Source organism: Marmota flaviventris, chromosome 1 (assembly GCF_047511675.1).
Source record: "Marmota flaviventris isolate mMarFla1 chromosome 1, mMarFla1.hap1, whole genome shotgun sequence".
Classification (NCBI taxonomy): Eukaryota; Metazoa; Chordata; class Mammalia; order Rodentia; family Sciuridae; genus Marmota; species Marmota flaviventris.
The window spans coordinates 92,203,455-92,780,170 of record NC_092498.1 but is presented as its reverse complement, the minus strand read 5'-3'; the positions used below and the strand labels follow the sequence as shown (position 1 = coordinate 92,780,170).

The following is a 576,716-nucleotide window of genomic DNA, read 5'->3' as shown; positions in this document are numbered from 1 at the left end:
GGGTTGGTTCCACAGTCTTGCTATTGTGAATTGAGCTGCTATGAACATCGATGTAGCAGTGTCCCTGTAGCATGCTCTTTTTAGGTCTTTAGGGAATAGACCAAGAAGGGGAATAGCTGGGTCAAATGGTGGCTCCATTCCCAGCTTTCCAAGAAATCTCCATACTGCTTTCCAAATTGGCTGCACCAATTTGCAGTCCCACCAGCAATGAACAAGTGTACCCTTTTCCCCACATCCTCGCCAGCACTTGTTGTTGTTTGACTTCATAATGGCTGCCAATCTTACTGGAGTGAGATGGTATCTTAGGGTGGTTTTGATTTGCATTTCTCTGACTGCTAGAGATGGTGAGCATTTTTTCATGTACTTGTTGATTGATTGTATGTCCTCCTCTGAGAAGTGTCTATTCAGGTCTTTGGCCCATTTGTTGATTGGGTTGTTAGTTATCTTATTGTCTAATTTTTGGAGTTCTTTGTATACTCTGGATATTAGGGCTCTGTCTGAAGTGTGAGGAGTAAAGATTTGTTCCCAGGATGTAGGCTCTCTATTTACCTCTCTTATTGTTTCTTTAGCTGAGAAAAAACTTTTTAGTTTGAGTAAGTCCCATTTGTTGATTCTAGTTATTAACTTTTGTGCTATGGGTGTCCTATTGAGGAATTTGGAGCCCGACCCCACAGTATGTAGATCGTAGCCAACTTTTTCTTCTATCAGACGGCGTGTCTCTGATTTGATATCAAGCTCCTTGATCCATTTTGAATTAACTTTTGTGCATGGTGAGAGAAAGGGATTCAGTTTCATTTTGTTGCATATGGATTTCCAGTTTTCCCAGCACCATTTGTTGAAGATGCTATCCTTCCTCCATTGCATGCTTTTAGCCCCTTTATCGAATATAAGATAGTTGTAGTTTTGTGGATTGGTTTCTGTGTCCTCTATTCTGTACCATTGGTCCACCCGCCTCTTTTGGTACCAGTACCATGCTGTTTTTGTTACTATTGCTCTGTAGTATAGTTTGAAGTCTGGTATCGCTATACCGCCTGATTCACACTTCCTGCTTAGCATTGTTTTTGCTATTCTAGGTCTTTTATTTTTCCATATGAATTTCATGATTGCTTTCTCTATTTCTACAAGAAATGCCTTTGGGATTTTGATTGGCATTGCATTAAACCTATAGAGAACTTTTGGTAATATCGCCATTTTGATGATGTTAGTTCTGCCTATCCATGAACAGGGTATATTTTTCCATCTTCTAAGATCTTCTTCTATTTCTCTCTTTAGGGTTCTGTAGTTTTCATTGTATAAGTCTTTCACCTCTTTTGTTAGGTTGATTCCCAAGTATTTTATTTTTTTTGAAGATATTGTGAATGGAGTGGTTGTCCTCATTTCCATTTCAGAGGATTTGTCGCTGATATACAGGAATGCCTTTGATTTATGCGTGTTGATTTTATATCCTGCCACTTTGCTGAATTCATTTATTAGCTCTAATAGTTTCTTTGTAGAGCCTTTTGGGTCTCCTAGGTATAGAATCATATCATCTGCAAATAGTGATAATTTAAGTTCTTCTTTTCCTATTTTTATGCCTTTAATTTCTTTCGTCTGTCTAATTGCTCTGGCCAGTGTTTCGAGAACTATGTTGAACAGAAGTGGTGAGAGAGGGCATCCCTGTCTTGTTCCAGATTTTAGAGGGAATGCCTTCAATTTTTCTCCATTCAGAATGATGCTAGCCTGAGGCTTAGCATAGATTGCTTTTACAATATTGAGGTATGTTCCTGTTATCCCTAGTTTTTCTAGAGTTTTAAACATAAAGGGATGCTGTACTTTGTCGAATGCTTTTTCCGCATCTATCGAGATGATCATATGGTTCTTATTTTTAAGTCTATTGATGTGGTGAATAACATTTATTGATTTCCGTATATTGAACCAGCCTTGCATCCCAGGGATGAATCCTACTTGATCATGGTGCACAATTTTTTTGATATGTTTTTGTATCCGATTCGCCAGAATTTTATTGAGGATTTTTGCATCTAGGTTCATTAGAGATATTGGTCTGAAGTTTTCTTTCTTTGAAGTGTCTTTGTCTGGTTTAGGTATCAGGGTGATGTTGGCCTCGTAGAATGAATTTGGAAGTTCTCCCTCTTTTTCTATTTCCTGAAGTAGCTTGAAAAGTATTGGTATTAGTTCCTCTTTAAAGGTTTTGTAAAATTCTGCTGTATACCCATCCGGTCCCGGGCTTTTCTTAGTTGGTAGTCTTTTGATGGTTTCTTCTATTTCCTCAATTGATATTGGTCTGTTTAGGTTGTCTATATCCTCCTGACTCAAACTGGGCAGATCATATGACTTCAGAAATTTATCGATGCCTTCACTATCTTCTAATTTATTGGAGTATAAGGATTCAAAATAATTTTTGATTATCTTCTGTATTTCTGAAGTGTCTGTTGTGATATTGCCTTTTTCATCCCGTATGCTAGTAATTTGAGTTCTCTCTCTTCTTCTCTTCGCTAGCATGGCTAAGGGTCTGTCGATTTTGTTTATTTTTTCAAAGAACCAACTTTTAGTTTTGTCAATTTTTTCAATTGTTTCTTTTGTTTCGATTTCATTAATTTCAGCTCTGATTTTAATTATTTCTTGCCTTCTACTTCTTTTGCTGTTGTTTTGCTCTTCTTTTTCTAGGATTTTGAGATGAAGCATGAGATCATTTATTTGTTGTTTTTTTCTTTTTTTAAGGAATGAACTCCAAGCAATGAATTTTCCTCTTAGAACTGCTTTCAATGTGTCCCACAGATTCCGATATGTTGTGTCTGTGTTTTCATTAATCTCTAAGAATTTTTTAATTTCCTCCTTGATGTCTTCTATAACCCATTGATCATTCAGTAACCTATTGTTCATTCTCCAAGTGATGTATGCTTTTTCCTTCCTTCTTTTATCGTTGATTTTCAGTTTCATTCCATTATGATCAGATAGGATGCATGGTATTATCTCTACTCCTTTATATTGTCTAAGAGTTGCCCTGTGACATAATATATGATCTATTTTTGAGAAGGATCCATGTGCTGCTGAGAAAAAAGTGTAACTGCTTGATGTTGGGTGGTATATTCTATATATGTCAATTAAGTCTAGGTTGTTAATTGTGTTATTGAGTTCTATAGTTTCCTTATTCAACTTTTGTTTGGAAGATCTGTCCAGTGGCGAGAGAGGTGTGTTGAAGTCTCCCATGATTATTGTATGGTGGTCTATTAGACTCTTGAACTTGAGAAGAGTTTGTTTGATGAACATAGCTGCACCATTGTTTGGGGCATATATATTTATGGTTGTTATGTCTTGTTGGTGTATGGTTCCCTTAAGCAGTATGTAGTGTCCCTCTTTATCCCTTTTGATTAACTTTGGCTTGAAATCTATTTTATTTGATATGAGTATGGACACTCCTGCTTGTTTCCGAAGTCCATATGAGTGATATGATTTTTCCCAACCTTTCACCTTCAGCCTATGTATGTCTTTTCCTATCAAATGCGTCTCCTGTAGGCAGCATATTGTTGGGTCTTGTTTTGAGATCCATTCTACTAGCCTGTGTCTCTTAATTGGTGAGTTTAAGCCATTAACATTTAGGGTTATTATTGAGATATGGGTTGTTGTTCCAGCCATATTTGTTTATTTATGTTACTAAACATGGTTTGTTTTCCTCTTTGATTATCCCCCCCCCCTTTACTGTCCTACCTCCCACTGTTGGTTTTCATTGTTATTTTCCATTTCCTCTTCCTGTAATGTTTTGCCAAGGATGTTTTGAAGAGATGGTTTTCTAGCTGCATATTCTTTTAACTTTTGTTTGTCGTGGAAGGTTTTAATTTCATCTTCCATCCTGAAGCTTAATTTCGCTGGATACACAATTCTTGGTTGGAACCCATTTTCTTTCAGTGTTTGAAATATGTTATTCCAGGATCTTCTAGCTTTCAGAGTCTGTGTTGAAAGATCAGCTGTTATCCTGATTGGCTTGCCCCTAAATGTAATCTGCTTCCTTTCTCTTGTAGCTTTTAAAATTCTCTCCTTATTCTGTATGTTGGGCATCTTCATTATAATGTGTCTAGGTGTGGATCTCTTATAATTTTGCACATTCGGCGTCCTGTAGGCTTCTAGAATTTGGGATTCTGTCTCATTCTTCAAGTCTGGGAAGTTTTCTCGTATTATTTCCTTGAATAAATTGCTCATTCCTTTGGTATGGAGTTCTATACCTTCCTGTATCCCAATGACTCTTAAGTTTGGTCTCTTAATGTTATCCCATATTTCTTGGATGTTCTGCTCATGGTTTCTTAACAATCTTGCTGAGCTGTCTATGTTCTTTTCAAGTTCAAATACTTTGTCTTCATTGTCTGATGTTCTATCTTCTAAGTGTTCTACTCTGCTGGTAGTACTCTCAATTGAGTTTTTAAGTTGGTTTATTGCTTCCTGCATTTCTAGGATTTCTGTTTGTTTGTTTTTTATAACCTCTATCTCCCTGTATAGTTGATCCTTTGCTTCCTGGATTTGTTTGTGTAATTCCTTGTCGAAGTGATCTTTCATTGTCTGATTTTGCTGTCTAATTTCTTCCTTGATACTCCAGATCATCTGAAGCATATATATCCTGAATTCTTTATCTGACATTCCATCTGCTGCAGCTGTTACCTCTTCTAAAGTTGAGCTGACCTGCATTGCTTGTAGTCCTTTCTTTCCTTGTCTTTTCATACTGCTTGCGTTTCTTTCTTCTTGGTGAAACTGTTGTGTTTTTGAAAGTTTTTCCCCCCCTATATATTTATATTGCTCTTGTATAGTTGAAAAGTCTCCCTTGCAGGTGCGGGCAGGGGCTCAGCTCTGCCCCTCCTCCAATTGGTGTGAGGTGTCTACCACGCCCGCGGACCCCTTGGCCTGATCCCCGTTCTGTCGCAGGTCTGCCTACCTTGCAGGTGGGGGCGGAGGCTCTGCCCTGCCCCTCCTACCACGCCTGGGGACCGCTAGGCCTGATCTGCAGGTTGGTCGCAGGTCTGCCCACCTTGCGGGCTGGGTGTCAGTTCCGCTCTGCCCCCACTCCAATTGGGGTCACTTGACCACCACACAGGCGGGCTGCTGGGCCTGATCTGGGCGCGGGCGAAGGCTCTGCTCTGCCCCTACTCCAGTTGGGATGAAGTGTGTACCACGCTGGCAGGCCGCTGGGCCTGATCCACCGGTCTGTCGCAGGTCTGCTTACCTTGCCGGCGCGGGCGGTGGCTCTGCCCTGCCCCTCCTACCACGCCTGCAGACCGCTGGGCCTGATCTGCAGGTTGGTTGGTCGCAGGTCTGCCTACTTTGCGGGTGCGGGCGGCAGCCCCTCTCCTCCCCTCTGGCTCGACGACAAAGCGAGAGAGACTCGGGTATCTGTGACTCACCCTCCCTACCAGTGGACCAACTGTTTCCGTCGCCGCTGGCACCGATGAAGTTTTCACCTCGGCCGCTCTCCGATGACATCAGATCTCTGCCATGCTGGCATCCCCTGTTCTATGGCTGAATCCCATTTTCTTCTCTTCCAATAGGCGGAGCTGTGCCCTCTGAGCCGAGCTTCTGCCCTCTATGTGCTGACAGAAATCCCTGTACGGTGGCTCCTGGGAGCCTCTCAATCCTGTTAGTCCATAGCCCTTTCACTTATCCGGCCCCTCCCCCTGTTCCTCCTCCCAGCCAGCCAGCCAGGTCCTGTTCACCAGAGGCGGTTCCCCAAGGATCTGATTACACTTGCAGCCCCACCGCGTGTCCTATATCCCGAACGATGAACACCCTCTCTGTCATTCAATAAGCCCCAGTGCTGTGGTGGGGTGATCTGGGAACCAACAGTTTAATTTTTCCGGACCCCTTTGGTGGGCACACCCCCAGAAACTGGCGGCTAAGATCTTGGGTGTCGCTTCTGGTGTTAAGGGGAGGTGGGGATCTGGAATCCCCTCTGCTTCCCTACAGACACGCCCCCGGTGGTTTCCTGGCTGCTTGTATCTGGAGGGGGTGGGAGTCACACACCTGCTAATGTGGATTCCGCTGGGAAGGAATTCTGTCGGCGGAACTCTGGTGATGTCACCACTCTGCTATGGCGGGCCCCAGGCTCCTTGCCGGAGTGTCCGAAGGGAGGGGTGGGAATGGTCTGTCTGGTTGGTTTCAGCTCCCGGTTTGCTATTTCATGAAGGCTTGGCGAGAGACCTCTTCCTAGAGTCCCTGCACTGCTCCTGCTGCGCTGCGCCTCGGAGGCTATCCGCCCTGACGCGGGGGCCGCGTGCAGGCAGCCGACAGTCGCCGAGTCGCGCGGGCAGCGGCTGGCGGGTCTGGACCTCTGCGCTGCGTGGCGGAGATTCACTCGTCTAGCGCAGACTGTCACCTCCAAAAATCCTTCCAATTCCCGGCCGGTCTCTCTTTAGTGGAATTTTGCTAGGAGTTTCTCAGCAGGTCGAATCTAAGCGTATCCATGCGTCTCTCTGACCCCGTTGTTGAGGAGGTACTGAAAGCACTGCCTCCCTCTCGCCGCCATGTTCTCCCTCATTTATTTTTTTTTTAATTGGTGCATTGTAGTAATACATAAAAGTGAACTGTATTTTATTTTTTCTTTTTAGATATGCATGACAGTAGAATGTATTTTGACTTATTATATGCAGCTCAGTTCACAATAGCTAAGCCATGGAACCAATCTAGGTGCCCTTCAACAGATGAATAAAAGTGAAATTTATTGTGATGTACTCTTCCATGACCACAGCATAATTTGGTAATTTTATTCTGCAGTTTCTTCTCTTTCCCTTCCTCCCCATGTCCCTTCAATCCCTTTTCTCCACTCAACTCTTCTCTTTTAATTTCATGAGACGTCCCTATCTTTTACTCCCTTATCTGAGAGAGAAAAAAAATGACCCTTAACTTTCTGTGTTCAACTTATTTCACTTAATATGATGTTCTCCAGTTCCATCCATTTACCAACAAGTAACATATTTTCATTTTCCTTAATAGATGAGTAAGACTCCATTGCATATATGTACAGTATCTTCTTTATTCCTTCATTTTTTGATGGACATTTAGGCTAGTTTTATAACATTGTGCTGCTATAAATATTGCTGTGCTCATGTCACTATAGTATGCTGATTTTAGTTCTGTTGATACATACCAAAGAGTGGAATAGCTGGGTCATATGATGGGTCCCTTCATACTCCTTTGAGGACTCTTCATACTGCTTTCCAAAGTAGTTGTACTAATTTGCAGTTATTTCAACAATGTATAAATATACCTTTTCTCTGCATCCTCACCAGTGAATATCATTATTTGTATTCTTTTTTTTAAGAGAGAGAGAGAGAATTTTTTTAATATTTATTTTTTAGTTTTCGGCGGACACAACATCTTTGTTTGTATGTGGTGCTGAGGATCGAACCCGGGCTGCATGCATGCCAAGCGAGTGTGCTACCGCTTGAGCCACATCCCCAACCCTCATTATTTGTATTCTTGATGATAGCCATTCAACTGGAAGAAATGAATCTTAGCTGTTTTTTTTAAATTCATATTTCTCAGATGATGATTTTTTTCCATATATTTGTTGGTCATTTGTATTTCTTCTATTGAGAAATGTCTTTTAGATAATTTTTCCACGTGTTGATTGGGTTATTTGCTATTTTTTGGTTTTGGTGTTAAATTTTTTGGGGGTTCTTTATATATTTGGAAATGCCCTGTTGGAAGAGTAACTGGAAGATTTTCCCCCATTCTGTGGTTTCTCTCTTCACACTCTTGTTTCCTTTGCTGTTCTGAAGCTTTGAAATTTGATGGCATCCCACTTATTGATTCTTGGTTTTATTTTTTGAGTTTTAGCAGTCATTAAGGAAGTCAGTGCCTGTCCCAATATGTTGAAGTATTGATCCTGTTTTCTTCTAGCAGTTTCAGTGTTTCTTTCCAATTCTTAGATCTTTGATCCACTTTGTGCTGAATTTTGTGCAGGGTAGAAGATAGGGATCTTCTACATATAGCTATACAGTTTTCTCAGCATCATTTGTTAAAAAAGCATCTTTTCTCCAATCTATGTTTTTGGCACCTTTGTCAAAGATCAGGGAGGCTACAAATATAAAACTTGAATAATCAAGGAGAATGGTAAAATGAGATGGAAGCACATGATGCTAAAATTTTGTCCAGTGCAGTGCAGATGACCCTACTTCTAGGGTTTGGATGTCTCTTGTCCCCTAGAGCTTCATGTATTGGGAGCTTGGTCCTTGGGAAGTAGTGCTGTAAATATTAAGATTTGTCTCTGTGTCTTCTGTTATATGCCATTGGTCTTTGTGTCTGTTTTTATGCCAATACAGTGCTGTTTTTGTTATTATAGCTTTTTAGTATAATTTGAGATCAGGTATTATGATGCCTCCAGTATTGTTCTTCTACAACATTTAAAAAATAATACTGACAATTTGATATGTTATCTGCAGCAACATTTCCTGATATTGAGTACTTTTTAACATTTTTTCCTATAATGTCATCTGGAATTTCATTGAAAATAGTAATTACAAAACACTTATCCTACTTTACCTCCGTTCATGTTCTTTTGAACTTCAGAATCTTTTCGTCAGTGATTTTTTTTATTTGTTCTTTCTTACATAATCAATATCAAGGAAATGTGAAAAGCCATGCCAAATAACTGTGAAACCTAAGGTTAGAGATGCAAACCCTCACTCCCTCAGCTCTGTCCTTTATGATGGGAAACCATCAAAGACAAATGTAACATTAGAATGAGATTTATAGCCTTTAACCCTGGCTCAATTCCTGAATCAAGGTCAATTTTTGTGTCTCATAAAGCCCACTCTTGCTTCTAATCCACTTTTCCTTTAGCTGAAGATTCTGTTAGGACTTGCATCAAATCATATCCCAAGAATATTTTCCCTTTGTATATGATAAAAATGTAAGCATTTGCCATTCTCTTACCCCAATTGCCTACTTTTCAGATTTCCCAAAATCTGAATAATATTCTTTCCAGGATCATAGGACCTCTATTATATTTTCCTGACCACTTCAATAGATTTGAGTTATAGAAAAAAGAATGATAAACACAATCAAATTATCTTTCTCAGTGAAATTGCCAAGATTCCTATACTATACTATTCCTACAATAGATTAGATCTTAAAATTGTAAGCTTTCTAAAACCAAACAACATCATCATGCAAGTACCACCTTTCCAGGATTCTGTGTAGGTTCATTGGTCAGATTTTTCACTATAACAAAATGCCAGAGAAAGGCTACTTATGAAAAAAAATGAGGTAAATTTTGCTCTGTGTTGGAAGTTCAAGGGCATGGTGTTGACATTGGGTCAGTTCCAGTGAGGGCCCTCTTGTCTACATGGCAATGGTAGTAGCATATACAGGGACATGTCATCACATCTCATACAGGAAGCCTGGGAGAGACTGGGTAGTCTCATATTTGGGATTTTTTTTAGTAATCCTCTCATGAGAACTAACCAGGATCTCACAATAAATACCTTAATCCCCTTTGAAGGAATGTCCACTATTGACCTATGGACCTGCTACTAGGCCCTACTTCTTAATGGCTGACAAACCATAGCAGTAGAGTGATCTGAACAAGCCCTGAACAAACCTCTGACACCATGTGCCTCCCTCTCATTTTACCATTCTCCTTGCATCATTTTGAGTTTTATTTTTACAATCCTCCATGTGTTCAGCCATTAGTTTCCTACTACCAATTTGATGACAACTAAAATAAAAATTATATTTTCTTGCTGATTTCCAAGGTGCTCAGAAAAGGTGCCAATCAGTCTTCTACAAGGACCTTGGTTATGTACCACCATGGATGTCACTGCTCAGCATTTCTTCCCTATGGGCTCTTTCCCTTCCCTAGTGGACCATCCTCAGCAGGATGTAAGTCCCATCTGACATTTTTCTCTGGTGTTGAATCATCCTTTTAAAAGTATTTGGAAAACTTCATCTTTAAACCGGAACTATTGCCTTCTTCCAACCTTAACTCAACAAAATCTTTTTAAGCAAAATCATTTCACTTGCTATTTTCTTCTCTCCCTTAGGGAAGTTATGAGTCAGACAGACTTGGTCTTAGATGAAAAGGTTGGCTGAGGCAGGTGTCTTTCATCTCCAGAAGAGAATGAGCTGTGGAGAAGCGGGGAGAGGAAGAACAGGAAGCGGGAGAGGGAACAGTGAAGCTGACAGGTTTCTAATGCCTTGAGCTCAGGTTTTTCATAGCTTGGCATCGTCATTTAATTAGACATGCTGGGGATTTTCAGATGGTCAATCTTCTCATAATCAAACACAAATAAGAGAACCTTCCAAAGCCAAATTAAAATCCTGTCTTGGACAACAGTATGTTTGGTTTATCTGTGTTGTAGAGCCCTAGTGAAAACCCTGCCAGATTCATTGAGTTTGTACACAGAGAGTTGGAAAGGAAGAAAGGAAACTGATATTAATTCAGTGTCTTCTACATGCCAGATATTTAATGCCCTCTTAATCATTTTCAACATGACATGGTAGAGTTTTCTTTACACAATTCATCTAGGAGGCCTAGAGGGCTCAGGTAATTTGTGCAAGGTCACAAAACTAGTGAGTTCCAGAGCCAGGATCTGAATCTTAATTTTCCTATTTTGTGAGCGTGTGTCATTTTCTCTCAATCCTACTTCATCACATTAATGCTGAGGCTAGAAAACTGTGGCCCACGGGCCAAATCTGCCCTGCTACCTGTTGCAAACACATTTAAATTCATTCGTTCACATTATCATCTATGGTTGTTTTAGAACTACAAAGTCAGAATGAGCAGCTGTGACAGAGACTGCAGGGCCTAAAGTCTAAACATTTTCCAGTCTCTGTATTGCTACACGGTGGCATGGTCCCATGATTCTTGAACTTTAATTTGCACTTAAAACACTCAGAGATCTTATTGTAATTCAGGTTCTGATTCAGGAGGTCTGAGATGGAGTCTGGGGTTCTATGTCCATGTTGCTGCTCCCTGGACCATATTTTGAATAGAAAGGATGTATCATCAGGGAAAGAACAATCTGAACATAACATTTCACTTTTCTCTGAGAGTCCCAGGACTGGGAGGAGGAAAAAAAAAAATATTTCTTCTATTCTACTCCCAGTGAACTGGGCATCAGCTAATTGAGTTTGCCTTAGGGAATTATGGTCAGTGGGAAAGAAGGCATAACTGATATAGTTAGCCCCACTTCTCAGCTATATGATCTTGAGAAAACCAGTGCAGCATTGGGTTTCTTCATTGCCTAAATGTGGATTTTAATCTCCCAGGCATACACTTGTGGTTCTCCACTCTCCCTGCACATCAGATGCTCTGGTGAGCCTTAAAAACACTCTAGTAACCATCCTGAGGAAGCCCCAGGTAATCGGTCTAAGGTAGCAATTCTCAACCTTGGCTTTACATGGAGAGCTTGTAAACACCCTAATGCTGAGGTAACACTCAAAACAGATTTGTCATATTCTCTGAATGTAGGAGCCAAGAACAGGATTATAGAACACTTCCCAGGAGGATTATAATGTGTAAAAAGGATTGGGTACCACTGGTCCATGGTCTCACACTGTATTGTCAGGGGCAGAAGAAATTATGCAGCAATCAAATTTAATATCTCAATACAAGAGAAACCAACATTCTGTGCTTCCCATTGTGCTGCACCATTTCTAGTACCCACCAAAGGGGCTAATCTGAATGTAATCATGAGAAACATGAGGTTAACTCAAATTGAGAAGCATTTAAGAATGTACAATATTCTGTACTTCCTGAAAATGTCAATCTCTTTGATGGAAAACAAAACCAAAGAAATGGTTCTGGATTAAAGGAGTTTAAAATGTATGAATGATGAAGGCAGTATATAATACTGAAAACTGAGAGGAAAATATAAGAGATTAACATTAGAAAAAATAGCAAAAATTTGAATATGTCTGTGAATTGGATAATTTGCACAAATGTTAAATTTCTTGATATTGTTAACTATAATCATGTAAGAAAATGTTCTATTTCAGGTAATACACACTGTAAAGGTTAGGAAAAAAAGAGCATGATGCTTCCCACTTGTTCCAAATAATTCAGAGGAAAACTACATATATATGTACACACAACACATATATATTTTCTTATATATGTGCATGTATGTACATTTACACACATATATTTTCTCATATATGTACATATATTTTCTTATATGTATATTTCTTATATTACATATTTACATATATAAGAAAAAATATATGTATGTACATATATAAGAATAAACATATGTGTGTGTATGTGTATATATATGTATATATACATGTGTGTGTGTGTGTGTGTGTGTGTGTATATATATATATATATATATATATATATATATATATATATATATGAGATTCCATAAGAGATAAAGAGTAATATAGAAAATGTCACAAAATGTTACCAAGAGGTGATCCTGGGTGAAAGGTATATAGTAGTTCTTTAAGTTCTTGCTTCTTGCAACTATATCTGGGTGAGGTGTAAATGAGAGTAAATTGTATTATTTTGTAACTTTTCTATAAGCTTGGAATTACTTCAGGAACAAAAGTTTAAAAAAAATACAAGGTAATACATGTTTTATTGGCAATATCCTCCACAAATACTAATTATGCAGTGTAAGGCCCAGGCATAAGGGATGAGAGTGTTCCATAGCTATGCATAGATCCTCCTCAGAACTCCTTTCTGGCTTACACATTGGATTTACTACTAATTGGGTATATGTGGTGGATTCTGGGTGTTTTTGCCATGTTACACAGGCATGGGAGTATAACTGTAGAGGGTGATGTGTGAAAAGCATGACAGGAGATGAAGTAGCATACTCTATCCTCAGCCAGACAAAGGAAGCTGGGATGGAAATTAGAGTGCCATTTCCTATAGGAGGAAGAATTGCTTTTGCTCATTTTAATTCTGCTACTTGAAAAGAGCATCACTTATAAAGCTTTCTTTCTTTTGGCTTCAGTTCAGATGAGGGGGCATCTGCACACATGCCACATATAGTCCTGAGAGAATAATAGCTAGGACTCTTGATGTGGAAGCAAAGGGAAAAACATGCAGAAGAGTTGGGGGACTTTAGATGGTTTCCCCACCTTCGTAGACCCCTGGAATTCAAATTTAAACAGCAGTGTTAGTAAAGTAACTTGTACTCTCTTTAGCATTTATGACTTTGGATGTGATTGTTTTAGACATCATAATTTTTCAGAGAGTCTCTGAAGATTTATCGGATCCTTTGGTTTGGTGATTTTGTCAGAATATTGATAGTCACAGCATTAGGCTTGCCAGTACTTTTGCAGCTAGTTGAATAGTGGGCCCTCATGTCAACCCATCCTGAACTGTGGATTATTTCTCCTAATATCATTTGGGGTTCTTGTCTTGAAACTTCATCCTTCTCTGGATCTCATTGCCAACTGTATTAGTCTGCTATCATTGCTATGACCAAAGTACCCAACAAGAACAGTTTATAGGAGAAAAAGTTTATGTAGGGTTCATAGTTCTAGAAGTCTCAGTCCATGGTCAGCTGATTCCATTGCTGGGGGACAGAGGTAAGTTATAATTTCATGGTGGAAAGGTATGATGAAAGAAAGTTGTTCATCTTATGGCAGCCAGGAAACAGAAAGCATTAGGGACAGAATATAAATCCCAAAGGCATGCTTTAGTTACCTACCTCCTCCAGCCACATCCTACTTGACTATAGTTATTCCATTATCATGGTTTGGATGTAAGGTGCCCCCCCAAAAGCTCAGGAGTGAGACAATACAAGAAGGTTTAAAGGATAAATTATTGAATTATGATCGGACCATTATCTTAATCCAATCAGTGAATTGATCACATGATGGGATTAACTTTGTGGCAACTGAAGGCAGGTGGGGTGTTGCCTGGAGGAGGTGGGGCAATGGGGGAGTGGCTTTGGGTATATATTTGTAGAACCTGAAATACAAATTTAAAAATAAGTATTAGTAAAATAACTTAGCAAGTAGAGATCTCTCTCTTTACCTTCTGATCACCATATGAGCTGCTTCCTTCTTCCGCACTCTTCCACCATGAAGTTCAGCCTCACCTCAAGCCCTGAGGAATGGAGCTGGCTGACTGTTGACTGAGATCTCAGAAACTGTGAGCCCCCAAATAAACTTTTTTTCTTCTAAAATTGTACAGGTCAGGTCTTTTAGTCACAGCAGCATGAATCTGACTTAAACCAAAATTAGTACTGGGAGTGAGGTCATTACTGTTACTAATCTGACCATATCATTCATAGGTTTTTGGAGTGCTTTGGAATTTGTTGGAGGAATTTTGAGATGTTTAAAGTACAAGATTTAAATGCTTTAGATTGTTGTAAGCAGTTGGCTGATTCTGGTGGGAGCCCAGAAGACCAGAATGCCAATAGGACCAGGAAAGTAAAGACAGGATCAAGAGGGTTTAGAGGAAAAGGAGGACACTATTGGTAATGGGACTAAAGGCCATTCATGTTATGTTCTGGCTAAGAAGTTATCTGCATTTTTCCAGACTTTTTGTGAGGCCGATTTTAAAAGTGATGAACTTCTTAAACTGGGGGAAATGTCTAGCCAGCATAGCATTCAGGAAATGACATGGATATTGCTGGTGGCCTTTAGCTAAGTTTATTGTGATATTCAGGAGCAGAAAGTAGAGCATAAAGATTTATAAAGCTTGGACTTGAAAGGTAGGAGTAAAACTTGGGCTAAGGAGATTGCAGTTGTTAAAGACATTAATACCACTAAAGAAATATTAAAGACTTTGCTCAGAAACAATGAGAAAGATGGCTTGAGGACATCTCAGGAGCTGGCAAGATCATATCCATCTTAGACTCAAAGAAGTGGAAGTAAACTTACCTTGAGAATAGACCAGTGGAGTACCCTTCTTGCACAAGGGGACCTAGGAAGTTTTTTGAACATGCTCAGATACTCAAGCACTCAAAGCCTTCTGCACCCAGAGTCTCTGGAAGCTTGGCTGTTGCTTGAGATGGCGACAGACCTTGGTGTCAACCATGTGATGATGGTTCTGCAGAAATACAGAATACTGGAGTTAGGGGTCCATGGAAGCTTCCACCAAGATTTCAAAGTAAGGCCTAGGAGTCTAGGTCAAGTGCAGCAGAATTGGAGTCCTGGTGGGCACCTTCTGAGAGGGCCATCCATGGAGATGTGAGGAGGAAGCTGAAGCTGCAGTAGAGACCCCCAAGATTAAGAAATGCCTGTAATGTGGAACATCATTCTAGGAAAGCTGAGGAATTGAGCAGAGACAAGCCAACAGAAAGGCGGCTTGGGCAGCAACCAACAAGGCCACAGGGGCAGAGCTACACACATCCTTTGGAGAGAGCATCATGATGCCATGTGCCCCAGATGCCAGACCTGGAGCTGTAGGACTTGTTTGCCCAGCAGTATTTCAGTCTTGCTTTGGTCCTATCCCTTTCTTCTATGCCCCTAGTTTTGTGAATGAAAATGTTTATTCTGAACCATTATATATTGTAAATTATTTTTGATTTTTATGGGAACTCATGATGATAGTTTGCCTTGAGTCTCAGAAGAGACTTTGGAATTCAACTATGGGCAATACTTGAACTGTTGAGACTATGGAGACTATGATAGCCTTAACCCAGTCAGTGAATTAATCATTTGATGGAATTAATTGAGCAGTAACTGAAGGCAAGTTTGGTGTGGCTGGAGGAGGTGGGGCATTCAGGCAGTGACTTTGAGGTATAAATTTGTATCTGGCAAGTGGCGATCTCTCTCTCTCTCTCTCTCTCTCTCTCTCCTTTCTGATCATCATGTGAGCTGCTTTCCTAAACCACACTCATCTGCCAAGGTGTTCAGCCACACACAAGCCCTAAGGAATGGAGCCAGCTGTCTGTCTGTGGACTGAGACCTCAGAAAACATGAGCCCCAAATAAACTTTTCCTCTTCTAAAATTGTTCTGGTTGGGTCTTCTTGTCACAGCAGTGAGAAAGCTGCCTAAAACATCCATTCAAATTATTTATCCACCAAATGGATTAATACACTGATTAGGCTAGGGTTCTCATAATCTTCACATTTCACCTCTAAACATACCTGCATTAACACAGGAATTGTTGGGGGCCATCTCATATCTAAATGGCAATACCCAGTCTCTTCCCAGGTTTCTAATTTTTGACTCTTTGCTTTGTTTTTTCTGTAGTTCCACATTTACTCCTTGGACACCATCAATGGCTAGAATTTCCATAACTGATTTCCGAGGAAGAGAATGAAATAAATTGATTAAGTAATTTATCAAGGTCATAATATTAGTAAATCCATCAGGAATGGACCTACCCTGGCTCACTCCAGGTCTGTGACCTTTCCACTATATTATCCTTCAAGCAGAGATTCCCTCTTCCACTTTTATTCAGAGGGAAAATATCCAAGAAATGAAAACAAACTTCTCTTCCAATTTACAAATTAGGGAGCCAGAGCTGGATTACTATTGGATGGAGTTACTGAGCCTAGATGGAAAGCTATCAGGACATAAGTTTGGGTGTGTCTTCTTCCCTTTGTCAGGGCTTTTTCTTTAGAGTGAGCATAAATAAAGGAGTCATGATCTTGATGAAAATATAATTTTCCTGTCACTGTAATATGTGAAAATTTGGGAAAGAAAAGCACATAAAAGATAGTATTAAAGTCTTTAAGCAAGGTTTAAACTCTTCCAGTTCATTCTGATCTTGTCATATCTGGACACTGAGTTTAGTAGAAATTAAGTCACCTGCAGAGACACTACTGAGAAAGCTGAATACAGCCTATTGATTTCAAACTAACACTTGCTTGGGCTACCAGAAAGCTCTTTTCTAGTTTATTTTATTTCAGTGTCTGACTTCCATTTCCAGTTGTAAATTCTGAATAGACACCTTGTAAAACCTGTGCCACCAGGGCTTAATCTTGCTTCCAAAAGGCAGATGCTGCTTTTCCACAGTCACCTCCCTACCTCCCTGCAGTAAGCCCCCCCCAGGCATGAAGAGTCTGAAACTCCCTCCCCACTCCATTTTCTCTTCTATTTCTCCTTCTCTTCCTCCTCCTCCTCCGTGTTTATTTTTGGTACCAGGGAAACTTTACCACTGAGCAACATCCCTAGCCCTTTTTCTTTTTTATTTTGAGTCAGGGTCTCACTAAATTGTTTAGTGTTTTGCTAAGTTGTTAAGGCTGGGTTTGAATTTGTGATCCTCCTGCCTCAGTCATCTGAGTTGCTGGGATTATGGGCTCTCCTGTTCTTTTATCTGAGAGTGCCCGCTCACTACAGAAGTGGTCACTCCAAATGAGCCAGTCTCTTATACATAAGGATATTAATGCCCAAGGGCAGGACAGACCAAATTAAGGGTAGCCAACTGGTAGAGGACAGAGCTAGAACTAAAGCTCAGATCTTGCTTTCCTGACCAAATTTCTTTCCACCATATTGTACCTTCAGAGGTACAATGGTTTCACAGGAATGGCAGCCTGGTAATGTCTACTCTTGGGCCAAGCAGATGTGGATTATTAGAGCCTCAGTTCTACAACTTGCTAGTGCCCGGACATGGAATGAAAGGATTAAACTTTTTAAACTTTTTTCTTTTCTTAGCTCTACTGTGGGAATTAAAACTCCTAAAATACAAGTTTGTAAGGATTAAAGGAGACAATATGTAAACTGCTCATAAATAAACAGTTGCTCAACAAATGTTGCTTGATCCTTCTTTAGAAATACCTTGTGGTGGTGATCCTTTGTCTCTTTGGGTATGGTTGAACTTCTGCAAAGATGAGTAGTCAGATCTCACATTTACATACAGTGCATGAGCCTGGACGCCTGATTCATTTCCTAAAAACTTTAAGGAATGAATAAATCAATTGCAAGTATGCAAACATTTTAAAAGTCCATAAAAGTGTTTAAAAAGTCAGTGTTTAACTCACTTACCCAGAGTGAGCATTAGACTCCAATATCCTTTTGAATATAGTAAAGTAAATAGTTGGAAATATTTCTCAATGCACATTGCTAACTGGCATCAGAACCAAGACTAGAACCCCTGAGTGCTGCCTTTTGTGTGTGTGTGTATGTGTTTGTGTGTGTGTGTGCGCGTGTGTATGAGTCTGTGCACATGTGCGCACTTTAAGATTAAACCCAGAGCCTGCTGCCTGTTAGACTAGTGCTCTATCACTGAGCTCTCTTCCCAGCCTGAACTCCTGGCTTTTGATCTCCAAGTCACAGCATTTGAGTACTACATGTGCTGGGATGTATGATTAGATAAAAGCATGTGTATTTTAAGGGAATTATTTTACTTAAAAGATAACCAAATGGAGGGCATAATGAAATCCTGGCTAATAAAACCATATTATTATTTTTATTTAAAATTTAACAGAGTAAAGTTGTACATTTTTACAATTTTTTTTTCATTATCCTTTTATTCATTAATTTCCTGTGAGGCTTCATTAATTTCTTCTTTTCCTTATTCAACTTAGCATTTTTTTTTCCCTAAAGACTTGCAAGCAACAAGCATATTTCACAGTTGGTAGAAGCTAAAACTCCCACCAATCCTGCCAGCTTTAGTTGCCATGGTGATAAATGGTTTAAGAAAGTCTCATTTATTTGAAAATATATTTAGAAATAATTGAGCCCCTTGAGAGCAAATTGTCCTAAATTCCCTCCATGGTAGTGCTTGATATGTTTCCTTCAGGGGACCAATAGCCTTTGAAGGAAAATTCCCTTAATAGTGGTAGCTCAGTTGTTCATATATGAATCGCCACAGTCACATGATTAAATCTTTGACTAACAGGACTGGTCCCAGGCTTGGCGAATAACCTCCTTGATTACACACCACCAGGGATTAAGAGAAACCTTGCCTGGTGGATGTTCTTCCTGTAGTGATTATGAATTGCAATTGGACGTTAATTAGAATGTGATCAGGACAGAAAGGAATGCTAGAAACTTGGCAAAGCAGACTTTGGAAAGAAATGTGTGACAAGTACTTTCTGTAAGGCCAAGGAGAAGGGCAGTTTGCATAACCCAGTCATTGCCCTCTCATTCCACAGATAATCCTTCCTCTTTTGAATTTCCTGAATGGGTGCCTACTCAGGTTCCATTAACTTTCACGTGAAAATGAATATCAGGCCCATTTGACACTATGGATAATAGTTCATTGAGACATTCTATGTTTCAAGACTTCACCTACAGGCATTATCGCTTTCAATAGTATTGTTAACCTACGGAAAATACTATCATTGTTCTCATTGTATAGTTTCAAAATGGTGGAGTGACTGGCCCAGCATCACAGGCACTGGTACTTGGGCTGGGTTCAGTGTGTGCCATATGGGTGCCAGTGTCCTGCACTGCCTTCATGTGGGCTTGGGACTTGGGACTGAGTTCTCCTATTCATATCCTTCTGGGATGAGCAGACTTTTGAACTTACTACCCTAGGAAATAGTATTCCCATCCCTGTAGTTAGTAGACAGAAGGGGTAGGCATCCTGAAGCCTGGGGCTCTTAAGGCCATTTCACACAGGTTGACTCGGCACTTCCTCTGGTGTTGGCTCTTCATTTGACCTAACAGCAGTACACATCCCACTTTCTCTACCTTCCTACTCTAAAGTGTCATTATCTCATATTCTGGGAACAGGAAAGGGTGACTGTCATCATCACGCATCAGCGGTGGCCGGACAGCACAGCGATTGAAAGCATGTGCTCTGGAGGCACACTGCTGAGATTTATAGCCTTATTATTGGCTATTTAAGACCCTTTTGTGCCTGTTTCCCCAAGGATAAATTGGAGATGATAATTCTGCTTCCCTCAGAGAAATGCTCCTCAGGATTAAAAGGTATGTGTAAAGCTAGTAAAATGTAAAAATCTATAAAGCTAGAACCTTTGTATATTTTCTCTTCAGCATCCAGCACACCATTATCATTCAATAAATATATATTGAATAAAGAAGTAGATGAGAACTTTTAGAAATATATAATTTCTATGTTCCACATTTAGGCTCTTCCTAGGGCATTATTCTTACCTATCCACTGACTACTCCTAGATATTCTACTTGAGTTTATCATAACCATCACATACTTCATATGTCTAAAATTAGAGTTTGATTTTTCCTAAAATGGATTTCTACCACTTTTGTCCCATATAAATAAATGACTCCATTATTTTTCTGGTTACTCAAGTCAGACATTTGGGAGTCATCTCTGATACCTCTTTTCTCCTTTATCTAGCATATGGGCACATCCAGTGATTTAATCTCCAGAATGGAACTAGAATCTCACTCTCACCCACAGTAAATCACCATTACCTTTTACCTGACCACTGCTATAATGTCATATTTTCTCTGGTTCTTCTTTTGACCTCTTTCACCCAGTCCATTCTTCAAACAACAGTGAGAGCAATATTTTAAAAGCATAAATTGGTTTAAAGCCATTCACCTTCTCAGTGCATTTAAAATAAAATATGCATGCCCTATGTTAGCCTATGAGGCCTCAACATATTCTGGCCCCTGTCCACCTTTCCTGTTAGTTCACACAATTCTACCCCATGAGCACAAAGGGGCATTCACACTGACATTGTCTTATCAATCAATGCCAGCTTTGATTATTATAAGATTATCAGAACCTCTTAGAATGCTTGAATCTGAGTGGTCATTTCCACAGTATGGCCTCCATGTTCCTGCCTCTCTTACTTCAGCAGGGCTCTGTTCACAGTCATAAACTCTGTGTTGAGCAGAAGTAGGGCCTCACTCTTGGTGGTCTCTGTGTACCTGCACCATTGTTTAGAACAAACAACTTCTGCTCTGTATCATGAACAATGCCAGGCTCTCCCTTCTCCCCTAGGTGGCCTACCTATTCTTTTTCTTCCCCTAGAGTACTAGCAGTTTTCTTTTGAGACACTGAACTTCTTGTTCTATGATCTTCACCAATCCCCAGTCTTCCTTCACTGTCAGGTGTGCAGAGGATTCCTGCACACTTGAATGTAAGTGTGGCTCTGTGACCAGGTCTTCCAACTACATATGGTTGGGAATAACATGCATCACTTCTGGGAAGAATAATTTAGGAGCTAGTACACAAGATGTACTGTGATTTGCTCAGGGTGTGTATTTTAAGACAGAGGCTCCATCAGCTGGAGTTTTCAATCTGAGCCACACAGCTAACCTGCTTTGGCTGTGGAATGTCAAGAAGTTGAACTTTTGTTCTTTTAAGCCACTGAGATTTGAGGGTTGTTTGTTACTGTAGCACAGACTAAGCCTGTTCAGACAAATAGGATCTGGGAATGCTGCCCACTTCAGCCCCAGGCCATTTCAAGGGGTGTAAGTAGCCTGCTGGGCACAGGAGTAAGTATGAACATCCTTTCCCTTTCCCCTCATGGAGACTGGTTCTGAATCCATTCCAGAGAGTTCATTATCTCCTCACATCTAACCTGACTCTTCTTCAAAAGTTGCATGGAAGTCATATATTTCCAGGACAATTTTTCACCGGATTATCTTGGGTGTTATCTGGATTTACATATTGTTAAGGATTACAACTTTCTTTTTCTTTTTCTGGCCATAATTTACATCACAGAAGCAAGGACAAAACCTGAAATGATCACTGGGAATTATAATCCCAATGTTCTTCAAACATTTCCAAATTAGTATTGAAATGTGTCCAACCTATTATTATTTGGCTTGAAAGTAGTTATAACTCTACATGATAACTAAAACAAATTGAGGAACTTAATTGTAAGCATTAAAAGCTACCCATGTTTTCAAGAAGATGTCAATTATTTTTCCTGGCCACAACTCTGTAGGAGAATTTTTCAAACATGGAACTTTCTGAAATAACATCTGGCCCTCTATTTAACTGAACATAGGACTTTTGGTAAACATTTCCCTATGGATCTTGATTGCCTGCCTCTTTCAATCATCTCTCCAAAACTTTTCCTATGCAAACTTTATTCTTGAGTATCTAATACAATAACATAACAAAGCAGTTGGAAATCCATTTGTTTATTACTTTGTTTTCTTGTCCAAGTTAAGTAAAGGCATTTCTTTGAAGTCCTCCTTGAGTTGATTTCAGAATTATCTCTAAGATAAAAATTCAAAATGCTGCTTTTAAGCACTAATGCAATTCTGTGGTGTTTTCCAGATGTTGGTGGATGGGTTTGCAACCACAAGCTCATCCTCAGCCACATTCAGGCCAGCGGGGGCAGTCAAGGTTATGGCTATGAGAATGAAAGACCTGCTAAGAGAACCACACTCATAATTGTGGCCTCTTGAACTTCTGGCTCTGATGCACTAAATGGGCTCACACTATCATTGTGGTGCCTAGGGGCAAGGCCAGGAACCACGAAGCAGGGGTAGGACAGGACAGGTTCCCATCTCAGCTCCTCTTTAGATGTACCAAAATTCTTGTGAAAGTCACAAAGTTCAGGATGCCACATCAGACCTACAGAATTTTAATCTCCAGGGGTGACACTGAGAATCTGTAATTTTAAAAGATTCCGGGTCATTCTTATGAACAGGCTTGTTTTAGTCCACAAACAGTGAGTTATTAGAAATAACACCAGACTTGGAGGCAAATTGTCTTCAAATTCTGGTTCCATCTCTTTGGGGGCTACATATCTTTGTGGAAATTACTCAAATTCTCTAAATAAATTTTCCTGGGACAATGCTATTTAGCTCTATAAGTTGTGAAAATAAAGATTTTAAGTAAAGCATAAGAGGTGACAAAGAGCACAGTGTGGGGTTCACTGTGGTTATACAATATTCCAAATATCACTCACTCATTTAATAATTTTGCTAAATGCTACCAATAATAATATCACCATAATAATTAGAAGTGGTACTAGTATTAACATTTTTTTAATTTATTAAAAATTTAATTTATTTTTTAAATTTATTAACATTAATTACTCTGTACCAAATATTGCTTTACTTAATCTTCATATTAACCTCATAAGGTTCTATGTGATCATTCTCACTATGTAGATATGGAAACAAAGGTAGAGAAGTGTTTAAAAAAACACTCAATTTCAACAGAATTCAGTGCTGCAGCTAAGATTTGACTCTAAAATGTGAGACCCTACTGATTGCCATTGTGTTTGGAGTGGAATGTACTGTACAGCAATGTATACCAGCTAAAAGACAGATAATGGGCAATAAACAAGAAAGTGATTACTAAGAGGAAAAGAGCATGAAATAAACAAGGAATTAGAACGGCAAGAAATGAGGTAGCCGTGACACTACTAAAGAGACAGGAGAAGTCATCCCCAGTAGGTTGACACAGACATTGAGAGGAAGATGGACATGCTACAAGTACTGGGAGGAGCATGTCATGCAAAGAGCATAACAGGGTACACCACGGTCTTAGTGTTGGACAAGACTTGGTGTGTTTGGGAATTAGTGAGTGTGGCTTAGTGCCCACAGGGAAGAATAGCACAGACTAAGACAGGAAAAGTATACAAAGATAAGAACGTGTTGGGGCCTAAGAGGTTAATATAGAATAAACATTTTATTTTAAATGCAATGAGAAGTTGTGCTAAATGCTTTATGAATATTAATCATTTCAATATTCATAACATTCATCTTGATTCCATGAGGTAGAAACCATTGCTGTACAGTTTTACAAGTGGTAAAACTAGGTGCAAAATGGTTAGAGAATTTTCTTACAGTCATACCATTTGGTAAAATCCACATGATCAGAACTCAGAATCTGTTCTTATTTAAGGATCAAGTTATTCCAATGAATTATTCTACTAGTATATCATGTACACAATAAAACACATGCCAAAAGAAGAGTTAAAATAATAAATTGAAGTTCTAATATTTTTTTCTCACAGTCCAATAAATTTTGCAGCACCTAAGCTACATGCAATTTGCAGAACCATATTTAAAGTGTAGGTGAAGACTATGGGGAATGTTATTTAAACCAATGAGCCAGAAGGCTATAAGGCTGTGGCTGGAAAGTAAGGTTAGATGCTTATAGTTTGGTGGGATGCTTAGTTTATATTGATGAGAGATCGGGGATAAGCTCAAATTGTGTGGTTAAAGTGAAATGAAGAAAAGTTCTTCATGATAAAGAAATAAAGGAATGAAGAACAGGGGCTGACTGGTCATTCTCACAGGCACTGAAGTCTCTGAGACTGAAAGCAAGAGTTGAAATGGAAGAAAAGATTGTGTCCCATTTGTCAATATCTTCCCAAAGCAGCAGGGGTAACAAGAAAATCACTGATGAGGACAGAAGATGGTGAAGAATGACCATGGCAGAGGTAGACTTAATTGTTGGAAAACAAATAGTAGTTTATCCTGCTGAGGATTTTAGGATGTTAGATGGTGGAGAGTTGCAGTATTGACAACAGAGAAAGGTGACCTTAGAGAGACTTCCAACTCCAGGTTGGAATCACAAGATGCACAGGCAGGAGGGGATCCTACATTTCCCTGCAATATCAAGGAAGGATTTTACTAAGAACATAATATCAACTTGGCTTTGGAAAAAAGAGAAATATTATACAGATATATTTGGAAATGGAAGACATTAAAGCAGAAGACTCAGTCTGGGTAGATGTTGGATAAGAAATAATATGGTGTCACTTTAGCACTTTTGGGGTGTAGATTAGTAGAGAATGAAGTTCAAAGGATGTGGAAATCAAAAAGAAAGAAGAGGCCAGACCATGAAGAGAATTGCACATCATTTTAAGGGAGCTGAGATTTATCCTATATCCCATGGTGACCCCTAGAAACATTTTGAATTGTTGTGGATTATGCTCAGATCTGAACCTGGATACAGTGCTGAGGTCTGATTGGAAGGAATTAGCGTATAAGAAAGAAGGTCACATAGGAAGCTCTGAAATAGTCCTAGCCAGACATGCTGGGGACATAAAGTAGTGAAAAAAAAGATGAAGTGGGAAAGTAGATTCATATTTAGGAAAAAGAAATGACAAGACACTTTTCAGTTAATGGGTCTGAAAGAGGGAGCCGCCTATGATGGCTAGAAGGGATCAGGTACCTGAAAGTCAAGGTCCTCTGTATGAATGCAGGATAGGCACGAGGTGTGGAGTTGAGGGGATTCAGAGAGTAGTGACCTGCTTGATATATGTTGAATTTGAAGTGCCTGGAGGAGTTTAAAGAAATTATCTATGAGGGTTGGGATTCCAAAGGAAGAGAGTCCAACTTTTCCACTGAGTCTCCCAGAAAGCAATGTCATTTCTATCACTTATATAAGACTATAGCCAAGTTCTTCCTGTGACTTAACTTAAATTTCACTATCTACCCCTCCAAGATCAAATTTGATGGCTGGATATGGGATAAAATATTTCATAAGACATTTTGACCATTCTTGGAGCTGAGAATGGATATGTCTTGCCCAGACCAAGTTCCTAAAGGAAACTCCATCAACTGTCCACTCTATGGATTCTCCACCATTGTTAGGCACAGATAAAAGTGACAAATAAATCTCTGACCCAGCTCCCAGGGATCACACAGACCCTGGAAGCATAAAGAAGGGAATTCTACCTCCATGTAGGTTCACTGAGAAAATTTTGATGGAGCCAGTGAGGTTTGATTAGGTTCTTCTTACATAGGAAGGTTGGACTTAGCTTGTTTGGAGAATTCCCATTCCCTGTGGATTCAAACACAACTTATTTTAGCAACAGAGTGTCTTCTTTCTATGCAGATAATTTTATAACCTTGTCTTCATCAGTTCCATCCAATTTTTGTTATAACATTTTTTTACTCCAACTACTTCTAACAGTGAGGAGAGGGAAGAGGTGTGTTTGTGTGTTGCATGAGGTTATTGAAAATAACTACTGTCCTCATGGGTTTTGCCCAGCATGATTCAATTTTGTACACAGGGGGTTATGTGACAGCTGTTTGATACTAGCTTTGGGAACTCAAGAAACTTACTTAACCTTTGTACACCTCCATTTTACCATCTAGGAAATGAGAGCTAATAATACCTTTGCGTCCAGCTCATTGTGATTTAAATACTGTAGCACATGCAAAGAACCCTTTGCATGTAGATTGTAGTCTTTATCCGAACCAGAACAGTTAATATTCTTATGATTATAATTATTATTATTATTGAGGATCAAGGAAAATAAACCAAGACAAGCAGTTGTAAGATCTTTTTTGGAACCAAAGTTGCAGTGACCAGATGGTAAGCTGATGAAGCAGCAGGCACCAGCTTTCCTAGCAAGCTGAAAAGATATTGCCTCTCAGTCTTTTGGTTATTCAGGAGATAATCCATCAAGTGATTCCATCAAGGACAAAAGTGCCATAGCCACAAAAGACAGAAGGCAGAAAATTGACTTTATCAATAGAACAAACTGCATTTGGATTGTGAAACTAATGATAATTAAGTTCTTATAAACCCCTGGGCATTTCCACCTGGTCTCATTAAACGAATGTGTGAGGAATTGTCCCATTTACAGATAATCAAACTGAGGACCAAAATGCCCAAGTCATAACTCTAGCAAGTGGCAAAACAGTATCAAAGCTCTGGCTCCAAACCCAGACTCCTTCTGTTACATGGTGGTGCATCTTCTTCAGTGGTTCTCTTAAAGCAGTCTCAAGACAAGGAGCATAAGGATCATGTGGGAATTTGCTAGAGATGCAAATCTTAAAGCCTCAGAATCAGAAACTTGGAGATGGGTCCAACAATCTGTGTTTTAACAAGAGGAATGAGATTTGGGACAGATGAAATCAGAGTGCAAATGGGGGCATAGAAGAGCATAAAGAAAGCATAGTTAGGAAAAAGGAGCTTTTGAATTGGGTGGACAGGGCATGGGTAGGTGGAAGGAGGTGAGACTGAAGGGTCTTCCCAAAAGGGACAAATATAAGTGGAAGCAGAGGTAGGAAGAAGGGTCATGTTTGGAAACTCGTGAAACACAAGAAAATGTGAGACATAGTCTAAGAGAAGGAGAGGAAGTTTGGTTGAGCAGAAAGGGCCAGTTTGGTATGTAAGGAGTTTCTTTTTAATCTCCAGCCTCTGGGAATGGTCAAGAATTTTTTTAACTGTGCTGATATATGCAAAACACTGGTAGAACCCAGGCTGCCCATCAACCAGCCCTTTGACTATTTATACAGTGCACCAAGAAAATAGTGGAAATTAAATCCTAGGTGTTGAGGACCTACAATATGGTGCATTCCCTCTGTTAGCTGGCTTCTTACTCATCATCGTCTCTGAAAGCAACATTGGTCTTCCATGGGCAGAAGAAAGTGAGGTTCAGAGATGCACATGCAGCCCATGTCTTGCTACAAAATCATCATGTCAGGTTGTATATATTCTCCATCTGTCTATCCTGTCATCCTATTATCTCTCCTCTGTCCATCTCAGGCCTTGCATTGTAAAGAATTTGAGGAGCATTGTCAGGCATCTTTGCTGTTTCTAGAGGCTTACTTTTATGCCTTTCTCTCTGCTTGTGACACTGTCAATCAGCCCTATTTAGCAGTCTGTAAAGTAAGTCATGAACAGGACTTAATCTTTGAATCAGCCATTGCAGATGCCACTCTATTTGTCCCTTCCTGGCTCTATCTGTTCCTCATTCCTCTGCTACCAACCATTTTCACTTTGATCTTTGTCTGTGTTGCCTGACCCTTGATCCTGCACTCTTGACTTCATGACCCTCTCCTGGATCTTTTCTTTGGTTCTGTTGAATTGCTTCTACAGGATACTCTTCTTGGTATCCAAGAACCACTTCAGTGTATTCTTAAAGCATCACTCTAGCTTTCATAGGAACACTGTTTCTGGCATTTCTTGCTGCTTGAGGATAACTGAGTTCTTGTCTTAAGAACTGCATCCAAATCTGCCCTAAGACACTGGGCCAGCTGCTGGTAGGGTTGGTGAATTTTGATAGTAATAACCCCACTGGTTTGAATATCAGATTTGCTTATGGCAAGCTACCATCTGTTCTGATTTCTGTTCTTAGTCTCATTTAAATTCCTCTTTGCCTGCTGTGTCTGGAGTGTTAGGCCCTGACCCTTCTTTTTCTTTTCAAGGTATAATTTGTCTTACTTCCTAGGTTCTCCCTGGGGAACAATCTGATCTTGTCCCTTCTATGCTTTTGGCTTTAACACATCCATTTCAGTGCTTCAGATCCTAGCAAGCTTGCCCTCATTCACAAATCAAATCAGGACAAGGCACTGGGGGGAAAAAATGAGGGGGGGGGATAAACCTGAAATACAGAAACTTGTTTCTTCACCCTCCATGGCTTTTAAATCTCTGAAGAGATAGAGATCCAGGTCCCAGAAAGAATCCTGTGGTGTGGATTGCAATTAGAAATATCCTGGCAAATTTATTTTCCATCAAATGATGCTCAAAGAGAGTAGATGCTCAATATATTTAAGATCCTCCTTCCTTTTCTTTGTAAGGTGACCTTGATTCTAAATGGAAAGCGATTTATGAGGGAGGAGCTATCTTAGGGAGCTTTAAATTAGTTAAAAAACTGGAGACAGTCTATTGTAATTCCCTTTATCCCAGGAACACATGTAAAATAAATTATGATCTTCTAATATTAGAAAAAAATTAAAGAAGGAAGAAAGGCTATTTAATGGGTATAATTAAGATGCAAGGGTACAGTGACAGCAATGTCAATTGTTGTCATGATCATCATAATAGCTAACACTAACTGAGTACTTATTATGTTTCATTATTATTTGCAATTATTCAATGAATCCTCACGCTCATCTTTTGAAAGGCATTTGAAGTTTTTATGGAGAACAGGTAGCACAGCCTAACTGTGGAGCTTCAGCTATGGAAATTTGGCTGGACCCACAGAAAGAGAGCCCTTTCACAGTGAATTACCTTTGTACACTAACTAATGTTGAGAACCTGGCCTTCCATCACATTCATTCACAGTAACACTCTCACGCATGTATCAAAGTTAATTGGATTTGGAAATGCTGATTCAGGCTAAAGAACAACTAACACTTTACAAAAGACTGATGAGTAAATCAGAATCACAATTTATCCATTTGCAGTAAGAAATAGCTGTCAAACAAAATAGATACTTGTGTCAGCCTGACCAAGTACATTCTCTCCCTGTAGGCAACTCTGTAGGAAAGCCAAATGATAATTAGGAAGCCTCTTGGTGAGCAAGGGAGTTAGTTATGGTTTGACTGTTGATTAGCATCTGGTGCGTTAGCCCATCACATCAATTTCCAGATGGGGCCAGTCCTTCCAGATGGGCTGAGGTCAGCCAGACATTGATAGGATTGACTCTGCCAAAATTTGCTTCTGTGATTTTCTATTTGTTTTGTTTAACTTCAGATTGTTCTGATTACTTAAATAAGTTAATTTTATCTGTGCAAAGTATAATGTCTCATAACAGCTGTAATCCAAGGGTTAAAGGAAGGCTCAGAGGCCAACTTTATCCTGCCCTCTGATTTTGTTCTGTGTATAATGAGAATATATTTTATGATTAAAATGATTGGGAAAAAAACCCAAAGAATAATATTTTATGACATGGGAAATCTGCAAGAAATTTGAACTTCAGTGTCCATGAGCTGAATCCTACTGGAATACAGCCATGTCCATTTATTTATGAATTGTCTACAGCTACTTTCTAGCTACAAGGGTGGGGCTGGGGAGGTAGGCCCATACTTGCATGATCACGTGACCTGCAAAGTCTAAAGTTTTTACTATCTGAGGCTGTGTAAATGTTTACTGGCCCTTGCTCAAAGTCATTATTTGATTAATTAACCTCCCTAGGAGAAAGATTATTTATTATACTTTCACAAGGGGGCTTGAGAGTGGAGCTTACTTCTACCCAACATACTTCAGAGTACCTCAGTTTGTGGCCATGAAATCTTGATTAAAATCTGAAACTGAAATATAAAATATTTTGACCATTTTCCTTTGATAACAGGTGTCATTTATTGAGCAGTTACTGTGTGCTATAAGTTTTATACAATATTTTTACTTCTCAGAATTACCCTGTGTGATGCTTCATTATACCCTTTTCTAGAGATCAGGAAAGTATAATCAGATAGATTGTGACTTTCCCCGAATTTACCTTGCTTACTGGCAGAATTTGAACCCAGGCTGCCTAACACCAACACCTATTTTTCTCCTCCCCCTCACACTGCCAGCTCACATGAAGTAAACCAAAAGGAACGTACCACCCATATCCTGACAAAAGTATATTTTAAAAAAAATTAAATCGGGTTACATTTCATAATAGGATGCTGCTTGTTAGCATCTTTAATATAACAAGTTCATAGCTAAGTGTTTTCTAAATTAAGAGCAGCAGAATCAAACCTTGCTATAGACACAGAGAAAGCAACGAGTGAAATGGAATGCTTGGAAGAAAAATTATGTGATCTGCTTCATTTAGTTTGCCATTGTTTAACGTCCCATTTTTATATAGCAAAAGATACAGTGAGTATTGTTTTTAAAAGTAAGTAATAATGCAAGCACTAGGCATGTGTGGACAGGAGTCTTCCCAGGCTATCTGACGGGGACACTTACTCTGATCCATCAACGGTTGCCACCTGGGGATTCAGGCCCAGCTTTCCCAGGCCTCCTACTTTTCAAGGGAAGATATGTAGTCATATTTCTTTCCCTCTAAATTATGTAAATTTTACACCCAGTGTAAGCTTAAAAATAACTATCTTCAGAACAAATACTGTCCCTAAGAGGCTAGGCTGTGGCATCTGGGCTATACCTGGCAGCCAACACCTCCTCTTCCTCTGCATACCACTTTATTCCCCTACAGGTGCCCTTAAAGGGCTCCTGCTTATTCTCCATCCACACAGTCAGGGTCCTTTGTTCTCTCAAGAGGCATCTAAGAGTAGAAGCAATAAAAATCGCATATGAGGCTTTAATTAGCCAAATGGCCCTTTTAGCACTAAATTTCCTCATAACTGGTTCTATCTAACAGGCTTTTGATCTCCCCCAGGGTACTGTCTCCTGATTAAAAGTCTTTTCTGCCTTTTAAAATTCCTCAGCCAGTTTTGATGTTCTATGCCAACTAATTTGGCTGGCTTTCTCCTCTGCCTTCTAAAGCCCATTGGGAATACACCAAGCCTGAGAGACAACGGGCTTGCTCTGATTTGTGTTCTCCCTTTTCTAGATGTCTGCTTTCCCATCAGACAGACACTTCATACAACCTATTCTGTGGACACAAATCCATTCCTGCCTCAACTGAAAGCCACAGAAAAAACCCAAGCCTTCATCCCCTCTCTGAGATCAATTAAAATATTTAATAAACATAGTCAACCAGTTTGAGCTGAATTAAACTTTTTATAGCTATTGAATCAGAATTCAAAATATCTTTACAATTTTAACCCAAACAGAGCCAAAATTTCATTCTGTTTGGGACTGAATGATTTTTTTTAAATATTTATTTTTTTTAGTTGTAGTTGGACACGATACCTTTATTCCAAACATTTAGTTTTATGTGGTGCTGGGGACCTGTGCATGCTAGGCGAGCCCTCTACCGCTGAGCCACAACCCCAGCCCCACTAATGTGAATGATTTTTAAAAGGGGACCTTTAAAAATCTCTAGCAGTCGGAGAAATGCAAATCAAAACCACCCTAAGATACCATCTCACTCCAGTAAGATTGGCAGCCATTATGAAGTCAAACAACAACAAGTGCTGGCGAGGATGTGGGGAAAAGGGTACACTTGTACATTGCTGGTGGGACTGCAAATTGGTGCAGCCAATTTGGAAAGCAGTATGGAGATTTCTTGGAAAGCTGGGAATGGAACCACCATTTGACCCAGCTATTCCCCTTCTCGGTCTATTCCCTAAAGACCTAAAAAGAGCATGCTACACTGCTACATCGATGTTCATAGCAGCACAATTCACAATAGCAAGACTGTGGAACCAACCTAGATGCCCTTCAATAGACGAATGGATAAAAAAATGTGGCATTTATACACAATGGAGTATTACTCTGCATTAAAAAATGACAAAATCATAGAATTTGCAGGGAAATTGATGGCGTTAAAGCAGATTATGCTAAGTGAAGCTAGCCAATCCCTAAAAAACAAATGCCAAATGTCTTTTTTGATATAAGGAGAGTAACTAAGAACAGAGTAGGGACGAAGAGCATGAGAAGAAGATTAACATTAAACAGGGATGAGAGATGGGAGGGAAAGGGAGAGAGAAGGGAAATTGCATGGAAATGGAAGGAGACCCTCAGGGTTATATAAAATTACATACAAGAGGAAATGAGGGGAAAGGGGAAAACAATACAAGGGGGAGAAATGAATTACAGTAGAGGGGGTAGAGAGAGAGAAGAGGGGAGGGGAGGGGAGGGGAGGGGAGGGAGGATAGTAGAGTATAGGAAAGGCAGCAGAATACAACAGACACTAGTATGGCAATATGTAAATCAATGGATGTGTAACTGATGTGATTCTGCAATCTGTATACGGGGTAAAAATGGGAGTTCATAACCCACTTGAATCAAAGTGTGAAATATGATATATCAAGAACTATGTAATGTTTTGAACAACCAACAATAAAAATTAAAAAAAAAATCCAGCATGTCGATGTGGAAGTCCTCTCTAGTTCTCTCCTCTGATTCTCTCCTCTGGTTTCCAAACACAAGCTCAATTCCCTCTGACTTACCACCGATGCTGGAACCATCTTGACAGTTTGTGATAAATCATATGCTGTTGACTTTTGAAACACCAGTTACTTAGGTCTGATTCCTGGATACCTTATATAGGGAAGGCATTCTGCAAATGTTCATGGAATACATCATGGATGAATTCCAAGAAGACTTTCCCTTCCACATTTTTTGGTATTTATTGCACTTAAGCCTGTCATCTGTATCTTGAGGGCGAATCAAAAAGATCTCAATTTTCCTGATCTTATTTGTATAAATAACTAGGCTTTTCCAGAACATGAGACAAATCACCTGCACCAACTAGTCATATCTTCTTATGACCTGGATTTCTAAAACAAGAAAACATTTATTTTCTAAACACATGGTAACCAATCAGATGGGAAAATTAAGCTTAATTTAAATCCCAAACTGCTTCTGTTTATGTTTTTATTAGCACATTATAGTTAAAGTGGGTTCATGTTGAAAAATTCATAAATGCAATAACAATATGTTCCTTGTCATCCCCAGTACTTCCTCTTTCCTTCTCCCTTCCCCTGTTTCCCTTCATCTGCTTTACTGGTCTTTCTTTCATTTATTAAATTTTTTAAAATGGGTCTGTTTTAGTTACACGTTTAGTAGAATTCAGTTGTGATAAAATTATAAATGCGCATATCATAGTTAAGTAAAATTAAACAAATTTATTCTTAAAATAAATACCTGTGACACATAGAATAGTATAAAATAATTTTATAAAAATAAATCATTTCCCTTAGATTTTTTAGAACTGTGGCAATAGACCACCAAAGGCCAGGAACTGTAGCCAGGGCATGGTGGATAGTGCTTCTTTGGAATTCAAGGGAATGTGACACAGGGCCTTTGTACATGTTAGGAACATTCTCTCCCCACTCCAAGCTCTTGTACTTAATTACTTCTTACTCTCCATGATTGAGATCAAGTGTAACTTCCTCAAGCAGGACATCCTTGACCCCAAGTCCCATCCTACTGTCTGGGCCCCAGCTATGTAACTCACAGTACTCTTTGCTTTACCACATCCTTTTCTTTATCCTTTTTTCTTCATTCATAAGATGGGAATAATAATAAATCTCATTTGTTTTTATTTCTTTATTTATGTATTTATTTTTACATACACGACAATAGTGGAATGCATTACACTCATTATTACCCATTTACAGCACAATTTTTCGTAACTCTGTATATAAAGTATGTTCATGCCAAATTATGCCAATGTACATGTACTGTAAATCTCATTTGTTATGAGAAAATTAAGAAAATATGTGTGAGGCACATGGAAAGCTGAATGAATGACTGTTATTAAACATGATTGTATTTAGTCATAGCTTGAGTGGTGTGTAGGTTTGATTAGGAGCTAATAACATGAACTAGACCAGATTGCCTGGGTTGGATTATGGATTTGAATAGCCATATGAATGGCTTACCTTCTCAGTGCCTCTGTCTCCTGATATATAAAATGAGCATTATAAGTAGAACTCATGGAACTTTGAGGATTAAATGATTGAATTCATGGAAAGTGCCTAGAGTTGCACCCAATATACATAGAGGTTTACATTGCTCCTTGGTGAGAACTGCTTCTCAAGGTAAGGCAAGGTCCTCAGACACTGGAAGCTGGCTTGAGAAAACTTAAAGGACTCAATTTTTGCAGAATTCTTAGAGATGAAATATCAAGTAGTTACCAAAATGTGATCTATCAATAATCGTGCATTTAACTGCATCACTATTAACCTCCTGGTTCTCAGAGGGAATCGAACAAAGATTTATCACCAACATTTTATTGAATCATGTGTCAGGGCACTTTTGCTTCTTCATTAAACTAAATTATTCCCACAACACTATACCATGTGCCTTGTTAAAAAGCCAAATCAAATCCCCTTCAATAGAAGAAGGCTGGCCTAGAATATTGCCTCAAGATGATTTTCCAGGACTCCTACTTAGGGTTTGCTAATGGGATCCCCAGTGGTTGCTCACATGAAGGCAGCCAAAGGAGTTCCTAACTCCAGGGTCTAGATAATTTTAGCTGTAAACCAGGTGTTAGCTCACACAGAGATGGTCACTTCCTCTCATGAATTTATTTTGACTAGATTCACATGAGATCAAAGTATAAATTGGATTTTTGCCCTATTATAATAGTGAATTTCATTGTTTTTAGGGACCCCTCTTGTTAACTTATAATCAAAACAATAAAAATGGCTGTGCTGATTGAGTATTTATTATGTATGAGGTGTTACCTATGTAGAATAATCTAATTTAGGGCTCAACACCCCATGAGGGTTATACTTTAGCCCACAGATGGTGAAAATAATGCCATTGTAGCTTAAATAATTGTCGTGGGGTCATAATGCCAGTCAGTATTCCTTCAGTTGCTAGGGCAGGACAATAATGTAATATATGCTTTGGAAAAGAGAGATTAAAATAATCTCTTTTTTTAAGAGATGGGGTAGAATAGGCTCATCCAAGTATGGAAGACCTAGAATTATTCACAAAGAAATGCTAAAGAAATCAGACTCAGGGACAGGATCTAGAGACCCTTTGTACACCAGGGAGCTGCTAGCTTATGCCCTCTGCTCCCTGCTCATCCGGGCTGATCCCTCTGGCTTTCCTCTGCAGGGAGATATTCAGGAGATGGATGCAAGTACTCATACCTCTGAATGAAAGAGTTCTGATGGGCCTCACATGAGCCATATGCCTTATTTGTTGAACCTGTACCAGAAGTATATTATATAATGGGGAGTGGTTAAGAGGCTGACCAAAGGAAAGGGGCAGCATATTGCCTGGAAGATGAAAGATGAGCAAATGCTTGTAGCAGACAGAAACGCTTGCTTTACCTTGCAATAAATTTGCATAGTAATGTGAAAATATCAAACTACAAATCCACCTGTTGTTTTTCAAAAGCCTGCCACTGCTCTACCTCTCCTTTGATTTCCCTACGGGGAGTGACACAGAATAGGATCTCAAAGAACAGAACCATTGTCAGTCAAGTGGCCTTGGTTTTGATGTAAACCCTTAGGACCATCCTGGACACAAATGAATTGAGAGGTACTGGTGTTTACCAGGACTTGAAAAGTCACGCTGTGAAAAATAGTTAGTTAAAATTTCTGCTCCTATTTTGTGTTTAACAGTTTTCTATTTGTGAATTTTTTCCTTGTGCCAAGAGAAGGGTTGAAACTCTGAGGTGTTGACCTTGAAATTCACAGTGCTTTGAATCATGGTGCTCTCTCTTCAGCTCCCAGAACAGGCTCTCCTGTGGCAACTATCCACTATTTCCATCCTAAGAACTTCAAGTACCATCTCAGAAATGAATATTTGAGTCGTCCTTCATGCTCAGCTTTCAGTTTTTTTCTGCAAATGTGTTTATCCCAAGGGAGTAAAAATATCCATGAAAAGAGGGACTTTGAATTCTGTGTTGACTCATTCCCTGGCCCAGGAGTTCCTTTGATTAAATATTATTCATTGTCAAACTCAATGTGAATGGAACTTAAAAAAAACTCGCCTAAAACCACTTCCAATTAGGTGACCTTGGCTTTGAATATGTGGGACTGAAATCCTCAGAAATCACCTAATAACATCCCTGGGCCAGACTCTTTGCTAATTTTCTTGGTGCACTTCATCTTTTGAGGTGGGTTGGATTTTTTTTTTTTTATTGTTGTTGTTGTTTTTGGAAAGGCAGTCTCATTTGACAGACAAAGGGAGACAGTCAGTACATACTGGGCCAGTGTGAAAGAACTTATTGAAGAAGTTCTGAATACTGCGTTTATGTAAATAGGGACAGACAGTGCTGCCCCAGACAATTCTGTCTTGTGAATATGTTCAAATCAAAACCAACTGATGAGGTTTCTTGTAAGGATTAATCCAGCTAAAGTTAACTTACGCACCAAGTTCCTGTATTTAACACCCAAGGCTTAGCATTTATTTCAGCATGCAGCTTGCTGCCCGTGATTTTTGGAATGAACATAACATTTGGGAAAAAAGAATTGGCTTGAAAAGTAAGTGCAAGCCTAAGAGTCTTTATCATCTTGAGGACAACCTTAGATTTTGACTCTGATGAGTCATTGTTTGTGCCTGTGAAAGAGCACTGCAGAGGTGAACTAACATTACTCATTGTCCTCTTGATACCCAGGAAATGATAAGTGCTTTCTTTCAGCTGTAGCTTTAGAAATACCATTTTCCTCCTTAATTCTTATCCTGAAGAGTCATTTCAAATCTATATGCCCTTTTACGGTGATATGAGGGCAAGTATAACGCCCCTTGCTAGCCATTTAAACTTGAGAAATAACTTACATCCTCCAAGATGCAGTTTCCCCATTTATAAAAAACAGGATAAAAGACAGTGAATTCAGAGTTGTTGCTGATGATTAAAGGATATTCAGATTGCACAGGCACATGGCAATTAGTACATATATAATGAATATTAGATATTGTCACTGTGATAAATCCAAATACAGAAACTATGACCAGAAGGCAAAGAGTACATACCTAATAGTATTAAATATTAAATAAATATGCATATGAATTTATAAAGATTCTAAAATAAAGGCTTTTGTATGAATCAAAAAAGATAAATTAGTGAATTAGTATCCCCAAGGGACTTAATGTATGCCTGGTACATTATTATTATTATTACTATAAAAATTTTAGCCCCTCATATTTTCATGTATTACCATACTTAATGCCATTTGAGCACTCACATTGTGTATATGTTCTCACATGCACACACACACACACACACACACACACTCACTCACCCATCTGGAAGCCAGTCTACCTCACTGGGCTTAGACAAGCAGAGGTTAACAAGGTATGCTCCATACAAAACACCCATATTTTCCCACTTATCACTCATCTAATTTATCTACTGATATCTGTCAGAATAGTAAGTAATCTTGGGAGGTGAAGACCTAACTTATCGATATGTGTTTCCATAATCCCAGAGTCTGTCTGACCAAACTGGAGGAAAATTTACTATTTTATTGACTCTTCAGCCATCTTTTCCTTCAGTTAATAAGATACACATGAAAATTATGTTTCCAGGAATCCTTTTGATAAACCACTTGCTCTGTTCTTCACTTTGTTTTGTGATTGTCCAATAAGCATGACTAGTTCAGTAGAAACCCCAGGAGGGCAGAAATGATGAACTATTTTGTACATTAACGCATCCCCCATATCTAAATTATACTGTATTTCTTCATATATTGGGTGGCCATTTGCATTTCCTTTTTTTGATTCTTTTAAAAATTAGAGCATTATAGTTATGCATAGTAATTGAGTTGATTTTGGTAAAAGAATATATGCATGGAATTTAACACCCCCGCATTTCACTCCCCTCCTATCCCTCATTCTCTTTCTTTTATTCTACTATTCATCCTTCTGCTCATTATTTATTTTTGTTGATACTCTCTACATATACATAAAGATGAAATTACCTGTGGCATATTTATACATGCATATGACATGATTTTGTAAAATTCACTCCATATTTCCTCCCATTTCTCGTCCCTTCTCCCTCCTCATTAATCCCCTTCATCTATTCCATAGATCTCCTTCTATTTTCATGGATCCCCAATACCTGCATTTTCCCCCTTATTTTGCTCTTTCTTTCACGTGTGAGAAGAAACATTTGACCATTGATTTTCTGATTCTGGCTTACTTCACTTATTGCCATCCATATACCAGCAAATGCCATACTTTTATTCTTCTTTATGACTGAGTAAAACTCCGTTGTGTATGCATACCACATCTTTATCCTTTCATCTGTTTGTTGATGCATTGTGAGTTGGCCAGTGCCTCACCAGGTTATTTTTTCCTACTCAGGAGGGGATAAGTCACCTAAGAAAATAAAATCTGAAATAATTAGTGAAGAAATAAGAGGCAGAGTCAAAAAATAAGTTTTAAAAGCAGAGCACTCAATAGGATCTTTCGGTCCCGATAGGAGATGGAACAATTAGAAAATGGCTCTGGTGGTTTTATTTAAGGGGGTGGATAAGGTTGATTATTCAAAGGTAGGGAGAAGGTTTCAGGGGTGGAGTCTTGTTTCATGATGTCTTGCAATCAGTAGGTTGATTGGCATCTTGGCAGGCTACACCCATCTCTGAAAGGCTGTGTGGCTACAGCAGGTCACCCCATCTCTGGTGCTGTGTGGGACCTGACAGAACTGAATAGAACTCACGTGTATCTGGGTAATTTTACCAGCAGGATTGCTGCTGGAAGTTCCCAAATACCAGATTTTCCTATTCCATAAGCTTCCATGCTGATTTGGTCCACACACAGTCCGTGGATGGCTCTCAACATTGATGGGCATCTGGACTAATTCTATAATTTGGCAATTGTGACTTGTGCTGCTATAAACACTGATGTAACTGTATCACTATAGTATGCTGATTTTAGTTCTTTTGGATAGATACCAAGGAGTGGGATTGCTGGATCATATGGTGGTTCCATTATTGTTTTTTTTTTTTCTTTTTTTTTTTTGAGGAATCTCCATACTCTGCTGTCCAGAGTATTTGTAATAATTTGTAGTCTCATCAACAATGTATGAGTGTATCTTTTTATACACATCCTCATCAGCAATTAGTTGCATTTTTTAAAAGAGAGAGAGAGAGAGAGAGAGAGAGAAAAATTTTTAATATTTATTTTTTTTTTTAGTTTTCAGTGGACACAACGTCTTTATTTTTATTTTTATGTGGTGCTGAGGATCTAACCCAGTGCCCCATGCATGCCAGGTGAGCGCGCTAATGCTTGAGCCACATCCCCAGCCCAATTAGTTGCATTTTTGTTGGTTGCCATTCTAACTGGAATGAGATAAAAATCTCAATATAGTTTTGAATTGCTTTTCCCTGATTGCTAGAGAGGCTGAACATTTTTTTCATATATTTGTTGGCCATTTGTCTTTCTTGTTTTAAGAAATGTCTGTTTCTTTTGTCTATTTATTGATTGAGGGTTTTTTTTTTTTTTTGGTATTTTTTGAGTTCTTACATATTCTGGATATTAATCTCCCGTCAGAGGAGTCGCTGACAAAGATCCTCTCCTATTCTGTAGGTTCTCTCTTCATGCTGTAATCATTTCCTTTGCTGTGCAGAAGCTTTTAAATTCAATGGCATCACAGTTATTGATTCTTAGTTTTATTTCTTGCACTTTGAGGTTTTTTGTTAAGCAAGTCAGAAATAGTGTCTATATGATGAAGTGTTGAACCTATGTTTACTTCTAGCATTTGCAAGGTTTCTGGTCAAATTCCTAATTTTGATCCCCATTTTGATTTGACTTTTGTAAAGGGTGAGTGATAGGAATCTAGTTTCATTCTTCTATATGTAGATATTCATTTTCCCAGCATCATTTTTTTAAAAAAGCTATCTTTTCTTAAACATATATTTTTGGCACCTATGTCAAGTATCAGGTAGCTCTAAGTATATGAGTTTGTCTCTGTGTTTTGTATCTATTCCATAAAACTTCACATCTATTTTGATGACAATATCATAATGTTTTTATTACTATAGTTCTGTGATATAATTTGAGATGCCTCTGGTATCACTTTTCTTACTCAGTATTGCTCTGACTAATCTTACTCCCTAATTCTTCCAAATGAATTTAAGGACTGTTTCTTTCTAGTTCTCTCAAGAATGTCATTGGTATTTTGATGTGGATTGCATTGAATCTGTATATTGAATTTGGTAGAATGGCCATTTTGAAAATGTTAATTCTGCCTTTCAAGGAACATGGGATGTCTCTCCAACTTCGAATATCTTCTTCAATGTTCTATAATTTTCATTGCCAAGATCTTTCACCTCCTTGGTTAGATTAATTCCCAAGTTTTTTTTTTTTTGAAAGTTATTTTGAAATTGATGGCTTTCCTTATTTCTTTCTCAGAATTATATTGGAGGATAGGAAAGCTATTGATTTACAAATGTTTATCTTGTATCCCTGCTACTTTGCTGTTCACTTAGCAGCTTTAAAAGTCTTCTGGTGGAGTTTTTGGGTATTCTGGTTATAGGATCATTTCATCAGCAAACAGAGATCATTTGACTTCTTCTTTTCCCATTTGTATTTCTTGAATTTCCTCCTCTTGCCTGATTGTTCTAGCTAGAGTTTCAAGAACTATATTGAGTGGAAGTGGTGAGAGTGGACATCCTTATCTTGTTCCTGATTTTAGACAAAATGCTTTCAGTTTTTCTCAGTTTAGTACGATGTTGGGTTTGAGTTGTGATACATAGCCTTTAAAAGTTTAAGTAAGTTTCTTCTATCCGTATTTTCTCATTAAAGGGTGAAGTATTTTGTTGAAGGACTTTTCTGCATCTATTGAGATGATCATTTGTGGTTTATATATCTTCTATCATTGAACTTTGTGTTGGATTTTTTCCCGTTAGCAGGGTGTAGTAGTAGCCTTCTTTGTCTCTTCTGGTTAATTTTTGTTTGAAATCTGCCTTGTCAGATATGAGAATAGCTACTTCTAATTGTTTTTAGACTTCATTTGTGTGAAATATTCTTTTCATCCTTTTACCTTCAGCCAGTGGGTGTCTTAACCTATGAGATGTGTTATGCTTTAGATAAAAGGTATACCCAAAAAGCTTATGTGTAAGATAAAGCAGTAAAGTTTAGAAGTGAAAGCATTGGGTTATGAGAGTCTTACCTTAACTAATGCATAAATCCCCTGATAGAGATTAACTAAATGGTAATTGTAGGCAGGTAGGATATAGAAGGTGGGTCATTGGGGGCATGTCTTTGGGGTATATATTTTGTTCCTGGTCTACAGTCTCTCTCTCTGACTCTCTGTCTCTGTCTCTCTCTCTCTGCCTTTCTCTACCACACTCTTCCACCATGATGTTCTGCCTCACCTTGAGCCCAAAGCAAAGGAGCTGGCCATCTATAGACTGAGACCTCTGAAACAATGAATCTTAAATAAACTTTTCTTCCCATAAAATTGTTCTTGTCATTTGGCAGGGGTGGGGGGGGGAGGAGTCACAATAATGGAAAAGCTGATTAAAGCAAGACATATCTTTTGCAAACAGAATATAGTTGGATCTTGTCTTTTTCATCCATTCTGCAAATCCATATCTTTAAATTGGGGAATCGAGATGATTTACATTCAGTGTTCTCATGGATATGTGTTTATAGTTTCTGGCCATTTTGGTTTGTTTGCTATATTTAATTCTGTCCTGATTCTCATTTTGTTAGTTGCCCTTCATCTATATGGGAGAGTTGGAATATTTTTTGGGGGAGGGAAAGAGTTTGTCTGTGTGCATTTTATCTTTGACTATTCTTTGTAGTGCTGGCTTAGTGGTTATAAATTCTTTTAGTTTATCCTTGTCTTAGAATATCTTTACTTCCTCACCAATCTTGAAAGAGAGCTGTGCCGGATATAGCAATCTTGGCTGGCAATTGTTTTCATTTGGAGCTTGGACTCTGTCATTCCAGGCCCTCCTTGATTTTATGTTCTGCGTTGAGAAGTCAGAAGTGAGATTTATTTGCCTATAAACATGACTTTTTCCTCATGCCCTTTTTAATTTTTCCCTTATTTTCTATGTTATGCATTTTAATTATGATGTATTTTGGAGAGCTTCTCTTTCAATCTTGTCTATTTGGGTTCCTGTATGCATCCTATATGTGAATTTCTATCTCATTTCTGACATGGGAAAAGTTTTCTGTTATTTTCTCATTGAAGATGTTTGACTTTAGCTTGTACCTCCATGTTCTCTTCTAACCCCATGACTCTCAAATTTGTTCTCTTGATTCAATCCCAGAGGTTTTATATATTCCGATCATGTTTTTTTTTTCCCTTTATTGCATACTGAGTAATCAAGTTCATGTAGCCTGTCTTCAAGGTCTGAATTTCTGTCTTCGAGGCTGAAGTTCTATTTTCTACACAATCTAATCTGTCAGTGATGCTTTCAAGTGAATTTTTTATTTGATCTATTGTGTCTTTCATTTTCAGGAATTCTGATAGGTCTCCTTTCACTATTTTTATTTCTTTATTAAAATGCTATTTCATCTCCTGTATTTGCTCTCTTAACTCATTCCTTAGATCTTCTTTTAGTGCACTGAACAGTTGAGCAATCAGTTTTTTATAATCTTTATCTGGAGTTTCATCCACTTCCATATTTGTGGGATGCTTTGTCTGGGGATTATCAATTTAGGGCAGAGACTTGTTTTGTTTACTCATGTTTTCAGAGATCTTGGACTTGTGTATCAATGGAGATGGATTCCCCTTTCTCTTTTATACATGTGTTCTTTCGTTGTTCTTTTTTAGGAACACATGAGAGTAGAGCATATTTTGACATATTATACACACACATGGAGTATAACCTACTTATTTATTTTTTTTTGTGTGTGTGTATGGTGTTGGGGATTGAACCCAGGGCCTTGTGCATACAAGGCAGAAATTCTGTCAACTGAGCTATATCCCCAGCCTTGACTTATTCTAATTAGAATCCCATTCTAATGGTTGTACACAATATGGAGTTTCACGGGTCACGTATTCATATGTGAACAAAGGAAATTTATGTTTGATTCATTCTACTGTCTTTCCTACCTCCTCCCCCTTTGCTTCTCTTCATTCCCCTTTGTCTATCCACTGAATTTCTATGCTTCCCTCCCACCTTATTGCTACCATTGGAAACCCTGCAATCTATGGGGTACTAGTAACATAAAAGACACTCTACACTCATAAGGTAGAAACTCTACAGCTTCAAATTGATATACGTGTCCTTTTGTATGCAGTTACCTTTTTTTGTTCTGGGACTTCTTTCTGTTTCTGATATATGAGTAGATGCCCAGGGCTGTGACCTGAGCACCCACCTCTGATTATCCCTCCTTGGGGCCTGGTTTTTGGTTTGAGGTTTTTCTTTCCCTAATTCCATGCACACAAGTAATGTTGAGACTCAAGTGGGACTAGATCATGTGTGAGATGAGATTTGCTATTACTTGGCTGTGCTCTGAATACTAATTGGCAGCAGGATTTCTACTCTGTGAACTTGAAATGTCCCAATAACTTTTCAAGCCCACCTAGAGAAAGAGGGAAGCAACAGATACACAGCCTTAAGATAAATGGCAAATGTCTCCTTTGACTTCTATAAAATTAATTTTCACCTATATAGGAATGGTGGGGTCAAATCAACACTTAACATTGATACCAACAATAAAAAACTAGATCTGTCATTTGGTGTGTACTATGTCATTCATTGTATTAAAAATGATAACAACATGAATGAATTTGGAATTACATAAACTATATAATTCTATTATTTAGTGGGATTACATTTTTTATGTGAACAGAAAATAGGGTAGTAAGCAAGAGAAAATTTGAAATGTGAACAGAGGAGAGGCAGGAAATAGGTAACAGATGTCAGCTGAAAAGAAGGAGGAATAAAAACTTAACTAAAAGCAATTTAAAAATTAAAAAGAGAGGAAAAGGGACCAGGAGAATTTGCCTGTTAGTGGGAAAAGAGAGGGAAGAAATGTCAATAAGAGAAACAAAAACCAAGATATAAACAAACAAGTAAATGTAATATCAAAATAACTCAATCCCACATATAATTATATTCCACCTAAGTCAAATCAAGTCTAAATAATAAACAGGTGCAGAAGAAAGCAACTAAAGTGAAAGCAAAATTATATAAATATATATGTACATATAAATAGATTGATCCATAGATATATAGATATTTTGAATCTATCCATGCAATGAGAACACACCCATCCACAAGCACATACAAAATATTGCAGAATAGAAAAACATAAAAATAGGGGTTGGGGTCGTGGCTCAGTGGTAGAGTGCTCATCTAGCATGCATGAGGAACTGGATTTGATCTTCAGCACCACATAAAAATAAAAAAAATAAATATATTGTATCTATCTAAAACTAAAAAAATAAATATTTTTTAAAAAGAAAAATATAAAATACAAAGAGATTATATTTGAAAAAGTTTTTAAAAAGTTAATATTTAAGAAAATGAAGAGTAAAAAGTGAATATGTTTAAAATGGGGGAAATCCCCACACCAGGGATCCTGGTTCTTACCATACTATCTGCCCCTGGGTAGAGCAAATTTTGTCTGGTTTTCATGGAAGCAAGCACTTCCCTCACTGACACTGTGTCCATTAAGATCAGCCTTCCTTTCTAATCCATAGGTTTCCCCAAAGCATTGTCTTGAAATTTCTTCTTTATTTGCTAATGGCACTGTATTAAGTTTCAGTGAGTGCCCCACCTCACTGAGGAGCAAACTTCCCACTTTGTAAGTCTGGTGCTAAGAAGCTGCTGGGAGGTGTGTCCTTCCCCTAATGTACCATCTTCTTTCTCTATATTTTATCTTCTATGAAATTTATGTTTAGTTCATTTGCCATTATTAATTGGATTGTTTTTATTATGAATTGAATTTTGGTGAAAATTTTTGAATTCTTTACGTATTCTGATTATTAATCCTCTGTCAGAAAAGTAACTGGCACAGATTTTCTCCCATTCCGCAGGTTCTCTTTACATGTCCTTACTTCCTCGCATTGCAGGAGGCTTTAAATTGGATGCCATCCTACTTGTCTTCATTTTATTTCTTGAACTTTAGGAGTCTTATTAAGGAAGACACTGCCTGCTCATATATGTTGGGAGTTTTGACCTGATATTTTCTGCTATAGGCTGCAGAGTTTCTGACTTTATTCCAATGTCTTTCATCTACCATGAGTTGACATTTGTGTAGGGTAATAGATAGAAACTATTTTAATCCTTCTACAAATGGCTTTCCAGTTTTTTTTCCAGCACCATTTGTTAAAAAGGCTATCTTAAAATATTATGTAAATAAATAGAAAATATCCAGAAGAGTGGAGGATGGAGGACAGGAGGAAGGGAGGTGGGGCAGACCCCTTGGAAAGCACTCCAAGTCTCAACTTTGTCTGAATTGGAGAGTCTTTATTAACCCTCGAGTGATTGCTTCCTGTAGGACCCCAAACTGTCTCTGCAAGGAATGGACCCGAGCCTGAGCATTTCAAGATATTTAAAGGCAAAAACCCACAAAAACCACTTCCGGTTTGGAGCAGCTATAAGCAAGCAGGGGTACAGAAACTGCATGGAGCCATTAGTAAGACAATGCATATGAAGCAATGCATACTCTGGGGCACATTCGGTACTTTCCATGATCATTTGTAGCTGACAAAGCTCTGGGTTCAGCACAGGGTGATAAGGAACTAAAACGCCTTAGCTAAGGTGGAGACACTCGTATTAACCTAGTCTACAACAGTGAGAAGGGAAAGAGGAAGTAATGGGGGAATCAATTGGAGTAAATTATGTTATGTGCATGTTTTAGTCAACTTTGCCTTGTTGTGACTAAAATACCTGCAAGCACAATTCAGAGAAATAAACGTTTATTTTCACGGGGCCTGGATCATGGGTCCATTGCTCTGGGCCTAAGATGAGGCAAAACATCATAGTGCATGCGTGTTTTGAAGAAAGGCTGTGGACTCATGGCATCTGGGAAGCAGACAGTGAGAACAAAGAGCCCCTAACAAGCTATATATTCCCTGAGGGCAGTCCCCAACCCCAGTCATCTGCTTCCTCCTGTACAACCTGCCTAGAGCTACCATTCAGTAATCCATTAAAATTATCATTCCATCAAATGGATTAATCTAGGGATGAGGTTATAGTTCTTATAATCTGATCATTTCACTTGGTGAAATATTAAGATGGCGTCACTCATGAATATTTCTGCCTTGTCTAACATGAGCACTTTGGGGGAATAACTCACATCTAAACCATAACAGTGTATATATGAATATGTCACAATGAACTTTACTATTGTGTATAATTATAACGGACTAATAAAAACATTTTAAAATAAATTGTACTGCAGATGGTGAATGTGTGTGTGGTAAATGAATGAATGAATACTTTTCCAAGTTTCCTGCATAACCCAGGTCATAGTCTCCAGAAATCTCAAGCTCCTCACTTCCCCAGGCCACTTTGCCCATGAAGATGTAAATAAAACTATCTCAGATTACTCCAACAGCAAATTAGGGGACAAAGCCCCCTTCAGCTCTCTTAGTACAGGAAAGGTGGGGAAGAAATATTTCCTCCTATTCCTCATGACTTTGGTTCTTGCTTCTATTGAATTTTTTTAAATTTTCCCTTCTTTTCCTACATAACATTTGTCTATGCCTCTTCCCACCTCAAATGGTTACCTACTATTATTTAGCTCCTCAACGCATTTATTTTTTTACTTGGTTATGTTTAGCAAATTTACTCAAGTGTTATAGCAATAGAAAAGGGCCCTCAAATTATGCAGAAAATTGTATATTAGACATCCCTGGCTTAAAAGAGCATTAGCTATCTTTGTCATCGGTGGTGAGACTTCCTGCCAATATCCCTGGCCCTTCCCTACTTAAGTCATCTTCCTTTCTCTAGCTCATTCTCCTTCACCCCATATCTTGGTAAACATCTTGGGCAAAGTGTTTTAGATACCTATGTTCATCTTCTCAGCAGGGTTCTCATTGTCACTTGTGCTGGTCTCCCTACACAGAGGCCAGGCTCTACCAGAGAAGGATTCTGTGGTTGGTTCCTCAAGGACCATCCTCTCCTTAATTCAAACACTTGTAATGTTTCCTGTTAGATTTGCAGTCATTATTAGCCCGTGTTTTCTTCTGTATTTCTTGCTATCTGCTTTACTATTTGTTCAGCGTGGCTGAAGTCATAATTACTGAGCTGATCTTCATCTGTTTCAACAGAGAGGCAGTTCCTTACCTTCACTCCATTCCTCTTTCTATGCAGAGTCTAAAGATTTTCACCCCTACCTAGCCAATGAGGATATCTTATCATCTCAGAATTTTCCTTGAAGTTCAAAAAAAAACTGAAAATGCTCTCCCAAGGTGACTGCTCTTGGAACCACTTATGTGGTTCTGGGTTCCCTTCTTGGATATTTAGCTAAAGTCAAGTCCAATAGTGTTTTTCCAGATTTTATTCGACAGACTATATTCTTCCTCCTACAAAGTCCCAGTTTGCTCCAACTTTAAATTTTTTTCCCCTGATATCACTACCATTTTTTCCTATCTACTATCCATAATGATTTGCTATTATCTATCCATCTACAATATGGTTATTTCTTAGCTTATCTCATTCATAATAGGTGTCAAACTTCACTTTCACACTTTATATTCATCTGATGGCCATTGCAAGTAGACCAAAGAATGTTGTTACCCATTGTATGTTTTATAGCATGTATTATATGTTACACAGTTATATCACACAAGAAACAAGGACAAGATTGTGTGATAAATTTATTTATTTAACATTTATTATGTTAAACACAGTATGCAACACATTATGGTAAGCACTGTGTGATATTCATATCACAATTAGACATAAATCTTGACTGTAGTAATTTTATAGTTCAGTAGGAGGTCAAAAATGCATGGAGAGAAGACCATAACATAAATTGGATACTGGTAAGAATGTTAGGTAGGTACAGATAAAGTATAGAAACAAAGATTGTGAATCTTCTAAATGACCTTCACTCACTGTGATGTTAATCAGAACTTAATGTTCAGATGAGTCATTTCTTGATAAGGGGCCTGTATCTAGCCATGTAATTAAGAAAAGGAATACTTTTTGTGGTGTTTCTAAATCTCTCCATTCTTCTGTCAAAAAAAAAATAATAATAACTACTCTAGCGATTTCATCAGCATGAAAAATGGAAAGAACATTCAACTTGCCTTAAAAAATACCCCTAGATGCAAATTCTGTGTTTGCTATTGGATGAAATCATGAGTGACAGCTACATACATAAGTAACAGCTACATACATAAGTAAGAAAATTATTCTTACTTAACTCTTCTGAAAGCCACCTTCATGATGAGGTTAATAGCAGAAGTATGATCCAACAAATTAAGTGAGAATGTTTCAAAGGGTCTAAATATTTGGAATTGCGTATATTATTAATATAACTAAGTGAAAAACATGTAAGTGATAAAATAAAATTCTAGCCTTAAACAGCAAAGAACCATAAAAAATATAGAGGGAGGGTCATCATTCTGCCAATTTAGAACACTTTCCATTAGATTTGCTAGCATATATCATGAGGGACAGTTTTGTGTTGTGTACACAATTTTCCTTTCCTTTTATTTTTGTTAGAGCTGCATGCAGCATTTACCCTTCTAAGAATATTCAGGGTACATAGTGTTTTGCTCATTTCTAGGCTTTGTCTGAAGACACATTTATCTCAGAAGTACATTTGCCTTTATGAAATGCACAAAATACAGCAGCTAACCCCAATGCAAAGAAGTCAGCAGATAATAATATAAACAGTGATGATAATATGCTTTGCTTCTACACAATTGAATTTTGCTCTTAAATTCCATATTATGGTGATATAAAACACCTTTTTGTTCCTAAAATAATTAAAACATTCTAACACATGATGTGTTTTTATACCATTCATTGAGAAAAGGTAGAAAATAATTGTAATAACCATCATAGTAGTACCTTGTACACTTAGAAACAGTTATAAATAAGAATTGTTGTACACCTCTCCAAAAATCTGAGCACAATTTACATCCTATTTATTATCTTTTACATCTACAAATATTATCAAGTGTTTGTCAGGTTCATCTCAATTTAATTTCAACTTTCTAAGCCAGAAAATTATTTCTTTTTCCTGCTCTTAAGGTACTAAAGAACATCTCTCCCTCTTGCTTACTTAAATAACTAATTTTTAAAAAATTATTGTTCATTTTACTTTTAAACATTTTCTTTTATATTAAAATCATACCTACAGACAGAAAGCAATGGGCCATCACTCTTTTTAAAATAATCTGTAATACATCCACAGATAACTTAATTATTCATTGTATTTATTGTTTGTATCCTTCATTCTTCTCCAAAGCTCAGGATGAAACTCACACTTACTTTGAATTACTTTACTCTTTCCTTTGAATAGGTGTACAAGAAGACAGTGACATCCACTGAAACCCCCCAGTTTCAAAACCTCTATAGCCTCTGCCATACTTGCCATCAAAGCCTATGAAGCCTGGCTGAGGCAAATACAACATGGCACTTGGCATCATTGTAGTGTGTGTGTATACAACTCTTCCCAACCTCACAATTATGGACGAATGGTGCTACTTCTAGTAGTGGAAGCATGGTGGACAGAGAAGGAGAGGGAGATATGTTTTCCTAGACTACACATTTAAGCTAGAAAAATTAAAAACAAAACTTTAAAGGTCACAGAAATTGACCAAAAGTATGCAACAACTTAAAGAGGTTCACTTGAGAGTAACTGATGCTTCATCCTTTACACTATGAGCCTCCACTATCCCTTGTAGATAGCTAAAACCCACAGCTTTACCAAGCCAGCTTAGTTTAGATTGGGGCATAGAGTGGCAAGACATTTAACAGAAAGATTTTGGAATTGAGAGTCAAAGGATCTATCAAAGAACATATCATACACACTCTGTATATACCTGGTTGACTGAGAAACTACATACTCTATGTGAGATCCTATATGGACATGCTTTTTTCCTTTGAATGTATTCTGCACATTAAGGTTAACTAAAATTAAAAAGACTGACAATATCAAGTGTTGACAAGTTGTGGAGCAACCAGAACCCACATGTACTGTTTCTGGGAATTTAAAATAGGTAGTCATTTTGGAAAACATGTTGACAACTTCTAAAAGTAAAAAATAAACTTACCTTATGACTCAACAATTTTATTACTCAAGAGATATGAAAATATGCATATTTATGCCAATGTTTATAGAAGAATTATTCATTCATAACTCAAAACTGAAAAGCACACACAAGTCTATGAATTGTTAAATTAATAAACAAAAATAGTTCATTCCACACAATGAACTATTGCTTGGCAATAAACAACAAACAAACTGAAGTATTTATAATTCAGATAAATCTAAGAAAAATCATGCTATTTGGGAAAAGCTAAGCACAAGACCCTACATTCTATACAATATTCTAAAAAGGGTAAAGCTATAGTATCTGGAAGCAGACCAGTGGTTCCCATGTGAGCATTGATGGACTTGATTATTTGCCAGTAGCTGACAGGGAACTTTTCAGAGGTGATTGGATATGTTTTAAACTTGGTGATGTTGATAGTTGCATGACTATATGTATTTACCAAAGGTATTCAAATTGTGTAATTAAAATAGATGAATTTTATTGTATAAAAATTATACCTCCATAAAGCTCTAAAAATAGATTGAAACTACTTTTTGTATTACCTAGCAATTTCCATAAGGAGGTATCTAGAGATTTCTAACTTTTGGTTTGAAGTCCCATTTCTTAGATTCTAAATTATATTTATTATTAATCATTAAATTAATTTGTTTCTGCTGGTGCATCTCAAACTGTGTTTCAATCTCTGGAAGAACTGTAAAAATGTTCATACAGTACTGGATTAAAACTTGGATAGCCAATATTTTATTAATATCACATATTGTATGTTTAATTTATTGAATAAAATTGTTGACATTGTTGATTATGATCTCTTATAATCTTTATATATTTTTAATCTGCATTTTACAAGCATTCTCTGCCTTGTAAGAAATACTTGTAAAGAAACAGCCTATATTTCTACTTTTTTTGGCCATTATATTATGGCATTTGGCTAGCTGTTTTTATTTTAGTTACACTCAGTCCCCAATAGTATACCTGTGGGAACTCAGGGAATGATGACAGTTTGTAACTCAATCTAAAACTAAGGTTGACAATCAGCATATTGCCAGACCATAGGGAGCATTTTCACTAATTAAAAACATATGAAACTGAATTGAGAATTAGAATATAAATGAGATATTGGGATTTGGTTTTCACTTAAGGGAAAGAAAATATTCTTGCCTGAAGCATAAAGAACATAAAAATTCTCACTCTACATCTTTGCCCATGAATCAGAAACCCAGGCCTCTTTTAGCCCCAAAATTGGATATTATTTTGAAGTAGTATGATATTACCTCCCTTCTCTTCTCCCTCTCTTTCTTCCACTCCCCATCATTCTCTTTTTTATTTTTTGAACACTCTCTTACTTTCTAGTCAACAACATGTTCAAGGCTCATCTTATATATTTCCAGTCTCTGCCATATAATCAGTCATTTTTCTACAGAGTTCTTTTTGTTGGACAATGGTTTTAGAAACCGAGATCTAGGGGCTGGGTGCAATCATTGCTACTGAAGGGTTCTTATTCCTAGGGTCTTAGCTGACAGAGTAAGAAAATATATGTGCATATATAAACTCTGTATATGTGCATATCTATAAATATATTTATAGGTAACCATCCACATCAAATTAAGCTAAACACGAATTCCTACTGTTGTCTCCAATCATTACCACATGGATCATTCTAACCTATTGTGTGTCTGTGACCTTCCACTCTAATTACTCTAATCACGAGAAAGCTTGTTCTTCTGTCAATTGGCCCTCTAAATGAGGTGTTAAAAATGAGATTGTAAAAGTGTTAAAATTGATATATGTGGTATATTCTGATATGTATGGTAGTTCAGGATTCTTAAGCTGTACACTTGTGGAATCAACTTTATCAATTAACATATATGCTTATGTAAAGGTTAATTTGCCTTTAATCTGATAGACTATACTTATTTCCAAGTTACTTAATTATAAACCTTTTCTCTCCACTGGCTTAGTGAACTTGTTTCTCATATGTGTAATACAGATTATTTTATCACATTCTGCATTCTATCTTGGGAAATGTCCTGTTATCCCAAGTGATTTTTTATTTCATACTTTGAAGTTCAATATTTGTGCTGCAAAGTTTGATGGGTTTCAGTAAATGCATTGTGCAACATATACAATAGCTTTGCCACCTAAATTGTCTTCTATGCTTATATACTTCTACCTCTTTCCATAATTCTGGCAATCACTAATCTTTTGCTATCTATAGTTTTGCCTTTTCCAAAATGTTATATAATTTGAATCATATAAAATATATATACTTAAAAGTTTGGCTTCTTTCATTTAACTATACATTTAAGAATTATTCAGCTCTTTGTGTGGCTTGATATTCATTTCTCTTTCATTGCTGAATAATATTCCACTGAATTGATGCACTACAGTTTGTTTATACATTTGCCTATTAAAGGACATCTTTGTTTCTTCTAGTCTTTAGCATCTATGAATAAAGCTGCTATAAGATTCCTATGCAGATTTTTGTGCATAAGAATTCAAATCAGTTGAGCAGATACTTAGAAATGCAATTACTAGGTTGTATGCTAAGACTATGTTTAACTGTGTAAGAAAAGACCAAACTTTTTAAAGTAACTGTACCATCTTGCATGTCTACCATCAATGAATGCACATTCTTCTTGCTCAGAATTCAAATCAACTTTGTTATTTTCAGGTTTTTTCTTTTTCTTTTGCATTATTATAGGTATGTAATGAGATCCTGTTTTTTCCCTTCATTTACTTTAAAAGATGTGTTTAGGATATTTATTTCTTCACAATTCAATTCTTGTGTATGCATAGAATTCAGGTTTTTTTCTTTTCTATATAATATCTGTGTATGCACTTATATTTTTAACACAAGCCAAGAATGCCTCAGTTATATATTTGTTTTATCTCTTTTATTTTAATTTTAATTCAATTGCTGTGATTTATTTCACAAGAAATTATTAGATTGGATCCAATTTTAGATTGGATTTCTATTCATTATTAGTCCATTACTATAATTTTTAACTTTTTATTTCTTTTTGTTATTTTCCCCTGCATCATTAGACAGCTTCTCAAAGCTGACTTTTATATCTCTAGCTCAAGATTCTAAATTAAAAATTTTGTCTTCTAATGGACTTTTAAAATTCAGGTGTTAAATTTGCTTGTCTAGGTTCCTTACAACATGCATTTATTTCCCTCTGTATTTTATCTTTTTTCTTGTAATGGCTTCATGTTTCCAATTTTTAAAGCTTGGTTTATGCATAAAATTATTTTCTATGGTATAATTTCCTTCAAGTCTTTAAGATAATGAGATGGCTCTAGGGTTTGGCAATAGTCAGGTTTTGTGGCTTCACTTTCTCTTTACCTAATTAATGATAATTTTTCTCAAACATTTCCTTCTTCTTCCTTGGAAAATAAAAACTACTGACAGAATACATTTACAAACTGTGAGGCAGGATGCATTGTGACATTTCTTTCTGGAAGGCAATGTAACAAAGCATCAAAGCATTATAAAGCTCCATTTATTTTTTCCAACTCATTGTTTATTAGGAGTTTCAATCTCTGAAGCTATTTGATCAGGAAGAATTTTGGAGTGGGTAGGGGATGTTCTGATTTAGATATTACATGTCCCTCAAAAGCTCATGTGTGGGGCAATCAAAGAAGGTTTAGATTTGAAATGATTGAGTTATGAAAACCTTAATCCAAACAATGAATTAATCCCTTGACAGGGATTAACTGAGTGGTGACTGTAGGGTAACTATAGGGTGTGGCTGGACAAGGTGAGGTGGGCATTGGAGGTATGTATATACATGCCTTTGGGGTATGTATTTTCTCTGTACTTTCTGATCATTGGGTGAGCCACTTCCCCCCATGGCTCTCTTTCACCATGATGTTCTACCTCACCTTAAGCCCCAAGGAATGGAGTCGGCCATCTTTGGACTTAGACCTCTGAAATTATGAGCCCCAAATAAACTTTTCCTCATTGAATTTGTTCTTGTCAAGTCTTTTAATTACAGCAATGAACAAGCTTTCTCATGATTAGAGTGGAAAGTCACAGACACACAATAGGTTAGAATGATCCATGTGGAAATGATTGAAGACAATAGTAGGAATTTGTGTTTAGCTTAATTTGATGTGGATGATTACCTAGAAATATATTTATAGATATGCACATATACAGGGTTTATATATGCACATATATTTTCTTACTCTATCAGCTAAGACCTTAGGAACAAGAACCCTTCAGTAGCAATGATTGCACCCTGCCCCGAGATCTCGGTTTCTAAAACCATTCTCCAATAAAAAGAACTCTGTAGAAAAATGACTGATTATATGGCAGAGACTGGAAATATATAAGATGAGCCTTGAGCATGTTGTTGACTAGAAAGTAAGAGAGTGTTCAAAAAATTTTTAAAAAAGAGAAGGACAGGGGAATGGAAGGAAAGAAGGGAGAAGAGAAGGGAGAGAGGAGAGAAGGGATTGCAATCTCTAAAGACTCTTGACTAAGAAGAATTTTGGAGAGAGTAGGGGCATATCTCACTACTTCAAGTACAAAAGAAAACGTTGTGTAGTTGCACTTACAGAAAGGTTATGATCAGAGAAAACTAAATTGTGTGATAGCAATTATCTCTCCTGGTTGAAAGGGTAAGGAGCATAAGGTCGCTTTCTAACAACCTTTCTTATTGTAACAGAGAAATGGATGTCCTGGCTCTATTTTTGACTTTAAAAGGCCCAGGTTTCTGATTCATGAGCAAAGATGTTGGATCAGAATTTTGTGCTCTGTATTCTTCAGGCAAGAATATTTACTTGCTAATTCCTTTACCTTCCATAATTGGATTAGCACGAGTGCTATTCCCTTCATGATATTTTTGATTACAAATACAAAATATTGAATTTTCACTAAGGTTAAAACTAATATATATAAAAAAAAATAAATTTCAAAATACAAGTGGAAGGAAGACAGATATTCCACTAGGAGGACACAATGGAATAAATAAAAATTAAAACAAGAATATAGATCAACAAAATCATAGCCAAATACATTATGTGGCAGTAATTGTAGATGGGCAAAAAATAATTTCCTAATAGGAAACAACACCCTTTTTTAAAAAAAATCTAAATATGTATATGTAACAAAAAATGGAACAAGAGTGTAAATAAAAATGTGTTCACCTATAAGATAATTATATAATTATATAATTTAAATAAATATCAAAAAAATTCTCTCTCTCTCTTTAAAAAATAAATAAATAAATAAATAAACCTTCGAGTTTCTGAATTTGGCTTATTTCACTTAGTTTAAGAGGGAGACAAAGATAGGATAACCTAAAGATAAAGGGAAGATGAATAATGTAGAGGAACATCAAAAGGCAGAGTAGAGGGATGGATAAGGTGAGGCAATGCAGAATGAAATCTTAGAAAACTGTGTTATGTGTATATATAAATACATGACAGGGAAATTCAACTTTATATGTCGGTAGAAAGAACCTAACAAATATAAATTAATAGACAAGCAAAAGGAAGTTTAATAGATTAGAAGAAGAAGAACGGGAGAGGAGAGGGGGGAGGAGGAAAGAGAAAAGGAGGAGAAAAAAGAAGGGGTCATGACCTGAAATCAAATTCCATGTATGTATGAGTTTGTTGGGATGAACCCAACTTCTATGTGTAACTACGGAGCTCTTACTAAATAAATAAGTCAAGGGCTGGGGATGTGGCTCAAGCGGTAGCACACTCGCTTGGCATGAGTGCGGCCCGGGTTCGATCCTCAGCACCACATACAAACAAAGTTGTGTCTGCCGAAAACTAAAAAATAAATATTAAAAAAAAAAATCTCTCATTCTCGCTCTCTCTCTCTTTAAAAAATAAATAAATAAATAAGTCAAGCAACCACAGATCAAGCCAGGGTCTATACATAACATGTTACTTTCATCTTCCCAGCTAGAGATGTTTGAATATGTATGATTAGTTGCCTTTTACAAATGATGATACTGAGACTCAGGGATGTTGAGTGGATACCAGTGAGTTTCCATAGCAAGAATGTGGCAGGGTCTGGGTCTAATGGTGGTTTGTTGGACTTCAAACCCTTCACACTTCACGCCACTGTTTTGTTCAAACAACATAAGCAATAGTATAAGCATGTATGTTACTAAGCATCTCCATTCCCATAATGGAGAATTGTAAACTATGGAATTTAATAACTTTAACAATAAATAACTACATAAAACATATTTATGTAACACAAAATAAATTCTTAGATGTTATTTAAAAATTAAGTAAAGTTAACCCATCTAAGAAGAAATATTTTTAGAAAAAATCCTATAATTTGAAGGCCAATGTAAAATCAAAATGAAAATTCCTGAAAACAATTCATATCAAGAAATTACATCATGAAGCCAATTTGAAGTAAAAAAATTAAGTTTTAGTTTAAAATAGTTCTGTTACTATTTTAAAAGACATAAGGCCATCCATCAGAAATTTTACTGAAAAATACAAAAATAGTGGTAAAAATCTAATGAAAGTAAAAGAAGCAAAATAAAGCCTAAGAACTAATCTGTTGAAATATATAAAATCAGTATTTATAAATCTAAGAGTGATTCACTCAAAAAGGACAACAACCAAATTGACATAATTCTTGCAATTTCACATGTGATTCTGCAATTTGTATACGGGGTAAAAATGGGAGTTCATAACCCACTTGAATCAAAGTGTGAAATATGATATATCAAGAACTATGTAATGTTTTGAACAACCAACAATAAAAAAATTAAAAAAAATGAAAAAAAATGAAGAAATACACAAAATCACAGCAGAGTAATTTAATATAATAATGAGTAATTTGACATAAATACATTAATGAGTAATTTAATAAGTTATTAGAGAGCAATTGGAAGCATTTATGAATTTGTAATGATCAATGTTTTCGGTAATATATTCGCACAATTTCAATGAAATGGATACTTTCCTAGGAATACACAATTTCCAAAAATTGAGTGAACTAGAAAACATGAAGAGATTAGAAATAGAGCACAGAACTAAGAACACTGTCAAGAATAGAATAGTAGTCACTGGAAGTTAGGAAGGAAAGTATGGAAGTAGGTTAAAGAGAGGTTGGACAGAGGGTACTACTCTATAGTTATACAAGGGAATAAATGCTAATGTTCTATAGCACTTTAGGGTGATATAGTTCACAATTTACTATATATTTCATAAAGATTTAGAAGAGATGATTTTAAATTTTCCCAGCACAAAGAAATGATAAATGTTTAAAGGGATGAAAATGCTAAGTATCCTGATTTGATCATTACACATTATATGCATGTATCAAATTATCACACTGCATCCCATATGTATGTACAGTTACATGTACATGTGTCAGTTGAAAAATATTCGATGCAGTAATCAAGTCACATTTTAAAATATTATAGCTGGAATTAAAATTGGAAAAATATGCTCTGAAGAAAAAAGTGCCAAAATTTCCAAGCTTTTAAAATGACTTTATGCTTCTTCAAATTAGAAAATTTGTTATGAAGTATGCCAGTATCCCATATAGAAATAGGTAAAATGTTTCAAATTCACTTAAAGATAGACATAAAATTAATTCCTAACCCTGTCCTGAAAAGAGACAACTATAGAATTCTTTAATCTGTTGAAGAATGTCAACAGATTTTATAATTATTACAGTTTGCTCTCTGCAATATTTTAAGTGGTTAATTTTGAATGATTCAGCTGGCTTTCTTCCAGATAAATACAGAAAGCATGGATACCAGAAAAATGTACAAATTATTCATCATTGGGACAAAGAGACAACTATTTGATTGGTTACATAAGTATAAAAAAGCATCCATAATGGCTAATTAAGAACACCTTAAACTAATAACCAGCAATCATATTTTAATGCAATAGAGGTATTGCCTTAGAATCCAGAAACAGATTGAGTTCTCTCAGCTCAGTAATTTACTGTTGTTCTTGCATTTCCAGTTCAAACTACCTGAAAATAACCATATAATAAGAGGCATATCTGGTGACTAATAGACAAAATTATCATCAACTACAAGTTACATGATATTTGTTCTTCTAATCCCTCCCCCACAAAAACTCTGAGAATCACATGTTAAATATAATTAGTTTAAAATATGAAAAATTAATCTCTCCCATTTCATATAAATGGAATAAGAATTATATCAAGAAAATTTGATCACAGTTGCAGTAAAGTATTTCAATGCTAAAAATAAATTCTAAAAGGAATATGCAGACATATGTAAGTTGCAAAATTTACTGAAGGAACAAAAAGAAATTTGAATAGAGAGGCATTATCATACTCTCGAGTATGCAAAAATATTGATTATTTTTATAAGTTAATAGGTTTAATGTCAGTTCATTCAGAATCTCACTAAGACTTTTAAAATTGATCAAGTAATTCTAAATTTAAAAAAGGGTAATTAACTCAGCATATGATTTCAGCATTTATGTTTCATTTCTCTATATCATGCCCTAAAATGTATTATTTTAAATTAAACTTTCAAGCTTTCACTTCCTTCTTACATTAATCTCCTAGCTTGAAACTTTCCATGCTAGACTAAGCATAAATTGAAGAGAAAATACAGGAACAATGAACTGCTCATGGGAAAAGATGAATCATGCACAGTGTAATGGGCACACAGGAACACAATAAGTGTCTAATCTACAGCTCCTTCTTCTGTGGCTTGGCAAGTTATTTAATCTCTCTTAACCTCAGTTTATTCCCCTATAAATTAGGTGGATATTTATACCCAATTGATTCATGCATTAGTTATATTAGATGGCATCTATAAACTATACCACTCCTGTGTATTTATCCTGAAGAATTAGTCATCATACTACTGTGATACACATACCCATGTTTATAGCAGCACAATTCACAATAGCCAAACTAGGGAACCAGCCTGGGTGTCCATCAATGGATGAATGGATGAAGAAAATGTGGTATGTACACACAATAGAGTGTTATTCAGCCACAAAGAGAAATGGAATTATAGCATTTGCAGGCAAATGAATGGAATTAGACACTTATGGTAAGTGAAATAAGCCAAACTCAGAAGGTAAAGAGTCACATGTTTTATGTTACATGTGGAAGCTAGAGAGGAAAAAGAAAAGGAAAGGTGGGGATGGGGTCTCATGAAAATCAAAGGGAGATCAGTAGAGAAAAGGGACCAAGAATGTAAGTGCTGGGGAGTGATTATATTATAATATTTTGTGCACATACAAATTTGTTACAACAAATCCCATCATTATATATAATTGTAATGCACCAATAAAAATGTGGGAAAAATTCACATTATAGAATATACTCAATGAATTTTCTACTCTCCTCTTTTCCTTTCAATTTCTCTCTCCCCCCAGCCCAACCAACAGTCTTTGGCCCTCACTTCCTTTATTATAGAGAAGCTATAAGTACAGTGACCTAGAAGCAATAATGAGGCAATCCAACTGAGACCCACCATTAAACACTGCACCAAAAGCCAGGGACCTCCAATTCTAACCTCCACCTACCACTGAACCAAGTGTCAGTCTATGAAGTATCTTGTCTCTAAATTAAGGGTAATATAAAGCCAAGAGGTTCTATATCATATATTTTAAGGTTCCTTCTAACTTATGTAAGAGACAAAATTTTTGAGAGCAAGAACTTAGACCGTCCCAGAACTGATCTGTCTCTATCTGTGTGGAAGGGTATAATTCTTAAATTACCCACTTAGAGCCCATGAAGTATGCCTGCCCATCATTTGCTCAAGAAATAGCATAAAGGTGTTTCTTTTTTTCCTTTGCCACCCTAGATGATCTTTCTGGGTAAACATGATGGGGATGATTTTAAAACTGCATCATTACACTGATCTTCTGCTCCAGTATGTTATGTCCAGACTTAAACCAGTTTGTATCAACCTCCTGCTTGAAACTTCACAAGTTTCCCATCATCCTTAAAATAGAACACCTCTTCTTTACTGTAGTCTTCAAATTCTCATTCAACTGGGCTCCTAGGAATCTCTCTGACACCATTTCAAATCACTTTCTCCTTGCTTCTGTTACAGGGCTAGGGCTCACTGCAGACCTGAGGCCAGAAAGATTTCAGACATGTCACTCAGAGCACCAGGCATGAGTTTATTAGAAGGGACAGGAAAAGTGAAAAGGGAACACTCAAAAGGGAGAAAGACCGAAAGGATGTCACACACACCCCACCCTCCAGTTTTATTGGGGGTCCTAGGGAAGTTTCTAGAGAGTCCTGCCTAGACCCACCTCTTGACTTTTACTGACAGTAGGATTCCATCAAACGTTCAAATTCCCACTGTGCATGGTAAAGTTCCAAGGCAGCTCTGAATCACCTTGGCCCATGCTGACCATGGGATTTTGTTCTTACAGATTTCATAGTTGGGGGAGTTATCCTTATCTGCCTGAGTTCTGGGATCTGGTCTGTATAAGGGTCACAAAAGTCTCTTCCCAGCTCCACCAACCACCAAAGAAAACAAGGGCTACTTGTTTTCTTCTTTATTGGCATTTCAGGTCTACCTTTCTCTTGCAGATAATAGCTGGTTAGCTGAGGAATACACCATATGCCATTGACTTAACGCCAGGAAAGGCTTCAAGTAAATAGCTTTTTAAAAGCAAGTGGGAATCAGCACAGTGGGCCCAGTTTGTAGAATCAGCACCTTAGCTTCATCTTCCCAATGCTTGTGTCTGTTACCTATTGCCTCCAGCTTCCATAACCACTTGCCTACCGTTTGCTCCTCTCACACACAAGCTCACCCCCTGCAAGAGTGTGCTCCAGAAACCATGTTGCCAACCCCCTAGAGGGTATGGGATTTGCCTGCCATACAATCTAAAGCAGTCACAAGTCACTCTCTCGTTGGTGCTTAATTATCCTTCTATCATGTGTCAGAGTTGGACCCTTTTCTTTCATGTACCTATCCATGTCTTTCTCCTGCATCAGAACGTACACTCTGTGAGAGCGGAAAATTTTGTCTGATTCACTGCTCTACCCCTTGTTGCCTGGCACATGGGCACTCAGGAAATGCTTCTTGAGTGAAAGGGAAGAATGAGAGGAGGAAATGAAACAAAGGCAGAATTATAAAAAGAGTATGTCTCTTTGAATTTAGAAAAGTATGGATTTATATTGTATTCCAGCCACCCATTAGCATTATTACCTTATGAATCTCTCTAACACCATTTAGGGGCTTATTATCACACATAGCAAAAGCGTCAGAGAGATTTTCTTTCTTTCCTTTTTCCTTTTCTCCCTGCCCTCCTACCTTCCTTCCCCAGTTTCTTCTCTGACTTACACAAGGCCAAGTAAACTAAGAAATGTATATATATATATATATATATATATATATATATATATATATATATATTTTTTTTTTTTAATTTTTTATTGTTGGTTGTTCAAAACATTACATAGTTCTTGATATATCATATTTCACACTTTGATTCAAGCGAGTTATGAACTCCTATTTTTACCCCATATACAGATTGCAGAATCACATCAGTTACACATCCATTGATTTACATATTGCCATACTAGTGTCTGTTGTGTTCTGCTGCCTTTCCTATCCTCTACTATCCCCCCTCCCCTCCCCTCCCCTCCCCTCTTCTCTCTCTGCCCCCTCTACTGTCATTCATTTCTCCCCCTTGTATTATTTTTCCCTTTCCCCTCACTTCCTCTTGTATGTACTTTTGTATAACCCTGAGGGTCTCCTTCCATTTCCATGCAATTTCCCTTCTCTTTCCCTTTCCCTCCCACCTCTCATCCCTGTTTAATGTTAATCTTCTTCTCATGCTCTTCGACCCTACTCTGTTCTTAGTTACTCTCCTTATATCAAAGAAGACATTTGGCATTTGTTTTTTAGGGATTGGCTGGCTTCACTTAGCATAATCTGCTCTAATGCCATCCAAGAAATGTATATTTTTATGGCTCTTTTTAAATGTGGATTTTCTCTTTTTAAAGGGTATCAGGCTAACTCTTTGGGTGCAATGAATTCCTTGTGCTCCATTGAGTCCTGCCATTCTCTTTGACTCTATGACTGGATAATATTCCTTGTATCATACGACAATGTTTATGTTTTCTGTAATTTATAACTATGCTGGGACAGCTTTGATATGATTATCATTTCTTCCTGGATAACCCATGAATATATTAAAATGTTCATTCTCACTGCTATCTTAAAAAAGAAGTAGAGCAAAAAACAAAACAACCCCCCCCAAAAAAAAAAATCAGAGGAAAAATGCTTTCTTCTGAATGCTTTGAATCATGTCTCCTTTCAACTAAAGCATTTGCAAAATAGGTCAATTAATTGCAAACACCCGAAAATATATCTTTGTTTATACCTTCTTTGATTTTAAGAGTCACTACTGCCATGGACAGTAATAGCACATCTGATAGTTTTATACTAACAGGCTGCAAGACCTAGTACCATTAATGGAGAAAATGTTGCTTGGACCCTGCTATGGTGGTCTGAAAAGCAAAGATGTGAAATGGAAATTATTAGAAGACCAGGGTGCATTTCAGAGCTAATACTGTTATTTTCTCCAATACCACCAACAGTATTCATTTGTATGCTTTGAAAACAGAGCAGAACTATTTTGGTAGCAACCTCTTGTCCTATTTTCATTCATGTTTTGAATTGTGAGTCTATTATTTGTTTAATTGTCTTCTTTCATTTTATTAATGGAAGTGTTTAGAATAGTGAATTTTTATTTGACAGTTTTAAATAACTACCAATGATTCTGGTGTATAGTATTTTATTGTAATTATTAATTTTTAATTCTGTAATTTCAGTTTGCCTTTCCCTTTTCATCCCAAAGTTTTTAATAGCCAGTTTGTTAAATTTCTAGTTGCAAGAAACTTTTTATTTGTTGTTAGTTATTTTTTTTTTTTTTTGGTAAACTCTAGTTTTCTTGTATTGTGACCAGAGGATTTGACACATAATATTTCTATTTTATACAAGTTACTGATATTTTATTTATTTATTTTTAAATATTTATTTTTTAGTTGTAGTTGGACACAATACCTTTATTTCACCTATTTATATGTGGTGCTGAGGATTGAACCAGGGCCTTGCATATGCTAGATGAGTACTTTACCACTGAGCCACAATCCCAGCCCCTTGATGTTTTATTCCTTAATATTTGATTGATTTTTGTGGGTGTGTCATAAGAACTTGAGGAAACTGTATGTTCTCTATTATTGTAGTGTAGATTTGATATATATCCAGAAGATCTACTCAATTGATTATGCTGTTTGGATCTTGTCATTGGTTATTATTATTTATATTATTGAGATAGAAAAAGGATAGACAATCAAGAGTAGGAAAGGGACAATAAAGGTCAGCAAGAGGGCAACCACAAGAACAGTTACTTTTAAGTGCTCAGACATGTTGTAAAATAGTTACTGATTTTCAAGAAAGGCTGTGAGTTCCATTTCTCAGGGAGCAACTGTGTGATCCAGCCAAGCCTGCATCAGGGACAACTGAAATGTCAGACACTCCTCGGCCAGCACACCTCTGGAAAATGGTGAGAAACTAATAAAAAAGAAACAGACATTTCCCTTTCAGAGTCCTTAAAGGACGACCCCAACTAAGCTCAGCGGCACTCTCTCCCTTCCCAAGTGTGAGATTGGGAGTCCAAAGTCTTCCGTCTTTCAACTTTACTTATCTTTTTCTTTTTTTTTAATTTGTTTTAATTAGTTACACATGACAGTACAATGACCTTGACATATATACATTTCAATCAAATGGAATATAATTTCTAATTTTTCTGAGTATACAGGTTGCAGAATCACATTGGCCATGCGTTCGCATATATACACCCAGTAATAATAATGTCTGTTTCATTCTACTATCCTTCCTATCTCTCCAACCCCTCCCCTCCCCTCCCATCACTTCTCTCTACTTAATCTAGGGTAACGCTATTCTTTTTTTTTCTCACATCTTCATACATGTATTTTGTATAACAATGAGGGTCTCCTTCCACCATCCATGCAATTCCCTTTCTCCCTCCCTTGCCCTCCCACCTTCTCTATGTAGAGGTAATCTTCTTCCCATGCTCTTCCTCTCTTCCCCATTTTGAGTCACCCCCCCCCCTTATATCAGAGAAGACATTCAGGATTTGTTTTTTTGGGATTGGCTAACTTCACTTAGCATAATCTGCTCTAATGCCATCCATTTCCCTGAAAATGCCATGATCTTATTATTTTTTAGTGTTAAGTAATATTCCATTGTGTATATATGCCACATTTTTTTTATCCATTAATCCATTGAAGGGTATCTAGGTTGGCTCCACAGTCTAGCTATTGTGAATTGTGCTGCTATAAACATTGATGTGGCTGAGTCTCTGTAGTATGCTGTTTTTAGGTCCTTTGGGTATAGTCCGAGAAGAGGAATAGCTGGGTCAAATGGTGGTTCCATTCCCAGATTTCCAAGGAATCTCCATACTGCTTTCCAAATTGGCTGCACCAATTTGTAGTCTCACCAACAGTGTATGAGTGTACTTTTTCCCTGCATCCTCACCAGCACTTGTTGTTGTTTGTCTTCATCATGGCTGCCATTCTTACTGGAGTGAGATGGTATCTTAGAGTAATTTTTATTTGCATTTCTCTGATTGCTAGAGATGATGCAAAAGAGGTGAAAGATCTATACAATGAGAACTATAGAGCCCTAAAGAGAGAAATAGAAGAAGATCTTAGAAGATGGAAAGATCTACCTTGCTCATGGATAGGCAGAATTAATATTATTAAAATGACCATATTACTAAGAGCACTATACAGATTCAATGCAATTCAATGCAATTGATTATGTTGTTTGAATCTTGTCATTTGTTATTATTATTTATATTATTGAGATAGAAAAAGGATAGACAATCAAGAGTAGGAAAGGGATAATAAAGGTCAACAAGAAATTCCTCACAGAAACAGAAAAAGCAATTATGAAATTCATCTGGAAAAATAAGAGATCCAGAATAGCTAAAGTAATTCTAAACAGGAGGAGTGAAACAGGTGGTATCGCTATACGAGACCTTAAACTAGACTACAGAGCAATAGTAACAAAAACAGCATGGTACTGGCACCAAAACAGGCTGGTGGACCAATGATATAGGATAGAGGACACAGAGACTAACTCACAAAACTACAACTACCTTATATTAGACAAAGTTGCTAAAAGCATGAACTGGAGAAAGGATAGCATCTTCAACAAATGGTGCTGGGAAAACTGGAAATCCATATGCAACAAAATGAAATTGAATCCCTATCTCTCACCATGCACAAAAGTTAACTCAAAATGGATCAAGGATCTAGGAATCAAACCAGAGACTCTGAGTCTTACAGAATAAAAAGTTGGCCCTAATCTCCATCATGTGGCCCCAATTTCCTTAATAAGACTCCTATAGCACAAGAATTAAAACCAAGAATCAACAAATAGGATGAATTCAAACTAAAAACTTTTTTCTCAGCAAGAGAAATAATATGTGAGGTGAATAGGGAGCCTACATCCTGGGAACAAACTTTTACCCCTCACACATCAGATAGAGCTCTAATCTCTAGAGTATACAAAGAACTCAAAAAGCTATACACCAAAAAAAAAAAAAAACCCACAAATAACCCAACAACAAATGGGCCAAGGACCTGAACAGACTCTTCTCAGAAGAGAATATACAATCAGTTAACAAATATACGAAAAAATGCTCAACTTCTTTACTTTTCTAATAAAATTCCTACTCGCTTGCTAATCTTGGCCATCCTGGTGTTCATTCATGGACTCGGTGGAACAGGGACCGGATCCGACTTCGGCCAGCAACATTATTATTATTTTCTGCTACTAGATCTATCTTATATAAGAGATATATTAAGGTCTCCTGCTACTGGTGTGTCTAACCATGTCCTGCAGGTGTGCTTCATGAGTCATTGTTGTTCTGTCTAAGCATAAATATTCATGGTGTTATCTCTTCACTGTGGACTTCAGCCTTTATCACACAAACATCCGTCTCTGCCATGTCTAAAGCGTGGGGCTTGAGTTCTTCATCTGCCATTAGGATTACTCAACTGCTCTCTTTGGGTGGCCATTTGCTTGATATAAGTCTATCCATCACTTTATTTTTAACTTTTCTGAGTCACTTGGTTTTATGTGTGTCTCCTGAGCCCAGCACAAAGTTGGGTAATATACTGTGAATTAATTGAACAGTTTGTTCTTTTAATAGTAAAGTTGTTCTATTATGATCAATATATTTCATCTCAATTCTATCATTACATTTTATGATTATGTGCATTTTCTTTCTAATGCTTCATTCTCAATGAGATGGGTATTCCTTACATATATGTAGATTTAGATAATAGAGATACAAAGATACGGTTATGTAATTTTTTAAAAAATGATACATATATATGTACATTATAGATATCTATTTCCTTTTTTGACAGTTAGGAATATTCGTTTTTGTTTGGATAATCGCTTTTGCATTTGTACCTTTTTAAATGTCATAAGTTCCCCTTTATAAATTTTATCTTTGATTATTTGTTGTGTCCCAGTGATTTGATTTTTTTATATCTGTTAATACCACCTATTAGCATATAACCATGAGTTTTATCTATTTTCCTCTTTCTTTCTCTTTTCCCCCCAATATTTTTACTGTCATAATATGTAACATTCATATATTATTCTTTAGCCTTTATCCCCAACTTTGTGTTGTAAGATATACATTCATACATTTTAGAATGCTCATTTTAGTACTTTTGCTGAATTTTCCCTAGCTTTCAGTCTGTAGAATGAAACTCATCTGCTGGTAGTTCCTTAGAAATGGCTGATGAGCTCAGTATTGCCTAAGTTTCTGAATATTAAAAACTATATGCTTGGCTGGGTGCAGTGGAACACGCCTGTAATCCCAGTGGCTCCAGAGGCTGAGGCAGGAGGATGGCAAGTTCAAAGTCAGCCTCAGCAACTTAGCAAGGCTGTAAACAACTTACATTAAATCCTGTCTCAAAATTTAAAAAAAAAAGGGCTAGGGATGTGGCTCAGGGGTTAAGTGCCCCTGGGTTCAATCGCTGGTACCAAAATACAAACAAAACAACTACAGTAACATAAACTGTGTCTGCTGATGTTTGGAGGACAGCTCGGCTGCACATAAAATTCTGGTTCAGTTTTCTTTCAAAATTTTCAAAAAGTTCTGCTGTATTGTTTCATTGCTTTATAAGCCAGTTTTGAAGGGAATTAGCCTAATTTCATTGTTTGCTAATTCTGTTTGCAAATTCTTTTTGCCTGGACATTTTAAGAAATTTGTTTTTATCTCTGAAATTTAATAATTTTACTGGATAAGTTCATGAATGCGTCATTCTGCTTTAGTCTTCTAGGACACTCAGAGTCATCTTTATGTATTGTTTTTTTAAAATTTTATTACTTATGAAGTTTTTTTTGTGAATTGTATTCTCAACTCTTAGCTTTCTTCTGTTATTTTCTTCTTTATATATTCTAATGATAAGATTATTGCTTATCTGACAGTCTTACATTTCTATTATTTCTTCTTTTACTTTTCTGTGTTATTTTTATTTTCTTGGTTGTCTTTGCACCTTCCTTCAGTGCTCTCATTAAATTTTCATTTGGGTCTGTCTCCTTTTGGGTATTTGCAAATATCAATTATCAACCATTATAGTAGTCATTTAAAGTATTAATCCATGGAGTGTATTAATCTATTGATTAGGTGCCAGCTCTCATAATCTAGTCATTTTACCTCTGAACATTCCTGCACTGTTTTACACATGAGTCTTTAGTGGGCAACATTACATTAATAGTACATAAAAGTATATAAAAGTTATATACTATTAATGTATGTTACTATTATTGTTGAGGGATGGGATGGAAGGAGAAAGCAAACCCCAAAATGCTCATACTGCAATGGGTTTCCCATTCATTTATTTTAAAACTTTCTATTTGGAAATAATGCTTAAGCTGCAGTGAGAATGCAACAATAAAAATATAAAAATAGTACAAAAGCAATCATAACCATTTACTTCTAAGCACTCCAGGGCCCATATATTAAGAATAGAGACATACTCTTACATAATAAGTAGAATATAGTTATTGCCTTCCATAAATTTTACTCTTACATAATGCTTTTATTTAATGAACCATTTGTGTTCCAATTTTGTTGATTAACCTAATATTGTCTTTTGTGGCACTTTCTCCACCTCAGGTTTGTCTGATATAGTTCATTTATTCTTGCTAGGATACTCCTTAATTGTTATTTCCACCCTGGGGGGTTCAGACTCAGCAGCACACAATGTTTGTTTATCCCTCGTTGATAATTTTAAGTCTGATCACCTCGTTGAGGTGTCTGGTTTCTCTTCTTCTTTATAGTTATCACCCCCCTTACCTTGTAAATAACTACCAGTCTGTGGGTGACACTTTTGTAAACCATGAAAACATTCTGCTTCTTATAAAAAAAAATTCTCCCTAGATTTACCTTCCATTAATAGTTCTTTATTGATCAAATCTTTATCTTTATTGATCAAATCTTTGAAAATTGATGACTTTCAACCCTGCACTCTCTCCACAGCTGTCATTTGAAACTCAGTATTCTATTATAAGAAATAAATCTTCTTTCTCTCCACAGATGGATGAAATGGTAGAGATGTTGTTTTTCAAAATTCTGGAGACTTGAGAACTCCAAGATCAAGGTGTTAGCAAGGTGGGTTTCCTTCTGACCTATGATTTGGCTTACAATCAATAACCATACAGCCATCTTGAAGCTATGTGTTCCTATGATCTCTTTTGAGCTGGGAGTAGGGAAAGAAAGCTCCCTTGTTTCTTTGCCTATAAGGACACAACCCTACTGTATCAAGGCTCCACTTCTATGCCATTATTTAGATTTGATTATCTTATAGGACCTATCTCTAAATACAGTCACATTGGTGGATATGACTTAAAAATACACTGTTGGATAGTGCAAAGGGCACAGTTCATTCCATCGCACAGTGAATTTTAGGAAAAGATGCATAGTGCTTTGAAGGGTCATATTTTATCATTTTGCAAACTGTCTGTTCATGTCTTCTTCCTGTTTTTCTATACAGCTTTGGAGGTTCAACCTTGAATTTTTAGAATTTCTTATAAATCAGAGGGGCACTATATCTTTATCTATGATACAGGTTGCAAAATTTTATCCTAGTGTTAAAAAAATCAAACAAAAAAAAATAAAAATAAAAACCACAATTGTGAGACCATAAAGTGGAAATGGCACCTTAGATTCCTACTATATAAGCAAGGTAAAGCCCAACTTAATGTAAATAGGAAAATGAAACTTGACCTTAAACAACCAGAACCAAGTGAACTAACCTCTAATTAGAGACTTTCCTCTTGAACCAATCAAATAGATTTTCTTTGTTTTGCTTTCATGAACACTTTTGGTGGAACCCTGATGCTTGCAGTCTGGTACTACCTAATAAGAATCAATGACTACTCAAATAAACTCTTTAAAAGTAAAGTGTACTTGAGTTTATCTTTCTACATTAGATTTTTGTCTTTGGGTGTACTCATATTTTTTTTTCTTTTTTAGTTTTAATGTAGTAAAACTTAATAATCTTTTATCACATTTAAATTTTTTGTCATTATTGGAAAGCTGTATTAGTCAGCTTTTCATTACCATGACAAAATGCATTTAAAGGAGAAAAAATGTATTATGGTTTCAGAAATTTAGTTCATGGTCACTTGTTCCCATTGTTGTGCACCTGTGGTGAGGCAGAACTTCATGTGAGAAGCACATGGCAGAACAGAGTTGCTCACCTTGTGAGAATCATGAAGCAAACAGAGAGGAAAGGACTGGGGACAATATCTACCTTTCAGTGCAGTTATGTACCTTTATGTACCTGCAGTTATGTACAGTTTTAACTCAGTTATGTACCTTTTCCCACTAGACTCTACTTCCTAAACTTTCCACCACTTCCCAGTAGTGCTACCAGCTGAGACCAAACCTCCAATATTTGAGCCTTTGGTTGACATCCTAGATCAAACTATAACAAAAGCCTTGTCCTATACCCAGATTACAGAGAAATTTACCTGTATTTTATTATGTTACTTGTACAATATTTTGTTTCTTTAATTTAGATCTGGGGTCCACTTGGAATTAACATGCATCTGTTCAAAGAATGAACCTCTAATTTTATCTTTCTCCAAATGATTACTCATTTGTTTAATACCATTTGTTAAAAAGACTGTTAGTGTTGAAGTGATTTTAGATAATGCTTTTATCGTTTAGATTTTTCTGTTTAGTTGGATCTATTTCTTAGTTTACTTTTTCTCTAATGTTTCTTATTTTGGGTTTTGTAAGATTTCTGCCACTGTTACTCAACTCTGCTGTTGTAACATGAAAATAGCCATACATAACCTATGGATTAATGGGCATACCTGTGTACACACATAACACACAAACACACACACACACACACACACACACACACAAATAGATAATAGACCAGTTTGGATCTGTGGCTTCAATTTGCTGACTCCTGGTCATTAGTTTGTCTGTCTGCTCATGAGCCAGTATCACACCATATTTTTCCTCAGCTTTTTTTACTGCCATAACCAAAAGATCTGATGAGAACAATTTTAGAGGGAGGAAAAGTTTATTTGAGGCCTCACTGTTTCAGAGGTCTCATAGATGACCACTCCATTCCTCAGGGCCCAAGACAAGGAAGGACATCATGGTGGAAAGGTGTCATGGAGGAAAGTAGCTCAGGACATAGCAACATGGAAGGAGAGAAAGAGAAAGATAGGGAGAGAGACACACACAGAGAGCTCTCTATGACAAAATATAAACTCCAAAAGCACAACCCCAGGGACCTACCTCCAGGAGCCACACCCTAACTGCCTACAGTTACCACTCAATTAATCCCTAGTAGGGGATTAATTCACTGGTTGAGTTAAGGTTCTCATAACCCAATCCTTTCTCCTTTCTACCTTCTTATACTGTCTTACACATGAGTTTTAGGGGACACATCATACCTAAACTGTAAGACACCTTGTTAATTATAAAGGCTTTGTACTGTGTCTTAATATCTAATAGGGTTAGTCTTCACACAGAGACCTATTCTTCAGTTAATTTCTCCATATAAAATCAAAGCATCAATTTATTAGGCTGCAACAAATAAAAATCTCACTACAAATTTTAACTAAGATTGCACTAACTGTGTAAACCCGTTCAACCTTAAGTTTGTGTCTGCTAGGTCCCCTTGACTTTATCTCACTTGCTTTCAATACTTAGGAAAATGCATATTTTCATGCTAAGGTATTCTGTTGAAGAATACTTTTTAATACTGTCCTTCGTTTCATTTTTTTCTTACTTACCTTTTATACTATCTCATATTTAGTTTTAAACAGTGGCCCTCAATTCCCATTCATAATCAATATATCAATCCAACAATTATGTTATTTTTAATTTCTTTCTTTTCTGTTCCTTCTCCTCATATTTTTAGTGTTATTGCTACTTAGTCAGAATTGATCATATTTACGTGGTTCTTTAACTCATATTCTCACCTCACTTAACTCTTACAGAACAATTAAAAATATATTACATCCTCACGATCATCTCGTTTTCTGGATTTTACCTATCTTCTTTTGTTTGAATGAAGATTGTACATTAGTAGATTGCTCAGGAAGGGCACGTGTTTACAGCATTGCCCGGATGCTGGCGTAGTCAGACTGTTCTTCTGTCCTTGATAATAGTGGCTACATTGACTGACTGTATGAGACTTAGTTCATACCTACTTTCCTCACATTTCTTAAAAATGCTTTCATCTCATCTTGACCCGTATGCTGATATCTATTAACAATTTACATCTCTTGTCCATTATTTCATCCTTTGGCCTGGAGGATTTGAGAAATTTTTCTGTATACTCCAATCTCTATGTTAATATGTGTCTTGAAGTTGATGAGTCTGTGTCAGTTTTCCCCAGTACCCAACTGTTCCTTTTCAACCCATAGTTTTACTTCTCCTTTTAATTCTGGAATTTTTCCTTAGATGATCATTTTAAATATTTGACCTTTGCCTGGAGGTTCTTCTTCAGGGCCACCCGTTATCCTCATATCCAATCTCTTTTGCCTGTTTTCCATTTCAAACACTTTCTTTGTGAAAGTTTGTACTTTTTCCTTAACACATTTTCATCATTTTTTTTTCCTGTTATTTTTTTGTCATATTTTAATTTACTTTTTATTTAAAGCTATTCTCCCCTGGGCACTTTGTAATTTATTCTTTCTCCCTCATAGGAATTTACATTTTTAAAATTCTTTTCCTGAGGTCCTTTAACACCACTTTCAATTTTATCTTCTTTTTCCATATCTATTCTTAATTCTTATTTTTCTGATTCAAGGTACTTTTTCACATGCACAAGTATTCTTTTTAGGATATTCAATCTAGTTTTTAGTGTATGATTTTTTCCCCTTCATTTTCATGAGGCTTTTTTGAAAAGCCTTTTCATTGACAGTAACTTCTTGTTCTGAATTTTTTTTTGAAACAGTTTTGCATGGATGAGGTCTAATCTTGTTGAGTGTTTAGGATCACCCTGGTTTTTCATTCATGCTCTTCTCTTTGTAGTTTCTTACATGGGTGGGGGAACAGTCAGCAGAATAGTTAGTGTGTCTTGTCGCTTTTTCATTTTATCAGGTTCTATAATATTTATCTCTTATTTTGTTTTTTTTCCCTTTTACCATATTGTCTCCAAGGGTACCATCCTTTCTCTACATATATGGCTTTTCCTCAGAAGCAATGCTTCTCCAAGGCTTTGAGAGTATAATGTAAGGAAAGACTCAGCTATGGCCTATTGTTAGAGTCAGTATGTAAAAAGTCTCTCGTGGATCAGGCAGTGCACATGATGTTGGCAGAAGACATATTACACTGGAAACTTCTCATTGATGATTACAGAAGTTGACAAAAAGAGAGTAACCGAAAATTAATATCAAAACCTAGAACTACATAAAAGAATCACTACCTGACATTAATAGGCTGCATTGTGTTTGCTTGGGATTTAAGATAGTTTTTATTTCATTTTTTCTGAACAGCTCATATTCTAGAAAGGTTTGTTTGACATCTTTATTTTTCTATGTAATATGGATTCAAGGTCCCCTAAGGAATAGAACCCCTAATGGTCCCAGAATCTACAGAAATGCAGATTGAATAATTCAGGGAGCAGTAAAGTCTCCTGAAATGTACTCCTATTTCTGTATTACTGTTTGGAATAATTCACCATTTCTTCACTTAAAAAGGATCTACATTATATAAATTGAAAATGTAAAATGTTGAGCTGAAAAAGCCATTCAGAAATGAATATGCTTTAGCTTTTGAGTATCATGCACCATGTTGAGAATTGCATGCACAGAAGTGAATCAGTCAACATATACATAGCCGTATGGGAAACACAGAGGTACTTGGAGTAGTTAAATGTTTTAATTAAAGCTGTGCATTAATTTTCTAATTTACAATAAAGGATGAAAATATAGAACTCTGGGTCTTCTTTATCCCTGTTCTTCATGGTTGTCAAGAAATCTCCTTAATTTATTTTAGGACCCATTGTCAATATTCCTCTTACACAAGATTAGAATATCCACGGGATGAATCAAAGCCCTTATATGCATTCTATTAAATCAAACTCTTATTTGCAGGTTAGAATTTTGTTCATTATACTGAGAAGATATAAAATCCCACTTATATTGTTATCCCAATATGAGCTGCTGAATTTTATCTCTGCTTTGGGAGGTTTTTCTTTGTGATATTATTTATTCTTTCCTGGTTATACTGCCTTCTTGGAAATAAGGTTTTGGCAATTCTGATACCCTTTCCAGGGCCTGTATGCATGGTACTGTGTCTTGACTCTTTCCTTGGTTGTGTGGTCTGAGTCCTGAAAAATATCTGAACCTGAAAAATATCTCTTGCTGTTTATCTGGTGCTTGCCACTGAAAACCTTTCAATGTTATACAAAGAAGCATAGAGTATTATTTGATTTGTAGATATCATCTGGCTATAGATTCATCACTTTGTCCTTCATTGTCACTCCCAGGATTCTCAGCAGAGAAGCAGCAAGGAGAAAAAGTATGTGTTTCTGGGTATGTGGTACTGGTTTCTTGTCAGGGCTTCTGCGTACCATGTTTATACAACTTGGGAAATTGAATTACCCTCTTTCAAGCAAATATTTCTTTTATGTCAGATATAATAAAATACTATTTATTGCAAGGGTTAATTGAGACCATGTTTATTATGTACTTAGATGGCACCTGACATGTAGAAGAGGTAATACATTTTAGTTATTATTATTTTAGCAAGTATTACCATGATTACAACTATTATCATCTGGCCACTCTTCTCCTGGTTACCTCTTTCCAACCCAAACATATTACAGAATGATTATTATGAAATGCAATTATTTTTCTATTTTCCCTACCTAAAAACGACCAATGATTCTCATGGTCTATTGGACAAAGCCGAAACTCTGTGTCATGGCCTGTAGTTTCTGTTAGCATGCTTGACTCTCCATCTTCATTTTCTATCGCTCTGTTGTCCTTATCAATTGCTGCAATCCCTAAATATGTTCTTCCATACCTCTGCACTTCAGTTACATGTTGTTTCTCTGTCTGAAATGCATTCAAATCTTCATCTGTTCAGCAAACTCCAAGTCCTTTGCTAGAATTTAGAAAAATAGGGGTAGAAAATACATCCAATTGTAAAATAACCATGACCAAAGTATTTCAGAAAAATCATGTCATATTATGCTCACAACAAGGTGACCTTGGTGGATATTATGTTATTTTTGTGAAGGAGGAACCTGAGACTCGGAAATGAAGGGAACACTGTCAAGTCCTATAGAAAGTATGTGGCAAGAATTAATCTTAAATCCAGATTCATCTAGTTCCAAAGTCCAGGTTCTTTCCCTTGCAATATGCCAGTTTTTCACTTTCTTCCCCAAGCTCAGTCACCATTACTATGAACCCTCTCCAGGGAGCTCAGGGGCAGGTTCCCATGTTGTATTTGTGGGTCAGTTGTATCCACTGTTGTCATTCCTGGCTCCAAGGAAAAGAGAGTTTGATTTCTCTAACCAAAAGTGTGTGTGTGAGAGAGAAGAGATTACTTTTGTACAAGTGACTAGGAAAATCTTTCTTCCCAGATTCCCTCCAGAGAATGGAAGAAAAGTTTACTAATCAGTGTTCTCCAGAGATGCAGAAACAACAGGACATATATATTTCCAGACTGAGTCTCAACTTAAGCCTTTTGTTCTTACTCAGGTCTTTGTCCTCATTCATACTTGGCCTTTTGTTCCACTCGGGACTTCAACTGATTGGACAAGGGCCACTCACATTAGGAAGGGCAATCTGCTTTACTCAGTCTACTGATTCAAAGCACATCTCATCCAGAAAACACCATCACAGACCCACTTAGAATAATACTTGACCAAATTTCTGGACACCCAATGACTCAGTTAAGTTGACACAAAATTGCCTAAAAAGATCCATAGGCAGTTTCAGTTCAAAAACAATAGGGACAGAAGTTTGCACTGTCACAGCCCGCCTGCTGCCCACACAGTTGTCACCATGACAATTGTCATGGCTATCTGACCTCCAACTCCCCATGTCCATGAATCTCACACTCAGAGTACTCAAAGTCAAGGGAGTGGCCATCTGATTGTCTAAGCTCAGGAATTTGATATGGAACCTCCTAGCAGCCACAGTAGGAAGTGACACTCAGACCTGAGATCTTCCCATGATGTGCTCACATCGACCGCACTTCTGGAGGCAGAGGCACAAATCCCTACAAGGAGATTGATACAGTTGGGAGGTGAATGCCTGGGAATCAAAAGTAAAGATACAGTAAGCTCTTGTCAAATTGTTTTATATAGAGATCAAGCATGCTCTCCAGACTTTGAGCCCTTTGAGAGCAAGAAATATATCTTATTCACCATGATATCCCTCACATCAGAATGCCTTAGTGAAAGGAAATGCTTTAAGATTATAAAGTGTTTATTGAATACTCTGGTAGTTTCTCAATGTGGAAGGCATCCTAAGAGAGTGTCTCTTCTAGCTCAGCTAATTGACATTTCTGGAATCATTCTTTTATGACTATTTCTTCCCTGAATTTGTTCTTTTCTGTACTGCTTTCACTTTGTCCACTGTGTGTAAAGTAAAAATACAAGAGAGAGCTGTCATCTCTCACTGTCCCTGGCTGAGCTCCTCCTTCCTACAACAGGGAGTAAGTGTGTGCTTTTTAAATAATATCTAGTGTGTCTAATGGATAATTCTTCATGCTGTTTTTTTCTGGAATGTATAAGGGGAAAGTTGCTTTCTAGTGCATTTGATTTGTCTCTACCATCTCTTCTCTTCCCAATCATAAGACCCAGTCATTCCTCACAGGAAAACAAGCAAAATTCCTGCATTATGCAGTTTTCTAGATGTGCATATCTTCAGAGTCTGCTCAATACACTTGTAAGAAATCCAAGGTGAAGGAGAGGGTTGTGCTAGGCAAAGCATTATCTTGGTGCATTCTTTTCAATGGTTCATTATTCAGCTTAGAGAGAACCACAGCATCCAAAGTTAGCCATCTGTAATGCCAAGATTCTAGATCCTGGAAGGATAATGGTGCTTACAAATGTCCCTTTAGTGTACAAGGAACAAACTGGAATTTTACTTTGGAGGTCATTTTCTTTTATTTTCAGGCTGATATTGCCAAAGAAATAACTGATTTCTCTAATAGCCATCTCCTTTCATAGCTATTTACAGCAGGCACATCAGAAGCCTTGAGAACTCAGGTGCATTTGGATATACCTTATAAATAATAAATAGTAGCTCCAGCATCTCTGTCCATTTCTATTAATAAAATATATGACTGGTTCTTAGCAAGTAACAGATTTTATGATGACTTCCACACAGTGTCTTCTCAAAAAATTCTTTTTCCAGAGTTCAACAGCCATTTTTCCTCCTGTAATTTTCATGAACAGGAAATTATAGCCACACTTCCTGTCTTAGTCTGTTTGTGTTTTTATAACAAATTACCACAGACTTGGTAATTTATAAACAATGGAAATTTATTTCTGATGGTTCTGCAACCTGGGAAGTCTAAGATCAAGGCATCTGCAGGAATTGTGTCTGGCTACTGCTGCTCTCTGCTTCCAAAATGACCTGTAGTTAATGCATCCTTCACAGGGGACAAACCCAGTGTCAGAATGGACCAAAGGTCAAGACAGGGATCTTTTCAATCTTGAAACCTTATAGGAGGGTGTTAATCACCTCTTGAAGGCCATGCCTCTTTATAGTGTTGCACTAGAGATTAAATTTCAACATGGATTGGGGAGGGGACACCATCATTTAAACTATGACAATTCTGATCTGTTATTGTTATTTTTAGAAGCATTATGCCTTTTTGAGCATAAGCAATATGTTTGAAGATTCCCAAAAGCTGTTAGGTTCTAATGAAGGATTGACATATACTAGGATTCTATCCACTAAAGAATAAAAAAGCAGACCATAGAAATGCATTCATGAAGACTCATTAATTCCTAAATATAGAGTTCATTGGTGATATTCAAATAGAGAACACCCAGGAACATAAAAGACATTCCCTACATTATCCTCCTAAAATTCGACCAAATATAGAACTTGGCACAAACTTGAAGGAAATTTGTGTATAAGCAGACTCAGAGCTCATTTACCCAGTTGGTTATGCTGATGAAGACAGTCTGTCCTGAAATTTCAGGCAGGAATAGAATGCAGAGGGTCAGAGAAAAGATGGTCCTATGTTGTCATGAATTAGACTTCTGGTAAGCATGACTAAATGGACATCAGCATAGCTAAATGAAGGTCAGCATCTCATCAGTATCACTCATCAGGTAACTCATTCCTTTACCCTAGAGAAAAGAAAACCAAGGGTAGCTCAGGATTTTAGAACCACCAACTTTAAAATTGTCCATGTTGAAATAATAGAGAACAATATAACTTATAAATAAACATGAAAAAGGGATAAGCCTTTTCTACCAATGTGTTTCTAGTAGTTGTGTCTAGTGAGAACAAAAGATGAAGATTGAGTCCTCAGAATCATAGGTGTAAGTTGGAGTTTCTTAAAATAAATCAATTGTAAAGTATTTCAGCAAATGCCAAATGCCAATAACCAGAAAACAAAAGGAAAAGAAAAATAAAAATCAAATATCTAGCCCTTGAAAATCCATGCTTGCTACAGTTGCATTACATCTTCCTATAAAAGGAGGAAACCAACACACATTTTATGTTTCTCTAAACCACATTAGGACCCAATTCTTTCTCAGAGCTTCATTTGGATCATCTATTGGATCATCTATATTTTAATTTGTTTATGTTTCTCTTTATAAGCAATTAGGACAAGTCATACTCCCATCCATTACTCTGAATCCTAGGGGAACAGATATCCACCAGAAGGATTACATCTCTTCCTCACTTAAAACCAGAGGTAGTGTAAATATCTTAAGAGACTATTTTACTTTACAGACCTTGGATACCTGTAAATAAATGCATCTTAAAGATTTATTTACATCTTAAAGAATGGTCAAGACTCATTTAGACTTCTAAGTATATCACTTTGTTAATTCAGAGAGTTTATCTCTAATTATTGCAAGGGAAATGGAGTAAAACACTGTTTCTTTAGCTGATCTAAAACTTTTTATAATTTTTTTTCTAAATTATGACTCTTGAAAAGATAGAGTCATATCATCTCCCACCAATATTAGGAGGACTTTAAAAGTGGCCTTACCAAGATCCACCTTAAATAAATGAAAAGGAATACTCTACATATTTGCATGAAGAATGACGGTTTTGTCTCAAATTGGGAGCAATGGGTTGGTTACTGGCATTCTGACTTTCCAGTGAAAACTTTAAAGGGCTCGGTTGGAGGGTTGGAGAACAGCTGCTCTGAATTACTTGTGCTTGGTCATATGGCTGCCTTCTGTATGTGCCAATATTGGTTGAAGCCCTCATCTGAGACATGGATGGACTATAGTGCGCCCTGTACTGAATACTTATTCCACCCTAGAAAAAGTTTAATAAGTTGTCATGGTCATTAGATTTGGAAGAATCTGAAGTTGAGGCCAGAAGATTATATAACATGTCAAACAAGGAACAAAAATCTGTCTATGAGGACAAGGGTAATTCCAAAAGTAATTACCTTGGGGCTCAAATGAAATCTGAGTTAGGACTGAGTGAATTGCTGTTTATCCCTGTCCCAAAAATTTCTGTGAAAATTGTCTTGATTCCTGTTTGTAAATCACTTGACTCCCTTAGCAAGCAAGATGCTCTCACTGAAATTCAGAACCAAAATGATCATGGCTGGATTCCTCAAGACCTTTTAAACTTCTTAGCCCAGGACATTTCAAGTACTTGTACAGAAATAAAAAGGCAAATAATTTGATTCAAAAGTCTGAAATTTTCCTTCACATGTATAACAAAGAGTTCAGATTGGGAAGTCATAGGCAGTGACTGTATCATCTGATTAAAATTTTTTTTAATTAAAAATAAGAAAAAACTTACAAATTTAAGCCATCAATAATGGTAGTTTTGCTTGTTGATAGGATATCACTGATATGTCTCTCCACTATGAATATCAGGATTTATATGCACTTTCATTTTTGTATTTCCATTGATTTTCTCTTAAGATGCTAAATTCATTGAGACCCAATAAATGGGACCACTGATCAAATATTAGCAGAAAAGACTGACTCCATGTAGGCAATCAGTGCTATAGTTTGATCCAGAGAGACCCCCCAAAGGCCCATGTGTTAGAGACTTGGTTGCCTTTAATCAAGGTTTGGTTAACTTCCTTCCATTGGAAGGAATTTAAGGGGTGTACCCTTAAATGTGACATTGGGACTTCAGTCTTCTCCTCTGTCTCTGTGCTTCCTGTCTGCCACAAGGTAAGAAGCTCCGATACCATATGTTCCCAACCCTGATGCAGTGTCTCACCACAGGCCAAAGCCATCATACCAAGTAATCATAGACTGAAATCTGTGAAACCATGAACCAAAATAAACCTCTGCTCCATTAGGTTATTTTCCCTGGGTATTTTGTCACAGTGTTGGAAAATTGACTGATACAGCTGGTGAGAGAGAAGTTCACTAGTTTAATTCAGGGCTACCATATAGATGTACATTACTTATCACCTACATTTTTTCCAAAGGATCTGTTGTACTTATGACTCAAAGATTCTGCAAAAATAGTACACTAACAGAACTCTTTGTTTTTGCAACATTTACCTTAGATTTAGAAAATAAGAAAAGAACAAGTGCAGCTCAAGGCTAAAGACAATGTTCCTTTTATGCTCAATCAACATACTGAAAGAATCTGTTCCTTATATCTTTTTCCCTTGCAAAATGAATGCCCTGTGACATTTCAAGATTTCAATTACAATTAAAGTTCTTCTAAGCAAATAAAAAAATTCTTGACAACTTCAATAAGAAGAAGACTTTTTTTTCTATTTTAAATTGCTTATCACTGTCTTGACATCAAAGTCTTTGTCCATGTAAGTTGCTGAGACTGCTGTTTGACATGGATTTTGGTTCTAAAACTATGTGATCCCAATAAAAGGAAGAAAATTAATCACTATATAGGGAAGTTTATAAGAAAACTGAGCTGCTTACTTAAAATGGATACTATTGTCCATTTTTGTGCATGATCAAACTATGGGGAAACCAGTGGGATTATTTACAATTTTACCCAAGTTATCTGCAGAGCTTGTTTTGGCAAGCATTAGGAAATTGCAAAACTTTAATATGAACATATGAAAGAGAAAAATTTGCCAACTCTCAGGCATGTTACATGAAACTCTGAGTCATGATGCTGTGCCCTACAGGCACCCCTGGGATCTTCTGTGACTTTGTGGTGTGAACAGGAACAGTGCAAGGCATCCCAAAGAAGACCTAGAATTTTCTCCTTGACTTGGAGAAAGATCCCTCCAGAATGTTGCCTTATTAGGGTGAAACTTCCTTTATTTACCCTGAATCTACCCTTTCACTCTTAACCAGAAAGACTCACAGACTTTACTCTCAAGTGACACACTCCTCCCATTTCCACAAAATTGTGGGCTGAATTGTATCCCTCGAATCCCCCCCCACCACACACACACAAATACAAACAAACACAAATTCATATGTAGAAGTCCTGACTCCCCATAGTTCTGAATGTGGCTCTATTTGGGGAAAAGATTATAAAAGAGGTAATTAAATGAGAATGACATACAAAGGCAAGACCTTATGAAGATACAGGGAAAAGATGGCCATATACAAGCCAAGGAGAGAGGCCTTAGAAGTAAATAGTTCTACTGGCATATTGATCTCAGTTTTCTAGCCTCAGATTTGTGAGAAAATAAAATTCTGTTGCTTAAGCTATGATATTTTGTCATGTTAGTCCTCACTTCCTAACCCACCATGCAAGCAACAAACTCAATAGTTTGCTGTTTTATACTTTGTTTAGCTTTGCATTCTTCCTATGTTGTTCAACAAATGCTATGTTATAGACACTAACATTTGTGAAATATTTAATAAAAATTTGAAAAAAATTAAAATAATAATATATACATCCCAATTATGGTTTGGTTCTGGAATGTTTGGCAAACACTCATGTGTTCAGAAGTGGAATTTTTGGGAAGTGATTGTATCATGAGAGCTCTGACCTCATTAGTGGATTAATCCATTGATGCCTGAATGGACCACTGGGAGGTAAGACCTGGTTGGAGGAAGCAGGTCACTGGGGGAAGGCCCTAGAAGGGTTCATCTTCTCCCCAGAACCTTTCCCTACCCGTCTCTCTGCTTCCCTGCTATCATGAGCTGAGCAACTTTCCTCTACCATACCCTTCTGCCATGATGGTCTGCCTTCCTCAGGCCCAAAGCAAAGACGCCAACTGACCATGGACTGAATCCTCTGAAAACATGTGCCAAAATAGATCTTTCCTCTTGTAAGTTGTCCTTGTCAGGTAGGTTCTTTTCATAGTATAAAACTTATTCAGTCTCAAAATTTGATTCATGGAAAGGTATTAATATTAAAATGAAAAACAATAAAGAAAGAATTGTGCCATTTAGAAAGTAATAGACTATCATATTAAATGTAGGGAGAGGAATGAAATAAATAAGAGTAAAAATCATAATCCTAAAGGTAAAAGAAGTAACTTTTTAGTAGGTGTGAGGGTAAACTTTAAAATTAGATTTTTCTGTTTTCTATTATCTTTATTTTTAAATTAAAGCCTAACAAAACAGCATTTTTCAACATATGTATTGCTGTACTGATTGTGCTTAGAAACACTTCTCTGTATATGGTGAATGTAAAGTTTTAGTAGAGGGAAGAGAAAATCTGTAAAATCCATAATTATATCATCCCAGGAATAAAATATGTAATGCCATGAAAACACACAAAGAAGTTTTTAACCTGAGAAATCTGAGGGTGACTTCATGGTTCTGTGAAAAATGTATGAATATGTACATGTACATGAGTCTAAGGAAAGGATAGACATCTTTTCTCAGCCTCCCCCCAAAAAGAGCCCCTTTATAAGAAGACAAAGAGCAATGCACCTAAAGAATAACTGCATTTGTTTAAAAAAGTTTCCATATATTGTCAAGCTTCAGGGTACCTTAGAATTAGAAAAATATGGTATTTACCAAATTCTATTTGTATAAATTTCGTTCAATAGCATGTTTATAGACTGGGCTTTGGAAGAACTCTTTTGCACATGTGAGTTTGTAGAACAAGTTGTCATCTGTCTGAAGTGTGGCTTTACCCAATGTCTCTGGGCATTTGTCAGAGAATAGAATCACATGCCTTCAAAGTCATAGTGCCCTAGGATATCATCACATCCTATTATTATATTTCACAAAGGAGAAAAAAGGATTTCAGAACTCTTGTTCAAGGTGCCATAACTTAAGGACCTAAATCTCTACTTTCTCAATGTCTAGTCTATCATTTTGGCCCATGGTGCTACAAGAGCTGTGCTGACTCTTCTGCCTTCACAGAGTGAAATGTCTTCATTTGGGCTCCATTTCTGAGGTCCCAGGCAAGGTTCTTCCCTAGCCTGAAGTACCTGTCCCTTTTTGTGTAAAGCGAGAACGATTACAGTGTCTATCTCAGAGTTGTTCTGAGAATTTTACCAGTTAGTAAACAAAGTCTTCAGAAGATGCCCTGCCCAGGGGAGAAGGGTTAACTTGTTTTCTTTCCCTCATTTCTGCTTAGGGAAAGTTCTTTTTGAAGTTCATCTTGACAAGGGAAAGAGACATTCACAAAGATTTTGTACGGGACTGCACTCACCCCCTCCCACTATTCTGTCCCCTGACCTACAGAATTCCAAATCTACCATAGGAACAAAGAGTCCAGGGAAAGAGTGTTACTAGGAGAGACAGAAAACATTGGTTTGCACGTTTGTTATTTTTTCTGTAAGGTTTTTGATCTTACTTTTCCTGGAAGCCTTGCAATTTGACAAACAAAGTAGGCCAAGGAAAGTCTTTTTCATGTCTTCTTACATATTAGCAATTCTAAATTTTTTCCATTTATATACCAGAAAGAAAGAAACATATTTTGTTTTCCACCTTTATCTTCTATGGTCCTAAGCAAATATATCTCAAGCCCTGGACATAGAAAGGACAAACACTGTTAATTGACAATTCAAAAACCATTTCAACCTCTCTAGCTTCCCTCTATGATAAAAGGAGGAAAGTGAAAATACACTCCTCGCTTCCTAGCAGCTATGGTGACCATGTGTCCTACTTTTGAGCAAGGGGATTAGATATCTAAACATGCATTAGGTATCTGGGGAGGTTTTATTGTTGTTGTTGTTTTTTAAAGAATCATGTCCAGAGGATATATTCCTTAAGCTCTTTGCTACCTCCTATCCCCTCCCCTCTCCTTTTATGTCTGAAACATAGACATGATGCCTAGAGTTAAGCCATTATCCTGTGACATCAGGTTACAAGGCCACATGTTAAGGACAGCACAGTAGGAAAGTCAATAAAGCTTGAATCCTAGCTGGCATTATTTGGCTGTCATATCATCCCTGGACACCTTATGCTTAGATTTCTGTTCTTATGCAAGACAAGTAAATCCATTATTTACTTAAGCTATTCACATTTCATGCAGCTTATAACCAAATATAATCCAAACTGATATAATAGGCATCCCAATTCAATTAGCTGGGAATAAAGGAGACTAAAGAAAGCAATTATGCAAGATGTGTGCCCCCTCCAAATCACACTACTTTATGAAGCTTGGGAGATATGAGAAAGACAGCAGATGGAAGTAATATTTTTACAAATTTATTAATCTCTCTTATGATTAACATAAAGTATTTGAATGGTTATCAAGAGTATACCTCAACACAAAAGAGTGAAAGATTCTACATGTGTATGAAGAAACTTTGAATCCCAATGCTTCTTACATTACTCTGGAAGCTACTTTTTTTTTTAAACCACCCCAAAGTAAGATAAAGTAACATATACCCAAGACCACCCACAAAATGCTTCCTTACTGCTCCACATTGATGTCATAGGAAGAAAAGTTTTCACCATAAATTTTTCTATTAAGTTAAAGCAATGAAAATTTATTTAGGGCATTTATTATTATTTAGGGCATAATAAACATTTATTAAGGACAGCACAGTAGGAAAGTCAAAAAGCTTGTTTTTATTGTATATAATTCACAAAATTAAGAGTTGAACACACAAAAGACAAAGGGGTCATTGTGTAGTACCATTGCAATTATTGATGACATATAGAAAAATATCTGTTTCTTATGTATATTTTAATTATCCAAATTATATTATCAACTGTTATATGTTTTTGTTTTGTTCTGTTTGGTTTTTTAGGTCATCCTGGTAAACTATTAAATTATTGACAAAAACAAGCCCCAAAGCTAAATTTGGTTTCTCTAATTTTAGCACTTTTTCTTTCATTTCTTTTTTCTTATTACACAGACCATGCTGGTGAACACCATCAAATGACTAGAATGATAGTGACATCCTTGTTTCATTCTTTTATTTAATAGGAAACCAGTTGCATTATGATAAAAAAACGTATCTTTTTTGGAGTCCGTTCTGATTATTGACTGTAGCATTTTCTTGAAAGTAGATATGAGGCCACACATGGCCTCTGTGGGAAAATACAATGTGATGGATTAGCATTTTACAACTTGGACTTGGAATTAATGATGGAAGTATACTTTCCAATATTTAGCTTGGAAAATATACTCTTTAAAATAACTAAGACAAGCAAAACTAGCTAATAAGAGAGGAGACCCAAATCAATAAATTAGAGATGTAAAAGAAAATACAATCACAGACATGTCTGGAAATCAGAGGATTGTTAGAAAATTTTGAAAATTTATACCACAATAAACTGGAAAATATGAAAGATGATGAAAAATTTTTGGATAAATATGGCCTATCCAAATTGAACCATGAAATATAGAAAACCTAAACAGGCTGATATCAAGCAATGAGATTGAAGCCTTCTAAAAAGGAAAAGCAGAGGACCAAATAGATTTTCAGCCAAGCTCTACCAGACTTTCAAAGAAGAATTAATGCCAATCATCCTCAAATTATTCTATGTAATATAAAGGGAGGGAACACTGCCAAATTCATTCTATGAAGCCAGTATCACCCTGATACCAAAACCAGACAAAGACACATCCAAGAAAGAAAATTTCAGGCCAATATCCCTGATGAATAAAGATGCAAAAATGCTTAATAAAATATCAGTAAACTGCATTTAACACATTAAGAAGCTAGTATACCTGATCAAGTAGACTTTATTCTAGAAGTTCAAGGTTGGTTCAACATAAACAAATTAATAAATGTAATTCACCACATAGATAGAGTTTAGGACAAGAATTACATGATCACCTCAATAAAAGTTTAACAAAATCCAATGCGCATTCATGTTTAAAAAAAAAAAAAATCCTGGAGCAACTAAAGACAGAAGAACTTACCTTAACAGTATAAAGGCTGTATATGATAAAAACTCAAGACCAACATAATACTGAAGGGAGAAAAACTGAAAGCATTTCCTCTAAATTCAGGAACAAGACAAGGAGGTCCACTCTCATCACTCCTATTTAATATAGTTCTTGAAACTCTAGCCAGAGTAATCAGACAAGAGAAGGAAGTTAAAGAAATATAAATAGGAAAGGAAGAGGTCAAATTATTTCTGTTGGCTGATGACATTATTTTATATCTAGAAGACTCAAAAAATTCCACCATAAGATTTCTAAAACTGATAATCAAATTTGGCAAAGTAGAAGGATATAAGAATCAATGCAATTCCCATCAAAATACCAATGGCATTTTTCACAGAACTTTAAAAAAAAATCTTAAAATTTATATGGAAGAATAAAAGACCCACTAAAGGAATCCTAAGCAAGAAAAATGTTGCTGGAAGTACCATAATACCTGATCTTGAAATTATAGTACAGATCTATGGTAACAAAAAAGCATAGCATTGGCATCTGTTTTATTTTGCTTTTTGTCTCACTGTTAACAAAATACCTGAGAAGAACAACTTAGAGGAACAAAAGTTTATTTGGGGTTCATGATTTCACAGGTCCCAGGCAATAGATGGCTGACTCCATTGCCCTGGGCCCAAGATGAAGCAGCTCATAATGGGGGAAGGGCCCAGTGGAGGAAAGTGGCTAGCTCATGGAGTTTTATTCAGCCATAAAAATGAAATTATGCCATTTGCTGACGTATGTATGGAATTGGAGAATATCATCCTAAGTGACATAAGTCAGATACAGAAAGTCAAAGGTCAAATGTTTCCTCTTATTTTTGTGGAAAGCTAGAGTAAAATAGGGGGCAAAAAAGCAAAGAAGGGGTCCCATGAACATTGCAGAGAAATTAAAGGAGTGGTTGAGGGGGTAGGAAGAGAAATTGGAAGGAATGGTGGAATGCAATTGACCAATATTGATTTGTGTGTGTGTGTGTGTGTATGTACGCACACACACACATACCACAGTGAATTCTACCTTATGATGTATCTACAAAGTACCAATTTTAAAAAGTAAGCAAATTGAAGGAAGATCAATAGTTCAGAGAACGTTAACAGGGTTGGAGAGGGCAAGAGGAAGTACTGGGGACTGAAATGAAGCAAATTATATTTCAAAAAGAATCTCACTGTTATGTATAGCTATAATGCAGTAAGCTTATTTGCTGATGTAATTTTTCTTTTGTATCTTGTGTTAATTCTTTGTTTTCTTTCAGAAATTCACTTATTCATCCAGATTTCCAAAAGTTTAGCATAGAATCAGTACCTGAAATTTCAATCCCTTTCATATCTTGGGTTTATATAATGTCTCATTATTTTAATGACTTTTATTTTCATTAAATAAAATAACATAATGTTATGTCAGAATTTTCTTAAAAAACAGAAGATTGACAAATTCAATTCTGAAGAGGTCACTCATTTAGGGTAAAAATGCTGAGAGTGAGCATAATTTGGAAGCCATTAGGTTATTTGTATTTATATTTCAATAATTTACACCCACACACATTTTTTCTCTTGTATAAGAACCCATATTTATAATTTTGAAGATTCTAGGAATAGATTTTCATAGAAAAACAAACAGAATAAAAAGGAAGAATTAAAACTTGTGCTATGGGCAAATTTTATATTAAGAAATATATGAAATATTAAAAAAGCTTTTAATGAATATTTATCATGTGCTAGAAATTTTCTAGGCATTTTCGTATGTAAGTATTTAATTATTATGCTTTAGCCACCATAGTTCCTTGCACATGTGTGTAAGCCTTAGCATGCTTTTAAAAATAAAGTCATAACATTTTTTTAAAGGAAAGAACAACAACAAAAACTGCATTGAATTTTAAATACTTAATGATTTGCTCTCACAAAGCAAACACTAATTCAGCTGCCAGATAAAATATATCTCTTTTTTTTTCAGGTTATATATTGATTATTCTAAACTTCACAGTTCAAGAATTTCTGTTGATGAAAAATTTTGTTGAGGAATCATTGCAAAAGTTTAACTATCATTTAAAAGTAAAATTTATTATAAAATCATATCTGGTAAAAGATAGATCACATGACATTAATAGTTCTTGACATATCTATTCAAAAGTCTCTTCAGCCAGCAGAGGAAACACATGGTTTTGAAGTTCCCTGGTAGTGCCCTCCACAGGTAATGAGGAGACCATTTTGTGATGCCAGGCACCTCCTCCCACACCAGTGTTTTTACTTTACTTCAACATAGCTGCGAGGTGCTTTGCAGCACAGAGAGCCTGCACTCCAACTCCACTGGTAGCTACTTGTAACTATGGATAAATCTTCTTATTCCCTCCCTCTACCCTTGTTTCATTATTGTGAATTATAGAGACTACTCTATTATGCCTATAATTTTCTTTCTAGTTCTAACACAAAATGTGTTCTTGAACTAAATTGCATGTAGCATTTCCATGGATTAAAAACAGTGAGAGAACTCTCAGGAAAATTCTCCATGAAGCATTCCCCAGCACTCCCAGTCAAAAATAATCTTTTAATCTTCTGCCTTCCTTTTATAATTATAAATCAGCAGCATTGAAGAGGTAGTGGGCTGTTTCCAGCTTAATTTCAAGAAGTAAACACTTAAAAGATTTATATTGATTAAATTAGTCTCTAATTAAAAACATGTAACCTAATCTCTTCCTTATCAATGTGTCTCCTGTTATAAAAGCTCACACCTCACAGGAAGCAGCAAAACAGAACAGAATAGAACAAAACAAAACCTCATTCAGCAATTTAATCTGCTTCTCCTTGATCCTTAGGATCTTGTGACATCTAGCACTCATATTAGAGTTCTCAAATAATTTCTGGATGAATGCATATCATAAAAAAATTAGCAAGTTTGCATGCACATTCCCACCCAAAAATGAAATCCACAGGGGTTTGAAATATCCACAAGTTCAAATGTCCTTGAAACCAAAGGTAGTATCTGGTACATCCCAAGCCAATTCTGTTTAGGGGACCTCAATCACCTCTGAGTTGGGTCTTAGATGGACACTATGTGGTTTTCTTTCCATTCCTAACAAAACACAAAATGTAAGTACTAACATACTATGTGATTTTGCACATATCATTAAATTCATCTCACAGATGTTTCATGAGCACCCATGATTTATCCTTACATGTGACATTTTTTATCCTAATATCACTTAGAAGCTAGTATATATTCAAGTACATATATGACTAGAAGAAACTTCTGACCTTTATTTTTTAATAATAATTTATCTTCCTATTTACAAGTTTACTCTCAGGCAAGCTGGTAATGTATTACCTAAAGGTATTTTAGGTAATAAGTTGCTATGAAAGATGGGAGTTATTATGGAAAGTCAGTTTTTTAAGCTTTTGATCATTTTATTTTGGGGCTATAACCATAATATACCTTGTAATTGTTGTGTATTGAAAACTACCAAGCTCTGGGATGTAGGCACATGGTAGATCACTTGCCTAGTGAATGTGAGGCCCTGGGTTCTATACCTAGCACTGCAAGGGTCAGAAAACAACCAAATTCTCATTCTCCCTGGGCAATCAGTTTTAATTTAATTCACTAAGTATCTTCTCCATATACATAGAAGTACATAAGTACCATGAACCCTGGTCTGAGCCCTCAGCTAAATTCCTTATTTCTCTCTTTTTTAAAATTCAATTTTCTTTGCTATTTTTTTCATTTATTTAAGTTCTACTCAGTTATCCATGACAATAGAATGCATTTTGATACAGAAAGTTCACTCTTAATAGAAGATATTGTTTGTAGAACTAAGATCACATACTACAGTGATACAAGTATATCAATGTTTATAGGAACACAATTCACAACAGCCAAAGTTATGGAACCAGCCGAGGTGCCTGTCAATTGATGAATGAATTAAGAAAATGTGGTATATATACACAATGGAGCTTTACTCAGCCATAAAGAAGCATGAGGTTATGACATTTGGTGGTAAATGGATAGAGCTGGAGAACATCAAGCTATGTGAAATAAACCAGATTCAGAAAGTGAAGGGTCAAAATTTTTTTCATATGCAGAAGCTAGAGCAAAGTAAGGCAATAGAGGCGAGATGCTGGATTTCATAAAGATAGAGGAAAGATGGGCGGAGTAGAAGAAGAAGATTGGAGGGGAGAAAAGAAGGATGGGGAAAGGGGAAAAAATGGAATGAATTCAACAAAATTATGCTATGTGCCTGTATAAATATAGCATGGTGAATTATGCATATCTGTAAAGCACCAATTAAAAAAATAAATAAATGAGTGGAAGGAAGACCAGTAGAGCAGAGGAAGGGAAATAGCAGGGACAGGTAGGAAAGAGTGAAATACAGAGGCCTGTGAGTGCAATAGATTCTAGTAAAGTCAATAGTTGGAAATCTATTACTTTACTACTATAATTGAAAGAAAAATCTGCCTCTTAAAATGTCAAATAATGCCATTTAAAATCCCATGTGCAATTTTTAACCTATCTATGTATGGAAGTATCCTGAGATAGTAATTAGGTGGTATTAAAGTCATAATCATTATTTCCTGAAGGCCATGGATAATGTATAATACATGTCACCTTTCCAAGAGGTTAGAGCATTTTATTTTTACTTAGATCATTGATGTGTGCAATCAAAAAACATTCAAAATATTTCATTGACTATTTTTTGAGTGAAGTCAAATTACTGAAGCATTTGGAAAGAAAAAAGAGGAGGATATAACATGATGGATACTGTACATATTCCTAAAATAACAAAAGAGCAACCTGGACCTAGCAAGTACATAGAAATGTTTAAATACTACATTCCATACCTGTGAAACAAAACCAAGGATTTGCTGAAAAAATTATTAACTGACTTTTAAAATTGAAACATAAAAGGCATTGATCTTATTTGCTTTAGACCACAAATTTAAAACTAAAACTATCTTTAATTTTACTTGTAAAATTAAAAAGATATGAACCTAGTTCATTCATGTATTCATTCAAACAACATGAGCCTTTTCCCATATATGAAACCCTGTGCTAAGTGCTGGGGATACAAAGTAAATGAGAGGGGGGGCATGGTGGCTGCTCTCATGGAACACACAAGCAAGCAAAATCCTGTCAGCCCTGGTAAAGGCTGCAGAGAAATATAATGCTCTACTCAGGTACCATGGTATGGGGGGATTCTGAGCAGTTAACATTTGTCCTAAAAGAAGAAAAGAGTAGTTGTGAGTACATGGATTCACTCCTGGGCATCTCACACAATGATCTGAGGACCTCAGTGGTCGCTGATATCACAGATAGTAGCTTCTACATGACAAGCGTGGGTCTATGAAGAACCTGCCTTGATCGACAGTAACCTCAAGTACAAAAGAATTCTAGAAAGTTGCTCTCAGAAAAATATAATGCAGATATCAACTGGAGGTATTAGTTGTAGATTAAGCAATCCAAGATGTTAGGAAATGGTATTTGCCAGCATAGATTTGCAGAAGTAAAGGTGCCAGGGTAAAGTGTCATCTCTCTTGACTATTCAGCAAGGCCAGACAGTGTGGCTCCCTCCAATCACAACTGAGATACAGTGAATTTTTGCTGTTTTAATTTATTGTTTGTTTTTTGTCTTATGCTGCTTCTCCTTTTTTATTTTGTTAACTGCACTTTATTTTCCTTTTAGGAATCTTCTTTTCCACGTGGTGTAAAGTGCTTGTGAGGCTGTAAATCACCTTGCTGACTGACCTTCCCAAGACAGACCAGGGCTCTCACTTGAATCTTGAGCAGGACAATCAAGGATGGAAAAGTGTTGTTGGAGCCCAGACATTCTAGCAGCAGCACTATGACATGACTGGTAGTAATTCCTGCTGCACAGTCAGACAGCATCCCTGGTTTTCACCTTCTACTTGATCTTCCGTTCAGCCTCTCTATCAGTTCTTTAACCATGCAAAAACCCTGCTAATAAATTACTTTCTTGCTTAATTATTAAGCATTGGGTTTCTGTTGCCTCTCAGAAACCTCTAACTCAGACTTCCCAACAGAGAAAACTGCAATGCATTCTACAACTGCAAGGAACACTGACAGCTGTCAGGATTACAAAAGGATAGAAATGCTGAGGAACTGTCTCAGTTGACAGAAGGCTAAGGAGAACTGAACACTAAATGAGATCTCCATTGGACCCTGCATGAACAGGAAAGGCAACAGGGGAGGCAAGTCCTTCTCTAGTTGATCCTCACATAAGAACCAATCCCTGACCAACACCTTAATGACCAACTTGTGAGACCTTAAGAAGAGCCAACTAGGTCACCCCAGACTTCTGAGCTGCAGGTACACTGAAATCATATTCTTATAGCTGCTTAGCTAGTGGTCATTTGTTACACAGAGAGAAGAAGAAGATATCAGTGTTGTGATGCTACAATGACCAATTACAGAATGAAGAATCTTCTATGCTACAAGAAATTTGTTTCTCAAAAATATCCATGCCTCAAAAATCAAAACAACAACAACAAAAAAGGATGAAAGGATATCATTAAAGAAAAAAAGAGGAAAAAAGAAAATTGGGAACACAATCAAATGCATTATGTAGGCTTTTCAAGGATGCTGATTCAAATGAACCAATTGCAAAAGAAAAACTTTGAGAAAATTTGGGAGTTTGGAAATAGCCTGAATAGTAAGTTACAATAATGCATTATTATTCTTTGTTTAGTAGGATAATGACATAGTGTTTGTGGTTAAATTATTTATTACAAATATATCTTGAAGTAATTCTGGATACAATAATATGCTGGAAATTTTCTTTAAAATAATCCAGGAAAATATAGTAGTAATTGCTGGAATTGGGTGAAGAGTACATGAGAGTTCATTATGCTTTTAATTGTTGTGTCAATAATTTTTACTTTTTGTATGTTTGGAAGTTTTCATTTCAAAAAAAAAAAAAGTAATTAAATACAGGAACATTTCTGGAACCAAATTTGTAGAAGAGTAAATCAATAAAAGCAAGAAGTCAAGAATGAGGAAATTGTAGTTGGGTTTGTAGTTCACACCTCTAATCCAGGTACTTGGAAGGCTGAGGCAAGAAGATCACAAGTTTGAGGCCAGTCTGGGCAACTTAGCTAGACCCTGTTTCAAAATAAAATAAAAAAGGCAGGGATGTAGCTCAGTGGTAGAGTGTCTGCCTACCATATGTAAAGCCCTGAGTTCAACCCCCAGTACTACAAAAGGAAAAGGAAGAGGAGGAAAAAGAGGAGGAGACAAAGAAGAAAGAAGGAAAACAAGGCGAGAGCAGGAACTGATGTTTATATATTTTTATTTTTTTCTACATTTAGGTGCTGGGAATTGAACTCAGGGATGGTCTACTACTGAGCTATAGCCTCATTTTTTTTTTTTTTTTTTTGAGATGGGATCTTGCTACTTTGCTGGGGCTGGCCTCAAACTTGTGATTCTCTTGTCTCAGCCTCCCAAATGGCTGGGATTATAGGTGTACCACTGTGTTTGACTTGAAAATAGAACCGACACCCTCCATAAAAGGAAAAAACTGATTGGTATTTTATTATTAATTGTGAAAGCTTAATTTAAACTCTCTCTCTCTCTCTCTCTCTCTCTCTCTCTCCCCCCTTGTGTGTGTGTGTGTGTGTGTGTGTGTGTGTGTGTGTGTGTGGTTTGAACTCACAAGCAACAGTTTTAAAAGGGACTTTTTCATAATAAATGACCAATACCCTTTTAAACTGTCAGGATTACAAAAGGATAGAAATGCCGAGAAACTGTCTCAGCTGACAGAAGCCTACGGAGAAATGAGCTCTAAATGAGATCTCCATTGGACCCTGCATGAACAGGAAAGGTAATTGGCAAAACTTAAATACAGTTGGTAAGTTTTTAATAGTAGTATATTGGTATTAATTCCCTGGCTTAATAATTATACAGTATTTGTGACAGACTTGTTTCCACTTAAGGAAACTGAGTGAAGTTTTTACAGGAATTACTTATACAATTTGGCAATGGTTTTCTAACTTAAAAAAAATTATATATATATTTAACAAATAGAGAAGTTGAAAATCTGAATATATTTTTAAAAATAGAAACAAGACAATAATATTAACAAGAATTTACCAATGGACAAATTCCAAAAAGCCAAGTTCAGAACACTGAAATTAAAACTACAATACCATTTACAGTAGAATTCGTTCAGAAAAGTAAAATACTTAGATGTAAATATTAAGTTATTAATTTAACAAAACATGTAAAGAGCTTGTATGCTAAAAACTAAAAATTGTTGAAAAATATATATGTTTGTACATTTACAAGAATATATATGTAAAACTACATTGACTTCTAATCTATAGGTATTTGTATTCATTCATTGACATATGTACATTATACCTCTACATAATATAAAATATATTAATAGATATAATATGTGCATTTAGACTTCTAATCCGTGGGCATTTCAATACACATAAATATATGTATTATTTATATATATGCATACATTATGTATTTTATATACACGTATGTATGTGTGTGTGCCTGTATACATGTATGAATGGATGAATGGATGTGCCATTGATTAGAAGTTTGAATGTAGTAAAGGTGTGAATAGTTTCCCAAATCATATTATAGGATATGCGCAATTCTTATTCAAATCCCAACAAAATTTTTTGTATATGTAGACAAAATTATTCTAAAATTAATATGCAAAGGAAAGGAACAAATATAGTTAAAATAATATTTGAAAAAGAAGAATAAAGCAGAAGGAATCAATCTACTAACACTTAAGACATTGTATATCTAGAGTAATCAAGACTATGTGGTACAGACAAAGAAATATAAACATAGATCAATACAACAGAACACAGAGCCTATAAATAGATCCATGAAAATATTTCTGATTTTTTAACTTAAAAAAAATGTTTGGTACTCTGGATTGAAACCAGGGGCACTTTACCACTGAGCTACATCCAAAGCCTTGTTTTGTTTTTGTTTTTAATTTAGAGACAGGTCTAACTAATCTGCTTAGGGCCTCACTAAATGGCTGAGACTGGTGTCAAATTTGCAATTCTCCTGTTTCAGCCACCTGAGTCTCTGGGATTACAGGTGTGTGCCCCCAAGCCCAGCTTCCAGTTGTTTTCTAACAAAGGTTTAGAAACAATTTAATAATGAAGGAAAACTTTTAAACCAGAAAATACTAGACCAATTGAGCATCCATAAGTGAAAAAAAATTAATATTGATCTATGCATCACCCCTTAAACAAAAATTTATTGAAAATGGATCATGTGGTTAAGCATATTATAAAACCATAAAAACTTTATAAAAAATAATAAAATTTTCAGGATCTATTGCCACCAAAGTATTACCCCTGAGAAGAAAAATTCATTGATTGGACTTCATCAATGTTACAAACTTGTGCTCTCTGAAAGACCCTATTAGGAAGCCATGAAGGCTAGCTACAGTGTGGGAGAAAAGATTTGCATACCATTTAAATGATTAAAGCTTCTATCTAGCATTTTAAAAATTTCCACAGTTAAAAACCAGAAAAAGATCAAAAGCCATGAAGGTTCATTTCACTGAACAGAATATAAAGATGGCAAATAAGCACAAGAAAAGATTTTCAGCTTCATTAATCATTAGGAAAACTCAAATTTAAACCAGAAGGAGATATCACTAAAGAGCTATTAGAATGGCAGAAATTTTTTTTAAAAATGAAGAAGAAAGAAAGAAATTATACTACCAAGGGCTGGCAGTGTGTGCAGAATTGGGATCGTTTGCACATTGCTGATGAGAACTGAAAACAGTGTAGTTTGACAGTTTCTGAGTAATCATATACAACCACCCCACAACTCAACAATTACACTCCTGGGCATTTATCCCATAGAAATGGAAACTCATGTTCCCATAAAAATCTGCACATGAATATTGATAACAGCTTTATTCTTAACAGCAAAAAGCTGGAATCAGTCCAGATGTCATTCAGCAGGAAATGGTCAACAAAAATTTTGATACCTCCATACTAAGAAACACTACTTAGCAGTGAAAGGGAATGGAATTATCAACAAGTGCAATAACGTGGATGAATCTCTAGAGAATCACACTGAGAAAAACAAGTGATCCTCTAGAAGTTATGCACCCATTTATGTAACATTCTTGGCATGACAGATTATAGAAATGGAAAACTGGTGGTTGCCAAGGGTAAAAGAAGGAGAAGTGGGAGGGAAGTGGCTACAAAATGGCAACAGGTTTGGGTGGGGGTGGGGATCCTTGTGGTGACAGGAATGCTCTATAACTTGGCCTCCTCAAGGCCTCTTCATGGCTGTGATCTTGCACCAAAGTTCTGTAATATCTTACCCTTGGGAGAAACTGGGTAAAGGGCACTTTGTAATTTTGTATTATTTCTTACAATTCCATGTGAATCTACCATTACTTCAAAATAAAAAAAAAATTTAAAAAGCGAGTTGCTTAGCACCTTGCCATTGCTGAGGCTGACTTTGAACTCAAGATCCTTCTGCCTCTAAATTTAAAAAATACAAAATAAGGCTGGGAATGTGGCTCAGTGGCTGAGTGCCCCTAAGTTCAATCCCCAGTACCCCACCCACAAAAAAGTGCAATTGTAAAAAAATCTGCTGAGCTCACCTACCCTCAAGATATTAACTGGGTTCCCAGATATATACTCAAGAGAAACAAATGTGTGCAAGAATGTTCTTAATGCCTTGATTCATGAGAGCACAGAAGTGGAAACCACCCAAATGTCTGTCAATGAAAGAAGAGATAAATAAAGTATGATATATTCAAAAGAAGAAATGTTATAGATCAATAAAAAATGACAAACTACTGCTATATACACCGATGTGAATAAATCTAGCTGACATAGTGAGTTAAAGGAGCCAAACACAGAGGAGTACATAGAAGTCTAGTTTTACCAAGTGCAAGGGCAGGCAAACTGATGGTGCAAGAGAGAACATAGTGGCCACTAGGGAGAGAGTATTGACTGAGAAGGGGCACAGAGCCTACATCTAAGCCTGGGTAGTATTAGGACGTATATATAAATGTAAAATTTCCAAAATAAAACTGGGCCTTTCATTTCTGTGCCCTTGGTGTACATGATATCAAGATAAAAGTAATAAAAATATGGAATGTTTAAAAATAAAGCCGACAAAAATTCTGTGCTAGCCATGTAACAAACCTCTGTAGCCTACCTCTTTATAACCATGGTCTAGAATAACTTTTCATTTCAGCTTAGAAATACCATAAAACCCAAAAGCAGTTGGATATCAGGAACGAGATTAGAAACTGGGCCATCCAGCTTTCTCCCCAGCTGTAGATCTAAGAGTAACCAGAAACCAGCAGTTGTTGAGGTCAAGAAGAGTTATCCACTCTGCCGTGAGCTCACAGTGGGGTAAATAATGGATGCTGGTTGTGGAGGACAAAAGAAAAAAAAAGTAAAAGAAAAAGCAGAATTATTTCTAAAGATCTAAGAGAAAATCCCTGAATGTGATTTTTTTACTAGAACACAGTAGAAACATAAAATATAAAATTAGTCTCCTGAATGGCACTGATAAACTTTGACTTCTATGAAAGACCAGAAAGTCATATAAAAGACAAAGGTAAAAAGCAGCAAACTATATAAAAAAAAGTGAGCTGGATCCTGTAAGAAATGAATACCAGAAATGTAACTATGCAACAGGAAGCTGTAATCAACAGAGCCAATAATGATAATAAGGTCAAGTAATCACTGATACAGAAGACTATATGCACCATTCTCGGGATACATAGAAAAAGGACAAAACAAATGAGAATAAGACACTGATGGAGGCCAAAAGAAACAAAAGCTACCGTGCCCAACAAAAAAATACAAATTCGATGCATAATTATAGATGATTTTAAGAAAGAAACCAAAAATTTTAATGAAGCAATAAACACATAACTAAATAAAATGCATCAAAAATAAATGAATTCAAAAACAATCCATTTTTTTGCAGAAAGTATTAAACATGTATTAGAGAAAATTGAAGAATACAGATGCACACACCTACATATATACTCCCAGAATATGTGAATAAGATGAATTTGTTTTTAAAAGCTCTTAAGAGCAAGCAGGCAGAAGTTATGGGCTATCTAAAAAGGGAGCTGTCCCCACTGGAAGACATGGCTGCCATAGCTGCAGGATTCTGAAGGGGAGAGGCTGCATCTCAAGAATTTTATACACAGCCAAGTCTCCTTTCATATTCCAAGGCCACAATGGGTTTTATTAGATATGCAAGGGATTACCTTGAAGCCATTCTTTGAGACATATCTTTATGTACAAAAATAAATAAATTACAAAATGAAAAGGAACTGGATGGAATGGCAAAGGAAACAAATCATCCTAAGGGCACAGCCTCTTCAATGCACTGTTGTTTTTTTCTACTCAAGAGATAATGCATGGAAATAGACAATTCCATTGCAAATTATTGTTTCTCATTCTCATAATAACTTTATTGTTAAACAAATGTAAATGAAGCCTGTCTGTCAGATCCAGAAGTTAACAAACTGTGATTATAATAAATATCACCAAAGCAAATCTAATCCTATATATAGGATTGAAATTGAGAAAATGTTAATCTTGTTCTATTTAAGTAACAGAAATAAATACAGTATCATTTTCAAAATATTGTATACTTATCATAAAAATATTAAGAAATACACATAAAAATAATATTCTAATTAGAATGCCAACTCTCAAAGATCCTGACAGTTTTAGCTTGGAAATATTTCAGATTTCTGCTTCTATGGATATGTTAGTCAGCTTTCTGTTGCTGTGACAAATACCTGAGACCATCAACTTAAGAGGAGGAAAGGTTTATTTTGGCTCACAGTTTCAGAGGTTCTAGTCTCTGGTCACAGTTTATTTGGACCTGTGGCAGCACAGTGCATCTGAGCACAAGGTGGAGGAGGTCTCTTCACCTCATGGTAGCCAGAGCAAAAGTGAGACAGGAAGGGTTGGAGGGATCCTAGTACTATCTTCAAGAGGATGTCCCCAGTGACCTATCTCCCTTCCAGTAGGCCTCACTTCTAAACATTCCAGCACCTCACACTGAGGCCATATGCTGACCTGGTTACTAACATATGAGCTTTTAAGGGAAACTCCAGATCTAAATCATAGCAGTGTGTAAATATTCAGGATTAACTGTTTAAAAATATACAATTATACACATATTTATACCATATAAAACCAGTATTTGCCCTTTAACAATATCATCTAGACAGCTATATATAAAAATACATATACTTCTCTAATATCATCTTTCCAACAGAGCATTACATTGTGTAATTATAATATAATTGCTTACTTAAAACCTGAGTTCATCATTCAGTTCAGACTATTTTAAATAATGTTATAATAAATTACTTTGCAGTTCCTTTGCCCATTTATTGATTGGTTTATTTGTTTTTGTTTGTTTATTTGTTTGTTTCTGGTGTTAACTATTTTGAGTTCTTTATATATCCTGGAGATTAATGCTTTATCTGAGTTTCAGACGACAAAGGTTTTCTTCCATTCCATAGGCTCTATCTATATATTCTTGATTGTTTTCTTTGCTGTGAAGAAGTTTTGTAGTATGATACTGTCCCGTTTACTGATTCTTGATTTTACTTATTGCGCTTTAGGAGTCTTATTGAGGAAGTTGGTTCCTAAGTTGACATGATGGAAGGTTGGGCCTATTCTTTCATCTAGGAGGTGCAGGGTCTCTGGTCTAATACCTAATTCCTTGATCCACTTTGAGTTGAGTTTTCTGTAGGGTGAGAGATAGGGGTTAAATTTCACTCTGCTATATATGGATATCCCATTTTCCTATCATCATTTGTTGAAGAAATACAAAAGGTCATCAAATATATGAAGAAATGTTCAACATCACTAGCAATTAGAGAAGTGCAAATTAAAACTACACTCATCCATCTCATTCCAGTCAGAATGGCAATTATCAAGGATACAAGCGATAATAAATGTTGGTGAGGATGTGGGGTAAAAGTTACCCACCTCATACATTGCTTGTGGGACTGCAAATTTGGTGCAACCAACCACTATGAAAGCAGTATGGAGATTCCTCAGAAAATTGGAATGGAACCACTCATTGATCCACTTTTTCCACTCCTGAGTATATACCCAAAGGACTTAAAATCAGTCTGTTGGGTATATACTCAGGAGTGGCATAAGTGGATCATATGAAGATGCTAACATACAACAAGGGGCCAAGGGAAAAATAGAAGTTCAGTGAAATAAACAAAAGGGAATAAAGGGAAGGGAGTTGGAATAGGAATGAGAAAGACAGTAGAATGAATCATATTTAACTTTCCTATGTTCATATGTGAATATACAACCAGTGAAGTTCCACATCATGTACAATTGCAAAAATGGGATCCTAGTTAGAATAAGTTGTACTCTATGCATGTATTATATGTCAAAATACATTCTAGTGTCATGTATATCTAAAAAATAACTTTATAATAATGTGCACATCTCTAAAATAAACCCTAATGTGTGTTGATAAGAACTTAATGTAGAGAAGGAAAGACCTCAAATCATTGATGAAGCAATGTTTATTTTATAAACATGTAGAAAGAATAGCTACATGGAGGTTAAAACTCAGAAGATTCTCCCTCTACTCTATATGCCAAACATATTTCAGGTATTTTTGAGGATTAGAAATTATGAACCAAAAGATGATAGATAGGAATAAAAACAGCAGAAAATATAGAAAATGATTTATATAATCTCTGAATAGGAATTTTAAAAAAATGAAAAAATATCACAAAAAGTATTCATCAATTGGTCATAAAATTTTAGTTTTAAAAGTCTGATATCTTAAATAATTAACACAACTTTAAAAGGAAACCATAAGAGAGTACTACCTGTGACATCTGGACAATCCTCTTCATGTATAAAGGATATTTTTAAAAATCAGTAAAAGAATAAAGGTTTCCAGGCTCCCACCAGATAATGGCTGTTTAAATTTTAAGCATTTCTCATATGCTCAAAAGTAATCAAGTCACACAGAGGAGACTTCTACACATTTCTGTTAATGTACAATTGGGAGATAAACATCTGTGAGAAGCACAGGCTTCTCCAGAGCCCAATCAGAGTGGAGAGGAGCAGGGATTATACCAAAGAGAAGAATAAACACAGAATGCACCAAGGAACCTCAGAAGAAGGCAGCAGACTGGGTGGGAGAACGCTGCAAGGGTCTTTGACATCTGGAGGCTCTGAGCTCAGGCCAAGGTAGAGCTATGATGAGGAACATGAGAAATTCATCAGAATAGATACAGCAAATAAAAAGTGTAAATAGTGAGTGTTTGAAAGATCACTGCGTTGTTTTTGTCTGTTTGAATTTTTTATAATAAATATTTGGAGGGAAGAATCACTACAAAATGAATACTTTTTTAAAAAGTCTGTTTAGTAATAAACAGAAAAAGAAAAGAAATACAACTTAATCATTTGAAATGAATTTTCAAAGCTCTATCTAGATAAATACTTCAAAAAGCAACTTGAAACATGGTATAAATTTTTTGGTATTATTATTGAATTACAAATGCAGTAATGTTCAGGTCTTGGTGAGGTTAGCATTGTTAGAACTGAGGCTTAGAGTGCAAATTGGTCACACCTTGCTGAAAAGCAATTGAAAAAGTGGAAAACTCTTAGTGAAAAGAAATTTAAAAAAATATCTTAAGAGAATGTTTAGATAATCATACCCTTTATTATATAATTTCAGCCCTAGATATAAGTTATAATCATAGATCTGAAAGAAGGTGATTGTACAAAAATGTTCATTTCAATAATATTTATAAAAAATTTATAAACATTGCAGATGTCTAAGAGTAAGAGAATTATTTTTAAAATTGTGAAATTTTCACATGGTAGTTTTCATATGGTTTCTGGCAACCAAAGGCATATATAGGAAAATAATACTGTTAAACTGTTGAATGAAAAAATAGAAAAATAGAAGATAGTATACAATGTGAATTTATGATTTATGTATATATAGTCTTCACAATGGCTATTTAGGCATGATGAAATGGTGGGTAAGTTTTATATGCTTTCTGTATGAATGAGATAATATTCTTTGGGAACAACCAGGCAGTGTCAGAAAATTAACAGTGTAGTTAATAAATCTCACTTAAGTTACATAATTCTCTTTAATTTATTATAGAAAATTTCAGGTGGGCCTCATTCTGGAATCATTTTTAATGAATCCTTTTGTTCTATTATATGTTTCTCAGTTAAGGTAATACTTCAAGTATTGTTAAAGAGATATTTGTACAAGAAGACCAACTGACAGTTGCCCATTAGATCCTTGTGCCTCCTTGGCAACCTGGATCACCAGATTCCTCTGGTAAGAAGTCCACCAGGAGCTTCTTCTGTTCCAAGTGAGTACAAAACTGCATATGGTGAACTTCAAGTTATTGTACCACGCATTAATGGCCACATTTGAATAGTTGCCAAAGTCTTCACTCTTCCAGTACCAACCCTAGGGGAAAAAAAGAGTAAAAAAAGGGAGCAGAAAATGGGAAATTCCTAAACATGCCCTGAGATTCCAGATCCTGTAACATGCAAATGGTGAGGAATAAGTGAGAACTATAAATAAATAAATAGATAGATAGATAGATAGATAGATAACAGATTGCTTCTAGTATCTATTTGCTTCAAAAGAATCTTATTTTCTTTTGATTTTTGTTACCTCCGACTTATAAACTAGTCCTTTAAAATAAAAAAGTCCTTGACTCTTATATAAGCAAAAAAAAAAAAAAAAAAAAAAAGAAAAAAAAGATGTGTCACCTCTTGGTTGCAACTTGTGGCAGGGACACTGCATGTAAGAACCCTCGTCAGAGGTCCTGCATAGTGGGGCAGCCACTGGAGTAAGGCAAGGCTGGAGATTCACATGGTACCAGGAGCATAGACACTAATATCCCCAGTGCCTCATTAAAAAGCAAAGAGGAACTGCAAATCTATGTAAGCATTGCCTCCTGTCTTCTTCTTCCTCTCCTTTCTCTCCTCTTCTCCTTCCTCTTTAAAAATACATTTTACATGGTATGTTAGTTAGAATTCCATTGTTGTGACCAAAAGTCCTGACAAAAGCAACTTAGAGGAGGAAAAGTTCATTTTAGCTCCTGATTTCAGAGGTTCAGTCTATGATCTGCCAATACCATAGCTCTGGGTCTGAGAAAAGGCTGACTTAGGGAGCCTCCTGGTGTGAAGGTGTGGGGGAGGAATGCTGCTCAGCTCTTGATAGCCAGGAAGCAGAAAGAGAGCTTGAGTACAAGGAGCAATGGATTATATAATCCCCAAGGGGACACCTCCAGTGACATACTTCATCTACCCTACCTGCCTACAGTTACTACCCATTATTCCATTCAAATTGTTAATCCATTGCATGGGTTAATCCACTGATTAAGTTAAAACTCTCTTGATCTAATCATTTTATCTCTGACCATTCCTGCATGGTCCCACACATGAGCTTTTGGGGGATACTTCATATCTAAACCACAACCCATGGGTCATTTGTTTCCCAGAAACATCCTGATGCTGGCAAAGGTTACCAGGAAACTTGGGATTCCTGGGTCACTGTTACTGAGCTGCTAGTGGCAGATGAAAGTATTTTTATCTGAAAATCCTATTTTTGTCACCCTTTGTCAATTACTATTCATGATAGGGATAGTTCTGAGGCAATTCCTGAACATTTCTCACTGAGAGTTAACATTAAACACAAAACATTTTACCTTTTTTTTTTTTTTTTTTTTTTTTTTTTGGTACTGGAGATAGAACCCACAGTTATTAACCACTGAACCACATCCAAGCCTTTTTTATATTTTATTTAGAGACAGAGCCTTACTGAGTTGCTTAGGGCCTTGCTAAGTTGCTGAGGCTAGCTTTGAACTTGTGATCCTCCTGCCTCAGCCTCCTGAGCCACTGGGATTATAGGCATGCATCACTGCACCCAGAAAAACATTTTAACTTTTAAGCATTCAGGATGAAAATTTTTCCACAGTGGATGACAAAATAGCCTACATTATTCTCCCTTATCCTCTTAAGCCAAGCATCCTGAACAGGACTCACCACTTTACTGATGTCCTGAACTACAGGGTTTACTTAAGTATATAAAGTTCTCTATCCCATGACTATAAGCTGCCCTGAATTTTGAGTTCTTGATTTTTGAAGAATTTCTCTCCTCCTTGGTGCTCAGTTATTCAGTGAATATGCTTCTCCCTTCAATATGCCTGCTTGTAAAGGCAGTTTTCTTTATCTATTGCCTTTCAGATATCAAAGAGCAACTTCAAGGGAACCTTGGGGATGCTTCAGTTCTGTGCTCCACTTTCCTTCAGTGCTAGCAGGTGGGAAGGTTTATTTTGACACCAAGTAAATTTTATAAGCAACTAATTTCTACAAGAGTGAGACACATTAAATTGATCAGAAAGTTGGTGTATGAACTTTTTTTGCCTTTGAATTTTTGTGGTTAGGTACTGTTGATCAGTGCTTAATTAACTGCCAGACCTAGACTATTTCTTTCTTTCCAGGAGTCTATTAGATTTCTCCCTCACCTCCCTAAGTCAGCAGCAACCTGGACCGACAACTTAACTCTGACCTTTTCATTACATGAAACCATGGAATCATAGAATTTCTCAGTGCAGTAAAGAATTAAAAAGAAATATTAATATCACTATTGAGAATTATAATATTGACTAGGCTTACCAGTCCAATACAGGGGTCATAATGCATGTTTTAAGCTTAGTGGGCCAGGTGCAACTACTTGACTCTGTGGTTGGCAGAAAGTCACCATAGGCAATGTGTCAGGAGAGGGTATGGCTAAATTTGGCCAGAGAATTAGTTTGCAGTCCCCATGTCTTGCCCCAAACCCATCCAATTAGAGTGGTTTCTAGTTAAAATATCTGTACACCCCAGTAGTGTGTTCTTACCTTCCTCTTTGATCAGAAGAATGACAAAAGTAAACTGTCAATCACACTTCCACTTTTTCCTTCCACAGGAAGGAAAAGACAAAGAACCCACTCCCACAAAGAAAGAGGTCCTTGTGTTCATGTATTTGCTCAGTGCTTCTGAGTTCCAAGGTTCTCCTACCACTGCTTTAGATTCTGGAGATGCAGTGACTAGAAAAATGGGTTTACCTCTCAGAGGCTAGAATAATATGGGCCAACATCAAACCACAAATAACTGAATATGATTATCATTCCCATGTGTGACTTGAAAGAGAGGAATCAGGAGCCACAACACAGTGTTGCAAGATAATATAATCTGTGCTAGTGGCCAGGGAAGGCTTCATGGATAGTGGCATTCACACTAAGGAACAGGTCGTACTGAGAATTTCAAATGAAATTCATGATTTCTATAAACAATAAAGCTTTAAATGTGATTTTATTCTATTCTACTTTTCACTTATTTGAAATTAGATGAGACTGCCAGGGGGATTCTGATGCGGTGAAGACATTTACCCAAATGTAATTACAATCCCAGTGATGTGCAATAGACTAGTTCTTGATATTAATTAGACGAATCTCAGACTCCATCAAGCTTTCAGAAATCAACTGCTTTCGAATAGGTTGTAATAATGTTTGAAATATTTTCCAAATAATTATAGTCATATTAATGTTTAACATTTAATAAAAGAATTTTTGAAGTCATGGAATCGGCTCAATGACTCCAAACATTCTGCTCTCCTTTAGTCTTTTACCCATGGTAAAGTCTTTTCTAAAGTGTAAAGACAAACACACACAATAAAGGTTTGGTATTTGATTACATTAAAACAAATTTCTCTTATAGTAACAAAAAACTTGTACTGTCAAACAAGACACACAGACCAATACTACAGAATAGAAGACACAGAGAAAAACCAACACAGATACAGTCATGTGGTCCTTGATGAAGCTGCCAAAAACATACACTGGAAAAAAAAAGCCTTTGTAACAAATGCTGCTGGTAAAAATGGTTATCCATATTTATAGATGAATGAAAGTAGACCTTTATCTCTCACCCTGCACAAAAATTAACTCAAAATGAATCAAAGACATAGGAATTAGAGCATAAACTGTGCAACTCCAAGAAGAAAGCATAAAATCAATAGAGTCACAGGCAATGATTTTCTCAATAGGACCCCTAAAGCTCAGGAAATAATGTCAAGAATTAATAAATGCAACCAGAAAAAAATGAAAAGTTGTGTTGCAATTGTGTACAATGAATCAAAATGCATTTTGCTGTCATATATACCTAATTAAAATAAATAAATAAATTTTAAAAATAGTTAATAAATGGAACAGCATTTAATTAAAAAGCTTCTGCATAGCAAAGGAAACAAATAAGAATGTGAAGAGAGAGCCTACAGAATGGGAGAAAATCTTTGCCAGTTACTACTCTGATGGAGGATTAATATCTACAATATACAAAGAGGTCCAAAAGATTAACAAATAACCCAATATTTGGTTATTGAAAACCAAATAACCCAACTGATAAATGGGCAAATGACTTAAACAGACACTTCTCAAAAGAAGAAATACAAATGGCTGACAAATATATGAAAAATAAATTATCAACATCATTAGCAATTAGGGAAATGAAAATCAAAACTACACTGAGATTCCATCTACCATCAGTCAGGAAGGCAGCCACCAGGAATACAAACAATGATAAATGCTGGAGAGGATGTGGAAAAAAAGGAACACTTTTATACTATTGGCAGAATTAAAATTTAGTACAATCACTGTGGAAATTAGCTTGGAGATTCCTCAAAAGACTAGACATTGAACCACCATATGACTCAGTATACCACTCCTCGGTATTTTTCCTAAAGAATTAAAGTCATCATACTACATGCATACCCATGTTTATAGCAGCACAATTCACAATAGTCAAACTATGTAATAAACCTAGGTGTTTATGAATGGATGAATGGATAAAGAAAATGTGGTAGATATACACAATGAAGTTTTATTTATCCATAAAGAAAAAAAAATGAAATTATGTCATTTGCAAGACAATGGAAATTGAGAATATATTGAGCCAAATAAGTCAGACTCAGAAAGTCAAGTGTTGTATGATTTTTACCATACATGGTAGCTAAAGAGAATAAAGGAAAAGAAAGTTTGGGAGAATCTCATGAAAATCTAAGGGAGATCAGTAGAATAGCGGAAAGGGATGAGGGGGAGGAAGAGAGGAAGGAAAGGGGAAATATTGGGGAATTATATTGGCCAAATAATATTATTATATTATATGCATGTACAAATATGTAACAACAAATCCCACCATCATGTATACCTATAATGCACCAAAAAGAATGTGGAAAAAATTTTTAAAATAGGCTTTTTGTGTTCAGGGGAAAAAAATCATTAAAGACAAGTATAAATTGAAAGAAAGCAATGCAACATATAAGACAGACAAAGATGATAATATCCTCATAATAAAATGAAATGACACACATCAATAGGGCAAATAGAAATGTAACAACAGATTGTTGGAAAAAAGAGAACGCGTAACTGATCTGCAACAAGTTTTTTATTTAACAAATATTTTTGAGTTAATAGATGAAATGCAATTGACAGAAGAAGAAATAAAAGTGATCGGAAAATATGGAAAAAAATTGGGGCTAGGGTTGTGGCTCAGCGGTAGAACGCTCACCTAGCACATTCAAGGCCCTGGGTTCGATCCTCAGCACCACATAAAAATAAATAAATAGGTTTTGGAAGATGGCGGTGAATAGAGTGCTTCACCCCTGTGTACTGCATCACTGCGCAGGTGAAACGAGTTAGAATGGCCAAAAGCTATCTTGTTCGGAATTTCCAGCAAAATTGGGGGGCACCGAAACCTAGAGGAAGGATTTCCAGCACCCAAGAATCAATTACTGGGGCTCAATCGCAAGTGAACCGTGCACCTGGAGATTCAGGCTGATTGATTGGCGGCCCGCCCCTCAGCCAGAAACTGCAGCGAGCCGAAAACGGCGAGCCGAGAAACGGCGTGCCAGCAACACAGAGAAATGGTGCTGCAGATTCTGTGGGGTCCTGTCAACTGTGCCCTCACTGTGCTCCAGGCTGAATTCTGGGTTTGAGACGGGGGAGAGAAACAGTCCAGGTCTGGGCTCCACACCGGACAACCCACTGAGGAAGCCAGCGGCCACCATCTTGGAGAGCTGACATCACCATCGCCAGTTTCCGACAGATCCCAACAAGTTCAGTGATAGAACAGGTGTGTGGCATTTAGCCCTCCTCACATACAGTGGGGAAATTGCATAAAATCTCTCACCAGCTTTCCAGGGGCGTGAATATCAGAGTGAGCGTGAATAGAGGCTTGGGGAAAGGTAAAGGCACCTGACCTCCAACTCACCCCTCCCACCAGGGGCGAAAAAGAAACCTGTCTTGCCAGCTCTCAGAGGAGGGGCTAGCGGAGGGAATCAAAACAATAAGGGGCCGGTTCCCAATAGCCTCGCTCCACATCCAGGAAACTGCAGGCCCAGAGTGTAGCTTGAACTGCAGAGAGGTATCACACTGGGGAAGGCCTGTCTGGCAGGAAAAGCAAGGAGACTAGAGACCAGGAATAAACCTAAGCTAACAGGTTTTGAGAGACACAGGGGGGAGGGGGGAGGAGGGAGCCGCCTCATTAGGATGGTTTCCTACAGCTGGAGGGCAAAATCTTGGCCCGGAAGGCACAGCACCACCTATTGGAAGTGAAGAAAATAGAAGCCTAACAGTGCCTTTTTTTTATTTTTTAATTTTATTTTATTTTATTTTTTTTCTTTTTTTAATTATTTTTTTAATTATAATTTTAATTTTACTGCATTTTATTATTTTTATCATTTCTTTTTCTTTTCTATTCTTTTCTCTTTCTTTCTTCTCTCCATCCCTCTTTCTTGGTTTGCTTCCTTACCTTTTCCCCATCTTTACTCTTAAGCATGACCACCCAGATTACATATAATTTACTAAATGCAAATAGATGAATACTACGAGTCGGTCTATAATCCGCCTAAGCCCTTAACTACCCCCAAGTACTCCTGTCTATTCTCTTGTTAATATCTGCCTGCATTTGAGCAATCCCCCAAAGAAGCTAACATATACTAACCTCCATACCATCAAATTGCCTGACCCTAACATAAAATCCGAAGTTCAAAACTCAATTCTCTATATGCCATCAAAATCTGTAGGCCTTTAATGAAACTAATGAATTTACCTTAAATCACAATTAAATCCAACATCTCTAAACATTATCTCCCAACACAAAGGAGAGATATTGAAACTATAAAAACCAAAACAAATTTAAAGGAGAAAACAGAAATACAGCAGTCAAACAGAGTTGGAAAGTAATGTGAGCACCATGAAAAAAAAAGGGAAAAAAGGATTACAAACAATGCAGGACAACTTAAATTCACAGGAGAAACTAGAGGCTTCAGAAAAATGGACAGAGAAAGAACTCAAGGCATACCTAACTCAGATGGAACGGAATCTTAGAGAAGACTTTAGACAGCAAGTCCAAACAATGAAAGTATACTTTGAAAATGAATTACATAAGCAAATTCAAATGGCAAAGAATTAGCTCTACCAGGAGATAGAGATTTTTTTTAAAAAATCAAACAGTAATCCTAGAAATGCAGGAAACCATAAACCAAATTAAAAACTCAAAGGAGAATATTACAAATAGACTAGATCAAATAGAAGGCAGAACATCAGATAATGAAGACAAAGTTTATCAATTTGAAAAGAATATAGTCAATCCAGGAAGGATGCTAAAAAATCACGAGCAATCCATCCAAGAGATATGGGATGTCATAAAAAAAACAAACTTGAGAGTCACTGGGATAGAAGAAGGTGTAGAGGATCAAACAAAAGGAATGAACAATCTATTGAATGAAATAATCTTAGAAAACTTCCCAGATATGAAAGATGGAATGGATTATCAAATCCTGGAAGCCTACAGGACCCCAAACATACAAAACCACAATAGACCAACTCCAAGACACATAATTATGAAGATATCCAACATACATAACAAGGAGAGAATATTAAAAGCTACTAGAGAAAGGAGGCAGATTACATTCAGGGGTAAACCAATTAGGTTAACAGCTGTTTTTTCATCACAGACGTTGAAAGCGAGAAGATCCTGGAGCAACGTACTTAAAACACTGAAAAATAATGGATTTCAACCAAGAATACTGTATCCAGCAAAATTAAGCTTCAGATTTGACAATAAAATTAAAATATTTCACGATAAACAAAAGTTAAAAGAACTTGCATCCAGAAAACCAGCACTGCAAGGCATTTTGAGCAAAACACTACAAGAAGAGGAATTGAAAAACAGCACCCAAAACTAACAGTGGGAGGTAACTCAGTAAAGGGGAAAAAAAATAACCAAGGAGGAAAAACTAGCCATATTAAAATAAATAAATAAATAAATAAATAAATAAATAAATAAATAAATAAATAAATAAGCAAGCATGACTGGAAGTACAAACCATATATCAATAGTAACCCTAAATGTTAATGGCTTAAATTCACCAATCAAGAGACATAGGTTAGTAACCTGGATTAAAAAAACAAATCCAACAATATGCTGCCTTCAGGAGACTCATATGATAGGAAAAGACATACACAGGCTGAAGGTGAAAGGTTGGGAAAAATCATAGCGCTCACATGGCCCTCGGAAGCAAACAGGAGTGGCCATACTCATATCGAATAAAATCAACTTCAAACCTAAGTTAATCAAAAGGGATAAAGAAGGACACTATATACTGTTAAAAGGAACCATCCACCAACAAGACATAACAATTATCAATATGTATGCACCAAACAATGGTGCTGCAACGTTCATAAAACAAACTCTCCTCAAGTTCAACAGTCAAATAGGCCACAACACAATAATTATGGGTGACTTCAACACACTGCTCTCTCCACTGGACAGATCCTCCAGACAAAAGCTGAATAAAGAAACTATAGAACTCAATAACACAATCAATAACCTAGACGTAACCGACATATATAGAATATATCAACCATCGTCAGGTGGATACACGTTCTTCTCAGCAGCACATGGATCCTTCTCAAAGATAGACCATACATTATGCCATAGGGCAACTCTTAGTAAATATAAAGGTGTGGAGATAATACCATGCATCTTGTCTGATAATAATGGAATGAAACTGGAACTCAATGATAAAAGAAGGAAGGAAAAATCCTGCATCACCTGGAAAATGAACAATATGTTACTGAATAATCAATGGATTACAGAAGACATAAAGGAGGAAATCAAAAAATTCTTAGAGATAAATGAAAATACAGACACAACATATCAGAATCTATGGGACACAATGAAAGCAGTTTTAAGAGGGAAATTCATTGCCTGGAATTCATTCCTCAAAAAAAAACAAAACAAAAAAAAAAACAAATAAGTGAACTCACACTTCATCTCAAAACTCTGGAAAAGGAAGAGCAAAACAACAGCAAATGTAGTAGAAGGCAAGAAATAATTAAAATCAGAGCAGAAACCAATGAAATTGAAACAAAAACAACCATTGAAAAAATTGATAAAACTAAAAGTTGGTTCTTTGAAAAAATAAATAAGATCGACAGACCCTTAGCCATGCTAACGAAGACAAGAAGAGAGAGAACTCAAATTACTAACATACAGGATGAAAAAGGCAATAACACAACGGACACTACAGAAATACAGAAGATAATTAGAAATTATTTTGAAACCATATATTCCAATAAAATTGAAGATAGTGAAGATATCGATAAATTTCTTAAGTCATATGATTTGCCCAGATTGAGTCAGGAAGATACACACAGTTTAAACAGACCAATAACAAAGGAGGAAATAGAAGAAGCCATCAAAAGACTCCCAACCAAGAAAAGCCCTGGACTAGATGGGTATACAGCGGAGTTTTACAAAACCTTCAAAGAAGAATTAATACCAATACTTTTCAAATTATTTCAAGAAATAGAAAAAGAAGGAGCTCTTCCAAATTCATTCTATGAGGTCAACATCACCCTGATCCCAAAACCAGACAAAGACACTTCAAAGATAGAAAACTACAGACCAATATCTCTAATGAACTTAGATGCAAAAATCCTCAATAAAATCCTGGTGAATCGAATACAAAAGCCTATCAAAAAATTGTGCACCATGATCAAGTAGGATTCATCCCTGGGATGCAAGTCTGGTTCAATATACGGAAATCAATAAATGTTATTCACCACATCAATAGACTTAACGATAAGAACCACATGATCATCTCCATAGATGCAGAAAAAGCATTCGACAAAGCACAGCATCCCTTTATGTTCAAAACACTAGAAAAACTAGGGATAACAGGAAACTTACCTCAACATTGTAAAAGCTATATATGCTAAGCCTCAGGCTACCATCATTCTGAATGAAGAAAAACTGAAGGCATTCCCTCTAAAATCTGGAACAAGACAGGGATGCCCTCTGTCACCACTTCTATTCAATTTAGTTCTCGAAATACTAGCCAGAGCAATTAGACAGACAAAAGAAATTAAAGGCATAAAAATAGGAAAAGAAGAATTTAAATTATCACTATTTGCGGATGATATGATACTATATTTCTTTGTAGACCCAATAGGGTCTACAAAGAAATTACTAGAGCTAATAAATGAATTCAGCAAGGTGGCAAGATGTAAAATCAACACGCATAAATCCAAGGCATTCCTGTATATCAGCGACAAATCTTCTGAAATGGAAATGAGGACAACTACCCCATTCACAATATCCTCAAAAAAATAAAATAAAATATTTGGGAATCAACCTAACAAAAGAGGTGAAAGATTTATACAATGAAAACTACAGAACCCCAAAGAGAGAAATAGAAGAAGACCTTAGAAGATGGAAAAATATACCCTGTTCATCAAAATGGCAATATTACCCAAAGTTCTCTATAGGTTCAATGCAATGCCAATCAAAATCCCAACGGCATTTCTTGTAGAAATAGATAAAGCAATCGTGAAATTCATATGAAAAAACAAAAGACCCAGAATAGCAAAAGCAATTCTAAGCAGGAAGTCTGAATCAGGCTGTAGAGCGATACCAGATTTCAAATTATACTACAGAGCAATAGTAACAAAAACAGCATGGTATTGGTACCAAAACAGGTGGGTGGAACAATGGTACAGAATAGAGGACACAGAGACTAATCCACAAAGTTACAACTATCTTATATTTGATAAAGGGGCTAAAAGCATGCAATGGAGGAAGGATAGCATCTTTAACAAATGGTGCTGGGAAAACTGGAAATCCATATGCAACAAAATGAAACTGAATCCCTTTCGCTTGCCATGCACAAAAGTTAATTCAAAATGGATCAAGGAGCTTGATATCAAATCAGAGACTCTGCATCTGATAGAAGAAAAAGTTGGCTCCGATCTACATATTGTGGGGTCGGGCTCCAAATTCCTTAATAGGACGCCCATAGCACAAGAGTTAATAACTAGAATCAACAAATGGGACTTACTCAAACTAAAAAGTTTTTTCTCAGCAAGAGAAACAATAAGAGAGGTAAATAGGGAGCCTACATTCTAGGAACAAATTTTTACTCCTCACACTTCAGATAGAGCCCTAATATCCAGAGTATACAAAGAACTCAAAAAATTAAACAATAAGATAACAAATAACCCAATCAACAAATGGGCCAAAGACCTGAACAGACATTTCTCAGAGGAGGACATACAATCAATCAACAAGTACATGAAAAAATGCTCACCATCTCTAGCAGTCAGAGAAATGCAAATCAAAACCACCCTAAGATACCATCTCACTCCAATAAGATTGGCAGCCATTATGAAGTCAAACAACAAGTGCTGGCGAGGATGTGGGGAAAAGGGTACACTTGTACATTGCTGGTGGGACTGCAAATTGGTGCAGCCAATTTGGAAAGCTGTATGGAGATTCCTTGGAAAGCTGGGAATGGAACCACCATTTGACCCAGCTATTGCCCTTCTCAGACTCTTCCCTGAAGACCTTAAAATAGCTTACTACAGGTATACTGCCACATCGATGTTCATAGCAGCACAATTCACAATAGCTAGACTGTGGAACCAACCCAGATGCCCTTCAATAGATGAATGGATAAAAAAAATGTGGCGTTTATACACAATGGAGTATTACTCAGCACTAAAAAATGACAAAATCATGGCATTTGCAGGGAAATGGATGGCATGAGAGCAGATTATGCTAAGTGAAGCTAGCCAAGCCCTAAAAAACAAATGACAAATGTCTTCTTTGATATAATGAGAGCAACTAAGAACAGAGCAGGGAGGAAGAGCATGAGGAAAAGATTAACATTAAACAGAAACATGAGGTGGGAGGGAAAGGGAGAGAGAAGGGAAATTGCACGGAAATGGAAGGAGACCCTCATTGCTATACAAAATTACATATAAGAGGTTGTTAGGGGAAAGGGAAAAAAAACAAGGGAGAGAATTAAATTACAGCAGATGGGGTAGAGAGAGAAGATGGGAGGGGAGCGGAGGGGGAATAGTAGAGGATAGGAAAGGTAGCAGAATACAACAGTTACTAATATGGCATTATGTAAAAATGTGGATGTGATTCTACAATCTGTATTTGGGGTAAAAATTGGAGTTCATAACTCACTTGAATCTAATGTATGAAATATGATATGTCAAGAGCTTTGTAATGTTTTGAACAACTAATAAAAAAAGAAAAAAAAATGAAAAGGTTTAATTTGAACAAATAAAGTCATCAGTTACTAAATAAATAAATAAATGTCTTGTGTCCAACTACAACTAAAAAATAAATATTTAAAAAATATGGAAAAAAATTCAACTTAACCAGAAAATTAAGTACTACAAAACAAAAAAATACCACCTTTAGTTTGGTTGGCAAAAATTAGAAATGAATAATGTGCATCACATCTGTGCCCGTGAAAACATGAATCCTGTTAAGAGAGAACTTGCACTATAAATCATAAGTTCTAAAAATGTCCAACAATTGTACCTGTAGGAATTTCACATAGAATTTAGGAGGGGAAAAATAGGCATATATTTTAAAATATGTGTGTAAGCATTTTCCACTAGCATTATTTATAAGAATGAAAAATTTTTAAATGTAATTTTTCATCAATAAATAAATGATAAAATAATCTATGGTTAATTCATGCAATTGAATACTATGCTGCCATTTTACATGATAATCTAAAATATTATAAAAGTTTTCAATACAGTTGGTCAAATGAAAATGTTGATTACAAAATAATATATAGTAAGGTACATATATTTTCACTTTTGTCTGTTTTTTAATTGATACATAATTCTCCATTTTATAGGGCACAATGTAATGATTCAATACATGTATTCATTATGTAATGAGCAAATTCAGGGTAACTAGCATCTCTATCACCTCATAAATTTATTATTTCTTCATTGTGAGGATGTGTAAAACCCTCTTTTGATTGTTTTGGAATCTTCAATACTGCCATGCAATTAGGACATTAGCACTTGGTATCTTATCTACTTGTAAATTGGTACCCATTGACCATCCTCTCTGCCCATTCTCGCCTCTCTTTCCCTCTTCCTAATCCCTAGTAACCTCTACTCAATCCTCTACTTTTATGCAGTCAAATTTTTTGGATTCCACGTGTGAGTGTGAACATCAGCATTTCTCTGTGCTTTGGTATGACTGAAGAGTATTCCACTGTGTATATATGCCACATTTATTATTCATTCATCCATTGTTGAACATTCAGGTTAATTCTAAATCTTGGACATTTTGAATAGTGCTGCAGTAAACTTCAATAAACTGAGCTAACATCTCTTAGCTATTTGTCCAGTAGTGGATTTCTGGATCATTTTTATTTATGTAAATAGAAAAAATATGGATAACATCACAAAAATGTTAATAGAATTTGTCTCTTGATTTTGTTTTCATTTTCTGTTGGCTTATCTGGAAAGTCCACAGGTTCAACCATGAGTTATTTATTACATTGGTAATAGGGGAAATTAAATAAAGAGTTATGAATATATGTGCCATTTAAACTCAGATTGATGAAGCAAGACATTTATAAGTTACACTGTAGAGAATAATGGTCCCAACTGATTTATTTCTCCAATTACTATTTAAATTTTCCCCATCAAATCTACACTTATAAGGTTGAGAATTATTCCCAGCTTGTGTTCTCATTATTTTCTTCATATTATAACAGACATTGGAATGGGGAATAAACATGAAAACAATGAAAAAATGTATCCATTTATGGTAGAGAGTTGCCATGAATTTAAGATAGTCATAAATTTTTGGCATACTTCCCACCAAAAGACAGAGCTGTTTGACTTCTTCTCCAATCTGTAGTACAGAGGATTTCCTTAGCTAACCAGAGAAGATGACTATATTTGATCAGTGTGAACAACTGAATCCAAAAAACCCCAAACTTCCATATTATTTTCTGAGCCTAGTGTGCCACTTTTTATTCTGTTGAAATAGTAAATGTCTACACAGATCACTATGTGTTAAGCTATAAAATGGAAATAATAATATCTATGTTCCAAGTTCCTCAGGATTATAGTGAGGTTCAAATGAGATGATGTGGGTGGAAACTCCTTCTAAACTTTAAAATGTTCTGTACTTGCACGATGCTGTCATTATCATTATTATTAAGGAATTAGTAAATTATAGATACTGTTGGAACATGTGAGTTTAGCATTGTCTGATCTTAGGTTATTCATTTAACATCTCAGCAATTTTCTCACCCCTAAAATAAGAGTGTTTACTAAATAATATCTAAAGTTCTTTCCAGTTCTTAAATAATATGACTGCAGTTTTTGAGAAGCGGTATTGCATGTTCTTACCACCCTGTGGTGCAGGGTGTTCAAAGATAAATGTGACTCCACTTGTGCTGGGTAGGAATTTACAATGTAATTTTTAAGATAACTTGTACTTTTCCACATTTTTATTGGTGCATTATAGTCATATATATTGATGGAATTTGTTACACATTTGTATATGCATACAATGTAACAATATAATTTGGCCAATGTTATTCCTCAGTATTTCCCTTTTCCCTTCCCACCTCCCTCCCCTTTCTTCCTTCCCATCCGAAATTTCTTTTCCTTTTTCCTCTCTCGTTTCCACATATGAGAGAACATACAACCATTGATCTTCTGAGTCTGACTTTTTTTTTTTGCTGAACATAATGTTCTCAAGTTCCATCCATTTTCCTACAAATGGCATATTTCCATTTCTTCTTTGTGGCTGGATAAAACTCCATTGTATATATGCACCATTTTTTCTTTATCCATTAGTACATTGATAGACACCTAGACTGGTTCCATAGTTTGCGTATCGTGAATTGTGCTGCTATAGACATGTGTATGCATGTATGTGGTATGATAACTTTAATTCTTTAGAATAATCTATTTTTAAAGACAAATAATTCAATATTTTAAATGTAGATTCCCTGGGACCCATGGATTCCTTAGAGGAAATTTTCTAGATACTAAAGCTGAGCATCTTCTGTTTGTTCCTTCAGATCCCTCTGCACTGCTCCCTGCCCTGGCAGCCTGGCCTGTATGAACGGTATCAATGATCTCTTTGCCTCATGGTATCTGACTGGCTTCTTCCAGTTGAGAGACCTAACAAGAGACAGAGGAAGACAGAAGAAACAAAGTATTACTCACCCAGTTGCCTCTCCATAGGTTCACCTTGGGACGTCAAATATACAGTGTCGTTCAAGTTTGTACATGACTCTCTCCTTCTAGTTCTGGAAAAAGCTCTCTCCCTTTTCCCCTAGGGATGAAAATGGCTCAGCTGTAACTAATCCTAGAACACTTTACAGTTCCGTTGGTGGTAGGCAGTGATGAATAGAATGTTTGCGTTTTCTCCACCCACACCGCCAGCATACACCCCAAATTAATGTACCTGAATCCTAACACCAACATGATGAGATCAGGAACCTTTCCCCCAATCTCTAAAACTGTAAGAAATAAATGTCGTCCAAGTCACCCAGTCTATGGTATTGTTAAAACATCTGCCTTGGCTACTCTCCCTTGGATCACCTGAACTGGAGGACACAAGCTGCCATGATCTAGAACATGCTGTAAAAAAGCCCTCATGGCATGGGATCAAGGTCTACCCCAAAACATGGGAGTAATCCTGGAAGCAATTCTTCCATCCCCAGGTCAGATCTTCCCAGGAGACCACAGCTTTGCTGGTACCTTGACTACAGTCTCATGAAAGTCCTTCAATCAGAGCTACCTAGCTCAGCTCTGCCTGAATTTCTGAACCCTCTTCCATATATATATGAGGTAGTAAATGTTTTAAGCTATAAGGCTTTAGGTGAATTTGTTATGCAGCCATATATAACTAATATACCTTGTGATTTTCCTCACATAATGGCTGTGTGTTTGTAAATAACCCTGCTGTTTTCTTCTTCAAATTATAATAATTTGATTATGCCAACTTTTCCCTGCTAAGATCATAAATAAAATATTTTCAGACATGTAGGAGAAATGAAATACTCTCCTCAGGTTTGTTTCCCCAAAACATAAAAATAGATCACAGCTGAATATAGACATTTCCCTCAATCTTTGAGGACTCAAATTCCCTTGAAAGATTTCAGATTTATTTATTAGGGTGGTAACTGGGGAGATTTGTGTTTTTAAGGATTTAAATGAAAGAACAGTAGAATGAATTCGACCTACTTTTCCTATGTACATATATAAATATACCACAGTGAATTTCACCATCATGTATATCCACAAGACACTAATTAAAAAAAAAAAAAACTAAGTAAATAGCAGAAAGATCAGTAGAAAAGAGATCGGGGGAGGCAGGAGGGGAGGGAAAGTGGAAGTATGGGGGACTGAATTAGAACAAATTATATTCCATGCTTTTATAATTTTGTCAACATGAATCCTAACATAATGTGTAACTAAAAAGAACCAATAAAAATTAGTGAATTCTTAACTTTAAAATGAGAAATGGAGGTTACAGTTTCTTCTCCAAGAATATCTGGAAGCACTTCAGCACAACACATCCAGGGTGACAGACTTTAGATTAAAATGGCCATGGGGTGGGTGGGTGTGATACTGTGACACATGTGTTTGTTCTTCATGTTTCCTGGCATGAAACTCCTAAAATCCTTGGAATTCTCAAATCAATAAATGTCTTTTTATGTGCTAATGAGTCGACTGGTGGCTGAGGACCTCTAGGTAGCTTTCCTCTGGGACTGGTCACCAGAGAGACCAAAGCAGGATTAGAGGAGTGGCCTTTGAACCACCCATCCCAACCTCTAGGGAGCAAAAGGGGCTAAAGTGAAGTTGTCCACCAACAACCAATGGTCTAACCAATCATGTCTAAAAACCCAAAGCACAGTGTTCAGAGAGCTTCTGGACAGCTGACCACATGGAGCTTGCTGGAGGGTGATGTGCTCTGAAAGGACAGGAAAGACCCTCCCACATACCTCACCTTACCCACCTCTTCTTCTGGATCCTCTGTAACAACCTTTTATGAGAAATCAGTGAACATCGTTGTTTTCCTGAGTTCTTTCCAGAAAATTAATGGAATCTAAAGCAGGTATTGTAGAAACCCCAACTGTTCACCAGTCAGGCAGAGTACAAGTGAAACAACCGGGGGCTATCTATCACTGGCATTGGAAGTCTTGGGGACTGAGCCATCAAGTGGTGGGATCTGAAGCTCTCTCCAGGCACACAGTGTCAGAACCAAATTCCATTGGAGGACACCCAGCTGGTGTAGCATTGGTTGTTTGGTGTGTGTGTGTGTGTGTGTGTGTGTGAGAGAGAGAGAGAGAGAGAGAGAGAGAGAGAGAGAGAAACCCCACGTATCTGCTATCAGAAGTATGTTGTGAGAGTTTGGTGGGACAAACTGAGTTCAAGGGCTTTTGGGGTTTTTGTTTGTTTTATAGTGGGTTCAGGGATCCTTCAAGGTCCTAGGTAAGGGAAAGAGAATCTATTTTGTGGAAACTTCCATTCTTTATGTGACCTCACAAGACTTGGTAGCCAACAAGTCACTAGAGCTGGAGCTATGGGACATCAGAGATAGACCAGGGCATTATATGATAGAAAGAGCAACAACAAATGGGGACCCTTACTTCTTGGTTGTATAAATCAGACTACTTACCCTTCCTTTGGTCCCCAATCCCCGCACAGATGCCTTAGACTGCAAATGGGTTTTTTTTTTTTTTTTTTGACAATCCAGGGAAAGGAGTGGGAAAATCCAGTCAATACTTAAAAGTGACATTTTAAACGTATGATTCATGTATAAAGTTCAATAGCATAAAGAACCTCCCAGGTATCTTTCCCTCACTAGGATAGGGCCCTAAATGTATGAGGAACCCAGCATCCTTACTCCTGGATGACCTCACAGGGTGACAACATCTACTATGACAGCAGATCACAGCAGTCCAAGACTAGGTGGGCAGAAATGGAGTCATCTAGTGAATACCTTGCAAGTCCTTGCCAAACAAATGAATAAATGGAGGAGTCAACTGTCATAAAATCACCACGTGAAATGTATGTGAGTATGTGAGAGTGTGTGTCATAGGCTCAGTAGCTCTTACAGCTACTAAAATATGTTCTCTCCTGCAGGTATTGATATATGCCAATATTAATCATAATTCAGTGGCTTGGGAGAGAATGTGACTGAAGTAAGGCTCTGCAGACAAACTGTTCAGTGGTCTCAGCCCAACACTTCTGTGTATGTGTGTTTGACAAAGACTCCCTGGGCAGTGGGATTGGAATATAGCACAGTCTCCCTCTTGCTGGACAGCGTCCACAGATCATGTGTACTCCTTGCTTCTCGCTTTTCTATACTCCATGGTCTACTCATCATCTTACTAAGTAAAAATATATTTTAGAGATATTCAGGTCCTCCACTTGTTATCCACACTTTTGAAATCCTCCAAAACTCTGAAAATAAAACCTTTGGTAAATTGAGGTCATATCCCACCTGAAACAATGTAAACTATTCTTAATCTAGTTGTAATCTTAGTGTGGGAATCATGCTTTCATTTCGCTAATGAGGATATTTGCACAGCACATTATGCTGCTGGTATTCTACAGTATCCTCCATAGGGTATTGCAACTGTATTGTGAAAAAGCCCTCAATTCTAAAGTGAATCTGGCCCTTGGGGTTTCATATTTGTTACAACTCAATTTTTCGAGCTGGAAAAATCATTTTCTGTGGGACAACTTTGGACTTCTCTACCTTGATCCTTTATGTCTTATTATTTACTCTTAACTGTCTAGGAGATCATTATTCTTCCCTTGCTTGTAAGGTTAGGGGCTGTCTCACCGTAATCCCTATAAAGTAACAGAGATGGTGAATAGATCTGAGTAAAGGGGAAGTGGGATCCTAGGAGGGAGGAGTAGGAAGTAGAGGAGCAAACTCTCCATGGAGTATCTGAGCTTCAGGATAAAGAAAGTTCCTTCTTTCTGGCTCCCGGTGACAACAGACAAAGATAATTGCATGAAGCAGGCATAGTGCTTGGGCAACTGAAGCAGCTGGTGAGGAGGGATGGGCACTGTAAGAAAGCTGATCCCAGAAGAGTAAAGAGAAGCGATTTAGCAGAAAGATTTAATATTTTAGAATGCCAAGAAGTCTACTGGGCCAAGAGAGATAGTTGGAAGTGGTGAGCTAGAGGTGGGGGCCCTGGAAAGGCTTTTACATAGGTTCAGGAGAAAGTCTCTAAATGAAAGACTGGAGGGTGAAGAATGGAAGGAAAAAGTCAAAAAGTTCAGAACAGAATCAAAAGGAGGCTGGCTCTGAAGGGATGGGGAGGGGGATAATGTAAGTAGCTGGATGCTTAGTTCCCTAAGCAGATCAGGTTTGAACAGTTTTATTTTTAAAGCTGAAAAGTCAATTTGTCCCAATGTTTAGAAAGCCACTAGACTTTGGTGGTTGGTCTTATGAATCAGTGCATGATCGGCTGCCTTCATTTCCTTGCTATATACTCAATAAAAACAGGTTTCCTTTTAAAACCTTGGTTGCTTTCTCTGAAGAACAGGGGCAATATCACAAACATGGCAGAAATTGTGGTGTTCAGTAAGTGAATGAGATTGTGTTTGGGAAAATTTCTGCCATGTGACAAAAGGTGAAAATGAATGTAAATCACATCTGAATTAAGGTTATTGGGCTCAGAGAGGTTAAGTGTCTCCCCAAGGTTACAAAGCAGTGAAAGAAATGGAATTCTGATGTAGGAGTTCCCCCCTCTCCAATATATCCCTGGAAAGAGGAGAGCATGCAGATTTCCCTGGTACTAGAAAGCAAGGGACAGAATAATTGGGAATGCCTGTCCACACCATTCTGTTGTCCCTTCTATTAATAGAAGGTCAATGCTTGGTCTCATATTCAACACCACAATTAAAAGTCTAATTGAAAAGACAAACAGATAAGCTTCTCTGGAGGGTGTTTGTCTGATTTGCATAGGTAAACATTAGGAGGCAATTGTTTGATTCAGAAGCGATTGCCCCTCCAACTTGTGGAAGACTGTGCATAAGATTTGTTTATTCTTAATTTGGCCAGAAAATCCTACTTTATGTTTCTAATTGGTACCAGCTGTTGCATCTGCCTTCTCAGATTCATGATTCCGAAACAGCAAGAACACTTCCTGTTGCTGCCAGAGTGAAAAAAAAAAAAAAAAAAAGGCTGATACTGAGTCACGGCAAGTGACCTCACATTGAAACTTACAAGTGTGCTCTGATAGGTCAACTGTGTATTTGACAAGCTGGTGTTCACTTTTTATAACCATAGGAAAAAGCATCCAATGTTCTAAATGTTGGATAGACCATATGTGGGCAGGAGGGTGGTTATAATTCTTTGGCTACTTAGTATTTTTTTTTTTTTTTTGGTACTAGGGATTGAAGTCATGGGCCCTGGAACAATGAGCCACATCTCCAGCCCCTATTTTATATTTTATTTAGAGACAGGGTCTCACTGAGTTGCTTAGTGCCTCACCATTTCTGAGGCTGGCTTTGAACTCACGATCCTCCTGCCTCAACCTCCTGAGCTGCTGGGATTACAGGTGTGTGCCACAGCACCCAGTGCTACATAGTATCTTTACGACATTCTGAAGATTGCTAAACTTTTATGAATATAGGGGGTTTTAACCTTTAAAATGGAAAATATGTTCCTGTAAAGAGGTTTGCAAAGTGCCTGGAACATGGCAGATACTCAATGTGACATTTCTTCCCTCACACAGAGATACTTTCAGTTGCAAGAGCTGCAAAACTTTTTCACTCAGTTACAGTTGTCTTTCCATTGCCTCTCTGGATCTTCTTCCTATCTGACTTCATCATCAAGGTTCCTTCTCTCTAGAGTAGGGCTTGACCAGGCTTGCTCCCACATAATATTCTTTGTATCTCCCTCCCTCCCCACCCTTCTCTCTCTCTCTCTCTCTCTCTCTCTCTCTCTCTCTCTCTCTCTCTCTCTCCCTCCCTCCCTCCCTCCCTTCTGCCCGTTGCTAACAGTGACCTGAGAATAAGCTATGTATTCCCCCCAAATCATGAAATATCAAGGTGTTTACAGAAGGCTATCTCACACACACTAGTAGTAAGACAGGCTAGAGAGAGTTATTATTTCTAAACATTGTCCTTGCTGATCTTTATGATTTATATGGTAGATGGACAAAAACATCCAGGAGTCTTGAATGGAGGTTAGCACACTATCCCACTTTGTTAACAACATATGTAACAAAGTACACTGCATTTATTATTTGTATTTTGAGACAGGGTCTCACTGAGTTGCTTCAACTACTTTGAAATTAGTTCCTATAGGGCTGAGAAAGTAGTTCCTATAGGGCTGAGAGTGTGACCCAGTGGTAGAGTACTTGATTAGCATGCATAAGACCCTGGATCCCTGTATTTGATTCCCAGCACACACGCACGCGCGCGCACACACACACACACACATACAAATACTCTGAAAAGTCACTAGTGCCAATGAGCCTGTGCCAAGGCTGTCATTATCATTAGAGTGCTACTCTGAAAATGCTGTAGTAGTCAATCTCTGAAATTCCCTCTCCTAAGTCCCCCTCCTTGTGTACACATGTGACTTCTTATATCAAAGGAAGGAGCTTATGTTTTCTCCCCTCAAGTCTAGGCTGATTCTGTGGCCACTTTGACCAATACAACATAACAGATCGGACTTCGTGGGTCTTTTGAACCCAGGACCTAAGAGAGCTGGTAGTTTTAGCTCTCTTCTTCTTACCATGCTCATTCCTATATCACTTACATTGACATCCATCTGCCTCCCTAAGAGGAGCCAAGGCCATGTGGAGGTGTAGTGTCATCAGTCCCAGCGATCTCACAGCTGATCTATAGGAGCAATCATCAGTCCTGTGAATGAGCATCTTGTATGGTTCTAGCTCATTTCATCAGTAGATGGCCAGAACCAATATGCCATGCAGCCCAAGGGCCAGTTAGTTGAACCCAGTGAATTCAAGCCCTCTGAAAAATGATAAAATAGGTGTTTATGGTGAATGATTAAGCTTTGGAGTGATCTAATACAGGAATTGAAATAATGATTACCCTTATTCTGGGCAGTCTCACCCTGGAGTTTCATTGGAACTACAATTTTGACTGAATTCTGTAGGATATAATTCTAAAATCTCATAAAGTCTGCCTTTAAATCACAGCCTTTATATCAAGTAATCAGTTTAACTCAAGTTTCACTGATACCACTTAGACAAAACATGTATTGATCTATTTATCTTGTTTTATTTAAAACTAAAATGGGCTCTCCCATTTGGTTCATGTTCACACATTTGGTATACAGACTAAGGAGCAGAGTTACTAGGCTTTGATTTCCTTGATTTATGTGCAATCCTTCCCAGCTTTGTACATCCAGTCCTACCAAAGCACTCAGCATGTGGTTGGTATGCAGAAAAAAAATTGTCTTATCTGAGGGTTTTCCTTTGCTCTGCCCAGAACAAGCTGTCCCCATAGCTGCAAGTGTGTCCCCCATTCCACTTATCAGCAGTCATTTAAGTCAAGTTCTTCCTTCTCACATTTGTTCAATTTTTGTTTTAATGAATCTGAACCATTCCATAGCACTCCAGCCTGACTCAGCAATTTTCAAATTAAATGCTAAATGGCATCTAAAATGCTGTACATGTTTATCTCTGATTAAAACTTAGGATAAGAAAAGTGCTTTAAAACAAACAATAACAAAGCCTTGTAACTCAGTATTTTCTCAGTTTAAAAAATACCGTGGAAAGCCTGGTGCTATGGCACACGACTATACTCCCAGAAGCTATGGAGGCTGAGGCAGGAGAATTTCAAGTTCAAAGTCAGCCTCAGCAACTTAGTGTTGCCATAAGCAACTGAGACCTGTCTCAAAATTAAAACAAAACAAACAAAGTGGAATGGGGATATAGCTAAGTGGTTAAGCACCCCTGGGTTCAATCCCTGGTACTGACCTCCCCCCAAATACAAATGGAAATGTTTTACTATTAGGAAACAACCCAGGAAAAATTAGTCCAACTCTTTCCATTCTGTCTTCTCCAACTACTTCTAATACAGTTTTGACATGCATGCATAAAAATTATAATAACACCTAACATCTAGTAGCTTTTAATAATTAAGCAATTAGAGCTCCTACTATGTGCCAGGTGCCAATCTAAGTGAGTTTTGTTTTTGTTGTTGTTCAACCCACAATAACCTTATGAGAGCTCCATTTTGCTGTGAAGGAGGAAGTTGGAGCACAGAAAGGTTAAACAACGTGCACAGGATCATAAAATTATGATGCTGTGTAGATAGAATTTAAATAGAAGTATTCAAGTTCTAAGTCTAAATAGCTTTAAGAGTCAATACTGAATATCTTAGCCAAAGAAAACAAGAAACTAACAGACACTGGAAAGGCACTCTTTGTCACTTTGTACCTCTAATAAGAAGTACAGTCATCCAAATGAGAATAGCCATGCCTTTTATGCAGGCGAAAAAAGTCCTGAAAATTGCTCTTATTGTTATCACATACTATGTGAGTATTTAGCATGTGTATAAACATTTATTTAAATTATATGCTTACAAATTATATGCATACATGTATACATGTGTATGTGTGTACATCTACCTGTACTTACAGGAGTATCTATAAATATATAGGTAGATATGGATGTGCAGGATGTACCTCAGACATCTATGTGTTCATTATATACTATTCTACGAGGGGAAGAAGACTAAACTAAATTTAACTGAGTCATTAAATAACTTTGATTCAAACACTTCTTGTTCACTTCATCATTTACCCTAGGCCTTACCTCTTGTTGCAGCTATCTCTATAGAAACAAGTTCTGCACAAGTTTCCTGCAGGTGTAACCCAACATCTTCTAACATTGGGCATCTCTGGGACAACAAGCACTTACAAATTAAACTTGAGAAGTGGACATACTATATTGTGACCCTGAACATGAAGGATGGCAGCTAACAGAGAGGTGTTTCCTCCCTTCTTACCCAGCCTGATGATTCAGAGATCCATTTTGAGAAGCTTCTCAAAGGCTCATGGCTTTCAAAGGATCAGTTACCCATTGGGTGAGGAACTTATGGTGCAGGCTGCTGTGAGATTCCCCCCACTCCCATTGAACCCCCTGACTTTACCTCTTCTCTCTGCAATCACGTGCTCCAACAAATCACTCACAAACTTTCACCTCAGATTATGCTTTGGAAGACCCTAGGCTAAGAACAGCTGTATTTAACTTATATTTTCTTTGTTCAATTATCTATTTTATTGGTATAGTAAAAATCAGAACTTCAACATGGAATAGAATAGATTTTTGCTTATCAAGGGTCATTGTTTCAAAAAAAATTCCATGGTAAGAAAGTTTTCAGGCTGGGAGGCATTTGCAGGCCAGCAACGGTCTGGTGATCAAAGTCAGTGAAACAGTGATTTATGTCAATGTGTCTGGAAAACAAATTGAAATCATTCTCCAAGCCATATCCTAGTTTCAAGAAAAATTATGTGGTATCACATATAAGTCCTAGAAGGGACATTATGACTTTTAAAGGGCATGTATTTTATTAAATATATAGCATAGCTATTGAAATATTAATGGAGATGCTATTGACTCATACCATGAGGAAAAAATAAGGAAGATAATGGCTGACTGTGGAGTGACATACTGTGATTCCACTGTCAAGTGGAGCTTCTTTTGCTGAATCAAATTAAAAGTCAAGATTCTTCTCTACCTACCAAGCAAATGTTATCATTTTTTTTCAGTGGCTATTAATAACTTAGGGAGTAGAGAAGGAAAAGAGAGGTCAAATGTCATCGTGAGGCATCTTGGTCATTAATTGCCTGGCATCCTCTAGTGTAGTGATGATATTGGGCACTATTGATATTATCAACTGGGTGATTATTTCTTGTCAGTAGCCATCTAGTGTACTATGGGATGTTTAGCAGCATTCCTGACCTTGACCCATGGGATGCCTCTAGTTTTATCCCCATTCAAGTTAAGACAATCAAAGGCATTGGAAAAAAATTCCAAAAATGTCCCCTGGGTAGCAAAACCCCCGCTCCCAACTGAGAATCTCTGCCTTAGGGCAGTGCAGATGCTGACTGACTGGTGGGGTGGGATGACAGGCAAGGAACAGAGAGGGTCAGAGACTCAGGGCTCTGACTCTGGGCAAGTCACTTAAACCCTATAGGATTCTGTTTCAAGTAGAATGAGGTAAATATGCAGAGAAACAAGTAAAAAGGGAAGAAGATGCCAGGATGGAAATATATAAAGAAGACACAAGAACAGCAAAGGGACTCAAGAGGCTCTGTGTTGACCGTGGTGCAATGTGGACTTTCTTTCAAGATGTGAAATTCATATCTCATTCATCTCTAATAGGTCTTTTGCAAGAGCACTTTCTAAATCAAACAGTTCCACCCAAGTTCCCTGCTGAATGCACAGCCCACTGAACCTGGTATTCTCTCTACATCTGCTCACTGGACTGACAGCAGTGAACCTGAGAAGAGCAGCACACAGGCCAATCAGGTTACCTTCTTTAGGAGGGTGAACTTCAAAGATATGAACCCAGGGAGAACCAGCAGCACTGGGAGCTAAATCTAAATATTCATGGGAAAACTGAGAATCTAGATGACATGTAAGAAAAAGATATAAGAAAGCAGAAACTGTGAGTAAAATATGAATATAGTATGAATGTGAGTAAATCAGAAGTTTATTTATATACAGATTCACATTTAGCAATAGAGACATGAGGTCAACCACAGATTTCTCGTATCTTTACATGGGACACTCTTTCCTACTTCATATACCATCTTTCAAATATCACCCCAGAGAGGGTGTGCCTGACAGCACAACCCCCACTGACCACACTCTATCACGTTCTTTGTTTTAGTTTCTTCAGGAGACTTATCATCACATGAACACTCTTTGGCATTTATGTGTGGGCTCCTTCTTTCACATCCCTCCTCTCACCCACTAAAAGCAAACTCATTGAAAGCAGCATCTTAACCACAAGTTTCACCACCACCGAATATGCAGACCCAGAATAATCTCTCATGCAATAGCATTCAAATTATGTTATTTGACGGGAATTAACAATACACAATTCTATGAAATGGAGATGATACCATGAACCACAAACCCTACTTGGAAACAGTGTTTAATTTTTATGGATTGTTAGTATATGTGTTGTCTATTGATAATAAATACCTTACATTATAAATTTGTTATTTCTCTTGCAACTTTTTCACTCATTCTTCAGAACTATAAGAAACAAAGTATTCTCAATATTGCAAGATAAAAACTAAGAAATACAAGTTGAAATAATACTACCTTTAAGTGGAGTAAAGCAAGCACCCTCCTATTCTTACTTCCTCATTCCCTTCCACATGACAGTATGAGGACTGAGTCCAAGAAATGACAAGAAAAGAGATCTAAGCTACATCATGTACCCGTGTCTTAGTTCATTTTCTGTTGCTATAATAAAATATCTGAGACTTCATAACTTATGAAGAATGAAGGTTTGTTTAGCTCACAGCATGGTGAGGGCCTTCTTGCTGAGACATAACTTGGTAGAGGGCATCACATGGCAAGAAAAAACAAGTATACTAATTTGAGTCTCTCTTCCTCTTATACCACTTTTATGATCCCATCTAATCCTAACTGCCTCCAAAGGTCTCACATCCAAATACCATTAACATATGAACTTGAGTATTAAATTCCCAACACATGAACTTTTAGGGGAACATATAAAGCACAGCACCACATATAGGCCAATGAATTGGCTTATAGGTGTGCAGATATCTATTTTTATACTAATCATTCTTATTAAAACGTCCCTGACATGTCGGCATATGGTAGACAAAAAATTCTACCTGTTCCAAACGATCCTCAATTCCTCATGGATCTATTCATTGAAACATGGGATGGATATATTTGATTAGTGTTATGTGTCAATTTGGCTAGGCTACAGTATCTGATTATTTAATCAAATGCTAATCTATATGTTTCTGTAAATATTTTGTACATGTGATTAATATCTAAAATCAGTTGATTTTAAGTAAAGATAATCCTCAATCACATGGGTGGGTCTCATCCAATTAGTAGAAGGCCTTAATTACAAAATCTAAGATTTATAATAGTAGAAATCCTGCCTTAAGACTGCAGCATTACCTCTCACCTGAGTTTCCAGCCTACGGGGCCCGCCCTACACATCTCAGACTTGCCAGTCCCCACAACTGCATGAGCCAATTCCTTGAAATAAATCTCATTCTATATGCTGATACATATGTGCATCCTACTGGTTCTATTTTTCTGGAAAACTCTGATTACAATATGCGACCACCATGAATGAATTAGAATCTTTTCCCAGAATCTTTTAGAGCTTTTTTCATCTCTGATTGTGAATTTACAAAGTTATGCTAGAGCTCTGAGCATAAGCTCCCCAAAGGGTGAGCTAGTTTGAGAACAAAGAAGCTGACGTGCGGTGGCACAGAGGCCAGAGATGGAAGCAGGAAGTCACAGAAAACAGAGAGCACCCCAATTTTGACACAGCAGTTTCTGAGGTCAATCATAACCAGGGTCATCCTGGAAAGGCTTTTTGTGACAGCATATCCTCTTTTGGCTAATGCTTGTTTGAACTGCATAAGCAAGTTATGGGACTGGTAGGAGGTCAGCACTGTGGTTCTAGTTCTTTTTTATTTTTTTTCCTGGATGAATTTCTGGAGACCACTCAGGCAAAGAATCTTGAATCTTTGAAGGTCATCCAGAGTGAAGACTGACAGCACCCATCCTTAATTTCATGCAGAAAAGCTACAGGGGTGCAAGTGAACAGTTGTTACAAGCCTAAATAAATGCCAATGATAAAATCATACTTCAGCTGTACCCTCTTGCAAATGCCCTTTGTCACTTTCTGCCTGAAAGTGACTGAAATAGGTCATGAAAGGTTCATGTTCATACCACAGGATCCCCACTACAGTCACAGCTGACTAAAGCAACACTGAACATTTTACCCAAAGAGTAGCATGGACAGGCAGAGCCCTTGTGAGATGTGTCTCAGAAAGACAGGCTTTGAGACTCAGGTTCAGTTCTTGTAAATTTGGATATTGGCAACCGTGACCCCGAGTTAGAAGTAGAAGATGGCAAATCCAACTCATGATGTGGAGTTGAAGACCTAGCAATTCAAAAAGCATGTGTATCACACAAGGTAAAGAAAAACAGGGGAAGAAGATGCCAAATGGTAAAGATGGAAGAGCTCAGCAGGTATGTGAGAAGCAGGTGCCATGAGGGTGGGGCTATGCAGTGGAGTGAGTTCCACTCCCTGTTTCCATCAGGTTCCATGGTTCTGAGTTCTCTACCAAGTAAAATAAAGCTTCCTTTACCTGAGCTATTCTAAGGTAAGTCTTGGACCCTTACAAATCAACAAGATTTCTTGGAACATGTTTAGTAAGTTTGCAAAGTGCTTCAGGTGGATAGATCCCAGAATACAACATTCTAACTGGTCAGAGAACAGTATTTCTTTTTATTTATTTATTTATTTATTTAGTTGAAATGGGGGTCTCACTTTGTTGCCCTACTTGGCCTACAACTCCTGGGCTCAAGTGATTCTCCTGCCTCAGTCTCCTGAGTATCAGGTAGCTGAGACTACATGTGTGCCACCATGCTGGCTAGTAATTCATTCATTTTAAATGGCAAAGTTACTTAGCAAAATATGTCCACTTGCAGAATGTTAATTTCAAAGCATCTGCTAATGTTTACACAGAGAAAAAAAACTCTCAGAGACCTTTATTTCTTAATTAAATTATTTTCCACTGTGAATATAGAACTGAGATTTTAAATAAATATAATATCTATGTAAGTTATTAGATGGTCCATAAATCTCAGTTTTGCTCTCTTAAGCATTTTTTTAAAAAATGAATAACTTCAAAAAACACAATCAGATTTTTGAAGGGAGAAAAACCATCATAATGAAGAAAAGGTAAGAGAGACAAACTCTTTCCAGTCTTAGAGGAAAGTGAGAAAGATTTTGAAAGAAACTGAGAGGGTTTAAAAATTATGCAAATTCAATAATGGGTTATGTTGTCATTACTCCCCTAAATGGGGAACACCAAATTATAATGTCAGTCCAGAAACATAATGTGGAAATCATCAGAGATCAGCACTAACCTGCACAGCTTGGGAATGGCTTTCTCCACAGGCACTTAGTGTCTGACTGTCCATTTTTGCAAGATGGATGAGCGTAGGTGCCATAATAAGGCCAAGACACTCAGTTATGATAATGGCCCATGAAGACCAAAATGATCCATAAATTATAATTGAACTACAATTCAGTGCAGTCAGCCTGTGACAGATTTCATTCTAGCCACCTCACCCTAAGTTCAAGACTACAGTTGTGAAGGTAAGTCCCAAAAGGCCAGGTTGAGATTTTTGTAAGGAATCCTATACTTATCTTCAACTTCCTTTGTAATTTCTAATCAGAGATATCTGGGGCCAGATCTTTATAAAATTGCATTAGTTAAAGATCCTCCCAGGGAGTAGGTCATCCTAGATTTTAACAGTAAGGGTCAAGTGGTGGCATCTCTGAGAATTATCCACTCATTCATTCTTTTACTCATTCATTCTACAAACATTTGCTTGTTCTTGACCGTGTTGGAAATACAGCCTCCACAAAGGAGGTAGCTATACATAATATTCTAGGACAGGAGATGGGGTTCTACAGAAATTCCAGTGGGAGAGAGATCTGAAACAATCTGGAAAAGTCAGGAAAAACTTCCTAAATTTGAGGGTGATGAGTCAAGTATTAAAGGATGAGCAGGGGTTGGCCAGGAAAAGGGAGGTGGATGATGTATACCAAGGTCAGGGGACTGAATAAGCCAAGTGATTGTGAGGAAAGGCAGTGTGTGGCATAGGAAAAATCCACATAGCCTCTCTAAAGGCACAGCAGCACTAGTTTAACTTAACCTGGCCAGTGTTGACATCTTTTTTTTTTTTTTGGCAATTCAATGCCTATTTATATAATAAAATTATATCTTCCCCTGCCACAGAACACAAATCACATTTCTATGACAATACTCCAACAAGTTTAAGCACACAGTGGGAAACTGCCTAGGAAAGATAAAGAAATTTATTCAATAAAGATTTAATTATAAAAGCATTTAACTGCCCAGGTAGCTATCATTACATGGTAGTTCACACTACATTAAACGGAGAGCCTGTTAGGAGGGATGGATTTCCTCTGAACTGAAAGCCACTTATGGAGCACTGAACTGTTAGAAATTTCCATGTCTCAAATGAGTATTTCTTTTTTTTTTCTTTTTTACCCCCAGGGTCACATGACTTTAACGTAGTTCATTAGTAGAAAAGGCCAGCTTCCACTCCCAGACGTGCGCTTGTCCTCAGACTTCACTGCCATGATTTAGAAGATGCAAACAATATTGCCTAATATTATTCTATACATCCATCAGTGTTCAGGAAAACCACTTTAAATTGCTACTTAATTTACACCGTAATGACTGGGTTACAGCTTTAGCAAATTGGCAATTCTGGAAGCAATAATTTTGAAAGCTATAGATGTCTCTGATAGACGCTTGGACTGAACTCAGTGCAGAGACAGTCCCAAACACCTCCATCTCCCATTGCACCAGGTTCTCTGAGTGCCATGGACGCAGAAGAGCAGGAAGGGCTCCCTCCACTTGTAGTTGCAGCTATTGGCACCTAGCACTTTGCGGATTTCCTGCAACATGTCATTGGGGTCCATGGAACTAGTGGTTTTCATGTTCCAGGTGAAGGGCAGAGATCCTTTTGATCAGCAGCATTGTGACTTGAGCCCTTATAGATCCTGTTCGTCTCATACTTGGTTGGAAGCCTTCTTGTGAGTTTTGAAGTTAATTTACTAAAAAAGATTAGTGGAGCCTCTACTTGGAGTCTGGGACAATGGCATAGCTTCCTGGGCCAGGCTGGGCAAGGAAGGAGGGCCTTGTATCTTGCAGTTCGCCAGTTCCCGGGGCTGGCGGTGGAGTGCTAAGACTGGCAGTGCCTATGGGGGAAGCGGATTTGGTCCTGGGTGGTGGCACTGCAAAGTTCCCCTTGCTGACCATTTTCAACAGTCCATACTGTGGGTTGAAGCAATTGTGATTCTCTGATAAGGAATGGTGCTGTTCTCCATGCCATTCTGGATCACTGAATGTCTGCCCACTATGATTCTCTCACGAAAAATTCTGCTGTGTCATCCCTAAAGATGCTGTGCTACTGCTGGGGACAGCAGGGCTTTTCTTGCATTTAGGAATGTCCACTTTGTTGGGGTTACTTGCCTTCCCAAGCATTGAACTGGCTTGAGCAATTGCCTCTCCTCCCACCGCACTGCCACCTCATTTCTAGGAGGGAATTCCATCTTCTTTGAGGTCACTAACAGCAATGCTTATCTTACTCCTCTTTGGATATGCCCCAAGTGAAGGAATAGCTGGTCCAGCATGGTCACTGTAGGCTCTCTGCTTCTGGATTGAAGAAAAGCTTCTCTGCACTTTGTGGGGAGGAGACTGCCTGGTGCTGTTGCTGAGGTCACTGCTTGGCCTTACCTTAGCAAGTGAAAAATTGCTGTTAGAATTGGAGTCACTAGTGTTCAGCTCTGCAGATTTTCTCCCCAGCAATAATTATGTAGCTGTGATTTCATCATATTTCATTTTACTGAGAGATTCTTGAATTTTTTCCTGTGAATATCCCACTCCTACCATAATATCTATTCTTTTCTAGTCCAGCTCTGGTTCAACAAAGGGTTCAAGTTCATCTTCCTCATGCCCTGCGTTGAGCCACCCATCCTTCATGATTTGCTCTGGAATACCTAGCTTAATTGGGTTTAGCACCAGAAAGCATTTGAGCAGCTTTTCATAGCCTGTGGATATGTAGAAAGGGATTCTGTATTTCCCTCAAAACTCTCTAAGTTCCTTCCAAGATTCTGCCCCCATAAAGGGAAGCAACCCTTTGACTAGAGTGTACAGAATAATGCCAAGACTCCACTCATCCATGTCCAGCTCATGGTACTTCTAGCTCTGGGAGAATTCTTGGGCTGCATATGGAGGACTCCCACAAAATGTATCTAGTTTAGTGACCAAAGTAAACTCATTGCTAAAACAAAAATCTGCTATTTTAATGTTCATATCTGCATCTAACAACAGATTTTCTGCCTTGAGGTCTCTGTGAACAATCGCTTTTGATGGCAATACTGTACTGCAGACACGATTTGTCTAAATTTAGCTCTTGCTTCTTTTTTTCTTCATTCTTCTGTGCGCAATCACATAGTCAAAAAAATTCACCTCCACTTGCATACTTCATGTTGATTAAGTAGAGTGTTTTTTTTTTTTTAGTGACTTCAAACAACTTCACTATGTTTGGGTGATTTAAAATCTTCATTATTCTTACTTCTCTGAAGAGCTTTTGTAGACTTGTTGGATTCAACTGAGTTTTGTCAATTATTTTTATTGTAGCCTCTCTGCCTGTAAGGATGTGTTATGCCAATTTTACTTTTGCAAAGTTTCCCTTGCTGATCATTTTCAACAGTCCATACTTTCCAAGGTGAGGCTGCTCATCCACACAGGAAGCTATAGGGTTTCTACACCTTGCTCCACAGAGCCCAGTGCAGGAGTTGACTTCTCCTTGTGAGGTGTACATGGTTCTTTGTCATTGAATATCTTCAATGTCTTGTGATGAATTTAACAGAAAAAAATAAACTCCCAAATCTACTCAACTACCAGAGTTAATAAATGCATCTAGGTACCACTGGCAGGCTTAGTAAGGGCTAGGCAAGAAAAGAGGAAACCAGGAAAGAGTTGGAGAAAGAATGTGAAAAGAATGTTATCAAAAATAGCTTCGAATGCCTTCCACAACAAAAGATGCTTGCCCAGTTTAAAATTATCCTTCTGGGTAAGTCTAAGAGCAAAATGTAAATGAGGAGTGATTTGGGTCTACTCATTTCTAAGATTCTCACTCTGCTATGCAGGCAATGCAGTCATAAAGGTACTGATCACATAAAGAATGGTTATATACACTCTAAGTGGATCCAGGACCTGGGCATTTGACCAGAGGCCCTGTGCCTAATAGAAGAAAAAGTAGGCCCAAGTCTCCATCATGTTGACTTAAGAATCAAATTCCTCAATAAGACTCCTAAAGTGCAAGAAGTAAAATCAATAATTAATAAATGGGATTGTATCCAACTAAAAAGATTTTTCACAGCAAAGGAAACAATCAACAAAATGAAGAGAGAGCCTACAGAATGGGAGAAAATCTTTGCCATCTGCACCTCAGATAGAGCATTAATCTCCAGGATATATAAAGAACTCAAAACACTAATAATAATAATAATAATAATAATAATAATAGCCCAATCAATAAATGTGCAAAGGAATTAAACAGATATTTCACAGAAGAAATACAGTCAACAAATACATGAAAAAGATGTTCAACATCTCTAGCAATTAGAGAAATTCAAATTAAAACTACACTGAGATTTAATCTCACTTCAGTCATAATGGCAATTATCAAGAATACAAGTAACAAAAAATGTTGTAAGGGTGTGGGGGAAAAGGTACAGTCATACACTGCAAATTGATGCAACCACTCTGGAAAGCAGTATGGAGATTCCTTAGAACAGTTGGTATGGAATCACCTTTTGATCCATCTTAACCACTCCTCAGCATATCCCCAATGGACTTAAAATCGGCATACTATAGTGACATGGCCACATTAATGTTCATAGCAGCTCAATTTACAATTGCTAAGCTATGGGTATATAACCTGGCTTTCAAAGTATATTTTGAGGGTATAGATGCCCTCAATAGGTGAATGATAAAGAAAACAGGGTATACATGCACAATGGAATGTTACTCAGCCTTAAAGAAGAATGAAATTATGGCATTTGCTTGTAAATGGATGGAACTAGAGGCTAGGAAACAACCCAGGAAAAATTAGACCAACTCTTTCCATTCTGTCTTCTCCCACTACTTCTAATAGTGAAATAAGCCAATCCCCAAGTCCCAAAGGCCAAATGTTCTCTCTGATATGCAGATGCTAACTCACAATGGGGGGTGGGTATCACCAAATTGGACATTGAGGAATGGGAGGAAGGGAGGAGGAATGAGAAAGAGAATGGGAAAGGCAGTATAATGAATTGGACATAACTTTCCTATGTTCATAAATGAACATACCACCAGTGTAACTCCACATCATATACAACCATAAGAATGGGAAGTTATACTCCATGTATATATACATTCTACTGTCATGTATAAACTGATTGACATAAAGATGCAAATAATCCTCAAACTAAAATCCATAAAGTCTTCCTTGATCCAATATAAAATATGAATTCTTCTAAGATTTTTTAACTTTCTTTTTAAAGACCCAAAAAAGCTTATTCAATAAATAGTGTGCATTTTCAATCTCTCCTTCATTCTTGGTTGGCAAGGTTTTCCTAGTGGACATCTTACAGTGCTTGGACTCTGCACCCTGCATGGGTAAAAACAAAACTGCCCATCCCTGGGCTGTCCGAAAGCAGCTGCCAGGAGTCTCCTGCCCAATGTCCTGGGTCTAGATCCTGGTATGGCCCAGGCTCCCCACCAGTTAGGCTCCTCCCACTCTCCCACCCATCACCCCCACACACACCAAGTTCAGCTCCAAGGCCTCCATACAGAGCTACCCTAACTTCCATTTTGAAATAACCTCTAGTAGGTTCTTGGGTACTTGCTAACTTCTGTAGTTACAAAATGGAATAAAGCATGAAGCCCTTCCTCCTTGATAAATTAACACCCTTAAAATTATAATCCTGTACTAAAATGAATTCAAATAAAGTCTAAAACGCATGATTATTGAAATACAAATGTCTCTGAAAGCTCCAAGGAAAAAAATAAAAACTCAGTAGTGACAGTTTCATAAAAATGTCTTTTGAGCTGGGTCATGGTGAAAACAAAGACTATCTAGGTTGAAAGATGCATGGATTCTGGATAGTATGAAACTAGAATGTTCATTGGCTTGAAGGAGTTAAAAAGGATTAGAACAGTAGATTCTCCAGGAAAGGTTTGCAGGGCTTGGTGGGAAAAGCACAACATGGCTTTCAAAATATACTAGGAAACTGGTCTTGAAGTTATGTTTCCATGATAGTGTTTTAATGTGGCTTTTACTTTTAGTTTGGATATCTTAATAGTACACATGGAAATTGTGATCCATTCTAGTAGGACAGAGACCCCCCCCCACACACCCAGCAGACCCTTACCATAATTAAGCAGAAATCTCCACATATTTGTAACATAGAAGCTCCTCATCTTGTCAGACAAGGATATCAGCTATCAGCAAAAACCTCTGCAGAAGAGCATTGTGGTGGGTAGTTTCCTCTTTTTGTAAATGTCAGGTTTGGAGGGAAAAAAAAGTGTGAAACCTCTGTCTGGTCTAGAGGATGGAATGAAAAGCACTTGTCATATGAACCTCCAAGCTCCCCAACCCCAACACTACGCATAAAATTCAAAGAATTTCTAGACATTTAGTTCAGTTCAGAGGAGGAAATTTTAGGCTCAAGTCCCACTATGGATCCTATAGTCATTAAACCTGCTTCTTGAAAATTCCTCTGGTGTCCAGCTTCTTCTGTCCTACTTCAACTTGACCCACTGTAGAATTCAAGTGCTTTTGAATTCTATAACTAACCTCCTGGAAGCAGAGGACATCTGCCCCTAAGGAACCTGGTTCCATAGTGGGGATCTGAGGGTTTCTGACAACTGTTCTTGCTCATCTTTCAACCAAATATATCTTGATAAATCCCTCCTTAGATGGTGAAGTAAGGCAGTAATAACCAAACCTTAAATCCAGCCTTAATTCCCTATGAACTCTAGAAGGCATGATATTGTACCCTGTGGAGTGCCAGTACAGGGCAAGCTGGTGCACCAGAACAGAGGTATGCAGCAAGGGAAGGAAATACCTGGATTTGTAGGTGGGCAAGCAAGGAAACCAGGTAGAATGGAGGTGGGCTTACCCCAAATTTTGATGAGCTCAGACATAACCCAGGCAATTCCTGTTTATGGGAATATATGCCTTGTGATGGGTAGTGTAGTGTGGGGCATAGGAAGAAGTCAACAATGGCCAGACTATGATTCAGATGTTGCTCCTCCTACTTATAAAACAACAGTCTATTAAAGAACTGGTGGGCCACAGCATCTCATCCTCAAGGAGAGGAAGGGCTTATTGAGAGCAAAGTAGCACCATGGAATCTCACACACAGAATTCAAAAATATAAGAGAGGACACAAGCCTTGTAGATATCAGGAGTGCTTTTCAGGGAAGCTAAGCCATGAGCTCTGGGAAGCAGACTGGCCTGGGGAAAGGAAAAAAGAGGGAATAGCTTCAAGTATGTTCAGAGCTTGCCCCTGCATATCTCTTATGCCACGCTTCATTGGCCTATGAGTTGGGAACTCTAATAGGGTTTCAAGGCCAAGGAAAGACTGAAGTCCCAGTTCAAGCAGGAAGTCAAGGAAAGCAAAGACTTCCTGTGCTCTTTGGTTTACCAGAGTCTCAACACATCCACACTGGGGATAACAAATCACCTGAGTCCATGGATTCAACCGCTAATCTCTTCCAGAAACATCCTCACAGATACACTCCCAAATAATATTTATTCTGGGTACCTGATGGTGCAGTCAAATTGAAGCATAAAGTCAACTATTACAGTCAGTGGCACTAGCATGTGGAATCAGTCAATGGAAGAGAAGGGCACAGAACTAATGATGAGGTCAAAAAAAAAAAAAAAAAAAAGACCTAAGTGCTTTCCTCCGTTGGCTCTGTATTATTGTACAACAGGTCATTCTAAAGCTGTTGTTTAAAACAACAATAATAATAATTTAAGATTTTTGTGTTTTTTGTATGTCAAGGATTCAGGAGCACTGTGGCTCATGAATTCTGGCTCAAAGTGTCTTACAAGATTGCAATCAGAGGTTAGCAGGGACTTCAATTATGGAAGCTTTGACTGAGGCTAAGAATCTACTTGCTCCATGGTGGCTCCCACCCATGGCTGGCAAATTGGTGTTGGCTGATGGTGGAAGGCTTTAGTTCCTCCACATGGACCTCTCCACGGGTTCCTCACACTATGGCTACTGACTTTTCTGACAGCGAGCAATCCAAAAGACCAAGGTAGGAGAGACAATGTCTTTTATGATGAGGCTTGTCCACCACATACTATCACTTCTATAGTATTCTACTGATTGCATAGGATAAATTTGCTTCAGCATTGGAAGATATAAACCGAGGGCATGAATATCAAAGAGGAAGATCATTGGGCAGAGGGGGGGCATTTTAGAAGCTGTTTCCTTCAGTTTCTAAATATCCATTTTCCTATTACTTGTCTACTATACCTCCATGACTTTTCATGTTTCCTTTGCCTGGAATATTCTGCTACATTTTCTTCTCTTTCAAGGGCCAGTCTGAAATTTTGCTTGTCTGAAAAATCACTGCCAACTCTTTCTTGCAAATAAGTACTTCACACACATATCTGTTTTACAGCTTACGTGTTTGTGTGTTTGTGTTTGTGTGCTTATTAGTCAGCTAATGTCACGTCAAGCACACTTTGGGACTGGCACAGAATTGGCACTCTGTAATGCTAGGCAAATGACAGTGCAAGAATAAGTGCTTATCATCACATCAAAGGGGATCTGAGGCTTATAATTCTCAGTCACCTTCTGACACTTCAATTATTATTCAAAAATTAAAACTGTCTCCTATAAATGGTTGAGAGGGGTAGGAAGTACATAGTATATCTTATTTCCATGCAAATTTTGCTAAACATGATCTTCCTTACTAGTATATTAATTCTAAAATTCAAGAGGTCATATGGTCATAAAATTTAAAAGTTAACTAAATATTATTTGTGGAATTTTATTCTTAGATATATCTTCATTTCATCTACCTTTGTCAGGTAAGCCAAATAAATGACAGAGAAACAAAAGCAGTAAAATAAAGTGGGTAAACGTTGGATTGGTTGAATTTTAAACATAAAAGATTTTTGAATTGATGATTTTCCCAACTACATGCTTTGATTAACTCATGAGAGGATCATGATATATCTTCAACCATTAAGGACTAGTTTGGGTTGGAACCTATTAACTAAAAATGGATGGTAAATTAGGTAGAAGCTTTACTGCCATTACCCTTTTAACTCTCTCATTGAAAAAGCCTGCTCAGCAAATGGTTTACATAAATACAGTTTCAAGAAAATAAAAAAATTCTTGGAGCAAAAGTGAATTTTAAGAAGAATTGACTCTAGTTTGGCCCAGGACTATGGAATAGAGCAGTATTCAGTGATCTGAGTCAGAGCATCCAGATTCTCTACAGGGGCAACATCTTGGTTTCAGTTTCCTGCTATTCGGAATTTTGGCTGGCCTGACCCAACATAGCACAGTCAATCACCTAATATGAGGAAAGCCACTCTAAACATCTTGGATGAGGCTTTTAACTTCCATGTGCCTCAGTTTTCTTTGTTAAAATATAGAGAATAGTATCCATTCCATAGGGCTGGGCATAGAAAGCATTATGCATTTGTTAAAAATAATATACTCATTCTAACTCCATCCTACCCTTCTGTCCCCACATCTAACATTTTCTGTCTCTCAATACTCCTTTCCTATCTCCAACTCATTACATCTGGCTAACATTTATTTAGTAAATATTTCCTCTAGGAAGTCTTTTCTGATTCCAAATTCCCATGAACAAATTTGCTGTCCTTTCTATGAGTCTTAGCTTTAGATGCTTTATATGAAAATTCATGATTTATAGGAATTGCCTATTCACTCACCTATATTTTCCCATTCAAATAGAGACTCTAAAAAAGACCATTTTGCTCATCATCATGTTGCTGGTACCAACGTAGAACATGATGTATTGCAAGCATGGAATGAGTATGAGAGGTATTAGGAAAAGCAGAAGGAGAGGGAGAGAATAAGTAGAGATGGAAGAGAGAAAGAAGGGAGTGAAGGAGGGAAGAAGGCTTTAGACATACAGTTTGTTTCCTGAACCCTGGAGTCTAGAGATAGCAATCCCCATATGCTGAGCCTACCTTACGATGCATTCCTGCAACCCCTTGTTGGTGGCAGGAACCAGAGATATAAACCAAAGGAGAGAGAAACTAAAAAAATCAGATGAGATGATGCCAGGTGGGGATTTATTGTGTCCTCAGAATTTGTGGTTCTAATTGACTACAAATATTGTGTGCAGGGGAAGAAGCAGTGCTTTGCCCACCAAAGAGGCAATCACATCACCCTCATGGTCCGTGCACAGTGCTGGCAACTCCTATGGGAGCTTCCTCTTTGGGTGTGAGATGGCAGCACCATAGTTTCCTAGAACAGACTCAAAACAGATAATAAAGACCAACATCTGTTCTGAGAAATGTTAGTCATCTACATGTAAGAGGTAGGAATGCCAGCTCACAAACTCAGGTAAACATTTGAAAAAAAATCACATCTCCTTATTTTATAGATGTCAGCCCAATTTTAATTATAGGACCTTCTTCTTCTCAGGCCTATTGCAAAATGTGACCTCAGTCATCCTCAGGGCAAGCCATGACTCCTGAAATCGGTTGGATTGTTAAGATGGTAGGTAGGTGCCTTTTGTATTTGGTCCTAGGCACTGGAGATGTCAATTGCCTCTGTTTGCCTGGAACATTGGGTAACATCAACTGTGTGCCACCTGCCAATATACCCTAGATAGCACTCCTTTCAGGGTTTTGGTTCATCACCGGGATGCTTCTGGAAGCCAGACTGACTCTCACTGCTGCCAGATGCCTGTTCTCTATTGCTCTTTTCCTGCTGCAGCCCAAGACTTTGTGGACTGAAGAGGAGAGCAAAGCTGAGCCTCTCTACCTTCTGATTCTTCAGGTCACTTTGCCTCTACTACTGAATACCTTTCACCCCCTCTTCCAAAACTCTTAGGATCTCCACGAAGCCTTACAAAGTAAATACCAGACATCCTTGCCAGTGACTTTTGTTTTCATGCCTGCCAGTTATCTGTACCTATGAAGCACAGAGCGAATAGTCTGCATGAATGGGCAACCCGAAAACAAAATCAGACTCTGCAAGCCCAAACACATAAATTAATATCTCAAAAAATATTCAGTCGTATAAAAATCCCCAAAGCAAGAGATTCACAAATTTTTCCACTTCAAAGAAAAAGAGTAGGAAGGATCATGATCATCTATGATCCTTTATATAATCTTCTTTAGTCTCAAAATTGGGTTACAATGCCCAAACCCTCTGTATGTGGAAGCTGTGTATGGTCTCTGCCTTTTAGCCCACAATTCTATTCCAAGGCTGGACCCAACCTGGGGGTAGGGGGAGGGTATTCAAGGCTAAATTAACTCAGTGCCTCACATGCTTTTTTTCTGGCAGGCAGCTGCCATTAAGGGGCCCCTTGCTGAGAAAATCCACCCCTTAGTGCCAGCTGCATCCCTGTATTTATGAGTGAGTGAACCTTTTACCAGCATCACTTGGAAGATGCACACGGTATTTCCAATTTTAGAAATATAGTTATTTGGCATCTACCCTTTACCCAGAGCTGATTGAGGGATGTGTTTTCTTTTTACATCAGTGTGCTCTATTGCTCTTGGTGTGAAAAGATGACAGATGCTGATGCTATTACTGTCTGAGTGTGTGAGCAGGCCTGTGAAGGCTGTGAAGGTTTGCTGGAAAGGGGCATGCATGCACAAGCACACACACATGCATATACAAGTGCACACACTCTGGCACTTGCAAATCCATGGGTGGCATAGGTGTAGGCCAGGGTAGACCTTACTAAGTCTGTTTTTTGAGTATCTAAAAGAATCTTTTGCAGGCTTCTCTCTGTGCAACAGTTCCTACTTTTCTGAACTATTTTCTCTTTTTCCTTATGTTGTTGCCTCTTAGAAGAAAGCAACCCAAATAAAAAATGATCTGTTGCATTTTCATCCTAATTGGTTATACCCATCTGTTTAATTGTCTGTTTTCTCAACAAATGCATGTGCCTTTCATTCCATGTCAACCCCAAAGCTTGGCCATAATACATGCCTAAAACCAGAAGCTAATCTTACCAACACTGTTATTTGCATTAGACCTTCCAGTCTTATAGAATTCTAGAATTTTTATACTATTACTTTTAATCTTATACATTAAATACATGTTTGTTCCATGTCTGCTATGTGCTTGAGATTTAGATAGATAGATAGAGAGAGATGTAGATATATAGATATAGATAAATGTAAATTATAGATATATTTATGTAAAATGAAGATTATATATGTCTTCCTCAACAAGAAGTTGCAAAATTGAAGTTGCTTTCCCTTAGGAAGGGTAAATGACTTTTCTAGATCAGTTGGTGAGAAGTTGGTGAGAAGCAGTTGGTGAGAAGCAGAGTTGGAGTTCAAGTGCGGATCTCCTTGATACTGTAGGCAGCAAAGCAGCACAATCTCACTAAAAACCTGAATTGGTGGGTTTATGAACTTGAGCTAGAAGGAGACTAGAGAATAGCCAGCCTCTTCAACTTTTACATAAGGAAGCTGAAGGCCCAAAACATTAAATAATCCACTAAATTATGTCCCACAATCAGTTAAGGGGCAAGCCTGAGTCTCACTCCTATACTTCTGACAAATAGTTGTGATCCCCCATAGAGAACAAAGAGCTAATGCAGTGGCACCTGTGACATGTACACATTGGATCTTTCATAAAAAGAAGTGAAATAATTAGATTATGAAAACTTTGACCTCATGAGTGGATTAATCCATTGGGTAGATTAATTAATTTGAATGGACTACTGGTGGTAACTATATGTAGGTAGATGTGATTGAAGAAAGTAGGCCACTAGGGACATGGCCTTGGAGTATATCTTGTTCCTGGCTCCTCTCCTCCTCCTCCTTCTTTCTCTCCCCCACCCCTGCCTGCCTCCATTTCTATTTTCTGCCTTCTCTGAGCTAAGCAGCTTTCCTCTACCATACCCTCCCATCATGATGCTAGAATATTCTGCCTCATCTCATTGTCCAAAGCAATACTGTCAGCTGACTTTGAACTGAATCTCTGAAACTCCAAGCCAAAGTAAACTTTCTCCTATAAATTATACTTGTCAGGTATTCTGATCACAATGATGCAAAGTTGACTAACAATAAGGTAGAGCTCAGCTCTTAGCACGGAGATACAGCTATGAGCAAAGAAGTGCTGTCCGTAGTCAGACCGTTCTAAGAGCAGGAGGAAGGAGGAGAAAGTTATGGAAAGGTTTTTTGTTAGATGTTCACTTTCAGCTAAGTCTAACCAGCAGGAAGCAGCAGATCCTGAGGCCTTTTTCTCTGCCACAGCTCCGGAGTCATGACTACCTCCTGTCAGGGCTCAGGTTCATCCTGCCTCTCCTTTGCCATCAAGTCCCTGTTGGAACAGCTTTGTAGTCCCTGGGTTACAGTAGGACAAGAGATTCCTAAAAGCTGTCCTAAAAGTGGGTTACACACCAGCTCTGTGTGCTGATGAAGGGAGCAGGGAGTTAGGAGGACTTCAAGCCAGGACGATGTTTTTGAAGTTGTCTTTTGAAAGGAGGTGGCTACATTTGATCAAATCTAATTCTGGAAGTACCTCCAGTAAGAGGATTATGCACTAGGAATTCTCCTTTGGATTACATTGAATTGTTATAAATAGCAGCATATCTGATATCTTGATTTAAGCCACAAATAAATTTCTGACACATGGTGATTGCATGATTGTCTGGATAATTACCATGTGCTGCCTATTTACATGAGCATATTCCATATTGGATGTGTCTGGTTACCATCCTGCTTAAGCCTTCTGAGGCTTCCCATTGCCCCCAAAACAATTCAGAGCCTTTGGAAAGACTTGCACGTCTGTGGATGAAACGCCAAACCCCTCCCCAGGATGTCTCCTGACTTTCTGTTTTTCTAGGTTTTATAAATATTTCTCACATAAATACTGAACAACTAGCTAGGAAGGGAGCTTTGGTGATAGCTTAAAAATATGGATTTGCTATAAATACTTCATATGGTGCTTGATGAACTTTTTAGAAAGATTTCTACAACTTTAGAACAACTCTTAGTGTTGCTGAAGAAAACACAAATCTGAATGGTTATTAAATATTCATTTTGATAAACCACTGAAAAATCCTGAGTTATTGTGTTCAATATTAGATAGTAGCAAGTGTTTGCTACCCAGTGATCCTGACCTCTACTGAATACTGTTGTGAGCATCCCTGAGTCTGACTTCTCTTCTCTCTTACAATTAAGTTAGTCCGTGTGACTGGCTCTTATCAGTGGGAAGTAGGAGGAAGCTGGGTACTCAGTGTACAAGCCAGGCCATCATCATTGTCATTCTCTTTTCTGCCTCTTTCCCTTTCACTGCAACTGTGGAAGACTGAATCCCTAAGTTCCCACAAGTTGAGTTCCTAACACTCAAAGAAGACAAAAGAAAGCTTTATCATGCTATGTGATTTAGAGGGTTTTGTTGCCACACTGTAGCCTAGTGTTCCCTACATAATACACCATCCTTTCTTGCCACAGCAGACCTGCCATAGCAGTGCTAGACTGTGGAGGTAATGGTGCACTACCCACAGCCCCTCCTGCAGTATGGAGGCCCTCATTCCCCCACCTCCAGGAACATTGCTTGCCAAGAGCTCAGGAATCCCACTCAGCCAGAGGGAACTTCCTCTGCCAAGATTATGCTCCTTCTCCAAAAGCAGCCACATCCTATGGTTGACCTTTTAATACCTGCAAAGACCAGCCTCCCTTGCCTCAATTTTGAGATTCCCTCTGCAGGGGCTGTCCAGCTGTGGGGCTCCCTAAGGTTCTGTTGAGATTAGCCTGGCTCTGTTGAGATTAGCTTTTTCTTCCTGTTCACTCCTACTTCGGAAAAATTATTCCTTTGTTGAATACTCCCCAACAAATTTCCTACATGAAAATCTGCCTTGGAGTCTGCCACATGGAAACCAGTGACTCTTTCTTGTTCACTAACATACTAGGCTCTCTTATTTGACAGCTACTTAGACTGTCCCTTCTGCTTTGAGCAACGCTGCCTCCCAATGCTTGCTGAGTCAATCTGTATTGGCCACTGACATTGTACTTAATGCAAATATTACATCCTCCTTCTCTGCTGCTCCTCAACAGACAGCTCCCGATGGTTCTCCATTCTTTCCATACCTTCCTCCATTATGGTATTTTCCCCAGCTCTTGCAGTTATGGACATGGCTGCTGTTTCTGAGACTGTAAACTCATAGAGAGCAGGTCTGAGTTCTCTCTGTAGCTGCAGAGCTTAGCATGATGCCTCCTAAACCAATGTTTCTCAGAGAGAGTCATATTCACCAGGGTTCACTGTCATTGGAGGGTTTGGAGAAATCCAGTATGGTATGATAATTTTTATTGGTATTATTCTGGGTTTGCTCTTTCTGAATTGAGAGACTGGGAAAAACAAGAGTTAATTTGAGTTGTTTTCTTTAGTATTTTTATCATCACTAGTTTCTGCTCCATTTAGCAGGACTCTCTACCTGTAAGCTTCTGAAAGGCAGCCTCCCCACATTAAAAAAAAAAAAAATTCTAAACTCACTAAGCTTATGCTATGAAGGAGGGGAGAGAGATTAATACCTTTCATAGATTCTGGTACATGGAAGGGAATGGAAGCTAGTAATTTCACAAGTACTGGGTCTGTGTTTCCTTCCCTGGCAACTAGATGGAGAGGTGGTTGGTAATGGGGTCTGAGAAGGACAAACGCTCAAAATGAGGACTGTGGGGGCATGATGCACAGAAAGCATAGCAATATGATTAATAGTGAATGTTCTATTAACACAGCAACTTAAAAGTTCAAAGTAATATTTTATTTTGAAGACAAGTGTATGACATTTCTTATACAATAGCGTTTGTTGTTGAATATTTACCCCTAATACATTGATATTTAAAAGGAACTGGGTTTCATTGCTCTGAGGGAGAGAATATTTTTTTAACTGTCTGACTCTCTCTTCACATCCTAGCTAGAGGCCTCAGAGATGAGTAACACTTCCTCAAAGACTTACCAACCCTTCTCCATTCCTTTGTTCTGTTAGAAAACATTTCTGTAACATAAAACAACCATCCCTTTATCTGGCATATTCTACTAACCTCACAAGCATGCATCTGAATATATTTCTCTTGGAGGAGCTTTATTTACAACCTGTCTTGTAATTAAAGATAGGTGGATTTTTACTTCCTAGGAGCTTGAAATATGGGATTTGGGGGTTTTCGATATGTAAATGTTATTTTTGAATGAAAAATACAAATAATTTGCAATGTCTTAGCAAGGCTGTTTTGGAAGCATCCACAGCATCTGGTATTTACCACCTGATTATTAATATTGTACATACATGTGTCAAATATGCTTGAGAAAATAATGAGAGCCCTGACTTTATGGAATATGATTGTTTAGGAGAACAGAGATTAAATTAGCTACAAATTGAAGATAATTTTATATTATTGAAAACCTATTTAATTTAATTGTAGGGTAGTTCATCCCTGTAAACTCTATTGAGTTATTCATAAATTCACTCCAGAATGCCAAGATAATTAATAGTTTCATAGGGTAAATTAAATGGTACCTCCCAAGATTCCAAGAGCAAATAAGTTTTGATCTTTCCTGGGCTGGCTAGATTTGCTCTGTTCTGTGCTCCAAGAGGCTAATCTGTATGGATTATAGTATGGGCTTCCTTGTCCTGTAGGAGAAGACATTTGCCCAGTTGGTGACACTAACAGGAAACTGGGAGGAGAGAGGGATTAGGGCATTGTATTTCCTCCATGTGCCCCTGGCTTACAAGTTGGCAATGACTTTGTTCCTCTACAGAAAACCACAACTTCCATCCTCCTTCCCTCAACTATAGCCACAGCTCTTTCTAATCAATCCACCCCCTTGACAGACAGCTCTAACGTTAGTCACCAAATGTTAATAACCCCATGGGCTTCACCATCCCTTGTCAGTTTTCCCTAACCTTTCCCACAAGCTCATAAATAGTCTCTTCAAAAAACCCTCTTCAATTACCCCTATTTTAGTGTGCAGGTACCCTAATGAAATGCCATATTACCCTTAGTCCCCATTGGGCTATGCCTACAAAAGGTAGAAGGCACTGAAAAGGTAAACTTAGAAGACTTCATTGAAAATCTTGGCTTCATATCATATTATGTCAATTATAGCATGTTAAGTTTTAATATTATATCTATATTACTTACATTAACTAACTTCCACATTATAATGGTATTTGTCTCCATTTATTTTCTGAAGGTTTGTAAGTGCTCTTAAACTTGTTTTTAGACTGTTGAAATACAGCTTTTTTTTTTTTTTAACACATGAGTTCTGGGTTTTGACAATGCACTATCCATTTATCTTTGCTCCAGTGCAGCCAACTTTGTTACTATTCATTGTGCTTCTGTGTGGTTCCCTCTCATCAAATCTCTTCTCTATCCTATCTCTGTATCCTCATGCCATACTTTTTTGTGCAGAGTTGGCACCTTTTTTCATTCAACTATCTAGGAAATTCTGAGAGTCTGCTAAATTTTTCAAGTGCCTGCTAAATGCTAGACCCCTCAAAATCTTAATAATTACTCTAATATTACCCTCAATAAAGGCAAATGTGAGAGCCTTTCCTAAAACTTCACTCTCCTCTATGCTTCTGAATCCCTGTGCTTTTTCTGAAGCAATCACATTCCACTTTGCACTGTGAAAGTTGGGACCATACCTGTCTTTGCCATCATATGAGACCTTCCCTAGGACACAAGTACATCCTGATCTTTACCATCTCTTTGGTAAGAACCACATATCAAACACACAAAATACACTTAGTCAATGACTGATGAATCAAAATGAATCACCAACACCACCTTCTCCCAGCCAGAAAATGCCCTGAGAAACTGATCTGATGTAGAAGAATGCTCTGACAGGCTGAGATTTTTGTCAGGTATTTCAGAGTTGAGAACACATGGGTCTGGGCCAATCTGAGCAATTAAGTCTTGATACAAAAAAAAAACAAACAAACCCAAAAAGGGCCTGTCAGAGGAGGTTGGAACACAAATATTGCCTAATCAGAGCTGTCCCAGTCACCAAGTAAGTGCAGTGTTCCCACCTCCTTATCTCTGCTCTTACCACAGCCTTAAATTACTAGTGAGGACAGCTGCAGTCACTCTGAAATTTTTACATAAATTCTGATAAAGTCTAGCCCAAATGCTCTGCTCACACTGTGCTGACTCATATGCCCAAAATATGTCTGACCAGTGAGGCAGAAATAAATGATACTTATGGGCTTTCAACTATCATCCTCCCCAGTTCTGTTAGTTTTAGGGGCAGATTCTAATTTTGTACATAGGGGGAAAGTGTGTCTACTGAATCCCATCCTGGAGAGACTGAGAGAAGAAAATGTATGGGATTATTTTAAAGGTGAGCACATTTATTTTAAAGTATCATTCCTGTCCTCCAACTCCTGCTCACACCCACCATCACCCCTTCACCATAGAATTGTTTTAACCTAATTGCATCTCAGAATTCTGAAATTTCCTTGTAACACCAGAAATGAGATTAAACATCACTACAAAAATGAAATGAAGAAAAATATCTTCACAGAGACTTGCAGAGAAAATTTTCTTTCTGCTTTTCTATAGGGAATAGGTGTGAAATGACAGAGTAACAGATTTGATTTAGCTTATGCTAGAAATAATGAAAATGGTGTGATTGATCCAGTTTCCCTATCTATACTGGGTTTGAGAAAGGTTACAGCCAATGTTTGCAATTTATTTGCAATAGCAGAGGTCTTTAGAAAGAGTTTTGTCTCATTCTCAATTCTGGTACTATTTCATGTTCATATCCCTCTGGTCTTTTCTTTGTCTTCTGCTTTCATCTTGTCTTGATAGAGTTTCTGTATCTTTGCAGGCTGCTTCAATACTTTATGGAAGAGGGAAAGGCATAGCAAAAAGTTTTAATAATTACTCTATTTGAACACTTATCTATCCACCTCATGGCAAAAAAAAATAAAATAAAATAAAATCAGTTACAGTTATCCTTGAAGCAGAGACAGAATTCAGGGACATGTAGGATTTAGCCCATGGTCAGCTGACTCCAAGACAGAAACATATAGTGGGCACAGCAGAGGAAAGCTTCTCAGCTCCTGGCCACCAGGCAGCAGAAAGAGAAGGGACAAGAGAAAGATACACCTTTCCAGGGCATGCCCCCAGTGACCTACCTCCTCCAACTAGGTCCTACCTTCTAGCAGTCCATCCATGATAGATCAATCCACTGATGAAGTCAAGCCCTCAAGATCTAATCCTTGACTAAAGCCCTGCCTCTAAAACTTGCTGCTTTGGGGACCATGCTTTTAACTCATGAGCTTTTGGGACATTCCAGATCCAAAACATAAGAAAAAGTCTCTTAGATACTGACACTGATTAATGCTTTTGAATTAATTCATATATGAAAAATAGAATCCATGACTCTGTTTTAGTACCTCACAATTGACAGCTAAGCTGTGCTAGGCTTTGCTCCTTGTAACTTAAGAGAATAATTTGGAAAACCTAGTATCATAGAATGCTGTGTTAGTAAGTTTTCTGTTGCTGTGACAAAATACCTGCAAAAATCAGCAGAGAGGAGGAAAGATTTATTTGGGCTCATGGCTTCATAGGTTTCTATCCACTGGCAGCTGGATCTATTGTTTCTGGAACTATGGTGAGACAGTATATCATAATAGAAGGGCACAGTGTAGGAAAGTTACTCACTTATCGTAACCAAGAAGCAGAGAGACCGCAAGAAAGAGGCTAGAACAAGATACCCTTCCAGGGCACAACCCCAGTGATCTATTTTTTCCAATAAGCCACACCTTCTATAGTTTCTACCGTCTCCCATTAGTCCATTGAACTGTGAACCCAACAGTGAATTTATCCACAGTGATTAACCCATTAGTGAAGTAATGCTAAGGTCAGAACCCTCATGAGCCAACCACTTTCCAAAAGCCCCACCTCTGACTATTTCTGCATTGGGGACTAAGCCTTCAACACATGAACCTTTGGGAATATTCCAGATCCCGTGAGAACAGTGAGAACAGTGCTGCTACTAGAAATCATCTTTGTCGTTATCTGTTCCAAGTATAAAAATGTATGTGCATGTATTTTTTTAAACTTGATTGCAAAATAAGCTTATATTTGGTATAACAAATTGCCCTCAAGTATAAAAATCAGAATGTAAGTCTTATCTGCCTTAATCATACTTCCCAGAATAAGTACCACTAACAGGAGTTTTTATTCATTTATTTATTCATTCATTCAAAAGTATTTATCAAGCACCAATATGTGCTAGACTCTGTGGAAAAGGCAAAAATGACTAAATAGACATAGAAAATAATATCAGTTAATGAAAGTAACAATGAGGTCATTGAAGGTCATATTTGGCTGCAGGGGGCAAAGGGAGCAGCAACACCAAGTCCTGCAGGTAGGAGTACACTGGGTGTGTTCAAGGAACAGTGAAAAAGGAGAGAGTACACGAGACAACAGAATTGTCAATGGTAGGCACATCTTAGGTCCTGAGGCATTTGTAAGAAGACTCACATCTTCCTTAAGTGTAAGGAGAGACAGTTGGATGGTTTTTGAATGAGAATATGGCACAAAAAGCTTTTGTGCAGGAAGTCAGGATCTAGGAGGATGACTGCAGGTTAATTTTTTTTAATATACCTGTTTTTTTTAGTTGTAGATGATGAGCACCATACCTTTAATTTATTTATTTATTTTTATGTGGTGCTGAGAATTGAGTCCAGTGCCTCACATGTGCTAGGCAAGCACTGTACCACTGAGCTATAACCCCTTCCTGGCAGGTTAATTTTTAAGGAGGTACCATCCAGAGAGCAGAATTACTGTATGTAAACGTATATGACTGTTTTTGTAGTATTTATGCTTATGACTGTTTCCTTTGCACTAAGCAGCATTAACCACAACAACAACTAATAAAAGACAGATTAGCAGACTCAGTAAGATTAGCTCACATGTTCTGCATTGAGTTCATAGGCAGAGCATGCAAATGAGGCAAAGGGACCCGGGGAAGCTCACACAGATTCCAAAAGACTTCCTCGCCTGCTCCACTAGAACAGGCCACACCTGTTCCTCAGTCAATAAATAATATCTGCAGATATTTTTATAACATCTTTATGTTGAAATAATTTGATGCATAAGGTTTCAAAAATAGCTCAGAGTTCCCATGTACCCTTCAGCTTCCTCTAATGGCAATAATCACACAACCAGAGAAGGTGTCAAAGCCAGGACCTTAGCATACAGGTACCATAAGATTGAGCTAGGTACAGATTTTATTTGTACTTCCTCAGCTGTTAGCTCCTCTCTCTCTCTCTCTCTCTCTCTCTCTCTCTCTCTCTCTCTCTCTCTCTCCCTCCCTCCCTCCCTCCCTCCCTCCCTCTCTAATTTTTAAAATTATATTTCTAAAATTTACACATAACACTCCATTACCACTCTTTCTTTATTTCTTCTCCCCTCATCACCCAATCTGGGCTCTATCACTCTTCCATTCTCCATTTCTTTGAGATCAATTTTATCTTCCACATGTAAATGAGAGCATGTGATATTTGACTCTTTGTGTTTGGCTTTTCATTTACCTTTCATTCTTTCTTTTAAAATTGTTTTTATTATTATTATTATTTCTTACATCACAATAGAGGAGTACATTACATTCATATTTTTTAGCATTACAATTCTTAATACAACTTTATACCACAATGTATCAAATCTCTGTTTGTATGCAAGGTATGTTTATTTATGTATATTTGGGGGAAGTATAGCACTATGAAATTTTATCCCATGTATCAGCTTCCCACTGTCCCTTTTCCCCATTTGAATGCTCTCCCTGTAAACATGACATATGAGGACAATCTTGCTGACTCTGATAATTCAACTTCATTAATTTTTGTTACTATTGATATTCTTGCAGGATTTAAGTTTTGGGTTATTAAAGAGTGTCTTTGTAGTGATACACAACTATACCATCTCTACAAAGATACTCCCTGTGCTATTCTTTATATGTTTGATAATAAAAAGTAAGCTTTCATTTTATAAAACCTGAACACAAAGAATATATTTCTATTTGTGCTTCTCTATTTAATATTCAGTTTATTAAAATCTATAAATCTACTTACACAATATTCTAAACATTTAAACATCACAAATGCTTAAATATTTATGCATTTTACACATTGTTTTAAATATTTAAACTTTGTTTTAAAATGCAATTAACCATGTTCCCTAAAGCATACCAATAAAATCGAGTCTAATGTATGAACCTATTTTAGTTGATTCAATCACCCTAAAAACAGAGATCCTTCACAGGTATCAGCATGATTTCAAAACTTATTTTTATATTTTTTACTTACATTAAAATTAAAATAATGATACTATTTTGAATAATGTATTTTTCTGTGCTTAGTTCATAATTTCCCTAGAGTTACAATAAATTTTGGCAGACACAAAAGAAAATATACCATGTCACTCAAATCTACCAAGATTATGTGTTCTAGAATATTAATTAACTGATATTTGGTCATGGCATGCCATATGGTTGTGTCTTCCAGGACCTTTCAAAGTTAGATAAGTACTCATAGAGCTCTCTCTCTCTCTCTCTCTCTCTCTCTCTCTCTCTCTCTCTCTTTTAAATCATCAACCCTCATTTGTAAATAGAATTTTTCAACATCATACTTCAAAAATAACATGGCCAAGAAGAAAAGTTTTGCTTTTTGGCTCCATGAACTGTATTTTAATATCCATTATCTGCAGGAAATGGCACCAATGTTTGGGCTATTTTGCAAAGAATCAAGCATGTAAACTACCCTATGACCAGCCGTTCCACAATTAGGTATTTTCCCAAGGAAAAAAATGAATATATAATTGTGCACAAAGACTTGTCAACAAATGTTTGTAGCAGCTTTATCTGGAATATTAAAAAACTGGAAATAACCCCAGTGTCCATCACCAGGGGAGTGGATTAACAAATTGCAGCTTATCCACACCATCAATTACTGCTCTGCAAATAAAAAGAAACAACTGTTATTAACAAAAAAAAATCCATTATCATTTCAACTTTATGCATAATTTTCAATAATTTGTAACAGTCTTGGGAATATTATTATTATTATTATTATTATTATCTGACTTAGGATTTTGTAAGTCAAGAGATGAGAATCTAGTCTTGGAGTCTTGTTTCTATGGAGTCTTGTTTCTGCTTGGATCCTCCCACTCTTCTATCACCTTGGTCTACTCCCTGGAATACTCTTTCTGACTTTTTTCAGTCCTTCCTAGTCTTAATGAATTTATTTCTTTGTTTTCCCAGAAGCATTCTATTTACTTACAAACCCCCTGATTCCCTTCATTCCCATATACTGTATTAGTGATCCTCCTGAATGGATTCTTCCGGTTAGTATGATAATTTCAAGGTTCATCTCTGCTATAGCTTGTATCATTACTTCATTTCTTTTTATGGCCAAATAATATTCCACTGTATGAATATATAGCATCTTGTCCAATTCACTAGTTGTATAAGTATTTGAGTTGTTTCTTCCTTTTGGATAATATGAACAAAACAGCTATAAACAAAAAAGAAAAATCAAATATGTACCTCATAAGAACAACACTCATTCACTATATAAATCATCCCAGAGATATTTGACTAAAAAAGTAGGCATATACTATTTATCCACCATTTAAATATTTAATTTTAAATCCATCCTTTACTTCATTTTGTTAAAAGCCATTTGCTTTCAGGCTTTGTGATGACAGAATTGCCATAACTGGGTGCATGTGTGTCCCTAAAAGCAAAACTCAGGGTTTTTCTGACAGAATCTTTGTGTTAAAGCAAGGGGTTCTACTGTCAAGGTGACTTTTTCAAGCTACAAACATAGAGTCAGTGACTCTCCAAGAATCTCTATTTCCTTTTTTTGAAAAAAATTATTGGTTCATAATAATTGTACATATCAGTGTTATTCATAGTGAGTTATTTGTACATGCACATAACATAACTTGATCAGTTTGATTTCCCAGTACCTCCTCTTTCCTCCCCTCTTCTCTCCTCCTTATCCCCTTCCTATATGGTACCAGTCTCCCTTCCATTTTCATGTGATCCCCTTCCCCCTCCTTTCTCTCTAGCTTGCATGTATGAGAGAATGCCTACAGTCTTTGACTTGCTGAGTTGGATTACTTCACTTAACATGATGTGCTCCAGATTCTTGTATTTTCCTGGAAATGACATAATTTAATTTTTATTTATGCTTGAAGAAAACCCCAATATGTATATATACTACATTTTTTTATCCTTTCATCTGTTGATGACACCTAAACTGGTTCCATAACTTGGCTATTGTGAGTTGTGCTGCTATAAACATAGGTATGCATGCCTATCTATAGTATATTTTATCCAATTCTATTTCCTTCTAATAACAAATAACACTGAACACTAAAGCTGAACAGCAGACTATTCCTTATGTGAACTGGGGATGAGATGGCACCTGCTCCTGGGCTAGTTTAGCAACAAAAATAAAAGTAGGCATTTCTTTCTACTCATGTGAGTTTGTCATGGACAAAGTTGCATGCTCCTTGTTTTCTATGTAAACAACACTCTTGGATTTGGGCACTATACACACAACTATTGTTGTGTGCAACAGTTCTGTAAACTGATACTTCTATTAAAACAAAAAAAATCACTATTTTTGTGTTTTCTTAGTAAAAATCATTTTTAATTTGTTTTTCATCAACATGCATACCTAGATTTTTAACCTTGTAGAGCTAAAATTGCAACACATTTTCTTACTATTTGTTTCCATGGATTATTTAGAACTTCTAATTTTCTGTTAGCTAGCATTCCATTGCCAGAATTTTAATACAGATGTGCAAATTTGGGTGCATGCAGATAATATATTGGTTTTTTTTTTTGTTAAATAGAATCTTATTTTACTCATTGTACTTTAAAATTATATTTTTTTACTTAGCAATATATTATTATTTTGTTCAATATCAGACATATAGATTTAAATATATACGCTTAAATCCCTGTCTTCAAATTTTGCCTACTTTTAATGATTTATGATCATTATAAAGAGATTTCATAGAAAAACATGAAATTCACCCAAAATTTAATTACTTAGGAAAAAAACTATCAGTAAATGTATATTTCTCATTTTGAATGTGTGCAAATGAAGGCATAAATTAATCTTTGATGGAATATCAAAGCAAGAAAAATTAATTGATTCTAATTAGTTGGTGCCCATCAGGGAAACTTAAGAACCAGGTAACTCCCTAAACCAATGCAGCATTACAGTTTTATAGGGCAAGGAAAAGAGAAGGTTACATGTCCTTTGTTTCTGGCCTGGATTGCACTTTTTTTTTCATTTTCATTTTAATCTCTAACTGGTAGAAAACATGTGATTGCAGAAGATAGATAAAATTCTGTTTTTTTTATGCCTCTTGATCAGGATCATTGGTATAATTTCATTACAGAAAATTCTTTTGAGACCTGCTTTTGGAAGCATTGTGAATTGCCAAGAATTGGGGAAAGAGAGGAATTAGGGGGAACAGCAGAGGAGAAAAGAGGAAAAGAGACAAGAATAAAAACAAGGAAAACAAGCATCTGTTGCAATCCATCTACAGGGTCACCTACATTTACTCAATTATGTACACTCAATTATTAAATTAATTTTTTATTTAAATTTAATACAAGAAGAAGGAATAAACAAAACTGAAACAACTGACAAACTTTATATCAATGTTTCCTCACAACAGAAATAGATTCTAATATACTCCTCCTAAGGCTCAAAGAATTCACAATAAGAAAATAATGAAGGACATAAAAACCAAAAATTTCCACTTGTATTTATTTTAGGGAACATTGATTGTCTTCCTGCTAAGGATGAGAAAATTAACATTCTCATATTTCCTCCCACACCCTTCCCACTCTCCTATTGCTGTTAGGAACATCATTACTTTTCACAATAAATTAGCCTAGATCCAAGTGGGATCTCTTTATAATGATCATAAATCATTAAAAGTAGGCATAATTTGAAAACTAAGACAGGGATTTAAAACCTATATACTTAAATCTCCATGTTTGATATTGAACAAAATAGGGTTTTGTAAGTCAAGAGATGAGAATCTCGTCTATGGAGTCTTCTTTCTGCTTGGATTCTCCCACTGTTCTATCACCTTGATCTACTCCTTGGAATACCCGTTCTGACTTTTCCTTCAGTCCTTCCTAGTCTTAATGAATTTAAGTGCAAATTATTTTCATCAGTGCTTTTATCATGAGTCCTCCCTGTTGGAATTATTTATCTGTTTTAAACAAGCACAAAATAAAATTTAGATTGTTTTTGGTAAAGGTTCATGAGATTGTTTTTGTCATCTAAAATGTCATTATTAATCATCTTAATTGAGCATAATAATATTATAGGGCCACAAAAGGCAAACATATTTGAACATTACTAGAACATATTTGACTGGTAGAACGTTGTAAAAGTCCTCTATCTGTGGTTCCTGAGTCCTTAATGACATAGTTATTATGTAAAAGAACTTTTGATTTTATTTATTTTATTTCATTTCAATTAATTTAATTTCAAATAATTGGTTGAAATTGCATGTGGTTACTTCCTACTGCATTGGAAAGCTCAACTCTAAGAAGAAACAAATAAGATGATCTTCATGACCTAGAGCAGGAATAGATTTCACAAATAGGATACAAAAAGCATGGCACAAAAGAAAGATACCAATAACCTGTGTTATATTAAAAGTAAGAAAATATTTGCGTAAAGATATCATTAAAATAATAGAAGAAAAAACACAGAATGAGAGAATATGGGCAGGATATACAAAGAACCCATGGAATTAAAACAAAAGGACTGGGTGCAGTGGTGCATGCCTATAATCCCAGCAGCTCAGGAGGCTGAATAGGAGGATCTCAAGTTCAAAGCTAGCCTCAGAAATTTATTGAAGTCCTAAGCAAATTAGCAAGAAACCTAGTTCTGGAAAAAAAGGGGGTGGTCCTGGAAATGTGGCTCAGTGATTAAGTGCTCCTGGGTTCAATCCCCAGTTTAAAAAAAAATACACACAGATATCATCCCAAACAAGCAAGGCACCTGATCAAGCAAACACTTGCCTACAAAATTATCCAGTTGGTTAATAAACATATGAAAATGTACTGGATTTTATTAGTTATAAGGAAAATGGAAACTAAAGCTCAACATATACCAGAAGGGTTAAAATTAGAAAGACTGATATTATCGAGTGTTGGCAATGTTGCAGAGTAACTTGAACATTTCTGATAGATTATCTACTAACAACATTTCTTATGAATGTGCATTTCTATTCATAGGTATAAATGGGAAGAAATACTTTTATATATACACAAAAACACATTTAAGAATGTCCACAGTATCATTATACATAGTAGCCCAAAACTAGCTTAGCTTGAATATCAAGACTAGAATTGTAAATTAGGAAATCTTATGCATTCATTCAGTAAAATTTCACCCAACAATGTACATTTATAATTTGTATTTATATGTAATTACAAAAACAAATTTCACCAACACTTGTTGAATGAAAAAAAGATAGCCCTAAAAGAATTACTCCACTTACATAAAGTTCAAAATTGTGTAAAATTAATTTGTAGTATTAGAGATCCGAATGGTAGTCACCTAGATAAGAGAGAGAGGAGGTAGCATAGAAGTAAAAACCGCCACAACATCAACTTTGTAAATACTGGTAACTTTGCATTTCCTGAACTTGTGAGGGTTATACAGATGTTGGCTTCATGATACACTACAAAGAGGGTCATTTAGGTTTTGAATATTTTGCATCGTATGCAGTATTCTTCAATAAAAGTATTTTCGAAAGATACTAAAATTTTATCTCCAGAAAACAATTTAGGAATGACCATTTCCTAAAGCAAATGCACTCGTTTTACCAGTTTAACATTTTTATGCATGAAGAAATAAAGACAATTAAGTTTCAATTTCTTTTTAAGTTCTTAACAATGTACTGTATTTAGCATCTGTGAATTTTTATTCATAGCCTTTTCTCATTTTTCTATGGGGTATTCATCATTTGCATAGATTTATAAGAACATTATTTAGAAAAGACATACACTTATCTGACAAAGAAGTTACAAGTATTTCCCCATTTATCATTTCATTGTATTTATAGTATCATTTTCCATGTCAAAAGTTTTCATTTTTATTTTGTCAATTTCTTCACATAATTTAGTTTATGGTTTCTGAGTTTTTAAATTGCTTATGATAATTTTGTTCCAGAATCACCACCTCTGGGACAGGAGTTCCCTGATTTCTCCTTAGCTAGCAAAGCAATAACACTTCTTTATCCTTTTTCTCAAAACTGTCCTTGTTATGGGATTAGCATCAGGGACAAGGACGGAGATTTCGGGAACAAATTTGGTACCCCAGGTGGGACTCGACAGCAGCCCCTGCTCCAGCATTCTCAGGCTGACCTGGCTTGCAAGGAACCTCACTTCCATGCTGAGGATGCAAGGTCGGGGAGAACTTGTCTAGAGACAACTGCTGGAGAGTTAGGAGACCAGTGAGCTTGCCTTGGGTAGAACCAGGAAGTTTTTCCTGTGAACAAAGGGAGAGACTGACTGAGGGGCTATCCCAGCAGCTGCCTAAGCTCCTTTTGCTTTGGGAAACTCCTGCCTACCCTCCCTCAATAAAGTTGTTCCATCATGGTCCACTTTGAGTAAATGGAAACTCAACTTAGGAAGTAGCAACAACTTTAGCCAACTGGTAAGTCCCCTGGTGTTCACGCAGTGACCCTTGATTCCACACACCTGGTTCCTCTTTGTGGGAATCTCTGGTCCCTCTTTGCGGGGACATCTGTGATGTCACTAGTGTAGGAGTCATGGTTAATTGGCACTATAGAATCTAGGGATATTTACTTCCTTCTGGTCTGTTCCAGGCTCTCATCTGTTTGTTGACCTTGGGTTTGGGAATTCTCTCTGGTTGTCTGTCTGTATTTTTGTTTTGTTTGTATCTGTTACTGCCCCTTTTAAGACATGGCCAATATCGCACTGATTCTGTAGGTAGTCTCTGGGGAAAGATCATGGCTGGTCAATTTAAAGTTTCCTCTCTGCCATGGTTTTGTGGCTCCTCTCTGGTCATCACTCTCTGTTTCTTTTTTGTACCCTCTTGCAGTTGGAATTCCTCTGTCAGAGGTAAAGTGAGTTGAAGAAAGGGCCCCACCTATAGGTATATGCTTGTCTAAGATAATGTTTTACTGTAATGATCTGGCTTTTGAATAGCTTTTCTGGACTATTATACAATCTTGCTATTGGAGTTGATCCATCAAAGGTAAAGAAAATGGAAGAAATTTGTACATGCAGGTCTGTCTGGTTTAAAGGTTCCCATCTGTCAGTCCTGGTTTTAGTGATCCTCTCTTGTCTGTGTTTTTGTATGTTATTGGCCTTTTAAGATATGAGCCATGCTGCATTGATATTACCAGTAGTCTCTTGAGCAGAGAGATCTTGGCTGAATGGGCCACCTATAGGTATAAGCCCTTCTAAGACACAAATGGTTTACCTGAACACAACCTAGCCTTTGAATCGTTATACTGGATTATTTATTTTTTTATGTATTTTCAGGCTATCCTAGGTTTATGAATTCCTTTTATTCTTTCATATACCTAGCTAATTTTTTAAATTCATTCTAGTTAGTTATATAAGACAGTAGAATGCATTTTGACACATCATATATAAATGGGGTATAACTTGGCATTCTTCTGGTTGTATTTGATGTAGAGTTACAGCAGTCATGCAATCATATAGGAACACAGGGTAATAATCTCCAATTCATTCTACTATCCTTCCTCCCCCCATAACCCTTCCCCTCCATTTACTTCCCTCTGTCTAATCCAAAATACCTCTATTCTTTCCCAGCTCCCTCTCCATTCTTATTGTAAATTAGCATCCACATATCAGAGAAAACATTCAGTCTTTGGTTCTTTGGAATTGGCTTATTTTGCTTAGCATAATATATAATATTTTCCAGCTCCGTTCATTTACTGGCAAATGCTTTAGTTTTGTTCTTCTTTAAGGCTGAGTAATATTCCATTGTGTGTGTGTGTGTGTGTGTGTGTGTATATATATATATATATAGATAGATAGATAGATGAAGAAGTTATGAGACATATATATATATATGTCTCATAACTTCTTATATATATATATATATATATATATATATATATATATATATATATATATATGTCTCATAACTTCTTCATCCATTTATCTGTTGAATGGCACCTGGGTTGGTTCCATAATTTAGCTATTGTGAATTGAGCTGCTATAAACATTGATGTGGCTGCATCACTGTCATATGCTGATCTTAAGTCTAAGTCCTTTGGGTATAAACCAAGGAGTGGGATAGCTGGGTCAAATGGTGGTTCCACTCCAAGGTTTGAGAGGAATCTCCATACTTCTTTCCATAATGGGTGTACCAATTTACAGTGTACCTTTTTTCACACATCCTAGCCATCATTTATTGTTGCTTGTATTCTTGATAATTGCCATTCTGACTGAAGTGAGATGAAATCTCAGTGTAGTTTTAATTTGCATTTCTCTAATTGCTAGAGATGTTGCACATTTTTTCATACATTTATTAACCAATTGTATTTCTTCTTCCATGAAGTGTCTGTTCAGTTTCTTTGATCATTTATTATTGAGTTATTTGGGTTTTTTGCTGCTAAGTTTTTCGAGTTCTTCATATATCCTGGAGATTAATGCTCTATCTAAGTTGCATGTGGTAAAGATTTTCTCCCATTCTATAGGTTCTCTCTTCATGTTATTGATTGTTTCCTTTGCTGTGAAAAAGCTTTTTAGTTTAATTCCATCCCATTTATTGATTCTTGATTTTACTTCTTGCATTTTAGGAGTCTTGTTAAGAAATCCAATTCCTAAGCCGACATGGTGGAGATTTGGACCTACTTTTTCTTCTATCAGTGCAGGTTCTCTACTCTAGTGCCTAAGTCCTTCGTCCACAATGAGTTGAGTTTTGTGTAGGGTGAGAAATAGGGGTTTAATTTCATTTTGCTGCATATGGATATCCACCATTTGTTGAAGAGGTTACCTTTTCCCAGCCTGTTTTTGGTGCCTTTGTCTAGTATAAAACAGCTGTGTTTATGCGGATTTCTCTCTATGTCTTCTATTCTGCACCTTTGGTCTACATATCTGTTTTGGTGCCAATACCATGCCATTTTTGTTACTATAGCTCTGTATTATAACTTAAGATCTGGTATTGTGATGCCTCCTGTCTCACTTTTCTTACTAAGTATTTATTTGGCTATTCTGGGTCTCTTAAGTTTTCCAAAAGAATTTCATGATGGTTTTGTCTAGTTCTATGAAGAATGTCATTGAGATTTTAATGGGAATTGCATTAAATCTATATAACACTTTTGGTATTATGGCCACTTTGAAATATTAATTCTGCTTATCCAAAAGCATGAGAGATCTTTCCATCTTCTAAGATTTTCTTAAGGTTCTTTCTTCAGTGTGCTGTAGTTTTCATTATAGAGGTCTTCCACCTCTGTTGTTAGATTGGTTCACAAATATTTTATTTTATTTTTTTGGAAGTTATTATGAATGGGGTAGTTTTCCTAATTTCTCTTTCATCGATTCATCACTGATGTATAGGAATTTGATTCATGGGTATAATTTTATATCCTGCTACTTTGATGAATTCTATTAGTGCTAAAGTTTTTTGGTAAAAATTTTTTGATTTTATAAATATAGAATCATGTCATTGGCAAATAATGATAGTTTGAGGTTTTTTTTTCCTATTCATATCCCTTTAATTTGTTTCTTTTAATTGTTCTGGCTAACATTCCAAGGATGTTAATAAAAGTTAATAAAAGTGGTGAAAGGCGATATTCTTGTCTTATTCCAGTTATAGAAGGAATACTTTCAACTTTTCTCCATTTAGAATTATGTTGACCTTAGGTTTAGCATTTGCAATGTTGAGGTATGTTCCTACTCTCCCTAGTTTTTCTAGTATTTTGAACATGAAGAGGTACTGCATTTTGTCAAATGTTTTTTTCTGCATCTATTGGGATGATTATATGATTCTTTTGCTTAAGTCTGTTGATGTGATGAATTATGTTTATTGGTTTCCATATGTTGAACCAACTTTATTTACATCTTTGGGATGAATTCCACTCAATCGTGGTGCACTATCTTTTAATATGTTTTTAATGAAATTTGCCAGAATTTTATTGAGAATTTTTGAATCTATATTCATTAAGGATATTGGTCTGAAGTTTTCTTTCCTTGATATATCTTTGGTTGTGGTATCAGGGTCATATTAGCCTCATAGTCTAAGTTTAGAAGGGGTCCCTCATTTTCTATTTTATGGAATAATTTGAGAAGTGTTTGTGTTAATTCTTCTTTGGAGGTCTTGTAGAACTTGGCTGAGAATCTGTCTGGTCCTGTGCTTTTCTTTATTGGTAGGCTTTTGATGACACCTTCTATTGTGTTGCTTGAAATTGATCTGTTTAAATTATGTATGTCTTCCTGATACAGTTTTGGTAGTTCATATTTTTCTACAAATTTGTCCAATGTCTTCAATATTTTCTATTTTATTGATGTATAAATTTTCACAATTGTTTCTAATTATCTTCTGAATTTTAGTAGTGTCCATCACTAATTTTAATAATTTGAGTTTTCTCTCTCTCTTTGTTAGCATGGCTAAAGGTTTATCAGTTATATTTATTTTTACAAAGAACCAACATTTTGTTTTGTCATTTTTTTAAATTGTTTCTTTGTTTCAAATTCATTGATTTCAGCTCTGATTCTAATTATTTCATGTTTTCTATTGCTTTGGTATTGATTTGATCTTCTATTTCTAGGGCTTTGAGATGTAATTTTAGGTCACTTATTCATTGACTTTCTGTTCTTTTAATGAATGAACTCAATTCAATGAACTTTCCTCTTAGCACTGCCTTCATAGTATCCCAGATGTTTTAATATGTTGTATCACAATTCTCATTTACCTCTAAGTAACTTTTTATCATATTCCTGATTTCTTCTGCTATCCATTAGTAGTTCAGTAGTATATTATTTAGTCTTCAGGTATTACAGTAGCTTCTATTTTTTTTATTTTATCATTGATTTCTTCTTTCATTCCATTATTATATGATAGAATTCAGGGAAGTATCTCTATTTTTTATATTTAGTAAGAATTGCTCTGTGGCATAATATATGGTCTATTTTAGAGAAGGATCCTTTTGCTGCTGAGAACAATGTGTATTCACTTGTTGATGGGTGAAATATTCTATATATTTCTGTTAAGTCTAAATTATTGATTGTATTTTTGAGTTCTATAGTTTTGTTGTTGGTGGTGGTGATGGTGGTGGTGGTGGTTTTTTTTAGTTTTTGTTTGCAAGATCTATCCAGTGGTGAGAGAGGTATGTTAAAGTCACCCAGTATTATTGTGTTGTGGTCTATTTATTCTTGAATTTGAGAAGGGTTTGTTTTTAGAAACTCCATTGTTTGGGGCATAAACATTTACAATTGTTATATCTTGTTGCATAATTCCTTTAAGCAGTGTGAAATGTCCTTCTTTGGCTGGAAGTCCACTTTATCTGATATGATAATGGGAACCCCTGCTTTTATATGAGTGATATGTTTTTTCCCATCCTTTCACCTTCAGTCTGTGGATATCTTTGCCTATAAGGTAGGTCTTTTGGAGACAGCATATGGTTGGGAATTGTTTTTTTTTAATCCAATCTGCAAGTCTGTGTCTTTAGATTGATGAGTTTAGGCCATTAATGTTCAAGGTTATTATTAAGATGTGATTTATATTTCCAGTCATTTTGGTTTATTTCTGATTTTTAATTTGAATTTGTTTCACCATTAATTGACTATTCTTTCAGTGTAGTTCTTTCCTTTGCTGGTTTTCACATTATTTTCATTTCATCTTCATGGAATATTTTTTTTTGAGAATGTTCTGTAGTGTAGGCTTTCTAGTTGTGAATTCTTTTAACTTTTATTTATCTTTGAAGTTTTTTTAATTTCATCTTCAAATCTGACTCTTACTTCTTTATTGGCATCCATTTTCTTTCAGAGCTTGGTATATGTTATTCCAAGACCTCTTAGCTTTGAAGGTCTGATTGAGAAATCAGCTGAGATTCAAATTGGTTTCCCCCTATATATAATCTGGAATTTTTCTATGGTAGTCTTTAAAATTCTATCCTTTTTTGTATGTTAGGCATTTGCATTATAATATGCCTAGGAGTGGGTCAGTTGCTTTTTGTATATTTGGGGCCCTGTAAGTCTTTTATATTTAATTTTCTATTTCATTCTTTAGGTTTGAGAAATTTTCTGATACTCTTTCATGGAAAATATTGCACATTCCTTTGGTTTGTATCTCCATACCTTTGTCTATTCTAATACATCTTAAACTTGGTCTTTCCATGTTATCCCATAATTCTTGGAATTTCTGTTTATAATTTCTTAATATCTTCTCTCCATGGTCAACTCCATTTTCATGATTATATATTTTATCTTCATTGACTGAGGTTCTGTCTTCCAAAACTTTGGTCGATTCGTGATGCTTTCCATCGAATTTTTAATTTGACTTATTGATTCCTTCATTTGGGGGATTTTTGCTTTTTTTTTGTCAGAATCACTGCTTCTTTATTGAAGTGATCTTTCACTTCCTGTATTTTTTCTCTGATTTTATTTCTTATACTGCCCTTTACTTTGCATATCAGTTTAACTATGTAAGCTTCAAATTACTTTTCTGACATTTCTTGTACTGTGGTGTCAATGGATTCTGTTATTGGAGTATCTTGGTTTGTTTGGGGTGATGTGTTCCCTTGCTTTTTTATGTTGTTTGTGTGTCTACCCATCTAATAGCATGAATGAGGCAGTAGAGTTTCTATCCTGTGGACTTATAGTGTCTCTGAATGTTTCCAGTACCTCACCCTAGACCCAGTCACATTGGTGAAGACTATTTGTTGCTTCTGCTGACTGGTGGAGTTTGCAGAAGCTGCAGGCCTCTGCATCCCATCAGCTTACTGTCAATTTCTTCTTTCTTCAGGATTCTTGTCTCATGAATAGAAAGGTTACATTTGTGCATCCATAATGCTTCAGACAGAAGATTTTCTTCTTATTCTGGATTATTATACAATCTTGAAGTTGAAGTTGGTCTGTCAAGGGTAAAGTATATGAGAGATTCTGTATGTACAGGCATTTATGCAGTTACATAATAAGTGGTCTGAAGAGTCAGGAACTAATTTGAAGGTGCCAAAAGGTACTGCTTCTGGTGTGTAGGACTCCAGAAACAGGGATTAAAAATTATTTCAATCTTTTAAACCAAGTGCAGTTACTCTCATCATAATTTCCCAGCCTGGCCCCAGACAGCTACAAATCATCTCAGTGTGGGTCAAGGACACTAGCCCTAAACTGAGAGAAAAATCCCAGAAAAGCTGCCTGAGCTACTGAAAAGTAGCCTAGTAGAACCAGGCCTCTGCTCTGCCTCCCAGTCCCTTTTGCCCCTGAAGGATGAAGGCTGCTGGTCACAAAGGATGTGGCAGCAGTTTCCAGTACTACCAGTTTATGACCTGGGTACAGGAATAGTCTCCCCTTTAAGACCTAACAGGTGACCCCATTCAGCCATGGGATATTCATCACTGGGGCAAAAAAATTCTTGCTATAACAGTATCCCATCAAACTAAATGCCTGGGAGACTGACAGAATAAATAACTGCACCCAGAAAAGAACAAGAAACTAAGGCCAACCTGTGTTTTGTAGGCAGCCTCTGTAAAGGGATTTTCAAGGAACCCTAAAGAAAAGAATGGAAAGGCCAGGTCTTGAGTCTAGAATTTTTATCCACTTTGCAAAGTTGATGAAGATAGCCAAAATTTATTAAATGCTTACTTATATTAAGAAAGGAAGAAAAGAATGGAAAGGGACTCCTCCATTGAATATCAATTTGCCTACTGTAAGGAAAAGGCCCCAAAGGATCATCTGAGTACAATTAACAGTAGGGAACTCAGTTAAAATTGATAGCATTTTGATAATAATAAGGTAGACAGGTCAGGCTCAAAAATATTCTGTGCTCCAACCCCCTGAATACAACCTGGGAAAAAAATATTAAGACACAATTTCTGTGTATGGCAGATTGTCCAACCCTCTCCTGGGATGAACTTTCATGTTTAAATAACATGCACAGATAACATTCATAAGGATTGTTACAGAATATGAATTTAAGAAAGAGTCTGAAACTAGAAAAGATAAAAGAAATTTATAGAGGTATGGAAATATATTTTAGCATGGAAAATTAGAAGGTAAAAGAAATGTTTCTGAATGAGAAAGTATTTTGTCTGGTGAAGTAATATTCTTGTGCTAAAGTCCAAGATGAATGTGAGAACAAAACTAAGGATGTAAACAAATCATGAATGTCTAATTAAGTTGCAGAAGGTTTGTGGAAGAAAAATCTCAAACATTTTGTGTTTGTGATTCAATTGGCTATAATTAGCACAAAGTTATTTGAACTTCAATATACCGATATGAAGCAAAGTCTGAAGTATTGATTGGCTGTTATTAAGATAATTTTCTTGTGTTGTTTAGGTTTATTACTCAGGGAAACTAAGTCTTAAAGGAATTAGGATTTGTATCTGTTTTAAAGTCTATTAAATAATTAATTTGTAATTGGTTAAATAAACAACTATTATTTTAGGTTATAATAATATAGTAAGTATATGTGACTAGATATAAGTATATATCTGAGAACTATATCTGTCTGAGTCTTGTCCAAGTGTTATGTAAAAGTTTATAACATGAAATTTACTGGCAAGGCAACCAATAAGTGCTCTCTTTTATATATTTATCTGACATAGAAGGGCCACACCGTCACTTGAAGATCTGTCTTATATATGTTTGTTTTGACCAAGTCTATTTCTGATCATTAACACTTTTTCCTCAATGTACAAGAGATTTAAGTCTATCCTTTGACTTTTGCTACTACTACTAACCCATACAGACCTGTAATTATTGTTAGCATACACTATGGTTCTAAACTGTACTTTAAAAGTTAAACATAGTTACATATAAAGTTTAGGGTAGAGCACTTTAATAAGTTGTTGTTCTTCAAACTAAAATAATCTGTAGCAATATCTCAATAACTCTTGCCTTCAGTTTTCTTATAGATTTCTATAGCAAGAAAAAATTTGTTTGGTATTTATTCATGTCATTTGATGTTTTTTAGCTGGTTAAAGTAATTTATTGTCAATAAGTTATATATACAATGTTGTTTTACTCTTCACATTGGAATTGGAATTTAAATTCATTTTTGGAAAATAATAAGGAGACTCTGATCTGTTTAAAGATGAAATTGTCAAACATGGAAGCATTTTGCCACTTTACACAAAATGAAAGTTAAAAGTTCTTTTAGCCTTTGTTTGATTCATTTTCAGTTGTAATGTTGTATTGTGTTATTTGTCAAGAGCCCCACCTTACCTGAGTTGGGGCTATGCCTCTCAGCTTACTGCATGCTATAATGGCCCCCAAAGAGGCTAGACTTCAGCTCATTTAAAATTGTGTTCAAAAGATTGATTTTTATTGTAAAGATTACTGTGATCTCAAAATAAACAGAGGGTATAATATATAACTAAGTAAAGGTTTCCAACTATAAAAATTATTTTTCTTCATTCATAGCTATTTCACAGATTGAATTTCTTTTTGCTCTGTTAATTTCATTTTGTTTTTTCCTTGTAAACTTTATAATTCTTGCCTTCAGTGTTCTGCAGAGGTTTTGCTTCTAATAGAACGACTTGAGTCAATTTGAGATAACTGTAAGACAGATAGTATATAATGCTGACTTCTAGTACTAATACTAACCCCAATTAAATGAAAGGGGTTAAAATTATGGATATTGTAAAATTATGGATATTGAAGTTATAACCTGTTACTGTCACTTTAAGACTGGTGAAACTGGCCTGCTGAGTGTTTAAAATGAAAAAACTTGGAGACCAAAGTCAAGGAAGTAAAAGGGCCAAGGAAAAAAGCAGCCAACATTTTGGTTCTTGCCCTCTAAGGTCAGCCAGGACCCAGAGAATGACTGAACCCCTGCAACTCTGGTGAGTCTCCTAATGTGCCAATCAGGGAGATTGAGAGGATCCTAGAGAACTGCCAGCCAGCCCATGCACATTCTGCAGAAAGGAGGGTCATTGAGAGGAAAGTGTCCATGATTCTTTCAAGAGACACCACATATGGTAAGCAAAACTCTGATCCATCCTGGCAGATGGCATCACTTATAGAAGAAAGTTAAAGGAATCAGGAGGCTTTGCATAGTCCCCAAGAGTGATCTCTGAAGAAGCTCAACTGACTCTTCAGAGTAAATAGGAACAAGGTCAGTTTCGACCAACTTGGTCTTAAACACCTGGCAGGAGAGCATAGCCTAAGCACAATTCTATGTGGACATTTAAAAGGAAAAACAGTGGTTTTATAAATGCAACTTAAGATGTACACTTGTGTCAACAGTAAGTAAAGCTGGAGGCCATAAAGGAAGGGTTCTTGTATGAGACAGCCCAATAGTAATGATCACAAAGGACTCTAGACTCACCAGTTTGTCCTGAGTTAATTTGAGCCAGATGTCATAGACCTACAAATCTTCCTAACCTTTCACATTGATAAACTTGATCTGTTTTTTCACTGATGTGATTATGAGTTATTGTCTTCATGGTTGAAATATTAATTGCTTTTGTGCTAATTGTTTACAAAAAAAGTAATGCTTTGCTATGTTGTTTACTGTCATCTTAGCATGATCTCTGCAGTATGTATGCTTTATCCAGTCACCTGCCATCTGCCACTGTGAACTTCTGAACTTCTCTGATGCTAAATACCCTTAACTGTCCACACCCCACTTGACAGAGAATAAGAATTTTGGGTTATTTCCCCAAACTTCCCCCTCTTTCAGCAGGATGACCTGTCTTCCCCATTTTAGACACCCACAATAAGAACAAAGTAATGCAGACATTGAGGATGATTCCAGAAGATATCATAAATGACTATCTCCCAAATTAACAAGTGAATTAAACTCTTACAGAGAACTCATGGACTGTAGCCTTTGAAACGCCTCTTTAAAAGGTGATGGACAGAATTACAGCCTCTGGAGCAGGAGTACCTGTGTTTCTCCTTCACTAGTAAAGCAATAAAACTTCTTTTTCCTTTTTCTCAAAAAAAAATTTCCACATCAAAATTATAAAAAATATTTGCATGTATTTTCCCCTAGCATTTTCACAGGCCATTTTTAATTGAAATTTTCTATTCAACTAGAATTTGCTTTTGTTTCTAATGGGATATAAACTAAATCTTTTTATGTTTCTTTGTGTCTGCCTCAATGCCAATTGTCCAAGCAGCATTCATTGCATATATTGCTCATACTGCCTGAACCAATTCAATTACTATTTGTGTGTGTGTGTATGTGTAGATGTATGTATCATAGATTCCCTTAGATATTCGAGTTTGAGTCTCTACATTCTCTGTTACATTTATTTATATACCTAGTGTTGTTCTTATGTTGTAATTATTTAATTACTGTGGTTAATTAGCCTCCAGTGCAGTTACTAAAATATAAAAAATTCATGATTACTGGTTTTGCTCAATGTTTGTCTCCTTCACTCATGTATCTGCCCACTAGGTGGTCATCTGTGTACCTCTCTGTCCACATGGTATCTCATCCTCCAGATCCTCTGCCAGTGCATCCTCTCTCCCGAAGGGTAATCAAATATTTTATTAACTCTATGGTTTCCATGCACATGAAAGTATGTGATGTCAGGTCCTTCTAAGGCATAACCCTCAAACTGGCACCACACTATTTCTGGGGTCCTATTTGTTAATCAAGCCATGAGCTAGTCACACAGCTTAATGTTTCAATGTGGAAATTCAATCAACAAGTGAGTACACAGGGCATGGCTATGAGGAAGCATCTGTTGGGTTCTATTTTTGCAAATTATTTACTAGGGTGGGCATCCTTGTCTTAGTATTGTCTCTAATAGGGATGAATACCTTGGGTCCTTAACTAATGCTTGCCATTTGTTTCTAGCTTTTATCAAGAAAAGGAGTGGAACATGGTGGTACACCCAGTAATCTCAGCAACTCAGGAGCCTGAGGCAGGAGGATTGCAAATTCAAGGCCAGCCTCAGCAACTTTGTCAGACCCTTAGCAACTCAGTGGCAACCTGTCTCAAAATAAAATATAAAAAGAAAGGACTGGGGATTTAGCTCAGTGATAAAATGGCCCTGTGTTCAATTCCCAATACCAAAAAGGGGAGGGGTGTGTGTTGGGAGAGAGAGAGATGGGGGGGGATGCTCTACAATGCACAAGGGTTTCTTTTGTTTATCAGAATGGTTGCTGAATAATATCACTACAATTTAGAATTTATGAATATGATCTTATTGTTTTCTTTTAAAAATATTTGAAAACAAATTCTATTAATCAACTGCCTAACCTTGAACCCTTCTTCTATGTCTGAAATGATCTTCACAGAGTCAAGGTGTGTTATTCTTTAACATACTGCTGGTTTCTATTTGTTACACTTTAATTGAAGAATTTCCCTTTCCTAGTCATACATGATAACAACAACTGTTCATTTTTTGGCACATTTCCTACCTCTTCCATTATGCAGATAAGGCAAGGCGTGTGAGTTCAGAGAGGTAAACCAGTGCCTGGAGGAAAGGGTGGCACCTGAACTAGGAATAATGCCCTGTGAGCCCACTCATGAGAAGGTCAGTTTTCTCAAAATAGTCTAGGGCTATGTATTTGGCATTAGAACAATTCTAACATTTTTTGGAATTGCAGAAGTTGAGAAAAGTGTACAGTATAGCTCAGTTGCTATAAGTTATTCAATCAGTTTTCACGTGTAGCTTATCTTTTGCCATATCCTATTAGCCTTTGTGTATAAAAAATATTAATGGTAATATCTCCTTTCTCCCTGGTTATTTTCCCCCAAGGATTCACAAGACTTTAAGCTTCTCCAGGCCTCATTTTGTTAGATTAGAAAGGATTGATCTTATCTAAGTTCTCTCAGGCAGCACATGTCAAGTTCTTTCCTTTGTCTGTCACCTTAAGGGGAGTACCTTATGAACACCTCACTGGCTTCTGTGTGCCTGTGCCTAGGATTACCCCAGCGCAGGAATGCTATAGTGCCAATACCATCCTGCCACTCATGCATAGTATATACATATACATATGTGTTTTGAAATCTGTTTTGCCTACTCTCTAAAATTGAGAAAACCTACAGACTATCTGTGCATCCCCTCAGCGTCAATTCCTGCCTCCTTCTCATTCTTCTCTAGCCTATGGTCCTCATGCAAGTCACCTCCTAGGACCCACCCACTAGTTTATCAGGTACTTTGGGGCCAAACCTGAACTCTAAATTGAGCTCAGAATGGGGTCTCTTCTATGTATGTATTTTTGCATATTTTGAGACATTTAGGAGCAAAGAGAAAAATGCCTGGGAATAAATCAATATCAACCTAAGAGGGGTCTCATCATTTTCAGGTGCTCATGTGTGACCCCATATGTGAAGTAGAGGATGAGGCAAATGTCTGGTTAGTGGTTTTAATTACACAGTTTGGAAGATTCAAACTAAACCTCATGCTTTTTAAAGAAAAAGATATTTTGAAATCATTGAGATTTTACTCAGGTTATGTGTATTGTTTCAAAAAACTAAACTGAAACAAAACAAAACACCAGCAATAACAGAAATAAGATATTTTCAAACAATCTATGAGATTTGGCTTCAAGCCTTTTGTGTAAGATTTTTATCTAAAGCCAAAAGTAGGAGAGAATGCAATTGAATCAATGATTAATTCAGCTAAAAAAGGGAACCATCTTGACTTGAAGTATTTTAAAATATCAAAAAAATATTTTTGACATTTAAAACTATCCATAGAACTGAATTGCTTTGAGACAATATTAGATTGAGAACAATTTAGAAAAGAATTGCTTGGCCAAGAAGCTATGAAGACAGGTTGACTTATTATGTACTTGAAAAGACTTTAAAAAGCAGCAATACTTTACCAAGTGTAGTTTCAGCCACGCAAAACATTATGAATTCTTGAAATTGCAAGGAAAAATTACATGTAGATGAAATAAGGCAATTTTTAATATCTGATAAGGATAGCTTTTCAGTACAACATCTGCTTAAAGAGAATAGGGTATTTAGTGAGTAATTTTAGAGCAACTCAGTAACAGTTTTGGAAAAAAAAAAGAAACATGTGCACTTTTTACAATAGACAGAAATAAGCCCCAGGTCTTTGTACATGCTGTTCCAACCACCAGTGTTGCCCTCTTCCTGCTTGTCTGCCCTCCATGTGTACTCCATAAATATCTCAACCTTTCCTTGTGGTGTCTTCCTAATTTACTTTAACAAACATAGATGCATTTTATTCTCTGACCCCACCGCATATGTGAAACTGTTCTCTGGCAAGTACCGTACAGCACTGTAATCATTTGACCCCCGTTAGTAAGTGTCCGGTTTTTTTTTTTGTTTTTTTTTTTCACAATTCTAGTACCTAAACCAGGATTGGCCACAGAATAGGCACCAGAAAAGTCTCTGTTGACATGTCAGCACACAGGATAATATACACACACATTGAAATTCCAAGCATGATTTAGTAAAATGTTTGTGAGGACTAAGTTGATAAAAATAGATTGCAAAAGCATATGCACAATTTGATTATGGCTGTAAAAGAAATAAGGTTTTATAGATTCAAAATAAAACCATTAAAGTATATGTTTATGTTAGAGCAATTAAAATATTTTCCATTGTATTATTGCCTTTTCAAATATGTTGTTCCAATCACAAATGTCTGCCTTGGGCTTAACATAACTGTAACAAGAGGGTAGAATGAGACTCTGTAACTACTTTCAACCAAAGCACCAGAAGGTGGATATCAGCTTACCAAAATGAGGGAGATGAACCTGTCCACCATTCCTAAATGTAAAATTTATGGAGTTAATGGAAATCCTTCAATTTGTAGATATTTCAATGAGATTACAGGTATTAAAAATCAGAGGTCAGCTTTGGGGAGGAGGTTTAGTGATGATACAAACAGTCCCCAACCTAAGATTTTTCAACTTTACAATGCTGCTAAAGTGACAAACATTCAGTAAAAACATACTTTGAATTTGGAATTTTGATCTTTTCCCAGGCTAGTGTTTTGCATTACAATCTTCTCTCTCAATACTGGGCAGTGCCACAGAGCCGCAGCTCCACATTAGCCAAGGGCTCGTGTAGAGAAACTACCAATCCTCTACAGCAGGTTCTGTTGCCAGCATTGTTTTTATTTATAATATTCAGTGTTCAGTAAATCATGTAAGATATTCAACATTTTATTATAAAGTAAGCTTTGCATAAGATGATTTTGTCCAACTGCTGGCTAATGTATGTGTTCTGGGCACATTTAAGACAGTGAGACTAAGCTATGTCATTTGGGTAGGCTGGGTGTGTTACAAGCATTTTTGACTTACGATATTTTCAATATTTGGATATATTAGTACATAACCCCATCAAAATTTGAGGTACACGTGTGTGTGTGTGTGTGTGTGTGTGTGTGTGTGAGAGAGAGAGAGAGAGAGAGAGAGAGTGAAAGAGAGAGAGAGAGAAATCAGTGTGGAGAGACCTATTGTCTTGCTGTGCCTCTTCCTCTTTGGAAGAAGGTTTTGAGCTATCAAAAGGCAAACATGGGCCGCCTGCCTAGAGACCTGCAAGACAGTGGGTCTACTCAGCAAGTGTTGAAATTGTGTCTCCTGACGTTGAGACACAGAAGATTCGTAATTCTCTCACAACTAAGAAAAGTAAAGACAGCTGTAGGCTGTTGTGTGAGCCTGATCTAGAAATATTTAGGAAAAGAAAAGGTCTACATACCTGCTGAGATTAGGCTGGTCTTCCAGGGTTTGTGAGGACAACAGCTACATGAGTTTTCCCCTAGTGAGAAGGCCGTGGGTGTTAGCTGGGTGGGATGGACCTCAGTCCTGTCTACTAGGTCCTGATGGGGGGATAAGGAAACCTCTCCAGGGAGACAGGTGGGGAGTGCATGACATCAGTAGACCCAGGGCTAAGAAAGGTGTCTTTCTTGGCCACTGAGACAAAATATGTTTTCCCTGGATCAAGGCAATTACAAGAGAAAGGGTTCTAGTAGGAAGAGTCAGGGAGTCTCCGGAATCACTTTATGGGAGAAGCAGCCCACTTGTAATAGCTACAGGGCCCACAAAGCACAAAGCCACCCAAACTGGAGATAATCTTGCCCATCTTTCTCCCACAGGCCTTCCCCACTGGGATCTTGTTTGGGATAATGCAACTTCTACTCAGAGAAGTGAGTCTAAATTGGCAGAGGGAAGAAGGTATTATTCTAAGTTAATTTTTCATTTTTATGGACTTCATAAATTCAAGATTGAAAGAGTGTACCTCTTAAAGCAAATGTTGCCCCATTTCCTAAAACTGAGCAGGAAGTCATGAGCCTGCAGGGAAAAGATTACCACAGGCAAAGATTATCACCACTGAATAAAGTTAAAGATAAAAATAAAGTTGTATTTTGATTCCAATCCTCATGCTGAGGTTGTTCAATATGTCAGTTGCATAAGGAAAATCTGTCATTCCCCTTTCTTGGCACCCCAGTAAGTCATAAAAGGAAGTTATTCAGGTAGAAAAGTTTGATCACTTTTATTTTTGTTTGAAGTGTGATTTAAACCTTTGTGAACCCTAGAATATCACCGAGCGTAAAAATGGAAGGATATTCATAGGTCATTGCTTCACCCTCTCATTTTACTAAGAAGGAAATTCCCCCGCATAGAGAGTTCTCAAAAGTTGCCCTCAAGGGCACTGCTGATTAATAGCAAAACAACTTGTGACACTCTGCACTTCCTTTTCTGATCAGCTCCAACATTTCCACAGCCTGCTGGAGCTACACCCCCAGTCTGTAAAGAATCTGAAAATAGCAAAGAAGTGGGCAGTTTTTCTAACAATGCTAATCAGAAGTTAGTCTTCTCTAAATGAGTGTCAGAGAGGTTCTTACAAAGCAAGCTTCTAGGGAGTGTAGGAAGTTAATTACCTTCCTCTATAATTCATTAGTCATCATCCTTGTAACCTGAGGCAGTTTGAAATACAACTTGTATTTAGTAACATGGATTCAGAAGACTTTAGATGTAAATATGTCCAAGAGAGCCTCTTCCTGTACTTTATTATCTTCTTCTTTGACAGGCTTAAACAACTTTTAGAACCTATCCTTGTATTTAGTTAAAAACAACAAAACAGCTAAGATTATGAATAGAGAGTGTTTTGATTCAAATTAATAATTACCTAATATGTCTCCTTCAAATTAACATGAAAATAGAGCTTATCTAAGTGGGTTCCTGGGATAATATAAAGTAGGCTTTCAAAAACAGGTTGAGGAAAGAATGATCTGCTGCAAAATGACCCCCTCAGGAGCCTGCAGCAATACTAGTAGATGTGATGCTTTGGGGTATAGCATGTGTTACTAATGGATTCTGGGAAAATGCAAATTTACTATCTGGAAATACAACATCACCATTTCCCAGCGTCTTTTAAGGAGATGACATGGGACCCAGGACAGAGAACTTGCACTGGAGATAGGTTGGATAGAGGAGAAAATTATTCTGAGTAGAGCAAGCTGCCTCAGAAAGGCAGAGAAATAAAGCCCCAGAGAAAGAGAGGGGAAGAAGGAAGGCAGAAAGCTGAAAGAGAAAGAGAGTGCACTTAATGTGATTCAAGACTTTTTAAACAGGGAGCTTCATCCTTAACCCGTTTGACCTTACACTTAAGCTGAAAGTTAAGTCTTCTCATCAGAAAGAGGAAGTGCACCCATGCCCATAGGTGGGCTGAAGGCAGTGGCCACAGTCCATGAGCATGAAAAATCCCAAAGCATTTCCAAGCAATAAATAACTGGCAGCAGGCACTCAGCCAACAGATGTGAATTGGTGCCTCTTACTATCAGGCAGTAGGTGATAAACCATACCCAGAGGGCCCCTCCCTCCGGGGACTTCCATTCAATGAGGAAGCATAATCTAACTTAGTCTGCTAAAGCTGCCATAACAAAAGACTACAGACTGGGCAGTTTGAGCAACAGACATTTATTATTCATGGTTCTGGAAGATGAAAATCTGAGGACAGGGTAAGTGACAATGTTCTGGTGAGGGCTCTTCTCCTTTCCTGTATATGGCCACTCTCTTGCTATGTGTTCTTGTGGTCTTTCTTCAGTGCATGTACTTAGAGCAAGAAAGCACTCTGGCAACTCTTCCTTTTATTATAGGGCACTAATCCCATCACGAGAGCTCCCCTACTTATGACCTCCTCTATCTCCCAATGCTTCCTTCTCCAAATATCACCACATTGGGGGTTAAGGCTTCAACATATAAATTTTAGGGGGACACATACATTTAGTCTGTGATGTTCTTAACTTATGAACTTTCAGTTACTACAAATGCAGAGACTGAGCATTTTCTGTTTTAAAATTCACAGATTCAGGCAAATGATGAGTGAAAGTAAAATAAGAGCATAGGATACATAGAAAGGAATCTGAACCTGATTTATAGAAAAAAGACACACTTTGCCATGAAAAAAAAAAACAATTAGCATAGCTTCTCCTGGCTAAGAATTTCACCAATTCCTAGTAAACAACGCATGGAAAACAATCATGAGCTAAATTGCACATTGCTTTTAGTTGATATCTACATATTCAGAATCCTCTGGGCTGCCCAGATAGTCTCAGTGTTCTCATCACTATTTCTGGCAGGAAGTCTCTAGCTAATAATCCGCCATCATGGTGCAGAATTTACATTGTGATCATGCAGTTAATAACGAGACACTTTTGCCTCCCAATGCTTCTATAGTTCTACCTCTGTGAACCATACCTTTTTGCCATTCATCTTAGAGAAATCTAGTGCAAATCAATATGTAGTTGATATAAATGTCTACGGGGATGGATAATATCAGCAAGGATTACGTGTAGAAAGAGAAAAGCAAAGGCACCAAAATAAACTATGGATTATTCTAAGATTTAGCAATATGAAAGAGATCATCTTTCCAGAGAAGTAAGAAAAGCATTTGACAAAAACATACCACTCTTTCATAATAAAAAACACCAAACAAATCTGGAATAAAGGAGAACTTCCTCAGCCCGAGGAAATCTGTTAAAAATGCACAGATAACATCATAATGCATAGCGGATGCCCAAAAGCTTCTTTCTTCCTAAATTTCGATGACAAATAAGAGTAACATGTCTGCTATTACTGCTCCTATTCAAGATTATCCTGCTGGTCCTAATTGAAAAGGAGAAAATAAAACTACTTCTATTCACAGATGACATGATTTTGTATATATTGTCCATTTTTCATTACTATAAGTAAACACCTGAAATTGGGTACTATACAAAGAAAATATGTTTATTTGGCTTGCAGTTCTAAAGGTTTGAAGGCATACTGCAAACTTCATATTGCTCTGGTGTAGGACTCATTGGCAGCATGATACAGTGGATAGCATTGTGGTGGGAGCACATGCAGGAGGAAGAGACCACACAGTGAGAGAGAAAGCTAGAGAGAGAAGAGTCTGGGAGAAGCTAAGCTTGTGTGTTTACAAAAATCCTTTTATGAGAACTAACTAGGGTTAGCTGATGCAGAGGATGACATTGATTCCTTCCTAGGCCAGGACACTTAATGACCTTATTACTTCCCACGAGAGTTTGCCTCTTAAAGATTTCCTACTACCTCCAAACACTGGTACAGTGAGGACCATCCTACCAATACGTGAACCTCTGGGGATCACACTCCAACCACATTCAAACCACAGCATAGAAAATCCCAAGGAAACCACACACACAAAAAAAGAGATAATACACATGTTCAACAAGGTTAAAAGATACGAGATCAATACACAAATTTAACTGTATTTGTACTTACAAGCACTGAACAATCTGAAAATCACATCAAGAAATCAATTCTATTTACAATAGTATCAAAAAGAATTAAGTACTTAGGAATACATATAAAAGAAGTAACTCTGAAAGTTCTGAAATTGTTGAAGAAAAATAAAGTTGTGAAAATGGAAAAACAATGTACATTAGTTGGGCATGGTTGTGCATGCCTATAATCCCAGTGACTCAGGAGGATGAGACAGGAGAATCACAAGTTCAAGGTCAGCCTCAGCAACTTAGGGAGGCTCTAAGCAACTTAGCAAGACTCTGTCTCAAAATAAAACACAAACAGGGCTGGGGATGTGGCTCAGTGATAGCACACCCCTGGGATTAATCCCTAGTACAAAAAAAAAAAAAAAAAGACAATGTATGTTCATGGTTCAAAAAACTTAATATTAAGATGACGATTTTCTCCAAATTTATCTACAGATTTATCATATACCTTATTAAATATTCATCCATGTAAATTACAGCCTATAAGAGTCTAGTACCAGAATATATACAGAACTCTTACGGCTCAAAAGTAAAGAGAGAAATAATACAATTTAAAAACGGGAAAGGGAGCCGGGCACGGTGGTACACACCTGTGATTCCAGCGGCTCTGGAGGCTGAGGCAGGAGGACCACAAATTCAAAGCCAGCCTCAGCAAAATCGAGGCACTAAGCAACTCAGTGAGACCCTGATAGTAGAATGAAACAGATATTATTATTACTGTGTGTATATATGTGAATGCATGACCAATGTGATTCTGCAACCTGTATACTCAGAAAAATTGAGATATTATATCCCATCTGATTCAAATGTATGATATGTCAAGGTCATTGTACTGTCATGTGTAACTAATTAAAACAAATTAAAAAATAAAAATAAATAAAATAAAATAAAATACAAAATAGAGCTGTGGATATGGCTCAGTGCTTGAGTGCCCTTGAGTTCAATCTCCCTATGCCCCCCCCCCAAAATGGGGAAACGTTTTGAATATACAGATAGAATAAGAAAATAGAATATACAACAAGAACATGAAAATGTGCTCGACATTATTTGTCCTTGAGGAAATGCAAATCAAAACCATGAGATAGCACTTCACACTTACTGAAATGGTTATTTTAAAAAGATTTCAAAAATAACAGGTATTAGAAAATATATTGATGGGATGAAGGGTCGTTCACTGCTGGTGGGTGTGTGAAATTATACAGTTGCATCAGAAAACATTCTGGAAATTCCTCAAAAAACTAAACATATATGTAGGGCTAGCAGTTTCACTCCATGTCATATATCCAAGAGAATTAAAGGCATATATCTACACAAAATCTTACATGTTAGCATTCATAGTAGTATGATTTATAATAGTCAAATGTGGCTACATCCCAAATTTCAATCAACTTTGGATGAATAAGCTAACGTGCTATATCTTATACAATGGAATTCATTCATAAAAAGAAATGAAACACTGACACATGCTACAATGCGAATGAAACTTGAAAATATCGTCCTAAATTGAGAAGCCAGACATACAGTTCACCCGTTGTATGATTTATCTTATACGAATTGCCCAGAAAAAAATTAATTCATGGTCTGGGGATGCAGCTCAGTGATAGAAAATTTGTTTAACATGTGTTAGGCCCAGGGTGCAATCCATAGCACTGCAAAATCATCATCATCTTCATCATCATCATCATCATAATCATCCATAAACACAGAGGCTAGATCAGTAGATTCCAAGAGGTAGGGGAAAGAAGTTTGGGATAAAGAGTAAAAAAAAAACTTTTGTAGATGATGAAATATTTTTAAATTAAATAGCAACAATATTTGTACAATTTTGTAAATATGCTGAGAACAATCAAATCATACTTTTAGTAATGCAATTCATGGTATATAATTATATCTCTTGATAAAAATGATACAGTGAAATGATGCAGGGCGGAGAGGGGATGCCTGCAGAGGCAACTTTTTTGTGTAGTTGAAAAATAATGGATGCAAAAGTGGGGGATTTCCTTAGAGTTTAATTACTTAAACAGGAATGAGGCAAAGTCAGGGAATATGGGAATCCTTTTCTGAAATACTCTATTTTCTCAATAGAATATAATGAAAGTCATCATCTAAGAGTGAGACAGGGACTGGGAGTGTAGCTCAGTGGCTACCATGACACGTGCCTACCATGCACGTGTCCCTAGATTCCATCTCTAGTATCTGAAAACAAGAGTGAGGCAGAAAAAGAAACTTGGACAGATTTGAAAAGTGACAGTGTGAATATCAAAGAATAAACTTGGGAAAATGAGAGCATTATTTGACAGGAGTCTGCCTGAGGTAGTGGTCATAAATTTAAGGCATCTTGACTTTGTTTTTCTCCAGTCACATTCAGCCAATTGAAGCAAGTGCAGAGTAGGTGGAGATTTAACCAGGGTTGGCATTTTCCAAATGAGCATAATATACTATGGAGAGTGTTTATAAGAGCAATTATTATGATGAATCACCGAATTTTAGTGAGATAACTATAAGAGTGAGAATTGAGGAGGTTAATAGAGAAAGAGTGTTAAGGTTAATGGATTGTTACTGGGGGGTTGAAAAATTATTTGAGTGGGAATACCAGAAAGAGTGGGCTGAAAACTTAGGAAGTAGAGATGATCAGAAAGTTAGATGATAGACATGGAATTTTACAATTATTATTAAAGACAGTACTTAAAGGTCATGTCTTGATATGAGTGACTAAAATAGGTTGGAGGATAAAATCATTATACCAGAGAACCAACAACAGAAATATATCTAAGCCAGGTGTGGTGTCACATGCCTGTAATCCCAGCAGTTCAGGAGGCTGAAGCAAGAGGATCATGAGTTCAAAGCCAGCCTCAACAATTTAGCAAGGCCCTAAGCAATACAGGGAAATCCTGTCTCTAAATAAAATATAAAAAATGGCTGGGGCTGTGGCTCAGTAGTTAGGCACCTCTAGGTTCAACCACTGGTACAAATATATATATCTTCTGAACCATTAAATGCTTTAACTTAGACAATGTATGCTTGAAGTGGAAAAAAGCTGTACACATTTTAGTCTTTTTCTAATACTAGGAAAAGATGTCTACTGAAGGATACAGAAATGAGGATCAGCACAACAGGTGACTGGAGATTGGAGGGCAAGGGATTTTTAGGATGATGGTAAGACAATTTGGTGATCATGCCTACGGAATCTAGATCATATCAACTTCCCATGTGGGAAGTCATGCCAATAGACTGAGCCAAATGGTGGCCAAACATTCAGATAAATCATGGAGTCACTAATTTTCTAGACTCTGACTATGATGTCCTCTCTCTACCCAATATCACATGTCAGCAAGTGTTAGAAGATGAATTAAGGTCTATTTGTGCTTTACTGGAAAATGTGTCCGTAATTTCCTTAGCATTCATTTGTTTTAATAAAGTCTTATTGTTGGGGATGTGGCTCAAGCTGTAGCGCGCTTGCCTGGCATGCGTGCGGCCCAGGTTCGATCCTCAGCACCACAAATAAAGTCTTATCATAGTTGGAGTTAACACATTGGTTCCACTGGAGTATTTTGAGCTTTAAAGAATTTAATTGATGAAATTAGAGAACAAAGTTGTCAAATTGAAGCTGAATATTATAGTATGGATCTGAGATGTTCCCCAGCCTTGATGCCCAACACAGCAATGTCCAGAGGTTGGACTTTGGGAAATAATTGGATCTTTATTGGATTAATCTATTGATAGATAAAAGAACTACTAGAAAGTGGTGGAAACTGTAGGCAAGTGAGGCATAGTTGGAGGAAATAGGTCACTGGAGGCATTCCTTTAGGGATTATGTCTTGTCCTTGTCCCTTGTGTCTGTCTGTCTGTCTCTCTCTCTCTCTCTCCTGTTCCTCTACCACCACACCCTTCTACCATGATATTTCTGCCTCAGCTCAGGCCCAAAGCAATGGAGCCAGCTGACCATGGTCTAAACCATGAGCACAAATAGATCTTTCCTCCGTCAAGTTTCAAGTTGTTCATGTCAGGTATTTTGACATGAATGACAATGACAAAAAGCTCACTCACACACTGAAGTTAGACCTGGTGGGCCTTCCTGTTTTGCAGCTAGTTCAGCTGTGAGTGTTCTGACTACCACTTCAGGAGTAATAAGGAAAGCCAAGAGATTAATTCCTTTTATCAGCAAATATAATGGCTTATTTTACAGCATTTAAAAATCGTTTGAATTAAAACTAAGGACAAAGGGAAAAGGGATAAAAAATTTAAAAGTCTTTTGAAGCATTCCTAAAATTCCCAGTCATCATAAAGCATTCAGTCACAACTGAGTTTTGTCAGGCTCTTTCTTGCTTGGTTGTGTGACCTTGGGCCATTTTCCTTACCAATATGAGCCTCAATTTTCTTACCTCAGTAGCATGGTTAGTGGGTTCATGAGACAGTATATTGTTGAGAATATGCTTAAAAGTTTAATTAGACACAATCACATATTTTAAAAGCAGTCAGAAAAAGAAGTGTACCATTATTTTGAATTATAAATGAAGTGTATTATTGCTTATTTTCAAATTAACTAATCTGCATCCAAAATATAACTAGGCTTTCCAAATCTAAATGCTGGCTCTTTAGACTTTTAATCTCACTAGCCATCTGTTATCTCCTACATTGGCTTGGGGATCTCTCGCCCTGCACTCAAAAAAGTGAGTAGTCTTAGAAAGCAAGAGGGCTTTCGTGCTTCTACAGAATTTTTTATCTGGAAATTTAGGATAAACACTGGGAAGGGCAGGATGGGTCAGGCTGAATGGAAACAGGGAATAAAACTAGCCAGTATTTTAAGTTTCCTGTCTTTCATCTTTGAATAATTAGGAATAATTTTTAGTATTATACATTAATTCTAGAAGATGCCTTTTCAATGGTAACTGGCATTTCCTTAGAGCCTTTGATGCTTATTACTTCTACACATTCCACAATTATACCCAGTCTGCCATTGCTCTGAATGTTTTAAATGAGATCTTTATGTTGCCCTTGCATGTTCAAGAATGCAATGGGGGAATGGAATTTTGTGCTCAGTCAAATGCACCACTGTCTAGTCAAGTAGGACTGACTCTAAAAATTAGCCCAAGCAATTCTCATTTTCTGGTCTGCTGAATATGGCAAGCAGACCCTCTACAAGAAACTCTCCCCAGCCATTCTTGGAAGGGATTGGCGTCTAAATATCCCTTTATGTGATTAGTTAATAGGTATTGATTCCCCAACTGATGTCTTGCTCCCCAGCACTTTTCCCAAGAAGACAGAAGATAACATCTGCATTAGCAAATGGGTCTATGCCAATATCTCCTGTTCAATACTTGGTCTCTAGACAGTGTCTTTCCTTAAAAATATGAAATTATCACATAAATATATACTTACTTTTAAACCCAATGGCTTCCAAGTTTTTCAATTAGCCAATCCACTTATGAGGCAACTGATTCAATGAGAGCACGGAGGATCCCAAGCAATAGAATAAAAATTGGCATCATAGGTTATAATTTATTAAAATAATTTTAGTTCTCTTCTAATTTCCCACCTCCTACTTCTTTTTATTGGGATGTCTGAGTGCTTTGGGGCTTCTTCAGGAATTTTAGTAGAGCTAAAAGCAAAACAAGACTGTGAAGTAATGCCTTTTTTTAAATGTGTAAAAACTGAAGTCCTTTGAGAAGACAATGTTGTGTTTCAGAATGCTAGATAGTTGTTTAAGTTTTTTGAGGGCAAAGAAAGGGAAGTACATTCAAGACCAAGGAAGAGAAAATGCCTAGGATCCCTCTGCAAGGATGGCTGGTTAGTTCATCTGGGAAAGCTAAACCTCACCCAAGCAAGCCAGGAGTGATGCTAAACCTGAAGATTCTCATAGTCATCAAGGGGACCTGATGTCATATCAAAGCAATGTTCTAAGTGTGATGGAAAACCCAGACTTCCTGCATTACTATTGGAATGGGAAGAGATGACAGCTAAACAATGTCTGAAGTTGAATTTTCAACCCTTTCAGACGTGGGTGGATATTTCAACTCAAATGTAAGATGATGTAATGGAAAATCATAAAACGCAATTTTTCCTACACATCTAGACTTATTTTCATTTCCACTATACCCACATTGCACAAAGCTTGGCAAATTTCAAGATTATTTTTTTACCTTAATTAATTTTTTTCCTAAGACTACATATACAAATAAACATTATCAGCCTTGCTTCCTAGATCAGGGATCTAAGATTCAGAGAAGTTGATCAGCTTCCTAAGAAAACATAGCTAACTGGTGGCATCTGCCCTTAAATTGCACATTCTTTTCAGTATGCCGCTCTGCCTTTCTAACAGGGAAACTAATTCCATTCATTAAGAACTATTGAAGAGATTGCTGGAGTCATTTAAAATACTTCATTTGCTAATGATTAACAATCAAAAAATCAGAAGTCAATTACAGGTTTTCAGGGTCCCAGTAAGAAAAATTTATCTGGGTTTTTCTACCCAGAAGCTCCCACACCCAGGTTCCTTCTCAGGCCCTGAGCATTCTTCCCTCTTCAAATAAGATGCCCTTCCTGTTCTATCCATTAGGATTGCAACCACTGCTATGCAGAGCAACAATCTCCCCTCCCTCTTCTTCCTTGTGCCCAAATACAAACACAGGGTTCAGTTTCTTCCTCAAGGAGTTGGCTAATATACAAGGAAAGAGGTAACCAATGACAGTTTATAATAGACAGTTGTTATAACATTCTTATAGCAGAAGTCCTAGCACAGGAAGAAGTCCTTTTAGCCTGAAATCTTCAGCTTTAATTTTTCTTGCCAACAGGAAGACATTATCAAGGTAGACTATTAAGGGCCATCACATTGCCACTGTCCACCAGAGCCCCTCTTGTTTTTATTTCCCAGATGGTCCAACCTAGAATCCATGGCACATCATTTTAACAATGTCATCATTTCCTTCACTTTCCTTTCTTCGTACTTATTAAAAAAAAAAAAAAAGCCCTGTGTGAATCTACTGTCCTCCTTTCTTGTGTCCAAACCAGAGCAGCTGAACATGCCCACACAAAATTTCACAGCCCAGACAGAGGCTTTTGCTAAAAATTCATGATCTCTCATCTCACACAAGTTCCCAGTAGTACCCATCAATCCTGCTACATTTCTTCAACTTCTCAATTCCCTAAAAATATACTTCTTTTTTCTCCTGCAAACTTCCAGGCCCTGCCTCTCTCAGACAATGGTCATGCCCAGTGCCACATCAAAAGCACCTGCATCTATCTTCTCCTTCTCTCTGGTCCCATTGGGGAGTAACCTTCTCCTAGTGTGAGGTTCATGTTCCACGTGCATCCTCTTTGTCCTCCAGAGCAAAATCCTTTCAATTTTCTGGACCATAATTTCTTCCTATTAGGAATCATTCTTTTTACATATCATTATATCTGAGCCTCTCCCTCATGACAACACTCCCAACTCCCTCTACCCCCAGAACCCCCTAAATTCCTTGCACCATCATGGCAAAACTTCCAAAGGAAATTTCCATACACACAATCTCTCCCCTTCCCTACCTCCCGTTCCCTCTGAAATGCCAGCCACTGACTATCATCAGATCTTGTCAAGGTCAACAATAATCTTCATGTGGCCAAAAGCAGTGCAAATTGCTTGAGTTTCTTTCCTTCAGCAGTATCAACCCCACAGATGACTCATTCTTGAAACACTACTCCCTGGACTCCCATTCTGCCACTTCCTCCTGGCTTGCCTCTTATCTCATTAACCCATGAAGGTCTTCTCTTTTTTCTTTACTGAATAAAGTATCACCTTTACTCAAACTTCTGTCTGGGCTCATTGTTTACTCTCTCTCTCTCTCTCTCTCTCTCTCTCTCAACTTTTGTCTGAGGTAATATCATCAATACACAAATCTTTAATTATTTGTGATTATATATTTGAATCCCCAAATAGTAGTTCAACTTTGTTGAGCTCCAGACATTAATATTAAACTGCTTTTGCCCATTGAATTACATGTCCATAGCCTCCACTACATCATTTAAGCAAAAAAAAAAAAAAAAATCCTGCAAATTATTCTGTTTCTTCCCTCTCCTTTTCTGCTAACATGCAATCCATAGTAGAGATTATATATTCTACTCTCAAAATCTTGATTCTATCTTTCTCTCTTTTTATCTCTATTATCATTTTCATCTCTCACCTGAACTTTTTCAACTGCTTACAACAGCCCTCATCCCCATCCCAATTCTGTCCTACTATAATACGCTATCCTAAAAGCAACAACAATAATCCTCTTAAGGCATATATCAGATAATCTGGCCCCTGTGTTCTGAACCCACACAAGTCTTCCCCTTTCATTAAAGGAAACCCCAAATCCTTTTCTGGCCCACAAGCTGAAACTGGTGATCTGACACCCTGTCTGACCCTGTCCCATGTCCTTCTCACACTTTTTCGGTCTGTTCCAGTTCTGCTAAAATTTGAAATCCTCATACAAGGTATATTTTCCCATCAGGGACTCCATAGATGCTGTTCCTTCTGCCATTATCTTTTTCTCTCCAAACTTTGTATTTGACTCTCATATCTGAAAATCAGAGAGGTCTTCCCTGTTGCCCATCTTTTGTGGTTTGAACCTTAAATATCCTCCCCAAAATCCATATGCCAAGAGGCTTGTTTGGGAGGTGAGCCTACTGGAAGGAAGTCAGATCATTGGGGTTTCACCCTTGGAGGGGATATTGGAACTCTATCCCACTTCTGCTTCTCATTTTGCTTCCTGGCTGCCACAAGCAAACAACCTCCTCAGCCATATGCTCCTACCATGATATGCTGTGGTGTCACAGGCCCAAAGTCAAGGGGCCAAGTGATCACAGATTGAAAACTCTGAAACGATGAGCCAAAATAAAATTTTCCTCCTTTTAAGTTGGCTTCCTCAGGTACTTTGTCACAGCAATGGAAATGTCATACCATATAAAATGTTCTCAGTTTCATCTCCTTATTTACTTCTTTCTTTGGATTTATCAGTGTCTGATTATTGTCAGGGTTTTTGTTGTTGTTGTTGTTGTTGTTCAATGATATTACATTGCTCATTTCCACAGAGGTATTCTTCTTCTATGAATACAGAGACCATGATGGTCTTCTTTTGTTCTTGTATCTGCAGTGCTGAGCACTGTGTGGGACATGGAGAAATTGCTTGATGAATACATGTTGACCATGAGAGTAGAACCTCCAATCCAACACTCAGCAGACCAGACCATGGGAAAAAAAAGAGGAGGGGTCAGCTTTGATACTCAACTTGTAAGACAATCAGATCTTCCTTCAGATTCTAACATCTATCTAAAAAATACATGTCTCACTACTATATTATAATCATAGTATTCTGATTGTCTATTAAATACAGAGGTGCTTAGAATAGACTTGATAGTAGATTTCCCTTGAGTTCTTGAGCATACAGCTTAGGGAGTTCTGCTATGTCAGATCACATGGATGAAAGTCACTCTTTCAGCAGATTGATTGACATTGATGCTATAACATGTAGGTCAGTCATATCTGAACCATCACATGACCCAATTCCTTGGAATAAATCTCTTTATGTAGGTATCTTCTCCTTTAAAGAACACTCCCTTATACAATGTGTTTATTAAAATTCATAAAAATATACTGCTAAAAATGATTAATCTTCTTATATAAAAATTATACCACAATAAACCTGATTTTTAAAAATAATGAGGATTTTGTTTGAGGATGTAATGAGAAAATAAAATGTGTTTCATGTGTCTCTGTGCAAAGAAACATGAGAGTCAGTCTGCATATACTGATATGCAGTGTGTACCTTTGTAGTATGTGTACTTCTGCATAGGATATGAAGAAGGTATTTGAGTTTGGGGGAAAAAATTCTTAAACCTAAAAGTGAAATGATAAAGAGAAGGTATCTGTTCATAGTCTGCACTAGTTAGGGTATTATTCTCCCACTAACAGGGAAGGTCAGGTCCCAATGTAACAAGATGCCAGCTGATTTTTGTCAGTATGTCAATGAGTGCACTGGGGTAGAAAAATTAAATTAAAAATTAAAAATTAGCATTTGGTGAATATTCTTAATATACAAGATGCTGTGCCAGGTGGTTCAAGATAAATAAAAGTGAATGAAGTATAGCAATGTCCTCAAAGTGCTTACAGTCTAGTAGGGAACATATTAACAACTCCATAAAATCCATAACTCTGAGCACAGAATGCTAAAAGATATCAGGCAAGGAAAAGAATTTTTTTTTTAATGTAAAGAAGGTATCATATCTGGGTAGGAAGACCAAAGAGGACTTCACCCACAAAGTTGCATTTAAGTTGAACCATGATGGAGGAGTAAAATTTTGAGAAGCAGAAAAGAGAGATGGTACAAAGAGGGAGATGGTACAGGAGGAAAGAATAATACAAAGGGCGGGGAGGAGTTCAGAACCAGAAAAAAATGGGCTACAAGAAATGGGATCTCCAGTAGGGTCAAAGAAACATGAAGTCCAATTTATTTATTAATTCAATAAACATTTCTTGGGGGCTTTCTATGTGCCAATTTGGCAAGAAGAAAAAGTACATATTAAAAGACAAGAAGAAAAAAAAGTCCAAGGCAAAGAGAGTATGTACACATACTTTTAAATTAGAAATAGCTTTAAAATGTTTCACTTCCATTTGGGAAATGAATGAACCCAGATGTGAAATAGGTCACCCTGCCCTATAAGATCTAATTAAGAATTGCTCAAGTCATCATTTCACACACTATTAAATGTCCAGTGTCTTCCTCCAGAGCTTTGCTCATTCCTGAGTTGCTTAGTCATGTCACCTCTGGCTCTGACTGTCTACCACCCCTGGGTTCTTGTTTTCACGCTGTGTCCTGCAGCTGTTTCTTCATCTCTCTCTTCCTTTCCAGCCATCCCTTCTTATCCTCTCAAAAACTGGGCTTCGGCAACTTTACATTCACTCCTGCATCATCAATTTCTCCCTTCCTGGCATATTATTCCCTCCATACTATTGTTCTTGCAAACTTGAAATCCCTTGACCTTATATCTGGCCCAGCTACTGCTCTAATTGTATGTTCCCACTCATGGAAAAATACTCAAATTGTACATTTGCAATCTCTCTACTTTTTTTTTCCAACCCATTCTCACAATTTATTTAAAACACACACACACACACACAATTTATTAGCAGTTATCAAAATAACATATTCATATAGCTTAATGAGATTAAATCGTTGTCCTTTTCACTGGGGTACCCCCTAGCTATCAGTATCCAAGGTTTATTTGGATTCTCAGGTTTTTAGAGGAGATGACCCTAACTAACTCTATGTGTGAAGCAGGGCAGTGGGTCATGTTTGTCAGCAGGCAATCTGTAACAGGCTAGGAAGGCAGTCTGAGGACCCCATTCCATGTGTAGACTAGCACCAAACACTCTACTTGGTTTAATGTCCCTTATTCTAGAGTCTCAGGTCTTATTTCTTCAGGGGGAAAAAAAAAGATACACTTTGCCTCCCCTGTGGCTTGTGTTTGAGGAGGCTAGAGTTTTCATCATGCAGTATGGAAAGGAGAAGGGAATCTGAATCAGAAGTTCAACTGCTCTGTGTGCAGAACTTCAAACAAGCCCAAGTCTCTTCAGGAAGGCATCCTGAGACTAAGAACTCCATGCAGAGGACGGAGGAGCGAAGATGAAAGTGCTCCACTGCTGTTTTTGACAGAGGCCTGAGCAGGAACCCAGGACTGCTGTCTGCAAAGGTGTTGGCACCAAAGTCCCCACACACCACACACAGGAGAAAACAGGGTTTCTCCTTCCTCCTCCCTTCCAGGTTCCTCTTGTCTCCCATAAGCAGACTTTATCCTTTTGCTCTTTTCAATAATTTTAAAATAAATTATTAAAGCCCCATATTAAAGTCCCCTTTAAAAAAATTCCTGGAGAGATTTTGGGTATATATTCAAACTAACTGAAAGCAAGGCCTCAAAGAGATATTTGTGCATTCATGTTCACAGGAACATTATTCAAAATAGCCAAAATGTGGAAGTGATCTCCAAGCATCCATTAATAGATAAATGGCTAAGGTAAATACATGTAGCCAAATAATATTCAATCTAAAAAAGGAAGGAGATCTAACATATGCTGCAACATGGATGAACTTTGAGGACATAATTCTAAGTGAAATTAGCTGTCTCACAAAAGGGCAAATACTGGATGATTCCATAGTAAATAGAATCCTAGGGACAGAAAGTAGAATGGTGGTTGCCAGGGGTTGGGTGAAGAGGAGTTATGGTTTAATGGGTATGGAGTTTCAGTTTTACAAGATGGAAAGAGTAATGGAGATGGATAGTGGTGACATTCATACAGCACTATAAATGTACTTAATATCATTAAACTGTATACTTTAAAACTATTAAGATGGCAAATTTTATGTAATGTATATTTAACCGTTATTTAAAAATTGGAAGAAATCCCAGAGTGGTTTTCATGTCTTGATTGGAGTCTGATGTAAGTGCCCCCTCCCCCAATTCAGTTACTCTGTAACATTTACTGTTTTATTAGACTTCATGGAACTTGGTGCTTTCTGAAATGATCTTGCTTATTTTTCTTTCTTCATTTATTGTCTGCCTTCCTCTCCCCAAAGCCAAGGTGCAGGTTTTTGTCTACCTTATTGATCTCTGTATCAGTAGTACTTAGAATAAATCTTGCTTCATAGCAGATTTCAATAAACGTTTGCTGAGAATGAACACACATAAAAGTGAAAATGAGATTTAGACTTAGACACCTTTCCTGATTTCCACATATAAATATTTTAAAAATCAACAGAATTTCTTTGGGCCATATTGACTTTACTGATGACTTGGGGGAGATGGAGATGGTTACTGTCCATTCTCTCATCTTCCAATCCCCCTAACCCCACCTTCATTTGGGACCGATCTGTCTTAGTTCATTCCTTGGAAAAAACAGTTTGCTTCTCTCTAAACTGGGCTCCCAAACCCACCTGGGACTTACCTTTGTAGATCCAAACACTGATCACTATCCTCCCTTACCCAGACTCCCACCTTCTAGGTGTATCCCCCTGCCCTTCCTGCACTGATAAGGTAGCAGCAGATATGTTTAATTTCTTCACTGATGTGACCTGTGCTTCTTTTAGAAGGCAAAATATCTACAAGTTAGGTTTAAAACAAACAAAATAAATAAATATTGCTTTTAGGTAGATATGAAATTTAGGAATGTGTCCTCAGATATAGAGGACAGTGACAAGTAAGGGTACTCCTCCCTCAACTCCATCAAACACCACACTTTAAGGGGAATAAAATATATAGAAATATAAAGCTAGCTAAACTCCCTAGCTATATTCTCTAAGTGCATATGAACACTACAAATTCAAATTTAAGGAGGAGTAAAAATAGTGGGCCTATTATATGACCTACATGCCTGCTGTCTCTTGCTTCAGAAAAAAAAAAAACACTTTAAATTATTTCTAAACACAGAAAAATAACTCAAGGATAATGTTTGTACATATGGGTTTATTACAGATCTCGATGGAAAAGATACAATCCTGGACTTAATTTAAATGCATATTGCTCAGAAAATTCAGCCTTGGGGAGTCACCTTCAGACAAGGTCAGAGTCAGAAGCTCCTTGTGGCTGGTTAGTCATTGCCAAGGCCACTCAGAGGCCTGAGGCAGGCGGAGGCGGACAGAAAAGAAGGGGACCAGGACAGACAGAATCCGGGCACAGCAGAGGAGAGAAAAGTACAAAAGAAAGTTAAGGATATTTGACTGTCACCAGCCATCTCTTCGGGTACAATTTACTGTCTTAGCCATGGGTCAGCCTGGCCGCAAATAGTCTAAAGCTATGGCGGGCAGCAGAGCACATCGGTGGGTCCCCTGCGCTTCAGACCCACAGAGCAGCCATGCTTGCGCAGCTGCGCTTTGTCGCTCAGAGGCTGGGGCTTGCGGGAATGATCCGGGCTGGGCTAGTGTTTCTCATCCTAGAGTGCGCTGGAAAGCTTGGAGGAAAGTCACTGCTTTATTTGCATAATTGTCATTATTCCGTCCTCATCGCCTCTTTTAATGAGAGTTGAAATTTTAAATAGAGAATTTTGTTAATCAAACCAACTCCTTGCTTAGGGAAGGAAACAAGGTCAATGAGCTGTGGCTGTAATCAAGTCCCAGTTCTTAGCTAAAGCAAGGGGATACTGTGGGCAAGTCTCCCCCTAGTGGACAAATGGCATCACCTTTCACTCCCAAGGACTCGTGGGTGAGTCAGAATTCACTGAGAATAGCCAAGAGAATCAGGAACCTGCTGGGGAGAGGAGACACAGTGGTTATCATGATACGTGTTTATGTCTTAGTTTCTCGGGTTTTCTTTTTAGTGGGAGAGCAAACTGAGTGAAGCTTTTACAAATCATTTGAGAGTGTTTACCCTTGAAGAGTTTGTTCTTCATTACTTGAGTATAACCACATGTCTATCTTATACAGTCTTTGATAAAATACCATGCTCTAAGACTGGTTTTGAAAGGCCTAAGTCACTTTTGAGAGGCACTGCTTGGTGACAAACCAAGAAGGACTGTGGCAAAGACCAGAGAAAGACTAGCTGATCCTGTTTTCATGAGCAAAATAAGTCCCCATGCCTTGTCACATGCAGAGTGGCATGTCAGCAATCTCTTCAGACTGGCAGATTTCTTGTGTTGTCCTTAGCCTCCTCTGTCAACTGTATCCCTGTTCAAGCCAACAGAGGTGCCTTCAGTCCTTCAGTGAAATAGACTGGGCAAGTTGTCTGTGTCCTAGACTGACCAGACTCTATAGTGTTGACCAGTTTTCTTCAGGCTTCTCAAGCTGTTCTTGGCTTTTACTGAGAAAGCTTAGATAAAAAAAAATCTACGAAACAGACTTCAAAAAAATTCTGGGATCCTGACATGTATAGAAAATGTATCTGTATGTTGTATGTGTAGTTATAAATTTTTTTCCTCTTTTCTTAAAGTTGACTTTAAAAAAAAAATGACAGCAGAATGCATTACAATTCTTATTACACATATACAGCTCAATTTTTTTATATCTCTGGTTGCACTGTAAATTTATACTTGTACCCCTGTGTATTTTTGTCTTTCTGAATAAAATCTTGCAGACCTGGAATTCATCCAATTATCAAAGTATCTGTGACCCAAGAACATTATAAGTCACTGATAAAAAGACTCATTCTAGTGGTAAAAGAAGCTACAGCAATGACTGGGTAGCAGAACTGTGGTATCAGAATGCTTTAGTTAAAACACAACTGTGAATCCTTAGGAAAGTAAAGTAATCTCCCCAAGGCTTAGTTTTCTCATCTATACAATGTGAATCATAATATATAGTTAAAATAATAGCACTTAAATCACTGAATTAATGTAGCAATTAAATAATGTATAAAATAAACTTTGTACCTTACTTGATAAATATTAATTTCTTAATAGTAGAGTTTAGCCTTCATTATTATAATGAAAATAAATTGTGAAATGTTAGGGTCTTTAAAATTCCAGTGTGGGTATCTTTTATGTTCTAATTTTTTTAAAAAAAAATTTAGATAACAGGTTATTTTTGCCTATGATAGGAAAATAAGTAATCTCAGAAAAACTTAAGTTTGGCTCCAGGTAGAGTAATGAATGAACTAGATCACAGAGTCATATGATCTTTTTAAAAAGTAGAAACCTGAATTATTACCAGTCATATCTCCTTTAATTCCCTTTTATAGATAAAATGGTCCCACTGAATCATTAAAGATTCAGGTCATACTGATGCTATAGCCATAATGCAGGACCTTGACTTTTAATTCTAAGCTGGTGTTATCACAGCTCTCAGGCCTTGTCAGCTGACAAGGACCTTGTCTTTCCTTGTTTTCTCCTTCCCTGTTCATCAGATTCTCAAAAGTCCATAAAAGGTAAGACTGAAAGTGACAGACCTGTGGAAAATGTAACATCTGTAAGGACGATGCAAAAGTCCCCGGTTTCCTGGACCCTTTCCAAAAACTGGTCTTCTTCCTCTGAGACTTGGTGCATCACAATCTCACAGTGTTATAGTGCACATCACATTCTGCTTCTCTGTTTGTCCCACTAGATTTCAAACTTCTTGAAGACAGGAAAAATGGCCTTGCAGCTAATAGAATCTGACCAAATGATATTTCACAAAGGAAAGGGCAGAGAATACAAATAAATCAGCTTTCGAAATGTTCTTTATTTCATGATGAACTTGAGCCTAAAAAACTCCAGAGCACCCAAGAAACAACATTACTCATTGTTGCCACTTTCTTCTCTCCTGAATCAGCTGGTCAGACTGTGATGACCAAGGTCAGCAGGACAGGAAGGCTAGAGAACAAAATCCAGGACCCATTCATACTTTGGAGATAGGACTCAAAAACTTCAAGGGCAAAAGATAAACATTCAAGTCTGAAAATGGAATATATGGCAGGAGCCAGTTCATAGGATTGTGATGAAAGCTTAGTTAATGGACTTGGTACCCAGACCTAGACCTAGACCTCAAGTGAAAAAGCAGACCAGGACCTGGGGCCTTGCTTGATCCTCACCCCTGAGACTGCACAGGTGCTGAAGGAGGGAGTGGAAGCTATAGCTCTGAAACCTGGAGGCCCTGAGGGCAGAAGTCAAATGGAAGTCTCACCTCCCCAGTATACTGGCTTATGCTGCTGTTTCTCAGCTTGTCCTCTTCACTGCACCTCTGGTTAGGCCACAAAAGGAGAGAGATGGTCACACCTTTGCCATAGCAACTTGTCCAGGTGGAGCAAGGGTTCTTAGCCTAGGTTTGAGCAATTCTTTGACTCCTCCGGAAGAAAACACAAAAAAGGAAGGGATCCTGGCATTTATGCATAGGTTTCTTGGGATTTTCTAAGGAATCAGGACCCATATGAAGCAAATGATGTCTGCTTTAGGACTTGTCAATTCTTCACTTTTCCCTACCCCCCCCCCCCCCACAGAAGAATCATATTCCATTCAGAGCCATTCCTCAGAAGGAAGTATTTTTCCACTGAGCTTGTGGGGCAATAGAGAAACCAGACTTCCCTTGTGTCATACAGTAGAGGCATAGACATCGGTCCCTGGGGAGGACACTCTGAAATTGCAGCAAATTTAAAGCTATCAGCAGAGGATGCCAGATATTTGGAGACATAGACTGCTTGAGAATCCTAAAGGAGCTTACATAATTCACAAACCTGAGAGAAAAAAAAAAAAGCACAGTGCCAACTCTGACCCCATGTTGATCCCTTGACATAACAGACACAGTAGCTTAAGGAAAGTTTGACTGATATGTTGACTGGTGATCATTAGGAAAGAAAGGTGATTAATTCCCTTTCAAATCAGGTTTTGGTCTTGACAGTAGATAGCAACAACTTGCCTTATTTTATCTTTGAATTATCTGGAGACCTGATTTTCAGTAGCTACAGAGAGCAGGCGATGAATCTGTCTGTTTGACCAAAGGAACACATATCTCAGAACAAAGGAGCATCATCAAGATTCTGCTGTTCAACGATGGAAAATTTACAGAGTGTTGTTTGAGGTTCAGGGGTTAATTAAACACCAAGAGTTATCTGAGAGAAGCGAGCAAGTTATCTTCCATGGAACCTACATCTATTCTAGCCTGTGGTAAATTATACCCGTTGCTGGGCCACACAGGAGCCCAGGAGTAACAAAGGCATAGATGCTCTAAATGCCAGTGAGGTTTTACATACGCAAATAAGCAGATTTTGAAACAGGACACAATTATGTACCTCTTGTGTTTGATACCCAAGTCAGCACTATCACCACTCCATCCTCCCGGTTTCCTGCATAAAATCCATTATAATCCAGGACCCCCATGTCTTAATAGAGAAAGAAAGTAAATGTCAGTGGAAATAGAGACCATTAACCGTGAACTTGAGAAGACGCTGTCTCAAAGGATGTCAAGTGCAGACAGGGTATAATGGCTGTAAGAGACACTGCTGATTATGTGCCTACTAGCCATTATCTCTTCTTTTTTGCTACCAGACAACCTTTTTTTTCTGAAATGTTAAAGAATAGTTACATTTTCTAACTTTTTTCAAGCTAGAAATGATAACACAGCACAAAAATTTCCCAAAGGTGCTAATTCGGTTAATATGTGCACTTTGACCTTTGCTTTTTTGCTTCCTTCTTCCTGGAATAGGAACAAGATGCCAAAGGTGGAGTAGCCAGCTAGCATCCACCAGGAGAAGTACTTGGGTCCTTAATGGAATCATGGAGTCATCACATCAGACCTGGTCTCTCTGACTGATCTTTTTTGTCATGTGAGAAAAAAATACATCCATGATTATTAATAGTCTCTGACTGATTGAAAAAAATTTTTTTACTTGCAGCCAAATGCACCCTCAATAGATATAATGTCTCTATTCTTCGTATGCTTTGAGAGGCCCCCCCCCTGAAACCTAGGTGCAAATCTAAGGATAGGAGAAATCCAGTGAGACTAATATTTTCTACTCTTGATTATCAAGTTGAAGAAGACTGTTTCTGGTACTAGATGAGACAGAGCTCAAGAAGGAAAATTAATTTTCATTTTAGAAGAAAAGGAAGAGTTATTTTGTACATTTATTCTATAGCTTCTGCAATTCATATGTGCTAGAAAAGCATAGGCATGATATAATACTATGATTTCATTTAAGTTTTCCTCTTTCACTATTAGAGACATCTACTTTTTTTTTTCCCTAGGCCCCTCCCATCCTTCCTCACTGTCTGGAAGCCCACCTTATTCTCTCTACCAAGAGCTTCCTCTAGCTTCCTTTTCTCCTTACCCTGGGGTCAGACATCACTGTCATATAACTGATGAGCTGAAATATTCAATATTTTTATTCATTTATTAGGTAGAATAATTCAGCCTCCATGTTTCTTATTCTTCCATCTCTTCTATTTTATAGTGAAACATTATTACTATGCTTTCCTGAATCAAATGAGAGGTCTCTTGGTTTGGCACTTTAGCTTTCCTTTAGAAACTTCCTGAATCTCTGATCAAGTACTTAGAATACTTTCCTCTTCCCATCTATGACCTTAAGTGTAAGGTGGTGAAGGAAAGGGGTGCACTGGAATTTGTATTCTTTTATATTCGAAAATAAACTCCATGGAGGTTAGGGGGTTTCACACTCTGATTAGAGAGATTTACATAGACCCTGTCAGCAAAACAGGCTCAAGAATTAAGGATTGAGAAGTACTATTTAAATGTTAAGAAAAACACAGAAAGAGTTATTGGAGTTCCACTTCTCACCAACTTTATGCCAAAAGCCAGAGCTTTCCTCCATGTGTCTCCAGTAGCTTCCTAAGGACCATGGCTCTTTTTCTGCCTCAATTTTTCATACTAAGGATGGCTCCAGTCTCAGGCATAGGATGACATTTCTTCTATGTTAGTGGCATTCCAATTTATCCTGCATTCATGATCAGAGTTCCTTTTCCTGTTGGAGTGCCTTGTGTTGGTCAGCTTTCTGTAACTGTACAAAATACCTGAGATAAATCAACTTAAAAGAGGACAGACTTATTTTGATTCAGAGTTTCAGTGATTATCACTGGGCTCCTTTGTTTCTGGGTCTATAGTGAGGCAGAAAATCATGGCAGGAAGCATGTGGTAGAGCTTATGGAAATCAGGAAGCAAGAGGAGAAAAAAAGAAAGGAAGGGATCAGTAACCAAATATGCCCTTCAAATATGCACCCTCATGACCTACTTCCTCCAACTAGGCCTCACCTCCTTAAGTGTCCACCATCTCCAACTAGACCCTGAAGCTTTGAATCTATCTAAGGATCATGAGGTCACTTCCCCCAAGGTCCCACCTCTGAATACTACTGCAGTGGAGACCAAGCTTTGGAAGTATATTTCAAATTCAGACCATAACAATGACCAGTTGCCTGACACTTATCACCAGTGGACCCAGTTGTGCCCCAGTCTTTCTTCTCAATGACTACAGTCGCTGTGTCCTGGACCCTGTCGAGAAGCAGGTGAGTTCCTTGATAAAGTTCAGAGCAGAGCACTTACAGAAAGGGTCCTCTCTACTCTGTCCTCCCCCACCCAACACACACCCCCACCATACACACACACACACACACACACACACACACTGCAGCAAGAATATCCTGCTCCAAGCTGGACTACTGCCTCTCTTGGATTGAATTATCACATTTCTCTTCCCTCTTCCAGGAAGTATCAGCAAACCTTAGCCATGGCTGTTGCTATTAAGTGTCGGTGTAGAAGAATGGTGAAAACAGGGACTTACAAGCACACGAAGTAGAGTTTAAATCCCAACTGGCTGCTTAAGCTGAGGAACAAGTACTAGATTGGAACTAGGGTTGACATGTCATAAGTGCTTATTCAATTGGCATTTCAAATGATGCATCTCTCTCCTTTCTGATTTTTCAGATCTGAGAAGCCAAAAGTTCTTTCTTCATGTATTTCCTGCTCATCACTCCCACTCCCTCTGCTGATTCCATTGTTTTATCTACTATGATTAAAAAAAAAAAATCACGTCTTACCTCTGGTCCCATCTTCAGGCAGGTTCTCATCTCTCCCTAGAAGGCTGGATCTTGAAACTCTTTCTGTCTCTTCCTTGGTAATTTTTTTTTTCTGATCTCATTCATCCCAGTATCTAACACAAGAAATAATGTTACACATAAAAAAAAAAATCCATTCCTGGAATACAGTGGCTGTGTTCTCCCCTCAGTTAGTCTGATGATGCTAAAGCAACAGAGGTGCTCTTACCGTGGTTGTGGAAAAGAAGGTAAAGCACAAACTGAGAAATCACAGACACCTCCAATTATGACAGGCTTTGTAAAAGAGATGCAAAAAGAAGCCATGGAATTCAGACAGAAAAGGCGACCATGTAAAGGTGTCACTTGAGATAGACTTTGAAAAACAGGTAGAATTTTAACACATGAAAAATGGATGGGGAAGGCAGTCCAGGAAGAAGGTAAATCAAGAGTGAAATGTCAGAAATTGAAAATTATGAAGCATATTCAGTTTGGCTGAATCAGGAACTAAATTTCTATATTATCCAAGTAAAGGTTAGCCTCAGATATTAATGTCTACTTGGGTCTTTGTCCTTTATGTGTCTCATTCAATATAATTGGAAGCCAGAGAAAGGCTCTATGGGAAAATGGAAAAACATTGAATTGAGGCTGAAAAACCAACTGTGAGAACTAGAAACATGGGCGCTGGCTAAATTTTCTCTGCAGAGACTATTGTATCCTAGCAAATGGAACATTACTATAATGTCCATATAATCTTACTTTGATATATGCATCCATATAGGACATACATACATTTAAAATATACAATTCAGGTTTTTTTGGAGGGGCTACTAGTGGTTGAACTCAGGGGCACTCAAGCACTGAGTCATATCCCTAGCCCTATTTTGTATTTTATTTAGAGACAGGGTCTCACTGAGTTGCTTAGTGCCTCACTGTTGCTGAGGCTGGCTTTGAACTCACAATCTTCCTACCTTAGCCTCCAGAGGCACTGGGATTATAGGTATGCACCATGCTGCCTGGCCAATTTATATATATATATATATATATATATATACACACACACACACACATGATCTCATATATATAAGTATTTGACTATATATATATATATATATATATATATATATAGTTATTCATTTTTGTACATGCAGGCATATATATATACATATATATATAGACACACACATACATGTATGTATATATACTGTACATATGTGTCTATACATATGTATGTACATATATATATATATATATATATATATATATAAACACACAGTACACACAAATACAAAGATGTAACTAGAATTATATATGCTTATGTGTTTATGTTTCATTAATGAGATGAGGAAAATTTAAATTCTTTTTTATTTTCTAAAGGTTCTGTTTCAAACACGCTATTTTTATAATCAGAAAAATAAATAAAATTTTCAAAAACAAGATGAAATTTAAAATGACAACCCTTAAATTTTATCCTTGTCAACTTGCCTTAATTTGCAAATATTCAGTGAAGTTTTCTGGTTTGAACTGGAAATCCAGGTATGGAATAAATGCACCATTGAAAAACAAAACAAAAGTACCTTGTTCTGTTTAATGCTTGGCTTGGTAATGTCAGGGAGCTTGTGGAAATAAAAATAACATTAGCTAAATAAGATTTTACTGATAGCGGAAAGACTGTAATGAGCCCCCTCTAGGTGGCATTTTCAGAGCAGACAAATGAAATCTTTAAAATCCGAATTTAACAATACCCCTGAGATTCCTGCCAATTCCAGAGCTGGAAATTGAGAAGAGAGATGACAAGCTTTGGGGCCTCTATTCTCCCTTTACCCCTTCCCCAACACACTTGAGGTCATCTCTGACTCCATGACAGATCTGAGCCTGGTGAGTTCACATCCTGGTTGCCTATCCTTCCTGCTCCTCTCTGACTTAACACACCTGAGGAATGCTATACGTGCAGCTTGAGTCTTCATAGTACTGAAGCAATCCTGAAGTTTGCCATTTATTGCTCAAGTAGAATCAGAAAGAATTAGTGAGTTAAAGAGGAGAAGCAAACAAGATGGAAGGTAATCTTATCACATACCCTTGATGGTCTTGATGAAGACTTTAGCTCTATTCCAAAAGTCGAAGGAAGCCAGTTGACAACTTCAGCAAGGTGGGGAGCCAGGTGATAGAGTTGAAGGTCATGCTCACTGCTCTATGGAGAATTAACTGGAATGACAGAATGGAAGCAGGCTGACCAACTTGGTGACAGTGGTTTAGGAAGGAGAGAGTATGCCACATACATGTGTAAATAAATATCTATGTATATATGTAGGTATATGCACATACTTATACATACCACATTCATGTAGAAATCTCTATAAAATGCATGTCTGTTTACCTGAAATGAAATGGCCTTCATAATGTGCCCTTACATAGGTTCTTTGTAAAAATTATTTTCTCATCTATTCTAAAAATCACTTTTGACAGTCCTATTTCATTGAATTGGATGTGCTCTAGTTTTTTAAACTAGTTTCTTCCAGTTATTTGTTTCTAGTTTCTATTGTTAAAGACAATAATTTTAAAGACATCTTTGCCAAGAGAGTGTTGAGCATTTCTGATTGTTTCTTTAGCATTTTCATTAGAAGTAGAACTGGGTCGAAGGTAAACATCTTTTTAAAGGCTGTAATACAGAATGTGACACTGCCCTTCACAATGTTTATCTGACTTATACTTCTATGAGAAGTGGATGGAGTTACCCATTTCCACATAATCCCCTCACATAATTTTAATTTGCCAATTTGATGGACAAAAATATTGTAGATATTTTAGTTACTACATTTTTATTATTGGTGAGGCTAAATACAGTTGGCTTTCTGTATCTGTTGTACCCATGGATTCGAAAATTCCTTTTCTTATTGCAATAACTAAAATTGCATGTATCAAACATGTATGATCTTCTTTTTATGTCATTATTCCCTAAACAATACAGGATAATAACTATTTACATAGAATTTACATTGAATTTGGCAATATAATTAATCTAGAAATGAATTCAAGTATATGGGAAAAGATACATAGGTTATATGCAAATATCATGTAATTTCATATAAGATACTTAAAGCATCTGAGTATTTTGGTATCTGCAGAGGTCCTGGAACAAATCTCCCACAGATATGGAGAGATATTGCATATTATATATCTCTATAATATATTTTTCTGTGATTTGTCTTTAAAGTAAAACACAGAGTTAAGGGTCATAAAAGTTTTCTTATATTATGGATTTCAGAATGTACATTATATACAAACACTTCCCAGTGAGTACATTTTCTGTTATTTGAGTCATTTCTTAGATCTATATGAAATCTCAATTGTTGCACAATATCTAACACATGGAGGAGCTCCTCAGAGGGTGTAAATAAAGGCAAGTGTTCTGAAGGTTCACATTGCTATCTGCTGTGAGAAACATGGTGTCTAATGAATGGTTCTGGAACACTGGCCAATCCCATGTAGATCTCAATGAAAAATTAATTGAACAATCAGAGTTTGTGGTTCTCTAGTGAAGGAAGGATACCCACATGAGTGGACAGGCCATGTGGGTGAGCAAGTGGTATCCCCAGGAGACTTGTTACAGAAAATACATCTTTCACAGTGATATCAAGAAATGGATTAAATCAGCCATGGAGCCACACATGTGAAGAAAGGAATCATGCCCACGTTTTATTGACAAAACATCAAAAATATAAGAATTTAAAAAGAGCTCGTGATTTAGTAAATGTAAAAGCTGAGAGCCTGGGAAGTAAAATAAATGAACAATTTGTGTTTTTCACTTCCAAATTTTAGTCTTAAGCTTTTATTGACTCCACATCAAATAGGTAAATTATTCTTGAAGTTCCAACTTGGAGTCTGAATAGCTTTATACTTTAATCCTATACAGCTTAAATTGAGGCAGGGACGAGGCTAGTGGGCTGTGTGCTTTTTTTAATGAATATGAAAAAGGTGAAATTCCTTTTCTCATCTATTTTTCCTTTTTGAATTTTGTGATTTAATTGGAAATGAAACAGTTGATATTGTATGGTTCTTATTCCTTTAAATACTAGCAAAACACAGGTCCCTACTAGAGCCCTGGGTTAGGAGACAAAGTCAGACCTCTGCTGTTGACATCTCCCAGTGGACCACTGGGCCCCCCAAGGACATTGTTTAAACAATATTGCACATCAGTTCACGTGATAGAAAAATGTATTGTGCTAGGACTCTGTGATGTGTTTAGCCCCAGGGGGAATATAATACAACCCCAAAAGAATGGAGTCTTTTGGCAAAAAAAAAAAAAAAAAAAAATCATATGCATTAATCACTTTCTGTGTATAAGATTTTCTATTTGTGTTTCGTATGTTTTATTGCTGCTAATTCTGTAAGATGCATACACAAATCTCCATTTCTCCTAATAAAGAAACTGAGGCTTAGAGAAATTAAATAGCAGGCTAGAAGTCTTACACTTTAAGTCTGTGTCATTTGCAACTCTATACATTTTGTATTGGCTATCCATGTTCTAGATTTCGGAATCTGGGGGGAAATCTTCAATTCATCCAATCCCAGCTACGACATCAAAGAGGGAAAGAGTTCTACAGACTGTTTAGCTCACCTCTTCTCAGGTAACATATGGAGGTCCAGAATCTTAGGCTGAGTTCCCTGGAAGCAGAGCCTAAGATGAAAATTTGTTTAAGGAAATAAGAGAGATCAGGAAGAGGAGTTTGGCATTATGTGGGGGCTTGGACTCCCTGGCTGACAGCCAGCACTAGCTTTCAGACCTGTGAGTGGGGTCATTTCAGATGATCATACCCCTGCTGAGCCTCCCTTGTCCAGACCATGTAGAGCAGAAGTGAGCCATCCCCACTAAACTCTGCCCAAATTCCTAACCCCAAGAACCAAGGGCAATGTCATGACATTTGTCTTTGACACTAAATTTTAGGCATTGCTTTTTTGTAGTAATAGAAAGTGAAACATCTCCAAAGCCTATATTTGGGAGAACAATTCCTTAAAGCAAAAATTGGCTAATTTTTCTAGCAAAGATGTATGCATCCTGGGTAGGACAAAATATGTCAGAATTACTAGGATGCAAGACCTTGAACCTGGTGCAGAAGCTCTACAGCCTTTTCTGGGAGAATAGTGCATTATCTTGATATTCTCTCAGTTCCTTTTCCTGAAATTTAGCTTCAAGAGAGAGCACTGAGAGGGCCTGCCTGGTTAGAGTCCCATCTATTTCCCCCAGGATAGAGTGCCCTTCGATCAAATGCTTGGTCCACGGAAGGTACACCTCAAATCATGCACCCATGAGCTGCTGAAGGCATCCTGGTGGAAGTATTCTGAGGAAATGGGCTATTACATCATGTTCCTCCAAACCCTAAACCTTCCTAAGTCTTTTCCTTTCTGAAGTCTGCTTAGGTAATTTCTTTTTATATTCCAATCCTGTCTTTCAATAAATGCCTTTAGTGCTTAAAATCTAAAAACCTTAACTAATATATAAATCCTGAAAGCAGCCTTATAATATAGTTCTGATTTAACACATGAGGAAACTGCAACCTCAGGAAGTTTAATTTAGTTTCTCAAGATATAGAACCAGAACCAAAGCTCCCAGGCATTGTGGTTTTTAGTCCAAGGCCTTTCCTTTACTCCCAAGGGGAGGCTGTATTTCGGATGGAATTTTCTTTTTTCAGATGGGGACAGTGAAATCAAAGACCACAGAAAGGGTGTGTTAACATCTTGAGGTATCACCCACCCAAATCCAGACCTGAAATACTGATGCTACTCAATATTCAGCCTCATTTTAGAGACCCTTAATCTGTGGCTAAAAACCTTAACTATTTTACTAAGTTAAATTTTGGGCTTTGAATCAATAACTAAGAAATATATCTGCTTTTCCCACCAATTCACTCTTGATGATTAATAAGAATCCAGTTTATAAAAAAGTACTTACTTGGGAAAGCTATGAGACAAAGACCTAGGGGTAGGTCGACTAGATGTTCTTAAAGCCCACAGAATAAAATGATCTACATTTTCAACAATAAGCCACTATACATGCATTTACTTCTATGATTAAATCAATTTCTGCTTTCTTTCACTCTGAAGTCTCTAGTTACAGGTGTCATTCCTCTATTTTCTCTGCTCAAAGCAGTTCTTTTCTTTATTTCTCATTGCTTGATTTACTAAGAAGATGCATTTTCCAAACCTAAGATATATTCCCTTTTCCACATCATGTTTTGGTATTTACTGCATCCATACTCCTTGTGTTTTATGGGCAGTGGTTATATTACTTTTTAATTTGGAATCATTTTGGCAATTAAATATGGCTTCTAGTATTGTTATTTTCCACCTATTCTTTCAGTTTCACAATCACATTTTTACTGGTAGCCATAAATATTTTCCTCCTTTACTTGCTTTACAGTTCATAAGGTAGTAATAAAACACAAGAAATTTTTTTTTATTTATTCATTTCTTCAACAGATATTAATGAAGAAAATTCTACGTAGTAGGAAGTTCCTGGGCTTAGAACCACAATGAATGAGTCAACATCCCTCTCAGCCTTTCTTTATAAAATATTCTGTAATGGAAGAGAGGAATCAAACCATCTAGGGCATCGTGAAGGATGAGATACATCCAAGTGATACCTTCCAAAAAGAAAACTCACTATACTAAGACAATGAAAACACTCAGTGACCTTAAATGTCATGGAGGGCAGAAGAGCTATACTGGAATCAGAAGACCTAAGCTTTGGATCCAGTTCTACTAAAGCCACTGTTTTTGAGAACAGGTAATCCACTTAGCCACTCTGAGCTTTAGTGTCTGAAAATTAAGAAGATGGATTAGACAGTTTCTAAATTTCCCTCCAGTTTTAAAATAATATGAACAAAAAGCAAGGTAAAACTCCTCCAATTCCTAACCTGAAAGAACAGAATAGAATTAGGAAAATGAAAATTAAGGATAGTTTTGAGATGTGGTTCCCCTTAGTAAAAACTTAATGGAATATGAAACTGTTCTCAAAGCAGAGAGATTAAAGTGTTCCTGGTGTAAGATATTTAAAAATAAATCTTGCCCAAGTTTCATGGCATATACTATCAGAATCCTAACAAAGCCTTTGAAAACAAGTAAGCAGGTAAAGGAATGAAACAGAGATAAATGGACTTTTTTCTTTCTGGAATATATATCATTACACAAAAGAATTGCAGCAGTAGTTCTCAGAAATACACCAGTCTTTGCTTCTTTAAAACACACACACACACACACACAGAAAAAGTGATGGTAGAATAGATTTGTAAAGTGTTCACTTAGAGTGACAAATTTGCAAATAAATTATTTTTCCCCCACACGGAAGACTGCAGCTTCAGGACATCAAATGTGTCTGCTGCCTTGTACAGCACATCCAACTGTTAAGTTAGGGAGACACAGGAGTGAGTAATATGTCAATATAATAATAAGCCTGAGTGACAAAGTAATCGAATATGAAGAAAACATTTTTTGGAGCACAGTGGTAACAGCTGCAATAAGGCATGAGATAAATTGTGCAGGATCCATTTAGCTCAGGAGACCCAAGTGAGAATCCACAGCAGGAGTCGAACATGGGCTTATGTTTTGTCAAAGTTCAAGGACTGAGGAAAACTCCCCAAGCAGCAGAGGAAAAGAACAGAGGGACGAAATGAACTAAGGAAAGCAAAGCCTGTTTGAAGGCATGTGAGTGACCGGGATCACGGAGGTAGCACAGGGAGAGAATGGATGAGTCAGACCAGAGGTGGAACATAAGATTTCCATAATGTTATTTTACCCTCTTTTTAGAATTCAATGTTCCTCTTCAGAAATATGCACTGTGACCCCCCAAATGAGCCCACGTCGAGCTTTGCAGGAGAAACATGAATTGGTTCCAAAGAGGCAGAGGGAGGAAAATTGAAAGTAGATGTCCAAAAACGTGGCCTCAAGTGTAGACAGCTGTGAAATAAAGCAGAGGACTGAAAGTCTCCAACTGTAAGAAAATATATTCTCCAAAGTGCAAAACTCTGTTAACATATAAGTGAGACAACAGCAATGTTATGCCTTAATGGAACTGAATTCAAGTTTAAACAAACATCAAGGCGGTTAGACTTTTTCAGTCAGGTCAGAAAATTCAAATGGATGACTCCCCTGGTAGCAATATCTCAGACACCCTATCCATGAGATGTATTTCATATCTGCTATGTTAACTTTTAGGCTTTTCTATTTGTAAAATGGCCAGCACCGAATTGAGGTGAGACTTCACTAAACCTTAACAGAGATGTATGAGGCACACTGGAATCCGGGGATGAAATGAAACAAATGTACAAAAAACAATCTTACAGAAAGATAGGACTTTCCCCCCGTGCTCTGCACAAATGGGGATGTTTTAAAGTAGCATGCATTGAAATCAAATAGAAAGATGATGTGAGACCACGGATGCAGGACCCAGCCCAAGCATATACCTTATATATAAGCCCAGTGGGTCTGGCCAAAAATTCATGTGCACAAGACACCTGGAAGCATAGAAAAATAGGGCAATCAGAAGAAAAAAAATTGATATTTTGGAAGCATACGGAAATGGTAGGTTTTTTTGCTTGACACAGTTTTCTGTGGAAGCTGTTACTGACATTTTCCATATAAGTAAACTGAGGCTTAGAGAGCTTTCGAGTTTAACCAGCGCTGCACTAGCTGGAAGGTAAATCTGCACCCAGGTCTTATAACACCAAGTCCCTTTCTTCTTTTCTCCTTTTTTCTTTCTTTCTCTATGGAGTCTGTGGGTGCAGGAGGATTAGGACATTATTCAAGGGGTTTTATAATGAAATACCCTAAGATATTTGATATAAAATTTATGTAATCATAATTAAGGAAGTCTCGATTCATACTTTCAGACATGTACCTCCAGAGGCAGGCAGGACACCAGAAAAACTCATGTGTTCTACCCAGAGGACATAGTGTGGGTAGGAAAGAGAAAGGAAGGAGACTCACCTTTATTAAGCACCAACTATGTGCAGACATGGAGCGTGGTACTTCACATATTTCTTGTAATCCCACCCTGAGGAGTAGGTTTTATGGTTTCTATTTTATAGGTTTCATTTTATAGTAGAGGAAACCGAGGATCAGAATTGAGAAATATTTCCAACGTTACCTAGCTAGAAGGCCATGGAGCCAAGTTTAAAACAAGTGGGATCGACGTCAAAACCACAGACTTCCTCTCTACCGTGTTGCCTCACAGCACATCTATGCAAGCTGTACAGACTTCAAAATGCTTTCATGTATCTAATTTCACTTAAGCAGAAGCACAAGGCTCCTAGTTGGGAGCTGAGCCTTGGTAGAGACTTTGGGAACGGTCACCCTGTAACCAGAGAGAAGAAGAAAATCTGGATGGGAAAAGGAGAAGGATCCAGTTCCTTCTCCGGAAACCAGATTCTGCATGGAAAGGAGAAGCACACCATGTCCCTTCAGCAGTGTACCCCTTCTTTTTCCTGGCCTGTCCCCTGTGTAAGAAGTCAGCACCAAATGCAGATTCCAGAGCTCATTTCAAGTAGCAACCTCATTTCAAATTTCAAATAGATCCTGCAGTGACGAGAGAGCACCCCTCATTTGTGGGGTGCAGCATTCTCTCTCCAGAGGACAGGGACTGCACTGAGCCCAATATAAAACAGTATCCCTGTTTACCAACCTGCAGTCCAATTGGAGACTGTATTTTTTTTTTCCATGGGGAGGATCAGAAAATAACTACCTTGCACTTTATGGCCTAGAATAGAAATGTTGATTTACTAAATAACCCTGAATAGACACAGAGAGATACTTTTGCCTCCTCACTCCAAACTCATCCCCCCATCCTCTCATCTTTTGCCAACACACTATATTGTGCTGATTAACAAAACAAAATGGAGAAATGAATCAGTGCTCTGCATAGATCAGACAAACAAGTATACGCTTTGCAAAAGCCTTGGGCTGATTAAAGTTAGCTGCTGTTATCACCTCAAAACATTTGTGGACTAACATAAGAAATGTTATTATTTCTCATTCATATTGCAGTCAGAAGAGGGTCAGGTAAAGCATTTGAATGCTTGATGTTTTTCTCCACACACTAACCCCGGCATCCAAGTTCCTACATTTTGTGGTCCCCTCTTGTGGCTTCCAGGTCACCCTGGATTTTATCAATTTAGCTATGAAGGGGAATGAGGATGGGATGTGGGGAAAACAGTGGTGCTTAAACAACCCAGCCCAGCAGCCTAAACATGTCACTTCTCACATTTTATTGGCCAGAGATAGTCATGTGACCAATCTGACTGTAAAAGAGGCCGAGATATGAAGAAAGGCATGAACACCATATATCTGTTTTACTCTTGCTGCATAAAATATACTGACCCCTCTCCAGGAAACATAACACAGAGACCTAACAGAACCTGCATTGTGCTCAGTATTTTTCTATTAATACCCAGTTCTTTTTTGCAGGCCCACATGTAGCTCTTCTTGGTCTGGCAACCTATGAACTGGAAAAACAAATTCTTTCCCCTCTCCTGCCTAGTATTCAATACTGGAGCAAGGAAAAAGGAAATGTAATCATAGTTTTCACTCAAAAAGTAGAAGACAATGATGCCACAGCTGTTGGTCCATCACACTTAAAGACTGACTCTGGGCAGATACCGGAGGGCTCCTATTGGTGGGTGGGTGTTGTCCTTTCTGATTCTGCTGTCTACCTAAAGTCCACTGTCCATCAAAACTAGGGCTCCTTGTGGGAGGAGCCTCTCTGAACATTTTTCTCCTTCTCCTCTACAGTGAGGAAGGATTGGGGTGCATCTCCTCCTTTGGGGCTACACAGCCATTGAAGCCTGCCTACTTCATGAAAGTTTGGAAGTCCAAGATGGATTTAAGGACACCATAATCAGAACCCCCCTATAGTCAGAACCCTCTATATCTGTCAGTTCTTCATCCATTGATTCAAGCATGTACATATGATGTGCTGTGTAGTAAGGCATTCAATTATGGCATCTGTGCCATGTACAGACTTATTTTCCATGTCATTATTTCTTAAAAGTACACTTCAACAACTACTTACATAGCATTTATTTTGTATTAGGTATTATAAATAGCCAAAGGTGAGTTAAATATACAAGAGGATATATGTATGTTATGTGCAAATACCTCACTATTTTATACAAGGAAACTGAGCACCTGCCTATTTTGATATTTGGAACCAACCCTGCACAGATTCAGAGGAAAAACTCAGATTCTCTAGCAAGATGGTTTCCTCAAAAACTTAGTAGACTTTTAATTGATTTGTCTCTAGTAACATTCTTCCCTTATACTTTTCTTCCCTGTGCCAATAGCCACACCTAAAGAGTAACCACCTTTCCCAATTTAACCAGGAATGAATAGTTCCCTAGAATTCAGGGGTCTGGGTGATGAAACCCAGAGATGCTGGGTGGAGTTGGTGAGCCTAGTTTTTCAAGTCCACAAATTTCTTTCCTCCCACTCATAGATCTCTCCTTCGCAACTTAATAGCAGTTACCCAGAGGCCATCTGGGGCAATCAGTGGGAAGACCACACACTGAGAATTATTAATAGGTCTTTATCACTCAAGCATTTCTAAATTTCATCTCTTGATGTTCAGCTATGCTATTTCTATTTCCTTTCATATCTTGCTTGTACACCAGCAAATTCTTTCCAGAGCTCATCTTTTTATAGCATACCTTGATAACTGCAACCAATAATAGCCAATGCAAATTATCCCCATAAACAGCTATAATGCTTCCTAACCACTTTTTCTACAGTCAGCAGACACGTGACTTACCGCCTCCATTATCACAGCCAACAATTTTGTTAAATGTTCTGCTGCCAAGTGTAGCAAGAATCCTGATCATCCTGGCCTCTGATTTAGTTTCCTTTCCTAGTGGTCATTTAACCGTTCAGCCAATGTCTCCTATTTTGGAGATTTTTATGGCAACATTTCATTTCAACACATCAATTTCCTTATTTGTTGTAGTTGATAGAGTAAGCAGCTGTATCAATTACTCTCCACATTGCTATGATTTAATGACAGGTTTTTTTCTCATTCACATCACAGACTAAGGCTGGTCACATGGCACTTTCCTAAATGCTGGCCCAGAGATTCAGCTTTTTTTCCAAGTCTCTCCACCACATTGTGGCCTCACAGTTGCAGTGGCTTCTTAGAGCTAGTGTTCAGGGGGAGGCAGTATGCAAGAGGCAGAGCAGGTACTTAACACTCATCCTTCCAGCTCATATTCTATTGGAAAGAAAACTCAATAGCAAGAGGGGCTTGAAAAAGGAGGAGATGGAGATGGGGGTCTCCCCTTCTCATAGTACACTGTGAAGAGCTTTGGTTTATACTAAGGACACCTCAGGTCCTGTCTATTCTTGAGGTTCAGGCCCCTTTATCTTTTCACTTTCTGAAGGGGACAATCCCTTTTTTTCATTCATAATTGCTACCACTACCTCCAACCCTCAAGACTTCACAGTTTCACATGTCAAGAAGGACATTTTCTCCTTACTTCTCATTTCCTCATACACCTCAAAGATGCGCTTATAGACCTTTCTAAGAATGGCTTCTAATCAACAACCAGAGGGAACAAAAGAAAGTCATGGAAGCAGCCATGTGGGAGTCTTAAAAGTATCCACAAGTTTGATGTTGTGTATGGTTGGATGTTGTTAGAACTGTAGAATCCAGTAGTTGCAGGACACTAAATAAACGTACAGAAAAAAAATCCAGTATCATTTCTATATACCAGTAGCAAACTATCTAAATAAGAAACAAAAAGAAACAATGTCGTTTATAACAGCTACACACAAAAACAAATACCTAGGGAAAAAATGTAACCAAGGAGATTAAAGATCTCTATAATAAAAACTATAGAACACTGATACAGGAAATTGAAGAAGACACAAATAAATTGGAAAATATAACATGTTCATGGATAAGAAGAATTAATATTTTTAAAAGGTTCATACTATTCAAAACAATCCACAGATTCAAAGTAATCCATATCAAAATACCAATGTTATTTTCTCAACAACAATGAAGCCAATTATTGAAAAAAAACATCTGGACAGTTATACACACGAAGGAGGATGCTATCAGATTTCTTCCTTCTCCACAGGAAAATTAAATAAAGGTAGAACTTTCAATGGCTACTAGAAAACTCCCTAGAACAGTTTCTACACTAGTATGTAACAAAAATGCTGCTTTATTTAGCAAATGGTCCCCAGCTGTTGCCCATGGTGATAACAGCTTATTGTACCAAGCTGAGCTTTTTCTATCCACCAGGCCTCATTGTGTTTTACACATATAAACCTATGTAATTGTCACACAACTCTATGTTATGAACATTCCATTTCACAGACTTTTTAAAATATGGCAGAGAAATGATAAGCGGCTTGCCCAAGTTCATAGAGTAGTAAGTTGATGGAACTAGAAATAGTATCTAGAGTAACTACAGAGTTCAGACTCATTAGCATGTAATATTAATACAAGACCTTTAAAATGGGATGATTCACTTCATACTTCTCATCTTGGCTAGGTTTGAAGAAGAGGTGATTACCCATCATGCATGGATTTGATGCTTTCTCCAAAAAATAATTTAAATAGCCTCATCTCTGAGCTCACCACCTGTTCAAAAAGCACCTGTACTTCTTTGAGCTCTTATTAAAATTCAAATTAGACAAATTTTATATAATTATTGATTTTATATCTGCCTCCACCACATACCAATACTTCCCAGCACTCAGCAAGGTGTGATCCTCAGGTCATGTGCAAAAGATTCATTTCAATTGATTTTTTTAAAAAGTTAATTTGTGGAACCCACACTTAACTGTTTGGTTCAGAATATTTGGGATGAAAGCTCAGGAACTTGTGTTTTATACAAGGACATAGGTTATTGGTAGGCACTCTAAAAATCTGATTATAAATGCTTTACACAAGCAGTTCTAAAAAGGGTGTAGTGTCCACAAACGAGCAGCAAGAGTATCACCTGGAAACTTGTTAGAAATGCAAATTGCTTGTCCCTTCCCAGAAAGTCAAAGGACATTTTATTTTATGGACACTTCATGTGATTCTGACATACTAAAGCATGAGAAAAATTGTAGATCACAATCAGCTCCAGGAAGAGAATGTTGTGGTTTCACACAAATTCTAGAATTTTTTTTCTATTCTTGTGAAGAATATCATTGGTATTTTGAACAATAGTAGATGCTCTGTCTTACAAGCTAGAAGTTTCAGAATAAGAAAGAGAGACCAGTGATGCAGCCCCAGTCTGAGTCTGATGACCTGACACCCACTGGAGAGCCATTGGCACAAGTCCCTGCTCAAAGGCTGAAAGTCCGGAGTAAAATGTTCACATACAATAGCAGCAGCAAAAAAACACAACTTACAGGGTCAAGTACTCACACAGTGCTTCCACCTAGGCCCCAGCCTATTAAATGGTGCTGTCTACATTCCGCACAATTTGCTGACCTATGCCAGTCTTCTCGGGAAACACCTCATACCCCACACCCAGAAATGTGCTTTGCCAATTTTCTAGGTATCTTTTAATCCAAGCAAATTGACAAACAAGATTAAACATCACACCCTCCCCCTGCGCCGGCATAGTAGAGGGAACTGTGACCAAACACAGAGCAGGCCCAGCGGCCGGCTGAGGGGCAGAGCCGCCCCCCATCCCCCTCGCCTGCCAGGTAGGGGAAGGGTGACCACCGACAGAAAAGGCCCAGTGGCCCGCGGCGGGACAGAGCTTCCAATCACTCCTGCAAGGTAGGCGGGCCTGCGACCCACCGGCAGAAGAGGAGCAGCCGCCTGCTGAGAGGCTGAGCCACCCCCTCCCCCTGCGCCGGCACAGTAGAGGGAACTGTGACCAAACACAGAGCAGGCCCAGCGGCCTGCTGAGAGGCAGAGCCGCCCCCCAACCCCCGCGCCTGCCAGGTAGGGGAACTGTGACCACCGACAGAAAAGGCCCAGTGGCCCGCGGCGGGACAGAGCTTCCAATCACTCCTGCAAGGTAGGCGGGCCTGCGACCCTCCGGCAGAAGAGGAGCAGCGGCCTGCTGAGAGGCAGAGCCGCCCCCTCCCCCCCGCGCCTGCAAGGTAGTCGGAACTGTGACCACTATCAGAACAGGTCAGACCTGCAACCGAGAGACAGAACAGGCCCAGTGGCCTGAGGAAGGGTAGAGCCGCCCCCCCCCATGCCTGCAAAGTAGGCGGACCTGCGACCCACTGGCAGTACAGCCCCAGAGGCCTGCAGAGGGGCAGTGCCGCTGCCTGCACCTGCAAAGTAGGCAGAACTGTGACCACCGACAGAACAAGCCTAGCGGCCCGCAGAGGGACAGAGCCGCCGCCCGCGCCTGCAAGGTCGGCGGACCTGCTACCGACTGGCAGAGCAGGCCCAGCGGCCTGCCGGCGTGGTAGGCACATTGCCCCAATTGGAGGAGGGGCAGAGCCGCCGCCCGCGCCTGCAAGGGAGACTGTGCAACTATACAAGACCAATATAAATATATAGGGGGAAAATTCAATAGCACAACAGTTTCACCAAGTAGAAAGGAACGCGAACAGTATGAAGGGACAAGGAAAGAAAGGACCACAAGCATTGCAGGTCAACTCAACATTAGAAGAGGTAATAGCTGCAGCTGATGGAATGTCAGATAAAGAATTCAGGATATACATGCTTCAGATGATCTGGAGTCTCAAGGAAGACATCAGACAGCAAAATCAGACAATGAAAGATCACTTCAACAATGAATTACATAAACAAATCCAAGAAGCAAAAGATCAACTATACAGGGAAATAGAGGTTATAAAAAACAAACAAACAGAAATCCTAGAAATGCAGGAAGCAATAAGCCAACTTAAAAACTCAATTGAGAATACTACCAGCAGAGTAGAACACTTAGAAGACAGAACATCAGACAATGAAGATAAAGTATTTCAACTTGAAAAGAACATAGACAACTCAGCAAGACTGTTAAGAAACCATGAGCAGAACATCCAAGAAATATGGGATAACATCAAGAGACCAAATTTAAGAGTCATTGGGATACAGGAAGGAACAGAGTTTCAAACCAAAGGAATGAGCAATCTATTCAATGAAATAATACGAGAAAACTTCCCAGACTTGAAGAATGAGACAGAACCCCAAATCCTAGAAGCCTACAGGACGCCGAATGTGCAAAATCATAAGAGACCCACACCTAGACACATTATAATGAAGATGCCCAACATACAGAATAAGGAGAGAATTTTAAAAGCTACAAGAGAAAGGAAGCAGATCACATTTAGGGGTAAGCCAATCAGGATAACAGCTGATCTTTCAACACAGACTCTGAAAGCTAGAAGATCCTGGAATAACATATTTCAAACACTGAAAGAAAATGGGTTCCAACCAAGAATTGTGTTTCCAGCGAAATTAAGCTTCAGGATGGAAGATGAAATTAAAACCTTCCACGATAAACAAAAGTTAAAAGAATTTGCAGCTAGAAAACCATCTCTTCAAAACATCCTTGGCAAAACATTACAGGAAGAGGAAATGGAAAATAACAATGAAAACCAACAGTGGGAGGTAGGACACTAAAGGGGGGAAAATAATCAAAGTGGAAAACAAACCATGTTTAGTAACATAAATAAACAAATATGGCTGGAAGAACAACCCATATCTCAATAATAACCCTAAATGTTAATGGCTTAAACTCACCAATCAAGAGACACAGGCTAGTAGAATGGATCACAAAACAAGACCCAACAATATGCTGCCTACAGGAGACGCATTTGATAGGAAAAGACATACATAGGCTGAAGGTGAAAGGTTGGGAAAAATCATATCACTCATATGGACTTCGGAAACAAGCAGGAGTATCCATACTCATATCAAATAAAATAGATTTTTAAGCCAAAGTTAATCAAAAGGGATAAAGAGGGACACTACATACTGCTCAAGGGAACCATACACCAACAAGACATAACAATCATAAATATATATGCCCCAAACAATGGTGCAGCTATGTTCATCAAACAAACTCTTCTCAAGTTCAAGAGTCTAATAGACCAACATACAATAATCATGGGAGACTTCAACACACCTCTATCACCACTGGACAGATCTTCCAAACAAAAGTTGAATAAGGAAACTATAGAACTCAATAACACAATTAATAACCTAGACTTAATTGACATATATAGAATATACCACCCAACATCAAGCAGTTACACTTTTTTCTCAGCAGCACATGGATCCTTCTCAAAAATAGATCATATATTATGTCACAGGGAAACTCTTAGACAATACAAAGGAGTAGAGATAATACCATGCATCCTATCTGATCATAATGGAATGGAACTGAAAATCAACGACAAAAGAAGGAAGGAAAAAGAATACATCACTTGGAGAATGAACAATAGGTTACTGAATGATCAATGGGTTATAGAAGACATCAAGGAGGAAATTAAAAAATTCTTAGAGATTAATGAAAACACAGACACAACATATCGGAATCTATGGGACACATTGAAAGCAGTTCTAAGAGGAAAATTCATTGCTTGGAGTTCATTCCTTAAAAAAAGAAAAAACCAACAAATAAATGATCTCATACTTCATCTCAAAATCCTAGAAAAAGAAGAACAAAACAACAGCAAAAGAAGTAGAAGGCAATAAATAATTAAAATCAGAGCTGAAATTAATGAAATCCAAACAAAAGAAACAATTGAAAAAATTGACAAAACTAAAAGTTGGTTCTTTGAAAAAAATAAATAAAATCGACAGACCCTTAGCCATGCTAACAAAGAGAAGAAGAGAGAGAACTCAAATTACTAGCATACGGGATGAAAAAGGCAATATCACAACAGACACTTCAGAAATACAGAAGATAATCAGAAATTATTTTGAATCCTTATACTCCAATAAATTAGAAGATAGTGAAGGCATAGATAAATTTCTTAAGTCATATGATCTGCCCAGATTGAGTCAGGAGGATATAGACAACCTAAACAGACCAACATCAATTGAGGAAATAGAAGAAACCATCAAAAGACTACCAACTAAGAAAAGCCCAGGACCGGATGGGTATACAGCAGAGTTTTACAAAACCTTTAAAGAGGAACTAATACCAATACTTTTCAAGCTACTTCGGGAAATAGAAAAAGAGGGAGAACTTCCAAAATCATTCTACGAGGCCAACATCACCCTGATACCTAAACCAGACAAAGACACTTCAAAGAAAGAAAACTACAGACCAATATCTCTAATGAACCTAGATGCAAAAATCCTCAATAAAATTCTGGCCACTCGGATACAAAAACATATCAAAAAAATTGTGCACCATGACCAAGTAGGATTCATCCCTGGGATGCAAGGCTGGTTCAATATACGGAAATCAATAAATGTTATTCACCACATCAATAGACTTAAAAATAAGAACCATATGATCATCTCGATAGATGCGGAAAAAGCATTCGACAAAGTACAGCATCCCTTTATGTTCAAAACTCTAGAAAAACTAGGGTTAACAGGAACATACCTCAATATTGTAAAAGCAATCTATGCTAAGCCTCAGGCTAGCATCATTCTGAATGGAGAAAAATTGAAGGCATTCCCTCTAAAATCTGGAACAAGACAGGGATGCCCTCTCTCACCACTTCTGTTCAACATAGTTCTCGAAACACTGGCCAGAGCAATTAGACAGACGAAAGAAATTAAAGGCATCAAAATAGGAAAAGAAGAACTTAAATTATCACTATTTGCAGATGACATGATTCTATACCTAGCAGACCCAAAAGGGTCTACATAGAAACTATTAGAGCTAATAAATGAATTCAGCAAAGTGGCAGGATATAAAATCAACACGCATAAATCAAAGGCATTCCTGTATATCAGCGACAAATCCTCTGAAGTGGAAATGAGGACAACCACTCCATTCAAAATATCTTCAAAAAAAATAAAATACTTGGGAATCAACCTAACAAAAGAGGTGAAAGACTTATACAATGAAAACTACAGAACCCTAAAGAGAGAAATAGAAGAAGATCTTAGAAGATGGAAAAATATACCCTGTTCATGGATAGGCAGAACTAACATCATCAAAATGGCGATATTACCAAAAGTTCTCTATAGGTTTAATGCAATGCCAATCAAAATCCCAACGGCATTTCTTGTAGAAATAGAGAAAGCAATCATGAAATTCATATGGAAAAATAAAAGACCCAGAATAGCAAAAACAATGCTAAGCAGGAAGTGTGAATCAGGCGGTATAGCGATACCAGACTTCAAACTATATTACAGAGCAATAGTAACAAAAACAGCATGGTACTGGTACCAAAACAGGCGGGTGGACCAATGGTACAGAATTGAGGACACAGAAACCAATCCACAAAACTACAACTATCTTATATTTGATAAAGGGTCTAAAAGCATGCAATGGAGGAAGGATAGCATCTTCAACAAATGGTGCTGGGAAAACTGGAAATCCATATGCAACAAAATGAAACTGAATCCCTTTCTCTCGCCATGCACAAAAGTTAATTCAAAATGGATCAAGGAGCTTGATATCAAATCAGAGACACGCCGTCTGATAGAAGAAAAAGTTGGCTACGATCTACATACTGTGGGGTCGGGCTCCAAATTCCTCAATAGGACACCCATAGCACAAAAGTTAATAACTAGAATCAACAAATGGGACTTACTCAAACTAAAAAGTTTTTTCTCAGCAAAAGATACAATAAGAGAGGTAAATAGAGAGCCTACATCCTGGGAACAAATCTTTACTCCGCACACTTCAGATAGAGCCCTAATTTCCAGAGTATACAAAGAACTCAAAAAATTAGACAATAAGAGAACAAACAACCCAATCAACAAATGGGCCAAGGACCTGAACAGACACTTCTCAGAGGAGGACATACAATCAATCAACAAGTACATGAAAAAATGCTCACCATCTCTAGCAGTCAGAGAAATGCAAATCAAAACCACCCTAAGATACCATCTCACTCCCGTTAGATTGGCAGCCATTATGAAGTCAAACAACAACAAGTGCCGGCGAGGATGTGGGGAAAAGGGTACACTTGTACATTGCTGGTGGGACTGTAAATTGGTGCAGCCAATTTGGAAAGCAGTATGGAGATTTCTTGGAAAGCTGGGAATGGAGCCACCATTTGACCCAGCTATTCCCCTTCTCGGTCTATTCCCTAAAGACCTAAAAAGAGCATGCTACAGGGACACTGCTACATCGATGTTCATAGCAGCACAATTCACAATAGCTAGACTGTGGAACCAACCTAGATGCCCTTCAATGGATGAATGGATAAAAAAAATGTGGCATTTATACACAATGGAGTATTACTCTGCATTAAAAAATGACAAAATCATAGAATTTACAGGGAAATGGATGGCATTAGAGCAGATTATGCTAAGTGAAGCTAGCCAATCCCTAAAAAACAAATGCCAAATGTCTTCTTTGATATAAGGAGAGTAACTAAGAACAGAGTAGGGTCGAAGAGCATGAGAAGAAGATTAACATTAAACAGGGATGAGAGGTGGGAGGGAAAGGGAGAGAGAAGGGAAAATGCATGGAAACGGAAGGAGACCCTCAGAGTTATACAAAAGTACATACAAGAGGAAGTGAGGGGAAGGGGAAAAATAATACAAGGGGTACAAACGAATGTCAGTAGAGGGGGCAGAGAGAGAAGAGGGGAGGGGAGGGGAGGGGAGGGGGGATAGTAGAGGATAGGAAAGGCAGCAGAATACAACAGACACTAGTATGGCAATATGTAAATCAATGGATGTGTAACTGATGTGATTCTGCAATCTGTATATGGGGTAAAAATGGGAGCTCATAACCCACTTGAATCAAATTGTGAAATATGATATATCAAGAACTATGTAATGTTTTGAACAGCCAACAATAAAAAATTAAAAAAAAAAAAAGATTAAACATCAGAGAGGAATTTGAATGTTTTCATCATGAATAAAGCACAAATGGATAAATTATAGATATGCTGAATATCCTGATTTGATCATTACACATTGGACTGTATGCTATAGATATGTATCAATTAAAAATAAAACTTAAATGAATAAAAATAAAAAGAATGAATGAATATTTAAAATGGAGTGCTGAGGAAAGAATCCAAAATTCTAGCATTGAGTTAAAGTTATGATTTTGCTATGAAATCATCAAACATTAGCTATCTACCCTGATCATACATTGGAAATATAATTCATTCTCTCTCTCTCTTCTCTCTCTCTCTCTCTCTCTCTCTCTCTCTCTCTCTCCTTTTATTGACAGGAGGTTAATAAAATTATTCTAACCATTGGTTTTATGACTTAAGCTAGTATCTTAGTAATTTAAAAATAAAATCTGGGTGACTTTTTTGTTTGATTTTTTTTTCTTGTGGAGTGTAAAACAAATAGAAGATTGGTAGGAAATAAATCTTAGAAGTCATTGATAATTTGGAGAGTCTGGGGTCACTACATGTGCACAAATTCTTGCTATCATAATGTGATATCAAATTTAGAAACAGCTTACCTCATTATATAGGCTTAGATGGTGGGGGAGGAGAGTAGCATAGGTTTAAAATTCTGCTGTCATATATACCTAATTAAAACTAATTAATTAATTAATTAAAAATTAAAATAAAATACTAGCTCAAGCCAGAGTGAAATACTAACAATATTTTGGCCGGCTAACATACACATTTATATTTATATAAGTACTATATGTAGGTATGTTTATGTATCTGTGGCTGTAGATATATATACAGATGCACAAAATATTTTATAAAAATCCCTTTAGGTGATGGTATTTCCTTATTATCATTTTTTAAAAAGCACCTGATTATTTGAAAGTGTGAACATCTCTTGATTTCAATGGACAATTATTTTGTTTTTAGTGAGGAGAATATTTTTAATGCCTCATTGACTATGTGTATTTCTGCAGTTAATTATGAATAGTTTTACATATTTTTCAACTGATATACTTTACATATTTGAATTGACATTTAAATATATTTTCTAGGGATTATAATATCTTTATATATTTCTGATGCTAATTCTGCATTTGGGCATGGTTGACTAGAACAACTTTGTTAATCCCTAGGAGAGAGACTGTGGCTTGCTCACCTCAACCATCTCTGCTTCTGTGAAGTGTCCTTTTCTTTCTTCCACCCCAGGTAGAAGGTGTGTCTTCCAGCCTTACCTCACTGTGCCAATTTCCCACCTCCATCCCCTTTCTTCTTCACTTATACAGGCACAGGTCTCTACCTCGGTGGTCTGGATCACATGAAAACTCCACACACAGACACACAGGAAAAATCAATCCAACTTATTCAAATACAGACTGTCAACAAGTTTCAAATTCTGGGTTCCAAGACTCCTGTTCTTCGTGTATATCAGTACAATCAAATAGATAAGTAACTCTCGAAATGTATTCCATGGATCCTTTGTGAGCTGAGTAAGTTAAGGATGAATCATCTACAATTCCACAGATTTTTACCTTAACTAAAAATGTCTCATGAGTAATATGTTCAGTTATTAAAAATTTGCTAAAATTGACAAGTTCAAATTCTAATAAGATGCTCATTGAAATCCTATTTGCACAAACACAGATCATTGGAACTACTTCAATACTTAGAAATGGTGCTTTATTTTCATCAAATCATTAGTGTTGTCTTGAGTAATCCCTGAGTTTCAATTCCTTTGATTTTTGCATCATAAATTCGTATTATCCTGCCAGACTATTGGATAACTGTTCAATCCTACAGCATATTCTGAAGCATATTTAAATCAACAATACCTTTTACTTATTCCAGAAGGACCCATGAATACAAAAATCATCTCCAGTTTTGTTCATTTTATCTTCAGTCCCTAATACAATTTCGTATGTAAGAGCTGCTCAGTAAATATTGAAGTAATGAACCAAAGTATTTTTTACCTCATGCCTCATAACTGAAGTGGAGTCTGGTGGACATCTGTTGTTTGGGCTTCCTGCCATCATTCCTTTGGTGTATTACTCAATTGTGTAGGTCTTGTGAGGAGTCAGAATTCTGCCTCCAATACCTTAGCTTTCAATGTAGGCCTATGAATTAGGATCTACATTTGCCTAGGATGTTGATTCTTGAAGGAATAGCATAAAGGTAGAGAAATGATGGATGTTATGGCTTTAATATGGTTTAAGTATGTACCCTAGAAGTTCATGTGCTGGCAATTTGGACCTCAGTGGGGTGATGTTTGGAGGCACTGTTAAGCAGTGAGGCCAGGTGAAAGGTAGTTAGGTCATTGGGAGTGCTGCCCTCAGAAAGGATTAATGTAGTTCTCATGGGATCCTCATTTACTCCCTTGAGAGCAAATTCTTATATAAACGGTAAGCCTAGTCTTTAAATCCCTCTTGATTCCTGTCTTGACATGTGACATCCTTTCTCACTCACATACACTCTCACCCTGATTTCATCTGCCATGTTGTAATGCAGCTGGAAAACCCCCACCAGAGCCAAGCAGATGGGACTGCTCAACTTTGCATTCTCAACTTCCCAAACTGTAAACTAAATAAATCTCTTTTCTTTATAAAGTACCCAGTCTCTGTTATTTTGTTATAGCAATAGAAAATAGAATAGTGCAGTAAAAGAATCTTTATGGTGATAACAGGAGCATCAGCAATCTGATTGTCTTGTCAGTGGATAAGTGCTAGTAAGTCTATTCCTGTAAAATGGCCTTAACTGGTAATTTGAGGTCCTTCCTTCCTTCTTTTCTTCCTTTCTTCCTTCCCTTTCCTTTTCCTTCCCTTCTCTTTCCTTTCTTCCTTCTTTCTGTCCCTTTTGTTCTCTTTAGAGTCACTTGAACATTGGATTTTTGCCTATTTTATAAGCCTGATTCTCCAGTCTTTTTTTGGGAAGGAGAGGGGGCCAAATATTCTCCTCATTTATTTTTTCTACTTAAGTTCCTCCGAAAAGTTGGTGTTGTTTCACAATTAAGAATCCTTATATGAGAAAAAAAATGATACTATTAATGAATAAAATCCTTTCAGGGGGGAAGAAAGAGATTGATTATTAAGCTAAGGTAAATTCTTAGTATTCACAGATTCTAATCTTGGAGCCCAAGGCATTCTGCAATAACATGTGTATTGAATTTCAAAAATCAAATAATATAGCTATTAAAGACAACACATGGTGAGAAATTACTGTTACTGCAATAGAAGGTCACTTTGAGCATGAAATATACATGGATTCTCCATGGGGGCCACCAAGACTTCCTGAGGAGGTCATAGAAACAGATACCCCTCCACTTCCATATAGACTGTTTCTTAAATTGATTTTCCTGGGAAGGTACAGAAGGTCAAGAGATCACTCCAGTTCTCGTGCCTCATATCTTTTTTATTTTTGCAATTGGCTTTCTTCTATCTTATAAGAGAAAGGCCTGCATCTCACATCCTATTCCCAAACGACATACTGTGGTGCATTGCACCAGAGAGCAATGGGAATAGTAATAATAAAATAATGCATTCACCATATAAAAAGGCAGGTAGAATAATTGGTAGGAATCTATTCTTCCTTTACCCAAAACACTATAAGCCTGCAGAAACATTATTTGAACAGTATTTGCCTACTTTGTAGATCAAAGTGTGTTAGAAACTAGATACTGAAGCTCATTTTTGAATATTAATTGACTTGCTTCATTCTGCAGTGAAAGTCAAAGAACGAACTGCTTCTGTGGAAGTCTTGTAACTGAAAAACAAAAGAAACACTTTAGCCAGACAAAAACTTTTGGCAAGATTGTTAACCTTGTTCTTCTGTCTTGAAAAAGAATTCAGAGATGAAATGGTTTTTCACAAGGACAAACTTTAGTACATAAGTTGAAAATTAAAAATAAAATCATAGATTTTTGCTGCAAAATCAAACTGATTAGGCTTTATTATGCAATAATATGCAATTCTGAAGGTTTAAATATGTTAAAAAGATGCATGATAAAATACTGTGCTGACAACACTGTACTAAAATTATTTATTTTTATGTCCCCAACCATTCCATCCAAATCACATTGGATTAAACAAAGTGATTCTAGTGAAAAAGTGATGGAAATATTTAGTAGAATTTTTAAACCTTCATAAAATCTTAAGAAAGTGAATGATTTCAATGACTAGATAGCAAATTCTTTTGTTACAGTCCAATATTTCGACTCTAAAACATTGAGAAAGGTCTAATAAAATTGTCAATTGATAGATTATTAAAAATAATTTTACAATAATACTGACTATGACATAGAACTTTGAAGATATTCAAATAAATGTACGTGTGTATATGACAACGACAACAAACTAGGAAAAAACTTGATACTGAAACATTTATCATTCTGTCACATTTATCATTCTGTCACCAATGAGCTGATATTAGTGTGTATCAGTAGAGTCAAGCTGATGATCAGCTTACTTCCACACTGGTTACTACATAGCTAGTGCCCCACTATGAGTTCCTCCAGGATGACACAATTATGTATAATCAGTGTTCGTCCTGAACCAGTTCTGAAATATTTTAATATACTTGGGATAATATGTCTCCAAGATTTGGCAAAGAATCCCAGCCCATTATTTCATTAATATACATATTTCAGAATAAAAATAAGAACAATCCCATTCATAAACTGTAAAGCAATTATTGCTTTAGACAACTTTTAACAATTGCTGTTAAACAAACTATGATCGGTGAGTGGGAAACTGGATATTCAAATAGTGCTGCAGTAATGATACCACTAAGTATTTTAGATAAATGGAAAATAGATGACAATAGAGGATCAAGCTATCATCATTTTGTTTCAGCGATCAATTTTAGTATCTCTAACTTGGTAAACCAGATGTCAGGTCTCTTCCTGTTTGTGATACACCAGGATTTATATGCTATCCCTCAAGTGGACTATATGTAAAAATTTTCATGTATAACTCTTAGGCTTGATTTCTATAAAGCCAAATGATATCATGAAGTGTAAATCTGAAAAATCCAGAGCCTAATATACCCTCATGAATAATTAACCCAATACCTTCACAAAAACCTGTTATTAAAAAAGTTTGTGCTGGATTAAAGAAACAAAGTAAATAACTATAAAACAAGTTGTTCTGGATTTAGTGGTGGCTTGGACAAACCACTCTGAAGATTATTTAAAGATTGTCTTTGGAGACTATCTTAGTTAATTTTATGCAGGTATGATAGAATACTGCAGAATGGGTAACTTATGACAAACAGAAATTCATTTGGCTTATTGTTCCTGAGGCAGAGAATTTTAAGAGCATGAGGGTGGCATCTAGTGAGGGCCTTCTTGCTAAAAGGTGGGAGGCAGATGAGGGTGAACGCAAGAGCATAAGAGGACCAAACCTGCTTTTACAACAAACTCACTCTTTGAGTAAGAAAATCACCCCATAATAACTGCTTTAATCTCTTCCCAAGGGCATGGGCCTCATGACCTAGGCCGTAGGGCCTAGTTAGAAGAGTTGGGTCACTGGGGGCAGGACTTTGGGTGGTATATTTTTGTCCCTGGCCCTTCCTCCCTCCTTGACCTTCTCCTTCCTGGTCATCATGAGGTGAGTAGTTTTGCTCTGCCACTCTCTCCTCATGGTGTTTTATCTTACCACAGCCCCAGAAACGACTGAGACAAGTGACCATGGACTGAAAGTCTGAAACCATGAGCCAAAATAAGTTTTTCCTCCTCTAAGTTTATTTTTCTCAGATATTTTGTCACAACAACAGAAAGCTGACTAACACAAAGAGTGACTGAAACAAAAAGTTTAGCACAACATCTTCACTTTCAAAAAGAAGAGTGTTTTGGATTGTTATAATTATCTTTGAATGTATGACCTTACAAATGCAATAAAAGTGTTTTAAGTTCTTAGTCCCAAATCCAGTTTGTCTTACATGCTTGCAAATTATAACAGTTCTGCCCATTACTCTTGACATAGATTCTATAGCCATGATTTAGTATTATTTTCAACATTTGTCCTGCTTATAAAATAGCATATGTTCATTAAGGAAACTTGAGAATGTGGGGAAAAAAAACAGAAAATGGTATACATAACCCAAAGTCCAGAAATATTTATTTACCAGGATCTCAATATATTTGTGTTGTTTTCATTATTAATAATTTATTAAACATAATGATAACACTATCTGCAGGAATGTTTTTAATGCTTACTGACCCTTCATAGGAAAGCTTAAAATTTAATTTAATTGATTTTCTACTATTATTACAGAGAAGTATGACAGAAAAGCAATCAATTAAATGATTTTAAAGCACATAAAACTGTTATATTATGACAAATCATGGGCATAAAGCATAATAGTTATATGAGTTTGAGGAGGAAAAAACTATGTGAAATTTATGATTGCTAATACCTTTTTGTATATTTTTAAAATGGATTATGAAAGGTATCAAGTTGCCGTGATATTTTTATTTCACTGAGTATATGAAAATACTAACAATAATTTTAGTTTAAAATATCAATATTTACAATATATAAAATGTCAATATTTATTTTCCAATATTTATAACACTGGAAATTATTAAATTTTTACATAATTATTAAAAGTTTATGTTGAAAAATGTAAGCTGTTTGTTTACACTATGTGAAATTAAATATATTATTTTCAAATATCTTGGCAACACCATAAAAATGTTGAAGCACATTACAATATAATTCTATACAGGAAATGGGGGATTCAAGATCTGCCAGTGTAGTGACCACGTCTAACAGTTCTGAATGGCTTGAAGCACACATTCTGAAATTCTGGGTTCAAGGAATGGACTTAATTCAGGACTACCTTAGTCTTGCTAAAATAATGTCAACTGTTTTAGCTTTAGGGATAGACAGCTGAAAACCATCTTTGTTTGTATGATCTTGCACATGGCTGAATTCAACATCAGTTAAATCTACAGCCTCTACCAAACTCTCTGTGCAAGTCAGATCATTGATCATAAAAAAATAGGAATGCATTTGAGAACATGAGGAATTTAGAAAACTCTTCACTTACGATTATGAATCTCTTTTGCCTGCTGAAGCAACCTCTCTGCTTTAACTGATAGCAGAATTCCCACACTGCATCCCAAATTCATGAATGAAGCTATTATGGTACAAGGGCAAGGCAAAAGTTCTGAAGCCCTCCTTCATGCCAAAGAAATTAAAACAAGACTGCATCACTGTGTGAATTAGCTTAGTGCCATTTTCAGTCTTAAAATTTGCAGGAGAAGCAATTCTCTTTACATTCCCAATTATCTAAAGTTAAATATGTAGAAGTTTTATTGGTCTATTATAAGGCTGATCACATGGAATGACTTCAATTACAGCTAAAAATTAAAGAAAGGAATATAGACCTGATACCTGGCATACAATTATTATATTGGCAAATGTTTTTTCTGCTTCCCATTAGAGAGAAATAACCAGAATCTCTATGCTTTTACCTGATAGGGATAGCAGTAGATTTTGCCTCAGGGTTACATCTCCTCTGAAGATATGTGCTACAATTTATGGAGAACCTTACTATTCTACCAATTTGCAAGCCAATAATTACATTTGTCTATTATACAGATAAAATCATTTAAAGGGTAATGCTTTTATTAGGAGATACAGCAATAACTGTGAATAGGGAGGGAGGAGATAGGCCATTTAGAATAGGCCCATGGGAAGATGGCCATTTAGAATTCCTCATTTCACTAAGTAAACAGACATGAAAGGGGTTACAGACACTGCAGTTATGAATCATAATTATCAATAAACAAATAAATCTAGAAATGCTATGCATACAATTTCTGAGAAGAATATAGATGCAACTCAATTGATATTGTCACATAACTAAATCTAGCAGTAAATTAATAAAAAATTACTACTGTGCTATATATGAAGAAGAGAGTTCGAGGGACTCAAATCTGTTAGTGATGAACGTTTGGATTATTCCCCTGGCTAAAGAGCACTAATCATCCAATGAAAGCAAAGAGGAAATAAACTAGGTTTAAAGAGCAAGAAAGTACAGGTACCAGGCAGCCACAGCCTCAGGATCACCTGCCTGAAAGTGTAGCCTACCAGAAATCTCTTCCTTATTATAAAATGCTTATACCCATTTATATGATATATCTAAATTCAAGTTGGTTTCATTTCTTTCTCCCAGTCTTCATTCTTCATGGTGAATCTCACAATTGAATTCACACTTGGGAAATATCAAGACTTACTGTGAAAGAAACAGGACAAAAGCAATCATAACCTGGAGATTCTAGACTTGGAGTTATATCCAACACTAGATAGAACTCAGCTGTCTCCTTTGGGGGAAGTGGTAAGTCTCTTCTTTTGGGAGGAGAGTTTATATGACAGCAGAATGTTGCTTTACCTCTTGACATACAGGAAATCAATAAGACCAGTTGCTCCCCTTTCCTACTTCCTGGCACCTAGAGAGGAGAAGAATTCAATTGCTGCTTCCATTTGAAAGATGGTGATATGGATGGGAATTATTCACAGCAAGAGTGATGTTCAAAGTTCAGCTGTCAATCAATATCAAGTGTTCAGGGTGACATCACAGATGATAGCATCCTGAGATTCCTTTCACCCTGTGAACTTGACCTCTTCTGAGGGTGATTCTGTAAGACTTGCCAAGAGATTTTGAGCTATTTGACATCATTTCAGTATGTTCATTAATTTCTAAGATTATCCAGCATCAGTGTCCATTGTTTAAAACCAAAATTCATGATCAGGAAGAGATGTATCTAATGCAGATCATTTGAAAGAATTACTGGACAATGAAATTACAATGTTCTTACATTTATCTCTCAAATGTGGAAATACATCAGGAATCAGGGATGTGCACTCTTCTATCTCATGATAGGTCTTCTTCCTCCAAAGGAAGAATGTCTCATAACTATTTTCCAGACTTTTCCTAGTCCAAGAAATGAAAAATCAAACTTGCCATTTTGATTTAAAAATATATACTTATGAATTATATAATTATATTTTATTTATTATAATTATATAATTTTGTTAAGAGTATTTTATCTATTTATAATCCCAATATATTTCTTTTTCTATACAGTGCTTATCTACATTCGATACAAGTTGAACATCCATAATCCAAAATCCAAAATCTGAAATGTTCCAAAATTCAAAGCTTTTTGAGTGTCAACATGATACCTCAAGTAGAAAATTCTACAGCTGACCTTGTGTGATGAGTCACAGTCAAATTGCAGGCACACTAAAAATATTGTATAAAATTACCTTCAGGCTATGCGTATACAGTGTATATAGAAACAAACAAATTTCATGTTGAGACTGAGTTCTATCCCCAAGATATCTCATTATATATATATGCAAATGTTCCAAAATCTGAAAAAAGAATTCTGAAATCTAAAACATTTCTGGTGCCAAGTGTTTCAGATAAGGGATACTTGACCTGTAGGCATTTTTTATACTGGATTATTTGTCTTTTTATTACCATCATCTCTTGAAGCTTATGAAATGTGAGCAGAAGTGATATGGGTTACCTCCAAGCCGGATGCCTTTGCCTGTCTGCCAGGTTCTTATAAGTAGCAGAGTGAATTCTGAAACAGCAAGAATGGGACCGAGTTGCTGATTGCAGTTTGCCAATTACAAAAGCTCATTTTGAACTCTACGTGCATAAGAAATAGACTTCTGCTATTGTTTTGCATTGAGCCATTTTGCATTTGCCATTTGTTTATTACCACAGTTGGACTCACCCTAGCTAGAAAATCTCTTCAGCATTAAATATACAAGATTGAAGCTAAAACATCATAAACATATGGATAACAGCTCCACCAAAGAAATTTATTTCCTTCACCAATATCTCTGCATAAGCAGGATGCTGAATTTAGGCAGATTTTATTCTCAATTTCCACACTGTCTACATTGGGGATATATATATATATATATATATATATATATATATATATATATATATATATATATGGTTTGCAGAGCTATTCTCATATTCTCAGTAACTGGCAGGACATTTGCTTTAAACAGCATCTTTATGTCCATTCTGGGGTGGGTTTTTGTTGTTGTTGTTGTTTATTTAGTTTTATTTTTGTTTTTTCCAGGATTTTGACTGCAGCAAACCAGTCACAGGCAAAACAATTCAAGACAGCAGAATAAACATTCATTGCCACATTGCCCTCTTGGAATTGCCTCTGGGTTCAAATTACAGTGTTGATCTATCAGAAAATCCAAATATCTTCCTAGTGAAAATTTAAAGAGGCAAAAATTTTTCCACAAAGCAGATACATATTGACTTGGAAAAAAGACCCCCTAGTGGTTCTCCTTCCTTAGGGAATGCACATTCCTAGAGCTGTGGATGTTCTGGTGAGGGGAGTTGCTCTATCCCTAGCTAGTTCATACTTAGAAGTGGAGCAGAACCATTGTTCAAAGTCACATTGTGTTCTGAACACTTCCTGGGCCCTTGTAAGAATGCAGGGCCTACAAGTGATATGAGGGTCTTGTTTGTTTCCTGGAGACTGCTTGATCATGGAACCATGTTACGTTCCCTGCCATAAAAAGATCCAGAAATAAAGCCACCCAGTGAAAGAGATCTGAATCTTGTGCAAGAACACACACCCCATCCTGCCCCTGTGTCCACCTTGATGGGATCTTAATCAAATGCAGTCCTGCTATTTGTTTGCTGCCACAACAGTCTCTTTGTCCTCTGACTTCCTCCTTTGCACCACTTTAAGGCAGAATGCATCACATGGTGTTCTGACTCTTATTTTCTTTACATTCCCTACAAGACTGTAGTTTCTTTGGGGGCAGGCAGCCATACCCATCTTGGCATGCTTGGTACTTACCTCAGTGCCTAGAGGAACTAAAGACTCATTCCTAGGCCTTCAAAAAATCTATAGCAAATGAGCAAATGCACAGTTAATCACATCAGATGTTTCCATATAGGTGGTGGATATACCCAGGAGAGTCAAAGACACAGAGTTGGTGGAACTTGTACATGAAGGATCTTTCAACATTCTTCCCTGATCTCAGAGCCATTTGACTTGCATGTAGAGCATAGTCATTTGGAAGAATGGCCTTCAAGTCCCTGAGAGTTACTTTCTTTCCATATAATCTCCCCTAAGATCTACACTGAGTATCCTGGGGCCTGCTGAGCTCTCAGTGTGGGAGACAACTCAGACCTTCACTCCAGTCACCATTCAGTAAGTATCAGAAAAGACTCTTATCAATTCCACAAAGAAAATGAGACACATGAGCTACTTGCCCATTGACCGTATGTTCTCACTGTCCCATTGGGCTTTTCTGCTCAATGCCTGGGCAGGCAGTCCTCCATTGCAGTTCTGGTTTTGTAGGAAGACTCACTCAGGAGAGAGTCCCTTATGGAATCACAGCTCTGGAGGGTTAACAGTGGTCAGGCACACAGCAAGGTCCGGAACACATAAGAATTAGCCCTTTGCCTCATGTTCCTGCCATGGTTTGCATCCACAGAGGACCAAGAATTTGTGAGTGAGGTCATCTACTCTTGCAAATTTAATCCCTTACAGTTTTCATGGGGACAGGTGCTTTGGTCCTGAGTCATGCAGCTGCTCCATGGCCCCTTGTGGTCACTTGTCGCATAGTCAGTGAAATAGACTCTGGATCAGACTTGCCTCCTCTCAAAACCTTGAACCCATTCTTCCCCTTGCTCAGGGCCTGCCTGTCAGTTCATCTGGTCCCTTTTCTTTATATATAGTGAGCTAGCAAAAAGGGAAGCACCTCAAACCTTTCCACTGTCACAAGCACCCTCTTCATAGTAGCTCCTATGAAGCTTTTCTTTTTCTTTCTCTGCCTGTACATTTCATGCCTTAGAGATCAGTATGACTGAAGAGTGGAGGTGAGGAAAGAATATAAGGAAAGTAGCCTTCCCTCCACCCCCAGGAACACATAGTCAGGCTCCGCTATAAGTTTAAAACAGTGAGAGTGGCAAGCAGGAAGCCAAAAGGCCTTGAATGCCTCCGTGACCTACCTGCAAATGGAAGTTGGAAGACAGTCCCCACCAGACACTGAAGAGTGGTCATGCATCTGAGGTACTTACTCTCATCCAAGCCATTTCTGTCAAGCCTCCTTCTCCTTGGGTTTGAATGTCCAAGATTGCATCCTGGTGATTCTGGAAACTCAAGAGTGCATAAATTCAGTCCAGAGGCTTAAAAAGAATGAAAGATAAATTCATAATTTGGTAGTCACTAATATTAATTCAATTAACATAGGAAGGAAAAAAGAAAAGGCCTTTTGAGAAAGAAGCAGCATCAAATATCTCCAGAGAAATTAAGCAGGATAAAGATGAAAGGCAACCATGAGGAGCCGATTATTGTCGACACCCCATTGTGGCCTGAGCTAGTCCGTCATTCAGAAGGCATGGGGAAAATATCAATGAATGTATACTTGTGCTTTTAATACAAATCTAGATTTGTAATATGTTCTTTTGAGGAGAGGAAATGGCAATCGTTGTCAATCTGTGAGCCAATGGTCACAAAAGTAAAATAAGTCAGACACTGAGCAGGAAAAGTAAATGTGTAAACTGGTCAGACACACCAGTGTCAGAGACCATGGAGAATATGAGCTGTATCTCAAGGCTGTACATTTAATTTGAGCTATTTTTTTCAAATGAACAAAAGTGGCTTCTGCCACTCTGCTGGTCAAATGTAGTATATGAGTGAGTCATTTTTAGTCTATGACTTCTAAAGACCCCCAGTCTGGACGGTGGCAGATTCCCAGATTTTCTATTGGAAATTGACCCATTCTTATTTCAGGTGCCAGATTCTTTAAATGCTGGAAAACAGCATTTAACTTAAAATATTAGATTTTCTATAAATAAAAAGGGGAAATATTTTGAGACTTCTCAATAGAATGGCATATCTCTTCTCTTCAGGGCCTCAGCTGTTCTCTGGGTGAGACCATCTGCATCTCTCAGCAGTCCACAGACTTGGGCACCACCCCGTCCTCACATCTCTCCAAATCCTGGTGCCAGAATGATTTACCAAAGCACCCACCTGATTCAAAAGCATTTTCTGTTTCTTGATTGGCTACAGATTCAAGTACAAACTCTATGCATAATATATTTCCAAGGCCTGTTGCAGCTACCAAACTTCAAAGATTTTTCTAAGAAGCACATTTTCTTTTTTTCACACTTAACATCTCTGAAATCACTTTGTGTCTTAAATTCCCCAGTGGCCATGTGGCAGTTGTGATGTGATTGCCACTGCCCGAGGACGCATATCAGAACTTGCAGAATGGGTGTCAGCAGCTTAGAGGGAACTCTGAGACAACAGTGGAGCACTCCTTTAGAAATGCCACAGCACAGTGCTCTTGGTGGCACAGAGGACAAAACTGTGTGGAAATGCAAATCTTCTTATGACTCTTGATTCAAGATGTTGAAAGCAATGGAGTCTGAGGCATTTTTGATCCAGTTTATTTTGCTTTTATTTTCTTTCCTATTTATGCATGAGAGTGATATATCATGCCTAATTCTGAAAGAGTTCCTCTAATACAATAAGGTAAATATTTTAAGCATCATGTTTTAGTCAATTGGTTTCTTTCTGAGTGTTATATGAAATAATGGTCCACTTTGCAGTGGATGGGATTTTTTTAATTCAATTCCTCTTCTCTCCCTCTGCACCACTTTATACCAACTCAACTCTCACCACTCTAGTTGTTCCTACATGAGAGATAGGTACTTTTATTTGTTCGTTCCATTTATTCTACTGGAATCTTGTTAGCACTAATCTAATCTCCACCAGTTGAAATTCTAGACATTCTTTAAGAGCCAATGTAAATATAATTTACTTCAAGAAATTTTTCCCATATCACTCACTCACTACAATCTCCTCCAAGCCCTATAATTCCACAATGCTTGTACACTTATTGCACTTAAGATATGATCACCTCTTTGGAACTCCTCCCATGGCTTTGGCACAAATGGTAGGCACTTTAGCAAAGGTTGTCACAGTGAATCATTGCAATAATCTTTTGAGTAGAAATGAGTCCTCATTCTTCAGATTTGATGAACTAAAATTTAGAGAGAATAGGGCTGGGATTGTGGCTCAGTGGTAGTGTGCTTGCCTAGCACCTGTGAAGCACTGGGTCTGATTCTCAGCACTACATAAAATAAATAAGTAAAATAAAGTCATTGTGTCCATCTACAACTAAAAATATTTTCTAAAAATTTAGAGAGAGTAGTTAACTTATATACTTCCATATTCTTCGAAGGTGGTACACCTGAGACTTTTGGTCTAAATTCCATTCTATCATTGAATGCCAGCTTCCTTTTCTCAGAACCCTCCCATTCTCATCTGCATATGAAGTATACTGCATTGAATTTAAATAAATATGAAATGCCAATATCATTCAAATCTAAATTTCCTTGAAAATATAATCCAAATTTTATGAGAAAAACAAGTTAAAGTATTTTAAATTATACCTTTTTGTTATCAGGCTGATATTCTTTATTAAACACCATTTGTTTAGGAAAAATTAGAATTATGTTTTATTGTAAGAAATGAAATAGAGATGCTTAGCCTCAGAAACACTATGATTATTTTTCTTGTTCCTCTTGTTATTTTCTTAAGAAATAATGCAGAACTGCTGAAAACTTAACTATAACAACATTTCATATTCATAGTATTAAAATGTAAGAAGAAAATTTCTCACTGATGCTAATGGGGAGAGTTGATGATGGCAAAACATAAACAACATTTCCTTCCTTATGAAGAATGAAAGAATTGTTTTTTCCCAAATAAGAGGAGCAAGAGCAACCAGTCAAATCTTGAAACCTAACAATCCAAATCACAGTTTAGATGTGCCCTAATTTTACGACCTTGGATAAGTTATTTAATTTTGTTGAACATCAGTAACCTCATTCATATGATGATTATTAATATAAATATATATCATGGTGCTCCTTTAGTACCCACTGCTAATTGGTACGTAAGTTCAAGGTATTATTATCTTTATAGAAAACAGGACAACATTTGGCTATACCCAGAAAAAGGGTTGTGATATAAGTGGATTGTTGTTTTTTTAAACAAGAAAAGTTCCTGTTGCTATGTAAATAACAGATAGGAAGGGGACAAGAGTTGGATAATGACAAAAAAAAAAGACTGTGGCTTTCTAAGTAAGAGATTATGGTGGCCTCACACCTGGATTACAGCAGTAAAAGCATTCTGAGGATTGGCAATTGAGAAGATTTTAGAGGACAGAACCCATGATCCCTATAGTGTGATGTTTGATTGGTTGTGAGCAGAACCAAGAATAACCTCTAGTTCTGTGGATTGACCAGCTGGTGATGTTAGTATTATTAATGAGTTGGGGAAGACTGAAGGGAAATGGATAGGAGGTCAGGCTGGGCAGTGCAAGTGGAAGAAAAATTTCAATTATAGAACAGGAGTGTGCTTTTAAAAATTAATAGCACAGTTTTCAGAACCAAAGTTCTCACATTTATTTATTTGGAGATTTCCTAATCACTGTGTACATCTGACATGTTGGTCCAGGTAAAGAATATTTTCTCTTCCCTTTCCCTTGCCACATAGGTGACAAGTAATGCCTCAGAGACTGTCATATCAACTGATTCTCTTCCAGGAAACTTTTGATTTTTCCTTCTCCTCTTGCAGGTATTTATTAACTCTAGAGCTGAGTCCGACATATTGACTAAGCCTGGAAATCTCCCCACAATATTCCCTGCAGGAATGATAATTCTGATCCAGAAACTTAGGTCCTTATAGTGTGTTGGCCCCTTTGTCCTAGGAAGCAATGACTCCTTTTAGGACCTAGAAAGTTTGATTATGTCACTTGTCATGCAAAAACACTTCCCAAACTCATACCTTTCTCCATAGCCTCTCAGAATCATTCTCTCAACAAAACCTCTATTGTTAGTTTAAAAAAAAAAAAACTCTTTCCTGATTGATTTATGAACATAAATTCAATTGTTACCTTATGGTCACAGTTGCAATTTCTGTTTTACCTTGCATTTACAATAGTCACCATAACAACTGCATCTGAGGGTCTCAAGCTTCCCCTCCCAGGAATTTTCCAAGCAGTTAGTCCGAATGACCATGATTGATGAGAGGTGGAACAGGATGACCTCTAAGTAGACTTCTCCTCTCAGACTCTGTGGATTACACATTTAATACTTTGCAGAAAACCAAAAGTGCTTGCTACTCACATTGACTATTCTAATTTACTGAAGTTTTATAGTTCCACCCACATTTTATTTGATCTTATTCAGCTGAAGGGCTGAATAAGCAGAAATGGCCTTGGATTTACTATGAAACAAGCTATTGCTGCCAGCTTTCATTTAAAAAGAGTGCCCCGTGCAAAGGTATCTGACACATACAGGGAGTGGCTTGCTCCAAATGAACATCTCTTGAGGAGGTGGTGTGCTCTGATAGGACAGGCTATAGCCTTAGGTTACTGCCTTAATTCTGGCACTAGCTAACTGACTCAATCTAAAGAGGACACCTCATATCTGTAATTCTCAAATTCCTCATATGGAAAATAAGAGTTCAACTAGATCAACACCTGTTCTCAACCTCTGTTCTATTGCCATCTGGGGTCAGATAATTCTCTGTTGTGAAGACCTACCCTGCACATTATAGGGTGTTTGGCAGTATCCTTAGGACTGGAGGGCATTAGCACCCTCCCTCCCCAGATTGTGACAATCAACAATGTTTCCAGACATTAGCAAGTATCCCTTGGGGGCAATTGCCCTGGTTTATAAATAGATGACTATAGGAGAAAATGTTTAAAATCTAAGTGTGATAAGCCAGGAAGCCCTCCATTTTCATTGGTGTCTATTATAAAAGATTTTTTTACATGCTTTGTGGGTCAAACCCTGGACCTCATGCAGGCTAGACGGGTATTCTACCACTAAGCTTCACCCCAGCCTCAAAGTTTTAATTTCCTTTCACTTAAAGTGTTCCACCATTGGAACACTGGAATTCTTTAAATGGAGGTAGACCTTCTACATCAATGCACATAGTAAAAAGTGAATATACCCCATTACTTATTGAAAATAAACACCAAACATCAACAACAAAAATAGGCTATGCAGTATTCATACAGGCTTTAAAAAAAAAAAAAAAGAACTCAGAGCATAAGATTGATCAAACTCCAATTATGACAAGAAGCTATGTGAGCTGAATATATCTGTTAGAAGACAAAGGTACTCATTTGTTTTAACAAGTAAAATTTAATTAAATAACAGGAGTATAACCAAGTGACTTAATAAAGTTTACAAAACAAGATGGATAATGTTTTATCTGACAAAAATAAATAATAAAAACAGCAAAATTAGCCAACCTACAAACCAAAGCAAAAATTACTAAAGCTAAATAACATCATTTCATATTAATAAAAAGGCAGAATTTAGCATAAAAATAAAAAATTACAATTAAAGGTATGAATCTTTATTCATCCAGCAACAAAATATCCAAATATATAAAGCAAACAAAATGAAAATAGATTTGTAAAAACACAGTAATGGTGAGAATATTTTACACATTTGAGTGATCAATGAGATGCAAATCAAGAAATTTTGGTGAAATAATTGGAAATTTTGAAAGAAATAATTGAATTGTGTTAGGTGAATTGACACTGAATTTTACAAGGATCATAAAATCATTTCATGGAACTATGAAGTAATTTTTATCTTAAAATTGATTATCTATGAAGCCAAAAGAATGGGTCTCAAATCATTCCAAAAAGTTGTAAATATATGGACCACACTATTTTATGGCAAAATATTTTTCTGAAACATATGAAAAGCAAAAATGTGGGGGAAAAACCCTAATGAACCATTTGTCAAATAAGAAATGAAAAGTAGAATTATACTTCTTGGAAGCTCATGCAAATGAGAATATCACACTTAAACATGCACAAACTTTCAATTTTGACCATGACAGAGATGCTAATATTGCAGTAACAACTATGAAGAAGCAAAGTAAACTCTGTGCCATGACTGTCCTCTTAGACAGCAGCCAGCACCAGAGGTACAGGAGGTTGGCACCACACTCATACTGGGCTGTCTGGGTCTGGACACCTGCAGGAAAGGAACATCTGAGAAGTACCCCCAGGCAGAGAAAGAGGCCCCTGTCCTAGACAGACAACTAAACTGTTGAGCACAACTCTGAGGCTTAGCAGATAATAGCTACTGGAGAGGGAGAGCCAATAGATTTCTGAGGTTGATCTAGGATAAGGATAGGGAGACCTTGCAGTTCTGACCAGCCCTAGTAATGAGGCCTTGTCAACACTCTCTGCTTCCAGTTGACACTAAGCAAGTTCAGCATATGTAAAGACAGGCCAAATGATTCAAACTCTGTGCAGAAAAGAAAAGAGAACTTCAGATGTCAGTGGAACAATAGTAGATTACCTCACTTATGTAAATGGAGCCAAAATAAATAAATAAATATATATATATATATATATATATATATATATATATATATATATATATATATATGAAGGGATGCTGAAAGAAGAGATTCTAAAATATGTGAGATGTAGCTGAGCTATACTCACAGATAAAAAACACATTTTAGCTATCTCCAACCCAAATTTTGCAGCATAAGAGACTGATTGATTTGTCCAAGTCTCCCCCATATTTAACACCCCACCTCATGATCATATTAGGGTCTTGAAAGCACTTCTGTCCGATGAACTGGGAGTGGATTAAATTCTCTCCTGGACTGAGACAGTAAAGACATTATGTCTCCTTCATCTCTCTTCCTACTCTGACAGCCACTGTCACCAGAGTTTAAGATGACACAACCGTAAGAGAGAAAGTCGCCAGGCTTTTCATTTGTGACAAATATGACTTTGTCAAGCTCAGCCACTGGAGTCTGTCTGTGATAGCTGCCTTAATTACTCAACTATTAGAAAGTTGTAATAATATAGTCAGAAAAGAATTAGAGGAGTAAGAGGAAGAAAATAAAATAAGCATAAGTCAATGAATTAAAAAGGAGTAAGGCTGAACATTTTTCATTTAACTCTTTAATCAAATAAGCAAATCTAATCAAGAATTAATGTAAGACATAAATCATCATTAGTATTAGTTTCCTGGGGCTGCCATAACAAATTACCACAAACTGGGTGACTGAAGACAGAAATTCATTTTCTCACTATCCTGAAGTCTAGACGTTTCAAATAAAGGTGTTGGCAGGGCCTTGCTGTCTCTGAAGGCTCTGGAAGTATTTTGTAGATTGAACATTAATGTCTCCCAAAAATTCTTATGTTGAAGTCCCAACACCCAATTTGATGGTTAAGAGGTAAAGTTATTGGGAGGCAATTTATGACAAAGACAAAGCCTTCATTAATGGGACTAGTCCTATAAAGAAAGACAGAGGGGCTGATTACTAGAGTACTTGCCTAGCAAGCTCTAGGTTTGGTCCCTAGCGCTGCGAGAGAGAGAGAGAGAGAGAGAGAAGAAGAAGAAGAAAAAGAAGAAGAAGGAGGAGGAGGAGGAGGAGGAGGAGGGGGGGGAATGGGAGAGGCAAGAAGATGGTGAGGGAAGAAACTCAAGTTTGTGTCCTCCCTCTCTCCTTTCTACCATGCGAGGACATGGAAAGATGATAGCCACCCGTAACCCAGGAAAAGGGCTCTCACCAAGAACCCAACCACACTGGCAGCCTGATCTCAGACATTCAGGCTCCACAAATGGGAGAAATAAATGTTTATTGTTTAATCCACCCACTCTATGGTATTTTAATTCATCAGCCTGAGCTGACTAAGAGGATGCTCCCCTGTCACTCCTCTCATTTCTGGTGGTTGCTAGTAATGTTTCTCTTCTCTTGGTTTGTGACTGTCAAGCAGCTGCCAGGCACAAACCTAATCTCTGCCTCTATTTTTAGGTTAGTGTCTCTGCTTTCATTCTTCTTGTGTTTGTATCTTTGTGTCTTCTCTGGGACACCAGTCATATTGTACCTGTGCCCCTCTTGAATCTAGCATTTACCTTAGTTATTACATCTACAAAACATTATTTCCCAGTAAAGTCACATTCCTGGGTTTCTGGGCTTAGGGCTTCAATATATCTTTTTGGAAGATACCCACAGCAGAAGGATTATAGTGACATGGAACAGATTTGAAAAATCATGAGACTATGCCAATGCACCTAAAAATACAATAAGATATATAATTTTCTAGAATGCTGTTACCACACCTAACCTAGGAAGTAGCAAAACCACCTGGATCAGTGTGGTCAGAACTTCAGGGACACAAGGAATGCCTCGTCCAACTCCTTGAGAATTTTGAACATAGGATTATTGGTTTCTAAAAGCTGCAAATTAAAATCGGAGCAGGTATTTCTGCAAATTTTCCTTGAATGGCTTTAAAGTTTAGACAAATTGACTAGAATATGACACAACATGGTAATATGACAGGTAGAAAACAATTATTTTAAAAGATGACTATGATTTAGTCTTTTAACTTAAGAATTAACTTGCTCTACCAAAAAATAATAACAGGAGTCTTAGAGTTGTCCACTGATGAATTAAGAAAGGAACTCTGGGATAAGGATCACAGGAATAAATGAAATTATCTAGGATGAACATAACCCTGTTCTATGGTTTAGATGTGTTTTTTTCCTCCAAATATTCATATATTGGAGGCATGAAATCCAGTGTGACAATGTGAAAGGTTGTGAAATCTTATAAAGAGGTGAACCTTACTGGAAGTACTATTAAGGGAACTGTCCTTGGAAGAGATTATGGGACCCTGAGTTAGTTCTCATGAGAGTTAAAAGAATGAACCTGACTCGAGTTGTATTCTGGTTCCCTGTCTTGTGGTGCTTATGATGTGATCTTTTACTCCAATACATAGTACAGCCATGACACCATTGCTCTTAGGCCTTCACCAGAGGCCCAACCAATCAATGGAGCTGCCTGATATTAGACTTTCTTCCTTTAAAACTGTGAGCTAAATCAACCTATTTCCTTAATAAAGTAAATCTGCCTCTGGTATTTTGCCATAGTAATCAAAAACTGATGAATACACGCCTGCAACATGACTATAGGTAGGATCTGGAGAGGACATATCCAATGAGAAATGTTTTGTTAAGAAATTGTCAGTGAGAAACAAAAAACTTTTAAAATGGCATTTTATCACTTCTTATAGTGGCCTATGGTCACATTAACTTTCCCATAGTCGCATATCATAGCATGTTAATCACCCTACTAAATCACTTAGAATTAGATTTGTGAGGTTTTTTCCCATTTTGTAAATGAAAAATAATAATCATGGAGTGCCAGTGACTTTGGGTGGCTCCATAAACTAGTCATACACACTCCTTCCCATTGTGGGAAGGATATTTCCCACATAATTCCCCACTCCACTGATGCTGGACATGGCCATATGACCTACCTTCAGTGATGGGATGTAGATGTGTGTGCCAATGCAAAGAAATAAGGCAGGTGGTGTTACAGAAAGCAATTCTTTATGAAAGAATGTCAAAGAATATAAAATATGGAGAGAGTGAAAAAAATAGAAATATTGCCATTTTCAAATAATAATAATCAACACAGGCTTGGCCATTTCATGAGCTAACCAACCTGGACCTTCAAAAAATGTGCATTCCCTTAACAAAGACCAAACCAACAAAGTGAAAGGAACTATTCTAGATCAAGGGAGAATAAGCAGGAATGACAACAAAATGCAATAAATGATCTTTTATCAGATTCTGAACTCAAAACACACAGAGAAAACAATAAACAAAACAATGCTATAATGAACATTGTTGGGAAAAAATAGAGAAATTTTATTATTCGACTTTTGTTTCTATGTTCAATGGCTCGACTGAGGTATAGTTCTGTATTATATAAATGAATGTTTTTTATTCTTAAGAGAAACACCATGAAGGTTTAAGAAGTAAAATGTCACAATGTCTATAATATATTTTTAAATCGGATCAAGAGAAAGGAAAAAAACAACTGGGTGTGGTGGCTGTAATCCTAGTGAGTCAAGAGGTAGAGACAGGAGGATCACAAGTTTGAGACCAACCTCAGCAATGTATTGAGACCCTAATCAGCTGAGTGAGACCCTATCTCAAAATTTAAAAACTAAAAGAAAAGAAACAAAAGCTGGGGATATAGCTCAGTGGTAACTTGGTGAAGTGCCCAGGAAAGAAAGAAAGAAAGAAAGAAAGAAAGAAAGAAAATGAAAAGAAAGAAAAAAATTGCATACATGTATCAAGAGAGGTATAAAGCAAATTAGCAAAATATGCAAATTACTGAATCTAGCTGAAGAGTATTTATGGTCCTATTCTTTCAATTTTTCTGAGGGTTTCAAAATTTTCATAATAAAAAATTAAGGACAGAAAAGGAAAAAAAGAGAAATTGTTAATAGACTAATTAGAACAATAATGCTGATTTTGAATATGAAGGATGAAGGTAACACTCCACCACAACACCCCCTCATACACACACACACACACACACACACACACACACTCTGATTTCTTTTGTTCTTAAGTTAGCACTGTGTCTATTCTCTCTTTTATAGCTAGAAACTAAATTCCAAGAATCCCTTCCATACTAGTTATTTAAGTCACCACATCCTGGGTAGCTTAAACAGCAGAAGTTTATTTTCTCATGATTCTGAAGGCTGAAAGTCCAAGGTAAAGGTGCTGGCAGGCTCTGTCTTTCCTCTGCCTCTCTCCTGGCTTGCAGGTAAACTGCTGTGTCCCCACTTGAGTTTTCCTCTGTGCACACACACACCCTTGGTGTCTCTTTCCTTTTTTATAACACCACTCTCAGTGGATAGGGCCACACATATGTCCTATTTGACCTTAATTGCCCCTTCAAAGACCTTACCTCCAATTATAATTCCATTGTGAAGTATGAGGGGTTAGGGCTTCACCATGTAACCTTGGAGGGACCCTGTTCCACTCCTTCCTAGATTAGACTCTGACACAGGAAAGAATGGGTGATATTTGGGGGGAGAAAATTAAACAGAATCAACATCCTTGGAAGTACCTTTTGTTATCCAGCAGTGGTGGCCTCACAGATCTCTTCATGACCTTCCTCTTTGTGATCATGCCAGGCCACTCAAAATCACAGTGGCTTCTTGGACTTTTCCACCCACCCCTATGCTTGAGACTGAAGTCATTAGTCAATTTTTTGGCTGATTTTCTAACCATAGTCTTTCAGACTTCCAGCAGCCCCTCAACTCTACCCACATAGATGTAAACTCCAATTCCTATACTAAATCTCTGTTCTCCTAATAATTCTATATTAAATCCCTATTCTCCTAATAATTCTATATTAAATCTCTATTCTCCTAATAATCCTATATTAAATCTCTATTCACCTAATATATATGGTAATGGCTGTGTGTTTATAGTAATATATATTCATATATATACTCCCTTGAAATATATTCTAAACCCCTTGGAATTTCTTCAGTGGCTAGAGATAATAGCAGCACTTTTTGTCATTCATTACAATCCCTTCTCATACTTTAATTTATGCTAATGAAATGAGTCCTGTGGCCCTAGAGAGCTTCAGGATAATGGCTATTTGTCAGGGGAATCAACTATGTGATTAACGGGTTGGAACTTTCTCCATCCACAACCACCCCAGACCTCCAGAAAAGGTCTGCTGTTCTGCTGCACAGTGGGGGTGACAATAGGTAAAAACAATGTACAGCTTAATTCTTCTTTCTTTTTCCTTTGGCACTGGGGATTGAAACCAGGGCTGTCTTTTTGTGAGCAAGGTCTCACTATGTTGCTGAGACTAGCCTCAAACTAGTGATCCTCCTACCTCAGTCTCCCAAGTAGTGGGGATTACATGCATGCACCACTGTAGCTGGCTGTACAGCACATTTCAAAATAGGTAGAAGAGAGGATCCTGAATGTTCTCACCACAAAAAAAGTGATGTTTGAGGTGCTAAATATGTAGACTAGCAGATTTGATCAGAATGCATACATATATCAAAATACCACATCATGCCCCTTAAATACATACACTTATTATGTGTCAAATAGAAGTAAAATTTTAAAAAGAACTACTCAACTAATCATCACTTAAGTATCTTATTTGGAATCCAATTAAAACAAACTAAATATTGTTAATAAAATATTTTCTATGATAACTGGGTAATACTTTGGAAAATAATAAGAATTTGGGTATTTGATTATATTAAAATTATTGTTGGTATTTTCAATGTGATAACTGCATTATGATTCTTCTTAAATTTTTATTATATAGAAGATTATGGTAAAATGTTTACATTATGTTTAGGATTGGGTTGTCTACATCCTCAGGAGGCAGAAGGATAGTACGTGAGGAAAGATGTGAAGTGAGGATGATTTTGTACTGCTAATTGTTGAAGCTGGTGATGTGCACATGTAAGTTCATTAAACCAGTCTCTATAATTTTGCATATGTTTGGAAATTTTTCTCAAACTTTCTACTGAAATGATGTTTGTAAAAAGGCAGATGGTGTCAGATAAGCTACCAAAATTTCTAAGACCGTTACATAAAGGCACAAAAGTGTATTCATTGATGATTGCTCACCTGCCTCTGCTAGCAAGCATGATGCATTTACACAGGTACAGACCCTCCTCTTAAAGAATAAAAGATTCTTGACAGTGATAGTGGCATGTTGAGAATGCAGAATTCAACCAAGAGTATGCTGATAAAAGAGAGTCAAATGTACAATTTTATTCATTCTAATGTTAAGGTGCTATTTATAATACTTTATTTGTATAAGACTAGAAATAACAGCAAAGTACTAAGCTAGAGATACATTTAAATCTTCAGCATATAGAGGTAACTGTGTTAGTTTGCTATTGTGTCAGATTCCTTCAAGCATAGTGACTTAAAATAACACATACTTATTAGTTGAGAGTTCTGTAGGTCTATTGGCAGAGCATGGCTGGGATCTCTATTTGGAATCTCACAAGTCTGAATTCAAGTTGTCACCTTGAGTTTCTCTCTCATCCGGAGGTGCTGGGGGAAATTTTTTTTTCTTTACAAACTCATTCTTCTAGTTGACAAAATTCAATTCCTTGTGATTGTAGGACTGAGATCCCTATTTCCGTGCACTATAAGCTGGAGGTTGCTATCATCTCTTAGAGACCCCCCATAGTCCTTGCTATATGGTCTTCTCTGTCTTTAAGATAAAAACTGTGCATCAGATCTTGAAATATCTGACTTCCCTTTTGGAGACCATGCAGAGAAAATGGTCTACTTTTGATGGATTCCTGTAAGTAGCCCATTAAAGTTCCATTGGGACCTCAATTACATTGGCAAACTTTTGTTAGAATGAATAGATGAAGAAGATATGTGCACATTAAAGGCCAAGAGTATTGAAGAGCATCTTAGAATTAAACTTACTACAGTATCAGAGCTAAGGGGTAGAGATATGTTAGTCTCCTAGGGCAGCCCCAACAAATTACCACCCACTGAGTAACATGAAAAACACAAAAGTATTTCTTCATAGTTGTGAATATTAGATATCTAAAAGTAAGATACTGCAGGGATTGCTTCCTCTGAGACTCAGAGTCAAATCCCTCATTTCTAGTGGTGGTCGTTAATCCTTAGTGTCCCTTGGATGGCAGCTGTATCACTCCAACCAGCCTCTTTCATCACATATCCCTGTGGGCTCAGCCCAAATGTCCTTCTTCTTTTGAGGACATCAGTCATATTGATAAAAACTTGCTCTAATGACTCACTGACTCGGTTGTAATGACCTCATTTCCGTATTAATCACATGTGTAGCCATTGTGGGTTATGACTTCAATATAACATTTGTGGGGCCAAATTTTAACCCATAACAGGAGGAAAGGTAAAGGGTGAAGGAAAACAGATGTAGTTGAGTCCTTGGACATTCCAATATTTATAGGATGGGAAGTGAAGAATGATCTGGCAGAGGATAGGAAGGAAACATGAACAATGTAGAATCTTGGAAAACGACTGAACATGCTTCAATAAGAGAGTATGATGAACTTTGTCAAAGCAGCTAATAATTTGAATAAGGACTGAGAATTGAATTAGGAAGATGGGAGCTGTTGGTGACTTTTAAAAAGCAATTACAGTGAATATGGTTGTACCAAAATATAATTAGAGTAAGCTATAAAAAAGAATGGGAAATCAGAACAAGTAAACAGATAATATAAACCTTCATCTAATTTTTATCAATGAATAAGCTGACTTTCTGATACTATGTATCAATCATGCTTACATTTGAAAATATGATAACACTCTAAAAAATGGATCCAATTCTGCCAGTCTGACCTAGAATTTCCAGCCAATATGTTAAAATAGAAAGCATATATCAGAGCTGTTTACTAGAGAAAATAAAAAATATAGTTTCTACAGTAATAAGATTAGATACCTAGAAATGATAACAGAATTCACTAAAAAATCTGCAACTTCTATGATAAAAATAGAGTGGCCCAAATGCAAAATCACTACCCACAGGTGAATAGCTGTTATATATATGCAATTATAGATTAGAAAATAAAAAGGGAAATTCTGTTTGGAATAGCAGTGGTATGTATAAGTGTACCTATTAGGTCCTTAGGCCAAAAAAACTTCATTTTGAAAATCAGCATCTGCCCACCCAGGAATGACCTTCCCATTAGGACCACTCCCAAAGACTCCCTAACTACCAAAACCACAGCAAAGGTGCCAAATAATAGTCATAGAACCCGATGGGTAATTTTTTTAACTATTCCCTAGTACATGACTATATAGTTAAGAAGTTTTTTTTTTTTTCCAGCAGGCTGCTGTGCCTTGCAGAAGGGCGCCTGGCAGATATTCTCTGTCAACAAACCTTTGCTTGAATTCAGAGATGTGTCTCTTGTGGATATTTGCACCAGCTACCCTAACAACACCAATGTGTATAAATATACCTATTTGTGCATATATAATACATACTTGGAAATGTTCATGATACATAAGATGAAATTATTAAGGTATATGTATTTTCTGAAGAAAGGTGAAAGTTTAGTCAATTTTAATAAATAAAAATTATGCTTGAGTTGGTGGGAAGAAGGATATCAATGGCCTGGAGGGAATTTATTGGAGTACAACTATACAAAAAGAAAAAGAAATGCTAATCTTTGGATCAGGTTATTTTTTATTATGAAACATGTAGAGTTTTGTATGCCATTAAATCATCCAACTTTATATTTTTTTAAATGTTGAATACTGAAATAATCTTATATGGCTTATTCATATCCATGGTTTCCTCACCTGACTGTATAAAAAGATAATTTGGGAGAGCTTTAAATAAGTATCAATGACTATATCCATAAATTCGCATTTAATTGGGGTTGGGTGGCCTGGGCATTGATATTTTTAAGCCATCTTTTTTTTTTTTTTTTTTGGTACAGAGGATTGATCCCAGGGGCACCCCACCACTGAGTCACATCACCAGATCTTTTTATTTATTTTTTAAAATTTGAGGCAGGTTCTTACTAAGTTACTTAGGACCACATTAAGTTGCTGAGGCTGGCTTTGAATTTATAATCCTCCTACCTCAGTCTACCCAGTCACTGGGATTATAGGCATGCACCACCATGCCCGGCTAAGGAATCTTTTTGAGATGCCCTTTGCTTCCATCTATGAAAGAGTAGTTCTGTAGACAAACTGAGAACTATTTAAACTGTGTACAAGACAAATATAGCCCTCAGTATTTGACGCCATTGTTGAACAATTAAAGCAACTAAGACTTAAGAAAAGTTCTAAAAAGATGAGGAGTACATTGAGGCAAGAAGTTGGGGCTTTTGTTGCTTTGTTTGGGGTATGTATTTTATTTTGGTATATTTTTGGGTTTTGTTTTATTACTCTGTTGGCATTTACCAATTCATGTTAGGACATAGCATCCAAATGAAAGTTAGTCACCTAGTCCTACAGCCATTCCTCTGGGTTGCAAAGCAAAAACAAAAACAAAATAGAAATGAAAATCACATAGAAGAGAACCCAAAATGAGTGTCATTCCCTCTTAAGGCATTTACCAATTCTTAAATGGTGCTTGAGATTAAGGCAGGGTATGGAGAGAGATGGAGTTGGAAGTAGTGCTAGAAATCAGCTGAGAAGCTAAAAATCTAAAGAGAAACTTGGACAGCCTCATGGTATGGGGGACACTGAAATTGGAGTGGGACCTACTAAAGAAGTCAGGTCATTTTAAGTGTCTTATAGGCTTTTAGTTGAGACCTCCAAAAAAGCAAAGTCCGAGGGCTAAGGACAATCAGAAAGTATATGAGCCCTCACAGAACCTAAATCATGGTAATTGCAGGTTAGATTAAGATAATCTGTCTGTATTCTATTTAACTGCCAGAATAATATTAGATTCACACTGGAGGAAGATAAAATCTCCCAAAGCCACATACTATTTTTCATGGATAATGTCTGGCATATGAATTAATAGACATGCCAGGAAACTAGACCAAATGACTAAAAGGCAACAGAAGAAAAAAAAAATAGAAACAGACCCTAGGTGAGCATGACATTGAAGTCTTCAGACATAGGTTTTAAAACAGTAACAATTAATGTCTCAAGAAGAAGGTTATTAGTTCCTGTGAACTAAAATATTTGGGAAAGAATCAAATGGAAATTCTAGAACCACGGATATAATACTAAAATGAAGAATTTGATAGATGAGTGTATCAGAAGATTAGACAACCAGAGGAAAGAAGTTGGAAAGTAGTCAGTAGAAAACATGGAAATTGAAACATATACAAATAAAAAATAAACAGTGGAAAATAAAGGATAATAAAACTAAAATGGAATATGGTAAAAATGTCTAACATGTAGTTGCTACCAAAGTGAAGAGAGAATGAAGCAGAAGACATGCCTGAAGAAAAGTTGGCCAAGGATTGTCCGGAATTAAAGAAATATAAAGTCGCGGATTCAAGAATCTCTTTAAACCTAAATAGGATAAAGAGAGAAAAGCATATCCAGGCACTACATGATAACATTGAGAAATTCAAAAGACAAAGAGAAAATCTTAAAAGCTGTCAGATAAAAAGGACACATGAACTTCTAACATCAGCAAAAAGACTGATGCTTGAATTTTTTTTTTTTTAATAGAAACAACAGATGCCACCAGATAAGAGAGTGACATGTGTACAGGCAGGGAAGAAAGAAAATAGACTCTTTAATCAACAAAAACTGAGGGAATTCATTGCAGTAGGACTGTACCAAAATAAATAGAAATACCGAAGAGATCTTATCAGGTAGAAAAGAATTCCAGATGGAAGTAAGTAAATGCAAGGAGGAGTGGATAGCATACAGCAGAGGGGTGTACATGCATGAAATGAGTATTCCTTTTCAAATGATAATAATGTCTTTTGGGAGTACAAAAAAAAATGTTAAACTGCAAATCAGTGCAACCATTTTGGAAAACAGTGTGGAGATTCCTCAAAAAACTGGGAATGGAACCACCACATGGCCCAGCTATCTCACTCCTTTGTATTTATCCAAAAAATCTAAAATAAGCCTACTATAGTAATACAGCCACATCAGTGTTTATAGTAGCACATTTCACAACAGCCAAATTATGGAACTAGCCTAAATGCTCATCAATAAATGGAAGGATCAAGAAAATGTGGTAAATACGCACAACGGAGTTTTACTCAGCCATAAAGAAGAATAAAATTATGGCATTTGCTGGTAAGTGGATGACATGGGAAACATCATGCTACATGAAATAAGCCAAACTCAGAAAATCAAAGGTTGAATATTTTCTGTCATATGTGGAAGCTAGAGCAATAAGAAAGGAAAGAAGGCATTTGGGATGGGTAGAGATAGGATGTCACAAAGATAAAAGGAAGATCAGTGGAGCAGAGAAGATTGAGATGGAGGAATGGAGGAGGAACAGAAAAGAAAAAGAAAATGTGGGATGAATTTGACAAAATCACATTATAAGATTATATGAATATACCACAGAGAATTTCACCTTTTTGTATAAGTAGAAAGTACTAAGAGTAGAAGGAAGAAAATAGGGAAGGAAGAGGGGAGGAAGGGGTGGGGGAATGGGTATTAAAATCAAATTCTGTGCATATAGGATTTAGTCAAAGTGAGCCCAACTATTATGTATAACTATAAGGCTGAAAAAAAAAAAGTTGTGACTTACACCAGGAGCACAAAAGTTGGGAAAGAGTTAAGATGAAAATGTTGTAAGGTGCTTGTATTATCTGGTCATTGATAAAGGCACAAATTAAAGGTAGATTCTATGAAATCAGTGATGTATGACAGGGTAGCCACTAAGAGAAGAACAAAAGCCATATAACTAACAAGCTAATAGAATTGGAAATGTGAATCTAAAATATATTTGATTAAAAAGCCAGCAGCAAAGAGAAAAAAAAAAAAACTCCTAATAGGGAAAAGAGAAAATAATAGTAAAATGGCATATTGAAATTCAAATGTCAGCAATTATATTTGATGTATATAGACTAAATTTTCTCAACAAAAGAACTGAATTATACATAATATAATCATTAATATATTATTGTGTTATTAATATATATTTATATTATTTGTAATTATATAAATTATATTATGTGATTATTATCTAATTATATTAATATATTTATAGTTTATATATAATAATGTTCGTATATAATTAATATTAATATATTTATATTATAATTCAGTTCTTTTAGTGGGCTCTATAATCATAAATATAACATTGACTTTAAAAAAGAGGACAAAGTAATACATATTTATTTATAACCATTTGAATGAAGTTCAAAAACAAGCAAGAAAACTTTAAGGTGAGGCAAGGATGGCGGTGATTCCCCCCTGAGTGGGAGGGTAATGGCTGGGAAGGGGCTCCAGGGAGGCTCAGGGTGCTGGTAATGTTTTGCACCTTGATCCAGGCGTTGTGTAGAAGAGGGCTATTGTATAAGTACTCACGGAGATGTACACATAAGATTTCTCAATATTGCTGGGTACATATTTTTATTTTAAAATTTAAAAAGAAAAGAATATCTTCAGGAAATTCCAATGTGGCTCAGAATTGAGGCTTGCAGAGCTCTGTGGTCCTAGATGGTTCACGGGTGTTTGCTCAAACTGACTGCTGGATATGGTCCCCACTACTCACTGAACTAACTGTAACCAGGGTGATTCAGGGTATATTTTGGATACTCCAAATACCACTGGGCATAGCAATTCTGAGGGATCCCTTGTCTGAATGCAGATATGGAATCTCACCTCTTCTCTTTACCTTTCATTTCATTCTGAATGCAGATATATATATATATATATATATATATATATATATATATATATATATATATGAAATCTCACCTCTTTTTCTCTTTACCTTTCACAATTATTCTACTAGAAAACATTAGACTAAATCAAAAGTCTGGCCATTATATCAGTTCCTCTTAGATTAACTCAGGTGTTTTTACCCAGAAACAGGAAAGTCATAGGGTTCTAAGACTTATAGTACTAAACCTCTACAACTTTAATCTTGCCCAAAGTTTTCCAACTGAAAACATTGCTTCCTCCTCTCCCATTCATTTGGCTCCTTTTTATGTTCCTGATCAAAGACTTCAAGGAGATACAGCCTAATTCTGATACAAAGTGGTGGGAGGAGTCCCTATTTCTGACCACAGATACAGTATTTATACAGGAAGCAAATGCTTTGGGTTAATATGTATAAAGATTTAGGAAAAAGTCTCCTCAAGAACAATTAATAGCCCACATATTTATTTTGCAAATGTGTTTGACACTGCAAACTTGAAATGCTTTGGACCGGTGCAGCAACTGAACAGATCTAGCCAGTCTTCAAAACTGAGCAAAGGATTCCAACAGAACTGGCCCAGTTCCCTGCCATGACATGATTAATGCACTTGTTGATACCTATATTTGCTGAAGTTGCCACTGGGTTTCCTCTCCTTGTGCTTGAGAATAGGGAAGACTCCTGGCAGAAAAAAAAAAAAATGTGCTTTGTGTTTCTGCTTAGGTTTATTTATTTACATTATGATAAATCGCACTGCGCTTTGGGAAATTGAAATGGTATGTGTTCAAATAAAAGAATAACAGAGTGGAAGAACACAATGTGGGAAACAGCAGGAGCATCCTAAGATAAAAAGAGAGAAACAAAAATGGCAAAGGTTTTTTAGAAGAATTAATTCCCTTTCCATCATCTAAACAAAAATGTATCATCTAGGATCCACAGGGAAAGATGAAGTTTGTATAATGCTCATGTTCAAAGCAGTTTGGTGTGATGAATAGACCCCTAGGATCCACCACTAGGCAACATTGTGGTCCTGAGTAAATTATTTTGTCTTTCAGTGCCTTGGCTCCCAAATTTGCTACAACACAGCGATCTAGGTAGAAAGAACCCACACGGAGGGCTTACACGTGCCAGTCAGCGTTCTAAGTGCTTTGCATGCTACCCCCACTCAATCATCACAGTGAGACAACTGATACTCGTACCTTACATCTCTACCTTTCAGATGGGGACACTGAGGCCCATCAGGGGTAGCTGACATACCCAGGGCCATATGGCTACTGTCAGAGAGTGCATTCAAATGTGGACTGTTGAGCTCAGCGTCAGTGCTCTCCTAAGCATCAAACTCGTCTGTCACTTCACTTAAGTTGCTCCTCTGGTCCCCTAGCTGCCACCAGGATGAAGTTCAGCTTCTGGCCCTGGGAACCTCAGCATCCCACCTGCCACCCTCAGAGATTCTCCTCATGCACTCCCTGAGCATCCCCGGAGCCATTTCATGTTGGTACTTTGTGATTACTCCCATTCTGCCAGGGGTGCTTTTCCGCTTTACTACCCACCCTCTCTGATCTGCTTTATAGACTCCTACATTTCCTTCTAGTCCTTGGAAAACTGTTATTTCACTTCAGGAGTGTCCTTGACTTCCCTGGGCAGGTCACTCCTTCCAAAGTTCCCACATAACTTCTCCTGGAGCGTTTGTCACTCGCCATTTCGTAATTTAATGTATGAATCTGTCTCCTCTGTCAGACCATAGATCAGAGATAATGGCTTTCTTCTCTACCAATCTAAGGAAATAATGGTACCACCCAGAGCCCTGTGTTGATAAGGATTCTGAGGCCACATTTGAACTCAAAATGTTAAATGCAGACGTTAGAAGGTCAAGGGCCTTATCTGACTTTTACACCCTGATATTACCAGAGCCTTGCTCAGTGTGAGCACACAGTAGACAATGTTTGCATAAATAAGTGATAGATTAGCATCTGCTGAAGTAAAGGAGGCAAAACTGGTGAATATTTTACTGCCTTATGTTAGTCTGTGAGATCTTCAGGGTAGAAACCACATCTTATTTATCTTAGTATCCTCAATGCCTCATTTAGTGCATTGAACAAACTATCATTGCTAAGTAAATGCATGGTCAAGGGAAATGGCATAAAGCCCAGAGATTCTGTGCTGAAGATAGGGAGTAAATAAAGCTGGCCATGTGACTCACTCTCTCCTCTTACCTTTAATGAACCAAATGGAAAACAAAGAAAGTGATGTTTTCTGTGGTTGAAGATGTGTGGCTCACTTGTCCCTGTACTGTGAAATGGCAACAGGTCCACTTGAGGGTCACAGTGAAGAGCAAGTTGGCAGCTTCCAGAGGTGACTGGGAGGTTGGGAGCCAGACTTTGCTCTTGTTGTTTTCTCTTTAAGTAGAAGAATTATTGTCACTTGCTTACAGTTGTGCCTCCTCTCCCAGCTCTGTTTACCTCAAATTTGGTGTGGGGTGAATATCCAGGTTTTGTCCCTGAAAAATTTTTAAAATTGCAGGTTCTATAAGAACCTCTGTAGGTCCTTTGGATTTGAGGAGTTATTGATTTAATTATGTTTTGAGTTTCCCGTCTCCAAATTGTCATATAACAAGGAAAGATAGTTTAGTCCAAAAAGGGATAAATGGCGGAAATATATTTTCATCTTCTATGAGGAACCAAGACCAGGAGGGAAACTTCCCTTCAAGATACCAACTTATTGTGTCTCCTGGAATGTTTACCCATCAGCTGACTTTGGATCCTACTCTTTGGAAGGAACCAGAAAGTCTCAGTAGAAAAAGTAGAAGACCCGAAAGAAAAGATCATAAAGGGGTTCTGGCCAATGAAACAACCCCTGGGTAACACCAAGGGCCAGGAGCACGGTGCTGGGTCTATGTCATGCCAAGAATATAACTGGTGGAAGAAATCAACGTGAGCTCTGAGAACAGGTTCTACTTTCAGACCTGCTCAAAAAAGCTCTTTCTGAGGAGACGTGAACAATAAATTTTACTAGTCACAGAAAAAAAGTGGAAAGTGACTTTTTTTGGTTGTTTCAATTTACTGAAATTGGAATGAATTGATCTAAAAAATAACTTGGTGGAATTCTTTGAGAGTCTCTGGAAAAGTTTGTCATAAAACCAAAGATATCTTGGGGAGGGCAAGTGCTTCCTGTTTTCCAATCTCTCTCTAGGACTTATAAGGAAGTCCCTGTGGAATCTAGAGCAGAGCTCCCTCAATGGAACTTTCTGCAATGAAGGAAATGTTCTGTGTTTGCATTGCTGACTGTAGCAGCCTGGGTCACATATGGAACATTTCAACAATAGCTAGAATGGCTTTATCTTATTCTTCTCTTCGAAATGAGCTTTATAATCTAGCCAAGCAAATTTTCTTCTTTCCCCACAAAATACACATTTATTTACAACTTCATGCCATGTTTTCAAATCAACTCTGGTTATAAATTCTGGACCCTGTGGAGTTGTGTGTCAAAAGCAGTACTGAACAGAGAGAAGCCATTTTTTCCATCTACTTTTCATTGTCTTTCTGGACCAACCTGAGTCCATAGCACCTGCTATCTCCCTCTTCAAGCCAACTGTTACCCAAAGAGCTTCCTTGACCCTTAAGAGCCCTACTGATTAGGCTTGCTCAGCCTCTTATATTGTTGTAATTACTCTCCCTTTTCTATGCTTCAACTTATGCCTCCCCTACTTCCCTACCTTGGGGTCTCTGTATATAATAATCTCACCTATGTTCCTCCTTTTACAAAAAGAGATGCAGAGAGAAGAATTGACACGAGTCAGCCCTCATAGTGGGTGAGCAGCAGTCCTCCTGGAGAGTTAACTCTCCTATTGAAATCCTACCCCTATACTCAAGGTCCATCTCTAGGGCCCCTTACTTGTTAGGCCAACTCTGGTGGCTTTTTTACCCATGAATAACCCTTTCTGTGAGTTCTTCTAGCAAAATACCAACTGTACCCATTTTGTCACAGTATGCACTGTAACATTCCTCTGTTCTTTTGAATGTAGAAGATTAGAAAGTAGAGATCACCCCTTTAACTGTCTTTCCACATAGTGCCATGAATCAGAGTGATGGTCAATAATATTGTTGAAAGATTAAAAACAAAAAAGACAACTCTTGCAGGAATGTGGGTCATTAATAGACCACTTTCCTAGCACATGCAAGATCAGAAAGAAAGTAAGAAATTAAGATAGAAAGAGACATAGAAGGAAGAAAGGAAGGAAGGGAGGGAGGGAGGGGAATAAATTTCTGTCTCCCAACCTCCAAAATTGGAAATATCTTCCATTTCTCCATTAAAACCCTCCAAATTTGTATTACTTCATTTTTTCATAACTAGAAGGATATACCCAAGGTGAGATAACTTGAAAAAGAAAAGGGTTTATTTAGCTCACAGTTCTGAAGGTTGAAGGGCAGGGCACTAGCATTGGCTCATCTCTGTTCCCTCATGGCAGATGGCACCACAACAGTGGATCACCTGTGGGAGAAGATCACATCTCAATATGAAAACTCAGAGATGGACTGGGGTCCCACAGTCTCTTCCAACCCCTACCCATGATCCAGGGATATTCCACTAGGCCCCATGTTTTAAATGGACACTCTGGGAATCAGAGGAAGAAAGGAGGGAGGGAGACAGAGGCAGGGAGGGAGGGACCGAGAAAGGGACGGAGGAAGGGAGGGAAGAAGGAAGGAGAATAAATTTCTGTCTCCCAACCTCCAAAATTGGAAATATCTTCCATTTCTCCATGAAAACCCTCCAAATTTGTATTACCTAATTTTTCAAAACTAGAAGGATATACCCAAGGTGAGAGAACTTGAAAAAGAAAAGGGATGAAGGAAGGAAGGAAAGAAAGAAAGAGAGAGAGAAGCACTTGTCTTGGCTTTTAACATATTGTCATGAACCCCAAAGAGATAGTAGGTAATCACATAAATGCTTCTCCTTTCAGATTAACTGTAGAAGAGAAATATTTGTATAAATTTCCTTTGTGTTTAAATCTGCTTTTGATAGACCATGACCAGGCACCTATGTAAAAATTAAAGTTTTTTAGTCTATGTTTCCAATACATGAGTCAAAAAATTCAATTCAGTGAGCATTTATTAAATTCAAGGACCTTATACTACAGTTTAAAGGACAATACTTTCACACATGAAAGAGATTGAGATTAATATGGCAGAATATAATTTAATTTGAGTGTTTATTGAATGCCCACTATAAACCATAAAAATGTGTAACTCTGAACTATTCAAGGTTGGTCACAGCTAAAGTTACTAAGGATCAACATGGTGCGAATTAAAAGAGCTTATATAGAAATTAGCAAGGCTGATAGGAGGAAGGGGGGGGGAGTCAGCTAAGGAATGATGTTTATGTGAAAATCCATTGAATCTGAATAGATTTAGGGCAGAATTGAGGTTATTTACAAAGAAGTTGTGGGAATTTTTTATTATTCCCATGTTAGGACCAATCATCCCTGACCAGGAGGTTGAGACTGGACTGGATACCCATGCAATGGGGAACTACACTAAATTTCCAAATAGCAGAGAGACATGCGGAGGTGTCAAACAAGGGCTGGGGGAGGACTCATATTGTTCCAGGAATGAATTAATGTATGTTCCAACTCTAGTGGGTCAATGGCAATAAAGAGCAAGAGATTATTCAATTTTAAGAAAATGTATTGGAATAATTCAGACACATGGCTTTATGGATACTGATATGGTTTAAACATATGTTGTCCCCTAAGGGTTCCTGTGTTGGAGGTTTGGTTCCCAGAGTGTCCATTTAAGAAATGGGGCCTAGTGGAATATCCCTGGATCATGGGTAGGGGTTGGAAGGGATTGTGGGACCCCAGTCCATCTCTGAGTTTTTATATTGAGATGTGATCTTCTCCCACTGTTGTGGTGCCATCTACCATGAGGGAACAGAGATGAGCCAATGCTAATGCTCTGCCCTTCAACCTTCAGAACTGTGAGCTAAATAAACCCTTTTCTTTTTCAAGTTATCTCACATTGGGTATATCCTAGTTATGTAAAATGAAGTAATACAAATTTGGAGGGTTTTAATGAAGAAATGGAAGATATTTCCAATTTTGGAGGTTGGGAGACAGAAATTTATCCCACAGATAAAATAAGAATCAAGAGAGGTGGGGAGTTAATATGTTAAGAATGGGAGATATTGAGTGTAAAAGAAAAATGGACCTTCAAATAGAGGTGCTATATGAATTTCAGAATAGGGAACTAGAATGAGACTTAGGTGTCAGAATGAAATTAGTGGTTTTCATAACCAAAAGACTACTACTACTTTAAGAATTGCCCATCCATAAGGGTTCAGTTTGAACTGAGAACTAATCCTAAGCAGAGAGTAAGATGAAATGTCTCATGCACATCAAAGGGAAGACCAGGTGTTGGGGAATGAGACTGGGGAGAAGAGACATCTACTCTATTCACTCTGTGACTCTCATGTGAATTCCCATAAAGTAGTTTGGGTTTCCAAATTCTTACATACATGAGTCCTGAGCACTTGTAACAGGGAACACAACAGTGTCACCAGAACAATTCCTGGGGCTTCACACCTCATTCCCCTGCTCCTCCACCATACACTCACCTCCCTGTCTTCTGATGGAGTGTTAAGGTGACTTGCTTCTTTATCCATGGTGGTCACTGATGTCCTCTTCTACCAGAGAGGGAGAATCTCTATGTCACTGCCCAGTAACTTCTCCTCAGTGATGATGTTGTCACTCCAAAACCAAGACACATGCTTCTGATAGTTTCTATATGGGTGCCATCCACTTCTTTCCTGGTCTATGGGATTGCTTTATGAAGACATCTGGGTCACCCAGTTCTGCCATTTTTCCAACAATGAGAACTGATACTGTAGCCATGGTTGGCACCTCAATGGTGTCACTTCCAACTGATCATAGTCCTTTTTTGCCATTTCTAGCCACACTGTTCTACCTAAGATGAAAGTAGACCCTTCCAGCTTCTAGTTTTATAGTTTATTACAGACCTCCACACAAAGACCATGCTATTTAGCTCTTCATAAGTTATCTTCAGATTCTTACAAGGAACCTGAGACAAAAATCTCACTCAAGTGAAAGAACAATATGTGTGGTATTTGGGGCCATACCCAAGATCTTTCCTCTCCTCTTGTTGCCCCATATACAGTGTTAGCACTGGATTTTCTCCAGACTTAGGGTAATTTCAGTACTTAGCTAAAGGCCTACTCAGGAGGTTAAGGATGTGCCTTTTATTGCATTTATCACCTGCAGTGTCTGTTAGATTGTACACAATTATTTCCTCTTCCCAAAGACTCATGGACTTCATCTGTAAACAGAATTATAGAGGCCCATGTGTTATGCCATATAGGTCACTCGGTTTAGTCACACACTAACACATACTCCAGAGACCTCACTCCAATAATAGGAAGAAGAGTGAAAGTAATCACAGGCCCTACTTCAGGCAAATGTTTTCTTTCAGTAACAAGAACCATGTGTTTCAAGAGATAGAACCAGCAATTACACAGAATTGTTTGGCCAAATCCAGTTGTCTAATCTTATGTAAAACATATCCCATTTTCTTTGAAATCCCTGATATGAACTGGAAATTAGTTTAGGATAATCAGTTTTAAAATAGAGATTAAATCATTCATTGTCCTAGTTGAGAACAAAAAAATCCCTTGGTCAGGGCTTCAAATCATTTCCAGTCATTTATAAAAGACAAAACATTGCTACTTTGATAACCCTGCTGATCATTTCAAGCTGGCTTTCATGAGAGTGAAAATAATATTGGTTCCAGCATACAATCTGATAGCTCGATAGATCCATTTTTTCCCTACTGCCAGTAAAATAATAGCTTGGAAGAGAGCAAAGGAGAAAATAAATTCAAACTATAAGTTATGAGAATAAGTTGGACCATATAATTTCTCTGAGAATATGACTGATTTGGCTGATCATCTATCAAGAAATGCATCAATATGCAGCAGCAGTGAATTCTGATATTTTTCTCTGACACAGTATGAATTGTAAAAGACAGAAAAACACTAAGAGACACACACATATTATATATATATATATATATATATATATATATATATATATATATACATATATATGTACATATATATGTGTGTGTACATAATTCATGTATCATCATTTGACACCAATTGGAAATAGAAAGCTCTATACTAAATTGTTCTTGCAATTTTTTATACACCATGTCTAGGTTAAAAAAAAAAAAAACAGCTGGCTCAAACTCAGAATTTAAATCATAGCAAGACTTTTGAATCTTTATTTTACTTAAAAGGTCATGGCTTTAAATGTTGTTCTGAGAACCTGCCATAGAATTCAGGATGAAAAGGCAAAAAGAGATAGAAAAAGGAGTCAAGTGGACAAGAGCCCTGAGTGTTCCCAATGTGACCATCAAGACGTTACTGGTGGAATTCATGCAATTACGTGTGGAGCCATCGTATTGTGAGAATTAAATGTAAACATTTCTGCAGTTGGTGGTGTGAGATGGAGCAGAGAGTACTATATTCATAGCTGCTTTGAATCTATGACATTTATAATCCTGTAACGTCATATTTATCCCTAAAATCTCTGCAAGATTCATTATACACTCCACAAATTTTACCAGGAAATATATTTGATTCTGAGCTTGTCACCCTTTTACATACTCTTCTCTGACATGTGCAAGATCAAGTCAAAACCTCCTTGCACAGCTTAGAAGATCAGTCACCATCTGCTACTATTTTTCTAGGCTTATCTTTCTGGCACCACCCTACCCCATTACATAAACCCTCCACACCAACTGTGTTAATGTGCTTGTAGTTTCCTAATCAGGCTTAGCTATTTTCTATGTGGGTGTGTTCTCAGATGTGATTCTCTCTGCTTGAAAATACCCTCCACCCTACAGTCAGTGTTCCAGTGCAATGCTGAATTCTCCAATACTTGGCAGGCTTCTCTCAGCAGATATTGTCAAGGTTCTCTTTGCACAGTTCAGCCAAGTGGCACTGTCTCCCTCTGCTGAACAAACCCCAACATTGCACCTATAACCTGGCCAACCAAGTAATGCTGTCTCTAGGCTACTCAAATACCCTCAGACTGATGCCACTGAAGCTTGGCTAGGGCTCTAGCATCTGTGGGAAGTTTGGATGCTCCTGACTATATCTGAGAGAGGCTGCCTCTTGGATCAAAGCAAAATGAAGCATTCAGACACATCACATCAGCATGGCATAGCAAACTTAAAGGCCTGGGAGGAAAAGGAGATCTAGACTTAATCCATTAAGGTGGAAGTCAGAGAAACAAAATGAGCCTAGAGGTTAATACCCAGTCAGAATCATGCCTTGAGCCACAACCTGCAGCTTTACCCACAACTATGGGCTCAGGTGAGACCTGGCAGCTTGGAGAAATAGCAAAATCTGGGATCAAATGACACAGATTAGAGAAATTCAAGAAATTCAAATGACTCGTTAAGTAGCTATGATCTTGCTGGGCACAGTGGTGCACTCCTGTAATCCCAGCAGCTCAGGAGGATGAGACAGGAGGATCACAAGTTCAAAGCCAGTCTTAGCAACTTAGTGAGGCCCTAAGCAACTCAGTGAGACCCTGTTTCTAATAAAATATAAAAAGGACTGGGGATGTGGCTCAGTGATTAAGTCCCCCTGGGTTCAATCCCTGATACCAAAAGAAAAAAATGTGGCTGTGATCTTAATTCAAACGCAGTCGCTCAGCATGCACAGTGATTATAGTGATTATCTTCTTTTAGGTCTAGTTGATACCCTGGAGCATATATTTCCCAATGTTTATGCTGCCTTTCTTAAAATTTGGTTGGAAAAGTCCTAAGGTGCTAAGTCTTAAAACTGTGTTGAATGTTATATGTTATTGTGACACCTAAGATTACAAAAATTTCATTTCCTTAAGTATTATGATGTAGACACCTTTTAAATTCTGAAATATAAGGGGAGAAACATTGTTGGAGTTGGGGCAGACTGGCCAAGTCTCATATTAAAACTTAAAGGAAATGTAAGTCTAAAGGAATGTAAGCATGAGGGAAATATAAGCTAAGCCCCCAGCTCACACTCCTGCTGCTTAGGTTCCCCGAGAAGCTAAATGTGCTTTGTTTCAATATTCTGATGTCAGTTGACATCAGTAAGTGATTGTTGATGTCAGCTCAATATTCTGTGTTTCTTACAATGCTGAAAGCATCCTCAGAGGGCAGCTTCACAGGCCTCTTTGTGGCATCCTGAGGATGGAGCGAAGGCCATCCTTAACTTCATCAGAATGGCAACACTTCTGGTAGAAATGGGAAATTTGGCTTCATATTAGTACACGTTCTGAAGGTTGTCTCAAATATGTCAACAGTGATAACCTTCCACTGAATATAAACGTACATGCCTGACCTTATGTTTTTCTAGACTCATAATTGGACTAGGGCTCGTTTTGTGGGTTAAAGACAAGAGTCAAAGGAGGAATTATCAAATAGTTTTGGTAATATTCTATTATCACTTTTCCAGTTATTGGTTTGAAAAGTAGGGTCAGTAAGTCAGAGGATGCAAGCATGACAATGTGACATACAGGCAGAATTTAGGAAAGAATTCAGCAGAATCCATCTAGAATTGTATGAAGCCTAAATTTTACCATAACACTATTACCCTCTCCCAAACACTCATATATAGTAAATACTTGCTGGTAGACTGGGGTATTCTGGTAACTGAGAATCAAGGCAGCTGAGAGGAATGAGCTATGGATCTAGTGAATAAAATCATGGGAGCCCACATTTCATCTGATAATTGAGGATCCCCTTTCTTCTCCACTTCATCATTTAAGGACAGCATAGGAACTTCCTGGATCTAAGTCCCTTACCTTGTTTTGTTCAAAGACCATACTTTTGATGAAGTTCAAATTTTAATATGTCTACTAAGATTTACTGCCACCAGAATGTTGACATTCTGTTGAGTCGTTCTCATCACCAACCTGTTAGACCTAAACCCTGTATGTCTTGTATGATTTCTCTCTTTCACAGAACATTTCTCTAAGTCCTCAAAGCCATTAGCCAAGCAGGTGATTAGATACCCCTTTCTCCCAGCCACTTATGCTACTTGCTGTGGTAGCAATGGGTGAGTTGGAAGTTCTGAGACTAACACTCTGTGGAGCAGGAGGGATTTTAAGGATGACTCTTCCACCCATCTGGTACGTTTTTTGCAAGTGTTAACCCTGAAGCCTCATCAAGAAGTGCATTGTATAATTCAACTATTTTTTGTTTGACTGCTATTATTCTTCCTTACAATTTTGAGGAGAAATATATCTGGAAAACGATGTAGTAGCCTGCCATCATCTTGCATTGATCTTTCCCTGGCCTCTGATTTCGTATAACAGCAATGAAGAGGCTTTGACCCAGACTACTGATATCTTTACTGCATTTGCTCTTTAACAACAATATGAGGGTCAAGGTTGATGGAAACAACTATGTGATGGATAAACAACAATCGGGACAGTCAGAAACAGAACTGTCCTCACTCTGGTTCTTTTTAACATATATTTTAGCAATTGGATCCTACTTTCAGTTTGTGATTGAGAGATAGGTATATGTACATTCTTTTTTCTTTGCTGGTTTATGTCTCATGATGAAATACATGTGATCCTGATATATAATTCGCATTGTTATCTGATTATTGATAGCAACCTTAAGCCAAAATCATTAGGCTGAGCAGATATCCCCTCAGATTCACCAGATGTCTATTCATTTTTTCCTAATGAAAGGTTGTTATTCAGTTGGACCCACAGTGTATATTAACCCTACAGGGTTTACTGAGAAGTGCATTGCTTAATTCAAATTTCTATTTTGTATGCAAAAATTCCTGGCAAGTGCCTAACGCTCAGTAAATAGAGGCATCAGGATGACAAGGGTGATTGCGGCAATGATGACAACAGCACTGACATTAGCCTCCTTAGCTGTGAAGTGAGCTGCCCTCAAAAGAGTGAAAACTTCAAAGGCACAATGAGAAGCATCAAAATTAACCCTTGCCTCAAAAAGTTTAATATGTGTTTTTGATATCCAGAGCCATGCAACAGAAACAGCTGCTGTGTAGTTGGATTCATTTGGGGATGACTTACAAAATTATTCACAATCAGACAGACTTGTAGTCAGTATCTGACAGCAACTGAAACTGTGTCTCCTTAGATGTTTTCTAGAGGGATCTAATTAAAAGAATAGGTGGGTTTTTTTCCCCCAACCAAGAACACAGAATGCCTGGCCTAGATCTGAGAGGAAGCAGTAGGAGGCTGCAGGCAGGTAGAGTCACATAATGAGGGCTGGGTGAGGGGAGCATCCTGCAGAGGCCCTATCTAGTGAGAGAGGGGGCTGCACTGACAGCAACAGAAAGTATGATTTGCTGAGAGGAATGGGATCTCTCCATGGTGCTCACTAGTAAGTCATGGAGATAACAGAACCGGGGCAGCTTTATGGGTACAACTTTCCACGAATTGGGTAATTAGCTTTATTAACTATCACTGAATCTATATTTCCTTTTCTGAGCACTCTCAGAAACATCTAAATTATAAGACAAGCACCATTATCATTAAATTGTATTAAGTGTAACTAACAGAAATAACTTAGGATGCATGGTGAACATTAAGTGCCTCTGGGTGAATTAGAGGCACCAAACTTTCTTGCTGATCTGTGCATTTAAATCCTTATTCCTTGTCCATAATTGTGGATGTTATATAGTAACTTTGATGATAAATAAATTTAAAATGCTGATAACCTAGTCAGTGCTCGACTTTTATATGCATCAATTGATTTAAACCTCATATTAATTCTACAGTATAGGTTCTATCATTAGCTATATACGTATATATGGAATAATGAAAAGAAGCACAGAGAGGTTAAATAATCTTCCCAAAATGTACAGTTGATGATTGGCATGATGAGGACAACAGTTCAGTGGCTTGATTTTAGAGGCTGAACTGCTAAACATAGTGTCATGTCTCTCTGGACACAGAACTAACAGTCTGAATGAGTGCTAGGCCATGGTGGAAACATCCCAATTTCCTAGCTGTCCAAGAATGTCTCTGAATGCTTTTGTCAGAGCTTCCCTAAAGGTCAGCACTTCCACAGATTTCACCCTGATGCTGCCCATGCTATGACATGGCATTAGGCAAAAAATTCTGATTCACTGCCAGCATAACTGCCATCTCTCAGCCACCTTCCAGATATCAAGGGCAAACTGATGTTGGTTGCCTGGTGTCCTTTCTCAGCCTTTGATGCAGCACTGTTGAATCCTTGTGGAATCTGCTGAGGGAAGGGTACACAATCCCTTTGTAATCCAGTTCCCCCCAAGCCTTTCCTTTCTTTCCACACAAGAGATGTCCTTGGCCTGCTTGTTGCAAACAATCCTTCAGGTCTCAAACACTTTGTGCATAATTCTAGATATCTAAGATGTCCACCTGTAGTGTTTAAGCAATAAACTAGTTTCTTAAGCAATTTTGATATCTCCCATACAAATGTTGGACACTGTTACTTAATTAAGGTAGAAAGAATGCTAGGAAATGGACATTGATTAAGCATTATTTTGTGCCAGGAATTCTCTTAGACAATATATCAATCAAGGTTGGAAAGGGTAAATCAAACAATGTTTGCAGTTTCTATTACAATATTATCATTTCACTGATAAGGAAAGGGATGCTCAGAGTGATGAAGGCACTAACCCTTTCATACAACTAATAAATTATGGCACAAAGAATAAATTCCAAGTCAGCTTCATTTCAAACCCATTCTCTAGCATTTACACCTGTTCTTCGTATACGGTAATGAGCACATGCATTCCCTGGGGGTCTTGTTAAAAATGCAGGTCCTGATTCAAAAGTTCTGGAGTGAGGCCCAAGATTCTGTATTTGTGACGCACTTCCAGATGAGAATATGGTGATCTGTAGATTGCACTTTATGTAGTGACACTCTACAATGTTCTGCTAAATGTGAGAGAGTCGCCGTCAGGCCTGCACATTCCAAATGTCACAAATCCTACCCCAGTGAGTCTAAAGGAATGCATTTGAATTTGAGCAGGACACATGAAATGCAGCAAAGTATTTTCCAAAGCATGCTCTTTGGATGGCCTGCACAGAAGTCTCTGGAGTGCTTGCTAAATGCAACATTCTGGACAGCACCCAGCTCCACCGGATTGGATTAGTGGAAAATAGGACCTGAGAAGCTGCATTAATGACAAGCTCCCCAGGCTCTTCTAATCCCCATTCAAGTTTGAGAAAAGCTGCAGTGGCCTCAGCACTGTACAGATTGGAAGAAAAATGATGAACACCAACATTGAGTGGGAAAGGTCTTCAGACAAAGGAAGTCAGATGACATCTCCCTGGAAGCAAAAGACTCATTTTGCTCTATGGTGTAAAAGGTGAGGTTAAAGCAGAAAGGGTGAGTCATAAAGTTTTAGAATTGGAAGAAATCCAACAGTTTAGATATTGACAATGAAAATTACTTCCAACATCCTGGGGAGGAGACTATCTCAGCTCCTTATAAGGAAGGAGTCATACTCACCAATAAAAGATTGGCAGATACTACATATTGAACTGATAGACACATAACATGCTTTCTTGGCAGTGCCAGTGGAAAAGAGGAATAGAAATAAGCTCTTATTTGTGTAGTATGTTCTCCATGTGTGTTAATACTCATGACATAAGCCACTCATGCATCATCTTAGAGGCTATAAATAGGCAAAAATGATTGGGTACCAGCCTACAAGTGAGCATGCCAACTCCAACAAATAGCAGACATGCCAGGGATAACCTCTCATCTTTTACTTCATAACTAGACTTTCCAACCAACCTCAAAGCTTCTAGACATGACTGTGCAATAAAATCCCCAAGGAGGCCCTAATCCAGACCAACTGAGTCAGAAGCTTCATAATGGGCCTGGAAATCTATATTTTTAAAATCATTAATATAAGTGATTCTTATGCAATTAAACTATGGAATCATGTTTGGGAACTATTCAACTAGATTATGTAGTTAAAAAGAAAAAAAAGGAGTTTTTTACTCCACAAAGGGACATGTGAAATGGGAAAAAGTGTAAAGATCGGGACCAGGAACCTTTTCTCAGTATGGGAATGGTGACAGGTACATTTAGGGTCTTCCCTGAAGTTTCTCTTTTTCCTGGAATGTTGACTCTTGGAAGTGGAAAACTTTATAAGAGATCTTCTCTTTTTTTTTAACATTTTAATTATTTAATTTATCAGAGATTGAGAATACAGGGTTTTGCTCAAATTTTACGATTGGTTAAATCTTTTTTTTTTTTATTGGTTGTTCAAAACATTATAGAGCTCTTGATATATCATATTTCATACATTAGATTCAAGTTGGTTATGAACTCCCAATTTTACCCCAAATACAGATTGCAGAATCACATCGGTTACACATCCACATTTTTACATAATGCCCTATTAGTAACTGTTGTATTCTGCTACCTTTCCTATCCTCTACCATCCCCCCTCCCTCCCCTCCCATCTTCTCTCTCTACCCCATCCACTGTAATTCATATCTCTCCTTGAGGAAATTGGTCAAAAGAAAGCATAGCTCAGAATGTAGAAGGTTTTATCAGCAAATTTTTTAAGGTTAAGGGACAAATTTAAAATTTCTATAGTTATAAGATAAGGAGAAAGTGGAGGGTATTGCTGCAATTTGGGATTCAGGATCAACTCTTGGTCTGGGTCCTTACTGGTGGTGTAGCTAAGTCAACTAACCTCTAAGATGTTCCGTCACCTCATCTGAAGAAGGTAAAAGCTGTGTTGAGAAGACAACATGAGAAAAGATGAGTGAACATGGAACACATAGTAGGTGCTCTCTGTGGATTCATTGCAATCCAATCTGAGTTTCCTCAGAAGGCAGGAAGGGAGATGGGAGAAACAGAAAGCTGGAAACAGGAGATTCCCTACACCTTCTGGCAAGATCCAAAGTAGCTCAGTCACTGGGATCCAGCCTTCTGTGAGTGGACCTGGTCTTCCACACTGGGCAGCAAACCAAGCAATGTGATTGAGACTTCTCCAGAAAGTGTCTTCAGGATGTGGTGTCTGAAATTCTGTCATTTCACCATGTGGAGACTGTCCCTTAAAACTTCTCTTCTTGTGTTTCTCTTTGAATAAATCCCTGATTAGCCAATTTTATTCTAATTTTATTTACCTGTACTTTTGACCATAGAAACCATAATAACACTGGTCACAGGTTGGCTATTGTGGGGCACTGTAGAGGGAGGATTCATCAAGGGAGAAAGGGGCATTGGAAAGGAAGGTGAGAGGAGCTGAAGCCAAGTTCTGCTGAATTATTGTCTTTCCCATGTCATAAAGCACATCACATGGGGAGATGAACTCAGGGTGCCTAGGAAGGGTGAGAGGTTTGCTACCCAGAGGAATCTGTTTGAGTTTGGAATCACTCCCTTTCAATGGAGCAGGAAGCCCCTCTCAATGAATAGGGAACCTGGTTGTGAAAGCATACTTAGAAAGGAGGTAAATGTTCCTCATTAGATTAAGGAGAAATCATTTTAGTAGGAGGAAAATGTACTATTCATGAGACTATTCTGTTATCTCTTGAAGTAAATAAAGTCTCCCTGTACAGAAGTATATTTGCTCTTAGGTGACTCACCAGGAAATCTACTGTGGTTCTCACTGATTCCCTGACTCCCACTGTTGGACAGAAACATCCTGAACAGGTGAAGGGGGCTCCACTTATCCACGCTGCACTAAGCCTTTTTTTCCTTTTGAGAGATTAGCTGCCCAGTTATCAGTAATCTCTCCTCTCTTCCCCAAGGCTCAGGACAACTGTAAACACGGATGACTTTTCTTCTTCAATCAGATTCCCTAGGAGAATGAATCACAGAAGAAAGATGCAACAGAATATAATGAAAAAATGTGGAATGCTTCGCAACCAAAGATGGACAAAATTTTTGGATTTCTATCATGGTAGAAGAACTTGTAGTAGTTCTCATGGAATCATGGAGGCTCATTACCCTCTTCAAAATGGAGACAGGGAAAGCCTTTTTTTTTTTTTTTTTTTTTTTTTTTTGCCATTCTTAGATCATTTCATGCCAACTCCAAGGTGCATGGGGTTTACTGAGCTAGGTCATGCCTGGACCTTTCAACTCCTGAGTTGCACACATCCTGGCAGATGGACTGGGTAGAGACAGAGTTGGCACTGCCCACCACAGGGTACTTACCCCACTACTTCCAGACTTGTCTGGGATCCTGTTGCTGTGCTTGGTCCAACTTGCCTCCACCCTCAGGCAGAGTGAACTCTCTTTCAAGAGCAGCTGTCACTCCTGGAAACCTGACTTCTCTCGTGTTTCTCCCTTGACCCCCATAATCTACCTGGGCACAATATGTGCACAGAATTCGGCTCTTATTTTGTTGCCATTCTCTTCTTGCACCTTCTCTACAAATCACGAATGCAAACAGGTATAGGAGAGTACATTATTACATCAAATCCAAACCATTTCCTCACAGGTAGATCCTTTGTTGCATTAAAGGAAATGACAGTCTTTATCAGTTGTTATGGTTTAGATATGCCTTGTCCCCCCAAAGCTAAAGTATGAGACAATGCAAGAAAGTTTAGATGTTAAATGATTGGATTATGAGAATCACAATCCCAATCATCAATCCACTTGAATACATTAATCCACTTGAATGGATTAACAATGATAACTGTCGGCAGGTAGGGTATGGCTGGAGGAGATAGGTCACTGGGGCTGTGGCTTTGGAGTTCATATTCTGTCCTTGGTGAGTGGAGTATGCTTTTTTTTTCTCTCCTCCTCCTCCTCCTCCTCCTCCTCCTCCTCCTCCTCCTCTCTGTCTCTCTCTCCTTCCTGTTTGCCATGTCCTGCTGCTTTCTTTTACCACACCCTTCCAGCATGATGTTTTTCTCTCTCTTTGGGCCCACAACAATGAAGTCAGCCATTTAAGGGCTAAAGCTTCTGAAACCTTGAAAATCAAATAAACTTTTCCTCTTCTAACTGTTCTTATTTGGTTGTTTGCTTGTTTGTTTATACTGGGGATTGAACTCAGGGGCACTTAACCACTTAACCATATCCCCAGCCCTTTTTTGTATCTTATTTAGAGACAGGGTCTCACTGATTTGCTTAGGGCCTTGCTAAGTTGCTGAGGCTGGCTTTGAACTCATTATCTTCTTCCTTAGCCTCCAAGCTGCTTCTTATTTCGTCTTTTAGTCACAGTGATGGAAAAGTTGACTAAAACAACAATACTGAAATGAGAATGGAATCATCCAAATGCTAGAGATATAATTTAATATAATATTGAGAAAAGATTGTTTGAGGGAGGTATTGGTGAACCCAAGACTCACCTTTCACAAAGGGAACTGTGTAGGGGAGAAGTGGGTGGTACTTTCCACAGGACTCATCCTAACTAACACTCCCACCCGAGAGGAGCAGGGGTTGGAGGTGAAGGAAGCTATTGCATGGTTGCTGAGAAGCAAAAGATAATAACATCTCTGGGAAGTATGCCAAGGCCAATGCGGGAAGTAGCTAACTGCAGCGCTCACTAACAGCTTATTCCTGAGCAGAGAGCAGGCTTGGTAAAACAGAGCAGCTCCTACTACAGCCAAGACAGGTAAAAAGGGAGCATTGCCCTAGCTAACTTTAACTCAAAAAACAAATTCTTCAGTACATAGTGCTGTACCTCTGATTCAAGTTCTCTTCCTACTTCCAATAGCCAAAGTCACAGACAATGTCTATAGATAGTCTATCTAAAGTTTCCTTTCCCCATTTCTATGGACCTGAATTATTTGACATTAACACAGTCATCGGGGGAGACCACCTCATCTTCTTAACTGAACTAAAATGATTTGATGTCTCACCTGATAAGTTTGAGCCAAGAAACAGAAATCTTCCTGTGTAGTTAAGACATTAGGTCAAAAGAAACATACATGTTAAGACTAAGCATGGCCCTGTTGAGGTCATGAAAATCATTGTTCAAATCTCCCATTGAACTTTGTCCCCAGCTTCTGTGCCTCCACAGCCTCCAAGCCTTCACATTGAGGCACCTTTCCCCCAGGGCTACTCCAACCAGTGATAATGAACTGGTTGTTCATTGGAAGTCCATTCAAGGAAGATACCAGACTCCTTAACAGGTAATTTGACTAGGCTCCCAAATGTTCTTAAACTTTACCACAGACTTAGATTCTCCACCCACTTCTTCTGTCTCCTGAATAGGTGTCAGACCTTGTGGTGGAGAGGCAGTCACCACCTGCTCCTGCTCCTGCTCCATCAAAGGCATTTTCCCTAAAATCCTTCTGCATGTCTGTTCCTACCTTTGAATGGGCTCAAAAGAAAATCTTGACTAATACGCACATGAAAACAAAATATGAGAAAAGTCATCAAGTTTTGAAGGAAATTGCATCACTATCAAAAGGCTAGCCCAAGATGAGGCAAAATTACATATTACATTCAGATGATAAATACAATGGCTTTGGGAGTTTCCAATAGAGACAAGAGAAATATGCTGAATCATAGAAGCTATCAATCTAGTTAATCTAAACACTGGCTTGTTCTTGCAGAATTTGGGGGTGGGGATATATTTAAAAGATAAAGAGAATAGACCCTGACAGCCAGTGAATGCATTATAAGTAAGCCCAGAAAAAGGAGATAGCAGAGACAAGATAGAATTAATCATTAAAGAAGGAAAAAAGACATTTTCCCTGATCCTCCAAGATTAAACGTGTCACCTTCCTGCTTAAGATTCTACAATTCAAGCAGCACAAGAAGCCATCAGAGCTAAAAGCCATGTTCTCAATTGCCCAAGTCTCTGAGAAAGAAATGGTCCTGGAAGACCCTGACTTGAACTCTAGCTTCTGCCAGTCATGCTCTTTGTTAGCTTAGGAGCAAAGAACCACTTACACTGGACTAATTTATGATTTCTGGTCAATCATTCTTCCAGCTGCAACGTTGCTAGGAAACCTATCTCTAAAATTATCTATTAAGTGACATAGCATGATCATCAGGTACAAGCTGCCAAGTCACAATAAAATACATGATCTCAATTTGATGTGCTATAATCTAGATCAGACTGGAAAGTTAGAGGCTGTGATTTTATAGTTTCATTTAAAACTAGGTGATGGCTTTTCTTTTTATTAAATTTAATATTGAAAGTCAAAGTGTATCTTCTTAACAATCCTCCTGATAAGACTTTGTACATGTTGGTAAAATACATGACTGACTCCTTGGGGACAGGGCAAAGTATTGGATAATAAAAATATCACCACTTTAATTTACTCACTGCTCAGTCACATGTATGCTCCCTATGGAATTAATGATATCACCACAGTTGCATCCAGACCTTAACAGAATCCTACCATCATACCTTTTTGATGAAAATGAAGATAGGATATATTCAGCATCCTTTGCTCCCAGTAAAGAGAGATCTTAGTGTTAATCATTGGTGTTTTTAGTGCCCGTTCTTATCCCTTTGGTGGAAAGACAAAACCAAACAGAATGCAAATTTAGGCTACTATGGTCTAGTCATTACCAACCACTATCAATGCAAAAATTATATTAAAGCATGTATGTCTCATTTCACACACCTCAGTACCCATAATCACTATGGTACAGGCACTGGATTCTGATTTTAATGAATTAACAATTTTCTATCTTTTAATAGAGTATATTAAAATCCCATATTATTGGACTTGATACATATTTGTAATGATTTTCTGTGAATGAAATATCCTAATTAATAAATAGCTAATAGCACATACACTGCAGAAACATTACTGATTTTCAAAGAATTAGAACAAAATCAATTCAACACAAAAAGAATCCGGAAAAAAATTAATATATTGCAATCATGTTCTAGCATGAACTTTTTAAACCCTGTCTTATTTCATCTTAATAAATATTTTTAAATAATTTTTATTTCATCAAGTTATCTTCTTTTTCTCAAAATGTTATGAAATTTGAATATTTAAGAAGGAAAGGGAGGAAGAGAATTGTATGAAGTGTTTTATGATTTATTAAGATTTGAGTACTAGTTCTTCCTTTTTAATGTATAGAAAAGTAAGAGGAAAAAAAGGGGAGTTGACATTAGGGGGTAAGGAAAAGCTCAGAAAGTAGTATCCCTTTGATTTACAGCCAAACTATAGAATTTCAGAAAGCAAAATTGCCCTCTAGTGTTAAAAAATCAGGTCATGCCTTGACGGTATATAGGTATATAGTGGCATATTATAGAAGAGATACCATCATTTTTATAGGAGTGATTGAAAGGAAGGTTTGACCTTGATGAACCCCTCTAAGTGAATATTGAAATGTTCCAGTCACCATCTCTTCCAGTTCTCTAGTTTCTGGACTGTACCATCTATATAATAGTTTCAAACGGTGTGAATATCACCTCTGTATTTGAAAGGGGTTGAAACCAGCAGCAGCCCAGTCCAACACTGCTAATTCACTACACCAGAGCCATGGGAGTTAAATGTTTTAAGCTGCAAATGACAGCCAACTTGAGCTGGCTGAAGCAAAGAAATGGAAAGGTTTATACAAGTATAATCTAGATGTAAGCAGACTCCCCTCCCATGCCACTTGACAATTATCTCTTTCTTCTGTACTCAGTCTTGTACCAGTTCCTTTTGGGTTATCAAGATAGCTTTGGTTGGGGGGGGGGGGTGGGCGGGACAGCTACATGGCTGGGGATATAACTCAGTGGCAAAGGACTTATCTAGCATTCACCAAGCCCTAGGTTCAATCCCCACGACTGGAAAAAGAAAAAAAAAAAAACTACAGCAATATTTGGCCTATATGAAAATCCACAGTATCATCTAGAGGAAGAAAAGTCTTCTATCTCGGAGGGTCTGTCTAAATATAACAAAGTTTTCCCTAGAAAAACTAAATAATCTTCTACTTGGGTACTTTGGCCTGTATTGAAGACCAATACATGTTCTTGAACCAATCCCAATGTCATGCATTGATTTGGATTTGGAATTATGACTAATTCCCATTTGTTGGATGGTCAATTAGTTTCATAGACCCCAGTGGTTAATGGTATTAGACCACTGGTGCTCAGGTTTGTGTGTGCCTCAGGATCTCCTGGGTTTAACTCCAGAAGTTTCTGATTCAGTAGTCTTGGGTGAAAACAGAGGATTTGCATTCCCCAAGATTTTCCCAGTGATATTAATACTTCCAGCCCTAGAACCAAAACTGGAAAACGCTGGATTCAACCTAGCAAGAAGCATCAGTTATCTCCCTAAATGCCTTTGGTGCCACAAAACAAGAAAGGAATAAAAAGGATGCAAAGGGTCAACTTTTTCACATCTGTATTGACTGTGAGGAGTCCGCATATGCTTGGCATGAGTTTTTGTTCCCTATAATCAATTGCTAATGTAAGTACCTCTAGCACAGCACAACAGAAGTTATCTCTCTTCCTACCTCCTCTTCAGGTCCCTTGTTCCCACATAAGCATGCACAAAGTACCAAGGAGGGTACTGGCTCTTCTGCTGTTCCTGTAGGATGGGTAGGGGGCCTGTGTATGTGTGTATGGGGGTTTAGTTGTTTAGCTCAGAGTTCTTCCAGTTACTTCTATACCTGGAAGTAACTAACAAAGGGAAAACCTTGAGATACATTTCCAGTAGATACCTTACTCTGGAGCAAGTTCTGGTATTTAGGTGTGGGAAACAAAAACACATTGACAAGGTATTTGAATGAAGGCATCCAGGACTAAGTCAACATTCTCCTGGCTGAATACTTGATGTAAGGTTCATGAGCAAGACCTTGTATAATAAGGTGTCAGTATAATATTAAATGAATATAGAGGGAACTTTTTCCTTTTAATGGCAACTTTCTTAATAAATGCTTCAATCACAGTATAGAGAACATTGCAATTTATCATAAAAATACTATGATATGAGTGATCTCTTTCCTCCTAATGCACCGGTCCTGGTCTGGGAAGGGAACATGTCAGCTGGGAGTGAAGTAGGAATTCATCACTGTTCCCAGCCTCCCTCTTTATCTATTCTTTGCTTAAAATATTTGATGTAGAAGCTGCAGGAGACAGTGGAAATGAATCACCTCCAAGCCCTCCATGACGGCAATGAATTATACCCATGAGAAATGATTGCATCTAAGGCAGGCAGGAGGGCCAGTTCAGGTAATCACAGTGCAATTACAGCACTAGGCCAAACAGTGCCAGGCCAGGCCAGATGACGTATGACTCTTCTGAAAGAGAACAGGGTAAGAGTCCTTGGCAGTGATGACTAAAGCTTCCTTTTGATCATCAAACATCAAATTGGATTTTCTCAAGAATGAGGTGAAGCACTTCTGTGAAGTTACTTAAACCATGTGGTGTGCTGAAGTAGCCACTTACTAAATGGTGCAGGTCAAAGAAAAGAGAAAAGCAAACCTAGAGAAGGCCTGGTTACTGTTCTCTCTGGACTGCCTCCAGTAGTTCTTAGAGTACCAGAGGCGAGAACAAATGGAAATAGAAGAAATGGATGCTGACTGATGGCTTGCCTTGACGGGAATGGCCTTGAACATCTTGCCCAGCATATGCTATTTGAGAGAAAGATGTGAGATCAGATACCCAGGTCTATTGATTAAAACCCCAGCAAACTGGGAAGGACTGCAAAGATGGCTGTCTCAATAGAACAAAAGGAGAGTCAAAGGGAAAGAAGGGAGAGAAGCACAAGGATGTCGGTAGCCAAGATGAAAGTGTGGGCAGCCCAGCTCCTAAGGGCTGTGGGGCTCAGTGTTTGGGGGGGCGAATTTTATATATTCATTGACCATAACCAATATTGTATTAAGACAGTTTCAGCTCAGTGGAAAACAGCTTTCTTTTGAATGGTCCTTTGTCATAATATGGAAGGAAAGAGAAGATGGAATGTTCTGCTTAACAGTGAAACAGAAATCTTAAATATTTCATAGGAGGTGAGGGCTTGGGGGATTAGGAGGAGCAGAGAGAACTCTCATGAGAAAAAAGAGAGCCAATAGGAAGCTGAGTCTCATAAGGAGGTACATGCCAGGAAAATTTTCTCTGGTTTTTAGGATGGCAAATAAAGTATTAGAAATAGGAGCTCCTGACATGCAATTTGACGTTGCTTCCTGTTTTGTGCTGTAAACACTCGGATATCCCCCACATATTTTCAGTACAAATGTACCAGACACAGCCTGCCTTGTATTAGTGATGGTTTGGGGGAATAATAAAAAATGTGCTATGTCCACATTGGGTGAAGTCGGTGGACCTCCTGCCCCAGCTGCAGATGTATGAGTTAATGAAATACCAAGGCGGAAGAGGAAATCTCCAATGCGACAGCCAGGGATTGATAAATATTTGCAAAATATTAGCTACACATAGATCTTTTGCAGTTGTTTTGTTGTAAGTAAACATTTTGGTAGTACCCCTGGAGGTAGGAATGACCCTTAAACTTTAAAAGTGATATGGTTAAGAAACCAGGAACACTTTCAAGAGTATCTCACTGAAGTGACATATTGTGATCATGCCTTTAAGTAGTGACAAGGGGGAAATCATTTTCAGCCCCAGGCCCTTGTCTGGAAATACTGTCCTATTAAAGTGGGTAAAATCCTTTTAGCTGCCTTGGCTTGGGCAGAAAGTAAAGCAGTATCATTAGAGCACAGGGTGACAGACTATGTCCTCAAAGAGATAGAAAGCTTCAGGACTTGAAGTTATGGTTACCAATACCCAGGACAGTTAGCAAGCAAGCATTCTTAACTGCTCCAGTTTAAGAATGAACAAATAAAGAGACACGTGGGCAGCTATAGACGAGGTACATTCCATAACTAGGAAAAGGGGGTTCTGAAAAAGAAAGAGAGAGAGAGAAAGAGAGACCAACTTTGGGACAAGAGGAAGAATAGAAACAAAAAAGCTCAAAAGAAATCAAGGAATACTAGAATAGGGCAGATCAGACCACAAAAGAGGTTTTTGCAATTCTTCATGGGAATTTAGAAATTCATATCAGAAGCTACACCAAGGCTTATTTATAAATTATTGCATTATTTTGCTTAAATTGTGTGCATAGTGGATTTTCTATATAGTTCTCATTCTGTTAACAAAATGTAGGTTGTGTTATTGTTAACCAATTGCCTGTGTTCTTATCATAAATGCTTGGATTGCAAAAGCATTCCAAGTATTTATATAAACAGACATCTTTTGGACATCATGGCTTATAACCCCCATGCCCATTTACACTCACAGATGAGCTCATTAGTATAGAAGATTCTGGGCTTAATCTGAGCATAAAAGATAGGTTAAGTCATTTTTTTCTCTATGCCCAAACTAAAAGTATAAGTTTACCCATTGAGAGAGAAAAAGTAAGTACATATTTTAAAATTAAGGAATAAAATGCTAATAAAAGAAATTAATATGATTTGTGGAAATCTTGTTACCAGTAGTTTTTGCTTCTTAAAATTATTGACTGTCCTTCAGGGAAGAAAGACTGCAGAGGGGAAATCAGACTTTAAGGAAACTAAACCTTCAATTTCTAAAATAAGATAAAGAAAGTATTGCCAAATACACGTTCTCAAAAAAGATTAGTTAAAAGAAAAATCCAGGAAAAAAGTGAACAAAGGATATAAGTAGGCAATTTATAATAAACAAAATACAAATGGCTAAGAAACACACAGGGAAAAAACATTTAAGCTCATCACTAAGTGAGAAATGTAAATGCATACAAAATACCATCTTACAGATCTCAAGTTGGCAAAGTTTAAACAGAATGAAAATGCCTATTATTGGTAAGGGTGTGGGGAAACCAGCTTTTCCAAGCACTGTGGCATAAGTGGCACCTGGACAGCTTTCTGGAAGGAGCGTTGGCTTCTGTGTTGAAAAACATCGAATGCACATAAGTTTTGGCCCCATAATCCTGCATCTAGGAATGCTTCACAAGAAAGCAATCAGATGAGTCAGTAAAGTATATATACATTGCATCATCTTACAGGATGATTTAGTTGTTTCAAGTTACAACAATGAAAATTATTTGAGCAAATTATGATGCATTGATACAATGAAATGTTAATTCAGCCACTTAAAGTTGTGATTAAATAGATTTTATTGAAATGAAAATGTTTTCAATATATCATTACCTATGCAATATGGAGTTTTAAGTGTAAAACCTTTTTTTTTTACACACTGCAACACATAGACATACACATGTACACATATACACATGGAAGAGAAAACATGGAAAGAATTTATAGTAAAATATTATCAATGGTCTGTTATATCTGTGAGGTGAAGCTGTTTATTTTTTCCTTAGGATTTATCTGTACTGTTTCTTTTTTATAATAAACATAAATTACTTATCTAAGATCCATAATAAAAAAGAAAAACAGTACATTCTTCAACTTCCATCAAAGGAAGTTTGGATTCTTTTGTAGATAAATTAGTGTTGTTATTATTATTGGTGATTTTCTTAGTAACAACAAAATTAGTACCAAAACCTTTTTATAGTCATACACTATCTTTATCCAAATAGGCCTATTAAGATCTAAATATCTTTCACTTTCATCTTCATAACAAGCTAGAAGGAGGACTAAAGGCTATTATTATATTATAAATGGAGAAAATGAGGCACAGGTAGGCAGTGAAATTTTCCTTTGAGTTTAAAGAAGAATTAGAAACAGCTCGGAGAAAAATAATTCCCCCAGAGTTTGTTTTGAATAAAAATTGAGTTCCCACAGATGTTTACTTTTATCATCAGTGCATCTTCAACATCATGTTCCTTTGGCCAGAAAAAGGAATTCTTTTATTTTTTACTATTGCAGTGCTTGGAACTGAATCCAGTGTCTTGCACATGCCAGGCAAGCACTCCATCACTGAGTTCCTTTGGGTTTTAAAAGCTTCCTCCACACACCAGGAATGTGTATGCATCTGGAAGGCACTGGCACTGGTGTGTGTCATATCTTACTAATGCATGGGATAGATACTCTGTAGTTGTCCTCTTAGCCCAGTCTGTCCTCAGAAGAATACTTCTCCTTCCACCAGAATGAAAAAGTCCCTAACAGGAAGGCTTTAGCAACACTCATGGAGGAAAAAACAAAGAATCAGACATGTTCACATTTGAATCTTAACATCTCTGAATCTGACTTTTCCCCACAACAAAGTGAAGCTAACTAATATTGATGATAATTTTGTGTGTCAGCTTGATTGGGCTAAGGGGTGCCCAGATAGCTGGTAAAATATTACTTCTGCTGTGACTGTGAGGGTGTTTCTGGAAAAGACTAGCATTTGGATCAGTAGACTAAGTAAAGAAGATCCCCCCACCAACATGGGAAGGTGTCATCCAAGATGTTGAGGGCTTGGGTAGAAGAAGGTGGAAGAATAAAATAATATGTTTCTCTTCTTGGGCTGTGACATCTATCTTCTTCTGACCTTGGACATCAAAGCCCTGAGTCTTAGAATTTCTGTCTCATGACTTACACCAGCAGCCCCCCTACTCTTCATTCCCAGCCCATTTGCCTCAGCTTGGGAGTTAAATCATCATCTGATTCTGCAGTTGTAGATGGTATATTTATGAGACTCCTTACCCTCCTTAATCAAGTGAGCCAATTCTCATAATAAATCTATTTATTTATCTAACATTTATCTAATCTATCTCTTACTGACTCTGGAGAACTCTGACTCATATACTGGAGAAAAAGAGATAAGTTCCTCAAGCACTCCAAATTCAGTGGGCACATGGTGGGAACCCAACAAAAATTAGCCCTCCCTCCCTCCCCAGACTTCTATACCCTCAGTTACTTGCAATTGCACTCCCTGAGGAATGCCCACAATTCTAAACCCAGATGAGAGGGATCTTAGTGGAGGAGGACAGATCATGAGTCATAAGGTTTAAGCTTAAACACTGGGATTTTCACCTCTCTCCGAGGAAGCCCAATCCATTTAGGAAGAGTTCCTAACTGCTTGCCAAATATATCACTAGAGACTCTGTGTCCCTAAACTCTGGATCATTGATCACGTTTCTGCTCTCCTACACACACACAATATGCACCATCTCCCAATTTGCTTCCCAGGCCACACTCCCAGCCTGTGGCCTGCTTCCAGCTGCTTGTTCTCCCAGCTTGCTCTGGTTCCTCTTCTGACTGGTGACAAGAGCTGAGCCCAGGCCATAGATAAGCTCAGGACTACTGCAGCCAGTTCACCCATGGACGACTTAGGAAGCTGGTGAGGATCCGACTCCTCTGCCCTTGGACAGGAAAGGATTCTATTGATTTTGTGAGAAAGACTCCCAAAACCTCAAGTAAGCACCACAACACAGGGAAGTGCCTGGGAAGCTCCACCCTACAGAAACACGGTTCTGTCTGTTACATGGACGGTCAGGGCTGATAGGAGGCAGAACCCGATTCCAACACAGGAGAGAGCTATAGCGTGCAGGCAAGGCCTGTGGCCTTGCAGGGAACAGAGGAGAAAAATGGCTCCATATTGTGACAACGTTCTCTCTGCAATTCACTGTCCAGCTTTCACATTGCCTTCTCCGGTTTCTTCAAATCGGCATAATCTGAACAACAGTCATGACAAATTGTTGAAGGACCCAAGAGGGATTGTGCCTACCCACAATCCCCTCTTCCCCAATCAAAGAGAAAATAAAACCAGGCTGTCTCTTGAAAGCAGTTCTAGAACTGGGGGGCGGAGATGGGGATTTCTTGATATCTTAGTCCCAGAACCTTCTCATAAACAATGACCCTTTCTTGCTGATGTACAAGGGAGCGTACAGAGAGCCAGCTCTGTAACAGGGGTGACACAAGGATAAGCATGACCTCAGAGGTGACTGGGAGGTCAGGGTTGATGCTCTCAAGTACACCAAATGACTCTCTGACTCAAGCATCTCTCTAAACACACACACACACACACACACACACACACACACACACACCCCTCACCCATCAGGACTGCAATAGCTGCCTACAGTAGACTTTCCTCTCATGGCACTATCTTCTCTACTCCCCAATAAGACTTATCATAGAGCTAACAGAGGCCTAAATAAAAAGGACATGCTAATTGAATCAAGTAAATTTGAGGAGCCCAAGCAGCTTCTACATACAAAATTTATATGCTGAAATTATCCAGCAAGGAAATCCTAAACAAGTGAGGCTATTTCTAGCATATTCTCACTCCACTTGCTCTCCCTGGTGAATATACTTGATTTAGTCTAATGTCAGCACCCTTAGGCTAGAGACTATCCCAAGCCAAGTGCCTCCATAGGCACAGTTCTCAGTTACTCACAGCTTGTAAATATTAGTGCAATGGTATTACACCATTTGTGATATACCATGACCTGTGAAAATTCAGATTTAACTGGAAGAAGTATAATAGCTAACAACAGTAAAAGGCTAAATTTCACTTTTCGGAAACAAGCCAGAATCGATTAAATGGGCAGATTGGTTTTGACAGCTCATAGCTTGAGTGTCACGAAATAAACAACACTGGCTAATGTGTTCTGTCATGGAAGACCAAGCAGATGATATTTCATGCTTTTTAGAAATGACTGAAGATTATAAAGCAGCACACTAAAAAAATCAAAATATTCTCTGGTTCATCCCACCCAAAGCCTAATGAAGTCCAGTTGAACCAAAAATCACTTTTTACTCTATTCCACTCATATACCCATCCACCCATCCAGTCATCTCCTACCCATCCATCAAACCAAAAACTAGCCATCTGCATGTCTCACATTAAGAAAAAAAAAACTATGAGTCACATAGGACCTTGCTCCCCCCATCATCTCCCTTCTCTTCTCCACACTTTCATGCCATGACTTGTGACTCAAGACTACCAGGGAGATGGGCACTGGAACCCTGGTCAATCAGGGGCAGCTTCTCAGAATCACTGTAGAATCAGAAATCGGGTAGGATCATTACTAAGAAACCAAACCAGAAGCATGTCTACATCCAGCATTGGAGTCTCTAGGACAATGACATCAGAAGCTGGATTTAGATCAGGATGAAGCAACAAGTAATTAAAGGCCAAAGAAGAGAGTCACATGCTGTGGAGTATGAAGGAAACAAACTCATCACAGAATTTTTATTATTATAAATGATTCTTTTTGAGTTACACTATGCTTATCTCAAAGATTTCCTGTCAGTTCAAGGTATTTTTACTTAATTTTGGTAATGAAAGGAAAAGGAAAATAGAAAGTTTTTTTTTTCTAAATATACATTAATACAATGAGTTGAGATCAAGGCAAACTTGGTCAACCATGGGAAACTTCTATATATGAGTAATTTTTAAAACAATATGCAAAGAACAAAGTACATGCCACCAAAGTTCAGTAACAGCTTTTTAAAATGAATTGCTTTCATTTGCTTCCTATTATAACTAACCCAAAGATCATTCTGATTTGCTGATTTGTTGCAGGATCTTCAGATTCTAACAGCTTGGATGGGAGCCAGATGTGTTCGATAGGCAACCTTCCAGGACTTGACGTTCATTACCAATGCGGAAGCAAAAACTGAGACTCAAAAAAGACAGCCGGAGCAGTTGGGGTGATTTTTTAAAAAATAAGTGTATATTCAGGGAGTTTAGAGGGCATTCTGTCTGTATTTCCCAAATTTCAGTAGCTAAGCAATGAGACAGGTATGAATTTCCATCTGAGCTCTGTGCCTCGCCCAGATGGAATCTCAGCACAGCATGTGTCAGGTGAGCATGATGATTCCTGCCCACGGAAGTGTTCTCCACACAGCTATAGGGGTGCTGGGGGCATGATGTCATCTCAAAGGAAGACTGCAGAAGCTGTGTTGAAGCTGCATGTGTATCTTACCCTTTCTACATTGATTTTCTCTTCGTTGAATGCTGGACTTGCTGGGGAGACTAAAGCCCTTCCATGTTACCCTTTGTCCACTGTAAGGCTCAGTAAACTTATGAGAAGAGCCAGATAGTAAGTACTGGGTTGTGCAGTTGCTCAACAACTATTTAGTGCTGCATTGGGGTACAAAGGCAGCCAAACACAATATATAACCAAATGAGTGTGGCTGTGTTCCAATAAATATTTATATGCACAATACATAGCAAACTAGGTTTTATCTGGACCATACTTTGAGGGCTCCAAATGAGAAAGAATATACATATATGAGATACATAGTGTATATTCATTTAGGAGATCATATATATATATATATATATATATATATATATATATGTAGTTATTTTGACAACGTTTGACATATAAGACATGTTCCATAAATATTTCCCTGGCTGTTTTATTTTGACAGCATCCATGACTCAAAAAGCCTATTTATTCACTCAACAAATTTTGTTTTAGTGCTTTCTGTATGCCAGGATCTATTCTAGTCACCAGGATACAACAATGAATATGATGAAGTGCCTACTTGTATAGAAGTTATAATGGGAAAATGAGGAAGGAAGAAAAGGTGAGAGAAAGAAAGGGGAGGAAGAAAGTTATCAGACCATGATAAGTGCTATGCTGACAATAAATAGGATGCTAAGCAAGTAAAAAAAATGATGACATAGCATTTTGGTAGGTTTAGAGCAAACATCTCAGAGCAGGAGACACTTTGCAGGAATCTCAAAGAAGAGAAGGATCATCCATGCCAAGATCAGGGGGAAACGTTCCAGAGAGTAAACAATGAAAAGGAGCACTGTAGGTACAAAGAACACATCCCCAGGAGCACACACATGTATGTGTACACACACACACATAGGTAAAACTAATTTCAAAGTAGATTTTTACTTAACCCAGTATATTCTAAATATTATTATTTCAGCATGCTATTGTTATACAAGGTATTAATATTTTCTATTCTTTTTTTCATACAAAGTCTTCTAAATCTGGTATGCATTTTGCATTTCTAGCACAACTCCATATGAACCATTTCAAGTACTCAATAGCTACCTGTGGCTAATGACTTCCAAAAGTACAACATTGGAGAATCAGAAGTTTGTAAGGGAGGAAAAGGAGCTTAGATTGTTACTCTACATCATTGGGGAGTTGAGCAAAGAGTGATATGATCTAATTTATATTTATGGAACAATATTCTTGTGGATGGTTCTGTGGAGAATGAATTAAAGAAAGGCAGAGGAGAAGGATGGAAGAGGAGCAGTTGGGAGGAGATCAACCTGGCTAGGTGAGGGGAAGGGTTGGCTTGGATTGGAATGGTGGAGGTGGCAGAGGAGATGCAGAGGATGGATTTGAGATGTTGATCCCAAGATGGTGTGATGTTTGTGTAAGGCCTAGAGATTTTAGTGTTGGATTTAGCACCTCTGTCACAGCCACACAGGAATACAGGTCTTGAGCATGACTCCCATTCCACCATGTTGAGTAATGCAATAAGGACTCTGCTAGTCTTTCCTGACAGAAAGGTCCTCAATACCAAGGTCAAACAATAATGAATGAATGAAACTTGGTGGTGGCATGGCTCTATAACTATGTGAGCAAACTAAAAACTACTGGATTGACATGTGAATCATATCTTAATAAAGTTTTTTAAATAAAAAAGAATGATGAATGAAGAGAAATTAGGGCAGGGAAGACTTGCATTGAAACTGAAACAGCAGTAAGAAGAACCCATAGCCTATATTAGTACTGGCCTAAAATTCCCCTCTCAGCTGCCCTCTTTCCCTGTGCCAACCTGGGACCTGCTGTAGAAGTCTAAATTTCTTGGGATCCTGCCCCTATTACCTTACCTGTCCCACAAGCACTCTACCCAATATTTCTCACCTTTTTTTTTGTTTTACTCCCTTCTAAAAGAAGCAGCAGATATCTCCAACTGACCCATCTCCAGTTCCGGCTGCTTCCCTGACCGAGTCCCAGCCTGTGATACTCAAAGCAAGATAAGGGCCACAGGAAGAAGGGCGCTACTGGAAGAGAGTCCTGGGCAGCTGAGATGAATCCAAGCAGGGAGGAAGCCAGAAAAGGAGCCACAGCTGAAGCAAGGAGCAGACTTAAATAATCCACGAAGCAAATATCACAAGACTAATCATAACAAAAACAGGCCTCATGTTTATGTGACACTTTACAATTTGCTGTAGGTTTTGTTGTTGTTGTTGTTGTTTTTATTCTGTGTAATCTTCAGAAAGAACCACAAGGTACCCATTTTTTAAAACATTTTCTAGAAAGGAAGCTGAGCCTAACTTATTGTTCCCAACTTACTGTGCCCGTCTTTTGCTGTTGTGTGATATTGTTCAAGACCACACAGCCTGGCTCCAAACAAATCCCTCACTTTCCATCTCACCCATGCCAAAGTAGCAGTGCATCCACTCAGCCGTGACAAGGAGCCATGCATCAGAAGTGCATAACCAGTGGCTCAGTCTCCCACCCAGTGCGTGTGGAAGTCATTTAGGTCATGCCCTGTGGACATCAGGAATCTTTCCTTTGTTGGTGCCTCTTTGTATTTGAGCTTCAGACAATACATTGAAGTGAATGAATGATTTCTCTGGACCAAGGATATCAGTAGCATCTGGGATCACTCCTAGGAGGGGGAATTTGGCCAGAGCAGGATGGAAAATGTTTTCCATTGTAGTTTATTGAAATATTTCCAAGTTAAGTTGACCAAGCTTGAAACGCCTTAGAAAGACCATCAAAAAATCTAATGCCTTAAGAGAAAAAGGCAGTTAAGGTACATGAGCTATTTATTTCCTTTTATTTGTATTTCTTGTCTGGATCTAAATCAGAAAAGATTTTTACATATACTTGTGCTGTATTGTCTCCATCATCACAGAAGTGGCACATGAAAATAAATTAACATATGCCAATGCAGCACTTAATGTGTTGGAGGTGCTAAATGTTTTAACCTTACTTCTGATAACAACTCTACAGGTAAGGGCTCCACAATTATTCCACATTATGAGGAAGAAAGAGGAAGAGGACCAAGGTAACTGGCATTTATTGAGTGATACCCTGGTCCCCTAGTGAGGGAAGCATCATGTGTGCCCTGAACCATCACACTGAATCTTGTCACAATGCTGTTGAGTACACCTGCATTTCACAGATGGGTAAACCGACTTAGAGAGAAAACTCCCCAGAGTTCACAGTCATGTGTGGTGGAGACAGGATTCAAACCCAGGTCTTTCTAGGACATTCCACTATTGCTCCACTAGCTCCTTGTGATTGGGACTCTCATGAAAACCAATTTTGTGACATGGACTGAGAGACACAATTATGTTTAAATGTATGAACAATGATACTTTCCTTTTATTGCCTTGCATTAATCTGGCTCACTATTCATTGGATTGTGTAATGGGCATTTATTGAGTGCCTAATGTATACAGATTATGTATACATCATAATTCTCCCTCTATCTATTTCTTAAAATCACCCAATTTGGTCATTTCTAGTATAGGGGGATTCTGTTCTCCTGGACTCAGGCTTGGCACAGCTGAGAGAAGGGAAATATTTATTAACCACAGGCTGCATGACAGGCTTGGTGTGTGGCACCAGCTATGCCTCTAATGCTCATGACAACCCCGTAAAATAGGCATTCCTGTGAGCTCTTTACAATATTCAGTTCTTAAGAATAGAAATTTAAAAAAAAGAAATGTTGTGTTCGCCGAAAACTGAAAAATAAATATTGAAATTCTCTCTCTCTCTCTCTCTCTCTCTCTCTCTCTCTCTCTCTCCCTCCCCTCTCTCTCTCTCAAAAAAAAATTTAAAAAAGAATAGAAATTAAGACTCCGGTAGCTAAAGCAAAAGAGCTATAAAGCATCAAATCTTACTAAAGTAATATGTATACTATTTCCAATGTCTACCAAGTAAAAATTAGCAACAACAACAAAATCAAAGCTGATATTGAGAGCTCTGGTCATCTCAAGGTCTAAGCTACTTATGATATCTACTTCCCCCTCCCCTACGACAAAAAAAAAAGAGGAAAGGAAAAAATATCAATTACCAATTATTAACTAGGTCAAGACAAGTTGAGAAAACAATGCAAATTATATTTCAAATATTTTGGGGTCAATCAATCTCCCAGTATATTCTGCCAAGCTTATGAACCTTTGTTCAATAGAAAAACCATGTAAAATGATGGGAAATAGTCTTCACATATGTCCTGCTCATTAACTTAAAAATAAAAAATATATATAATTTTTAACAGTCATTGGCTGTGCAAGCTTTTTGAAGGCTCACCATTGATCCGCACTCCAATATAAAACAGGAAAGAAATCTTTCCAAAGTTAATATTCTTGGTAACATTGTCACATGCCATCACCCAGAGGTTCATATATGACTCGGAGCTTGGAAAATATATATATAGCTTTTGAGTGGGGTTCTAAAATGGGAAACTTCCTAAGATACACACAAAATGGAAGGAGAGGAAGTGAGAAAAGGAAGGGGAGAAATAGGCCAAGCATTACTTATCTGCCTTGCTGTGGGCCTTCCAGAATTCAAAGGACCAAACTGGTGGCATTTGTCCTTCAACGGACCAGGACTTGGGCAAGGGAAAGAGCTCAGTGCATTTGCCTGTCTGCCCTCTTCAGCTCCGTGCAAGCCTCATTCTCAGAACTCTCCTTACACCTCCACTTCTTCTTCTCCCAACCTGCATTTCTTCTCTTTCCAACCTCTGGCACAGGTACATTTATTGAGCTCTTTATGCCAGAGACCAATTATACTCATTCACTCACTCATTTATACGCTTATTCATGAAATACTTTCTTAGTTTAATGTGCTGGGTGCTGGGGACACACACAGATAGCCTTGCAACAGACCTAGGGCTTATATTAGGACATTTTCCATTTTACTATGCCTTCTTTTCCAAGAGCAGATGGTCAGAGGCCAAAGGGACAGCTGGTGTCTTCAGGATTCAAACAGGTTTTAAACCCTCCTTTCATTTTTAAATAGGATATTTTTCTTTCATCCCCCTGCAAGAAGCCATTTACTCTGAAATTTATTCATGCTCAAATATTCACCACTTGACCAATAATAATTAAAACATACTAGGTGCCAAAGATCAGTACGATGCAGTGTAAGATACATAAGCTCCAGAGCTGGACAGCTGGACCTCCCTGCTTCCTTGGCTTGCAGCACCTCTACTTCCTCCACTGTAAAATGGGGCAGGTAATAAGACCCACCTCACAGACTCATTTGGAGAATTTAATACCCTAATCATAATCATAGTTACACACCTAATACATTCAATAAAATGGTAATTATTATTACCACTATGTATGCCACTCACCCTATGAAAGAAAATCAGACAAAATTTACAAAGGAACCTTGAGAAGACACACATCACACAAAAACAGAAGAGAAAATTGTCTCTGGGTGGCAACTCTGGGTGGCAACTCTGATGTGTCTCAATTCAGCCCCCAGGAGCAAGGGTAAGACCCTACCCAGGCCCCTAGCTTGCTGCCCCTTATTGGAAGGGGGATTCTCTCCAGCAGCTTGGAACACTCCTGCTTGGAGCCACCTCATTTTCTGCCTGAATGAACATTATGCATAATTGATCACCCTGCAGAGCCCATACCTGAGAAAGCTGTTAGTGCAATAATTCACCTTGTGAGCTTGCATAAAACAGATGTGACTCCCACAAGCTGCTTGAACATCCATTAGTCCATGAGATGCTGCATCTGATGGCTCTAAAAGAAGCAGCCAGAGCATGCCCCTGAATGAAGAAGCGGGTGAACACACCACCTCTTGGAAGAACACCCAAGACGGGCAGGTTTTATTAGCAGGGAATGAACTTCTCCCTCTGGAGTAGAAAATGTGCCCTTTCAGCTTATAAGGATAAAGTTTAGTAAATGACATTGCCAGAAAAAGAAATTTTCCCTAAGGAAACTGAAATAGAATGCCAATGTTCCAAGTGGGGTCAATTTAGTCATTTAGATGCTAAATAGTAACGTAAATATGGGTAAGTGAAATTACTAGACTGTTTTAAACTCTGGCATTGGGACAAATAGAAAGAGAGGAGGAGTGAGAGGTGATAGCAGGACCCAGGGAGTCATCTCAGAGAAAGGACTTCTGAACAGAGGAAAATCATGTAGAAAACACCTGCCAGTATTCATTCACCTCTCACTTGTCACCCATGGGCTTCTGCAACAGGTGCATTTAAAGAGTCACTCATTCATTCATCTAAACAATTATCTGTCAATGTTTTAAAGAGTCCTTTCCCATTTGATATCCTTGCCTGTGTGTTTGTATAGTAGCAGAAAAGAACAGAAAGGACCAGAGTAAAGGTGTTCAGTCTATGAAATTCTACAAGTACTCAAACACTGAAACTCTAGAGACTAGAAGTCCTTGTTGAAGTCTCTGACCCAGAGACAGTCTAGGTCAGGAAGGCTTGCCTCTGAGCCAGGACAGACCCCAGCCTTTTCTTTCTGCCTTGTTGGCTATGGGTTTCTCCCTTGGTGAGAGGCTTAGGAGGCAAAACCCAAAGGGCGCCATATTTAGGGCTCTGCATGTGCATTTGTATAATATTCCTATGGTTTTGCTGTACACGTGTGTTTATACATAGTTTGTTGGTCTGTCTGACTGTGTTTTGAGGGAATGAGGATCTCAAGTTGGACTCTACAAGCCAAAGCAGCCACAGTCTATTGCACAGTAAACTGTGTTAGTTTGTCCCATGGTGTGAGTCTAGTTCTTCTCAACCAACACTTTTGTGCTTTTTACAGAGCCCTTTTGGTGCATAGATAGTGTTTGTTCTATTTATAATTCCTCTTTCCCTCTTTGCCACTGCTGTGACTGTCCTGTAAGGAGTGTGTACTGCCCGCCCCACTGACAGTGGGTTTGGCCATATAATCAGCTTTGGCCAAAAGAACATAGATAGAAGTGCCAGTGTGTTTCAAGCTGGGACTTTAAAAATTCCACACAGTCCTCGTGTACTCTTGTGAACTATCGTCCACTAAGGAAAGCATGACCCAGTGAGACTTCAGCATGAGTTTCAGAACAACTACACTGTGGAGACCATCTGAACTCAACCTACAGCCTAAATCCAAGTTCAGCTGAGCCTTCAAGAGCACCTGGAGAGTCGCCAGCCAGCTCAAAGGCCTGTGAGTAAGAAATAAGCGCATGTTGGTATTTGAGCATTTGTTACACACAATCATTGTAGCAAACATTGTAGAGACAAGTCCCAAGTTAGAAATACTTCATATAATACCAAGGCTAATTGCAACCCATTGATAATTGTACTCAAGTTCATGGTGTCCAAAGTGGAGGGGCCAATCAAGTAACTTCCTTCTCCTGACTGTGGCTGTATCTGGCTGACCATGCTACATTTTTATTTTTTATTTTTTGTACTAAGGATTGAATCCAGGGGTACTTAACCACTGGGCCGCATTCCCAACCCTTTCTGTATTTTATTTAAAGACAAGGTCTGTCTGAGTTGCTAAGTGCCTCGCTAAGTTGTTGAGGCTGGCTTCAAACTCTGATCCACCTGTCTTAGCCACCCTAGTCGCTGGGAATATAGGCGAGCAAATAGCACCAGGCGCTGTGCTACATTTTATATAAGTATCTGAAGTCCAGAATTCAGTATAGCATTCCTGTTTTCTATTGTCTTAGTCCATTTAGACTGCTGTAACAAAATACATTCAACTGAGTAATTTATGAACAACAAAAATGTATTGCTCACGGTTCTGGAAACTTGGAAGTCCAAGGTCAAGCAACAGCAGATTCATGTCTGGCTAGGGCTCATTCTCCATAGATGGCAGCTTCTGTGTGTCCTCACACGGTAGAAGGGAAAGGGGCAAGCGGGCTCCCTCTCAAGATGAAGGTGCTGGCACATTTGAGTCTGGTGAGAACTCACTTCCTGGATCGTAGAAGGGTACCTTCTATCCATGTGTGCTTACATGATAGAATGGGAAAGAAGACTCTCTGGGGCCTCTTTCACCAGGGCACTAACCCACTAATCACATCCCAAAAGTGCTACTTCTTAATTCCATCTCATTTGGTGATTAGATTTCAACATATGATCAGGGGTAAGGGCTTATAAGCATTTAGAACAAAACAGCTATGATCAAGGAAACCTCAGAAAACTATTTACAGGAGCTATTTACTTCCTTGTTAACAGTAAGATACCATTTGTGCAGTGCTTACTGCTAAGTCTTTTATATGTATAATCTCATTTAATCCTCAAAATGACTAATTGAGATTCTTATTCTTATTCTAAAGCACAAAGAGTTTACAAAAAGCCTCCAAAGCCATACAAGTATAAGCAGGGAAGCCTTAAACACAGACTGCCGACTTCCAAGGTATATAAAACTGCTCCCTTTTGGAACCTATGACCTTGAATGGGGCTTAAGGACTTCATTAACACCTCTTTGCCCTCCACCACCCTTAGTCATATAAGAGTCTTCCTCTCACCTTTTGCTCCTCATCAAACTTCATAGATTGAGGATGGGATCAGGACACAGGTTTGTGGAGAGCACAGGTAAAGAGATGCCATGGGCTGTCCTTATGTAATAAATCCCAGGTTCTAGCAGCCCTGCTTATAACAGGGAGGGGGCTCATGAGCTGGCACTCCTGTGGGACACCTGGGTGTGGGTCACCACTGGCTTCATCCTTATCTTTCTGGGTTCTCAGTGTAGTCACAGTTGTCTGTTCTGTACTGGTTTGGTTTGGTTTGGTTTGTCATGAGCTTTCTTTTCTTTTCCAGAAAAGACTGTTTCTTAAAATTTTCCCTTTAGGTGTTCAATATCCCTTGCTTCCATTTTTCTCTTACCACTCTTATAACTTCATCTATTTTTCTTTGGTTTATAGTCTTTGTTTTTCTGCTCTCAAAATTCCTTAAGGGCTTCTGAGGGCTTTTTATAGCTCTTCCATCTTCTCAGGATGCAATGAAAGGCATATTTCACTCAGGTGGATCTGACATTGTAGTTGGAAAGGAAGTGATCCCTTCTGAGATGGTTTAACCAAAAGGAAAAAGAAAAACAAAATTTCGAAATTATAAAGGTGATACATGTTCATTGTAGAAAATTGAAAATATAAGTAACTACAATAAATAGAAAAAACACTCACAAATCATCCCAACCTCCAGAGATTACTGCCTTTGGTTAATATGTTAATATTTTGATATATTTCCTGCCAGCCTTTTAAATGCATTTTAACATAATCTTGATTTTACAGTCATGAAATTTAGTAGCTTGCTTTCTCATTTAATATTATAATGTAAACAGTTTCCTTCCAAATCTGTAAAAAATTATTAGAACAGCACTTGCCAATGTATGCCAAGGACAATTGGTTTCTAAAAATATCCCTCCAAAATATGGAGACCATGGTCAAATAGGTTTGCAAGAAAATGTTTGCAAAAGGGACCCATCCTAGAGATTCATAGTGCATATCAGCTCATTTAAATATTTGAAAAGCTGTGCAGTAAAGAAATCGGCCTCATTTTATTTACCCAGTATTTCTCAAATACATTTGTGCATGCATCCCAATTTTTGAAGGGTCAACTATTCATGTCTCACAAGACTGGTGCTTCCTGGGCCAGCAGTCCAGACTGGACTAATGAGGGTCTGGAGGATTTCTAATCAGATGCCCTTTAAAGATCTCACTTGAAATCAGTCATTGGTTTAGAGCTAAGTCTCCAAGCTCCAAAACTGCGAAGTTTCCAATAAACTTTGCAGAAAAAATCCAGCAGAAGTCAAAAGAAGAAATGAAAGTGTATATGGATTTAACACAAATTCCTAAAGAAAAAAGATGAATAAGTAATTAATAAACTAATAACTAATTAGTAATCAACCCATTTCACATGGCATTTTGACATCCCAGCCGCCAGGCATGCTAGGTCCCTTTTTATTTATCTTCTCACATCACTCTCATCCATCACAGATCTGGTTGATTTTATGGTCATGAAATTTAGTAGCTTGCTTTCTCATTTAATATTATAATGTAAAATTACTGTGCCCATTGTACAGGTGGGAAGAAACTGAGAGACTGATTAAAGAGCACATCTAGTGAAGGGCAGAGCAAAGATATGAACTCAGGCCTTCTGCCTGAAACCACACTCTTTCCACAGTATGTACTCAGCTGCGGTCCCCTCTGCTCATCACAGCCAGCGTAATTACTTTCAGTGTACAATTAAAACTAGTGTTCCAGAGGTAAAATGTTTCCTTCTAATCCCATTAACCATCTTCTCAGTCATTCAATTATGTCCCAGCACAGAATTGCTCTTTTCAACCTTATCTTTTAATAGCAGCATCCTCCAAATGCATCTCAGGGTCCTGCACATTTGGATCATAAGCTAAATCTCTGTCCCACACATTAAGATCACTTCACTTAATATAGTGAATTTCAGGCCTTTTATTGGATAGATTAAAAGGTGATGTGAATGCAAAATTAGGTATCTATTTTAACAAGGAACACTGAACAGCAGATCATAGACCATCTCCCCATTAAAGGAGAAGAATTAGCAATGGTTTGACAAGCTCAGTGGGCTTCATTAGGAAAAGATAGAGAAAAGGAAATTGGAATTCATTGAACTATCTTGAGTCAAATGCTTTGTATATGCTACCTCACTCACTCTTTATAGCCATCTCTGACATAATTACCAGTATATCCATTACACAGATAGGGAAACTGAGAGTCACTGAAGGAGCTCCTTGTCCAGGTCCAAGCACATAGAGAGGGATCAATTTAAGAGTAAGCAACATTCTCCCAGCATATGAAGCCATGTGTTTATATTCTGAGCATGGTGGCTCTCACATCCACCCATCACTTCCAAAGGAAGTGGGCCCAGATATAGCCCTAACCAAGGGGGGTTTATTATATATTGGCTGCTGAAGACAATAATGCATTTGCCTGGAACAGTGCTGGCTTACTCCTCTTACTATGTCACAATTATTAATAGCACCTCCTTTCCCTTTCAAAATTGTCCCAACTTGGAAGATAAATTATAAAAACCCTCAAATGGAATGAATGGTCCCATCCCCTAGGAGTAAAAAAAAATCAATAGCAAAAATCTAAGGGAGAGTCCAACTACTATTCCAAAAATAAAATTATAAAGTACAGTCCATGGTTAATTTAAAGCATCCTCCCTTGCTCAAAACTATAAATGTAGCAACCTGGTTAAGACTGAAATGGTGAGTGAATTTGTTTTGAGGAACAGGAAAGCAAGAGAAGAGATGGAGAAGCAACATTTCACCACATCCCAACTGGAGGGAAGAGGGTCCATGGAACACAGAGGGGGAGGGAGGAGAAGGAGTCCTGCTAAGGCCTGGGGAGCCTAGGAAACCCACTTAGCCCTGAGAAGGAGCCCTGCTGAGTTGAGAAGTCAGGGCAGGGCCTCTACCTCAAGCCTGTGGCTACTGGAGAAACAGGTGGAAATTCTCTAACAAGATCTGGGAGAAAGCTATATGCTCATGGGACAACCCAAACAAGTACCCAGGGAGCCCCAATATCAGAGGAAGTTAGCATGGGGTAACAGAAAGCTAAGGGGATAAAAATGCATGAGTAGAAATGCAGGGAAATGTTAAATTCCCAAACTCAACCATCAGCCCAGAGGGTTGATGTAGTAATGGGTAGTGAAGAAATGTCAGAAGAAACTGATTCCAAGCTACCCATTAGTTAGATCAATAACGGAGTCCTCCTGACTTTCAACAAAGACTAGAACTCAGAATTTTGTTTCATTTCTTTTCCCTTCCTTTTTTTAGTTGTTTGTTTGATGCTTTAATGAAAAAAAAAATCCTCAAGCTGTTTCACATATTAAATTCCTATTTCATTTACCTTATGTTTAGATCTGGAATGTCACATGAAAAGCGTGACATTTTTGAAATCAGCTTTTTGAAAGCTGATCCCCAGTGCAGCAAGAGGTGGGGCTTTTAGATAATGACTGGGGCTCTGACCGCATCAGTAGGTTAATTTATTTGCTGGATTGATCCATTGATAGCTGAATGGACTACTGGGTGATAATGCAGGACGTGACTGGAAGAATAGTCACTAGGATGTGGCTTAGACATTTTCTTGTTCCTGGTTCCTGTGTGTGTGTGTGTGTGTGTGTGTGTGTGTGTGTGTGTGTTTCCTGGCTGCCATGAGCTGAGACACTTTCCTTCACCACACCCTTCCTCCATGAAGTTTTGCTTCACCACTGGCCCAAAGCAGAGCGGTCAGCTGATCATGAAACTGTGACTTCAAAATAAACCTTTCCTCATCTAAGATGTCATGTACTTTGGTTCCAGTGACAACAAGTTGACTAACACCTTTTAATTTTTCTCCTTTTGGAACATATTAATAAATCCCCAATATAAGGTAACCCATAGAATAATTGAGCACCCCTGCTCAATTATAATTCACCACCCCTGCTCTTCTGTGGCAGGGAGCATGTCCATGCAGTATAAACCACAGTTATTACAGCTGCTCTTATGGCCAGGGGTTGGCCTGGTTATAATGGGGCTCACTGTATGAGAGATGTTACTGAATAGTCTCATGTTTCCCTCTTTCTGTCTCTCCTTCCCTCTCTCGTTATAGCTCATGCTGACCAGTGAATTCTAGAACTCAACCTCCTGGGCCTTTCACCTAGTAGGACAGTTAGAGACAAATGAATAGTAAGAAAAGGTGCATTCCTAGATTCTGAAAGTCTGAATTATGTCTGTAATAGCTCTGTGCTCTAGCCCCTCCTTCAATCCCCATCAGGTATCTTTACATCTTGATGTATCTGAGATCAACTGCAAGCTCCCTAGAAAAGTGCACATGTTATCAGGGTCAACATCATAGGCAGACTGGCATTATCTGTTGTTGGTTGGAGAGAGGGGAGATACAATGGAAAGCCTAAGCTAAGAAAGGCAAAAAAGTATCATCCTAAAAATTAAATCCAGGAGACTTGTAGTAATGATCTGATACATGGTGTTGAGAGGATTCTGAGGGTCATCAGGAAAGGATTGCTCCATTAGCCAAGTCAACCATAAGTGCCATCAGTGAAAGCAGTGAACCTAGCATAAGTGCCACAGGATGTCACTATAACTAACTTCTAAGCCTTTTGCTCTTCATTCTGGAATGCATCTGGTAGGACATCTCTGGAATGCAGTTCTGGTAGGACAAGACCAGTGATGATCTCTTCATGACAAAGAAGAAAGAAGTTGGAGAGAAAGTCCTTAAAATTAACAGTCAATTCCACACACAAAGACCCCCTCTACAATGAGAGAACAATGAGCTGATCCCATTTCACAGTGAAGAACAAGGCCAAGCTAACGGAGAGCACCATGTGCAAATCTCAACAAGTCTCATCTTCAGGACAGGTGGGCTGTGGCTCAGAGTCAAGACCCAGATTGACCTCCAGCCTGATTCTCATGAGGCTGCTGAGTCCTTAGAAGAGAGCTGTAATGAAGAGAAGAATCAAAGAAATGCTTGGCTATCAAAGGCAGTGCTGCTTCATGATTCATGAAAGGGAAGCTCCATTCTACTGTCTCAGAATGGGGCCAATTGGATTGGCAAAGAGAATCCACCTGGTTTCCCAGAACACAAAGGAGAGAGGCACTCAACAGCAACAGTGCCCAGCATCCACACCTGGCTAGGTATTTGTAGATGGTCACCATAGCAACCAGTAGCCAGAAGGCCACCAGAAGGAAAAGCAGAGTGTGCCAGCCACCTCAGGAATGCTCTCTATGGACCCAAAATATGGATTTGGAGAAGTTGGTTTGCCAGGATCCACCAGTAGGAGCCAGTTGCAGAATCAGCATCTGGACTGGATTGCCGTGGCTAATGTATCATGCCCCACAGCCAACATCCAGCATCTCTGTCCCCACGTCCCCTGCCCCGGGGTGGCGGTCAACTCTGTGCTTTCCATCCTATCTTCTGAGCACTGGCCAAGCCTGTCCTCAACCTAGGCTTTTCCATTCTAACCCCTGTGTTTCTAGAAAAGCCTCTCAGGGCTTTCTCTTTTCCCTTCGCCTGAGGGGCCTGGCCAAGGCAGTCAGTGTGTCCCTCTTAAACCAGTGGGAGGGAGGAAATACTTCACAGGGCTGATTAGGAGTGAAGTGAATGATTCTGTGGAAACATTTAATTCACTCTTGGCAAGCCACACCACCACGCCTGGAAAAACAGAGCTGCCGTGTCACTGTCCCTCAACAGCCACGATTTGTTGCTCTCCTCCGGACACTGATTCATTGGGGCCATAGAACAAAGATGGAAAGAGAGGTAAAGCTGAGGCTTCTCAGCAATCTGGAAGTAGTGACAATGAGGCCTGTGAGGGACATTGTTAGCAGGACGGGGGCAGCAGGGAGAGAGCTGGCTCCAGGCCGGTGGCCTGGGTTAGCAATCAGACAGAATGGAAGCCGCGTGGATCCTACTTACCCAGGCGCTGCGGGATATGCTGGCTTGGGCCTGCTTTGGCAGAGATCTGAGCACTGCCCCTTTGGGATCCTTCTGTGAGGTTCTTTCTTCCTATTCATGAATATGATCCTAGCTCCAAATGGAAGACTGATCATTGTTAGCCCTCCTTGCCTCCCTACCCACCACTAAGGGAAAGCGGAATTGATGTATTCACCACTCAGTGTGGCATTTCACCTAGAACAGAATTGTCTGATGTTTGAAATATTTGCAGTTGCCACTGCAGGTGGGCCTGGCAGCCTGAATTCAGCATCAGCAGTTTCATAGCCTGAGACCCCATCTCTCCTGTCAAATAGACCCTGCTGAGGGATCAGAGTTCCCTGTCCTGCGGAGAGCTGACCTACAGAATCAACCCAGCCCTCCAGCTGGCCTCCACCCATAGAAGGGAGTTGGCACATGACATGAAACAGATTTGCTGTCCCAGCATTGGCCACTACATGAGCTTCGTGTTGCCTCTGCTGCTATAGTTGATTGGCTTCATCTGGCAAGGAAAGAGCAACCAACTCAAAATTGTGCAGCTGGAGTGGCAGAATCCCTGGCATTGCCCCAGACACTTACCACATCCAAACTAGCTTGGCTGAGCACACCAGGCCCTGCAGCCTGCTCTCTAGTATCTCCCCTTCTGAGTCCTCTGACCATGGGCTTCTGCTACTAGTCCTCCTGGTCACCTGTCCTCAGCCTGGCCCATACCTTCTGGGATACACACTGAGGCAGTGGTTGTCCTGGTTCTGACAGCTCCCAGTACAGAGCTGAGCCTAACAAGGAACAGGGAGCTTGTGTATCCACAAGGGGAACAGACTACTAGGAGCCACAGATTGGGTACAATATTGGTAAAAATTGTTTTAGGGGGAGGCCTGCCTTCTTCACTCATTTATTCCTTTATTCTTTGATGAAATACTCAGGTTTTAGCCTTTTCTGTGCAAGTCAAGATCTGTGAAGGAAATTAGGATACTAAAATGAAAAGACCTGGCCTCTGTTCTAGAAGAGTCAGAGAAATCCCATACAATGCCTAGCCCTACACTAAGTTCTCTTCTTTCTCCCATGCTGCAGTCCCAGAGACTAGGCATCCCCAGGCTCTTTCTTTTGGCCCTTCCCTGGTAGCCACTGTCCAGTGACCCCTGGAAGATCCCTCTGGAGCTGGGCACTGACATGGAACAGAGTGGCCTTTGCAAATCTCACTGGGTCCTGAAAAGGTCAATGTATAGATGGGTTTGCTGATCACTACAGGGAAACAGCTGGAAAGAAAGGCAATATGCAAACACAGTTAGGGATAGACATTTAATCATAATTTCTTCAACTATCTTAGTCCCTGGTTGGTGTATACCAACTCCTCCTGTGGTACCTAAAGTCCCTCTGGATGCCTTTCTTCCAAATAACTTTGATTTCTGAACCTTACTACCTTCCTAGCTCACTTCCTGAGTATTATGCATCTTTTCCCCAGGGTCAGGCTAGAAAACCCTTGTTCTCAATTCAGATTGAAAGACTTTCCCCAGACCCTTATTTATTAATACAGAGCACAGAAGAAGAGTAAGTGAAGGCAGAAGATAGGCATTAACAGCCAGGTAGCCCATGGTAATGAGGACATGAGAGGGAGGGGAGGGAGGGGGAAAGAGGTTTTAGGGGAAGAAAGCCACAAGGGAAAGTGACAGGTTCTCAAAAAAGACATTCTTATTTGGCAATCTTGCTGGAGCCAATTCTGACTACCTCAGTGCTTGTTTCCTTTCCTGTAAAGAGTGCAGAAAGCACCATCTCCTCTCTTTGATTTCTTGTGAGAAGGAGCTAATGAAAGTGGAGACGTGACAGGGGCAGGGGAAGGGGAGGCTGGGGGGACAGAGGCTCTTCAAAGCAGAGCCCGGAGGGCAGAACACTGCTGCAAATTAGGTTCCATCAAAACAGTTCCATGTGAGAAAGACAATGTTGTTTCCTCATTAGTGGTTTTTGTCTGTGATAATTAAACCTCCACATTTGATTCCAGATAACCACCTCTCCTTTGACTTCATTCCTTGAGTTCAGTGAATTGGAGAAGGGAAAGGGGGATGGAAGAAGAATTAACTCAGAAAACCTTTGTTGTGGTGGATGTCTGTCAGGATTAGAATAGAACTTGGTAAGGGCTGCAGTGGGCCAGGGAAGGTTAGACATACAGCTTCCCAAATCTGCTCTCTGGGGGACTTTAATCTCCCAAGAAAAAAGGCTTAAGCCCCAAATACCAAGGGAAGTTCAATGTCTCTTCTATCCCAAAATACATACACAAGCGGTAAAGATTTCAGAGAACTTTCCAAGGCCTTTTATTCACTGGGCACCTGCTTGCTGTGAACTTGAACTCTAGCTAAGCCCTTGGCACCTACTCACGGTCTCAGCCCCCACACCTCTCTGCCTGGGCTAGTTCCACATGCCCACAGTAGCCTTTCCTCTCCAGTTCACCTATACTTGCACATTCCACAACTGTATGAGGGCTTAAAGATGTAAAGAAGGTTCCAACACCTAATTTTTATGCTACAAAGTTTCTCTCTGATGATATTCCATCTTGAGTCCTGGCCTCTCACCACATTTTTATGATCCCGCTTTTTAGGACTCATTGGATTATTTTTTTAATTTCCAGGGTATAGCCCACAATTTTTGGTGTAACTCTTGATATAAAATAAATTGCATCTTTGCTTTCTCTTTTCTCTCCTATCTAAAATAGCCCATTGTTTACTCTAAAGATCCTTTAAGGAGTTTTCCTATGTAAAAAGAATGTACCTCCTGAGAAAAGACAGTGTCTTAGTTCTTGTGAGACAGGGTCTCATTGAGTTGTTTAGTGCCTCGCTTTTGCTGAGGCTGGCTTTGAATTCCCCATCTTCCTGCCTCAGCCTCCCATGAAGGAGGATTACAGGTGTGGGCCACCATGCCCAGCTAGTCAGTTCAGACTATAACAGAAGGCCATAGACTGGTGGCTTAAACAGCAGACCTTCATCTCTCACAGTTGTGATGCTGAGGAGCCCAGGTAAAGATACTGGTAGATCCAGGGTTTGGTGAGGGCCAACTTCCTAGTTTGCAGACAGGTTTTCTTGCTGTATCCTCCCATGGTCAAAAGAAACTTCATGTCTCTCATGTATCTTCTTATAAGGACACTAACCCTATGATTTTACAACTGTAAGGGGCTCCACCCTCATGATATAATCATGTTCCAAACACCCTACCTCCTAATAGCATGACATTGGTGATTAGTTTCTTAAATGTGAAGGAGGGGGATGCAGACACTCAGATCAATGCATTTTCTCCAAGCCTCCAAATTCATATCCTTCTCAAATGCAAAATACATACACTCCATCCAGATAGGTCCAAAGTCATAACCAGTCCAGAATCAATTCTAAGGTCTAAAGTCCAGAGTCTTAGCTAAATATAATTTATAAATAAGATACAGGTAAACTGGAGATATGATTCATCCTGAGACAAGTTGCTCTCCAACTCTGAATCTATAAAATTAAACATGTAATTGAATATAAACACAGGAGACAGTCCTGTTCCAAAAGGGATAAATAAGAAAGAAGAAAAGGATAATAGGTCTTCAGCACGTCTACAACACTGAGTGACTTTCTGAAGTTAGATGCTCTTCCCTCCAGATCCAATGGGTTAGAAGTCCTGCCTTCCAGATCCATTAGGGCAATGGCACTGACCTAACAGCTTTGGGCAGCCTCACCCCTACAATAGCCTCTGCAGTGTCCCACCTCCTCAATGGATCTGTGCTTGAGTCAGATGTCCAAGGTTGTCCTCACCCAGCCTCCAGCTGGAATCACACTACAATAGCTCTACTGGTCTGTGGTCACAGGGACCAGCTCCACTTCCATGGCTCTAGTGTGCATTTCCCTAAAAAGAACTCTCTACAGAGGTCTCACTCTCATGCCAGTTCTCTGCCTGGGCTCTACAGTTCACTAGGGCATCCTTTGAAATCTAGGTAAAGGCAACCACATCCTCACAGTTTTTCTGGGTGCATTGCACATTATACCTGGCCCTCTGGTGCTATACCTGAGGCACCAAGAAGTTCCGTAATGGAATGCAGGAAGCACAGTCTTGAGGTAGCACCTGGAAGCAAGTGCCAAGTTTAAATGCAGATGTCCACAGGCCCTTTGAAAATGTTCTATCTCCCAGGCTCTAGATGTCTAGGCCTCTGTTGAGAAGGATCAGGCTTATCATCTCCAAAATGCTATCTAGATCATTCTTCCACTGTCTTGCACATTTCGTCCTGACTTCTGTTAGGTGCCAGGTCCATACTAATCTCTTATCACAGGGACACCTGGCCACATTCTTGGTGTTCTTTCTGGAACATGCTTTCACTTTACTTTCAATATGGATAATGGAAGAATTTTCCAAAAGCTTAAGTTTTGCTTCCCTTCTGAATAACAATTCCATCTTTAAATCATTTCTTTATTGAAACCAGTGTGTGCTTCAATGCTGCTGAGAAATATCTTCAGCTGAATATTGAATTTCATCACTCACAAATTCTGCTTTCCACAAAACATGAGTAGGAACGTTATTTAGCCAACTTCTTTAACACTTTATAATAAAAATACCTTTCCTCAAGTTTTAAATAACACATTTCTAATTTCCATCCCATCAAAATGGCCTTTACTGTCAATATGTCTACAACATTCTGTTCACAGCCACTTTGGTATTTGCTAAGATTAAGGCTTTTGCTATAGTTCTCCTTTTCCAAGCCTCCATCAGAATCACTCTTTAAGGTTCATTCACAACCATGTAGGCTTTTCTTAGCATGCACTTCAAAAATCTTCTCTACCCATGATCCAGTTCCAAAATCTCTTGCACATTTTAGGTATTTATTACATAAGAACTCTATCTTCCCTATATTTTCATAGCCCATTCAAGCTGCTAAAATAAAAAGACCTGAACAAAATGTTCTATAAATAACAGAAATTTGTTTCTCAAAGTACTTTTTTTTTAATATACTAGAGGTTGAATCCAGGGCCTTGTGCATAGTAGGTAAGTACTCTGCTGCGTAGCTCTATTCCAGTATCTATTTCTCACAGTTCTAAAGACTGGAGACTTCCCTCCAAGTCACCAGCATAGCTGGTCTCATGAGGGTCCACTTTGTGGCCATAGAAAGGTACCTTCTCACCGTGATCTCACATGAAACAAGGCAGTTCTCTAGGGCATCTTTTATATAGGCATTAATTCCATCCATAAGGGCTTAGAGGCCTAGGGACCTCTTAATACAATCACATTAATGATTAGGTTCCATTGTGTGATTTTTTTTGAGTGAAACAAACATTCAGATCATAACAGAGACATGGCCCTCCCTTTAACTGTCTAGCAAGGGAAGACTCAAAAATGCACAGTATCCTCAGTATCCTTGCTCACCTGATGAGATACAGAAAGACCCAGGAAAACCTCTCTCCTCTTTAATTAATACCAATGTGACATCATCTATTTGCCATTTGGCGGTTACTTCAGATTTCTCTATTTGAAAGTGACATGGAAAGACTGGGTCAGCTAGAGGAAGAAACAGACTCCCTAATGACAAGAAGCATAGAGGAGGTCAAATAAGGCTCCATCAATCTCTGGGCGAAAACAGATGAAATGCTCAAATTGTTTATTTTGAGGATGGTTTTTTAAATGGGCTATTTATAAAGGTGTGAATGGAGGTAGGAAAACTACAAGGAATCATGTAATACCCCAGATCTAGTCAATGCAGGCAATGTTAACCAACAAAAGACCTGAAGGAGCACAGTGGGACAATAACTAGACCCAGAAAGAGTCTAATGGAGAAAGCCTGGTGACAGGAGCTATGATCTTCAGCTGAAGGACAAGAAGAAAGATGAGGAGTAAATACCCAGACCTTATTTCTCTCATCCTCCTAAGTCTTTTGACAGTCCTATATTGGCCAAATCCAATCTGGAGACAGAGGAAAAAGGATCCTATTGATACAAACTTCCATGTCAAGAATAGTGTGGAAGATAAACATGAATTTGTAAATTTACTAGGTAGAGAATGTGTGGTAGCCCAGCACAGAGGTCTTGATGGACCATGCACGATCCCATTGGGAAATAAAAAGCACCTGTTAGCTGAGAATAACAGAATAGACTAGAAGCAGAGATATCCTAAGAGATCATGCAACTGATGAGAAAGAGAGGAAGTAGTGTCAGTCTCCACAAGTTTAGCAGTTTCATAGCCCTGTATCCTTTATAAGCCCTGGCTGAAGTGGGTCTCTATTCCTGGACTATTAACCAATATTCTGGTGGCTGTGGTAGGCAGTTCCAGCATGACTGTCAATCATCTTTGCCCTTGTGCATTCCCTTTCCCTTAAGCTAGACCTTAGTGACTTACTTCCAAAATGCAAACTGTAGCAGAAATAGTGAATGTCATCTGTAAGGATTATTACATTATAATAGACTAGGTTATCAAAGAATCTTGAGGTTATAAATGACTCCTACATACTCTTTTAATTGCCTTCTCTTATCTCTAGCTGGCTCTGGGGAAGCAGGCTGCCATGTTGTGATTTGCTTGGAGGAAAATCCACATGGCAAGGAACGAAGGCAACCTCATAACTGAGCCTCTCAGAGCAATGGTCTCTGAGGAACTAAATGCTGCTGAAGTGTATATCTCAAGAAGCAGATCTTTCCTCAGCTGAGCCTTGAGATATGGGACTGACACCTTGATTGCAGCTCCTACGAGATGATAAAAGTCATTGATTTAAGCCAATAGGTTTTGAAGTAAGTTGTTACACAGCAGTAGATGACTGATACACTCGCAGAAGATAATTTTTGTCTCTTAATGAGAGTTCTTAGTCCTTAGTGTGCTGACAGGCTGAGTTGGAGATTCCAAGAATATAGCACACTACTATGTGACACTACGTGACTATGGCATCTGTCAGAATCACTTAGGTAAATGGAAGATTCCTTTTCTTTCCAGTCATGGATGAATTCCATGCTGAGGGCCCTTCTACATCCTATCCTGTTTCCTAGACTAAGTTGCACATCTCAAAACTCATAGGACCCTCTCTTCTACCTTTAGTTACTCTTCACACTCTGGCTACTTTGTTGTCTCTTTGTTAAATGGACTTGGAAATTTTTTTTCAAAATTTCATGAGTTGTGGGACCTTCATCTCATGTAGTTTCACTTCCAAATTGCTCCTGTTCCAACACATATGGAAATGATGACTTGCATTATTTCATAAATACTTTCATTCTTCCTTTCTAACTTAATCCCTCCATTAGGTTCAACACATATATTTCAGAATGGTAATTCTAGAAGGAGAGGTGAGTGGGGAGTTCATCTAGAAAAAAATCAGGGACAACATTTTTTGTCTCCTTTGAATCCAAATCATTTCAGGAACTCTTAATATTTTGGGAAAAAAAGAGAAAATTTTAATGATAACCAGGATGTTATTTTAAATGCTTCTTTGTTTATATTTCTATGATTTGAGTTATCCGTGCTTGCTTTTTCTTTCCTTCCATGGGAAGAGAGCTGACAAGCTATAAATAAATAAAAAAAACTCTCTGCAACAAATATATTACAAAGAAGGATGTTAAAAAATAATCTCTTTAAAGCACTTCCATGTACCTAGTGATAGATATACAATAGAAATGCTTTGTTTATCTAATTTCACCATATTTTAAACAATCTATAATCCTGAGAGAAAGATTTCCTGGCTCTTGAATACATAAAGAATGAAAAATTGAGTGGAAGTCATAATACTTAAGTTGTGATCCCAACACTGTTGCTAATCGGTATGTAACCAACAAGGTAATTAATGAGAGGTCTTAGTCCTTAATTAATTTTCTTGTTAAAAAAATAAAAATGTTATTGCACAGCATTATTGAGGGAACTAAGAGAGGTACTGCACATAAAGCACTGGACATATAACATATAAGCATAAAATTATATTTTTGAACCTGAGGAAGTTATTTGGGTGAAAGTTTTAATGAACATTAAGGGTGGTAGGAATTCAGCTCATCATTTTAGAGTCAATTTCCTCATTTATATATATAACATCACTCTTTGAGCAAATCTACAAAACTGAGTGCAATTGTAACCAACAATCGAAAAGATATTGTATGGTTCTTGATAAGTTGGTTTGACATTTGTCAAAACAGTGGTTCAGCAACTCCATAAGCTGAAAGAGATTCCAAGTAGATAAAACATTTTAAAAATAGAACTGTAAAAGTACTAGAAGAGCTGGCCATGATATGTAAAACAAATGAGAACTCTGAAATGTGGAGATAAGAAAGCAGACCAGCTAGGTAGGGTCCTTGGGGCCCAAAGTATGGTAATGATGAGTTCCCTGGGCTTTCTGCTTGCCTAATGTAGAGATGTAGAGACTAGCAACTCAAAAAATGCCAATAGTAACAGATCAAAAATGCCTAAGAAATGCCTTTTGTCTTTACCTTCAACCAAGAAAGGGCAACAAGGGAGAAAATAACTGCTGTATTCAATAGAATTTGACAAATAATAATAATAATTATTATTATTATTATTTGACCTCCATCCCATCAGCAAAGATCAGCTGGGAACCCTCGGCTTCTACACTTACTGGGCCATAGTGAGGTTTCCTTGGGAGGGTGGGATTTCTTCTGTGGTGGTGTCAGAGAAGACTGAGTAAGGGGTAGGACTTTTCTGTCCACCTGCTGGTAGTGAGAAGCTTCCCACATAAGTCAGTGGACCAGTAGGTAAATGCCCCCCTCTCTCACACAGGTTGATGTCAGCAGCCCTAGTAGAAAGCCTGAAGTTGTACTTCTGGTCTTCCACGGTAACAAGGTGGCCCTACCCTCTAGGTGTCAGTGGAGGATGAGTGGGGAACATGGACCTCCCTACCCAGTAGTAACAAAGTGCCACCTCACTTCCTCTGAAACTCAATGTCAGGGGAAGTCAGGTGTTATGAACACAATTGAATCTCCTGTCTGTAATTTCTTAATATCCTAACTGAAGCCCTAACCCTCTTACTTCAGAACGTGATTATAATTGCAGATAGGGCCTTTCAAAAAGTAATTAAGTTCAAAGGAGGCTGTTAGGATGCATCCTAATCTAATGTGACTGATGTCCTTGTAAAGAAGAAATGAGAGCACATAGACACGCAGAGTGTCTATGTGCACACCATGAGAAGAGTCAACAAATGGCCAGATGCGTGCAAGAAAAGAAGAGAAGCTTCAGTGGAAAACAACCGGTCAGCACTTTGATCTTGGAACTCTAGCTTCCAGGCCTGTTAAGAAATAAAATAAAACATCACCCAGTCTGTGTTATTTCATTATGGTAGACGTGGCAAGCTAGTACACTAGCTAAAACAGAAAGTTTAAATAAATATCTCTTAATAGAGTGCCCAAAATGTCCAGGACACAATTTAAAGTCACTCAACATACCCAGAAACTGGAAAATCTCAAATGATGAGAGACGAAAATCAACAGATGACAGCACTGAGGTGACACAGATGTTGGAATAATTTGATGAGAATTTTAAAACATCCATTATAAAAATGCCTTGATGAACAACTAAGAACATACTTGAAATAACAATAAAATGATTTAAAATAGAAAATCTCAGCAAGGGAAAGGAAGATACAAAGAAAAAAATGAATTGGAAATTTTAATAATGAAAGATACAAAAAGAGAAATTTGAAAAGGAGCTCAGAAGGCATAACCATAGAAATCAACCAATCAAGGCTTTAGAGACCTGTGGGATTATCACAAAAAATCTAACTTTCTTGTTACCCTATTACCAAAAGGAGAAGGGAAAGAGAATGAACCTGAAAAATAATAAAACTTTTAAAAAAGGAAGGACTAAAATTTTTTAACTTCAGCAAATAACATAAATTAGATTCAATAAACTAATGAATTTCAAGCAAGATAAAACTAAAGCAATGCACATGAAGATACATTGCAATCAAACTTCTGAAAACAAGAGAAAGAAGCAACCTTGAAAGCAAAGTCAGGAGAGAAACAATTATTATGATGACAGATTTTACTTATCAAAGTATAGAGACCAGGGGTCAGAGGGTGGCACATTTTTCAAATGATGGGGAAGAAAAAAATAAAATACTGCCTCCAGCCAAAACACACACACACACACACACACACACACACACAAAACTTCAGAAAGTAAGGAGAAATAAAAGTAATTTCAGATGGAGAAAAACTAAGAAAATTTGTCACTAGTAAATCTGTAAGTATGGCTTAAAGAAGTTCTTGAAATAATGAACTTTAGTGGAATTGTTAAAATGTAAATACAAGTAGTCTATACCATTTATTTGACAATCTCAAATGAGAAAGTTATAGAAATGGAAAACAGATTAGTGGTTTCCAGGGATTAAGGATGTTGTGGTGGTGGGTGGGGATGGGTGTGACTACAAAGGAGTAGCACAAGGGAGATCCTTGTGGTGATAGAATAGCTAGGTATCTTAATTGCTCCAATGGTTAACCAAGCCTAGACATGTGATAAAGTAAGTATAAAAATATATACTTTCAGTTTCATGGTTTTGATATTATACTAGTTATATAAAATATAACCATCAAGGGAAGCTAGGTAAAAGATACACAGGACCTGTCTCATAATATTTTTGAAAGTTTCCTTGAGTCTGTTTTGAATCTGTAATTATTTCAAAATAAAATCTTTTTCCTTAAGAATAGTAGAAGAAAAATAAGAAAATGCAATTATTTCATGAGTTTGTTAAATGGGTTGGCCTTCCTAGGCTAACGTAAGAGAACAGATTTATATTCTTCCACAACTGCCTTCAAACAAGCTCTGTGGTTTTCCTTTAGCTCCCTATTTGCCATCATATTGAGCAGGTCCCTGAGGGGGTTTAAGTTTTATTAAAACATCCCTTCCAATCTAACTTAAAACTCTATTTACTCATTCAATTCAAAGCTCTCAAAGCTCTCCTTCCCTCTCCCTCTCCCAACTTGGACGTGACCTGACTCCCCTCTCAGACAGTAGCTGTGCTCCCTAACTGTCTTTGATTTGGGTGACTCTGGGTCAAGTGGGAAAGACAAATAGAAGTAGCAAAAAGGTTTTAATAAGAGCATCAAAGGTCCTTCCCAACATAACCAGGCCTATTTGTAGTAAACTCATAGATACAGAAGGCTTTCTAGCATGGCAGGCATCCACATTCCAGGCCTTTCTTATGAGAACACAATAACTAAACCCCAGCCCCTCTCCAGCAAGGACTTCTGGGCTGAATAATTCCCTGACTGCTCTCTTACAGTATTCTCTCATTTCCATGTAGCACTACACCCTGCTGATTCCACATCCGGGTCTGCAGCTGGAAAATGACCCAGAGGGCTTTAGGAGGAGTGCTATTTCACTGTAAGGTATTGGCTCTTTCCTCTCTAACTAGAAAGGGCAATCAAGAAGGTAGAGTGTGCCTCTGAGGCTTTATTTCTCCCCTCCCTGGGCAACCACCGAATTCCTAAACCCCACAGCCCAGCATTTCCAATTTCTTCTTTGGCATCCTCTTGTACAGTTTCTTGTGTTCAGGCTCTGTGACAATGGTGACTGAAGGCTCTGTCCTTCTTCACCTGCCCCACCCTCAGTTAATAAGCAAAAGGCTTGAACTCAGGAGAATATCTCCTTCCTTGTGGGTCACACTGTTGGGACTTCATACTCGTCATATAAATCATCTGAGTCAAATAGATTTTTAATTCCTGGCTTTGTCAGCTACTAGCTGCATGGATTTGGGGATGTCGCTCCACCTCTCTAACCCACATTTTGTGTATCTAGAAAGGATAAGGTCACCAGCAAATGAGCAATTCACATAGCATGGCCCCAAGAATGCTAATATCCTATCAGAGGTTTCCAGATCTCAGTCCTGTGTCCATAGCTTTTGAGGTACAAATGTTCTCTGGCAAATAAAAACCATCCATTTCTTTATCGAGGATTTTCAATTTACTCCAGTGGAGACGTTTAACCTGTCTGTGATCCTCCTTACACACACCTTCCAGAGAAAATGCAAGGGAGAGAAAACATAGAACGTGAAGGGATTCCTGTCAAGCCATTCCTTAAATTGATGTAGTCTTTCACCTGAGTTTACATGAGGTTTTGTCCTTCTGTGATCTTTGTCTACATTTAAGTTTAATTTTTTTTTGTTTTAAACATCCCCAGACTTGTGGAAGCACCTGCTAAAAGAAGTAATAAACTCCTTCATTAAAAAAATTATATATATATATATATATATATATATATATATGTGTGTGTGTGTGTGTGTGTGTGTGTGTGTGTGTGTGTGTCACAAGTCAGCAAAGTTTAAAAAAAAGGCACCTAACCTGCCAGAATTCATCTCTTAGAAATGACAATAGAAGTTGCTTCAGATTTTAAAGCATCTAAATTGTAAGTGGTTCAACCATTTTTAAAGGGCAGGGGAGAGGGTAGTGAAAAGAGGTATCCAATCTCATTAAAATTCTCACAATGATTTAATGAGGATGGATTGTCTTCATTTTACAGTCCATGAAACAAGGGTTTGGAAAGATTAAGCAACTTTCTCAAGGTCACACTACACATTAAAGGGAACTTGGAATATAAAGCCAGTTTTCTTTGCAAATCCTGTGCTCTCAGTGTCAGTTGCAAGAGTTCCTTGATACCACCAGGAGTAGGTAGAAGTGCTATGATTAGGGAAAGAAAACCCAAATCAAATGAAAACAAAGAATCGTCTCTGTTGTAGATATTGGAAAATGATGGGCAAGACTAAATAGGAACAAAAATATCTTAAGAGAACAGTCCCTTGGGACTCTTCCAGGGATGGAAAATGGGCTCCAGATGACCCCTCCTGCCTCCACCCCACCCTGCTTTTATTTTTATCCTTGCTCTCTGTGTGATTTGAACTCATTTAAAGTCCCCCATCCCTGCCTATTTCTAGCATGGGAAACATGCTAAGGGCAGTTCTAGGCTCTGCTTTAATTTCCCAGATTAGGGAAGTGCCATCTGAGGAGTCACTGCCTGTCTCCTCTGTACTTTATCTTCTATGATCACAGGGAGAGAATCTCATGAATCCAGGACTTCCCACTTGTTGTTTCATCTATTTGTCCTGAAGTGGCACCCCCTTTCTCCACAGAAAAGTCTTAACTGGGCTTCTCCAGAAACCTTCACCATGGCTGATTTTAGGACTGTCAGCAAAAAAGTCTCTGCAAAAGAGTTCGATGTAGATAACCTTCCTATTTTCTTGTCGCCCTGTTTTACTTGGGTACTGGCCGGGAAGATACTAGCACTCCAGGTGCTGGATACCCCTTACTAGTTTTTCACAAACATATCCAGTATAGTACTTTGTACAAATGTGCAAACAAGGCCTCTGGCCTTAAGATGGGCTTCACAGAGATGTCTACATTTTTAAGATAAGTTACCAACTGGGCTCCATGGTAACAGCTGGCAGGGGGAAGACAAAAAGGGGAGAAGAAGCTCTCCTCTCCTCAGGTGTTGTCCTTGAAGTGTTAACTTGCCCTGAACAATGATTTTATGTGAATTTCTGCAGACTGTGAACTTCTGAGCCCCTCCCCTTACATACTGGGTATAAAACTCTGAAACTACCTGAACTCGGGATTCAGGGGTTAACTGATTACAGCAATAGCTGTGCGCTTCTGAATCTGGCTGCAGCCAAATAAAACCATTTCCTGCTATCTTGGGTGCCTTGCCTCATTAGTCCTACAACAGTCCCAACAACCCATGCAGTTGATGGAACACAGAGAACACACCCATGGCATTGGAAAGTATTCTTTCAGCGATTGTCTAAAAAATGTGTATTGAGAATTTCTTTAGGTTAGGCATTTTTAAAGTAACATAAATTAATGTAACCCAAACTCTGCTCCATATAAAAGACTAAAAACCTGAGGCTTACTGAGGGTTAAGACAGTTGCTAGCATAAGCATCAAATTTACAGAGCACGAATCAGAACTTGGGCCAATCAGGTTCCCAGTGTGTGGATTTTTCTGCTATTTCAGAGATCTTTAAATTTTATCTGGAGATGTTCAGATAGTAAATATTTTAGGCTCCACGGGCCATATTATCTCTGTCACAATGACGAGTTCTGCTTCCTCACATATTGAAGTTTGAACATTAGAGAAGCACATGGAGGCAAGCATATAAAGCAGGGTTTATTCAAAAAGGGGTAACATAAACTTCTCTAAGGAGGGAGAAGGAGGCCATAGCTGGTATCCTGGTATCCCCAGAAGTGAGGTGTTCTGCCCTTTTTATATGTCCTAGGCTTCCTTTGTTCTCCTGTCCTCTTCCCCTTATCTTTCTCCTTCCTGTGTCTGTGACTAGGCCCAGGAATGCTTGGTGGGATGGCCAAAAGGTGGGAACCAGGTGGGCTGAAGGGGGAAAAGCAGGATGGAGTAGCTCAGGACACTTTAATCAACAACTTCATAGTCCCTGTAGGAAGGGGCAATTCCTGGGACAAGTCACCTTAGCAACAGGTTGGAGCAAGGCAGGATCTTGATAAGGGTGAAGGAAGGGCTTTGAAGGAATTAACAGTTCAATCCCTCAGAGGGACAGAACTTTGCAAGTGTCCTGTAGGATCCTGTTGTTTTGGTTTGTGTTGTAGTGCTAGGATCAAGATGATGAGAAACTAATGTGACTCCATCTTTGAGAAACCAGCCTCTACCTCAGAGCAAAGCCTGTCCAAGGAAGGGGGCATGACCCTTGTCCTTGGAAAAACCCACAGGGCACTCCTAAGCACATACCCACCCTGCTGAGTTGTTTGTCTGTAAATAACAGGAGAGGTCTGAGGTGCCAGGTGTCCCTGACTCAGTTAGGCTAGGTGAGGACCCATAGCAACCCCCCTAGCAACCTCCAATCAGCATTAGACAGGGAAAATACCTGGAATGCCAGGTGACCCCCCCAGTAGTTTATGGTGGTTGATAACATGTTGGGAAACCATGTAGTTTAGCACATACACCCCTCATGGCCTAAACCAATCAGTTCAAAGGAATCCCCCTCTTGTACTAACCAGTCAAGCTTACCCAACTTGTTCCCACCAGTGAATGTGCTAATCACTGTTAAGAGTTGTTGTTTGATTTTCCTGCGGTATGGAATGATTTGCTGTGTGATGTTGTGACGCATAGAGTATCCCCCCAAAACCTATAAAATCTCACTGAACAAAGGACCGGGACTCACTCCCTGAAACCACTGCGTCGGGAACGGTTGTGAGTCCAGGCTCAAGCTTGCAATAAAGACTCTTGTGTGATTGCATCGGATTCGGCTCTTGGAGGTCTATTGGGGTCCCACAAATCTGGCATAACAATGACAGCATGACCAAGAAGAAGATGCCAGCCATGAATACCTCAACTCTGGGGTATTCTTGCCAACACCACCCAGAGAATTTGGAGAATATGTACATTTTTCTCTTCTTCTCCAAGAATATAACTATTTAGAACCATGATGTCCATGAGCGCCCCAATCACCAGCCTTCTCTTAGCATAAATATGCAGTTTCTATTTGGAGAATAACACACATGCATTTCTGTGATTCGCTCAAAATTGGCCTCCTTGATCCAACCTGAATCGATTTACCTATCTATACTGACTGCCTAATTCTGGCTTCACAGGGACACCTCGATAGTGGAGACAGGGTATTAGAAAGAAGCCACCGGGACAAGATGAGGAGACAAATCCTGTCCCTGTTTACAATAAATCCTATTACCATGACAACTCTCCCACTGAAGATTTATCACCATGACAGTTCCCACCACTGAGGACTTACCACTATGATAACTCCTTTCACAGGTTCAAATTTTAAAATGGAGGTAAAGTGGGCAGTATTCTAATTAGGTCTTCTAAAGTAACCGAGGAGGGGAGGGGAAGTGGAAAATATTCTAATCAGGTATCATAAGATAAACAATGGGGTAAGATCTTCAATCAGGTCCATATAGGAAAGAGAACACCCCATAGTTTAGGATGTAAGACCCTAATTTCCAGATATTAGGGCCTTGATCCTTTTACCACTCTACCTAATGGAATGCTGTCTCCATCTTTAGGAAATCTGTACTTTATCTATTACTTCTGTGTGTCTTTTCAATTCCTTGTTTTCAAGACACCAAGGACCTGGACTTCAACTGGACATCCAAACAATCACACTTTTCCTTCAAAAGCAGCTCTATACCACTTGTCAGGAATGAGCATAACTGTGTCTTTATTTACAAAAACTGGTAATGAGTTAAATTCAACCACCAGACAGTGTTTTCCCATCCCCAAAGAAGACCTAAGTCTTGGTTCACATGGTATCAGTTTCCCTAGCCAGGTCCTCGTATTTCTCCATCATCACTTCCTAAACCCAACACCAGATACCTTCTTGTCTCTCTTCCTTCTTGTCCTGATGCCTTTATGCCTTTATGCAAAAGCTAGAAATCTGAAGTCTGCACTGAATTGTACATCTATCTTCTATTAGGTTAAAATTTATTAGAGTTACAGAAATGCATGTGTGTTACTCCCCAAATAGAAACTACATATTTATGCTAAGAGAAGGCTGGTGATTGGAACGTTCATGGACATCATAGTTCTAAATAGTTATATTCTTGGAGGAGAAGAGGAAAATGAACATATTCTCCAAATTTTCTGTGTGGTGTTGGTGTTTTGGCAAGAATACCCCAGAGTTGAGGTAGCCATGACTGGCGTCTTCTTCTTGGTCATGCTGTCATCTTGGTCCTAGCACTCCAACACAAACCAAAAGGACAGGATCCTACAGGACACTTGCAAAGTTCTGTACCCTTCTGCCTTTCCATTGGTGTTTGTGTATACACACACACACACACACACACACACACACACATACATGTGTCTGATTAAATTGGTATAACACCCTCCCTTCCAGAGGATCCTCACTGAGTAGAGAGTTTTTGTCTACTGTGTGCCAGATGCCTCTCTGGGTACTAGAAATGTGTCTAGAATGAGGTGAGAGATTGAACTGCATAAATACCTGAAGGAAGAACATTCTAGAAAAAGGAATCACAAGCTCAAAGGCCCTAAAGTAGGAATATGCTTGGCAACCCAGCGAAGAAGCCATATGACTGAGGTAGAGTAGAAGAAGGGTAGAGAAGCACATGATGAGCTCATAAAGTCTACTTATGCTGTTGTGACAAAACACCCAAGATTGGGCAATTGATAGAGAATAGAAATCTATTGCTTACAGTTCTGGAAACTAGAAAGTCCAAGATCAAGGCATTAGCAGATTTGGTGTCAGGTGACAGTCTGGTCTTTGCTTTCAACATGGTATCTTAAAGGCTGCTTCCGTTAAGGAAGGAATGACTATGTACCTTCAGGCAGGGGGAGGGACAAAGGAGGAAAACTCACCCCCTTAAGCCCTTTCAGAAGGTGCTAATGCATTGTGGGGGCTCTGCCTAATCACTACCTAAAGGCCCTACTTTTTAATATTGTCCCATAAGGCCTTAGGTTTTAATATAAATTTTGGAGTGAACACAAATACTCAATCATAGCAGAAAGGGAGGAAGAGACCAAAACATGCAAGCATTTGTAGATTTTTGGAAAGGACTGGGGTTTTTATTCTGAATGGCAATTGGATTTTGAGAAGGGGAAAGACATACTATGGCATGGGTTTTTAAACACCAGCTTCCTGCTGTGGGTGTGGTGCATGTAGTGGGGGGGATGGGGAAAAAAGTACAGATGGAAGTGGGAGTACCATAGGAAACGAGTACCATAATCAGGACACAGGTATTATAATCCAGATGTTGATAGTTTGGGTCAGGGTGGTAACTGTGGGGATGGCAAGAGAGGGCCAGATTCTGGATGTATTTTAAAAGTCGGGTTGACAAAAGTTCCCCATGAGTGAAATATGAGGTGAAGACAAAGTGCAGAGTCAATGATGACTCTCAGAAATTGCACCCTCTCACATCCTATACACCAACACTTCCAACAGTTACTGTGGCAACAAGTTACCGTGGGTGCAGCCTGGCAGCACCTTGGCCTCAGCTGCACCCTTGCCTCATACCTGAGAACTTCTCAGTCCCTCTATGGGACTCTTGCCGGTTCATACATTCAGATTCTTGCACAAGCCTGGAAGATCCAGGAAGTCAGCCTCGGGGGCAAGTTTGACAGAGGAGGGTTTGGAGCATATGGATAATCCAGAGATTTAAAGAGTGTGTACTGGAGGAACTGAGCCCCTAGGTGCCTATAGTAGTAACTAGCTTAATTATGCTTCCTTGAGTTGGATGACCCTCTATCCATTTTCTTCTTCCCAATAGCTATGGTTCCCTGGGTTTCCTTTCCAAATAAACTCAAAACTCCCAAAATATCAAAGAGTTAGGTTGGGTATATGAAAATTTGAGGTGCTTAATAGATCCATTGGTCTTCAAAGGTCAATGAGCTGGGACATGGCAGGCACACCACCTTCCCGTTAACACATATCCATAATACATATGCGTGCCCCTCTGTCCCTTGATGGTTAATTTCCTCTTGGCCTTCAGAAGGAACAGAAGAGGAGGCAATGAACAGTGGAAGAAGCAAACAGGAGGCTTTCCTATCTTGCGATGAATAGAGGAACAGTCACATTAGCAGGGAGGCTTGATGTAGGTCAGCGGGGCCCTTCATTAAGATCCCCCATGAGGTCTCAAGGAAGAAGAAAGAAAAGTGGGATGGGAGCCAGTTGGAGAAGGAAAGGCATAGAGGATGAGCAGCTTTGTCCCCAGGGGGCCTTGAGGCTCCACTGACAGCCCTGGCCGTGCCCCCAGACTGAGCCTGGATTTCCAAGACACTGCAGAGACAGGACATGGCTTTTGTTTTCATTTCCATTTAATTTGCTTAAATGAAAATAGCTATTACTGAGCAGTTACGTATCCCCATGTGCTTCAGGGATGCTGTCCCCATTCCTTTTGTTATCCCCATTTGGAAAATTCACCCATAAAAGCATTAGATCTGCCTGCATTGTATGTGGAAATCTGCAATGTCATCCTTTGTGCAAGGGATTAAAAATTCGCCCTGGGGTACCAATTTTAATAAGGCTTAATTAGACCAATTTGTAGTAAGCTGAGGTTTCCACTCTGCAATTTGACAAGCAGCTTGAGCTGTTCACTACATTTTTATGTTCGGGAATTTCTATGTCTCATACAAAAGGTCAAATGGAACATAAAATCCCATCCAAAAGACTCCTAAAGGAATAGTGAATATCTGCTGTCATTGTGTGTTTCATTTTGTTTTAGTTTTTAGAATGTCCTTATTGATGCTAAAAGGGTGATCATGGGAAACCCAAACAATTCAGATACTCTCATGCAGTCCAGTCACCCAACAAGGCTCAGAAGGGAACAAAGAACTGGTCATCTCCTATTCAGTTCTTGATAGTAGCTCATGTCCCTCTTTCCCTTAGAGTTGAAAAATGACTTCACAGTCAATAAAGATCACAATAACTAAAAGTCATGTGAAATCAACTTGGAAGATAAGCCATCTTTTCTAGTAATGAGAATACATTTTATTCTGTTAGCTTTCTGTCACTATAATAAAATGCCTGAGATAATCAGTTTATGAAAATAAAAGGTTTATTTTGGCTCACAGTTTTGGAGGTTCCAGTACATTATCAGTTGGCCCTGTGATTTGGGCCCATGGCAAAACAGAATTTATGGTGTTACCATATAGTAGAGCAAACCCACTCACCTCATGGCCAACAAAAGAGGAAGAAGTAGGGACTGACGTCCCACAATCCCCCTTGAGGAGCATATCTCCAATCACCAATCCCCACCAGTTAAATGTTTCACCACCTCCATATTGTACCATTCTGGGGACCAAGCCTTTAACACTTGAATCTTTGGGGAACATTCAAGATCCAAACTGTAGCATATATTATCCTTGTACAGAAAACCCGTTTGCTTGAATTATATTACCTTTAAGATATACAACAAGTTGATGTAACCAAGCTGCACTTCAATGCCACATTTCTAAAATTTCATTCAGGACTCTTCGGAGGAAAAGCATTATACATCTTACTCCAGTGAATTTATGACATGGGAAATTCTAGACATTTTATCAAAAAAAATGGAAAGAATGTTCTACAGCCCAAAGAGGTTCCAAAGGGCCTGCAAGCAAACAGAGCCAGTCCTCTATGCTACCCACTAGGTAGTATCTACATTGCTTGGGGCAACAAAAGGCCCACCTGCCTCACAAATATTTCCCCCTGGTCAGATACAATACCTAAATGTCTACATGAGACTGGACCATTGGTTAAAGATGTTAAATGCCAACCCTAAGATAAGAAAATTTAAAACTCGGTGCTTTGTAGACATCCAAACAGCTCAAATAGATTGTTGGCAAATTGGCTCTTGTGGAAATAGAATCTAGGTCAACTTCAATTTTTAAAAGTGCTAACAAAGAACTGGAGCATAAAATGCCACCAGGAGGGCAGGCCAGTTTGGAATGGGATGGCACAGATGGTGGAGAAAAGCACAGGGTAACTCCACTTGGAAGGAGACGAAAGTAAGAGAGGATGCTGAAAGATGTAGGAAAGGTCCACCTAGAGAGAGAAGTGGGGCACAAGTTAGTGGCTGACATGACAAAATTGTTCTGATTTCTGTTGGGAAATCTCAGGAAGGTACACTGGGATGGTGAGCTCCAGTTGGAGAAGTTTCCTTCACCCTGGATGCTCAGTTTTAACTGATGATCACTTCTGCTGAAAATGCGAAAGCCCTGAGTCTGTGAGGGAAGCCATATCCCCTCTCTACCGGAGACCTTACTCTCTGCATAGAAAAATGAGGCCAGTCCTATATGCCTACTGGGCATTAGTAGTGACAGATCCCCAAGCATGTATGCACCATGCCCTGACCTATGGCAGACTGGCTGAAGCACCTACCCACTACCCAAAGTCCAGACATCAAATCCAGCCTGGCCCACACACTCTCCAACTTCCATCCAGCCAATCTCTATGGTAAGAAGACCAGACAAGCTGGAAGTTTGCCTCTACTCCCAACAGACTAGCCATCTGGAGGACAGATCATAGCTTTGATGGAGCACAGAGGCTGCTTTTTAGATATGGGGAGCCTATTCACATGTGTCATAAAAGACACATTCTTGCAAACAATGTGGGTCAGGCCATGTGGTTCATAGGAAAAGTCTCAGGACTGGATTTTATTTCCTTCCAATTATTTGAAAGCAATGTAGATGAAGCCATGTCTACACAACGCTTGCATGAAGCAGCCCTTCTCACACTGGGATGCAAAAATACCCACCTGGTTGTATTAGCTCTATCTTTGCTGTGTGCCCCACAGCCTCCTCCTGTCTCCTGTTGGGTCTCTTATTTCACAGCAAAATGAATGGTGAGTTTAAGCTTGGAGGAGCAGAAACAAATGAGGTTGCATACATTTCTGATGTACAGATAGTAAATGTTAAATCATATGGGATAAATAATATGCATATATATTATTTAGACAAGCATTTCAATACACTTGCTTTCACAAAACAGTCTAAATAAGTTAGCCATATGAATAATAAATCATGGAACCAATTTTAAGGAAAACAAGTTTTGCTTTGGAAAATTGCATTCAAAATGCATGCACTTAGAATCAACTGAATCAACTGGATGTGGAAAATTTAACATTCAGTAAGTTAGATTAGATAGAATTTGAATCTGATGAAATGTAAAATACTAAAAATTTGAGAATAATTTTTATTTTACCCAAATTTGGAAGAATAAAAAAGCATTGATATGTGGATAGCATATTTCTCCTTGACATTTATATAGTTTTCTTCCAAAGTAAAACAAAGGAAATAAATAGCAGTTTCAGAGAGATGATGGAAAAAGCCTTCCCTCTTTTACTTCTTTCTTCACTCTCAAACAAAGACAGAAGCTGATAGCTTTACTGGCCCTCTGGAGCAGTCCAGGCACAGCAAACTCCTGCCGGCTTGATTGTACATTTCAGTTCCATGAGGAGGTTTTTCCATCTACCATCTTTGTTTTCCTTAACCCAACCATTCTGTGTCCCAAACCAATGAAAAGCAAAGAAAGGGCAAAGCACCAACACCTGGAATTACTGGTGGTCTCAACAGGCAAGCCTGTTTGGGGTCTGATTGGGGTGGCTAATGTGTTGGAAAGATTCTCCCCAGAGCATCTCAGAAAATCAGAGAGTCAAGATGGTTGTGTGGATCCACCATGGAAGCAAAATCACTCAGGCTGAACTGCTCTATGAAAACAAGTGTTCCTAAATATCATCTCATGAAACATGTGTACACTTATGCAGCTCCGTGGTACAGTACATGCCTAGCATGCGTAAGGGCCTGCGTTCCATCATCCCTAGCACTGGGGAAAAAAATGGAGAATGCTTTCCAGTGTGATCAAACAGTCTGTCCTATGTCCTCCCAAAGGTTTTAGGGATGTGTTTGGAGTGGCAGATGTTGTGGATAAACCTCTCTTTTAATCAGCTCTCCTCCTTCCAGCTTTTGTGTTCTTATCACAGCCAGTTAGTTCTGAGAACAAGTGAAGTGGGCAAACAAGGTTAGCAAGAGGGTCCCCCAGGTCTGACTGTCTTCAAGAGTTTGCAGAATGGGAATTCATACTGAGTGGAGAGGATCCTTTGAATTGCCTTCTTCACAGAAGTGTTTGCAGGATTGGGGAAGAGCACATCACATCACAGACTCACGTTACCACACAGCCGGCTCCGCACAGGGAGGGCCATTGGCCAGCCTCCTGCCTCTGTCTGCTCCCTTAACACCCATTTAAACATCAAAAGGAGCTGTTCGGGATCCAATTCTTTAAATTACACATAGGAACGTGGTGCAAATGACAGTGTAATAAATGGTATTTATATTCTTGGAGCCAAAGTGAAACTTTTTCATACTGAGAACATTTCCTAAAACTCCAAATTCTGCTCCCGGATGACCTGCCGGGGGAATTACTTAATAAGCCCAGTTCCAGGGAGAGGAAGCAGAAAGGCAGCTTATGTAAGCTTTTCAGGCCCAAGATGGGTTATGAAACAAGTGGCTAGAAAAGGACAGAATTGTTTGACAGAACTTTGGGTGAGCTGTGATTCCAAGTCTTTTACCCACAGGTGTGACGAGAGCTGGTGACACTATTAGGACCAGCTGTTTGGACTCTAAGAATCTACTATCCAGCAGCCCATAGCTGAGCAAGTCAAGAAAGCAGCGTGAGATGTGTGCACGTTGGCTCAGTGCTCTCTCAGCACACCATGCTAAGGGTCTGCAAGGTACTCCACACCACACGCAGGACACGGAAAGTCAGAAGAAACACTAGCTCAAAGCCTTCTCCCTCTACCTTCCCTCCCCAGATGTTCAGAACACAGATCAAGAAAACTGAAGCCCCCTTGGGACAGTAGGCAAGGAGGCTTATAAAAAAAAATGCTTCAAGCCCTGTTTGTGCATAATCCACTAGAAATCAAGGGAGGTTTGCAGAGACCTTTCAGGGTGATGAGTTGAATTGCCATAGCTCGAAATCTCTGTAAATCTTTTCATATCCCAGCAATGTCAAAAGCCCACCGTTCCCTGTACATCTGTGCTATCTGCCAGTGTCCCTTCTTATCCACATAGGTCCCTGTGCCTTAAATGCCCGGGCATGTTCCATCCCTTCCAACACACAGACACACACACACACACACACACACCTTTGCTTAGGTAAAGTCTATTTAGGCTACTGAAACTCATCTAAGTAGTCATTTTATCTGGTAAGCTTTCCTTAACACATTCCCAAACAAAAACTTCAAAATGGGTGTCCTGGGGCTCCCAGCTATGCCTCTCTGGTTTACCAGAAATGATTCTTCCTAGAGTGTGATTGTCCTAGGAAGGACCTTGTCTTAATCCTAACATTCAGAATGACTGTTGAATTAAACCAAACAGAGCCTATGAGGAAACCTTCTGGTTGACAAAAGAAATCACTGTCAATCTGCTCCCCACCCATGCTCCCATGTGGGAGATTGACACCACCTCCACCCAGTCACTCTAGCCAGCGACTGACTTATCCTCTATCAGATTGGTCACAAAGTTCTTCCCTTTCTATCTCCTTCCTCTCTGCTGTGAGGCCCTTAAGATGTCCAGGTGAGACATGATGAGCTCTTTTTGACTAAAAATCCCATCTCCATTTCTGCCAGCAATCTCACTGAGATACCCTCTTTAGCAGATCTGCCCTTGAGAAGACCTTTCTATCTAGTACCTCAGCCCCTGCAAAGATGGTTAGGAAGTGAGTGACAGGGATACTGTCACTTCTTTCACTCCTGGGACAGACAGGTATGTCTCTAGCTGTCTATTTACCACAGTCCCCAGACAGATGTGGTTTTCTGAATGCACCACAACATAAAAAGTGTTAGGAAGTACTGCCCTAAAGAATAAAACCCAGGATCCTTAGCATGACTGAGAGTTCCCCCAAGACCCCAGCTCTCTGACACCCTCTCCAGCTACATCTCACAGCTACATCATCGTACATAAACTTCCCTTCATGCCACACAGCCCATGGCACAGCCCAGGTATAGAACAGTTCCCAGCCTCAGCACTTTGATCTCCCTCTGCCTGGGATACCCTTCCCAATTTTCAAGACTCCTCTCTATATATAAATCCCCCTCTGCTCCCCCACATTCACCTTTGCAAAGCTAGCTTGCTCACAATTAATCTGAAAGGAAATCACAAAAAGATGGATCTCGTGCATGGTTTAGCTGAATCCAAGGCAGAGACATGACTCTAAAACCAGAAAGATCTCCTTACAGGAATAAATGCCTGTACTCCTAATTCAGGGTTAGCATAATCACCAGCATTAGTTTACTTTCCCTGTTGATTCCTTCTAGACCACATGAACACTACCTTTTTTTTTTTTTTTTTTCAGAATTAAAACCCTGGTTCCCAAAAAGGTCTGTTTGTTGGTATTTAGAACTGGAGTCTATTTTTGCTTGTTCCCAAGAGTTATGTTTGAGGAGAGAGCTAATTAAAATGTCCTGGTGCCTGTCCCCCACGGCAGCCTCCATCTCCCTCACCTCGTACTTCCCAAGCACACATCCTGATAACTTGTCAGATCCAGATGAATGTGAGTGACAAAGAGTGGCAATGGGAACAGAAACTCAGCAAGGCTCAAACTCAACATGTTCCACGCAGAACCGTTGCAATCCCAAAACCTCATATTCACCAGGTTTTGTTTATTTATTCGAGAAAAATTTCCTGTCTTTCTGCCAGATTATTATTCTTAATTAGGGGAATGTATTCCTGGGTGTTTGCTACATTATTGTTTATCCCTTTTCGTATGTCTCAAAGATTTCATAATGAGAAAGAGATTTCCCATCAAAATGGTTTATTTATGTGTAGCAAAAGCTGGGAAAGAGTTTACCCACTGGCCTTTCTTGTTCTTTGGGGAGGTGTCCTCTCTAGGGTTGCTGCTCAGCTGCTCAGGAAACAGCGGATTAGGAGTGGGCCAGACCTTTCCCTGGAAGAGGGTGATTCTCCATCTGCCACTGTTTTAATAAAAATTGCTATCATCAAGGTCAAAGGGCCATTTTTTTTTTTTTTTGCTAGTTTAAAACTTTAGGTCAGGATGCACAAACATTCCTACTTTCGCAGGGAGATGGGAGAGAATTTACTTAGGCTGAGTGCCAGTTGGAATTGTAATTTTTGCCTGTGCTTCATCAAGAGTGCTTGTTTGTCATCAAATTCAATAATCACAGCTAATAGCTTGATCAGAGTAGGGATTGTATATACAGAGCAGTATTAGCCTATGTTTGAAGTCTATATATACCATGAAGCCCACCTAACTGTTAACCAGGATTATGCACATTAAAAGGAGAAGCAGAATATTTTTTTTTGTTGTTTCAAGTCTGTAGGAGTTAGGTCTGGGGAACATCCCATATGAACAAAACATGTCCACTGTCATTGAAGTGTCTCCACTATGATCAGTCCTTAGATAGTCATTGCTTAGTTGGGTCAAAAACAGACAATGTAGATAACCACTCAACTGATTCCCTCAGCCACCCCATCAGTCAGCTGCCACAGTATTGGCAGGTTGAATGATTCTCTGTCCTCTATAAATTTCTTCCTGCATTAGGAATTTTAAAAAATGTACAGAGGTTAAGCTAACCCCTGATAAGGTATATCATACAAGCTTATAATGAAGCCACCCAAAATGATGGAATTAGTCCCCCCAGAATAGTCTTTACCATCCATCCACCATGGCTGGCCATGATTCAAGTGTTGGGAAAGATGATGGTTAGCCTTATTGGGTAGAGTCACTCAGTCCACTGATGAATCATGAGTAATAAATAAACATCCACAATTTTCTTTCCTGCATCATTTCCTTCCTGCAGCTCTCTTTTAATAAGTAAAACTCAGATGAACTGGAAAGGGGTTTATTGTCAACCTAAAAGAATCTGTACTTTTTACAGAAGATAGAAACCAGCCAGAAGAGGTCAACTTTTCCTTTCATAGGAAAGCAGAGAATAAATGAGATTAAAAGTGGGAAAGAGTTTGCAAGCCTTAGGGGCCTCTGATTAGTGCTTCATTTGCTCACTAGTGGCCAGGAACGAGGTGGGTGTCCAGGTCTCCTGCTTCCCACTATGCCACACAGCCTCTTTACATTACAGATAATCAAAAGTGTAGCCCAAATGTGTCAACAACATGTATAAGGTAACAAACTACAACTGAAATCCAGAGCACCTAAATGAAAGTCCTGTTTCCAAGTGTGGCACTGAAGCAAGGACCGGGCTTCCTTGGGCCCAGACAATTGGGTAGATAGAACCTAAGCAAATCAGTGATAAAACCCAAAGTGCCAATGCCCTAGCCAATCACTACACTCTGTGCACTTTTTTCAGTCTTCTCAAACAACTAGGAATGCTCCAATAAAAAAATCCAAATTAGTGCCTTAGCTGTTATGAATATATATATATATATATATATATATATATATATATATATATATATATATATATATAAAAGGAATACACATGTCTTTGATTAGTGAGGGTAATACTCTAACTACCAAAAACTTGAGTGTTTTCTATTATTTATTAATAATACTCTTTATGAAAATAAGCTAACTTGGGTTGTATAAATTACATGTAAATAAAACTATTAAACATTAACCAACCCAGGGGCTAGGATTGTGGCTCAGTGGTAGAGCGCTTCCCTCGCACTTATGAGATACTGGGATTGATCCTTAGCACCACATAAAAACAAATAAATAAAATTGTGCCCATTTACAACAACAAAAATTATTTTTTTAAAAATTGACCAGGCTGGTATTGATATAGCTTTATAAAGTACAGTGCAGGACATCTAGAAAGAGAAAGCACACTGGTTTAAATCTTAAGCCCTTTATTTACTATAATGGAGAACATTTTAGTTTTAGACATAAGTGGGTTTTGTTTTTATTGACATTTTCACTTATTCAAAAAACAAAACTCGGGAAAATCACATGGTGACTGGTAGTAATGTATAAGTAAATTAGAGCAAATACATAGACCATTCTTTGGAGTGATGTTAAATCAGCTGGTCAATAATTTTTTTTCCTGTATAATAATTATGACATATTAATAGTCATCAAATAGCATTGGACAGGAATCCTTTAGAAATAGTTAAAGGCTTTCATTTTATACACAGAATAGTCACAAATGTCGATGGCCTACATCTACTCATTGAATTTGAGATTCAGAGAAATGGATATTCTTCGCATGTTGCACAACAATTTCTCCAAATATCTCCTCATGCTCAAAAGAATTAACATGTCATCCAGATACCCCTTAATCTCTATGCATGACATATAAATGGTCACATCCATCACACACACATATATAATTAGGAGACTCAAGGAATATGCAAAGATGGCAAGAAATTACTTGAGTCTTTGGTTATGCCCTAGTGACAAATATTTATTTCCTGGCAACTAGCCAGTTTTGGAAACAATATCAGACCATGACCCAATAAAGTCTAAAAGCCCATCCCTTGCTTTGCATGCACCATTAGGGCCTGTTACCAATCTCCTGCCATCTCTCTCCGGCATACATTCCATTCTTAGAAACATGAAATGCCCCCAGATAAACGTACTCTTCTCCAAAGAAACACATTTCTCACTCAATTATAAATCCTGACTCAAAGCTGAAATTAATGCAGGCAGGCAATCGATGGTTCTTAGAAAACGTCCTTAAAAATGACAAATGTATGAGATGTTAAAGCCATCCAATAAGTCTGCATGCCACCTTATTAAATTAAAAGCACCTGGTATATTTATACAATGTATCCAATGGCTTACAGATTAGGATCCTAGAAACAATACATGTCTTATAGCAAAAAATATACATATAATAATCCACCTATAGTTTATATAAATGATGAAATGTTTTTGAATATATCTATATATCTATATATATACACACATATATACTCTGTGTATTTGCAGGATCAGGCACACAAATACTGCAGTCCTTCATTGGCTCTACTATGTCAGTGTCAAGGACACCAGATTTCAAAGTCTTAAAGACTGGAACAGAGGTCACCGCTGAGGACAAAGAACTGGTTTGATGCACCTTCCCTTGTGGAGAACCAAGTTTGCTGGACAGTGGCAACCTGCCACACACGGCTTATTGCATGGACCAATCTCATTCCAGTTGTCACACGTTTTGAAACATCCGGGGCCACAGGTATCATACACGGCACCATGCTTACACTGGGTGGCTGAAAAAGAGGAAACAAAGGTATAATTGAGAGAAATGGACATGTTAACTCACCCTTGCCTGAGACCATCCCTACAGGCTGTCAATGCACACTCCTTTCCACTATCCAGGGTTAGGTTTGCATATTAACAGGGGAACAGGAGCAGCTAATTATCCTCAAACACTCTGGGAATCACTTGGACCTGTGAAAATGAACCCAAAGATCTACCTCCTGGGTCAATGAACTTCAAAATAAAAAATGATAATAGCAAAAGCTTTTCATTCCTAAGTACGACAAACTATAAATCTGTAAGGCTATACAAAATTTTATAGGGTTATTTAGTTATTGCAAATGCCATGAAAAATTAACCCCAAATAGTTTTTCCAGCTATTGAGCTGAGATTAATAAAAATGTTTTGTACAACTACATCAATATTCAAATCTATGGTATTGCACAAGGGGGGGAAAAGCCTACCAAAGATATTGAAAATGTGTGACATATTTTAATCAAAGTGATCATGTGTGGAATGAGTCAATTTCAGGCAAGCTTGAGCCAAAGTGGGATAATGCCAAATAGAGACAAATCGGATGTGTGACCGCAGCAAGGGCAGCAGCAGCTGGCTGACAGGGCTGGGGAATATAAAAATGTTGACAACGACGTAGACAAGTCATAGCCAATTTGCTATCTTTGTTAACTCAGAGCTGAAATAGTTTTAACAATATTCTGAGAGATCCTGAAAATTCATGAATAGATTAGTCAGAAAACAATAATGCAAACCTTTGGGAAGTTTTATGACATAGAGATTTTTCCACCTGAGTTAGTTCTATAGAGAATCCAAGGACCTGCCCCTCATTCTCAACACTAGGGAATTATGACACATGTAGGAATTTAGAGCAGGGACTCTCCATGAACACCAGTGGCAATCCAATCTTCATTTGAAGTTGCTCCAAATAAAAGTAATACCAAGGATCAACTGTCATCAGCTTAAATGTCTCCATTGTTGTTTGTGCAGTGTGCAGAATAACATTTGGCAAAGAATAATGAAACCATAAATAGAATTGATTTCCAAGCAAATGAGTCTTGGAAATTATATGTTTGGAGTTACCACAAAACATTGGTGCTTGAACATTTTTAATTAACAGCAAGTTAAAAAGACCCATAAAGTAAATTCTATGAAGGCTACTCAGATATCCATTAGACTACTTAAAACCAAATGAGAAAAGAGGCCTCCTGTCCAAAGAGTAATCAATGATCTCTCATGCATCTTTACTTATTATTAGAAAACTGAGCTGTAGATAGCATAAAATTTTGAGAAACATTTGAATGGAACCAATTTGAAAATTGTTGACAGTATAGTTAATATTTTTTCTCTCTGAAAAATATTGAACACATATTTATTTATCCGTACCACAATTGTTATCATTGTTGTCTAAACTATCGGCTCTCACTAAGCATTGGTTCTGAATGAGGCCTTTTTACAAAATGCTTTGTAAATAGAGATTAATGACATGGTCATCTGTCTGATACACAAACAGAGGGATGAGTTTTTAGTAGCTAATTACCAGTCAACTATATTGAAAGTTCAAATGTAACCTTATTGATTCCTATGCCTAACTCATTCTCTCAATTTTTTGAGGTGTCTTTTTTCATGTTGCAAAAAGAAAACAAAAGAAAATTCTCTACCCATTTTCTCTGTTTTTTTTTTTCTTCTTTATGCTAATCATTACCCAACAGTATCATGATTTCTTTTGTCTTCTGTATGACTACTAGAATGTAAGCTTGCTCAGGGAGGAAGTTTTGCCACGTCTATCACTATATCTCTAGCACCTAGATAGCCTGAATTACAAGGCCAACAATAAATACTTGTTGAGTAAATGAATGAGTCATGAAATTGTCACAGCAGAGAGGGAATGAACACCTTCAATTTGTCCCTGTGGATCCACTCTCTGTCCTCTTTGTGCTCAGCACCCACACTGACCTCTGTGAATGACACTGTTTTCCCTACCACTATACACTGGTGATTTTAATGTGCTATCAGAATTAAAATTGTTGTCCTATAAAAGCCCTCACATTCATGCTTCAGGCACTTCAAAGACTTGTTCCTTTTTAGCATACATGAGGACAGATAATATTTCCAAAGTAGAAGTAGGTGCACCATGGAAGCCCCCACTGATTCCCATCATCATCTACCTCACACTCGACTGAAGCACTTCCTCCACCCCAGAGCACCCATTCTCTTTTAGGGTTGGATTTAATTCAACTACAGGAACATCTATAATATACCCTCCTCCTGCTTCTTCTCCTTCTCTTGCCCCTCCCCGCTTGCGATTCAGATTTTGTGTCACATCTCCTCCAAGAACTTTGTCCTGCTTGCACATTAATCTTCCCCCTTTTTGTTTAACAAAAACTATTCCTTCCTTTCTTCTTCCTTTCACCTCCAATCCTTATGGGGAAAAAAAAAATTATAGTCAGTTTGCCCTATTCTTCTGCAACTGATTGACAACGTGTCTTCCTTACCCACCACTTTATTGAAGCAGTTTCCTCCAAAGTTTTTACCAATGACCACGTCCACTGATACACTGACAGCTCTCATTCTCCAAAGATCTCTTTGCAAAATATTTGGTCTTTTTGCCCATTATTGTTTATGAAATCGAGTCCTCTTGGTTCTTTGCTGACTCCTTGAGAGCACCTTCTTTTTCTTAGCTTTTTCTGCCTGCTCTCAGACACTAAATGTTCAAATTACTTCCTAGTGTCTTCTCCTTTTTCCCTCCTCCAGTTCAGTCTCTGACTTCCCATCTGAAAGCCCTGAAATTTATTATCATTAGCTCTAATTCTTTGCCCAATCAAATCATTTTTGTCTTAATTCGAATATAACCTCCTTTGAGTAGCTTCCTGCCCCCCTCCTCTGCACACCACAATACTTTTCACATTATAGTTATTCATTTATTTGTTCTAACCACTCAGATGCAATGCAGATATCTTTCTTAATCAATAATACTCATAAGAGTCCCCCGAGGATCTTTTAAAAGATATCTATGCCTCATCTCCACCCCTCAAGATTTTTGCTCTGAGTCTGCATGGGGTCTAGGTGGTCATAGATTTAAAAGGTTCCAGGGGTCACTGTGATAAGCAGCGACAGTTGAAGATAGTGAACTGCTAAGAGCTGGGTCCATATCTTCCATAACTCAAAGTTCTGGCACTGGGCCAAGCATAGAAGAGCAGTGTAATGGAGACACATTGAATCATGAGTTTATCTTAATGGTGTCCAATCCATCACTCTGCTTCCCAGCATGGATTCCATTTGGCTGGACTCAAGTTCATTTTCCACTTTGCTGCTTCCTGAACCCCTTTCAGCTCACCTCACCCCAGATGCTTTTCTCCTGTTCAGATCTTGCTAGGATCCCTTCTATTGGGAAGACTTCTCAGCAGAATTTCTTCTTTCCCACTGAGTTTGTTCTTTCACCCTGACTCTCTGATGTCTTCTCTCTCTGACTCCTTGAATCTTCTGGCTCTACCACTTAACTTCTTCAATGATACCTTCTCTTTATAATATTGAGTACTGATACATCCTCACAGTCTACAAGTAGAAAATGAACTGTAGAAAATGAAGAACTACTAGAGAAAAAGAAAAAGATCTTTCTCTTGGGCATTCTCCCTCAATATATAAACACCCATCTCCATTTCAATTCAAATTAGATCAATAGGCATCAAATGAGCATCTGCCAGATGCCGGGCATTCTCTTAAGCCTGGGGGAATCGAATGGGAATAAGATGTATCTCTGATCTCCAGTTGAAGAAATCTGAGCTTATAACTGAGTAGGAGAAACTGGTATGGACGGTGGAAGGGTAAAGAGAGCGACATTAACCAACATTGAGAGATGGGTAGGGATGGAGGAAGACTGCAGAGAACAGATCCCAGTCAGGTCATGTAAGATGAGCAGAACTATGTCAGACAGTCAATGCAGAAGAGCTTCCCAGGCAGAGAGAGCTGCAAGAATAAGGAGAAAGGACAAAGGACAGAGATGCCTGATTCAGGGAAGGAGGATCCCTGGATTGGTGGAAAGGAGGAAGCACAGGAGAGAGTGTTGGGAGATAAAGGCAGAGAAGTCAACAGTGTCCAGAGACCACAAATGACTCCACAAACCTTGGCAAAGGGAAGTCTTGGAAGGATTTAAGCTGAGGAGTGACATCATCATATCTGCCTTCAATTGGCACAATGTTTATATGACGGTACAAAGTTAATACTAAGTTGAGACCCCATTGTGCCCTCAGTGAATCCACTTATTTCCCAAAGTCACATAACAGGCAAAAGATAAAATTTTTAAACATAAATGTGATTTGGTTCACACACATGCCTTTTGAAAGTATTCATTTGGCTAAATTGTTTTTGTTTTTATTTTAAATCAGGAGCCTGCCAAAGTATTAGGGTTAGCAAGCATTTAATCTCCAGAGGACATTTCAACAACTACATTAACACATAAAGACATTACATGCTGATCTTATCAGTATGTCAGATAAGCATAGCTCTGTGTCCTCTGGAATGAGCTGTCTCTATGTCCCCTGCTGGGTGCTAAAGGTTACAGTATCCAACTTTATCCCCTTATTTTTACAGGAGGCATCCAGTCAGCCAAAAAAAAAAAAAAGCTCAGTGTATATAACTAGGGCAGAGTTGCTGCAGGGAAGGAGCTAGAATCATCTGGGGGTTGCAGAGATAAACAAAGAAGAAGAAACTGCTCATGAAGCCCAGACTATTCACAGTGCTGCAGAAAGACACAAAAACCTGCTTTCCTAGCACCTTTTCTATGTATAAAATGTATTACTGGGTGTGCAGTGATAATTAGCATCAGCTGTAGGCAATGGCAGAAATTCTGCTAAGGATGGTAATGTTAGACAAAAGGAGACAAGATCCTAACAAATTTACAGCTACAGAGGTACCAAGTAACACCTACCAGTGATAAGAAACAAGTGAACAAAAATTGAAAAGTTACTAAAGTTAATAAAGATCTAGGCAGCAAAAATTTGGATTAATTAATTGGTGTAGATATAAATACATAAATACATTTGTATTCATATTTTTCTACAAATATGAATACTGAAATATTTAATTATTTAAATATTTAATCATTCTTGCTTTTATGTTAGAATAATTAAATAATTTTAATGATTAAATGTTGAAGTTATGATGGAAATTGACCTGGGTTTGATTTCCAGCTTTCTTGATCTATTCAAAGTCTTGATTTCTTTATCAGTAAAATTGGAGTAATATAATGGTAACATATAGGTTATTATGGGCATGGAATTAAGATAAAATATCATATAACATGCTAGTAAATTCCTTGGGGGAAAGGACGTACTTAGAAAATAATAAAGAGCAATATAAATCATTATTATTAAACTTTCATATACCCTCACTATAGTCCTTCACATTGTATTTTATTTGGTGATTCCAAAGCTAAATTAGAGTTCCATTAGTCCTTCTTGACACAGTTAGTGGGCATATGCCATGTCAGAAGTGATGATGGTGTTAAAATTCAGGCTAGCCTTTAAAATGTCACTTTTTAATTCAGAGTTTCTTGCCTGGTTGGCATCTTACTTGTTCAACTTTCGAGCTTTTTACTCTAGAAAATTTTTCTTGTCTGTCATAAGTAGCATTAAGTGCTTTCATGAGTCAGAGAACCTGGGACCTTAAAACAAGTAAACAGTATTCTTAGAGTCTTCAATATTCTAGATGGTTCTGAAATAAATCTACTGAGAGAGTCTCTGTAAATTTATTTCCCCAGGTATCCATCATCAATCTGTGGGATTCCATAATATGCATACATATGTGTGTGTGCACGTATGTGTGTGTGTAAAGTGTTGTCCTCCAACTGCACATTGATGGAGTTATACTTTACCCATATGTCTCCATTAAATTTGAGAGGTAAATGGAACCTTTGAGGGGCCATATTCCTTTTCCATTAAAAAAGCAATTTTAGCTCCAGAGAGTCAGTCCCTGAAATGAGGATGTTGACGTGAAATGTGTAGTCCTCAAATTCACTGTGTGCACTGAAATGGTGCTAAGTGTAGCCCTGGGCCAGGAGGAGAAGGTTCATATATCCTGTATCTAACCCCAGTACCACCACAGCTAATAAAATAAATAGAATTCTGCTGAGCTCTACATTACATCAGGATGGATGGGTGGGTGCTTGACTCCATTTATCTTAGTCATCTTGTGGTAGATTCAAGGGAAAGAGGATTCAAAATAAAGGGAGCTAGGAGAATTCAAGATGGCAGGAAAGATTCAATTCCTCACAAACATCCTCCTCACATACTGCGCTCAGTGCTGATGCCAAAGGTCAGAGGTCAGCCGTTTGCTTTGCCTTCCAGCAGCCTCAGCCATGCCTTCATGTGAATTATTTTTATCAAAGCAATAGTCCTCAGAGAGGAGCAGCACTAATAGAGAGAAGCTTTTGCTGTGGAAGGTAAACTCTGATGTAAATTGAGCTTGGGTTGGCAGAAGTGACGGCAAAGCTGAAAGGGATGTCAGAGGGAGACCACAAGCTTTGGTGCTTTTCAGAAGTCATGAACTAGTGGCAGCACCAAGGGGCAGCTGAGGAAACTTCAGGAACCACCATCCTCCTCCTCCTCCAAGTTAACACACAAGTGGACTCAGTGCTTTCAACTCTGACTGCAGGTCAGAAGCACCTGAGAAGTTTTAAAGTTCATAACATCAAATGAAGAGGCTATTTGGGCATGCAGCCCAGGCATTGGCTTCTTGTGTGTTTTTTAAGTCCTCAGAGTGACTCCAATTCCAGCTAAGCTGAGACTTACTGGCCTAAGTGAATATGATGTCTAAGCACTGTAAACACAGCTCTGAGATGATTCTTCTTTTAACCAGATAACCACCCCTACCTTCCACCAACGAGGAGATTCTGGAGCATGCAGAGGCATGAGTTGCCATCTTTTCTAAGATCTCGGTTAAGGCTATTAGGAGTATTGTAGAATGATAAAAACTCCAGTCTCTTCATTCTAGATATATCTGACCCCATATGGAAAAAAGCTTTCCAACCTTTGAACTAGGTGACAAGTACTCAGTCATAGCACCTTCAAACAGAATTAGCAGCAGCTGCCAGTGACAGAGCATCTTCTGTGACTTGGACACTCATCAAGATGCTTCAAGTACCCATCACTAGTGCTTGACTTTTGACACAGTAGAATTATGGAAAATTTCAAAATATGTCCAGACTATCTCCCCTTCTGTCCTAGTTGGGCACTGCCACTATCTTAATTCAAGCTGCCATCAGTTTTTTTTTTTTTTTTTTTAAACCAGGACTATTGTAACAGCCTCCTGCCTGGTCACCTGCTCTTAAGCTTGCCCCCCTCCAATCTATTATCTACACAATAGCCAGGATCATCTTTGAAAAACACAAAAAGACTTGCTAAAAATTCATTAGTGGCTTCCACTACTCTTAGAATAAAAGCTAGGCTGCTTTCCAAAATCTATAAAGCCCTGCACAATTCAGCTCCTGCTCCCAGCCCACCTCAATTCCCTCTTTCCCTTGCCCACCAAGCTCCAGCCACACTGGCTTCCTTCCGGTTTGAGAAATTGCCATTTTGTCTCTCTTCTGGCTGTCAAACATGGTTCTTTTGAATGGAAAGTTTGCCCTGACTCCCTTAGAGCTACTCTGAAACATCCCTGTACTTGGAAGCCTCCCCTCTTCATCTGACTTGCCTTCTATCCCTCTCCACTTATTTTCTATAACACTATCCTGTTTGCTTCTCTCATTATACTCACTATGATTTGTAAATATTTACTTCAGTGTTATTGTTTTTGTCTGGTTCTGCCACAAGACAGCCAGCATCTCAATGACAGGGACCTCAACACTATTGTCATCAAAATACCCAGGGTGTCTAGCACAATGCCCAGTACTTACCACTTTGCAACAAGTATGTCTTGGATGAACAAAGGCATCCATTTTACACATATGAAATAAGCTAATTAAGTTGCCTGAGGACAAAGAGCTAATAACAACTATTATAGAAAACTGTCTCTTTGAGAGAAAGAAATATTCTTCTAGGGTGTGTATAACAATCTCTTTAAAAAATCATCATGTTTATCCTTAAGACCTTAAATGACTGCAAATTGCCCCAAATCTCCTTTGCATCACGCATAACCTAAGCTACAGTTATGACTACCCATGTGCTAAGTACATCCAGCTGGTAGTTTGAGGTTGAGAGGATGTTGCAACAGTGGAAATCCTTAAATTGTTAAAATGTGCTTGTCACAAAGCATTTCTCTTAAGTGCTGGCTTCCCAGTGGGAACCCCCTGTGTTTTATCAAGTAGCAATCCAGTTGGGCCACCAATGGGATTTCCTTTTGGCCAAGAGAGGATCTAGCCATTCATACCAACATCTGCAAGAATTCTACATTGCCATCTTGGGCACTGTGGTAAACTTCTGAAGGGTGGATCCCCTAGGGCTTTGTTACCTGCACAGTTCTGCTGAGGCTCCCAGTGGACTTTGATGCCTTCTCTCTGGCAGGCCCGCGTATATGCCAGGAATGACTCACAGTAACAGTTTTTGTGCACTGGACATTCACACATATCTGTCACACAGGACCTAGAGAAACAATGGAGAGAAAAGAATATTCAAAAATATCAACTCATCAAAAAACTGAAATGTGGTTTGCAGAAAGGGTTGGATAGATGGACAGGAAGACTTGATTGGCCATTAAAGGTTGTTACTTCTGCGTCAAATACCTAAAATATTTATTAAAAATTCTGAATGCTGCCTTAGTGCTGAGGACCTCTGAGTAATGTGATATTAAGTTTTCTTTCTTCTGGAGCAGGACTGATAGAACTTTCTGCAATGACATAAATGTTCTAAGACCTCTACTGTCCAAAGAAGTGGTCACTATCCATATTTGGCTGTTCAGCACATTGTATGTGGCTAGTGCAACTGAGGAGTTGAATTTCTAATGTGATTTAATTTTAACTTAGCCACATAGACTTAGTGACTGCTCCATTGGAAAGGCGTCTCTCAGAATAGAGTCACCATTCAATATGCTGTCATTTTGTGTGGAACATGTGTGCCCACTTGATTGTAGAAAGAGGTCAGCTAGCTCTGTGTAGTAGTTGGCACAGCACCTGCTCCAAACAAGAATCAAACTGCAGAAACAGTATGCAAGGATCAATCATCCCAAGTGCACTTGCAAAATTATCACATCCTGACACTCAGAGCATAGACTTGGGAAGCAGGAACTAACAGAGACAAAACAGGAACAACTCTGAAACCTAAAGAGCTTATTCCATTGCACTGACTAGAGAAACAGCATTTGGGGAAATAATGTTTGTCAAACCCAGTTCTTTCCTTGAAGATTTTACATATTTTAAAGACACGAAAGATGTGTTTCATCCCAGAACTTAAAATTCTAAGATATTATTTTTTCACTTTTCAAGTTGATGATTTTTTACACAAAGCTATGCCCAGAGTTTGTGACAAACTGGAAAAGTAGATAGATCCATACTCTCTCTGCTGGCAGAAGGGTAAAATCTGTTGGCTCTTAGGTTGAACACGTTGTTATGCCAAGCATTTTATACAGATTGCCTCCTTTACTCCATACAGCAGTAGGGGATGAGGCAGATATTTTTACTGTCTCATTTAACAGATAGGGAAACTGAAGGCCAGAGATGTTCAGAATCCCGCCCAAGGTCACGTGGCTAATGGCAGATCCAGTTTTGCAAAATTAGGAATAGAATTCAATTTTTTTTTCTGGTCTTAAAACCCATATTTATAATAATTGCATTAGAGGAACTTTCTAGAGAACACTTTGACAATATTTATGAATAATCCAAAGAAAGTTTCTTATGATATGATGGAGATATTTTATACCTAAGAAAACAGTAAAGCATGTGGACAAAGACTTCAAATACAGAAATTTTCATCACTATGCAATTTAAGCTAAAAAAGAAAAAAGAAATAACCTAAATGCTCACAGTTGGGGCCCAGTTAGATAATTTAGGTGATTTGTATGATCAGATAACTCTATAGCTATCACAAAGATGTTTTGGAAATATTTGCCTAAAATATGAGGAAATCTTCAAGAGGAATTAATAGGGGGAAAAGCAGGACAACAAAAATTCAGCATTGTGTAATCACAGAGAGAAAACAAAAATAACTGAAAACAGATATGATCATGATGATCAACTCTGGGTGGTGGAATTATAGTTCTATTTTCTATTTTCTATGAACAGCACATGTTGCTCTTCTTAAAAGATAAATAACACAATTTATTTTTAAAACAACAAAAAGGAACAAATAGAATATATTAATATTTAAATCAAAATTTAGGAACTATAATGGGAAAAATAAAGTTAAAGAGTGGGGGAAAATTATAAACATCTGTTTATAGTTTGTAGTTATTAAATAATGTCCAATCCATGGCCTCCTGATATAGACTTCAATTTGATTCACTCTGTGCTGTCCTCACACTTCTACCTCATTCTTCTTTGATGCTGTGAACTTGATATCCAGACATATGAAACAGATGATGGAATAATTATGCATGCTTTTGCTAGTTACAAAGGAATTCATTAACAGAAAAATAAAAGCATCTTGAAAAGCACTTCAGATTTCAGGAAGGGACAAAAATATTGTTATTCAACTATTCAGTTTGTGTTTATCACACAATAATTCAGCATGAAGAAAATATAATTTATGATACATTGGAGCTAAATTTTTATGTGTTTGGGGAAGTATATTGTCCCTTAATCAGTATGCACCACTATTATCAGTTTATATTCATTTTATAGAACAAGTAGCAAAAACTTAACTACGTTTAGTAATTAAAATGTGTAGCTTTGGTGTCTCTGCTTTCACAACATTGCTCTGTCCTGATTATGTTCTGCCAGCTGTGGAACTGGTCAGAGAAACAGCTCTCATTGCACCAGTGGGAAAGCACAGACCGCATTACAGTCAAGACTGAGTTTTCCAGGAAGCTCTAGACCTAAAGGGCACCTGCCTACTCTTCGAATTTCCACCATAAAGGAATTGACAAAATTACAAAGAGGTCAGGCCTATGCAATTCCTTTAAAGCGTACTTTCCATCACAGGAGCTTTTATTGAGTGCATCGAGAAATGATTTCCTGACTTACCTGCCCTACTCCTGGCATCTTTCCTAGCAGCTGAGAGGCGCAGGAGGACTCCTCCTCTACATGGTCCACACAGCTGCTCAGTGCAGCCAGATGGCAAGAGGATGCCAAGAGCAATTTCAGGTCCCAGTGAGCTGGTGCCCTGCAGGCCCGCACTTTGTCACACATTGGCTATTGCCGTGTGTGTGTGTGTGTGTGTGTGTGTGTATGTGTGTGGTGTTTCAAGGACTCCTTGAAGACATGTTTTAACCCTTTCCTCCACAGCACAGTAACAGTATCAGAACCAGGGTCAGTTCCCTCCCTGAAATCCAATAGATGACAATCCCTCTCCAGGGGAAACTTTGCCACTCATTTTCCCCCTTCAATCTACTACCACTGCCTCCTGCAAAGCCCTAAAATAGTAACCCCTGGCCACACATGGCTATTTAAATTAAATTAATTAATTATAATTAAATAAAATTACAAATTCAGTTCCTCAGTCACACTAGCCTCACACCAAATGTTCACTGGACACTGTGTTGGACGGTGTTGATTTAGAACATTTCTGTCATCACAGAAGATTCTCAGATGGTGCTGTTGAGTGTTCAGCTCCATCAGATTCAGGAAACCACTCCTGAACTCCAACAAGGATTCAGAGGTGTCCTGAGATCAGGATCAAGTTCACTCCTGCCTTCTGAATGGCCACCTAAGAGAAAGTTCAAATGTCCCTAGCATCAAATTCAAGGTCCCTGCAACCTAGACTTCAATAGACTTTTCTAACTCCATCCTTTTTCCTCCATCCATTCATTCACCAAGTCTTAGGAAGTGTCTCAGCAACCCTCCAGCTTCCTTACACCTTGCTGGTCTTACCTGAAATGTGCTTCCTTTTCTTTTCCATGGGAAAATCTGAAAACTATCCTTTCAGACTCAGTCCAAATTCCTCAGAGGAGCTCACCCACTGGCCCACAAAAGTGTAGCCACTCTCCTATTGGATCTCACATCCCCCACACTCTGCACAGACCCTTTGTCCGCAATCACCTCTTTCTCTGTTGGGAGTAGGGACTGTGTCTGGCTCATCCAACCCAGAGTGCCTCAAACATGTAGTCCAGTAAATATCTGGTGAATCATAAGAGTGGGTGAGCATGGCCTGATAATCTTTGGCAGCTCACAGGATTGGGGAGCTGCACATGGATACCTGAAGAACATGAATTCTGTCCCTGTCCCCATTCCCTGGCCACTGCCTAACATGGCCATGGCTGTGGGGGCTGCTGACCACAGAAACCCCTGAAATAAGCTTCTCCTACAAGCATCTGTTCTACTGTCATTTCCCTTTTGAACTTTTTGTACATACACTCTCCTATCCCAGTTTTTTATTTTTTTAATGACTGCTAGAGAAAGGGATTTGATGAGAGAATTCTGCTTTAATGACACATTTCCAGAAAAGTACCCGTTCAATATTGTACAAAATACCTATAGCTCTTCGTGTTATTAAAAAGGCAAGTCTCCAATACTGCTAAAATCAAAACATCAAACATGTTTCTGCTTCCTAGCAACAGCAAAGCCAAGTGGTTTTCCCTCTGCTCTCTCTGGCACAAGGGCCACTTCTGTCAAAAAGAGGCAAGTGCCTCTGCTTCCTAGACACAGCTTTGAAAGACAGATGTGTTCACCATTGAGAACTCTCTGCTCTGCTTCTGGGAAAACTGTAGGGCAAGCAAGGAGTGACAACAACCAGTGCCATGTGGGAGCCAGAAATCCAGAGCTCTGGCTTTCCCCTCTGCTACCAGAAAGGGTCTTTGGCTGACTACGCTGGCCAATCTGGAGGCCAGCTTCCCTGAGAACAACAATAGGATCAGGGCAGAACTGAGCAGCAGGAGGAAGAGAACTGGAAAACCACCTTGTGGTCATATGGCTTTCCCATTCCACATATCCAAGAAGTTCACGGAAGCAAGTAAAGGCATCTCAGGTCTGTTGATGTCTGAGCACCTAAGGGAAGGGGCAGGCAGAAGAGATGGGCCACAGACCAGGCTAAGCAGGTCAGCTCTCATGAGACTAAAGCTTCGCTTCTACTTTAACCCTTGAAATTCTGTCCTGACTCCCCTAATCTGAATTGTAGAGAAAGTACTGGAGGCAGTAGACAAGGTCAGAAGGCCCATCCATGTCACATTATACCAACAACAACAACAAATCTCACCCAGGTAGCAACTACTTTGCACTCCTCAAGACTACACAGACATCTTCGTACATTCGCTTTTATACCTCCATTGCAAAAAATAAATAAATAACACTCCAATATGAAAAACAGGGCAGCAGATTCAATAATGTGAACCCTGAGGTTGTTTTGTTGATGTTGATGAACAGGCAGGAGCAAGCCCACAGAGCCAGTTTCTGCTGCTGCCTCCAGGTCCTTCCTGGGCCAGCTATAATTTGGCACCACTGTGGTATTTGTCCATTGTGATTCAAATATTGGTGAGAATATTCTGGGTGCTATGGCTGCCTGGGGTTGCTAGGACAGTACAGCAAGTCCAGGCTCCTCTATTCACACTTCCATTTCATAGATTGATCTGAGGGACAGGGAAGGAGACTACTGGGATGGGAGTCCGCCTGTTCATCTGGTTACAGCAAGGAACTTATCCTCCACCCAGCCTCACCAAATTATTTTCTCCACCAAAGCTAGACTTTTAGCTACTCCTAAGTGAAAAGAAGGGATTCTAGGAGAACTGTTTGCTCCAGGAAGTGAGAAAGGCACAGGAACTAATAGAGGTAGGCTCCACTTAGAAAGAGAGATTGTGCAGATATTAAAAGCCAAACTCCAAAGGACCAAGGCACTATCAGGACAGGAAACCATCCAATGGAACACTGAGGACTAACTCCACGGGGCAGCAGGGTGGCCAGAAGGCTTCACAACAGGAGACACATGAGCTGGGTCTTAAGGCTCTGTGGAATTTTGCATGGTTAGAGAAAAAGGAAAAGGAAAATCCAGACAAAGGAATGAGACTGAGTAAAAACCCAGAGTTTCAAAATCACCAGATCTTAGATTTGATAGCCATGTGGTCAACATCTCAATATCAAAAAAACAAAAACAAAGCAAAAAAAAAAAAAAAAAAAAAAAAAAAACCTGACAGCTAGCAATGCAGTCTCTTCCCGAACACCTGGGAGGACAGGGGCATTTTCTCTGTAGAGTAGCTTGATTCAAATCATCATCATCTCAATCTTCTCTCTCAGGTCTACTGGAGCCATGAAGCATCAACCAATCACTGTGCTGCTGCCCTTGATGACCCTGCCCCTTGGTTATATCCCTGAGCACCCCTGCTCAACTTTGTGCTGTCTCCTTCCTTCCCTGTAACCTGCTCCATTCACACCTTGACAAAGATGAAAATCCAACAAATAAATTAATAAGAAAAAATTTACCAAATTATTTAGATACATTTTATAGTGGACCCTCCAATTTCCTGCACTCTTATATACATTTCACTTCCTTATATGCATTGCCTAGTCATGCATGGTCAAACAATGTTACCTAATTTAGACTCCAGATGCTGTAAAATATTGACTTTTTAAATCTGCATAACACTCCTCAGGTGATGAATGGCATTACCTGTACAGCAGAAACCTGGCAAGACATAGGAGTTTCAAAATTGGCCATTAGCATCTGACCTGCTTCTGAAGCTATGAATTATTTTTAGGTAACTAGGATACCCATGCCCAGAGTTAAGTTTTCTTGCATCTCAGAATATTTTTTGCAGAATTCTATTCCTCCATGCCTGAGGCTACAACTTAAAGGGCTAAAACCAGACACTATCCAGATTGAGTATCTCTCGTCCAAAATGCCTGGGATCAGAAGTGTTTTGGAGTGTAATTTTTAAAATATTTTTCAGATTTTGGAATATTTACATATACATAATAAAATATTCTTGGGTATGTGACTCAAGTATAAACATGAAATTAATTTTTTTTCATATATGCCTTTTACACATGGCCTGAAGGTAATTTTATAAAATATCTTTAGTGCACCTATGTTTTAACTACAACCTGTCCTGTGAGGTCAGATGTAAAATTTTTCATTTGTGGCATCATGTTGGCACATAAAATGTTTAGAATTTTGGAGCACTTAAAATTTTATATTTTTTCAGATTAGGGATGTTCAACCTGTATGACCAGTGATGCCGTCAGAAATAACCTTATTGAGAAGATAAAGTGCCTTTGGTTGGATATGAAACACCGGCTCCACAGAGGAAAAACTGACTATGGTTGACAGACATTTGCCAAATTGTCACTCTTCTTGAGATAACTGCTAATTATTTCAGTTTGGGCTGGATCTTGGCAGAGCCAGGCAGATCTTGAAAGACCATTTCACAAGGCAGCCAGAGAAGGAAGCCTGGTCACTACTCCCCTCTAGTGGCCAAGAGGTAGAACACCAAGTAACAGTAATTCTAAATCAGAAGACTCCTCACTTTTTTGGAGGCTGGATGATAAAAGAGAACATAAAAATGGCTGTTTGGCAGAAAAATCAATCACTTTTATCTTAAATTCATGTTTAATTCATCACTGTCACCCTCACTGTAAAGCAATGGTAAGGCTGATGAACTAACCCCCCTGTGCTCCTGGTGCCTGCCAAGGGTCACAGTCTCTGAGGCTTGACTTCTGCAAAGGGTAGAGTGAGGGGCAGCATGAGAACGAGAAGCTTAAACTCTCCATCTATTTTTGGGAAGTCTTATTTTACCTAGACATGCATTGAGCTTTGTATATTTTAGTTTGTGAAACGAATCTCAAATATAAAGAGTAACAAAACTCTTCACCCAGCAGAAGAGAGGCATTCTATGTCATGAGCAAAAGGAAAGCCCAACTGCTTTTTCTGTTCCCACACATTCACTCAGCAGAGAACACTTCTGGCCTTGATGTGGGGATTTCCCCCCAGCTCTCCAGTGGACACCAGCTAGATGTCCTCTAATCCACTTCAGTTCTGACATTATCTACCTAGAAGTAGACTCAAACCCCACAGGTTTAGGGCTCACTCCCAAGCACTGTCCCCCACTCCTGATGCCAATCACAAACCCTGAGTTGTTTTACCTGTACTCCTAACTGTGGCCATAAATCAGATTTCTAACACACCTTCCTTGGATTCAATTAATTCGCTAGAGTGGCTCACAGAACTTAGAGGAGCACTTCACTTAGGATCGCCAGTCCATTATAAGGGATATGAGGAAGGATTCAGATGAACAGCTAGGTGGAAGAGATACATAGAGCAAGACACTAGGGGAAGGGAGCCAAGCTCTATGCCCTCCCCAACAGTCCATCTTCCAGGAACCTCTACATGTTCAACCTGAAAGCTCTCAGAATTCTGTCCTTTCTGAGGTTTTTGGAGGGTCCATTAATTTAGACATGACAGATTACATCATTGGCAGCTGGTGATCAACTCAATTCTCAGTTTCCCTCCTCCTCCCCTGGGGTCTTTGCAGTGAAGGACTGGGCCAGGCAACAGATAAAAGGTATCCTAGGCACAATAGTTAAGGGAGCATGACTCCTGGGTCCCTCTCACTACAGGGCTGGCACTTGTGAACAAGCGTCTCCTTAAACTTGGGGGCAGTAGCTGCCCATCTCTGGTCCTGGGTGACCATCTATTAGAAAAGGACCATCTATTAGAAGAGTGTGCCAGGTAAGAAAGAAATTACCACATCTGGGTTAAAGTCCAGCTGTGTAACCTTGAGAACATTATTTCACCCTCTTTAACCTCCTTTCCTTGGCTAATCTTTCCCGTATCTTTCTCAGAAAATGTAAATGAAGTTATATTGTGTCCCCCTACTAACACCAATCCCTAAAGAGAGAAATATATCCACAGTCAAAAATGGAAATGATGGCTAGGGACCAGATAAGGCAGGAACTTTCGAGAAAGAAAGAGACTCCCCACTTTTACCTCAGTTGAAGTTCAGGGTGGGAGGGGTGTGCAGTGGGACTTTGTCTTCTTTTTTTCTCTCATTCTACGCTGTCATACTACTCTCTCAATTCTCTGGGCCTCCAAGCACCAGCGGTTGTCTGTGAAATCTTGCCTTTGTGGCACAGTAGAGCCATCACAAGTCTGGCTCTGTTGGTGGAGGCTGCCTCCACGGAGGGTGGAATAGGAGTGTGCAGTCACAAGCGGCTGTGGGGACATCTGTGAGACTGAAGGCATCCAACATCTGAAGACACACCCCAGCCACACGCAGCCCTGCTACCAGCCTCTGCTTCAAAGGGCTGGTCCTTCCACGGGCCTTTTTCACATTAGGCACTGGCTGGCTGCCAAGTCCCACAAACGGGCAAAGGCACAAATCCTCCATGGCGTGCATTAATAAAAGGGCGGCAGCGGTGGCTGCCTGGCAGGAGGATGCGGTGGTGAACTTTTTCGGATGCCGGGGGCCTTTCATCAAGCATCCGCCATGCTTTTTGACTCCAAAATAAACCAGGGTTCACATCCAGTTGCCGCACAAGGAAGTGCCTTTTCACAGCCTGTGTTCTGTGCAGCCTCGGCTGCACAGGGTAACTCAGTCTGCTGGACCCACGCCAGGAGCTCTGCATCCTGAGAGACCCCACCCCACCCCAACTGTGGAAGCTGGCATGCCGCCGTTCTCAAATGCCACCAGACGCTCCCCAAAGCCAAATCATAAACACCACAGCTCTGTGGCCTCCATGCCAGCTGTCCCACCCTGCTAGGATGGGAGCAACCTCTGATAATCACCAGAGAGGTCTGAGGCCTGTTTTGCATAAGCAACTTGGGAGAATAGTGCCTTTGAATCCCTAGAACACACACCCAAAGACATCAAGCAACTTTTTGTTAACATCACACTGTTAACAAGTAGCAAGATCAGCACTCAAAATTGGGTGGGGGGTCTCTCCTCTACAAAACATTTCTACCTGGAATGTTCTTCCATTCCATTCTCATGGTTAAACCCTACTTCTTCAACATGAAGCTCAAGAGCTTTCTCAGGGGAGGCTTCTAAGATCCCCAACTAGTTGGAGTGGTTTTAAAACCTTCTTCTGGAGTGCTTACACAGCTCTTATGGCAGCCTGCAACTGTGTCCTTATGTGATTGATAGCTCCGAAGTGCTCAGGGCCCCAGGGCTCTGGGCGAGCAGTTTGGTTCACCAGTTTTCCCAGCCCTGGTGATGCGCCTGGGCTAGAATCGATACTTAATTGATACTTAATGTTTTTTGAATGCATTAATTTTTAGAGCAGTTAAAGTGACTACTAAAATAAAAGCAAGAATCTAATGGTTAAAAAGCCTGAGAAAAGTCAAGGAGAATTGAGCATCCCAGGGATTCAACCACTACTAAGAGACCTGGGAAGGGAGGTCTAAAAACTGGTTTATACAACCAGGTGGTCAGCGGTGGCCTTTGCAGGAATCATTTCATAGAGGTTGGGAGTCACAAAAATCATCAGTGTGTTAAGGGTGGGAAAAAAGCAAAACATTGAGTAAAAACCATTTGTCAGTAGGTTGGCCGTGAAGAGCAGAGAAATGAGGGGATAATTCAAAGATTTTGTGAAAGAAAACTTGAATGTGTTTTGCACCAAGAGGAAAACATCCAACAGAAGATGTAGATTTTGAAGCTAACAAGATGATTAGGTAATTGGTAATGGCATACAGAAATCAGAAGAGGGTGGGGAGAAGGATGTAGGCAAAGATTGCCCTTCTAGTCACCTATAGTGGCCAAGGTCAAATTCCTGAGAAAAGGAAAACATCAAAGTTCCTATGCTTATATAAGACATAGCAGAGGAAAGGGTAAAAAAAAAATCAAGGTCAACTTCCAGATCAGCAGTTGGGAAGGAAGAGCAAGGTCCCAATGAGAAAAACTAGCAAAGAAGCAGACAGGAATGAATGAAATTTGCAAATGGTGTTTCCAGGTGAGGAAAGATTCCAAACAAGAAGCAAGACTAATGCCTCTAGAGTCTAAGAATCCTCTCCACACTCCCCATCTCCTTCTCTTGCCCTTGGAAACTCAGGGCAGATGAAACGAAACAAAACTGAGCCAGAGTGTTAATCAGGAGAAATTTAGTGCTGGAGAAATTTTTCTTAGCACCTATGGAGAAAATGATAATACAACCGATTCTATAGCTCCTAATTTTGTAATCTAAAAGTAGTAATGGTATATTTTTTTTTCTCTAAAGCAGAGGACCTGAAATTTAGAAAATAGTTTTTGGGGAGAGCTATGGGTCACCTTCATAGATGTCTTATTTCTGAATATTTTAATGTCCCCACTATAGAGTGAAAGCCTTCGCAGCGATGATCATGGCAACACACCTTGGTTTATGATGCACAGTGGGCTTGATGACTCTAAAACAGTCACAGAATTATAGAATCATAGTCTGAAAAGACCTTAGAGAACATCTATTCCTTGCAGGAATTCCTTTTATAACACTCCTGACAGATGGTCATACATCTGCATCGCGTCTGTGATAGGAGCTCAGTAGCTTTTTAGGAATCTCATTCCTGTGATAGACAATTCCAGCGTCTATCTCTCAGGAAGTTGTCTTATATATTAAATGAAAATGAGTTCTGTAACTTCCACCCATTTGTTCAGATTCTGCCTTCTGTTATATTGTGGAATCATCTTATTCTATTTCAGCTCCCATATGACATCCTCTTCATATATATTACATAAAATGAAAAGTGTTCTACTTAGAAGTTAAACTTTTGGGGCACTTCCAGAAATGTTCCCATTATGTCATTTTTTACTTCCTGTGCTTTAATTTCCTTTACATCAAGCAGTTAAAGGATGTTCCACCTAAGCATAAACCTTCGTTTCCTTTTATTTATTCTTTCAACAAATCTTACTGAGCAAAGCGTTGTGCTTGCCTCCAAGGAAGAGGCAACATTGAGTAAGACAGGGTTCCTACTCCAAGTTCCACAACATGCTAACATAAATTATGACAGAAGGAGGAAAATGGCGAGTGTTATAAAAGGCAGTATTACCAAGGGAATTCAAGGAAATCTAGAGATTTTCTGGCAAGGGGTCAGGGAGGGAGGAAAAAGTTAGAAAAGATTTCAAGGACAAAGGTTCATTTCAAGTTTCATCTCAAAACAAAGAATAAGTTTTGCCCAGGCAAAAAGAAAGGAAAAACTCATACATTAGGTAAACATTTGAGGTGCCACATGTTGCTTCTGGGGATCTGCGATTATCAGGAAGGGAAAGATAAGTCCTGGAAAATCAACTGGAAAGGCCAGCTGTGTTCATATCATGGACTCCCTTGTAGGCCAAGCTAGGAAGCTCAGACATTCTGTGGGAGATCAGGGGGAGCCATTGAGGATGTGAGCAAAACATACCTCAGGAAAGCCAGCTGATAGTAGTGTGTTACATGGGTCGAAAAAGATGGAGCTGGGGGAGTAGATCAAAATTAAGCAGTTAATGACCAGATTACAAGATAGAAAAGATGCAACAGGAACCTACCTTTGGGAACACCAGCAGAAATCAAGAAGAGACATAAAACACACAAGATGAGAGAAAGCATCTGTAGAGTTTGCAAAAGGATCTCACATTGGGGTAAAAAGAAAGGATCAAATATGCATCTGGAGATTTGAACATTTAAAGTTTAAAGTCAACTAATAAATGGGAGGAATGCAGGAGGAGGAGCTGATAGGTGGAGAGGAGCAGGAGCACAGAGGGCGAATTGAATTTAAACATGAGATACAGCTAGTGGTACAGCCAGACAGGGTGAGGTGGTCAATCCTAGGCAACCAGTTCTTGGGGTTGAGGTGAGGAAAGAGTACCCCTGACTTGTATCACATGCCTATTTCTGTTGCACAAATAGAGTGGCTAATTTTTGTTCTGTTTATTTTATTTATTTATTGGTACTGGAGATTGAACCCAAGAGCACTTAACCTCCTCAACCCGCTTTTTAAAAAAATATATATTTTATTTAGAAACAGGGTCTGGCTAAGTTGCTTAGAGCCTTGCTAAGTTGCTGAGACTGGCTTTGAATTCAAAATCCTCCTGCCTCAGCCTCCCGAGCTGCTGGGATTACAGTCATGCACCATCACTCCTGGCCAGTGTGGCTGGTTTTGAACACAAATGTGACATCACTGACAACTGAACACAGAGTCATAAAGAGATTCTAACAATTGGCTTTACAGAGCCAGTCAAGCCAATTCCAGCACAACACTACACCCAGGTAAAAAATGTTTAACAGATATTTTGCAGAGGCGGGATGTGGTTGAACCAAGAGTGTTCTTTCCTTATCGTCCTGTAAACAAAATGTGGTTCTTTGCAAGACAAAGTTAACACCACAACTACAGACATCCCTACATGTGATGAGTATCCCTAATGATGTGCTCCGAACTTCAGCCAAAAGCCACAAAGAAGTTCTCTCATTGTCTCTTATAAACATTCATAAAAACCATAAAAACAAATGCTGACAGCAACCAATGAGTTTATGCTGGTTTTATTTTTCTTAATGTCCTGGAATGATTCCTCCTTTAAGATTTATTATTGTTTTGCCTACCATAAAATGGTAACTAAGTGTTTTGCTAAATCAATTTAAAGCTTGCTTTGTTTCACTGCTACCTTTGCAAGTACCTCTGGGCTGTCTACTGTTTTATAATGGCTCATAATGATGCGGCTCAGTCAATCATAGGATGCAATTTGGTCTTTTAAAAAGAAAAAAAAACCTTGAAGCTGCTTTCTATCATTCCAGGTATATAAAATTCCAGCAACATCACTAGATAATGCTGGGGCAGTTAATGATGCTGTGAGGATTGATAAGGGGTATTACGTGGAACAAGATTTAGAAAGTAAGAATAATGAATGGACCATACAATGTTAATGGTTGAAAGTCATGCACTGGGGAAGAAGATAGGAGGAAACAGAGAGAAAAAAAACAGTGAAAAGTTATAATTTCTCACCTGTGTATTTCCATCTATAGCATGGACATCATCATATGCCTTCCCGAGGACATAACAGTCCGTTAAATATTTTGGGGCATCTATTTATTAGACAACAACAACAACAACAAAAAAAAAAACCTCTTCAATCCCTACATGTACTTTTAAATGTATACATCATAACACTCCTCTAATCAAAGGTTTCCTGAAATATCTTATCACATTTGAAACACAATCTAACTAAACTCTAATCATGTTCCTCAAGCCCCCAGATGATCTAAGCTCTTCCTACTTTATAATTTCATCTCTATTTAGCAGACTCAGTCCACTACCTTTAAGCCAGGTTGGTCTTTCTGCTCTTCCTTAAACATGCCAAGCTCACTGCTACCTCTGCCTGGAACAATCTTCCAGAATACTGGGGAAGGAGTGGCTCTCCTCTCAAACCAATACCTCTTCCTCAGGTGTTCCATCCTTGAATGCAAGTTTGTTTCTCAAGTAATCCTTTGTCCCTACTCCATCATTCTCTCCCAAATTAGAAATTTACCTATTTAGTTGACTGATAGTTTAATTTTGGTCCCACTTTCCAACTTGAATGTGACCATTATGAAAAGCATTGTCTAATTTCTTGCTGAATTTCCAGCACAAGCACATACAAGGTGTTCAGTTGACAAGTGTGGAATGGGGAATTCTCCCACTCCCACTTACTGGACACTTTTTAATGATAAAAGGAAATCTGTGGAAAAAAATGAGCCCTGTTTTTCCTACCATCCTGTCCTTCATTATATCTAAATAAATCATCCTGACACCATGATGGCATATTAAGCAATGCAATAGAGGGAATAATTCAAATACATGGTTTGGGGTTCTACACAGGCAGGCAGGCCATTTTAAAGAAACACAACTAAGAGAGAATGTGCTATTTCTCCCTATTATGCTGGGACCAATTATAGTACCCCAGGAAGATCAGCAGTAGGGCACAGGAAATCTAGGGATGAGTTCCCTCCAGTCTTTCATTCCTCCAACCAGCATTGACTGAGCACCTACTACAAGGATGCGCCGTGCTGGGAACTCCCAGTGGTATAAAGATGAGAATTCAAAATCTCCACCTTCAAAGACTTAAAATAGAGAAACAGATGGAAAAAAAAATTTCAATATGATTTTAATATGTTTTTCAAGATAAACAATATTATAATAGAGACATGAAAACAATACTGAGACAGCGGAGGGGGGATGATCAACCAAGTTGGGGATGTGGACAGCGTATCCGAGAAAACTTCAATGAAGAGAGGACCAATAATCATCTTGCATCAGTTTGAAAGGCAAACAGGGAAAGGAAGGAATACAAGGGAGAATAGCATGCAGAAAGCCAGTAAACCCTGCAACAACAGCACCCATTTAGGGAATTATAATTCATTTATGTGGCAGGAGTGGCTGCATGTATATGGGTAGAGCCCATGGTCTTACCAACATATAACAAAAAGAGCAAAGACAAGAGAACTACACATAAATATAAGGGCAAAAAATGCTATATAAATGATATATAAAACATAATCAAGGGGCTGGGATATAGCTCAGCTGGTAAAGTGCTTGCCTCGCATGCACAAAGCCCTGGGCTCAATCCCCAGCACCTCAAAAAATAAAATAAAACATAATGTAATAGTATATTATAAGAATAATGTATTAAACTAAGTAGTATTCATTTAAGGAGTGCAAGGTATATTTAAAGATATAATTTTTCACATTAATAGATGAAACTATTATATGTTTATGTTGACAGGTGCAATACATTACATACTACATATTCAACATTAATTTTTATTTAACATTTCCTAAACATGGTGAAACCAAAACAAAGAATGTTTATTTAACATTATAAAGAGTCTGTCTCCATTCAGGGGCCAGAATTATTCTTAATGATGAAACAGTAGAGGCATGTCAGCAAATTCAAAACCAAAGGAAACTTTTTCTTGCTGCAATCAGTATTCTTAAAGTTACAACAAAACAAATAACAGGCTTAGATTTTAGGAAGCAAAGGACAGAATTTTACTTCTTACAAATGATATGTATATAATCAAAACTAAAAGCGGTTGTAAAAACCGTTTTCCCAAATACCAACAATAATTTCCTAGGAGATACCCTGTACAAAAAGACCCCCAACACCAGCCAGTCAGTGTAATAAGGAATAGACTATAAATACAGAACTTGTAAAACAGTAAGCCAAAAGATGTATTCATGTGAATGGAAAGGTAGTTCCTGGGATAATACAATAGTCTTTTTATTTTTGTATTTTTTTTTAAAAGGTTTATGTTGTGTAAGTATCAACAATGTGACAAGAATCAGAATAACAATGGAAGAAAATAATTTTAAAATATCACTTTGTACAGTACAGGTTGGGAAGAGGAGATGGAGCCCACACTAGTCCATCATGAAAAGGGATTTAACTGTTGGGGGCAAGCAGATGGAAGCAAAATAGATGACAGTCTACACCAAGGCAATGATGATTGCTAATCAACCAAGGAAATGGACTTTAGATGTGTGGGAGCTTATGTCCACAAGATTCAGAAAGTGTTGAACATTACAGTTAAAAATTTGATAAATATTTACTGAGTACTTTCTATGTGCCAGCACCAAATTAGACCGGGGGTACTATGGATAATTAAAAGAGAAGATTCATTAATTCAGTATCTTCCTAGGAAAAAGTAATGATTAAAAGATTTAGTTTCAACCCATGAGAAGTGGATTTAAGAACAAATAAACCAAAAATTCTAACATGGATCCTAATTAGTAGGAAATTATGAAAAATATGCTTTCAAGTGAAAGACTAGGCCAAAGGAGACTCTGGATGTATTTAATTTTTGGATAAGAACAACATAGAATGGCAGGGAAAGGGAGCGATAGCAAACCTATCCACAGATGTGGTTCAGAGCTGGACCCATGATCCAGGGGACGACAGAGTGACTTTGAGATGTGAAAGAGGTCCCAGACCTCTCCTCCACTGTCTCTCAGCCCTAATTATACCTTAGAATCACCCCAGAACTTTAGAGAACACTGATGCACATGCCACAACCTGCAGAGATTCTGATTTACATGGTCTAGGAATGGCTAGAGCATCCAAAAATAACTCCCAGGTGACCGGAAAGTGCAGTACTGTCCTAGAACTCATCCCAGGCACTGATCCTTACCATAAGAAGCTCCTGGTTCATGGTCCAGATATTTCCTCCATTCAAGAAGAGCTAATAAGACCCTAATCTTAGTGTCCACAGACTAAACACCAAGCCTCATATTCTCCACAAGAATCATCGTAGTCAGCAAACTTACTTCTTCAGAACCAAAAACTAAGAGATTTTTAGGATCTTCTTAAGTCTAAACCTTCTTTTCTAACCTTAAAAGTGCTGAAAGCACATTACAATCAAATAATTTTCTTCCTACCTCTCTCATATAAATAAAATTGTGGGGTCAAAATATAAGCTTACATTTAAGTAATATTACTTGATTTTAGAAACGTGGGTTGGTATCAAGCTCTCATAATTTTTTAGTTCTATGCAATATTCTATTAAAATAATATATGATATTAAATACCATCATATGAAAGCTGATCTGAGAATTTCTATAATCTCTAAGAGTAATATTTTCTCACTAGCCATTGCTCAAGAATCAGGTAAATGCAAGGTAAAAAGTTATTTCGGACCTTTCAAGAAAATCATTCCTGTATAAATATTTTAAACTCAGGAGGAAAATAAATTATTTGGTCATTGTTAAAGACATTTAGAAAAAAATAACTATAATATTTCCTCTCAAAGTCTTTTACTCATAATTGTCCTTCAACTCAAGATCACAGTAAAACCAAAATTCTCCAGAGAAATCACAAAGGAGCAAAGGGCAGACAACAGAGCTCCAAGAGGTGTCATGTTAGCAATGATTTCTCTCCAATAAAAGCAATCTCCATTTCTCTGGCTTTGCTCTGTGTGCAGGCAAACCCACTAACAGCTCAAAATTCAGCTGGCAACTGACCTCGGGACACCTAGTCTACTCAAAACTGGCAGTCAGGGCCTCACCTGGGCTTCCCCCAAACCAACTGCCTCACATCCTGTGTTTCACCTACCTCAAAGGATTTGACTGTGCACAGAAATTTGGAGAGCACCATTCTAAAACTGATTTACTGAAAATGCAGTACATAAAAAAGCAGCAAAACCATTACCCACAGCTAGAAGGAAATGCCAACCATCGACTCTGTTCCAGATCTACTTAAGTAGAATCTCTAGGCAGTAAGGTTTGGGGCCCCAAGATTTGCATTTTGTCATATTCTGAAGGGAATTTTTGTAAATAGTGAGGTTTAAGAGGCAATAATCTAAAACAGGTTTCTCTGCCCCACCCTATCCCATCTCCAAAGCACTGGCCTCAAAGAGTAAAAAACACCCAAAACCAAGGCATAAACAAATCCACCAGAGTTTCAAGGGAACTTCTATTTCGTCATTATTTCACTTTATTTTAAAATTATTTCTGCATTTTATAATGGACAATGTACTGATACTAAAGTATATAATTACATGCATGTGTATAATATAAATGAATAATAAATATATATGTCCAAACAACTTCTACATAGATGAGCAAGCATTATTTAATTACATTTAGAGACTACTTATTAACTCCAGTGACTCACTCTGAAACCCAATAGTATGTTGAAATCGGCTTTGGGAGATGTCATAATCAATATGTTTCTAACAGTAGTTAAAGTTCTAAAAAATCATAATTTTCTTATTCACAAATTAAAATTAAAATCATATTCAAAATTACCACCATCATAGTATGACTCGTAGTCACTTACATTCTGCCATGTTCATCCATTGACCATTTATCCATCCATCCATCTACCCATCTACCCACCTTCCATCATTCCCTGAAAATTATGTGATAATTATGAAATTATATTTCAGGATCTGGTAATAAAACAGTGACCTAAGTAGACATGGTCCTGCCCTATGACACTCCCAAACTGTCAACAATCAATCAATTCATCACCAAGATGAGGTGAACGTTGTGACTGGGAGAATAGATGGAGTTGGAAGGACTAGCAGTGGGAGAAATTTGTTCTAGAAGTTGGGGTAGACTCTGAAAAAGTGGAAAATTTGGCCCTAGACCATAGAGTGACTAAATGGAAGAGAAACCTGTAGCTTTAAGACAAGGAATAGCACATCTCCATCACTCACCTATACCATAGCCAGCACCATCTTGATCACCTGAGGATGAATGTCGGGTCTTCACTGCTTGGAATTTTCACAATAAAATGACATTTTGAAATCTTCCTAAATTGTTTGCAGACTGAATGTTATAATTTGGATCTGGAGTGTCCCCCCCACCCCCACTTGCCTTGCATTTGTTGAAGGCTTGGTCATTTACACCACAATGTTCAGAGGTGGGGTTTTCAGGAAATTATTGAATCATGAGACTCAAACTTCATCAGTGGATTAATCCATTCAATGATTCATAATTGAATGGACTACAGGAAGTAGTGGAAACTGTGGGAGGTCGGGCCTACTTGGAGGAAGTAGGTCACTATGACATGCACTGTATTGGAAGGGTTTAACTTATCTCTGATTCCTTACCCTCCACCCTCTTTCTTACTTTCTCAATGGCTCTGACTCTAGCTCTCACTCTCTGCTTCCCAACCACCATAAAATGATCACCTTTCCTCTGCCATGCACTTCTGTCATGATATTCTGCCTTGCCTTACTACCAAAGCAATGTAGCCAGCCAACCATAGATAGAAATCTCTGAAATGGTGAGCCAAAAATCAATCTTTCCTGCTTTACATTGTTTTTCTCAGGTATTTGGTCAAAGTGATGAACATCTGACTAACTCTGAAAAATTGATCCTGAGAAGTGGGGTCATTGCTATGACTATACCTGATCCTGTAGTTCAGAAGCCTTTGGAGCTGGTTTTCAGGAGGGATTTGAAAAAGTGTGGAGAGGCACAATTGTGAAGCCTTAGAAATGTTGTAAGCAGAGCTTCATGGGCAATTCTGGTGGGAGCTCAGAAGATCAGAATGTTAGAAGAATGTGGCCAGGGAAAATCTAGGCTCATGAAAATTCAGAAGGAAGGGAGAACTCTGTTGGGAATTTGGCTAGAGGCCATTCATGTGGCATTCTGGCAAGAACTTGTCTAGGTGTATTTGAGACTTCATATAAAGCTAAATTGATATAAATCTTGTAGAAGAAATTTCAAGACAGCACAATATTCAGACTGTGGCATGGGTATTCCTCATAACTTTTAGCCATATTTATGGTGAGAATAAGGAGGAAATAGAAGAGTGGAAAGGTTTGGGAAACTTGCAATTTGGCCAGAAAAGAAGCCCTTGTAAACTCAGAACTGTGGAAGATATGGTTGCTCAGGAGATTAGCCCCATTAAAAAGAAGTCACACTCTTTACACTGGGACAATTGAAAAAGTGCCTGAAGGGCATCTTAGGAATTAGTCACCCAGAGCTCAGCCCTAACCAAGTCCAAGAGTGAAAATTATAAACTCATTTGAAAGACTCACTTTGAGAAGAGAGAGATTCTGGGCACCCTGCTCTCAGAAGGCCACCAAGAAATATTTCCCCCAAGATTCATATCACTACTCTCAGCTGCCAAGACACTCAGAATCTACTGACGCCATGATCTAACAGGGGCCTAGATACTGCTCCCCACCCCAGGCAGCAGACCTGGGCATTGTCCACATGGTGCTAGCTTTGCAGGCATGAAGAATGTAAGAGTTATGGGATCATGGAAGTTTCCACCTAGATGGAAGTAAGGGCTGGAAGGCCAGGCAGCATGTGGCAGGGTCAGAATCCCTGCAGGCAGCCCCTAGTAAGGCCATGTGTGAAGCTGTGAAAGTGCAATGGAGACCCGGGAAGGTAGAGATGTCAGAAATATGGAACACTTTCTGAGGAAAGCCACAGACAGGTAGTAGAAGCCCTAGAAAGAGGCCATGTTGGCTGCAACTGGGAAGGCCACAGGGGAGGGGCTGCCCAAGGCTTTTGGAGCTCACATTCTGCCACCCCATGCCCCAGAGACTGGACATGGAGATACAGGATTTAATCATAGGTCTTGCTTTGGTCACATCCCTCTTTTCTATGACCCTATTTCTTCCTTTTAGAATACGAGTAGGATTTCTCTGTGCCATTGTACGTTGGAAATATGTAACTTGCTTTTTTATCTTTATAGGGGATCAGAGCTAAAAGTGGCCTTGAGTCTTAGAGGGTATTTGGGACTTGGACTTTTGAGCACTGCTACAACCGTAAAAACTATGGGACCTCTTGGAGATGGATTGAATGCATTTTGTATTTTGAGATGAACCTTTGGGGTCCAGGGTGGAATATTATTGTTTGGATCTGGAACTCCCCCAAAGGCTCACATGTTGAAGACTTGGTTCTCAATGCAGCAATGTTCACAATAGAGCTTTCAGGAAATGATTTGATCGTGAGAATTCTAATCTCACCAGTGGATTAATCCATTGATAGATTCATAATTAAACGAACTATTGATAGAAAGGTGATAGAAACTTTAGGAGGTGGGGTTTACTGGAGGAACTAGGTTTCCCTTGAAGGAACTAGGTTTCTATGTCCTGAAAGGATATATCTTTTCCCCAACTGCTTTATCCTCCACCCCTCTGCTTCCCACCCACAATTATGTGGGCAGCTTTCCTCCACCATGCCTTTCCACCATCATGCTCTGCCTAGCCTCAAACCCAAAACAATGAAGCCAACTGACTGTGGACTGAAGCCTCTTAAACCATGAGTCAAAATAAACCTTACCTCCTTTAAGTTGTTTTTATCAGGTATTTTGTCACAGTAACAAAAAGCTGACTAATAAACAGCATGGTTTATACTTTCAATCTCTCTTTTTTTCAGTTTTTTTTTTTTTTTTTTTTTAATCAAAAGTTTGGGTTCTAATCTACTTTCCCAAGCATGTCTCCACTAAAGATGTCTACAGAGGATTAAAAAAACAAATATTCCATGATGATAGGAATCTTCTGATACGTGTATCTCTAAAATATCCATATTATCAATGCTGTAATAAAATTATTAATTTGTTTATATTTTCATAATATATTGTATTATTAATTTTTCCCATATTTTCATAGAAGAGTTAGATGATTTCATAAAAGAGGCAGCTATATTCCTCAAAGAGTTTACTATGTCACTCACTCACTCACTCACTCCTGAATGTGTGCTCATTGTCTTTATGTGCTCATCTACTACCAGAGGACAGTGAGAAAGCAGACCAGCCCCAGTTCTCCGGGAGCTAAGGACTGGCCAGAGCTGTGTAGTTAAGCACATAACACATTAAGGGGTATGTGAAGAGCTACAAGGAATGGGGTAAAATGAACTGCCTATGAGTCCCAGCCCTGAACTAAGAGCCCTAGGAAGGAAAACCAAACATGCTGTGGGAAGTCAAGAATGGAGTCTCTGAAGCTAGCCCTTGGAGGAGAAAATATCTCCCATTCTTTCAAAATGCAGTTGTCTCAGTGACAGATGGTTTGCCTAGCATGTGTGAGCATGTGTGAGGTGCTGGGTTCAATCCTCAGCACCACATAAAAATAAATAAAATAAAGTCATTTTGTCCATCTACAACAGCAAAAAAATAAATAAAAATAAAAATAAATGCAATTATCAGTGTTCTGCTATCTTTTTCCAGCTCTGTATTTTCCTTTCTATGGGAAGCCATTTAACTTACCATAGTATTTTGTAGGCAACCAAAAGCAGTAAAAGTTTTTTTTTGAAGACGGTAAAAGTCCTTGCCTGCCTTTCTTTGGGCCTGCACAATGCTTCAGATTTAAGGCACTATGCTGAGCACATGGTAGGTATTCAACAAACGCGTGTATTACTTGATTGAAAACTAAAAGGAGGATGAAACGTTTTTTCCCAAGACCTATGTAAAACTCACTGAACGGCAATCAGTCTTTAATGCAGAGTGCATTGAGTCAGTGATAAGGCTGGATTTGTATTGCAGACTTACACAAAAGGTCCACCTCTGAAAGCTGACTCTATAATTCTTTTTTGTTTAATATTCATAACCAAACTCTTAGGAATCAAGGAGAAGGGGAGTAAGAATGCAAACAAAGAATAAACCTCGAGAGTGTAAGACTAAAAATCAAGTCACTTTTCAAGTATAAATAAACCTAGAAGAAAATGAAAGGAATCCAGTTTGAAATTATAAACATGAAGAACTTTTAAACAACAAAAAATAAGAAAACCAAAATATTGAAACTAAAATATGAACTTCTAGCTGGCACATAATTCAAACTTTGGTTCATGATGAAATATTTCAAACAGAAAAGAACAAAGATTAATATAACACACACTTATATACCCACCACTCAAATTAACAACTGTTAACATCTGGCTACATTTATTTTATGTTTTTAAAATAAATTCAATATAAGAGGTATAGTAGAAATCTCTTTGGTATCTTCCATTTCTATTTCCATTCTCCTTCCTTCCTCCCTCCACAAAGGCAAGTGACCATCGTTTCTTTGTAATAATTTTATTTTACTAACATAAAAATTGATATTAAATAATTATTATATATCAGATAATTTATATCATAAAGTATATAAATATAACTTAACTAAAAAGAGACTACATGGAAGTATTATATTATCTACAGATAAGTAATTCTTAACATAAAATTAAATATTAAGTTATATAGGTTTATTACATACAACAACTGAAGGTATGGATTATATGTGATATTCTTTTATACTTTTGAATTTACCTAAATGATTCCTCTGTATATATCCTTGAACTTGATTTTTCTATGAAATATTGCATTGTCAAAAATTTATGTTTGGTAATGCAGTTTAGCTGGTTATTCACTTTAACCAATGAATTTGTATTTTTAAGATTATCATCTAATTATGAACAATCATAATTAGAGCTACTGTTCAAAATATTCCAGATATACATTTTTGCTTGTATTTTCTTGCTATCATTTTGAAAATTTTAAAAGTCTAATGGTACTATATGTTACATCAATTGTTGGGATGTGTAGGGACTTTTTGGAGTCAAATCATAGTGAATGTTGATTTGCTTTAATAAATATGTCCTTTTTCTCTTGAAAATGCTTTCGCATATGTCTTTTAACTCACATGATTCCAGTTATTCAAATTTTTAACATTCTTACCAATTTTTCAGCTTGAGCTGTTCATTGCTGACAGTACAGTAAAATATTTACTTATAATGAGAAATTGTTAAATTCTCCATATCACATTGTGTATCGTTTGATACACAATGTGAAATCAATAGTATTCGGAATGGACATGTGCATGACTGACTGATTTTTTTTTAGCAATACTATTCTAATATCACTTTTTACCTGTAATTTCATTTTGTTTATATATTATTGCTATAACAGTTTTCACTGCCTATTAGGACACATTCTTTCCATATCTTTACTTTCAGTTTTTCTGTGTCATTCTGTTAGGCATTCCTCTTTCAAACCACATTAACCATCTATAACTACTTTTTCAGAAATTCAGTTTGAGGTTATCTGGTTTCTAATAGGCAGCTTTTAACATATTAATAATTTTTCTGAGCAATGACCTATTAGATTTTCCTCTTCTATCTTTTTGTTTTTCTGTGTATAATGGGTTTTCTTCTTTTTTGTTCTTCTTCCTGCCTTCTATTTCTTTTTGGAAAATAAAATGTGTCTATTATTTGACCTAGTAATCTTGTTAACAGTTGTTTGCCCTACAGAAATAAGAGATCAAGAAGCATATATGTACATGTAGATGTTCCATGAAGGAGTGTCTATAATGTTGAACTAGAAACATGTCAACAACAGAGAAAATGATTAAATATTTTATAATTACTAGAAATATTCTGCAGCTTCTGTAACATAATAAGAAAATGCTTAACAGTGTTCTTTAGGACAAAAAGCAGAAAACAAAATTCCACATACACTGTATATACCATGATTTCATCCACGAAAAAGTACGTTGGTATTTGGCTAGAAGATGTTCTGCCCATCTGGTTCCGTTGCTCATCATTGCCCTCCTCTGCCATGGGTGCTCTATTTACCCTGGCACATGCAATTTGAGCATTTGACTCAGCCTGGGTCACACATCCCTCACTGCCTTTCACTCTCAGAATTCCTAACCACTGATGCATGTACTCATCAAAAAAGTCTTCCTGAATTCACTGCATTATTCTCAGCATTCTCCAAGGAAACAGAACCAGCGTCATGCATGCATATGTGCTATTGCATGCACATGTGTGTGTGTGTCTGTGTGTGAAAGAGAGAGAGGTAAGGAGGCCAGGAGATTGGTTTCAAAGAATTTTCTCATAGGAATATGGAAACTGGCAATTCCAAAATCTGTAAGGTAGACCAGTGGTCTGGAGATCCAAGGAAGAGGTGATGTTGCAGTTCAAGAGGACAGCCTGCTGGCAGTACTCCTTCTTGTTCAAGGGAGGTCAGTCTTTCCTATTAAGACCTTCAATTAATCGAATGAGACCCACCCACCTTACAGAGGATAATCTGCTTTACTTAAAGTCTACTAATTTAAATGTTAATCTCATCTAAAATATACCTGCACAGTCACACCTAGAATAATATTTGACCAAATACTTGAGAAGTGTTTCCTAGCCAAACTGAAAGATAACATTAACCATCACACTTTGTTCATGCCATTCATTCATCCCCCCATCTAGGCAAAAAACTTTCACTTAATACCAAATATATGCCAAACATTTCTGTCTTCCTACTCCCTCAAGATAATATTCCTTCCTCAAAGCAGAAAATCCCAGATCCACTGACCACCCTCCCACCCCCAGGAATCGGCTTTTGGAAAAGATCTTCTCCTTTAAGCAGGGAAGACCCTTACGAAAACAGAAGAAGAAAGATGCAAATATGAATAGAGAGTATGTAGAGAGGAGGACAATTTCTTTTATATTACCTTCTGTGACTTTAGATTTTACTTTGTTTTGTTTTAATAAAGTGGAATAAATGAATTCAAGGCTTTGTTAAGAAAATGGAAATTGGAAAATGCATCACAAAGAAATGTATGCGAGGTAGGATTTTAGTTCTCAGGGATTTTCAGAGGTTTATGTTTAAGTCTTTAACACAAGAAATAAAAGTTCTGGAAAATGCTTCCTCATCCCCTCAGGAGGCCTGCACTTATTGCATTAGCAGAGTGTCTTTCTCACTGGCCTTACAGGCACCTCTTTGCTTCCAAATTGGCAGAACCCCTTCTATCCCAACCTTCTGTTTTTGGGTGAAAAATGATTTTTGAAGCGAGTTTGGCTTATTCTAAGCAAAGACGTTTCAGAAACAGCTTCCAAAGTATTCGATAGCAGATGAAAAAAATGAAAAAATATAATAGTAAACAAAGCAATAATAACACTTTTAAAAATCTTACTGCTAGTTATCATATAGGTTCTGGGATTGGGAGAATAATTGCATTATTATCCCTCTATAGAGAACTGTATATCGGAGTGATTATCAGGATAATAGCTTATCCCTGTTTCCTAATACATCTGACTTTTTGACATTGAAGGAGCCTGAGACAAGAAATGACTCCTTGATACATCCTTCTGGGGAGCTGAGTTCAGTGCTTCTAACTCTAAACCCTTGAGACATCCTCATGCAACTGTGAACTTAGTACTTCTGATTCTGGTGGTCTTGTAAAAATGGCTGTGACCAGTGGAAACAGCACAGCTTTATATTTGGAATTATCTAAGATTCAGAGGTAACTTCCCATTGATGAATGAGGCCATCTGACCTTTGGTATAACTAAAGTTCTGACATTGAACTCTTTTTTTTTTTTTGATTGTGGTTTTTTTTTTTATTGGTTGTTCAAAACATTACAAAGCTCTTGACATATCATATTTCATACATTTGATTCAAGTGGGTTTTGAACTCCCAATTTTACCCCAAATACAGATTGCAGAATCACGTCGGTTACACATCCACATTTTTACATAATGCCCTATTAGTAACTGTTGTATTCTGCTACCTTTCCTATCCTCTACTATCTCCCCTCCCCTCCCCTCCCATCTTCTCTCTCTACCCCATCTACTGTAATTCATGTCTCTCCTTGTTTATTTTCCCATTCCCCTCACAACCTCTTATATGTAATTTTGTATAACAATGAGGATCTCCCTCCATTACCATGCAATTTCCCTTTTCTCTCCCTTTCCGTCCCACCTCATGTATCTGTTTAATGTTAATCTTTTCTTCCTGCTCTTCCTCCCTGCTTTGTTCTTAGTTGCTCTCATTATATCAAAGAAAACATTTGGTATTTGTTTTTTAGGGATTGGCTAGCTTCACTAAGCATAATCTGCTCTAGTGTCATCCATTTCCCTGCAAATTCCATGATTTTGTCAGTTTTTAGTGCTGTATAATACTCCATTGTGTATAAATGCCACATTTTTTTTTATCCATTCGTCTATTGAAGGGCATCTGGGTTGGTTCCACAGTCTAGCGATTGTGAATTGTGCTGCTATGAACATCGATGTAGCAGTATCCCTGTAGTATGCTCTTTTAAGGTCTTCAGGGAATAGTCCGAGAAGGGCAATAGCTGGGTCAAATGGTGGTTCCATTCCCAGCTTTCCAAGAAATCTCCATACTGCTTTCCAAATTGGCCTCACCAGTTTGCAGTCCCACCAGCAATGTACAAAAGTACCCTTTTCCCCACATCCTCGCCAGCACTTGTTGTTGTTTGACTTCATAATGGCTGCCAATCTTACTGGAGTGAGATGGTATCTTAGGGTGGTTTTGATTTGCATTTCTCTGACTGCTAGAGATGGTGAGCATTTTTTCATGTACTTGTTGATTGATTGTATGTCCTCCTCTGAGAAGTGTCTGTTCAGGTCTTTGGCCCATTTGTTGATTGGGTTATTTGTTTTCTTATTGTTTAATTTTTTGAGTTCTTTGTATATTCTGGATATTAGGGCTCTATCTGAAGTGTGAGGAGTAAAAATTTGTTCCCATGATGTAGGCTCCCTATTTACCTCTCTTATTGTTTCTCTTGCTGAGAAAAAACTTTTCAGTTTAAGTAAGTCCCATTTGTTGATTCTTGTTATTAACTTTTGTGCTATGGGTGTCCTATTAAGGAATTTGGAGCCCGACCCCACAATACGTAGATCGGAGCCAACTTTTTCTTCTATCAGACGTAGAGTCTCTGATTTGATATCTAGCTCCTTGATCCACTTTGAGTTAACTTTTGTGCATGGCGAGAGGAGGGGATTCAGTTTCATTTTGTTGCATATGGATTTCCAGTTTTCCCAACACCATTTGTTGAAGATGCTACCCTTCCTCCATTGCATGCTTTTAGCTCCTTTATCAAATATAAGATAGTTGTAGCTTTGTGGATAAGTCTCTGTGTCCTCTATTCTGTACCATTGGTCCACCCGCCTGTTTTGGTACCAGTACCATGCTGTTTTTGTTACTATTGCTCTGTAATATAGTTTTAAATCCGGTATCGCTATACCACCTGATTCACACTTCCTGCTTAGAATTGCTTTTGCTATTCTGGGTCTTTTATTTTTCCATATGAATTTCATGATTGCTTTATCTATTTCTACAAGAAATGCCATTCGGATTTTGATTGGCATTGCATTAAACCTATAGAGAACTTTTGGTAATATCGCCATTTTGATGATGTTAGTTCTGCCTATCCATGAACAGGGTATATTTTTCCATCTTCTAAGATCTTCTTCTACTTCTCTTTTTAGGGTTTTGTAGTTTTCATTGTATAAATCCTTCACCTCTTTTGTTAGGTTGATTCCCAAGTATTTTATTTTTTTTGAGGATATTGTGAATGGAGTGTTTTTCCTCATTTCCATTTCAGAAGTTTTGTCGCTGATATACAGAAATGCCTTTGATTTATGCGTGTTGATTTTATATCCTGCCACTTTGCTGAATTCATTTATTAGTTCTAGTAGTTTTTTTGTAGACCCTTTTGGGTCTTCTAGGTATAGAATCATGTCTTCTGCAAATAGTGATAATTTAAGTTATTCCTTTCCTATTTTTATGCCTTTAATTTATTTCATCTGTCTAATTGCTCTGGCCAGTGTTTCGAGAACTATATTGAATAGAAGTGGTGATAGAGGGCATCCCTGTCTTGTTCCAGATTTTAGGGGGAATGTCTTCAATTTTTCTCCATTGAGAATGATGCTAGCCTGAGGCTTAGCATAGATAGCTTTTACAATGTCGAGGTAAGTTCCTGTTATCCCTAGTTTTTCTAATGTTTTGAACATAAAGGGATGCTGTACTTTGTCGAATGCTTTTTCTGCGTCTATTGAGATGATCATATGGTTCTTATCTTTAAGTCTATTGATGTGGTGAATAACATTTATTGATTTCCGTATATTGAACCATCCTTGCATCCCAGGGATGAATCCTACTTGATTATGGTGCACAATTTTTTTGATGTGCCTTTGTATCTGATTCGCCAGAATTTTATTGAGGATTTTTGCATCTAGGTTCATCAGAGATATTGGTCATTGAACTCTAATATCAAGTTTGCTCCCAAACCTAAAGGTAGATGAGATTCTGCTTGAGAGGGCATGGATTCGCATTGATTTTTAAAGAATCTTTTCAACATTCAATAATTGTTATCTATATACCAATAAGTATTCCCATTAAGAAAAAAATCATGACTTACATACCAATGTACTTTTGAAAATTTATTGATACATGATTGCTGGAACAAGATAACCTTTATTGCTATTGCTTGTTGTTTATTATTGTTTAAATTTGATGAGAATCATGAAAACAGATAAGCAGTTCAAAGAATGTGATGATAGTTGTTTGGAAAAATAAAAATAACAAACCATTTAATTAAAAAACTTAATTTCTAGAGTCTCAAAATTCTCTCTTAATTTCCACCAGGTTTGCTATAACCAAAATAGTCAAATAATGGCAGGTATTGGCAAGAAGGTAGATAAATCAGAAGATGCATATACTTCTGAGGACAAGATAACAGCCACTTTGGGAAACATTTTGGAAGTTTTTTGAATAATTAAACATTATAGTAAACATTCAATCCAGCAACTCCAGTTCTTTGTATAAACCCTAAAGAACTTAAAACAAAGTATTCAAACAAATGTGTATATAGCTCTTCATATGCAAATATTGTATATGACTATTCACAATAGCCAAAAGTGGAGACAACTCAGATGTCCATCATCTAATAATGCATAAACAGGATAGGGTATAACCATGCAATGGAATATTATTTGACTAGTAAAAGAACTGAAATACTGATGCATGCTACAATATGGATGAACCTTGAAAACATCATGAGAGATGAAAGAAGCCATTGACAATAGACGACATATTATATAATTTCATTGATGTAAAATGTCTAGAATAGAGAACTCTATATAAGACAGAAAGTAGATTAATGGTTGCTTATGGAGGGGTTCAAGTGTGATAATGGAGATGGGTAGCTAAAGCACATAGGATGTCTTTTCAAGACAATAAATATGTTCTAAAATGGATGGTGGCATTGACTGCACGCATTTATGAATGTAATAAAAAATACTGAATTGTAATTTTAAATGGGTGAATTACATGGGTGTGAATTATATCTCAATGATACTGTATTTTTTAAAAGGAAATAAACAATGCTGTGGCTATTGTCTAAAAAGATTAATCACTTCTCTCCTACAACTATCATTCCATCTCTAAACACTTGCACTAGCTTAGCTGCATTCTTGCTTCATTTTTCTGTGTCATTTTGGCACATATTTATGGTTCTTGGCTAGAATGTAAGCCTAAGAAAGACAGCACACATATCTCCTCCTTCTTGGTAACTCATGAAGCCCTGGTATAAGGTAATTCGAATAGTAAACATTTTTGTGTTACTGAATCATTCATTTGTTCAAAATTAAGAATTATTTTATAACTTAGTAGTTGCTACTTGGATAATGTTTTGTTTTTGTTTTGTTTTGGTACTATGGATTGAACTCAGGGGCACTTGAGCACTGAGTCACATCCCCAGCCTATTTGTATTTTATTTAGAGACAGGGTCTCACTGAGTTGCTTAGCACCTCACTTGTGCCAAGGCTGGCTTTGAACTTGTGATCCTCCTGTCTCAGCCTCCTGAGCTGCTGGGATTACAGACATGCACTTCCATGCCTGGCTCGGATAATGTCTTTAAAGGAGTGAATGACCACCTTTCCCACTTAACATACTTCCTTAACTCCCTCACTGTGTATAGGATGATGATTTGAATTGTGACAATGGTCTAAGAAACCTGGCCTGGACTTACCTCTCCCCCTTCAATTTACCCACCTGTCCTCTGCCCTCTCCTTTCATCTCCTGAAATACATCCTGTATTTTTCTACCACACGACCTTTGCACTGGAGTTCTGCTCTGCCATACCCTGGTTCATGCCCACTTCTCTTTGGATGGCAGCTTAGGTTTCCCTTTCTGAGGATGCCTTCCTTGTGACCCAGGACCACATCAGGCTTATGTTGTAGCATCTCATAATTCCTCCCAGTTTTCCTTATGATACTTTGCACCTGTCAAAGTATGCAAAGATACTTACTCAGGTGATTCCCCATAATGACTTTTTTCCCTATAAACAGGAAAATCAGTAAGAATACACAGCCTTCCCCTTTTTTTTGCATATGCATCTCCAAAGCTTCAAAAGTTCTTGGGAATGAAGAGGTGCACAGAAAATACTTTTGAATGAATTAATGATTGGATTCTTAAGAATCAATAAAATCAAAGTGCTGAAGAACCTCAGTGCTATATGTGAGACTTTATAAATTAATAATACTTGTTTCAAATCTGGTTTGAAGAACAGAAATAGAAAGGGATAATGAGCATCCATAAATGACAAACTGGGGACATGGTTAGGGTCAAAGTAGAGTATTGTAGGCCCTTGAAGGGCTTAATTTGCTGCAGCACAATCTGGAAGTTAAGTCTCAGAGCCTTGGACTTCGTGGGAATAGAGGTGAGCTCCCAGAGATCCTGGAAAAAAGTACAGATGTTGCTGCTTGTGGTAGAGATTACAAGAGGAAGAGGATGAAACACACCACATGAAGACAGCTGCCTAAAAATGGAAACCCAGGCTGGTTATACAGGAATCATCTCCCCATAGATTAAAAGCAGAAAGGCAATAAAAATGCCAATCTCATCAATAAATGCTGTCAGTAAGAGAGAAGACGACACCCATTCACATTCACAAAACAGCTGCACTTACAAAACCAGTATAAGAAGAATCTGAGGGGGAAAGCAGACATAATCCAGACTGCTATTCCAGCAGCAGGGGGCATGGGCAAGAAGAAGGAAGCCACAGACGAAATCATGCTCCTCACCAAGCATGGGCCACTCAAGAAGACCCCTGGTCCCCATGACACAGCCTTGATAACTAGAGGTCACTTATTGTTAGAAGCCCATGAAATAACCCCCACAAAGCTCTTAGCATGCTACCTGGCACATGGTGAAGTACTTAATAGATGTTAATTCTTAAAAAAAAACGATTATTATTAAGTCCAAGGTTTTATATTTTATTATACAACTTATTCCAAAACCGCACAGACAACATTTGCTCCCATGTACTGAAAGCATTCTAAATGGTTTTTAAAAAAAAAATGTAGGCTGACCAAAATAAATTCCAGATGGATTCAAGATTTAAAATAAAATAAATGAAACTATAAAAGTTCTTGAAAAGATTGATGTGTATTTTTATAAAATCCAGGGGCATATAAATCCCAAATAAGCATAAATGCAAAAAAACCACAAAGAAAGAATAGATATATATATGATTACCAAAATAAATAACACTTGCATATGATAATAAATGCTATAATCAGAAAAACAAAGGAAAAAGGGAAAAAAAAGCAGCATATTGTAAAAGGCTAATATCTTCAATACTAAAATAAGTTCCTTAAATCAGTAAGAAAATGATGAAAGAACAAGAAATTGATTTTACCTGTTATTTTTTTAAAGAAGTTCTTTTTCTTTACTCTTAGGATTTTTAGAGTTTCATTGTTTGTTTTGATGAAAAAAACTATGTTAACAAGGGGGCCTGAAGTAACTGTTTGCTCACATATTACTGGTTAAAAATATAAAAATGGCAATTGGTTTGGCCTTTCTGGAGGGGGATGTGTGTGTATTAAAATTTGCATGTAATTTGACCTGGAAATTCCATTTCTAAAAGTTTAGCTGCCAAATATGTCTGTTGTAATGATAGGTAGATCATCATAAAGCATTAGATGTATTCAACATTAGTGGGATGCTAAAATTAACTGTCACATCTATGTTTATACTAAGAGTTAATATTTGTAAATCACTTGGACACATAATAAGCCTTATATAAGTATTAGTGAAATAAAAATTAATGAAATACTGTATAAGACATTAAAAATAATACTATAGAAGAATATTTACTAATATGTAAGAATGTGAATAATATATTACTATACTGTATAAATAGGTCAAGCAGTATATACACTCTGATCAGATTATTATAAGATTAATGTATGTGTATAGACATGGACATGTATACCTCAGAATAATAAAAAATAGTGTCTAGGTGAGGTGTTTTTACTTTCTTTCATTGTCTATTATTTCCTAGATTTTCCTGAAGCATTGAAAGAACATACGCATAACACATTTTGGGTAATACTGAACTGGTATTTCAACTTGTTAAAAGGAAAAATTGTATAAATCTTATGAACTCCTCCAAAACTTTAAATGTGAAACTCATTTAAAAGTTTCTATAAATTTTATAAAACAATAGCTATGTCCACGTGCTAGTAACTATTCAGATGATACAAGTGTATTGTTTTAGGTTCATTTCAGAATTGACAGCAATTCCCACAGACCATAATTTTTCTATGAATTCTTTTCTCCTCAGGGGTCCAAAAAGGTTCTTAGACTGTGAGATTCACCCAGATTACCAAGGAATTAGTTATCATCTTGTCATTCCAATGAGGATCCAAACCAAAGTCTTAAATCTAGATTTACTCCACCTTGTTATCCTCAAGTGAGATTCACTTTCCACAGACCACCCAACTGCCTTCAAATGACTGTAACATTCAGGCCACGGCCAATCAACAAAGACTTTATGACCCAACTGGATCAACAGCCAAATCCATTTGATTCATCAGGCAGACAAACCATACTCATGGAAAGATAGCAGGGAGGGGGACAGAAATTAAATGTGAACAATGACAATTGATGGAAGGCAATGGATAAGTAAAATGCTGGGTACAGCTCATGGGGACAAAACCCCAATGAATAATCTAGAACCAAAAAATTATACTACTGAGTCTCTGATTTCCCATTTGAAATTCTATGAAACAGCAGGAAATTCCGTGAAGGCTTAAGAAAAAGTAATAAAAAGCTGTCTCTCTTCAATAATTTTTCCAACAAGTTGTTAACAAGACCATGTCCTTGAAAAGTAATTTAAGCATCAATCTTTCTTATGGAAATCCCAGCATTCGCTTGTGCTTTGCTTTCAAAGCCAGTTCAGCTAGTAGACCTAAAAGAAAACTACTGAACCAGGAGGACATTCTCTCTTGGAAATATTTAAAAAGCAAAAGCAATTTTTTTTAATCTTTCCACAGAATTCATAAAATTCTCTCCTATTCCTTAACCTGGAGGTCTACAAAAAAAAAAAAAATCTCACCTCACTAAGGTGGACATCAATTATTCCAGACCTCATTTTTCACACTTTTATCTGACTATTTAATGTGGGTGCATCTCTCTCTCAAATTATAAGTTTTGAAATTTAAAAAGAAAAGAATATGTTCTGGATTAAGAAGAATCATTTTGGGGTTTGGGGCCAGCACCTTTGGCTCCCATAGGAAACCTCCCCAGATGCAGCTAATTCTGGATCTCCTTGCGACACCACTAAACCTTTTCACCAGAAATCCATTTGTACAGATTCTTCCAAACATCAAGGAACACACAATATATAAAGTCTGAAAGCACATACAACAGGGATGAGGAAAGTGACAAACACACTGCTCGTGTGATTCCAGACCAGCACGCCAGCTGTTGTTCTCATCACTGCCTCCTTTCTGGAACCCTCCAGAGGCTCTGCAATCTGGCACCAACCCTCAATGCTAAACTAATCAAACAAGCAGGAAGCAAATGCTAACCTGTGCATCCACTTTCCTTCTCTCCTTCCCACCCCACACCTTCACTTCTGACAAATCAGACACTGAGCAGGTGAGAAGAGCAGGGCAGGTTCAAGGACAGACTGTGGAGAAGTCGTTGGAACAGGATGGCTTGGCGTGGATAGTTAGAGGTATTATATCTTTGTGCTTATAAAGCCAGGTATCCTTTGCCTATGAGAAGAGCAAAGATGATAAAAATGAAAATGCAGCACAGAGCCAACCAAGGCATGGCCAACAAAGTCCACTGCACCCAAGAGCCAATGGAAACCCTGACACATGGTTCAAATTCAGGTCGCCACTTCAAAATCTCATCAGGAGCATGATTTCATTTGAAATGTTTTTGGGGCAGCCAAGGATTTTCCTTGGATGGCATTCCCCCTCCCCCACACCACACAGGGACTGTCAGCAAGATTCTACATAATGTTAAAAATCAGAAGCATAAGAAGGGAAGGAAATTTTGCAAGGATGAAAAAGAAACTAGAGTGAGCAGAGAAGAAACTAACCCATTGGTATTGGTGAAACCCAATCAAGTTAAATTTTCAAAGAAACCTTTTCAAGGGCTAACATGCTTAGGATCCATTAGATTAAAGAAAACTAATTTCTAAAACGAGGTTGGCAGCAGGCATCTAGGTATTATTCTTTAAAAAAAATACCGACAGAAATAGTCTGAAAAATAAATATCCTTTTCCCCATTCTCTTAATGAAGATTTCTGTTAAAGTTTCTAGAGATACCCCCAAGGGAAATTTAGGAACAAGAAGTACCTACCTTTAAATAAGGAAGTCAACAGCAAACACATACTCTATATTTCACTCAACATATCATGACACTTCCCAGCTTAAGCCATTTTCCTAATGGTACATATTAATGATGAAGCCAGAACTTGGGTCCAAATGGCTTGACAATTTGCCCTCCCTTTTAGACATTACACCAAACCTGAATACACTGGAATAACAAATGTGTACAACCTCACAATGCTGAACACCAAAACTCATACATCACACAGATTCTACCAGCTAAGGGTCTGACATGACATGAAATGCAAAGGAGTCCCACTGGAGAAATAATCCTACAACACAGAGATCTGCCCCTGGTTTATTGTTTAAGACCAGAACACAGAAGAGAGGAGAAAAACACCTGGGCCCAACTTAGTTTCATATTTCTAGTTTACTTCCGAAAAAAACCTAAATCTAAGTCCAAATTACATAACACTCCAAATGGCTTACTTAGCCATTTGCCTTTGTTCCAATTTAGTCTCTGGAGAATGTCAGCTAGAGCTATGCTCTGAGGTTTGGCAAGAATTATAAAGTCAGGGAGAATTAGCATTCTAATGTCCAGAGGATACAGTGACAAATTAGTTTGCAAATGCTGTTCAGTTAATAAGGTGATTCAAATTGGTTTCTCCCTATTGAGATAAAGATGCTTGCCTGTTAAGCTGCCACACCTACTGCTCATTTTTGCTAAAAAATCTCAAAGAATTCTATAAAGGAAAGATTTATGCTAATCACATTAACCTGTCTTGTATCAAACCAACTACTGAGAGTCTCCAATGCAAGGAAGCTCAGGCTAAGAGATAGGAAATATAAGTAGGATGTAAGCCTCCACTTTGTAGTACTTTTACCCTCTAGTTGAGGAAATAGGAAATAAACAAAAGAAGGGGAATAAGCAAAAGAAAGGACAAAGAGCAACACAAGACCTATCAGATTAAGGAACACACAAACAATTACACAGTCAGGTTAACAAGCAAATCAATGCAGTGGTTAGTCCGTACATGATTTCTTCTGTGGTTGGGATCTAGAATGCACCCCAAAGGTCTATGTGTTAATTGTTTGGTCCTCAGCTTGATATTATTAGGAAGCAGTAAAACTTTTAGAGGCAGGGCCTGCTGGGAGGTGTTAGGCCATTGGGGGCATTCCCTCAAAGGGAATTGTGGGACACCACTCTCTGGTTTTTCTCTTCCCAGCTGCCAGGAGATAAGCAGTTTCCTCTGCCATGTGCTCGCACAATGATGGGCTGCCTTGCCACAAGCCCAAAAGCAGTAGTGTCAACTGACTACAAACTGGAACTTCCAAAATTGTGAGGCATAATAAATCTTTCCTCTTTTTAAATTGATTATCTTAGGTATTTTGTAATAGTAACAGAAAGTTAAGAAAAAGCATGTGTCATGAAATCTGAAATGGAAATGAAAAGATGGGTAGGATTTGGAAAGGTAGGAGAGAAGATTCCAGACAAAAGGCCTGAGGAACAACAGAACCTGGTACACTCATTGTCTGTCAGTCTGACTAGACCAGATGTTTGAGAAATAAAGTTTATTTGAAGAGGTAGGCATGATAGAGATTAAAGTAAAGCTAAGAATCAAGGTAAAGAGTTTTAGAATTTGTCCTACAACTAAGGGTGTCCACTTAAAGTTTGGTGAGAGAACCAAAGAGTTTAACCAAGCAGAGAGGTTTGGGGGAGAAGACAATTCTATGGTGTGAATGTGTCCCCTGAAGCTCATGTGCTGGAAGTTTAACTCCTCAATGCAACCATTCTGAGAGCTCATAAAAGATGATGAGGTCATGAGGCCTCTGCCTTCATGAACACAATGATGTCCTTACCGTGGGAGTGAGTTAGCTATCCCAAGAGTGGGCTTGTTATAAAAGCAAACCCATCTTGCTCCCTTAGCTTTCAGTACATCTTCTTTCCCTTCTGCCTTCCACCATGGGATGACACAACAAGAAGCACTTGCCAGATGCTGGTATCGTGCTCTTGGACTTCTCTGCCTCCCAAACCATGAGTCAAAGAAACTTCCATTATTTATAAACTACTCAGCATCAGTTATAGAAACAGAAAGACAGATTTAGGAAGAGAAGATATGCTAGGAGTCTATGGCTAGAGTACAGGCTCAAGGAGTTGGTGGGAGATGGGGCTTGAGCATTTCAAAGTGTCCCAGGGAGTGAGGAAGGCAGAGAGAGGAGAGCAATACTGGCTGAGCCCTACACCCATGTTCCTGTGCCTCCATACTTTACCTCCATGGTCTCTTTGGGATCTGTCAACCTCTCAGGGAACAGCACTTATCAATCCCACTTTGCAGAAAATAAAAGTTCAGGGAAGTTACCCAGTCTTATATCCAGTCAATGTTATGTATGCATAATTTCTTAGACCAATAGATTTTTTAATTGGTTGACGAGGGTAAAAGGCAAGATGGAGTCAGTTATGCCTATAAAGTTCCAAGCAGAAAAGGCTGAAGATCTCTCCTAGTAACAACATAAACCCAACAGGAATGCATAGGAATATAGGGTCAGCTTTCTAAGGTAGTTTTCCCTGTGAGAGTCTGGAGTTTTCCCCATAAGAATGACAGACAAGACCCCACTCTTGCATGAAATGAGCCCTGTTTGGCCCCTAGTCTGTGGCACTTGTGCTCAGGCTACTTGGTAAGTGTTTTGCCAAGAACGGGAAGGACCATATGGAAGAGAGGCTGTGAGGGCTGGGATACCAAAGGCCCAAATACCAACCCAGTTCTCATTAAGCACACATACTTTGGGAAAATAGGACTGCAATCTGGTTTTCTATTCCCCTAATTAAAGGTCAGCAATGATAATTAGCTCAATGCTCCTCCAGCTTAGGAACAATGGTGATGAAACAGTGTCTTCCATGCATATGAGAAATAGATAACCTACTCACTTCAAGGAAAAATGGACATTTAGAAAGGAAACCGCAACCTCTCTTAACTGGGAACATGAATTCCACGTGCTTCTGCACTTTAATTTTCTGACTCATAGTCTGTACATTTAGAAGGGGCTAGCTTCATCCTCACTGAGGAATCCACCCATCAAAAGTTATTTCATTTGTCACTGGAAAAATAACAAGGCTCTTGAGTCAAAGATCAAACTATTCTCGTGCTTGGTGAGCCCATACATCTCTGATTGGCCTTCCATGGCAAACTTCATTTCCAAGCAAGAATATGATTCCCTTTGACAGGTCCTCAGATGCTTTTAGTTTTCTTCCAACATCATCTAGAGGGAGGAAGAACAAAGCCCAAATTGAACCTGTCTTCTCAGACCTTTCTTAAGAAAACCCAGTGCAGGACAAGCAGGCATGCATTATTCTAGTGGCATGCTCACAGACTGCTGCCAGCCTCTGCCGATGTACGGGAATGTGTCTGGAATTCCCGCAACATGATGGCCCTGACAGCTTCCATTGTACACAACATGTCTCAAATTGTAATTCATCTGTGAGATGAGACTCTCAGAGGACTGGCAGTTAGGAGAAACATGATTCTACGTAACATGCTCACAAAGAGCTATGAATACCAGGCAACTGGTGTGCTCCTTTGCCTCCTCCCCTCCTCCCACCGAAGGCTGGGTACCCGCCACCCTCACACAGTCCAAACGTGGCCAATTGCTGCTACATGAGAGATGTAATAACTCTTAATGAAGATAAGATCGTTGAACAAAAGAAAGCAAATAAAGGCTGCATGTGTGTAGTAAGGGACATCCCTGGGAATCCACAGATCTTGAAAGTGTGCTAGGGTCAACCCTTCCCATTCCACGTCCAAACTAAAATGTGTTTTTAGACACCCCATACAGATCTGTCAGGTTGGTGGCATCTCACATCCTTTCTTGAACCCAGTGAGTAGATGAGGGGAAGACAAGTTCATCCCAGGAGGTCAGGGAATTGAGAATATGTAGGAGCAGAATGTGTCTGAGCTCATTTGGGGACCTCCTTGATCACCACTGTTCACTGGAATTTCAACCCTAGAAGCAGCTATGTGTTCGGTTGTGTTAAATCATATTTCTCTTTCTCAAAGATAGTTCTGGAAATTTCTACAGAAAGGAAAAGTGTCCCAAGCTTAGGAGTTGCAATTCAGTTGTCCTAAAAGAAAAGAAGCATTTGCATAAAATTTTTAAAAAGAAAGATTAAAAAGAAATTGCTTGACAAGTCCCAAGACTGAAATACCCCATAATTATCAGCATGCAGCCAAAGCTGAGACTCAGTTTAGCACAACTCCCTCACTATGTCTTTGATGAACAGTCCCTCTGGCATAGACTGGGGCGTGTTGGGAGGGCGGGCGAGGGACAGAAACATGAATGACGAATGGCTTCTCCCCTCAAGCGCTTCTCTCTCTTGAGGGAAGCTGTCATGTAGAGGAATAATGGCAGTATACTCAAGGCCAAGTGGAATTAGTGCATAAAACAGAACAACCAGAGTGTTAGAGAGAAAGAGTGGGGGAGGGAGAACCCATTCATTTTAGCTGAAAAAAAAAAAAATGGTCCTTAGACTGGGCTGGAACAGGGAGATGCAGGGAAGGGGAGTCCCAGCAAATGACATAAAACATAAACAAAGGCACATTCATTGGAAGGCATCTAGGAAATTCAGAGGTTTCTAGACAGGATAGAGAAGAATGTAGACCCAAAATGGGCAAATTGGAGATTTGGCCAGGGCCACGAGGCCTGGGAGGCCATGCATGCTCCTGAATGTGAATTTGCAGTTGCTGACTGCTGCTGAGCATGCGCAGCATGTACTGAGCCTTAGGACTGCCCCCCACTATCACCCCCACACCACAGATTCAAGGTGCAATTGGAGCCCTGGGGAAAGCTTGCCCTCCAGAAGGCCCTTGGTTCTCCACATTCATATTTATTAAGAGAGTCTTACAATTCAGTCTCTTGAAGGTCCCAAGAGGTCTCCCTTTCTAGCAGTCCTGCAGACCTGTAAATGTGTTCTCTGTTGCCACACCTGCATTTGGATTGGAACTACTTTTTTAATGTCTTCCTTTTCTTTGAAGAGATACTGTGTTTTAAAAAATCACTGTGTTTTAAAAAATCCACTGACAGAATTCAATGGCATTCCCCTTACTCCTCTGCCTGAAGCAGGAGGAATAAAAGAAATGGCTGAACTTCAAGTTCATATGATGCTGAGGGAACCACTCATTTTAAATATGCAGGAAAATAATCTTATGTTAGACTTAACTAGAAAGGACCCCAGACAGGGATCAAGAGGCACTGACTGAAGACATAAGAGTAACATATTCCTGTCTTTGTAAAATATGTAGCTTCAAAACATATGGTTACAGAAAATATGTGGGGCAGGGAGCAAAGATGCCAGGTCCTCACAGAGCCCCATGCTGGCTCTTTAGTAGTTGGACATTAATTGAATAAAAGGGCACAGTTCACACTCTCTTCATCCATATTTATTCCATCCTATTTCAAATATCTACCCCTGGCCATGATGCTCTTATCTGTCTCACAGTAAAATCCAGCACCCTTACCACTATCTACAAAGCCTATATCTTCTCCTCACTACCCTCCTCGATCCTTCTGGACCAGACATGGTAGACTCTACAAGTTTTTTTGCACTCTGCTTAAAAAGCATTTTTTTTTCTGTATTTGAGCCCAGATAATTCCTTCACTCCCTTCAGGTACCAGCTTGAATGTTCCCTTAATGGATAGATCTTCCCCGGCCACATTGTGTGAAACAGCTCCCTGACCCCAGTGTCATTCTAGGTGAAATCACCTCATATATGGTGTATGTGTTTTCTGGCTGTCATTCATCCACACCACCCTACCAGGCCAGGGAAACACAAACTTTGTCTTGTGATCACTACTGTGTCCCCTGAGCCTAACAGAGCACCTGGTACATATTAGCAGGAGTTGTAGTTAATTAAGAGCACAACTAGTAGAACACAGGAAGGAGTGGAGAGGTCCATTCTCCCTTCTTCAGGCAAAAGTGCACCTCGAATTACCTTGGGAAGACCCCCATCCCCTGCTCTGTGTACAAGTGGTTATGATGAGCCTTGACTGGTCTAAACCAGTGGTTCTCAAAGAATGGTCCTCAGAACCACAGCATTGGCATCACCTGAGAACTTGTGAGGAATTCTCAGAACCCACCTTACACCTGCTGAATCAGAAACTCTGCATGTAGAACCAGCAATCCGGGCCTTCGCAGACCCTCCAGAGGAGTCTGATGCCAACTACAGTTTGAGAACCACGTGTCTCAACAAAGAGACTCATTGTACCTCCGAACCATGGTGACTGATTTAAAGATGGCCACAAAACCCAGTCAGAACCAATGAGGAGATGAGACCCAATGGGGTCTGGGGAAGAAGAGACTGGCCCCAGCCTGCATAATTTGTCTGAAGCTGTAATTATGCAGAACTGGCAGGAAGACTGAGAGCCTGGGTAGCATTAGAGCCAACACAATAAACAGATGCAAGAACTGGAGGAAGTACCAACTCAGGGGACCCACTGAAACAAGGAATCAGAACACTTGTGATGTGAAATCCACCCTGGCATTTTTTTTTTTTTGTTATGTGAGTTTTATAACTTAATCCACTTTAATCTGGGTTATCATCATAAGCAACCAAAACAGAGACTTAATCAATACAAAGTAAGCAGAAGTACATGTAATAGTTAAACTTGAGAAATAAGGGATGCTATCAAATTACGAAGGAAAATGATTGTGCCGCATGAATACATGGATTTCTGTTGCATCCTGTCCCAGGTGTGATTCTCCACCTGAGGAGCCATGAGCCTGGGACTGGTGAGGCAAAGACCTTTTACCCATTGCTGTGGGTGATGCTAAGACCAAGAATATGGAACAAAATGTGTGGTCAGATGATTGGTCATAGTTATGAAGAATTGAAGGATAGAAATCAGGAAGCAGGGGGCGGGATGAATGGGTCCAAGAGGAGAGTGAAGGCCAGTACCTGAGAGGGCTGGTGCCTGGGGCTGCCTTTCACTGGCATGTCATGGATCAATATCTGTGAAGAGCTTTGCAAAGCTCAAGCATGAAGCAAATACAAGCAACCTAATGACTTATAAATATGAGCAATTTCACTGATTAGTGCATAATTCCCTTGCCTTGCCCAATTTCTGCATTGTCAATCATTTATTTTAAAAATTCTATTAAGAGACATGCCATCCAATGTAAGTAATGAAGAAATGTGAGTGGCAAATGGGTGACCAGCCCATGAAGGGATGGAAATCTGTCTGCACAAGTGTGGTGGTATACCTTTGGCACCATGCAAGCATGCCCATCTGGTGTACATTAGGGTCAAATTCCAACTGTCTCACAGAACAGTTACCTGGACTCTTTTCCCTGTTTGGGAAAAAAAAATAGTGATGATTCTATTAAAATATAAAATCCAAAGCTGTCAATGTGCTATCAAGACTTAAATAGAAGGTTTTGGAATAAACTATTCAACAGTACAGATGAAGCCAATGGAAAAGGAGACGACCCAACCAGCACCACTCAAACATTAATACATACATAAATCACCCGGGAACCTTGTCAAAACTGCAGATTCTGATTCAAAGATCTAGGTTGTGGACTGAGATTTTGCATTTCTAGCGAACTCCCATTGCTGATCCAACAGTGGCATTTTGAATCTAAATATCATGGATCTAAATATCATGCTGGTGTAGTGACAAATGTGCATTAGAGAATGGATGCTGGGGGGTGTGACTGTGGCTGGGAATGTATCTCTATGCATGAGGTATGAGTAGCAAGTGTGTCCTCATCATCCCAGATGCATTCTGAAAAAGAACATAGCCCTGACTCCAAGAATACCATAGCAAATAAAAACAAAACAAAACAAAACAAAAAAACTGGAATAGTTGTTGGAACCTGAGGTCATTGCCCCAGATGGAACAGTCTCAATACAGTAGCCCCCTGGATCCACAGTGTTCCTTTACATGGTTTTAGTTCCCCTTATTCCAATGAGGTACAAAAAGATGAAATGGAAAATTCCGGAAATAAAAATTCACAAGAAGTTCTTAACTGCACAGTTTCTGAGTAGTGTGATGAAATTCCATTCTGTCCACTCCATCCCACCCAAGACCACATCCACAGTGCACATACTGCTCACCCTTAGTCACTTAGTAGCCATCTTGGTTATCAGACTGCTGCAGTATTACAGTGATTGTGTATAAGCAGCAGCCCCAAAGTGCAAGAGAAGTGATGCAAAGAAGTCGTCTGGGCATAAAACTTGGAAGGATAGAAAAAGCTCATTCCATGTGCTATGGTGCAGGACAGACAGGAAAAAAACATAGAGTATACAGGATTCAGAAAGATCTGTCGTTTCAGTCATCTGCTGGGGATCTTGGAAGGTATTCCCTGCAGATAAGGAAGACTACTGTATTTTTGAATCCCTTTGAGAGCAAAGAGAAAACTCAACTTTGAAGCTCCATAAGAGGGACTTATCTTGGGGCTAAATGTGATTTGAGCCATAGCATTAATTAGTCATTGGCCAGGAGAGTCTATACAATGGACTGTATTAGAGAAGCTTAGGAAGCACACCGAGCTCTATTGGACAGTCACCACACAGGCAGAACAGGTAGACTGCATCAGCATTTCAGAGACTCATTAACATGGCTCACAACATACCCTGCTAGAGGGCTCTCCCTCCTGTCCCTTAAACTGGTTCACTCCAATCTAACCTTTTTATTTCAGTTCAAACATCATTTCCTCATGGAGGAGCTTTTCTGACCCATCTACCTCTCCCTCCCTCCACACTGCACCTACTGGGTCTGATTTCCTTAAAAATGATCTTATACACCAAACTTTTCCTTTACAGCATATGCATACTACAGCATATACACTTTTATTTTTGGGGATTGATTTTGGGGTTAATGTCTTCCTCACGCACTAGACTATTAATTTCATGAACACAGGAACCATGTCTATTTCACTCACCACTAACACACAGCACAGCACCTGGAATTTAACAGGGCTCCAAACATAATTATTGAGGAGTAGAAGAAAGAGAGGGTGTAAGAGAGGGAGCAGGGTTTCTTATCCCAGTCTCCACTGACCACGAGACAGAGAACCCCTTATTGTATATACCCAAGTCACTCTTCCAGGAAAATGAGTCTCAGCTTTCTTCAGAATCCCAAAATAGATGGTGGGCTCCCTAAAGTTAAGAATCACTAAGTCTTGGCTGGGGTGGTGGCTCAGTGGTAGAGTGCTCGCCTGGCATGTGTGAGGCCCTGGGTTCGATCCTCAACACCACATAAAAATAAATAAACAAAATAAAGGTATTGTGTACAACTTAAAAATAAATATTTTTTAAAAAAAAAATCATTAAGTCATAGTATCACATCAATTGTAAATATTGTACTTAATATGTAAAATTTAAAAGTTACTTTCTTTCTGTAGAAATTTCTAAAGCATAAGAAATTTAAAAAATTTTAAGCAGTCTCTAAGGTGAAAAAACAGGACACAATTTTAAAATACACAGCATTAAATTACAGATCCCAGTTCCATGGTAAGCTTTATCTTCCAGAGCTACGTCAGTCATTAGTGTATATTACCTCTAGAATCAATAATGTGGAACAGAAAAAGAAATGTGCAATTTGATAAAGGCCATGATTTTCAAATCCATATTGTCTATTTGTCTTTAAAAGACCAATAGGATGAAATGAAATTTGTTTAATTTACATACATTTATTTAAAATTCAACCAACATAAACCATAGCACATTATTTTTAATGTCTGAACGGTAAATTTGGTTGGGAAAATCTTCTAGAAAATACTTCACAAAATAAATAGTAGTATGTGAAATGTTTGCAATGTCCAAGCATTTTAGCTCAGTTTAGAAATCAGGAAAGCTAGCATCAGAGATTGGTTTAAGAGGAACTATTATCAGATTATGGTGATATTGGTCAAAATCATAGTCTCTGGGTTACCATACATTTGGTTTCAATCCTGGCTTTGCTTCTTTTTTGCCTGGCTATTGGACAACATCATTAACACCTTTGAGCTGAGTTTTCTGATTCACATGAAGAAATCAATTTGTGTAAGTACAGCACTTATCTGTCCCCTGGCACAGAGTGAACACTGGAAAACATGCACTCTTTCTTACTCCCTCATCTGTGACAGTTTGTCCATTCTTATTAACACCATAGAGTCATGGAGTTCCTCCAAATGCAGGAACTTAATACACATTCAACTAGTAATTGCTATTACTTCCTACTTCCAAGGGCAGTGGACCTACAGGCCTCCATTTTGAGTTAACATCTGATCTTTTTTCTCCTGGAGTAAAATATCAACCTCAGACTTCCCACAGTCCAAGTTTACTATCCAGGTCAATAAATCCTCACAGTGGCTACAAAACTTCAGGTTAGTATCTGCTTAATATCTTTCCTCCCTGGCTTTGATCACAAAGACAAAATGAAGACTCTAATTTCCTGGTTTCCTTTTCATATGGAAAAGCTTTCAGGGTTTCTAAAAGGTCTTCTGGCCCATGTGCAGCTCAAGTGCATCCTACCTACTCACACATGGGCCATTTGCTAGGGAGGCAATGAAGAAACCAGCTCGTCCCCTCTCTTTAAACTCCTAACACTAGGTAAGACGGTAAAGATCATAAAGAACAGCTCTTTCATGTTGAAAGAATTATTAATTCCAGTATTGTCACCAGATTTCCCGATTTCCTTGCAAAGTATTTATTTCTCTACTCTTGGTGCCCATTGACCAAACTCTTTAAAAGCCTGACGCTCATAAAAAGGAAATGGAGTTTTACAGACACATCCTGTTGGCTGTTTTGGGTGCACAGGCCTGGGCTCCTAGCTTTGGGCCTCCCCATCCTGCAAATGGGGGAGGAGAGGGTCCCGATAGCTCAGCCTCTGCACAGGAATGCTCAGTTTCAACTCCGTCCATCAACAAAGCTGCATTGTATCCAGTGTTTTCTCCCCTTCTCTTGCAAGGTCCTGGGTAATTCATCTAAAAGTCCCCAGAGTGGCTCCCCATGTAGCCCTTACTGTGGGAAGTATCTCCGTGACCAGGAAAACTGACTCTGGATTCTAATTCTCACTCACAAATGACCCAGCTAAGCAACTCACTAGGAAGTAGTAAGATTTTCTTTCTTTCTTCCTTTCTTTTCTTTCTTTCTTTAAGACTTAAAAAGGTTGACTCTGTGCTCTATAAACTACACACCAAGAAATCACCACTTTGGTCTAGGTAGACATATCCTTTGTCCCCCTCACTCATGAACTCACTCTAGATTCCACTTGGAGACAGATGATATAGGGACCAAAGAAAATTATGCCCATCAGTCACATAAACATCTTTGCAGAAACAAAGATTCAGAGAATTAAGTCCCTACAGGAACCTGGATAGATTTTTCTAGTAATCCGTCCACCTGAGGCAATGGTTCTCAGGATAGGATGCACTCCGCTGCCCAGGATTAGTTAGAAATGCAAATTTTCCAGGCTCATTTAGGCCCACTGAATCAGCTCTGTAGGTGATTCTGATTCTTGTGAAAGAACACGTGGAATATGCAATAGGTAATTTTAAAATTATTGAGAAATAAATGGTAAATCAACAGTCTTGAGCTTTACTGAACCACTGCTCAGTATGACCAGCTCTCAGGTAAGGGTGAAAGTTATGCCCCATTGTGTCTGATAAACTTGGGGGTGTAAATCCATAATGACTTAGCTTCTGCCTCTGATTTACTGTCCACAAACCTTGACGTCAGTGGCACACCCCACAGAATTTCTTTTCTTTGGCTGTTGATTAATCATGCCACCTCCTCCAGGAAGTCACCCCCTTATCACAGTATGGGTTGTCAGAGCACCCAGCACATCCTCCATCAGAAACTATCCCTCCTTGTCGACACTCCAGGTCCCTCATCTTTCTTATTCACTTGCCTGACTTGCTAGCTCCTGAAGCCTCAAGACTCCTTTATCTGATTCACTGCCGTGTCTCCAGCACCTTGAACAGCGCCTGTTGTAATGGTGTAATCAATCAATCACAACAACAGAAGAGCCTATGCACATTCTTTTTCACAAGAGGTAATATATACCTACTGTAATTTATTACTGATTGATTGATTGCCTGTTAGACATGAATAATTGACCATTAACCTAGAAAAGAGGTCTGTGGATCCAATAATATAATTTTCTCAGCACTTTCTTTCCCAATAAAATTGCCAACCTCCAAGTCTATTTTTTTTCTTTTTTAAACATATGCACACTTATGAATACTTGGTATTTAGCAGTACCACAGCCCATCTGTGTGTGCGAGTGGTGTGGACAGTTCAGCATCCGCATCCCTGCTGCTCCTCTGACTTACCAAGTCAGAAGGGAGATGAGACTGAATCTTAGATTTCCATGTAAACTGAGAACTGTGTCGGAGCATCCAGGAATACAAACACTTCCCCTCAGCCCTGACTTTGGTATATGCCCCACAGAGTCTAACTTTGGTCAACTTGATTGGGAAATGAAGAGAGTCCTGGTGGCCTTCAAACCCAGTCCAGATCTGAGCCCTGTCCTGGATCCCTGACATGCTCCCAGATAGCACAGGGTCCAGCGTGCCTACTTTGAGAAGCATATGATGCTGCCAGAATACCAGCTGATTTCACAAGACGCTGTGTCTGATCATGTGGTTTCACTGAGTCACCATGCTGGACTCATAACACATCAAAGTCCCAACCAATCTGTATGTGGCTTGATGGAAACCAGCCCACACAGGGCTGCCACTGAGGACACCCATCCCCAGGTGCTCCTGATTCTGAGGAGTCTGGCACCCCACTGGACATCTTGACTTTCCAAAGGGCAAGCTGAAACCACAGGCTCAGACGTGAATTCAGACGTGAACCATGTGGCCAGTGTCAATAGACTCCTTGTCACTGTGTCTGGGATATACAAGAGAAACCTCATCTAGTCTCATGAGAAGCTCTTGGGTAAAGATATTATGGCCACTTCACAATGAAAAAAATAATGGAAGCAGAGAGAGATTAGATCCCTTGCTCATGACCACTGTCACTTATTCCTTAACTGGTTCCAGGAAAGATTTAAGTCAGCTTGCAAAACTACATGCAGAATGAAATACAATGAAATTTAGTGAATGAAGAAAACAGGAAAGAGAAAAATTAAACCAGGCTTGAGATTAATTCTAAAATAAAACCCATGCCTTAAACTTGTATACACTTGATAGAAATGGTTCACAAACTTGGCCCTGAGTTGTCTGATAACCACTGTGAACAGGAAAGGAGGACAGTCCAAAGACTAAAATTCCTAAGAACTTTTCTCCTAAGAAACTTGGGTCTTCTTTGAGAACCTTTTTATAATTATTTTACAAACAACATTAGATAACACGACTTTCTCTGTCTAAACAAGAGAGTAAAATAGGACAGAGAAAGCTATAACAAGAAGACTTAAGCCAATAAAAATATCTAAATACCAAATTGAGCTCAGAGCTTCTTCTTCATCAAGTGTCCACCAGGAAAGACTTGCCTACCTGCAGGTGATACCCTAATATTACCCTTGAGTTACTATGTAAAGGTTAAATGAAGCTCATGTCATTAATTTAAAAGAAAAAAAAAAAGGAAAAAGAAAACTGGCATCAAAAAGTTAAAATATGTCCAACATTCTTTTCTTATACCCTGTGTCCCAATAAAAACTAAATCAAGACACATGAATTTCTCATCTAGACTTCCACTCTGTAGAGCACATAGAGGACAAATATATTATTTTTTAAGTTCAAATTCATCTTTCAGAATTAATTATCCCTTTTGCACCTTCCCATCCAGCTCAAATAATTTATGAAAAGCACACTGTGGAAATTTTAATTAATTCCAAAGTAGTGTCTGGTTTTGTTTTGTTTTGTTTTAGGAAAAAGTATCAATTTCTACACAAGATAGGAAGAAGCTCTTCCAGATGGTCTAGAAATGACCATGTAAAATAAAAGAAAAACACTTCTTCAAGTGCTAGCACCAGATGGCATCGGTCACTCTGCAGGCAAGTTCCACACAAAGCAGGTTTATATTGCAGTGCAGTGAAATGATACTACTAATAAAACTATCTTGACTGAGCATAGTCCTGTGCCAGGTCTGGATGAGTCCCTCACAGGGAGCATCTAATGCAGTCCTCACCCCCAAACCATCTGGCCACATGGGAGACACTCCACCATCCCCCCCTGACACACAGGGCATCTGTCCTGGGTGTCACATGTGAACTCACCTGCCCAACAGCAATGACATGTAAGTGGGGGAGCTCAGAAGATGACCTGGCCCGCAGCCTGGTTGCAGAGCCTCCTTGACACCCCACCATACTCACTGGGTACCGTACTGCGTCTCACTTTCTAAAAGCACCAGCCATGGCAGCCTCCTTCCTGGACTTCAAACAGGCCTTGTCCTTTCCAGCATGGGGCCTATTTCCCATGCCCTCCATGGGCCTCCTCACCAGCTTCTCTCATGGTTGGTGGGCCCCACTCACAGGAGAGTTCCCCAAAAAGGCTCTTCCTGTTCACCTAACTCAAAGTGGACAGACCCCGGTGACACCTATTATATTATTCTATTTCCTCCATTACACTTCCTGCCATTGGAAATGGCCTCACTTCTCATTTATAGCTATGAATTCTCTGACGGAAGAGCTTTGTCTCCCTTGTTTGGTCCCCACTCACCACCTTCTCACCACAGTACCTGACACATAGCTGGGGCTTCATGGAAAGTTGTAGAAAGAAGCAATTTAATTAATATAGTTCTCGGAAGCTCATGACAGAAGCAGGATGTGTGAAAACCTGAGTGGACAATAACAAGATACAGAAGCAGCCATATGTGACAGTCCCTCCACATTCTCTAACAGAACCAGACCAGGTGTTCCTGTCAGGCTAGCTGCTCGGGCTCCTCAGGGGGCCTGGAATGAGTCCTTTCACCTCTTGGTGTCTTGATTAGATCCACAGTGAAATGCAGAAATCATTACTCATGTCAGGCTCATTCTCACAGAAGCAAAGGGCTTTACACCCATAAATAATGATACGATAATGAAGTTACACACATACTGCCTCCTGCTTACTAAGAAGTAATCAAGGAGTTCCCTAAGCAGCCAAGAGAGATGCTACAAAATAATTAGTGTTTTACCTGCTACAATGACACTCATTCAAATCTGTGTTCAAAAGCCTCATCTAATTGCATCTCGGAAGGTAATTTTCTGAGGAGAAACGCGGCAGGATTCTAGAACGTTTATGCTTAAAATAAACTCAAGCTAAAATTATACAATCAAACTGAAATCGCATTTGACCTTGAGCTAGGAAGGTTATATGTGAAAAAATTAACCTTGCCCAAAGAGTCTGGTCTTTGCCTTTGAGTACTGAGAGGTGATCCTTAGGCCCCTGGAATGTTTCACTTGACAGTGACTTTTTTTTTTTTTTGGCCTGAGCACTGTGATCACCAACGTTTATTAGTGGGATTTAGGATGGAAGCTTTGGGCCATGCAATAACAGTTCCAACCTTCAAAGAAATTGGAGTCCAAAGGCATTACCCACTAGGCCTCTCATAAGGGCTGGAGACCATAGGTCAGCCACAAGGGCAGCATGTGACCAAGTCCTAACAGGAACTCGACTTGGGCTAGCTTCCTGGTTGGAAATACCCAGTGAAAATGGCCACATATTGTGGCTGAGATGAGTTAACACCAGTCCAGGATGCCATGGGGAAAGAACAGAAAAGCTCTACATTTGGGTACTTCCAGGACCATCTATCCTATGTGTCCCTTCTTATTTTAATCTGAATCCTTTCCTATGTTAAATTGTCCCCATGAGTGTGATGCCTTTTGGTTTGTTCTAGGGACATTATTGCACCTGAGGATGGTTAGATGATGCCAAAGTGAGGGTGGCCTTGTGTGGACTGGGCTCTCTCTGTCTCTAGCTGTCAGTTGATTCAATCTCTCCCCCTAGGTTAGCCTGTCTTTTAAGACAGGGGCAGTTTTCTTCATTTCTTCTTCTGTTAGGAATAGTATTTGTCACTTCAATATGAAAAATTAAACATGACAAGATTGTAGATTTGGGTAAAATGACTTTCTAAGCATCTTCACATTTTTCTGAGCATTCACACGTTTCTTTCTACTTTGTCTCTAAGAAAACTGAACTAACCAGGATGGTCCCTTGGAGCTAAACTCCAGGCAGCTGATAAACAAGTTAAGACCTTTCTCTTGGTCACTTTGGTGGATCCAACAGGGAAAACTCTACCTGTGGATGAGGTAGAGTTGAATGAAAGGTTGAAAGGAAACTATCTCAAGGCTTTGGGTCTGACCTGGGAAAAATAAATAAATAAATAAATTCAATGACAAGGCAGATGATGTGACTTCTCTGTAGGAATGCTGAGTAACACCAGGAAAGAAGACCAGCTGGACTTGGCAAGATCACCTCTTCAAAGGAATAGCCATTGTACTGCCATGAGAGGAAGTTAATTTGAGGTATTAAGATTACCTGAGAAAAGCCAGGCAAAAACATCTCTGGGTCAAAATACCACAGATGATATCAAGGCCAAACACCAGCGGAGGAATAGAACTGGAGCTAGAAAGTCCAAGTGGCTTACAAGTAAATTGTGACAGGCAGAGGCAGACACAGAGGCTCAGAAGTACCACCTGGCCTGCCATGGGCAGACACAGTATAGATTCATCCAGTAAGAAGTGTTCAGTTTTTGTAGCATTAAAGATGGCCCAGAGGCCCTGCTGACTCTGACCAGTCTACTCTCTGAAAAGACAGAGACCTGTGTACATTCCAATTATAAGTGCATAATTGAGCATGAAGTTGAAGACCTTAAGTTAGCCCAGAATGGGGACCAGCAAAAGCCACAAGTAGAATCCTAGAGGATGCCGCTATGAGGCTGGCTGAGAAGAGCAGCTCTTCCAGGGGTAGGGCTGTGTGAACTGTGAAAGAGTAGAAAAAGAAAAGACAGCCTCCATTTCTCAGGGAACCTAAAATCAATGCTGGAGAAAGACACTAACAATACAATATAGGATATGTGCTAAGTAATGACAAACATGATCAGAGAAATTAAGACACTAAAGAAAGAGCATTTACAGAGGCCTGGAATGAAATTGGAATTGTGTCTTCAGCTTAGATCAATGCAGAAAACAAGGACCATCAGGAAGACATGAGAGTGACCAACCCAGATGCAGAAACATATATTGTGTATTTAGATAGTCAAAGGAGTAGCTTAAGGTAGAAGTTGAGAGAGAGAGAGAGAGAGAGAGAGAGAGAGAGAGAGAGAGAGAGAGAGAGAGAGAGAGAGAATTGAAAGAGAAAACACTGGGCTAGGATTGTGGCTTAGCAGTAGATTACTCTCCTAGTACCTGTGAGGTCCTGGGTTCAATCCTAAGCATCACATAAAAAAATAAATAAATAAAATAAAAGTATTAGGCCCAACTACAACTAAAAAATAAATATTAAATAAAAAAGAAAGAGAAAGCACTAACTAGTAGGGAGGATATTTTGAACTTTAAAACTGAACTTCTCAGAGCTGAAGTCTGGTAGGTGGTACAACTGAGGTGTCTACTGCCACCTGGTGTCAGCATACCTTAATTACAGATTCAGGGTAACAACTCCTCTTAAAAGCTGAGTCAGCCAAAGGAAAAATAAAAAGTAAGCCCTATAATGTCACATTTTAGAATAAACGCTTCATTTGATTTAGAACTCTAGTTCTAGTGGAGGTTGGTCTCAACGAGGTAATTAAAAGAGTAAACAAATATGTTCCAAGCATGTCCTTCTTTGAAGTAAACTGACTCGATTTTAATTAGAGAACAGCAGTAAGTTTTGATTCTCTCACACAGGCACAGAAAGTCTGCACTCCTTGCCTGGATCTTCTCCTCTTGCTTTACAATAAATGATTAGCTTCCTTCACAGGGAACACAAAGTGGGTTATTCAGGAAGGCTGTGATCTTCCCCTGGAAGAAAGCCACTGGCAGTCCCAGGATCCCAGTATATCCAACACCGTTGTGGCTGTCCCTGTTCCAATGTTCTCCTCTGCTACCTCCTGTCTCCTACCTCCCTGTACCTCAGCAGGAAAGGACACATCTGTGAATCCTCTGGCGTCACTTCAATTCCTTACAGCTGTAAAAACCACTGCATGGAAAGAAAAGAACATTTCCTAGACTGGGAATCCCCAGACACTTTCCCAAACCGAACAAGTGAACAGAATTGTTGCTCTGGTGAATTACAACCCATTAAGGAGAGTGCGGGAGGATAGCAGTGCGGAGAGGCCGGCAGTCTGAACGTCTGGGCTTCACCACACTCCGCCTTCACTGTCCTGACTTCTCTGCAGTGTGGTCCTGCCCTGACTTAAGAGTCCTGCTTTACTGGCAGGGTATACTCAGTTGGAACTGTGTCATCTGAGATGTGCATCTGAGTTAGGCGGAAAGCCCAAAGCTGGTGCTTTGCAAGCACAAGGAATAGAAGGCCCTCCAGGTCCCCGCCTTGGCCCACACAGCACCAGCCACCTCCCAGCCTCTGTGCCTTGGGCCTAAGGCAGAAGCAGGCAGATGGGTTTGATATTGGCTCCTGAGGATCTCAATCCCTTTTAGACTCCTCAGTTGGCAACTAGGACACAAAGGAGAAGCAGTATGAGACTCAGGGAGGGAAAGGAAAATGAGAAATGAGAAAAGAGACAGGAACACCATCAACACTTTCTCCTCAGAGGAGCCTGCAAGTCAATCATATATCATCCAAATGACTTCACATTAATATAGCCATAGTATACTACCCCTGTAGCCAGCAGGAATTTCCCATAGCACACCAATAAAGAAGAATGAAAGCAAAATTGCTAAAGGGGATTATTTAATTGAAGGAAAAGGCAATTAGCAAAGCTGAGACTTAAAACATGCTATCAACAAAGTCAGCATTTTTATGTGATTCATTACTAAATTATTTTGCGCCCCCACAGAATCAATGGGTTAATTAAAGGAAATTATTCTGATTACAAATAACTTGGTCATGTCGTGTTTTTATACCAAATTAGTCAAGAGGGGTCAAACTGATATGCAAATTTTAAAAGTCAGCAAATCTTAAAAAGTTCCTGAAAAAAAAAAAAAAAAAAAAAGCTATTGACTCACCTGTAACCATTTCTTATTCACTGACAAATGGTAGTTTTTCAAGTATTTTGACAATGGCCAGTTTTCTATTTAAAAATGTTGAATTGTATAAAAGAGCAAAGTAAGAGTTATAAACTCTAGACATTTCAAAAGTGAACTCTAACTCAGAGGAATCTGAATTATGATTTTGATCCTATAAAAAGTGTTATATTTGTAATAGAATTTGCCTAGTGGAATGTGTCATCTGATTAAGGAAACCCCAAATCGGTAATATTTGTACACAGAAATACCGTCCTTACTGCCTCCCTTCTCTCTGTTGCAAACACAAGCGGCTTGAAAAGTTGTATGAATATGTTTAACTACTTTATTCTTTGTCCTTAAAGAAAAATATAGACATTTCTTTGAAGGATGAGGGGAAAAATAAAAGGAATCAAACTCCAAGGTTACCTATGTATGTGTCTGTTCATGATATCAAGATAATATTCTTTAGTCCTGTAAGGACTGAGAAAAAAATACATCTCAGCCATGGTCCTGAGCATATTTTCAGATTCCTTTTACAAATTCCATCAATTATTTTAAATACATGAGCAAAAATGCACATGTCTGTTATGTCATATTTTTTATTTGGATTAGGGTCACACAGAGCATCAGGGTCAGCAGATCAGTTGTCCATGATGAAAGTGGGAGAGGTCAACAAGCAGAAATGTAAGTGGCTGGGGGGAGGGGTTTGAATTTGCCCTTGGAAGACAGGAGTGCAGGACAAGGGCACCCAAACACCAATAGCCCACTGTACATGGACTCCAGGTAGTCACTGTCACACAGATGCTAGAGATAAAAGATCTGGAACTCAGCTGAGCCTCAGGGTCACACAAATTGAAAGCAGCAGACTCGGAATTGGGTACAGTCTGGTTTAACCAGGGGCTCCTTCTCAATTCATTGCTTCATAAAAAGTGACCCTAGAATCCCAGATATTTGATTCTCCTGGAGCTCCCTTGAAAAGAGAATCACCTTTCTATACAGCACCCTGTTGGTTTTCTTCTCCTGCTGCATAAGTGTTTGGAAGAAAGGAGAAAATTCCAGGGTCTGCCCAAGGTGAACCACTTCACTTCAAAATGCTTGAGAAAGCATTGTTTTATTGGACACTGAGATCAGCAGCAGGGTATATGGGAGACAGAACTGCCCTGCAGTCTAGTTCTCCCTTCCTGAGTGCCTCTGTCCTTCCCAGGAAAGGGTGGAAGGCTTTGGAGGACACTCTGCTGCTACACGGTGCCACTGATGAGCACAGCACAAGCCCACATCCCAGCCTCTGAGCCTACATGCACTAAATCCCAAGAGCTTGCTCAAGAGCTTCCCAAACTGGGCATCAAGCCCCTAACTCATATGAGCAATTTCCACTGTGTATCTGTAGTTTCTGTGGCACCTTTAAAGGGCAGAAGTGACCGCCATCCTCTCTGCTCATGCATGTCAAAGTTATCGCTTCTCACAACTTTTGCCAAGACGTTCATCATATTCTTGCAGTAGTCCAAGGATCACAGCACTAATTAAATCACCAAATGCCAAAGCAATAGAAATTTGGAAAAAGGGACTAATCTCTGCAGGCCTGCTCTCCAATTTTTGTTTCATGACAATCTTCTGAAATGAGATAAAAACCCAATGGTAGACAACGGAAGCTCTGGGAGAAGCACAGCCTTTCCACTCTATTTTAAACAGAGAAGAATCCAATCCAAATCTGTGAGTGTAATGGAAGAGCTTCCAAAAGAGGCCTTCTTCTTGTTTGTTATTTAAGTGCTATTGGACGCAGCAGTGAGGTATTAGGGAGCGCTCAATATGTGTGGGCTCTTTGCTGAGCATGTTTTGGCCATCCCACTCAATCTGAGTGGCAATCCTTCAAGGCAGCTTCCTTTGTTATCCCCACTTCACAGATAGGCTAACTGAGGTTTGTAGAGCTCGGGTAACTGTTCAAGGTTGTACAACCTGTCTGAGTTTCAAGTTCTGGGAAACCTCGTAACTCTAATTGCTGTACTCTACAGCTTCCTATCAGAACTTCAAGGGAAGATGTTTAATTCTAAATGAAGCCAGGTTTCTCCAAGCAGTTAACTCACTTAGTCTCACCTTCAGATCCTTCGATTTCAGTAGAAAAGGGATGTGGCCCATGTAGAGAGGGAATGCAAGGAGGAGAAAGAAGGGAACCCGGAGAACTCAAATTATAGCAGGAAAATGTCTTGAAAGAGCTAAATGTATGACTTGGAGCCAAATGGTTTGGCAGATGCAGCCATGTTCGTGGATTTGTGATGACAGGGATAGTCTTTTTTCCACCCCACTTTAAGCTGCCTTTATAGAGCTTTATCTTTTATGTCCAAAGATCAAATTAAAAAATATCACATTTAATGAGAGCTAGGGGAAATAAACTGGTGGCAATTAAAGAGTAAAAATAACCTCTCTGTGGTTGCAGACCACAGGAGTTTCCTAATTTTAAGAGGCACAGGCAAATCACTTAAACAAGGCCTTTTGGGCTGTGTTCGGCTCATGTTTCCTGCCCCACCCATCGTGGTTAAAGTTATAGGCAGCCATAGCCCTTGAACCTGTGGAATTGTGCAGTAAATGGAAGTACAACCAGGCCAAACTCATCAACTCACAAACGCAATCTTGTGGCACGGAAGTCAAATTGAAGATGTCTTTGTAGCCAGTTGCATTGTGTAGGAGGTAGCTAAACAGAGTCAAAAGAGGTCATGGAACTGACTATTGGTGAGAGCCCTTCCTTTCTCCAACCTCAAGCTCCTTATTTTCCCTGTGCAGATTTGGTCTGGACGAGGCCATGAGGCTGACCTGAACTCTTTCTCAGACCTAGAATAACAGAGTTTATGCAAACCCCCAAAGCTGGCCAGAGTGATTTGAGATTCCATTTGAGGAAATCATCTCTGCCCTATATCACTGTGGTTTAGGCCAGAACTTGGGAAACCCTCCATAATCTTAGGGTCAAGCTAACACCGTGGAAAAGCCCTGTGGTGTCATCAGCTTTTCCATAAATCTGTAGACACACAAAACTATAGAGTGGCCTAGAAGTTTGCCCTAGAACACTTCCTGGAATTTCCCAAATGGGACATCATGTGAAGCTGACTCAAGACAAGATCAGCTACTGAACAGAAAGAATTTGAGAGGCCTTGTTTTGCATAGCAGGAGATTTGACAAACTCTATTCCAAGATCAAGTCTATCCTAGATCCGTAACCCCACCCCATTCCCAGAACATTGTACTTACCTATAGAAAGTAGCATAGTCCACTGTTGAGTGGCAGGTCTGAAACTCCCAAGATTTGAGCTTCTGGCATTCCCGATGGGCTCGGAGCTTTACTTTCACCGTCCCTTGACACAGCTCAGGAACTGGTTTCCTCTGGGGTCTGTTGCAGAACTCGTTGGACTCCACCCTCCAAGATTCAGCAAAGTCATCCACATCAAATTTGAAGTTTCCATCTCCACCAATTAAGTCATCACGTTTGTGTCCATTGTAGTTGCCACACAGGCCACACAATTTGCCCTTGAGATGAGGGGCAGCCATGACCTCTACAAAACTGTCTCCATCCCAGGATATTTCCAAACCTAGAGGAGAAGAAGGGGAGAAGGGAGTTCAACCACTCCTGAATCTCCCGATAATTCCCATGTGTCCATAGCTTTACTTGGTAGATACAGCCATCGTCTTCTAACAAGGAACACTTCGAATCTATCCAAATTCTTGGTTACATTTTGATCTGACCACATTAAATGTTGTATGAATTACATAAATCACTTATTTTGGGGGATTAGGATTTTTAAATTGAATGAAGTTTGCTCTTAAAATATCTATGTACCCCTGGTTTGATCACCCTACTCTGAGGTTTATATTTTTGTCCTCTTCTAAAGTAATTATGTTAGTCCAAATTGTGCTTCCTTTATCCAATGACTATAGTGTGGAAACAGAAAGAAACAAAGACTATAATTCCTTATGTTATTTTTGTTTCTTTATCCAAAAATTCCTCCATGTAAGTATTTACTCCAAATACCACAGGATATTAAAGCAATAAATAGATAGCTTCTGAATACATCCTCCTCAAGGGATGATACATTAATGCAAACATGTGCTCCTTCATTATTTTATTTTTATTCCTGAGACATGAGCTTCTGACCCATGTTTCCTGGGGTTTAGTTGTTGGGAAATCTTTACACCGTCCATCTCTGGGGCCTCCAATGCAAGAACACTAATGAGTTTCAACATTTGAGGCAGCACTAGAGGTTTCCAGGCCATGGACAAAAGCTCCTCTTGTGCATCCATCATTAGGCCAGTACTTCCTTGTTCATCAAGGACACTGTCTTCACCCCAGGAGGCAGATGACCAAAGACCCTTCTGGGTTTGCTGAACTAATTATCTAAAATGTTGGAGGGTTTGTCTAAAAACATGCATATTTCTCTAGATATACTGGCCCAAGAGTTCCCAGAGCCACTCTAGCCAAAGATTACTCTGAGTGGGGGCATTTTTCTAGTCTCATGTAGGACAGCCAGCTTATGTCACAGAGCACAGCTAAGCTTGAATAAGAAGAAACACTCTCAACTCCACTCTGATGTTTTGCATGGAGACACTGGTCGCAAGAGGGAGGTGTTTGTGAAAGCATTTTAAGGTTCAACCCAAAGTAAATGACTATCTTTCCTAGTTTTCCTTTCTTTTGTGTGTGTTGGAATCTTTTCTTAATTGTTCTCATGATGATCCCCTGGCAGTGCCTGAGCCCTCCTGTGGATGATGGCACTATTTACCAGGGAATGCCCAAGAGCAACCCATGGCATGAGCTCTAGGGAACAACTACAACAGGTCAATGTGCATTTCTACACTGAGACTTCTCCTTAGTCACTGTCACTGTCTCCCAAGAGTAGCAACCACAAAGGAAGTCTCTTTTTTACAAAAAATTCTTTGCTGATTTTTTAAAAATTTTACCCTTTTGGGTTCCTGACAAAACTAGTCTTTTATTTTACCTGTTGTGAGCCTCTGAAAAGAGAAAATTGTCTTTTCTCCTCAAAGGCTTTGTCTTTTATACTGAAAGCTCAAGATTAGCCTGATGAGCAAATGTTCAGAGTTGGGGGATGAGGTGTGAGGGGACAGGAGAAATAGGGGAAGAGAGGGAAAAGGAGGGTGAAGAGAGAGAGACTGAGAATGGCTCTTGTTGGTATGTGAAATTGGCATATGGCAAAAATATTAGAGTAATGGAAGTGAGCTCAGGAAGAAACACTCAGAGGTAAGATTCTTAAGCTAAGTCTGAACACAGTCTGAGAAGAGAAATGGCTGCCCAAAATGCTTTCCAGTGAGAAGCCCACACAACCATCACAGGACAGTTACTTCAGGGAGAATTATTGGTAAAATAAACTAGTGGTCTAAAACTGGGCTTCTTGAGCAATAAACAGAACGGCCCATAAGGAAATCACTGGGTGGTAAGTGGAAGGAACAGAAGCATTCTTACTCCAAGGTGAATGACAGAGAAGATTTCTTGGTTAGGAGAAACAGGCTGGATTCAGGAAAGCAATTAAATAGATCTGGAAAAAGGAAGAAAAGGGCGGCCACAGGGAATGTTTTCCTGGGAGTAGCATAATGAAGAGAAGACACTAAGGGGGCCAGGTAAGGAGAGAAGGGACACACTGCTAAGACATCCACACCCCGGGCTGACCTCCCAACATGGATCTCTGTGAGAAAGTGGTGTCAATTCTGACAACCACAACTTTCACATAAAACAATTTCTCTTTCTTTATACTCCATTAACTAACACATTATCTGGCACACAGTACATACTTAATAAGTGAATAAATTACCCCTGTAATGGTGATGCATTGAATCTGCAAAACCAAAGAAATTGTAAGTTTCATGCTAGTTAAGACACTAAAATAACCATTTTGAAAGAAGGCAAACAAACTATAAAATGATTTGTAATACACTCTCCAAGGTATAGAAGAAACTTGACCTCACAAGCCTGTAGCCGGGCAGTTACTCAGCAAGAGAAATGAGGGGAGAAAATCAATTCCAAACAAAGTCTAACTTTTAGAGCATGATTCCAAAGACTTTTCCATGTTGCAAAATTTTCCAAACTACAAATCTCTTTCCTAGACAGCAGGCAAATACTATTCTTCCAAGTGCCACAAATAGTTGAGAATTTTACACCCAAAGGAACTCCAATATCATTACTGACAATGATATAGTAAGTTTGAGATTTTGGGCAACTGAGTTCATTGGAATTCAACTCACAGTGAACAAATCAATCATTGTGTTCTTTCTTTCTAGTGGACTGGTGGTCCACACATGCTTGGAAAGTTGTAGACCCACTGTGTTTTAGGTAAACACTCCTCAAAACCCATGACAACTCATTCATAAAAACATGGTCTCCAAAGTAAGAGAATAATTTGTTATTCACTCTCTTTTTCAATCTCCTTGTTGTTATTATTTTAAGAAGATTTTTACAGAACAATGCTAGGCTTCACACTGGGAAGAAATGACTTATTTGACTTGGGATGACTTTGACTCTCTCTTTATCACTTACATATGTGTCCGCATGAGTCCTTTTGCCCTCTGAGAGTAAAATCCACACAAAGTTGATTGCAGTCATGAAAGGAAAAAATACTAATAAGTTGTAATTGAGGGAATGTATTTTAACTAAGGATCTTATGAGAGGAAACCATCATGGAAGTGTTTTCGGGGCTGTGGGTAGTCCTTTCTGCAGCTGGGTTGAGTTGGCCAATTCTCTGCATGGGAAATTGGGTAAAAATAACTGGCAGAGTCAGAAGGCTAAAGCTGAAGCATATGTCCCATCTGGGGATGTGAGCAGCAGCTGCATTCCTTCCACTTTAGGAATGACCTTCCCATTTCCCCTTCTCTGAGTAACTGCTTTACCAACTTACTCCTCACCCTCAAGAAGAGTAGACAAGACCACAAGCTGGTTTGTTGTTCGTGTGGTCATTCTTTCCTTTGGGAGATGTTTGTTTGCTTTGATTTGCTTATTGATGCTTTTGCTGCTGTCCACTCAAAGGGGAGAAGAGATGCAAAATCTATAGACATATCACAGTAATGTGTGAAAATGGATATTTTTTTCCTGCTCAGATTTTATACCAACGGGATAGGAATAGAATACATTGTTTCACTTCAAAAACTATAGAGAAATACCAAGAATAAAATAAAAAGCTGCTTTCCAGTGTGTTAAAGATTTCAGGCAGAGCTGATATACCTCTTCCAGGTAGAGATGATGTAGTACATAGTTGGCAGAAAGGAAATATTTTTTTAAATTATTTGCTAAGTGTCGAGAGTTGGGGCAGGGTGTGTGGTGGAGGTGGATAATGCTTAACCCACCAAGCCTTGTCACAGCCCACTTGTTAGCCTAATTCCACCCAATCTCCATGGCCACCTGTGCTACTCTGATGGATGTAGCATCATGAAGTGCTGACTCCATAAACCACAGGGGCAAAAGACAGGCCTCTTCATCTTCCATCCCCCAGCTACAGGCCTGATTTAAGCTCCTATTTTGAAGACAGTACCCTTTGATCACATGATTTTATGAAATAAAACAAAAATCTGGTGGAATAATACCCTAAAGAAATACTGTGATATTTTAAATAGATGATCGATAGTTGATAAAAAAGGAAATGTCCCTAAGGGGTAGTTGAAACTAAGATGGTTAGACCTGGGTGCACACACTACTGTCTAGAAATCAAGTTGTGTCATTGAAAGGATAAGTTTAGTGCCCAGAGGAATGCAGCTCTTTCCTAGGAAACAAGCTCGTGAATTTGTGCACTACAGAAAATCGTTCACCTGGAGTGTTAGGCATGCCATAAAAATGACTTACATCGTGGAAACATAGATGGAAAAATAAATTGTAAGACTGAGTTCAAGGCCTAGAATAGTTGAATTTACTAATCGAATTATGGTATTTATGGCCTATTATTATTTTCTTAGCAGTCTCATCCTTTTGCTCATTTTTATGACATGGAATCCTGACAAAGAGTACACTTATTCCATCACATTTTGCCAGCTGAGCATGGAACAGATTTGAACCTCCTAGGCTGTTAGTAATCTTCAAGTACCCAGGATTCCTTTGAGAACTGGGCTGTGGCTGACTAATAATTCCCATATCAGTAGACTTCACTGTGTTTGTGCTGACTTGAAAACGAAAGACAAGGTGCTTCTAATTAGTGCTATGTAATAATGGGTCATCTTGTACATGTTTTATAGGGAGCCAAAAAGTGTTTGTCTCCTTTAAAGAAATTAACTGGGGCCTATATTTGCAGAGCACCATGTCTTTTGGATACAAGAACAGGTGTCTGGATTTTTCTGAGCAAGACTAATGTCTTTAAAGTTGAATCATTAGACCTCTTCACATCTGCAAAGTAAAGAATGGGAATTTTTCCCTTTTACTGAATGCTCCAATACATAAATACTTAGAGTTGTCTCACTGAAACTATGATATATTCACTAACTGAAAGCTCCCTAGACTTTTCTTGGCTTCTTGCCTTTATTCAGCTAAACTGGCATGCCATAGGCTCAAATCAATTTGTCAAAATATATTCTGGCCTTAACTGAAACAATTACCAGGGTCTTGTAGGTATGGCAGACATAGTTTCTATGGACCCTCAAAAATGCCTATTCTATCAAATGGTTCCCATTTGAATCTACATTGTCCAAAAATACTAGAACTCACTCAGTTGATGCCTTTACACTGTTAAATGCTCTCCAATGCAAAAGCAAAAGTTCGCTGATTTCCTTGAAGTTTCATGCTTAAAGAAATAAGAGTGCACAGGAGAATATGCAACCCAACATCCAACTAACTAACAACATGTGTTAACCAAAGGTGGGAACCATTCATAATGTCATGAAATGTGCAAATAAGCTGAATTCATTCTCTAGGGCTGAAAATCAGGAACCTAATTCCTCTTCTAAAATGTTTTTCTTAGGTAGCACCTATCAGACAAAGACTTGAGCCTCAGAGATCACTAGCAGCCATGAACAGTGGCCTAGTGGGAACAAATCTGATCATGGAGTACAAATGCAATCCAGTGGGCATAAGGCAACAGAGGATGCTAAGAGAGGACCTCAATCACCAGCTTCATGTGCCCAAGCCCCAGCTGAGGGTGAACTTTCAAAGCAAGCCTCCTAAGTATTCTCTAACAAAAGACAATGGTTTGGGCCATCAATTCATTGAGTAGCCTTCCCTAGGGGTTCATATAGGGTTATATGCTGTTCATATGGGGTTCTGGTCACCCCCCCCCCCACTCCCATCTGCACACTCACAGGCAGCAGCCTCTTTTTCCTTAACATAGGATAACCCAGCGGGATGAAGGCACCCGGCATCCTGTGTATATAGCAAAAGTATGCAAGAATCAGCTCTTCTGATGTGGACATTTTATGTTTCTTTTAAACACCACTGACACTAAGCTGTTTACTTTTGAGGATTCCCGCCTTACTTCTTGGACACAGGCTAACAAGGAAACCTTCTTTCTCACAGATGTGAAACTGTTATGCATAACTCGCTGAGCTGGGAGAGATGCTGACAATTCCAAGCTGAACATTAAAGGCCTAAAATAGCCACAACACTTGAGAGAGGTTATTTGATGAGTACAACGGCTATTTTTAGAATGAGGATGGAAAAGGTTCTGGATGTCAGAGATTGCAAGACTGGCGTCTAATTGCAAGGATCCACGTGGTACAAACATCCTGGGTCATTCTGTGGCATCTTGGGGATGTGCCTTTCCCATGGGCAAGGAGGAGGCAGGTGAGGTCAGAACACTTTTCTGCCTCTGGGTTCCCCTCCTGCAGGAGGGGCGCTCTAACCAGGGCCTGCTGCCGCTGGTGATGGTAAGATAAGTAAGAAGGAGGCCACAGAAGCCCCACCTGCTCTGGTGGTCACTTTCAAGAGGTAGCCGTCCAGGTCGATGTGGAAGTGCGGTGCGTGGCAAGGGAGCGCGATGCGCGAGCCGTTCCAGCGCACGGTGAGGTGCTGCTGAAGGCTGATGGTGCTCTCGCCCAGCACCAGCTCCACTGACTTGGTCCAGGAGAAGGAGCGGGTCCTGCGGGCATCGTTCTTCACCAGCACCTGAAAGGGCGAGGCAGGGGAGGAGCAGTCTTTTGTCAAAACGTACTGACATGTCCCCTGAAAGTTAAATGTCCGTCCGTCAAAAGTGTTGTAGTGGGGATCTCCGAATACCGTGCAAACGCCAGGCTCTGCGGATGAGTGAAAGATAAAAGCAGGGTCACAACCAAGCGAAGGATTCAGAGAAATCAGGGGTTCCTGCAATAAATACGGGTAAGGGAGGCCATAACAGAGATGTGCTAAGGGAAATCAACTTTAAAAAAAAAATGGGTTGTTATAAAAAGTTTGACTCATTTTTACTTCTGGTGCTTTTATATTTAAAAGTTATTTATAACATCTCTGAAATTTTAAGGCATCTCCATTTGTAACCTCCATGTGCTTCTTTAGATAAGGGAAACTAAACTCAGGCCATTAAGAGCTAGCCTTACTTCATAACTGACATAAACAAGGGCAAATTAAGTGCATAACTAAAAATGGCAACTAGCAAATGACACTACTAAAACATTAGTATTAGTTCCACTTAACCAACTGGAAAAATTCAGAAGCATGATATACTAAATGTTACCCATAGTTCTAAAGATAATTACGATATTCAACTCTCACATATTTGCTAAGAAAAAAAAAAAAACAGAATTGCCAAACAGATAAATGTCTACAAGTGTCAGGAAACAAGTTACTGATCAATGTTTGCAGATTTGTTTTGTAAGTTTTCTAGAAATACAAGATTCTTATATTTTTATCAAATACAAAAATATAAAGTTGGAAAAAATATAAATCACAGAGCCCATCATTTAGTACATTTAAGAAATTCCAATGAATTCATCACCCTGAAATATCTTTAATTCAAATATTTATGAGACCAAGGTAAAGTTTTATACTTTGGAGCATCTCAAAAGTTATATAACAGAAAATTAAATATTGTTCCTTTTTTAAAACAAAATTTGGCATTGGTTTGTTCTCTGTGTAAAGATATTTTATCTGTTTCCAAAGAGGCATGAACAACCAGGAAATGAGGAATTTATTTAGAGAAATTAGTCCAAATGATGAAAGAACTATAATAAAAAGAGCAATTTCCAGTCAACATCCAAATAATAATCATGTCAAGAATAATAACCAGAATAAAACACCAGGTCAAGAACATGAGAATGTCCTATAAACAACTGCCCTAAATATCTCCAGGAAGGACTAAGCTCAGACAGACCATAGATATGCCAACTGGTCTGATAGGACCAATGGGATCCAATGCAAACATTTGCTTTTAATTTTAAGGTGTTTGGAGAGTAATGTTTTATGTTGTGGTACATTATGTCATTTCAGATGTCAATTTCATGTGACTCCACACAAATCATATATATTTGACATTTGCTAAGTTAATTATTCTAATTGGTGTTCCTTGTCAATATTTGATGGTGATTCACGAGAGACAGAAAGAGAGAGAGAGAGAGAGAGAGAGAGAGAGAGAGTTAGTTTAGGGTATGTAGGAGAGTTTCAGTGAACAAATACGCTGATAAATATATAAAAGGCACTACCCAGAGGGGAACGGTAGAAGTGGGTGGGTTCAGCAGTCATATTTGAATTCATCCTCCATTTCTGATCCTTTCTTATTTTTCTCTTCACCATTTTTTTCTCTTCGCCAATTTTATTCTGCTTATTGCTTCACATCGTATGAGCCCCCCCACCTTCCTAATTCCATATATCCTCTACTAGTATCTCCCATCTAACCTCTGCCTGGTGCATTTTCCAATCATTCTCAGTGGGATTACTTCTGGAATTCTCCTATCACACATCTCCCTCGCATTCTGATTAAAAAAAAAAAAAATCTCTCCCTGTCATCAAAATGTTACCTTTTGGGGTTGGGCAAGGCGGTTCTTCGAAGTGTCTCAAGTGATATCAGGAGAATGATGGTTCCAGTTTAATGCGGCTATGAGCCACAAAAGGAATGTGTCTTAACCTGATTACCAAATTCAAGAGAAGGTTTGTTTTTTGTTTTTTGTTTTCAGGTTCTTAACTCTACCTATTCAGCAAGAAAGCCCAGAACCAATCAAGGCTTCTGAGCTTGGAACAGATGGACCTCAGCTTGGAAAAGCCAAAGCACAAGGTGCTGAAGGAGCTAAAATTACACTCCCAAGGGTGTTCTCTCTGCTCTGTGCAGAAAGGAAATGCCCACAGATGCTGTCCATGTCCTGATGTGATGGCCTACACAAGGATGTTCCTACAAGGAACAACCAAGTACCACTTCTCTTGATATCCTAACTGCAACTACATCAAAATTATCATTAATGAAAACATTTGCCAAGCTAACATTTACCAAGAATTCACTACATACCCTAGCATTCTTCTACATACCTATGATGATGGATACATCATCAGAAACTATATTTAGATTGTCTCCTAACATTAAATATATGGCTAAGCACTTTGTAGTACATAATAAAATGAACTATGAAAAAGTTTGTGAATTATGTTCATGACTGAGGAAATGCTTATAGCATAAAGTGAAAAATAGGCAACAAAAGTCTATGCTAATATGTTCTATGATTTTTTTTCTTTTTCTTTTTGAGATAGGGATCTTGCTATGTTGCACAGAGTGGCCCTGAATTCTCAATCCTCCTGCCTCAGCCACCCAGGTAGCTGGGATTATAGACTTATGGCACAGCACCCAGTTCTTTTGAGGATAATAACTATCTTCAAATAAATATATCCACACACCAAAATTACAAACAGTGGCTATTTCTTGATAGCAGAATCATGATTGACATTTGCTTTTTTTTTTTTTTCTTTCTTCTGTGTGGTTTTCCTGGTTTTATTTTGTTTTATTTCTGGTTTTACTTTAGTAGTCAAACTCTAGACTCTACTAATTTATTTACTCATGTAGATAAGACCAATTGCATAACAAAGCAAATCCTCAAAGAAGCAAAAGAAACTGTCCCAAGTTGTCCTAGGGAAGCCCGAGCTTGCTCCAAGCTGAGAAAGAGGCAATGGGTAGGTCCAGAGAGACCCTGGGTAAGGGAAATCATGTGTGAATTTGACCCTAAAGAGAGAGATTTTTCAAGAGTCCCTTCTTATGGAAGAGAAGGATTTGGAAATCTGAGTGATTTCAACATGTAACAGCAACACAGAAGAGGCCAGCAAAATTTCATGACTGTGGGGATGCTTGAGAATTATGTGTTGCATTTGGGGACATTTGTATCACGAGCTAAAATAATTTTGAAACTTTGGCCCCTTTCCCTGGCACCTCAAGGTCCCCATGCCAGATCCTGCTGGAGCAGCACACACGTGTGCTGGAGAACGTCTGAAAGTGAGAATCTCAGGATTACAGAAATCTGCCTCACTGAAAAGGAAAAGGGCCAGAGAATACTTAGGGGATAAAAATGAACAGTGTATTCTCATATTTTTTTTCCAGCAGACCCAGTAAAATGAACTGCAGTCCAACATGTCCAGATGTCCAGTCACACTCTACTGGAAATTTTGGCCAATAGTTAGGGAGAGAGGGAAAGAAGCCGCTTAAACAGACCATCCTCAAACTTGCCTTATTTGAAAGAGCCTAAGTCAGAGGAAGGGGAGAAAAACACCAGTGTCTCCTTGTGTCACTGTTTCAGACTCCTGAAGGCAAATCGTGAGCTCTAATTTTTGTTTTGGTTTGTTTCCCACAGATTGGTTTGGTTTGTCTGTATACAAACACATAGGTATAGGGGAAATAAAGATCGGAAATGTAGAAACCCAAATATTAAAAGTGCATTTATTTTTCTCTTAGGTAATGGAATGATGTTGGGACATCTTTTCCTCTTTTATGTTTATGTATATTTAGATTATTATTTACATTTACATTCCATTGTTTACAATGACTATGTATCCTTTTGGAATAAGAATATTCACTTTAAAAAGTTAAAACTCATGGATGAAGCTACATCACTTTGATGTTCTGTACTTTAATAAGACTGCTGCCTCCAGAATATAGTTCCAATGCTTTTCTCTCAACTGTATCAGGTACATTTGTCTCTACCATGGATGTATGTATTCCAATGAAATGCCTTTCCTCTGAGAGCAGTGATTGTTCTCAAAACAGCCATCAAAAAACTTAAGGAGAAATTATAAAACCCTTTGTTATAAAGACTAAGAGAAATTGAGCAGACTGTAGCCACCCCTCCCCCAACACACACACACACACAAAAAAAGAGAAACAGAAAAGCCTGAGGAAGGGGAAAAAAATAGCATTCATTTTTCAGCCACCAGAAAACAATCACCATTTACAATTTTTTGTGTGTGTGTGTGTGTTAACATATTTAAGAAAATTCTGTGCATAATATTTTATTTCCTATTTTTCACTTAACATGTCATTGGATTTCCAGTTATTAAATGTGTTTTGCTTTGGAAACACCGATGGGAACTTCCACCCTCAGTCCATGACTCCTACAGGGAGGACTGTGTCCTCAGCCCCTGGTACCATGCCACTACATACATCAGTACACCTCCAGAGAGTTCTTCTAACCATGAGGAAGCCTATGAAATAAATGAGACTTTAAACTTTCCTCAGCACACACTGCAGAAAGACAGGGAACTGGGCCCCAGAAGACTAGCTCACTGTGCTGGGCAGGACTCCTAGAAACCCCAGAAGGACAAGAGTCATTGCAATGACAAGTCTGGGTTAGAAAGCAAGGAAGTCTGGGACTCGGGACACTGCCTGTGACATGGACCTTTCTTCTCCTTGATGAGCTTTCTCCTGAATGGAGATGAAAAAAGTAGAAAAAGGCTGTGGTGTGACCCAGCAGGACCTGAAGTTCTCCATGCAGGAGCTCTGGCCCTTCTTTGGGGTGTCACCAGCAGCTGTAGGCCCACAAGGTGCTGAAGTTCCAACAGATGCTCAATTAGGTGGCACCTGGATGCCTATAAGAATTATATTCTTAGATTCGTAAATCTAGAACTTCATTTAATTTTTATTTTTTTTTGGGGGGGGGGTACTGGGGATTGGACTCAGAGGCATTTGACCACTGAGTCACATTCCCAGCTCTATTTTGTATTTTTCTTAGAGACAGGGTCTGATTGATTTGCTTAGCACCTCTCTTTTGCTGAGGCTGAGTTTGAACTCTCCATCCTCCTGTCTTAGCCTCCTGAGCTGCTGGGATTATAGGTGTGCACCACCCGCCCCCAGCTTCATTTAATTTTACTGTGTTTTGGGGGGCTGGGGGCAGGAAAAGGGATGGTATTCTCTTTCCACCTATCCATAGCTGCCAGAAATAGTAACTGGTCTGCATATGAAATGCTGATTCTTCAAAAAGTCACATAGGTATTTCATTTAGTATATAAATTTGTTTTCACATATTTCCATAACCACATATACTCACCAACTCTAAACAAAAGAGCAAACAAAGGAAACAATCCCTAACCTCAAAGGTCTAAATTAAAATAAATCCAGATTCAAAGCCTGGAGTGCCAGCACCTCCCCCAGTGGAGCCCAGTGCTTCCTACCTCTCACCTCAGCAGCCCAGTGGGCCTGTGCCCACCCAACACTTCCTCACAGTTCACACAAACACACGTCCTTCAGCCCTCAGCTCCAATGCCAGATCCCCTGTAGCCACATCCCTGATGCCTCAGTCAAGGTCATCTTCTTCCTCCAAATTCCCAAAGCAAAACTGATCGCACAGCTGAGATATTCTGGGATGGTTAATTTCTAATAGTGTATTTGAAGTTATACTATGTTTTTTTCATTTGGGAGTCCAAAATAAAGTCACCAAACCCATCATCTGCCTATGATAGATCACTTTTCACTCTTGCTTATATTTATAATGTATTCCTAACTCCTTAGTCAGACCTTGAACAACTCCTTCCATGTAAATTTTGTATATACTTCCACATAGGAGGATATATATATATATATATATATATATATATATATATATATATATGCCTGTGGTACTACATATCAGGTCTCAATAAACGTCTGTTGAATTAATGCATTAATTCATAATTAATTTTGGTGAAAAAATAAATCGCCTACACTGAATTTATTAAAATACACACACATAAGGTAACCAACAGAAAAAATTTGCTTAATCAATTAATTCAATACTTTATGAATGCTTTCAGAACAAAGAGATTATTAGAAAAAAATATGAAAATTGGGAAATATTATGCGGAGCTACATCTGGTGCCGAGAGAGTATACTAAGAAATTCAAATCCATGAATTCAAATACATGGGCAGCAATATCATTCCCCTCTCTGTAAATCTGACGTTTTTTTCCTGATGAACAGAGAAAACCTGCCTCACTAAAATGTATTGTAAGAATCAAAAAGCAGGAAGAGAAATTATTTCTAATTCATAAAATGGCAAGTGTGATAGGCAGAGTAATGGTTCCCCAAAGATATCCACAAACTAATGCCCAGAACCATGGATGTGTAATGTAAATGGCAAGACAAAATGAAGTCTAAAGATGGAATCAAGGCTGCCCATTAGCTGACCTTTATCAGGGAGCTTATCCTGGAGATCTGAGAGGGATGAAAGCAATCACAAGGATCCATAGAGAAAGAGGAAGGCAGAAACATAAGTGTCACAATGATAAAGTATAAAAACTATTCCATGCTAGCTTTGATGATGGAGGAGGGGCCAGGAGCCAAAGAAAAATGGGAAGCCTATACAAACTGGAAAAGGAAGGAACACAGTCCTTCCAAACACCTTGTTTTAACTTTTTGAGACTCTTTCTGACTTCTGACCTCTAGAACATGGAAGATAATAACTGTGTGTTGTTTCAGCCATTAAGTTTGTGGTAATTTGTTACAGCAGCCATTGGAAACCTTAGCAATAGCTATGGCATCTAGTGTAAAGCAACCGGTCTATGCCAGGTACCATGCCGGGGTGCTTTCTGCATTTTCAGTACCTCCTTTCATCCTCACTATATCTCTGCACACTATATATTATTACCTTAATTTCTCAGCCATGAGTTCAGGAAGGGTGCTTTATGGCCCATTATCACTCAGCCAATAGCAGTAAAGACAGAGTCCAACCCAGTCTCTCTGGCCCAAGACTGGTACCTTCCCCACTGTGACTTGATGCTTCCACACAATCTATGCCCCAGCATCCTCTGCAGTTGTTGTTGTTAACAAGTTGGAAGTCCCAGAGCTCTTTGAGAATCTGAAGAAATGTTTAGACATTCATTCCCCCAAATGCATATGAGTGTAGCCCCTCAAGTGAAGAGATTAATAGACACTCTGTCCCAAGGCTGATCAGTGACCCCTGAGGAGTCCATGATTTTCAAATTAAGAATATGTATCTAGTAGTTAATTATAAACTATTATACAGTGCTCCTATCTCTTCTTTCCAACTATAAACCCTAAGGTCAGGGCCAGTTTCAGCCTTTTATCCATGAGCTCCAAGAGCACCTTCTAGAATGCTAAAATCTCAGCAAGTATTAATATAAACTTGTTATGGAAGATGTATTTTTTCACCCTCATCATCCAAGTTCTGACCTTAAATTCTCCTTTATCCCCAGTACTGGGGATAGAACCCTGGGGAGCTTTATCACTGAACTACGTCCCCAGTCCCCTTTTCACTTTTTATTTTGAGACCGGCTAGCTTCAAAATTGTGATCCTTCAGCCTCAGCCTCCTGAGTTACTGGGGATTGCAGGTATGTGCCGCCATGCTTAGCTTAAAATTTCTTTCTCTTTGCACCAGAACTTTGTTATTTATCAATTAAGAAAGCTGTGTACCTGAGCTAGAGTTGGATTTCACATCTCTAAATTAAACTGGCTTACAGAATTAAATCCCCCTTTGAGCATTGCCAACATTGAGTTTATTGTTTTAAAGATAGTTTTTTGTTTGAATCCTGGTCTTGCCATGTACTGACTGTTAAATCATGTACCGACTCCCTGCATACCTCATTTTGTTCATGGATAAAATGTATTCAAGGACAATCACCTTGCAGGTAGAAGCCCATTATTAGTTTTATTATGAAAAATACATTTTAAGTGTTATGCAAATCCAGCAAATAGATATCTATGGCTGGGTAAGGTAAGGGTGAATAAGACTATAATAGACACATTGAAGATGTAATGTGAGTTGAACTAGTCTATAAAGACATATGAAGTATCAATTCGGAGCTAAAATGAAGGTAGCCTTCTAAACCAAAAGAAGAATATAAATCACAGACATAGAAAGGAAGAGAGTTTGTACAAGAGGAAGAGGAGACCAGTCTGACCAGAATTGGGACTTGTAGACCTTTAGTAGATGTCAGGTACTCATGCTGTCTAAATAAGTTGGCCTGAGATTTATGGCCAGCCTGAGAAGTTTAAATATATTCCCAAGAACCACCATTTCTTAACGTGTTTCCTATGAAACATCAATCCTGCCTGTTGCACTGCCAAAATAAGTATAAATTTTAAAAGCTCTGCAGCTCAAATTAGTTTGGGAGGCACTTTCTACTCCATCACCCTCCTAAAAGTTCACCATGCCCACTGGCATGGAAAGGGCCCTGAGGATTCTGCAGCAAGGAACCATATTTAAGTTTACTTGACCCAGCATTTCCCTAATGTATTTAATCATAGGACCTTGTTTTGAAAATATTACTCAAAACTATCCCTCAGCTCTAGTGTTTTATAAAACAAACGTTGGGAAACTGCAACAGAAAAGGAAGATGGAGGAGGCTCTTGTGAAAGCCAAGTTTGGGTTCTGACAGTGGGATGCGAAAAGAGCTGAAGGAGAGTAGATGGGGTGAGTTGCCAGCAATAGGATGAGGGTCTGGCTGTCGTGGGAATGAGAAAGAAATTATTTATTAAGAAAACAACAGAAAGAGACAATCAGCTAGACTTGATGACTGATTACCAACATGGGAAAGAAATGCCAGAAGTATGAGAAATAACATTAAGGCTCAAAACCTGTGCAGCTGGGATCATGTGGATGCCAGAATTCAGTCAATAAATAGGGGTTGGAAACAGCCATTAACCCCTCCATCCAAATTTCCAACTCAGACTTTGGTGACTCAAAGGTAGCAACTGTAATAAAATTCAAATGCAGTACTTTTCTAGAAGAACATGTTCCTCCAAAAGATTAGAAGTTGAGATCTACCATATTAGCATCTTATGAAGAAGAGATAAATGTTAAGGACCTCTAAGTTTGGATAAATTTGAAACCCAGAATGAGAAAATAACTATGGAAGAGGGACTGTGAAGGTGGAGCTGTTCATTTACACAAGACGTAATTAAGGAAGAGATCTGTGTACTAAAGTGAGATCTGAAGGGTAGAGCAGAGGAGGGGAACCATGATTGAGGGCAGAGGGTACTAACAGAGAAAGGGACAGTAGTAGGAGAAAGAAGGAAAGCATGCATAAATATGAATTTCATAGCAAAGAGAAATAGTGCAGCCAATGAGTCATGTCTCCATACTCTCAGCATAGGGGAGAACATACGATTTGTAACCCCAGAGACTGAAGTGACTTCATGAATGCAGATGTTTTTAAGGTAAGCAAATACAACAGCTTTCAAAGAGAAGTCTCCACTCCTGAATATAAAGAAGGAAATTGGAAAAATCCAATGTATATTTTGAAGCAAACCTCCCAAATGAGTAAAAATACAGTTAAGAGAGAACACAGAATAGAACACTGAGAAGTCTGAGTTTTGGCATCTCAAAGAAGAAGGAGTTAGCTGAACTCATGCTTTTAATTTCTCTGACTTTCCTATCCTTCATTTGTTAAAGTTGAGATTGCACAGCTATGAGATGGCTATGAGATTCAAATGAGATCAAATGGAAAAACCAACACAATGTTTAGATATGTAGCAGATGCTAAATACATACTAACTACTGGTGCGGCTACCCCTGCTGCAATTATTGCTGTCATTGTTATTGTGATGATGAAGACAATGATGATGATGATGATGATGATGATAGTCATTGTTAACTGTATGGTCTGGATATGAGGTGTCCCCCAAATGCTCCTATGTTAATGCTGGAATATTTGGAGGTGGAATGATTGGATTATGATAGCTGCAAACTTAATTAGTTTATCCTAGTTTGAATGGACTAAATAAAAGGTAACAAAGCTGGGGGCGGAGGGTGATGTGGCTGAGGAGGTGGATCACTGGGGATGTGTCCTAGAAGAGTTCCTCTTCTGAACCCCTTCTCATCTGCTCTCTCTGCTTCCTGGCTGCCATGAGCAGGGCAGGTTTTCACTACCACATCTTTCTGCCATGATGTTCTGTTTCACCTCAGGCCCAAAGCCACAGAGTTGGTCCACCACAGACTAAACCTCTGAAACTGTGAACTCAAAATAAACTTTTCCTTCTCTAAATTGTTCTTGTTGGGGTTTTTGTTCACTGCACTGAAATGGTAACACTCTAACAGAATACTAACATATTGGGTATTTACCCAGTACTAACTCCTACTAGTACCAGTAAACTACCTATAATTTTACAAGGTGCTAAAACTCTGTAAATGGTATTATCTAGTACACCCTGAAGAAAGTGACACTAGGTGGTGGGTAAAAGATGATTCACTGAAGTTATGAGTCTCCTCCATCAACTCTGCCCCCATTTACAGCAAGAAAATCTGAAGGGAAAGTATCCTTTAGAGCAGTACAGCACCATGTAACACAGAAAACAAACTGATTTCCTTATACTCCCCAGTGTTGTTTCACCCAGTGTGGGATCTCCTGGTCGCTGCGTGTGGCACGGTCGGGTTTCATTTGCCACCTCTGTCTGCCACTGGCCTCAGGAGAAGTATCAAACCCCAACTCCAGATGCACAAGCAGAAACTTCAGTGGCCACTTAGCTTAACACCTCCTTGGCAGGGCTAAAGTCAACACCACAAATTCTTATTCTACAAGCATCTTGAGCTCTGGTTTCAAATTTCCTTGCTTTCCTGAGTTAAGGACAGACTCTCGGGGTTAAGGGACCTGGAGTTGCTTACAGACTCTGAGGCCAGAAACCTTGCTCAAACACAGAATCACTAATTTGCAGAACCTCTTGTCAGTGGAGATTTCTCATAAAATAGGCCCCAAGGTCATTGTTTAATTATGCTTTTTTTCCAGGGGAATAAATGAAATTGTTGTTCTATTCCCCCTCCTACATCTACCCTATTTAATTGAGGATACCTGCAGGCATCCCAGGGGCTTAAGTAAGACCTGCCAAAACTAGCTGGGGCCAGTTCCACCACTGCCATGGGTGCAGGCAGCAGGCATGGGGTCCTTGCCAGTGAGCTCACACAGATGCACCAAGTTGCGCACAGCTGGAAACTAACCCTTGGAGGGTTTAAAAAGTCACCTGGCAACTGTGAGACTCCTTGCACCCTGAGTTGCTGAAATTTGATATTTCCTGTTACTTGTGGGATGTGCAGTTGAGGTTATTTCAATTAAATGCACATCTGGGCTCAGCATACCCTACCAGCTTCAGTGTTATGTAATCTGTGAACTTTGGTTTTAGGTAGCTCTAAGTACAGCTGGAGCAATCTGAGAGACCTGGGGTGGCCATCCACTTCTGGGCTGCCTTTGGTTGCCCCTGGTCTTATAAATGATTAAGAGATTAAATTCTCTCATATAATCAAAATACCTCTCTCTCTCTCTCTCTCTCTCACACACACACACACACACACACACACACACACACACAAAACTCTCTTATCAGTGAAAACTTTGACACGAAGTGTTATTTCCAAGTCTGAAAACCCACATTCTGCCAACAAAGAACTTATCAGATTCAGGTCTCTGTGGGGTGGTTAGGTCAAGATTCCACCAAGTATTTGCTAACACACAATAAATGAACATTTCCATAAACCAAAAGCTACACTCACACATCAAAAGTGGCCCTCCTGGCACCTAATTCATGGTCACGTGACACTCAGTCAAGGCAAAGCCAAGTCTCTTCAGGCGATAGCCTCATACCTTGGCAGAGACTGTACTTGCCGAAAGCTTTATAAAGTTTGTTTAGCTCACTTCACATATTTTATTTTAAATAAATCATCCAAACCAAATTTAATTCTTTTCTGTTGGAAAGGGAGAAAGAGAGTAGGCCCCAAGTTATTAAAAGACAGCAATGCTTTTCATACTTTCTTCAGGTCTGATTTTAAGAGGATTTTTTTTCCCCCAATGTTGAGAAAATCCTCATTGACCCTCCAGAACAACCCTAAAAAGACTGTCCTATTATGGGGACTACCACAGTTTTGTGCCTCCCTTATTGGGCCCTACCCACAGAATTGCAAATTACCATCATCACTGACTACTGCAGAGAGGGGCCTATTGAAATGTGTTTCCCATTTAATTCAAGTTTCCTCTTTGCTATTCCTTTCAGAGATCTGACAGGGCCTCCAAACACTCCCAAGACTAAGAAGAACCCAGGCAGAAATAAATTCTGTGGGAGTTTAGAAACACAGTGCAATGCCATCTCTATTAGAAATGATGGAGCCTTCATTTAACCACTAAAGATGATCAAAATAAATGTTAAGAGTATTTGAGCTCTGTAACCAATCTATTTCAGTTTTGTGTGTATGTATAGATTATTGCCTCCTCTCAAAAAAAAAGGATTAAAGAAATGCAGAGGCATATTTACCAATAATTCAAAACACTTAAAAGTGGATAAATATGATGAAGTCAGAAGTAAGCTTATTATTCAAAAACTGCATGTAATTTCGTGGGCCACACATTTGTTTCTAACTTCCTAGCCATGAAAGCAAAGACAGCCACTTTTAATCAATCAAGTTTTAATTATGTATCATAGGGCTAGGGAATTAAAATACAAAAACATACGAATAACTCAGAGGTTTTTGTTCTTTCTTTTTTGGTAATGTTGTTTTGGTTTGGTTTGGGTTTGGGTACTGGGGATTGAAATCAGGGGCACTTAACCACTGAGCCATATCCCCAGCCCCTTTTTAAAATTTTTAATTTTTTATTTTATTTTATTTTTTTAGTTTCTAAGACAGGGTCTCATTAAGTTGCTTAAGGCCTTGCTAAGTTGCCTAGGTTGGCTTGGAACTTGTGATCCTCCTTCTTCAACCTCCCAACTCACTGAGATTAGAGGTATGAGCCACTGCACCTGGCTGGTCTTTCAATTTTTACATCAGAAAAAGGGTACTTTACTCTCCTGCTGTATCTAATTGACAAACATAGAGAGTAAATCGTTGCCACTAACCTCAGGGGGATTCATTTTTCATTCACCCACCCCCTTTCCACTGTTTGGGAGTGTCTGTGGTTCTCAACCAGGGCAATTTTGTCCCAAGAACACAGTTTGAATTGTCACAAACTTGGGGAAGGTGGTTACTACTAGCATGTAGTTGGTAGAGTTCAGAAATGTGACTGTTCAAAAGAATTATCTATCCAAACTGCCAATAAGACTGAGGTTGAAATCCTGGAGAAGTAAGTGTGTGTGTGTGTGTGTGTGTGTGTGTGTGTGTGCGCGCGCGCGTGTGTGTACATGCCCTTGCAAGAGAGAATTTGTGTCTTAATAAAATATAAATCTTTATCCTGGTTATAGAAAACATTGGCCTTAATTTATAGTTTCAGCCTCAGTTTCTCTATTGTAGAAATCCATATCTCAGAAGAGATTTCATAATTGACAGAGGAGGAAAAAAATTAGTCCTCAGGTTTGTTCTGGATCCTAAGTATAATGATAGAGGAATTTCAAAGTAGGAGGTCTTTAACCCATATATAAAGGACAGCAGACTAAGTCTACCTGAATATGTTAGGAAAAGTTGGGCATTGCTTAAAAAACTGGAAGCCATCCCATCTCTTAACTGAATCTGCACAAATGAGCCTCGCCAAATAGAATGTGTTTTACAGCAATGATGGAAGAAGTGCTGGAGAGCAAGTGAGAGTAAACAGATGGAAAGAACACCAAAGGAAATTGAGAAATAGCCATCTGATGATATAATTTAGATTTGGACAGAGAACTGCATGCCTGGGCTCTTCCAGCTCTGGCCTGCTAGATGCAGGTGCAGCCGGTGGCCTCCCAGTGCCCCTCCAGCTGGGTGGCTTTCTCCCTTGCCAGTTGCCTCTCTTAGTGATGGAAGGTATGGGCTCATTTACATGTGTCATGCCACACACGATGTAATAGAACAGGTCACAGACTCAGTTCTATTTGACCAGGCCCATGTTTCTATTCTTCTTCTTTTCTTTTTTTCTAAGTCACCAGTCTTCTAGATATGGAAAGGCCAGCTCATAATGGAGAGAATAATAATGAAACTTAGCTTTGCTCTTAACTATCTCAATAGTCAGTGATCCTTGCAACAGAAAGTCAGGAAATTTAAGATTTGGGCTATTTCCATACGAGGTCACCATGTGTTCTTGCGAAGCTCATAAGCAGTGATCTTGCCTAGCAGCCACATAATGGCAAGTAGAATATGACTGTGCTCAGGCACATTGAAAGGGTGAATTAGAAAATATTAGGAGTCCTGATGAGATCTTTCTGCTTCAATTAGGAGACACTTTATAGGGAAATGCAAACCCAACTTTGGGCCTGAATACAGAGGAAATCTTCATCAACATAGGCTTAAGACTGCTCATCCAGAAAGAATTAAGCTAAAGGCAGCCTGTGAGCCATGTGTAAGCAGTTTTTTTTGGGTTTTTTTTTTTTTTGGGGGGGGGGCGGTGATTAAATCTAATAGTTTATACACATGCTTTTAAATCAACTGATGTGTTAATCATAGTGAATTATTCTTCCTGCATTAATTTCTGAACTCTAAAAGTCATATTTCATTGGCCTCCTTTGAGTTATTTTATGTACTTCATTATCTTCAAAGGGAGGCTCTTTTATTAAATCTATAATTTATTTTATGTTAATTCAACCAGCACTTTTATCCAGCACATAATTGTTTTATAGCTATTTCTAAAAATAGTAATATACTTAGTAGATATATAATAAATGACAATTATATATATATATATATATATATATATATATATATATATATATATATATAAAGACTCTGCCTATCTATTGTCCAAAGGCACTAGCCAATCAAAAAAATTTACTCTTAGCAATGTAAACATTGATATTTAGATAAATGGAAGAAATAAACCCGTTCCCATGTGAAAACTGGTTTCAACTGCCATAAAAGTTCACTTCTCTAAGCTAACTGGCTCATTAAATACTTTCTAATAGATTTTCTGGCTTTGTTAATCTTGCTTATCATATATCAAAACTAATTTGACAAGGCATTACTAATCCCCCTCTTTCAATGAAATACTTCCAAAAGCTATCGCAAAATCACATGAATTTGAGGAGGACTAAAACGGCAATTTGCTAATAGATGTAGGCATATATCTACATGTGGGGCCAACATGACACCTGTTGCTATGCTCTGTCCCTGTGATCAGTAGTGCTGTCTCCAGCAGCTTTCAGAATAGGCCGTGTTTAGATAGAACCTTCAAGAACTCAGTTAAATATAACAACTGCAAACCCATTGTCAGCCTGATGACCTCTTGTGATCTCTTTGCCAACAGCAACTGTGTGTGCAGCCAGGTGAAATGGTGAAGAGGTGGGGGTAGGGGTGAGGGAAGAGCAAGTGCAGCTGTTTGGTTTTATACTGAGAGAAGGAAAATCCTTCCTAGATTATGTATGTTTGGTTTTACTGGATATCATTATCTTAGCTGCTGTGACTGCAAATGCTATTAGCAGTTAAAATGTGCATTAAGTTATCTGGTGTTTTTAAAAAACCTCATCAGATCATTTATCTTCTTGATTTCTCATAGCAACAAATTCTGATGGAAATATCCACATTTGTCTCAATTGTGCTTCTGTGAGAGTATTACAATTGATTTAAAGTGTCTGTAGGGAGAGAGGATAATCCCATCCTACACCTACAGAATTAAAATGTGCAGAAAACTCACACCACTATTTTTCTTGTTGTATCATAAAACGTCAAACAAATATTAATAGCATATTTTCAAAGAGATGAACTTACTTTCAGTGCAAATAGGACAGCATCCTTTTCTGTTGAGAATTTTACCCTAATCAGGAAAAAAACAAACAAAAGGTCAGTGCTAAGAAACAGGGTCTGCTGAGGACAAATCTCTTTTTTAAATCTAATACCAGATAAACCAAAGAAATCAGTCCAAGCTGTATTTGAACTCGATACCCAGATGGTGAAGATGCTGGTGAAAATGAAGTTTCAAGTATCAAATTTTAAGACCCGGCAAAGTCATTCAGGAAGCCTTCCTGTTTTTATCCTCCAAGAAATATGAGACCTGAAGGACTCACTGGCGCGATTTTTCTCACATGGAGGGAAGATGGAGACAGTCTGGGCTCAACATTTACACTGATATCCAAATTAACTCCTCTGGGGACCAAGTACATATACATCAAAATGGGAATTGTCTGTCAATCCATCAGACCATCCATGGCCTTCTGTCTTCACTTAGTAGAGGAGCCCAAACAATAACTAATCCAAGCTTACAACTCATTGGTCCTATGGATACCGGTGGGCCACCGATCAAATTCAGTCAGATTTCTTCTTTCCAACTTAAGTCATTGTTATGCAAAGTCAATGAAGCTGAGAGTTCTGAAATGCTGAGTAACTTTCCATTATCTTTCTGGAAATATAGTACAATATTCTACATTGCCTGTCTTTTCATTTTTTAAATGCATGACATTTAAAGGAGGAAATATATCAGAGAATGGCATTGCCTTATCTCAGACTCAGTAGTTAATCACAGAGAAAAAGAAATGCAGAAGTGATTGACATTTAGAGAGAATTTGCGATATAACCAACACCATACTAGATATTTTATTTATGTTACCTAACATCAAGTTAGTTATAAGGATTTAAGGAGATAATACCTGTAACACAGTGTTTGATGAATATTAGAGATTTTTATAATCATCATTATTAAGATGTACAAGAATGTTGTGAGCTGTTTCTCTTTTCATAGAAGAAAAAAATTGATGTTATGAAACACAGTGGTAGAATACAAAACTAAGCCTAATTTTGGTAACCCTAAAGGTCATATTCTCTCCATTGCAGATATTTACCCTCTGTAGTTCTCAATATTTATGAAAATTGAACATTTATCAATTATCTGCTATATACTGGACAGGGTGCTATCCATTTCTCATACTTTATTTAATTTAAATTTCACGACACCACTCCAAATGCAAATGACTTTATCCCCTGTTCACAGGGAAGCAAGGAAATGGAGGCCACACAAAGGCTGCCCAAGGTGCAGCACACAAAGCTCATACACTACTCATTCACTACTGGCCATTTGTATCAAGAGTAGCTTCAGGTAAGTCAAGTAAAGCTATGAAATCAGCTTCAGGTGTTTCAAAAATAAACAATTACATTGATTTTTTTAAAAAAATTAATTAAATTTATTAAAGAACCAGAACTAGGTCTCACTCATTTTTGTTTTTTACATTAACTAGACCTAAAATGGTACATTAAATTCTATGATTACTTTGAATGAAAATTAAAATTCAGCCCCATTCTACCATCCCCTCATTTGGAGGCATCACAACAAATTCTCACTATCTAAAGTTTTGGTATCTATCACCATTTGGCATGGAGTTCTCCTTTAATTTTTCATGACCAAAAGCAGTTGAAGACAAAGCCAAATGAGGTCAGTCCAGGCTCACAGAATGGTGTCCCCAAGATGGAGTCAGGTGCTGGATCCCAATGGAGAAGAGCTGTTTAAAGTCAAGTTCCTAACCAAATGTGACTTGACTCTCAACAGCTGCATCTTGGCAGGACCTGCCACCTCCCTTCTTCAGAAAATGCAAGTAGCAGTGGTCATGTCATTAAATCAGTGGAAAATAAGTCAAGTAAAGCTACGAAATCAGAAAGCCTGGATTATATGGAATGAGCTGTGAAACTGGACACACTGTAGCCTCATCTTTGAGAAGGGTCTAGTTGCCACCTCAGAGGAGTGGTCTTAGGAGTTAAATGAGACTATTCCTGTGACTACAGAATAGGTCTCAATACATATCATTAGTGCCCTTGCGGAGTTGCCAGCAAGAGCAGACAAGGAATTCAACCATAAAATCCTTCTTCAACAAGATGCACGTAATACTGGAAAAAGACATGTGTGGCAGCCAAGAAGGATGGAGCAGGCAATACAGAAGCTTTCTTTTTTTTTTTTTTTTAATTTCCCCAGGTGACATAGAGGAGAAGTAGGTTTTTAAAAGGATCTCCATGGTAGAGCTAAGCTGTCTTCTGAAGACCTCGGGCTGGCTTCTGAGAAGGGAAATTGTGAACCAGAGGACCCGCTGGAAAGATGCCCAGGAGCAGAAAGGTGGTCCCTGGGGTGGGAGCCTGGTCAGGAGCACACATGAGGACATGGAGGGGGTGGGGCTGGAGAAAGGGCTTCACTTGGAGGACTGAATGTGCCCAACCCTGAATGTGGCCCACAAAGAAGGAACGCTAAGGAGACATTGGTGACATAAAGAGCACTGACCTCCCTGCTGCAAGAGGACAATGAAAACCATCAACCCTGACACAAGTGGCAGAACTCAAGTGAAGCTGGAAACTCCACCGCGGCCTGCTGAGGCGAGTTACTTGAGCCACCAGCTTGGCACCGCATACTGTTTTTGTCTTGTACAATAAGGAAGCCCATTATTACTAACATGTGCTGCAAGAGTTCATTAGCAATGAGGGTTCCCCAAGGACTGGCATAAATGATGTGATCCCATTTTTCCTAATGAATATTTATAAGCAGACCATGTTCAAGTCTACTTATTGTATCTCTCTTTCCTTTTTTTTTTTTTTTTTCTTTTATGGGAGGTTTTCAATTTTATGTCTAAGGCTTTTTAAAGCAAGACTAATTAGGTTTTTTTTTTTTTCCTTTTTCTCTCCCTCCTTCATTCAGTTGTGCAATGGCAACAGCTGTTGTTTTTTTGTGCCTCATTTGGCACTCAAGTAAAAACAGCAACTTTTTGTTTATAATAATAACAGATGTGAATAAAATTAAAAGTTGTCTATAACAGAGAAGAGAGGACATGGCCTGAATATATGGATATGTTTTTTTTTTTTTTCATTCCCTGGAAGGTATTGAATAGGTTTGACATTTTCCCAAATGCATAAAACCTTGAAAGGTTTTAAGTAGCTGAGGTGAATTTAATGAAGCTCATGCTTTAGAAGATAATGGTTGCTTTATTCAACACACTGGACTATGGGTTTTTGAAAAGAGATATTTCCATAAGGATGCTATTCCATCTGGGGCTAGGATGGGGGTTAGGGTTAGAGAGAGAAAACCTCAGCAAAGGGGCCTGGGCTGCTGCTAGACAGGAGAAGCCCTTTGGGGAATGATTAATAATTTAAAAAAAAAAAAAAACACATATTCCTTTGGCTATGAGCAGAAAGCTGTGATTTGAGAAGAGAGAGAAGGAAAGAAAAGGCAAAGATGGTTATGATGTTAAACAGAAAACCCAGCAAAAGAAAACAAGGGAACAAATTCAACCAGAGTAGAAGTTGTTTCCATAAAGAACTGGGAGAAGACACTAAGAAGTAGGAGAGCCCAGGTAAGAGCCAGACAAGTGGCATTTTCATGCAAGGCTAAATTGTGAGTGGAAACTGTAAAAAAGGAGGCTTTATAAGAAGCATCTCACTGTTGGGGAATGTGAACACTTTGGGAGATCAGAGTCTGTGTTCAGAAGATGGCATGAGATCGTGCCACGCACGGGGCAATTCCCAAGACACTAAGGTAAAGAGAAAGCCAACCTGAATTCCAAACATACCTGCGGGCAGCTGCTGATGGGAATGCACTGTTTCTTGCGGCACTCGGTCTTGCCTTTCACACAAGCACAGATGGTGCAGTTGACAGAGGACCACATCTCTCCGTCCTGCACGACAGAGCACAGCATTCTGTTATCAGCTGAAGGCTGCAGGAGCTAAGCCAATGGGCTGAGATTTCTCCATCCAGGAATGCATGTCTTTGTCTTACCCTGAGTCAGAAATGCCATCCCTGGACTAAGTGACTCTGTGGTATCTATTTTAAAACAATTTAAGCTGAAGATTAGGGTCAAAATACATGTCATGTGTGACTAAAAAGGACAAATTAAAAAAAAACAAAAAAAAGTAAAAAAATTTAAAAAGATGAAGATTAGGGGGATTTTAGGATGCACACATTACGTGTATGTATGGTGTGTGTGGGGGGGGTGTGTGTGTGTACTCCCTCCTAAATATAAAAAGAACTCTGATACGTCTAAGTCTGCATCTGGCACTTGTTCCTCATGCATTGTGTAGTTTTACCCCAGGAGACAACAAAGTATGAATTTTTGTACATGATGTGATTTTTTTTTAAATCTAATTTTCCTCTTTTTGATAGGATTGAAATGTGTAAGTTATCCAAGGCACCAGCAGTTGATTGAGATGTCTGCAGGGATTGCTTTATACCCAGGTGTACCATGGTTCCAGACCACAGTGAACATGAAAAGAATGGAAGTTAATTCAAATGACCTCCAGTGCCTACTGATATCTAATCAGTGAGCCATCTGAAAACGCAGAGCCCAGACAAAAGATTCCAATATCCAAGCATAGCTTGACCTTGCCTGGCTGGCACTTTCCAGCCAAAAAGTTGGGTAGCACTTTGGAACATTCCTAGACTAGACCCTTGCTCACAAAAGGAGCTACTAGAGGAAATTCTTCAGTTCACTGAATTTTATAATATCCAGTTTCCAAATGCCCAGTCAGAGCAGAACAGGTAGATATGTGCATCCATGCTTGTGGGTTAAAAAAAAAAACACAGACTACAGAGTTAGGCCTAATGGAGAGGAAAACAAATAAGGATTCCTTCATGGGCTTATAGATCCAGAAAAACAAGTTCAGATCTTTGGTGATGCCTCCTTTTCTTCCTCTTCCTCACTTTTTAAAGCTATATTAAGGACAGCCTACCTTCTGGTGCCTTTCAGATGAAAAAGGCTTGACTGACTCTGTCTTAGAGGACACCTCTAACTTCTCTTGAGTATACATTTCCAGAATGCGGGGACCCTGTAAATTATTCCAGGCCCCAGTCATTCCAAAAAACCTTTTTACAAAATGACTTGAAAGAATTTTGTACAAAACACCATCATGATGGTGAATCTATTTTATCTTGGTGTTCTAGAGGCCAAGGGGGACTGTGTAAAGAGGACAATGAGTGATTCTGACAGTCTGGTGTAAATACGACACACCCTGCATGCCCCTTTGCTGGGTGTGACACATCATGTCTTCTTGCAGATTCCATGAGAACTAAGACTTCTCCATCCAACCAGGTCAGTGTAGTAGAAGTCTGGCTCAGTGCAACATGCCTGAGGAGCTTCTACAACTGACTTGACTCTGGGGCTCTCAATTCTCATGCATACCATGAAGTGACATCTTTGAGTACAGCTATGCCTTCTATCCTTAAGGAAAAGACACTAGATGGGAGATGGGAATTCCTTGGAACAAACCAACAAGGTCATTGCACAGCTTTTCACTTGTGGCCATCAAAAAGTAACATCAAGCATACCTGAGGGGGTATCAAATGGCCAACAGACAACCCTCTGAGTTCAGCTGGGGTAGGCCTCTCCCCTTTGCTCAACTATAGTGCTAGTCACCTACCCCATCAGTGTCCTCACCTAAATATCTTAGAGATAAGAAAACTTCTCTTTGTAAAAGAGTATTTTTGAAACACTTCTAAAAGCACCAGACTGAAGATCCATCAGGGTGTGGACTAGGGTCATCATCTTAACAAGGGGCCCTGAGTATACCCAGCTGAATGAGATGCTCCCAGACATTTGTACACCCCAAGGACACCATCCATGGGACATGTTCCGCTCAGCCCCAATCACTGGCTGATCACCTTTGCATGGGCAATAATGCACTATGAGTTTGAAATATTCCAGTAAAAATAAAGCCAAAGGCAAATAATTTTTGAACAGTTGATCCTCTTCTACTATGTACTCTTAATTCTAAGTGTATATATGTGTATGTATGATAGTGCAATAGAAATGAATGCACTGTATATACACAGATGTATGTATATGTATAAACAAATTATAGAATAATTCAATATGCATGATGTCTGAAGCTTTTTAATAGCCAAGATAGTACAATAATTCCCATAAAGTTGGCTCATGACATACATACCCGGAAAATCTTGTTTCCAAACTTGCACATTTTGACATCTTCTGGAGGCACTCGAAGAAGGCACTCTTCACAGCAGGCCTCCTTGGCTTTGTCACAGCTACCAGGGGGAGAGCACTTCTTCTTACATACCACTGTAGAGTCCTGGGGGCCCAAAGGCAAATTAGAAATTACAAATGACTTTCACCTCTACCAAGCATCCTACTTGGCCTTCCCTTAACAACACACAACTAACTCCTCTAAAACTTATTCTGTAGGTACCATTTTTAATGTGTTGCAATAAATCTTTAATTCACTTCAAAATGCTACCTGTTGATTAATAACTGACCTGGACTATGAGGGCGCTGTGGAGCATTTGGCACATACTCCTAACTTCCAATGGTTTGTACCTTGTGCTCAAGAAACTGATTTACTCCAGCCAGTATGTTGGCAAGAAAGCTCCGTTCACCAAGAGCCAGCCAGCTTCCTCCTTGACTTCTTCCTCTTTCACATTCTGCATTAACAGAGCTTTCTTGAGTCTATTCCTTGGCTTTATGTCACCATTTAGCATTGAACATAAAAACAGACATCTTTGATCAAAGAGTAAAAATTAAGAGCCAACATACCACTTCAAGATGAAAGTGCTCACATGTGTTCTATGTTCATGAAGAAACTGAATAAATAATTCCAAAACTGGACCTGAGTTCTAGAGCTCTACTGTAAAAGACATGACCTTGACCAGGCCATTTAGCCTCTGGAGGATACTGACTTATATCTATAACGTAAAAGAACATGGTTTGATTTTTTTTTAAATAAAAATGCTATTCTACTGATTACTTCTTAGGCTGACTGTACATATAAAAGTAAAATGACACATAGGCATTATTAGAAGCCAACTTATAAATTGAAAAAAAAAATAATTCTTTGTCAAACCACATGTCTTGATTTCTAGTTTGAACAACAGGGCATTCACCAGCTCTCAGATCCTGCATAGATCACTATGAATCTCCCAACTGTGTGTGTGTGTGTATGTGTGTGTGTGTGTGGTGTCACCCACTGTACTGTGTGCCTAGCACTGATTAAGCAATAAGAATACAAAAACGAATGAATGTATTTCTGTCCTCAAGAGGCCTAGAATGTAAAAGGGTAGTTAATCTTGTAAACAAATAGTTGTAATAAAATGTGCCAGACAGAAAGTGTAAAAGTGTAGAGATATAAGGGAACGCCTCTCTGGAAGAGATGATATCTGAGATGATCTATCGTGGGCGAAGAGTGTACTAATCAGATTTAGAGAATGTGAGGGCCTGCGGGTAGAGAGATCATCAGATTATAAGGCAGGGAGATCTGAAACCATACTAAATTCAAATAATTATGAAACAATTTTCTGCACCTGCCTGGAAATCTGAGAAGCACTGGATGAAGATGCTGGAGAGGGACTCTCTAAGCTGACAGAAAATAATACCAGTTACCCACAATGATGGCAGCCTGATTCTTCAAGCATCCACACACTCAAGGTAACTGTGAATTACTACTCTGATAAGCCAGGCTCTTAAAGAAGTATTAATTACAGTTCTTATTGTGTATTGGGATATATTATCTATTACCTCTCACAGAATCCATGAGACCCAAAGTGCTGTTCAGGGGACACCTGGCTCCCCGGCAACCGAGAGAGTTAGGAATGGGATGTCTTTTGGCAAAGGCTCAGTTGCCCCAGAGGAAGCTGTAATGTGTGAAGTTTCTAGTGGGGAAAAAAAGTCCTTAGGACAGAAGACAAACCCAATGGGAGGAGCTGCTATACATTTAGCATAGGAAAATGCAAATCATAGGAGAATATTCTCAGGCTTGGGGTTTTCTTTATAATCTTTGTCAGAGAACAGAGCGTGCAGACCTTACCCAGCCACCCCACTGAAGTGGTGCATACTACCAAACAAAGCCTGTCTCAAGTAATCAAGAAGTCCATTGGATTAGACAAAGGGGAATGAAGGGAAGGAAGGGAGAGGTGAATAGGAAGAAGAGTAGAATTAATCGGACATAACTTTCCTGTCCTTGTATTTTAACACACAACCAGGGTAACTCTGCATGTACAACCTCAAGAATAGGATCCTAATTAGAATAAGTTATACTCCATGTATGTATAATGTGCCAAAATGCATTCAACTGTCATGTATATCTAAAAAGAAAAAATTAAATAAAAGAACTTCTAAACTCTAATCCTACCTATTGACTCATACCAACATTTAGCAAAGCTCATGTTTTCCGTCTCTAGCTCTTTAGCTATTAAAAATAAAACAACAGCAGCCCTCACCACCAAAATATATTATTCAAACTTGTGTCACACAGATGTATGTGTTAACTAACTAATGAATGATCCTAAAGCCCTCCATGATAAATATTTCTCTTCTTGGTTTCAAATAAAATACACTGCAGAAGAACAGGTTATGAATATGTGATGCATGTTCCTTTAGAATTCTGAAGCTGTGGAATTCTTTCTTTACTTTGAATTAGACTTCCAGTTGCCTTTTGAGAAAAGTGAGCAGAGGCTTAAGTAAGACATGGTACAGTGAACAACACATGAATATTCTTTCCAAACTGCCAGGTTTATCTCTGTGGTGAACTGTAAATGTATGCTTTTTTTTCTCTTGAATGTGATTAAAGCCATTTTCATTGGCAGATATGTTGCAGAATTAATTTTGGATAATTAGAGCCAGAGAACACTGCCACGAGTATCTGTCTGACTTTAGAGAATCCTCAGGATAGCCCTTCAAAGTGTGGCTCTCACCACCAAGAGCTAACTTGTTGATCCTCAAAAGATGACAGAGAATTTAAAGTGGGACCTCTGTATGAACTTCCTTGTGACCTTGAGCATAATTTTACTTCTAAAATGGCACCAGTAATGCCCCACCCCCTATAAATAAAACACCATTGCCTTGGCTTTGACACTGAAAACCCAAATGTCTATCTATATGCCATGGCCCCTCCCAACAGTCTTACCTTACAGGTGCATGCTGTACAGTTGTCATACAGAAAAGAGGATCCATTGTCATAAACATCACTTCGAAAGAGGCAGCTCCCAAAAGGAAGGTCGAACACTTTTCTCTGACCTGGAGGGAAGCAAGAGCACAGGGTAAGGAAGCCAGAAGCCAGGGATGTCTTATTTTGTCATCAACAATTAGATCACAGAACTGTTAAACACTCTCATAAGACCAGGTAAAACTGGTGCTCAAAAATAGAGACGTAGGTCAGATGTGCCCAGGAGATCCCCCGGAATCATTAAAGAGTCATTGTTTAAAAGTCTGATTCCACAATGAACCTGGCAAGTCTGACAAATCATTATTACATGTTCTTCATCGAGAACCAAGATGTCTTAGATACAAGCAGCCCTCATTGGGCTTATAGTCCACTAGGAAGCAGAACACACATAATATCATTTCATTCCAACAACATGGTAAGTTCTAGAAAGAAGCCAACATGGGAACTGTGGGGAAAGGGAGCTCACATAAGACTTCTTGGAGGATGTGATGCCTGAGCTACTTCTTAAAGAACAAGTATCCCCCAAATTAGATATTAGCAGGAGGGTAGACAGATGTGGACACAGTCAAGGTATCTCAAGGACTAGAACTAGCAAAAATAACTAATTAAATAGCACCTGTTAGGGTCTAAACATTCATGTCCCCACAAAACCCAAATCTTGAAACCCAAGCACAATGTGCTGATATCCAGAGGTGGGATTTTGAGAGATGATGAGGTCATGAGGGTGAAGCTTTCATGAATGGCATTAGTACTCTTATAAAAGAAGCCTAAGAAGGACCCCTTATCCCTTCTACCATGTGAGGACACAGCAAAAAGGCATCAATTATGAGCCAAAAGTGGGCCCTTACCCAGACACACAATCTGGGCTCCTTGATCTTGGACTTCCCAGCCTGCAGAACTGTGGTAAAAATATTTCTGCTGCTTGAAAGCTACCCAGCTGATGGAAGGTTACTGTAGCAGTCTGAACAGATTATCACAGACTCTCAGTTAAGAAAGGACACAAAGGCATAAAATGCAAATCTCAATCAAAAGGTGCACAGAGGCAGGATTCAACGTCCACAGGCCAAGTGTCCCAACCTTCATGGGCATAGTGTCTCTGCAGAATTATTTTGGTTTCTCCCTGATATGAAGATTGGACTGACAATGAAAAGGACCCAAAAAGCAATCCTAAATAAGGAGTAAAATCCAACTCCTCCTTTCTTTCAACATTTGAGTATCTATTCCCTAAAGCACATCAAGATGATCTCTAAAATGTTACTTTAATTTAAGACTAAGAAAACAACAATTCACATTCACTCATCAAATTTAAATTCACAGTCCTCTTTCTCTTTATTAAAAAAATAGATTAGTAGCAATCTCTATCAGCAAGTCCAATAAAATGCTGAAAATGCATACATAAATACATACTAAGTACTATTCTCAGAATCAGTTTTGTTGAAAATACCATTAGTGGGAGTTTAAAATTTAAAAAAAAAAGGCCAGCTTCTTATGAGACTCAACCCAAAGGCCAAGATGCTAAAGTATAATGCAGAACAGCTAAATAATTAGTTTGGTTCTCACTATAAGAAATAAATGCGTTAGCCTTCGAAAGATGACTAGTGCATTATAATTCAGGTCCCCACATATGGACTCCCTTATGACCTGGAGTGTTATTTCTCCTGTCCTCACTAACATCACTAATAAAATGGCATCAACAACACCACTGTGTCATATTACCACTTCCATCTGCAGTGCTCATACTAAAGTATAGAATGAAAACTCTTCCACAGTTAGACAAAATTTAGTGTAATCATTGCATTGCCAATATTCCAATTAACACAGGCATACTTATGTGCACACAGAAGTCACGAATCCCTTGAACTTCCTGAGAACTTATATACTAAATGTGAGGGTTGCCTTCAAAATACAAAATTCAACTTTTCCTTAAATATTCCTCCAGAGAATTCCTCCAGAGTTAGCCAAAAAAAAAAGTCAGAAAGCTATGTATCCTGAGTCCCATGGATTTGGCCCATCCCATTATAATTCTCTGTCAAAACACACCTTAATTTCAGGAAATTATAAAAAATATCCCTGGAAAGTTTTATATTTGTGTTTAGTGCACAAAGGATGGTGAAATTATTTTTCATAAATTTAAGCATTATTCTCTTTTAAACTATCCACCAGATATATTTCTGTCCATTAAGAAGTTAAAATAGATCTGCTTCAGTTGAAGAATTTTTAAAAGTTTAATCACCAGACTTGTCTTTTGCCTATCTTTTTTCTGTGTGTGCTTCACGTATTTTGTAAGCAACCTCGAATCCTCTTTGGCAAAAGGCAAAAGACTAGATACGATCCTCTGTGAAGAAGCTTTCATCTCTACCAATAAAAATGCATCTTTCTCATGGCTGAGGTCCATGTTCCCTCCCCAGAGGTTGGCTACCTCTTAGAACAAATGGCCCTTCCTCTTTTCCCACAGACTAGTGGTTGTGCTATCACTACTGTGCTCAATATTGTTGAACAGGTAGACAGATGGCTGGATGAATGGGTGAATGGATCTATTGATGGTTCAATCTGTCAATTGATTGCACAAACAGATTCTTCAATGTTTTCATCCTCCTGAACAAACAAAACCAATGGCTTAAATTATTTGTCACTAAAATATAAATTTAACCTATAACTATGAATATAAAGCTCTTAGCACAGTGCCTGGCACTCATTAATATACCCAATAAATGGTATATGTTAACAATTATTATTATTAATGGTGATATAATTCAAATATATGGGTTGGGTCATCCTGAGATGAGCACTGGGTACTACTCTGTATATGCTGATCTCTGACAAAACCACTCATTAAAACTGAGAAAATCAAGGAAAAGAATGTTGTAATGCAAGAGGTAGAGATATGTCATGTGCAGAAATCCTGGTCAGGGGAAAATATAAGAGCAAATCAATACCCAACCAGTCAAATAATTAGACGAAGATTTCAGCATTTACAAAGCATCCTCGTGTTTACTTTTTTCCTTCTGTCTTTTGTTGTGTGTATATGTTTCAGTTCACCATCAAAGAACACGAAATCTTACCTTAATCCCAAATTCATCACGGCCCAACTTAAGATAAAACATTCCAGGGAGTGGTTCTGTGTCTCCTTGGACAGCCTGATTTAAGCCATTGCCACATCATTCCTCTGTGGTTTAGCCTAACCAAAAAAGCTCTCATTTGAGGGAATTGTGATTTTTCAAGTTTCCCAAAACTCACTGTTCCTTTTGTAGTCCATCTTAAAACCACAAATGATCAGAAAAATCTGCATTCAATACAACAACCATTGCTCATGTGGGAAACTTCTAAGTTGACTTAGCATGCCCAGAGAATCAGCTTCAAAGCCTTAATCAAGCTTACTTATCTTTGAGGCCTGCCTGGTCCAAACATCACTTCCTTTGTGATGGCTTTTCTGCTTAGCTCCAACAGTACTTCTGCCATGATCCTCAGCCAGGTGACTTCTGTCACACTGAACTAGCTAATTTAACTCCAGGAGCACAAATACACATTGGCAACCCAGAAACATGCATATGGAAATGCCTTTTACAGGGTGTGTCTAAACAGTTCTTTTTGTTCTTCTAATTATTTCAAATTTACTCCAAAAGTGTTTTCTCACGTATCAGACAGGTAAATGTTATTAGATAAAATTACAGTGGAATCCCTCAAAGAGGAGAAAACTATTTTAATTTAATAAAATATCTCCATTTGCAAATTTGATTATAAAAAGAGAATAGACTTTGGAGTATGGCTCTAGTAATCTGTGAATGATAGAAAGAAATCATCAGGAGGCTTTGGAGTTGGAGAAAGCAAATTATGAAAGAAAGAAGACTCAAGGAGAGGATGTGAATGGTAACTAACAAGAGACTGGAGCCCAAACAGAAAAGACAATCAGTGAAATTTTCCCAAAATCAAAATAATTAAGACCTTTTTAGAACAAGGGGACTTAATATTTCATTTCATGGTGTTCTCATGATTCTTTATAGATTATTCTTTGAATAATCATCCTTGTTGGATTCAAACCTCAATAAAATATGTTAAACAATCTTCGATTCAATGGCATCATAAGATGTGAAAAAACTGGGGACAGGGGGGTCTCTGAAAGAAAAAATGGTATAAAAAATTTATAAAAAAGAAAATGGAAGCGAGATCAAGAGGAATATCAGGAACATGAACACAAACCCAGAGGTGATTAGGGACAAAGTTAGGCCCCCCCAAGGATCCCTAGAGATTCTAAAGAAATACTGCCTTCTCTGTACAATAAAATTGATAATAACTCCCACATGACACACAGGAGTTCTATTTTTAGAAACTATATTTCACAGCTTCTTGGAAAGATTAAATGAGGGAAAAGCACATAAAATGTCCCTCGTATGTTGCCTAGGTTGGTACACACCAAATGCTCAATAAGAAAATGCTTGAACTTTCTCCTTTTTGACTATTATTAATTTTTCTCTTCCAAATCTCTCATTTTCTGGCACGCTATCCTCCCCTGAGCTTTGGCTTCTGCAGACAACACCAGTCTACATTCTTCCATACATTTACTTCAAATGCTCTGAAAGTATGTTCCTACCAATAATCATAAGGCCCAATTAAAGAGAGCTTCTTCAGTACTGTTCTCACCACATGGGACAAGGTCCCAGGTGGTCTGGTGTACTGGGTTCCAAATATAAGGAAAGATAAGAGCAGCCTCTTTGGCAGCCTCAGATGAGAGCCAACCCCTGTTTACACCTTCTACTCAGGAGATTAGAAGGAGCCATTGTCTCTAACAAACCATGAACAAGACAACTTCAGAACCCCAAGAACCCCAAATAACAATCTGTATCAATACTCAGTCGAAACTCTGGAAAAAAATTGCATTGTTTTTTGACCTGAAAATAGTCACTCACCCAAACATTTGGGGCAGCACTGTCCTGGGGGTGTGTGACTAAGGTGCTGGGGACAAGAGAGAATGGGACAGACTTCTCTCACGCACTGTGTCCTGCCTCCCTAAGAAAAGAGAAAGAGAAAAAAAGCACATTTAGAAAAGTCAGTGCATATAGATTGTACAACCAAGATATCTGGAGCAAACCTAAGGCCCTTCCCTATTATTGGGTACCTGGGGTGACTGCTCAGGTCCATGTAATTCCTCCCAAGCATCCTTTTATCTTCTCCATAGGCTCTATGAACTGCAGATGCAAAAAGACTGCCTCCCAAGAGATGATTCCAAATGGCATCACCTCCCCCAGCCCCGCCCACTACCACCTTTCTTCATTTTTTCCCTTCTCAAGACCAGCTTCAGGTGGGTCTAACAAACAAACCATCTCAGTTTGCCTAGAATTGGAGACTTTCAATCTTAAAACCAGGAAAATTTCATGCAAACTAGGATGAGTGGGCCACCCTAAAGGTCAGTACCCTTCTTACCACTCATTCCCCTGCAAGCAAAGGAACCCTCTGTATTTATTGAGCCTTTTCCTCCTCTTTCTGACTCCCAACTTCCTGCAGGAAGACCTCACTGTCTGCCACGGCTTGAAGGTGTCACCGGGATGGCTCACTGAGGATCCAACTAGAAGATGTGGCCAATCTGCTGAAAATTGATGGCTCTGAACATTGTTTAGTAGAACCATCTCCCTGGATTCCAGCTAATCAAATCTGTTTCCATTAACTGATGGTAAGGTTATGATGATTAATATTGGACGAATGGAAAGAGCCTTAGAAGCCCATGGAAGAACTTTTCGAACCTTTGAATATTTTTCCTACTTTCTCATTCTCATTGTTGACCCTTTCTGTTCCTCAGCACCCTTTACTTCTGACACCCCTTCATTATCCTTGGCTTCCCTGCTTTCTCTGCCTAGAAGTATCTCTTCTCTCTCTGGAATGCAAGATGCATCCTTATGCCCTTCTTGTCCCTTAGAGGAGAACATGCTTTTCCAGCCTCAGCAAATTTTAACTGCTTATTCAGAAAGCTGGGGCAGAGAAAAAAAAATACTTTCCAGTTAATTTATATATAACAAACCTGCAAGGCTGATTGACACCTATTCCTTGCAATATGAATTACTATGAACTTCATTTATAAGTTTTCTTTTTTTAAAGAAAATATGAAAATTCGATAAACAAATTATAAGACTAATAGAATTTCAGTGGATTGGCTTGTCCAGGATTTGAGCTAGAAATCAAACTAGTGGACTTTCAGGTATCCATTGTCATGAGTGGATAATTTATATCTTAGGGGACCTCAGGAAAAGAGGAACTTGAGGCTCAAAGAGCCTTAGGTCCATCAAGGGAATGACCCCAACGTTAGACATTTCCTCACACCTTCTGCATGAGTAGCAGGCATTAGCTTTGGCCTTGGGGATCCTATTCATTTTCATCCTGGCAAACTGCTGTCACCTCTGTTTCCGCTTTTGCTATTTTAATTACTCGTTTATTTTTTGGTGGTGAGGAATAAAAAAGAGAGGGCATGTTATATGTCTTTTTAAATATGTGTTATTTTGAAACCTCTTTAATGTTGGATTCTTCCCCAAACCAATAGAGAACATGTGAAAATACCACAAAAAGCTCATCTGTTGTTTTTACATTATTTCCCGATCAGCAAGAATCATTAAAAGTCTCCCCCAAATCCCAAGCTATTCTGAGATTTCTCACTCAACCCTACATGATCCTAAAGTTAAGGGCCTGTCATCAGACTTCAGAGGTGGGTGACCTGAATCCGGGCAAGCCCCTGAGATGGGCTCAAGCTTATACATAAAACACAAAAGTCATATCCAGAGGGAGGACAGGATGGCGCTGCCCTTCACTTTTAATTTCAAAGAATTTCATCTGCAAGCAACTTCCTAAATCCTGAAGCTTCCAGCCACACAAGCTTGCCTGTGTGCTGGTTTCTCTTAGGTGTACAGAGAACACTTTCTTTTCACCCATGTATTCTGTTCTTGTTGGATCAGCATCTATTTTTCAAGCATATTTTAAAATTAAAATTTGAAAAACATTGCATAATTGCAAAAGAGTTAACTTACCCAACACTTTGGAAAGCTGGCAAAAGAACATGTGTACTCCAGTAATTCTCCTTACCATGAGGTCAAAGAGCAAATTTTGCATACATAATACAACTGCAGTTTGTGTTTCCCTAGAGTCGTTAAAGTAACTTGAACTCCAATCTGGGTTTGCTGGTTTAGTCAAGTTTTATTTTGTTTGGGTTGCAGTATTGTGGCACAGCCCAAGTCCCGAGGCAGCATTCCAATTAATGCCTCCAAAGAAAGTGCAAGCCCTTCCTAGGAACACAGTCACAGCTTACAACCTGCCTCTATGATTTCAACTCAGCAGGGACTCTGGTTAAACGACAGTCTGTGGCTATGCTGTGAACCAAGAGGGTTAAAATAACAGGAGTAAACATTTCTGGTTCTAAAAATGAACAAATTCCTACTGTAACCACACTAACTCAGGCTCTGTGAGATTGTCACAAGAGCTCTCTGATTGGCTTGTCTGACTCCACTCTCTTCCAGTAATCCCTCCTGGAATGTTCCATATGTCCAGGACTCCTTTCCAATATCTATCCACCATTCCATTATCTTGTCAAATATTTCTTTGGGGCCATCATAATATGTTGGGGATATAGAAATGAATATAATACACAGAAATCACTCGCCTTAAAGGAGCTTCCATTACCAGTGAGCACACCCCCCATTCCTGCTTAGCTTCACCACTCACAACTGCCTTCAGGATAAGGTTCGACCTGCTCAGGCTAAAAGTCAGTGTAGTGGGGTGTAATAGTTGGTGTATGCACACCAAAATCTACTTCCTTTTTCTCTCAAAGAGCTATACTACATTTCCCACACTCCCTTGCAGTTAAGTGTGACCCTATGACTGAGTTCTGATCAATGGGAGGTAGAGGGTACTAATATAACACACCCACAAGCCTACCCAAGAGAAATTCTTCACACACAATCCTCCATGCTCTCATTTATTCTCTTAAGAGTTGACCTACTGAATGGAATAAAGAAAAGGCCTAGTTCCCTGGGTCACCCTATCGATATCTACCCTCAAGATCCCTGTAATGAACTGAAATAAGCAAGAAATAAATTGTATTTTGGTACTGCACAACAGACCTTTATTACATCATAAGTGTACTTTGTCAAGACACCCAATAATCTCTCCAATCTGCCTCCATCACAACTCCAACATCAAGTGAAGATTCCAGAGTTATCTTATTTCTTTATTGCCCTCCAATACATCCCACCTTCCATCTTCTTTATACACACCTTTTTTCCCCTCTGACCTCCATCACTGACCCCTATAAAAATTCTGCTTCATTCAAAGTCAATATCAAGAATCTTTCCACCTGTGAAGTTTTCCTGAGCCCTTCATTTTCCTGGAACCTCCTTCGCCTTTCCGTATCACCTCCCTTCTCCTCTATGCCCCTGTATATTGGACACACACATAATTTTCGGTACATACATAAATGCTTAATCCTACAAGATGAAATTAGATTTATCTCCCAGCTACACTGTCTTGAAGGCAAGAACCAGTCCTATCTGCCTCATATCCTTCAGGAGAGTGAAAGTTTAAAGAACACCTCAATAAAAACTTAGTGAATCAAAAGTGGAGCTGTCACACACAATGAGCTCCAGAATCTGGGTGTTTTCCAGACCCCTTTATAGAATGCTGAGGACATGGCTCTGGAGAGTCTGCATCCCAGATTTATCTTTGTATCTCCTTAGGGTTTGCACAGTCTCACCTTGCATTGTGCACATTTCAAGTGTTACTAAATGTTGTGGATGCTGAGATGCCCAAAGCAACATTCAACTTCAAAATGTAAAACTGGTACAAGTCCGACTAACATAATTAAAAATCTAACATTGTATTAAATGTTCAAACATTGCATGATGGTTAAAATACATAGAGACAAACTACTCTATTCTTATCTGGTTGTCAAGTAAAAGAATGTGCTAGAAACTTTCATAATATTTGAGTGTTCTGATTTTCACTATTTTGCTTTTCCTTAGAAAGGCAAGTTTGTCCTCGAGCGAAGGTCATTTATTATAATTGCACATCCAAGTACTTCTCTTGACAGTAGCTGTTTTTAAAACAAAAGTCTGAAATCTATCTCAGGCATATTTTCTGTGCTCTTATTTTGTTTTAGCTGATTCAGTCAAGTACACAATTGCTTTGTGTCAAAGTTTACCCTAGAGCAGCAATTTTGCTGCATAATAAAAATCTGTCTTCCTAAATAGTGTGATGAGTGCAAGATGCTAAAACCACAGCCATGTGCATGTGGAATGCTTCTCCAACCCCTGTGGACCCACTGAGAATGAGGGCTGGAAACTGTCCTGTAGCATGAGACATGGCACTGATCCCTTGATCAGGATGCACAGCCTGGCTCCTAACAGGAGGCTGGGAGCAGAGTTGCTAAACAGTTACCAAAAAACTCTCTAGAATGTGGTGGAGCTGATTCATTGCTAAACAATGCTACAGGCTACCACATTCTACAGAGATGTTTTCTTATACCCAGTTGTTTTAAAAGAATAGAGTTCTTCGTTTATTCTGAGAAGATGGTAGGAAGAAGGGAGAGAGAGCCTGGAGGGGATATGTAGGAAAGAAATACATCTCAAGTGGGAAGGATTCCTGAGTGGCCCCTTATTTTTATATTACCACAACCAAAGGTTCAAAGCCGACTTGCGAGCAGAGCAACCACTCCGAATTAAAAATTGGGTCCAAAGAGAATCACAAAAAGAAGTAGAAGTCCTTAGCCATTCTTCTTTTTGGCCTAGAACTTTATTTCACTAAACTTTCAGAGCATGACACTTATTTCCAGTCTTGTTACTTGGATTTTCCCATTCTTGACCAGCACAGAACAGAAAAAAAACAAAAACAAAAAAAAACCTGAAAATCAAAGTGGGAAGTGAAGGAGGCCATTGAGCTGCTGAACTGAGGGAGCAGAAGTAGAGCGGCCAAGGGGACAGAAGACTCCCTAGGAACAAGAAGTGGATGTCAAGCCCAGGTTGTTGGAGGCCCTAGATACTTTTGTCATTTTAACACGTCTCCCAAAGACCCTGTGTGCTGCCTATCCTACCCCTAGAGTAGAAGCTGAGGCACTAAACCTTAGGAAACTTGCTCAGAAAACATGCCTCCCAAAAATTAAGTGGCAGGGTCAAAATGCAGATTCAGTCCTAACGTCAAAGTGGAGTCCTTTCCATCAGTTATGGCCTCCCAATGGCTGCACAGCTTCTTGGGTGATAATAATATGAAGTATTATCAACTTGATGGTCAGAACTTCTTCCCCTTTGAGCCATTTCTTATATCTTCCCATAGATTCTGGTTACAGCATTATATCTGCTTCTTAGATGCAAATGGTTTAGATACAATGTAGTATCTACATTTTGTTATACTGAGATGAAAATCCAAATCATGCATTCACTTTATTTGCCCCTAGGGCTTTTTACTTGTCTCATTTTCCCTCCCACCCGGCTTCTTTTCTGTTCTTCCCTCTGAAATTAGACATTCCTAATGTGGAAATCTGAAAGTTGGAGGCTTCTCTCAGGGAGCCGTTAAAGGTGATTATCATCCATCCCCATACCTAACTGATAACCCACCAACAAGGCCCTTTATCTCTTCTGCAATTCAATTGAAAGACTTTGCTTTTGAATCCACAAACAAGGATGTACCATGTTCATGCCTGAAAACCTGTAATGGCTCCTCGTTACCATCAGGATTCCCAATCTAGCCTGGGTCAGAATAACTCATGGAGTTCTTGGAAAAGGATACATATGCAAATATACGTGTGTGTGAATACACACACATATACTTGTGTGTGTGTATATTATATATATATTGTATATATATTATATATTATATATAAAACATATATATATATCATCTCTCTATATATAATATATAGAAAGATGAGAAAAAAGAGGAACAAATAGGTGCTACACACATACACAGCCAAGTACTGCTTAACAACGAGGACACATTCTGAGAAATAAATTATTCAGCAATATCCTTGTTGTTTGAACATCACTGAGTGTACTTAGACAAACTAAGATGGCTACAATATCACTAGGCAATACATGCAGACCACCACGGTTGACCAAAATGTATTTATGATGTACATAACAACATGCAATGACAGTGGGATATATTCGTGAATGCATATACCACTGTGGTGTAAGAATTTATGTGTAGGTATCAGACTTACCCATTAGATCAGTATTTCTCAAATTTCAAATTACTGACATTTGGGATCTGCTCATTTCTTGCTGTGGGGATTGTCCTATGCATTGCAAGATGTAGAGCAGCATCCCTGATCCCTACCTACCAGTAGCATCCTTCATGCCCTGGTTGTAACAACCAAACATGCCTTCAGACATTGCCACATGTATCCTGGGGATTTGAAGGTACTCCTAGGTGAGAAGAATACCAGACTAGTGTTTCCTCAAACCATCGACCAGGAGCATGCATTTCTAACATCTTTCAAATGTCCATGAGGATGCTGTCCAAGGCATTCTACTTTGCAAAATGTCTCATTAGCAGGAGCTCCCAGCAAGCAGGACTGAGATTTGTGTATAATGTTAGTCCCCCCCAGAAGTCAGCACACAGCATAGCTCCCAACATGTTCTCGAGACATGTGTTTTGAAGAATGAAGCCCATTTTCCATGGGGAGCACTTCCCACTGAGGGAAGAACCAGGCCCAGTCCACCTCACTGGTGGCTGCAGGCATCTTTTCTTGGGGCTTGGGAAGGTAGGAGGTCAGGGAGAAGCAGGGTGAATTGGAGCTGTGAATAAAGCAGAGTAGTAGAATTGTGCACTGAGACCACCACAGGCTTTATAATCTGTGCAGATCCTGGAAGCTTTCTGCCCTGAGAACCTGCATGTTATGGCTACATATGGGTTTCTGTTTCCAAGTGATAAAATAAAACTCAACTGTAATTTTACACACAGATAGCCAAACATGTCAGCAAAGCTCCACCAGCATGCCCATTTTGTCCCATAAAAATCTCAAACAAACAACAACCGCTGAGAGGGACCCACCGGACTGACAAAAACAAAAACTCTTTTGTACACTTCATTACCTAGTCAGAGAACCATGAGCCAGTGCTCCATCTCAAGAATCAAAGCCTGAAACAAATTCCTTTGACTTTTCCCATCAACCCCTGTTTCTAAGTCTAATTGTAGCGTTGTTTATATTGTTTCAGTTTCCTGTTGCTGCTCTAAAAAAATTACCATGAAAACTTAGTAGTTTAAAACAGCATGCATTAATCAGCTTACAATTCTAGAGATGAGAAGTCTGAATTTCACTTCACTGAGCAAAAATCAAGTTGTGGGCAGAACTGTCTTCCTCATAGAGGCTGTGGCGGGGGAGGAAATCTATTTCCCTGCCTTTTGCAGATTCTAGTAGTAGTCTTGCTTACTTGGCTCATGGCCCCTTCATCCCCATTCAAAGCCATTGGCGTAGCACCTTCAAATCTCTCTTGGCTCTGGCCCACCTGATGTCACTTCATCTCCTTCTCTGACTGATGCTCTTGCCTCCCTTTGATGAAGACTCTTGAAAGAAGGATAACTCATATTATCAAGGATAATATCTACATGATAAATCCTTAACTTCATCACATCTACAAAATGTTTTTATTATTATTATTATTTATTTTTATTTATCTATCTATTTATTTATTTATGTTTGGTACCAGGGATTGAATCCAAAGGCACTTACCCACTGAGCCACATCTCCAGCCCTTTTTTATTTTCATTTTGAGATGGGGTCTCACTAGGTTGGTTACAGCCTCACTAAATTGCTGAGGCTGGCTTTGAACCCACCATCCTCCTGCCTCAGCCTCCTGAGCCACTGAGATTACAGTGTACACTACCATGCCTGGCTATAGAATAGCTTTTTTCACTGTGGAAAGTCACATTCACAGGTCATAAGGATTAGGACATGGACATCTTGGGGTTGGGGGGGCGGTATTATTCTGCCTACCACAATTAAGAAATGATATTTGATTTCTCTGTGTAGTCCCAGGTGTGATTCTCTCTGGATGAATGCCACTATAACACACTAAAATAGTCTCCCCCTCACTGAAGAAGCTAGTGTTTGAAATGTTTTTGAGACAGGAAGATAGCCAAGAATCTCAGTGCAAATCCTGAAAAAAAATTCAAGTCCACTCCTTAGTTGTCCTTCCTCCTATTAGAACTTGAACTTCAAACCAGACAATCTGACTGTCTCATTTATGCACTCTCTTCTTATTGTCACAGGCAAATCATAAGTGCTGATGGACAGCGTCAAGAGTAAATTTTTTCAGACTGAATAAAGTAGGAAAACTGTCCTGGTAACCCACAGGACTCTTTGAAGGCACTATGCCAGTCCTTCTGGTCAGTACTGACCCCTTAAATTAAAGCTCCCACTAAGCTGTAGGACTTGGCCAGTCACACTTTGGCCCTGGCAGCGAGTCCTGAAGGGACCTCAATCTTCTCGCATGATCAGACAGATGGCTCCCAAAGAGTTTGACCACGTTCATCATATTCCAAGACTCTTGCCAAAACTGTAGGAAAATGCCTGTCCTGGTCTTAGCGGGTGGATTGTATGGCACATACTGCGTGCCCTGCACCTGCTGAGACCACAGCCAGAAGCTGTCTTTCAACAACTTCCCAAGCCAGCTATGGAGACAGCACTGGACCTCTAGTGCATACTGAGGCAAAGCCAAAGGCCATAATTTTATGAAATAAATATGAGATTAAAAAATATATAGGTGATGGACATGTCGTTACTTTTTGTTCCATTAGTCTTATTTTCTAAATGTTGTTTAAAAATTACATTTAACTAAGTTTCATTTTTAAAGGTAAAAATCCTTTCATCTTCCCCTTTGAACTCTCAATCATACCTCTTCCCTGTCACTTGGCTGAATGGCACCGGGCTTTGTTTATGATTTTGTTTTGAAAAAGAAAATTTAGAAATGTATCCCCTTCTTGCAACCTGAGCTTTCCATCCCAGATATGACTGAGTTCCTGTTTGAGGTGCATTCCAACTGGCTGTGGTTTTCCACATATAATTCACTCCCCTCTTGGTCAATTTTAGAAGCAGGAAGATAAGACCACCCCATGGGACCAAGCTCAGATGAGATAGCTGAATAAATACTCTGGGAACCAAGGGGTGAGGAGAAGTCCTGGGATCCGAATCGATTTGCCAGCCCTGGTTTGTTTGGTGTGTGGAAGCAAGTGCTGAGGGACAGCTGGAACATAAGGGATCCACCCTGAGGAAGGTGACACCCCTTCTGGCCCATTAAGCAGGGATGGGAGCTTGCTGATAAGGGCCGAGAGTATGCCCTACCATACCAGCCAGCATGGGTGTTCCCTCTCCAAAACAATCAATATCAACAAACAAGTAAATCCACAAGAGAGCACCCTCCTAATATTTCAGATTCCCAGAGACCTTGCAGACCACCCTGGTAGTATGTTTCTCAATGCCACCTAGCCACCCAGCCAAAAAAAAAAAGGAGAAAGACAGAGAGAGAAAGAGAGCAAAAGGAAAAAAAAAATTAAAAAGAGCCCTTTTCCTTTTTTTGTCATTTTTATCAAAGTTCAACCTTTCATCATCGTGTAAGTAGTCAGGGCTGTTACAAGGCTGCTGCTGACACATCAAACACTCGATCTACAGTCTGGCCTGCTTCCAGGGAGATGAAAAGAACAATCATTCAGAACTCACACCTCCTATGAGTTATGAGCCACTCCTGAAAGGAAGGAAATAACACCACCGTGCAGGAGGAGGGATGTCTTCATGTTCCCCAGGCTGTCTATGCCACAGCACCCAGCAAGCTGCTGTGCACTAAGCAAGATGCCACATGAAGGCCTCTGAGGGGTCCAAAGTGTCTAGAAATACTGGACGGCAAAGACAGAAACCCAAGCATCAGCAGCTAACTGACCTTTAAGTTTGACCACCTAAAATAGTTCATCTGTACTTACTGCATTTTTACATATTCTTTTATTTCATCCCCATAATGTTTCATATAGGTGCATCACTTGCCCCCTAAACAAGATGGAACATTCCCTGAGTACAGAGGTCATGTTACTGTTCTGCCTTCCACAGTGCCTGGCTCCACAGAGAGACCATAGTAACATCTGAAGTATTTGGTTTCTGACCAAACACCTACTTGTTGGGTTTCCCATTTAAAGCTGAAAGTAACTCAAAAAAAATGTGCATGCTCCAGTGAGGTTTCCTGAGCTATAAAAACACTGGTTGTCTTGAAATGAATTATTCTTAACTAAGACATATCTGGACCCCCCCCTCATTATTTTGAGTAAATTATACTTTGAGGGTTTCCTAAGTATAGTAAGTCTGAACACATTACTGAAAAATAAGATTACATTTAAACTTCATCTAAATTTTTGCAGGGCAACTGACTAGTCACAGCATTTTGGCTTTCATTCACCCATTAAACAAACATTTGAGTTTTTCTGCATCAGACATCATGGCTTTTAAATAAAAAGTACCAAAATGTCTGTTTAGTATGTATGAGTATGTCAGTCTCTCTTTTGTATCAGGTGAAAATTCCCAAAATTCTAACAAAAATCTAAAATGCAAGTACAATGTCATGGAGCTCGACAATAAACACTCTGGCCTCCATCAAGGAATACAGTCCAGAGAGACTAGAAGTTTCTGGCAATATTCATTCAAACTAGCAGCACCTCTGGGTATCGGTCTTGTCAACCAATTTTAAGTTTGTGTTTTGAGAAAATCAGGCTGCGACCCAATCTTGGCAAGCTCTCTGGATGATTCGAAACGAGGCCAGATATGATCAAAGGAAAAGAAGTACACAGTTTGTTGGAAACAGCTGTGGTGGGGGGTCCCAGCTTGGGCCAAAGAGTGTTCTGACATGTCTGGGCAAGTCCAAGGAGGGGAGAGGTGCTTGTAGGTTTTTCCTGAGAGAAAATCCACCCTACGGGAAGAAGAGATGAAACATGACGGAATCACCTAGTGACTGAGCCTAGTTTCAGAAAGAAATTATCACAGATGGAACACATCTGTCACTCAAATCACGCCATTTCCAGTATCATGGTTGCCTGGATCTCTGGTCCTGGATGAGAAAGAATGTTGAAAGAAAAACTCAAAAGAACTGTGTCACTAAGGCGTTTGTTGTACAAGATCTACAGATCTGGGATTCCTATAACTGAGAAGAACCAACCAAAAGGAAAGTGATGTTGATCTTTGCTTCCTCAACAGAGACCTCTCATTACTTTGTTACCTGAGGCCATCAGAATATTAGTGACAGTGTACAATCAATGATGGGAAAGTTGTGGCCATGCCAGGCTGAGAACAAAAGGTCCTAGGAAACTGGTAGTAGTGCTAAGCAAGGAAACAATGACAGACAGAGATGGAGGAAAATGAACTCTTTCCCAGCACAGGAAAAGTGATAGCTCCTCTATCAAGAATTCTGACTTTTGAGGAAGACACCATCTTCCTACAGAAGGATGGTTGACATCAATGAAGTTCAGTATGTACTAATATAAAACAGTATATACCCACAAGGCATAGGCAGATTCTTAGACAATGGACTCAGACATTAGCCAGGTGGGAAGAAAAAGTGCTTGACCTGTTGTAGAAACAATGAGCTATATTACATCAAGCTCCTCTTGGAATAATATTAAGCCAGATTCAGAATGATCATCTTGAACATTGACCAGAAACCACTTAGGAGAGTCCAGAAGGAAGTGGATGCTTCACTAAAACTGCTGCTGGCTAAAAAGCTTGCCTAAAGCCAGGCATGAGATTTGAGTGGACAATAGTCCCATAACTGTGACAATATGATTGATGACCCTAAAGGTCTTTTTCAAGATGGAGAACTGTAGGACTGGACAAGTTAAATTTTTAACTTCATTAAAAAGTATGGTAAGAAAGTTCTACATGAACAACACAATTGGTACCTTATCTCAGAAAATTATACAGAATGGAAAATCATTCTGGATGTTTTTTTTAAGGCCATAGCTAGAAGGACAGAAGTTCAAGGACTTGCCAGGACTACTCTAAAAGCTTCAAATAAAACCAGGGACAATCTCCATGGTTCCTATGAAGGCAATGGAAGAAGACTGGAAACTCACCTTTGAGTAGAAATCAGAGGATGTCTAATCCACTCAAAGAACAGTCAAGGTTTCAGTGATTAATGGGCCAGAGAAGTCCTTCAGAACACACCTGAGGCTCTTCTCAAATACCAGCATTGAAGGGGAATATTCTTGGGGCAAATGTCCAAGACTAATTCAGAAATATCCACCAAGCCACCATGCAAGACTAACATGAGGATGATGGTGACATGATACTTTCAAAACAGGTAGATGAAGTGTAAGTTTACATATATGGCTGCACACCCAGCCCTTTGACCAAGAAATCCAGAAAAAAAATCACTTCTTAAATTGATCAATGTTATTAGAGGGGGATTGAATAATCATTACTATGTTTAGTTATCAAGTTCAGAGAACTTACATAAACAAGTAATTCAATGTACATAATTAGCTCATGGTCAGGACATATGCTAAAATTCCAAATTAATTTGACCTTAACCATATGCAATAGCTAATAGTGAGCATTCGCCATGCTTCAGGCCCTAGGTTAAAAGTTTTACTTCTATCTTATCTTTGCATTAACTCAATGAGACAATATACCTTTTTTCCAATTCACAGATGAATAAATTAAAATTTAGAGATTGTCAAGTCACTCTGGATCATAGTAGTAAGGGATACAACCTGGGGTCTGGAGGAAGTCTCAACTTCATGGGCTCATTTCTTTGAACCATGTAGGTTTCCAGTTTTCCTTCTTAAGTTAGAATCTAGAACTGTTTCCTGCCTATATTGAATTTAAGGCACAGGTCTGCTCATGTCAAGAGGAATTAAGATTTCATAAATATTTTTAAAATCTTATTTTCCCTCAAGCTACTGATTCATCCCCTACTATCTGGAATTTCACATTTCTGGATACTTTTACTTCTACAAATCTAATAATATAGCAAATTTGGAGTTTTTGAGAGAATTCTGACATAAATATTTCATACCTAGTGCATGAAGTAAATGTCCTCTTCACAAAGATTTACATCTTTTTGCCCATAACACTGGACTACACACAGGACTTTCTTCGGATCACAGATTTGTTCAACCAGCCTTTGGAGTTGTGAATGTTTGAGAATAGAATCGTTTGAAAATTTTGCTGTGAACAATTTTAGCACAAACACTGCTCCTTTCATTTCCATGTTTTAAGAAAGCTTCTGCTTTTTCAAGTAAAAACCTTTAGACCCTCTGAGAAATATTGATTTTGAACCCTTATCCCCTTGTGGTTGCCCATTTTCCCACCTTGGCATATGTTATTACTGATGTAGTGAGAGGAACCATTTTTCCAGCAGGACTGATTCAAGAGAATGAACCACTTGTGATTCCAAAGAAAGAGAGTACCAAGGAGGGTTTGGGGAAGATGGATCAAAACTTGAGCCTAGGGCTGGGATCGTGGCTCAGTGGTAGAACACTTGGCCTGCATGCATGAGGCACTGAGTTTGTTCCCTAGCACCACATAAAAATAAACAAATAAATAAAGGTATTGTGTCCATCTACAACTAAAAAATACTAAAAAAAAAAAAAAAAAATCTTGAGTCTGGACAAGTTAAAAGGCTCAGTAGATCATACCCTTTGTCCTAGACTAACCAAAATACCTTCTTAAAACAAAAACACAAAATAATCATTTCACAGTAATGTGCAATTATACACAATGAAAGTATAATTAAACGTAACTGTATTTTTCATCTTAACAGTTTCTGGAGGGGAGATGGAGACCTTTTGTTTTGGAGTTTCATCCATAGTCCATGAGCCCACCTTATCAGATAGCTATTTATAACAAAAAAGTAATGTACAGTTTCAATTGTACATTATAGTATAATGTACAATATAATCCTAAACACTAAAGGCCACAGCCACCATAATCTACACTTGTGAATATGCAGTACTTTCTTCAGATCACAAGTATATTAACCAATCAGAACTAAGACAAATATGATCATTAATGAATGAATGAATGAATGACCTTTTAATTCCTTTTAATCTGAGTCTTGGTTATTTTATTTCAAACAAGGCTGCTATGAAATTTATGAATGTAAATCTGCTTAAATGGTCCCGAACAGTGCTTGATCTATAAGAATTCTGGTTAAACTTTGTATAGCATTGTCCCTACCACTACCTTCAGGCTAGCCAGTCAAAGTGGGTTTCACTGGCCAAGAGAACAAGTCTGTGAAAGGTACAGAGCTGTGGTGACTTTCCCTCTGCATTAGTTGGAGAACGTTTGTGTTTTCCTTGGCACCAAGAACACATGGGGTAGTCTTTAGGGTGCACAGTAGTGTATACATTGCCCATGTATTTGCATAAAGTTTCAAAGCACTTTCTTGACATATACAGTATGACAGCTGCTGTCACAATATATTTATATAAGTTCTACACAGGTTTTATAGAATAAACTTGCTAGTGTTTGTTTTCCTAAGGAGGTGTTTGTTTGGGGAGTGGGGATAATCATTTCATCTCACTATAGAAAGTAACACATCCTGACACGCTCCCTTTACCCAGGCCACAAATAGACTTGTGTTACCTATTAATACGTGAGGCAACCCCACAGGTATAGTAGGTCACTGTATTACCATTTTCTTTAAAATGCTTTTTCTGTTAAAAGAAGAAAAATCACATTGAGGGGTGCAGTAAGCACCATGCACTTGAGGCCCAGATGAAATAGATGGCTATGACCATTAGCACACAGAATCCCTCCAGCTAATCGTGATATCCCCAGCCTGGCTGCCCATTTTCCCACATGAAGGACTTAGCCAGACATGAAAGACAATGACAATTCCTTTTCAACATATGCCAACATTCACCTCAGTCTTCTTTTAGAGACATTAGAAGCTCAGAGAAATCACACCTTTCCATCAAAAATATCAGTGAAATTTACATCAATGATCTCCTACAGCATTTTATAACATAAAAGTTGATGGGGTTCCATGACAAGGCATCTACAAAGAAATGGATGTGGTTGGGTTATAAAGTTAAATAGATTTCTTTATTGCATGACTTTTTAAAAATCTGTTAATAGATATAGATATCGAATTGGGAGAATACAGGATATGGTGTTTCCCAAACCTAACTGAACACAGAAACTTTATCATGGCACATGAATATACTCTGGCACAATATAATAGGGAACACAATTTGAAAAATGCTGATTGACTTCAATTTACTTCTGTAAAAATTGTAAAAATCAATTTACTTCAGTCCTAAGGATCTATAGCTATAGTGTCCTTCCTAATTGGGGCAATTCTTGGTGAAAATTCTTGTTAAACAAGTTTTTTTTTTTTTTTCTTGAGCAATCAACTCTATTCCCTAAAGCCTTTCTACCCATCTACAAACACTATTTAAATTCAATTTTAAATTATATTTTTCTAGATTCCAATTATGTTTTCTAAATGAGACTTTTATAGTATTTGTTCTGTTTTTTGTTGATTTATTTGTTGATTGTTTCTTTGTTTTGTTTTTCTTTGTTGTTGTTGTTTTGTAGGATACTGTCAGTACAAGCTATGTCAGGAACTTCTACATCTCTATATTTTACTATAGAAAAAAAGACTTCTAGGCTTCAACACAATCCTTTTACAATTCTATAAACCTGGTCACCCAACCAATGCCCGAGATTTCTGGAATATTTATAAATATCATAGTATGAGAACTCTACCTCCCACATCCTCTGAAAACATAGCTGGCTACAAATTCCCCAGGCAGATTATGTGGGATATGTGGTTTCCATGCCTTTAAAGGGGGTATTTGTAGGATATGCCAAGGAATATTTCAACCTTGTCTTTCTCCTGAGTGTTTTTAGCCTAGCAAACTAGCCCCTCAATCCCTGACTCCTAGAGAGAGAGACCTCAAAATAGTGACATGCTCTAGATAAGTAATCCCTCATAGGATCCCCAGTAGGTGGCAATGGCGGAAACAAAGATCCAAGGAAAAGGTTTGTTTACTCCATGTAGCTCCCACTGGGTGGGACTCACAGGACCACCGAGGCCGAGACTGGGCTATTTCAGGTCAAAGGAGCAGAGTAAACAGCATAAATCCAGGCAGGAGCTTTGGGGATCAGTCAAGGACACAAAGCTGAGAGCCACAGGGACCAACTGCATTCACTGTGCCTCTTTCCAGCTTGGTGCTTCAAAGAGGCAGGGATGATGGAGCATGGGTTCACACCCATTTCTAGCCACTGATCCCCCTGATACTAAAATTTAAATTATATTTTAGAAAATAGGAGAAGTTTGAAAGCAGCTCCCCCATTCATCTATTGTTGTTTTTAATTTATGACCTTCAAATTTGGCTCAACATGAATAAATAATTTTATATGTATAGTCAAGTTCTATATCCATTGTTACCACCGTATCCTAGTACCTAGCATAATGTCTTTTTCTAACAACAACAACAAAAAAAAACCCACAAATTTTCACTGATAGACTGCAATACCACTGGGCATTTTATGTTCTGTAGTTGAAATTCTAGAGAGCACTTTGTATGAGTTTCCATAAATCACGTTTTATTGCCCATGTAATATTCCATGATGATGGTATTTTTCATGATGGACTCATAGTGACTTTTCCAAATGCTAATTCTGTCTTTAGATAAGCATGGCTTCAGTATTAATTTAGATAAGAATTAGCCTCATCATTCTGGCTAACAGCCATCTCCTCAGCCTGACTGTCCTTCTCTCCACAGAGTTTGCCAGTGGGAAACACAATGACAGTTTCTTTTCTTACACACAAGCTCCTCTCCTCCACTTCAGGTGGGTGGAGTCCACGGCTGGTGCCTCCTTCCAGGTGGGCAATGTTCATTTCGCAGAGAATCAAGGCTGAGGGTCAGCAAAGATCTCATGGGCATTTCTGACAGGCACAAGGAAACCAAAGGAAAGTACCAATGCTAAGAATACCAGTCATGGTTCCCTCATCTGTGCCATGCTCTGTGGAAATCATAGCTAAAACCAGTAGTTTTCAAATATTTTCATCTCAGAATCATTTTATACTTTTACAAATCATTGAAACTGCCAAAGGTGTTGATATGGGTTACATCTATCTGTTGATATTACTGTATTAGAAATTAAAAAATTTTTAGAAATACATTCACTTTAAAATATCAAAAACTCACTAGATATTAATCTAAATAACCCATTTTATGAAAAATAGCTATCTTTTCCAAAACAAAAATGTGAGAAAAGTGTCAATATTTTACGTTTTTGTAAATCTCCGTAATGTCTGTTTTAATTGAAGACATTGGGTTCTTCCATTTGCTTCTTTCAGTTTACTGTATTGTGTTGTTTAGGGTGTACCCTTACACAATTGTTTGATTACAAAATAAAGGATATTAATAGCCATTTCAATTGTGGATACTCTTCTTTGATACGTTGCCAAAATTTTCAACACTCTTAAAAGTTGGTTGTAATATGGAATACAAAACTACATCAATGAACTATCCTCTTACATTAAAATTCATTGCTCTATCTTATATTTTGAGTGGATATTCTATCCAAGCCTGAGGTTTTTGTAACAGTATGCATTGGTCATTTGAAAAGTGTTAATTTAGGTAGATCATAATTAAATATGAAAAAAATGCATTTATTAGTACCATCTCTTCAGAAAAGCCTTCATTAGAAAGCTGTCAAGTTCACAGTGCAGATAATTTTCCACAATTTAAGTTTTCACTTGACAGTTTATAACTTATCCCTAGTCATAAATTCTTTTTTTTATTGGTTGTTCAAAACATTACAAAGCTCTTGACATATCATATTTCATACATTAGATTCAAGTTGGTTATGAACTCCCAATTTTACCCCAAATACAGATTGCAGAATCACATCGGTTACACATCCACATTTTTACATAATGCCCTATTAAGAATTCTGTATCCAGCAAAATTAAGCTTCAGGTACAACCTAGTCATAAATTCGACTACTTGCTTCCCTTGAAGTGGCATGCTCATTTATTTTTTAATTTTTGAAAAGATATCTGACAAATACTCAGTTCTGTGTAACTATTATGTGTCTGTCAAGTCATTCTTTCTGGTAAATGGAATCCCATGAAAACAGTGATTAAGCTAGTTTACAATTCAAATAAACACAAATGCATCCCCCCCCAGATAGCAACAAGACTTCAACATGCAGCACAATTTTTTTTTTAATGTCCCATGTAAAAACAATGTATAGTCAAGGGTAAGATTTAATAAAAGCTAATAATTTTTAGCGTCATTGAGAACATTTTAAGTGAAAATGACAACCTTTTTCTTTCTCTTTCTTTTGCTACTGAGAATACACAGTGTTGGATAACACACTTTAATGTCACTGTTTGACCTGTGCCCAGGTTCTAGCACTTTTATTCACCATCTGAACAAAAGTAAATAGCAAAACAGGCAAATAGTGTCTTAGTATTACGATAAAAATAGTTTTAACCTCACAGATCTCCTGAAATGGTTTTGGGGACTCCCAGGGGTCTGGGGACCACACTTTGAGAACCACTGATTTAAATGCTTTGACTTTTACATTCTTGAGGTCTACCTCCATGAAGTAATTCTCATAACGATGATAAACAAACCCAAGTACAGCAGCACATTTGGGTCATAGAAATGAACTCTATGGTCCCACAGAAACACTGTACATCATCACTTAAATCGGCAAGTTCACTTAGCAGACTGCAATGCCATATGGGCTATGCAGTAAAAAAATAAAGGGGGGGTCATCAATAGCCACCCACAACGCCAGCCAGATATGGGCAATCAAAGCCAGAAAACACCAGTTTTGTTCCAGTAAAACTGTCAAGAATCCACATTACTCATTGACACTCATACTTTCAGGTATTCAGTAGGAAAAAAAAAAGAAAGAAAAAAAGCAAACAAGTCTGTTGTTTGGGTAAAAAAAGAAAAGTGGGCCTAAAAGGCAAGATTGAGAAAGAACAGATGCTTACATCTCTAGAGTTTGTACTTTTTCTCTAAAAACACATCTGTCATCAACTTCGACTTAGAAGACCAACAAAGCACTTTCATAAATAAACACAGTGGCCATTTTCATTTTAGTAACTGAATTCTTGTAATCAATCTGATGGCCCCAAGGATTCAACTATTCCTTCTCCAATATGCTCCAGGCAGGATGTTCTCATAAGATGGTCATTGTCATAAGTAAATTGGGACCTAAAAGAGTCAGACCTGGTATGCTGAAGTCAACAACATGGCCTTTTCAGCTGTTGCTTAGAAGTTTTATCCAAAGAAGCAAATGAGAAGTTTCCATATTTCCCTTGTTCCAAAACCCATGCAATCCTTACACCAATTTGATCCATGACAGAGAAATAATTCAACAGAGAACTCACAGTTCATGACAGATAAACATCTATGTTGTCTATAAAATTATCCTTTTGCCTCATTACCCTGACTCTCTCTGATCCTGTTTCCTCACCACTCATCCAAATCTCTCTACCCAGAGCTATAGCCCCTACCCAGTTCCCAGACTGATCAGGGCAGAAGAAAGTAAGACATCACCCAGACTCCACCCTTCTACCCTCCTCTCAACTCCCCAGAGAGGCTTCATACTGAAGCACCCTTTATTTGCTGGAGTGTCAAACCCACAAAAAAGTAGTGGGGTCCAAGATTGTTTCTGAAACTCCACAAGCATTCTTGAATTTTTATCCAAAGACCTCCTGATAATGGGTATCAGCTTTCAGATCAACTCATCACTCCTCTCTCTGCCTTCCAAAGCTCTCTGCAGCTGGACAAAATAATTAATAAATGCTGGTTCCATTTCTAAACAAATGTGAAAGACTGACAAGCAGATTTAAAATATCCTGGCATCTCTATCTCCAGTGCTTTTCCTTTTAGGCACTAGAAACACACCAACACACTTGTGTGTCCCTTGCTACTCCCCAAATCTTGTTTGTGGACAAACAAGCCTGGAACCTGAAATGAGCACTAGATGCTAATGGAGCCTCCCCATCTGTTCTCTCCCAGCCTGACTCATGTTTTCAGGCTGTATTTCTACCTCAGTCCCTTCTTCAATCACTGAGCATATATTATGCCTAGTATCCAGACTTAGGGTTGCTTCTCTCTCTGTCTCTGAATTGTAGGCTGAAGGGCACATCCTCCTTCTTGCCAGTATAACTTCTTAAAGAGGATGTATAAGCTCCTGCATGTACAAGCACCATGCACTCCTGATTCCTGAAAGTAGGCTCTGCCCTCCTGGGATCCTCAGCTTCACCTTGGGCCCCAAGCTCCAACCATTTGCCTGGGCTGTGGAGATCTTACTCCTGTGTGCCTGCCCCGACATCTGGGTGAACCTCAACTTTTTGAACCTACCAACAACTTCCTCTCCAACAGCTGTACTTCCCAGACAAATATAAACATATTTAGAAATCTAAGGAAGCAATTCAGAACAATTTTTAAAAATTATAAGTCACTTGATTCAAATGTCAAATTAAAATTTATGCTTTCCTTAGCAAACTCTCTTGGGGAGGGCACATTTACTATGTTTAGGGAGGAGCAAATGCTCATTTATAAACATCAATTAAATAATTACATACAAATAATTTGTTTGGAATTTTAAAATCAATCTTTTCAATTCACTGAGGCAGAACCCCTGAGTCATTATTTATCAATTAATGCAACTATATATCCTCCACAACTCTGGAAGTTATTATCTGACACTGTGAAAAGAATAAAGGGCCAAACCTAATGCCAGAGATTCTCTTATTTGGAGAAACTTTCTTCCTTGGACATGTACATCAGAACTATCCATTTCCTAAAAATACTTATCACATAAAAGCAAGCTGTTTCTGTAACTGCTACATTAAAATCTAAGTGTCTAGTCTGGGATTTTTAATGAACATTGGCATATACTCAAGATTTATATTAGTGTTACTATCAGAATATGAAATCAGTATATGAGAGTCAGTAAATAGAGGAATATGCAAAACAGCTTACGCAATCCTCATTTACCACTATAGGAGTCTACAGGTAATATCTAAAACCGATGAGCCGAGAAAAAGTAGTACACGCATATTCTTGAATAAAATAGAGAAAGAAATCAGAAGAAACAGCTAAAAGCATTGGAATTGGTCACCTATAGGAAAAAGAATATAGAGTGGGGATGGGTGAATGGGATACTATTGATTTTACTATTAACTTTTAACCATATTTTTCTTTTGCTATGCCCACATTAAATTTGAAAATGAAAATCATTCAAAAATAAAGAAGATAAAATACTCTATTATTCAGTTTTCATTTATTCAAAATAACATTTCCATCCTATTTTTACTAAGCTATGATAGTAAGATGGCACTTCTGGGAAAAAAAAGTAGGAATCAAGGGTAATCATTTTTTCAATTTTGGTTGAAAATTGCCTGCTTCATTAAATGAATAAAGACATTTCACAGAAACATCCCGCTCAATAAAATGGGCAATCTCCTACTAAATCCCTACAAGTGATCCCAAATGAATTCTAAACACAATGACTTGGACCTCTTCAAATTTTTTGAGTAAGAACTGTATAATGTATACAAAAATGTCACAGCATAAGCCATAATTCCATATTCTCTTGGAACCCTTACAATTTCTCTTGTGTTTAGGTCCTCAGAAGACTGAGAGAAGATTTAGAAATTTGGCAAAAGATATTGGAAGTAGCAAGAAACATACTCAGGAAAGTAAAGACAGAAAGATGGAGAGAGGCACAAACAGGAGAAATATGGGGGAAGGACAGATAACTAAGAGGCACTAATTCAATAGTTAACATCCCTCAGCCGCTGTAGCAGAGCTGCCACTCTACCAGCAAGTAAGCATACAAAGGATCGCAATCTGGTGACACCAGATCTATTTCCAATATGAAGTGTTTTAGTCAGCTTCACATCACTATAACAAAACACTTGACACAGGCTACTTATGAAGCAAAGACAGGTTTATTTTGCCTCACAGTTCAAGTCCAAGATGAAGTGGACCCATCAGCTTGGGCCTCTGTCAAGGGCAGCATATCATGACAGAAGCTCATTGTCAGAGAGAATATTTACATTTTAAACAAGAGCAGAGACAGACAATAGGCTCTCTCCCCACAGTTCCTTTTGGGGCATTCTCCCAGTGACCTAAAAATCTTCCAGAAGGCCTCACCTCTTAAATGTCCATAGCACCTCCGGAAACCACCACCATCCTGGGGACCTAGTCTTTTATATGGACCTTTGGGAAATATTCATTTATACTAAGGGAGATGGAGAAAGGCAAAAGTGCCAGGACAAGATGACAAGTAAGGAATCCAGGGGTAGGTCCAAACCAAAGGAGCAGGAGAAGGTCTTCCGATGAGGTCAACTTCCAAATTGACGAACGTGCTCGCAGACACAAGGGAGGAACCCAATTAGACAGACACTTCCGTACTCCTGCTCTTCAGCGGGGGATCCAATAGAAAAACAAAAATAGACATGTGGACATAGGGGACACTGAAAAACAATAGTGAGATCCAGGCGTGGCAGCACATACCTATAATCAATCCCAGTGGCTCAAGAAGCTGAGGCAGGAGACTCGCAAGTTCAAAGCCAGGCTCAGCAACTTAGCGAGGCCCTAAGCAATTCAATGAGATTCTGTCTCTAACTATAAAAAAAGGGCTGGAGTGTGGCTCAGTGGTTAAGTACCCCTGGGTTCAATCCCTGGTAACAAAAAAGAAAAAAACAATAGTGAGGAGAGCTTGGAAAGAGAAGGAGATAAGAAAAGGAGGAAATTCCAGGGACAATATAAAGAGCCAAAACTTCCCCACAAGGGCCCCTTGTCTTCAGAGAAATCTATTACTTGCTTTTGCCATAAACCTGCTACTTGCTATCTCTGTGTCCTGTTCTTCAGTTATTTACTGAGCAGAGACAACTAACTCAAGACTCCTAGACAGTAACAATATCACAACACTAAGTAAGCTGAACTGTTGTTACCCTAGGGTAAAATCAGTCTTAACGGATGCCTAACACAAGGTTACAATAAGAAAATGTTTTGCTTTCATTTGGTTTTTGAGGTGCTAGTGATCAAACCCAGAATCTCACGTATGCTATGCAAGTGCTCTACCACTGACCTACATCCCTAGCCCAAGACAATGTTTTCAATGAAGAGAAATGGGTTCCCAAAGATATATGAAGACTAGCATTAGGTGACAATTTGCGATATCTATTACTAAGCAATTGTTTCTTTACTTGGGAAAACTTAAAGCCCTACAACATTAAGGAGATTGACTTCGAAACTTCCAAAATGATGCTATTCTCATGAGAAGACATCTCTTGTGGAAAGTAATGCCCAAGTTTCTTCAGGTTATACTTTCCCCCTGTGAATCTCTCAAATAGTTCTAATTTCATTTTACTGTTAGTTGCAAAGAGCATTCCAAGCTTCCTCAAATCCTCTCAGATCACATATCAACTTCGATGATAGGAGATAATTTACTGTTCACTTTTGGCATCTCAGAAGAAGCTCAGAAGGATGGCCAGACATATTATCACCAGAGTGAGCATGAGGTAACTGCTGTGTCTGAGACTGTCTGAGCCATTGCAGGGAAAAGGTATATGTTGTTTGACCATTTTGCCAGTGTGGTAGATCCTTTCCTCCCTCTTCTCTTATATTTTACTTTTTATTTTATTTATTTATTTGTTTGTTTGTTTGTTTGTTTATTCTTGGCAAATCATAAAGGAATTGACTCACCCAGTCATAAGCTTGTTAAGTTAAGCCAAATCTAAATTATCCTTGCAGGCTATTTCAAATTCCAAGTTGAGCAGCAGAACTTAGAAAAATGCTTATAACAATAGCCCATCACATGCCCTATAGAGCTTAAAAAATATTTGAATTAAATACTAAAGTTTCCTAGATGAAGAAAACTTCTATGAAGGAAATCAGATTCTTCCTAAAGTTTTAAAGCCTCAAATATGTTTAAGTTACCATATAGAATTGAAGAGTTCATCAGCCCAAAAAGACTGTGGAAATGTGGCCAGAGGTTACCTGAGCAGCTCTCTTTACTGTGATTTCTCCCAAACCTACCACAGGAAGAGGAAAGAAAAAAATGGAAAAAAATTTCCTACAAGGAATCACTCGTAGAATGATCCCAGAAAAATGAGAAAAGGGTAGAAAGCCTTACTAGTCCTAATTTTTTCACTTTCCAGTCTTGAATATTTTCAAAATTAAAGCAATTTGCAGATTCCTGTAAAGTGGAAAAGCCTACTAAACAATGACAGATCTTTGGAAGTTTCTGCATGAGTTGGACACCTTTCATTAACCCAAGTTGTCTCTAAGAGCCATGATAGATAATATGTATGGAGCAGAACAATCATTAAATTTTGACAAAGGTCTTCATCATGAATTCTTGTATTATCTATATTATACTAGGGTCTCATCCCTGACATTCCATTTCCTGAATGACCAGGGGCTCATATCTCTGTTCACCACTGCTTCAAGCTTTTTCAGTGTCTGGAACTTCATAATGGATGCATAGATGTATGGAAGAACAGAAGGACCAAATACAAAGTGAGAAACATCGATTATTTAACTTGGCATTTTCTTAGGATAATAATACCCACAGGAATGAAATGTTAATAAGGAACTTGCTTAACATCTTTTATGTTTCTGCCACAGCATAAGCCAGTGGTAAAAGTTGACTAATATGGTACCTTCAGTAAAGCATTAGAAAATATGTAGGAGTCACAGTACTTCAACAAATTTTTGAAGATTTGCATTAGAGGCAGACTTTGGTCTCAGTTCTAGCTCAGTCATTTGTCTATTTGTTTGTTGCTTTATCTGACATTGGTGATACCTACTTCCAATGGTTGCTGGGAAAATCAAACAAAATACCTTATGCAAACTTTCACTTATAGTACCTCACCTAATAAACACAAGTTTTTCTCAGAGTCAAGACTGTATAAAAGTTATTCATTTGGATTAGATTTTAATTCATTAATTCAAATTAAAGTCTTTTAACTGAGGGATTATCTAGAAAAACATGCCATTACAAAGTACCACACAGGCAATTAGCCTCACTTAAATAAAAGAAACCTCAGGACAATTGATCATTCAGTGTTGCCAAAGAATTCAGAGATAGTCCATATCAGTGGTTGGAACTCAAATGAAGAATGAGTCAGCACAAAATATTTTTTCAAAAATTTAAAAGTTTAAAAAATCTTTCCATATTTCCACTAATTTTGTCCAAATAAAGAACCATTTTCTTCTATAAGTTTGCGGTTCTAGAGCATCCAGGTTTGTAAAACTTCTCCTTCCACATCAGAATATGAGTATTTGTGAATCAATTAAACTGTAATAGAGGACAGTTAAACTAACCTTTTATTTATCCTAAGCCTCTCTCTTTACACTCAACATGTGCGTGTGCACGCGCACACACACATACACACCACATGCATGGTGGGATATGTGTGTGTGTGTGTTTGTGTGTGTGTATTACTTTCTAAAAAGAAATGCATTCTTCAGAAAAGAGGAATGATTAGATTTTCCTGTTTGGGAAAATGTGTTAATGTTTAAGGTGAAATCCCATTGAATGATCATGTTCCTGCAAAGCACACTGATAACTGCCTTCTCTGTCCTCATTTTCTCAATTACTCACTGGGAGTCAGCAGGCATTTCCCTAAGGGTATAATCCTGAGAATTCAGTCCAGGCATCCCACCCCTCAAGTCCTCTCTGGAGACTTTGTATTCTACCCCCATGTTTTATTTTCTCCACATACAGCCCCACAGACCACATGCATCAGAATTACCTAAGGAGTCTAGGTAAAATGCAGACTCCATGGAGTTCCCAGAACTTCAGGATCAAAATTTGTGGGGTTGGGCCCAAGCACCCCCATTTCAATAAGCATCCTATAATTCTTAGCATGCTAGAACATAAGGATTGCTGATATTCACATGCATCCAAAGACGATTGCTATGTGCACCCATGAACATGAGACAGATTAGACACCCCTGAAATCTTGATTTCTATACCTGATGTCCAGTAGAAAACAACATAAAAAAAAATGAACACTTGAATCAAAGTGTGAAATATGATATATCAAGAACTATGTAATGTTTTGAACAACCAACAATAAAAAATTAAAAAAAAATAAAATAAAAAAAAATAAAGTTAAAAATAAAAAAAAAAAAGAACAAATTGGCTGTTGTTCTACGCCAAATCCGTGGTCTCTACTCCCAGGGAAAGTCAGATCAGATTTTTTTTCAATGCTTAATCATTCAGTGTCTCTTGTCTACCCTTAGAATAAAACCAAAGTCAGTAACGAAGTCTCTTCCTACTTGTTCTCACCACTTCTTCCACTGCCCAACTCAACTCCTTAAACCACTTCTAGGCCATTTCATGTTTTCTCTGGTCACTTTGTAATGCTGTCCCCCCTGCTTCCCTTCCAATATCTTCTTGCCTCTGGCACATGTACATTTATTTTCCATATTCCACCTTGGTTGTAATGTACCTCATTTGGAAAACTTTGCTGAAGAGCTTGCTCCCATCCTCAATTAAGGTCATTTCACTGGCACCTTCTACTAGTCTCTGGAGCACCACTTATTCGTGTGCAGAGCTTCTAAAGTACTTCCTACCATTTTATAGACCTCAGTATAGTGTTCTGTAATTGCTAGTTTATTTCCTTTCATTCTTCACTAAAGCTCCATTAAGCAGGAACTTCGTCTCTCCTACCCACAAGGGCACTCCTGGAGTGTAGCACAAGGCGTGGCACACAGCAGAGCTTCATGGGGCTTCGTAAAATAAATAAATGAACAAATGCATGATCCTTACTGCCTAAATTCTGTTGAAGATGAGAGAAATGCTTTTGTACTTGTGACATCACTCAAAGGAGGGGACTAAACTGAGCAACATCGGGCAGCTTTCCATGAAGACTGCATGAGCTCATTCTCCAAGGACTTTATTGAGGTTGAGAGTGCAAATGACACAGATGAGAGGAGGGGAAAAAATGTTTTTAATGAATCCTGGCTCCCATAAGTACAATCTTAGTGAAGAACACTCAGACAAGAGTTAACCTTGGGTAGGAGAGCCCTTGATCTTTGTCCTCTGACTAAGCAGCTCCTGGTCTGCTAACATGAACAGTTTCCTCCTAATCCCAGCTGTCCATACCACGTGATTTATGAAGGAATCAAAACCCAGGTCTCCACTGATACAAGCTATTTGGAAGCAGAAGAAGGAGAGGGATGTTCATCTTCAGTTTCTCCAAAGCCACATTCTAGACACAGTGACGCAATCCTGCAGGCAACTTGATCTCCTAAACAAGAGGCTCCTTCCCCAAAGATCAACTTCTTCCAGGGAGTAATTAAAGAAGCTGACAAGCAGGTCATCCATCTGTGGGTCTATTCCTCATCAGTCCTCGGGAAAGCTGCAGTTTTCTCTTCCCATCCTGAGCACTGATGAAGATTTACATAGAGATCAGATACTGAGGTCTTTCCTGCAGCACAGCTGTGGCAATCCTGTATTTCACATCCACAGAACCCTTTCTGAATTGAGGCAAGCACACTTTAATTCCAGGTGAGGCAAGGAACATGAGGCATAAAACCATATGTGCGGGTTTTTTTTTTCCTTTCCTTTTTTTTTTTTTTTTCAGTTTTGTTTTGTGATTTTTACCTCCTGGGGATCTGTCTTTCATCTTCCAGATTTACAGGAGGAAAATGAGACAACTTCGAAGGAAAAGCTCCACTACAACATGGTTTCTCTCCAGCATGAAACATCTCAGGAAGTATCTGTGATAAGTCAAGGCAGACCTGCATCAAAAGGATCCGAAATTTGAAGCCTTAAACAAGTGCAAGCCATGTTTAGGCTTGGAAATGAAACATGGCGCTTGGGCAGACTCGACTCCGTGTCTACTTTCATCTCTAAACTTTTGCGAGGTGCACAGAATTTTGCCAGAGTCTCTGGAAAGTGACAATAAGATTCATACACAGGTTTTCCAAATGAGGATCTGATGGTTGTAAAACTAAATCCACCTTCAATACTGCATCTCCGCTTGCTTATGCTAACTTTAAAAGACTAGAATCACATAAAACTTCTCAATATGTGCTAAAGGCAAGAATCCCATTTATATTTAAGGCAATTGGGATAAAGAGTGGCTGAGGGAGCAGGTTTCTATTTGGTTGCTAAGGGAGGAAATACTCCCTTATATCCTAGATCCCTTCTTTGAAGTCACTTATTTTTCAACAACCCATAATTAGAGCCTTCAGACTATCATGTTCTCTGCGTTCTTCTAGCAAGGAAGATTGAATGGTAAAACGGATGTGGTTTCTGGTGACTTCAAACTCAGTCCATGCAACTCAGGGCAGCTTGTGAATACCAGCAAATACTAAGAGGACAAGTAGTGGATTTTCCAGCTATATTGAAGTAAATGCACGCTTGCCCAACACTCCAACACGCATTCATTAAATTCAATTACTGGCATTTGTTGAACAGGTTAAGTATCTTTGGTGGAGGCACCTAAAGAGGAACCTGGGTCTCCCAGGAGCAAGCAACTTGGGAGTTGATGAGGTTAAAATTTAGAAAATAATAGGTCAGACATGCAGGTGTCTCTGCCAATCAACAACTGGCCTACCCTTTATCTTGATTCTCAAAGCAAAGCAGCACCCTCAGCACCACTTAAGAACATGTTGAAATACAGATTCTCATGCCTTGCCCCAGACCTACTGACTCTGGGGGTAAGGGCCAGAAATTCCTGTTTTAACCAGCACTTCAGGGAATTAAAGTTGGAGAATCTCTGCTTAACTCAGTGGTTCCCAAACCTTGCTTAACCATTAGCATCCCAATGCAACGTGTTAAAACTTCCTGATTCTGAGTGCCACCTGACACCTACTGGACCATAATTTCTCCAGATTCAGTGTTTCAGCGGAGACCACTGAAGCTGTTTATAAGCATAGTAAACAGAAAGCCTCTCTGGAGTGACTGGTATTCCTTGGAGAAGCTAACAATTTTCCAAATGCTGGTTCCTTCAATGCTAGATTGTGTTTCATTCAATCTCAGTAATGCCCCCAAAGGCCTTCTGTGTTTAATAGTAAGTTGATTTCTGCTGCTTACAATAAAACATTGATTAACCAACATTTTACCTGAAAATTCTGAATTTGTAGTAAGTATATATTAAGCAATAAATATCTCTTGTTGCTTCCTCTCCCCCAAAATAATTTTGCTATAAATATTGGAAAAATAGGTTTGGCAAGGGAGTTGCAAGATATGCTTACGCTTGCGTATGAGGGGGAAGTTGCTCAGGTAAAACCATAAAATTGAGAGCCACAGATAGCAATATGTTATGAAGGATTCAATGCAGGTGAGGTGATAACCAAACAACCCAACACCCAGATTGATTCCATCCAATGAAATCAGAGAAATTGTAGATATGATCTTAAAATGCAGTCAATAATCTGAGAAATCATAGAGAGTTGAAAAGAGGCTGGAAATGAGACCAGGGTGAGTACTATCCTAATTTTCAAAGAAAGGGGAAAGTTAAATTTTGGAAATGTCAGGACAGTGAGTTAAACAATTTGCTTTAGAAAGGTTTGAGGCATTGAATTAAACAGGTAGATTTGAACACCTAGAAAAGAAAGCAAAGTGCAACAGTCATTCAAGAGCCAGTCACAGCCACTATTATTAGGCAGTTACTGGGGATCAAAGGATATTTGAGCCATGATGTCTCTTTATTTCAATAAGGTAACTGGCAAACATCCCATTTTTTTTTCCTGAGAAAGGATAAAATACATAGAATAAATGATAAATGCTCCCTAAAGACTTATTAAAACAATAAATATGATCAGGGGATACATTAAGATTCTGATTGAGTTTCTCTTAAAGCCTTAAAACTTGACACTCTTCTCTTTTTTCTTTCTCCTTTTCTCTTTTTTTCTTACTATTTCTTTTTACCTTTCTTTATTTGCCTCCTTCTTCCTTTCCTTCCCTCCCTCCCTCTTCCTTCCTTCCTTCATTTCATACTCTTTCTTTTCTTCTTGGCTAGCTTTCTAACGTCACAAATAAATGAAACACCAAAGTCACGGTTACAAAACCCCTGCTATACCAGCTCACAAAAACATGCTGTTTTCCAGCAGCACTGAGCCCAAGCGGGGACACACTCAACTCTCTCCCCTTGAGTCCCATTGGTAAGATTCACAGGCTGGAGGGTCCCCGTCATTCAACAGATGTCCCTTCTGGCCAAAATTAGCAGATGATAGAGAAAAACTGATATCCTAAGGCATCAAGTTTCCATATGCTCATCTACAAAGGGAAGGTGCACTTCCTCTTTTATAACAGTCCAGTCTTTTTTGTTTTTTGCATCTCACTAATGGAAAACTAAAGACTCCATCACAGGTGGTAACTGTTGAGCAGCCTGTGTTCATAAGCACATACAGCCCATTAGATTCAGTTATCGCTCCTCCCCAACCTCAAGTTCCCTGTAGGTAAAATTCTCAGAGGCAGGAAAATACTTCCTATCAGTCCATGCACCTTTTTATGTAGGAGACTCTCTTCTAAGCACTTTCAACAAATCATCTGATAATTGCCCAATTCTGTGAAGTGTTATTTTTTTGTTCTATTTCACAGGTGAGGAAAGAAAAGCACACAGCAGTTAAATAACACTTCCAAGGTCACACAGTCATTGCTGAATTAAAACCTGGGCATCTGGCTCTAGAATCCGGTTTTCTTAACCCAATGTTACATTCAACATAACTTGTCTTTATTTATGTGTATTTGTACCATAACTTAAAAGAATTTCAGTCCACATCTAGATGAATCTTCAGAATATGCTTAGCCCTGACATAAGGGGTGTGCCATGGGTGACCCTTTATTACAAGATCAACAGTGTTTTCTATACCCAGCTTCCCCTGTAGGGAAGGGGACATTACAAGGAATAGAAATATCAGTATGCATGTTACTGGCAAGAAAGCAAAACTAATTTGTAAGAATCTTCTTTAAAATGAGAGAGAGAGAGAGAGAGAAATATTGAAAATGTGCCAGTAAACTAAAGTTAATGAAAAATGAAAACTAATCATTTGATATCTATTCATATTAATGCAAGATGGGTAAAAATACAGATATTCTCTCTATTGTGCTGACCTTACTATTTAATTTAGTGAGCATATAAAATATTTATAAAGGTGTTTGAAGGTTGACTTACAACCTGGAAGCCTCAATACCATTTTCCTATAAGACCTTAGTTTGCCCGACCACAAGTTCTTAAACTATAAGTATTTTCAGGGCCTGAGTCTCCCCAGATGGGGAGGAAATTCCAACTCCACGGTGTTGGTCTGGCACAGTGCTGTATAGTATGGAGAGGAGATGTCGCACACCCACAGGGATGAATGGGCTGCTTTGACTGGCTGGAATTTATGGTATCACAACGATGTCTTCAAGAGCCATTGAAATGAGACACAGGGCCACCTCTTGCACACCAAGCACAGGACATCTTGTTTGAAGGATGTCCCTCCTTTCTCTGCCCTTAAATGTCATTATCTTCCTATGCCTTCATGGAAGTTTTGCATCTGCTGTCTCTCTGAACACAGTGTGTGTCTCTCCCCATCTCTGACCACACTGGGTCACCATCAAAAACACTGCAGTCTTCCAAAAGCTTGCAAAAATCTTCCAGCTTTCTCGTTTCTTTAATCTCTACTTGCCTTTCCTGTGTGTCTCCATGTCCAAGGAAAATGACAATAGCAACAACCTATAAGGTGGTGGAGGTGGGGGACCCTTTTAAAAGATGCTGCAGACTACTTTTGGTTGAATCCATTGGTTTTTCATTCATGTCATCCATTCAACAAGTAGCAAATGGGCACTTGTGTTTGCCAGACCTTGTCCTAGGCCTTCAAGGATGAGCCATACAGAGAACATCGCTTGATGGGGACTGCAAAGTAACCGGGGAACAGCAGGTGAAATAATCCTATGAAACATAATTTTTCAGTGGTAAGTGCAATGAGGGAGATGGAACTACAGGAAATCTTTAAAGATTTTAAGTAGATAAAGAACATGATTAGTGGTGAAAAACCGCCTGCTCCCTGGGCCCCAGGCCAGCCAGTGAGCTGGGAGGCCCTTGTCCCAGGAGACCAGCACCCCAGCCCATGAGGAACACTCCTCTGGACAAGGTAAGGGCCTTAATCGTCCTGGAAAGTGAGCAAAACCCATCATCCTTTGGGGAGATTTACTGGTCATTTGTAGAAGGCCAGTGTATATAATATGAAAGAGCTGCACTCACCTTTCTTCCAACCTATTAAAATCTTGTGCTGGACATTCTAAATGTCAAGAGGTTGCCCGAGGTATGAAAGAGTTAGAAAATAACATCTTGCAAATGCCCATTTGTTTTAAAAAGTCAGAAATGTCTTCTGGAAGTGACTTTGAAATAGATTTGCTAGACAACCTCTAGGATTGACACTTGTCCACTTTTGTTCATTGGTTAGAGGAGGTGGAGGAGACTCTGACTTCATGAGAAGGAAGAGGTCCTGTGCCAGACTGATTTTATGTAGAAGACAAGTTTTTGTAAAATAACCATTGTTTTGTGTGTGCCTTTTATTCCTCATTAATATATATATATATATATATATATATATAGTTGAAAATGCTAAGTACTTTTTTGGAAATATCTAGACTGTCTAGATGTTCAAAAGTGCCTGATATATGTTAAAGGTAGAAGTGGTAAAATATAAGATATTTTTGTAAATTTATTTTTGTTAATATTCTTATGAAATTTGGGGGGTGGGGGGCAATAGCCAAACCCCCTGTTGAGTAGTACAGAGTCATGTCCTCAGGAGTACCAAGCCAAGATGCTTAAGATGAGCTAAGAGTTGTACCTTTATCTGTGGGTTTTGTTTTACTTTGTTGTGTACATAGTGTATACAAAGGATAAATGAGTCCTAATCTACATCCAGTCTTTCTAGATGTTAAAGAGGTTGTCAGTGTATGACAAAAGTAGAATAAGTAAACAAATTTTGTATGTATTGTGTTAAAATTCCTAAGAATGATTGTCTTCTGAAAATTTGAGCATTATATAGCCCACTGGGTCAGTGAAGGACCAGAGTGCTCATAGTTTGAAGACACTTTCAAATTAAAACTATTGTTACATGTGCATAGTTTATTCAAGACTGTCATGTACATAGTGGACAAACTGAGACCTTACTTGAAACAGTTAGTCTGTCTGATGAAGGGGTGCAATGTATATTAAATGTAGAGGTAGTAAAATATCACTTTGTAAATATCCTTTTTGCTAAAATTCATATGAAATATCGGCTTTTGGGAATGGAACTGTTAAATAACCTCTGTGAGCAGTATAGTACTGTCTGTACTTGTTCATCGATGTGGAGGAGGTGGGAAGGAAGCAGTTGCAAAAGGTAATATGTAAGTGTATTCATACTTGTACATTTTCAGACATCAGTTTTCTGTATGTTTTACTGTGTATATAGTGTGTGTAATGGACAAGTCCCAATTTTGCAACATCTACTGTTTAGATGTCAATGAGGTATGACCAAGTAGTTAGTAAAATGAGCACATTGTGTAAAAAAAGATCATGATCAGATTTTCATTTTTAAAGGTTCATTATGTAAATGTCCATACTAATGTAAGAGGCTAAAAACAGAGGGATTTGAACATGCATGTTTGTGTGTTTGGGGGGGGCGGTTGGATGTGTATGAAAACTGTCATTTCTGTTTAAATTTTTTTAAATCCAAAATAGGTCTAAAAGTAAAGTCTATTCATTATTTTCAAGTTTATTTTGTAAATGGAAGAAAGAAGTTCATAGCTACTGCAGTTTGGCTATAGGCAATGAATGCTATAACTCATAGACAGAAGTTTGATGAGAATGGATAAAACGAATGGATCACCTGAACTCACAGATCAAGAATAACTTAACAAAAACAGATACATCCAGGCATTATGTGCCTCCTGACAGGAGTTCATGACACCAAATATTACGTGGTCTCCCTAGAAAAACCAAGCCTATGTCTGATGAACCTTCTAGATAAAAACTCAAGTTTCCAAATGACAGGACATGCTAAGTGCCACTACCAGGATGCCACGTGAAAAACGAAAACCTGGGCAATTTGGGAAACAAACAATCTGATTTCTTCAACAAATAACTTACAAGGACAAAAAGAAGGAGGGAGAGGGCAATTTTGGATTATAAGAAACAGAAGAGAGAGAGAAACTGTTGTAATATATGAACATTGTTTGGACCTAAATAAACCAAATGTGCAAATACAACAGAAAAGTGAGAGATAAATTTAAATACCAACTAAATTTTAAGTAACATTGAGGAACTGTTGATAGTTTTTTAAAGATATGCTAATGTAGCCGGGCATGGGGGCACATGCCTGTAATCCCAGTGGCCCCAAAGGTGGAGAAAGAAGGATAGAGAGTTCAAAGCCAGCCTCAGCAATTTAGCCAGGCCCTAAGCAACTCAGAGAGACCCTATCTCTAATAAAATACAAAATAGGGCTGGGTATGTGGCTCAGTGGTCAAGTTCCCCTGAGTTTATTCTCTGAACCAAAAAAAAAAAAAAGATATGATAATGTATTCATGGTTGTTTGTTCAAAGGGGTCCTTCACTTTCAAAAATACATATTGAAAAATATTTACAGATGAAATGATCATCTGTCTGGACTGTATTTCAAAACAACCCCAGTTATGGCAGAAACAAGACATGTCATGTGTCAATGGCTACTGATGTACACAGGGACTCTTTACACTATTCTCTTTGTTTTTGTCTATATTAATTTTCCAAAATAAAATTTAAAGAAAGAATATTGGATTTTGGCAATAATTGCACAACTCTTAAAAAAAGAAAGCTCAACTTCTAAAAATCATTGAATGGGGCACATTAAATAAATGAGTTTATGGTGTATAAGTCATATCCTTAAAGTAGCCTATTTATTAAAAAAAAACATAAAAGATATCCCTATCAAAATTTTTAAAATAATAAAATAAAAAGAGCAAAAATAATGAGACAAGTTACATACAAAGGCTTCACTACAGAGCAACAAGGTGATAATAGGAGATTGAACTAGGGTGGAAGTAGTGAAGCAGGGGAGAAACAGTTTCAAAAAATGTGGATGATACAAACCTCAGGGTTTGGTAGGCTGGGGAGAGGGAGAAGAAGGAGGAGGTGGAGTATAATCCACAAGGGACTAGCTTTACAGTAATGGAGAGTGGTGCCCTGGGAGGGACAGAGCAGGCAGAGGAGGATCCTTGTTCTGTTAAGGAACCCAAGGAATACCAGGCAGCACCACACAGTCACCACCCTTGACAGCTGGAGCCCGGTGGGTGGAAGCTGAGCACCCTGTTCCACATGCAGTTTCAAGGTCTGCAGATCCTTTTTGTAAGGCTTGACTACTATGGAGCCAGAGCTTCCAGCCGGACACATCTGGGGATTCAAAAATCTGACAGCCAGACAGCAGAAACTCAAGATGCTACCCTTTCAAAAATGTTGAACTGAAATTTTTCTTTTAAAATATCACATGGAAACAGTAGGTCATTCAATTTTTCATGTTGATTCCCTCTGAGATTATCTTTGAATGAGAGTTTAACCCAATGAGATTGGCTGTTAAGATCAGTATCTTTGACTTTCCTTCTGTTAGTCTTTTTTCATACTTGTTGTTCATACTTCCTAGGTCATTTTATTTGGTTGTGACTATTGTCAGATGAGTCATTTGCTGTTATTATTTGATAATGTTGCATTCATTATTCGTGTATTATCAACATTTTCCTGGTCTTATTTTTCCCAGGGTTTGAGATAGCATATGGTGTCCCATCACACACAGTAGTGCCCTGAGAAGGAGTACAAAGAGAAAGGACTTGTTTTTCTCTGGATATTTGTTGTGGGGGGGGGGGGGGTGTCTGTGTGTCAGGTAGAATGGGGAACAGGAATTACAAACAGCTTTTGTCCTTTCTGGCAAACAGCGTAAACACAGGAAAATCAAATGTGTAGTCAACTGAAAGCAGAGTCATTTTCCTTAACTAAGACCTATGTGCCTTATGATTAATGACAGTTCCTTACGAATATCAGAATTTGGTTTCTGCCTATCTCATTTTCAAAGTTCTTCAGAGCATATTCTTTGAAATTAGGGGTAAGGGTAATTTGGGGACAACTGTAAGAGATGGCAATGAGGACTATCATTTCAATGAAATTTTGAACCTGAAATCCCTCAGAGGAAATCAAATTGAGAGTCATCCAGTCTCTGCTGAACTTTTAGCCTCTGCCATCTTTTTAGCATTCAGAAGTTTCTTGTTCCCAGTCTTCCGTTGTACAGCCTCTCAATATAAACTTTGTATTGGAAAACTGATTTCTCTTATTTCCCTCTCATTAAGTCTCTCTGCCCCTTACCAATTTCATCCTAATAATTTGCAGATTTCATTTGGCTTCATTTATTCCCATTGTTACTATTTCGAGGCCCTCTCAATTGCTCCATGACATTCAACTCTGGATGCATTCTTGGGGTTTTTCCTTTCAATTAAATGCTTCCAGAAACCAAATTTCAGAAAACGGGTTCACCCTAGCTGACTCAGATCTGAGAGTCTTTCCAAAGAGATTTTACAGGGAAAATATTACTGGCTTAAGATCTTCTGCACTGAATTCTGGGCTGAAAATTTGAATTTGGCTCTCATTTTTCATATCTCCAACAATGCAAAAATCTGAGCAAAGTAACATGGGTCCAGTTGTCTGGAATGTTCTTGTTCTTCCCAACCAAAGGATTTTCAAGGTAGTGTAAACTTGCTTTTGTTTTTTGCCCTGACCAACCAAAAGCAGCAAAGCCTTTATTTATATTCTGGCTTAAAAGGTTTTCCTTTAATGGAAATTTTTACTCATCTTTCATAGAGAATGGTATGAGGATGAGTGAGCACAGTGGAGTATTGTGAAACTCTGCGTATGCAAAATATGCTTTTTATTTCCTTTCAGCAATACCTTCGGAGGCAGTTAAGCAATTTCTAATACATTCTTAAAGCTACAATATCATTCCTTGTCCTTGCTACTCAAAGTGTGGTCCATGAACCAGCAGTATCAATAACACCTGGGAACTTGTTTGAAATACTGAGTCTTGGACCTCATGCCAGACCTATGGAATCCGAATCTGCATTTAAACAAGAACCTCAGTTGATTAATATGCATGTTAAAGTCTGAGAAGCATTAGAACCAGATACTGGGTGTTGCTGCTGTTGCAAGTCCATAGAATACACTCATGAGATGACAGAATCTAGGAAATAAAATAAAAAGTACTGTGGAAGAGAACTGGCCAGAGGTAAGTCCCCAAAAGCAGGATCAAAACACCAAACAATTCTGGATCCCATCCAGTAAAAGACTTGATAAAAACACTTAGGATGGCAATAGAAGAAAAAGAAGTTCTGAAAAGAATAATAACGAACGCCTCTCTCTCTCTCTCTCACACACACACACACACATACACACACACAGAGATGCATGTATATGCATATATACATATTAAAATTTCTGTATTTCATAACAACTTTGTAAGATAGGTTCTCAACATTTTTATAACGAAGAAAACAGATTTGTTGTGTTTAAGAGTTTATGAATAAAATCACACAAAATGTTAATACTTTACATGATGCAAAGTTAGAATCAACCAACTATAAAGCAGTCTTCAGAAAAAAAATAATTGCTTTTCTTTTACTGTTTCCCCATGATCATGTTAACAGTGGTTAAAGTAATCCCTTTATTTTCTGACAGGTAACCTTATTTGAATCAGTATGTAGATAAAAAGAAAAAGACAAGATTCAGTTTTCAAAGAAGACATCATTATGTTTTTTGGTTTTTTGTTTTGTTTTGTTTTTTCCAAACTCAAACTGTAGAAAATAATAGATTTCTCTTAAACTCAAGTATTCACAAGTCTCTCTTATTAAAAAGGTATTTTCTAAATTACTTTATTCTGATAACCAAACTAGTATGTAATTAAGACCCATTAACTTGAACATATGTCAATTAATATTAGCTGGGAAAGACCACCTAATGGAATCAATAAAAAAGAAATGAAACTTAAGAGGACATAGAAATTTTCCCTTTAGCCAAATTTCATACTTAATAAGTATAGAATACCATCCTACACAAACCCTTGAAAAATCACATCAAGAAGTAGTCCAGTGTATAGTTACATTATGAAACTCATAAATATAACCCTAGAGATAAATGAAAAACAAACAATATCAGTGGGTACTTGTAACAACATTACACATTGATTTAAAAAGTCCTGGATCTCAAACAACTTAAATGGAAATGAAGATTGTTTACTCTAGAAAAATCATATCTGATGACTCCAAAATAGCCTAGTGATGTCATAGGTCAATCAGATGAAGCTGCATATGATTAGTATAAATAAAAATGTTTTATGAAATGTCAGAACAGAAGATGGTAATGTTCTGGAAATACCATTTCCAGAACTAGTGATTTTAAATAAGTATGTAAAACTAAGGAAGTTAAACACTGAAAGTAGACTTTCGATTATCTCATTTACACCTCTAGAAATATCTTTATTTAAGTTGGACAACGATGTTTTATTGAATTTTCACAGTGAACAAATGAAAGGATTCCTGCCTAACACTCAGGAAGCATACATGAGCATTCCCATTCCCAGTAGTAGGGAAATGGAAACATAATTCACCATCTGAAAGGTGTTGGTTGTGAAATTTGTACTAACCACTTCTAGAGGAAGAAGCAAGTGATCAAGGTGACCAGGAAGCACTTCACCAGGTAACCTCTGAGCTAAGTCTCTAAGATGAAGAGTAGAAGATGAAAGGAAAAGACCCGAAAAACCACTTGCTCTATCACGGGGCTTAGAGGACACAGCACACCTGAGGAACCAGAGGTTCATAAGAGGGGTGAGGGGTGATGGATGCACACAAATATTTTGAACTTTGAGGAACCATTTAATGTGCTGATCCTGAAATGGGAGAAAAGGAAAGGAAAAAACCATGGTGTCTTGTAGGTGACCTTGCTCAAGGACCAGGGCGGATTAGGGTGTTCCCGGTTTAGGATAATCGGGTTTAGGGCGTTCCAGGTTTAAGATTATTCCTGCTGGGAATAGGGCGTATCCTGCTGCCTGAGTTCCCCTTGAGTTCTCACGGGATTCAGACAGTATTTTTTGGGGAGATAGAAGCCCAGTGGAGGTGGATTTGGGCAGAGAACGTGGATTTGGGCAGAGAACGTGGATTTCCCCAGAACGTGATTGTAGACGGCTGGTGTGAGTTCGGGAATAAAGAGTTGCTGTTTGAATCTACAAGCTGTGTGGTGGCTCGTGATTGTGTGCCCAGCCAGACTGCGGCATTTGTGCCCAGCCAGACTGTGGCAGTGTCTTATCAGAAATATATGGAGAAAAGGCCCAGTGGCCCCCGGCGGGACAGAGCTTCCAATCACTCCTGCAAGGTAGGCGGGCCTGCGACCCACCGGCAGAAGAGGAGCAGCCGCCTGCTGAGAGGCTGAGCCGCCCGCTCCCCCTGCGCCGGCATAGTAGAGGGAACTGGGACCAGACACAGAGCAGGCCCAGCGGCCTGCTGAGGGGCAGAGCCGCCCCCCACCCCCCTCGCCTGCCAGGTAGGGGAAGGGTGACCACCGACAGAAAAGGCCCAGTGGCCCCCGGCGGGACAGAGCTTCCAATCACTCCTGCAAGGTAGGCGGGCCTGCGACCCACCGGCAGAAGAGGAGCAGCCGCCTGCTGAGAGGCTGAGCCTCCCCCTCCCCCTGCGCCGGCATAGTAGAGGGAACTGGGACCAAACACAGAGCAGGCCCAGCGGCCTGCTGAGGGGCAGAGCCGCCCCCCACCCCCCTCGCCTGCCAGGTAGGGGAAGGGTGACCACCGACAGAAAAGGCCCAGTGGCCCCCGGCGGGACAGAGCTTCCAATCACTCCTGCAAGGTAGGCGGGCCTGCGACCCACCGGCAGAAGAGGAGCAGCCGCCTGCTGAGAGGCTGAGCCACCCCCTCCCCCTGCGCCGGCATAGTAGAGGGAACTGGGACCAGACACAGAGCAGGCCCAGCGGCCTGCTGAGGGGCAGAGCCGCCCCCCACCCCCCTCGCCTGCCAGGTAGGGGAAGGGTGACCACCGACAGAAAAGGCCCAGTGGCCCCCGGCGGGACAGAGCTTCCAATCACTCCTGCAAGGTAGGCGGGCCTGCGACCCACCGGCAGAAGAGGAGCAGCCGCCTGCTGAGAGGCTGAGCCGCCCCCTCCCCCTGCGCCGGCATAGTAGAGGGAACTGGGACCAAACACAGAGCAGGCCCAGCGGCCTGCTGAGGGGCAGAGCCGCCCCCCACCCCCCTCGCCTGCCAGGTAGGGGAAGGGTGACCACCGACAGAAAAGGCCCAGTGGCCCCCGGCGGGACAGAGCTTCCAATCACTCCTGCAAGGTAGGCGGGCCTGCGACCCACCGGCAGAAGAGGAGCAGCCGCCTGCTGAGAGGCTGAGCCGCCCCCTCCCCCTGCGCCGGCATAGTAGAGGGAACTGGGACCAAACACAGAGCAGGCCCAGAGGCCTGCTGAGGGGCAGAGCTGCCCCCCACCCCCCTCGCCTGCCAGGTAGGGGAAGGGTGACCACCGACAGAAAAGGCCCAGTGGCCCCCGGCGGGACAGAGCTTCCAATCACTCCTGCAAGGTAGGCGGGCCTGCGACCCACCGGCAGAAGAGGAGCAGCCGCCTGCTGAGAGGCTGAGCCGCCCCCTCCCCCTGCGCCGGCATAGTAGAGGGAACTGGGACCAGACACAGAGCAGGCCCAGCGGCCTGCTGAGGGGCAGAGCCGCCCCCCACCCCCCTCGCCTGCCAGATAGGGGAAGGGTGACCACCGACAGAAAAGGCCCAGTGGCCCCCGGCGGGACAGAGCTTCCAATCACTCCTGCAAGGTAGGCGGGCCTGCGACCCACCGGCAGAAGAGGAGCAGCCGCCTGCTGAGAGGCTGAGCCGCCCGCTCCCCCTGCGCCGGCATAGTAGAGGGAACTGGGACCAAACACAGAGCAGGCCCAGCGGCCTGCTGAGGGGCAGAGCCGCCCCCCACCCCCCTCGCCTGCCAGGTAGGGGAAGGGTGACCACCGACAGAAAAGGCCCAGTGGCCCGCGGCGGGACAGAGCTTCCAATCACTCCTGCAAGGTAGGCGGGCCTGCGACCCACCGGCAGAAGAGGAGCAGCCGCCTGCTGAGAGGCTGAGCCGCCCCCTCCCCCTGCGCCGGCATAGTAGAGGGAACTGGGACCAAACACAGAGCAGGCCCAGCGGCCTGCTGAGGGGCAGAGCCGCCCCCCACCCCCCTCGCCTGCCAGGTAGGGGAAGGGTGACCACCGACAGAAAAGGCCCAGTGGCCCGTGGCGGGACAGAGCTTCCAATCACTCCTGCAAGGTAGGCGGGCCTGCGACCCACCGGCAGAAGAGGAGCAGCGGCCTGCTGAGAGGCAGAGCCGCCCACTCCCCCCCGCGCCTGCAAGGTAGTCGGAACTGAGACCACCACCAGAACAGGTCAGACCTGCAACCGAGAGACAGAACAGGCCCAGTGGCCTGAGGAAGGGTAGAGCCGCCCCCCCCACGCCTGCAAAGTAGGCGGACCTGCGACCCACTGGCAGTACAGCCCCAGAGGCCTGCAGAGGGGCAGTGCCGCTGCCTGCGCCTGCAAAGTAGGCAGAACTGCGACCACCGACAGAACAAGCCTAGAGGCCCGCAGAGGGACAGAGCCGCCGCCCGCGCCTGCAAGGTCGGCGGACCTGCTACCGACTGGCAGAGCAGGCCCAGCGGCCTGCCGGCGTGGTAGGCACATTGCCCCAATTGGAGGAGAGGCAGAGCCGCCGCCCGCGCCTGCGAGGGAGACTTTGCAACTATACAAGACCAATATAAATATATAGGGGGAAAATTCAATAGCACAACAGTTTCACCAAGAAGAAAGGAACGCAAACAGTATGAAGAGACAAGGAAAGAAAGGACCACAAGCATTGCAGGTCAACTCAACGTTAGAAGAGGTAATAGCTGCAGCTGATGGAATGTCAGATAAAGAATTCAGGATATACATGCTTCAGATGATCTGGAGTCTCAAGGAAGACATCAGACAGCAAAATCAGACAATGAAAGATCACTTCAACAATGAATTACATAAACAAATCCAAGAAGCAAAAGATCAACTATACAGGGAAATAGAGGTTATAAAAAACAAACAAACAGAAATCCTAGAAATGCAGGAAGCAATAAGCCAACTTAAAAACTCAATTGAGAATACTACCAGCAGAGTAGAACACTTAGAAGACAGAACATCAGACAATGAAGATAAAGTATTTCAACTTGAAAAGAACATAGACAGCTCAGCAAGACTGTTAAGAAACCATGAGCAGAACATCCAAGAAATATGGGATAACATCAAGAGACCAAATTTAAGAGTCATTGGGATACAGGAAGGAACAGAGTTTCAAACCAAAGGAATGAGCAATCTATTCAATGAAATAATTCGAGAAAACTTCCCAGACTTGAAGAATGAGACAGAACCCCAAATCCTAGAAGCCTATAGGACGCCGAATGTGCAAAATCATAAGAGACCCACACCTAGACACATTATAATGAAGATGCCCAACATACAGAATAAGGAGAGAATTTTAAAAGCTACAAGAGAAAGGAAGCAGATCACATTTAGGGGTAAGCCAATCAGGATAACAGCTGATCTTTCAACACAGACTCTGAAAGCTAGAAGATCCTGGAATAACATATTTCAAACACTGAAAGAAAATGGGTTCCAACCAAGAATTGTGTTTCCAGCGAAATTAAGCTTCAGGATGGAAGATGAAATTAAAACCTTCCACGATAAACAAAAGTTAAAAGAATTTGCAGCTAGAAAACCATCTCTTCAAAACATCCTTGGCAAAACATTACAGGAAGAGGAAATGGAAAATAACAATGAAAACCAACAGTGGGAGGTAGGACACTAAAGGGGGGAAAATAATCAAAGTGGAAAACAAACCATGTTTAGTAACATAAATAAACAAATATGGCTGGAAGAACAACCCATATCTCAATAATAACCCTAAATGTTAATGGCTTAAACTCACCAATCAAGAGACACAGGCTAGTAGAATGGATCACAAAACAAGACCCAACAATATGCTGCCTACAGGAGACGCATTTGATAGGAAAAGACATACATAGGCTGAAGGTGAAAGGTTGGGAAAAATCATATCACTCATATGGACTTCGGAAACAAGCAGGAGTATCCATACTCATATCAAATAAAATAGATTTTAAGCCGAAGTTAATCAAAAGGGATAAAGAGGGACACTACATACTGCTCAAGGGAACCATACACCAACAAGACATAACAATCATAAATATATATGCCCCAAACAATGGTGCAGCTATGTTCATCAAACAAACTCTTCTCAAGTTCAAGAGTCTAATAGACCACCATACAATAATCATGGGAGACTTCAACACACCTCTATCACCACTGGACAGATCTTCCAAACAAAAGTTGAATAAGGAAACTATAGAACTCAATAACACAATTAATAACCTAGACTTAATTGACATATATAGAATATACCACCCAACATCAAGCAGTTACACTTTTTTCTCAGCAGCACATGGATCCTTCTCAAAAATAGATCATATATTATGTCACAGGGAAACTCTTAGACAATACAAAGGAGTAGAGATAATACCATGCATCCTATCTGATCATAATGGAATGGAACTGAAAATCAACGATAAAAGAAGGAAGGAAAAAGAATACATCACTTGGAGAATGAACAATAGGTTACTGAATGATCAGTGGGTTATAGAAGACATCAAGGAGGAAATTAAAAAATTCTTAGAGATTAATGAAAACACAGACACAACATATCGGAATCTATGGGACACATTGAAAGCAGTTCTAAGAGGAAAATTCATTGCTTGGAGTTCATTCCTTAAAAAAAGAAAAAACCAACAAATAAATGATCTCATACTTCATCTCAAAATCCTAGAAAAAGAAGAGCAAAACAACAGCAAAAGAAGTAGAAGGCAAGAAATAATTAAAATCAGAGCTGAAATTAATGAAATCGAAACAAAAGAAACAATTGAAAAAATTGACAAAACTAAAAGTTGGTTCTTTGAAAAAATAAACAAAATCGACAGACCCTTAGCCATGCTAGCGAAGAGAAGAAGAGAGAGAACTCAAATCACTAACATACGGGATGAAAGAGGCAATATCACAACAGACACTTCAGAAATACAGAAGATAATCAAAAATTATTTTGAATCCTTATACTCCAATAAATTAGAAGATAGTGAAGGCATAGATAAATTTCTTAAGTCATATGATCTGCCCAGATTGAGTCAGGAGGATATAGACAACCTAAACAGACCAATATCAATTGAGGAAATAGAAGAAACCATCAAAAGACTACCAACTAAGAAAAGCCCAGGACCGGATGGGTATACAGCAGAGTTTTACAAAACCTTTAAAGAGGAACTAATACCAATACTTTTCAAGCTACTTCGGAAATAGAAAAAGAGGGAGAACTTCCAAATTCATTCTACGAGGCCAACATCACCCTGATACCTAAACCAGACAAAGACACTTCAAAGAAAGAAAACTACAGACCAATATCTCTAATGAACCTAGATGCAAAAATCCTCAATAAAATTCTGGCCACTCGGATACAAAAACATATCAAAAAAATTGTGCACCATGATCAAGTAGGATTCATCCCTGGGATGCAAGGCTGGTTCAATATACGGAAATCAATAAATGTTATTCACCACATCAATAGACTTAAAAATAAGAACCATATGATCATCTCGATAGATGCGGAAAAAGCATTCGACAAAGTACAGCATCCCTTTATGTTCAAAACTCTAGAAAAACTAGGGATAACAGGAACATACCTCAATATTGTAAAAGCAATCTATGCTAAGCCTCAGGCTAGCATCATACTGAATGGAGAAAAATCGAAGGCATTCCCTCTAAAATCTGGAACAAGACAGGGATGCCCTCTCTCACCACTTCTGTTCAACATAGTTCTCGAAACACTGGCCAGAGCAATTAGACAGACGAAAGAAATTAAAGGTATCAAAATAGGAAAAGAAGAACTTAAATTATCACTATTTGCAGATGACATGATTCTATACCTAGCAGACCCAAAAGGGTCTACAAAGAAACTATTAGAGCTAATAAATGAATTCAGCAAAGTGGCAGGATATAAAATCAACACGCATAAATCAAAGGCATTCCTGTATATCAGCGACAAATCCTCTGAAATGGAAATGAGGACAACCACTCCATTCACAATATCTTCAAAAAAAATAAAATACTTGGGAATCAACCTAACAAAAGAGGTGAAAGACTTATACAATGAAAACTACAGAACCCTAAAGAGAGAAATAGAAGAAGATCTTAGAAGATGGAAAAATATACCCTGTTCATGGATAGGCAGAACTAACATCATCAAAATGGCGATATTACCAAAAGTTCTCTATAGGTTTAATGCAATGCCAATCAAAATCCCAACGGCATTTCTTGTAGAAATAGAGAAAGCAATCATGAAATTCATATGGAAAAATAAAAGACCCAGAATAGCAAAAACAATGCTAAGCAGGAAATGTGAGTCAGGCGGTATAGCGATACCAGACTTCAAACTATATTACAGAGCAATAGTAACAAAAACAGCATGGTACTGGTACCAAAACAGGCGGGTGGACCAATGGTACAGAATAGAGGACACAGAAACCAATCCACAAAACTACAACTATCTTATATATGATAAAGGGTCTAAAAGCATGCAATGGAGGAAGGATAGCATCTTCAACAAATGGTGCTGGGAAAACTGGAAATCCATATGCAACAAAATGAAACTGAATCCCTTTCTCTCGCCATGCACAAAAGTTAATTCAAAATGGATCAAGGAGCTTGATATCAAATCAGAGACACGCCGTCTGATAGAAGAAAAAGTTGGCTACGATCTACATACTGTGGGGTCGGGCTCCAAATTCCTCAATAGGACACCCATAGCACAAAAGTTAATAACTAGAATCAACAAATGGGACTTACTCAAACTAAAAAGTTTTTTCTCAGCAAAAGATACAATAAGAGAGGTAAATAGAGAGCCTACATCCTGGGAACAAATCTTTACTCCGCACACTTCAGATAGAGCCCTAATATCCAGAGTATACAAAGAACTCAAAAAATTAGACAATAAGAGAACAAACAACCCAATCAACAAATGGGCCAAGGACCTGAACAGACACTTCTCAGAGGAGGACATACAATCAATCAACAAGTACATGGAAAAATGCTCACCATCTCTAGCAGTCAGAGAAATGCAAATCAAAACCACCCTAAGATACCATCTCACTCCAGTTAGATTGGCAGCCATTATGAAGTCAAACAACAACAAGTGCTGGCGAGGATGTGGGGAAAAGGGTACACTTGTACATTGCTGGTGGGACTGCAAATTGGTGCAGCCAATTTGGAAAGCAGTATGGAGATTTCTTGGAAAGCTGGGAATGGAGCCACCATTTGACCCAGCTATTCCCCTTCTCGGTCTATTCCCTAAAGACCTAAAAAGAGCATGCTACAGGGACACTGCTACATCGATGTTCATAGCAGCACAATTCACAATAGCTAGACTGTGGAACCAACCTAGATGCCCTTCAATGGATGAATGGATAAAAAAAATGTGGCATTTATACACAATGGAGTATTACTCTGCATTAAAAAATGACAAAATCATAGAATTTACAGGGAAATGGATGGCATTAGAGCAGATTATGCTAAGTGAAGCTAGCCAATCCCTAAAAAACAAATGCCAAATGTCTTCTTTGATATAAGGAGAGTAACTAAGAACAGAGTAGGGTCGAAGAGCATGAGAAGAAGATTAACATTAAACAGGGATGAGAGGTGGGAGGGAAAGGGAGAGAGAAGGGAAAATGCATGGAAACGGAAGGAGACCCTCAGAGTTATACAAAAGTACATACAAGAGGAAGTGAGGGGAAGGGGAAAAATAATACAAGGGGGACAAACGAATGTCAGTAGAGGGGGCAGAGAGAGAAGAGGGGAGGGGAGGGGAGGGGAGGGGTGATAGTAGAGGATAGGAAAGGCAGCAGAATACAACAGACACTAGTATGGCAATATGTAAATCAATGGATGTGTAACTGATGTGATTCTGCAATCTGTATATGGGGTAAAAATGGGAGCTTATAACCCACTTGAATCAAATTGTGAAATATGATATATCAAGAACTATGTAATGTTTTGAACAGCCAACAATAAAAAAATATATATATAAAAAAAAAAAAAAAGAAATATATGGAAGGTCACCTTCCAAGATTGCCATATTTCAACAGAAATATTAGACAATCATTTTCCCGCTCTCATGGACAATCAACTAGTCAACAGAGTCACAACACAAGGATAACAATACAAGCAAAGTAATGCTTTTGAAAAAGAAAAGTGTTTTGGAGGTTCAAATTTCCTGGGAATAAAATCTGAACTAGAAATCTTAGACTTGCGTTAATTTTCTGGATCATATCTCCCTCCCTTGACTTAGGTTGGTTTTCCCATCCCAAAAGAAAAGCCAAAGCTATCCATCTCTCACATTTATGAATTTGATATGAGGATGTACCTTCCTCTAGCCACAGGACACTGCTTTGCATTATTTTATTATGTAAATAGTTATGACAAGTGTTCTATTAACATTTCAAGGTGGACAATAAGAACAATACACAATGTCATGCATCCAATTAGCAGGGTGGCCCTTATTAGAACAAATGGAGATCCCTCCCCAAAAGCAAATCCCCACTTCCACCAATTCAGCATCCTCATGAAGCCCAGTCTGGGTAGTTTCAGAAAAGCTATTTCATTGTCTTTTCTAGCCTTGTTCAGAAAGAATAAGATCTAATCTTAGAGCATTCTAATATATATTTAATAAAAAGTAAATTATAAAGTCATATTCAAAAATTCAGGTCAATTTTACTCTTAATAAAATAGAGTTGGATAGATACTTCCTTAACAAGTTGTCACATCAACCCAAAGCCAGTCCTCTGGGTAACAGAGAAACACTAAGTCTTTGCCCTTCAAGTTAAGGATTCCTCAACAAAGCCAGCAATGTTACTAGAGGAAAACTTAAACACACATGAACTTTCCAGAGGAAATAAAAATTGTTGTTACTGTTAGAGGATATGTTGACTTATATGGAAAGTCCAAACATGACCCTAATAGACATTAACTGTATACTATTTTGAACTAGACAGTTTATGAAATTGATATAATAAGAAAATTAAGAATAAAAAAATGACATATTATGAAGATAAAACCATCAATCTGGGAAGAAAACAACTGAGGACTTTTCATCTCAGCATTGGAAAGAATTTCCTAATACTGACACAAGATCCAGAACCTTTTAAAGAAAAGCTGAATGAATTTAACCATAACAATATTCTCCATGGAAAAAAAAACAATAGAATCAATGATGACAAATTGGAAAATGTGACACATAACACAGATAAGAAATTAGTTTCCTTTATTTATTTATAAAGACCCTTAGAAATCAACACAAAAAACAATAGCCCAGTAGGGAAAAAGAACCAAAAGACTCTTCACAAAAATTAAAGTATATATGGCTTAAGGAACATATTTCATCAATTTAAGTTTGATATATTTTAACATTTAAAAAATCTGAATCGGTCTTATAATCAATGTCTTCATAAATTTAATGAATTATAGTACATAAATATACTAAAGTGCACTCTATAGTAAAATAAAATCAAATTAAGACTACAATTAGACAATATTTTTTACCAATCAAATTCACAAAATAAAACAGTAAAAATACTCTGTCAAAAAAGTTAAATCCAGCAAGCACTCACACACACTCTTAGTCACTCCTATCTTCATAGAGAGCAGTTCAGCCATCCCCAAAATAATTTAAATGTATGTACTCAGTGATCTCACAACTTCAGTCCTAGGAATTAATCCTAAAGAAATATTTTTACATGTGTGGAAAGAAAGAGGTAGATAAACAGAGATAGAGATAGAGATAGATAGATAGAGAGAGAGAGAGAAAGTGAGATTAACTACATCCTTGTTTATAATAACAAGTTATTAAAAGACTATACACAAATTTTCATAACTTACTTTATACTACAAGTGAATTATCCTATACCTATAATTGGAATAACATGCAGCCATTTAAGAGACTAAGGCAGCGTTTAAAAACATTGATTTGGAACAATATCTAAGATATACAATTAAGTGAAAAATGACATTTAACAGAATATAGAGGATATTACCATTTGAATAGTTGGAGGTACTGGTAACTAGAGATGAATATGTTTATGGCTATAAATGCTTAGGCCATCTGTGTAAGAATACAAACATATACACAGATACACACACACACACACACACACATACAAAAACACCAAAAAACAAACAACTAAACAAAAACCCTGCTAACTCTGGTTACCTCCTAGCAGATCCTAAGTGACTTCATTTTGACCACTCATCATCTTGTAACTTAGGAATATATTTGTACATATGAAACTTATTTTTCTTGGTCTTTTCAAGCTGCTCTAATGAAATATATTAGACTAGGTAATTTTTTTTTTCAGTACTGGGGATTGAACCCCAGAGAATGCTACCACTGAGCTACATCCCTGGCCCATTTTATTTTTTATTTTGAGACATGAGATCCTCCTGCTTCTGGCCCCCGTGTTGCTAGGATTACAGAGGTTTACCACCACACCTTGCAGACTGATTTATAAACAATAGAAACAGTTCTGAAGACTGAGAAGTCCAAAATCAAGGCATCAGCAGATCTGGTGTCAAGTGAGGGCCCAACCCTTATGGATAGCATCTCTATGTGTTCTTACATTATGGGACAGCAAGCTCCCTCAGGCCTCTCAAAGGCCACACTTGTTAATACTGTCACCTCAGGACTTAGTTTCAACATCTGAGTTTGAGTTTGAGGGAAGGGATATACAAACATTCTGACCATAGAAGTTTTCAAAATAAAATTAAAATTCTATTTAATGCAATAAACCTAAACATTCTAACCTAAAGCAAAGTATAGAAAAGGTTGAAAATCATTGACTGCCATGATCCCTTCAGTTCATAAATAGAAAAATTAATCTATAATTAAGCAACTTGCCTCACATTACAAAACTATCTCAATGTCATTTTCAAGTCTAAGAGTCTATGACTTCATCGTATTTATGTGAAAGTATAGTAAATTAGTTATGGAAAGGTAAGTTTTACAGCCTTTTTGTCTCTCATTGAATTCTGACATTCATTGAATTCGGACCTAATTCCATTAAAGATCTCAGAAAATTGTATTAAGAAGGTACCTTAGCACAGAGCAGCTATGCCAACCTGAAATAGGTGAGCAAGGGATTATTTAGACCCTCAAATCTCCATCATTCTGATCTGTTCTCGATTTCTAAGGAACAATCACAAAGGAACAATCACAGAAACATGAATTGATTGCTTTGTTATCTATGCCAATTTGCAGTAGGGTCAAACTATGGCCATAAAATTCATAAATTCTCTCCCACTGCATCCCAAACAGGAAGAAAGAAATTACAACCTACAGATGTCCAGGGATTCAAACACTATTTGGAAGTAGCACATCAACATTATCAGCACATCTCCTGAGGGTTCCTGGTAATGTCCATGAGTCAAATCACTGGCCGATTGCTACTCAAGCATGATACGTCAGTGGCCCTTCCTATAAAGTTCTTCCTGCTCCAGGCATCAGTAGCTTCACCCCAGAAAGAACATCACAGATTAGCAATTTTGATTTCTGGAGCACTCATCAAATTTAGCTCTGGCTGCTAGCATATGCTCTACTTTCTGGTTTTATCATTATTTCTCCTCTTTTCCTGGCAAATGATAGAGTTTAGCAAGGTGTTTCCTTTCCATGGAAACCTAGCCAACACTACATGATGATAGTAGGGATTCACTCATACAGTATAAAAACAAACCCTTAATTAAGAAGACATAAACCAAAGTCTCTCTTGGAATTTTTAAAATCCTCATGTGTTATCTATATTTTCCTAAGGATTTAAAGTAAAGTTAGCATTGTATATATTTTTTGAAGAGAGAAGAATACATGATTACATTAGGAAAAAAAATAATAACTATTTTTATTTAGATATCTTTATCTTATGTATTAGAGTCGTTTATTTATTTAACTTTTTAATAGAGTGAAATTTAATAGAGTGCATAGAACTCAGCATTTTCTGACTTTATAACAACATTATAATATCCAGAATTGCTAAACATACAGGAAAACACCCATTTGCATATACTAAATGCAAAAATTGTGAATTGAGAGAATCTTTATGGAAATCAAATTGGCAGACATTATAAAAAATTGAGGAATATTCATCTTTTGACCCTGTAGAGCATAGCTTAAACAAATGTACTACCTTGGGGAAAACTTAGGAACACTGAAGTTTTAAATATTTTTAAATATCAGAAAGAAAATATTTAACCTCAAGAACTTTTCCAGCACTTAGATAAAATGAATTGGTACAGCAAAGTGCAAAGGGTCACAGTTGGCAGAACAGTAGAACAAGGACCTTTGAAAATCCAGTCCTCCACAAATCAGTAAGAGCACTGTCAAAAATCATCGAAATCAACATTATTCAAGCTCTCAAAATGAAAGGCTTGCAGAAATCTGAGGAGCATTTATTGAGGAAAAATAACTGAACCTCAGTAAGAACAGCAAGACTGTAGTATTTTCACGTACTCTGATCCTATCCCTCTCTACTGGGCTCTGCAGCTCTGAAAACCAGAAGCCTATCAACCACTCAAGAGAGAAGAATGTGTTTGGAACTCACCAAAGTCCCATGTCTAGAGTCTTGTCACTATTTCACCTGTCCAGGAGCTTGCTGAAAAACTGTACTCTTAGAATTTGTCTTTCTTTCTCTCCAAATCAGAGCTTTTTCTTCCCTAATCCCAGGGCACTTGTTAAAACCTATCAGCTGTGTCAGGATCTTAAATGTCCCCTAAAGGCCAATGTGTGAAAGCTTAGTCCCCAGCCCGTGACCCTGTTAGGAAGTGGTGGAACCTCTAAGGGGTGAAGACTGATGGGATTAAGTTGGGTCATTGAAAACATGTCCTTGAAAGGAACATTGGGACCCCAACCTCTTCCTCCTCTTCTCTTTGGCTTCCCTGCCATGAAGCAAACGGCTTCCTCTCTCCCAGGCTCCCACCATGATGTGCTATGCCAGCTCTAAGTAACAGGGCTTATGGTCATGGACTGAAAATTCCAAAATTGTGAAGCAAAATAAACTTTTCCTCTTCTTAAGTTTGCCTTGGGTTATTGTTAGAGTGACAGAAAGCTGACTAACAAAGCTATGATTATTTAGCTTTGCAGCGCCTGAAGCAGCATTACAAGTTGAGGTTAACAATAAACTGAGTGAACTACTTAAAAGGAAAAGCTGAGAACTTAGCAAAGCCCTACCTAGTCCTAAGAATCCTGAAGGCCACAAGCCCGTAAGGCAGTGTGCATGTCCAGGAAACACCTGAGAAGACCTGAATCGTTGACATTCGACTAACCCTGAGACTCTGTGCAATCAGGAGGTGAAAGATGGGGCAGACTTGAAAACTTTTGCTGACAAGATGCCTGACAAGTAGCCCTTGGTGAAGGTTAGTAGATATTGGTTCAGGACATTTAGAGAAATCCCTGTCCAATTATTAGCTGACCGCTAAATTGAGTAGATTCGGTGGCCACTCATAGAAAAAATATAAACTTTAATATGAGTCGAACTCACTAAACAAACACAACTGGGAAGGATGGAAGGTGAATTTCAGAGTTGCATATTATATTATTTTAAATATCCAGTTTTCAACATCAACAACAAAACTGAGATATTCAGAGAAACAGGGGAGTGTGCTCTTCCCTGCCCTGGCCCCCTAACACATACACACAAAGCAAGCAATAGAAATTGTCCTTGAGAAATTCTAGAGGTTGAACTTACTTGACAAATATTTTAAATTAGCTATTAAAATATGTTCCAAGAGGAAAAAAAAGCCTATAGAAAAAAAAAGTGTAACAGTCTTGTTTCATCAAAGAGAGATATCAATAAAGGGAAAAGCATATAAAAAAATATCAGATTTGAAAAATACAATAACTCTAATGAAAAATGCATTATAGAAGCTCAATAGCATATTTGAACTAGCAGAATAAAAGAATCAGGAACTGAAGACAGGTGATTTGACATTATTCAGTCTGAGAAACGAGAAAGGAAAAAGAATTTTAACAGAGTCTCTCAGAGGCATGTGGAAACCTCTAAGTGTGACAACAAACATTAGAAGTCCAGGAAGGAAAGAAGAGAGAGAAAGATGAAACGGATGTGTGAAGAAATAATGGCCAAAAACTTCTCACGTTCAATGAAAAACATTAATTTTATATCCAAGAAGTTCAACAAACCTTTGGTAGTACTACACTCAGACAAATTCATACCCAAATGTATCACAAACTATAGAAAGACAGAAGAATCTTGAAAGCAACAAGAGAAAAATGATTCCAAACATGTGAGGGATCATAAATATAACAAGCAGCTAATTTTTCGCCAGAAAATACTGAGGCCAGAAGACAAGATGTATTCAGAGTGGTAAAAGAAAAATACTATAAATAAAAATTCTATACACATTGAAACTGCTGTTAAAAAAACAAAGAAGACACTCCCAAATAAACAAAAAAGTAAGGGAATTCATTGCTTGTAGATCTGTCCTATGAAAAACTACCGAAAGGAGTCTTTCAGACAAGAATGAAAGAACACATATGAAGGGCACTTTTAATGGTAACTGCAAAGGTAATGACAAAAGATAGGATAAATATTTCTTTGTCCCCAGCTCTATTCTCCTTATAAAATGTAAAAGAAACTGCATAAAACAATACTATAAAACTGTGTTGATGGGCTTATAACACACAAAGATCTGATCCATAAGATAAAAGTAGAAAGGAATAAGAAAACAGAGCTATATTGGAGCAAAGTTTTTGAATATCATTGCATTAGGTTGTATTAACATGAACTAGATGACTTTTAAGAGTTAAGATGTTAATTGTAATCCTAAGGGCAACTATTAAGAAAATAATAGCACATATAGTATAGAATGTACATTATAATATATAGTCCTCTCTCAGTATCTGCTTGATTCCAGGACCATTCACAGATACAAAAATCTATGTATGCTTAACTGCCTTATACAAAATAACATATTTGCATATAACCTGTACACATACATCTCTTGTATGCTTTAAATCATCTCCATAGTATGCATAATACCTACTATAACACAATGCTATGTAAATAGCTGTTATTCAATATTGTTTGGGGGAATAATGACAAGAAACAAAGTCTGTACATGTTCAGTACAGATGCAAATTTTTCTAAAAATTTCTATCTATGATTGATTGACTCTGTAGATGCAGAAACCATGAATACAGAGGAACAACTATACATTAGGCTAAATAATTATAATTTATATAATTAGTGTATAATGTACTACCTATAATAGGTTTATGAAATATAAACATATTGTATAAAATTAAAATACACATTATATAAAAATATCTACATAAGAAAAAAAATCCTGCTTTTGGTTCATTAAATACATAATATAGGGCTGGGATTGTGGCTCAGTGGCAGAGTGCTTGCCTCACATGTATAAGCACCACAATAAATAAATACACAAATGAAGATATTGTGTCCATCTACAACTAAAAAAAAATTAAATATATATAATAATAATATATAATACATATGATGAAACAAAATGTATATTATATACAGACAAGTATATAATATATAATGAAACAAAATATAATAATATTAAATAAATATTATATTGCATAGTACATAAATGTACAAACTATAATAAAAAGAATGGTATTTTCTTCATTATGTGGACATTTTATAGTATATCTTTATTATATAATAGCATATACCTCACATGTATGTATATGGATACTAGAAAATATCCTACTTAATAAAAGTAATGAGGGAATTAAAGAATAAAGATATTAAGTAAACAGAAAACAAAAAAATAGCAGATATAAAATCTACCTTAACAGAAGTTATATTAAATGAAAATAAACTAATATTCTAATCAAAAGGCAAAGACTGGCAGAAAAAAATTTTGAGAAGTATTATGCAACTATGTCTTGTCTACCACAGACACATTTTAGATACAAGGTCACAGATAGGTTGAAAATATAAAAAATATGGAAAAATATATACTATGCAAAAGCATGAGTCATACCAATAAGAAATATCTTTAAGACAAAACTGCTACAAGAGAAAAAGAAGGACATTTTACAATGATGCAGAGAATCAAACAGGAAGAAATAATGATTATGAACATGCACTAATAAGCTTGAAACCTAAAAAAAATGGAAGCAAGAATTAGATAATTCAACTATAAATAGTTTGAGACTACAATACTCCATTTTAATAATCTATAGAAAACTAAGCAGATCAATAAGACAGTAGAAGACCTGAACACCACCACAAATCACCTAGACCTAACAGACATCTAGAACACTATCCAATGTACAAGAAACATTCCCAAGATAGACCAAAAAATAATCTCAACAAATTAAAAATGTTTAAATCGTAAAAGTATGTTCTCCAATCACAAAGGAATAAAAGTGGAAATCATTAACACAAGGAAATTTGGGAAATTCAAAAATAGCTGATAATCAAAGAACACACTCCTAAAACCAATAAGTCAAAGAAGAAACAACAAGAGAAATTAGAAAATGCTTTGAGAAAAATGAAAATTAAAACACAACATACCAAAACTTATGGGGTAGAACTAAAGCAGTGCTTATAAGGGAATTTGTATTTATAAACATTTGTATTTAAAAAGATGAAAAATCTCAAATCAATAACCTAAACGTCTACCTTAAGAAACCAGAAAAAGAATTGCTAGCAAAATCAAGACAATCAGAAAAAAGGAAACAGTAAAAACTGAAATGGAAATAAATGAAGGAGAGAAAAAAAAAATCACCAAAGAATTAAATGAAACCAAAGGAAAGTCTTTTAAAAGCTCACCAAAATTAACAAACCATTAGCGAGACTGAACAAGAAAACAGAAAGCAGACTAAAATTACTAAAATCAGAAACGAAAGTGGGAACATTGCTACTTGCTTCACAGCAATGAAAATAATTGAAAGAAAATAGTATGAACAATTATAGGCCAACAAATTAGGTATCTACATGAAGTGAACAAATTCCTAGAAACACACAAACTACTGAATCCAACTCAAGAAGAATTTTTTTTGAAAAATCTGAATAGACTTATAACAAATAGAGAAATTTAATTAGCAACCAAAAATCTTCCCATGAAGAAAAGCCAAGGCTAAATTGATTCACTGTTGACTTCTACCAAATGTTTAAAGAAGATTTAACACAAATCCTTCACAAAGTTTTCCAAAAAATAAAAGAGGAGGGAACATTTCCCAACCTGCTTCATGAAGCCAGTATTATCCTGATACAAAAACCAGAGACATCCTAAGACAAGTGCAGATGAATATCCCTCATGAACAAATACACAAAAATCTTCAAAAAAATACTATCAAATTGAATCCAGCAGTTTACAAATAAAAAATAAAAAAGATACAGTATGATCAAGTGAGATTCATCCCAGCAATGATTTAACATAAAAATCAATAAATAAAACATCATATTAATACATTGAAGGACAAAAACCACATTGTCATCTTCATAGATGCAGAAAATGCATTGGGAAAAATATACAGGTATTAATGTTAAAATTAATCAACAAACTAGAAATAAAAGGAAACTTCTTCAATCTCCAAAAGACATCTTCAAATAACCCATACTTAATGGTGAAAAGGGTTACACGCCATTGACCCATAAGATGGCAAGAAATTCTTTTGCAACTATTTCCTATTCTTTGCCCAGCATTTAATTTTGAAAAATTTCAAATCTTCAGAAAAGTTACCAGAACATTACACAGTCCATACCCCAGCTGTCCTTCACCCCAAATCACCACATTTTTAATGTTTAGTGAGACTTTTTCTCTTCAGAGAGAAAGACAGAGACACAGAGACTCTTTTTTTTTAAATGAAGACTCATTTGTAGACATTTAACTCCTAATTAAAAATGTACCTCCTAAAGCTAAGAACATGTTCCTTTTTCTTTATAATAAAAATATTGTTATCACACTTAGAAAATTTAACATTCATGCAGTAAATAGTAGCCTATTTAATACACAGTCTATCTTTAACTTTAACCAATTGTCCTATCATGTCTTTTTATAAATCCAGGATCCAGTCGAAGGTCATGAATTGCATTTATTTGTCGTGTCCCTTTCATCTACTTTAATCTAAAACAGTTGCCCAAATCTCTTGTTTCTCTCATAATATTAAATGAAAGAATGAATGAATAGAATTAACTCCCACACATGCCAGAGTCACAGGGCACAAGGGACTTAGGATATCTGAGCCATGTAGCTTCTTTTTGAGTGAGATTTAATCAGGCTATCCCTAATCTCCTTTCCACCTTCTCTTCTCCCACCAGGGCACTCAACATGTGATTATTACATGATTCATGAGTTCCTTAGAGAGAATTACAAACAGCCATTTAGTAGACCAGGAAAACGAAGACTTTTATTAACCAATTTGTCACAAATACAAAATGCTTGCACGTCTTGATCTTTAGGCTCTGGATTGGGCAATCTCCCCTAGAGAGTTTGATGAAGTCTCCAGTCACTTCTGACTATGGCTGCATTTGGGGTTCCAAGGTGGAGGGAGCAATTGAACATCTAGAAGAAGGATGGAAAGTTAAAAAGAAAATACTGGAAGAGAAATGGGTTTTCTGAGGTCTCACTGCCCCTATCCGGTCTTTTCATGGTGCCCATGCTCCAGGTTTATGAGTGTTCAACATCCATTGCTATACAATTGTTTCAAACTCAGTTGACCTCAATGGATTAGGAGAATGGGAAGGTCAGGCACACAGCACCAAAAGCCTCCCTACCTACTTCTTATGTCGATGATAAGGTCTGAACTGAAAATTCCAAAGGGAAAGGTTCTTTGAGAAAAAGGAGAAATTTATTTTAGGTAAAATATCCGTCCTCTCAATAAAATCCACAATTTCTGGTCAAACGATCTTTTTGTAAATGTTGTAAAATATAAACAGGTAAGTTGAGAAAATGCCTTTTTCTAATTAAATAAATTGGGAGTTGCAATAATTATTATTACATAATAAAAAAATAAATTCAAGAACCAAACCTGCCTGCAGTTGACTCTTTTTATGGGAAGAAGTTAACTTTTTAAAAAGTTTGACACAGTTGGATTTAATCCAAAGCGATTGTACTATTTTTTTTTTTCAACTAGCCACAAGACCTTCCAGACTTGGAGTCCTGCATTCTCAATTCACCGAGCTGCAAGTGCTCAGCCATGAAACCTGTTGTCTTCCCAGGGTCCAGGCAGGGAAAGGGAAAGGGAAAGGGAAAGGCAACCATCGCCTAGGAGCTGCCATTTTGCATTTTGACTCTAAAACTGTTGACAAAGGTTTTATTTCCTCTCTGGGAACATGTAAGAGAATGGTACGAGGCACTCTACTGCTAGAAAGAATGACTTAGTGTGAAATATATTTACAGCCATTGCCAATTTTATGTTCAGGGGCTGAGAGCCGCAGCGGGGGAGGAAAGAGATGTGGACAGATCCTAGCTCACCTCCAGGTTGCAAGTCACAAAATCCGGAAAGACCCTTCCTGATACCAGAGACTTCCCTCTTGCTCAGGCCTTCAAAACTTGGCCTTCTTGGAGGAAAAACAAGTAAGACAAAAGAAAGTTGTTTGGCTTCTAAATTAGACTGGCCTCTCCTCTGAAAAGCAGGCCGGACAGCCACTGAGCCAGACTCTGCTGTCTGCCAGGTTTTCGGCAGCCGGGGGGATCACATCACACTGTTTGGCTGCACAAAGCCATGGTTAGCGCTGCTCCCCACACGCATCCAGCCAACAACAACAGCCCCTCTTACCACTCAGCCTTGACCCTGTGTACATGTTCACAGCGTTCTCAAGGAGTCTGCTGAAACTGAACGGGAGAGGTTTGTTTGAAGGGTTTATGGATTTGTAAAGATAGAGGAGGTAATCAAACCTGCCCCCATTAAATCTTCTACTTGAGAGTTCCTAAGTTTTGAGAATTCTAAGTATCTACTTCCAAAGAAGGAAAAGCATTCGGGGACTCCTGAATTTGACTCTGCTCAGACATTCCAACACTTCACCATTTGAAAGCACTGTTATTGTTTGAAATCACTGACCATCACCCACCAAGGTCTAGCAAACCTGGATAACAACATGAGGTTCACTAGTGAGTCTTCCAAACCAGAGCAAAATGATGCAAATACCATCTAATTGTGCTTTCCAAACTAAGCAAGGGAACCCTGTTTATCTTGGGAAGAATGGCATTCAAGACTTTCACAAGTGCCAATCAGTTGTTGGTAAATACTGTAATTGGAACTCTGCATTTTTAGAAATTCCAAATGCTTAATATCATCCATCCATTCAGCCAGTATTTGTTGCACTAAGCTCCATTTTAAATGGTGGATATACCGCAATGAACAAACCATATCCCTGTCTTAGTGGAACTTGTGTTCTACCAGGGCAGGGAAAGAACAGAAAGATTAAAAGGAAAAACAAATACATCAGATGGTGATAAATAAACAATGGGAAAGAATAGAGTCCGTTTAAAAGGAAGCATCTGATGGCAGAGGAAGTGGGTAGCAAAGTAGAGTTGTCTTTTAAAAGACACAGTAAAAAGGTAACATTCAACCAAAACCTTCAAGGAGAAGAAAGAGCCAGATATGTGAGTGTCTAAGGAAGAAGGTTCCAGGCAAAAGACCTTAGGAGATCATGCCTGGCCTGTTTGAGGATAGCAAGGAGCCTAGTGTGTCGGGATAGGAGTAGAAGAGGTTGGGGAGGAAGGAGTTTGGCTTGAACTTTGAAGAGGGGATGCCATTGGAGAATTTGGAGCAGAGATGGACATGACCTTGAATGGGACCCGTCATTCTGGCTGGTGATGAACTTTCATTATCACTCTCATCCTAACTTCTAGGCACAATATGACTATCAACCAGGCAGAGAATATGCGTATTATTATGTGGTGGTATTAGCAGAAGAGACTCTTTATTTACTCTTCAGAATTTGTTAACACCGATACTATTCAAAATGGTAGCCACCAGCCACATGTGTACAAGTGAGCCCTTGAAATGCAGCTAGTCTGAAATAAGTGCTGTGATAAATGTACAAGAGAATTTGAAGACGTAGTATGAAAATAAATAGAATATAAAATATCCTATTAATATTTTTATAATGCTTATATGTTGAGATGGCATTTTGAACAAAGTAAGTTAAATGCAATGTATTATTTAAATTAACTCACCCCTTTTTCACTTCTTTTAGTGTATCCAGTGGAAAATTTAAAAATTTCATAGGTAGCTCACAATACATTTCTGCTGGACAGTGCAGGATTAAAGTATTGCTAGAGTAATGTTAGTTTTCCCATCATACAGAGGCATTAGGTAAAGTGCCATAGCAAAATATTATCTCCCTACACGCAGAAAGAAAAGCCCTGGTATTTGAACACAAAGAGAGTTTCTTTCTGTGGCCTTCTGTAGGAAGGGCAATAGTCACAGAATGCAGGAAGCCATTTGGTACGTTTCTTCTCAGAAAACCAAACCAGGAAACTCTGGTTTAGAATATTTAGGTTTTACATACAAATGAATGTCCTAAACAGTAAATTACTGCAGTTTACCATCAAAGGTACTAAAGCTAAAAGTCATGTAGCCTTCCAGGAAAGGGAAGGCACCTATTAGGTGCTGATTTCTAGACTGGGTGTGTATTAGCACATGAAATTCTCATAACCGTCTGGAATTTCTTATATTAAAAATAGTGGGGGTAGGTGTGGTTTTGGCTCCAAAGCCCTGAAGTAAAATCTGCTATTTCATTTCCACAATAAATAAGAGATCTTTATCCTTTTTGTTCTGGATAAGGCTCTTCAAGCATGAGGTAGCTGTGTGGGTTCTGTTTGCTACAACAACCACATTAGAGATGTAAAAAGAAAGCAGAAGGTTCATGAGTATTTTTTGCCAAGAATCAGCTACCCATTGAAAAAAGGGAGGCACACAGTTATATTCACTTGATGGAGAAAAACAGCTAAATTAAATCCCCATCTAATTAAGCGCAGAGACCATGTCTCTCCCAGCAGGCTCACTGGCCTCAGTGGGGTCAGATCCCAGGTAGAATACATGGAACCCATAAGTTGGCCCCTGATTCTGCTAAGACTCCAGCCAAGGCTACCTCACCCCATGGGAAACTCAATTCTCTTCTGTATGAACAGAAGAGACAATATCTGCAATAGAGAAGCAGCAAGGATTGCCACAGAGAAGTAGCACTTTAACGCCTGCCCAGTCTTCATAGAAGCAACACTACTGGAAAGACCAGAGGACTCTCTCTCCTCAAAGGAGCTCAAAATTCTTCCAGAAAAACATCAAACTCATACTGCATGTCAAGTTACTGGGATGCTTTTCATCTCTGGGCTACAAATTTAAGGTTGTATAATAAGCAGAGACACACTAAGCAACATCAGTGGCAGAACCCTGCAACCAGAGTTCTCCTCCTGGCTCTCAATACCACCCTATTTTATTTTCTTACTGGCCTTGGGGAGAAAAAGAGAAGCTTCCTTTACTTCTAACAGCTGCTTTGCAAACAGAACCTACAAATCCATTTCATGAGTAATTGAATTGAAGCCTCTTGCTCCTCATCTTAGATAGACAGGGGATCAGACGTGTCTTAATAGTTCTCAGAAACTTTATGATTTAGGAGTCAAAGTAGCTTCTCTTCCAGTTTTTTTAATATAATAAGTTGTAGCAGGATTACAATCATTGAAGACTTCCTGCACCTCTGAATATATGATATTTCCTACTTAAAAAATACCTGAATTTGTCAAAACTCCTTATTGTATGCCAAAGAGTGAATTTTGCTGCATATAAATTTAAAAATAAAATTTATAAAGTAAATTTTAAAATGTGTGGATGACCTTCTATCATATTAGAAACAATGACTTTTATTAGCTGAAATTTAGAGTCCATCAAATAATTTGTCTATTGGTTTCCTGAGAAAATAAAGCCCTTATTTGAATTGGGCAATGATAGAATTACAGCATCAGGAAAGTTTCAACAGGCTCTCATTTTACTGATGAGGAATCTGAGTCTCAGGGAAGTTATTGGGAAGCTCCAGGTGACATAACTGGTCAGTTCTCATTCCAAGGCTGACTTTGTCCATATCAATCCCCTCTAATGAATAGAGACCCCATATACATTCCCTAAAAGCGATCAGAACAGTATAGAAACATAGGAAAACACATTTTAAAAACCAAAAACTCTCTAGCACTTTTCTTACTGCTTGGTCAAAGGATTTTACTTAATGAGAGAAGTTTAGGGTAAACATCCAGTTTTGGTTATAAACAAAATCTTGCTTCAATCTATGAAAATTTCTGGAAAAAAAAAATAATCCTCTTAGAGCCTGATGTTTTTCTGGCATGTGTTCTATCCTTTCAGTTAGTGGGCTTAGTTATTAAAGACAGCTGTGTCCATTGTTTATGAATATTATGGATGCTGAAAACCTAATAACAAATCCCCAAATTCTTAAGAGTCCCCTCCGTCTCCTCTTCTTGAACTTGAAAACTGAGAAAAAATGCATTTCCCACCAATGTCAAGAAGAGTCATTCCTGGCATCTGCCAATCACATTCATAAACTCAGATTGGTGAGAAAAGAGCCTTAAAATCAACACAGTCCTAACACATGATATGTGAAAGGATATTAAAAGCTATTGCATCCAATGGAAGCATGAAAATCTTTCTATATTGGTATGAATGATGTGGTGAGAGTAATTTTTGCATCCATTTTGAAATTTTAAAAGTACTCTTCCATTATTAACTTTTAGTTCTGAAAAGATGACCAAAAAAAAAAATCCTCCTTCACACTGAGTACTGCTTGCACTCATGTTTGGCTACATTACAAATTTACATTTAATCCAACCAAAAATGAAATGGGTATTCCCCCTACCACTGCCTTAAAAAAAATGCTATAGACAAGTAATGGTCTTTCTTTTTACTGATTATGAATCCTGATCCTTTAATTCAAGGAATATTCACATAGCTTTATAATTTAACATCTGGAACATAATGTTGTTAATCACGATCACAGTCATATTTTGGGATTCTGTCATGTATCACAGAAAACAGAAGGGAGGAGCTAGGGCAAAAATAAGTGGTACTCAGAATTCTGTAACAGAGCATATGACACTAGAGCTAACTGCTAGTCATCTTGTATTTCATGGTGCTCCTTACACTGAAGGTTCATGCACATTCTGGAGACTTGACCCCTTTCCAAACAGCAAAGCCTGCTCAGTATTCCAAGCCGGGCTCTTCTAGACCACAGCTGGAGAATTTAGGTGGGTTTCAAAAGAATGATTCACTGCTTATAACTCAGTGCCGGCTCGGAGATGGGCTGTAGATGAGATTGTTGGACGTGTGCAGGGGAAATACTCTTCTGCTTGTGTGTTTGTGGTTTGGTATCCCCCAGACTTTGGGGAGGACTGTGGCTCCTTGAGATCCAAACATATCGCTGCTTACACACCAAACAAGTGGTACCGTTTAAAATTCCACTCAGAGGGAATGGTGGTAATTGAAGCCATTCACAGGACCGCAAAAGCCCTGCCACCCTCCAAATCGAACATTTGAATGACATTTAAAAGGTGCCAAAATGTGTAATCAATTCATTCAAAAGATATTTCCTGAATATCTAGTGTGTGCAAAACTCTCGGTTGTTATTCGAGGAGAGACGGAGACAGCAATGAAAATGAAATATGGTACTTTACTAATACCAGGCTTTCATGCAGAGACACTGATGGGAATGAAGAGGGGCAGCTCAAGGAGGACTGGCAGTCACAGGCAAGAAGAAAGCAGGCAGGAAAGGAGGGGGATAGACAAGCAAAGGAAGGGTAGGAGGCCATGAAGTAGAAGAAAGGAAAGGAACAGAGAAGGAGGCACCGACTAAAAAATGAAAGAAAAAATATGAAGTTTTCTGAAGAAAAAGATCAAACAGATCTGAAAATGTTTCAAAGTACCACTGTAACATTAATATTTTACAGTATTATCCTGACAAAAATAGAACATGCTTTCTACTTTCATTAGTGAATGCTTCTTTTTCTCTTCCTTCCACAGCCCAGAAAGATGCATTCTCATACTTGCTATCCCATGAGGCTCTGGGGAGAACGGTTCATTCCTGGGGTCTGAGCTCACCAGCAATCCCCACGCTCCTTACTCTGAAGTCTCGTCAGTTCTTTTAAATGCTTTAGGATGGAATCTCTTCCTCTACAGATCTGTCATGAATCCTTCATGTAACTATGCTTGTTAAAAGAAAAAGAGTGAATATTTAGCTTAAGACCTTTAAGATTTAAACCAAGATCCAGGTTAAAAAAAAAAAAAATAGAAAGTTCTGGATCAGCTAACTCATTTACAAAAACAAAGATGTGTACTCCAATCAAAAATCGCAGGTAGTCATTTAGTCCAATGTTGACTGTTTCCTGAATACAAGACACTGCCCTCAAAGATATGAGGGACACAAGATCCGGGAGAGGGAAGAAGGGAAGGGGAGCAAGAGCCCAAATGGAGGATCAGGCTTGCAAAGTCTGGGGACATTTCTCACTCAGAGCCAAGAGAGAAAGAGAACAGGCTGGGGATGATAGAGAGGAGGAGGCTGCAGAGCTAATCAAGGGAGAGGCGGTGGAGAAAGTCAAAAGAAGGACTTCATGATGGTGAGAGGCAGATACAGGAGGTCAGCAACTCCAAGCAAAGGTGCTAGAGACGGAAAGGAAGAAGCTGTCTTCATAGCCAAGGAATCAAGCAGAAACCTGAAGAGAGAGCCTACAGAATGGGAGGGAAATCTTTGCCACCTGCACCTCAGGTAGAACGTTAGTCTTCAGGATATACAAGAACTCAAAAAACCTAACACCAAAAACCCAAATAACCCAATCAAAAAATTGGCAAAAGAATTGAACAGGCACTTCACAGAAGAAGTACAACTCATCAGAAAATATAAGAAAAAAATGTTCAACATCTCTAGCAATAAGAGAAATGCAAATTAAAACTGAGACTCCATCTCACTCTAGTCAGAATGGTAATTATCAAGAACACAAGCAACAATAAATGTTGTTAAGGATGTAGGGGAAAAGGTTCACTTATACATTGCTGGTAGGACTGCAAATTGGTGTGACCACTCTGGAAAGGAGTATGGAGATTCCTCAGAAAAACTGGAATAGAGCCACAGTTTGACCCAGTTATCCCACTCCTCAGTATATACTCAAATGACTTAAAATCAGTTTTAAGAGCCACATCAATGTTTATAGCAGCTCAATTCACAATACCTAAGGTATGGAACCAATCTAGGTGCCCTTCAACATATGAATGGATAAAGAAATGTGTATATGTAAAATATTACTCAGCCATAAAGAAGAATGAAATTATGGTATTTGCCAGTAAATGGATGGAACTGGAGCCTATCATGCTAAGTGAAATAAGCCAATCAAAACCAAAAGGCTGAATGTTTTCTCTGATATGTGGATATTAACACACAATAAGGAGGGCGAAGGGAAGAATAGAAATTCATTGGATTAGACAAAGGGGAATGAAGGGAAGGGTATAGTGATTGAAACAGGAAAGGCAGTAGAATGAATGGGACATAACTTTCCTATGTTTATATATGAATACACCACCAGTGAAACTCCACATCATCTACAACCCCAAGAATGGGATTCTAGTTAGAATAAGCTATAATCTATGTAGGTATAATATGTCAAAATATACTCTACTGTCATATATATCTAAGAAAAATAAATTTAAAAGTGAAAAAAGGAAAAGAAGAAGCTGAAGTAAATAAAATTCTTGGACTAATTAACTTTGGGAATCTGACAATGTTGACTCTCTTATTTTGGAGCATTTCAGATTGTAGATTTTTGGATTGGGGATGCTCAACCAGTAAAGTATGTGCAAATATTCCAATTTTGGGGTATGGGAGGCACTCAACCACTGAGCCACATATTCAGCCCTATTTTTTATTTTATTTAGAGACAGGGTCTCACTGAGTTCCTTAGAGCCTCACTTTTGCTGAGGCTGGCTTTAAACTCGAGATCCTCCTGCCTCAGCCTCCCAAGCCATTGGAATTACAGGCATGCACCACATGCCCAGCTTTAAAACACACCTTAACATAACTAGCAAAGGAACAATGTCCTTCACCCAGACATAATCTTCAATACAATTTTACCACCCAATAAAAAAATTAGAAATAAAAACACAATTTGCAGAAGATGCACAAATGATTGCTAGACATTTAGATACGATTCAGTTTCAGAATACAAATGCCAATGGAAACAAGATTTCCAAAAGGAAAATGGCTTGGGTGCAGGAAGATCCATATCTATTTATTTTCAATTGGAATGGAAATTAAGACATCACTTATTTCTAAGTATTTCAGTAACATAAGACATATACCTTAAAATGTTTGTATCCTTGACCCACTAATTATCCAGAAAAATGATTAATAAATTTTGATAAAACAGTGGAACATTAACTAGATATTCAGAATAATTTTTGCCAGGCATAGTGGTGCATGCCTGTAATCCCAGCAGCTTGGAAGGATGAGACAGGAGGCTCGCAAGTTCAAGACAAGCCTCAGCAACTTAGCAAGGCTCCAAGCAACTTAGTGAGACCCTGTCTCATAATTTTTAAAAAAATTAAAAATTTAATTAAAATAAAAAGGGCAGGGGCCAGATTCAGTGGCTCACACCTGTAATCCCAGCATCTTGGGAGTCTGAAGCAGGAGGATCACAAGTTCAAAGCCAGACTCAGCAACTTAAGGAGGCCCTATGTGACTCAGGGAGACCCTGTCTTATACCAAAGAGTAAATCCTTTGTACTAAAAAAGGGAGGGATGGGATATAGCTCAGTGGTAAAGCACCCCTGAGTTCAATACCCGATACCAAAAAAGGGAAAAAGAATTATTTTCAACACATTTTAGTGAAATGGATATATATTTACAATTCAGGTTGAGTATCCCTTATTCAAAAATGTTTAACAAAATAAGTATTTCAGATCTAGAACTTATTAAAAATTTTAGAATATTTGCATAGACTTTACTGGTAGGCCATCCCTAATCCAAAACTCTGAAATCTGAACTGCTCCAAAAATTTGAAATTGTTTGAGCACCGCACTCAAAAGTTGGATTTTAGAGAATTTTGGATCTTAGTTTTCCATATTAGGAATGCTCAAGCTGCATCATGTTAGATGAAAATAATAAGGATAGAAAACTGCATGTGGAAGGTGATCCTACCTAGTTATATAATTGCATATAAATATGGAAGAAACAAGTTGGAATATATTAAATATTGTTATCAGTGGCTATAAATTGAGTAGTACCACTAAATATATTTTTCAATATATTTAGATTTTTTTTGTAATGATCATAAACTATATGTGGCACACAAAAATGCTCCATTATAGTTTAATTTGGATTTATTTTTAATAAATACACCCAAATCAATATGTTGCAATTGCCTGGAGAGAAAAAATGAAGTCCCTTTCATCAATGCCTAGCACAATCTTTTAAAATTAGTAAGTGACTTGGTTGGTTGCAGAGAAAAGAGATATGTAAAGATGGAAGGAGGAATGGACAGATAGTTGGAAAATTCTTCAGAGTTTAGTACAATAAGCATCTTTCCTGAAATTTTTAGAAGATGAAAGGGGTTCATCATCTGATAGAGCAGAAGGAGAAAAAAAAAGAGAGAAATAGAAAGAACGGTCTTTGTAGGGACACAATGGGTTGAGAGGATTGAGCTAACTCTTCTATCAACTCTCAATTCCTATTCCAAACTCCATTCAAATGCTCCACTTTCTTACATAGATAGGAGAAAGCAACTGTTCAAAAGCTATTACACATTGTTGCCTCCATTCTACCAGGGGGATAAATCCACATCCACAAAGCCACTGAAATGCATGTCCAGGTGAACCCACCTCCTGTATAAAATCTCTAAGGAGGACCTTTCTAAATGGATGCTCAGACCCCGTCAGTGAGCAAGGTATAGATGCACCCCATCAGATAAACATTTGTTCCCATCCATCTCTGGAAGCAGAGGCAATGAGAGTGGCTCTGTCTCCAAAACTATCACATTTTCTCTGTATATCTATAATTTGTTGGCGGAGAGAAGCGCTGTGGATCATAACATCTCCATTCTCCAGCTGTTATGAGGGTAACAGATCTGTGTTCTTCACCCACTCTGGCATTGCTGTGACATACACTTCGGCTGAACGCCCAAGGCTGAAATCTGGTCTGAGTTTAAACTTGCTTAGACTTGCGAACTTTGGAGAGAGGAAGCGTAATGCTTTTTTTTGTGTGTGTGTGTGTGTGTGTGTTAATATCTCTTGCATCGGATTCAGGGTTCCTTTTGGATGCTCACATCACCATTATCTCTCCCTTGAAATCTTTGGTCATTCTTCACCTCAGAGACGAAATGGCATTTCCCAGTTTCAAATGTCTACAAACAGTCATGGATCACATCTCAAAATTATAGCACGTAGTAGGGTAGAAGGTAGATGGGGAGAAATAGCATATGGCTTTATTTTTGGACAGGTCAGGTTTTCTATTATTACTAGCTCCTTGACTTTAGGCAAAATATTAAACTTCTCAGAGTCTGTTTTCTTCATCAAAAAAGAAGCCAACACCTCCTAGGTTATACAAAAATTTTGGAAATTAACATTAAAGTACAATAGGTGCCTGGACAAGAAGTACACATTCAGCAATATCATCTACTATTGTCAATAAGTCCTCTGTAAATAAATCATTTGTTGATCTCTCTTCAAATTGTGTTTTCAGATGAAAGCTCAAATGTCATATAAGAAATTTCCTTTTCAATGATTCTCCCTATTGTGTTTATTATTATAATATGTTAGTGACTACCGGTATAGAAAAATAAGTTTATAGGGTACTTCAACTACAAATTATATAAAGATATAATCATAAAGAATTCTACAAGCTATAAATATAAGATATATGAGGTTTAAAATTCAGGATGTGTTCTGAAAATGCATAAGGCAGGACTGAGCTAGGATTTAAAATATAGGAGAATTATTCCCAAGCTTTTTAACATAAAAAAAAAAATTAAGCCCTCTGTTGGTTTTAGGAATTTGCTGAAAGTACTATCTCATAACACAAATAACTCAACTATGTTTATAAACTCTTAAAGATATGCTGTGAAGCCTTTGCCTCACTGTTTGTACCAAATCTAAACCAATATAACATAAAATGTGTCTAATCCACATCAAGTCCTCACACTGAAAGACCCACATTAAACCAGAGGCTGCAAAACCTCATAATTACTCCCACCATTGCCCTCTTCCTTCTAAAAATGCTATTAAGGCTCCACATTATAGTGATCAATTACCATAGTAGGCAATTAACCCAGTTTTGCCTTAAAAACAGATCAGTTTGATGACATTGCCTAGAAGCCAGAATTCAAAACCCCATTTCAATAGCTGTATACTTAGAGATTCAACATAATCAGAATGGCATTTCAACAGACCTTCCAATAGGACTCTTAGCACAAGAGATAATCATATCCACTTAGATTTATTCTATAGAAAATATCAATATTCACAATCTATGATCCATCCAAAAACAAACAAACAAACAAGCAGAATACCAGCCATTTTTCTAAGCAAATTGGAGGCCCCTCCTAGTGGCCAAGGGCTATCCAGCTCACCCTTTCAGGAAAAGATGGCTTTTTTATTGTTGTTCAATTGATTTCTCAAAAGCAAGACCTTTTTGACCTCGGGTGATGGTACATCCATAATGCAAAATGAAACACGGCAGCAATTATGTCAATATTTCAGACTAGTTTTGAAAAACTCCTCTGAGGCTTTTTGGCATACACAAGTTAGATAAACTGCCCACATTGATCTAATTCACTTGATAATTGCTCAATTCTCCAATTTACTGCCCAGATGTAGCCAAATCTCTCCCCATGGACAGAGACGATATAATGACAGCTTATAACTAAAATGTACCAAATTGCACATATTACTTCAAGTAAGGCAAAGGCCATGAGAGAGGGTTCAGGCATTGAGGGTCCCAAGTCCCCATGTCAGAGAAGAAGTGGATGGTTGGGAATGTAACTTGGGTTACCATGGCATCATGTGACTTCAGCAATAATGAGGAATTCCTCTGTTTCCTAACATAGGTGGTGTGATCTGATTTGGAGACACTGGAATCTGGAATGGCTGGGGGTGGGAGTCAGACATGTTCATTCTTCAGGGCAAGGTCAACTCTGAGGGTAGAGGATTGCACTCTCTTAAAAGCTCTTCCACAGCAATGGCCCTGATCACTGGCAACTGCTCTCTGCCACCACAACTTCCTGCTGCCTAGAGATGTGGGAATGGCCAAGGCTTAGAGAACACTTTTCATACAAGACATCCCCAGGGAAGTCCTACACATTCCACAGACCGCCATTTATAATAAGTGCTACTGCAGATGAACATAAATCCATCTTCGTTTCTGAGCTCCTCCATGGCGAGGTGCATCTCTCTATTCCCTGCTGAACTGGTAAAGATTAAAAATGTTCATGAGGGAGAGAAGAAGGGGAGTGGAGGGTGGGTGGGTAGGAGAGTGGCAGCAGCAGACAGAGGAGACAGGCAAAGGAAAGGAAGGAAAATAAAGTCAGCATTCATTCATTCATGAATTTAGCAATTATTATGAATGCTGATTATGTGCCAGGCACTGAAAAAAATCAAAAGTTATCATTTTACCCTGTTGAAGTTAAATAAAGCCTTTGAGTATAGTTCAAAACAGCAGTGGAGAAAATTTTGAATATTCTTTATACAGAGAAATGATAAATGTCTATGGTGATAGATGGGCCAATTAGCCTAATTATATAATTACACATTGTATACATGCATGAAACTATCACATTGTGCCCCAGCAATATGTACAATTACTGCATGTCAATTAAAAATTAAAATGTTTTTAAAATCATCACCATCAAAAATATCTGATTACAAACCATTTAGACGTCTGGGAATTAAAGCATTGGTGCTATAAAAGGTTTTACCAATAGGAAATGCTCTGGTCTTGGGAGTCAAAGCAAGCATTTCTTTTTTTTCTTTTTTTTTATTGTTGGTTGTTCAAAACATTACATAGTTCTCAAAGCAAGCATTTCTGAAGGAGGAATGTTCAAGCCTCCAAGTGCAGGATGAAGATGTGCCCACCTACATATGGGGGGAGAAGGAAGGGAAGGGAAGGGAAAGGGAGGGGCGGGGAGGGGAGGGGGGAAGGGAAGGCAGAGGAGAAAATAACCTAGGGACCATAAGGTATTAACCAGTGTTCCTTAAGCTCTATTTGGCAAATGAATCCTCTAGGGATCTTGTTAAACCACAGGCTTCAATTCTATGGACCTGGAGGAGTGACAGAGACCCTGCATTTCTAACGAGGTCACAGGCAAGGCCTGGGCTGCAGGTGGGAGGCCACACTAGCTAGTGAGGAGCAAGAGTCCTGTCCAAAGGCCAAAGCAGAGAAAACAAGAGAGGCCAATGGTGAGGCCAGAGAGGTGCGCAGGGGCCAGGCCATTCCAGGCTGTGCAGGACATCTTCAGGAATGCAGGCTAGAGGAGAGGGAAGTGGAGACTTCCATTTTCTTTGTTCTCTCCAAATAACTTTCCTCAGAGTTTCATTTTCCCTGGGAGACAGTGCTTTGCAATATCTCAAGTGTAAATGAGAGCAAAGGTGTTTATGGACTTCAAGGCTTCTAAGAGCCAATAAAGCACAGCTCCTTCATCACAGACAGCCCATTAACGACCCATGTTTATTGGTAAAAATCCTCTGAACTTAATATGCCTTTGTCAGCCAAAGTAATTGATCTTGGCCGGCTAATTTGGCGGGTTTTACAGACTGAGGACCTGCCACTCTTTCAAGAGTATCCTGCAACTCCATGGGCTATAATCCCTTCATTAAGTAATTTCCAAGAACCCTGAGCCCATAGGATTCCTAAAATAGTTTGGTTATAAAAGAACACAAACATCCCTCATTGGCACCTTTGTCTTTGACCTTACAACCTAGAAGATGGGTTTTACAGAAATGTCTATGCCAAGTGCCACCATCCTTATTTCCTGAACATTCAACTGAACAATGACACATACAGCTGTTTGCTGTGCAGCTGGCAGGTAATAAAAAGTCAAGTTTAAACTCAGAGGAAGCAAATGTGTGCTTCAACCAGTGCTTGGTATGCTTTATAAATTATTCTTTGGTTCAGACTTGGGAAGAAATCATCTCTCTATTTTAAAATTAATAAGGTACTTACGCTGAACACATTGCGTACAGAACACACTCAAATGTGACTCAGACGAGTATACAGAACAGTTAAAGGAATGCAAGTCATCACTCCTCTGATTAGCATCCAGGCTCTGGAGAAGCAATCCTCTTGGCTTTTTTTTTTTTTATTTATATAATGTGTAAGTGGGGATCATAAGGTTTAACAAGTGAGAATAAAAGCGCTGCATTTCCTAAATCAGTCATGATGATAGTCGCACCTAAAAATGTGAGATGCTCTGCTTCTGGAACTGGTACTAGCAAAGGGTTGTGAAATCCTCTCCAGATATCTCCAAAGGTTAGCATGTTCTCAGCTGTCTGGAATGCCGTATATACTGTCCCAACTAAAATCAGGATGTAAAATCATGTGTAAAGCATTTGTTTCATTAGCTAAGGCATTCATCTCAATAAGAGGAAGTGTTTTTCTGGTGGTCCACTATGCTATCATATCACAAAAACATGAGGAAACAGATCTTTCAGAAACTTGAAGAGTATAAAGAAAGGGGTTGGATTTAAATTGAAAGCCACCAACATCAGCAATATTTACTTGACATTGAGGGACACCTCAAAGAGTTGGTGACTCATCCATTAGACCAATGATATGCAAGAGGGATGCTTCTTCCCACACGCATGACTCCAAGGGCAAACAGTCCCCTAATGATAGCACAATATCGACCTGCAGTAGTTCCCCCAGGCAAAAGTGAGCTGGCCAGCATCAAAGAGCAGAACTGTCATAGTAAGGAAGAGAAAACACTAGTGTTTCTTAGTTTACCACAGCAAAAAAACAGCAAGGAAAGGAGAAGAGTGTTACACAGCAGTGCTCATGGCCACTGAGGATGGACAGAAGAACATACAAAGACATCCCCTTCCACAGTCGACACAGGGAGCAAAAAAATAAACCAATCACAGTGATACCACTGGTTGAGTGCCTGCATGGAAGTGTGTGTGTGTGTGTGTGTGTGTCTGCATGTGTCTGTGTGTGTGTGTGTGGGGGGGGTGTCTGGGTGTGTAAAGGAAAGAAAAGAAGGGAAGGGGGCAGGTAAGCTAGCAAGTGAAAGGCCACAGACTCTCAAGAATAAAAACAAGAAAACCGCTGTCTCTATCTAATAGGATCCAGTACTCAAGCAATTGGAGTGGAATGGTAATAACCAACTTGGAAAGATCAAACACTCATCAGTTGAACAAGGAGAAGGAAGAACAAGGCAGCAGCATGAAGACTGGAGACACAAGAGAGAGTAGTAGGTTTGGGAAAATGCTAGAGGCAGTGGTCTAAACACGCACATAGTTGCATACATATTCAGAGATCTAAAGATAGTAATGTGTATACATTTATGTGCATATACAAGCACACATATGCATGCCTAGCTATTATAGCTGACTCTGTTGCTGCACTCCCCCACACACACACATACACACTCACTGCTACCACTTGAACACAAGGCCAGATTTCCAACTGCTAACACCTGTATTTCTTCCTCTGGCCACCTGAGTGGCAGGCTAGAAATGCTACCCAGTCAATGCACTCCTAGGAGAAGCCCCCAACTAATGACAGTTGGGAGTTGGTATAGAAATAACTCAGCTCTTTCATCACTTAGTAAGAAAATCATGAGGCATGAATTTTATACAGGTTTCCAGAGTTTCCCCAGTAGGATTAAGATCTGGTAATCCACACTGGTAGTTCATTTGATATCTTGGTTTATTTGTGCTGCTATCACAAAATGCTACCGACTGGGGAATTTAAAAAGAAACTGATATTTATTTCGCACAATTCTGAGACTGAGAAGCCCAATATCAAGGCACCACCAGGTCTGGTCTCTGTTGAGGTCTGCTTTTCCTGCTTCCAAGATGGCGTCTTCTCTGCATCCTCTGGAGGGCAGGAAGTCTGTGTCCTTATGTGGCGGTAGGAATGGAAGGGTAAGAGAGGTCAAACTTTCCCCCTCAAGCCCTTTCATTAGGACACTAAGCCATTTGTGAGAGCTGATTTCCCCATGGCCTAATTACCACCTCTTAAGATCATCACAATGAGAAATAAAATTCAGCACATGGTTTTGGGGGGACATTCAGACCATAGCACTTGGTAACATACCCTCTACTGGCTGCCTCCCCTCCTTGTTTCATTTCCACATTCTTCTGTCAGTCTTTTTTATCTCCTACATAAACTATTTACATTCAAATAATTGTCTCAGGGTCTGTTTTTGAAGGAATCCAAACTTAGACATGTAAATATGTGTGTTTGGATTTGTATTTATATTCACACTTACATATATATATATATTTGTTTATATGTGTGTATGTGTCTAGATAAATACAAATACAGTTTTACATACACACAAATATATATTCACATAAATATAGTTGGCCTTCCGTATCCATGAGTACCACATCTGTGGATTCAACTGCCTACAGATGGAAAGTATTTGGAGAAATTTCTGAATCTGTACTGAACATACACAGACACAGACTTTTTCCCTTGTCATTATTCTCTAAACAATAGAGTATAACAACTATTTACATAGCACTTACATTGTTTTAGGCATTGTAAGTGATCTACAAATGATTTAAAGTATTTGGAAGATGTATGTAGGTTGTCAGTGATTATCACACAGTTTGATATAAGGAACTTGCGTCTGTAGATTTTGGTATCCACAGGGGGTGCTGACCCCAACCCCCAAAAGATACTGAAGGACAACTGTCCTATATATGTGCTCAAATGAATAAATGTTTTCCTTTTTACCAAAGCACATCAAGTTATTATAGACCATCTTCTTTTGTCAGAGGAACCTGAAGCCTAATGTTCTGAATGGCCCCCACCCCATAATGGCCCCATAATAACCTCCCCAGCAGCATTCGATCTCCTCCTGACCATGGTAGAAGCCCTGCTCCAGTATTTCCCTCTCATTCAGAAAGATGGCACCTCACACCCCACCCATGCTACCCGCCACAGTTACCACGCCAGCTGCTGGCTTACGCTGATGAGCCTCATGTCTGTCAGCTACAAAGCCAGACCATACATCTGCATTATTACATTCTCACGCAGACACCTCCACAGCTGCAATCTCAAATCAAGGCCAAGTACTGCCAAGACATTAGGGTTTTATTTAGTGCACTACATCAAAAGATAGCAAAATGAAAGAATATGAAAAGCCAGGTTATTCTAATAATGAGCATAAACAAAGTTTATACCTTAGATTTTTTTGTATTCATAAAAAGAAAAACTGCTCCAGGACCCTCCCCCACACCCAAGCCCACACATCCATGTCCTAACCTCAGGCGAGAACTCCAGCCTCTCTCCCACTTATTCTACTAGTAGAAAAGGCGGGCGTCAGAAATATAATCAAAAGCATAAGTGGCCCTTTAAGTGCTGAGGGTGAAAAACACAAAATTAGAAAAAAATCCAGGACTGATAAGAATACAAGAAACAAGACTACAGACGTGTAGGAATGGACATGTAGGTCTGGAAAGAACTCAGCTGGCAGGAAGGCTTGGGCAAGTGACGACATCTTTGGATTTTTACTTTGTCAACCAAAAATGAAAGCAGGACTTTAAGGGGCCTGAACTTGGCCCTAAGGTGTGTTTCATTCAGCATATGCTAAGTTGAAAAACAAATAAAATTCAATGCCTCAGTATATTTGGATCTGTGACCCCTGTGCACATAAGGCCTGAGCTCATTTCTAGTTCCAAGGTTGGATTCCTTGGACTGATGTCATCAGTAGAACTTGAGGAACTCCCATCCTTCTCACCACCTTCTAAGTTTCCTCCGTGAAGAGCTCAGCTATCTGTCCTTGACACACCTTGATCAGAAAGGCAATTTGTGCAAGCATACATTTAAAATTTCCTCTTGATAAGTGCCTTATTTCTCCCTCATTCTACTCCTAGAAGAATGAGATTACGATGAAAATTACCAGAAAATGCTACAGCTTCCAATATGGAAGAAATAAAATTGAGAAATTGGCAATATTTAATAGCAAATAGAAATCATTTACATAAAAACAATAAGTCTATCTACCCAGCATTGGCAAGAAAATAAGAGGTTCAACTGAAATATGCAAGGCAATGTTCATTTTCATTGGTAAATTATTTTTGTTTTTAACATATTACATAAATATAACATGTTTTAAACCCAGATATATAGACACATACACATTTTCCTTTCTTCTCTCCTCCCATCTCTTCCTTCCTTTTCTTCTTCTCCATACAAAAACCATCACTCTTGGTCATATTGGTTTTAATCTAGACTCTAGTTTGGATATGCATATGCTATAGGAAGAGCAAAAGATTTTAGAAAAGACATGTAGAGAAATGATAAATGCTATAATTTATGATGATCCACATCTGATTCTGCTTTGGTGAAATTAGGATGCTAGAGTTCCCCGTGTATTTTTTATTATTCTGCAATACCCTCTAAGTCACAAGTGACTTGGAAAATGTATGTTCTTTATTACACAAGAGGGGAAAAATATATGGCCGCATTAACTCCCTATTGTAAATAACTTGGAACAGCTGCTGAAGACCAGATTCCCCATCACCACCATCACCACTACCAAATTTAAAGTACATTAATTATAAAGATCCCTTTAAAATTGCTGCATGGGTCAACTTCCTCTTCTCATTCCTATGCATTCTGGGGATATTCTGAGTAAGTGGATTAAAAATCAGCAATGCTTAGAAATAGCAATCTATGGCTTTGTGCTACTAATCCATACTCTGCCCTAAATGGACACAGGCAATTTCCTCCCATCCATTCTCTGCAACTGTACCTGACCAGCTCTCACCCAACAGAATGCACTGAGCTGTGTACTTTTCCCTAACTGCTTACTGTGAGCCTGCATTCAATTCAACAGCTGACTCAGCAAGAAGCTCCTCTGCCCTCAAAAAAGAACAGAAAATCCATGGTATTTCCCAAAAGGAGGCTGATGGAAGAAAATCAGCTGCTCTCTGTCACTCTTTGGAGCAGCAGTTCTTAATTGGAAGCGACTTTGTTCTCCAAGGGATACTGGGCAATATCTGCAGACATTACTGGCCCTACAACTGGCGGGGAGGGGTACTCCTAGAACCTAATGGGTTGAGGCTAGGCATGCTACTAAATACCCTACAGTACACAAGACAGTCCCCACAACACAGAAGTACCCACCCCAGAGTGTCAGTAGTGCTGAGGCTGAGAAACCTGCTTCCGAGGAAAGAGCTTTTCCCTTGGTTGGAGAAGAGAATAGAGAGAACCTAAGAGTCAGGGCTGTTATCAGTGAGTACAAGCATCAAGTAACCGGAAGGATCACCCTAGCCACAGCTACAGCAGGACTTACAACACAGGAACACTTGATACACTTGTTTCCTTCTGGATGAAATTCCTCTCCTTCCCGATACTGCACACCTTCAAACACACAGCCTGGAAAGTAAAGCAGAGTCCAGAATTAGGGCAGAAGCCTTCTTTCAACTTGATGTGATCTTTCCATCCACTGCTCACCTATCTCCCACCCCCACTTCCATTCCCACCCCAACAAGTGTCCTCCTTCACCTACCTGTAGATAAGATTACGACATAATTTAAAAAAAAAAAAATAGAGTACAAAAGATTGGCACATTGTCATGGGACCAGAAATCCCAAAGATGCCATGAAACTTAACAGTCAAACCCAAGGTGGCCCAACGATAGCAAAAGCACTATAATGACTCCCGTAGTGAGCCTCTGGAGCTGTGTCAGAATCGTGGTGACCACTACCAGGGGAACCCATCCCTAAGGGGGCAGAAGAAACCAGAGGAAGGCCAAGGGAAAGAGGTCAACTATGAGATAAAGAGCAGATGATGCTAAAGGCTGCCACGTAATGAGTACCAGGGAACTGCACAGCCTCTACCAGGCCCTATGTACCCTGATCTCACTCCACTTCCCAGGAATCCTACAAAGTGGGGTCTCTTATTCCTCATTCCACAAACAAGGAAAACATGGCTGGAGTGGAAGTAATCCACCTGGCAGATAGCCAATTGAGATTCATACTTGAGATTCATACTTGGCTCTGACCCACCCACTGCACTAAGCAGAGGGCCAGGCACAAATGAAAGAGGGGCAGAAGAGGGCAGTAAATGCTCCATGGGTTTTCCACTCCACCCTGTATGTGTTCAAGTGGCTGTGGTCCCTCACAAGTTTGGCTAATAAAAGGATCAAAACTCCGAGTTGTCTCCTAGTCAGAAAGATGCTCAGGACACTGCCAATATTCTAAAGAGATGTCACAGATGACCTGAGGCACAGAGTGCCCAGCAGCTGTGTCCTTCACACTAGGAGAGGACTGTCAATAGCAAAACCACTTTCCTCACAAGGTGCTTGGCCAAGATAGCTGGGGTCCCTTTCCACATAGCAGACTGTGCAGGAAACAGAGCTGCTGGGGGGCAAAACTTAGCCAAGCAAGCTCTCATGAAGGACTAAGGAGGCATCTTCAAGGTCTTCCCACTAAAACTGCCAGAAGAAGCCACCAAATTCTTGGAAGAGCTGCTTCTTAATAAAAAAAGATCAAGAACATTTTCCCCAGCTGGCCTGACCTCTGGCCCCATCCTTCTTAAAGCCAAATATGGCCCTTCATTCAACAGAAAAACACATAGCCGTGTGCCACAAGCCTGAATTTGAATAGGTAAATAAAGTTGAACTTTTTAAAATATGCCCCAGGAATAAGACCTGTTTGATATACACAACCAGGGCTAACAAAAAGCCACCTCTTTGTGTTCTGGTAATATGGAAAAACTTGGTAAGCATGGTGCCCCCCAGTGACTGCACCCAGCACTGTTCATGAATGGCAGACCATGCCCAGTCTCTCTCTCCAAAGGACACTTCCAACAAAGTGTCTTCAATTCTTTTCTATGTTTGCACCTCTGATTCTGTGACACAGATGGCCAGACGGATAAACCACATAATCTACATTTAACAGCTTAAGTGAAGGAATTTCTCTGAAAATTCTGTTCAAGCTGTTCCCTCATGATCCAGCATCCTTGAGCAAAGAGTCAGATGGGATGGAAGGAACAGACAACCAAGAATGCCCTGAAATCTGTTTCAGGAAGAAACTGACCACAGACTGTACATGTTTGTCATTATGTGGAATACCATTCCCTGATCAATGACAGACGCCAGTCCTTCTGAATTAACAATCATACCCTAAGGCTTCCCTCGACTGTCTCTATCAAAACTTGGCTGAGGCCACTCTCCTAAGACAAAGGATACGACATGCTGGAGGCAGCTCCTTCCCAGGTGCATTCCAAACACTGCCTGTGGGAATGAAGGACAGGGAGCAAAGATGATTCCTGACCTCATATCAGAAGTCACAGAACCTGCCCAGGAAGGCAAGTGGTCAGTGTGTGACACAGGCAGCCTCACTGTTAAAGAAGATTCACCACCCAGGGCACCTGGATCTAAGCAGAATACTTCTCACGGTGTATGGTGAAGTGAGAGGTAGTATAGTGTGGTGGTGAGGTAAGAGAAGGGCCAGGGCCCAGCTATACCTTCAGCCCTTACTCACTCATGTACCTGGGCCTGGTTTCTTCCTGTTGAGCAGTGGACACCACCCCACCCCTCCATGGAAGGCTGTGAGAACTTAGCAGTGCAATATGTACAACCCTGGAGCCCAGCCCTTCCCTTCCCAGGAACACAACCAAAATCAGAATGAAGGAGCCATTGCTCAATTTTTTTTTTTTTAAAGAGAGAGAGAGAGAATTTTTTTAATATTTATTTTTAGTTTTTGGTGGACGCAACATCTTTATTTATTTATGTGATGCTGAGGATCGAATCCAGCGACCCGTGCATGCCAGATGAGAGCGCTACCGCTTGAGCCACATCCCTAGCCCCCATTGCTCAAATTTAAAAACTTCAATGGATGAAATAAATTCACGCTGCTGTTTGTGTGTCCACATTTCAAAGACAACCTAAAACATGACTGTCTCCTAAATGAGAAGGCAAGAGGTGATGAGCTTCAAGGCTTTGCATTACCCTTGCTCCCTGAGGGGTCCTATGGTTGTGGGCTGGGGGTGGGGTATCTGAGTCGATTCTGTATCAATAAAGCAACAGTCTGCTCAGAACAACCAAATTCGTATTTGAGAGATTTCATAATTTTTGAATCTGGTTGACAAATAACATTTGTCTCATTACCAGTCCCCAAGCTTGGCTGTGAAAAGAAATGTCAGAGGAGTCCAGGGTCCCACCCTCAGAGGTTCTGATGGAATTGGTCTGAAATGCAGCTGGGCACCAAGCTTCTCTTTCCCTTCACTTTTTCCAGGTGATTCTAACTTGGAGCCTAGAGAACTATGCTCTAGCTTAGCAAAGACCCCATAGACATTTAAGAATGTGGCTCAGGAGGCTGAGACAGGAGGACAGAGAGTTCAAAGCCAGCCTCAGCAAAAGCAAGGCACTAAGCAACTCACTGAGACCCTGTCTCTAAATAAAATACAAAATAGGGCTGGGGATGTGGCTCAGTGGCTGAGCGCCCCTGAGTACAATCCACAGTATCCAAAAAAAAAAAAAAAACAGATTTTGGAAAGAATCACTTTGATGTTTTATAGAAATCTAGTATGAAAAGGAAGCTGAATAAAGACATTCTAAGATATAAGGAAGGTTAGAAGTAGTAGACACTGGCTGTCCTTATCATTGGAGGTGAGAAAAGACTGAATTCTTTTTTTTTTATTTGTAATCTACCAAAATATATTTTAAGGACTTATTTTTTTTTATTTTTTTTTTAATTTTTATTGTTGGTTGTTCAAAACATTACATAGTTCTTGATATATCATATTTCACACTTTGATTCAAGTGGGTTATGAACTCCCATTTTTACCCCGTATACAGATTGCAGACTCACATCAGTTACACATCCATTGATTTACATATTGCCATACTAGTGTCTGTTGTATTCTGCTGCCGACTGAATTCTAAAAAGAGCTCCGCTCTACCACATGGAGGGGAAAGAGCCTAGCTCATTTCTGCACAGTATCCCACCATGTGCCTTCTCATTTCACAGGAAGGTCCCAAGAACAGTGGACCCTCTAGAGAGGAACCTTTCAAAGTAAAGGGTAGTAGCTGTATCATCACCAATAAGGAAGAGTGCTCAGAGAAGACCCAAAATGCAGAACACCTGTTGGAAACACTTGGCTAGCAACTTAAGAGATCAAAAAAACTCTCCCACCTCAAAATCCCCAGGCATATATGAAAGGGCAAGAAAAGATGCAACAGGCCTTTGCAATCCTGTTCAGAAAACTAAGAGGAAACATTCCCAGCCACTAGAAAAGGAAGATCCTTGCTCTCAGTTAGCCAGTGTCCTCTCATTTGTGTCCTCTCAAAAAGACAGTGGGTCCAACTTGTTGAACCACACTGAAAACTTAGACCAGCAAAACCCTAAGCTAAACTCACTAGGGACACAGCTCTCAGTTTTCAGAAAACATCTGGTCACCTCATCACCCGGGTGAGCTCTGGCCAACGTATTGCAATATGAAGCAGTAAAAAGACATTTCTGGAAACAAGTGAAAGCCACAGCCTTTCTTTCCAAAATAAGCGTTACCTGTGGCCCTGTGGAGTGGAAAGCAGGCCTCTGAGAATCCACATGCCAAGACCTACAGCACGTTGTGTTCATACTGGGCACACAGAGGAGGCCAACCAGACATTTCTATGCAAAAGAGCTTGCTTGCTCTTTTAAGTCCATCAGGTACACAGATGTAAAGTGAGGAAAATCCCAGTTGGGTGGGGGGTGGGGATCATGCATACTTGAGAGAAGACAGATTTCAATACTCCTGCACTGCACCAGAGAGCTTTCCAGCCTTCCGTTTCCTGAGAACATTACCTGGACAAGTGGGGCAGCAGGCTCCCAGATGCTCCAAAGGGTTTCTACAGTGAACAACACAGCGTACTTCAGACTGTGTAACGACACCTTCCTGCAAAACAGAATGTCCCAAATCAGTCAGCCCAGGAGTCCTACCGAGGAGCTAATATCGTAGAAAAGTAATCAAGGAAGGTGTTATGGTTTGGAACTGGAACATCCAAGCTCAGCTTAGACAATGCAGCCAGATGCAGAGGTGAAAAGATCAGATTTGTGAGGGCTCTGACCTTGTGAGTGGATTAGTTCATCCTATGGATGGTAATTGTGAGCACGTGAGGCATGGTTGGTAATGGTAAGCACTGGACATTTACCTTGGGGACTGTATCTGTCCCTGGCCCCTTCCTATCCCTATCTCTGCTTCCTAATTGCCATGAGTTGAGCAGCTTTCCTCCACCATGCCTTTGCACCATGATGTTCTGCTTCACCTCAGGCTTAGAGCAATAGAGTCAGCTGATCATGGACCGAGACCTTTGAAACTATGAGCCCAAAATTAAATTTTCTTACTCTACGTTGTTCTTGTCAGGTATTATGTCACAGCAATGAAAAACTGATGAAGAAGGAGAAGAACTGGAAAGGTACAAGATGAGGGTGAGTGTGAGGCCTAGAGATAGATACATGGCACACATGAGGTAAGAGCCATTCACCCTGACCTACTCTGTGGACCTCAGAGTGCAAATCCTGTCTCCTGTTCTTTTTCCTGTTCTTGCACTTTCTCTTCGGCCCTGCCTGCTTTCTTTTAAGTCTAGATTTTAAGGCCTTCTTGCCATCAGTCTGTACCTGACAGTCTGGCCGCTCACTCACAATTGTTTTCAGTACTGGTTATATTTTCTATCATTATTATTACACTTCAAGCCATTAACTGTGAGGAACAGAGTACACACATAACACCCAGGCTAGCATTCAGAGAGCCAGATAAATTCTGACCACCCTTCTAGAAATAACAAGGCTGGTTTTGCAATCTTAAAAATGTAACTTGGTTTCACACAGTCTGGGGTTGGGTTTTCTCTCATATCAAATGAAGAGATATGACAAAACAGTTTCTAAGTTTGTATTTAAGTAAGTCTAAACAGAGACTTCAAGTTTTAGTCATGAAATCAAGTGTGTCATTTGCAAACTCATTTTGAGATTCTACTATCATCTTAATATCAATTGAAATATTTTAAAAATTAATTATCAGAGTCTGTCTTTGAAGAGTTTCCTCTGTATTCTCTACCCATTTTGTACAGGAATTTGTGATTTTTTGGTATTTATTTGTTTTATTTTGTTTTGAAGGGAGGATAGCACAGGCTGAAGACAGATGTAACCAAGTGACAACTAAGCTACTTTCTTCATTATGTATGCCACCATTTAGTACCAATCCAACAAGGAGTGTTCTACACTAAATGTGTAGCACATATTATATCATATTATATCAGGAATAAGATTTGTAGGACCAGGTGGATTTATTGTAGTTTGTAACACATTTGGAGACAGGAACAATTCTCAAATAGATAAGATTTTTAAAAAAATCCATGTCTTGGTTATGTAACTGAAGCAATGCAAAAATGCTATGATCCAGTCGGGTGTGGTGGCTCAGACCTGTAATCCCAGCAGCTCAGGAGACTGAGATAGGAGGATTGTGAATTCAAAACTATACTCAGAAATGGAGGCAATAAGCAACTCGGTGAGACCCTGTCTCTAAATAAAATACAAAATAGGAATGGGGATGTGGCTCAGTGGACAAGTGCCCCTGAGTTCAATCCTGGTACTAAAAAAAAAAAAAAAAAAAAAAAAAAAGAAAGCTATGATCCAAAGTCAAATTTCCTTCAATGTATGCAATTCCGATGGAGGCTTCAAGTTCGTTTCCAGCATCTCTGATGATCAGGTTGTCCTCTTCTACTAGGAAATTAAAAATTCATCAGAGGACATAAGAAAGGAGGCAAAATTCAACTCAGACACTAAGGAAATCCGTGAACTCACTGTTGTCTGGACTCTAATTGTAGCCACACATAGGCATCTACCAGGAGCATTTTTAATGACAGTCTCGATTATTGCTTCTAACCACCAATGAGAGAGTTCTAGTTATAGAGGGTATAAGTGAAGTAAGAGAGGTTAAGTAACTAGTTATGTGAGCAGCAGAGCCTGTATTTCACCTACTGTCCTACACTGTGTCCTCTGTAACTGATTCTGTGCCCTCAGAAGAGCTTTCGGATAGAGTTTGCAATTGTGTCTGTTCTTTGGAGAAAAAAGAAGACTAGCCTGAGAAGTGAAGATCATTTCCTGCATCCTTTGATGAGGTCTCAACCCCTAAAGACTGGAAGCAAGAGGTGGCAGAGTGGGAAGATTCGAGCTGAGCAAAGGAACAGCTCTATGTAGCTTCCTTCACAGGATCCTGCACCTTTTTGCTTATTGAATGAAATGACATCACACTAGCCAGCAGGGCTTAGGCAAAGTTTTAAAACAGGAAGATGAAAGACAAATTTGATCTTCAGCAGGTAACGTCCCCTTTCTGCATGCCACTCTGCAGTTCAGCATTTCCTGACTTCCCATAATAACTTGATTTTCCTGCATCAATTATCTGCAGCCTGTTGAGTGACTAGTAACCAGAGATGATAGGCAATTGAAGGTTTAATGTTAATAACTGATAATGGCTTGTAATCTATTCTTCAGGCAACAAAATATTCCCTCCCTCCATTTAATTTAAACAAGGTCTTCATTCAAAGGCAGGAAAATCTTTAGATACAAGCAACTTCAGGATCAACATGACCTGGGATGGTTGTACACAAATGTTATACTAGACTGCAAAGTTATCCTGTTTAACCAACATTTCAACCAAGGCTTCCAGAACACCCTGCCAAAGAGTGAAAATTACATTGATCAAAAAGCAAGGTGGAGGTGAAGTGGTGCAAGTTTGTAAGAAATGTCAGCTTTTGGTGTTATTAAAACTCTTTGCTCTTATCTCTGTATCATGAAGCTGGTTGAATTTATAAACTAGTGTAAAAATTCAACAAATATTTATTGACATAATTAATTTATCATTCACAGCTGTCTTACCTTCTGCTTATTTCACAAATGACTATATAAATAAGATGAATAAATAACTGAAGGTCTTTTGAATGAACATGCTTGCTGTGGGCATATAATAAGAACATGTTAATATAAAATTCATATTTCATAAACTAAATGTCAATATGCATAAGATAAGATCAGAGAGAAATATCTCTTGTGGTGCTCACCTTTTAATCTCCTTTCAATGCAAATGCATTTCCTGAGATTATGAAATGGGATTTGGGATACAATGACTTAATAGCATCTTCGCCACAGAAAATTTCTAAGTTATATTAAAAGTAAATGAGCATTATTTTTTATCAGAGTATTCCTTTAAAGATAAGAAAAGCAGTTTAAAATTTTAGTTCTATGATTCCCTTTGGTTCATCTTTCTGTGTTTAATACCTGTGAGGATTAGAGCCATATGGAATTACTGTTCTTTTTGGAATTCAGCAAGCATCAGCCACAGTGGGCCCCTTGGTTGCTGAAAAAAGTGGCTCTTGGATTTGTCAGGTTGAAATCATCGAGGTTACAGTGTACCAGTTGCTTCTATTTAATACAGTTTATGGATTGGCTCTGGCTCAAAATCTTTCTAAATCAAAGAAGGAAAACCTATCCCATCTAACAATACCTCTTTTCTGCTAAGAGGAATTCATGTTTTGCTTAAAGATAATTTCAGAGGAAGACATGAATTTTCCCCAAGAATGTATGCATCTTCCTGCAGTTTTTCCAGGCACCGTTTAGCAAGGGTGGACAATTCTGTTGTGTATTTTCTGAAAAAAAAAAAAAAAAGTCCTATACGATGTCCCTCCTGTACCTGTCTTCTTATGGTGAATGTCACAGTAAAATACATACAAGGATACAGTTGATTTTTCATTTGTTTATCTTTTTTGTTTTTCATTTGAGGGTTTTATTCTGTGTGGTCTGGAAGGGGGAGCTAAGGAGGACCCTGTGGAGTCCTCACTGGTGAGTAAAAAAAAAAAGCTGGACATTACCTGGCACTGATGCAGGACACAGGGCTCAGCTGGGCTCTGCCATTTGAAGGAGCTGTTGTAGGTATTTCCTTCATAGGTGCAACCTAGGTGGGAAACACAGAAAGAAAAAGAAAGGCCAAAAATGAACATGTGTTTCCTTTATCTTTGGAGCAAAAGAAGTTATATCTAATTACAATAAGACTAGTAATCCCAGGGACCATCAGCTCCCCGGCTATTTTTTCCCAGGACACAGCTAAGCCTTCTAAGTACCTACTTGGCATCCACTTAGGTTAATTCTCTGACTACTAAATCCACTAATTCATGGACTGTGTTTTCAAATGAAACATCACAGATCGATGAACTCTCTTGGCCAAAATGCATGATTTTATTATGCTTAACAAAGTTCTCATACTTTATTACTTCTCATAATACCAGAGCTAAAAGCAGCACTATGAAAAAGGTGATCTTACATGAGAGCAAAGGAACTCAAAATTGCTGAAGATCAAGAAAGAAGTTTCAAATGTGGCAGGGACTTAAAGCAGAAAACTAAAATAGAGAGACTGATTGCAAAATTCTATACATAAGAACTACTGTCTTCACTGGATAAAACCTTCCAAGGTTTACCTCCTAGCTCGCAGAGCTATGGTTCCCTGGTTCAATTTTATTTTACTCTTAGGTAATGAATTAGATTAAATATATCTGAAACTGCCAATGTATGGATTACTATATGTTAACTCACTGGCCAAAATAAAAGTCATACTTATTCATTGGCAAAGAAAAAAAAAAAAAGAAGTCAAAAGACCAGAGAGGCTCCAAAGAGGGAACAATTCATTTAATTGAGATTCCTCAAATAAATAATGGCATAAAGTCAAAGAAATAATGTTGTGAAGAACAAGCCTCAATCTTGATTTAGTTTGTACAAGCAACTTCCACACTGAGGGTTATACTTCCTGGGAAGGTGCAATTTGCTATGCCAACAGTCACTGTAGTCTCAGGAGCCCACCAGGCTTAGAATGTTTAACCCAAAAAGTATAGAAAAGAACACATAGAAGGGATAATACAGAAATCAAAGGGACTGCCTGTCTGTTGCAATGACTTCTGGATACCTAATCATCCTCCATTCTGTTTCAAAGAGGAAAGAATCACTTTCTTCCATGAGTTGTTTTAGATACAGCCGTGGTCAAAAAACTTAATGCATAGAAGCAGAATAATAATGGACTTAGGAAATTTTCAGTAGATGTTTTCATAAACACAGAACCATGATCTAAATTCCCAAAGAATTATGAATGACTGAACAGAGCTCGGTAATACTCTTCTCTCTAGTTCCTACAAATCAAATTACTAAAGTACACAGCTGATTGGAAACATATTAGGGAAATGCTTTCGCTATATATTTTTTAATTTCCTTTGCATGAAGTGTTACGGAGATAGAGTATTCAACCACAGGAAACTTTAGCACACTACAAATTCTTACGCCAAACCAAGGATGAATACAGTAAATTTTCAACAATGAAAACCAATATAAAACAATTGGGGCTAGCATAAATCTTAGCAAACAAGCACACTTACAATCGACGTGCCATGTGCATGTCTGACCCACTAACACAGACTCACTCAGATAATAAATAACTTGTTCTGAGAGATGGAGGCGGGGAAATCAGAGAACCAAATCCAATTCATGTTAAGTCCAAGTGCATATGAAACGCCTGCCAAGTCTGCCAGTAGAGTTTCCGAATATGCTATATATTTTCATCATCTGGATTAAAAAACTTAAAGAAAGGGTGATTTTTTTTTTTGCTGCTTATAGGGCAGGCAAAGATCTTGCCGTTTTTACTCAGAAGGAAGTGTTGTACAAAACCCATGCAACCCAGGGAGGAAGTGCAGGCCAAAAGATCGTTCTTAACCGATGCCAGGTCATGTGCAAAGGGCTCCAAGAGCAGCACAGGGGCCTCTGGATTATTCCACTCTAAATGGGATAAAGGAATCTAAAGGGATTGGAACAAGTGGTCCACAGTACAGGGAACCCAACAGTGTTTTCTGCTTCAAATAACCGTCCATCCGAAGCATCGTTCCTCCACCATATTCTAACACTTGAAGAAAACTGGGCAACAATATTGGAAAATCAGACCAAGGTCAGACTGTGAAGTGCTTCATTGCTTTACTGCCCTTGTTCATACGTCAATCTATCAAACCTGAATCAAAGTAACAGATTTCCTCCAATGATGGATGACTCTGAATTACTAAAAAGACTCAAAAACATCTGGGAAAATCTCCACAGCAAGGGAAATCCACGCCTTTTCCTTCCTCCCCTACCCTCACTAGCATTAGCTAGTTATGGAGACTGCGGTACATCAGGGATCAGAGGAGCTTTCATAGGTAAGGATTCTCAGAAATAAGATAATTAAAGAAAGGTTATTACCACTCTTAGGGCTCATGTTCAAAGATAAGCATGTTATCTTAGTGAAAGACACTAAGGCGTACTATATGAAGATGTAAGTAATCAAATAAAAACTTAAATATACTCCAGAAGTAAATCACCTCTTATTTTCTTTTTTTTTAAAAGAGAGAGAGAGAGAGAGAGAGAGAATTTTTTAATATTTATTTATTTAATTTTTTTTTTTAGTTTTTGGTGGACACAACATCTTTGTTTTTATTTTTATGTAGTGCTGAGGATCAAACCCAGCGCCCCGCACATGCCAGGAGAGCGCGTTACTGCTTGAGCCACATTCCCAGCCCTCACCTCTTATTTTCTATAAGGTAAATTTCTTTGTAATAAATTCTATTTGTCACCAACTTTATGTTGATCACAGGGTACACACATAAAACCTTGCCCTCCTTTTTTGTTTAAGCCTCAGAGGCAAAATATACTAACTCTCTTTTTGGCCAGAATAGAAAGAGGGGCAAAGAAAAATTTCCACCATATATCCAGGTAGAGTTTTCATACTGCCTATCATGAAAGACGAGTTTTATTTTTGTTTTTCCAATCCAACGCAGACTGATACTTTGAAAAATATAATAAAGATGACTTACTAGAATAATTGAATTTAAAAGACTATGCAAAATGATGTAAGCCCATTTTTTATTATTACATGTAATAGTTATAGAATCCTCTGTCACTGAGCCACATCCCCAGCCCTTTTTATTTTTTATTTTGAGACAGCGTCTCACTAAGTTGCTTAGGGCCTTGTTAAGTTTGTGAGGTTGGCTTCCAACTATTGAGTATCCCACCTCAGCCTCCCAAACCACTGGGATTACAGGTGCACTCCACCATAACCTTTTTCTTTAAATGATATTTACATAAACTTTCTACAAGAAAATTTGTAAACACCCATTCACTTTTCCTCTGGTATCAAAGAGCTTTTGAGATTCCACAAGTTTCAATAACACCATTAGTACTACAGAAGGAAGAAGTGGTTATTTTCTGATAAAATCACACTATATTTAAACCAGTAGTTTGAAACCAAGGGAGATTTTGCCTCTCACCCCTTCTCCCTCTCAGAGACTTTTGGCTATGTTAGGGGACATTTTTGGTTGTCACAACTAGAGGATTAGGGATATTCCAGGCATCTAGTGGGGTAGAAGCCTGGGATGCTACTGAACAGCTGACAAGGCACAACAAAGAATTAACCAGCCCAAAATATCAATTGTGCCAAGATTAGGAAATACTGACTTAAACCATCATGGAGAGTTCAATAATCTTCATTTAATAAAAAAATACAAAAATGAGCCTAAACTAGTAATACTTTGTTTTTATATGCATTTGGGCTCTTTTTAGATTAAATATTTTCAGAGTGAAGAAGAACTTCATGGTATTTTTAGCAGACATGCTCTTGTAGAGAAGCTCTGCTTAATCAACCAGTCATCTCTGAAAACACATGGCGATGGAAAGAGGAAGAAGACAAATTAATTGAATCCACAGTTAAACAATAAAACTCATTTTTCCTATTAGTTGCAACCTTTTGCAGTGGCCACATTATATCCCAAGGGAGAGAGAATACCACACATTTTCATCATTCTGTTGTTAAAATAACTGTTGAAAATCATCACGACCATAAAAAATGGCACTGGCCTTTGAACAAGTCTTAAATGTGCCTGGTTTCGCCCTTCTAGTCTAAATCCTGTCACTGCTTATGCTAACCTGAGCCTTAGAGCAAAGAACTGGAAGTTATCATCACCGGTAGCTTACCCAAAGTCCCTCACAGTGTGTCCCCAATCTACATTTGGAGTCCTTTCCCTCATCCCTAGAACACCATCATGGTTCCTGGGGTTGCTTTCTCAATGAACCTGCGTGCTTCTGAATGCATGTTCAAGTTCTCAACGGGCAACCTGGCTACTGTGGGATGGCCATCCACCATCCCCATGAAACTTATCCTCTCAGGCTGCAGTTCTCTTCCGAAGTGCATAATCAAAGGACACTGGGTCTTTATCTTATACGACCTCTCTCACACCTTTCTTCTTCAACCACCCCCCTCACACATTTTAAAAACTCTCTTCCAATTCTTTCCATTCCCTCCATTCTGGCCTCAGATAAGCTGCAGGTTATTTCTCACCTGGACTGTTACAACAGCTCACTGAATATTTTTCCTGGTGTGGTAAAGATGGTATCTTTCAAGTTGTCCTCCCCAATAGCTGCCAGCATGTGCCTTTTCAAGTCCAAATTTTATTATGTCATTTGCTAACTCGAATTCTATCAATGACGGATGGTGCTCAGCCTGGCTGAGATGTAGACTATGTACCAACCCCCCAATCCTTCTTCTCCTGACCAATCGGATCAGAATCTCTAGAAATAGGAAGTGGGAAAAGGAATCTAATGTACAGCTGGGATTGAAAACCACTGACCTTTACTCTAAAATTAAAACTTGTTGGTATATCCAGTCACATCTTGGCATCCATAACGGATAGTTCCAGGACCCCAGAGAATAGCAAAATCCACAGACACTCCCTTCAGAAAACATGGTGTATATTTGCATATAACCTACACACACCCTCTCACATACTTTAAATCATCTCTAGCTTACTTAAAATATCTAATATGATGTGACTACTATATAAATAGTTGTTATACTTAATTGCTTGGTGAATAATGACAGGAAAAAAAGTCTATACATATTCGGTACAGATGCAATTTTTTAAAGATATTTTCAATTTGCAGATGGTTGAATTCACATGAACAGAACCCAAAGACATGGATGGCCTATTATACAAGCTCCCAGGCCTGACCTTAACTCACCTCTTCTCCCAAACTCAAACTGTCTCCACTGCCTATAATCTGCACTTAGGATTTCACCAAATATGGTCAGAAGATCTCATTCTACGACTTTGCATATGCTTGTCCCTTCTTGAAAAAAAAACAAACAAACAAATCTCATCCATTCCTTCCATCTCCTCCCAGCCCCCATAGAGACACAGAGGTCACCCAGGCTCTCATCTGCCTAATTCATCCTTCAAGACTTGGCTCAAGGTCATAGCCTCTAGGAAATCATGCTTTAAACTTCCCTGACCAGTCATACTTCCATGCACTTTCTCCATGCACAATGTGAATTTCCAGGTCCCTTGCAGTACTTTGGATGTAACAGGCACTTAATAAATGTTTAATTTCACTGGGAGTAAATAGCAAGCAAGCACCAACACACATTCCTGCAAACTGTAGAAATAGAACATAGAGAAGACAGCATTCTCTGAATGACCTCTCATCTTCTCCTCTTGGGCACATAGGCCCAAATCACCTTCATCTCCAGAAAAGTAAAACAACCTTGGAAAAATTCAGACAAGCTAATTTTCAAAAAGGTGACTTTTCTTCCCCAAATCCACTTTGTCCCCAAACCACTAGTTTCTACTTCTCTTTTGTTGTTTGTTTTTGTTTTGTTTTGTATTGATTAGCACTCAGTCATCTTTACTTAAATTAAACCAAACTTGGCATTTCTGAAATCAGTTCATGCCAAATGACATAGGGAAAGAGAGCAAACAGGCCTGCCATTCTTCCAAGCTTCCGGGTGCCCTGATGGGGTACCCCTACCCCTGGACTTGGTCAATAAACCCCAAATTCCCCAAGCCCAATACAATTTTTTTAATGAACCACTTTTCAGACACTGTTCTCCAAAAACATATGGAAGTACAATCAGAAGGGATAAACATAAAATCTGACTAGCCATTTGAGGGCTTAAATTGTGTCCTTAAGAGTTCATTTAAAACAGGCTTTTATTACTCTTTAAGGCTGTACCTACCATGAATCCTGCAGGCAATTTTGCTTATTTTGGGCTAATGGGAATTTTATAGCCAAACCATTTCCTCAATCCCAAGAGAAGAAATCAGGCTCATGAACTGAGTTCTTAAAAGAGTAGTGTATGCCCCTCACCACACATTCTTTTCATAGCTTTTCTTGTTCTGTATTCCAATTAGGAATTCAACATACAATTAAAATGAAATAATCAACAATAGAATAAAAATGGAAAAAAGGCAATTTTACTTAATTTTTGATGATTTTTTAATGCCTAAAGCCCAAATACCTGGAAATAGCCCATGAGCATAGTGCAAATCCAGCTCACTTCACCAGGACAAAGGGACACAAAACCACCACATGACCTGCATGTATTTCTGATCTGTATATTTCTTACAGACAGCAAAGTGATGAAATAGTGCCTTATGATCTCATAACTTCATAGTATCAATATAATATGTTCAATATCTGGCATTGATATAAGATAATAAAATAGATTCTATGAATCACAAATGAATTTGGCTTCTATTGAACAAAATATGCTTTGGAACTTTTAAATATGATTAATATAATGAAATAAAACTGCAAGAGAGAAAAATACTTGCAACTTTTTTTCTTTATACAAACCAGTCACCCATCATTCTTGCACTTGACCTGTTCTAACCTTAAATAATTCTAAACATGGGAGTCCTTCTTCCTTTCACTGGACAGAATCACCCTGCTGCAGCCACGCCACCCTCAGCAGCCCCTTGTCAGGGAGCCAGCACCCACTGCTTCCTGAGAGGCAAGGGAGAAGGAACCAGGTGGAGCTGGCACTAAGCAAAGATAAAGAGAACCAGTAACACAACCATGAGTGATTGTCCCGTCAAGCCCCCAGACTGACCTTCTAATGTGGACAGGAAAATGTCACCACAGGCCATTCCCAAAGATGAGTTCCAAAAATTGTTTTTGAAAAACATTATGTGAAAAAAAAAATCTTCAATAGGCAAAATGGGAAAGAAGAAAGAAAATTAAAATCCTTGCCTATTGTTGCAGGTGGGGCATTGTACTTGAGGTTTTTGCCTAGGGTTCAATTTTATTCTCATGGAAGGCCCCACAGGACAGACAACATTTTACCCCTACATTGTTAAAACAAGGAATCAAGGTTGAGAAAAGTAGAATGACTTTGTCCCAGTCAAGCAGCCGCTCTGCCTGTCTTACGCCAAACCCATGAATTACGTGGGTTCTATGGGTATACAGAAGGAACTTAGACAGTGGTGGCTTCCTGAGGAAAAACAATACCCTGAGGAGACGGCATGCTGCCTTTCAGTGACAATTCACAAAAAGTCATGAATGGAATCCTCAGTTTTCCCAAAGTAATTTTTAAACATCAGTAAATATCACTTTGATGATCATAAAAAATAAGTCATACACAGCACACATGTGAAATAATCCCTCTGTGATTAAGGCAATGCTCTGTGTGATTTTTATATATTGGGAATACATAACATGATGTAACCTTTAGTGTACTTGGGGATGGTTGAACTACTACCCTTCCTTCTCTCTCTCTCTTTCTCTCTCTCTCTCTCTCTCTCTCTCTCGGTGGGGGGGGGGGGGCACCAGGGATTGAATTCAGGGCACTCAACCACTGCGCCACATCCCCAGACCTTTTTTTATTTTTTTATTTTGAAACAGAGCCTCACTAAATCGCTAAATCACTGAGGGTCTCACTAAATTTCAGAGGCTGGCTTTGAACTTGCAATCCTCTTGCCATAACCTCCTGAGCCACTGGGATTACAGACATGTGCCACCACACCCAGCCTCTTTTTTTTTTTTTTTTTTTTCATTTTTAAAATAGATTCACCAGAAGATACATGGACTTTCTGTTCACAAAGGAAAGGAGGTTTCATGAAGGAAGGGAGGTTTCCAACCTCTTCCAGTGTTAACCTCTTGTATAACCACAGTACAATACCAAAACCAGGAAACTTATAAAATCTACTAATATAGATTTTACATTAGGTTTAAACAGAGCTTATGTAGATTTTTACCAGTTTCATACATATGTGTGTGTGTGTGTTTCCATTCAGTTTTATCATATGTAGACTCTTATAACCCATCAACTCATAGAACTACACTAGCACCATAAGGCTCCCTCAGGCTATTCATTTATAGCCACACTCACTCTGCTGTATGCTTCCATCCCTAAACCCTGGCAACCGCTAATCAGCTCTTCATGTCTACAGTTTTGTTATTCAAGAATGTTCTATTAAATGAATCATATGCGTGTAGTCTTTGAGATTGACTCTTCTCTCAGAATAGTTCCTCTGAGCTCCATCCAAGTTGTTGCATGGATCAATAGCTTGTTCTTTTTATGGCTGAGCAGCATCCCCTAGTATGGATGTACCATAGCTTGTTTAACCATTTACCCACTCAACAACATCTGGGTTGCTTCCAGGGTTTTGCTTATACAAGTAAGGCTGTTGGGAACATCGGTGTATAAGACTGTGCGTGCACACTGGTTTTTGTTTTACTGCTCAGGAATGCAATTGCTGAGTCATATGGTAAGTGTATGTTTTTTTGTTTTTTTAAGAAACTGTCATACTAATTTCCAGAGTGACAGAACAATTTGACATTTTCACCAGCTATGTACAAGATTCTCCACATCTTAAGTAACATTTGGTAGTGTGGGGGTTTTTTAGCCATTTTGATGGGTAAATAGTGATATTTCATTGTGGTTTTGATTTGCATTTTCCTAATAGCTAATGATATTGAGCATCTTTTCATGTGATTAATTGCCATAAGCACTCAAGCATATCAACATACATTATATATACTCTTTGATGAAATGTCTAGTTATAGCTTTTTTCCATTTTCTAATTAGATTTTTTTGTTCTATTCACAAAGTTTTCCATAGAGCAAATGTGTGTTATATTGATGATATTCAAGTTATCAATTTTTCCTCTTATGGTTTTGTGTCAAGTCTGAAAATGTTTTGCCCAACCTTAGATCCCAAATATTTTCTCTGACATGCTTTCTCTAGACTTTTTGTTTTACATTTCATATTTAAGTCTGTGATTAATTTGACTTGATATCTATATTATGTATAACACATAGACCAGGTTTATTTTGTTTATTTATTTATATCTAATTACTTCAGCAGCTACTATTGTAGTCATATTATAAGTAAACTGATTCGACCCATTTTATTCTCTTTTTCTTTTTCAGAATTGTTCCAGCTACTCTAGGTTCTTGGCTTTTTTATGTTAATTTTGGAATAAGCTTGTCTATATCTGCAGAATACCTCTATTGATATCACACCTTTTCATACCTTTTAAAAAATTATTTATATGGGAGATCAGGCTTGATCCAAACATCATTCAGGAACTTCTCTCACTGCCAGATGAAGCTGGCTTATGTTTGCCAAGTCTTACCCTAAATATTGGGAAGCATTTGCCAAGGAGCAGTCCAAGGACTTAAGGGTATCCCTAGGGGCTATAAAAATGCAGATGCGTACCACCCATCTTCATCCTCTTATCCGCACCTCCTTTACCTGGGCTTGTTTCTAGAAAGTTTAAGCTAATCTTCCTGTGCTTGAGATGATGTCAGAACTGTGTGGCCAGCAGAAGAGGCCTCTGATTAAACAGGCCACCATATCTGCACAGTCTGAGGGAAGCTGTGTGGTGCCCCTCTGGTCTCTTGCCACAGAATCAGAGAGGGATTTTTGATGTGTTTGAAACACACATGGGTAGGGAAAATTCACCCATTCTAGAAACAGGACAAAACTGACAAGTACCTTAACCTATGGAAAAAAGCCTAACTCAGACTGCCAAATATCTGGCCAAAAAAAAGCAATCTCTGACTCATGTGATGAAACTGGGAGAGGAATAGGGACAAATCTCCACATGGCACACGTCGCCCACTCGACACCCAAGCCAAGGTGGAAGCTGGACCTTCAGTCTCAGGTTTTCTGAATCTGAGAGGAATCATTGATTCATTAATTTTAGCTTATCAACAAAGACTTTTCTTCTTAAATTGTATTTGTTTTGTCAGTTAAATTGTTAAAATGAAGAAAATATGAAACACCAGCATGTAGTCAGTGGCGTATTGCTAATGTTTAATAACTGGCTCTGTAGTGAGAAAAAGCACTGATTTTACATTTTCTAATCCCAAGGTATAAATACTCCTACCACAGTTGATTTCAAACTATTAATGTGCTGTCAGTGAGCACAGAGTTGCAAAGATAAACACTCGAGCATATCAACATACAGAACCACAGATAGACCATCCCTACTCCCAAAATTCAAAACCTGAAACTTTTTGAGCACCAACATGGTACCACAAGAAGGAAATTTTACACCATGAAACTTTGTTTCACACACAAAGCATTTAAAATATTGTACAAAATTACCTTCAGGCTATGTGTATAATTTACATATAAAATCTAAAATAAATTTTGTGTTTACATTTGGGTACCATCCCTGATCTATCTCATATATATTCAAAAATTATTAAACCTAAAAAAAAAAAAATCCAAAATCTGACACACCTCTGTTTCCAAGCATTTTGGATCAGGTATATTTGACTTGTATTTATTTTAAAATTAGATGCTATTGTCTCTGTAAAACCTTTCACCTTCCTAACAGAAGAACATGAACATTTGGCTAGAGTTCAGGGTATTTATTAGCATCAGAGGCCCTGCTGTTTATCCCATATACCTAGATAAACTTACATAAGAAGAGCAATCACATCTTTTCAGTTATTTCAGTATAACTGGTCCTCCTTCTCCTAACTCTGGCATACAAAAACACATAATTTAACCAAGAGAACAAGCGTTCCAGGATCAATTAAGAGTACAGGTGCCCAATGAAAACTACACAAATGTCCATCAGAGCACAAATGGATCAACAAAATGTGGTACATACATACAGTAGACTATGATTCAGTCTTTCAAGAAATACAATTATGATACATGCCACAACATGGAAAAAACTTGAAAACATTATGCTAAAATAAGCCAGACACAAAAAGACATATATTGCATGACTCCTCTTACATGAGGTAGCTAGAATTGACAAATGCATCAAAACAGAAAGTAGAATAGATGTTACCAGAAAATGAATGACATTTGTTCAAAAGAAGAAAAATACCAAATACCTGGCATGTCATCAGTGGTGTGCTGCTAATACTTAACAACTGGCTCTCTACGGAGAAAAGGCACTGGCTGGAGGGAGCTACTGTTAAAGTTTCAACTCGGGATTGTGAAAAAGTTCTCGAAAAAGAATGGTAACAGGTGTACCACATTCATAAGTGTACCTAATACCACTGAATTGTAGACTTATAAGAAGCTAAAATGGTCAATTTTATGTTATGTATATTTTGCCACAATAAAATCAATGCAAATGCCTGGGCCCATTCATTGGAGATTATGATTCAAATGGTCTAGAGCAGGTCTCAGGTATCTGAATATTTTCAAGCAGCTGTGACAATTCTGGGGTTAAAGTAGGTTTAAGATCCACAAATCTGGTCTAGCCTCTATGTTTTAGAGAAGAGGAAACCAAAGATTAGAAATAAGTGGCTAGGTAAAGGTCAAGTAACTAGAAGTGATAGAGTCAACAACTTATTCCATATCTACTTCCAAGTCCTTTCCCCTTTCATTTCATTCTTTGAATAACTGAGAATCTTTATTGTACAATTCACAATAAAAATACGAATATATGACTTTGGCTTTTGCACTTAGCACCTCAGTATGGCCTTGCCTCTGGAGCTTGGAAGTTATTATCCTTGCTTCTGCATTCACAGCCTCATCAGGGTGGCCTTGCCACAGTCCCCAGGGCCCAATAAAACAGAAGCTCAAAGAATGGGTTCTGAGAATGCCCAGACATTCCTGGGCTGTCAGAGGGCTGTCTCACATAGTCGTCCACAGCTGGTCGATGCCCAAGCACGTCTTCAGATAAACATCATGAGCCTTTAACCACCACACTCCTGGAAACATAAGGAGCTGGCTCTGGTGTAAACAGGCTCACCCTGAATGAAGAAGGCACTCAAGTTCACAAACATACCAATGTGCTTTGTTCACCTTCATTATCATATAGTCCTATTACACACCAGCCTCTTCAGCAGACAGACTTCTAAGCAAATACACACTAGATGAGATTCTTCTCCAAAAGGGGATCTAGAACATTAGATGTTAAAAGAAATAAAAATATGTACCAATTTCTGAATAGATTGTGAGCCTATTCTTTGATAGTCTAGAAGGAATGCTACCATCGCAGCATAATAATACTTTTAATTAATATAGCTAGCTGGACACTCAGGCTTCTTCATAAGTAGAAACATGTCACATATACAGACAAGCTTTCAATTTCACAGCTGCCAAACTTAAACAGCAATTAAAAGAGAACCTAGAGAGATTGCAGGATATTTTACATCAAATCATTCCTTTCCTGTGCTTTCTGATGCTGTACCCCAACTTCCCATTCAGAACACCTAGCTTTACTTTTCTCAGGTTGAGAAAAGTATTATATTATATTATATTATATTATATTATATTATATTATATTACAATGAAATGTAATATAAGACAGTAAGGGGAAAACCATCTGAAAGTGCTAAGCAGTTTACTCTTTAGAGTAGGGGCATTATAAGCAGGCATAGTATTGTTTTAAAAACACCTGCAGAAACCCCCAAGCCAAGTTAAGGGTGCATTTTACACAATGATATAAAAAGAGAACAGGTATGATATAAAAATGATGGTACCTAGGAAATCTGAAATCATAATTGCAGAATATTACCTAGTAACTTTGCACTATTCAATGAGGCACCTATGAAACAATTACACTTAGGTGAACACTAGGTCAATTAGCACTAAAATACTCAACAGCCACTGCCAGGTGAAAATAAACTTAGACCATGGTGGTTGTAAGGATTTTTGTTTTTACAGTTTAGAAAATTCAATGGAAAAAAAAAAAAAACAGTAAAAGCCCAGGACTGACTGACAGGCATTCAGTCATTTTCTTCACTCCTACTTATCCCTTCTTATGCTCTCCCTATCATTCTCTCCCAACTTTTAGGAAGCCAGTAATAACACATTAAATGTACACTTAATACTGAAGACACATACTGAACTAAAAAGACTGGAATTTGGCCCCTTGGCCCCTTATGTCCTGTTTTTCTCTAGTCCCCTTCTTCCTACATATCTTCAGTGGGTACTCAGCATATGCCAGGCACAGGTAGCAGGGCTGAGAAAACTATAGTCACTGTCCTTACAGAACTGCCAGTATGCTGGGAACACCAGAAAATCAAAGGCTAGTGAAGAGAAGAGATACCTAGTTCTACAGCAAGTGTCCATTGGTGCCAGGAAGCAATGCCTAAAGTGAGATCTGAAGAAAGGGCCAAAGTCATGATTTCCAACCCCTGATAAATATCTACCTTGTATAATCCCATCTTTGCATATGAGCCAGACTTGTGCATTTGATCAATGTCATATGTGGTTAGGTTATGTTAACTGGCAAAAGAGAAGAAATTATATGGGTATAATTAAGGTTCCTAATCAGTTTTGACTTTGAGTTATCAAAAGGAAGATTATCCTAAGTGAGCCTGATGAATAGGTGAGTCCCTAACATGGGTCTATAAGTCAGAGAGGGGCTGTCCTATTGGCATTGAATAAGAAAGCTATTCTATAGCTGCAAGAAACAGAATTCTGCTGATAACCACATGAGCTTAGAAGAGGATTCTGAGACTCAGGAAACTCAGACCTCCCTGGCACCAAGATTGCAGCCTAACAAAGGACCAGCTAAGTATGCCCCAAATCCTAATCTATGTAAGCCATGAAATAATAAATAAGTTGTCATAACCAGCTATACATCAATAGAAAATTAATCTCAAGCTCAGCAACAGAAGGCAGCTCTGAGGCTGGTGGCTGCTGTGTGCTGATAAGGCTATCAGGCACTTACATGGAAGATAACAGGGAGAACAGAGTCGCACAATGTTCTTTGTGCATAGCAAAGAACATTCTCAACTTGGCCCACTTTAGGAAAATGAAAACTGATGCACCCAAAGTCAGCGGCAAGCCTTAGAAATCTAATCTCCTAACTTAAAGGCAACCACAAACTCTCCACTTAAACTGCCTTCCCAAATCCTACATAATCCAAAAAACAAAACCCCTGAGAAAATGGGTTGAGGCAAATTTGACAGGGAAAGCTGATCTCTATTTTAAGTTTCCTTACCACTTTTAACAACAAAAGCAGATTTTTGTAAAGTATGACTTTAATGTTAACAAGGTCCTTTTAAATAAATAGGGTCATTTTTATTTAAATGCCAAAATAGCCTGGTTTATATTATGGGTAAGCAATCTAGGAATTATAATATTTTATACATCTTTTTTCAGTTAGGGAAAAAGGGAAAAAAAAGAAATCCCTATTGTTTTTTAGTTTGTTTTTTCTTGTCTTTAGAAACATATTAATGACCCCCACTCAAATTTCTGGTGCTGGGTAGATAAAATGAGTTATACTGAGTTATATTTTACATCAAATCATTAAAATATATATGCAGGAATTCCAGAGACTAACACTTTCATTAAGAAGTGCATCAGAAATTCTCTAAAGCTCCAAAAACTGGTAAAAAAAAAAATAACAGCAACACTGCAAACTGAGTATCTCAATGATGGAGAGTCAATGTAATTTCCCAAGATAAGTTTAAAGTGACAAGTTAGTGTCAGCACTAAAACAGCTTGGAGTAAATTTAGCAGAAACTTCTCTTGGAAGGATCCCAATAAACTTATACAGAAGTTGACTCCAAGAAAAGACACAACGTATCTGAAGTCAAGAGTGGTAGGGAACCTTGCTTTACTATAGACACTTCTGTACATTTTAACAGTGTGGTGTGCATTATCTGTTTAGAAATATTTGAACCTGGCAATGGTGCACACCTGTAGTCCCAGATACTCAGGAGGTTGAGGCAGGAGGACTGTTTGAGCCCACAAGTTCATGACCAGTCTGGGCAGAACCTCGTCTCTAAAAGTTGTTTTTTTTTTTTTAATTACAAAAGCTAAGTCACAAAGTATCTCCCTGGAACACTGCTGCAATGACAGTTGTGGTTACTGAAGAGGAAAAAAATTAATAAAAGAAAAATTTAATCAAAAACTAAATTTTAGGTTTCCCCTAAATTTAAATGTCAATTAGTAAGAAACTACCGCCTCCTCAACCATGTGTTGTTTTCAATCACCTTCAGAAATCTCTGCCTACAAATGGCCTTTGAAATTGCTGGAAGAGGAAGAGGGTAGCAAGACCAAGGGCTACTGAAACAACTCTCATTCAGATGCTATTCCCTGCTATATCTCTGGAGTCCTCTTGACTCTGGGTCTCCTACTTCTTATCCCACTGACAGACCTTTGATCCAAAAGAGGGTTTGTACTCATTTGGGATGCAAAAACCTGAGGCAAGCCATCATCCAGGCTGATAATATAAAATAATTATCAAGGAATTTGGTCATGTCTAAATGGAAGGAAGGCAGAAGTTAAGGAAAGAACCACTTTTATGGAGGCAACAGACAATACACAGTTATGATTGCCAAAACAAGTTTGGTTAAAAGCAAACAGCCAGGTTGGCACACAGCTAACTCAGCTTTTTCATCTTAAAATGTTTAAACAATAGGACAGTTTACTCTGTTAACACGGAGAGCATGATTATTCTTATACAAGATTTTTTATTAAAAATGTTTATTCCTGTAGATGGTAAGGGTCTGGTTCCCTCCAAAATAGCCTCATAGCAATATTCTGAAAGGCATGATCATCTTCCAGGTCATTCTCAAAGGATGGAGAAAAGACTCTTTATTCATAATCTTTTATTGTACAAATTACAATCTAAAACTAATAATGTTCAACCTATCACCAAAACTATCACCATTATTCATAGTTTTCTTTTCTTTAGTCAGTAATTTTTCTGTACAAATGAGCCCAATTAAAATTCCCTATGCATGTGGCTAATTCTTGTTTATCAGAGCCCCTAATGGTTGGCCAGATTTTGGAAGTTAGTGTGCAAAACTGATGTTTTACTTCTTTCTTTTCATTTTACAAAACATCATAGGATAATTGTTAAGTAAAATATAAAAATTAAAACTACTCGAGCACAATGGTGCACACCAGGGAATCCCAGCAACTTGGAAGGCTGAGGCAAGAAGATCACAAAGCCAGGCTCAGCCACTTCGCAAGGTGTTACACAATGTAGTGAGACCTCTCTCAAAATAAAAGAATATTAAAATAAAGGGCTGGAGATGCAGCTCAGTGGTAAAGCAACCCTGGGTTCAATTTCCAGTACCAATAATAAATAAATAAATAAATATATGTTAAAACTATTAGAAAATGCAAGCCATGGGGTCACAACCAACCAAAATAGAAGAGAAAGCACAATGAAATCAAAGATAAGAGATCTTATAGAAAATAAACCCCACTTGACAAATAAAAGACTAATTTTTTTCTATCTTTCATCAAAGTATTGTGGACAATTAATATTTCATGTTCTATATGAAGAAAGAGAACGGAATTTGACCTATACAGCTTGAAACACACCTTACTCATTTATGATCCTCTAATAACAAACATATATTCAGATAACAAATACCTTATTGTTCATGAAAGAACCCCAAATTAAAAGATGATTTTCAGTCCAAGTAAATATAGAAAAGTTGCCAAAACTGTCTGTTTGATTCCCAATGATCTCATTTGTTTTCATCAAACAATATTGAGTCTTTTCAAATTAGATTAATCTTTTGCCCAGTTATTAGGCTATTTGGATAAAAATTTATAACCATTATTAGCATAAGAATAATCTCAAAAGTACTTTGACATAGTTATTTGAGAGGAATTAGTTATAATATACTTATTTTTTGTTTGAAAGAATATTCTGGCTTCACAAAAGTTAAGAGCAATTTGGTAAGAAGCACTATCCCACTAAAATCTGGCACAGGGATCAGTAAATACTTATTGAATTAATGAATAAATGGAACATATGAGCAATCTGATTAAATCAAATAAGAACACAAATATACACATATGCACACACAAACATACACACATACACAAACACACACAAAAAAAATTTCTAAGAATACTTGTAGAAATCTGAGTTGTCCTAAAGTAGGTCTACTCTACTACCTTCTCTTTAATATCAACATCTATTTCAGAAAAAAATAAGCAGAAATTAGGATAGGATTGTCATTTTATTGTCTGACCCTTCCCTAAACAATCAGTAATCAAAACAATTTTTTTTTTTTTACTTTAACATGTTCCCTAGGTGACATGGGATGCAATAATTACATAATGTCTATGCACAATTTCTTGCCTCCATGTGTACCATGACCTGCATCTGGGAACCCTCTCCAGACCAGGCCTCCATGGCTCTGATTCCTCTATGGCTCTGATTCGCTTTAACTTGATAATAGAAATATGGTGCCTCTTTGGAAACCTTGCAGAATCTCCCAGATCTGTGGCCCTTGAGCATCTTCTTTCCCTATTCCTCCTCACTCTGGCATGCCTTCCCTGGACAACTTCCCCACTGGCTGGTGTTTCTTTGTGCATCCTAGTAGAGCAAATTCCTTGAGGACATGAACACCTTCCACTTGATCTTTGGAAAACTAATACCTTGGTAACCGAATGATTCAAATTCCCTAGGCCTTCAGTTTCCTCATTTATAAAAAATAAAGAAATTACCTCCTTGCTGTGAAGACTAGTGATGAGCATAAACCAGCTAATCTAGTATCTAGCAATGGGGGGAAACATTGGCTTTGGTACTTCCATGAAGATAACAGGGGGAAAAGACTTTAAAATACTCCAGATATTCACCTCTCAACCAGCAGGGCTTCAACAGCATGAAATGTCAGGTCAAGTGCCCATGACTGTTGTGAGCCCCAGATCAGAGCTCTTGGGAGATACAAGCAGGTAACACTTTTCAGAACACCATAAGGAGACCCCAACTTATAAGATTATTGTTCCTGTGGCAACAGCATCAGCACTGAGAAGCTGTGTGCCTAACCAGCAGCCTGACCTCGAATAAAGAAAGATAATGACTCTTAAAAACCTATCAGGACCTCTGTGACCCTATATGACTGATGCACAATACAGATAAACTTCTGTAACTATTTAAAGGAATAAAGTGAGGCTCCACATAATCATAAATAAATCATGCACTTAATTAAAAAGTGGCCCAATTAGAAGAAGTATACATAGAAGTAAGCAGAAATACAACTATGAACTAATACAGAGACTTCAAATGGCCCAAATTTCTTAAGAAGACAGTGCAGAAAGAGAAAAATAATATGCCTTCTTCTCTTTGTACTTTCCCCAAATGGATATAGCAAAACAAACAGAAAAAAATTGTAGCCTCTGAATTTTTTCCAAGGCTTTCAAATGCAGAGTGTGTTGTATGATGAAAAGAATGAGGATGATAATAATAGTATATCTCAAAAGAAAAATCATTCTTAGGAATAACAGATGGTAAAACATTGTCCCTCTCTTCATCTAGCCTGTATTCCAAATTTGTTCAATTCTGTGAATGCAGTTCTGCAGTATTGAACCCAAATCTGTGAAGACAGCATCATTCAAGTCTCAATTTATTGACAACAGTTGGTGCATTCTACAACCCACTGGGAAACATAAGGGCGATGATGGCCCTCAGTGAGGCTCTTGATAGCATTTCTCACCCACAGAAAGAGGGGAGGAAAATATCCCTCATGATACAGAGAAAAGCAGAGAACTGGCATAAGAGTGTGAATGTGGTGGTCTAAATTGAGGCAATCAGCTGGATGGAATGAAACAAGGGAATCTGGCAAGCTTTACAGGCAGGTGTATCATCTTTTAGGGAGAAAGGACTTTAAAACTCTCAACAGAATAGGACAGGAAAATTTACCTTTTGGGTAGCCTTTTAATAATGTCCATCAGAATTTAAAGCATGCACCCACACACCCACACCATATACCACACACACAAACACACACACACGTGGACATACACATGCACTTATCACACGCATGTATGCACACACACGCACAAGCGCACACACGCACATGCACACACACAACACACACCACTTTTGGTCACAAGTTTCACAGACACATGTAGGCACACAGCAGGCATGGCAAGGTGGCCTCCATGCTGCTTAGAAAAGTCTTAAATCCAGATATATATCGTCTGGGAGATGTTAAATGAATTATTGCACATCAAAGCTATGGAACCCATAAAACAACTGGAAAAGCATGAACTGGCCTGGGAAAATTCCTAAGTCATATTATTGGAGATTTTAAAAAAGCAAACTGCAAAAGACTATGTAGTTTCATTCCATTTCCATACAAATAAAAGCACACACACAAAATTATATATATGACTACAAGAGGCCTGGGAAAGATATAATACATTGACGACAGTGATTATTTCTAAGCAGTTGACAGTTATTATTTCTTGCATTTTTTTAGGCTCAAAAAGGACTCTCTTTCCCCTTTCCTGGCAAAATGTTTTGGTGTGGTAATGCATTAATGTAGTGGTTATCTAATGAAAGTTAAAATTAAACATAGCTGTGCTAGGAAAGAGAAGGAGAGAAAGAGAGAAGTCAGAAAAGAAAAAGACCCCAAAAGATGATGGCAAATGGTTAGCCAGTTCTTGGGATTCAAGTTCTCCTACTTCCACTTATTTACACAACTGAACAACTAAAAAAGACTTTGCCTAAGCTTCAGCAGCATATCAACATCTGAGTTCGATCTTCTCAGCTTTTAGGGTATGCTCGGCTTGATTCTTGTATCATCATTCTAATTACGTACAATTTTCAAAAAAGAAATAAACAAAGGGTCATGGAAACAAACAGTTTCCCAGCTACAAAAGCAAAGAGACTTATCACCCCAAAATGCTGACTAGGACAGATAATGACTATCAGCCTCCACAGAATGTGGCTCTTCTTCTTCCTCATAAACAACCTCGCTCTTCTCCCCTTCCTTTATCTGGTAGCAGGATCCTCCAGCCTCGGTGTACCCAGGGTCTCAAAGGAGACTTGAAAATGTAGAGCAAGAGCCCAGGCCCAGAGCTCCTGATACAGCACGTCTACAAGATTGATGGTGGGACCACCTAGAGCTGTCCCTGTCTCTGTCACTTACTTGCTCTGTGATCTTAGGAAAGTGAATAAACCTCTCAATGACACTATTTGCTCATGTATAAAATGGAGCTCAGGTAGCGCCTCCCATATACTGGTGCCTGGCTCCAAGTACACAGTCCCAGAGAACTGCCTCTGCTATTTCAACAAAGAAGATGACCATCTTGGTGACTATAATTACTACTGGGCAAGGCCCAGGTATTTGCATTGTAACAGCTACTTCCATGACACATTACATTTTGAGAATGTTTATATTCATGATTCCCGGTGGTGGGGAGGGGTGATGACAGACCACAAGAAACAGTCCTCAAGGGTCACTTGAAGCAATTAAAGTTTTCACTATAGCTCCTCTAAGAAGCCTGAAAGACCCAAACCCTGTACCCATCCATCTCTCTAGGTTAGATACACACTGTGCGCATCTCTGCAGGAGGCCTGACCACTTCACCTGGGGAGCAGCTTTCAAAACCACTCTGAATGCAGTTGCCTTTCAGAATACAGGAAATGTCGGTCCATTGTTAACTGATTTGAAAAATCAGACACTCAAGGCCAGGTGCGGTGGCACATATCTGTAGTCCCAGCAGCTCAAGAAGATGAGACAGGAGAATTGTGAGTTCAAAGCCAGCCTCGGCCAGGGGCAAGGTGCTAAGCAATTCAGTGAGACTCTGTCTCTAAATAAAACACAAAATAGGGCTGGGGTTGTGACTCAGTAGTCAAGTGCCCCTGAGTTTGATACCTGGTACCAAAAAAAAAAAAAAAAAATTAGACTCTCAATTTTTTTGCTAAGAAAAATTTATTGCATATTATATTTATAAATTATTTAATTTATATATTATTCCTATATCTGATTAAATTTTTTGACCCTTTGGCAGCTTTGCCTAGAGATTGTTTGGTTCTAAAATAAAATATTATCAGCAAACTTCTGGGTTAGCATGATTCCCCATTGAATCACTCCATTAAAAACAGAAAAAAAACCCTTAATGTTAGCATGTAGATGCCTGTTAGAAAATTTAGCAGAAACACAGCTGCTACTGGCTCAGAATTTCTGCAACATACTAATGATTTGTTGTGGTGGTGGTGTTTTTCCCTTTGTGAACAGAAGATAACAAAAGCTTAGGAGGGGTTTACCAGATTCATGGGTGACCAAAGCCCAAGTGGCCTCTGAGTTAATACCAAAATCTGCACTACACTCAGTGCCCTCTTGAGACTATCTTTGGGATCACTCTTCCTTTGCTGCACAATGCATTTTAGTTTCAGCTTATCATCACCTTTGTTCAAGACTAAAGCACAGGGTACAATCTAAATGCCCCCAAATTGGGTTAGAAATGATCAAATAATTGCTAATACTTCCCACAACAGAATCTTATGTATGTACCTGTTAAGAACAATATGTCCAGATAAATGGAGATGATATACCCTAACATTAATCTGTAAAATAATAATAATAATAATAATAATAAGAAGAAGAAGAAGAAGAAGAAGAAGAAGAAATACAACTAGTAAGATATCAATGACATAAATACTCTCATGTGGGAAAAATACAAAAATCAATATACCAAATATTAACAATTTTTTATATTAATTTACCAAAAGTTAAAATTGTTAGTTTCTGGATGGTGAGATGAAAAGTAATATCAGCTTTTCTATAGTTTGGACTCTTTTTCAAAGCTTTTCATATAAGCAGTAATAACTATTCTAATCAGAAAAACATAAATGAAACAAAATCCTAGTAGTCTTAATACCTAAGAGTGAATAAATGAATACAACATGCTTTCTTTCTTTTCTGTTTTTTTTTTTTTGTTGTTGTTCCAGGGATTGATTCTAGGAGTGCTGAACCACTGAGTTACATCCCCAGCCCTTTTTATTTTTTTATTAATTTATTTTGAGACATGATCTTGCTAAGTTGCTTAGGGCTTCGCCAAGTGGCTGAGGCTGGCTTTGAACTTGCATTCCTCCTGCCTTAGCCCCCCAAGCTGCTGCAAGGTGTGTGCCACAGTGACCAGCTATGCTGTGCTTTCTAAAACCCATGAGATAAGCCTTGTTTTGTGAAGTAGAGAGAGAAAAGCAAGTACCTTTAGCATCCTCACCCAGGGCCCCTGAAAAGTCAAATGCCTTCAGGGTCTCTGTCAGGAAGGGCCACTTCAGAGTGAGTAGAGATTCCTGACCTCCCTACAGATGCCTTGAAATTACTATCCTAACGAGAACTCAGGGAGCTGAATTCACTGGTCTATTCTTGGATCTAGATAAATTAGAAAAGGCTTATCTAGTTAGAAAGGTTTATCTTGATCATCCAAAAGGATGCTCAGAAAATGTGTCTGTCTTGGATTATTTTTTTTTCCCTTGGAAGACTAGGGTAAATGAAGAAAAGGGTGAATAAAATGGATATAGCCAGATGAGAAGGAGAGGAGGGCTATTGCTTGACACACCAGAATAGCCCAAGTTCCCTTATGTACCAGGGATCATTGGGAAAAGAAACACAGTGATAATGTGTGCAAAGAGAAAAAACATTTTGCACTAATTTTCCTTTAACTCCCTATAACACTGTCACTATGCTCACTTGACAGGCAATAAATGGGGGAAGGGAGGATCCAGGTCTCCACTGCTCTCATGGTAATGGTGTTGAGTTAGTTAGCTTCCAGTGGCTCCATACACAGTACCACAAAAGTGGTACACACAGTTGGACAGTAGAATGGGGTTATCCAGGCTGCGAAAGATGGGGAGGGGAATAGGTAGAGGTTGGCCATTAGGTACAAAAGCACAGTTAGACAAAAGGAATACATTCTGATGTTCTATAGCACAGAAAGGTGACTATTGTTAAAATAACTTACTATATATTTCAAAGCAGCTGGAAGAAAGGATTTTAAGTGTTCCCAACACAAAGAAATGGTGCATGTTTGAAAGGATTGATATGCTAATTGGCCTTATCTGATCATTATACTTTGAATGAATATATGGATATATCACATTGTGTTCCATAAATGTGTATGCTTATTTTACAGTTGATTAAAAATAATAATAATAATAATAAAGACAACAGGAATTTATTCTCTCACAGTTCTGGAGACTGGGAGTCCAAAATCAAGGTTCTAGCACACAGTGTTCTACCTGCAGGATCTGAAGAAGGCCCTCCTGGCCTTTGCCCACCTCTCCTGGCCCTAGGCACTCCTTGGTTTATAGCAGCATCACTCTAGTATCTGTGTCTCTGGTCCCATGGCCTTCTTCTCAGTGTATCTGTCTGTCTCTGTCTATTCCTTTTCTTATAAAGACATCGGTCACAGTGGATTTGGACCCACCCTGCTCCTGTATGACCTCACCTTAACTAATTATATCTGCAAGATCCTATTCCCAAACCAAGGTCACCTTTTCTAAGGTTCCAAGTGGTCATGAAATTTTGGGGAACACTTCCACCCAGCACTGTAGGGTTCTGACTTGGGAGCATGGCTCCTGAGCCCACGCCCCGAGTTCCTGCCTTTACATGGCCTCCTGGGTGCGCCTCATGGTGGTGCACTATCTGCACATACACTGCACAATGTCAAGACCCCCATCCCATCCTCAATGAGCTGCTCATCTCCTTAACACGAGTGAGATACCAAAGAAAGAAAAGCATATCACTAAAGTGTCCTCTTCTGGATGCCAGAAAAGTTGAAGAGTGTGGAATGAGGGTGGATGGCCTTGGACATAGGCAGCCTCCAGACAGGGTAGGAGGAAGGGGCTGCACTGAGCTAAGACAAGGTGCCACCAGAACAGCCCTCAAGACAGAGCAGGAGTGCCGGAGCAGGACGGGAACCGAGGCTGGAGTTAGAAGATCTCAGAGCTGCTTCACAAACAAGCAAAGGGACTGAGATTTAATTTTGGAAGGAAAGAAAAAAAATGTAATAGGGGTAAAATTCAGGTTTAAGAACTCCTCTGGCCGAGGAGGGCAGGGTGAGCACAGAGCCTGGAAAAACCAAGTTGTCAAAACCTATTGACAAAACACGCTGGGGCGCTTGTGCACGGATATGCACCGGCATCATGACTACATCTTCTCCATTGACAAGTCAACAACTTGCCTTAGAAAATGAGCACGGTATGCAGATGCTCACTGTACCTTCATTCCTTCACCGGGGAGTCCCCTTCCAGGCAGTCCCTTAATCCATATGCAGGCATACCCCAGCTTCCCTCCAATACCCGACCGCACCTCAGCCAAGAGCCAAATAAAAAGGAAGGTGAGAGAAGGAGAAATAAAAATATGTAAGTCACAGCCAAAAGAGAAAGCAGCCAGGAGAGAACTCACCTTTGCATCGCTCACAGCAGGCGCCCCTCTGCTTGATGGCCAGCGCACAGTCTCTGGACAGCACTGGGCACTTCTCTCTCTTACACGTCACTTCTTTGTTCTAGGCAAAAAAAAAAAGAAACAAGAGATATTTGAAATCAACTTCAAACAGAGTTCCCAGCATCCTAACCCATGACAGAAGTTTTCCTCTATATCTTGCTTTCATCTTAGCAAGAAGTTCTGTGATAGCAAATAGAATTTTTCTCTCTCTGAAACAGAAATATCCATCCAGGACCATGGGACTTTTGGAAAGCACAGGGCTTTTAGAGATGAGAGGAGCTGAAAAGCCCTTTCTGTAAAAGCCAACTTTGCCCAGATAACCGAATGCTCAGGGAGAAGCTTTCTCCAGCTGCATTCTAAGGTTTCCTTTTAGTACACACTCCAGAAATGATAATATTTGTGTAAATCATATTTTGCCCATTGGGCTACCTGGGCCAGGACTGCATCGTGAGAACAAAAATATTTTCTCATGGCCGTCCAACAATCCTTAATAGTTGAGTGCATTAAAATGCAGCAATCTAAAGTTCCAACTCAAATAATGACAAAGTTGAGTATTGAATCAGCTCAGTAAGAGAAAAAATAATATTCCACATGCCAAGCAGAGACACAGTCGTCAGTGTTTTATAGCCGTGGGACAGCTGCGTTACATTAGCACTTATGCTAATGAAAGTGTGGTAAGCATTTGCATCTTTGGTTTTATCCCGAAAGGTTAGCTGTTAAAATGTCTCAGAGAAGATCCAAACATGATGTGTATGCCTGTCTGTAGGAGTGCGCCCACACAATCCAAAAGACTATGTCACAGAACTGCACCGAGATTTGAGTCTTAATAAGAGTTTACTAGGTGTTGTGGCTTTCATTCTTACTTCAGTCCTATGAGGTAAATTTTGTCATCATCCCCATTTTACAAATAAGAAAACTGCTGTTCAGAGAGATTCTCAGACTATTCCAACTTGACACAGCTTCACCACGGGAGAGGTGGAACTCAAGCTTAATGTCACAAATGTGTGCACACGGCTCCCTAACCTGGGTTAAGGCTGGTGCTACCAACTCCGTTGCCTGGTGTGAGAGTAGCTTGGAGAGGAGCAACTGGCCAGCTCTGCTCACCTTAAAATAAACCTAGATCCCTCCTGGAATATGGACTGAAGGAATCCCAACTCAACCCTGATGGTGAACTTGAGAAGACTCACAAACGTTCCCCCACACTTCAATATTAGAGACCAAGGAAGAGTTCACCTCACCATCTCTAGTCTAGAACCAAGAAGATGTGTGCATGTGTAAATGTGAATGAGTGTGTGTATGTTTGTGTGTGTGTGTGTGTGTGTGTGTGTCTTGAAGGCTGGGAGCCTAAGCCAAGCCCATATATTGAAATCCGTCCCCAAGGCTATTGTTCTAAGATAAAATTTATCACCTACATTATATCAAATTCTCTGGCCTCTGATACATTCCCAGGGTCTAATTCTAAGATTAATCCAGATTGTCACCCTCTATCTTTTCATCAGATATTTTGTGAGCCCCAGAACCCCAATATCTTGAATTCAACCCTCACAGCTCCCCTGAGTGGGTCAGGGGGTATTAGGAGGACAGGGCCCACCTTCCAACAGCTCCATTCCTGCATTAGTTCTGTTGTTTCCTTGCCATATGATTTTGCAAGACCTCCTGAGTCCCACCACAACCCATGTAAACAGCCTGAGGCTATCCCTGCACCTGCCCAACCACCCAGAGACTGAGCTTCAATCCACTGCCCATACCTGAACCCCATTCCTGTAGGGCTGTTGTTGCTGATGGTCTGCGTTTATCATTTACTGGTAGGATTGGAGGGTGTGGCTTCTAAGCAATTTCTCTCTCTCTCTCTCTCTCTCTCTCTCTCTCTCTCTCTCTCTCTCTTCCCCCTTCCTCTCTCTTGTTTTTGGGGTAGCTGGTGTTTTCTGGTGTTTTTCTGGTGGTGAAGTGCCTTCCTGGGGTTAGCCTCATTTACTCCTTAAGATTCTGTGAGACAGTAGTCTTCATCCTTAACTGCAAATGAGAAACCCCCATGGAGTTCTTAACAAAGGCTGAAGCTGCGGCCTACCCCTTGAATCTCATCTGTCATCTAAGGACAAGCATTAGTGTATTTTCCAACTCCCAGGTAATCTGAGGCCAGCCTGGATTGTGAACTACTGCTCTAAAGAGAGTATGCTTATTCCTGAAGAGGCTAGGAATGAGTGAGGAGGTGAAGGAGCTGTCCACTCTTCCTCTGAACAACAGACTGGGCGTTCTGGCTCCAAGCTCCTTCCCTCACTTTGATTCTTTACAATGAGGGTGGTATCAAAGCTAATTGTAAGTTGCAGCCCATAGATTTATTTTTTAATAACATTTCTCAAATAACAAACATAACATAGTGACGGTCAGATATTAAATTAAAGAGATCTATGTTAAAAAATTAAAAGTATCATCAAACTAATTCTCACCAAAATCATCAAGAATAACTGTCAGACACACAGGCTGCTGGGCCTTATTAAGGGTGAGTTTGCTTTGACAAGTGCAGCTTCTACAAGTCCTGTTTTGACACAGACTGCCCCACTCCAGGTTGACTGTGACAGGAGTTTCTTCCACAAGCAGACTTTGTCACCACAGCTTGATGCACTCAGCCAGCCTGGCTGCACCCTTAGAGAAGGGCCACCAGAAGTGCGGGTCCTCCCTCCTGAAAGGAAGATTCCTCAGGCACAGGGAGTTCAAAGCTCTCAGGCACAGTGGCAGTCAGAGTGGTGTGAAGATGCAATTTGGGATCTGGTAAATAAGAAGGCACACATTCTTCCATAGGAACTCCTTGCTAAATTATAAACCTGGGAGTCAGTCAAAATCTATAACAGGATCCCAAGATTCATAATAAATAGCTTGTAATTACAGTCCAGCACAAAAGTTATTCTAACCAGATGGTTTGTAGATTCACATCTGGATTTTTTTTTTCTGTACACACCCCAGAGAAAGAGAGGGGGACAGAGAGAACAAAACTAAACCTGTAGGCTTAGTGGAGTTTTTCCCCTTTCTGATTACACTTAGTTTCTTAAATGCTGACAAGGTCATGTTGGTAGGGAACTGCCATAGCTGATCATTTATTTCCCTGGTGTCTGATTGACATGGGTATGAAGATATGCTTAGAATCTCCAGCCCTCATGGAAAAAAAAAATCAAAAGTCTGGAGAATCACTGGAGATTGATTCCTCTGTCTCCTTAATTGAGTGCAGCAGCTACAGGGTAAATTTAAACACAGGTTAATTAAGACCACTCCCTTACTTCCCTGATTTTGCCAAGAGAAAAAAACACACATCTTCGAGCCACTGGCCCTGGTGAGGAATGACACACACAAAGCCACACCTCCAGGAGTCTCTGATCTCCTCAGTCACCTTGTCCTGAGGACACCAAACAATCACTGTGGCTCCAGGTCACAGTTCACTCAGTTTACTTTTTCATTAAAGAAACATTTTCTGACACTGGCTCACATTCAAGGTACAATTTCTACAATGTGTTCAGGCTCGAGGCTAAGAATCTCGTATGTATTCCTTCACCAAAAATTCCACATCATCCCCATTTTACTGATGAGGAACCAAGTTAGGAAACACACAAAAGGCGGATCTGGACTACAAATAGGAAGAGATCTGTTATTTAAATGTACTTTCTGTAATTTCCAAGCTTTTGGGATACAGAGAACAAAACAATGTCCCTTCCCTGAGGACCCTGGAAAGACTGAGATCTTCCCGGTGGCTCCATGCATGTGACCTGAGCTCTCCAAAAGAATAACTTCAAGAATCTCCATCTTCACCAGCCATGGGAAGTCAACAGACACCAATTGTCTTCTGGTAGCAAGAAAAGTGGTTCCAATCTGGACATTGACAGGGAAGTGTCTCTCATAACTCTGAAAGCAAGATTGGTATCCTCAAACAGTTTTCCCCAAATTCCAGCTAGGGTTGGAGTCTCTCTATTTCTAAGCAAACAGAAATTATGGGGGAAAAAAAATTGCATTCAAGGAAAAAGATGAAAACCTAAAAAAAATCAAACTAACTACAGTAGGAGTGACAAATCTAATCTCATCTTCCATTCTCAGTCTCCTCTCTGTGTTAATCACTTTTTCTGGTCAGCCAGCCATGATTTGCCTGCTAATAAAGGTGTCTCTCTGTATTATTGTCTCCTTTCTGAAAGACAGACAACAGATACCCTAACATTGACCACATACACCAAAACCCAAAATGTATCCTCTGGAGACACCTCAAATGAAGTGCCAACAGGCAAAAGTAAAGGGGAGAGGGGGAAAGGAGTAAAAAAAATCTACATGGCTGGCAACAAAGGTCTGTAAGGATGGGAGCCAAACCACAGACTGAAGCCACAGCCAAGTTCAAGCAGGATTCTGGCGGCTGGCTTGCTGTATCTGAGACCTGCCACTAGATGGCAGCACAGAGTTCCCTGGCTTTAAAAATTGCAGCCCTGAGCCTGGCTCCCACCTCAGGAGCATTTTTCAGTGTCTGGTGGGGAGGGAAATGAACTCTCCCTGTTGAGGGTTGGGCAGAAGGGTGCAGAAGATAGCAAAGCACCAGTGTGAAATGTTTCTGTTTGCTTTCTTCCACCAGACAAAAACGTTTTTGAGATGATTTTATTATATTACCAGCCAATGACTTGAAGATTTTTTTTTTAATTCTTCCAGAACTAATCCTATTATGCAATATGGAAAGTATTACCTGATCTGTCGTTTATGCTTTAAAATACCTTAATAATCTGGAGACAAAAACACAGCAGCTAATATGATGTGAGTGGTGAAGGAGAGACATCCACAGACAGATATTGTTTTAGACTATGAGACAGTATCACAGATCTCGTGAAAAAAAAAAACTTAATTTGAAAATACCCATTCCCTTGCCTGCTGATCCTTCATTTAATGAGCCATACTAGCAAGGTGGCAGTCCACACTAGTCTATTCCCCTGGAGATGGCATAATTTTCCTTCCATCCCTGTCCCCTATGAAAGCAAAGCCTGCCTCAAAGGCAAACAGCTGTCTTGGCAAATAGTCAAATTCAAAATGCCAGGTAGGTCCTTTCTCAGAAAACTGAGAAAGCTGTGAAGTTATGACATTCCTTTCTGCCCAAATGAACAATACTCAACACATCAATGAAGGACACAGAGAAGGTAGAATCATTAGATGTGGTAAATGAGCAGAGGTGGCTCTTTCCTAAATTAGAAATCCTTCACTCCACCCCTCTCTCCTTTACATACACATATTAACCCCTCCCCCATCATGTCAGTCATGTTTGGGGAAGGGACTTAAAGAATTTGCTGCTGCCAGGTATGATGGCGCAAGCTTGTAATCCCAGCAACTCAGCAGGCTGAGGCAGGAGGATTGCAAGTTCAAAGTCAGCCTCAGCAAAAGTGAGGCACTAAGCAACTCAGTGAGACCCTGTCTCTAAATAAAATACATAATAGGGCTAGGGATATGGCTCAGTGGTAAAGGGCCCCTGAGTTCAATCCCCAGTACTCCCACGCCAAAAATAAATAAATAAATAAAAGAATTTGCTGCCTTCAAAATTCTCCACCCAGAGGCAGGGAGGAAGGTGGAAAGTGCTAAGAAGTAATAGTGGCCAAATTATACTGCTATATTATTAGGTAACAACAAATCCCTGCATTATAAACAACTACAATGCAGCATTTTTTTAAAAAAAATTCTCCACCCAAATGCAAATATTCACTAGAAGGGACCAACATTCATCCCCATTGTTATTAGTTACTACCAAGGGATAGATGCCTGAGCCCAGCAACTCTAAAAGGTGTAGGGACTCAGCAGTGGGGGTTGAACAGCCATGACACCAAAGACTTGGCACATGTGTGCTCAGTGCTATGGGAGAGAGAAGCAGACTGCAAGGTTCCTATCTCTAGAAACATACAAGCTCCCAAGGGAAACAAGACATTGGACACCAGCTGATTATGCAAACGCTGCAGCGTAACTTCTGGCACTAAAGGAGAAGCTAGTGAGCACAAATAGGAGTCTTTGACCCTTAATCAAAATCTTAATATTAGAGAACTTATCTGAAGCCCACACACAACAGTGTTTCATGTGGAGAGTCTCCAAATTGCTCATATAGGAATTTGTTTTTAGGAATATGAATGTCTTGTGTCAAATTTCCCAAGGAAGGGAGACCAGAAGAAATGGATCCAACATCAGCCTGCATATTCTCATTGGAATTTCTGGTCTCCCCATGCATGAAGTTAAACAGGTTAACTTCTCCTTGAAGTACCCCATTGTAACCCAATTCCGACCCTGAAAGAGCCAAAGGGAATGTTATGATACTTTTGAACATGGGTCCCAATTTCTCCTACGCAATATCATACCAGTTCTTATAAACAGAAGAATAATACTTTGTGTTTACCTAGCACCTTTCTTCTAAGGAGCTCTACAGACATTATTTCATTAATCCTTACAGAATTCTTTCGATTTGCAGACAGAGAGGAATGGTACACAATGAATGAACTTAAGTATCTCAGGTCCCTCAAAGAGCTAGCGAGCAATGGAGCTGAGCACAGAACATGGTTTCCAAGCCTGGATTAAGAGACCAGCCAGAAAGCTTAGTTTTTAAGGCACAACATTAAAATTTACAGATATATAATATGAGAATTAGACCAGCTTTGACATGACTCTTGAAATTTTGGGAATAGATGAGCATATAGTTGATCTAGTCTGGAAATTTTTCAGAAGGATGGGCTACTTGGGTCAGACAGGTAAGGAAAGATGTCATGGAAGGAATGGGCCTGGACTTGGGCAAGCAGACCTGACTTCAAGCCTTGATGGTTCATAAACACAGAAATGTTGGCAAAAGCAGAAGAAAGAAGTGTTTTGGAAACATCCAAAGACCCAAATGGGCAGAGTCCATTTTTCATCAGCAGTTCTGATCACTAAAAATGGGAAAATAAATTGATTCCCTCTCTGAAATGCATGGTCAGGGAAATCCTTTGCAGGCAAGCATAAGCCTTCAAGGAGGTAATGCAAGCTCATACCTGCTCCAGCCTGTCTCCTTTGGACAAAATCTGCTCTGTCTCCTAGAAATAATAATGAAGTGAGGCTGGGGGAGGGGCCCTGAGATAGCTCACTGGTTGCCAATGGCAGTATTAAATTTGATTGATGATTTATTATTTTAATTAAACTTTTGCTTGCTTGTTCTTCATTGCTGATAGTACAATTGACTTCTCCATAACTCTTATCCCCAAAGAGCTTGAAGAAAAAAAGTAAAAGCAGTTAGTTGGTCTACCACAAAGCCTAAGTGTAAAGTATTAGGCTCTGGGTCATGTCTCAGCTCAACAGGATTCGGGGGGAAAAAAAAACTAACGAAACCATTTCTAAGGTGAGAAAACGGAAGTTGAAAGGGAAAGGAACCAAAACTCCCCCACTGGAGACAGATGGTTTCCCAAAATTTCTTCTTTACAAACTGAGTAGAGCTCAGCACAAGAAATGGGAGAAATTGGCTATAGCCCTTGCACTACGTGCCTCCAATTTTTATCCTAAAGTTGCATTTCCAGCTCTTTCTGCACCACCAACCTCCTTGACTTTTGCAAATCCCTTCCATGGTCAAGGCCACAAACAAAGCTGATCAAAGGAGTCAAACAGTGAATGGCATATAGTTTTGCAGGCAAGATGCTGAACTCTTAATTTAGCATAGCACCCAACCTTTCTAGAAAATCTATTAGGTGCCAGACTGCACTGAACATGCTTTTGTGTATTTTGTCATTTAGCACTTGCCACAAGCCTGAAGAAGGCACCAATTTACCACCCTCTTATTTTATAGGTAAGAAAACTGAAGCACAGGGAGTTTAATGGCTCACCAGGTTTACACAGCCAGCCAAGGCAGACATTCAAACTCAGGGCTCTCTGATATCAAAGTCTGTGCCTTAATCACTATAATATATAACTTGTCTTAAAGGCTAAGAGGAGTCCTCTCTCCTTGCAGCTAAGAACTTGATTAAGCATTCCCCATTTTCAGACCATTATAAACCTCCGTGCTTTATGGTTTCATTTTGAACACACAAGTAAAAATAGGACCTTTAAGGAAAGACAGATTATGTCTCTGGCTCCACTCAAAACAAGTCTGAGCACCAGTTCATTTGCAAGACAGACCAGAACCTGGGCTCAAACCCGCTGCGTCCTCTCAACCCTTCTTCCATTTGCCATTTGCACAGGAGGCAATACCCTCCCTGGAGGTTCACAGCATCCCACGGCCATAATTTTAGAGACTTAATGTTAAAATATCTTGTAAGAACATCACGCAATTCATTGCACTACATCTGGGAGTGTTATTCTTTTTTTCTCCTGTCTAGGCTCAGCGAGCCTTTACCCCAGAGACCTGGGCCCTGGCAAACACGGCCTCCTTAGGCCCAGCTAACAGTGCAAACTCCGAACAAAGCTGCCCTTGAAGCCCGACCATTTAAAAGACTTTATGAAGCCCACTGGGGCCCCCCGATTATTTTGCAACAAGTCATATCCCATGAAGAAATTCACTTCTCTGCAACACAAAACAGAGGGAGATTAAAGAAAAAGGCAGGCGGGCGGAGGAAAGAAGTAAGGCCCCCTGCTGCTCTGTCTGGCCAGAATCGTGTCTTTTAGTACCCATATCCTCTACAAAGACGATGTGCTGATGATATATTGCCCTCATACATCACAAAATGACAGTGTTCTCCTGATACTGTACCTTGAAAATATGACACGTGCCAACAGAAGCAACGGGGGATTAATAAGAAATTCTTTTTTATATATTTAAGTTACTTAACATTTCAATTTTTTTTTTTTTTTTAAAAAACCCAGTCTTTAGTTTGTTGGAGGGATTGTTTGGGGTCTTACTCTGCTTAAGGGTTTAGGTCTGGCTTTTTTTTTTTTTTTGGCCGTTTCAGGGAACTCTCAGAACAAAGAAACACAGGCCATTAGAATGTCCCAGCTGCTCAAGTACAAACTCTGATTTAAAACAGGGCAGTGTCAAACAGCTCCTCATTCTGTTTAATCATATTTTGAAATAGAACCAAAACATTAGAGATGGCAGAACACAAAAGAAATAACCACCAAATAAAAATAGTAGCCCAAAGAAAGTAGCACGGCCTGTTTTTTATTATGTTGTACATCGTATAAGCAAAGGGTCTGTCGGCAGTACACATTCATGTAACTGAAATGAACTGGATAGGAAGCAGCCAGTGACAGCCCTGTGAGCCCCTTGCAGATGCAGCCCTGCCACTACACGTGGCTCCCAGAAGCAGACTAGAAAACCGAAAGGTACACTGTGTCCTGTTCTGCCAGCAGACAGGAGCCAGGTATGCGAATGGACAGGAATAAATGTTGACGTCCTTCTTTTATTTTGTCCAAATGGTCAGGTCTCCCTTTCTGTCCTCCCCATCCAAAAACTGGGATGTGGGATGAAGTGGGTGCTGCAGAGAAACTTCCGATTTGGGAAGATTTTGCAAACTTCTGATTTGGGAAGATTTTGCAAACCAGGGATCCAGGAGAAGGAAGCCCTGCAAAGGAACGAAACCATGTACAAGTGGCCCCGTGACCTCTCCTAACACCTCTGATTATTTTACACTGCTGGGCGCCCTTCAGCACATGGGAAATAATGAATCAGCTTCTTCCCCTGTCCAAAAAGAAAACAAAAAAGAAAGGGGTGATGAAATACTATGAAGATCCTTATGCCTTTCTGTGAGTTCTTTTGACCCAGTGAAAAGATGATGGACCACATGGGGTGGGGGATGGGGGGGTGTCTAATTCCAATTACCAGCAGGATCTGTGGCTCAGAGGGCACTGTCCAGCCTTATCAGTTTCTGGGGGGACAGGAGAGAGTCTAATAAATTAGAGTAACTCTACAACAAAGCAGACAACACAACAAGAAGGAAGGTGATACCTGGAGACATTATTTTAAGGGTCCCTTTCCTTACTCACCACAATATAAGAAGCAGGGCTCTCTGGTATAAAAAGACTGAGAATTCAGCAGACCCTTTCAGTTATGCATATAAACGATTCTCTGCCAAAGAAGAGCATGAAAACTGAATGTCTTAATCCTGTTGGCCACTGGTGGTGTCAAAATCACTTCTTTGTGTGACTGACCAGCCCTAGAGGGCTGTCACTCTTGCTGTCAGCACCTATCTCCTTCCTACATCACCCACACCCACAGCGAACCCACCAAATCCTCCAGCACCCCTCATTCTTGTGGGTCAACAACAAACCACAAAGCAGATGAAATAAAAGATTTTTTTTTTCACTGATCATCCCTAGAAAGTCCATATTCTGTTGGAAGTTACAAAAATTCCTGATTCTGGGGAGTAAACAGAAGTTGACATTGCAGGGAATAAGCAGGGAGGAGGAGTGGCTTCTAGCCCATCTGTCATTTTGACAAAGTAACTTTCTGGTCACCAGTGAGACACTTTTAAAGACAGCTGCACAATTGACCCCGACCACCAGCAATCACTGGGCCTTTCAAAGGCACCCCTGGGACAGAAGGCCCAATCAGGTTTAGGCTGGATTCTACCGTCCTGCCTGTGTATACGCTGTTGCGCCTCAGATGCTGAGAAGATCTCTGCTCCTGGGCTACACTGACCCTTATTCTCACTACAAAGGGTGTCCAGTTAGCCTGAGTAATGACAAGTAGGAAAACGAAGGGACAGGAGTGTTCTAGCTGGTTAGATGTTCACAGAACTGAAAACCCCAGCCTCAGACAGCATCCCCCATATGAAGGCAATTCTGAGCTTGGGTTGGTCTGACTCATTCGCCAGGGCCATTAGCAGCATGTTCTCTTCACCAGAGCTATCCCAGGGGCCACATGCAGATGTCAGACAGAAGTGGAAAAGCCAGAGATTTATTTCATAGGTCTAAAATGTAATTTTAATCTATTAGCTTCTATTTTTAAACTCACTAAGTGGTCAATGAGTGCCATATTTGCATATAATCCATTTTAGAAATTAAGGTGTTATAAAAAAATGAAAGTGGCCAGTTAAAACATTATTAACATAAACATGTTGCTAGGGGGATACAGAGCATGTTTTATTTGTTAAAAGGCAAAAAACCAACCATGGTCATTACCCTTAACCATTACTTTTAACAAAGATGTCACCATAAAACAGCTTCTCAGAGCATTAATGTACCTAAGACAAAAAATGTCAACAGAAAAACAGCCCTTACAAAAGGCAATATTTTGGCTGTAAACATATTTTTCTGTAGGTTACCCCTTTGCACTGCAGAATTCAGATCTATCTGACGGAAAATCCACAAATCTGCTTAAGAAATATTTTGAAGCCCTGCTGTGGGCCAGACACTACGCCAGGTTTTTCTGGGAATAGAAAATATGAATCAGATACATCTTCTGCCTTTAGAAGAGCTTACAGTCCAAGATGGAGAAGGCCCAGAGCATAAACACTTCAAAAGTACCTCACATATTGCAACATGAGTGGCAAGAAGTGCTGGTCACGGGAGGGAACAGTCAGTGGTAACCCAATTCCACTGCCACAAACTCTTTGGGATCATCTAGATCATCCTGGGTCTTTAGACACTACATCGTAGGTCACTGAATGAGCCTTTAAAAGTTCTGTTATACAATTATCTCACTGAGACAGAATTTGACCTACATATCTCAGCCTCTTGGGATCTCACAGCCCAGATGACTCTTCTTCCATGATGGTACTCCAGTGCACACCCGCCAAGGTATAACAGCATCACGGAATTGCAAGCAGCAGAACACTTTCTTTTACAGATATCATGGGGAAATGGGGTATGCTTATTTTGTTCCATTTTTTCCTTCCTCTGTGAAATTATAATATTTATCACACTTTACTATTTATCTTTCATCTGTAATATGTTTTAGGTAAAATAGAAAATGTGAACACAATTAATTTAATTAACATTCCAAAACCAATAATTATCATGCTACCAAGTCTAATGAAGGCAGCAATATCTTTTTTTTTTAAGAAGTTTCCTATAGGAGATACAGATGTTCCTTGATTCACCATAGGCTAATGTGCCCTATGTGAAAAATGCATTTAACTCACTTAATTTATGAGACCGCCCAACCTCAGCAACACAGTGCAATATAGAGTGAGGGTTGTTTCCCTTGTGATCTCATGGCTCACTGCCTGTACCCAGCATCTCAAGAGTGCTGCATATCTCCAGCCCAGAAAAAGATTCAAATTCAAAACATGAAGTATGGCTTCTACTGAACTTATATTGCTCTCATACCATTGTGAAGCCAAAAAATTGTAAGTTGAACCACCCTAAGTCAGGGACCATCTGTCGTTTTATCTTACATTGCTTATTATGTAGTTTGTTATGATGACATCATTGTTCACTGGAAGCAACTCTTCATCTTTCATTGCATTTACATAACTTTCCCACCATCAAACATGATATACAAAGGAATAGGATCTATGTAAAAGGTCAGTCATCAAGACAGAAAGGCAGAGTTGACAGTAGAAAGTATATAATTTCCTTGGAGGGAAGAGAATGAGATGTTAAAATTATTGAATAAAAAAATAAATAAACACCAATGGCACAAACTCACTCATCCAACAAATATATACTGAATGGGCCCTGCCTTCACTGTCCCAGACACTATGAGTATGTCATGAGCCTTAGAGAGACCATGTCCATACAGAGTTAACATTCTAACAGAGAAGACTGCTAGGAACAAATATGTGTATGATGTGACAGGTACTGGGAGGGCTCTGGAGAAGACAAAGCAGAATGAGAGAACATAATGATAAGGGGATAGTGCTGGTGGGTATCAATGGTCAGAAGATGACCCTCTCGTAAGGAAATAGACACCTGAATGAAGGAATAAGAATATGCAAATACATTGGATAAGTGGGTTCCAGGCACAAGAGCTAGTGCAAACATTCTGTGGAGAAGGTCCTGGATATCATGCAAAAGAAAGGAGGAGCCCAGGAGTGTTGGAGCAGAGTGAAAAGTGAGGAGGGTTTGAGACATAGTCAGAGGTGTCGTCTGGAGTCATATAGAATAAGGCCTTGTAGGCTGTGATCTTCTAACTTGATTCTGGGTGAGATGAGATATCACCAAAGGGTTTTTGTTTTTTTCCTCAAATAAGTGAAATAATCTGTAGATCTTTAAATCATTGATAATGTATTAACTAAAGGCAAGAGTGATAACTGCAATAGTTAGAAATTATCAGATATGTTCTCCAGGCTTTGTTGTCAAGATTGCTAAGAGATTGAACACAAGAGACAAGAGAGGAAGGAATCAAGGTCCACACAGTTGGAGGGCTGAGTGAATGAAGCAAGGCAGCTTCCTGGAAAGGATGTGGTTTGGGGGAGAAGTGGACAATCAAATCTCCTTTGAGGCCTTTTTTAATTTGGGTTGCTGCTAGACATCCACACAGAGATTCCAAGAGGACATATGGATATATCACTCAGGATTTAACAGTGAGAGGCCTGGGAATATAAATGTGGGAACTAACAACATATAGAGATCTCTACAGAATCACTCATGGAATAGAGAAATGGAGAAAACATTTTGGTTGAGTCTTTCAATATGGAAAGTTTGAGAAGATAAGGAAGATCTGGTGAAAAGAAAGGCCAAAGAAAAGTCAAGTAGCATAATTCTGATAAATCCATCATGCAAATGTGGAGGGAGTTGTACACACGTAAGTACTTATACACATGTGTAGATTTACAACTATATGTGACCACTGGTTGAAAGTATATGTTAACTCAGTGACCACCAGAGGTCACCTTCTCTCAGCACCTGCCACCATGCCAGGTATTAGAGACCAAGATACCACAGGGCATAGCAGCACCCACCGTGCAGGGCTCCTGGAGATGCTGTTTTGACCCCTGTTGGTCACTCCTTATCCCCAGTGTTAGTAGCCACCTTGCCTTCCAACCCACATCTCTAAGGGAACAGAGTTAAGATTTGGAAACTTCCAATTGGCTAGAAGTTCTGAGAATGCCAAGGTAAAGATCTTGGATTAATGTCCCCAATCAAGAAGGCTCAGACCCACAGGAGCTTAGTGAACAAAGGCCAGGTACATATCTAAGATGGGTGAGGGGGTAATAGAACATTAGAAATAGATCTGAAAAAAAAAAACTGAAAGGGACAAATCTCTTGATTTCTCAGTTATACAAAGTCCTAAAACCAGATCCCTGCCATGAATAGAGATCACAGTCAGACCTTCTTTTCAATTTCTGATCCCAAAAAGCTTTCCATTTCTGATCCCAAAAAGTATGACAGTGATACTTTGTCTTTGCAGCATAAGTAGGATCCAAGGATCCAGGAAAGAGCTTGCACTAACCAGGAAGAACCAGCCAAGACACAGAGAAAACAAGATCCTATTAGCAACTAGGGACTCACTCTGGGCCTAAGGAGAAACTGAAGCTGATGATATGTTGCAATTTTAGGATTAGTATTGCTCTCTGTCCTCTCAACATAGAATTTCCTTCCCACATACTGAAGACTGTTCAAGTTTCTCCTGGACAGTCTCTTCACTAGGAGAAATTATATCAGCACATCATCATCATTAGTGAAAAATATTTACTGAACCCCCACCTGGGCACTTGACTCTGCTCTGAGCCAGCCCCACCACGATCCCCACAGCACTTCTCTTGACCCCTTAACCATGGTCACAAATGGCTATCCTCTGGCTCTCCACCAGATCATCCGACTCCACCAAAACCAGAAAGCCCCACACAGCACACTGCCCATACCCCTGTGCAGCTTATGTGTAGGAAGAATGACCATTCTGCCATAATACCTGATGGTATATTTCAGAATCAGGCTAAAACCAGGAATTAGAAACTGAGACTGAGAAAAACAAGGCACAAAATGTGTAGAGCAGTGACATCATGGAAATGCTAGGCTAATGACAGAGAAAGAGAATAACACAGCTCAAAAAATAACAAAGATGGAGAAGATAAAGGTGAACCCCTGGAATGGTGGAATGCCAATCTCATTTAAATTTTTTTTTTTTAATCAAGATTCTCACTAAAAATATGGCAAACTGTGTAGCAACCTGACCAAGAATTATACGAAGGTGACGTGAATCAGAACCTGGACAGCTTGACTTCACACTCTCCCTGAACAGGAAGAGGAAGGTATGGGCAGAAAGAGGGAAGCAAATGGAGACAGAGAAAATTTCCCAGAATGGATCCATTCTGAACAAGAAAGGTTCCTGCTGGGAAACAGCTTCCTGTAGCAGTTTGTGGGCTGGGTAAGGAGTCTCTAAAATCTGCTTCACCTGGCCCTGGACTCCTCTTACTCGCCTCTGGTTCCTCCAGATGCTGCTGGATCCCACCAGGTCAGTCATAAAACCTTGGCTGTTTGGTCAAGTTGCTACATCTAGTTGGCTCGTGCTGAAGAAGCAACAAACAGACGTCACATCAGCTTCATCCTGCAGCTGCTGCCCATCACAGAGAGACCACAGGAAACAGAGTACATCCCTGTGGGAATCCAGCACATGAAGAGGCTGGCAGCAACCCAGTGGGTCAGGCTGTCCCACCCAAAGGCGCCAGTCAGGACTCTACCTAACTGGACCACAAGACTGTTCAAAACACAATCCCAAGGGAAGCTATTTGCTGGGTCTCTCTTGCTCAGCCCTCGGGGTGTGTTCTCAACCCTTGTGGTTAGGAAGCATTCTCTCAGAGATGTTTTAGTGGAGTCTACCCAGGATGGAACAGGAGTCCTGTGTTTGAATGTAATCCCAAGTCTCACTGGTTTGCTGTGTGATCTTTGCTTTGCTTTGTTTTTCTCAGCCTTACTAATCTGAACTATGAAATAGGTTTCTGGAGAAAGTCAGTCTGATCTCACAGGGTGGCTTTGAGGAAAATGAACTTCTGACTGTCCCCAAGTTATAGGCACAATGTTTATTCACATTTATTGAAGCTTGCAAGGCACTATTCTTGATGCTTCCAGTGATCCTGAGAAGAAATAAATTCTATTCCTGCCCTAAAGAAACATAATTTCTAGTAAAGAAGCCAGTCATGTAAATAATTAGTAAAAATTCAGGGGAGGCAGGAATAAGGGTTATAATAAAAGTATTCAACATATAGGGTTCAAAGAACTAGGGGAGGTTTGATAGAGATGATCTGAAGAGGACAAGTACCACTTCAATGAAGATGATTAATGCTCATGATAATTCTGTGACAGCATCACACAAACAATATTATGTAATTGATAGTTGACTTCTCATAAATTTTGCACTAATTTCAACAGAATTTCAGCGGAACCTGACCAATATTTAAATATGATCATAAGTACTTAGGTTTCTATTTATATGTCCTTCCCTTTCCATTAAACCTCAGTTGGAAAGAGTCTGTTAAAGATCAGCCTCTAAGCTTCTCTGGTCTCTGGTGTAAGGCATGGGAACTGTGCATTTTAGCAAACTCCCTGGTGGTTCTTATGCACATTAAAATGTGACAGCCACCACCGCTGGGGTCTGGGGGAGAACAGAGGAAACTAAAGGCAAAACTCTTAACCACTAACTTGTTAACGATCCTCGACCATGTGAGAGAAGACAGGTAGTCAAAATTAAAGTGTGTGAGGGAGGAAGGGGCAGGGCTGCCAGAGACCAGAACAAAATCATCTATGGGTCCAAAACACAACTAGTGGTTACACCTCATGCTCATTTTCCTTTTAGACTCCCCAGTGATAGAATGTAGTTTGTATACTAAAGTCATTATTCAAATATTATATTAAATGCATAATACATATACATAAATATATAAAATCTAGCACAGTCAAGGAATATGTTTACTTTGGCTAATCAAATATTCCAGCCCAGAGTTATTATCTCTGGTTTGTATAAGTTAATCAATTTTCAAAGACCTCTAAAGCAATAAAATATATCTAACTTCAAAACTTTCTCAAATATAGTTTAATCTTTTTGTTCAGGTACAAAGGATTTCTCCAATCTTGCAGTGCCTCAGGACATTATTAACATAAATGTTCAATAAATATGTGACAGGTTTAATGACCATCAATCAATCATTTTCCTGCTTCAGTCCTGCAATGCAGTTCCCATATGTCCTCCAGAGGCCCTACCGTGTGCTTCCCCACTAAGCCTGTCTCCCCCCATTGCCAGCCACCCTCAGAGGGGTCTGGAGGATGTACAAAGAGCTCATTAACTTGGAGTTGAAGCTTCACAGATTGAGAGGCACTTTACCATATCACAGATTGAGAAGTGTTTTATTCTATCACCACATTTTATTTTTAGTTTACAAACTCAGTGGAAATTCATTCTGGATTTAAAGGTTTCCTTATTCAAGTACATTGCAATCATCTGTCCAGATAAATATCTGACTTGAAAAAGTCTAAAGGTGCTCAAAATATATATTAGATTGGACCACATGAAATTGCTGTTTCTATAGATCAGCAGGAGGTAAATACAAAAATGCCTTAATACCAAAATATAGGGCTCTAGATTATTGAAACACAGCCAACTAGTATGCAAAGCAATTTATGAAAATTTCTCTTTGCCCTCACCCATGATATGGTTTACATGAAACAGAAAAAAAATAATAATAATTCACTGCTTATAATAAATCCCAACTCCTCACCCATACACACATACTCCCAGAGAGGAAAAAGAAACTACTGTCCCTAGTACATGCCTTTCCAACATATCTCAGCAGAGAGAAAGAGCTACTTTCTCCAACAGATTCATCCCAGCCACTGAGACTCACAAAAATGACAGGTTTCTGCCCACTTCCCTGCTAAGCAACTACTCCACAAATTCTGAGCTGAGACTCTTATGGTCAAGGATTTCCATGCTGCACCTATGTGCTAATGGGGCTCCCCGCTGACTGGGGTGGGTCCCACTGGGCACCAGAACCACTGTTTCACATGTGCTTGAAAACAGGAAATCACCACAACTCAAGTCTAACAGGCCCATTCCCCCCAGGGATAAACACAGGCCCATGGTGGAACCTAACTGTTTAGGCATAGTGGCTCCCAAGAGGGAAAATGTCTGGCTAATCTTCCATATCCTCTCATTCAGCACAACAGTGTCCCCTGAGATTAAAAAGCACTGCTATGTGAATGTCTTAATGCTACTGCTTTTACACCATAAATCCACAAAGCAAGAGAGACCCAGGAGGCCATGACCACCACCAGAATTCATGAACTTCTGAGAAATAAAGGAACCAAATGAAATAGTCAAATATGGCAGAAAAGGCTTTACCAGAGACAGAACCTGTGAGCCCCCCACCACTGTCAGGAAGCAGGCCGTGCACTCTGAACCAAGAAGGAGCAAGTCTGATACCTTGGCACAAACAGTTCTCTTTAAATAGAAAACAAAATGGAAAAAGAATCCCCCAGTATTTTTCAATAAGACGCTCTATGAATAGGCATGAAAAAGAATTAAAATGTCATTATTTTATTAAGACAGCAGGGAAGGGTTAAAGGAGCCTTAATGTTATTACTACAGTCCACAATTAGACTCAAAGAAGAACCTCAAATGATACATATCAAGAAATAAAAAATGTTTAATGAGAAAGGGAAAATAGTTAAGAAAAAGATACTAAAAAAATGTTTCTCACTGAGACCCAACGAAATGGAAGGGCAGCTTCAGGTCCTCTGGTTTTTGTACCACCTTTCCACGGGCCAGGCGGGTCTCTCCTGGAATGGTCTCCCTGAGGTCACCCACAGCTAAAAAGACCTAAAGCTCCTACAGAGACCAAGCGACCACACTGAGCCTAAAAATAAGGTGCTCGGCCTACGCCTACAACACTGGCAGCCATGAACAGCCATCTGGCCAAAATCTATTTATTTTACCAAGAACACAAGACTTATTTTGGAAATGTGTGTTTTTATAAGTTAAAAATGTGATGATCACTATCTTCCCAATTTTTATTGTCACCGTCATTCTCTTTGAAGTGGTACTGAGGTACCAGTGCTCATGTTCTAGGTCCTCTCTCAGAGCCATTTTATGATAGGGCACTTGGGGGACATGCTGTGGTCAGTGAAGATACCACTCAGCCCACCCTGTCGTTTTCTCTTATGGAATCACCCATGTGAAGCCTTAAAATCGCCAGTCGGTTCACAGATCTGTGAATTCTCAACTGGCAGATCTGGGTTAGTACCACCCATTACCTAAGATTTAAAAAAAAAAAAAAAAAGGAAGAAAGAAAGAAAGAAAGCTCATTACACTACACAACATGTACATACAATAAGGCCTTTGTCCTTAAAAGAAAAACATAATTTTCAACAGAGTCAGCTCCCAGAAGCCAAGGGAGCTAACATCCAAAACCTAATATAAACACCACGGCTTGAGTCAAGATTTCAGTGTTAGCCTGACTGAACGGGGCCTGAAACGTCTGGGGAATGCCAGCTCCAGGGATCGGTAGACATTCTTCACTGAGACTTTTGGAAGTAGAGGTGAGCTGGTCTCAGAACCCCCCTTCTCCACACCTCCTGCCTTGTCATCAACATTTCTGCTTGTGACAGCAGGATATTCCTGTATGAGGGAATGTTCCTTTCATCGCGAATAAAAGCAGGCCTCCAGGTGTATATGACCCTATATTTTCAAATGCAATTGCATTCCTTTTGAAGGAGGAAAAAAAGTGTTTTGGTAATGATTATTTAGGATGTCTTTTATAGAGGAGGGTGACCTTCTGTGACAAACTCTCTGGGAGAGTCATGTTTTGGAACTTGGAGTTCCCTTCCAGGGGGAACTATCCCAAGTGTTAACAACACGAACTATAAACAGGAAACTTCCAGCCCTACTCCCACTCAAGTCCCAAGGTTGTGGACCTGTCACTGTAGCTACGTGGTAGGCAGACATGACCATGACGAGCTTCTTACACTCGAGGACCTCAGCCCTTAAGACATAAATTTGTCTAAGTAACTTCACAACAAGGCAGAGCATTCTCTTAAAGAGAAGCAAAAGGAGGCTCTTGGAAGAGTTGAAGGGCCACTGGACACAAGCACACAAAGCTCTGTGAATGTGTAGGGCCACATATCCAAGTCCAGCCAGTCTGGGTCATCTGGGCTGACCCCTTAGGATGAGGCCCCATGCCTCAAGTGACTGTGGCTGGTTGGAGAAGACACTGGACTGTGCCATACTCTTTTTTTAAATTTATTTATTTATTTATTCTAATTTGTTATGCATGACAGAATACCTTTCAATTCATAGTACACATATAGAGCACAATTTTTCATGTCTCTGGTTGTATACAAAGTATACTCACACCATTTGTGTCTTCATACCTGTACTTAGGGTAATGATGTCCATCTCATCCCACCATCTTTCTTACCCCCTTGCCCCCTCTCTTCCCCTCCCTCCCTTTTGCCCTATCTAAGTTCGTGCCATACTCTTTAAAATGAAAAGGACTCAGAAGCATCAAGTTCTGGACTTCACTAAGTCACTAGTTTCACATCTTTGCTTCCCTCCCGCCATACTTATAACTCAGTGGCAAGTGCCATAAAACAACAATGGAGCCCCCCTGGGAAAACATACTTTAAAGTATGTACTTAAAAGCTGGTTTGTGGCAGGTACAGTTAACTTTCTGCATCCATGGGTTCAACCAAGTATGGACTAAAAATACTTCAGAAAAAAAAAATGCATCCATACTGAACATGTGTAGGTTTTTTTTCTTGTTATTCTCTAAGCAATACATTATAACAAATGCTTACATAACATTTACATCAAATTAGGTATTATAAGTAATCTAGAGATGATTTAAAGTATATGGGAGGATTGTGTAAGTTATATGCAAATGCTACATCATTTTATATAAGGGACTTGAGCATCTGAGGGTTTTAATAACTGCAGGGGTCTTGGAACTAGTCCCCCACAAATATCAGGGGATGACTGGATTTGACCTTCTTCTATTTAAGTCCTTTCCCTTGATAATAATTCCTTTGACACTGTTTATAAAAGGCTTTCACAAATATCCATCACATTTAACCTACTCACATCACCTCAGTTAATGGCTACAACAGCCTGATGAGGTCTTCTAGAAGGCACACACACCATTAGTGATTTTCCCAGTCCTCACAACTAAGGTTCAGAGAGACCAAAGTGCCTGGTCAGAGATGCACAGCTACCAGATAAAACCTGAATCCATAACATCAGACACCAAAACCCCCACTCCACAGCCGTGGCTCACCAACAAAATGAGCATTAAAAATTTGATGAAAAGAGAAAATATTTTACGTGAAGACTTGATTCAAAGATATTAAATTATATCATAATATTTTTAAGGCACCATTAACAGTTTAATAGAGCAAACTTGAAAGTTTATAATAGTAAATTTTTATATTAGTCAGACTCTTTTATACTGTTGCTCTTATTCCTAGTAAAAAATGTCTCAATGTGGCCATTTTGCAGGGAATTATAGAAACATTCCAACAATGTTTGGCAGAAGTACATTACTTCTATCCATGAAATTAGTTTTGTTTTGGTACCTTTAAAATGTTGTATGATATCTATGCACTCTCTTTTGCTAAGATCTTTTAAAATACAAGTTTGGAAATTTGTGATTTTTGTAATTTTCAATATCCTCTTTTGTGATCTTAGTTCTGGATGCATGCCAAATGGGGTGCCAACAAACCCTACTTATGATCAATTTGATTCCATGTGCAAATGTGCAGTAGGTGCTAGGGAGATGGGACCATTGTTCATTGTTTCAAATAGTCCAAGGACACAGTGACGAGTTCCTTCTTTAGTATTCTTCTAGAATTGCCCAATCTACCACTCTGTAGGATTTAATACTGTTGGTTGTTGTCTTCCTCAAACATTTTCTTTTTTGTTTATTTGTTTTTCCTAGATATACATGAAAGTAGAGTGTATTTTGACATATTATGCATACATGGGGGTAAAACTTATTCTAATTAGGATTCCATTCTTGTGGCTGTACGTGATGTGGAGTTTCACTTGTTGTGTATTCATATAAAAACATAGGAAAGTGATGTCCAATTCATTTTACTGTCTTTCCTATTCCCAATCTCTTCCCTTCCCTTTATTCCCCTTCATCTAATCCAATGAACATGAATCCAATGAAGATCATTTTTATGCAGTTAACAAACTGCTCTTCCAGTCCTGATTTCTCTACTAAGAATCAGATCCATGTTTTTAAGAGCCTATGGTCCCCCATCAAGTCTAAGCTTACCACCCACCCTCCCACCTCCCTAATCTCTTTTCTTCCCATGCTGTCTCATTGGCTAGAATGCTCAAAATCCCCTTCAATTTATTCCATTCTTTCACATCTGCCATCTGTTTTCTTGCCAAGTGCTACCAGCTTGGGCTCCAAAATGCCTCTTGGAGTCTAGTGGTTCTCAAGTCTAGTGGTATACATTTTAAAGGTGAATTGCCCAGTTTTTTATTGATGTGTAAAATGTGTTCTACCATTGAGCATAGGTCATATCATATCCATCAGGATGAATAATTTGCCAAATGAAAGTTGCAGCAGCATATCACTGTTTGAGTATGAGCAGACAGCTGGCACCCAAATAGAATTTTGAGAGGGAGCTTCAGGAGGTAAACCATTTTCTATTCCAATAGCAGCACCCTGCTTTAGGAATGAAACATGATTAGCAAGGTGGCTGTGCTAGAGACACCCTACACATCTTTCCACTGCAATGACTACTGCCTTCTACTGGCTGTGTCTTATTGGGAGTTGTTTGGATCTGTTCATCCAAATATTTCAGAACTGGAAAGTGGTTAAGGGATTTGGAAAGATTGTGCAACATTAGTTTATCCCAACTCCTTTCCATCTCCACTGTCCACCCTGCTCCAAGATGCTGCTGTCTCCTGACCACACCACATCCCTGAAGTCTGTTGTCCAAACTCCACTCTCTCCATTTAGACATCCCCCTCAAAAGCTCCTAGAGGCATATAAATAACACTGCTTGTTGTGTCACGTGACTGCATGAAAATATTAAATGGCTCCTCCCTTAACATGAATGGAACGGATATCACTATTGCATTTCAGGGACTCACCAGGGCAGTTCCCAAGGATGCTCTACCTCCAGTTCCATGGAGCTCTGGGCATGCTGGACTCTGCCATTTCCACATAGCCCAAACACATTCTGGGTCTTTCCTGGACTTTGCCTTGCCCCCACCATTCTCTAGCCAGAAACTGTCTACAATCCCCTTCGGACGTGGATTCAAGTCTATCTTAGAGTTTTTCTGGTGCTCCCATAAGTGTAGTCATGCATGTCTCTGTCTCTCTCACCAAATTGTAGTCCTATTGGTCTTTATCTCCTCAAGGGGACCCAACCAGCACTATTCTTCAAATGTAGAGAAAGCTAAAAATAATAAAACAAAATAGAAGCAGGGATGAGGTGTGGAAAGACAGAAGAAAGAATAATATTATTGAATTTATGACCTGCTATATCCCTAGTGCCTTGAGCGGTGTTTTATAGAATTAGGACTGGGAATCGAGAGTCTTAAAATATACACCCACCTCATTTGCTGATCGTAACTAAGTTCAACAAGCACACTTGACCTCCCAGTGCCGTGAAAGGTGGTGTTATTTGTATTCTTTCATAGCACAAAGGATTCTGTACGCCACCAGCCAGGCGGAAGTGCCACAGAAGAGGGTGCGAAAAACTGATACCCTCTGTTTATCCAATGCCTTATTATTAACTGGTTTTATTTTCCGACGTTTTGCTTTGCCTGACTTTTCCCATTATCTCCTCTTTCCTGCCCTATTTGTGGTATTCCGGAAAGGGCAGGATCTCTCTCCTTAGCATCACTCCCCGTGTTTCAAATGCAGGCTGCCATCAAGGCGCTGTTGACGCACATGATAAAGACCAACATCACGAAACCAAAGGAAAGTGGGTTGGAAATGGCATGGGGAAGGGAGCAAGGAGTAAGTAGGCAGCAAAAACACAGTCGGGTCTGGAATGGGGTCGAGAGACTTCCACAAGGCGGGCCAGGAAAATCCCCGTGGTGCCAGCCCACTAGGCAGTTTTTCCAGAATTACAGCACTCGGAGTCCCAACCCTATCTCTCTGCCAATAAAAGTACAAGTGAAGGTGACCCCACAGGCACAGAGATGTAAATACTCTGCAAAGAAGGAGGTCCCGCTTCCATGGAAAGATTTTTTTAATGTTTAATAGAGAGTAAGGGGAAAACTTACACCAGGGCCCACAGAACACTGGACTAATAAGGAAACAGCCTAGATCAGCCAGGTCCAAGCCTGGAGGAACAGAAAAACTCGATAAATGTTACTGACGTAACTGTTCATAAACATGGTGGGCTTGGCATCATTGTCTCTAGGGCTTTTCTCTATCAGCTTCTCTTTGTATCTTTTTCTGATGAACCTTTGCAACCTAATCCACAAAAGTGATGAGAATTTTTATACCATCGTCAACAACAGCAAAAGTAAATCATTCCAGAGAGCGTTCTATCTGTCATGCTCTGGGCCAAACTTTATGTGCTGTATCTCATTTAATTCTCATGGCAACTTTATGAGCTAGAGGTTGATTTCCCTTTCACTGTCCAGATGAGGAAACGGAGGTTTAGGAAAGTGAAGTAACTGTTTCAGGTTCATCGTGAGTTAGACTTGAAACCAGGCTGGTTGGATGCCTATGCCTCTTTTCCAAAAATGATACAATACCAGTCAAAAGCTGCATCTTCCCATGAAGGCCTCTCCATGTTTCAGACTTGGCTTATGCTACAAGATCAAAAACCATTCTAACTCCCTGCAAAGAGATCTAGGTTAGCTCTGTGGAAGCTGAAACTATTCTCTGAAGCCTCTGAAGGTGTCTATAGACATTTTTAAGTAGTAAAGAACTACTAGAAGCACATTGGTTTAGTAGATAATAAAGTGGTTTCACATCCTAATTCTGTCTCTCAGTTACTGTGTGACCTCAGGAGATTTGCTCTGTTTCTCTGAGCCTGAGTAAAATGTGGATAAGTATAACTGCCTCAGAGCTGATATTTGTGAATGTGCCAGCACAACCCTGGTACATCCCTCAAAGCTGTTCTCTTAAAAGGCAATTAATTGGCCACATCACCTTTTAAACAGAATAAAAATAAATAAACAAATCTGATCGCTTCCTCAGTGAGCATCCAAACTCCGTGAACGATACCTAATAGTTTTGAGAAAAGTATGGCAATCCACATACATATGGATATACTAAGTGCTCTAGCTCTCTGAACATAACCTGGCACTTTATATCTTTTCCCTGCTCTTTCACACCACACACACACACACACACACAAACACCAATTGAATCCTGCTGCAACCTTATCTCCCTGATTCTCAAACACATGCCTAACACTTGCTCAAATAATATATATCTGTTCTCCAGCCAGTTATAACATGGACAGTGAAAAACACAAGAATTTGATGCAGATAAAGCACCCAAGAGAGGCTGAGATGCTGGGAGCTACTTGCTTAGCGATAGAGGATTCCTGTCATAGAGAAAGTGGAAGAGAGCAGACAAGGTCCGCTCTGTTTTCACTATTTGGTTGGCTCTGAGATAGGTGGGGCCCCACTTCTTATAACACTGAATTTCACATGGCTTTTTATGAGCAAAGGGTCCATTTCTACATTGCACCTCTGGATTTAAAAGAGGAAATTTCAACCTCAGAATAATGTTTTCTGCTGAACAAAATGTATGCCAAACTAAGCTCTGACTTCTGGTTTTCTGAGTCCCAGCCTCCAAAGTTTTCTCAGGTTTCCAATCCTGGACCCAACTCACTGGCTTCCACCATTTCCTCCTGTGGTACAGTTAGGAGGGAAAGGGCTGAGAAGTGTGAGTACCCCTTCTCATGTACAGTTGATAGATTTGGGGATGCCCAAAGACCCAGAGAATTGCTTCAGATTCATTTACCTAGGTGTGGCTGGCTTCTGAGTGGGCACCAATGTATTTTCCTGGGAATTATGGGAAAAACAACTCTGGCAAGAAGGGGGAAATCAAACTAAACAGTAAGACGTCTGGGCCTCCCTCCCTTGGCCCCATAAAAGATAATTTTGTAAGGCAGCAGAAGGCTGTGCTTTGTTTTCTCAGTAAACAACAAAGCACCTGCATCTTTAACCTAAACTGCCTACCTCTTTCCTGAGATCTTGGAACCTGGTCCAAGGCTAATGCCTCCAAATGTTACTCCTTGAGTAGACAGGACCTGAAGCATTATGGGCCACCTACTTTAAAAGATGGTTCCATCATCCACTAACAAACAGGTTATTCTTAAACTGTGACTGGTTCTGGCAAGATGCTCAAGTCTAGGCAGACAATGATAAATGAGAATACAATTACGCAGTGACTACTGCAGCCACTGTCATCCTCGAAATCTCCACAGAAATGAGCTCATTCCACCTTTGAAATATTCCGGAGCTTAAAATTTTAAATCAGGCCAAGCTGATCTTGTGGGGTTTTGCAAGCTTCAACACTGTAATTATATGTAGGACTTTGTGCCACTGATTTCCTCCCAACTGTAACATTTTACATCTTTTTTTAAGCATACGTTGAGGTTGGGGTTTGGTTTTTTTTTTTTTTTTTTTTTTAGTACATGTTATGAAATAAGATATGAGCTTAAGCCCAGCCTTAGGTATCTTTCTGCCAAAAGGGTGGACCAACACAAACTAAATATGACTATTTTCTTTATCCAAAGTTCAGTTGAGACTATTACATACCTTCTTAATATACATAAACCTAACTCAAGACCAACACTCCCGGCAGGTCAGCTGAAATCATAACGAGATTTTCCTTTCATATAATGTGATTAACAAATGTTAACTAACCAAACTCCCAAAAGACTCCAGGAGAAAAATAAAATAAAATAATTCATGGAATGCCAAAATGTAAAATAATTTAGATGGTCTTTTATCCCCACTCTTACCCTGCCTGCTTTCTCCTGCCTTTAAATTAACAAATAGCCTATTTATTCTGCTTCTAGGCTAGTGATCTAGAGACAGACAAACCTGAGACTGAGTGTCAGCACTGCCATTCTAGTGAATAAAATAGTAAATATCATATATAAGTTGCATATAAAATGCAACTTTCACTAGCTACCTAGTCTCCTACATTTCCAGTTTCCTCATTTGTAAAACAGAAGGAAAACCCCTCAAAGGATTTTTGTGAGGATCAAATTGAATAAAGCAGGCTTAGATAAGTGCCTGGAAAGTAAAAAGTGTTTCATAAAATGTTTGCTTGCTAATATTGTCAATCTGCTAAATATATCTACTTTTCAAACTAAGTATAAAAATGCCAAGCAGCCTCCTGGCCAAGTGGCCAGATTTGAAATCCATGGAATACAATGGGTCCAACAGAAAACCACAATAACATACATAAAGAGAAAAATGGTCAGCTATCTATCTGACTCAGTTTTACCAAGTCACTGCAAAGGTTTAGAAGCAATAATGACTGTGACAGCTTGGGCCCATAGTCCTAAATCCCTGCAAAGGTCATGGTGACATATCACTGAGCCGCTAGCTAAGGAAAGAGCTCTATGGGCCTCCTGGATAATGGGTGAGTCCAACTGCCAAGGTCCTGAGAAAGGACTTCTGACAGCATCCAAGGCAGATAGATGCCTCTAAATGCTGCCTAAATGTTACAGATGTAAAGATCTACTACGCTTAGGTAGGCAATTGATAGTTTTCTTAAATAACTATCATTCCCACTCAAATTCAAACTGATGCATCTTTTTTCTTCACATTTTTATCTCTTCACACTTTACCTTCAAAACTACAGGATTTTAACACCTATTTCCCTATTACTAAAATCTCCACTTTCCAAGAAGGGCACTATTTCCCACTGGGGTAGAGTACTGAAAAGAAGAACACCATGTGGGGAACTCTTCATAATGTTATTTGGGAGCCGTATGCAAAATTCAAACTGTGTATTTATTTAAACTTTATAAATAGTAATATTGCCAAAGAGAAAAACAATGTTTTCACATGTGGAATTTTCAGCATATTTAAATATTACTTGGTCAGGACAATTTTCACTGAAGAGAATAAGATAAAATAATTCATTCACATTATCCAGATGAAGGAAATGAAAAAAGATACACACAGAGAGAGCATTTTTAAATCTGCAACTGAATAAAAACTTAAAACTTCTTTCAACAAGTTCTTTAGTAAAGATCATTAACATAGCAGCTTATAACCACAAAATCTGAAGAACCCCCTTTCTTAGCTCTTAGCAGTATTTATCATCTGAGCAAATGTGATGTCTTTTTACTTGTTTCTATTGGTTTCCTTAGTCTTCGAAGTCGAGCGGGCTATATCATTAGATATAGGCCTTCACCTTCTCATCTTCACCCATTTGTCATTTTACAGCATTAACTCATCTCTTATCAGGAAAAGATTTGGCTTTAAATCCAGATAGCTTGGATTTTGCCTAAATAGAGATGGATCCCCTCTCCAGTTCCACATTGCATGCTGATCTGGTAACAAATATCCATCTATCACTTTTGGGCTTTGCATTTGACTGCCTTAATGTACTTCCAACAGGGGTTTGTGATGTGTAGTTTTTGAGTAAGCTTTGCCAAAAGTGATTGGCATGGTAAAACACTCTTCAGCAAAAATGTTGATCTTTGTGATTCATCTAAGAATTATTATTTATATAACTTAATCTTCCCCAAGTGGTTACTTATTAGACTTATCATTAACTATTAAGTTAAAGTAACTTGAAAAAAATTATTTGTTTGAATCTACTATCATCAGCCAGTGATAACTAAGTAGCTGTCAGCTAAGCATCATTTTCTATTAAGAATGAAATTGGTCTTTCTGATTATGCTTCCAAATCAGAAACAAAGACTATATTTGAGAGGCTAGTGTATAAAGCAAAGAAGTCTAAGAAAGAAATCCAAGATTACATCTTGTCTTCATGTTTGTCCTTTGTGGGAGTCATCTCTCTTATATACCTTATCCTTGACCTTTATGCCTAAATGTTATCTCATCATTTTCCTGCTGAGCTTAGATGATAGAACCAATGCAGAAAGTTTGGTAGTTATCAATGATTTGGTAGCAGTAGCCATTAGGAAGAATAGACATTGCAAAATGTAATATTCATTGAAACAGTGTCATACAAAGTCCATCTTATACTTACTTCTGTAAAGATGATATCAATGAGAAGAATTCTAAGGCTGATAAAATGGAAATTGCCAGAACCCAAAAAACTCAGAAAATGAGCCGGATTCAATGCACAAACTATGTCACAGTTATATTTAATTTTGTGATAACTAAAAACAAATTTTAAGATATGATTATATTATTACATTTAATGGATTCACCTTGTCCACAGAGCAATTGAGTTCATTTTACCTGATCTCCACACTTACCAAGCACACACACATTATGCAAGGGTTGTCTGTGATAAATGGAATCTGTAGAACTTCACCCTCATTTTCACATTTTGCAACAGAACCTGAAAAGAAAGAAAAAAAAAAATATGTAAACCTTTTTTTGGCATTTTACAAAATCTTAAATTTTCACATTAGTCCTTCTTGAAACATCTACCCAAATTCCAGAAATTCTTAATGAGTTTTGTTATCAAACTCACCAAAAAAAACCCTCCTAAAATGTATTTTAAATAGTTTTGTTTAAACAGATTTAAAAAAACAACAACAACACTGTAATATGTTGATAGATCTTCTATTCTCAGATGTTAAACACAATTCCAAGTATTTCACTGAATCTTTAACTTCTGCTTTGTGAAAATATTTCAACTAGGCACACACCCCCACATGCAAAAAATTCAAATTGACCATTAGGGAAGATTTTTAATTCGAAATAAATTCAGGATTCTGTCTATAAGCAGGCCTTTTACATGGATCTGCCTCATGCTGTCGGGTTGAAATCACTTTTTGAAATGCAATCCTCTTTTCTCTTAGAAATTGATTCAACATTTTGTTTTCTGCACCAGGTGTCAGTAAAGTATGTCCTTCAGACTAGCAGCTGAGATCTTCACCTGCTTGAAAACATATAATTATTATATCCTGCTATTATTACTCTTCTTAAAAATGATAGTTTTTTTTTTTTTAAATTGAAGATTTGGAAAGCCAATGCTTTAAAAAGCACTGACTAGCACAGTAGAGATATTGAAATCCGATAAACTGCTAAAGGAGGGTGTGCGGAAAACCGCGCAATTTTTTTCTTAGTTGGATATGAGGAAACGATAAAAATAAGGGTTGAGGAAAATACAAAAAAATAAATTAAGAAATTTCTCAACTACAAATAGAATATTTATAATCACCACATAGAAGACACCAGTCCTCAGCCTTCAACCTCTCCACCTATTCAAAGCCTTCCCACACCTTCACCCAGGCTTCGCTTCAACCCCAACGCGGGCGACAGGCAGGCACCGTGGTGGTGCGCTCTCCCTACCCTCCCATCTCCGGGGCAATCCAGCGCCTCCTCTCCCAAGTACCAAACCAGCGTCCGGAGGGTCAGTCCCTCCCGCGCCCTCCCCTACCTGTCAAGAAGGAGGAAGCCAGAGACATTGGGACCCCCGAGCAATTGAGGAGCAGCAAGACGCAGCAGGTAATCCCAGGCGAGCGCCGGCAGGGACGCTCAGCCAGAGCCCTGACGCCGGAGAACCAGAGCATCGTCACCTGGAGGGAATCCCGGGCGACTGCAGGTCCCGCGCCGCCGCCTCTGCTCCGCTGCCGCCGCTCGCAGTCAAAAAGGGCTTTCAGCCGGCGTGTCGGGAGACAGTCCGCGAAGGAGGGAGGCGGGCGCCCGGGAGCCGGGCGGGAGCGGGCGGGGGAGGGGGGAAGGGGGAGGGGGGCGAGGCGAGGGGTTGGGGGCGCCCAGGGAGGAGGGGTCCCGCGGCCAGGATCGTCCAAGGCAGCTTTTTCCTCCCCTAAGGGAGTTGCTTGCCGCGGGTTAGGAGTCCTCCCCTCCACTCCAGAGAGGGGCCGGGAGGAGGGGATGTCAGAGTGGCCAGAGATAGACGGAGAGGAGCGGCAACGCTGCCGAATGCGCACAGCCGGTCCGCCGCCAGCGACCGGTTGCAGCTACTGCTCCCGGCGCAGCGGCTGCGGCTGCCGGGGCGTCCTCCACTCCCGCACTCTGCAGCTCCCGCTGGTCCTAGCAGCCCTCCGGCGCGGGAGAATTGGACGCACCGGGCACCTCCCGGAACCCGCTGGGGGCGCCCGGGCACAGGAGAGCTGGATGATACCAGCGCCTAGAGCACGCCTCGGCCCAGCGTCCAGCTGGTTCCCCAACTCCTCTGGAAGGCCACCCTCCCCAGAGCGCCGATCCGAGCCGGGAAGGCGCGTCTCCACTGCCCAGGGCGCTTGCCGCCGCCTCCTTTTCCTGAGTAGCCCTCCCCCCCACCGGGGATGCCTCACCACCCACGCTCGCGCCGGGGTGCCCTAGCCCTTTGAGGAAAAAAATGGGGCTCAGGGGCGCCTCAACACCTCTGCTCAGCCCGGGTATCCCGGCTTTGGGAAGGAGCAAGAAACCGGACGCATTAGTCTCCCTACAACTTTTCCCACCCCGTTTTGCTTCTCTCTGGAGGGGGAGAGGCACCAGACTAGCGCGGCTGAGCAGTCGGAGGGACGGGTGTTCTTAGAGATCAGTGCTCTATGTGCTTAAGTGTCTGAGAGCCTTGACACTGGGGAAGACAAGTTGAAACCACAGGCAAGGTCGATTAATAAACGGACTCGGGCAGACAAACGCCTTTCGCCCTAAAAAGAGGAACAGTCACTCAGAAACTCCTCCCTTCCAACCTCGGGTGCACTGGGGCGGGGAGGTGCTATTGGACTAATCGTTCATTCACCCGCGAAAGAGGGAGGGATCCGCCGTGCGGTCCACGGCTAATCTCTAGCTGGGGCCGCCGCTGGGTGTGCAGTCTTCGCTGCTGCCAGGGCTGCAACCTTCTTGCTTCTGCAGCCCTGGTATCAAGGAGTCTGATCCTTTGATCCCAGCGGCTGAATGGAGACCTCCCACTCAAGCAGTGGCACCCTCTACTCAAAGAGATGCAGTCCAGGAGAGGAGAATTTTTGTAGCTATATTATAAAGGCGTGAGGTGGGTAAGGGACGCTTGGCAAACGTTGGAGCCTAGTGATCAGCTGTGTTTGGGGCCCATTAGGGGACACAGGCTTCTGCTCTTCCAAGAATGGGCACAAGGTACCCGCAAGCCCATCCTCCCAGCGGCAAACCAGTCTGAATAGATCCTGACAGCAAATCATTTCCCCGCGCCGACCCCCCTACCCCATCCCACCCCATGGGACTGGAATGAACCTAAGAGTCTCCAGGCAAATGTGTGGGCTGTTGGTAGTCGTAGAAAGCATATCTTCGAAAGTAAATGAGTCTGTTTGCTTACATGTTTCGTCTAGCTTCATCTTAACCCTTCCCCATTTTTGTTTTTGTTTTTTGTTTTGTTGTTTTGATTCCACCACCACCCCAGTGATTTGGTGGATTCGCTTAATGAGTGCACACTGCCAACATCCCAACACAACAACCAGCTGATAGGAGCACTTTGCAATGATGTGGGGAAAGTGAGAGAAGGGAAAGCTGTCATTAGCTTAACATGCTCCATTTCCCTCTCAAAACAGATTTTTTTTTTTAGTGTGAAACTTAAATTAAAAGAGAAAGGAGATGATGTGGTTGCAGTTTTTCCCCCAAATAACGCCATGGCCAGGCAGCTTCTTGAAAATCCATGTACTTAATGTATTTACTAATCATACAGAAAGATAACTTGCAAAAAAGAAAAGAAACATCTCTATACCCAGATTTTACTTCCTGCAGTAGTAACTGGTTTAAAATAAAACATTTAATGTTGCAGATAAGTACAATCAGTCAAAACCACTACCTCCTCTATGTGAAAAAAAAATTCTCCCTGGATAGTTTTTAGATCAAATTGTTAATCATGACTTACTTAAGGAAAAGTGAATAATCTAGAGTTGGGAGAACTTTTATTCTCTAGACATCAGTAGATTTGAATAAACACACAATATAGAATTGCAAGACATCCAAAGCATGTGCGTGTATGTTTGATATGCCTTCCCTGGCAGCCGTCACACATCCTCACAGTTTACATGAAAAATATCTTTATGATGGAATTTAGGTACTTGTGGCATTTCTGTAACAGGTGGCATGGTGCTTTGGGATGCATTGGAACTTTCCCCGTAAGTGTAAATTCAAAAACCACCTGGAAAACATTTTCATCTGCCTGGAAGTTTGCAAATGGGAAAGATCTACAGAAGCCTTTGGCAAGCCTGGCTTTTCTTCCTGTTTATTATAATGTGCTGCCCTCTTCATAAATGGGCCCTACTTCTTAAAAAGCGGCTTTCCCCCAAAGAGATTATCAGAATGTTTCCCCATGCATCTACAGCTGCTGCAACCACTCTTAAAGTGTCAGCCTATGCCTATTGGTCTCTGCCCATTAAGACTGAGTTAATTCAGGGGCCAAAAGAAAACACCTGCACTGAAAGGCACATAGATCTGTGTTTACGTTTAACCCAAAAGGTTGTACCATCCAAATGATGTTCACTAGAATCAAAAGGAGGGGGAAAAAAATGTATGTTTGACTCTGATTACAACTTCTTTCAAAGGTAAAGAGGCAATGGAGTGCAAAGACCAATTTAACTCATGGCCTACCCCAGGCTCAGATGGACAAAGTGCTGTCTTCTCTTGCTCTCTAAAATGTGTAACTCAATCATACAGAAAGGGAGAGAGGCCTGGGGTAAGAGAAATTGTCTTCAACTCTTCTCAAATCTATGATGCTGACTTCTCACTGAAAAATTCAACTGAATATACAACTTAGTAATGTGATTTTAAGTCTCAAAGTTACTTCCAGAGAAATCACTTCAACCCAGCTTCCCAAAAATAGAAATAAATAAACCTTTCAACAAGGAACCAGGGTAAAGGAATTGTGATACCAACCACCATGGGAGGGAAGGAACCCTACCCTAACCCTCATGCATTTATGAAGGTTATACTTACAAAAACACCAGGCTAGGTATGTAGACTTGATTTTAGACTTGATAAAGGATCATGTCATGAAGGAGCTTACGGTTTAGTAAAGGGGATAAAGCATGCTTATATAATATGTGCAAGGTAGGAAGTGAAGAAGAGCGGAGGAGATAACCTGCCTTGATGATCTAAAAAACAGAGATCAAGCTTCCTGGAGGAGGTGGCACCAGGAGCTGAGCTTGGAATGAAGGAAGGGAAATCTGGGAAAAGCCGGAAGTAAGAATAGAGAAACACAGGATTTCCAAAGAAAATGGGGAGCAGTAATTCTATTGGGCCTATCTGTTGACTGGGCAGAATCTGATGGGAACCATGAAGATGGTGAGGAGTGTATGGATAGCATTTGAGGGATCAACCCCAGATGACCCACAAGAAAGGAAAATTATTTTTTTAGAAGGGAAATTATTTCTGCAGGTGTATTCAGCAATCTGAATGTCTGGTCAGTACTGATCATGATACAGGAGTGCACCATTTCACATGCTTGAAAGTTTTAGGCGATCGAGTGGATGAGGCACATGGATCGTCTTTTCTCAACATCTTAAGCAGTGGTTATATGATTCTTCTTGGGATGAAAATAGAAATGCTACTTTCAGTGGGGCTCAGTGGCTCATGCCTTTAATCCTAGAGACTTGGGAGGCTAAAGCAGGAGGATCACAAGTTTCAGGCCAGCCTCAGCAACTTAGTGAGATCCTGTCTCAAAATTTTAGAAATAGAAAGGACAGGGGATGTAGCTCAGTGGTAATGTGCCCCTGGGTGGGATTCCCCAGTCCCCCACCCCACCCAAAAAAGAAAAGAAATGCCAATTTCAACTATTTTTTAAAGAACTGCAGATCTTAGAAATCATATAAACCTCCTCTTTGCCCTTTCTCTTTCAAAGTCAGAAATCTAAAGACTTAGAGGGAAATGATTTGCCCAGGGTCACATGGTTACTCAATGGCATAGCCCATTTAAACAGAGTTCTTCTGGCTCCCCGATGGTGGTGCTTTCCATTACAGATATTCTGCCTTCTTGGATTATGAGTCATAAGAATTATAGGAAAAGACCATGGGATATTTTAGATATGATGCAAATTAAAGTTACAGAGCTGGCGTGATAGCTACTCAAATATTTATTGAACTGAACTGGAACCAACTATACAAGTTGTAACACCATAAAAAGCAGACCACAACTGAGCTCATCAGTTGAACAGGGAGTTTATTCTTAGATCACTAGGCTAGAATGTGAAAGAACTGCACTCTCTTCTGTGCTTTGCTACTAGTTTGCTTTGTGTGTCATCTTTCAGAGACAGCTAGGCACCAAATGAGGCTAGTGAGAAGTCCTTTAGATTCAGCCAGTGTCCCGGACTCTCATGTCATTCCAAAAACCTCAGAGACTCTGAAATTACTTTTCTGAAGGGATGAGGGGAGTTGGAACAGTGGCCTAAGCACCATCTCAGTGATATTGGTCTAGTTTATACGTGATCATTATTGAAATTGAATTATTAACCATTAGCCTCATCTTACTTTACTGAATCATTTTTCTTCATCTTTTGTAATCTTAAAGACTAAGAAGCTTATCCATTTTTAACAGAGTGTTTTGATAAAGATGATAGGATCCAGACATTTTTAAACACAGTTGCATCAAAATAACAAAATCACGATTTTTCTCATCTTGAAATAATATTGTACTAAATAAACTCCCTTTACTCCTTCTCTGATCACCCATGATTTCACCCCAATCCCCAACCTAAAGATAACAGAAAAAAAGTGGTCATAAATAATGGGGTAAGGTTTGCTGTTTCACATAGTACTTGTTTATTTAAAGGTACTCTAACCAACTAGGTTAGAGTGTTGCATATTTTCCAGACCTACTAAAGCAAAGTTCTGAGATTAAAACAAAGATGTTTTAAAAAAATTTCCATCAAAACAGCTAATGTTTTTCCAGGTACTGATTCATTGCAGGAGTTCACCAAATATGTAAGTTGGTTTGATATACAAATCAGATATACATTCAACTCCATCACCAGATAGACACTAGTGTAGCTCATTTACAGAGGATGATTCTTGAGAAAGGCCCCTCTGTTCCATATTCCATATGGAAGACATTTTCCAAACAAATGTACCTAATGCCAGCTTCACTAGCACCAGAGCTGCAGCCCCATCTATCTGAAGTGGGGGATGCACAGGAGAATCTTAGGGCCAATCCAGGGTCCAGGATATTGAGCTAATGGCTTCTCTTGTTGTTCTAGGTTTTAATAGTTCTTGTATAAGACTTTAAGTCAATCTCGTTTGGAGTAAGCATCAGTAGAGAATAACAAAAAATTGCCATTACCAGAGAATTCTTAGTCAAGATTAGCTTCCTTATCCACCTAAGGATATACACTACCAGGTTGCTACTTACTATGTATGGCCACACTGGTAGAGACTCTCAACTGGTCCCCAATATCTATTCTCCCCCTCTTTCTCAATATACAACCCCCAGTTTGTGCAGAAATTATCAGCAATAAAGGCCATTTGTCCCATTTTTTTTTTTCCTTATAGACAGGCATGATCCTATGACTACCTTCTGGCCAATGGGGCAGAAATGGAAAGTGTCATTAAAAGAACAACACATTCTTCCTTCTAATTCTCTTCGTTTCACATGACTGGAGTACAAGGATAATATTGTGGCTGGGGATCCAGCAGCCACCTCTTGCAATGAGATCGGAAGAAAGCTTCAGGGATATGGCAGATGGTAACCAGTTCCTCCTAGGTTTTATCTCAAGGAAATGGCAGAGCAAGAAGAGAAAATATTCGATTCCACAAAGTGAAATCCAAGCTTGGGGCTGACTGCCTCCAGCTTTCCTGAGCAGTGCCATCTTGTTTTAACCCTTGTTAATCAGTTAGGATTTTGTTTTGTTTTTTTCTTGTTACTTATAGCTGAAACTGAAATCTGAAATATGTGGCACATATCAAAGGCAAGGAATAAGTCCTGGATAAATAGCTACATTTGGGCTGGGGATGTGGGCTCAAGCAGTAGCGTGCTCGCTTCGCATGCATGCGCCCCGGGTTCGATCCTCAGCACCATATACAAACAAAGATGTTGTGTCTGCTGACAACTAAAAAATAAATGTTAAAAAAAATTAAAAAAGAAAAAAGAAACAGTCCTGAGATTT

At 38.7% G+C, this 576,716-nt stretch overlaps 1 protein-coding gene and 1 pseudogene across 2 annotated transcripts; both read right to left on the bottom strand.

Annotated features, from left to right (window-relative positions):
• Positions 1-133,059: 133,059 nt before the first annotated feature.
• LOC114096150 (MAP/microtubule affinity-regulating kinase 3 pseudogene) lies at positions 133,060-137,015 on the bottom strand (annotated as a pseudogene).
• Positions 137,016-325,745: 188,730 nt separating this feature from the next.
• On the bottom strand, positions 325,746-570,210 carry Bmper (BMP binding endothelial regulator). Of its 2 annotated transcripts, XM_027939682.2 has the most exons (15): positions 570,078-570,210; positions 568,945-569,030; positions 539,683-539,782; positions 515,109-515,191; positions 511,051-511,141; positions 506,553-506,635; positions 428,769-428,868; positions 423,826-423,935; positions 420,859-420,999; positions 418,488-418,592; positions 414,721-414,766; positions 398,646-398,975; positions 392,020-392,356; positions 334,374-334,504; positions 325,746-325,927 (listed from the first exon to the last, which is right to left on the bottom strand). In XM_027939682.2, the coding sequence occupies exons 1-15, from the start codon at positions 570,208-570,210 to the stop codon at positions 325,746-325,748; spliced, it is 2,058 nt and encodes a 685-aa protein (XP_027795483.1). The 2 variants fall into 2 exon arrangements, with proteins under 2 accessions (XP_027795483.1, XP_071464519.1); XM_071608418.1 differs by lacking the exon at positions 398,646-398,975.
• Positions 570,211-576,716: the final 6,506 nt, after the last annotated feature.

Excerpts from the sequence above, each read along its gene's own strand:
- Bmper (XM_027939682.2), bottom strand. The coding sequence starts at position 570,210 with ATGCTCTGGTTCTCCGGCGTCAGGGCTCTGGCTGAGCGTCCCTGCCGG. Across the intron at positions 418,593-420,858 it reads TTGGAAACAAGATTTTCCGG|GACGGAGAGATGTGGTCCTC; the intron begins GTATGTATGTCA and ends TCTGTCGTGCAG. Across the intron at positions 414,767-418,487 it reads CCATCAGCAGCTGCCCGCAG|GGTAAAATTCTCAACAGAAA; the intron begins GTATGTTTGGAA and ends TTTCCTGATTAG.